General features: G+C 40.8%; 7 protein-coding genes, 1 long non-coding RNA gene and 4 pseudogenes across 23 annotated transcripts; 4 read left to right on the top strand and 8 right to left on the bottom strand.

The window, feature by feature from the left end:
- Positions 1 to 27,766: 27,766 nt before the first annotated feature.
- SELL (selectin L) lies at positions 27,767 to 49,121 on the bottom strand. 2 transcript variants are annotated; one of them, XM_059145890.1, is made up of 9 exons: positions 49,097 to 49,121; positions 48,866 to 48,972; positions 47,728 to 47,809; positions 44,939 to 45,325; positions 43,905 to 44,012; positions 40,181 to 40,366; positions 36,828 to 36,956; positions 32,620 to 32,638; positions 27,767 to 28,143 (listed from the first exon to the last, which is right to left on the bottom strand). In XM_059145890.1, the coding sequence occupies exons 2-9, from the start codon at positions 48,866 to 48,868 to the stop codon at positions 28,125 to 28,127; spliced, it is 933 nt and encodes a 310-aa protein (XP_059001873.1). In that variant the 5' UTR covers positions 48,869 to 48,972; positions 49,097 to 49,121; the 3' UTR covers positions 27,767 to 28,124. The 2 variants fall into 2 exon arrangements, with proteins under 2 accessions (XP_059001873.1, XP_059001872.1); XM_059145889.1 differs by lacking the exon at positions 49,097 to 49,121 and having other exon boundaries at positions 48,866 to 49,022.
- A 6,439-nt stretch (positions 49,122 to 55,560) lies between these two features.
- On the bottom strand, positions 55,561 to 65,789 carry SELE (selectin E). 2 transcript variants are annotated; one of them, XM_059146462.1, is made up of 14 exons: positions 65,666 to 65,789; positions 65,255 to 65,334; positions 64,293 to 64,679; positions 63,658 to 63,765; positions 63,092 to 63,277; positions 62,129 to 62,314; positions 61,834 to 62,022; positions 60,712 to 60,900; positions 60,406 to 60,594; positions 60,022 to 60,198; positions 59,428 to 59,538; positions 58,673 to 58,694; positions 58,495 to 58,567; positions 55,561 to 57,578 (listed from the first exon to the last, which is right to left on the bottom strand). In XM_059146462.1, exons 2-13 carry the CDS (start codon positions 65,289 to 65,291, stop codon positions 58,519 to 58,521), a joined length of 1,830 nt encoding a protein of 609 aa, XP_059002445.1. In that variant the 5' UTR covers positions 65,292 to 65,334; positions 65,666 to 65,789; the 3' UTR covers positions 55,561 to 57,578; positions 58,495 to 58,518. The 2 variants fall into 2 exon arrangements, with proteins under 2 accessions (XP_059002445.1, XP_059002446.1); XM_059146463.1 differs by having other exon boundaries at positions 65,670 to 65,787.
- Positions 65,790 to 109,516: 43,727 nt separating this feature from the next.
- Positions 109,517 to 111,899, bottom strand: METTL18 (methyltransferase 18, RPL3 N3(tau)-histidine). Its single transcript, XM_059146326.1, has 2 exons — positions 111,616 to 111,899; positions 109,517 to 111,234 (listed from the first exon to the last, which is right to left on the bottom strand). The coding sequence occupies exon 2, from the start codon at positions 111,026 to 111,028 to the stop codon at positions 109,916 to 109,918; it is 1,113 nt and encodes a 370-aa protein (XP_059002309.1). The 5' UTR covers positions 111,029 to 111,234; positions 111,616 to 111,899; the 3' UTR covers positions 109,517 to 109,915.
- Positions 111,900 to 112,319: 420 nt separating this feature from the next.
- On the top strand, positions 112,320 to 167,280 carry FIRRM (FIGNL1 interacting regulator of recombination and mitosis). 5 transcript variants are annotated; one of them, XR_009347486.1, is made up of 27 exons: positions 112,322 to 112,479; positions 114,464 to 114,504; positions 116,147 to 116,235; positions 118,524 to 118,628; positions 119,127 to 119,267; positions 121,651 to 121,816; positions 123,288 to 123,372; positions 125,683 to 125,821; positions 138,148 to 138,228; positions 139,592 to 139,656; positions 142,993 to 143,141; positions 143,386 to 143,515; positions 144,596 to 144,782; positions 145,451 to 145,533; positions 145,887 to 145,938; positions 147,203 to 147,292; positions 151,591 to 151,776; positions 153,747 to 153,869; positions 155,125 to 155,220; positions 156,812 to 156,925; positions 158,014 to 158,118; positions 158,743 to 158,823; positions 159,958 to 160,077; positions 161,249 to 161,479; positions 161,921 to 162,119; positions 165,997 to 166,067; positions 166,221 to 167,280. XR_009347486.1 is itself a non-coding variant. In XM_059146316.1 (25 exons), the coding sequence occupies exons 1-24, from the start codon at positions 112,370 to 112,372 to the stop codon at positions 161,435 to 161,437; spliced, it is 2,727 nt and encodes a 908-aa protein (XP_059002299.1). In that variant the 5' UTR covers positions 112,320 to 112,369; the 3' UTR covers positions 161,438 to 161,479; positions 161,921 to 165,397. The 5 variants fall into 5 exon arrangements, 2 of the variants coding, with proteins under 2 accessions (XP_059002299.1, XP_059002300.1); XR_009347484.1 differs by having other exon boundaries at positions 165,997 to 167,280; XM_059146316.1 differs by lacking the exons at positions 165,997 to 166,067; positions 166,221 to 167,280 and having other exon boundaries at positions 112,320 to 112,479; positions 161,921 to 165,397.
- On the top strand, positions 115,038 to 115,182 carry LOC131815429 (U2 spliceosomal RNA; annotated as a pseudogene).
- On the bottom strand, positions 139,573 to 139,754 carry LOC131815442 (U4 spliceosomal RNA; annotated as a pseudogene).
- On the bottom strand, positions 162,127 to 204,519 carry SCYL3 (SCY1 like pseudokinase 3). 7 transcript variants are annotated; one of them, XM_059146320.1, is made up of 14 exons: positions 204,389 to 204,474; positions 198,958 to 199,176; positions 188,462 to 188,647; positions 185,778 to 185,891; positions 183,871 to 183,927; positions 182,616 to 182,718; positions 181,315 to 181,426; positions 179,509 to 179,586; positions 177,343 to 177,482; positions 175,933 to 176,117; positions 167,305 to 167,476; positions 164,549 to 164,707; positions 162,710 to 163,404; positions 162,127 to 162,245 (listed from the first exon to the last, which is right to left on the bottom strand). In XM_059146320.1, the coding sequence occupies exons 2-14, from the start codon at positions 199,120 to 199,122 to the stop codon at positions 162,186 to 162,188; spliced, it is 2,226 nt and encodes a 741-aa protein (XP_059002303.1). In that variant the 5' UTR covers positions 199,123 to 199,176; positions 204,389 to 204,474; the 3' UTR covers positions 162,127 to 162,185. The 7 variants fall into 7 exon arrangements, with proteins under 7 accessions (XP_059002303.1, XP_059002302.1, XP_059002308.1 ...); XM_059146319.1 differs by having other exon boundaries at positions 204,314 to 204,438; XM_059146325.1 differs by lacking the exon at positions 198,958 to 199,176 and having other exon boundaries at positions 204,389 to 204,519.
- A 12,680-nt stretch (positions 204,520 to 217,199) lies between these two features.
- KIFAP3 (kinesin associated protein 3) lies at positions 217,200 to 398,490 on the bottom strand. Of its 4 annotated transcripts, XM_059145292.1 has the most exons (21): positions 398,178 to 398,485; positions 397,133 to 397,252; positions 367,357 to 367,488; positions 362,014 to 362,168; positions 359,654 to 359,709; positions 358,968 to 359,109; positions 347,046 to 347,145; positions 345,874 to 345,998; positions 343,766 to 343,864; positions 325,449 to 325,627; positions 316,100 to 316,262; positions 292,464 to 292,564; positions 282,739 to 282,847; positions 280,870 to 280,982; positions 280,175 to 280,340; positions 279,433 to 279,558; positions 274,315 to 274,413; positions 269,054 to 269,139; positions 254,925 to 255,114; positions 247,483 to 247,582; positions 217,200 to 217,652 (listed from the first exon to the last, which is right to left on the bottom strand). In XM_059145292.1, exons 2-21 carry the CDS (start codon positions 397,210 to 397,212, stop codon positions 217,544 to 217,546), a joined length of 2,430 nt encoding a protein of 809 aa, XP_059001275.1. In that variant the 5' UTR covers positions 397,213 to 397,252; positions 398,178 to 398,485; the 3' UTR covers positions 217,200 to 217,543. The 4 variants fall into 4 exon arrangements, with proteins under 4 accessions (XP_059001275.1, XP_059001276.1, XP_059001277.1 ...); XM_059145293.1 differs by lacking the exon at positions 398,178 to 398,485 and having other exon boundaries at positions 397,133 to 397,262; XM_059145294.1 differs by lacking the exons at positions 397,133 to 397,252; positions 398,178 to 398,485 and adding an exon at positions 384,113 to 384,251.
- A 10,958-nt stretch (positions 398,491 to 409,448) lies between these two features.
- LOC131815202 (dnaJ homolog subfamily A member 1-like) lies at positions 409,449 to 410,620 on the bottom strand (annotated as a pseudogene).
- A 43,820-nt stretch (positions 410,621 to 454,440) lies between these two features.
- On the top strand, positions 454,441 to 474,010 carry NTMT2 (N-terminal Xaa-Pro-Lys N-methyltransferase 2). The gene is given in 4 exon segments (XM_059146639.1): positions 454,441 to 454,659; positions 466,608 to 466,783; positions 472,251 to 472,500; positions 473,265 to 474,010. Coding segments are annotated over 4 exon segments (852 nt in total). The 5' UTR covers positions 454,441 to 454,505; the 3' UTR covers positions 473,537 to 474,010.
- Positions 474,011 to 487,019: 13,009 nt separating this feature from the next.
- LOC131815050 (uncharacterized) lies at positions 487,020 to 490,957 on the bottom strand. The gene is made up of 4 exons (XR_009347544.1): positions 490,648 to 490,957; positions 489,932 to 490,132; positions 488,065 to 488,136; positions 487,020 to 487,715 (listed from the first exon to the last, which is right to left on the bottom strand). It is a non-coding gene; the product is annotated as an uncharacterized LOC131815050 (long non-coding RNA).
- Positions 490,958 to 564,469: 73,512 nt separating this feature from the next.
- On the top strand, positions 564,470 to 564,538 carry LOC131815440 (U4 spliceosomal RNA; annotated as a pseudogene).
- The last annotated feature ends 12,178 nt before the right edge of the window (positions 564,539 to 576,716 follow it).

The raw sequence follows: 576,716 nt of genomic DNA on the forward strand, positions 1-576,716 counted from the left end.
TCTCTGGCCTCTTTTCTCCAACGGTGAAGCAGAAGGACAGCGCCAGGACTCACCTCACAGGTGGTTGTGCGGCTGAGTGAGTTAATACGGGAGAGCACTGGAAACAGTAACTGGCCCACAGTCAGAACTCAAGCGAAGGGGGCCGCGGTGGCTGCTCTCAGAGCTGTTATCAGCAGAGTCAGATCACGCACTCCGTGTTGAGTCGGAAACCCGACCTCCCGTTTGCCTTCCTGGGGTCGTACCTATGCGGTCCTGCAGGCCATTCTTCATTGCTCCATGAGTGGCCCAGCTTGTAAATAGGCATCTTGTGGGTAGAATAAAAATGGAGTAAGATTAAACATGGAAAGATCTGGAAAGAAGTCCAAAGATAACGATGACTTAAGGAGCTTGGGGCTGCATTTGCTTGGAGGAATTTGGGCCCAAGAGGAAGGCATTAATTATGTAGGGTAGGAAGCCTGGGGAAGGAGGTGGCAAGGAAAGAATGATGGCAGGGGAACCTGGGACTCGGGGCGGGGGGGGACAGCTGTCCCCATGCAGTGGCTGGGAGCCCAGCCCCAGGAGCCAGACTGCCGGGCTCTGCCAGCCACCGGTGTGTGCCTTGAGCAACTTACTACCCTCCTTGTGACTCAGTTCCTTCAGCTAGCTTCATAATAAGCAGGGATCACAGGGGCTGCATGGAAGTGATGGCACCACTAATGGTTTATACAGGAAAGACTCGGAGCGCACCTGCACACACACAGCGTGCGCATGGGGCCAGTTTCCCCCTGAGATTCGCCTCCATTTCCTCTGGGCTTCTTCTCACTCTCCAGACTGTGTAGTTGGCATTGCCTCCTTTTAAAACAATTTCTCCGATGAGTATGAGGGAAGGTGCTCTCTAGACTATAGGTCCCTATTGCTAATATGTTTTCAATTGGATAATGTTAAGTTTTAGGGAGTCTGAGGGAAGTCGAGAAGGATTTCTGGGGAGAAGAATGGTGGGAAAACACTTGAGTTTGTTGAAAGGCTGTTCAGGCAGAAAACATGAATACCATTTGCTCCAATGGATATCGTCTATACAGAAAATTTAGGTCTTTTCTATTTATGTGGCCATTAAAAATACAATACGATGCCAGTGTAGTAGTTTAATTAGTTTGATTTATGTGTTTCATATGTTTTCTCATCTCTTCATAGTCTACGGGCTCCTCTCCTGCTAGTCTTCCTCTCCTACTGCGTCTAGCAGAGGGCACACAGACACTCAGCAAATACTCATGCCTCATTAATCAGACTGATGACTCTGGGCAGACATAGTGAGAATGTTCTCCCATCTCCACTTGGATTTCCACATGTCCTCTTACATGCATTCATACGTGCAACAAATACTGGCGTTCCTTCAAGGCTCCAGGAAGCAGGCTAGCTCTGGGGATTCAGTAAAACCCTAATAGACCTCACACTTATTATTTTTTTTTTTAGGGAGGAGGCATTAGATATTAATAAAAATCACCTGAATAAATGCAGAAAGAAAAAAATGTGTTGCAGTGAAAGGATATGATGGGAGCTTGATGTCTCCCCAGAGACACGGATTTCAGAGCTGAGGACGTACTTTGAATAAGCATTACCACATCAGGTGGGGAGAACATTCTAGGCCAGTCACAGACTAGAGCTGCCTGGGAGCCCCGGGACAGTGCCTGCAGGTGGTAAAGGAGGCTGGACAGGCAGGAAGCACCTGCACCGTGCCCAGTCTCAGGCCACGTTTTGGCTGTTGGCCTGTGTACCACCTGTCGTCATGTGAAATAGAAGGCAGGCTAGAACTCGGAAAAAAGAACACGTAGCTCTTCCCCCTTATTGTTCATATAATATGTTCATTGTTAAAAAAAAAAAAAACCCACGAAAATTCGGAAAAGCACAAAGAAGAGGGAAAAAGATCTCCCCTCATACTGTGGAACTGAAATGGAATTAGAATCTCATTGTACACTTGATACAATGCTTTTTTTGTCTTGTTTTGTTTGGTGAGATATAAACCTTTGTGATGCTTTAAAATATATTTCTGCTGTAGTTACAACAAAAAACCCCGCCAATATGTAGGAAAACAATAAATGAAACAAGATGGGATCAGGAGGGAGACAAATCCTAAGAGACTCTTAATGTCACAAAACTGAGGGTTGCCAGGGGTAGGGGGGTAGGGAGAGGGTGGTGGGGTTATGGACACTGGGGAGGGTGTGTGCGATGGTGAGTGCTGTGAAGTGTGTAAACCTGGCGATTCACAGACCTGTACCCCTGGGGCAAATAATACATTATATGTTTGTAAGAAAAATTTAAAAAATTATTAAAAACAAAACAATATTTAAGAAGCTGCAAGTAGAGCTACACATACGACTTAAAGATGAACAGTGGAGGATGAAGTTAAGTCTTCCCGTGGTTTGAATGGACTTTATATCAAAACTTCCCAGAAAGGGGAAAATGGGAGAAGGAAAAAAAAACTCACCAGACCAACGAAGCCCTTGTGACTTATTCGCCTGAAGCGTCTGACCCATAGTCACGAACCAAGATGTGAACCTTCCCCAGACGGCTTCCCGAAGATACCACACACAAGGTTCTCGAGCTTCTCAATCTTCCTGTTGAAGCTCAATTTAACGGGTCTGTGGTGTTGTGATTCGGCACTTCTTTTCTCTATCTTTGCTCTCCAGTTTTTGAAAGGGAAGGAAAGGCAGTGGAATCCATCATCCGGGCCAAGGTCTCAGACAACAAACATGTCCAACACACGTAACCTGAAATAGAAATTGGGTTCTCGGGACGGAGTCCACGTGACCGTGTTCATGCCCTCGAAGCCCCACCCCGGCGTTCATTTATTCATCTTCTGTGTTTCCATGAGGATGAGCGCTGGGCTCTCAACTAAGGGAACAAGACGGTCCCCGCTTTGCAGGAGCTCGAAGACCGGTGGACAGACAGACCCATAGATAGGTCATTCCAACAGCGTGGGGGGCCAGCCAGGGGACCCGCTCTCGCACGACCACACAGAGCACCACTAACACCTGCTGGGGGTCTCAGAGCGTGGCTAGAAGAGGTGCTGGGAGCCAAGGGCCCTTCCGCTGAGAGGAAGAAGCGGGATTCTTCTGTGCAAGCTCAATGGTTGGAGATGTACACACAGAAGATACTCGAAGCTTAGCAGATGAGTTAGAAAGTGGTTTTTCACATTAAAATTTTTTTACTCTTCCAAAAGCGTATTGTGTCAGGGGCCCTTTGACTACCAGAAGGCTGTGATAACCACAGAAAGGTTGTCACCTACACTAGAACACTAGAAACATAATCCAACGGTGACTCGTCTGTAAACGAATACCATGAACAGATTATTTCGAAGTCGCCGAGGAAGTGAGGCAGAGACATCGTTGGGTTTGTGAGCTGCAGTTGTTGAGCACTCATTCTTGGGCCGACTTTGCGAGAACCATTTAAATACCAGTATCTCACTTAATCCTCACAGTGGCTTTTTTGAGGCAGATCCCAGCCATGCAGTGGGTCCGTCTACTCAGAGATTATTGTGATTGGCATCTTATTGAAAGGGAAATTGAGACTCGGGGGTGGTTAAATGCCTTGCTCAGGATGACGGAGCTGACACAGGAGAAGGACAGGGTTCAAATTCAAGTCCAGGAGTGAGACAATACTTCCCTAAACTCTGTTTTTTTGTTGTTGTTTGTTCTATTATACTCAGTACAAAGCACTTCCTGGCAAGGGAAGGAGAGGTTCCTCTGACCCCCTTCTCTTGGCAGGCTTGTGGGTATTCTATGCTCAGGAGCTCTGGCACGGAAAGATGGATTGACAGTGAGACTGAACCGAACTACTTCTCACATCCGAGTCAGGACACAAGGTCACGACTCAGGTCAGGGTCTGCTACGAGTCAGCCTGCGTGGGTTAAAATTGCCTTGATCACAGTTGGAAGTTGTTGCCAGTTTGCTGGGGAATGTGTTTTTAGTCTGAAATATGAGGCAAACATAAAAATGCTCCAGTTCAATCCAGAGGAAATAAGGCGAGAGAGAGTGGGAGATAGAACAGGCTAATTTTTAAATTTTTTTGTTTAAATACAAGTAACTAACATATAGCATATTATTAGTTTCAGCGGACTTCAGTGATTCGTCAGTGGCATAGAACACCCAGTGCCCATCACATCACGTGCCCTCCTTCATGCCCACCACCCAGTCACCTCGTCCCCCCACCCCTCCCTCTAGCAGCCCAGGTTCCTGTGATTCAGAGTCTCTTATGGTTTACCTTTCTCTCTGTTTTTATCGTATTTTATTTTTCCTTCCCTTCCCCTGTGTTCATTTGTTTTGTTTCTTAAATTCCTCATATGAATGAAATCATATGGTATTTATGTTTCTCGGACCGACTTGTTTCACTTAGCCTAAACCCTCTAGTTCTATACACATCATTGCAAATGTCAATACTTCATTCTTTTTAATGACTGAGTAATAGTCCAGGGCACATATATCTCTCTATACCACAGCTTCTTTATCCATTCCCCTGTCAGTGGACATCTGGGCTCTTTTCATAGTTTGGCTATTGTAAACATTCTGCTATAAACATTGGAGAACAGACTGATTTCTGGTCCTTTGTCTAATCATCTAGACTAAGATTATGCAGTTCAGAGTTCTTACAATTTCTCACAACATTCGTAGTCTTCCTGCTTTGCTCTTTCCCAAGATCAAATACAATAAAAAATGAAAGAACTGTTGGTCTTCACATCATATAATTTGCTTTCTTTTGATGCACACAGGGGAGTGTTACCTCTAATGGCAATGATGTCTGCTCTCTGAAGTCATTCATTTTTGAAGGGGCATACATCTCTGAAATAGCAAATAGATATAAAACTGGGAGAAATATACATAACACATTTTCATTACAAAATTTTATCCAGCAAATCTGGTTTGATGACCCAAACTGCTATTGAAACTAGTAACAACCTCACAGTTCCTGACACCTCCAGCATTCTCGAGGCAGGACAACCAAATGCGGAATTTACAATACTAATTTGGCATTCAGAGGTCCCTGCTGTAGTTCAGAAAAGTGTTCCTCCAGTTAATCAACTCTTTTTCCATTGAGAACGAAGAGAATTATACAGTAAGACCTCTCAGTCAAGCGTCCATCTATGTAACAGCAGAATCTCTTGACTGGCTGTTATGAGTGGGGCATTGTTCTAGAACCTGGACTTGACACAGATATGCAAGTCGGTTTGCTGAGTCTGCACGGAATGCTGCCTGTAAGAGCTGTTGGTCTAGCTGGAGATGGAAGCCATCTGCAGAGAAAGGAGAGAGGATGACATGAGCCCATGCACACCCACGCAGACCAGGAGGTGGCCAGCGTGCAGCAAGACAGGGAGGTAGCTGAGAAGCCGGGCTACACAGGCGGTGCCGTTTGCGATTTCTGCCCCAGCAACACAAGTCTAGAGGATGTCAGCTTCCCACAACATCCCATAGAGCTGTGAACATTCCTAGATAGCCAATCCTATTATTTCTGAAAATGCTAATATTTATTAGGTTTTAGAAATTGAGTGATTCCATGGTGCCTGGGTAGCTCAGTCAGTTAAGCATCCAGTTCTCAATTACAGCTCAGGTCATGATCTTGGGGTCATGGGATTGAGTCCTGAGTCAGGCTCCACACTGAGTGCTGAGCACTGAGGGTGGGGTCTGCAGGGATTCTCTCTCCCCTTCTCCCTCTGCTCCTCTGCCCTGCTCATGCCCACTCACTCTCCCCCCCCCCAAAAAAAAAGAAAGGAAGGAAGAAATTGAGCAGTATCAGATTAAGCAGAGAGAGGTATTGCGGGGAGAAATGCATTCTACCATTCCTCCCAAAACACACACACACACACATTGCACATACAATTTTTTAATTATTGTTTTCAATAATCATAAATTTCTTATGAGTCTGGTGAACGTAAAACTGTTTTATCCTTTTTTTTTTTTTTTGATGTTTTCCCCTAAATTCCTAAATTCAGGGTCAAAATTACGACCTCCTTTGAGACCCTCGCCATACTGGCAGGAAGAGTCAGAGTTCTATGGAACTATGCTGGCAGGGTCTGGGCCAGTTAAAGATTAGGGCAGAATCTCAAGGAACCAAATGAGGGAGGTTTTGGGAGGAGTCAAGCAGGTCTGGACCTTAAGGAGGTCTGAGAGTCAAAATCCTGAGGCCACAGACAGTATCAAGGCAAAGAGTAAGAGAGGAGGGTCTTTGAAAGGGAGAGGAGGCCAAGGGACAGCGGGAGGACAGGCTGGGACCCGGAGAGGAGCCCGTACTTTTTCTCGGTCGGCCTGGTTTTAAGCCCTAGAAGGGTCAGAATGAATATCAGAAAAGGCAAACACCATCTACTTCTTTCTTTCTGATTTTATTTATTTATTTGAGAGAGAGAGAGAGAGAGCGCACAAGCAGAAGGGAGGGGTAGAGAGAGAGGGAGAAGCAGGCTCCCTGCTGAGCAGAGACCCCCCCCCTGATGCCGGGCCAGGTTGGATCCCAGGACCCTGAGATCACGACCTGAGCCGAAGGCAGAGGCTTACCCCACTGAGCCCCCCAGGCTGACCTCATCTACTTCATTCTGAAAGGAGAACCTAGCAAAGGGTTTGGGGTGGGGACTCTTCGAGTCTTTGAAGGGCTGCTGTGTGGAAGAGAAGCTATCCTCTGCAGGCAGGAGACTGTCTCGTGAGAGAAGGCGTGGATAGGCAGCCCCATGCTCGGTCCCTTTGTCTCCTGGATTCCCTGGGCGCCCTAAGCCACTGCCTCTGCTGGTTGTGTCTGGACCTCGGTCTCCCTCAGTGGCGGTAAAGTTCTCCAGTGCAGGAACCATGCCTCAGTGGTCTCCATGTCCTCTGACTCTTTGTGGACTGGCTGAAAATCAAAGCAAGTCATATCAGACTCCCTGCATCTGAGTCCGTCCCCTCCCACCGCACACTGGCTTACCTGCTACACAGCTTTCTATTTAAACAAAAGCACGATAGAACTGAAGAAATACGAAATTTTTATTTCAGCTAGATTAGCAGGTGTACTTTCGTACAAATGGTTTTCAGAATGGTTTCCCGAGCAGTGTCTCTGTCCTACAGGTGGGCCCGCAAAGGTTGCTTGTGCGATCTGACCCGGTGGCTGCCTCCCCAAGGTGGAGATTTCTCCAGGCCTGAGCACACAGCAAGGGCAGCTGCCAGTGCTCCTCTCAGAGCCCGAGTCCCGCAAGCGCGTGGGTAATTTTGAACTGTTTCAGAACTGATGTCTGTATCTACAAATTACTTCCTTTTCTTGTAAATATTTTCATTATCAAAATGGGTACTTTATTGAAACACATGTGAATTCCAGCTACGACATGAAACAATAGATCAGAATAAAATAAAGAATCGGAAAAATAACAGCTGTGTAAGGTGACTTGGCTGGAAGTAATCAAATCAAGTCCAAAGTTTTAATCCTCATTTAATGCCATGATTCTGGCTGCTGATAAAAGGGAATTGTCTTACCAAAAAGTGTAATAGCTGCTCAGGGATTTGCTTTCCTTTTAACAATTAAGAGACAGGAAAAGACGTAACTTGAGACTGTGATTTGGGTGACTAGTTTTTGTACTCAATCTGCACCTAATAAGTGTTCTCTTTTGATGGCTAGTTTGTTGTCTCACTCTTTTTAAGACAATAAAACTAAAATTTTGTAGCTCTTCTGTCAATGTATTTAATAAAAACAAATTTCCACAAGAAAATAGTCTTTTGCTAAAGTGAAAACATAAAAGTACTATGTTCTTTTATAAGAGATCCAAGGCAAAAAGAAATAAAAGCCATCCATCTTCTCCACAAAGACAACCACTGTTAACATGTTAGTTGACTTTCAACATTTTCAAATTCATATATTCACAAATAAATCTTCGGTGGAAATAGATTTAAGCTTTATTTTTCTATATTAGTTTTCAAAACTAAACCATATACTAAAGACATCTTTTCATGTTAATATAGTTCTACATCAACCTTTATAAGGGCTGCATAATATTCTATTTGATAATGTAGCTTAACTGACTTAAAATATCCCATACCAATGAAAACCCTGTTATTTGTTTTTGTTTGCTTACCATAAATGACCTTTTATTAAAAAAAAAAAAAAACTATAGGGTGGGACACCTGTTCATGTCTTCTGCACATTTCTTGACTGGTTTACTTGTTTTTTGGGTGTTGAGTTTGATAAGTTCTTTATAGATTTTGGATACTAGTCCTTTATCTGATAAGTCATTTGCAAATATTTTCTTCCATCCTGTAGGTTGTCTTTTGTCTTTTGTTGACTGAACCAAAGGCAGATGTTTAACTGACTAAGCCGCCCAGGTGCCCTCAAGGTTGATTTTTTTTTTTTAGTCTTCAAATAATTCTGTGATCCTGGCTTCTAATAGGAGGGAATTCCCTTACCCAGAGTTGTAATCGCCTCCCTGAGGATTTGCTTAAGAGGCGATGGCGGTGGGCCAGGGTGGCTCAGTCGGTTAAGCACCTGATTCTTGATTTCAGCTCAGGTCATGATCTTAGGGTCCTGGAATTGAGCTCTGTGTTGGGCTCCCTGCTCAGTGGGGAGTCTGTCTCCCTCTGCCCCTCCCCCTGCCCATGCACTCTCTCTCCCTCCCCCTCTTTTTCTCTCTTAAATAAATAAATAAATAAATCTCTTTAAAAAGGAGGTGATAGGGATCCTGTATGGCCGTGATCGGAACTTTGGGGTCCAAGAGAGCTGTGCTGCCAGGAAGTTTAGTTCTATGTGCCTTATCCAAGGGACAGTGGCTCTTTCTGAATGGAGCGGTCTGTTGGTAATCTCTAAACACCTTCTAGTCTCAACCTATTTCTTCCAGTTTAAATTGTTTAGATCTTCAAGGTTTTTGTAATCTGCTTTAAAAAAACAAAAAACAAAAAACAAAAAACATGGGCCACGTCGCCTTGGGCAAATGGCTCAACTTCTCTGAGTTCAGTTTTCCCTATGTGAGCTACGGAAATGATAAAGAGGTTCCAGAATCCTCCATGACCAACTGGGATTTATTCCAGGAATGCAAAGAAAATTCCAGGAATGCATCAGAAAATCAGTTATATAGTTCTCCATATTAACAGATTAAAATATCATCCTCATACACAAAAAATTGAATGAAATACAGCATTCGTTCATTTAAAAAATTAGAATGACGGGAACTTCCATGTGATGAGTGGTGTTTGCAGAGTAAACCTATAGCATGGGTTACACTTGCAGTGAAACACTGTAAGCATTCCCTTTAAGGTCATGGGTAAGATCACATCCTGCTCTTTCCACTTTTATTCAATATGGCACCAGATGTCTTAGAAAGACAGTGAGGAATAAAAGAAAAAAAAAATAAAAGATACAAGTGTTGGAGAGCAAGAAACCAAATGTTCTTTATTTACAAATGATACTATTATCTGAGCAGAAAACCTCAGTGCATCTGCAGATACACTGTTAGAGTTAATGGGGGAAAAAAAGCCTTCAAAATGTGGCTTGGTAAAGACACAATAGACAAAGTTAAGTTGCCATTCCAAGCACCTACACAAAGAATTAGAAAACGTGATGTTTTTATTAAAAGGCTTTTACTTAGGGATGAATTTAACCAAATATGTACAATGTCATTTTACTAAAAATTATAAAACTTTATTGAAAATGTTAGGGAAAACCTAAGTAAAATGATATGTTTATGAATCATAAATATATAATACTCCTAAAACTGGCCTATAGATTTAATATAAATCTAACAAGAACCCCATAAGGCTTCATTATTATTATAGGGTTTCTTCCTGACTGAATAAAATTTACCGAGCACCTAGGCCTTCCCAGGCACTGCCCTGTAGTTACCGTGTAATATCTTTATTATAGGCCATCAGTGATACTTTACAGATGAACAGTTAAGGTGTCAGCAAGCTAGTTGCCTCGTCCTGGACCACGGAGCTAGTAAATGTTAGAGCCGCGTCTACACTCCAGGCCACAAAGCCTCACTTCAAAGCCTGTGTTCTTTCCATGTCACCCTGCAGGTTTCTGAGACCTCATTTGGCTAAAAGACGAGCCACCGTACCTTCCTCTGTGTATTTCTGTGGAGCCACAAATGCTTCTGAGACACCCACAGAGTGTCTCTGACCTGGATACAAGGCTGCACAGGTCAGAAGCAGCAGGAGCAGCAGCCAAGTGTGGCCTGAGGGTTTGCCCTCGACAAGGTGCCATGGGGCTCTGCTTTGGGCAAGCGGCAGCCGCTGTGATGGGAGGGGATGCTTCTCTTCTAGAAGGTGTCCTCCCTGGGCTATTTCAGTTTCAGAAAGTCCCATAATTGGAGATTTAGGCTGCAGGAATTCTGGGAGGACCACGGAGTAAGTGGCCATGTCAGCGACCTCCTTGTCTTCCGAGCCTTACGAGTCGATGCTTTTTCAGTAACTGCCACAATGACACAGTCTCCCTCCTGTCCCGTAACCGACTAAGACTTTGCCATCGTCTGGCTTTCTCCTCTAAACTGCCTAACCTTGACATGCAGCTGCATCGTGGAGGGAACATCTGTGCACAACTACACCTCAGAAACGGGGTTTGGGATGTGTATACCCCATCCTAGCTAAGGAAATCCTGGTGGCCTCTTAGTGTGAATTTAGGGTTACCACTCCATATGGCCTCCGACTGAGACCTTGTCCTGAGAAGCGTCAGTAAGTAAGATGATTACTTATAACTCCCTTTTGTATTTGTGAATGACAGACGGCAATGAAGATTAACAAGTCAAACTTGGAAACTAAATAGCATGGAAGAGAAACGTTTCATAATAGAGAGGAGCCAACACACACAGTGGAGAAAAGATAGTCTCCTGATTAAGTGGTATTGGGGAGACTGGACAATTATACACAAAAGCATGGCACTGGACCATTTCCTTATATCAGATAAAAAAATAAGCTCCAGGGGCACCTGGATGGCCCAGCCATTAAGTAACTGCCTTCGGCTCAGGTCATGGTCCCAGAGTTCTGGGATGGAGTCTCACATCGGGCTCCTGCTCTGTGGGAAGCCTGCTTCTCCCTCTCCCACTTCCCCTGTTTGTGTTCCCTTTCTCTCTGTGTGTCTCTCTGTCAAATAAATAAATAAATAAATAAAATCTTTAAAAGAAAATAAAAATAAACTCCAAATGTCTCCTAAGGCAAGGACAACAAAGGTAAAAATAGACACTCTGAGATTGCACAAAAATGAGAAGACAGCAAAGGAAACCATCAACAGGCAGCCCACTGAACAGGAAAAGATATTTGCAAATGACGTAATTGATAAGGGGTTCAGATCCAAAACAAATAAAGAACTCTAACAACTTAATACCAAAAAGCCAAACAATTCAATTTAAAAATGGGCAGAGAATCTAAACGGACATTTCTTCAGAGAAGACATGCTGATGGCCAATAGACACACAAAACAGATGCTCAACTTTACTAATTATCAGGAAAGTGCAAATCAAAACCACAAGAGCGATCACCTCACACTCTCAGAATGACCATTACCAAAAAGAAAGAAATAACAAGTGTCAGTGAGGAGGTGGAGAAAAGGGAACCCAGCGCACCGTTGGTGGGAGTGTAACCCGGGTGTAGCCACTGTGGAAACAGTACAGGGGTTCCTCAAAAATTGAAAACAAAACTACCCTACGATGCAGCAATTCCACTTCTAGGTGTTTACCCAAAGGAAATGAAAACACTAATTCAAAAAGATACGTCCGCTCCCTGTCCACTACAGCGCTGTTTACACAGCCAAGGTAGGGAGGTGACCTACGTGTCCCATATACATGCATAACGCAGCGTCAGACAGAACGAGATCTTGCCAACGGCAACAACGTAGACGGACCCAGAGGTGACTGTGCCGAGTGAAGAAAATCAGAGACTGGTAGCATATGTGGGATCTGAAAAATAAAACAAATGAACAAAAAAAAGAAAAAGTAAGAAAAAGACTCATAAATACAGAGAATGATCTGACAGCGGCTGTCGGAAGGGAGAGAGGTAGAGGGATGAGCAAAACAGGAAACAAGGAATAAAAAGGTGTAAATGTCTCGTTCTAAAATAAGATGTGGGGATACCATGTACGGCGCAGGAAATATAGGTAATAAAGTAACAGCTCTGTATGGTGACAGATGGTGGCTACCTTTATGGTGCTGATTACTTTATAATGTACATAAATGTTGTATCACTATGTTGTACACCTAAAACTAAAACCCTATTGTATGTCAAGTACACTGCAGTAAGAAATTACATAATAGGGTTGAAAAGTTACAAAATATTGGTTAAAAAGGAGAAACCAAGTTGTGAGCTACACAAAGCCTTCCTCCGGCAGGTTTTACTTCATGAATCTGAAGAATCAGAAGACGATTCTACACAACTTGTTCTTTGCTCTGCTCAGTGAAATGAAAGAGGAAGTGGCCCCAGGGACAGATAAGAGAGCGAAATGCCACGTTCACATTATGTGATAGAGCGAAGAAAACAAGCCTAAAACTGGCAGTTGTTGTTGTGGAAAAGTCAATGCACAGCACAAAGGGGTCTGTACGACTGAGAAGTGGGCTCCTGAGTCAGATTTGACTATAGATGAATCACAGTTCTGTCACTTCTCGGCTACATGGCCTTGAACAGATTACTAGAGCTTTATGCTTCATTCCTAAAGTGAGGTCAGTAGGATTAAACAAGATAATACATTTATCGGTCTGGCATCCAGCAGATGCTCTGTAAAATAATGCTATTATTATTATGCTCTATAAAATAATACAATAATTCCCATTATTATACTAATCAATAAATTTGGTATTTCTTCTGTGGATTTAGGCACTCAGGATCTTCTATCAATATCCCAGCATCCCTAGGAGAGATAGACAGGCACAATACAATCACTATTGTTGAGAAAATGGTTTGGTTTGTTTTTATTTTTTTAATTTTATTTTATTTAAATTCAATTAATCAACATATAATGTATTACTTTCAGAGAAGTTCAGTGATTCATCCTTTGCTTAGAACACCCAGTAATCATTACATCCCCTGCCCTGCTTAACGCCCATCACCCAGTTACCCCATCTCCCTACTCCCCTCCCCTCCAGCAACCATCATTCTGTTTCCTACGATTAAGAGTCTCTTATGGTTTGTCTTCCTCTCTGATTTTGTCTTATTTTATTTTTCCCTCTCTTCCTCTATGCTCCTCTGCTTTGTTTCTTAAATACCACATATAAGGGAAATCATATGATAATTGCCTTTCTCTGATTGACTTATTTCGCTCAGCGTAATCCCCTCTAGTTCCATCCACGTCCTTGCAAATGGCAAGATTTCATTCTTTCTGGTGGCTGAGTAATACTCTATCACATATACATACTGCATCTTCTTTATCCATTCATCTGTTGATGGACATCTAAGTTCTCTCCATAGTTTGGCTATTGTGGACATTGCTGCTATAAACATTTGTGTGCGCGTGCCCCTTTAGATCCCTACATTTGTACCTTTAGGGTAAATATGCAGTAGTACGATTGCTGGGTCGTAGGGTAGCTCTATCTTCAACTTTTTGAGGAACCTCCATACTGGTTCCCAGGGTGGCAGCACCAGCTTGCATTCCCACCAACAGTGTAGGAGGGTTCCCCTTTCTCTGCATCCTCGCCAACACCTGTCATTCCCTGACTTGTTAATTTTAGCCATTCTGACCGGTGCGAGGTGGTATCTCACTGTGGTCTTGATTTGTGTTTCCCTGATGCCGAGCGGTGTGGAGCACTTTTTCATGTGTCTGTTGGCCATCTGGATGAGCAAATGGTTTGTACAAGGCAAGTTGATTAAACAACTACCTAAGAAAAAGAAAGAGATGACCAATATTTTGAAGAGTGGAGAAAGCTGGATTTCCCTGGTGTGACCGTGACAAAATGGTAAAGGGAGGCACAGAGGGAAGCGGCAGATATTTGGGTCCTCCCATTCCCAGGCAGATGACTGACCCGACTGTTCCACAAGAATGCCACGAGCAGACCCTAGTCTTTAGTATGAATTGCAATTGCTCTCCAGTGCCTGCCGAAGGTTCATATCCTCACTGAGTTTCCCTGTGTTACTGGGTTTGTCTCCTTCTCTGACTCCCTGTGTTACTGGGTTGGTCAACTCATAGTCTTCTGCTTAAGAGACATTTACCATGGGTGGCACCAGAGGGTGTTATGCTAAAAGAAACAGGTTAACCAGAAAAGGACAATTACTGTATGATTTCACTCGATGGGAATTTAAGAAACAAAGGATCACAGGGGAAGGGAGGGAAAGTAAAACAGGACAAAGTCAGAGAGGGAGATAAACCATAAGAGATTCTTTTTTTTTTATTTAATATTTTATTTGTTTATTTGACAGCTAGAGAGAGAGCACAAGTAAGCAGAGTGGCAGGGAGAAGGGGAGAGAGAGAAGCAGGCTCTCTGGTGAGAGCCTGATGCGGGGCTCGATCCCAGGACCCTGGAATCATGGCCGGAGCAGAAGGCAGCCGCTTAATCAACTGAGCCACCCGGGCGCCCCAACCGTAAGAGATTCTTAATCCTGGAAAACAAACTGAGGGCTGCTGGAGGGGTGTGGGATGGGGTCGGGGTAACTGGGCGATGGACGTTGAGGAGGGCACGTGATGTCATGAGCATTGGGTGTTATGTAAGACTGATGAACCCGTGAATTCGACCTCTGAAATTAATAATGTATTATATGTTAATTAATTGAATTTAAATTAAAAAAATAAATAAGTAAATAAATCCTTAAAATAAATCAGTAAATAAGTCAGTCAGTCTCAGGGACGAAAAGTGCAGCATAGGGAATATAGTCCCGGTAATACACTTATTTAGTGAGCATTTTGTAAGGTATGTAATTCCTGAATCACTGCTGTATACCTGAAACTAACTTAATATTGTACATCAGCTATGTTTCTATTAAAATTTTAAAAATTATTTAAAAAAGAGATCCTGTCCCAGGATCTCTGCTATAAAGACTCAGCGATCTACTAGGGGTCCTGGCATGGTCTAGGAAATTGGCTTTCCTCCCGCCATCTCTAAGACCCCGACTGGGGGAAGGAGCCATGGGGAAGCAATTGCAAGCGCCCAGCTTCAGTCGCTTGGGGCGGTGTGCACCTCCGGACGAAAAAGAGGGCCGTAAGCACAGGCTCCTTAGGGAGCGATATAAGGTGGGCAGATGGTGATAAGCGGTTTGGGGCGGCGGCAGAGACTGACCTAACTTGGGTCGCCGTGGGCCAGGTCCCAGCTTTGGTTTGGACACCGTCACTCGGGCGGCAAGGCGACAGCGTCTCTTCCTGTCTTCAGTTCCTGGAGATCTACCCAGGAAGCTGGGCGCACGGCCCTGGCAGACGCGGACCATAAATAGTGGTGCCTTTCCCAGGCAGCATGGTACTTCCCTTGCCATACCTTCCATTGTGGGAAACTCTAAACAAACAGGAGTTTTCGGGAACCCAACATCTTCCTTTCTACAGTGAAAAGTTTCCTCGCTGATCTCCTTTAGGAAACTCTGTGCAGGGAGGGGGTTTAGGAAATTGGGAAAAGAAAGACTATGGACTCTGAAAAACAATCTGAGGGGTTTGAAGTGGCGGGGGGGGGGGTGGGAGGTTGGGGGTACCAGGTGGTGGGTATTAGAGAGGGCACGGATTGCATGGAGCACTGGGTGTGGTGCAAAAATCATGAATCCTGTTATGTCAAAAATAAAAAAAAGAAAGGCTAACATCAGTACGTAAACATGTTTATGTGTCGAAAATGAGCGTCTGAGAAAGGAGAACTGTACAGGTGGAACAGGTCGCTGTGAGGCAAGGACGGTCCACGGTCCCCAGACAACAACATGCGAGTCTCATGCTGAGTGGAAGAAGCCAGACTGGAAACCAAGAAAAGGAGACAGAATGAAACTAAAAGAGTCTGTGAAGTTCAAAACAGGGGACCAATCTGTGCTGTTGGAAACCAGGAAAGGGGTTATCCTTGGTGGGTGGGGCGGCCGTTGGCTACCGGGCGAGGTCAGGAGGGAAGTTTCGGGGGGGGGGGGCAATGGTCTGCGTCTTGATCTGGGGGCTGATGACGCGCGTGTGCTCAGTTTGGGAAGACTCAGTAAGCAGTGCATTCTTGACGTGGACCCCTTTTCATGTGTTTTGTATTTCAAAAATTTCAAACAGTCACTGGCAATAAAGACTGGTAAGTCAGCCTCAGCACTCCCCCTTGCTCACGGTTTCGCCTGTCCAGAAAAGAAGCCGTCAAGCATTTTAAGAATGGGCAAATTTGGGGAGGGGAATAGGAACAAAAGATTCAGAACTTGGGTGTAATTGGGACATTTATCAGGTCATAGGTTTCTCACGTTTATAGGTTTATTCCCCACAAATTACAACAGCATGGTTTCTTCCTGGATTCCAACCCTCGAGGAGGCCGAGCATGCTGTCCTTTTCTTCTAAGAAGACAGCCTCCACCTCCAACAACAGATGCATTTAAGCACTCTTGGTAAAAAGGAAAATTTGGTTCTACTTCCTATTGGATGGAGTAGAAATTAATTTAAAACTTGCCAGGGAAAAGAATCTGAAAATATATGTATACCATAGGATGGAAGTTTCAGACTTCTCCCTCTTTGTTCTTAAGTTCTGTTCTCTGAGTCCGCGGAGACCGTCCCACCTGCGGCGACGTCTTCATTTCTCCGGCACAGAGCGGGCTCTGAAGAGCAGACTGGGGTCGGGCGCGATTCCCCAAAGAAGCTCACGCTGGCACTGAGAGCCAAGTGCAGAAGAAAGTCATCTTAATTGGAATATGTTTCTAAAAATCACTTGGGATTTTATCACCCAGAGATGATTGTGAAGACTGCGTTATGTGAATAGTGCGTACATGCCTGGGTACATGTACGCGTAGAACATACACCATCCAGCCTTCCTTCTCTCTTAATACCTGCTGGGTATTGCTAACACATTGGACTCAAAAGAAGAGGGGGACGGTGAAAACACTTTGTGGTGTAAATCTGATCTTTGGTGTTAAAATAAAATGTTTTGTTCTCTGGAGAAATTAGCATTTGTGGGGCAAAGAGGCAGGCCCCTTACAGACGTGCCCTTTAATCCCACAGGGTAGCTGAATCTTTTAACAGCCCTGCCGCCCGGGACGTGGCCTCCACGATACATACAGGTGTGGACTTAGAGCCTCAGTCGTGTAAGTGGGAGGACTTAGAGCCTCAGTCGTGTAAGTGGGAAGTGGGAGAGTCGAGATTCCCACCCAGCTCTAATGACTGGAAAGCCTTTGCTCTTCCACAGTCTGACACGCCTCCCAGGCGAGGAGCTCCCTCCTGGTGTTTAAGTCCGGCAAATACTGACTTAAACGTTTGAGATTTACTGTTCAGTGATCAAAAATTTCAGTATAATTTCATATCTTCCGAAGCTAACGGACTCTTCTTCGACATTTAGCTGAGAAACTTGGTGGGCGTAGGTCTCAATTTTCACGTATGTTTTCAGAGGTAAGTCCTGGAAAGATTCAGTGTGAAATTTTTTCTCTTTGGACATTAGCTTTTTTTCTCCCCAACAACCTCACCGAAAGATACTTTTTAAATCCAAATCTAGTTTTTCTAGTATGTAGGATATTTTTCCAAAATGTGTTATCATGTTTATAACAGAATTAATATATTATTCTTCTTGGCAAAAACTAGATATTACAAAAATAATAAATAATAATAATTTTTAAAAAGTTGTACGTCCACATACACAGTCACACATGTATATAATATTCCTAGATTTCCTTCTCCGTGTAAATGCATACATAGATTTTTAGTAAAAACTGAGAGATCAGTGACCTTTGAATAAAAATGAATTAATACAATGTTCTTTGCTTTAACACGATGCCTGTCCCCACAGTTCATATGTATCACGGCAGCTATGAAATGGTGCTTACTGGTCCCTGTTAGCATGGCCCGAAGTGGAGTACACGAACTCTGGGGCTCAACCCCAGATCAGTCCCTGACCAGCTGTGTCATCTTGAGCAAGTCACTCTTCTTCCTCAGCTTCTTCGTCTGCAAATAGAGACAAAAGTAATATTTACCTCACACAGTTGGTGTGAGGATTCAATGAATGTAGGAAAAACACATGGACAATGTACGTCACATATCGAGCCCAGACGTATTCGCTGTTAGTCTTGTCCCCATGGTCTCCTCAGCCTAGGACGTACTGCTGCGTGTCCAGTAGGGGTCTGCTCGTATTAGCGGGATTCAATAACCGTCTGTTGCATGAGGTGATACCCATTCACTGCTGAGGCATTTGAGACTGACAGAATAGTGGGAAGCACCCAAACTTTTGAGTCTGGCAAACAGATTTCAGATTTTATTTATTTATTTGAGAGAGAAAGAGAGAGACAGCGTGCCCACAAGTGGGGGGAGGAGCAGAGGGAGAAGGAGACAGAGAGAGGCTCCCCAGAGACTCCCCGCTGAATGCAGAGACCGAGGAGGGTCTCCATCTCACCACCCTGAGACCATGACCTGAGCCCAAATCAAGAGTCAGTCGCTCAACCGACTGAGCCACCCAGGTGACCCCAGACAAACAGATTTCACACCTTATTCCTTCATCCTCAACTGTTGACATTTTGGGGGTAGGGGGGGTCCACTGACTGATTTTCTCTGAGCCTCTGATTTCCCATTTACAAAACAGAGATAATTCCAGGGCGCCTGGGTGGCTCAGTCAGTTAAGCATCTGCCTTTAGCTCAAGTCATGGTCCCAGGGTCCTGGGATCGAGCCCTGCATGGGAGTGGGGAGGGTGGTCTCTGCTCGGTGGGGAGTCTGCTTCTCCCTCTGCCCGCTGCTCTGCCTGCTTGCATTCTCTCTCTCTGTGTTAAGTAAATAAAATCTTAAAAATAAACCAGAGATATTCCTTCTCACAACATTTTTTATGCAGATTTGAGACAATTGTGAGAGTTGATCCATACCGTGGTAGCTCCTCCTCTACAAGTATCGAGCGGTAGTATCCAGAGCAAGAGCTTTGCTTGGCCCCAGGGGCACCGTCCCCGAGACACAAAACTCGTGGAGCCCCCAGAGTAGCCGTGCGGCCCGAGGCTGGGCACAGCAGACCCTGCAGATCGCGGTCATTACCAACGAGCAGTTATCAGAGTCTCTCGTGGCCAGACGTACTTGGGGCCCGTTAGAACTATTTAGGGTTAGCACTGGCTGCAGAGATCTTCCACACGTGGTGGTCTTGTTTTCAAGCCACGGACACAGACCCAGCGGTGGACTTGGGACCCGGCGTCAAGCTCCAGCCTTAGACATGTCAGGCTCACCGATCTCCAAGGCCCGGGAAGCATGTGGCGCATGGACAGGGATGAATAAAGCTCGTGTCGGTCGCCGGTGCCACGAGCTCCTCCGTCAGTCGTCGGCGTCCGTCTGGCCGACACCGACCCCATCCCACACCCACCTCGCTGCTGGCCCCGCTCAGGGCGGAGGCCCGGTCGCACCCCGGGCCCCTCTGCTAGCAGCTGAGCGGGGTATGAGCGCAGTGTTTGGCAATAACACGTTCCTTCTGAGGAAAAGTGAGTTTCTTGGCACGTTCCTTGTCAGCATGACAGAGCTGAAGCTGGATTCATCTGCACTTAGCCCGCCAGGCTCCGTTCCCCGAACGTGTCGCTTGCCGGCCCTGCCACCGTGGCAACCAGGGTGTGACTCGGGCCCCAACCCCGAGGCTTCCCTAGGACTGTCTTCCGGGCATCGTCCTGAAGTGTTCGGTGAGTAGTCGCTGAAGGGCCAGCCGGGGGTCGGCGAGGGCTTGGCCAGGGAGGCCTCGGCCAAGCCCGGACATTACTTTTCAGCAGAGCAGGAAGGGGAAGTGGTGACCTATAACCTCAGGCGCTTTTCCAGAAGGCTCGCCCAGTCTCTCCTGCTCTGAGGAAGTGGCCCATCTGGGAGAAGGGAAGCCCTCACCCGGAGAAGCAGACCCTTCCCTGGGGGCACCACTCCGGACCACCACCGGATTCTGCTGAGAGTTCCAGACGCGTTCCAGCGTTGGCAAAAATCAACGATCTTGGGTTAACTGTCACTAGAATATTGTGGAAGCCTTGGCCAGTCGCCTCTGTCTCTACCAGTTCCCCAGCCCCAAAAGAGAAACGACACTGAGATTGCGGCAAGAGGAATTTAATAAGCCCAATGTCAAGAACTTCCAGAACCCCGGTTTAATGACACGTTGTGTTGGGTCCGTTATCAAAGGAACGAGACTGAGACAAAGTGAAAGTTATGTAGAGCTTTATTCTATGCCAAGCGTTAGAAGTCAGACTGACCGGCCAGGGCCGCCTCCGAAGACAGCGACCCCCTCCCAGTCTCACAGGCTGGTTTTATAGGGCAGAACCGCAGACCCAAGGTACATGACTTCTAATGTAAAGGCGTTTACTCCCGGAATCAATACCCGAAACCATAGCAGGAACTACTAGGGCGTTTATTCCCGGAATGAAGTCCGTGGATGTAAACAACAACATGGCTATCTAGGCAATATGGAGTCGCTCTGGCTAAGCAGGCCCTAAAACAGTTAAACAGGTTTTAACATTAAATTGGCCCTAATAGTTGCAACTATTTTTCTCCCCCAGGGAGGAACTGTTCAGGGTCCCTCCTGGAGGGAGAAGACGAACCCGATCTTCAGGTTTGGGTCCACACTGACATATACTCTGCTATCCCCGGGATAGAGGTGCTGGCGTGAGTGAGCGGGTTTCGTGTTAGGATGTTTCCTGCGGGGCGCCCAGCACACAGTCGTGGGGAGCAGAAGCGGTGCTAGTGGGTCGCGTCAGGTTCTCCAAAGCCCAGACACTTGGACGAGGACACAGATACTTCGCTCACCTTCTGGTTCAAGAGCTGCATTAGGACAGACACTTGCGAAGGCTAAAAGGAACAAATCGTAGTGGCGGGGAGAGTCTCTAGAATGGGGTGAAAGCAGGACGCCTCTAGGGAAGGAGGGAGGGAGGAGTTGAGGAGGGAGCACAGCCCTGACCGCCTGGGCCTGGCCTGCTGGAATCAAGGCAGGGGCTGGCCGGGCAGGACCCCACCCCCGCAGGGTGAGCCTGTGCTGTGTGGTAATTGTGGACGGTCGCTGGCGTGCGAGAAGCCCAAGGGGTGTGTCGTCTCCGCTCCCGAAGCGGCCACAGCCGGCTGGTCAGCCCCCCACACCCTTGGACGCAAGATCCCAGTGGTATCCACGGCTCCCGAGACCCGTCGGCGACCCTGAGAGACTCCTGAGTGCAGAGACACAGCTTCTAACCATCCGCACTGGGGATGGGGTTTGCTGCAGTGCTTGCTGCGTAGCCCGTGTGCGTGTGCGTGCGTGTTCGTGTGTGTGTGTGTGTGTGTGTGTGCGTGTGTTTAAGGCAATTCTCTTTTCTGGCTTACCCAAAGTTTTTCTTTTTAAGGATCATACATTTTTTTTTTTTTTGCAATTTTGAGGTGATAACACGGTGTTTCTCATGGAATCTATTAGTCTGGTGATTTACAATTAAAGATTTTCTAATGTAAATTCTACCCTTAGATTCCGGAATCTAAGGGTAGAATTAGAATCTAAGGGTAGAATAGAATCTAAACCTCACCTGAGCACAGATTATATTGTTTGTTTTCTGCTATATATGGCTTGTGAAAACCAGGTTTAAAATTTGTTCACATATATTCATGATTGATGCTGGACTCTGTTTTTAATTGCAAAGTCTTTATCTGGTTTTTGAACTAAGAATATTTTGGGGGCACTGGGTGGCTCAGTGGGTTAAAGCCTCTGCCTTCGGCTCAGCTCATGATCTCAGGGTCCTGGGATCGAGCCCCGCATCGGGCTCTCTGTCCTGATCGAGCCCTCTCTCTGTGCCTGCCTCTCTGCCTACTTGTGATCTCTGTCTGTCAGATAAATAGATAAATAAATCTTTAAAAAAAATAATATTTTGGCCTCACAGGGTAGTTGGGGACTAGTTCACTATTTTGTATCTCTAGAAATTGTTGAACATATGTGGTAAAATCTGGGGTTTCTTTGTTTCCTTGTTTGAAAATTGGTAGAACTCACTTGTAGAACTATCTTAGCCTGATGTTTTCTTTTCTTTTTATTTTTAAAAGATTTTATTTATTTGTTTTAGAGAGAGGAGGAGGGACAGAAGGAGAACGAGAAGCAGACTCCCTGTTGAGCAGAGAGCCTGACCAGGACCCTGGGATCACGACCTGAGCCAAAGTCAGAATCTTAACCGACTGAGCCACCCAGGGACCCCGAGCCTGATGTTTTCTTTGTGATAAGAGTTTTAACTGCAAATTCAAATTTTTAAATGATTATAAGAGAGTCTTTCTATTTTGGGGGGTGATAAAGTTCTCAAGTAAATTATTTTTTAGCAAATGTGTTTAAATTGATTATTATCAAATATATTTTTTAAAGCTGTTCTTACTGTTTTTTAATTTTAAAAAATCATCCATGATATCTTTAGATACATATTTTTATACTCCTGATTTTTCATACTTGTGCCATTTTTATTAGATTGTCTACTTATTGATCCTTTTGATTCTATTGTCCTTTGTTTCTCTATATTAATTTCTGCTCTTAAATGTTATTTCCATCTCTTTATTTTCTTATGGCTTATTCTTTCTTCTCTAAATCCCTAAGTTGGATGTTTTAAGTTTTAGCCTTCTCTGCTTGTCTCATATAAGCATTTCTATGATAAATTCTCCTTTACATTTCTTTTGCTGCACCCCACTGTGGCTGGTATGCACTATTTTTTAACATTTCTCAACTGTAAAATTTCAAAATTTTGTTTGTGATTTTTTTGACTTATGAGTTACTTAACTATATTTAAATTATTAAACATACTGAAATTTTAAAAAAATTATTTTTATTATTAACTCATAAGAAACAGAAGAGGCTTTGATCTTTATGATTCCAGTTCCTAGAAACTAATTGACACTTGTAGTCCAATATATGATTATGTCTGTATGTGTTCCGTAGGTAGTAGAATTGCCTGATGGTTAAGTGAAATGTTCTGTATTCATCCAAAAGTCAAGCACCGGTGTATTTGCGTGGGGATTGCTGGTGAATACACAGTGTGATGAAAGTGAAAAGAGTGATCATCTGTAAAGCTGGGCTCTTTACAAAAATTTCATAGCACCTGGTGGCTCAGTGGGGTAAGCATCTGACTTCAACTCAGGTCATGACCCTAGGATCCTGGGATGGAGCCCCAGGTCTCTCTCCATGCTCAGCAAGGAGGCTGCTTCTCCCTCTCCCTCTCCTTCCCCTCCGAGCTCCCCCCATGCATGTTCCTGCTCCACATGTGTTGTCTGTCTCTCAAATAAACGAAGTCTCAAAAAAAAAAAAAAAGGATAAAAAGAAAGAAATTACAGGGTAGGGACAAGCAGTGATTTTTAATCTCTGGGCCTTAACTACCCTTCAGGCAAGAAGTCTTTTTTTTTTTTTTCTTTTCTTTTTTACATCATCCATCCATACATCTGTGTTTTCTGAATTATTGGGTAGTAAAAATAACTACTATCTTGCGATTTTGTATCTTCGATGAGTGTTCCTCATAATAGAAAAATTTGGAAACTAGTCCTGTGGTTTTATGCTTTCTAGAGAGATGCTGATTTCTCTAGGAAGTTCATCTAATGTTCCAGAAGTAATTAGCACACCATGCAAGTTATGTGCCCCATCAAACATGCCTTCTGCCTATTAGGTCTAAATCCACGTGAAACAGGATTTAGACCACATAATCAAAGTGAGCCCCCCCACCCCCGCCCCCGTCAGGTATTTTCAGAAACTTCTCAGCACTTTGAGACAAGGTTGGCCAGCCGGCATCAGGGTCTCTATCCAAATTGCATTTCTGAATCTGAACTCAGATTGCTTTCCTTTAAGGAGTCAGAATTGATTCAAACCCACATTTTTAAGAGCCTGAGTTTGGGGACTTTTCCTATTTTCGTCTTCACCACTGTCTTTGTGAATCCAAAGCCATTTTGACTGTATCCTTGACTCAATCCTATATGAACAATAAAAGAGATAAGGTTCACCAAGGGGAAATATAACAAAGGAGGGACTTTCCTACAAATTCTTTGAAAACAAAAAAGAACATTTGCATAAACCATATTTAACCAGAACCTTTGTTTTACGTTTTTCCTTTCTGAATGCTTTGTTGCACTCCTTGCGTTTCCCCTCCCTGTCCCTCCACCCCAGCGAGTCAGAGACCAAAAGCCAGTGACAGTGTTTCCCACTGGAATCTTCCTGGCCCCACCCTAATCATCAGGCTGGAGTAATTAGATTTACTGACTAGTCTCCCTGCTTCCGTTTCTCCCCACTCTTAAACCCTTGGACGTGTTCATCTTCCCAGAATATCACTGTGGTCCTGTCCCTTTCTTGTTCAAGGGTTCCCAGAAACTCCAGAATAAATTTTGCAAGTTTTCACCTGGGATTTAAAGCTGTTTTGTGCCGTTTTCATTGCTGGTCCTCTGCAAAGCCCATAAAGCCCGTCTGACATCTCTGCCTTCAACGCTTTTGCTTTGGATACTTACCTCACCTTCTGGTTGCTAATTAGACCTCTATCAGGATCTGATTCTACCTACAAATTCTGCTGCCCTTTGCCACGTGGCCCCTGCCTCTCCGAACGGCAGCATCTCCTACTTGTACTCCAATACCCCAGAGCACATGCTGCCTTGACCTGCAGCTAGAGGTGCTTTTTCCTTCCACCCGATGCCCCCTATGTCCACAGCCTCTGGTAACCTGTCTCGTAAAGTTCTTCTACCTTAGAGCCTTATCCAAAAAAGACAGTTTTCTCCTGATATGGTATGGACTTGGATGTCAAATAAGATAATGGGATGTCAACTAAAATAAACTGAAGATAATCAACTTTACAAATCTCTACCCTACAGTGTCATCATTATGGCAACTCCGGCTGTTACAACTATTAGTACTAGAAACACTGACACTAGAATTGTGGCTTGGACCAAGCTTCAGCCAAGGTCCTGAGTAGAGCTTAGTTCCAATTAACCTTTCAGGGTCACACAGACAAGGCTCTACTTCATGGAATGCTGACAGCCTGTTAGATAAGACAAGACTGGTGAGGCTAAAGGGAAGTGAAAATCTCATTATTTCTGCTAATAATTTCCCTGTCTTTTGCCATGGGTTACGGGTTGTTTTGGTTCTAGTGACTTTTATTTCCTGAATGGGGCATGTAAACAGGGGGAAGAATCAAGTTGCTAGAGTCGAGACGGGGAAATGTTCAAGGGACTTTACGGAAAAGACAAAATGAAGAGACAGATGGCAGAGAATAGGGTCTGTGAGGGGAAGAGCATCGACATCTAAAGGATAACTACTAATTTCCCACAGTCTGATTTGGATAGGAAGGCTCTTACGGTGACTCACCTGTTTCTCATTAAATCATTATGGAGCTGGTCTGTTTCAGACTGTGTCAAAGAACACAGCACAGTCTTGGGAAGGTCAAGGGTGAAAACTAGGGCATATGTGGGAAGTGTGTGACATTCGGGTGACAGGTTTTTTTATATCAGAGCTAAGGTCATAAAATTAAATATCAATCTAAAGAGAGATTTCCCTAGGAAACTGAATTAATATGGCCCAGGCTCACTGAGCTCTGGTGAACAAATCCAGAGGAATGGGTAATTCTGTGTTTCTTGGACTCCTGTCAATTTCATGAAGGTTGGTATTCTGGGTTATGAAGAAAGGGGCTATTTTGTTTAATCTGAAGCACAACTATGTGAGGAATATAATGGTAGCCCCATTTCACAAACAAATCTGAAATCCAGAGAGGTTAATGACTTGTAGGGTCACCCCATAGAGGTAGAGGCAGGATTCCCACCGAGTGGGGCTCCCCTGCCTGTGACTTTCCGTGTCACTCCAGCAAGGGTGCAGGTGCAGAGCTGACCTGTGGTGGGAATTTGAGCGCTGGGTTCCTATTTGAACATAAAGGAGGGACTCTCTGGTTTTTAAGCTTAGGACAAGTTCTCAGACCTGCTTCTGCTCAAGCCCATGCATAAGATCCAAAATCCTACACCAAGAAAGCACAGAAGGCAAGATTTTGGTGGAAAGCAATCGAAATTTAAGATTCCATTCACAAAACAAGTTCATACCTGACTCAATCATCGCAATAACCCCGGGAGGTAAAGAAGGCATGTTTCATTATGTTATAGGTAAGGAAACAGGAAACTAAGTCTCAGTGAGGCTAAACCCATGGTCTTTGGAAAAATTTATCTTATGAACCCTTATTTACTTTTTATGAATGTTATGAATCTTTATCTAACATATAGCATGACATATTTCCTAGGATCTCATAGTAGCCTTAGGCTCAACTAAGGACTGTGTTTTTTAGTCTAAATATACCTTATTTACAAGAAATAACACTAGGGCTGCTGTGTGAGTTTGTACAGGTTGTGCACTGTACAACTCTAAGGATGTATCTTAAGCTACATGAATGTAAATAATATAGCCTAGATTCATAGTGTAGAACATGGAGAATTTTTTGGCAACAGCTCATATTGTAAAGCAGGATCTGAGATGCATTTGAGAAAAGAAAATATAATCATTACCAAAAAATCATGACCATAACATGTATAATTTTGTATGAAATTATATATAATTATATATGATTTATTAATTATTAACTAATATTAATTATTAATTAATTATTAATTATATAATTTCATACAAATTATATATAATTTCATATATATATATATATATGCGGTAACACCTGGCCATGGGGCAAGACGGGATTTCAACTGGCTTTTACCAGGTCCCTATCCTGTTGGAAGAAGTTAGCCACATTGGATGAGTGTCTGCTTGGGAGAGGCATGCATGGAGAGAGGTCCTGCGGCCACTCCTACCAGCCGCACACTGTTTGCTCCTATACAATCTGTGCCTTTAAGGAAGGTAGCATGTCACTGGGAGAAAACATACACGTGATGACTTTTAGGTAGTGTTAGAAAAAAAACAACTAAGCACAAAACTGCATGTTGTAGACCAATCTTTTTTTTTTTTTTTTTAAAGATTTTATTTATTTATTTGACAGAGAGAGACCACAAGTAGGCAGAGAGGCAGGCAGAGAGAGAGAGGAGGAAGCAGGCTCCCTGCTGAGCAGAGAGCCCAATGCGGGACTCGATCCCAGGACCCTGAGATCATGACCTGAGCCGAAGGCAGCGGCATAACCCACTGAGCCACCCAGGCGCCCCTTGTAGACCAATCTTGCAGTAGGAGGCCACAAGTCTGGACCAGCTGTGAGAGGACTAGTTATGAAAGAAGTTGGGGGCAGGGGTGACTGAAATGGATCTTAAAGATCCAGAGAATCTCAGCAGATCACTAAGAAGGTTAGGGTGGGAGGAATCTCGCTCCACTCGTTCAACCTGATATCAAAGATGTCAGCAGCTAGTAGTCTGCAGCTAGTAGTCTGGTGATTTTTTTAAATTAACAATAGAGTGGTCACTAAAAAAAAAAAAAAAGCATCAAATACAAGATATCTTGCGGGGTCCAGTACAAAGAGCAACACTGAAGACCAAAGAATAAAAAATAAATTTAAAATATCAGTGAAGACCATCTCACTCTTCTCTCTTTTGATTTGGTCCTCATGAGATGCTCCATGCAGAAGCCAGCCAGCTGGGAACAAGAGACAGAATGGGGGGCAGAAGGTGGGGGGTGTGGAGGCAGTTAAATAGGACGACCTTCATTTCCAGAAGGTGAGAAGCAGGACGTTCTCTGTTTGGAGCTGAACCCCATTACTCTGTTGGAGTTGGAAAGCAAGAACAACAGCACTTTTACAAACTTATGTCTAAGAATGCACCCCTAGAGGCACCGGAGGGCGAGGGAGATAAAACTTGCAAGGAATCAGAGGCAGTAGGAACACATGGGTCAGGTTTCCACTGTATTTAAGGTCAGCAGGTACAGCGTGGAATTAGAACTGGAAATGGAGTCAGGATAGAGAGCAAAACCAGGCATCTTTACATTCCATAGCAATCCTCTCCCCCATGGTCCATGAAAAAGAGAATAAAACACTGAGCTATGTAAGGCACAGCCGGAGCCGGGGCTGCAGGGGTGGGTGAGGGGCACAGTGGGAGCAGAACGAGCTTGCTGGTCTCGCCGAAATCTTTCCAGATGCCACGAAACAGACGCACTTCATCTTCAACACCACGTGATACGTTCTGGGGACGGATCCGAAGGGTCCAGTAACACCTGAGCAGCCGAAGAATTTTCTTCCACGAAGGGTGCTTTAATACGGATCATTGACACTGAAAGAAAAACGGGGAACAGAAATTAAAATAAGGAGCTTAAAAACTGCAAAACTGAACGGTGGTCAAATGTCAGAAGAGGAGTGGAGGAAATGCGTTTCAGGTAGGTTTGGACAAGACATTCACTAAAGCAAAGGAATGAGAAGCAAACCGTAGAGCAACGCTTCTCACACTTGCAGGCGCTTCCACCCAGAGGCGGCGTGAAAATGCAGACTGATTAGGTGGGTCTGGGTGGGGCCCGAGATGCTGCCGTTCTCACAGAGCCCTGGTGATGTCCACGCTGCTGGTCCATGCAGGCGTTTCTGGGGCACAGCCTTTGTTTTCAGATCGGATGAGTATGAGGGGCATTTTAGATAGATTCTGAGCAACGGGCAGTCAAGGAAAAGCGGTAGAAGATGACAATGCTCAAATAAAAAGGGAAATTAGAGAAAAATCAAAACTCACGCAAGGTACGGTGGTGATTCTAAATGCCTGATTCTGGTGGGTCATGAGTTAAGGAAATGGAGACGAATCTAGTTTCATGAAATAAACCACACCTTTGTGTGTGTGTGACACCGTTGTCTCCTTCTTGCAGGGGAGGGGGAAGGGGTGGGGAAAGAAAAGCCAAACAGAGCGGGTCTTATTAGCACCTTTCCAAGGGAGAACTGGATTCTGAGACTCTGCTCTCATGATGACCTTCCAGGGCAGACCACGGTTCAGCAGCTGCAAACGCGCTTGCCGACACAGAGATAAAAATGTTTCTGAAAACAAAATTTCACATATGCCCTCCACTGAGGTTGGCATCGTATCTCCCTGTGTGTCTTGGGTGTAACTTTTACCCCGGCAGAATTTAGACACTGGAAACCAAATGAGGTGGTAAACAGAACCAATTTGCAGAACAGTAAAAATAACCTGGCAAGAACTGAAACCACAGGTGCCCTAGGAGTCGGTCATTCACCGGTGAAGAGCTTTGAAGGAGAAGCACCCAGGGCTGTGTGGGTTGGCACCGGAGCTCTAGAAACAACGCTCCAGTGTTTAGCGTTATGGTTCTCATTTTATGTTTGGCTTGTTCTAGAAACACGCTCTGCTTCTTCCGTCCCACCCATCCTCGGTGCCATCACAAATGGTTTCGGGGAGAAAAACCATCACATCGCTGGGGGAGGAGGGTGTCTGGGACTCGGGACTCTTATCAGTGAGTCCAGAGTTCTAGAAGCATAAGAATGAAGAGTATGACCTTTGGATCCAGGTGGATACAAATCTCAGCTTTGTCATTCATTCACGACCTCAGACTAGGCATTTTGTTTCTCTTTGCCTCTGTTCCTTTACCCCCAAAATGAGAGTATTAATAGTACTTCTCCCCCCCCCCCCCCAGGCTTGTAGGCAACACGGAAGGATTTCAGACACCTATAACACCCAGAGAATTGTGCAGTGTGGAATTGATGCTTCATAAATGTTTACAATTATCTTAACTATGTCACTAGCTCAGGGCCAATGGGAATGTGACTTAACTAGCTCAGTTATAAAGAAAGTTGGATCATGATGTCCATCAAGATCACTTCAATACCTAAAATTTTATAATTCTATGAATTGAAGTCACCTTGGTCAATAAATGAGAGTTGTCTCAAGGCACCTGGGCAAATAATGCTCCTTGGCTAGATCCTTCTAGAACATCTGGCGATGCATTCAGGACCTACCTCGATGGGGCCAACCTTCTATTCCAACTTCTATTCACAGCTCCTCTGCACCCTGAACGCCCCCTGAACACACTGTGCCAGCCCCATGCCGTAGCATGTTTGAATCATTTCCCTGTAGTCCTTCTGCCCTGCTTCTCTTCATACACCTAAATGCCATCCATTCTTCAAAACCAACCCAGGATCCACCTTGTTGGTAAGATTTTCTTTATTGAAAAATACTTTAACACAGTACTTTAACACAAAGAAAAAGAACTTTAAGACAGAGTTCATTGTCCATCACCATCCTCTGCCTTATATTTTTCTGAAAATAATTTTTTAATTTATTTTTCTGTCTTCACTACTCAACTAGATAAAAATCTCCTTGAGGTCTGAGCCAAGGACTTACTCCTGCTGGTGTCTCAGTCAAGCTTAGCATTGTTCCAACACAAAAGTACGCCATAAACAACTATTGACTGATTCATTGTCAGAATCAGTGAGCCATTACACTTTATGCGGCAATTAGCTGAGTGTGGTAATTAACTTAATGCTAATACTCTTCCTGCCAGCCTCTCTTCCTGTCCCCCAAAATCTTCTAAAAAGTTGAACTGGTCTGCTTCCATCTAGTGACAATTAAAAAACAGGTGGTTCCTGTAATGAGAAAACAGCTCTGGGTGGATTGTGCCAGGAAAGACTTTCACTCAATGGGTGTGAGCATGAAAGAAATCTCTACATCTTGTGGATTTCCTGCCCACAGAGATAGGGAGCCCAGCCCAGAGAAGGGCCTAGTTCCCCATTTACAGCACTGAACAGAAGACAGGACAATAAAATAAACTAGAACGTAAGAACCTCCACGAACCTGATGTCCTTATCCAGTCATCCACTTCCTGTCTCATCTAGTCAAGCCTTTATAAAGACATGGCCTACCTGCTCTGTCTCCACTTCCTCACCCCCACTGAACCCTCCAGCCTGGCTATCAGACTTCGGTCATGACCTCAAACACAGAACAGTCTCTGCACTGATACCCTTGTTACATCCAGTGGGAACTCACTGGTTCTCCCAGCAGCCCTGGAAACCATTTCGACTTCCTTCTTTCCTTGGCATTCGTGACCCAGACTCTCCTCATCTTCCTTCTGTCTCTCTGGCAACTCTCCCCATCCCCTTTCCTTCATCAGTCCTTTCAATACTGATGTCCCCCGGGTTCCCGTCCCCTCCCCCAACCTCTTCTGTTCTCCCACTCCACGTGTTGCCCAGATGACTGTACCTGCTCCCAAAAAAGCAGTTAACCTCCTGGAATGTGAGAACCCCCAAATCCACTCTCCTGCCCCAAGGTGGCCGCTGTGCAACAAACTGAACCAATGAACTGTGGGTGAGCCCCAGATGCCTAAAGCTCAACACAGACAGAACCGAACCTGTCACCTTCACCTGCACCCTCACTCTCATTCTTCCGGGTTCCCTTCTCAGCAAATAGTACAGAGTAGACAGTGACCACCCACTTGTTCCTGACCAAACCCGCGATGACCTCTTTGATTGTTGTCTCTCTCACTTCGCCAATTAATTACCACATTCACTTGATTTTACCTCTTACCTCAGAACTCAAACTCACTGTTCTTTCTCTAGATGGGAACCATCAGCTTTAACCTAATAACTTCAAGTGCCTCCAGAACTGCTCTTCGCCTCCGGGCTCACCCAGCTCCCCTATTTGCAGAATGATCCTTGTAAGGTGAAAATTTCAGCATGGCATTCACCTGCTTTACCCCCAAAGACCTCCTTAATAGGGCTTATAAGTTATGATCTGGCTTATGTTGCCTTATATCTCCCCCATTTCTCATTTTTTAATATTTTATTTAAATTCAATTTAGGGGTACCTGGGTGGCTCAGTGGGTTAAAGCCTCTGCCTTCGGCTCAGGTCATGATCCCAGAGTCCTAGGATCAAGCCCTGCATGGGGCTTTCTGCTCCGTGGGGAGCCTGCTTCTCCCTCTCTCTCTGCCTGCCTCTCTGCCTACTTGTGATCTCTGTATGTCAAATAAATTAAAGAAAATTTTTAAAATTCAATTTAGTTGACATATAGAGTAGAATTTAGTGACGCATCAGTTGCCTACAACATCCCGTGCTCATTATATCACATGTGCTTCCTTAATGCCCGTCACCCAGTTACCCCATCTCCTCCTACCCCCGTCCCCTCCAGCAACCCTCAGTTTGTTCCCTGTAGTTAAGAGTCTGAGGGCCAAGACCAGGCTAAAAGGAACGGCCTCATTGGGGAAGCCACAGGCAGAATTCATGTTCCCTACCTCTTCCACATTTCTGAAGGTCAACGCTTATCAGAGAAATAGTCATTGACTTTCCTGCAGCAGGTGTGGAGGCCTGGGGTCCAGAATTATACCTTTTTAGGGCCTGGGATTTATTGGTTTCTCAATAAATGCTTGATGAATGTTTCACAAACACTGTATTTGGTATTGCCCTTATATTTTCCTAGGACAAGAAGAGACACATCGTCGTGCTTCCAATCCTTACAGAAAATTCAGGGCTTATCAGAAAGAGCTCCCTTCACGTAGCTGTCCTTTCTTAACAGGGCATCATTTGTTCATTCATTCATTCATTCATTCTAATCCCTTGACCCTAAAGCAAAACCACTCACACACATAGAAGCCAGAAGCACAGTTTTTAAAAGAGGCTAGTAGATTATCACTTTATACGGAAACTGCATTTGAGTGAGACCTCATGTAGCTACCAAGGAGTTGACATGTCTGACTGTAACAGGAAGTATCTCAAGGAAGGTGGAGAAAAGATCAACAGATGTAGAAACTTCTCGCTGATGAAACTTACCTTTCCCGGGACTCTTTACCTAAAAATAGAAGAAACAGAAAAATGGCATCAGCGAGAGCAGATAGTTCCTTTTTTTTTTTTTTTTTTAAGTAAGAGCAAAAGCAGAGTCCCATTCCCAAAATTGGCTTTTGGGGTGTATTGCGTATTTGTTGGTGAACCCCATCTGTGTGTAAGGAGATTTGAGATGCTGGCTCTGTGTGCTAATTCAAACTGGTGTGTACTCGTGCGCAACAGACACATTGACACAGACGCTTCTGCATTCCATCCCATCCTCTCTGCTGGTCGTAAAGACAGAAGTCTAGCTCCAACTGCCGGACAGGCAGACCCGCTCCATCCAGGCACGTGCTTACCCCCTACCGCCTGCCATCTTAGCTCACCTTCACATTCCCCCCTAAGAGACTTGGGGCTGGAAGTATGTGTCATGACGTCTCACACCACCTCCTCTGGGAGAATCCACAAAGAAATTTCACTCGGGTCCCAGTGGTAGGAATTACTCACTCATCTGAGTACCTGATGTGTTTTTAACCTTACAAACACAGCGACATCATGACCAGTTGCGCTCCCTTCTTTGATTGGCTGCCGGGAACCAGACCCTGAGCTAAGACCCTTTCCTAGCAAGTGTATAGGATTTCATGACCTACCTTCTTGTGTCCCAACTCCACTTCTTGCTCTAACTTCTTTTTATTCCCCTAATTTTAGCCTTCCTTTTCTTACCTATTTTTAAACTGATTTTTAACTTACTATGTGGAATGCATTTCATAAACCTTCTTACATTGTTTCCAAAGACAAAAGAGTGTAACTAAGTAGATTAATGAACAAACTGCAGAGTTAGACTCCAGAGGAAATAAAACAAAAAAAGAAAAATATATCTTTTTGAGAAACAAACAAATCGCTGGGAAGCACTATGCTTCTGTGGTGATTACGTGAAGCTCTAGAATCATCCAGTCTGGGTGCAAACCTGCTTTATCAGCTGTGCTGTGTGTCCGGATAGCGGCTTAGTCTCTCCGGCCACAGTTCCTCCATCTGTGGAAGGAGCGTGATAACCACATCTTCCACACCGAGTTGGTAAAATAAAATGTATTCCAAGTATTTAGGCCAGGGCCTACCACACACAGTGCTCAGATGTTGTTTTAAGCATTTAAAATGTTAGGCTTTACTCTTTTACACATTTCCTCCAAAATTTCAGCCTTCTGATAACATGGGCTGAAGACATTTGACCAAGGAGAATGAAATCTGAGCTAACTTCAGGCTCTGTTTATCTTCGTATAAATACATTTTCCTTTTAGGACCAATGACACACATAACAAAATGCGGGCAAGAATCTGTTACTACTGAGAGAGGTCTGCTTGAAGAAAAAGGAACTAAGGGGCACGTGTTCAGTTTCGTGTCCTATTCTAACCCTGTGGGTTGGTTTGGGTGGGGAATTCTTCCAACCAAGAGAAAACAGAGAGCCTCATTAATCTGAAGACTGCCACTGTTGAGGTCCTGTGAGGGTGGGGATCTGATCTCCGATTCTGGCCCCTGCCAACATGGGATGTGAGACATCTGGCCTTAAAATCCCTGCCTCAGTTTCCTTATTTACCAAAGGGGGCAATGATAATGACTTATGAGAGAATGATTATCTAGGGGACAAACGTGTTTCTAGGCAAGCCCATTCAGAGGGACATGCATTTCTGGAGCCTGGATTTATTTCTCTTCCAGAACAATGAAGCAAAACATGGATATCAAGGCTATTAAGGCAGGTGCCAAACTGTAGTTTTAGTAGATTTCTCTGAGGACAGGACAGGAGTCAAGAACACAGTCGTTTCACTGGGTAACTAGGTTTTAAATATTCGCCTGGGGCACCTGGGTGGCTCAGTGGGTTAAGCCGCTGCCTTCGGCTCAGGTCATGATCTCAGGGTCCTGGGATCGAGTCCCACATCGGGCTCTCTGCTCAGCAGGGGGCCTGCTTCCCTTCCTCTCTCTCTGTGATCTCTTCCCTTCCTCTCTCCTACTGTGATCTCTCTCTGTCAAATAAATAAATAAAAAATCTTAAAAAAAAAAAATATTCGCCTGTCTTCTTTTTCCAGCTTGCTACACCCACCCCAAACACCTGTGACATCCTTGGAGTAGATAACCACTATACACATGAGACTTACTGCATTTAACTTTTTTTCTTGTAAATGTGTCAGCTACACTGTCAGAAAAGCTCTGGGAGGTTAGCCTGGGAACCTAACCATCACCCTAACACCGTTTCTATAGTAAAAACATTCTTCTTGTTGCAAAGAACTAAGTGACAATTGCAATCTTTGGAAGATGAAGTCACTTGAAAATTGGAGCTAGCAGAAGACGTTCCGCAGATGAAGTCTATTAAAATGCTACATTAAAGGCACCCGACTCCCCTACAGAGTGAGTGATTTTTGGGGCTTCTGTTCTCTTTGCTGGCATACGTGTATCTAGCCTCACTGCCCGTTATCTGTTTCCTGTTTGCCCCACACTTAATCCCACAGCAGGGGCATGTAGTTTTCACGTTATCAGTTTGAGATCTTGTACAGAAATGATACCAACGTAAAAAAGTGTAAAAACAACCCCACTGCTGTTCTCACCCCTACTGAGAGAACCGCCTTTGCCAGCCAACCCCCGCCCTGCACCCCACACCCTGCTACTGAATGCAAGTAACTTCACTCTGGTCTTTTGATTCTACTAACAGTTATTAAAGGACTTTGGAATTTGGGACTATGCTCCTTAATAAGGTGACTCACAGCCCCCAAAACCTTAAAGGTTGTTTAGAGAACAGCCCCCATCTCCCAGAGGGCTGTGTGTAATGGGCCACTGCATTCTCTACCCTTCAAGAGGACTACTGGGGTCAGGCTTTGGAATCTCAGTGGAAAAGATCATCAGTGGTGGGAGAAAAAAAAACCCTCTTTCTTCCCATGCCTTAGAGTAGTACTTGAGTGCGTCATATTGTACTGTACGATGATGGGATCCAGTCTTAGCAGAATTCCCAAGAGCAGGAGCAGAGATATTCGAACTGCTTGGTGCCCTCCCTTGGCCCTAAGGAAGTGCTTGCATGTCAACAGTGTCCCCTTCCATCATCTTTCTGGGTCGGTTATAAAACTAATCTAGTGTCATTCTTAAATTGGGGATGAAAGATCAGATCACGGGAGAAGACCATTAGGGTTGGGTAGTAAATATTCCTGTCACTGGTGGTGAGGATGGGTGAGGGGCAGCCCTTATAGACCGCACTCACGGAGCAGAATACGGAGTAAATAATCAATGGAAGTAAAATTAAAATGGCGATGAACTGACTCCATAGAAAGGCAACACCAAACAGCTGGTTAGCAGTTATTTCGAGGTCACCGATGGCCTCTGAACTTAAAGCAACGAGAGCTCAAAAGCTGGTCTTGTCCCTGAACTTCCTAGTCTTAAATGTTTCTGCTGAGTAAGTTTGGCCAGATGTGGCGGTGCACACTCCGGGCCTGCCGCAGACTGTGGGCCTGTGACCAGCAAGTCGGTCCCGGTTTAGGGTTTGGACACACTTGCGGGGAGGTGAGGGGAGTGGGGCTGTTGTTTTCCCCAGTGCTGTCCCCTGCATTGGTCCAAGCAGCAGCTTCTCGAACAGAACAGCCCTCCTCATTCGCTTTTCCTCCCCGGGGCCAGAGTCGGGTGGGGGAGGGGCGAGAATGCTGTGTATTGGGTTAAAGCTGTATCCTCAGTGAATAGACATTGCGGAGAAAACGTGAGGGTTTCTTTCCAGGGACAATGCAATTCCCACACGTCAGAAGCCAGACAGGTGTGTGACTCAGGTTTTGGGGAACAGTGCCTTAAAAACCTTATTGGTCATTAGATTCCTTCTCTAGTGGAATTGTAGCACTGAGATCAAAGGCATTTAGGGTCTTAGAGGACAGAGATGATGCATCCTTTTTTCAGAATTAAAGAAGAGCAAAGAGCCATTAAAATATCTCATTTGTCTGTTATCACCCTGGCACGGTACCTTGAAGACAATAGGTATTTTTAAAAGGTTTGTCAGAGGATAAGCACAAATCAGCCAACTTGTTTTCATGGAAGTGTGCATGGGCTGTTTCACACACCCCCAGGGATGCTGGTGACAGGACACAGAACTTGGTATCCCACTTCAGCTGAACTGATCATACTTAATTTCCTATGGGTTTCTGTATTTTTTTCCACTTTGAATTGTGTTACTTTCCTATGAAGGTGAACTCACATACCTTTCTTTAATCTTCTTGCCAGCCAAATGATAAATGCCAGCCCAGCAAAAGCAGTAACCATGACTGCCACCGGAATGAAGATAGGATTATAGTCGCCTTCCTTGATCATTGAGAAGCTTCTGTCCACTTCTGAAAGAGAGATACGGAGCATGAGACCACGGCAGTACTCGCTCAGAGCACCTCATGACGTTAGGCTTTGTTCCTCCGCACATCTCCTAGTAAGAGCCACGTGACGTCATTTGACAGGTGAGGACACTGGCATGGGAGGGACCAAGACGAGTCTCCGGCAGAGGGAGAGACAAGACAAGCTTTTCTACCCCAATGCCTATAAATTCTTAATCTCCAGATTTGCAGTTCATGGAACTCCCAGAAGAAGTACCTAAAAATCTTGGCAAAAAGTGGTCATCGTTGTATTTATTTCCGTGACCTTGTTCAATAGTTGGGACTCAATGATGCTGAGAAGACCTAACATGTCTAATATGACTTCAAGAAAAATAAAAGCCAGTGATCTGAACCAGGTAACCTATCTGTCAATGGAAACTATTAATGCTTTTATTTTGAGACAGCTGTGGAAACAAATGTATTTGTTTGCATGGCAAGGACCTACACTAAACTGTCTTTCAAGTGATGTGGACTTACCATGTATTTCTAGTTTCTTTACACATAAGTAGATGGATACACCTCTATCCTCTTGAAAGAGTGAGCTGAGTTTATTTGGGAACTTTTATTGAAAAACTACCCATATGAAAAAACTATGTTCTGTTACCACCGATCAAGTAAATGTACTTTTATCTATTAGTAGAATGTCTGTGTCCCTTATTCTTCGTGTTACTTTGATGAATCTTTCCAAGGTGCATCCACCTTCACACCCAAATGTATAATAGAAAATAGGCTCAAGTTCCCAGATGACCCAAACAGAGGACAACTTTTTAATTCACCTTATTTAGCATGGGCACTGTGTTGAGTGGGGGGGGGGGGCGTCCATGGAAACGAGGAAGACATGGTCCTTCTCATACACAGATTAGGAAGGCATCAGCTTAGTGATAACAGAGAAATATCTGCTATTTTGGGAATTAGGGGGTCACTAGTGACCTTTGTAGAGATATTTAAATGGACTAATGCAAATGATATAGTAGTGAAATGGAAGAATGAGTAAGAAATAAGTCAGAGACAGTGCCTAGCTGTTAAGATAGAAACATCTAACACTAAGCATCTAGGGCCTAGCTGTTAAGATAGGAGTTGAAAATCAGCTGAAGAGAGAAAAGGCTGTCACTGAAGGAAGACATAAGAACAGCCCAGGATTTTACAGTAAATTAATGTGTACAAATTTATCTTTAGGCCATTCACACTTAACAATGAAATTTAAAGGTTTAATCTATCTTCCCCACTCTCTTATCATTTAGCAGTTCCATTTTTAAGTATTCATTATATCGGGACAAATTTATTCCCTTTGACATTTTGGACTAGGGCTTGACCAGATTTCAGATGATCCACAAAAAGCTTTCCTCTCCCCAATTAACTCCGTTCCTTCTGAGCAGTTGAGGGTGCATGTGAAGGTAGAGCTGAAGTTCCCCAAGGGGTGACTACCATCGATGGCCCCCAAATTAGGGGCCTCCAAAGGCTCACACTGAATCACTTCAATGAAAAAGGAAAGTATTTCTGAGTATTTCTGAGCAGAGACCCTCCCTTGACCAAAAGTTTTTAACCAAAGTCTCTTGACTCAACTGTGGAACCATCTGAATGTAGACATTTATTATCTCTAAAAAGTTAGTTCTGATAATGCCGCTCCCAGACTTTATTTTCCTGATGGTGATGGAGAGTGGTGAGTCAGAGGGGAATCCAGGGGCACTGACAGCCCTTGCTGGGGGGAAGGTGGCAGAGGGTGGAGTTGTTGCTGCTCCAGTCCTGGTAATTCTCCAGCACTGCTGGAAGGGTACCATGCTACATGGCCTTGGACATGACATGGAGATGGACAAGAGCAGTCAGGGAATGTGCTCAGTGAGGGCACAGCATTCCCACCCTGTCACTTGATCTAAAGCAAGCAGTGTTGACAAACACCCCAATTCTCTGAGGTGAGTCACTCAACTTTTATAAAATTCAGCAGGTCGCTCAACTTAGTTCTATGATTTCAATGTGATTTTGATAACTTTTTGAGAATTAAGCCAGTTAAAATTGTGAATCCACTGCATAAATGTAGAAAGTGTAACCAAAACTTCACAAGTTCAGATACCACCAGTTTTCTCCCATATAGGGATAGCCTTCTTGAAGGTTAAAAAAGAAAAACCCACCATATTTCAAATGAAAAAAAAATAAAAGAGAGAGAGAGAGAGAGAGAGAGAGAGAGAGAGAGACTGTGTGTTTTTCACAGCAGCTGTTATTCCCCTGAGAGTTCACAGAGGAGGAAAGGTAAAAATGATTTTAAGAATAAACCAAATAAAACAATCAAAAACCCTACTGAGGCACCTGGGTGGCTTGGGTGGTTAAGTGTCTGACTCTTAGTCTCAGCTCAGGTCTTGATCTCAGTCAGGGTTGTGAGTTCAAGCCCTATGTTGAGTACACAGGGCGTGGAGCCCACTTTAAAACAAAAAAACAGCAAAACCCCCCAAAACCAGAACACCAAAACTGTCAACCCCCTGGGAAGGAATTTGGTTGGTGTTCAAGAAGATGACACAATAAAAGGGTTACTGAGAGAACAGAACAACCAACATTTAACTAAGGTTCAACAAGACTGACAATTTATGCCATGACAATGAGAAAACTAAAATAAAACAGTATAATCACACCACGTATTATTATTTTTGCTAATTATTTTTTTTTTTTTTTTTTTTTAAAGATTTTATTTATTTATTTGACAGAGAAATCACAAGTAGATGGAGAGGCAGGCAGAGAGAGAGAGAGGGAAGCAGGCTCCCTGCTGAGCAGAGAGCCCGATGCGGGACTCGATCCCAGGACCCTGAGATCATGACCTGAGCCGAAGGCAGCGGCTTAACCCACTGAGCCACCCAGGCGCCCTTGCTAATTATTTTTATCAACATATACTGTATTATTTGTCCCAGGGGTACAGGTCAGTGAATCATCAGGCCTACACACTTCACAGCCACACCATGTATTATTGAAAATTGTGTATATACTGTGAGATGGTTTCAGAGGTATTTGGTTGTTTTTTTGTTTGTGGTTTTTCTTTTCAATTTAAGCAACAATAATCCCTTTAAAAAGCATCACAGTGTGATCTAAGTTAGATTAAACTGTGTTCCAAAGAGGACAAAGACTTCTTAGCAAATCTCTACTGCATTTTCTTAGTCCGTAAACCCAAGGAGGCCATGACAAAACCTCTGGTTTGAAGAGTTACTCACCTTCACAGTTTGGTTCTTGAGATGACCAGTTTCCAGAAGGTCCACAAGTGGTTTCCTCAATCCCAATGAGCTCTGTTCCCTCAGAGCAGTTGAAGGTGCACCTGGAGGAATAGCTGAAGTTCCCCAGGGGGTGACGACAGTCCATGGTCCCCAAATCAGGGGCTTCCAAAGGCTCACACTGAATCACTGCAGTAAGAAAAGAAACAGTACTGGCTGGTGTGAAGAGGACTTGATGTCTGGGTTTTACTCCTAGCTCTGCCTTGGCATATGGTGAATTAACCCTTCCAGGTTCGGTCTCTTCATCTGTGAAAGAGGAATCATGGGCGCCTGGGTGGCTCAGTGGGTTAAGCCTCTGGCTTTGGCTCAGGTCACGACCCCAGGGTCCTGGGATCAAGTCCACATCAGACTCCTTGCTCCTTGGGGAGCCTGCTTCTCCCTCTCCCTCTGCCTCTCCCCCGCCCCCTGCTCATGCTCTCTCACTCTCTCAAATAAACAAATAAAATCTTAAAAAAAAAAAAAAGAAGGAAGAAAGAGTAATCATAATGACTATTAACTTCCTAGAGCTGGGGTGGAAATTAAAAGATCTAATGTAAGTCAAGGCCTTAGAAGAGAACCTGGATCATAGGAAGTCCTAATTAAACACTAAGCTAAGTCTTTTTATTATTGTTGGCATTATCTGAATGTTTAAAACTACATAGGTTTACATGGGAATGATTAGCTCAGTTTGGAAATAGCTGTCACATCAGAGTTCCTAGGTATATTAGAATGCTGGGAGCAGGAGATGTGGAAAAGAGTGGGGAGGCTTTAGGAAGCATCAGCCTTGAGTCTGTCTTCACCCTTTATAGGTCCTACCTTCAGCCCCTTCAGAGACTATGTCCCTGATTTGTGGTTCACAGTAGATCAAACTGACTTGTGGTTCACAGTAGACCAAACTGAGCCTTAGAAATAGTGATTTCACATTTGTAGGGCCTGCCATGCCATTTGAGGAAGTACTTCAAGTCTTGTGTCCTATTGATGATCACATTTGAACCATCATTGTGACCTTAGTTTTGAGATTTCAATGAAGAATGGACTAGAAGCATTAGAAAATTTTTATATTTTCCATATACAGTACAAGTCCAAATTAACTTACTTTCTCCAATTTAACTCATACCTGTAAGCACATGCCTAATATACTCCAGGCCTAGTCTCAATCTGCCATAGGAAGCAGTAAATAGTACTTACTGATCTCCAGCGTCAGTCTCCCAGGGACTACAGACAAGCGCATGGATGACTCCAACGAATGTGGGGCAAACAACAAAGAAACATGTGCAGCAATTGAAACAGGGGACAGGGAGACTTAGTTTGCCTTAGGGTCCAAAGAAAGCGTTCTGGGGAAAAAAAAATGGTTCCTGAACTATGTCTTAAAGATGAACAGGTGTGTTAGCCATGTCAAAATGAGAGAGAAAACCATGAGCAAGTCAGTGGGATACGAAGCACACATGAAAAGTGTGGAGAACGACAAGCTTTGTGATGTTACTAGAAGGAAAGAGGATGCAGGGGATGATGTCAATGAGATTAGAAAGAAAGGTGGGAGGGGCGCCTGGTGGCTCAGTGAGGTAAAGCCTCTGCCGTCAGCTCAGGTCATGATCCCAGGGTCCTGGGATCCAGCCCCGCATCGGGCTCTCTGCTCAGCGGGGAGCCTGCTTCCCTTCCTCTCTGCCTGCCTCTCTGCCTACTTGTGATCTCTGTCTGTCAAATAAATAAATAAATCATTTAAAAATAAAAAAAGAAAGAAAGGTAGGAGCTAAGGCAAAATGCTGTTATCTTTTTTCAGGCATTAAATGAGTACCTATTATGTATTAAGCATTTCTCTAAGCTGGAGAAGTTCAGGTTTCACCCTGTAGGACAAACAATAGTTAGAAATTAAAAGGTGGATATATGTGTGATGTTCGTTTGATTGTTTTTGATTAATCAGCCTACCTATAGCATGAACAGTATTTTTAAGTGGAGCTAATTTAACCTGGTAAAACTCAACTAAGAAATTAAAGCAACAATCTAGGAGGAATGGGGGCACTAGTAGCAGCATTGATAAATAGGAGGATATTAGGGAAACAGTAAGTTATAAAAATGAGCATTGTGTTACTTTGCATAAATGTAAAGGGAGGTGAACGAACTTCATACCAGAGTACTCATGTAAATGGTGGTGCCCCATAATGAGATAGAAACACAAAAAGGAAAGCTGGCCGGGACAACTGATGTTATAATCTTTGGGGCATCGCAAAAGATATGCTTAGCATATTTGGAATTCAGGGCTGGACAAAGATTTGTCAGTCCAAAGCTCACATGAATTTGTGAGTCCACAGAAGTTGGTAAGTTTAACCAAAGTGGGGTCATGTAGAATCCCTGGACGAAAGACAGAATGACATAAAATGAGAAATAATGGTAGCATAAGGGCTTGGGCAAGTAAGTGCCCATGAAGAAACGCAAGGAGAAATGATTAGAGGTAGAAAGAAGGCCAGAAAAGAATAAGAATAAAAAAAAAAAAAAAAAAAAAAAAAAAAAAGAATAATAAAATGAAAGCTGAGACCAAAAAAAAAAAAAAAGTAAAACGTTTGAAAGAGAGTGAAATGGACATGCCAATGATATAAGAATTTAAAAAATAAAATATAAAAATATTAAGGATAAATAAATAAATAAATAATAAAAATAAACTTCAGCAGTAGAGTGAAAGTATTGGGTGAGAATTGAGTGAAATGAGTAAGACCTATTCCGGTTGGTTGGCATTGAAATTTATTTTGGCTTTAATTCTTTACCCTTTACAGACATTGCTTTTCTCTTCTTAGAATTTTCTATACTGTGCACCAGATGCTTCAACCATAGTTTTGAAACTCAATCAATATCAGTCAAAGGATTTGACATTTCTTTCAGTAGTGAGTTGACTGGGTCAAAGACTCCCTGACTTTGAGTCTATGTACTCTTTGCTTTCTGTTTCTACCACCATGACTGTGAATGATTTCCTACCGATTCTGTCCATCTTCTCTTTCTGTTCTCCAGTCCATCTTACACATTGCTTCTAGGAATAGTGCCCAAATGCAGGTGCTAAGATACTAAGTGGCCTCCTGCTGTCAAGTAAAGGCCAGATTCTTTCATTAGGTACTTAATTCCAACTTACCTTGCTTTCCATCAAATGAAATTATGAGCATATATCACTTCCACTAGCTAATTGCAAATCCTTTATGGGCAGAATCTGTAATAGATTTGCTTTTCTATCCCCCAAAATCATAGCCCAAATAAATGTGTTGGATTTATTACCATATTTCTCTCACCTATATTTTGTATCATTATGTGAACTTTTCTTTTCAGCCTCGCCTTGTCATAACTTTGAGGACTACATAGAAATTAAGAGTACCTACTAGGTAATTTACCCTCCTAACTATAAATGACAATGTTTCTTTCAAGGTTTGGACTTCTAATGAAACCGACAAGTTGGCAGGATTGAGTCCCCTAAGAACAGGAATCTACCAACTGCCTTCTTTGGGCGGTTTGCTAGAAGTGGACTGAAGTTTCATGCTGACTTATGAAACCATTCAGGAAACATAACCACATTGTGCAAGCATATTCTTCTGATCGAAAGTTCTCATTTCTCGGAATGGCTAGTATCATTTTGTCCCAGTCAACCTCTACAAGCTACAGGGACCCCTGTGACTATACACAGCAAGAATCAAGTCAGGAAGGGGCTTACCAAATTGACACTGAGACCCGTAGAAGCCCACATCACAGCTGCAGGTGGAATTATTGATGGTTTCCACGCACTCTCCATGGTTGCTGCATGACCAGGGCTGACAAGAAGCTTTAAGGGGGTGTAGGGGCCAGAAATAAATTATTTTAACATGATTACTTCTTAGTCCTCATAGTCATTTCTTCAGGTATAGGTAAGTTTTTGGCTGCAACTATTTGAATGAACAGGAAAGGTTTATTTGCACATTCATAGCTGTTTTGCAATAAAACCATATGCTAGAATCTTTTAATTTATGGGATATTCTGGCCGTATAGCCACAGACATATGCATAGAATGAATTTGCCAATGCCAATACTCTATAGCATTTTGGGGAAACTTAGTTTGTACTCTGAAACCCTTGGAATCGCTTTGTTTTAAATGTTTTAAGTAGGTTAGTGATGACCTAGCCTCAACCATTTCTGCAGTATGCCTGGCAATCCCTTCCTTTATAGAAAGTACTAGAGAAAGAAAGAAGTCTGCACTTGCTAAATCAGTAAAGAGCCCAATATGCAAGAGAGCAAATGAACTGTGTTTTCACTGTTGACATATGACTTGGAAAAACACTGGCTGTTTTGGAGCTGAAAACAGAAATCTCCATCCTCCACAAATAACGAAACACAGCAGTATTTCCTGCTATGGAAGGATATAACATTAAGCCAAGAAGGAGGCATGAGCATAAAGCCCCGACCTTACAGCGAGGAAACAGAGGTCACTTGAGCCAGAACTCCCAGCCAGATCCATCTCTGCTTCCACTTCCCTGCCTTACTTCTTACACACACTTACATACTGACAGAAGTGGATTTTGAGGTGTCATTTCTGGGTGTTAGGAGCAGCCTCACACACCAAAAATGCACAGAGAGGACCTGATTTTTATTTTATTTTATTATTCTTTTTCTAGAGGACTGGACTTATTTTTAGAATGTGCTGGAAGCTGCTTCCCTCCCTGCCATCCCTCTGGGATGAGTCCCATCGCTCTCCCCACTTTGGCCCCTCCTTACCTGTGTAACAGAGGGCTCTCTTTTGTTTGTAGCAAGAGTCATCATTCCACTTTCCTGCGTCTTTGACCCTCTTGATGTAGATCTCCACACAGTCCTCTTTGGACTTCCTGTTGTTGGGCTCTCCGTTTCCCCAGTTCTCTGCTTCTTTGGTAAGAGACTTGTTGGTTCCCACCCAAGTCCATATCCCTTCGACCTTCCGGATTCCTATCCAGTAGTAAGTGTTGATGAAGGGAAGTGTCCTCTCCAGGTACTCAATTTCCCCCTTGTTTTGTATGGCAACTAAATCTGTGTAATTTTCTTGGCAGTACCTTCTAGCCTTTGCCCAGTTCATGGGTTTTTCAGAATAGTGGTAAGTCCAGCCATTGGTTCCATCACGTGCAAGGAAATCTGCAAGACATGAGTGTGAATTATACAGGCTCACGGTTACAGCCGAAAAGAAGCGAGAAGTAATCCAGACTGAGCTTGCCACTTAAAGATGACAACACCAAGACCACAGAATCAGTCATTTGCAGATTTGAGGTAGAACCTAGACCTTTGGCTCCTAATCACTTTTCTCCTAATGTAATACTTTCTGCTCACTTCTCTATTTTAGACAAATTTGGTAGCTTCTAAGATTTTATTTCATAACCTCATTTTTCCCCAAAATTCTTCCAAGTGAAATTTAATCACCATATTTTAGAAATCCATATTTCTTTTTCTATTTCTGTATAATTATATATCCTTAAAATGTATTGCCCACTCCTTTTTATCATGGGATAATTTCCTAAAAGCTAACATTTATGTTTCTATGGGAGAAGTAATATAAGGACAGGAATAACAACATACTTTAAGTATTCTCTTTCATATCAAAAAGGTAATCTTTTACCACAGGAAGAGCTACTTCTGGGAAATCCTCCATACATAGCTTAAGCTATTTTTAAAAAAAACTATTTTTTTTAAAAAAGAGTAATTTACAGGGGCGCCTGGGTGGCTCAGTGGTTTGGGCTGCTGCCTTTGGCTCGGGTCATGATCTCAGGGTCCTGGGATCGAGCCCCATGTCGGGCTCTCTGCTCCGCGGGAAGCCTGCTTCCCTCTCTCTCTCTCTCTCTCTGCCTGCCTCTCTGCCTACTTGTGATCTCTGTCTGTCAAATAAATGAATGAAATCTTTAAAAAAAAAAAAAAGAGTAATTTACAAAACTAAATGCTGCAGGATTATGAAATTTACTTAGATCATGTTCTGTACACAAGGATACTCAGCTGATGGTGTTTAATAATCATAGGGTGCTTCAAATATGAGGGCTTTGACAAGACTGAAACAAACACATAATTACGCAATGACCTCATGGTGTTATATGCCATTCGAAGCATGGTATGATCTATGTGAAACACTGTGTTACCGTTAAGGTAAATGTTTTTGTGGCCATCAATATCTATTGAGTTTTCATTGTGTAGGGCAAAAGCCATGGAGAAATACCAAAGAAAACATAGATCCAATCTTCACAGTCTCCTAAAGGTTCTGAACAAGGAATAACAGCCGTAAAGAAAACATAATTAATCTTGATCCAATTAAACATACCAGAATTGAACAGAGAACTAAGAAACAGATATGATTAATGAGTAAAGAATGTAACAAAATACACATTTGTAACAGAGTTTTGAAGGAACATTCTACCAGGATATAAGTTCTAAGAGGGAAGAAACTGTTTGGTTCGGTGCTGTATCCCCAGGGCCTAGAACAGTGTCTGACACATCAGAGGGACTTGTAAAAACATTTGTTGAATGAAAAGAGCACTAGCTTTGCAGGTGACATGAGGTACACATGGCGTAAGGAATGTGTCAGGGGCAGAGGAAAGCACATTTGCTTGGCCAGAGCTCAAAATCTAAGCTGGGGGTAAGAAGCACTAGCTTACTTAGGAAGGGGAAAGAAGGTTCAAAACAAGTGCTGGAGAATCTTCAAGAATCAGACATAAAAACTCACCACACCAATGGGAGAAGAAATATATATATGCATATATATTTAAAATAAATATATATTTAAAATTACATTTATATATAAATTTAATATATGTTAATATATAATATAATATAATAAATATATTCTATATTCTTGCTATATTAATTAATATATTATTAATATATAATAAATACATTATACATTAATATGTGTAAATTTATAAATATATTCAAAATTAAATTTAAAGGTTAATTTAAGTGAGATATATATATATAATATATATATAATATATATATATTAATTATATATATATATATATAATATATATATATATTCTGACCTTCAGGAGCTCACACTTTCATTGTAGAAATGATGCTGATGTGCACTAAACTACTGAAGGAAAACAAGAGCACCGAGAACCCAGCTGGCTGAGTTGGAAGACATGTGATACTCTTGACCTTGGGCTTTGAGTTCAAACCCCATGTTGGGTGTGGAGATTACTTGGAAATAAAAATCTTAAAAAAAAAAGAAAAAAGAAAGAAAGTTCCCTGCTAAATATTTGGTATGGACTGTAAGTGTCCCATCAGATATTTCTTAATTGACTTTATTTCTTCATAATTAAGACTTTTGTGGAATTATCAAGATCTAGACCATCCAACAAAGGTGTGTCAGGGTTAGGAGGTTTCTGGGGGAGGTACTAAAAGTAACAGGAAGAAAAAGATGTTTATAAAAAGGATAGAACTAACAACTATCTACCTCATAATCTTCCCTGCAATTGCATGCACTCAGGGGATATTTAAGGAGACTAAGCACAAGTTAAAGAAGGGCTTAGCAATAAACAAATACCGTCACATACCACAGCAGAGCACGGCCCAGACCCACACCTTGACGGAAGGCCGCGAACCCCTCTGAAAGCCGTGACATCTCCATGGAAATATCTGCAAAGAAAATACAGAATTATAGTTAGATTTATATTCTTAAATCGCAAGTTTACAGCACCTTAAGGAGGGGGTTGCAACCTTCTTAGAATTCAAAATAAAATACCTCTGCTCACGAACCCTGTCTGAAGTGAGAGGTTTCTTAGATGTGCATGAAAAAAGTAGCATTAAATTTGCTTCAAAACTGTTACAGAGTTGTAGCTTTTCTTTTGTTGCTTTTTTTCCACCCTTACCTTTTAGCCTCAGGTTGCTGATTATTACCACGCTGATTCTTTTCTACATTTCAATAATTTTTGTACTTTCCACTGAGTTGTTAGATGAAACTATTTTATATTTAACATGTATATTTTTTAAGTGTTCTCTCTTTTTTTTAAGGTTTTATTTATTTATCTGACAGACATAGATCACAAGTAGGCAGAGAGGCAGGCAGAGAGAGAGGGGGAAGCAGGCTTGCTGCCAAGCAGAGAGCGGGGCTCGATCCCAGGACCCTGAGATCATGCTGCTAGCTGAAGGCAGAGGCTTTAACCCACTGAGCAACCCAGGCGCCCCTTAAAGTGTTCTTGATTGTTTAATGAACTATTGATGTCTGAGATTAAAATGCTAAAATCTTAAACTAGATTACAATGGTTCAATGCTTCAAATACTTAAAAAGTATTAGCTAGCCGGGCACCAGTAAAGAAAAGCAGTTCATTTCTTTTTCAATTTAAAAAGAAATACATTTTGCAGAATCCAGACCACAAGTTCTCTGCCCACCTTAAAACCATATCTTCTGAATTTATTGCCTCTCAGGTAGCCCCAGTGTTTAGCTGCAAAACTGCCTATTTCAACAAGATAGAATTTCCTCAAGGATCTCACCAGAAACAAGTCAATGAGGAGAAATCAGCACATCTGAGATGAAAGAGTCTAGAAGCACCCTTTAGACTCAGCATTTTTAATTCTTGGCTTTGTTAAAACCAAAAATGAAGTGTCTCGTTTCTTGTCCTTTGCCACCTGTCTCTGCAATCCCAAGGGGGTTCTACCTGAGCACCTGGAAATCTTTGAGGCTGAGAAGCTCACCATGGCTTTATTTGTCCTTCTTGAGTTCTTCTGGAACGCAGCCTCTCCACTCAGCACCAGGGTGTCTGGGTCCTCGCCCACAGCTAGGTGTGCTGCGTTTGGGGAGGCTGCGTGGAGGCCACCAGAAAGGGTTGCTTTTTTTTTTTCATTTCTCAGACTGAGTCTCACATCCTCCTTCCCTCCCCCTACTTCCCCCCCTTCTTGCTCCCCTTTCTCCACCCCTTTGCTAACCTGGCTTCTGTCATCACCCTGAGAGAGAAGGAGCTGCTGACCAGCGCATGTTGTTAGATTCTCGCCTCCTTCCCTGTTTCCTTCCCTCCTGCCTTCCTGCCTTTCTGCCTCCTCCTCCTCCTCCTCCCTCTCTCTTCCGCCCTTCCTCCACTCCACTCCCTTCTCTCTCTCTCTCTTTCCCTCCTTTCTTCTTGGATAAACCCTGCACTACCTCTTGGCTATCCATGGTAACGGGTCCCAGATAACTGCAAAACACACGATCACAACAGCATTTGGCACCAATTCCCAGTGCCGGCCCAGCTTCAGTAGAGGATTCCTGCGCCCTCTTTCCTTGCGTGCCCCCTCCTGGAGGTCCCTGGCAATGGCACCTCCTAGAGTTCGGCCCTAAAGAAGGCAAAGCCTTGGGGAGGTGTTTGCCCTGGGAAGTTTGGGGCCCTAGAGCATTTTTTATTTCTGGAGTGTAAAATGTGAAGGAAATAGACTGCATATGAAATTAGGACCTATATTATGGAAAGGAAGAGTGATGACAAAATTAGATTATATATATATATATATTTAACATATAATGTATTATTGGTTTCAGGGGTGCAGGTCTGTGATTCATCAGTGTTACACAATTCACAGCACTCATCATAGCACATACCCTCCCCAATGTCCACGCAGCCACCCATTCCCTCCCACCCTCCTCCCCTCCAGCAACCCTCTGTTTGTTTCCTGAGATTAAGAGTCTCTTATGGTTTGTCTCCCTCCCTGGTTTCATCTTGTTTCATTTTTCACTCCCTGCCCCTATGATCCTCTGTCTTGTTTGTCAAATTCCTCAAATCAGTGAGATCATATGATAATTTTACCTCTCTGACTTATTTCGCTTATCATAGTAACCTCTACTTCCATTCATGTCTTTCCAAATGGCAAGATTTTTTCAGATGGCTGCATAGTATTCCATTGTGTATATATGCCACATCTTCCTTTTCCATTCATCTATGGATGAACATTTAGTTCTTTCCATAGTTTGGCTATTGTGGACATTGCTGCTATAAACATTCGGGTGCACATGTCCCTTCGGATCACTACATTTGTATATTTAGAGTAAATACCCAGTAGTGTGATTGCTGGGTCATAGGGTAGCTCTATTTTCAACATTTTTTTAGGAACCTCCATGCTGTTTTCCAGAGTGGCTGCACCAGCTCACATTCCCACCAACAGTGTAGGAGGTCCCCCTCTCTCCGCCTCCTCATCAACATCTGTCCTTTCCTGACTTGTTGATTTTAGCCATTCTGACTGGTGTGAAGTGGTGTCTCATTGTGGTTTTGATGTGTATTTCCCTGACGCCGAGTGATGTGGAGCATTTTTCATGTGTCTGTTGGCCATCTGGATGTCTTCTCTGCAGAAATGTCTGTTCATGTCCTCTGCCCACTGGTCTTGGCTGGACGTTCCTGCTGATCTTCTGGGGGAGGGGCCGTGGCCGTGATTCTCAATTGTCTTTGCCGCAGGCGGAACCGCCCCGCCCTTGGCAGGGGCCGGGCTGAGCCACGTGCTCGGGTTCGCGCTCGGAGCTTTTGTTCCCTGAGCGCTTTCCGTACCGCGGTGGACGACGGGAAAGAAGATGGCGGCCCCCGTCTCCGCCGGAGGAACCCAGAGGTCGGCAGCTCCTCAGCGCGACTTCGGACAAAGGCCGTCGGTCCCTCCCATTTCCCGGTCTGGTCTCAGGCCACGCTCCGGGCGCCCCGGCCGGTGACCGAGCGGTTCTGTCTCTGGCGCGGCCCGTGCGGCGCCTCCGGACCCCGCGGATCCTGCCGCGCGGCCTCGCCGCTCCCCTGCAAGAGGACGGAGGGTCCCCCGGCCCCGCCGCTGTGGGGTCCCCGCTGACGACCCGTGGCCCGACGGCGCCTCAGGCCGCGGCTTACGGCAACCCCGCGCTGAGAGCCCCTCCTCGGCCCGTCTCCGCCCGGCCCCGGGAGCTCTGCCGGACTCCGACCCGCCGTCCTCCGGCGACCCCGAGCGACCCGCGACCCCACGGTCCCCGCGAGGCCCCCACCCCGCGGCGCCCCTGGAGCGACGACCCGCCGCGGGCAGACCTCCGGCCGCCGGGATCCCGGCCGCTGCTCTCCCTGCCGGTAAGTGGCGACGGGGCCCTCCCCGCGGTCTGTGCGCCGAACATCACCTCGGGCCGCGTCTCCGCGCGTCCGACCGTCCGGAAAGTGCCGCTTGTCCGTTCCCGGAGTCGCCGCTGTTCTTCCCGTCACCCCCCGCTGGGCCCGGAGGAGCTCGGGACGCTCCGGTGACTGCCCCGCGGAGCTCCTGGGACCAGATAAAATTTAAGTCTCCCACTCCTCCGCCATCTTGCCGCTCTCCTCGCATATTTAAATTTTAGAAAAATCAGTAACAACAGCGGTAGCTGGAGAACTTGACCAACACAGCCCACGGGTCACCTTACCGAACATTCCAGAAGGCTAAGCACTGCTGCTCCCCAGCAGGCACCATCATCATCCCCATTTAAAGCAGTCTCATGGAGCTTCAGAAAGTTGTGCTTGGTCACAAAGCTAGAGAGACGCACAGCTGGGATTTTGAACCCAGGCCAGTCAGCTCTGAAGCCCATGATCCCGATGATTAGGAGGCACATCTTCTGCCTGGGCTCTGGAAGACAAGTTGAAGTGGGAACAAACCTGGAGCCAGGGAGCTCCATGAAGTGCCTGTTCCTACTATCATACCCTGGAGGAATGTCTACACTTGTATTTCTGAGTCTCCTCCTTCAAGTCTCTCTTGACCCTTATCCAATCAGGCTTTCAGTCACACCGATTCCCTGAGACTGTTCCCACCAAGGTCTTCCGCTTCAGAAAAGCCAGCAGCCAATTCTCTGTGCTCATGTTATTTGTCCGGTCAGCCCCTGGCTCTCGTCCTACTTCATGGACTGTTCCTTCTCTGTGTCATTTGTTGGGCTGCAGTCCTCTCTCCACTCTGTAAATCTGCAGGGTGTGCCAGGGCTCACCACGGATTTCTTTTCTGACTTGGTGATCCTAGCCATCACCCTGAAGAACATCTAAATGTTTGATGACTGCCACGTTTCTATTTCCAGCAAGGACTTCCCAGCCACAAATGCCTACCTGATCATCTCCATTCAGTAGTTTAAAAAGCTTCTCAAATTTTACTAGAGGGACCAAAACCCAGCCACGGATTGGGCAAGGCTAAGAAAACAAATGAGAGGTCAAGGCAACCAGAGACTGAAAGTAACCGGAGGAAGTGGTATCCCCCAGACTGAAGATTCAAGGGAGGAGACGGTGTTATCAGGATCCAATGAGAATTGCAACCCATTAAGAGCTGTAGTGGAGGAGAGATAACAGCGGCTTCTAGAGAGAACACCTGCACAGGGAGAGGGCGGTGACTGCTCTCTCCTCTTGCTCTTTGATCTCCTGTATAGGCCTCTTAATAGTCAAACCAATCAGACACCAGCCCAGTGAGGCGCTCTGCAGGGCTCAGCCTCTGGGGCACAGGGCAAGGAGGCCTGAGAATGGACAGGCAGTGAAGGAGGGTAGCAGAGGGGAAGAAAATAACCAGCATGAGAGAGCACAAGTGAGACCCTGCGTGGCCTCTCATCCCACACACAGTAAAATCTGTAGTCCTTACTCTGGCTCACAGAATCTTACATGGTCCAGCACCTGCTTCCTAATCATTTTTGTCCTCTGAGATTTCCATTTTTTTTTTTTTTTGTAACCTCAGCCAGTCATTTAAATAGGGTATTAGAATCCACCTAGAAATTAAAAATATTACAGCAGGTGCGTTTTCAGGATATTAATCTTCTGTATTTTCAGAAGCAGAAGGTCCAGCATTAATAAATGCCATTGAGTAAATGGGTAAATAAACCCCTTTGGGGTCATAAACTGCAAATATCCTTTTCTTTCTTAAGGAAAGACTTAAACTTTTTTGGTCTCCTTATTTTGTTGATATCTTTTTGTTCTACTTGTTTGTCGGACATTCTTATTCTTTGAAAACCAAGATCCAGGGCTTTCTTCAGAAAGCTGGTCTAGGTCATCTGACATTCAAGCTCCAGACTCGCTCCGTGTTTATAGGATGCGCCAACAGGTCCTAAAAGGAGAGACCTTAGGTCCATCGAAAGTTGGGTTTTAGAGGGAGGAGTTATTTAGTGACATTGTCAGATAGACACTCCGTTTATTCACTTTTCTATACATTTTTAAATTCTGGCCTTATATCAAGTTAGATTTCTAAAGGACTCAGGGGGCGCCTGGGTGGCTCAGTGGGTTAAGCTTCTGCCTTCGGCTCGGGTCATGATCCCAGGGTCCTGGGATCAAACCCCGAATCGAGCCCCACATCAGGCTCTCTGCTCAACAGGGAGCCTGCTTCCCCCTCTTTCTGTCTACCTCTCTGCCTACTTGTGATCTCTGTCAAATAAATAAATAATATCTTAAAAAACAAACAAACAAACAAATAATAAAGGACTCAGACCACAACTTCGCCCCTCTGAAGGTCCTCTCACCGAGTCCATCGGTGTTGTGGGTTTTGGCTTTTATCAAGGCATTTTTCATATGGATGCTTTTGAGTCATATGGTTGGATTTTTTATTGGTTAAAAACATTTTGAAGCTACAGTGAGAAATTTGGCTTAAATTTACTGCACACTCATCTATACTATGGAACATGATTCATCCGTAAAAAGGAACAAAGTACTGATACACGCTATGGTGTGGTTGCATCTTGAATGCCTCACACTTAGGGAAAGTTACCAGACACAGAAGGCCAGATATTGTGCGATCTGTTCCTATGCAATACCTAGAATAGGCAAGTCCGTAGAGATGGGAAACAAACTGGTGGTGGCCAGGGGCTGAGGGGAGAGTTGAATGGAAACTGACTGTTACTGGGTTTAGGGTTTTCTTTTTCTTTTTCTTTTTTTTTTCTTTTTTTAAGTGATTAAAAAAAAGATTTTATTTATTTATTTGACAGACATAGATCACAAGCAGGCAGAGAGAGAGGAAAGCAGCTCCTTGCTGAGCAGAGAACCTGATGCGGGGCTCGATCCCAGGACCCTGAGACCATGACCTGAGCCGATGGCAGAGGCTTAACCCACTGAGCCACCCAGGCGCCCCTGATGAGAATATTTTTAACCAGATAGAGGTGGTGATTGTACAACACTATGAATGTACTAAATACCTCTCTGAATCATACACTTAAAATGGTTGCTTTCATGCTATATAAACTTCACCTCAATAATAAAATTTTTAAAATAGTGCACATTCAGTCTAAAGAGAAGGTATGGGGTAGGCAAGGTCATGGGACGTGTTAGCAGCCACCTGAAGGGTGATCAGGAGAAGAGTGGTTATTTGGTTATTCTGTGGTCCCCAAAGGGCAGAACTAGAATGAGTAGGTGAATGTTATAAACCATTGCAAAACCCCAGTGAGATTGAAACTAATGCTGGAGGGCTGTTTGCCCACCATGGGATGGCCGAAGCAAGGGTCAATGAATACCATCAACAGAAGAAGCCTTAGGTCCATAGGAAGGACCACTGTCCTTCCCTTGTGCCCATCCCCATCACACATGACTGCACAGCTTGCTCACTGCTGCCAACCAAGGTTGTATTCACTGCAGTTTCCAACACAAATTTATCATGGGTAGAAGGAATGCTCAGTCTCAGACAACGACCAGGAACCCCACAGCCAAGGTGCCTGTTCTCCAATAGAATCCTCCTCCCCTCCGCTTGAACTACCTTCTCCCCTGGACACAGCCTCAATCTTGACCTCACCCCAAACTGTATCAACTCTGAAATCGCATACTCCAGCACCCCACCCCCGTAGTTTGCCCCTTCTTGTAGACCTAGTGCTCAACTACCTCATTGCAGCACTAGTCGATTGTACCTCGTTGAACCTCCAGGCCATTAACTAGCTTCTTCATTTCCCTTCTGTTCGGTACTGTTGTCGAACCTATCTTGTCTCCATGACAGGATTTTGAACCTTGCCTTCTGAGACAACTCATTCCTTTTAGAAAAATGGTTCTGCTCCTTATCGTGAGTGTCTGCCTTTGTTTTTCCACTTCTCTATTCGTTCATTCAAAACATATTTGTGGAGTGTCTGTGGCATATCAGGCATATGCTAAATCCCAGAAACACAGCAATGAACAAGATAATTTGCTCCTACCCTTAAGGAACTTAGAATCTAGCAGAAAAGACAGATATTAAGCAATTACTCAATAATTAGTTAATTAGAATTAAAGGAAGGAAGAAAAACATGGGCTGTGAGAAAAGAATTTTTTTTTAAGATTTTATTTACTTATTTGACAGACAGAGATCACACGTAGGCAGAGAGAGGGAAGCAGGCTCCCTGCCTAGCAGAGAGCCCGATGTGGGGCTCGATCCCAGGACCCTGGGATCATGACCTGAGCTGAAGGCAGAGGCTTTAACCCACTGAGCCACCCAGGTGCCCCTGAGAATAGAATTTTTAAGAAAGGACCTACACACAGAACTAAATATAAACACGTTTATTATCAAACTTTGTACTGCCATGCCAAACACAGAATAGGTATGGCATAAGCTTAAATAAATACATACTTTAAAAACTATAAAATATTTTAAATCATAATTTAAAATACTTTGTTAAACTCAAACACCATATTTACATTTCACACAGCTATTTCCATTGCAGTATATATAAATATTTATATGTACAACATTTGAGCAATTTAAGAGAAAATAATAAGCTATTCCATAGGTAGCCTGCTTGCAGAGTTGTTTATTTTTCTCTCCCTTATTTCCCAGAGTTCTTTTGCTCTGTCAAAATCTCTGACCTTCTGACCCTTAGCATGCCTCCCTGTTGACTTTTGGCTTTGCGTTGGCCAACATGCAGCCAGCACTTCTCCGAAACTGATTTTTCAGCACATGCCAGATTAGTGAATCTAGCTAGATTAGAGAGTTTTGATTCTCACATCATTGGCAAGATGGAGTGAGAAGCTCTGGTGATGGACGCGCCAAGAATTTCTCACTGCCAATGATCAACTGATAACTGAAGATTCCATAGGAATTTTAACTTCCCTCATAAATAAACACAAGTATTCATTCATACAGACTGTCCTTTCTTCATGAACACCCTAACAAACAGAATAACACAGTTAAGGAATTAATATTAAAAATCTTCACTTTAAAAAAAACCATTGGATAAATCCTTTTCACGGAGAGTTCTCATCATGAATTTAAAATCTTATGTCATATGTAAGAATGATACGTTGATGCATCACATCTGATAAACATCTTTGTAGGAATGGAAAGCACATCCATTTTCTACCTGGTTTTTTTTAGAACAAAGATATTCATGAAAGTGTAATTTTATTTGTTTGCATTTATGCTTTTTTCAAATCAGAACACTTGGCCTAATGGAGGTTTTTGGCATGGAAAGCCACATCCTTCTGAAAACAAAGCTGACACTGTACAAGTGTATGCCATTGGGATTCTACTCTCCTGATACTACTTGTGTTTTTACTTATTTTTTTTTTTTAAATAGGCTCCACACCCAGCATGGAGCCCATTGCAGAGCTTAAACTCGTGACTCTGAGACCAAGACCTGAGCTGAGATCAAAGTCAGACACCTAATGGACTGAGCCACCCAGGTGCCCAGCTACTCATGTTTTTAAAAGTAACTATAGTAAGAATCTCAACTTTACACTGGTTAACAATATACATTGCTGGGGGACAGCATTTCCCCTTTTTTGAAATAAATTTACTACAGAACCTGTTAATTAATAAACAAAGATCTAGGCTAAGTAACATTTACCCTAGCCATAGTCTTAACCTGCACATCTTTTAAAGTCCCTACAATACTTACACTGAATTAAGAATTAGGGAAGGTTGTTCTTTAGCCAATGCAAATAAAAGAACATAATCTCTAAGAACACTTTATAAAGCACTGAATCCCACAGGGATAAAAGTGATTAAGACTGCTTAGTAATCTTCGCACAGAGTATTAAGTAGGATTTCCCCATGCACTCGCCTGTGGGCTTTAAAAAATGGTCATTTTTTTGCACATTGGTAATAGAGTATCTTTGGCCGAGTTGTTTTCCCTAAACTCCTGACTGTTATTCATTCCGACGACAGGAGCCATGTAATCAATCAGTAATTGAGATACAGAAAGAAACAATACCACAAAATACCATATTTCCCCACGAGATCTCACAGTGAGCAGGGAGACAGTTAGAACAGGAATCCTGAGACCCTAGAGCCGAAGTCTCTTCACTTTTGTCAAGAAGAGAATATGCTTTTCCTCCATCAGCACTTTCCAGATGCTGAGAACAAGATAGAGAAAGCCGAGTCCTGCTGGTGACAGGCTGGCCTCCCCACTAGAGCCTGGGCCATTGAAGTCCTCATGGGGTCCATGCTCTCAGCTGTCAAGGTGGCAGATGTGGGAGCTGAGAAGCACCAGAGACCAGAGGATCCCCTTCTGTCGCTGCCCTCATCAGACTATTGGTCTAGTCCCCTGGAGGTACCAGTGCTCCTGCAAACGAAGAATGCATACTGTCAAGGACCTTTAATATTCTGCATTAATAGCAACAACAAAATTCACCTTCTAGCCCAGACCACTGTGTTCTCTCTCACTAGAGAGTCCAAGCATGAACAACAAAATTCTATTTAGTTAGGGCAGCAAAACTATTCTGGATGATACTGGAATGGTGGGCACACGTCATTATACACCTGTCAAAACCCATAGATTATACAAAACCAAGAGGAAACCCTAATGTAAATAATGGACTTTAGTTAATAATAATGTATCTATATTGACCCATCAATTGTAACAAAATGCCCCACTAACACAAGTTGTTACTAAAAGAGGACATAGAAGGGTCAAGGAGTATGTTGGAATTCTAATTTCTGCTCATTTTTTCTGTAAACCTACGACTGCCTAAAAAAAATAAAGTCTATTAACTTACAAAATATATTCAGGGGAGAGAACTGACCCTTCCAAATTCTCAGAAAGCACAGCAGAGTGGCTAAGAACACAGATTCTGCCTCGGTTTGAATTCTGGCTATGCCATTCACTAGATTTAAGATTTTAAACAAGTTTATGTAACTTGTCTGTTCCTCATATTCTTACCCTTACGATAAGAAATTGGCAACAGTCCCCATCTCATACAATTCCTAGTTTAGGACAGTTCTAGAAGATAGTAAGTGCCACATAAGGATTAACGATCATCATCATTATTATTAACTTTCACAAGTGAAATGACTCTATTAGGCCAAGTCTTGTTTATTTTTTCTTTTCCTTCTGCAAAGAAATGAAATAACTTTTCATAAAACACCACAAAGGTGGTGATTCTCCCCCAAAGAACTAGCAGGTTTGGCGGGCTCAAGGAGCAACAGAACATGAAGAAAGGTTATGCTCTTTCAAAATCATATGGGATTTTAAGTCTTACCTGATTCCTTTGGACTAAAAGTGACTACAAAGCCATGTGGAAGGATCCGTCGGATTCAAGGCTTTGGCAGCTGCTGTGGAATACACAAGAACACTAAATTAAGCTCTGTTTCCCAACACGAACAGAGAAAAATGTGTAGAATATTCAGTGGCATGCTTTGGACAAGAATGCAACTTACCTGGCAGGAACAAATTTCTTTGCTGCAAGAAAAAGAAGACCATTAATTTGGACTAAAAGACTTTGAAGGACATATCACATTCAGAAAAAATATGGCACTATTCACCAGGGACTACAAGCTCCATGCCTTCAGGGCCCCTGTGATAATCAGAGCACAAACACAGCTGGGGCAAGCCGGGGATGTGCAAAGTACACACTCATCCTAAGGGCCCAGCAGCTTCCTAATGCTAGCGACAGCCGCAGGCTCAGCTTGCCGAGTTCATCTGCCAGTTTTTCAAGAGAAGTCCCATACCTAAATTTTATGAGAGAGTTCTCATTTTATAAATGTCAGAACTTGATTTTAAAAAGTGTTAAATATTTCATAAGCCAAACAAGCTGTGAGTGTGGCTATACGTGTTTGCAGGGGACAGTCCCCAGGAGATACTCCATATTGAAGCCTATATTCCAAGTGAATGTTTTGGAAATGTTTTAACCATTTCCTGGGAGCACAAACCCAAAGCCTCACTGCACAACAACCATGGGAGATGCAGAATTGCCCGTGAATGGTATCTCTCGGAACTGTCCACTGTTCATTAACGTGTATTTCCTAAAACTCTTCTTCTAAGACCACAGCTCAATTATACTGTTTATTACTGTTTATCTAGTAACTCGAGTCTAATTACTGTTTAAATGTGTAAGAGAGAACATGACTCATCAAGGAGAAAAAAAATACATTTTTCAAAAACATTTTTGGAGTGTGCTCCCAAACTCCCTTACCCTTCTTCCTCAGGCGTTTCAGGAGCCAGAGGAGAAATGAGGCTAACGTCAAGACGGAGGTCCCAGCAGCAGCAAGGCCGACTGCCAGGGGAGCGTTGGACTCAGCGGGAGCTAGGGAAACCGAGAGGGAGGAACGGTCACGAGAAGGAACTGAATTTCAAGTCTTTCTGTTCTGTCCATTTGCCCTTTCCTTTGCACACTGATGAGCCCGACTTCAGTACACACAGAGGCACTTAAGTCCTCTGAGACGGACCCAACCACCTGCGCAGCTTGTCTCCCACCGCTGCCGGGAGCTCTCTAACCCTCCAAGCCCTTCCCAGCACCCACCGCACCTTGCTCAAGACTGGCTGCTTGCTCTTTCCCTCGCCTGTCTTCTGCTTCCCGACTTTGACCTCGAGCTCCCCTTTTTCCACTTGTCACAATTCTACCCATTCCATCCACATCCACGCTCTTCTGTTTTCTGTCACCATAAAACTAAGTATTCACCAGCTTCTCAACCTTAGGAACCTCTCTTGTTTGAATGTAATGAACGGTTCGTTTCTTTCCCCTCTTCCGTCTAGCCTCCCAGACAACCAGCACCAGTCAGGGCTTCACCTTCACAGGTCGGCGGCATCCCAGACCAGTGTCCTGTGGCATCACAGGTCAGAGCTGCAGACCCATTGAGTGTCCATCCTTCGGGACATGCAAACGCACACACAGCCCCCAACACGGGCTCCCCGCTGCAGCTCATGTTCGTCTTTCCGGAAACTGCCAGGCTTGAACATTGTACCACTGCGAATGATGGACCCGTGGGAAGGTTAACAAAGGTCTCCTGGAAAAGGTCTAAAACGGACTGAAAACTTTTCAACAGATGTGACTTATAAGCATTACCTAGTTTTCAGCATGTAGGAAATTAGGGTCAAGCCCCATCGGGCAATCTAGCTTCAGACACACATGAAGTATTTGACCTAACTCCTTAAAGTCTAAATTCAGCCCTACCTTGGCAGGAGGGGACCTTCTGCGTCCACTGTCCCTGAGAGGTGCACTCGAGCTGAGCTGACCCATGTAACTCAAAGCCGTCCTCACAGCTGAAGGCACAGGAGGACTCGTAGGTGAACTCTCCAGCAGAGGAGTGGGCACACCTCACTGAGCCACGCTGGAGATGCCGGACAGCGTCGCATTTCACAGCTGGAGGACACAAGTGAGCACATTAGAAGTCTGTATCAGGAAGCAACCGTTTTCTCAAGTAATCAAGTCCCTAGGTCTTCAGTAGTTTTTATCTTGAAGTAAAAACAAAAACTGTACCTTCACATGTGGGCTCCTCACTGTCCCATTTGCCTGTGGGGCCACACTGGAGATTTTTGGATCCCTTCAACACAAATCCCTTTTCACAGAAGAACTCACAGTTGGACCCACTTTGGAAACTTCCAGAAGCACTTGGAAGACAATTCATGTAGCCTTTCTCTGGGATGGACAAGGCTTTGCACTGAAAAGCTGAAACACCAAAATGATGGTCAGAAAATACTGCAGTGGAATTAGAGAGTTCATTCATTTGATGAATGAACCCCTCTGTTTTGGGCAAAACAATGTTTAGAGATCTAAAGCCTCTTCATTCCTCCCTGGACAGTTGGAAGATGACTGTCTTTGAATGCCAGTCCCTTCGTTGATAATGGCCCTCAGTAAAGGACAGCCTGTAATAGAACCAGTGTTTCCTGAGCACTGTCCTCACATTTGAAAGAAGTTACAGTCAGGAGAAAGATTTTATGTAGTCAGAGAGCAAATTTTGGGTCCTGGATGCTAACAGATGAGGCCAAAATACAGAAGGAAGGTAAGAAGGCAGCCCGTGAAATGTGTCTGCTTTGCAGTTTGGTTTTGGTCTTGTGGCTTCTTAACACTGGAAATCATTCTGTGCTATATTTGGTGACAAAAGTACCAGTATGTGATAATGAAAACTGCTTGTTTTCAACATCATTACTCTTGCTTTAAAGTGGATTAAATTTTAGTGTGTTTATATATGATACCACACTTCGTACATTCTCTTCACTGCTAGTTATGAGCAGTTTCAGAAGAAAAGTGATTATAAGAGTTTTAAAATCAGGTCATGTTCTCATAATGCTACTTTTAAGTGTTCTCATGTGATTTTCTCTTAGATTAGGGTTTCTGCCTACTCCATGCCAATGCCAAAGAAGCCATATTAACACAGCACAGTGAAGAAACCAGCAAAACATCCCCTCTTAGTACATATAATCCTTTCCCTGGATAAGCATTGGTTCTTTTATATGAAACTCAAAAACATAGGAAGAATGTTGCCCATCAAATCTGATTACTCTAGTTAAAGTAGGCATCTAGTTTCATTTTAACTGCCCTAGTTTGAAGACTGCTGCCCTTTAAGGAAGAGGTGTAGAAAGGAGATGCTCTTGAGCTTACCTTCACAGACTGGGACCTGCTGACTCCATTTCCCTTGCGCGGTGCATTGAAGTTGGGCTGCTCCCTGCACCTGGAAGCCTTCCTCGCAGGTGAAACTGCAGAAGGACCCAAAGGTGAACTTGCCCTCAGGGGAGTGGCTACAGCTCACAGACCCGTTCTGAGGATGGCTGATGGCCTCACATGTCACAGCTGTAACATAGACACCCATGAACATTAGCAGGTCTGGCCTGACCACCTCAGGTACAGATTGAGAAGAAGAATGTTTACAGTGAATCTTGACATGGAGCAACTGTACCTTTACATGTTGGCTTCTTATTGTCCCAATTCCCAGATGAGGTACAGTGGAGGCGCTTGGAGCCCATTAGTTCAAATCCTTCTTCACAAGCAAAGGCACAAGTTGTGTTCCATGGGAAGTTTCCAGAGCTTTCGAGACAGTCCACAGTGCCATTGGCGGGCTTTGTCAGCGCACTGCACTCAACCACTGGGGATTTGAACGAGTACCGTGAATATGTTTACTTTCTACTGAGCTGGAACTTATAACAGGCAAAGGAAGCAGCTTTCAAACCGTAGATCCCAAAGTCCGAAATTAATTATTGGGGATATGCATGCACATGATAAAGCTTTTATGCCTTTTTAATACTTCCATCTTCTCTGACTGATTTACACTTTGACTATGCTAAGTGGTCTCTGATCTATGTTGTCACATCTCTCATCCTGTCTCTGATCTATTTTATGGAAGGCAAAAACAGAAAAAAAAACAGATTCTCGATCAGGATTTATGATCGTTGTAATAACAGAAATACTGACATACACGGGACATTCATTGGTGTCCACCCAGCAGGACCTGGATGCACAAAATTTTCACCTCCAGCCTAGAAAGATAAGCCTGAGAGAGAAAAAGAGCTGTCGGGACTGCTTGACTACCATGGTCTTATTCTTCTGCTGCATGGAGAGAGGCCAAGTGGGAGAAGTCATGAAGGTTTCTCGAGTGTGGTCCCAGCGCCACGGGCACTCTCTTACAAATCACCAGAGTCTCAGAAGAGCCCATCTCAAACCCGGTGGTTTTTCCAAAAACCTCTTTGAAACCGAGCAGGCACCCTACTGATCATACCTGTTGGTGAGGTGAATCTTACTAAAAACAACAACAAAAAGAACTTTCCCTGGAGTTTTGAAAGTGCTGTTAGTTGCATTAAAAAAAAAAAAAAAACGAGGCCGTGAGGGACAAGTCAGAGGGTGGTGTGCGTTCAGAGGCATTTACCATTGCAGGCTGGAAGAGGGGCGCTCCAGTCCCCCGCAGAAGTGCACCGTGTGGCCTCCGTGCTGCTTGGGATGAAACCCTTTTCACAGCGGACGGAGCACGAGGAATTGTAGCTGAAGAGTCCCAGAGGGTGGGCACAGACCAGGCTTCCGTGCTCAGGGTCTTCCTGCGCTCGACAGGTCACAGCTGAAAGGAGAGACCACATCAGATCTGCTCTCTGTGGCCCGGCACGAAGGGAGGAAGCCCTGGAAACTGTCACTACTGTTTACCGAACGCCTCCTCTCTCCGGGCGCTATGCTGTCACTCACATAGACCTAACCATTGGTGTTGACACCATTATCACCCTCATTTTGTCGCGAGAAAACTGGTACTCGAGAGTTTAACCACCTGATCCGGGCGTCTGAAGTCACAGTGGTCAATCTGGGATTTGAAACCAGGGCCCTTAACCACCACGTGAGACTACACGCCCCAGGGAAGGGAGGACGGGCAGAGTCGACACCCAAGCCAGCTGGGACAGCGACCGCGCTACCAACAGGAGTGCAGGAACGGGTGAGGCGGGGACTCACCTTGCTCACACCTGAGTCCACTGAAGCCGGGGTGGCACTCGCAGGTATAGTTGTTGACAGTCTCCACACACTCACCGTGGCCACTGCAGGATGTAGGGGTGCAGGCAGCTGCAGAAAACAACGAGGAAGAGGATCGTCATTGGGCTTACAATGCCATCCTTGGGGTTCAGGAGCAACAGTGTATGACAGAGAAGTCACCAGTTACAGGGACTGCCAGAGATTTTAACTAAAGGGCCTCACCCAAAGACAAAGCTGGGTTTGGAGCTCAGCTATTTTAAACCTTGATGTTCATGTGCAAGTGTCAGGGGGTAGAGCTGTTACTGGCATCGAGAACAGAAAATGCCCTTTCTCACAGACGTTCAAGACAGCTCTTCTACAAATAAATGAGTAACTCAATTATGCGTTGTATGAGCACACACTACATACGTGTCGACCTACCTCGGTACATACATTCTTGCCTACACTTACACAAAGAAGCAAAAAGATGTAATTTACCAAGCAGAAGGTTTTAAAATGGTATTTTTTTTTTAGAGCATAATGTTACCATGGTAGAGACCAGGTTTTGCAGACTGTCAATAATTTGGCAAGAGGCCCACAGCTCGACACGCCCTCCCACGCTGCTGCGAGCCCCGCACCTGTGTAACACAAGGCGAGCTTCTTTTTGTCACATCTCTCGTCATTCCACATGCCCGTGTCCTTGTCTCTCTTGATGTAGATCTCCACACAGTCTTCATTGTTTTGCTTGTTGTTTGGTTCGCCGGGAGCCCAGTTCTTGGCTTCTTCTGTCAGAAGCTTCTGGGTCCCTATCCAGGTCCACTGCTGATTGACCTTTCTGATTCCGATCCAGTAGTAAGTAGGTGAATGGCTGAACACAGAGTTCAGGTATTTAATCTCTTCTTGGTTTTGAATCGCGACCAGATGCGTGTACCTTTGCTGACAGTAAGCGCTGGCTTCGTCGAAAGTCATGGTTTCTGTGGACGCGTTGTACGACCAGGCTCTGCTCTCTTCAAACAGGACAAGTGCTAAAGGGGAACACAGGGAAGGCATGGAGAGGTTAGTCCTGCTGTAGTTCGACTCTATCCACTGGGCTTCTTATAGTCTTATTTTCATCTACCAGGGGCCTTGGGAATGATTTGAATTTTTTTTACCTTTTCCAAAGTAAGAAGGGGTCTGGAGGGAGAAACTGCTGTTGTTGTGCATACCTTTGGGGGTTGGGCCTCCCTGCACTCACCCACCCACAATCTGCCAGGATATCCCTACAGTAGTGTAATCATCAGAATAAGTAAGGTTACCGAGCACTTGATATGCACTTCCAAGCCCTGTGCGAGGCCCTTTCCATGACACTGGACCCTCGCGACACCTCTGGGAATAGGCCACTTAACGATCAACACTTAACACATCAGGAAGCAGAGGCACACGGAGGTAAACTGCCCCTAACCCACAGTGGATTGCACTGCGCAGAGAGGTCAGAGATGCTGCTAAACACCCTAAAACACATGCCCCTCCCCACCCCACCCACGAGGAGGAATTATCCTGCCTGAAATGCCAGTGGTGCCCAGGATGAGAAACCCTGATCTAATGAATGACATTGACTTACCAAGAGTGAGAGCAGAGAGAAGCTGTGAGGTGATCATGACTTCTAGGGCTCTTTTTATCAGAAGTTCGATCTTGAAATGCCTTTCGGGGGGGGGGGAGCACAAAATTAATTACAGGAAGAAATCTTAGGCAGCCAGTTACTGAGATCATTCTACATGATGTTTTTGGCAGCATCCTAAGATTTTAGGTAAAGAGTAACAGTGCCACCGTCTTTGCTTGTTTCATGGAAGTTGGCTAGAATGAATACATATAAAATTAAAGATTTTCGTCATGGAGGTGAAAGAGAAAAACCAGAGTTTAACTTGTTTGGATACAACAAGGAGCTGCACAGGTCTTTTATCAAAGGCTTTCTGCATCTCTATTCATACTGACAGCTCTGGTTCAAGGTCAGCCTTGCAAAGGCTCTTTGCACTTACTGTTCTGTGATGTCGTGGCTTCGGTGCCTGTGTTCGAAATCCTGCTTTTGTTCCTGCTACTTCTGTCTCCTGTGACCAGCGATTCTGGTGTGAAGTCAGCCGAGAGCCGCAGAGCACCGCTCCTACTGGAGCGCCTTTATAGAGAGGCTGGTTTCCTGTGAGTAATAATACAAGGATGTGTCCAAACCCAGTAAAGAGGAATTCCCCGGCAGCATCCAAAAAGTTTCCCGGGAATATCCACGACTCCAAAAAATTACAGTGATGTCAGACTCTAGTCCTCCAAGCTAATTCTCCTTTGTTCGTGTCTTTTAATTTTACATCAGTGCTACTAATAAGGCACAAATGTGGGGTTTTAAATTCTAATAACACCAAATCGATGTCTTTAAAAAGCCTGAAAACTTTGCTTATTAGTAGCATCTCTCTTGTAATTGCAATAACCAGAATTTCATGAACATAAGCAAACTCTGCGCTGGTGTTAGTAACTGTGGACTGTCATTCTTCATTTCTCATCTGCGCTGTCAGCAGTGTGCTGCCGACAGTCTTCTGGTTTTTTCTCTCTCTCTCACCAGTGCAACCCATTTTCTCTCTCTCTTACCAGTGCAACCCATTTTTTCTCTCTCTCTTACCAGTGCAACCCATTTTTTCTCTCTCTCTTACCAGTGCAACCCATTTTTTCTCTCTCTCTTACCAGTGCAACCCATTTTTTTCTCTCTCTCTTACCAGTGCAACCCATTTCTCTCTTACCAGTGCTGTCTCACAGGAACGGGTCAGGAGGTGTAAGCTAATCTTCAGATTCTGTGCATGGCTATAGCTAAATTACTAGAAATAACATCTCCCAGATAAATGTTTGAAATAATGCCTTCTTTCTTTAAAATAACAAAAATGGGAAACAGACTTAGTTGTCCACATCTGGATAATGTTTATTCATGATTTGTTCAGTGAAAAAAAAAAAAAAAGGATGAAAACTCTATGTACTAATATTTACTTGACTCCAATTTTACTTAACAGTTTTAAAATATGACTGCACGAAGAATAACGACACCGAACCAGGATGTGAACCGTGGCGGTCTCTGGATGGCAAGACTTGAGGCAAGTTTTCTATTTTTCCTGGTTATTTTCAGCATTTTCCAACTTTGACAATGGCCCTCTATTACTTTTAAGAGTAAAAATTACACAGTTTGAAGAATCCTGAGTCGAAATGCAAGCGAAGGAGATATATATAATGTCACTTCTTCTGTTCTTCATAGTGACATTTCCTTGGGGTGATAGCCCCAGCCGTGCCTCTTGTCATTCTCTCTGTGGCTACATTTACCCGGAAAGAACCGTGGGGAGAGAACCCAACACCAGAAGGAGAGTAAGAGAAATAAGACATGGGAGGAATTTTAGAGTGAAGATAATTCATCTTTATCAGAGGTGTGACGCTCCATACCCCCTTGCATTCTCCCAGAATACGCCCCTGAGGTGGGGCCGCGAATCGGACACATGGGGACGGGGAGCTGCGCGGCTTTCTTCAGGCTGCAGGCCCGCGGCAGCGGCTGTGAACAAACCCGTCGGCCTCTCGTGGAGGGACTCAGCACAGTGAGGGGAGGAGGGACGACCGTGAGGGGAGGACCTGGTGAGGCCCTCACTTGCTGGAGGTGCAGGATGAGTTGAAGACATGGAGTGAGAGCTATTTGGGGATGTTGAGTGACTATCATCTCCCCCTCCCCAAATAAACCTGTTTCCTGAGGAACAGGCTGACGAGAAGTGCCTCAAGACCTGTAGAATCTTCCAGGCTCTGAAGATGCAGCATGCTGTCCCCAGAGTGCTGGGTTTCAGCTCTGGCTTCATATTTGCAGTTTCCGCTTGGGCAGGGGGTGCTGAGGGAAGAGGAAAGACGGTGCAAACACGGGTTCACCCCAGGTGCCACCACCAGAGCTCTTTCGTCTGGGCGCGCCACACTTCCTGGCTTCTTCATCCCTTTTCCTGGAGGTCGTTTGTGCTCTCCTCTCCGGCCTTTATTGGGCATTAAGGACTTGACCCACCTTCCCTTCTGTCCCAGGTCCCCTCAGCATCCCCAAGGGAGTGAGAGATGGCCAGGAAGAGGATTTGGGAGTTGCCGAGACAAATGTCCCATTTTTATCCAAAGCCATCCTGTATACTACCAATAGCTAGGGACAAATGAAAGCTACAGACAGGAGACTATTGGGTTTAACGGGAGGTAGCGCCAGCCATAACCACAGGGGCAAGACCATCCGTCAAGGTGTGAATCTGGCTTTGGTTCCTCACTGCTGAAGGGCACTGCAAGGCGGAGCACCGGCCTTCCCGAGGCTCTCGGTTTGGTTCCTTTACATCTGAGCAGTTTGGCTGGGTGTTTTGTTTTTTTGTTTGTTTGTTTTTTAAAGATTTTATTTATTTATTTGACAGACAGAGATCACAAGTAGGCAGAGAGGCAGGCAGAGAGAGGAGAAAGCAGGCTCCCTGCAGAGTAGAAAGCCTGATGCGGGGCTCGATCCCAGGACCCTGGGATCATGACCTGAGCTGAGGGCAGAGGCTTAACCCACTGAGCCACCCAGGCGCCCCTGTTTGTTTGTTTTTTAAAGCCTTGATAGCTTCTGCTAAAGTTCTACTCTGCCAACAGCTACTGTACTTCTGCAGAGTCTAATGTAGGGAGAAGACATCTCAATATGGATATAATTCTATCCACAGAGTAAAAATGTGATATGTCTCGTACACCCAAAATTATGAAATGAAATGAACTGTATCATGGTATAAAATGGCATTTCTTGTTGGTCAGAGCACAAGACCATTTGATGGAAAACCAGTCTGGTCCCCTCTGAACTGACTCTGCGGGAAGGCATGTTCACTCATTTCGCATTTGTAGCTGTCTCAGAACACCTGGGTCAGGCAAGAGCCCCGGGCTCAGTCTGAGCCCCCACCCCACGCGCAGGGAGCTTGTTTAAATGAAAAACCTTCAGGTCCAGCACTCAGAGACTCTGACGCAGGGGGTCTGGGTGGGCCCAGGAATCATCAGTATCATCGGACATCTCAGGTCATTCTGAGCCATAAAGGTGAGCCCAGGCCCACCGCATGTAAGAGGATATCAAGAAGGCCCTATGGTTGTGCTCAGTTGCAGGGACCTTACTTTGACCAAAATGTCACTGTAGGTAATCCTGAGAGCCTCTCTGCTGGAAGGCTCGAGGCCCCACCGGTAGCAGTGCTGGGCCCAAACAAGGAATATTTGGGATGAGTGGAAGCTCTGGGTTCTTAGACATGAGAATTAGGTGGGTTTTAACCAAAACTGCTGAAGAAGTGATATAAGTATGGAGACATTCAGTGAATCTCTTATCTCCCTTCAAAAGGAGCCTGCAATTCCTCTGATTCCCCATTATGGACTTCCTAAATGATTCTGAGACTTAGACATTTGATGTGTTTCCTCGCTTCCTCTCTGGCAGCACCTTATCTTGAAGTTTCCGTTTTCTGTTTGGGGATCTAAGAACGAACTAATGGGAATATCTCCAAAATGAGCCAACTGCGGTGAATTCCCAAAGCGGAAGAAACAAGTGTGGGCAGCCCGGTGGACTGACAGAGCTTTTCCTGAGTGTAGCCAGACTGTTTGCCGACACTGGGCAACGGACTGCAGAAAATGTCCCTGGGTTTTCAGAAAAGTCCCCTCGCTTGTTTTCCTTGGACCCGGCGCTGCTTATTCCGTAACACAGAGGTTTCCTAAAGGGCTATTCTTAGCTTTGCTCTCCTGGCTTCATATCAGAAAAGTTGGGGTCTGGTCACTATTTGCATACCAAGGATTGCTCTCTCACTCCAGGTAGCCCTCTGGTCTGGAGCAAGATGTCTGTGTCTCTTAAAGCCCCAGATTTCCCATCTGAGAATCAAAGGTGCTTCACTAAAGTCCTTGCTGCTATAATATATTACAATATTCTGCGTAAATCTAGGGAAAAGGCACCAGTTTAAACCCAACCGTTCATTATTTTTCCTAGCTGTGACGCTGTTAGGTACTAATCAATATTGACACCGTATATAAAGCACCTATTGGATACCAAGTGCTTCACATGCATCACTTCATACAAACTTCACGAAATAAAAGGAGACATTATTAATTTCATTTTAGAGGACAAAACACAGACCCGGAGAAGTTAAACAATGTGTCTGTGGTGTTTTTGAGTTCCTAAATGGTCAGCAGGGACTCAGATCCACGTTTGGGCTCTTCTAAGGACCAGATCCTTGGTGTTCATTCCCTGCCTGCTCAGACAGAAAGCCCAGCAGGAAATACACCTTAGTTTTTACAGGGGGAAAAAAAGAATGTTGAAGCAACCTCTTTCACTTCCCATACCCCAGCTGGCCCTGCAAGTTCAGCGTCTGGTTGGGATCCTTTCAAAGTAGATCCTAAGACAAGGATGTGGGTGAAAGTCCTTCATTTGGGAGATGATCCCAGGAAGCACAGCAGGAGAGCGAGGAAGTTAGACACGGAGAGGAAGGAACCTGGTAAAGGTGTGCTGATAAGCAGGTCACCACTGCGGGATCACAGCCTCAGCCCTACCAAGGAGCTCTGGAGATAGCTAATAGCTCCAAGGCGGGTTCAGGAGCTGGGATGGGCCCACCCATTCCAGTCTGTCAGGGGCTAAGGGCTGACCCTGGGAAGATGTGGTTAATTCCCCTGCCCCTGCACTTCCGGATGGATCTCTGAGGCCGGACAAAACCCGCCACAAAGAGTGTCAGGTGCGTGCAGGTGGAAATGACATGATCTGAACTCTGTCTGTCGTGTTGGGACAAGATGGCTGTGTTCGTTTCCTATTGCTGCTGCAACTAATTACCATAAATTTGATGGCCAAAACAACCCAAGTTTATTAGTTCATAGTTTCTGCAGGTCAGGAGTATGGTGGTGGTTTCTATGCTCTGGGTTTCACATTGTCAAAATCAAAGTGTGAGCTAGCTGGGCTCTTCTTGGGAGACTCTGGGAAGAATCTAGCTCCGAGGTCATTCAGATGGTCGACAGAATCCAGTCTTTTGTGGAGGTAGGACTAAGATCCCTGTTTCCTTGCTGGCTGTCAGCCAGGAGTTCACTCTCAGTCTCTAGGGGCCACCTGCATGCCCTGGCTTATGACCTCTTCACCTTCCAAACTCAGTGGTGGCTTGAATCCCTCTCGCAAATCTCTCCAACGTCTTCTGCCTTGTTGCTCTTCTGTCTACCACTTCTGCATAGGGTTGAAATAGGGGAAGACAGAAGAACCAAGATCCCAAGGCCAGGTTTTGTTGTTGTTGTTCTTGAAAGTACTTTAAAAGGGGTGCGTGTCTCAGATGGTTAAGCATCTACCTTCAGCTCAGATCCCAGGGTCCCAGGATTGAGCCCCATGTCGGGATCCCTGTTGGAGCTGGGAGCCTGCTTCTCCCTCTCCCTCTGCTGCTCCCCCTGCTTGTGCTCTCTTGCTCTCTCTGTCAAATAAATAAATAAAATCTTAGGAAAAAAAAGAAAGTACTTTAAAAAAGGAAAATTATAATTTTTATTTATATTATACATATATATATACATATATAAATATATGTGTATGTATATATATATATATATATTTTTTTTTTACATGTTGTTAGAGTTCAGCTATTTTTAAGGATCTCGGATGACCTAACCAAACTTGGCTTGTTTTTTTGTCCTACTTCTGACTCTACTTATGGTGTGACCATATTTGCGGAAATCTCAAAGGAGAAAAATAAAACATATTAAAAAAAGCAAACACAACAAAAAAACAACAACAACAACAAAAAACAAACAACAACAACAAAATCTTATTCTGAGAATTCCATAACTTTTTTGTGTGTTATACTTAGCTGTCCTATCAGTAGTGGTTTGTATAAATGCTTAGCAAGGCCGAAGATACAAGTTTCTTTGTCTCCCTTTTTTGATCTATGAACTTGCTGCTTATTTTTTGGCCTGTGTGATGTTGTTGTCCAGAATAAACTGGAATTTTATTTTTGCTGAGTTCTAAATAAGAGAGATGTGGAAGGACTGACTGACTATAAATAGAGTCATTTTCTAACACACAATGTTTGCTGTAACACAGTTTTATTTATTGCCCATTAGTGCTGGTGTTCAAATTTTTACTGAATTAAGGGGGTAATTCTGGACTTCATAACGATGCCTTCTCATAGAGTATTTTATTTGTTGCTGCATTCCCCAGCTCCCAGCTCGGCTGGCTTTTACTAAATGATCATAGATATTTGTTGGATTAAGAAATGAATGAAGTCACTTGAAATGTAAAACACTTGCTTTTGTGTCCTAATCATGGATTTCAGAATAGCTCACATCCTAAAAAGGACGTGTTCTTATTTATTAATTTATTTATTTATAACATAAAATGTATTATTTGCTTCAGGGGTACAGGTCTGTGAATCATCAGTCTTACACAATTCACAGCACTCACCATAGCACATACTCCCCCCAGTGTCCATCACCCAGCCACCCCATCCTTCTCACCATCCTCCCCTCTAGCAACCCTCAATTTGTTTCCTGAGATTAGAGTCTCTCATGGTTTGTTTCCCTCCCTGGTTCCATCTTGTTTCATTTTTTCCGTCCCTATCCCCCAGAATCCCCCGCCCTGCCTCTCAAATTCCTCATATCAGTGATATCATATGATGATTGTCTTTCTCTGATTGACTTATTTCGCCCAGCATAATACCCTCTAGTTCCATCCATATCATTGCAAATGGCAAGATTTCATTTTTGATGGCTGCATAGTATTCCATTGTGTATATACAACACATCTTCTTTATCCATTCATCTCTTGATGGACATCTAGGTTCTTAAGGACAGTGTTGGGTTAGAAAATCATATGGGAAAAACTGCCAGCCTTGGTATCTCCTAGTATCAAACTGAATGCCAACTTTGAGGAGCTCAGTGAGAGGTTTGATGACACTTATGTACATCCCTCTTCATGCTGAGTGCTTACCTGTAGTCAGATCATAGGAAAGCAAGAACTCCTTTAGGGGAACATGTCCATACTGAAAATAATAAGGCTCAATTATTAGACGTGCTTTTATTTCTAAAAAGCAGTAGGAGATTTTTCTCAATAAGGAATCATTCTGAACTATAGCATTTACAAACCTTCTTTAAAATATCCTAAAATTCTGGGGTGCCTGGGTTAAGCATCCAACCCTTGATCTCAGCTCAGGTCTTGATCTCAGGGTCATGCGTTCAAACCCTGTGTTGGGCTCCATGCTGGGCATGAAGCCTACTTACCAAAAAAAAAAAAAAAAAAAAAACTTAAAATTTTACTAGAATATGTGGAGCCTTCCCCAACTAATTCTGGGAAGTTGTACGGTTCATGTCAAAATGGGACAATGTTAGAACAAAAGTAGGAAACCAATCTCTTTTATGATAAGGATGTCTAGAAAGAAGGATCCTGGTCTGGACCCCTCCCACACCAAGGCAGCCATCCTGGCCCTGCCTCTGTGTGTGCACCACTGTGCCTATTCCACAGACAAGAGCCATCTGTGTATGACCCAGGAGTCAGGCGGTCAGCCTTATCCCCTTCACCTTGTTTGCCAGTGGTGCAGGGGCTAAGTTAATGTTTGTGTGGAGCAGAGCATGCAGAGGGAAGAAATAATAAATCTGACAATGAGAGCACGCAGGCATTGTCCAGAAGGAGGACTGCGGAAGAAGATTTGGGCTAACTTTCCAAACAGAATTTCCTTGCTCTCTGGATGTTGGCTCCCTTGACCTTGGATGGTTAGAGGTTCCTTTCCTTGTTCAACAATGTTGATTTTGGAGAGAAAACAGAGCTCAAAAACCCACAGGTCATCCCCTGGGGAATGTTCCAGGAATAGAGAGGGCAGTTTCATAAACCAGCAAGGCCTCATCTCTGCTTCTAGTAGATAGGAAGAGAGGAAGAGATGAACAATACCTTTTTTAAGAAGCTCAGTTTTATCGCTTTATCTTACAGAAAGATGCCTCCAGTCAGTCTGGCTAAAGGTAATTAGCATGGGAGCGTCTTTATGATTCTAACAAGTGGAATGTTTCCCTTAATTAAGAGAGCCTCCTCTGACTTGGGGAAATGAAACACTTTCTCCAATGGGAGTGTGAGTGGGCCATAATTCCCACCAACAAAAAACTCAGAGAAATAAGGCGATTATCTGGAGGATCAGAAATGAGTCACTTTCCTCCCTTGAAATATTCAGAAAAGTGAAGCAAAAATACATTCTTTTGGGTTTTCTGTATCTAATAGATAATTGACTAATGTCTTGGCTTTGCTCAATTACTGGGAAGCAGAGAGAAGCAGAAGAAAAATCTGGTCATTGTAGTTATGCAAATCTGCAAAACAAACATTTTAGATGATGCCATAAACGGACTGATTTTCAGTGAGATATTAAATCTCTCTGAAGTTCAGGTTCATCATCTGTAAAATAATATGGTATCTGTAAAATGGAAATTCTTTCTACGTTGTAATGCTGTGGGGTTTTTTTTTTAGAGTAAAAATACATGAAGTAATATAAATAAAGCACTTAGCATATATATAGTCACTCAATAAATAGTACCAGGTAAAATACTGTTAGAAATGTTAATTTTATTTTATTTGGGGGGGGAGGGGCAAAGGGAGAGAGAGAGAGAGAAAATCTCATGACCCTGAGATCATGACCTGAGCTGCAATCAAGAATCTGATGCTTAACCAACTGAGCCACCCAGTTGCCCCTAGAAATGCTAATTTTCAGGAGTGGCTGACCTGGCTTTGCCAGATGGCAATTGAAGATTTGCTTGGCCTTTATACCGGGACTAAATAATTGTTCGCAAATGCCAGAATCCTAAAATAGACTCTATCCACCTGGGCAGATGAGAAATTTCCCTGCTAGCGTTGTGAAGCCCTTTCCTTGGGAAGCAGATCCCAGATCAAATGAAGGAAAAGAAATAGGAAAGGTTGCCAGTGGTAGAGCAGTACAGCAGTCTGGAAGGTCTGGAGAGGACAGATTGAACTCGGGAGGGAGACGCTGACCTTCCTGTGAAGCGGGTATCAAGGCCTGCCAGAGTTCCCAGCTGTATACTTGCACCACAGCAAAATATGTTGACAAACTATTTTCCCCAGAACTCTACTTTCCACAGATGTGGAAAAAAATATCACAGGCAAATAAGTTTGGAAACACTGCATAACGTGGCTCTCTTCTTGAAGAGTCTTGAAGAGCGTGTTAAAGGCTCTGAGAAGTCCTTCAGAAGAGTGGATGTGTGTTCCCAGTCCACTTGATTATAGATAATTTCCCTCTACAACCCCATTCTCTGATGCACCTCTAACAGTATGAGAAAAGTATGCATGTGGTTATTCACTATAGCCATAATTTTTAATAGCAGAATATTGGGAACAATCTAAATTAAAATGCACAGCATTTACCCTTCCTCCTTAATCTATGTATATATAATTAAAACTCACTGAGCCCTAGAGAGAATGACTCAGCCACTAGCGAGGGGACATTCTACCAATGTGTACTTGCCTTTCTTGTGTGCCGTTAAACCATTCCAGTTCCAGTCTTAGCAAAATTGTAAATTACCAAATGGCATGTTCATTCACTCAAATCTGCAAATAAATTGCTTTTATAAGCTAAGGGCCCACTGTATAGACAAGCATTTCTGTAAACATTGGTTCTCTTCTAATGAAAATAATCCTGTTGATAAAAATAAGGAAAACATTTTGTACAAGAATAACATTCTCCAACCTCCTACCTACATAAGCAGAAATATAAAATGTTTTCCTATCATTTTTTTCCCATCAGTCTTACAACCTTTGGCATTGGCTTGGACACTCATTGTCCCTTTTGTACATAGTCATGTAAAAGTTCAAGGCAGGAGAAACTTATTTTGAGATTTGTTTTGCTGAGTGATTGATCCCAGAAGAAATTTGGCTTTGCTTTTGCAAAGTTCAGCATAATAGCGTGTAAATTTTTCAGAACTAGTCATTTTTAGAACTGTTTTTATTTGGTTGGATGTTCTAAGACTATGCAGCAGAGTCTTCCTGCCTTAGACCAAGCCAGGTACAAATAAGTAGACTCTCATAAAATGTTACAGATGTAAAAATTGCAAGGCAAATGTGATAGATTCCTCAGGTTGTGCTATTTCTGAAGAGTTAACAGAACCAAACAAAGTCCTAACAAAGCAAAAAAATAATTATCTTTTTTTTTTTTAAAGGTGGGAAGAAGAAGCAGAATTGGGACGATATGAGATCAAACTATTTGAAGAGATGGGGGGCAGTCTCTCAAAAGCTTGGCAACACACTGTTTTGGTGAGGCTGAGGGAAAACATCATTTTCCTATGTTGCTGGTGCAGATGGGACCACCCTTAGAGAGGGGAATTTGACAATATGCAGCAAAACTATACAATGCATTTATTCTTAAATTAAGCAATCTCACTTCTAGGAATTTGGGGTAAAGACACACTCCAACAGTATAAAAGTATATATGCACAAGTTTGCATGTTAGGGTATAATTTTAATGACAAAATATTGGGAATATTCTAAATGGACAAAAGAGGAAACATAATAAATATATAATAATACATCTTTACAATGGAGTATTTTTCAATTATGTTGCTAATTTTACAAACTCAAGGTGCCAAGGGGTGTATAGTCTGCCACCTTTAGTGTAGAAGAAGGGAAATAAGATAAATATGTGTGCATCTGCTTTTTTTGCAATAGTAGTCCAAGAAATTAAATCAGAAACTAATGAGATTAGTCATCTCCTTGTTGTTAGTGGTGATAGAGTGGAAGAACATGAGGCTTCTTTGAATATGTGTCTACAGGGACGCCTGGGTGGCTCAGTTGGTTGAATATGTGTCTACATATGGTTTTGAATGGGAGACCATATTTACATTTGCATATTCAAAAATAAAAATAAACTAACATAAACTCAAAAAAGAAGAAAAAGGAGCCAATCCAAATACCAGTGGAACATAGTACCCTGACTGTCCATGCTCAGTGGATATACTCTAAGGACAAAAAGAATTACAAAAGTATCTTGGACTTTAGCTTGTAGGATTTTATTGGTAATAACAGTGATGCACTAATCCAGAAACTACTTTTTGTGTAGTACAGGATTGAGTAAATGAATAAATGCATTGATGTTATCAGGAATTAAGATTATCACTGTGGGAGAAGAGAAATATAAATGTGGATTTGACAAATGAGAGAAAGACACTGTGGTGAGATATCCATACAGAGTCATTGTTTAAAAAAATACATCTCTTAGTTCTATTCACTGATGGGACCTAGACTCGGTGATATCCAACTGGAAATAACTGCATCTGTTGCACGGAACTTGATTTCTAAGTACATTTCTCTAAATGGAACAAGGTTTCCTTGCGGAAATGACTGACTTCAGTTCTGGGACAAGTAATGTACAAGGTGAGCCTGGAATTTCTTGCTGTGCCAGAAATAAGCAAGTACACAAAAACTTAGGGAAACATGTCAAAAGGACACATGAGACAGCTTGAAGTAATCCTCACTGGTGAAATTTGGGACAATTTGAGCATTAAAAAGAATATTGAGATTAATAGATTATAACACATTGAATAAAAAAGAATCCAAGGCCCATAGAGAAAAAAGGAAGGGGAAGTTCTCACTTATAGAAGAATATTAAATAATAAATAAAGAAGAAATGACAGAGCTGGAGGAATAATTGTTTTGCAAAAGACAATTATATTAATCAATACAGGCATTTTATTTTATTTTTAATTACTTATTTTTATTAACATATAATGTATTGTTTGCCCCAGGGGTACAGGTCTATGAATCGTCAGGTTTACACACTTCACAGCACTCACCATAGCACTCACCGTCCCCAGTGTCCATCACCCACCCCCCTCTCCCTACCCTCCTCTCCCCAGCAATCCTCAGTTTGTTTGTGAGATTAAGAGTCTCTTATGGTTTTTCTCCCTCCTGATCGCATCTTGTTTCATTTTTTCCCTCCCTAACCCCCAGAAACCCCCCATCCTGCCTCTCAGTTCCTCATATCAGAGAGATCATATGATAATTGTCTTTCTCTGATTATCTTATTTCGCTCAGCATAATCCCCTCTAGTTCCATCCACGTCGTTGCAAATGGCAAGATTTCATTTCTTTCGATGGCTGCATAGTATTCCATTGCAATACAGGCATTTTAAAGACATATGGATACACATATAAAACCTTTTGTTTTGTAAAAAGAATAGATAATACCATATGCCAAGTGTTTTTTGTTTGTTTTTGGTTTTTTATGAGAAACCTTATTTGTCTGTCGGTAGATCAGGTCGACCACATTTGAACCCATTGATTGACTGCTAAACATTCACGCACCTCTTGATGTGATAGAATAGGAAGTATGCGCCACCATGTATGAAGTATTCTTGACTAAATAAATGAACCGGAATCTAGAACAAGCCTCCAAATCTAACCATCAGCTTGCACAATATATGATCCCATCTCCATCTTGCTCTTGGTCAGTCTGACCGGAGCAAGCTTGGTGAAGATATGGAATGTTGGAAAGTCTCACATCCTCCTGGCAGAAGTGCAAATTGGTTGAAACAGTTTGAATCTGACAATAGTTAAATGATGGGAAAAAATCACCTTCTTTCAGGCAAGAATACTACTAATGGCTGTATTATCATTGAGTAAAGATAGTTGGGGACAAGGTATTCATGCAGTCTCAAGATACACCTTACAGATAACTTATTAATTATTAACGAGAAAGGTGCCTTTTCAATGAAGAAGTCTGATGGATACTGCCTTATTCTAATGATCAAATTCAACATAACCAAATAGATCAAATTCAATCATGTGTCTCCTAAAATGATACATTGGGAAGAATACAGCCCCATCAATGTAGTTTTCTTTCATGTTGAACAAGCCACCTAAGGCGAAGACCAGCTTTGTTACTTACTTTTGGAGGTTGTTGATTTTAATTTGAGGATGTTAGATTCCTTATTTTCTTGTCAGGTCAGTAATTTTTTAAATATTTTATTTATTTATTTATTTGACAGACAGAGATCACAAGTAGGCAGAGAGGCAGGCAGAGAGCAGAGAGCCCGATATGGGGCTTGATCCCAGGAGCCTGGGATCATGACCAGAGCTGAAGGCAGAGGCTCAACCCACTGAGCCACCCAGGTGCCCCTGGGTCAGTAATTTTTAAGAAGATAGTTCTCATATTTTATTCAGTCTGTTAGTTACTTTAATTGGATGTTCATCATATTGCCAGAAATGGAAAACAGCAGGGTTTCTTTTGAAAATGTCTAACTCTACACTTACTTGCGTGCGTCACTTAGATTCATAAAGGTCTTTTGCCTAGTAATGTGGAAAGGGCTATAAAAAATGTTTATACCCTTTTATTCAATCATAAGACTCTTGAGAATTTATTCTAAGGAAATAATAAAATAGTAACAAAATGCTATTAGCACAAAACATAACAATTTGATTTGGGCAACCAAATACTGGAAAGAACCTAAATGTCCATTAGGGAAATAATTTACTATGCAACCACTAAAATGTCTACTATGAAGATTGTGGTAATGTGGAAGGTAATTCTGATGCTAAATTTTAAAAGCAGAACATAAAATTTGTATGCATCCAATTACAACTTCTAGCAAAATATATATACCTAAGGATACACAAAAAGTAGTTGTTAGAATAAGGAATTATGGTTGATTTTGCTGCTTTAATTTTTCTTTAATACTTGATGCACCATTTTAATTTTAAAATGCAAAAGAATTTATCACTGCAAGGGACAAAGAGACAGGTTTGATTATTCAATTCTTCCTGAATTCTGGCAGTTTCCTCGTGTGTAAAATGAGGACATTAATTCCAGTTTTGATGAGATGATATTGAAGAATCTACCTTAGTCACTGTACATGGACGATAGTAAATGGTCATCAGCTTGTTTTCTCCTACCCAAGCACGGTAAGGCAAGGGGTGGGGAGGGACTGGTGCCCCCTGGGAGGTCCAGCATGGAGGTGGCAGCGCCAGGCACCGGGAGAAAGGAAGAGCAGAGAGCCGCGTGAGAGTTCAGAAGCAGACGCCTCCATCGGGAAGCGCCATTCGTAATCCCACGCACCCGAGTTCTCCCTTTTCACTGCGCTTTGCTCACCCTTCCAGGAGTGGAGAAAGAGGAGGGGCAGCCAGCTTGCTCCTAGCTGTGTGCCGCGCTGTTTAGTCGGCCGTCCGTCTTCCTCACGCAGTCAGCCGAGCGTAGATCTGCATTAAGTTCCTGTTCTGCCATTTACAGTGTGACTCTGGGCACATTGTGTTCTCTGAACCTGTTTCTTTGTCTGTAAAATGGGAATATTAATCCATACCCCACTGCCTCTCAAGGGTTCATAAGGTCTATAGGGCAAACGCAGGAAAATTGTTATCATTATGTTGGTAAAGTTATTCGGAGACACCACCGGAGAACTGTTGGTTTAACTCCACTGACACATTCCAGGTCAGAGAGTATGGACTTAAGAAGGTCTGTCCTGAAATATGACTTCCAGCCTATTTTTTCATCTCCATCGTGGACCACTGAGCCCTCAGGAAATGCTTAACTTTACACGGTTAAAAAGAAATCTTGCTTAGTGTCTGACATGCACATGTTCACACCATCTTCTGGAAAACCGGTTCTGTTTGTAGGTCACCGGTAAGCTAGAGATTTGGACTTATGATACACAGAACTGGGGGCTCCCGCTCCCTAGCTGTCTCATTTTCTGGATTTCACCCTTCCAGCTCCGAGGACGGCCCTGAATTCTGCCCTCTGATTCTTTAGGCTGATAAGATTTTGGATTTTTCTATCAAAATTTGCTCTGAGGTAAAAAAAAAAAAAAAAATCTGGAAAAAAAAAAGGAAATGTTTTTCATCTTTGTGTCCTTCCTCCCTCCCACTGCAGACTCCGCTGCAATGCCTGCCGGTGCAGGCCGCTCCGGGGTCCGGAGCTATGGTCGTTTTCTGGGGGAGAGTTACTCTACTAGACCTCAGCTCTGTGGCTGGAAGCTGGAAACCTCTAAATATAACTGCTTTCTGAACAGCATTTTTCTTTGGAAAGGACTTCCAGCCACTTCCTGCGTACTTCCTCATTTCCTGTTTTCCTCGGCTATGTTCTTCTCATTTCCTTATTTCCTACGTCAGATTCTTCTCTGCTTGTAGACTCACTGACTATGATCGGGTGTCCCCCATGTTGTTAAGTACAATGTCCCCTTGTGGTATTTCTAAGAGGGAAAATACTGCTGTTTATTAGTAAACAGTGGCATATAGTATAAAATAAAAAGTACTGGTCTTATAGGCAGGTAGTTCAGGCTCCAACCTTTGATTCTCACTTATTAGCTGAACGGCCTTAAGAAATTGATTTAATCCCTACCCATAACAAGTTTCTCGTCCACGGAATGAAAATAACAATGCCTGTTTTATCGGATGGCGGGGAAGACCAGAGACAGTTAACGTAGCCCAGACCAGCGTCTGGCACGGAGCAGGTGCTCCAGAACCAGCAGCAATGGCGTTTTTAAAAAACAGATTTTATATTTATTTTGTATTTTTAAAAAATATGTTTTGTAAGATTTTATTTCTTTCTTTGTTTGCCAGAGCGAGAGAAAGAGCACAAGCAGCGGTGAGCAGCAGGAGGAGGGAGAAGCAGGTGCCCGCGGGACACTAGCCCACATGGGTTGTGCCCTCTTCAATCTGCAGGTGAGCTGACGCACGACTTCCACTTCAATTAAATGGACTACAGCTTTGCCCTGACGTCAAACCACCTTAGTGCCACCTCTTCTGACTTGCACTGTAAGATCTCAAAGAGCAAAGCCTATGGACACGTGTGAGCGTGACCTCGTGCTACACATGGAAGCTTTTATGTCTTATTCTGTGAGTTCTTTCTGAATTAAGGATCACTCCCTCGGCAGCACTCCCACATTACCAACTCACATCACACCCAGGCTCTCATCCGTGAAAAGTGAGTCGGATCAGCGTGGGGGTCAAAGAAAGATAATCACGCACCACTACTGTGGTTGTCTACGAGTCTCCCACCTCATCAGCTCCTTCCTGGTCCTCCTCTTGTAGGCGGCAGGAGTGCAGCTCAAGAGGACATTCAGGGGGTAGATTTTCTCAGTGCACAACCTCTCCATCGCCTCTCACAGTTCACAAGTTAAATAGGACAGAACATCCAGTGCCTTGCAAACTGTCTTGCATATAACAAGCGCTAAATAAATATATGTTGAATAAATCAATGACGAATACTTTCTTTTAGATAACGTAGAGGCAGAGTAACGGACTCCCTCCTTTCAAAACACCCAGACTTGAATCTCCGAATCTTACATGTTGCTCTGCATGACGAGAGGGACTTTGCTGGTATGATTAAGGGTACAGACCCTGACATTGTGAGGGTGTCCCAGAATGCCCACATGAGCCCCAACTAATCACACGAGACCTTAAAAGCAGGACACCTTTCCTACCTAGGTTGTAAAAAGATAAAACAGAGGACAAAGGAAGACATTCAAAGTGACAGAACAAGGACGCTAACCACTACTGGCCTTGAAGATGGAGGAAGGGAATCCCAAGCCACGGAATGTAGATGTGAGGAACTGGGAACAGTGCTCAGCTGACAACCAGCAAGAAAACAGGGACTTCAAAAAACCGAATTCTTCCAACAACTCCAATAAGCAAGGATATGGAACTCTCTCTAGAGCCTTCAGGGAGAAACGCAGCCCCCTGACACCTTGATTCTAGCCTGGTGAGACCCTGGCAGGCTTTTGACCTGCAGAACTGTAAGATAATAAATTTGTGTTATAAGCTGCTAAATTTGTGGTGACTTATTACTGCAGCAATGGAAAGCTAGTATAGAAAGAATTCGAATAGTGAGTTCTTCCCTGAAAATTGTGCAGATCTCTGGGCCTAGGGCAGGGCAACCTTCTCAGAGGATTAGCTGCCTCTGTGGCAAATATTCCGTCCAAACCTGTAGCCTCGCTTTCTTCGGCTCACTCTGTGTGCAGTCTATCCACAGGAGACTCAGAGCTGGACCCTGAGTGGCTAGGAAGAAAAATGGGCCTGAAAATGAGTTATGCTCAAGCAGGAGGACAAGAGATAGGAAACTGGCTTTGTTTCCCACATGTCTTGGACCGCGGTCACAGCAGCTTGGTGGAACCTGTTCCTAAGGAAGGACATAACAGTAATAATGGCTGCAACTTCCAAGGACTTCAGTGTCCCTTAGCTCTAGTTGAGCAAAACCGGTTGGAAATGAGCTTAAATGGGGGATTTCCTGAGCATATTCCCTATTGTTACGAAATTGAGTTGGCTTCCTCCTCTGTAATTCTGCCAAGCAGTCACACTACACAGTCTCTAGAGACATTGGATTAGTGATTTCTCTCAATATAAGCAACTTCTTTTTTTTTTTTTTTAAGATTTTATTTATTTATTTGTCAAAGTGAGCACAGGCAGACAGAGTGGCAGCAGAGGCAGATGGAGAGAAGCAGGCTCCTGCCGAGCAAGGAGCCCGATGTGGGACTCGATTGCAGGACACCAGATCATGACCTGAGCCAAAGGCAGCGGCTCAACCAGCTGAGCCACCCAGGCGTCCCCATAAGCAACTTCTTAATAGACATACTAAGAGCAGAAGAGTCGACGGTTTTTCCACTAGGAGTGAAAACGGTCATACAACTAGGAGGGAGGCCTGGAAGGGAGGGTCTCTAGGAAGCCACGACGTGGATTGCCACCTGACTCCGCGTTGGGTACTTCCTTATTTTACATCTCAGCAGGACTTTATTTCAGATTATCAATTTGATTAATATTAAGTCATGCCACTGAGGCTTGGTCCGAGGACAGTTTGTTCCCTGGACAAGGAGGATCTAGTTTGGGGTCTGGAGTCATACGGTCGACTCCAGGTAAGGGTAGCTAGTAACAGCAGTAGTCATGACTCTCAAATTCTATTGAGCACCCCAAGTGCTGAGCAGGAACAAGCATGTTCTGGCCCATCTCACAAAGCACTTGAAAATTTCCTTCAGAAATCTTAAATACAGACACTTAGTAACTATGTCACCAAAGCACAATTGTTATTAACTAAACTCCTGGGCAATTATTTTAGGGACTGTTTTACAAACGATCATAACTGACAGTGGACCCAAGCCCAAAGACTATCCTATAAATGCTTGATTATCCACACAGCTAAAATAAGTTGTTTATAAACATAATTGTATTCATTTGCAGTTTTACCCAAGTCTGAGGCTAGAGCTCTGCCAAGAATAGGTCTGTGTTTTCCAAGCTGCTACCGTATGGAGGGATTTGAGTTCACTTGGCAATTTAGACCTACTTATAGGTGACCAGCTAGCCTTTTTCACGTCCTTTGCTTTAGGCATTAATATAAGTACCAACTCTAAAAATACCTGCTCTTAACTTGACAAAAGTACCCCAAGTTAGGACAACCTAATGTGAACACAGGTAATCATGATTTCTGGTCGATGATGGTCTGTCTGAGAGGTAAAAGATAAAATAGGCGAACCTCAGTGGTGGATTTGGCACAGGTAATTAGGTGTGAGAGAGGAATCCAGATGGCTCTCGGTGTTTGGTTTGGGTAGGAAAGGGTTGTTAGTCCACACAGCAAAGACGGGATTACTGGTCTATAGGGGAAGGTAATGACCTCAAGTTTCAACAAGCTGAGTTCGAGCATATGAGACATCGAGGTAATTGGAAGCACAGTTCTGGAGCCTAGGAGAGCAGAGTAACTGAAGGCTGACGGGACCGCAAGATGGCAAGGACATCCTGGAAGTAGCCTGGCAGTTTCTTAGACTAAACATGGACTTACCATGCAACCCAGCATTTGAACTTTGACCACTTACCCCAGAGAAATGAAAAAAAGATCTGTTAACACAGAAACTTTGTATGTGAATGTTTGTAGAAACGTTCTTCATTAAAAACTGGAAACCGCTGAAATGTCCTTTAGCAGGTGGAGGGTTAAACAAATGTGGTACATCCTTTCAATGGAATGCTACTCAGAAATAAAAAGAAATGTAGTTATGAGCTACAATTTGATTTATACATGCAATAACATGGATGATCTCAAAGGAATTAATGCTGAGTAAAGTTTAAAAAAGCCATCGTCAAATGGTATACATTGACTGTATTTATGAAACATTTTAAAATAACAAAATAATAAAAATAAAACAGATTAGTAGCTGCCTGTAATGTGGGATGAAGAGTGAGATAAGGCGCAGTGTAAGCAATAAAAGAGAGCCGCATGGTTGAAGAGTTCTGTTCTTACCTGTGGTGGTGGTTACATGAATCTATCCATGTACAAAACTTCATAGAACACACACACACACACACACGCACGCACGCACGCACGTATATAAAACTGGTGAAATCTGACGAAGCTGTGTATTGTACCAATGTCAGTATCCAACCTTTAGAGATGAACTATGGTTATACAAAATCAGTTGACTTTAAGTAAAGGAAACTTACCTTCGATAATGTGAATGAACATCATCCAGTCAGCTGAAGGTCTTAAGAGCAAAAACTGTTGTTTCCCAGAAAGGAAGAAATTCTGCTTCAAGTCTATAGCATTAGGTTCTGCCTGAGCGTCCAGTCCACCAGATTACATCTGTTGTACTGCCAAGAAGAAAGGACGGAAGGAAGGAAGAAAAGAAAGGAGGAAGGAAGTCAACTCCTAATCTTAAGGATTTTAAGGTCTTGATTTAGAATTGATGAAGGACACTGAGACTTGTTGCATCTAAAGTATGCAGGAGGAGATGTCCACAAAGGCCACCAGGAATTCAAGCACACAACTACTTTGAAGAAAAGGACTTGTGGATCCTCTCTTCCCTAACCTGCTGTATCACCACCATTGGCTTCCGTCTTCTCCAAGCCGTTTGCCAAATCTAAGCCTTCCCTTCACACCTCATGGGAGACACCAAACTACTTTCTTTCTGCCGTACTTTTTCCTCCATCCAAAACATTCTGCATTCCATGTAAGATAAATTTTCCTTAAATCGAATTTGCAGTATGTTACTCGCACAGTTAAATATTTTTAATGTTTTCCCATTATACATAGGAAAAAATAAAATAAAATAAAAATAAAAATTAAAATTTAAAAAAGGCTCTGACTCCTTAGCCAGGGCATCAAGCTCTCCCTTATTATACCTCAACCTGACTGCATGGCCCTAATTCCACCCCAGTGCTCGTCCACGCACTGGTCCTGTGCCTCTTGCCCAAGTCTTCTCTGCCACTGATTGTTGCCGGAGCAGTATCCCCTACTCAACTGTGTCCAGTCACTCAACCGTAACTCAGCTGCACTTGATCATATCCAACCTCCAATGCCATGTTTTTGTCCACCCCCTACAAAGAAACCCGCAACTACTTCAACCCACGGTGATTTCTGCCTATTCTGCTCCTCAGGACATTCTTCTGACTCTAATTCGCACTTGTTCACCCATGAGCTTGCGATATTCCATCCTGAGTCACTTTAATTTAATTTTCATTCAACAATCCAGTCACTCAACAAATTCAACAAATATTTATTAAATGTCAAGCAGAATAAGATGATTGCCTTTCAGTATGTTACAGGCATGCTTGAGATTTTATTTGCTAACTGACAAGTAGAAAAACAATTATAATGCACTGTTTTGTGGTAAAAGAAGAATTAGGGCACAGAGCAGGGGAAACTTTATCCTGTCTGAAAGTCCAAGAAGGGTATCTTGCAAGATCACAGGGAATGTGTAGACAGGAGGACACTCCCCACCCACCCCCCCACCGTCTGTTATCTGCCCTGAAGAAAGAAATAACTTTTACAAATGACAAATTCTTAGTTTCAAGGGTATTGCCCAGTTTAAATTAATCAGACATCTGACTCTGACTTAGAAATAGTCTCATGAAATTTGGTGATTAGAGACCGATTCCCCAACATGATCACTTAGGAAACACGCCATGAAGAGCTGAGGTGCCCATGGCAGACGGGTAATAAAACAGAATCCATTGGTTTGCATAGGAAACACCTTGCTTAGCCTAACCTTTAAAATTGTTTTTTACTATATTAGTCACTAGGACTATTTTCTTTGATTGCTATGGTAATAGACTATTTAAAATAAGTTTTCAGGACGCCTGGCTGGCTCAGTCAGTAGAGCATGCGACTCTTGATCTCAGGGTCATGAGTTCAAGCCCCACATGGGGCATAGAGCTTACTTAAAAGTAAATAAATAAATAAAACACTGTTTCATCAGAAATTGTCAACCATTGTCTTAGTCAAAATCACCAGCATTTGTCTTGTTATTGACATTTAACGAAACACCCAATTCCAAGAAGACAAGGAGACCTCTGAACTTTCTAAATGTAGACTCCGAGATTTCTGGTCCGAACGGAAGCAGTTTGGTGAAATTATCAACCGTGACCACAGAACAAATGGAGTCCCAGCTAAGACCTAAAAGGTAAGCGGAAATGAGGCCAGCAGAGATGGATACAGAGGCGGGAGAGCATCCAGGACAGAGAACAATACATGCGGGTGGTGAACCGTGACAGCCCAAGTCAAAGCCAAGAAGAGTTCAGAGAGGTCTGGGCAGTGAAAGGTAAGGCAGCAGGCAGCAGCTTGTAGGCCCTGAGGAGTGAGCCCCGGGACGTTCCTCCATGAGGTGGGAACAGTCGAAGGGTTTTTCACTCAAACGTTCAACCAGTACAGATAGAGAGAGCCTTTTGCACACGAGGCTCCATTGTAAGCACTGAGGATATAGCAGTGAATGAGATAGCTGAATCCCAGACCGCACAGACCTGACCTTTCAGAGGGGGAAAGATAGATAATAAATCGGTAAGCATGTGATTGAACAGAGTCATTTCAGGCAATGATAACCTGTTGCAAAGAACATACAGGTTGTGGACACCGACACGGTGAAGGCAGAATGTCGACCCGAGCTGGAATGGTTAGGAAAGGTCTCTGTGAGACGGTGAGCTCACTGAGCTCAGACTGAAGGCCACCAGGAAGCTGGGTGTGCAAAGATGCAGGCACAGATGTTTAGAGTGAATGACTAAGTACACGCTCCCTCAGGTGGGAGCAAGCCTGGCCTGTCCAAGCAACCAGAAGAGTGACAGTGTGCCTGTAGGTGTGTGGTGAGCAAGGGAGGACATGGACCGTGCTGGGGCTGGAATTACAGACAGGGCAGAGTATTATAGTCCCCGCAGAACAAATAGAGCATAATAAGAAAATTTACACAAATTTATCATGGATTGTATTCTAGAGCTTTTGATTTATATTTTAAAAAGATGATTATATGGTATTAATTATGAAGATGCAGGAATGAAATAAATTAGGGCCCATTTCAGTATCCTAGACCAGGACTGGAATAGGACTGTAGCAACGGAAATAAATAAAAATGGCACATACTTAAAATCTCTTTTGTAGGCAGAGCTCATGTGATTTGTTTATGGATCATATGTGGGAGTAGGAAAAGGGGAAAAGTAACAGTGATTCCTCTGTTTGTGCCTGAACTGAACGGGTGCTAGGAGTCCAGATAATGAAGTTGAGAAGGAGAATAAGAACCATAAGCTTTGTTTTGCCAAATTGATCAGGAGGGGCCTTTTAGACATGCAAGGGAAGATTTCGAGAAGGTGCTTGCATATGATCAGAGCTCAGTAGAAAGGAAAGAGTCAAAGACAATAAGTTGACGTCATTGGCTCATGCATGTAATTAAAGCCGTGGGAGTAGATGAGATATGCAGAGTAGTAGTGGAGGTAAGAAGGTGACGAAGGCCTTAGAGCTGTGGGAGCATTTAGACAGTTATCAGAGCTGTATGAACTGACAAAGGAGGTTGAGACTAAGCAGTCAACGAGACGGGAGGAAAACCAGGAAGGTGCAGCATCATAGAAGGCCAGAGCTCCCGTGCAGTTGTATAATACAAGGACAGAAAAGCGCCCCTGGGCCGGGCAATACGAGTGATGGGTCCACTGAGTGAAATGGTGAGACAGAAGCTCATTTGGAATATATTAAGGAAATGGTGAAAAATAAGACATGCAAACTGCAAGTAGAAGCTACAGAGACTTTTTTTGTGTGAGGGAATAGAGACATGGAGTCTTCTTTGTCCATGGGAAATGGAAATGGTTTGGGACAAGGAATGGTATTTTATCCTTCTTTTTCTACATCTGTACTACCCAGCATTGAGCTATGTGTATTGAGTATTCTCCATCCTTACTGGCTGAATGACAGATGCGTAGAAGGACAGATACTTATGATTTGCCACAAAAGAGATACTGGCAACAAAATAAACCAACACTGTCAACAGGAAGCTTTAGAGTTTTAGTCTTTTTTTTTTCTTTTTAATATTATGTTGTTAGTCACCATACAGTACATCCTTAGTTTTTGATGCAGGGTTCCATGTAAAACATGAAAGTAAGACACTGAAAGAGTCCTTGAAATCTGGATACATCGTTTGCTTAGAATTTTAAAATGTGATCATTGATAATGACATGTTTTCATGGGAAATTTGGTGTTTCATTGATTGTGGCTAATATGTTGCAAAGTTGATTTTTCTTCAGGATAGAAAGCTTGAAGTCCCATTTAGAAAGGTCAAAGGTTCACTGGGGTCCTTAGGATGAACTGTTTCCGAAATTCTATCAGTAAGAAGAAAATTGCTAATATATTTGACTGGTCTAGATGATGGAAAAACAATTCTCAAACAAGATTTGTTTTAAGAATATACTTACCATGGCAATCGGACAATAGTCTTCAGTGACTAACACGGTAAGACCTAGGATGTAAGCTGTTTCCCGCAGCCTCGTGCCTTGCCCTACCCTATTTCTCCTCCCTTTGTTCCTGAAACTGTGAAGCCCCTGGAGAATTGCTGTATACTTAGCAAACAAACAATGGGCACATTTATGAGCTGTGATAGCTGAGTAATAGGAAATACCCTGGACTGAAAATGAGAGTTTTTCACTTGCAAACGGGTTCCCTTTCTCAGAGAAATTACCGAGGGAAATATCACACAAGCAACATTAATCTTTGGAGTCCCTCTTTGTGTGTGTGTGTGTGTCTTCTTCCTCCACAGCCACCAGAGGTATTATTTCTCTGGACCTCACTTCTAGACATACTTACACACACACACACACACACACACACACACACACACACACACACTCAGTAAAATAATTTACATGAGAGGCACCTGGGTGGCTCCCTCTTTGTGTGTGTGTGTGTGTGTCTTCTTCCTCCACAGCCACCAGAGGTATTATTTCTCTGGACCTCACTTCTAGACATACTGAGACACACACACACACACACACACACATACACACACACACACACACACACACACACTTTACATGAGAGGCACCTGGGTGGCTCAGTGGGTTAAGCCTCTGCCTTCAGCTCAGTTAATGATCTCAGGGTCTTGGGATCAAGCCCCGAATCGGGCTCTCTGTTCAGCAGGGAGCCTGCTTCCTCCTCTCCCTCTGCCCGCTGTTCTATGTACATGCGCTCTTTATCTCGCTGTCAAATAATTAAATAAAAAATTTTTAAAAATAGGGGCACCTGGGTGGCTCAGTGGGTTAAAGCCTCTGCTTTCGGCTCGGGTCATGATCCCAGGGTCCTGGGATCGAGCCCCGCGTCGGGCTCTCTGCTCGGCGGGGAGCCTGCTTCCTCCTCTCTCTCTGCCTACTTGTGATCTCTCTCTGTCGAATAAATAAATAAAATAAAATCTTTAAAAAAAAAATTTTTTTAAAAATAATTTACATGAAAGTATTAGTGTCCTGATGTAACTTTATTTTCAAAGGAGTCCCCAGAAGAGAGCACTGTTTGATTCAACAGCAGGCTCCCTACTCCATTTCAAATGCTTTGGACAAAAGGTGAGGAAGTATGCATGAGTGGGGGTTCCTGGGTCCCTTCCAATCATATGATGTGGGCAGGCATCTCCATGCACCAGATTGTAGATCAAAACTTGCTTGATAGCCTTTCATCTATCTATTTATTTATTTATTTGACAGAGAGAGACAGAGTGAGAGAGGGAACACAAACAGGGGGAGAATGAGAGGGAGAAGCAGGTTTCGCGCTGAGCAGGGGGCTCGATGCAGGGCTCGATGCGGGGTTCAATCCCAGGACTCTGGGATCATGACCAGAGCCAAAGACAGACGCTTAATGCCTGAGCCACCCAGGCGCCCCTAGACTTTTATTTATTACCTGATTACTTTCTTCTCTGAAAAAAGTGCAAGAGAAAACCACTCACAGTTGACTTGGGGGATTACAGCCCTCGGATGACAATATTTACTCAACAAACATTTATTGACCACGTTCTGAGTGCCTCTTACTAAGGACTGGAACTTAGTAAACGTATAGCACATATTATTTCATTTAATCCTCACACACACACACACACACCCCAGGAGGATAGTTTTATAATCCTCATTTTATAGATAAAGAAACTGGTACTTAGATCCAGTTAACTAGCTGGTTCAAGGTCATGCAGTTACTAAGGTACAGAACTAAGAGTCAAAGCAATATTTCAACCAGACGTTTTTTATACCTCTGGGAGCTGCTTCTCTAGGTGAGTGAGATCTGAGGTATTTCAACAAAGAAAAGTGTGACAAAGCTAATGGAAGACAAATTCTTAAGAAAAGGGAAATGTCCAAAGTAAATAGCTTTTCTATTTACCAGAAACTACTAGCTTAAAAATGTAATGGAAATAATTCCATATGGGGTGCCTGGGTGGCTCAGTGGGTTGAGGCCTCTGCCTGCGGCTCAGGTCGTGATCTCAGAGTCCTGGGATCGAGCCCCACATGGGGCTCTCTGCTCAGCGGGGAGCCTGCTTCCCCATCTCTCTCTGCCTGCCTCTCTGCCTACTTGTGATCTCTCTCTGTCAAATAAATAAATAAAATCTTTAAAAAAAAAAAAGGAAATAATTCCATAAACTTTAACAAATAAAAAATAGAATATATATAGAAATAAATTCAATAAATTTGTAGGACTTGTAAAGAAATTTAAAAACATAAATAGGACCTTAAGAAAAGAAATTGGATATGTGGGAAGATGTGCCAAATTACTGATTAAGATATTTAATATTCTAAGTGCTCCAATTCTCACCATTGATCTATACATTTAATATGTCATCAACCAATATACCAAAGGAATTGTTTACAAATTGTCAGAGTGATTGAAAATTTACTTGGGAAAAGTAAACATATATGAATAGTGAATAGCATCTCACTGCCCCTACAAAAGAAAAGCTTAAGAAAGTAAATTCTTATTTTCCAGTTATGAGTTACATTATAAAAGTACATTGATTAAAACAGTTTGATGTTATTGCCAAAATAACAAAGCAGAATAAAAAATCCAGAAGAAAATCCATGTATGCATAGGGAGTTAAAATATGACAAGACATTTCAGATCATCAAAAAGGATAGCCCTGGGTAGGTTAAGGTAACTAATCATTGAAGAGGAAGGATAAAATTAGATTCCTACCTCACATCCTACATTAAGATAAATTCCAGGTGGACTGATTTCATTTTTTTGATAGATGGTAGATCAAAATACTTGAGAAAATATGGATAATTAGTCATACAATCTTTGATGGGACATTTTTTAACATCATGACAGTTGCCATACACGAGAAGTTTTTTTGTTTTGTTTTTTAGAGAGAGAGAGTATGCACACATGTGCACTTGAGTTTTGGTGCAGGGACAGAGAGAGAGGGAGAGAGAGTGTCTTAAGCTGCCTCCATGCTGAGCGTGGAGCCTGCTGGGGGAACCCCATCTTACAACCCTGAGATCATGACATGAGCTGAAATCAGAAGTGGTCGCCTAACCAACTGAGCCACCCAGGCACCCTATAAAATGAGAAGTTTTTGGGTTTTTTTTTTTTTTTTTTTTTTTTTTTTTTTTTTTTCAAAGATTTTATTTATTTGATAGAGAGAAATCACAAGTAGACGGAGAGGCAGACAGAGAGAGAGAGGGGAAGCAGGCTCCCTGCTGAGCAGAGAGCCCGACGCGGGACTCGACCCCAGGACCCTGAGATCATGACCCGAGCCGAAGGCAGCGGCTTAACCCACTGAGCCACCCAGGCGCCCCTTTGGGTTTTTTTTTTAAAGATTTTGTTTATTTACCTGACAGACAGAGATCCCAAATAGGCAGAGAAGCAGGCAGAGAGAGAGGAGGAAGCAGGCTCCCCGCTGAGCAGAAAACCCGATGTGGGGCTTGATCCCAGGACCCCAGGACCATGACCCGAGTGGAAGGCAGAGGCTTTAACCCACTGAGCCACCCAGGCGCCCCAAAATGAGAAGTTTTTAAAATACTGATTTTTAAAAAATTAATTTATATTAAGAGTTTCCATAGACAAAATTAAAAGGCAAGCAACAAATAGAAAAAAATTGTAGCATTTATAACCTATATGTATATTTGTAAAATACATTTAATAAATATGTATATACATAAATACAGTTAGAAAACAATGAATACTCCTAATAAAATAAGCTACAGAAAAAACAACTCATAACAAAAAAATCTAAATTATCCATATATGTGAAAAGTTCTGTCTCATTCTCAAGAAAAGAAATAAACACTGAAAATAAACACTTTTTTCCCCCATGAATAGGCAAAATGTATAAGAATGTTTTCTTCCTGGAAAAAAATAAAATATTTCACATATAAATGTTGGGCAGGTAGTTGGTGTGAATTTTCTGAATGATAATTTGTCAGTATATATCAGAAATCTAAAAAAAATCTGTACACTTTGACCTAATAATACAGCCAGCATAATTAGGAAGGTGCACAAAGGTTTATACACAAGAATATCTTGCCAAATTGTTTTTAATGTTGAAGATACAAATGCTTTAAAAATATACATTGAAACTGTAAATTGTGGCACCATAATTCCATTTATATTATAAAGCCATTTAAAAAAATTTCCAACCCCTCCCAAGTACAGCTGCCCTAAGAAATGCCCTAGCACCATGAGGAAGGTAGCAACAGCCGGCGTTTCACAACACTTTGCTAAAACGTGAAATGGTTTTCCAATGTCTCAGAGAAAAGACGAAATTCCTTAAGGCTTTAAAATTTGGCTCATCTGTTTCCAAGAACACTACCTTCAGCTTTCCTCAACAAATATTCTTCACACCAACACTTTCCCCACAATGGCTTCTCTTTCTTTTTCAATTTAGCTGCTTCTGCACCTCAAGACCTACCTCCCTGAAGCCTGCCCAAGCCCCCAGACTCTAGCTTTTCTCTGAATTCCTAGAAAATGTTTTCTGTCACTCACCAAAGGCTTTTAGTGCTTGTTGCCTAGCCATTACCGAGTCAGGAACTATGGGTCTTACGCTCTTACCTCAGACAGGGCGTAGATAGAGTTTGGCAAAAGTTGTTGATGGGTTAGTCAATGTGCAGACAGACTCAGAGCCACCAGCAACCATGTATTACTTCTATCCTCATCAACATTCAAAATGGAGGAAACAACAATTTTCCAATATAGGAAAGCACAAAGCGTTGAAATGTGGCATAGAAAAATACCCCAGCTGAAGCCAACCGACTTTTTTCATCCTGATCCGAGCTAATGAATGGATATGAATAGGAGTGGTTCTTACGAGCAGCTGGCTTGACCAGCTCTCCTTAGCACAGCTGGAGGCACCACACAAGTATGTTTATTTTAATCTTTTATTCAGGCAACACACACAGTACAGGATTCCGCTGGGTGTTACCATCCAAGGGCTGTCGGCAGTTCACAGTTCCACTGTGAACAGTTCCACTGTGAACTGGAGAGGAGACGTGTTCCAGGCACAGGATTTACCATTGTTATCTTACAAATGAGTCACTGGACTCCATGTCATTGGTTTCTCTCGGCCAAATCCCAAAGCTGCATCAGTCGCACTCTGTCTAGTCTGCATCTCCACCCCGCAGCTGATCGCGATCGCCAAAAAGCCACCAAACCTTGCTCACTGGTCTTCCTTGAAATTTGTAATTATTAACTTCAAGTGGTCCCTACACTCTCGTACCATATTTCCCAAGTTCCATTCATCTGCCTATTGTCTGGATGACTGTTCACAGCATTCCCTCTCTCCTCAGACTTCCAGGATCTTCTTCCCTACCCTCGGTCTTAAATGATGGCATTATTTGCTATTTCACTGAAAAAAATAGCCATCAGATGAAGATTTCTACAAAGTCCCACTGCTTTGTCTTCCCCTGTACCATCTACTTTGCATTTCCTCTTGCATTTCCATGGGTGTATCGTCTGTCTGTGCTTCTGAGGCCAACACTTTCACACGGCCTTGCCAACCAGGACCATTGTTCCAGTGACTATCTTTCTTTCCTTCCCTGCATCAGGTTCTACATCTCAGAGAAATCAATCTATCATCATTCAAACATCCTATATTTTATTTTCCCCCCAGCTTAGGAAACCATCCCTAAATCTCATTTCTCCTTCCAACTGTCGCTTTGTATTTCCACTCCTCAAGCTAGTTGTAGGCAGTTTCTGTCCCTAGTCACTCTCCTCCAGATTTCTTTTGAACATACTCCTTTTATGTTTCCATTGCAATCACCCACCAAAACTGCTCTCATTAACATCACCATTGACCTCCATGTTGCTAAATCCAGTGGATTTCGTCTTACTTGGACAGTCTATAGCATTAGACACTGTTGATCTCTCCCTCCATTCATCTGTCCATTTCTAGGACATCACACTGTCCTGTCTCCCCTCTTACCTCTCTAACATATGTTTCCAGTTCCAGGCTTATTTGCAAGTTTGGAGGTAGGATTACATTTTGCTGCCTAGTGAATGATGACAGGCAATGACCACTTAAGATATTAAGTGGTCAGTTCCTTTATTAGGATAAGGCGATTTCCTTCCCATCACAGGGCTTATTCTTATTTGCAATGTGATTCTTCTACGTCATCCCTCACATTCTTGGCCATTTCCTTTGTCAGTTGATCTACCATGAAGGAAATTAGACCAACATTTGCACTGGCTTTTGGTTTGAGTCTTTTTTTTTTTTTAATTTATTTATTTGAGAGAGAGAGAGCACACATGAGAGAGAGGGAGGGAGCACAGGGGCAGAGAGAGAAGCAGGCTCCCCGCTCAGCAGGAGCCCGACACAGGACTTGATCCCAGGACCCTAGCATCATGACCTGAGCTGAAGGAACAACGTTTACCCGATTGAGCCACTAGCACCCTTTTGTCTTGAGTCTTAACTGGACTCAGCAAAAGACAATTATGAGAGACTGAGGAGCCCCGGGGAGTGGATTCATTAGAATTAGCAGATATAGATACAGACATACAGTTAAATTTAGATGTCGGAAAAACAATAAATTCTTTTTTAGTATACACATTTCCAGTAAAATCTTTGTATTTTCTCTGACAATTCTACCCGGGACAGGACTAATCTATTTTCAAGAAAGAGCTTGATTTGGTAGCAAATCCTTAGGTGATGGGAAAGGAAGAAGGCTTATTTTCTAATTATGATGTCTTCCTCCCAGTTTTGTACCTGCCCGGATCTGTAATGAACCCATGGCAGAGTCCAGAGGAGCTGGAGCTGAATGCTTTGATAAAGGAAAGAATAAAAGTTCAAGTACATCTGAAGCTTTTGCACTCACAGAATGCAATCCCTCCCAAAAGGGGGGCAGAAGGTTCTCTGTGCACCTCACATTGGGACAGCTTGGGCACCTTGGAGCTGCACCCTGTGGGAAGTATGGGCTTCAAAAGAGATACCAGAACCAGTGGTGCCCACTGGAAGCCCCAGCAGTGCCCATTAAGGAGAGTGGAGTCTTAAAGGAAGTGAAGGTGTCCAGGAAGAGATGGCGGTTCCTGAAACGCTCAGTGCTGCTGTATTTGGTTCAGCAGAAAATAACTGTAACATGTAAATCATGAAGAAGAGGCCAGATTTCCTTTGTTTCAAGGTTGGGAATATCTCCTGAGCACTGACAGTGAAAAGAGTACTGGGATGGGGGTGCGCCTGGGTGGCTCAGTGGGTTAAAGCTTCTGCCTTCTGCTCAGGTCATGATCCCAGGGTCTTGGGATCGAGCCCCACATCGGGCTCTCTGCTCGGCGGGGAGCCTGCTTCCTCCTCTCTCTCTGCCTGTCTCTCTGCCTACTTGTGATTTCTGTCTGTCAAATAAATAAAATAAAATCTTTAAAAAAAAAAAAAGAGTACTGGGATGGTCGACACCAGGCTCAGCCGACGAACCTGAAGGTCAAAGACCCAGAGGGGAGCAAGGCACCGTATCACTGTATCAGGTGCCTGTGTCTGTGGGCTTGAGGGGAAGGTTTGTTGCTGACCACAGAATGACTGCCCTGTGCTCCCCTGAAACCACGACCAGGTCAAGAGAGCCCCACATAGAACACAAGATAAACAACAACAAAGAATGATTCACATTTCTACTCACCAGGTTTTCATACGTCTTAGCCTTTTGCTAACTTTAGAACTAGAGTTGACATTAGTATGGCTGTTTGAGGACCTTTTCTGTGCCATAGTTCAATGTTTTGTGCTTTCTTGAATGAAAACCCATGTTTTTTTTCAAATTTGATTTCTTGCATGTTAGTTTTTATGATAGAAATAATATGGGGGCGCCTGGGTGGCTCAGTGGGTTAAGCCGCTGCCTTCGGCTCAGGTCATGATCCCAGGGTCCTGGGATCGAGTCCCGCATCAGGCTCTCTGCTTAGCAGGGAGCCTGCTTCCTCCTCTCTCTCTGCCTGCCTCTCCGTCTGCTTGTGATTTCTGCCTGTCAAATAAATAAATAAAATCTTTTAAAAAAAAAAAAAAAAGAAATAATATGTAATCTGGTAACTCTGAGTATTTCCACAAATCAAGGAAACCATTCATCATTATTTACCAACCTCCTATTGTTGAGAAAGCACTGGCCAGTTTGGGTGGTCAGTTATGTGACCGTGGGCACTGTAAAGCTTTTTATTTGGAGTCACACAGACTTTTACAGAGAGGTTCAGAGAAAAGAGCCAAACTACAGGATCGAAGGTTAGGATTGGCACCATGGAGGAGGCTTAAGGTAAACCTCAAATGAAGGGTGCAGCGTTAAAATCGAAGAGAAAAAAGGAAAAGAGTGTGGAGGTTCCTCAAAAAATTAGAAATAGAACTATCATCCAATCTAGCAATTCTACTTCTGGGTCTATGTACAAAGGAAACGAAGAAAGATACTCTGCACCTCCATATTCACTACGATGTTACAGTAGTAAGATTGGAAACAACTTAAGTGTCCATCAACGGAGAAGTGGAAGAAGATGTGCTGTGTGCACGCATGCTGTGCACGAGTACTGTGTGGCCGTAAACAAGACAGGAAAGCCTCCCATTGCAACAACTCGGATGGACCTTCGGGGCATTATGTTCAGTGAAATAAGTCAGACGGAAAAAGACAGGTACTGTATGATCTCATATGGAATTTAAAAAAACTCACAGAAAAGGAGATGAGATTTGTAGTTATCAGAGGATTGAGAGAATTGGATGTAGAGGGTCAGAAGTACAAACTGCCAGTTTTAAGATAAGTAAGTACTGGGGAGGTAACAATGTACCTGATAACTAGCGTTAACTCTGATATATGGCATATCTGAAAGTTGCCAAGAGAGTAAATCCTAAAAGTTCTCATCACAAGAAAAACTAGACTTTTTCTTTTTTTCCTTCCTCTTTTTGTTTCTGTATAAGATGACGCAAGTTAACTAAGCTTGTGACAATCATTTTGCGAGGTATGTGAGTCAAGTCGACACTACACATCTTAAACAACGCAGTTTAGTGCTTTATGCCAATAATGTTTCAATAAAACCGAAAGGAAAATTAAAATCCAAAGAGAGAGAGAAAGGAAGTCAATGCCGTCATAAGGGGGTGAGTAACTTCTGGTAACGAAAGGTTGCTTTCAGTGGCATAGCTATAACGATGTTGTAGAGACAGGATGGAAATAGCAGTGTTGGCTACGTTAGGTGCGTCTTGAATGCAGACTAAGTGACTGGAACTTTGTCCTTGAGAAAATAGAGATACTAAAATTTTTTAGGTAAAAGAGTAAAAAAAGACACTGTCCCTTTTCTCAGGCACTTAGACCTTTCTCCAGAAGTGTGTCGGAGCAGGCTGCCCTTGGAATAATCAGTGGTACCAATACAAGTCTTTCTTAAAATTTCTCCAGGAAAGTCTTCCATAGTCACCCCACTTTTATCCTTCTTTATGAAGGCTTCATGAGTCCTCTTTTCTGTAGGCATGGTCGTTATGGTCCAGAGGTAATGTAAATAAAGACGGAGAAAGTCGTGAGGGGAGTACTCTGAGATGGTACGAACCTCCTGGTACATCTTATGCTGTGGAGATGAATCTAGAATTAATTTCTTCTTATGTTTTAGATAAAAGATGAATACAAGTGTTTGGTCTAATATTTCTTCCTGCATTGCAGTTTGGGGTCTTATACCCCCATGTTGGAGATCATGGTCTTTGAGAATTGGGAAGGCATGAAAGATGTTAATCAAGGAAGAGAGGAAATGAAATTGGAGAGCTGTGAAGATGTTACGTGCTGGTGTGGGTCAAATAGGTTAGCAGTGGTTGAGTTTGCATTGGGTGAACTGGGGAATCCTTGATTAGAGAGAAACAAAGGAAACCATGAACTAAATAATGGCAGTGGTAACACTAGGAATATTTGTTTTGGTTAAGTATGAGAAGAAAAGGGAATCAAGAGCAGGTTTTTTGTTAATTTTTAATTTTTAATTTTTTATAAACATATATTTTTATCCCCAGGGGTACAGGTCTGTGAATCGCCAGGTTTACACACTTCACAGCACTCACCAAAGCACATACCCTCCCCAATGTCCATAACCCCACCCCCCTTCTCCCAACCCCCCTCCCCCCAGCAACCCTCAGTTTGTTTTGTGAGATTGAGAGTCACTTATGGTTTGTCTCCCTCCCAATCCCATCTTCTTTCATTGATTCTTCTCCTACCCACTTAAGCCCCCATGTTGCATCACCACTTTCTCATATCAGGGAGATCATATGATAGTTGTCTTTCTCTGCTTGACTTATTTCGCTAAGCATGATATGTTCTAGTTCCATCCATGTTGTCACAAATGGCAAGATTTCATTTCTTTTGATGGCTGCATAGCATTCCATTGTGTATATATGCCACATCTTCTTGATCCATTCATCTGTTGATGGACATCTAGGTTCTTTCCATAGTTTGGCTATTGTGGACATTGCTGCTATAAACATTTGGGTGCACATGCCCCTTCGGATCACTACGTTTGTATCTTTAGGGTAAATACCCAGTAGTGCAATTGCTGGGTCATAGGGCAGTTCTATTTTCAACATTTTGAGGAACCTCCATGCTGTTTTCCAGAGTGGTTGCACCAGCTTGCATTCCCACCAACAGTGTAGGAGGGTTCCCCTTTCTCCGCATCCTCGCCAGCATCTGTCATTTCCTGACTTGTTGATTTTAGTCATTCTGACTGGTGTGAGGTGATATCTCATTGTGGTTTTGATTTGTATTTCCCTGATGCCGAGTGATATGGAGCACTTTTTCATGTGTCTGTTGGCCATCTGGATGTCTTCTTTGCAGAAATGTCTGTTCATGTCCTCTGCCCATTTCTTGATTGGATTATTTGTTCTTTGGGTGTTGAGTTTGCTAAGTTCTTTATAGATTTTGGACACTAGTCCTTTATCTGATATGTCGTTTGCAAATATCTTCTCCCATTCTGTCAGTTGTCTTTTGATTTTGTTAACTGTTTCCTTTGCTGTGCAAAAGCTTTTGATCTTGATGAAATCCCAATAGTTCATTTTTGCCCTGGCTTCCCTTGCCTTTGGCGATGTTCCTAGGAAGATGTTGCTGCGGCTGAGGTCGAAGAGGCTGCTGCCTGTGTTCTCCTCAAGGATTTTGATGGATTCCTTTCGCACATTGAGGTCCTTCATCCATTTTGAGTCTATTTTCGTGTGTGGTGTAAGGAAATGGTCCAATTTTATTTTTTTGCATGTGGCCGTCCAATTTTCCCAACACCATTTATTAAGAGGCTGTCTTTTTTCCATTGGACATTCTTTCCTGCTTTGTCGAAGATTAGTTGACCATAGAGTTGAGGGTCTATTTCTGGGCTCTCTATTCTGTTCCATTGATCTATGTGTCTGTTTTTGTGCCAGTACCGTGCTGTCTTGATGATGACAGCTTTGTAATAAAGAGCAGTTTTAAATAAGGTGACTGTCACAGATTCATAGGAAACTTTAATATACAATATTACATTTAAAACTCATAGCTCAGTGGGATAAACTGAAGAGGAGAGTGTGGGAGAGATCCTGGCCCTTTGATGAAGCGCGTGCCCACTGAGGGTGTGAGCCAGGTCGAGGCCTCACGTCTGTCTGACTCCTAGTCCAGGGGCCTCTCCAGCACATCGTAACCTGTCGTGGACGCTTACCTTTGCTCTGCGTGGCTGAGTCTGAGATGTGTCTGGTGGCTAAGAAACAACATAAAGTCCAAACACTCTACATTGCTAGTGACGATGTCAGAAAGGTTTCTGTTGCTTTCCCTGAGAGCTTTATAGACGTATCAAGCTCCCAGTCAAGCCGACTAAAATAAGAACGCAGCCTGAGCCTGGTTGCTTGCCGTATAGCACCGTCAGCCCCTGCACGAAACACACGTCATGGACGGATCAGTACGTGTGCAAGTGAAGCCCAAGGGTTTGTGCTCAGAGATCTGTATCGGCTTCACAGGTAAGAACGGTGGTGTTTTCCTTGAATCTTGGGCGTAGCTTTTTTTTTTTTTTTTTTAGATTTTATTTATTTATTTGACAGAGAGATCACAAGTAGGCAGAGAGGCAGGCAGAGAGAGAGAGAGAGGGAAGCAGGCTCCCCGCTGAGCAGAGAGCCCAATGCGGGGCTTGATCCCAGGACCCTGAGATCATGACCTGAGCTGAAGGCAGAGGCTTAACCCACTGAGCCACCCAGGCGCCCCTTGGGCATAGCTTTTTAAAAGACTGAACTCACACTTTAAAAATATTCATTCTCAGTCATACAATTTAAAACTAAAATACTGGACTGTGTGAGGTTATTTTAAAAGAATGCCTTTTTTAAAAAAGTGCCTGCAGAACACATAATTTAGATTGGTAAGATGTAGTTTCAAAGAAACTTTAATTGGTGGCAAATTTTAACAGGAAAAATATTGGCTTTAGAAGCTTTCATCATTCTCTGAGACGTCTCCACATCTGGCAGGTCATGTAGCTCCATGATTTGGAGATCTGTTTCTAAGGGGACCACCCAAGTTCAGCACCATCAGCAGCACCTGAGGCTCGTTAGAAATGCAGCGTTGTCTCCTGCCCCAGCACCCAAGAATGTGCTTGGCAGATAGTAAGTTCTCTGCACTTCCAACCCCACTCTTCTCTGAGTCTGCATCTCTCTTCTTCTGAGGCTTGGGTCCAAAGCTATCAGTTACCCTATTGTTCTGTTTCCTGTTAGTTAACCTCCGAGCCTTCATAAATTAAATTTGATAAAATACTTTGATTAACAAAGGAAATGCACAAGTCACAGTAAAAGGGGTACACAAATGTTAAATATATTTGAGGACCCGTCTGTTCATCACATCATTTCTATAAAGATCTGGGAGAAATGAGGTATAACTAGGAGTGCATTCAGTTACTACACCCCACAAAAATAAACTTTTATTACAAGTATTATATTTCTTTAACAGAAATTTTTAAAGACACAAATTGTCTTCTCCACACAAAGTAAGTACTTGGTGAATTCTTGTTGGAATGAGAACACACCTGGGCTTTTCAGTAGGGCAGAATTCTGTGTGATTTACAAGTGTTGGAGAAAATTCAACCTGAAGGGGCTAGCACCTGGGAATGGTCAATTCTTCCTACTCCTAAAATATTTCCAAGAGATAGAAATCTCTGAGTGCATGGTTTTATGTCAGCAAATAGTGAACCTATCCAGGATGTCTTTTTAGACCAGTTATGGGTAAAATAATTTATATTCAGGCTCTGACATTTGGCTTTGTCACTTACTTTTAAGCAATTGAGCAAAATGCTTATTTGGTAATAATAGATAATAGAAAACTGTAATTACTAGAGACATAAAAATCTCTAATGATTTTCCCTCTAACTAAGGTTCTTTCTCTTTATGCTAAAGTAATAGGACTCCAATAGGAGACAGGGAAGAAAAGTTTCTGGAGTATTTTGTTGGGAGGTCACAGAATAAGATCTTTTCCCACTGTGGGAAAATGAAAAACAGTCACAAAGGGATGAGTATGGTAGCTTAATGTTTAAAACACAGGTTTGAACACATTTCCTGTTAAAGGAACTAAAACCGAGAGCATTAGAAACATCTGTGCCATTCTTCCTAGAAAATGTTTCTCTGGGGTAGTTTCCTTAGAACAGGGAATCTGTTCTGGTTCTTATTATAAAAATCCTGGAGAAGCGTGAAAACAGCAATGGAGACAGGAAACAGAGTTCAATTTGTGGAAAGAAAAACCAATCACTGAAAATGGAGCTCCCTCTGAAGATTCTCAAAACACGGAGGCTGGATAACAGAAAAGCTGGCCTAAAAGATGGGTTACTGGGAATGTGGGGTGCCACTGACCAACTGGGGTGTTTTGAGTCTGTGGGCTTTTTTCTATCTTTTCACACAAATTCTCTCCCCAAAAATGCCCCCAAACAGTCTTTTCATGTTATTTAAGACAAGTTTCAGAATCAAGTTCATAGACATCCACCAGAAGTGATTTAGCCCAGACTTAGCAGAGACCCAGAAGAATTTTGAATTCTAGGATAGTTTAGACACAATAAAGAATTTGAATGAGCCTAGACTTTTCCTACCTTAGATTTCCATGAAGAGAGCAAGGATCATAATTTTTTTTTATGTATCTCTTTGACGAAATGAATTTCTTAGTGTGGGTGAGTTTATGGTCGGTTCCTGAGGCATATTGACTTTCCCTCTGTAGCTTCCGATGAGGAGACGGTTGAATAGTGTGCGTCTGTTATACTGGGAGCATGAGCTGGGCCTTGCTGATGGGGGAGGCCTGTTGGAGATGACAGAGTGGGCTGAGGAAATTCCTTGAGCTACACGCATCGCAGAGGGCTAGCTGGATATGTTAAGAGGTTTTGAGAACTGCGCTGCAGCTGCTAGGCAGCCAGGACAGCCCAAGAGCCTCAGAGACTCCTGGCAGAGAATAGGAGCAGACTTCAGTGTCCCCTTGATAACCGATACCACAGTGTCCAGTGTCCGAGGGGGCGGCCACATGGGAGCACTTGCCTCTGTAGCTCTAACCCCCAGTTCGAATGTTTCCCTCAAGTTCACGTGCTGTGTGATAAGATGGTGAAGGCCTTACTCCAGCTCACCTTGGAGGCTGGCCCCCAGCAGCGGGGCTGGGAGACCCCATCTCTCACAGTGCCATCTCTCTGCATTTGGTGGCATCAATTTCTTGATGCTCCTCAGCTTATTGTCCCTTTTCCTATGTCTCGTCAGTTGGAAAGTTGTGGAAGTTTGCAGGACTAAGCCACTGGACTAGCAAGAGGAGCCGAGGAGGCAAACGGAGCTGAGAACACCCTGTTCTGCTCTCCCCATCATGCTGCCGCTCACGGGGCTCACTCTGCCTGCAGGAGAGAACTTCCTTTTCTTTGCACAAAGTCACCACACAGTCCAGCAGCAGCGTGGCTGAGGCATTTGGGGTTCCCTGACCCAGTACTTCTGATTCTACTGCAAAGGCCTAAGATACATGTCCCTGAAAGGCCATTCCTTCCCATCTTTCCCCATTCCTTTGGTGGACACCATGGAAGAGGGTTACCTACCGCATCCTCTTCATCACCTGTTTTGGAGATCGTAACTTTATTGGCCCCTTATCCTGTTCTTGGCAGCGGGGAGTAAAATACCCTCTTGTCTTTAGTAATAGTTGGATTACCAAGCTGTTTGTTACTGTTGTAATTTTTACATAGTTTCTTTCCAATAGGGTATTAATCCTGAGAAAGCACAACCTTTGACAACCTACTCTATAGATGATGTAGATGATGGTCCTACTTTTTTTTTTTTTAAAGATTTATTCATCCAATCCGGGGGGGGAGGGGTGGGAGAGGCCAAGAGAAAGGGAGAGAGAGGGACAGAGGGGGAGAAAGAGAGGAGAGAGAGGGAAAGTAATAATAGCCCAGGTGTAAGTATCTGACCATGACATGTCTTCTCTATTGCTACACGTCAACACTAACTTGATGAGATAAAAATTATTTGTGACTTTCTTCATTATAGTTTAATATACATATGTGTATCATGAATATGACATATATGATTACATATACATTAGGGATTTACATACAATATAATTTTTAAAAAGATTTTATTTATTTGAGAGAAAGAGAAAGTGCACACGAGTCAGGGGAGGGGCAGAAAGAAACAGAGACTCCCCGCTGGGCAGGGAGCCCAATGCAGGGCTCAAGGCTCCCAGCACCTGAGATCATGACGTGAGCCAAAGTCAGACTGAGCTGCCCAGGTGCCCCAATATAATTGATGCTGGGTGTAATTAGTTTCTTTAACTATGACTTCCATTCCAGAATAATATAAGGGTGCTAAGAAATAATTGTGATGGGGCTCCTGGGTGGCTAGGTCGGTTAAGTGCCTTCGGCTCAGGTCATATCCCGGGGATCCTAGGATCGAGCCCCTGCATCGGGCTCCCTGCTCAGTGGGGAGTCTTATTCTCCCTATCCCTCTGCCTCACCCCATCTCGTGCTCTCTCTCTCTCTTGCGCTCTCAAAAAAATAAACAAAAAAAAATTTTTTTTTTTAAAGCAGTATCTGGGGACGCCTGGGTGGCTCAGTTGGTTGGGCAGCTGCCTTCGGCTCAGGTCATGATCCCAGCGTCCTGGGATCGAGTCCCACATCGGGCTCCTTGTTCTGCAGGGAGCCTGCTTCTCCCTCTGACTCTGCCTTCCACTCTGTCTGCCTGTGCTCGCTCTCGCTCGCTCGCTCTCTGACAAATAAATAAATAAAAATCTTTAAAAAAAAAAAAGGCAGTATCTGTAATGAAAGACAGGCATTGGTAAGGTTAAGACCACTGGACTGGTGGAAACAGAAAAGCTTTTAAAAAGACTTCTATTCAGATTCTGGGTCCAGGGGAGGGTGTGACTGGGATCAATTCGCCAATTTCTTTGAGTCTCAACTTCTTTATCTATAAAGTGCAGATAGCAATTATAACCTAATTGAGGGCTGTTATGAAGTATTAGCCTATGTAAAACTCTTCTGCCCAGCATACAGTAAATGCTGAAAACTGGTAGCTACTATAATCTTACTAAGTGGGGGTGATATATACTTCACAATGTTCTATCAAGCAAGGTGCTATATAAAAAGTCCCTACCTGACTGATGCCCAGTCAAGAGCACATTTCATTGAGCCCAAGCTGTATGATTGTTTTAGGTACCTCCAAGGAAGGGGAAAAAAAATTATTTACAATTATGCTACAGCTATAAATAGGAAGGCAGATCCCAACTTCAGGCATGTCAAATGTGAACATTTTCACATTAGAATCAAAACCTTTGGGGCACCTGGGTGGCTCAGTGGTTAAAGCCTCTGCCTTCGGCTCAGGTCATGATCCCAGGGTCCTAGAATGGAGTGTCTCTCTGCCTGCCTTTCTGCCTACTTGTGATCTGTCTGTCAAATAAATAATAAAAATAAAATATTTTTAAAAAAAAGAATCAACCCTTTTACGAAGATGGCGCCGAAAGCTAAGAAGGAAGCCCCTGCCCCTCCCAAAGCCGAAGCCAAAGCAAAGGCTTTGAAAGCCAAGAAAGCGGTGTTGAAAGGCGTCCACAGTCACAAAAAAAAAGAAGATCCGCACATCACCTACGTTTCGACGACCCAAGACTCTGCGTCTCTGAAGGCAACCCAAATACCCTCGAAAGAGCGCCCCCAGGAGAAACAAGCTTGACCACTATGCCATCATCAGGTTCCCCCTGACTACTGAGTCAGCCGTGAAGAAAAGAGAAGACAACAACACACTCGTGTTCATGGTGGATGTCAAGGCCGACAAGCACCAGATCAAACAGGCTGTGAAGAAGCTCTATGACATTGATGTAGCCAAGGTCAACACCTTAATCAGGCCTGATGGAGAGAAGAAGGCATACGTTCGGCTGGCCCCTGACTATGATGCTTTGGATGTTGCCAACAAAATTGGGATCATTTAAACTGAGTCCAGCTGGCTAAATCTAAATACAGTTTTTTCATGATAAAAAAAAAAAAAAAGAATCAAAACCTTTTTCTGTCCTCTTTCTTATTTAACTAGTAAGGAATCGATGCTCCCCAGAATTTGGGATTTTCCTTGGCTATTCTTTTCCCCTAGGGTCTCCTACTCCTTGGCTACAGGGGTTAACAATAAGCACCATAAGTTTTTTTTTTTTTTTTAACACTATCCAACAACAAAAAGAGAAAAAAAGAAACAACCTATTGATAAATGCAATGACATTAGATGATTAGGTTATGTTAACTGAAATAAAGCAAATTCCAAAAGGTGACATATTTTTATTTTTTATTTATTTTTTAAAAGATTTTTATTTATTTATTTGATAGACAGAGAGAGATCACAGTAGACAGAGAGGCAGGCAGAGAGAGAGAGAGAGAGGGAAGCAGGCTCCCCGCTGAGCAGAGAACCTGATGCGGGGCTGGATCCCAGGACCCTGAGATCATGACCCGAGCTGAAGGCAGAGGCTTAAACCACTGAGCCACCCAGGCGCCCCAATTTTTATTTATTTTTTAAAGGATGTTTTAAGGATTTAGAGAGAGAGCAAGAGAGGAGAGAGCAGAATGGGGGTGCTGGGGTGGAGAAGGAGAGGAACCTTGGCAGACTGCAGGGAGTGGAACCCGACCAGTGTCTTGATCTCACCACCTTGAAATCACGACCTGAGCCAAAACCGAGAGTTGGATGCTTAACTGACTGTGCCATGGGGGCACCTGTGTATGACGTGCTTTAAATGACAAATTATAGAGATGAACAGGGCTATAGTTTCCAGGGGGTTAGGAAAGGAAGGAACCAGAGAGGAAAGTGGGTGTAGCCAAAAAAAAAAAAAAAAAAAAAAAAAGGACAACAGAGGAACCTCTGTGTTGATGAAACTCTTCTATTTTGACAATATCAATGTCAATTTTCTAGTTGTCATACTGTACCATAGTTTTGCTAGATGTCACCATTGGGAATACAAAATCTCTTTGCATTATTTTTCACATATATTCTCCCATATGAATCCATAGTTATCAAATTTAAAAAGTTTAGGGGCACCTGGGTGGCTCCTTTCATTAAGCGTCTGCCTTCAGCTGAGGCCATGATCTCAGAATCCTGGGATCAAGCTCCACATTGGGCTCTCTGCTTAGCAGGGAGTCTACTTATCCCTCTCTCTAATAAATAAATAAAATCTTTTTTAGAAAAATTAAAAACTTTGATTTTCAAAATCTGTCTTCAGCACTGAGTAAAGAGATCCAAAGTTCAACACTTGGCTTTTGTGTCTTTTAAGGTTGTAAAAGGTAATTTGCAAATGCATGGGAGCCCACAGTGATTACCATGAAAGAGACAAGAAATAACAAATGTGTGAATGACTTGAGGGTTTCTTAGGGACTGGTCAATCTGCTGATCAATTTACGGAATTAACAACGCTGTCTTCCAGGCCCCTGAACGCAGTGTCTTTTCACTTAGTACAATCTCGTGTAATTTCCTTAAAAGCGGTTTCATTTCTGTAAGGTCACTAATACTACTCCCTCTTTCATTACTGATTTTAATAATTTGATACTTTTCTTGGTAAGTCTAGCTGAAGATTTGGCGAGTGTGTTGAACTTTTCAAAGACCCCACTGTGGGTTTTGTTCAATTTTATCTATTGTTCCTCTATTCTCTATTTGGTGACCTCTGCTTTAATCTTTATTTCCTTCTTTCTGCCTCTGTTGGGGATAGTTTGCTTGTCTTTTTTTGGTGTCTTGAGGTGAAAATTTAGGTTATCAATTGGTGGGATTTTTTTTAGTGTTTTTTTTTTTTTTAAGATTTTATTTATTTATTTGACAGAGAGCACAAGTAGGCAGACTGGCAGGCACAGAGAGAGAAGAAAGCAGGCTCCCCACCAAGCAGAGAGCCCGAAGCGGGGCTCGATCCCAGAACCCTGAGATCATGACCTGAGCTGAAGGCAGAGGCTTAACCCACTGAGCCACCCAGGTGCCCTAGTGTTTATTTTTTATTGGGTTTTCTATGCAACTTTTATACTATCATGATTCCCCTTTATTTCTCCCATCTGTGTGAATTCAAGTGCTCAGCATTCTTATTCTTATAGGAGATAAATGAATACAAAAAATAAAAAACTTTTTCCTAGTTACCTGAGGTGTTCATTCTAGTATTTAGGTTTGTACCATTTAGTGATACATCTGTATGGCCTTATATTAATGGCAGCGTCATCTGACCACAGGCACTTCATGTAAACAGGAACTAATGAAGACTGGAAGAAGTTCAAACTAAAAATACCAAGTGGTGGGGCACCTGGGTGGCTCATTTGGTTAAGCATCTGCCTTCAGCTCAGGTCATGATCCCAGAGTCCTGGTATAGAGGCCCGCATCGGGATCCCTGCTCCGTGGGGAGCTCCTTCTCCCTCTCCCTTTGCCACTCACCCTGCTTATGTTCACTTTCTCTCTGTGAAATAAATACATAACATCTTTAAAAAAAAAGAAAAAGAAAGAAGTGTTTCCCTGAGAACAAATTTATGTAATGTCAAAGGTGGTAGAGGGACACTTGGGTGGCTCAGTTGGTTAAGCAGCTGCCTTCAGCTCAGGTCATGATCCCAGCGTCCTGGGATCGAGTCCCAAATAGGGCTCCTTGCTTGGCAGGGAGCCTGCTTCTCCCTCTGCCTCTGCCTGCCACTCTGTCTTCCTGTGCTCGCTCTTGCTCCTCTCTCTCTGACAAATAAATAAATAAAATTTAAAAAAAAAAGGTGGTAGAAAGGCCAGATAAAATAAAGGTAGAGAACAAGAAACGTTCCCACAAAATAATCACCTAGATCTCATCAAATGCTCAGGACACTATTTATTCAGTCTTCCCTAGCAAGTACATGTTATTAATATAGCTGGTATATTACTTGGATAAACAAACATCATAATTAAAAAAATAACAGCAGGGGCGCCTGGGTGGCTCAGTGGATTGAGCCGCTGCCTTCGGCTCGGGTCATGATCTCAGGGTCCTGGGATCGAGTCCCGCATCAGGCTCTCTGCTCAGCGGGGAGCCTGCTTCCCCCTCTGTCTCTGCCTGCCTCTCTGCCTACTTGTGATCTCTCTCTCTGTCAAATAAAATAAATAAAATCTTTTAAAAAAATAATAATAACAGCAAAGCAGAAATCAAATATTCGAAACAAGTTTTTGGCTATGTTGTTTATTTCACTTAGGACACTTGGTGGACAATAAATCAGTTACTTAAAAGTCATTTCAATTAGGAATCTCTTTAGTCCTTCATCAATTATTTCAAGTGTTCTGGTCTCAAATACATTCCTTTCTTCTACGAACTTCTGAAAGAGGTAAGTGCCTCCACCTACACCAAAATAATGTGCTTTGCTTGCTAAAAGCACCCGTCCATTCTTATCTAACAATCCAAGGAATGTCTGGTGCAAAGTACTGTAATAATCTGGATTGTAAATGGTTTCTGAGGTGAGAATGAGATCATATTTTTCAAAGAAGTTCTCACTACTTAGTACTAGCTTACAAAACTCAGACCATTCCCCTGAAAAGAACCGACATTTACATAATTCTTGTGCTATTTTTGATTTCCTCTGTCGTTTCACATCGGGTTCGTTGACGTCATTTCCTTCATCTTCCACAGTGAAGTTAGCCACTACGTTAGGTATGGTTACTTCATCAATCACCGTACTGTTATAATCTTGAAAATGAATTTCTCGGGCCCCTCCCTTGAATGCCGCTATACCGAGCAACCCAGATCCACAGCCAAGATCCAACACTTTCTTCCCAGCAAATTTTACTTGGGCCTTTGTGAAATAAGCCAGTAGGTCAAAGGTACATTCCCAGATTTTTAAGCCTCCTTCATAAACCCCTGAAATCAGATCAGAGTGAGAAGAAATGCTTTGTGACACTACGTTTTCTCCAGGGACGTTCTCTTTCAACAAGACAGTTTTCACGACGGATACATTAACATGTTGGGGACCTGGTAATGTTTCGACGACTTTGTTTTCTAGCACTTTTGTTTCATCTTCGGGCATAGGATGCTCTTTGGCCACTCTCATGCAGCGATGGTTTTCATGGGGCTCCAGGTTACGTGAGCTGTTTGCTGCCCTGACTGAGCCGTCTGTGTCTTGAGAGGGAGCTGCGCTGCCCACTGGCTTATGCTCCAACAAATGATTCTGAGGCCACTCAAGCTGTTCTGCAGAACGTCTTCTGTCCCTATGTGGACCTTTTTTACTCTCTGAGACTGAAGACTCTTCGGAGGAATCCAGGGCCAAAGCTCCATCTCCAGGGGGTGTGGATTCATTTTCCAGATGGTTTTCGATAGTAAAATTAAACTGAAAAGTCATCCTCTCAAGAGAGGCACACAGCCCTTCGATTCAAAGGAGGATTCTTGGACTTCTGGGTAGAGCCGATGACACACACATAAACCTGCTTCAATTTTCGTTAGTTCTGTTGGGGACCAATTTTCCCTTCGCTGCTTGCACAGTTACGCAGACTGAGAGAGGCTTCCACACGCCTTTGTAGAGGTCGTCTGTCTCCTTTCAAATTAGCTCTGGAGGAAAAAAAGAAAATTGTTACTCAAGAGTAAAACGAGGGGAACCTGGGGGGCCAGTTGGTCGAGCATGTGCCTCGATCTTGGAGTTCAAGCCCCACATCCAGCACGGAGCTTATTTAAAAATAAATAAAATAGAGGTTTCTTAAAAAAAGGTAAAATGACATATTTCATTAAAACATAACATTACCCCTCCCCCCCCGCAGCTTTTCTGTAAAGGCGGCGAAGGGAGCCGGACGCAAAGGGAAGCCCTCCTCAGGCGTCACAGACGAGAGCACCACGCGGCGGCGCCTCGCACGAACGCGAAAGCCCACAGCGGCCGCGCGGGAAGGCCCGGCCCGGCTGCGTCCTCCCCGCCGCCATCCCGCCGCGACGCCCGACCTCCGGAAGCCGCGGGATCGCCGCACTCGGGGCCGCTTCGACCCCGCGCGGGGGCGCTCCGCGGCGCGTCCGCCGCCCGCGACCCCGGCCTCGCGCCCGGCGAAGCCCCGCAGCGCCGACGCCCGCAGCGGGAGGACTCGGGAGCCGCCCGCGAAGGCCGGTTGGCTCCGGAGAAGCCAGACGCGGCCCGACCGGAGAGTCGCTGCCCGCGGAGCCACTTCCCCGGGGCCGCGGGCGGCACCAGCCCCGCGGGACGCCTCGGCGCCGCCCGCTGCAGCCCAGCCCGGCCGGCGGCGGCGTCCCGTCAGGACAGCGGACCGACCCGGGGGCCGCCGCACGTGCCTGCTTCTCCCCGCGCCCCGGGGCTCGGATTCGTTTCCGGCCTCAAGTCCCAGGTCGCCCGGGAGCCCAGAAGTCGCAGGGAAGAGGCGGTAGCCAGTCGGGGGTTCCGCCTGCAGCCCCCAAAGTGCGTCAGGGCAGCGCGTCAGCGACCCGGCCCTGAGAACGCTCGCGGCCGGGAAGGTCTCGGCACCGGCACCGAGAGTCCGCGCGCCCCGCGGGGCCCTCCCTCGGGAGGCGGAGCGCGCACCGGTGAGGCGAGTCCTCCGCGGGCCAATCAGGCGCGGCTCCAGCGCCCCGGGAGCGCCGCCCGCCCCCTCTCTATGGTCCCGGCGCCGGCGAGAGCTCGCAAGGCCTGCCGGGAGCTTCCGGTCTGGGCGGTGGCGGGCGGCTCGAAGCTGCGCGCGGGCGAGGCATGTCGGAGGGGCGCGCGGCGCCGGGGAGCGCCGCGCCGCTGGAGGAGTTGAGGAGCTGGCCGGAGGCGCTGTGCCGCCGCGAGCTGCCGTCCGTCCTGCCGCGGCTCCTCATATCCTTCCCGGGCTCTCGTCCCACGGAGGGGGGGGGGGGGCCCGCGGCTTCGCTCCGGCCGCGGCGCGCTTCTGAGGCCTGAACCCTCGCTGGGCGCGGGTGGGCGGAGGAGCCGCCGAGGCCGAGGAGGGCGCCGGGAGCGCGGGCGGGTTCGCGCCGGCGGCCGCCCGACGGGGCCGAGCCTGTGGCGTCTCCTCCACTCCCGGTGCCGCTGAGTCCTCTGCGTGCGGTCGGGGCGGACGCCTTCGCCGGGGAGCGCGGGGCGCGGCTACCTGGGCGTGACCGGTCCGACGCTGCGCCGGTGCGGGCCCCGCAGCGCTGCGGACACCGACGCGCGCAGACGTGCGGGCTCCGGGGGCGTGAGCGGCCCAGGGAACGCGCGCCGCGCTCTTCCCGGGGCCGCTTCCCGTCGTGGCTGCGGAGGGGGAGCTGCTGCCGCGCCGAGGCTCGCCCGCCGCGTCCGGGGCTGGCCGCCCGCTTAGTCTCGCTGTGGGCGCCTGGAGGCCGCCAGCCGGGGGCCCGCCTTCAGCACGGAGCTGCGCGGGAAGGAAGAGCCGCCTTCGGTCCGGGGAGCCTCGGATGCTCGCGCCGCCTCGGGGACACGTTCTCGCGTCGCGTGGGCGCGGCCCCGCCGAGCTGCAGGAGCGTTTCTTAGCCGTCGTGCGGTTCGGAGCCGGGTCCTCGACGCCGGACTGGGAAAGCCTGTCCGCCGCCCCGAACCTGCTGGGCAGCGGTCCGGGCCCCACGCGGCGGAGCGCGGGTCCTCTTTGCGCTTCAGGCCACGGGGCCCTCAGTAGCTGCAGGTCCGCGTTCTCGCTCGGTTCTGCAGGATTTCACCTGCAGGACAACCTAAACCTCGTCTTCCCCCAGTCTTGTCTTTTGTCTTTTTTTTTTCCCCTAAGATTTTACTTGTTATTTGACGGAAAGAGGCAAAGCGAGAGAGGGAACAAAAGCAGGGGAGAGGGAGAGAGGGAAGCAGACTCCCGCAGAGCAGGGAGCCCGAGGCGGGGCTCGGTCCCAGCTCCCTGGGATCACGATCTCCGCTGAAGGCAGACGCTCCGCGACTCAGGCACCCAGGATGAGTTTTTAATTACAAGCACATCACCCAAACATTATTTGCATATTTTGCATTTTACATATTCTTTTCTAGTTTTTACCTGCATGTCTGCATAATCATAAATGAGGTTTAACTTTGGAAGGGACTAGAGTTTTTTTGACCTTTGCTGAGATTTTTCTGTAAGACAAATACAACCCTGTTGAACTAAGTGAAATGAGTTAATGACTGTACCTCATTTTGATTGCTGCTGTAAAATTGGTATGTGCAAAGTAAGATGTCAGAAGAATCCGTTCTCGTGTTAGTGTTCTGGAGTTATCTGTTCATTTTTCTTGCTGACACATCCTTTAATACTTCTTTTACAGTAAGAATTTCTAATAATTTTTAATGGTGTACAAGTGTACACTTCATAGTGGGATTACCGCAACTTTTGTAATGGACATAGGAAGACTTACTGTCAGATGTATAAGTGTCTGCTATGTGCAGGAGAATTTCAGTCTGACGAGCTTTTTAAGAGTCACACAAGGAACATGAAAAGAACATGTTGAGTGACTTAATACAGGTGCAGATAAAATACCGGAGAGGTTCAGAGGAGGGAGAAATTCCTTTTCTGTTTTAGAAACAGAAATCTCTGGCTTATTATATAGTACTGTTCCTCTGTCAAAAGCATGTCAACTACACATAGTTTGAAAAGACAGTTTTGTCCCTGCTCAGTTTTGAAAGTATTTCCTTGAAGTATTTTCATTATATTATAGTTTGTTTACCTAAGAACATTAAATTTTTAAAAGTAAAATTAAGCCAGTAATTGGAATTTAATTTCAATTTCTTACTGCTCATTGCCTGAGCTTCAAGAAGGCTGCTTTGTAGATTTATTCTTAGCAGGGAATATTCTATTACTGTGATACTGTGACCTTCCTTAATTTTTTACTCTATGTATCAGCATTCCGACAATTGGATTGAACATATTCGTAAGTAAAATTATCTTAATTGTTTACTTTGATGCCATTAAAGTCTGAGTCCTGCATATCTCAGTACAGTTCCAAACTCCCTTTAAATGTATTCTAGTAGTTAGTGTTACAGCCTCTAAATTTCAGTGGCTTAAAATGACCGAATTCCTTCAAGTAGTACTTAAAGTTTTAAAATTTTATTTCGAATAGGTGCCTTAACTGTGGTTAATGTAATAATACAAGCACATTGAAATTTTTAATGTTGGTTGTTAAACTGGTTAGACTCCCGTAAAACCTAACTTGCAGTCTGCTTTCAGGTTGACTTTCTCATCTTTGTGTTCTTTAATCTTGCTTGGCTTATTTATTTACTTATTTAGTTAGGAGAAGAGATGAATTAAAGACCAGACCACAGTTTACTCTTATTTTGAGTTAGCTTATTCTATTTATATTTCACTTTGGTTGTGGATATTTATAATTTTCAATCTGTGTTGCCTGTTGGGTCTAGTTTTTTTAAGTAATTTTTTTTTATCCTCAATATATATATTTCTACAGTGATTGCTTCTCGGCCTTTTGGCTAAGATCAAGTGTGTATATCTTTCTATAGTGAATATTTATACATACTGTTTGTAGAAAATTTGAAACAGGCAGAAAATCAGAACAGATAGTGAAATATCCATTAATCTGAAATGGTTAAGATTTTAGTATAGAACATTTTCATCTTGATTCTGTACGTTCTTGCCAGGCTACTGTTCTTTGTATGTACATGTTTATATTGAGATTGGGATTACACTATTTTGGAAGCTTGATCATTTAACCTTAGAGTATTGTGAATATTTTTTCATGGTTTTAAATGATCTCTAATAATGATTTTAATGATAGCAAATTCTATTACACTATTTTGGAAGCTTGATCATTTAACCTTAGAGTATTGTGAATATTTTTTCATGGTTTTAAATGATCTCTAATAATGATTTTAATGATAGCAAATTCTATTCTAGATAGCAATTCTATATGTACCCATATCCTTTAAGTGGTCCGCGAAGGGTGGACATACAGATTATTTTTTTGAGTGTTTGTTTTCTTGTTATTATTTTAGATACTAATGGTTTCTCTGTGTAGGGGTACCTGGGTGACTCAGTTGGTTAAGTGTTTGCCTTTGGCTCAGGTCATAATCTCAGGGTCCAGGGATTGAATCCTGTGTCAGTCTCCTTGCTCAACGAGGAGTCTGCTTCTTTCTCTTCCTCTCCCTCTCCTCCCTGCCCACCCCGCTCGTGTGTGTGTGTGTGTGTAATAAATTTTTAAAAAAGATTATTTACTTATTTGTCAGAGAGAGAGAGAGAGAGAGAGAGCATATAAGCAGAGGTAGTGGCAGGCAGAGAGAGGAGCAGGGAGCCTGATGCTGGGCTCCATCCCAGGGTCCCAGGGTCCCAGGATCATGACCTGAGCAGACACCTGACTGAGCCACCCATGTGTTCCAGTAAAATCTTTTAATAAACATAGTTTAATATGTTTAATAAACAGAGTTTTTCTACATAGAAAATGGCATTTTTGAAACTACAAAGCTTCAGATTGGTAGTACTTACATATTCTTGCATTTGGGGAAGTGGCGGTGATCTTTGTTCTCCCATGTGACTTAGAAATATGTTACTATTTTGCTTTATAGAAATTCTGAAAATTATTGTGGAAATGTTTTTACCTCATATGGACCACCTGACACTGGAAGAGACTTTCTTCTCACAAGTGCTGCCAAAGGTGTAGTACTATTGTCATCTTAATCAGTCAACGTGTTATAAAGGCTGTTTAAATCTATTCTCAGTTTTAAATCATTTATTCTTAACTTTGGCTCCTTTATTTTTTAATGTATCAGATTATTTGGTATACAATATACAAATAATTTAGCAAGAAATAGATCTCAGGTGAGAACATAATGGTGTTAGTGTGATCATTAGGTGATTAAAAGCATTATAATTTTAAGTAGCATAGATCCTTTAATTGAATTTTATTATTTGTAGGTAATCTTAAGTACTTCTGTATTTTAAGACAGTTCAATAAATATTTGGGATGAGTGATGAAATTAGCTAAGATCTTCTCTGTAGAGTTTATTAATAATCATTAAATTTTATTGTCTAGAAAAATGGAGCCAATTTTTTAAAAAGATTTATGTATTTATTTTAGAGAGAGAGGGTAGGAGAGAGCATGGGGGAGGAGCACAGGGAGAAGGAGAGAGAATCGCAAGCAGATTGCCTGGGGGAGTGTGGAGACCTATGTAGGACTTGATCTCACAACCTTGAGATCAGGACCTGAGCTGAAACCAAGAGTTTGACACTCAACTCACTGAGCCACCTAGGCTCCCCTGGAGCCAAATTTTATTGAAGAAGTCTTAGAATAAAAAAAGGCTGGAATGTTGGTAAAATCAAATAACCAAGAGAAGACATTAAGTTCACCAACTATGTTATTACCTTTTACTCTGTTTCCTATTACCTTTTAGATATTTATAGTACACTTTTTCTCTGAAAAGCACAGGCATTATTTTTAATTGAAAGAATTAAAGATATTTTGGTGCCAAAAGTAAAACATTTTTTAAAATGATTTCCAAGTTTAGTTTTGAAGCAGATAATCATCAAAATTTCTATTACTCAGGGACGCCTGGGTGGCTCAGTTGGTTGAGCAGCTGCCTTCGGCTCAGGTCATGATCCCAGCGTCCTGGGATCGAGTCCCACATCGGGCTCCTTGCTCCACGGGGAGCCTGCTTCTCCCTCTGACTCTGCCTTCCACTCTGTCTGCCTGTGCTCGCTTTCGCTCGCGCTCTATCTCTGACAAATAAATAAATAAAATCTTTAAAAAAAAAAAAAAATTTCTATTACTCATATTCATTCTACTGTTCTCTATCTAAAAGTTTCTTAGAATTTGTTCTTGACTATCAGAAGAAGATCCAGCTGTTACATAGATTAAAATAAGGATGTTGAATGTTAGCTTGCCTTTGGGAAACTGTCCTATTTGATTACATTGTGTTGTTATTCTTCCAATGTTTAGGCCATTTAAATTGTTTAGAAAAATCTGAGTATTGAGATCTTAGGGTAGCTAACTTCGCAGACCAAAAAAAAAAACAAAAACAAAAAAACTTAGTTCTTATGAGAGACGGTGGACTCTGAGAAACAAACTGAGGGTTTTAGAGGAGAGGGTGTGGGGGATGGGTTGGTCCTGTGGTGGATATTAAGGAGAGCACGTATTGCATGGAGCACTGAATGTTATAGGTAAACAATGAATCTGGGAACAGTACGTCAGAAGCTAATGATGACTAATCACAACATTTAAAAAAACCCAAAAAACAAAAAACAATTCTAAGGTCACATATAGTACCCCTACCCCAGAAATGGTATTTTTAGTTGTTCAAAACAGGAAGTTGGTTAAAATGCAAGTGAATAGGTAATTCAACACAAATTCATCATCACCCCTGGAAAATACCCTTATAAATATCCATGTGAACATCGATTGGTTGAGACCATCAACCTTTATTGTTTAGGGTAGCACTTATCTTTGTTATGGCACCAAAAAATGAACTTGGAGTGATTTTTACATGGATGTTATTAAATAGATTCAAACCACAGAAATGGAAAACAAATCAATTTCTGTCTGAAGCTTTTAAAAGATTGTGTTATATGACTACTTTTATAACATAGGCATTGTTTATTAAATGCGGGTGTTAAGCTAGATAATATTGCATGGCTATTACTAATTAAAAAAAGTCTGATTTTTTTTTTCCTTAAAGATATGTCTTCCGGGTGCCTGGGTGGCTCAGTGGGTTAAGCCCCTGCCTTCGGCTCGGGTCATGATCTCGGGGTCCTGGGATCGAGTCCTGCATCGGGCTCTCTGCTTGGCGGGGAGTCTGCTTCCTCCTCTCTCTCTCTCTGCCTGCCTCTCTGCCTACTTGTGATCTCTCTCTGTCAAAAAATAAGTAAAATCTTAAAAAAAAAAAAAAAATATGTCTTCCCTTTCTTGTGTTTTCTGTTACCCCTCTTTAACATGTTTGCTTTTCACAGACTGTGAAATTATTTGATGACATGATGTACGAGTTAACCAGTCAAGCCAGAGGACTGTCAAGCCATAATTTAGAAATCCAGACCACTCTAAGGAATATTTTACAGGTATGTGAAATTTATTAGAAAGGGTATGGGGGAAGATCTTGAACAGTGTAAGAATTTTTATACTGATATTAATTAGTTATATATCCTTTATGTAGTGGCCCAGTGCTAGAATTAAATTTATAGACTTAAAGATAAGAATGCAAAAAAATTTGTATTTTTTTATACAATTTCATGCTGAGTAAACACCAAACTTATATAAGACAACAAGTCTTACCTATAATTGCCTTACCTATAATTTCTTACCTATAATTTCAAAACTTGTATGTAGAACACCTGCCATACGCTTTGATGTGTGGGTTAGGATTCTGACTTTTTAAAAAACCAAATGGCTGGCCAGTTGTTCCAATATTTGTAGTTCTGATAGACTAAAGTTCAGTGAAGGAGGAATACAGGATCCGTGTTGTTCACTGCTATATCCCTAGTACCCAGCATGTCTGATACTTTTTATGTTTGTGAACAAAAACATAGTGTGAATGAAATTTCTCTCCTTATTTCCAGACAATGGTGCAGCTCTTAGCAGCTCTTACAGGTTGTGTTCAGCATGTCTGTGCCACCCAGGACTCCATCATTCTAGAAAACATTCATAGTCTTCCTTCCTCAGTCCTACATGTAATCAAAAGTACATTTGTACATTGTAAGGTGAGTATGAGTCTAAGTACACTTTAAATGGCCTGAAATCCACAGGCAAAAGGGCTGAGGAAAATAGTGTTGGACATAAGATTTTACATATTAGCCTGTATTACTGGAGTAGACTTCTCCATGGAACAAAGAACCACATACAGGCACACTTAGTTTTATTGCACTTTGCAGACACTGTTTTTTACAAGTCATAGGCTTGTGGCAATCCTGTGTCCAGCAAGTCAATTGGTGCCATTTTTTCCAATAACATTTGCTTATTTCATGTCTCTTCATCACATTCTGGTAATTTTGGAAATATTTCAAACATTTTCATTATTTGTCATGGGGGTCTGTGATCAGTGATTATGACTTGCTGAAAGCTCAGATGCTGGTTAGTATTTTTTAGCAATAAATATTTTTTGTTAGGATATATACACTTTTTTTCAACATAATGCTTTTGCACACTTAACAAACTGCAGAGTAATACAAACATAAGTTTTATATGCACTGGGAAAACAAACTTTATTTAACTCATTTTATTGCAGTAGTCTGCAGTTGAACCGGAGATATTTCTGAGGTGTGCCTGTATGTAAATATTTGTATGAAAATAAGTGGTTATAAGGAAGTGATTAAAAATGGGCTTTTGTAAGAAATCCATAGAGTAGATGGACTCACAAAAATATGATTTGTATTAATACACAAATCATAAAAGTTTGGCTTTACAATATACCCACGAACTACAACTGTTCCAGGTTGGCCACCAACTAGTTGAAAAAGGAGACTAAGACTTTTTAGAAAGGCTACCAGTTCTCAGTGACTGAAATTGTTTACTTGTAGAAAGAACACTGCTGCTTTTTTTCCCCACTGTGAAAGTCAGTTTTCTGAAGGATTCTTTCTGTGCGTATTCAGGGAAGTTCAATTTGAGGCATGGGTATGCCTTTTCTCATGTGCAGTTAGGAAATAGTCCCATCGTCCTGCTGGATTTATGTCTTACACAGTCCAGTAGGGGGTAGCCTAGCTGGCAGACGGAGTTAAGGAGTTTGGTTTTATATCTTTGCCAGATGATAGTGGAGGAAAAAAGCGATTCCTGCTAATTTTTAGCAAACAACTAGCCAAGAGAGCACGCGTGTTGATACACTGGAAAGCTGCTTTAGATAATATGCGTGGTTTAGAAATATTTTATTGGGAAACAAGGAATTTTACAAATTCTGGACAATTAAGTCATACAACTCTTTTCAGTCCTTTTGTTTAAATGATTGTGAGTCCTAATGGTTGTAACTGGTGTTATTTTATGTCTTATTTTTACACTGTCAGAAGCACTCAGTAAACCTAGCAACATCTTTTGAGTTTTTTACAATGTTTTTTAAGTTGAAAACACTTGAATAATTGGAGAGCCTTAGATTCTTTTTTTTTTTTTTTTTTTTTTTTTTTAGATTTTTATTTATTTATCAGAGAGAGGTGGGGGGAGAGAGCAAGCACAGGCAGACAGAATGGCAGGCAGAGGCAGAGGGAGAAGCAGGCTCCCTGCCGAGCAAGGAGCCCGATGTGGGACTCGATCCCAGGACGCTGGGATCATGACCTGAGCCGAAAGCAGCTGCTTAACCAACTGAGCCACCCAGGTGTCCCGAGCCTTAGATTCTATATATATTTCATGCTATGACTTTTTCTGATGCTGTTAGACTGGTAATTGAAGTGCGAGTCTGTATTATACCATTCTGTATTGTAATGGTAATGCGGTATTTTAAAAAACATTCCAATAAATTGAATGAAATGTCCAAGCAGGATCTAAGATGTAAAAAAAAGGGGGGGGGCTTTTGTGGTTTTGTTTTTGTTGTTTTATTGTTTTTCCTTTCTATAAAGAAAGAAGAGACACAGATTTGTGTTGAGTCACGGGAATCCTGAAATTGTTCTGTCATGGTATTGTTGGATCAGATGAATTCCTTAAGGATTAGGTGCCTACAAAAGGACACCAGCCCTTTTGTGTCTACATTCCTGAGGCTACATTCCTGAGGCAGCTTTAAAGCATAAAAGCTGGCATAGGATTTGTGGGTCACAGGTGGTTTTGATACTGGTCTTCATTGGGTGAATCAAATCACTGGTTTAACGAATGCTTCTCTTTGGTGGTAGGGTGCTAAATGTCAGGTACTGACCGAACGTTATGTATCTCGCTTTTAGTTCTATATTTCCAAGGTCTGGGAAGTCAGAGATCATGCTTTATACGTGTCTGTGTTTCTTGGAGTACACGATACATAACGGATGGTCACTAAACATTTGTTTAATGAGTAAATATGTAATTCAGGAGAAAGCACTAAAGTTACGTGCAGTAATGGAATGAGTTAAAGTAAACTTGGCTCTTGAGCTTTTTTTATGATTTGCTAATTCTCTCATTTTTATTTGTGATCAGGATAGTGAATCTGTCTATTCTGGGCATTTACACCTAGTTTCAGATCTTCTCCAGGCTCTTTTCAAGGAGGCCTATTGTCTTCAAAAGCAGCTAATGGAACTCCTGGATATGGTTTGCATGGACCCTTTAATAGATGAAAATGCTAATATTTTGAATATGGTAATAGGTAAGTGAGAACACTTCCTACTTAATATGTGACATATGCTGACTAAACTATATATCCATTAATTATTGAACCCAACATTATTTCTAATGCTTCGTGGTATTTTATTCATTATGTATAAAAAAAATTTAAGTTCTACCTGATATATTTTTAATCTTCCAAATTTTAGAATTTATAAAATTGACATGTTATGCCTTAACATAAATTTGTATATTCAGTTAATATTCACCATATGTGATTTTTCCACAGTGATTAACCAAAAAAGTCATGCAACTTTATACCTTCTAAAGTAGTCCAGATTCTGAGGCAGGAGCTTTCAGAGTTTTTAAACCTTAGTTCAGTAAGAAATGAAGTGTATGTGTATGTTTGTGAATGTGTCTGTGTCTGTATACACCACATTTATTTATTATATGTAAAATAATACCTGTTTTACCTGTAATGTACTCTGTTATACTGTTTCATTTTTAAAGAATTGCTGATTGCTGCTTCATAATTTTATCACTCAGCAATGCATTATAACCCAGAGTTTGAAGAACAGTAATGTATAAGGACAAAGATTTCATTGATAGCTTCTGTATAAAGAATTAAGTTGACTTTGTGCAGTATACCAGGTACCTCTTGATCTGTAAAAAAAAAAAAAAAAACCACCCCCAAATCTATTAGGTTCTAACAACTACTGCTTTATTTATCCATGATTCTGTGAGTCAGCAGTTTAGGTTGGGCTCAGCTGGGACAGCTTTCTCTGGTCCACATGATACAACTGGCTCGCTCATTCGCGTTTTTGCAGTAACTACGTTCACATCTGGCTGTTGGCAGAGGCAGAAGCGCTGAGCTGGCCACATGTGGCACATCATCCAGAGACTAGCCTGGGTTTGGTCACCTGACGACAGCCTCAGGGTCATCATCAGGAGAGGGCAAGCCCCAGTGTGCAGGCGCTTTTAGCTCTTTGCTGACCTCGTAGTTATTGTTATCCTACTGACCAGCGCGTGTCATACAGCTAAGCCCCAGAGCAATATGGAGCGGAACTGTGGATTCAGAAGGGGAAGTCACTGGCCATTTTTTCAAATAAAATGAAAGAGGAGAAGCCTTTCATTAATACTGCAAATTTGCTCTAATTCCTTGTTTGGTATTTCCTTTGCAGTTTATTTTGTCATTTTGGATTGGAATAGCTACAGAATATTTCGATTATAATAGGGTACAACTTTTATTCTACTGAACATTTCAGTTAATTTAGGTCATTTAGTTTTATTTAGGTAGGTGAAAATATCAAAAATTAATTTTCTGTAGTTTGTAAAAACCATAAATCAAAAGTACGACACTTATTTTTTAAAAAATTACTTTGAAAGTTTTTTTTCTAACTGTATTACCTACTTTAACAGATGTCAAAATTGATCAGTAAATAGTTTTAAATATAGGAGAAACTCCCCTGCATGACATTTGAATGTCCTAAGAGTTCTGTTATCTTTTTTTGTAGTTATTCATTCATTGTTGGATATCTGCTCTGTTATTTCCAGTATGGACCATGCGTTTCATGCCAATACTTGGAAATTTATAATTAAGTAAGTTTTCTTTCTTTATTTTTTTGTAACATATTTTCCATATCCCAAATCTTAATTATTCCTACGTTTTGTAGATTGCATTTAAAACATTTTGTATGGTGTGTATAAATAATGTTTACTGACACTGCTGTCTTGATTAATCCAGATACTGTACACAGAGCTCCCGAACCAAACTGGGCCTCTTTAATCTGCTACTTCTAAAACTTAAAAAGTTCTACTTTGTTACTAATACTTTTTTTCTTTTTCAAGATAGTATTTAAATTCAAGTCTGTTAACATACAGTGTATTACTCATTTCAGAGGTAGAATTTAGTGGTTTTTCCCTTGCGTGACGCCCAATGCTCATAACAAGTGCCCTCCCCTCTAGCAACTCTCAGTTTGTTCCCTAGGGTTAAGAGTCTTTTATGGTTTGCCTCCCACAAGTACTTCTGAAATTGCCTTCTGCTACTGTTATTTAACCCACAAGGTATTTTATTTCCAGGTGTAGATAAATAGTTATAATTAGAGCTGAATATAATCCCTTTATTATATGCCTTTGAGTTGTTCAAGTTTAATTCCATTTATAAAGTAATTTTAGCTAGAGCATTATGAAAGGTTACCAGGGAGAGTGCCCATAGTGTTTATCAGATTCCTGGGGGTGGGAGAAGTTGGATTTGAGGTATTAAAAAATGGCTAAGAACCTCTGCTTTATACACATGCATAAAAAGTAAAGGTCAGTGTAATATTTTTAGATGTTAGATGCTTTTCTTGCACTGCCGGAAATCATTAACTTGCCAATAAGTAATAGTGGAGAGGCTCAAAGTGTCAACCCAGAGCCAGTCTGCATGTGCTTGAATCTATTCTGAAATCACTTTTTTTTTTTCTAAAGATTTTATTTATTTATTTGACAGACAGAGATCACAAGTAGGCAGAGAGGCAGGCAGAGAGAGAGGAGGAAGCAGGCTCCCTACTGAGCAGAGAGCCTGATGTGGGGCTCGATCCCAGGACCCTGGGATCATGACCTGAGCTGAAGGCAGAGGCTTTAACCCACTGAGCCACCCAGGCGCCCCTGAAATCACTCTTCTGAATGCTTGGGCAGTTTGGTTATCTTCTCTGAACCTCAATTTGCTCATCCAAAAATGGGAGTAATTAAAATAGAGCTTTCTTGGTGGGTGTATTTTATTTATTTATTTTTTTAATTTAATTTTTTTGAGAGAGAGCTCAAGCAGGGGGAAGGGGCATAGGGAGAGGGAGAAGCAGATTTCCTGCTGAGCAGGAAGCCTGATGTGGGGCTCAGATCCCAGGACCCTGAGATCATGACCTAAGTTGAAAGCAGGCTGTGTGTGTGTGTGTGTGTGTGTGTGTGTGTGTGTGTGTGTAGAGTGGATGCATGATTTAATTTTACTTTTGCTCTGCTAACTCAAGGCAGACTCTTAACCAACTGAACCACCATGCTCCCTCTTGGTGGGTTTATAGTGAGAATTAATTGGGTTTATCAATAGGAAATCCTAAGAACTCTGCATGGCCCATAGCCCAGCAAATGACCGCATCACCGCCTTTACCATTGAGTGTCTTCTACTCTTGTCCTCTTCCAGTTCATTTGCTAGCCAGTGTTCAGGCTGATCTTTTGAAAATGTCAGTTAGATCATGTCACTCTGCTGCTTAAAATCCATCCCATTTTACTATGAGTTACAACCTAATCCTCTCTGACCTCTGCCTTCTTCCCCAGCCCATGTCTGCTGCTCTGTCCCTGCTCCTAATTCCTCAAACATCCCGAACTCTCCTACCCCAGGGCCTTCTCACCACTCTCCCTCTGCCTGGGACTCTCCTCACCTTGCTGACTCCTGCTCGTCTTTCCATTCTCAGCTGTTGCGTTCCAGCCTCGTGATCATGTTCTTTGATATTCCCACCCTGAGGATACGGTATTTTAAATCTCGCTACTTTAGCATCCTGGACTTCCTACCTTAGCATTTATCACAGCTGTAATTGATTATTAAGATTATTTAATGTTCTCTCTTGTGCTGGAGCAGATGTTCCATGCAGACAGAGCAGAGATCGTGTCTTCATTCACTTTTCCATCCCCAGGGCCTAGCAGAATACCTGGAACTTTAGTAAGAGTTCAAATAGTATTTTATAAGGAGAAGTAAAAAAGTAGCCACTTAATAAGCTAACATGACAGCTTCAGAGGTAACATCAGCACGTCTTAATTATGCCATGCCTAATATATATGACACATTGTGATTTTTACATGTTACTTTAAGTCATATTTTTATGGACCTGTGTTACTTGATGTGTTCCTTGTGATTGTGTTCTTTTCTTTTTATTCATTTAGGCAGAGCCTTAAGCACCAGTCGGTTATAAAAAATCAGCTGAAACACAGAGATATAATTGCCAGCTTGTGTGAAGACATTCTTTTCTCCTTCCATTCTTGTTTACAGTTAGCTGAGCAGATGACACAGTCAGAGGCACAGGTAAAATACAGTCTATTAGCACATTGAACAGTGGCTCTATTCATTTGGCAGTTACTAAATCTCATTTGAATCTATGGATCAGTTTACCTAAAAGGGTTGTAATTTGTTGTTGTTGTTTTTTTGATGTAAGATTATTTACAGCCCATAATTATTTTTCATCCCAAACATGGCATTAGACTCCTACCTACTCTTATTCTCTCTAGAAACTAGCTGTCTCCTGCCTAGCCCCCCTTTTTATGTAATAACTGGTTGTCAAGGCATTCTTTTCAGAATCCTTTCATTCTTTTCTACCCTAGGTCAAAAATCTAACTCCTTAGCTCTGTGTTTATGTAAGATTGTCTGGTACACCTGCAGTTGGCCTGTTCTTCACCAATCTATTGGAACCTGTAGTGATGTGATATGTAACTGTGTGTGTGTATCAGTGTTCTCAGATTGATGTGCACTTACATTTATTTTGATTTCAGAAAGTTTGTGTTGAATTGGCATCCCATTTATGAAAGATACTGTATTATAAAAATTTATAAGAAGTTTATTGGAAATTAATAGTTCATTTTCTTATAATAATTTATACATAGTATCTTTTGTTCTCAGACTAGCTCTTTAAATTTTATTTAACTCATAATGGCCCTAAATTGTAGCCTTAATAGTACTCAGGACCTAAGAGTTGTATATAATGATTTCAATGGGAAAATGAGTTAAATGTTTCTTCCCTATAAAGTAACAGTAACATTTCTTTCCATTGTGGACTTGCTGACAGATACGGGTAATTCCTTTGTATCTGTGCTTGTCCCCAACCAGCCGCTGTGGGCATGGATGTGTAAGGGTTCCTCCCTTTCCGAAACACTGGTTGTAATTGTTAGGGCAGAGGTGATATGAAAGGACTAACCCAAGGGGAAGATGGAATTTTGAAGAGGAGTTCGGAAGGAACTCAGGAGTAGCTTTAGGAAGGGGCTCAGCTTTTCCTTCTTGCCTCACTTTCTTTTATTTGTTCTCCCCTTACATCCTTTCTTTTCTACCCCCACTTCCTGCTATCAAGTCCCCTTGCCAGTTCCCCTCCCCCTTCTGTAAGGAGGAGGCTTTTGGCGGAGTATCTTGTGTCAGGGCAGGAAGGTTGTTCCTTCTTCACTTTAAGCCTATACATCTGCATTCTCAACCTTGACCTCCTTTTTTCCCAGTTTCCTTCTTGCTTAACCGGACCCCACAGACTTTCCAGCTAGTGCTGGAGAGTAAGATCGGAAGAGATGCAGGGTGGGAGACACATGAGGAGAGCCCAGGCAGTAGTGTAGTGGAAGAGAGAAGAGAAGTCCTGGGGCTGCCTGACCAGGGTGGCTGTTTGCACATGAAGTATCTAAGTTTAACTTATATAATCGCTTGAATGTAGAAATCAAAGAATTTACAATATAAACTTTCCTAACTGTTTAAGCAAATTTTCATGTTTTTCCTTGTGAAAATGTGGGACTGGTGGAGAGACTAGTACTACTCACTGTCCATTGCCTGAAATGGACAAATGGTCTGTTTGGTTTCTCCATTCTGAACTCTAAATTCTGAGCCGCAACGCCCTCTGCCGTTCACTATTGATATTTATTGAGGAGTCGAACCATTATCTTAAAAGTCTTCCAAGAAGTTTTCTCACTTTATTTAAAAAAAAATCAAAATAAAACTTTTCAAAATAATAGCATCTATGCTAATTATGAAAGCATACAGATGTATCAGTCCCAGTATTCGGTTCCTAGGACTTCCATAAGAAATCACCACAAATTGGATGCCTTAAAACAACAGAATTTATTCTCTCACAGTTCAGAGGAGAGAAATCTGAAATGTCTCAGGAGGACCGCGTTCTTTTAAAGCTCTAGGGTAGAGTCTGCTCCATGCCATTCTGTAAGTTTCTGGTGTCCTTGGCATTCCTTGGCTTCCAGCTGGAGAGCTCCTCTCTGCCTTCATCATCATGTGCTGTTCTCTCCCTGAATCTTCACACCATCTTCTTACAAGGACACCAGGCGTATGGAATTGAGGATATACCCTACTCCAATGTAGTTTCAGCCTACCTAGTTATATCTGTAATGGCCCTGTTTCCAAATAAAGTCACTAAAGTACTGGGGATTAAGGCAATAACATATCCTTTTGGGGGATACAGTTTAACGTCTAACAGCTGTAAGATTGGCATTTATTCTCTATTAAGTCTTGAACATGGTTTCAGAAAGAGAATACTGTATTAGATTGTTTAATGTATAGTTTTTTCTTAATTTTTTAAATTAACATATAATGTACTATTTGCCTCAAGGGTACAGGTCTGTGAATCATCAGGCTTACACACTTCACAGCATTCACCATAGCACATTCCCTCCCCAGTGTCCATAACCCCACCCCCCTCTCCCTCCCTCCCTCCCACAGGCAACCCTGAGTTTGTTTTGTGAGATTAAGAGTCTCTTATGGTTTGTCTCCCTCCTGATCCCATCTTGTTTCATTTTTTCCTTCCCTATCCCTCAATCCCCTGCCCTGTCTCTCAAATTCCTCCTATCAGAGAGATCATATAATACTTGTCTTTATCTGATTGACTTACTTTGCTCAGCATAATACCCTCTAGTTCCTTCCATGTTGTTGGAAGTGGCAAGATTTCACTTATTTATTTATTTATTATTTAAAAAAAAGATTTTTATTTATTTATTTGACACAGAGAGGGAGAGAGAAATCACAGGTAGGCAGAGCAGCAGGCAGAGCAGAGAGCCTGATGCAGCGCTTGATCCTAGGATCCTGAGATGATGATGTCAGCCGAAGGCAGAGGCTTAACCCACTGAGCAACCCAGGCGCCCCTAGATTTCATTTCTTTTGATGGCTGCAGAGTATTCCACATATATATAGCGCATATATATATACACACACATACATACATACATACCACATCTTCTTTATCCATTCATCTGTTAATGGACATCTAGATTCTTTCCATAGTTTGGCTATTGTGGCCATTGCTACTATAAACATTTGGGTGCACATACTCCTTTGGATCACTACATTTGTATCTTTAGGGTAAATACCCAGTAGTGCGATTGCTGGGTTGTAGGGTTGCTCTATTTTCAACTTTCTGAGAAACCTCCATGCTGTTTTCCAGAGTGGCTACCAGCTTGCATTCCCACCAACAGTGTAGGAGGTTTCCCCTTTATCTGCAACCTTGCCAACATCTGTTGTTTCCGACTTGTTAATTTTAGCCATTCTGACTGGTGTGTGGTTTTGATTAGTATTTCCCAGATGCCGAGTGTGGAGCACTTTTTTGTGTGTTTGTTGGCCATCTGGATGTCTTTGCAGAAATGTCTGTTCATGTCTTCTGCCCATTTCTTGATTGGATTATTTGTTCTTCGGGTGTTGAGTTTGGGTGTTGAGTTGAGTTTGGATACAAGCCCTTTATCTGATATGTCGTTTGCAAATATCTTCTCCCATTCTGTCAGTTGTCTTTTGGTTTTGTTGACTGTTTCCTTTGCTGTGCAAAAGCTTTTGATCTTGATGAAGTCCCAATAGTTCATTTTTGCCCTGGCTTCCCTTGCCTTTGGTGATGTTCCTAGGAAGAAGTTGCTGCGGCTGAGGTTGAAGATGTTGCTGCCTGTGTTCTCAAGGATTTTGATGGATTCCTTTCTCATATTGAGGTCGTTCATCCATTTTGAGTCTATTTTTGTGTGTCATGTAAGGAAATGGTACAGTTTCATCTTTTTGCATGTAGCTGTCCAATTTTCCCAGCACCATTTGTTGAAGGGACTGTCTTTTTCCATGGGACATTCTTCCTGCTTTGTCAAAGATTAGTTGACCGTAGAGTTGAGGGTCCATTTCTGGGCTCTCTTTTCTGTTTCATTGATCTATGTGTCTGTTTTGTGCTGGTACCATACTGTCTTGAGGATGACAGCTTTGTAATAGAGCTTGAAGTCTGGAATTGTGATGCCAGCTGGCTATTCAAGGTCTTTTCTGGTTCCCTATAAATTTTAGGATTATTTGTTCCATTTCTTTGAAAAAAATTGATGGTATTTTGATAGGGATTCCATTAAACGTGTAGATTGCTTTAGGTAGCATAGATGTTTTCACGAGATTTGTTCTTCCAATCCATGAGCATGGAATATTTTTCCATTTCTTTGTGTCTTCCTCAGTTTCTTTCATAAGTACTTTTTTCTGAGTATAGATTTTTTGCCTCTTTGGTTAGGTTTATTCCTAGGTATCTTATGGTTTTGGGTGCAGTTGTAGATGGGATTGACTCCTTAATTTCTCTTTCTTCTGTATTATTGTTGGTGTATAGAAATACAAGTGATTTCTGTGTATTGATTTTATATCCTGACACTTTACTGAATTCCTGTACAAGTTCTAGCAGATTTGGAGTGGAGTCTTTTGGGTTTTCCACATAGAGTATCCTATCATCTCCAAAGAGTGATAGTTTGAAGACTTCTTTGCCATTCAGATGCCTTTCATTTCTTTTTGTTGTCTGTTTGCTGAGACTAGGACTTCTAGTACTATGTTGAATAGCAGTGGTGATAGTGGACATTCCTGCTTAGGGGAAAGCTCTCAGTTTTTCTCCATTGAGAATGATATTTGCTGTGGGTTTTTCATAGATGGCTTTGATGATACGGAGGTATGTACTCTCTATCCCTACATTTGAAGAGTTTTGATCATGAAAGGATGCTGTACTTTGTCAAATGCTTTTTCATCATCTCAATAGATGATGAGTATCATATGGTTCTTGTTCATTCTTTTATTAATGTATTGTATCACATTGATTTGCAGATGTTGAATCAACTTTGCAACCCAGGAATAAATCACTTGGTCATGGTGAATAATCCATTTAATGTAGTGTTGGATCCTATTGGCTAGTATTTTGGTGAGAATTTTCGCATCTGTGTTCATCAAGGATATTGGTCTATAATGCTCTCTTTTGCTGGGGTCTTTTGTCTGGTTTTGGGATCAAGGTAATGCTGGCCTCTTAAAATGAGTTTGGAAGTTTTCCTTCCATTTTTATTTTTTGGAACAGTTTCAGGAGAATAGGAATCAATTCTTCTTTAAATGCTTGGTAGAATTCCCCTGGGGAAGCCATCTGGCTCTGGGCTCTTGTTTGTTGAGAGGTTTTTGATGACTGTTTCAATCTTGTTACTGGTTATGGGTCTGTTCAGGTTTTCTATTTCTTCCTGGTTCAGTTTTGGTAGTTTATGTGTCTCTAGGAATGCATCCATTTCTTCCAGATTGTCTAATTTGCTGGCATATAGTTGCCCATAATGTGTTCTTATAATTGTATTTCTTTGGTGTTGGTTGTGATCTTTCCTCTTTCATTCACGATTTGATTTATTTGGGTTCTTTCTGTTTTCTTTTCGATAAGTCTGGCCAGGGGTTTATCAATCTTATTAATTCTTTCAAAGAACAGCTCCTAGTTTTGTTGATTTGTTCTTCGGTATTTTTGGGTTTCTATTTCATTGATTTCTGCTCTGATCTTTATTATTTTTCTTCTGCTGCTGGGTTTAGGCTTTCTTTTCCATTCTTTCTCCAGCTTCTTTAGGTGTAGGGTTAGGTGTGTATTTGAGGCCTTTCTTGTTTCTTGAGAAAGACTTGTATCGCTATGTATTTTCCTCTCAGGACTGCCTTTGCTGTGTCTCACAGATTTTGAACTGTTGTGTTTTTATTATCATTTGTTTTCATGAATTTTTTCAGTTCTTCTTTAATTTCCTGGTTGACCCATTCATTCTTTAGTAGGATGCTCTTTAACCTCCATGTATTTGGGTTCTTTCCAACTTTCCTCTTGTGGATGAGTTCTAGCGTCAGAGCATTATAGTCTGCAAACATGCAGGGAATGATCCCAGTCTTTTTGTACTGGTTGAGACCTGATTTGTGACTCAGGATGTGATCTATTTTGGAGAATATTCCATGTGTACTAGAGAAGAGTGTGTATTCTGTTGCTTTGGGATGGAATGTTCTGTATATATCTGTAATGTCCATCTGGTCCAGTGTGTCATTTAAAGCCTTTATTTCCTTGTTGATCTTTTGCTTGAATGATCTGTCCATTTCAGTGATGGGGGTTTAAAGTTCCCAACTATTTTATTATTGACCATGTGTTTCTTTGATTTTGTTATTAATTAGTTTATGTAGTTGGCTGCTCCCATGTTAGGGGCATAGATATTTAAAATTGTTAGATCTTCTTGTTGGACAGACCCTTTGATATAGTGTCCTTCCTCATCTCTTATTATAGTCTTTGGCTTAAAATCTAATTGATCCTATATAAGGATTGCCATTCTGGCTTTCTTTTGATTTACCATTAGCATGGTAAATTGTTTTCCACCCCCTCACTTTAAATCTGGAGGTGTCTTTGGGTCTAAAATGAGTTTTTTTGTAGACAGCATATTGATGGGTTTTGTTTTTTTTTATCCATTCTGATACCCTGTGTCTTTTGATTGGGGCATTTAGCCCATTAACATTCAGGGTAGCTATTGAGAAATATGAATTTAGTGCCATTGTATTACCTGTAAGGTGACTGTTACTGTATATTGTCTCTATTCCTTTCTGGTCTACTACTTCTAGGCTCTCTCTTTGCTTAGAGGACCCCTTTCAATATTTCCTATAGAGCTGGTTTGGTGTTTACAAAGCCCTGGAAGCTTTTTATCTCTCCTTCTATTTTCAGTGACAGCCTAGCTGGATATAGTATTCGTGGCTGCATGTTTTTCTCATTTAGTGCTCTGAATATATCATGCCAGTCCTTTCTGGCCTGCCAGGTCTCTGTGGATAAGTCTGCTGCCAATCTAATATTTTTACCATTGTATGTTATAGACATCTTGTCCTGGGCTGCTTTCAGGATTTTCTCTTTGTCACTAAGACTTGTAAGTTTTACTATTAGATGATGGGGTGTGGACTTGTTCTTATTTTGAGGGGGTTCTCTGCCTCCTGGATTTTGATGCTTGTTCCCTTTGCCATATTAGGGAAATTCTCTACTATAATTCCCTCCAGGATACCTTCTTCCCCCCTCACTTTCTTCTTCTGGAATCCCAATTCTGATCTTGTTTCCTCTTATGGTATCACTTATCTCTCGAATTCTCCCCTCATGGTCCAGTAGTTGTTTACCTCTCTTTTGCTCAGCTTCTTTATTCTCCATCATTTCGTCTTCTATATCACTAATTCTCTTCTGCCTCATTTATCCCAGCAGTAAGAGCCTCCATTTTTTATTGTACCTCATTAATAGCTTTTTTGATTTCAGCTTGGTTCTATTTTAGTTGTTTTATTTTTCCAGAAAGGGCTTTCATTTCTCCAGAAAGGGTTTCTCTAATATCTTCTGTGACTTTTTCATGCCCAGCTAGAACCTTGATAATCGTCATTCTGAACTCTAGATCTGCAGTATTACCAATGTCCATATGGATTAGGTCCCTAGCCTTCGGTACTGCCTCTTATTCTTTTTTTTTAATGGTGACTTTTTCCGCCTTGTCATTTTATCCAGATATGAGTATTTGAGCAAGAGTATAAAATATTAAAAGTGTGGCAAAGACCCCAGAAAAGATGTGCATTAACCTAATCAGAAGAGACCCCAAATCATGGGGAGAAGAAAGGGAGTAAAAAGTTTAAAAATATTTTTAAAATATTTGTTACATATATATATTAGACTGGTGAATAGAACAGAGCCACTGACTTAATTTGGGGTATATTTTGGTACCTTAGAAGAAACTATCTCCCAAAATTTTAAAGAAAGAAAGACTTACATATGTATATACACAAAAATAAGGGTAAACGTGATGAAGGGATGGAATATGACTGCAAAGATGAAAATTTCAAAATACTCTGAAAAGAGTTGATAAGTTGGTTGGGAAAAGAAAGTGGAGAGAATTTGCTCAGGCTGGAGACTAAAACAAAGCCCTGTGCTAATTTAGAGTATATTTTGATCTATTAGAAGTTGTATCCCAGAATTCTTTAGAATTCTTTAGAATTACAAAAAATAAAGTTAAATACAATGAAGGATAAAATAGGACTGTAATAATGAAGGTTTTAAAAGATTTTTTTTAGAAAGGTATTGTTAAGATAAACTAGTTAAAAATCTTTAAAAGAGGAAAAAGGAAAAATTTAAAATTAGAATAAGAAAAAAATAAAATTAAAAAATTTAATTAACTTTGCAAGATTAAAGAATCATGGGGAGAAAGCCATGAATTTCATGCTTTGCTTTCCCCTGTTATGAATCCCGCTGTTCTCCTTGATCAGTGAGCTTGGTTTGGGCTGCTTGTTCTTGCTGATCCTCTGCAGGAAGGGCCTTTGCCGTGATTCTCAAGTGTCTTCACCTGAGGCGGAACCGCACCGCCCTTGCCAGGGGCCGGGCTAAGCAATCCCGACTGCCCAGGGTCGCACTCGGGGCTTTTGTTCTCTGAGCGCTTTCCCTACTGCTTTGGAGAACGGGAATGAAGATGGCGGCTGCCCAGTCTCCAGCTGGAGGAGCCCAGAGCTCGGGGTCCTGCTCCTCCGTGCGCCCTCGGAGAAAAGCCATTAATCCCTCCCATGTCCCTGGTCGCCGACCGCGCTCCAAGCTTCCCCAGCCTGTGACTGAGCATTTCTGTCTCTGACACATGGCCCCATTTGGTGTCCAAACCCAGCAGATTCCTGCCACTCTGCTCTTGCGGTGGGTCTCCCTGGGTCTGCCACTTGTGGGGTCCCTGCCCAAAGAGAAGTGGTATGACTGTGCCTCAGATCAGAGTTTAAGGTAACCCCGAGCTGAGAGCTCAGTCCTTGGCTCCGTCTCTGCAGCCGGCTTCCCCGCTCTAATACCTGTGAGCTCTGCTACACTCAGACACCCCCGATCCTTCTGTGACCCCGTGGGACCCGAGGCCATGCTGTCCCCGCTAGGGCTTCACCCCCGCTTAGCCTCTGGAGCAACATCCCTCAGTGGAGCAGACTTCTAAACGTTCAGATTTTGTGCTCTGTTGCTCTGCCGCTTGCCGGGAGCCGGCCCTTCCCCCTGCGGTTTATGTTCCTGTGGCTTCGGATTCTCTTCTCTGCATGTCCTTTCAGAAAGTGGTCAACTTTCTGTTTCTAGAATTGCTGCTGTTCTTCTCTTCGATCTCCTGTTGGGTTTGTAGGTGTTCCCAATGATTTGATAACTGTGTAGCTCAACTCCTGTGACCTGATGTCTTCTCAGCATGCTACACCTATGCCATCTTGACTCTAACATACAGTTTTTAACCACCAATGATTTAGGTGTTTTTTTTTGGGGGGGGGAGGGAAAGATTTTATTTATTTATTTGACAGAGAGATCACAAGTAGGCAGAGAGACCGACAGAGAGAGATGAGGAGAAGCAGGCTCCCCACTGAGCAGAGAGCCCAATGCGGGACTCGATCCCAGGCCTCTGGGATCATGACCTGAGCTGAAGGCAGAGACTTAACCCACTGAGCCACCCAGGTGCCCTGATTTAGTTTTTTATAAAGATAGGGAAATTTGTTTGTAAGGCAGTTACTATAAATTTAATTTCCACCGTAATTGCTACCTTTGTTCATATAATGCTTATAGAAGTTGCTATTTAGAAAGTGAACATACCCTTTTCTACATAAATATATAGCTAGTAAATTTTTACTATATATAGTAAAAATACATGAATATATTATAACTATATATGTGTAATTTTTTAAAGATTTATTTATTTATTTGAGAGAGAGTGCACATGTTCAGAGAGGGAGAGGGAGAAGCAGGCTCCTTGCCAAGCAGAGAGCTTGACATGGTGCTTGATTCCAGGAACCAGAGATCATTACCCAAGCCGAAGGCAGATGCTTAATTAACTGAGCTAACCAAGCACCCCTACATACTTCCTGCTTTAAATTAATCAGTATATCAAGATGGAATTATAAATTGTATACTTGCCTTTTGAAAATGTCAAAGTAAAAGCTCTAGATTTAATCAGTATGCTTAGTAATGAACTAAAACTAATCCTTCAACCAAACTAATCCTTTCAGTCCTTTGGTTGAAGGATTGCAAAGGAAAATTCCACAGTTTTCCCTTGAATGAGAAAGAAAAATTGAAAGCAGGCAAACATGGTAAGTGTGTGTCACTGGCCATTTATTTAATACGCATTTCCAGAGATCTTATTCTGTGTAAGCCATGTTTTCTGTCCTCAACAATTTACAGTCTAGGCTGGGAGAAAAACAAACAGGTACTTAGAGAATGGTGTGATCTTTGAAGAACTTGATGTTGGCTAATGGGAGTAAAGTTAGGAACCCAATCATGGAGTCAGGGAAGATTTCTTGTGATACAACACCTAAGCCTAAGATTTCTTATTGAGTATATTACATGGTCAGCGTAGATTCATTTTTTTTTTTTTTTTTTTTTTTTTTTTTTTTTTTTTTTAAAGATTTATTTATTTATTTGACAGACAGAGATCGCAAGTAGGCAGAGAGGCAGGCAGAGAGAGAGAGAGGAGGAAGCAGGCTCCCTGCTGAGCCGAGAGCCCGATGCGGGGCTCGATCCCAGGACCCTGGGATCATGACCCGAGCCGAAAGCAGAGGCTTTAACCCACTGAGCCACCCAGGCGCCCCAGCGTAGATTCATTTTTAATGTCCATAATTTTAAGCTTCTATAACTTTATAAGAAAATTTATGTTTATTATTATCACAGAAAGTGAATTTTCATCTAACCAATTTCTGGTGAGGAAATTTAACTATTTCAAATATTGTCAATAAAAATAAAAAAGGGTCATATTTGATTAATGGACCATCCAGTGCTGTTTTGATTGGTTTACTTAAGGTTTTGCTATATTGGAAAGAAATCAAGCATAGTTAACATTAAAGTTACTTCATATGAAATTATTCTCAGAATTAAAGACAGTAAGGTATCTATTTGACTTAATTTTATGGTACTAATTTAAGCTTTTTGGATTATAGTGTGTATTAACACCTTGGAGTGACAAAACAACCCACATTTATTGAGTTAAGTTGCCCAGTGTCAGACACTTTAAAACTCAAACTGTAGTATAAGCCACACATTGCAATCTTAGAGAGAGCTTTAATAGCTTTCCCAAGGTATGTAGTAGTTGTAGTGGGGCTGGGGTTTCAGTGCAGGCAGGATGACTCCATAGTCTCTATCTCCCCTGCATACACTGAGCCACTGTTTTACTAGTTTATAAATCTGATACCTACTCACAAAACCCTCACACATTACAGTAAGATTTAATATGCAAAGTGAAATCCTACTTTTATCTTTATAGTGAGATCCACAGGGAAAGTTTTGACTTATTTTTGTGGGGTTAGGGAGCAAATACTAACACAACACACAGTTTTAAATAATTCTAGGATTATATACATATTGTTTTACAGCTTGATTTTTTAATGAATTATCTTAGGGCTTTCTGTGTCTAGGAAGATATATCTACCCAATTCTTTATAATAGCTCTATGCAATTACAGTTTATGAAAATACCTTGAATTTTTTGACAGATACTTCATTCATTTCAGTTTTCACTATATAAAAATGTTGCATTACATTTCTGTGCTGTCTAGTGTTTCTGTAGGATATATTTCCAGAAGTGGGACTGCTACTGGATCAAGGGAGTTCAACACTTTAGCTTTTAATAATAATGCAATGAGTGTATTATCTGATGCTCCTAGGAATGGTAAAACAAAGTGCCTGTTACTTCACTTCTTTAGCAACTTTGGGATACTATCAGCTTTTTTCATATTTGCTAATCAAATAGCCTACCCCCCTTTTCCTCAAAAGATATATAATTAGGTTATAATTTGAATTTTTTCAGTATTAGTTTATTGACAGTTTATATTTGTGAACTGTCTTCTCATATCTTTTTCCTGTTTGCTTTCATATCTCATTCTTGTATTGATTTGAGACTTTTTTCTTTTGACACTTCATTTCCATATAGCTAAGAGCAATAAGGTATTTAAATTTCTTTCACTTTCAGATCAACCAGGAATGATCACCTACCTCTTTTGCTTTATAACTTAAGATTTCTTTTAAGTAGAGCTTAATTGTTTTTTTAAAGATTTTATTTATTTATTTGACAGAGAGAGATCACAAGTAGGCAGAGAGAGGAGGAAGCAGGCTCCCTGCTGAGCAGAGAGCCTGATGCAGGACTCGATCCCAGGACCCTGAGATCATGACCTGAGCTGAAGGCAGCAGCTTAACCCATTGAGCCACCCAGGCACCCTAGAGCTTAATTTTTTGAAATATCTGTCATTTGGTGTTTGTGTTGCTTCTAACAGTTCAGAGAAGAGTTAGGTTTGCTTGGAAAATGTTTATACTCTGTTTATTAACAGATCTTCTTAGAAAATATTGTCTCATAAGTTTAGCTGATTTCATATTCTTTTCTTGTTATGGTTTCTTTTTTCCTTTTTTTGGAACAGGATAATGCTGACTATAAATTATTTCAGAAAACACTCAAATTGTGTCGTTTCTTTGCGAACTCTCTTTTGCACTATACTAAGGTAAGGCTTATTTTTTTATAATGTGTAAATGTGAAATCCACAATAAATTCTGAATTGTCCTGCTTTTGTCATTACCACCAAAAACAATATTTTGAAGTTATTTTGTCAAGAATATATTTTATGTTTCTTTTTTAAATATTAAATGTTGAACATCTGTTACATCGGTAAGTATAAATATAAATAAAATTACTTATATAAGCACAAGTCAGTTTTCAGAAGGTAATTCAGTTTGGCTTTGAATACTGTTTATAAATTCTACCGTAGTTTAAATTTTTAAATTGTTGACATGTTCAAAGGTTTAAAACTGTATACTGATTTTAAGAACACTTGCATATTGGGGAGTCATTAGGATAGCAGTGATAGTTGAAGATACATGAATAGAGTAGGTAAGTTATCAAGACAGATTATTTGGAGAGAAGAGCAGAGAATGCTTAGAGCAGCCAGTCAAAGAAATATCATTAGTAATGCATATTGATGATTAAGAAAAAATACTCTGTCCCTGTTGAATTTGTCTTTAACTTGTCTTCCTTGCTGTGGAGGAGGAGATAAAGATCTCCAGTGACTCTCTTACGATCAGGGTTCTGTGGCAGGCACGCTGACTTCTGACACGTCGCCGGCCTTTCCGTGTGCTCCCGAGCTGGACCTGCTGGGCGGCTGCCGCTTTGTAGTCGGCTGCTCGGACCCTGGCCCCTGCTTAGCGGGGTGGGTACATCAGTGGCAGGGCCCGTAGAGAGGGTGCTGGCACCAATGGCACTTAATGGGTACTTGCCCATCTGATACTTGTTTGGTATGTAGGAGGCAAAATTGTGCCGAATTATGCCATTTTAAATCAGTCCTTTTCTATCAAAAGAATCTTTAATTTTAAAAAGTTAATGAGAGCTTTTTTCTACATCCTATAATACAGTAAGAACTGTTTGTTTTACTCCTAAGAGGTAGCCTCGCTGTAGTGGAGCAATCACAGCTGTACTTGGATCCTAGCCTTGTTTTTGTTTTGTGACTTGATCAAGTTACTTGATACATTAGCTTTCTTTTCTGTCAAATGGGGTAATAATGTCATAAGATTTTTGAGAGGGCTAAAGTGAAATAAAGTGATACTCAAGTCACTTGCTGCATGTCTGCCGAGCACTTAGTAGGTGTTCAGTAGGTGAGAGCTGCTGACTGTGGTCATAGTGATAGTTCTGGTGGTAAATGAGACGCTTAGCCTTATTCTCCTTTTTATTCTCCTGCAAGAACCTTTTTGTGTTTTTTTTTTAATGTGGCACCTCCAGGATTTTATTTTATTTTGCATGTCTTTGTGAGAAGATAGATATGCATTAGAAAAGCACGGTGCATACAAAGAATGAATAGAGTTGTTTTATTTTAGGAATTCCTTCCTTTACTTTCTGATTCTTGCTGTACACTGCACCAGCTTTATCTTCAGATACACAGGTAAGAAGAACGCCACGTCATGGTTAAAACGGTTCAATTAGCAATGATCGCGCCTCGGATAAACCTCATTGGCTAGGATACTGCCACTGCGCAAAGCTGTCATGGTTAAAACGTAATGTGACATTTGAACCATGCAAACTTTAAGTGTATGCCATTTAACATAAAACACCTGAGTAGTTTTTTACTGTTTTAGTAAATTTTTATCTGCTTGCTTAAAATAATTGGGAGATGGAAGCTTTTAAAGAGTAGCTTCCATGTGAGTTTTACTTACCTTTGTATTCTTAACTAGTACCTAATGCCTGCGGGATGAACTACCGGTGTGGTGATAAATACCAGAGGCCGGGATAAGAAGGTTCTATGTATGTAGATATATTGCTTTTTTATCTTTTAACTTTTTATTTTACTTCTGTGAGATTTAAGTCTAGTAGTAATTAACTCCATCTCAGAAAAAAATGTAAATTATAGAAAAGTATCATAATTTAGATAGGAGCTAGTAATATGTGAGATTGACAATTACCTCCAAGGAGCCCTCAGTTGACACTAAAATACTTGGTCATCTCATTTGTTCAGCAGTCCTCTCTAGTCGCCTAGACAGCTTTTTCCATACTTCTCCCTCCTTAAACTTCCCACATCTCTCACACCTTCTCCCTGTCCCCCATTGTCAGTTCATGTCGTCACTGTGTATGTCACTAAGATGGAAGCATGACTTCCTCCGCACGTTGACTGCTCTCCCTGTGTCTCGGCCCATGTGCTCCCCGTTCCCGGGAACGGGCTGTGCGCCTGCCTGAGGCCAGCCCCTCCAAGGGTGCATTGGTTCATCCGCACTGACAAGCTCAGGGACCTCACTCGAGCAATCGTTCCCTTTCCCTCTTGCATCACCAGTCTAACCCCCCAGCTGGGTCGTTCTTGTCAGCGTAGCAGCGTGCTGTGATCTCTAGGAACGCCGACCATAATCTCACGATTCCATATCCTCCTCCAAACACCTTCCCGTTCTTTGCTTCTGTTTACAACAGAACTCCTGGGATTTGTCTGTCTGTACTACTGTCTGTACTTTTTTTTTCTTGAGACCATTCTAGTTAGGCTTTCCATTTCTCCACATGACCAAAACCCCTCTTGTCAAGTTCCCCAGCGACATCCACACTGCTGCATCCCGTGGTCAGTTTTCAGCCTCGTGTTATGTACCTGTCTGAGCACTTGACCCTTCCTCTCGAACTCTTTCTTCCGTTGGCCTCTAGGAGACCGCTCTGTCTTCTTCTGAACTCATTGGCTGCTTCTCCTTAGCAGGTTCCTTGTCTCCCTCACTGAAGTCGGGAGTGCCTCAGTGACTAGTTCTCAGGCCTCATTGATCTCTTACTGGTCATTTCGTCTCACAGTGTTAAATTCATCTCCCCTTTTAATGTCTAACTCTGCCAGTCACGGTGTCTGAACTCAAGTTCACCCAGACGGAACTCTTGATTCCCAGCCATTCCATCTCTCCCGCCAACAGAACCTGCTTCCCGGTAGCATCCTCTTCTCAGTTTGAATGACAACTCTGACATGGCCTGGGTAGCCCAGTTGGTAAAACATCTGACTCTTGGTTTTGGCTCGGGTCATGATCTCAGGATTGTGAGGCTGAGCCCCATATTAGGCTCCGTGCTCAGGGGAGAGTCTGCTTGAGATTCTCTCTCCCTTTCACTGCCCCCCGCCGCACCCCAATAAGTAAATGGCAGCTCTAGTCTTCAAATTGAGCAGGCCTAAAAAACCTTGCTGTCATATCTGACATTTTCCCTTGTTCTCGTATCCACACGTCATCCATTAGCCTGTCGTCAGTATCATACCCTTTAACTGTGTGTTCGCTGTGTATGCGCACCCCAGCGCGGCCACTCACCACCAGAACTCGCATCCGATGCTGTCCACTACTGGGTTCTTGCCTGGGCTTCCACAGAGATCCTGCCCACTCTCTGCCTTCCCCCTTGCCTTCCTCTATTCTGTTGGCCATCTGGTACCCAGAGTGAGTGGGAAGACATCAATGAGATCATGGAACTTCTCTGTACAAACCCACCAATGATCTAGTATACAAACAATTCAGTGGGATTTTCTGTCCACATTAACCTTCTTTATTTATTTATTTATTTTTTTAAGATTTTATTTATTTATCAGAGAGAGAGAGGGGGAGAGAGTGAGCACAGGCAGACAGAATGGCAGGCAGAGGCAGAGGGAGAAGCAGGCTCCCCGCCGAGCAAGGAGCCTGATGTGGGACTTGATCCCAGGACGCTGGGATCATGACCTGAGCCCAAGGCAGCTGCTTAACCAACTGAGCCACCCAGGCGTCCCCACATTAACCTTCTTTAACTTTTTTCTCCATGGCACTTACTAACATCTGTCATATTATGGACTTACTTGCTTATTTATTTGCTAACTGCCCCCCTTCATTAGCATGTGAACTTCATAAAGGCAGTGACCTTGTGCATTCTGTGCACTACTTTGTTTCCTGCTCCTGGAACAGAGCATGGCACTAGAGAGGAATTTCTCAGGTATCCTCAAGTTAAAAATCCTCAAAATAAAATGGCAAAAAGTAACAAATACATCAAAATACAGGTTTTTATTTTACTTCACATAGGTTTGACTAAAGTTTCATCTTCCTCCAGGACTAGTAAACAGTTTAATCCTTGCAAAGCATTACAAGCAATGTTTGTGAGCATTAATTCATAGCAAATGGAGCATCCTGCTTTATTTTAAAACAACTTTTAACAGAAGCGACTGAGCCAGAATTTATTAGAAATATCTTTCTATATATAGTATTTTTATTGGTTACTTGGTAGTCATAGGTACATAGTCTTTTTTTATTTTTTTTAAAGATGTATTCATTTTTATTGTAGAGCGAGAGAAAGCAGGTAGAGGGGCAGAGGGAGAGGGAGAGAGAAAAAAATCTCTGGCGGACCCTCTGCTGAATGTGGAGCCCAACACAGGGCTTGATTGCAGGACCATGAGATCATGACCTTCAGCCCAAATCGAGAGTCAGACACTTAACCAACTGAACCACCCAGGCGCCCCTTCACGGTCCTTTTGTAAGGACACTGCTGTCAAAATGGTGTTAAAATGCATCAAAACAATACCAAAGATTTGTCTAAAATTATAAACTTCTAATTTTGTGGAATTATAGTCATGTATTTAGTTTGGGGGTCTTTATATAATTGTGGTATCAATTTAGTACTTTGAATTTTGTTTTATAAAATACATGCTGTGTGTATTCTTTATATATTTTCAGTGCTGGAAGAAGGTCAGTTTAGAGTACTTATGTCTACCTAAATTAGAAGATACCTGTTAATGGACGTATTTTTTCCCTCCCCTTTCCAGCAAATTTCCTCCAAGCCTATACGCTGCCAGGATCTCTAAAGCACAGCAGGAGGAAATAGCAGGCACTTTCCTAGTTACACTGGACCCACTCATCAGTCAGCTTCTCACATTCCAACCTTTCATGCAAGTGGTTTTAGACAGTAAATTAGGTAAGCTTCAAGACTGTTTTGATTTTAAATCATCTAATAATTACAACTTGTTAGAGACAAGGTTATTTCCCTTACGTAATCATTCTTTTTAAAATTTCTTCTGCTTTTCTTTAAATGAAATTCCAAAAAGCAGTTACGCCTCTGACTTCTTTACGCATCACAGTCAGATTTCTGTTGAAAATATGTAGAGCATATTTTTACCAATTTGTTGTGACTTACTGAGTATGTTTTTGTTACCTGCAAGAGCTGCCATGTGACCTACAGCTCCCACAGTGTCTCCTGCTGGTTGTCATCATGGATAAGCTGCCGGCCCAGCCCGACCACGTGCAGGCGCTGTGGTGCACAGAGAGCCAGCTCTCGGACGCTGCGGCCAGGTAGCAGACGCGGCGGTTTACATCCGGTCGCCTTACAGTCCTTTGGACTGATCTTGACATTGAAGTTTCTGGTTACATCAGATATTCTAGTTAGTAATTCCTGTGTAGGCCTCATATATTGCTACTTTATAAATATAAACATATAAATCTATAAGATGCTAAAAATATATCCGTTTTGTTTAGTGTTTTAGAAGCTTTTGTGTAGACTTAGTGTTATAAATGTTGAGTGTAATAGGGTAGATGTATTTGCTAACATTCCAAGATGAGCTCTGATAAACACAGTGTTGGATTCCGCAAGTTCTCTCCCGGGAAGTATCACTCCTCGTATTCATCTCCCTCGCCGCTGCCAGGCTGTAGCAACTCGCTGTACGCGTGACTGCTGGGCCCTGGCGTTCACCCTTTCCTTGTGCCCCTGTGTGCGGTAGCAAGTCGCCTCGTGGAGCTCGGCTGTGAGCTCCCGCCCCTCCCTGCACAGACACGCGAGCCCGATGCCGTCCGGTCCAGCTCTGCCTCCACATCTGTCCGTCTGCCGCTGCAGTCCAGCATCGCTCCGCGTCCTGTCACTGGCACACTCGTTCTCTGCACATGCCGCGCTCTGGGCACACTGCTGTTCACACCCGTCTCTCCTCGTGCTTTGTCGTCTTCGCCTCTTTATTTCTGCCTGTTTCTGATTTGTTGTTTAAATCCTCTATGAAGATTTCGTAAAACTATTTTAATCTTAAAGTGGCCCCTCTGTCTGACTTACACCTCTTTTCTATATGATAGCTAATATCTATTTAAATTTCAGGTTCCTTGATGAATTTTGTCTTTGTGTAGTTCAGTACTATGATAAACATTTGGTAAATGATAAAAAGCAAAAATACAGGAAAAAATTTTTCTCCTTTAAAGAATTTCTCTAACAGTGACTATATTTTTATTTTTATGGTTATACGTTCACACATACTGGAAACTGTCATTGATCCATACTTCTTGAGACATTTTGCTTTGGGAAAATACCCCTCCATATGCCATATTATTATCGTACCTGCTAAATGTTAAATGTGAGGAGTGTTGGGTGCAGTGTTCTCCGTTTCCCTGCAGGGTATCTCTGTTCAGAGCTGTTTTCTGCAGTTTTGAGCAGTGTGCCGGTGAGCTCTCTCTGCCTGTTCATCTGCGAGGAGTACAGAGTAAAGGGCAAGTGGAAGTCGCCGTCACCCTGTACCAGCACGTTTGTGTTCATCTCTGTGCATTTATCACTTCCTTTCCTCCCTCCTTGTTCCCCGAACTGGTGAGTTCGTCACCTGCCGGGCCGCGCTCAGGCCGTCCCTCTGCTTTTCACCGAAATGTCTGGTTTCCATACGGAGGAAAGGAGTAGTTAATGTGTATTCTTTTCGAATGTTCTCTCAATTTGTACCTTTTACCCTTTGATTCAGTTATGTCTTAGGAAATGGTAATCCTAGAGTCCTGTAGTCCTCAGATACAATGGCTAGCTGAAACATTTGAGAAAGCATTTTGGGTGGCAAGATCTAGAAAGAGTGAAAAGTGTTGAGATTTTACCTGATTCAGTTTCATGTCTATCTCCTATAGATCTTAGGCATAATGTTGATTTTCTTTAATGGGATTAAAGTAGAAAATAAGTTGATAAAATTGTAGGGAAAGAATTCTTAAAATTTACATAAGGATCAATATCATTTGAGATCTTTTACAGTGGTTAAGATTTTTTGGATCCTAATGACTGAGTATCACATTTAAAATCACTTTTGACTCTTCATAACCCAATGCTTACTATATAGCAGGTGCTCATTAAATGCAGAAGGAATGGTGTTATGGATTCTTTCAGATACTAGAAAGTTGAGCCTTCTCACCGAGGTTCTTTTGTTACTTGGATTGTGATGGTGTTTTATTGTTTTGAGAAATGTATTGTAATAATGTATCATGAACTTTGTTTTTCATTAGGATGTTGCTCTGTTGAATGCTGTGCTCAGTGCTAATATGATCACGTCTCTGTTAGCTATGGATGTGTGGTGCTTCCTTTCCCGGTACAATGTGCTTTTTTGGTTTTTGGATTGATTTATAGTAGTAATTGACAGTAAATGATGTTTTATACTTGGAAGTTTATAGAAAAATTTTGTCTCGATAATCCCTTAGTAGCTCCTCAAAATGGTTTGATTTCGTATCATAGTATTAAATCACGAACCAGGCTCCCTCTTTCCTTCTATGGTTGAAGTCAATAAGTAACTGTTGCTTAGGTGGTTTTGTCTATTGTGGTGTTCCTTGGCCATGGAGAAATTGCAGCTTAGAATATTTATTTGCTTTTTGGAAGTTCATCTCCTTGGTTTTCTGAATACTTGTAAAAATTATTTTGGAAAGATAATCTTCTCTTGTATCACAGATACGGGACTGCTGAACTCTGTGCGCACCATGTCACCATAGTGGCTCAGCTGGTGAGTAGAATTACAAGGTCTAAAATAATCCCTTTATAGGCAGTTCATTTAGGGATATGATAATCTTGAAGAATGTGACTATCAAAAGGACGGATAGTATGATAGCTAAATTTTTTTGACAGTTTCTTTCCTGTCCCTTAATGTTGATGCTGTTGAGAAAGATGTGCCAGAAACTGTCAAACTAGGGAAATTGTTTCATACTGTCAAAATCTTACAGAGTTCTCTTAATTGTTTTGGAAAAGAGATACTAGGTTAATGAAGAGTAAATTTTAAATTGAACACAAAGTGGAAAATAAGAAAAGAGTTAGTTTGTAATGTAATGTGGATTACTGTTTTTTTTTTTTCCTTAAAGTGACTTAGACAAGCTGCCTCTTAATTTTGTTGTCTCTCAGGATGATTTGAGAGGGACTAAATGTGACAGTGATTGATGCCTTTGGGGAAAGAAGTCATGCTTTGTAAATAGCTACAAAGAGAAAATGATTTAGTGATGATTTATTTTAATTTTTTCAATGTTGACCTTTGCTTTTAAATTCTGAGATGCTTGATATATTCCATATGATATGGACATGTTTTTGTTTTTTTTGTCCCTGGCCCAGATCTCATCTTTCGTTTCTTAGTAGCTATTATGTCATACATTTCTTAGTTTGTCGTTTAAAGATGTTGTAGACTAAATCCAGGGACGTGTGTAATAACCTCACAGCTGGAGCATATGTCTCCATGGCTAATCGTCTGGACAATGTCCCCACTTCTAAGCCCTTAACATGTCTTGTACAAGACCGATCCAAGTAATTTTTATGTTAGATTATCTTCTTCAAATAAAATACATTTGTTTAATTAAGTAAAAGCTCTCCTAGTGTATTATGATAGGAATCGATCTCTACAATATTGAGCTTATAAAATCTTTTAATGGAGCTAATATCTAGAGTTATATTCACTTCTGCACTACTGTGCTTAGATCTTAAAAAAAAATTCCATGAGTTGTCTTTGAGTAAGAAGATTAACATATCAAGTTATCATCCAAATGGTAATCTGAAATAAAAATTCCTGAGGGTTGTTTTTAAATACAATGTCAAAATTCCTTTCTCATTATAAAAGTAATCTAGGTTAATGGAAGAAAAACAAAGAAAAGCTCTAAATTAAAAATCTAAATAACTTATAATCTTCTGTCTCAGAAACTGTTCACTAAGTGCTATTTATTTTAGCATATAAAAGCTTGTAAAAGCCATGATTTTAATTCAGTCTCTCCTCTTCTGTCTTTTCCCAGATAAAGTCCTGCCCTGGAGAATGCTACCAGCTCACCAACCTGTCCATACTGTTGAGGCGACTCTTCTTCTTCATGGCCCCACCCCAGCAGGCAAGGACCGCATCTTAGTCATTGTCCTTGAGCATCTGCTGAGAAAAGGATTCAGACTCTTTGAAGGCTTCCCGCTGCCCCATTTATTCCACATTTAAATGTTGATATGACCGGAGCATCAGCTTTTGACCTATTGATTGCTTTGCTTATTGCTTTTAGATGTGTTTAGATTTAGATGTTAAAGAAAAACCAGAGCCGTACAGTGATAAAAGTGGGTTTTGCCCTGGGATTCTTGATGTAGGGGAAAGAGGCCTCAGTGTAAAACTGGGCTCAAGCCTGAATATAGCGTAGCCTATTAGGGACTACAGTGAAGGAGCAACGTGTAGGTCGATGAGTGCAGATTACTAAGAGGAAAAATGTCAGGGCTACGGAGGTAGTTCTTGCTAAACTGGCAGGTCAGATTCTTGCTGGACACACACCGAGGCTGGGGGGTGTTTTCCAGATTGACTCAGCAGGATTCTTGCTAAAACTGGATGATGCTGGCCGTCAGTCGTGGTATGATTGTTGTTAAATTCCTGTATGATTCTGACGTGGACACAAGCTTGAGAACCACTAGGTTAGTGAAGGGGGTTTGAATCCTGTGGTTTGAATCTGGTCTTACTGTGACCTTGGTCACCTTACTGTGACCTCAGGGAAGTTTCCTAACTTGGTTCCCTGCCTACAGAGTGACAGGTGTTAACAATTTGAAAACTTTTGTTAGGACTTAGAGGTCATATATACAAAATATGTAGCATAGTGCCATGCTTAGAAGGATGCTCAGTAAATACTGGGAGTGCTTGCTGTTAGTTTTCTTTCTTTATTTATTTGAGAGCAAGTGTGCAGAGGGTGAGAAAGAATCTCAGGCAGGCGCCACGCCCAGCACAGAGCCCGACATGGGGCTTAATCTCGCAACCCTGCGATCTGTCCCGAGCTGAAATCGAGAGTTGGTTGAGGAACTGAGCCACCCAGGTGCCCCGGGAGTTACTTGTGAATAGAGAATTTGCCTCAGGTCCGCGTCGGCCTTTCTGCCCGAGAGAGGCTGGTCGGGCTCCAGAGAAGCCATGCCGGCCTCCCAGCGCCTTCCTTGCAGGTTGTTCTGAGGCTTGAAAGCACACTAGACCCACCTACTGGCCCCCCGGAAAATATGTAAGCGTTAATGTGCTCCCCTCCCAAACTCCCAAAGAGTTGTCTGCTGCGTATCCCTTCGAATTTTAATACCTTTTATTCTCTTCTCAAACTCTTGCGCCTGGTTCCTGGTGTGCTGTCGCTCACAGAGGGCCTGTTAACTTAGAGGCCCTTCCTAAAGGAGGAGGGTTGAGAGGGAAGGTGTCTTTGGACCTCCGTTTTCTTATTTGTTAAATGAGAATAAAAGTATTCTTTTCCCAGGGTTGTTGTGAATTTTAACGTTTAGAATAATACAACTCAGAATGAATGACCTCTAAGTGAGATCTAGGAACTTTGATATAAACTCCAGTTTCTGTTTAGAGATCTCTTAGATACTCCTCAGTTCGAAGTTTTTCCAGGTAATTGAGGCTATCAGGTTATGTGTGTTACAGATCTTTGAGGGGTCACATTTAATTTTTTCCTTCAGTTATCAAATACTGATTTCCTGGTCTAGTTACAGTGTTAAAATTTAAATGGACATACCTAAATTTGAATTCTTGTCTGAGAGTCCTTGGGTGTTGGTTTATCCTAAACCTGAGAGACTAACCTTCCCTAGGCGGCAGGGCGGAGATGTGGGGAGGCCTGGAACACAAGCTGCTTGAAGGGAGCACCGCACAAGCGTTCGTTCTTCTGCCGGGCTCTGCTCTTTCCCCGGCTCCCTGAAGGGAGGCGAACAGACAACAGTCAGAACTGGGCTGTGTTCTAGGCACTTCGGTTCTTGGACTTCCTGTGTCAGCCTGTAGGGTATGTGGATGATGATCATCTACAGATGAAGAAACAGCAGCTTAGGGCAGTAAAAATGTCTGCAGACTCCCCGTGATGATGGGCGAGGTGGGATCCAAGCCAGACCTCTCTCACTCCGGAAGCTGCACTTCCCACTGCCCCAGTGTCGCCTTCAGGTCCTTTTCCTGCCATTGCTTTGGGGCCTCCTCTGTGTGTGGGTTGTTGGCTCTGCCTCCTTACTCCTTTGAACCACATGAAATCTGCTTTCTTTCTTTACATGCATAAAGCTTGCTCTTTCATTTTTAATAGAGATTTGTGTTTAAAATAAAAAACTTGGAAACCACTGTACTAGATCATGATCCCAGAAAAAACATGTATTCTAGTAGAAGTTATAAATTTATGAACGTGCTCATAGTGAACGGTGGTGGTACGTAATGAGCCCCCGGACGGGCCCAGATCAGGTTGTGTTGGGTGTGCATAGCTTAGAAGATCGTTTCTGGGGAGCTGCAGGCTGGGGATAGGTAGGACCAGGGGAAGCTGTTGGAGATGGAGGCATTTTCGATGCAGGCCGTAGGTTGGGGAAGGTGGAGAGGCTGCTGGGGCAGGAGTGTGGGGAGAGAGCAAGGCCTGCGGCAAAGGAAAGGAAGTAACGGAGCTGGAAATAATTATTCCTTTGCACACAAGATGGTATCTTTTTAAAAAGTGAAATAAAACCCCAGATTTTTGTATCAGTGATGTAGCATTTACATATATGAAAACAGTGAATCCCAGCATAGTGATGTTTTAATTTACAAAAAAGTGCGTGTGGTAATTGGGGGAAATGCCAGTATAAATAGGGAGATTAGAATGTGTTTCTTTTTCAATATGGAGAGAAGTTACTAGATATCCTGTTATTTCTTGAGTGTGTAACTATTGGTAGTATTTCTGTTTATAGAAACAAGCAAAAGTACAGGGTTACCTAAGAGGAAAGGATTTACTATACCTGGTTTAAGTACACTATTAGTTGTGCTACTGTTTTTATGGAAAGTAAAAAGTACAATAATTATTTGCATTTTAAGCCCACTCTTGTATTCTTTCTCTCTTCTCACTTTAAAGGAGAGAAGTTCTAATTCTCTGCGGATTACTCACTTACACTTCACTTGCTGTGGACCCCTGTTGACACTGGTGGCTTTAAATTCTGAAAACTGTGTTGAGACCAGGGTTTTCAAACTCAGAATAGTAAACGGATCCCTCTTTCTACGTAACAAAGTTTGTCAGTGCCTATCCTCTGTTGTCCAGGGCACCATTATTTATAATTTCTATTTTGGGGAAGGAACTAGTTCATTCACTTTCATTGGATTTTATTATAAAGAAAGGTCATGTTCAACTGATGTTTATCAGTTGGCGCAGTTCTCTTGGCTTTGATGAAGCAGTTTCGTTTCATGAATAAAGCAGCGTGTTACAATAGACACGTAGCTCCTCTAGGGTCCATTTTTCTGGCTCTAACAGCTCTAACAGATAGCCACACAATTTCCCCTTGGTTTTGATAGCTAAATATTTTCGGCTAACAAAATTCAAATATAAATATGGTATATAAAACATAGGAAGATTTCTTTGTCAAATTTAATATAGTGGGTTTTTCTTTAAGAATTTGTCACTTATCAAGCAGATTTGGGATACTATAAATTCTTCTACCTAAAAATTACATTTTAATATACTTCCTAGATTATACTTAATTCAGAAATTAAGTGCAATAGTATTTTTGCTGTTTTTCTACTGGAAACTAACATTTAAACTGTTTTTGGTGTTTTTTTTAAACTTTTGTGTTCTGTTTTTTGTTTGTCTGCTGATGCCTCATTTTAACAAAACAGTGCTATTTTTCTGTTAACTTGGCAAAGGCTTTGAATTATTTCAGTGGTAGAATAGATTTGCCAGCCACACTGCTCTGGGCTGATTTGTGAAACCAATTTTGTGTGTTGTCTGAGAGCAGAGCCAGCTAGCCCAGTGGAAAAGCAAACCTATGACTTTGCTTCTTTCTTTAGGTCCTGTGTTCTAGTCAGCTGAGATAACAGCCACCAGGGTTACCAGATCAGCCTTTTGGCCTATTTTGGAAAATTAACTTTGGACTCAGCTGAACAAGGTCACAAGCACAAAAGTTCTTAGGAAGATAATAGCATAAAAATAGCTGGTTGACTAATAATGAAATGCATTATTTTTAACATTTCTCAGTGTCTTCATATCACGTTCCATTTAAACTGTGTTTTTCATTTTGCAAACAAATGCAACAACAGCAAAAATGATGGTATGTGTTCCTCTAGTTACCATGGTCTGGTATTTGTGATATTATTACTCAGTTAAAAACTTCTTAAAAATACAAAACATGGAAGCGAATATTTAGCTTTTTGTGCATCCAGTCATCAGATTGTCTTATGTTACACTTCAATTTGTTTCAGGTGGAGTTTGTCCAGAAATTTTCCCCCAAAGCAGCAGAAAATCTGCCTCTCTGGCAGTGTATTTCCCTCCAGGCATTACCCGCTGAGCTCAGGAAAGGAGCTGTATGTGACGTCACCAGAGTTGGGATTACACGGTGTCGGGAATGGCTCAGCAGCCGTCGGACTTGGGGAGAACTTGAATCTTTGGTAAAACAAGAATTTTAATGGATTTGATTAATTTAGCAGCTATTTACTGAGCACTGCTCAAGGTACCAGTACTAGTACTAGTACAAGGTACTGGTGATGGGCTTTTAATAAGATACGGTCTCTGCCCTCAGGTTGGAAACTAGCAGGATTTTCAGATTTCTGTTTTAAAGGGGTCCAAGAGAAACTTATTATCTTGACTGATGTAAATTATATTGGGGGGCAGGGAGACTAGTTTAAGAAACACTGGACCAAGATGAAACCTGTTATGAAGTATTTATAGTATTTTTGCTGACACATCATTAGATCAGGCAGACTTTTTTTTTTGCTAGGATTTTATTTATCTGCCACAGAGAAGGAGAGAGTAAGCACAAGCGGGGAAAGGGCAGTCCGGGGAGAAGCAGGCTCCCTACTGAGCAAGGGGCCCGATGTGGGGCTCAGTCCCGGGACCCTGGGATCACGACCTGAGCTGAAGGTAGATGCTTAACCGACTGAACCACCCAGGTGCCCCAGACATGATTCTTCTATTTGATAAAGCACAATTCCCGTTTTATACACCTCTGTTCTGAGCCTTTATGGAACTTTTCATTTAGAATACTCGTTCTTAACATAATGACATATAAAAGAAATTCATCTGTGAGAAGTAAAAAATAACATGGTTTTTTAAAGTTTACTGAAAAAATTGACTATAGTACATGTGGTTGAATTTTCCAGTTTAGTTTCATTTCCTCCTTTGTTCATTCGTTCATCCAACGAACATATTTTGAGTGCTTTTGTGTGCCAGCCGCTGTTCCAGCCATCAGGGAACAAAAGAAAAATTTTTGTTCTCATGAGCTCGCATTGTCACTCAGCTGTGGACGGTAAAATAAGTAATCAATACGTGTAGAAGTATGTTGTATCAGCTTGCGGTAAGTGGAGAAAAACAGGGGCGGGGCGGGGCATTCAAGGAGTTAGGGGTCTATTTGCAGTTTTAAATGAGGTGGTCAGGGCTTTCTAAAGGCTTTTATCTCCACACTGAGTGTAAATGTTCTGATCCTGTAATATAATGGCATCTGATGATAATTATCAAGATAATTTAAAACATACACGCAAAGGGAATACAAGTTTTTATGTGCACTTATTTTGAGAAAACTGTTAAACAGCTAGTTAAAAGTAGGTTAAATTGTTCTGGTTTTACATTTACTGTATACTGATTTTTTGTAGTTGAAGATAAAAAATATTTTGTATTAGGGAAAGTAATGTACCTATTTCTAAAATTGAATATATCTTTGCCCTCACTAAAACTTTAAATTTTAAATAAAAAGCTGTACGGGCATCACTAAAACTTAAGTGTTGCTGCAGTATGACAGACTAAAGGCGTTGTTCCTGATCATTCCATGTCCACACGGCCTTCACTTTACTCCCACCGTCCCCCAACACCCCCACTCCTGGCCGGTCAGAGAAAGATTCGATGTGTGAAGGGGAGTGAATCTAGAAAACGTGGTTTTGTTTTAAATCTAGATAAGTGTACTTCTCAAGTTATATATTTGCTTATTAAATGCAGTGTTGCTGAGGAATTTTAAAGACATAAAACAAGAGCAACAATAAAAATCTAGTAATGTTAAAAAATTGCTAGCTGCATAATGTGAAAAACAATAGAATTTTTAGTTGATGAACTTTACAAATTAACTTGAGCTACTCACCGTTTGATCGAGCCTATTTATTAAAATACAATGCTGTTTCCATTTTAATACTAAATTTTAACCTAAAAGGAGAAAATATTTAGAAAATGAAGCAAATGTTTCTGGGTATTATGAGGAAAATCAGCTCTAATAAAATTTTGTATTAAGAAGTAGCTGAAAAGATGGCTTTGGGTCTCAGAATATAAATTCGACGTGGGCGTTTAGGAGGGTTATAGTAACTCATAACGTCCGCGGCCTCCGCTCCTTTAGACTGGGGTCTGACCTTGGACTCCTCCGTTTCTCCCCCTTTAGAACACGCTGCTGTCTGCATTGCTTGCTGTGTGTAATTCCGCCCATGAAGCTCTGGATGTTCCACAGCAAACTGCGATTATGGAAACTGGGAGTCAGCTCTGGGCTTTTTTAAACACTAACCTGGTAAGGAAAGCAACTGATTATTTCCCTGAAGAACAAATAAAATACTGAGAAAGAGCATGGTCCCGAAATTCCCTGTAGAGTAAAATGTATGTAATTTCTTTAGGGGCTTGGTAGAACTTGTGCCTAGAACTTAAAATACCTATGTGTCCTCTCCAGCCAGTTCTGAGTGTGACGGAATGACATTCGTAAAACCAGAACCTAGTAGAGTGACAGTGACCGTTCAGCTATTTTCATGACCATTTGGACCCTACTTAAAAAAGCAAACTTCTTCTCCCATTGTTTCTCTCCTCTTTTGGGCTAGTGTGGCCTGTTTCTATGATTCCATGGTCTTCCATACGATCCTTTGGGCAGTGGAGAGGGACTCGGCTTAAAGGTGGCATGGGCAAGGGAGTGGCTCCGGCTGGTTCGTGTTCCTCTTCCCTGGCTAGAGTTTGGATGCTGCGTGTCCCACAGATTATTGTAGTTTACAAATGACATTTAGTTAAACAATGTAAATAGGATATTTGTTTCCTTTGACTAAATAGTGCCAGCCACTGGAAGCTGAAGGCAACATTCACACTTTTGGGAAACCACAGAAATGGTTTTGCGGATAATGTTTTATCATTCAAGTTTATGTAGAATTCAGTTTCCCTTCTGCAGTGCCCACAAATCATTCAGTGAGTACTCCCTGAGGATTCTCTGTGGGTGATGTAGCTTATACTACTACGATAGAAACAATAGTTATAGGGAAGAGAAATGGAATTTTAAGAACACTAAGGCATACATAAGTTTCTCAGCGGCAAACAGAAGTCACTAGATCTCCACCTGCATTAAATTTCCTGTCATGTGATCTTTTTTTTTTTTTTTTAAAGATTTTATTTATTTATTTGACAGGCAGAACCACAAGTAGGCGGAGAGGCAGGCAGAGAGAGAGAGGAGGAAGCAGGTTCCCCGCTGAGCAGAGAGCCCGACGCGGGGCTCCATCCCAGGACTCTGGGATCATGACCCGGGCCGAAGGCAGAGGCTTTAACCCACTGAGCCACCCAGACGCCCCACCTGTCATGTGATCTTGAGCAAATTATTTAACCTCTTTCCCCCTTTTTCTTAATTATTAGTAAAGTGAGTAAAGTTCTACTTCACTAAGTTCTGAGGTGTATGTGAGGTAGTATAAAGCACATACCAGGTTGCCTGGGATATATTAAATGCTTCCTAAGAGGTTGCTGTTTTCGTGTAATTGAAAATTCTCATCAAAACTATTTTGTGTTCCTTATTTAAGGTAACAGGTCAGCCGCATGTTCAGCAGACGCTTAGTCTTTTACTTCCACTATTGGGATTTTTCGTTCACACTCTAGATCCTCATCTGATAAGTCAGGTAAGAACAGTAAGCTAGTTGATACTTTGCTGAGGAAATTACTGGAAAAACAAGACTTAAAATAGCTTTCTACATACAGTCTTTTTTAATGATTTCTTCCTCAGTTTGCTGATTTCCTTCTGTTGAACTGAACTTCAGTGTCACGGACCTGCTGGTCTCAGGGAGGTGTCCTCATTGCTTTCACTCCTGCTGTGGAGTGTGGTTCGTACATGGCGCTGTTGATTCAGCCTAAATCTGTTCTTCCTTGTCTCCTGAGAGCGAATAGTCAAAACTTTTTTTTAACTGCTCCAGAACATCCCTGAGGTTAGGAGTCATGGATCATGTGTGAACCCCACATTCAAAACAGGCATTCCAGCAGCTGTGGGAGTATGGAATAGAACCGATGTGGACTTCAGGGTAATCCTCATTGTCTCTTTGAAGAAACAGCATGCTTTTGATGTTAAGAGGACCACTGAGTTTTCTGTCTGGCCCCCAGCTTACATGGCTGGGACAGGCAGAACAGAGGTCACTGTCAGGGGATGCTTTGGATGATGGTCTGACCTGCTTTTGGAGGTTTTAAGCTGATAGAGGAAAAGGCACTTTTCTGAAGTTAGAGGAATTAGTCCATACCGGGCAGAACTGATCCCCCAAATCAAGAGCTGGCCGAAGCTTACAGGCATGTTTAGAAATCAAGTTATGAGGTAAAACTAATTCCTACTTAGGAAGATGATGGAAGAAATAACACCCTGTCATAGGACCTGTATGCTGGAAAGTGAAACTATTAATGGTTTGTTTTAGTAGCTTTGTTAGTGGTTGTGTACATTAAAAACTTAGCATTACAAATACTGGTTAGGTATATTTTTAAATTACTGTATGTATAACATGAATTACTGAATTATAGAGAATGAGAATGCAGTAAAATAATGGATTCAAACTGGATTCTGACAGCTCTAGTAATCTTCTTTGAGAAATTAAATATGGATAACTTTGATAGAATTGTGCCTACTTTTAAAAAACCCAAATAACTAAAGCTCTAAAATTTCAGCATAACTAAATTGTTTGCTTAGGCATTGCTTCTTTTATGGACGACTTTCTGTGTTCCTTTGAGTCAGGAGTTGGCGAACTCTGGCTTCCTAGCTAGATTCTGCCCTCTTGTTTACAGGACAAGAGCTAAGGAGGATTTTTACATTTTCAAAGGTCTGTGAAATAAAAATTAAAAAATAAAAAAAACAGTATGCAGCAAGGAACATATTACCCATAAAACCTAAAAAATTGACTAACTGGCCCTTCATAGAAAGTTTGCCAATCCCTGCTTTAAATAGCGAACCTCCCTCAGTAGAATTTAAAATACAAAACAATTTTTAAGGATTTGAAAGAAGAGCACTGGTATATAGTTTCTCAGGAACACTTTTTTTTTTCTTTACAGCAGTTGGTAGGCGGAACACTGTTTAAGTGCGTCATTTGATCATTTTATTCAAATTCCACATATGTTTAGGCTTCATAGTGTTCGACTCTTGGATTTCCCCTCCCCACATTCCCATCAGAATCTTCTTATGTCTCTACAAAATATTTACTTTCATTTATAACTGTTCTTTGGTCTTTACCACTTTAGGTAGTAACTTTGCAGACTTCACTGCTTAAATTAGAGCCTCCTGACCACGTTCGTTTGGCAGTGCTTGATTTTGTATCTTCTCTAGGAAAGTTTTTCATACCTCAAGCTTTCCAGGTAATACTCTTAATTCTTTTGTTCTGTGTTAACAAGATCCTTGTAAGAATTACTAAAATTTCCCGACTTTTAATTTCTGGAATTCTGTGGATCGTTGACAATGAAAGTCGGGGGAAAATGTGTTTTGTGAAGAGATGGTGACTTTGTCAAAATAGAACGCATTTTAAGTATTTTGTTTGTTTTGTTAGAAAAATATATTTTGACATACAAATAATTTAGAGTTGGCTGTAGTCTGAGTCTCCTTCCAGTTGGGCTTTACCACACAAAGTCCCTGAGGAAGAAAGACATATTTGTCTCTTATGAAAGAGTATAAAATGAGGAAATTTATCAAAGTTGTTCTCGTAGTTTTACATCCATGAAAGGGAGCCTGTTTGTTTTAAAGACAGTATTTCTGAAAGTGTTGCAGAGGATTTGTAATTCCGTACAGGCCTGCATACACTTCTGAATTTTCAGACCCACCTCACCGTGAAAGAACCTCCTCCTCAACTGAGTTTTGCCTTCCTCAGTGCTGTGGTCGAATCCAGGAATTCTAGGTCGTTGACTGTTTTCTTTTTGACCTCCATGGGAGAGACTATAAAAAGCTCCCTGAGGGGCGCCCGAATGGCGCAGCTGTGGAAGTGTCTGACTCTTGGTTTCAGCTCCAGCCGTGACTTCAGGGTCTTGAGATCGAGCCCAAGTCGGGTCTGTGTTCAGCAAGGAGTCTGCTTAAGACTCTGTCCCTCTCAAATAAATAAATAAATACATCCTTTAAAAAAAACAACAGCTCACTGATGAGAACCTTTTCACCTAACTGGAGCAAAAATATGATGGATATTATCTCAATAGATGTCTTTGAAAGAAAAACAACCGGCTAGTTTCTAAAGGGCTCTTACTTATTTACAGGCAAATGATACCATCCTGTTTGTTTCCATGTAAGAATGGAGAGGTTGACAGTTTTTCAACTCTAGACTAAAGTATCCAAAGATAATTGCATTTGAGCTATCTTCTTTTTTACCATTAAATAAATTCCGGAGTACTCTTTCATTCATGCGTAACTGTGGACCCTGGTGGGCCCAGCATCTGTTAATAAGGTTTGGTTCTCTTTTTAGGACAAACTTCTGCCCAGCCTGTCTTCTATTTTTGCCTTACTGCTAGCTGACAGGAATTGGATAGTAGAACAACATTCCTTGGAGGCGTTTACTCAGTTCGCAGAGGTAATTATAAGACCAACCTATCAAAGTGATCGCCAAAATGGTCTTATTCATGAAAATTTTCCCTTGGAGGAGATAATACCAATGATCTCTTTTGTACCATCTAACAGTGGAGCATAGAGAAATGAAGGTAGTTTCCTAAGGTCCTGGGAGAGTGGGAACAGCTGAACCAGGCATTCAGAACAGGTCTGTCAACTTCGACACTGTCTTCCAGACAGTACTTTTGAGTGTGAAATGAATAATGCATTTTGTCTCGGTCAGTTAGGTTGTCTCGGAGTTAGGTTGATGAACACAGGGACCTGTGAGCTGGGGGCCACAGAGAAGGCGAGCCTCCTGTGGGATGCTCCTTTTCTCTTGCCTGGAGCTGTACCGTCCCGCCTTTGGCCCTCAAGGGCCCAAGACATTAGGATTACAGGGCAGCAGTGACGGACGCCTCCAGCTCTGCTCGTGCAGAACGTGGCCCGGTCCCGAGGCTCCCTGAAGGAACCAGGAGCTGGTGGTCTTTTGAGTATCCTCTGACGCTGTTTTCTTTTCGGCTGCCTGATTAAGGTAGCTCTTAGAACGTACGGAGTGGTCTCTGCAAGCTGCTGAGATACATTAAAATTGGTCTCATTTATCTTTTAATAGGGAACAAATCATGAAGAGATAGTTCCACAATGTCTCCGTTCTGAAGACACGAGGAACAAAGTTGTGTCCTTTCTGGAGAAGGTATTTATTTCTGTAGATCAGAATACAGCAGCATCACAGATTTTGTCATTCTTTTTTTAAATCATAGGATTGTAACTAAGTTAAGTATCTTCTTAGCTTACATTTCTCGTAGTGCTCAGTGGCGAGGTGGCCATGAAGCAGCGGCCTGTACGACGAGCCGCAGCAGTGGAGCACCCGCAGCCCCTCGGCCCAGGGCGGGCTGTGGCAGTGCTGCTCGCTGGCGCGCTGGGAGGACCGGGGAGAACCGTAAAGGGCTCCTGTCGGACTGCACGCGCAGCAGCAGGCCCGAGAGGCCCATGTGTGCCTCCCGAATGGAGACACACTTTAGCCATGGCTTTGCTGCATGGGCAGAGACGAAGACCTAGTTTTCCAAACAGTGACATTTGTGAAGCTGTTTTTATAGTTAGAACCAAACTGTTTCATCATTGGACTCGCACGTTTGTGTACCCAGGCAGCTTCTCTGGGGCTTGTTTTAGGGTAAGAGCTCATTGCAGCCCTAGTAGAATAGTTAAGCATAATTCACTTTCTCTTGGTCTTCTAAATGTGTGGCTTAACTACTTATTTTTTTTTTTAATCCCACGCCCGTTATTAAGTTGGGCTGTGTGTACACACGTGTGTATTACCTGCCACCACATATCCGATCAAGTATGTGGTTGCATGTTTTTGTGTTTCTTACCCTACACATCGTAGACGATCATTTTTCCAAATCTGGAAAAATGACAGTCCAACTTTTCTGTAGGGAAGGAGAACACTGTAATTTTATCCAGATTCCACGACGATAATGCATTTACAGATGAGTCCAACTTCCAAAATTTGCCTCGCTCACAGGCGAATAAGCCAGAATAGTTTAACACCGGGAGCTTAAACACAAACACAGCACACATGCATGCACGTTCGTGGTCTTTTTTTTTTTTAAAGTTGGGGACAGGAGGGGTAGAGGGAGAGAGAGAATCTTAAGCGAAGTACATGTGCCTAGCACGGAGCCCGAAGCGGTGCTCGACCTCATGATCTTGAGATCTGACCTGAGCCGAATCAAGAGTTGGATGCTTACTGAGCCCCCCAGGAGCCCCCAGCCTTCTCATTGTCTGACTGTCACATGTGCTTGGTGTTTACTTGATTTGTGATCCGTGGCAGACTGGGCTTGAAGATGAAACTGCAGTTGCCAGAGTGGAACGTGTGAAACAGGAAAAAGTCATTTTCCAGGAACACTTTGCCAAAGTTGCTGTAGAAGCAGCAAAGTGGTTGTCTCTACAGGTATGGACTGCATTTCAGATAAGAGAAATTCTCCCCTCCTTACTGGTGAAAGTAAAATAAAAACTAGTATGGCTTCTGGCCTCATATTGACTGTCACAATATAATCAAATCGATCTATATATGTAAAAGTCTCCTGTTTTACAGTAGCTGCTCTTCTAAAAAATCCTGTTTCTTCCTGAAAGGCTATCAACCATAGAACAGAGGTGGGACTACAAAAATACAATAGATTTTCTCTTTCAGTGTGACTTTGAACTGTTTATAGTAACCTTTGGGAAAGTTCCGTATCTGGATCAGTGAAGATATAAATGTAGTTTGAGAGCCACTGAAGAAAACCAGTGAACTCACCTTCCAAAATGTTTCGGTTGATCCTTGCTTCATCAGATCGGCCTAAATAACTTCTGGCAGTATCTAGAAATCACGTCTACCTATTAAATGGCAGAAATCTGATACTGGTATATAGTAAATCTATATACTGGTATATAGAAATCTGATACGACTAAGGATATTCAAAATATTGTTTTGAGCACTGTTTAGAATAGCAATTTGAGAGAGGAACAATGTTCTTGTGAGTTGTAGTTACAATTCTTATGTAAAGAAAGTACGTCTATGTGAATAACTTGTTTTCAAGACATATTTTACTTTATAGATTTCAGGCCTAAAAACTACATAGCTTTGCTCTAAAGAAGCCTTCAAGAATTTATGACCTTCCTTAGTTAGACTGTGATGACATTAGACATCTTGGTCCCGATCCCCACCCAGGTGCAGTGATGTTAGAAAGCCTGACGACTTCCTGAATTGGGTTGAAAAGCATCTGAAAGACCACAGCATGTAGCATTAAAAAGTAAACCAGAACCATTTAGAAAACCCATACCTTGAGCTTTTTTTGTCAGGACGAGATCTTTCCAAAGAACACTCTCTGGAAATTACCCAACCAAGGCAGCATTCCCAGTGTCCTTGAGCCCTAATGGTAGTAGCACCCTGAATTGCTGTGACAAACCGGAAACGCCTTCCGGTGTTTTTCTAGGTGATACAGGGATGGTGGCTCCCTCCTACTCTTGTGAGCCCATGAGAACATAAAATTTCTGTTTTTGAAGTCCCAAAAGAAAGCTCTTTATCATCTTGGGAATGGGTATCATGGCATGACTTACCCCCTCTTGTTCTCATTTGCCAGCCTGATGCAAAGAGAGCCCGTCGGGAGTTCCCCTTGGAAGAAGAGTACAGGTCAGCGCTGCAGGCAGCATCAGGGGCCTTGGAGGCAGTAGAGTCCTTACTCCAGAAGGCTCCGGCTCCAGACTGGCTTCCACAGAAGATGGAGATGCTCCAGGAAAGGCTTGACGAGCTGAGACGACGCTTACTCTAGGCTGACTCTCGGATGGACCGGACCGTGTCACCAGACAGCCGGGTACGATTTCCACCATCCTACGCTGTGCTCCGTAGGTGAATGTCCTGACGTAACTATGCCTGCATTTTCTAACACACATAAAATAACTTTTGTAAAGCTGAATCTAGTGAAAAATAGTCTTTATTGGACATTTAGAGAACAGGTGGTGGGGGAGATTTCTCAGGAAGAACTTTGGTACAAGGTAATCTGTGTGGCCCATTCGGGGACCGCCCGGGTACCCACAGGGCCACAGACACTGCAGCTGTCGACAAATAAATAAGCTGCCTAAGAAAACTGCAGTAATTTCAGATCATTTATATATACTTTACAGCTAAAAGTTTTTCAGTAAGTTGTATTTCATAATAAAGCTTACTCTTCTGACAAAGAAATGGCACAGAATTAAGCTAATCAGCTGGAATTTTTGTGTTTATTTTCTTCTGGAATCGTCCTGGAAAAAAGCAGTAACTTCAGCCTTTCCGCAGCTACCTGCTCTTCACAGAAACTGGCCTCAGTCAGACGCACACGGGCTCCTCCTCCACGAACCCAGCGCCGCACCTCTCCGCGGGGCGCCAGCCACCACTCGGGGGGCTCGAGCTTCAGTCGGCACAGACGGCAGAAACGGAGGCTTTTGGGTTTTCTTGTCTGCAGAGCCCACTTTGAGGTATTAGTTTGATTTTTTTTTTTTTTTTTTTTAAGGAAATCCTTTTCCCTAAAGTTCCACCCGTTGTCACCAGTTATTATCTTCCCAGTTCAGCTCCCCTTCGTCTCCCCAGCCTGCAGACTCTCCCTGCAGCGAGATAAAGCAAACCAAGGGCAGGCTGCTGAGACCAGTCTTTCTGAATGTAAAGGGGCCTAACCCTAACCCTGCACTAGGCAAAGGAACTTCCCTCAGCAGGACGCTGAAGAGGAGGAGGATTACTTTGGTTCCAGATTAGGAAACCAGAGCACTGGAAACCCAACTTCCCAGGGACCACATAAGTACAGTCTGGTGACACCCTATTCTCGATTTAACCTCTTTTTAAATAAAAAGGTTGTAATAGTAACCAGTGGCCCCCCTAACCAGTCTAAGCACTGCAGTTCTTTCTGGGGAGGGAAAGACACCGTTTACAGGAAGCGACCGCAGTCACCGAGGGCCGCAGCCCTCACTGCGAGCCACTGTGCGTGGGCGCGTCTGGTACCGACGAGACCGGCCGCTGATACGCGCAAGGGAACCCCTGGAACTAGCGGCCCGACTTACTAAGTAAGCCTCACCTCAGTCAACTCTGCTGCAGCAAATTTCGAGGAAAACTGCGTCACTGGTGAGACGTCATCCTTGTCAGAAACCATCATTTCTGTCCTCAGTTCAGGCAAAATAAGAAGAGCAGCTGAAGGCTTAATTTCTGGAATCATATCGGCAAACCAGTCCAACTCTGGATCTGGGACTGGCTTCTTTTTTACCTGAATGGTGAACTCTTCTCCTAAACCAAGTTCTGATGAAGCCGTGAAGCGCCTTTCTTGTGACGACACTTTTGGTGGCTTGGGTTGGTCTGGGTCATCCCTGCTTTGTGCAAGACCAGTCTTTTGGGGTAGACTCGGTTTCCAAGGCTCGGACTCTTCAGTGAGTGAAAGCAAAGGAGGAAGAGCCTCCTGTTCCCTAGAGGCACCCGGGGGGACAGCTGGGCCTCCACCTCCCGCGCTAGGCTCAGCATCCAAGCTGCCAGGCTCCAGGTCGTCCCACGCCTCCTCCGCCTGCACGTCAGCAAGCGGGGATGTGGAGGCATCGTAGGATTCTGCAGGACAAACCCGGATGCTGACAGCTTTGTTTTCAGGCTCCTCAGGCTCGCTCCAGTCAGGCCACTCCTCAGACTTTTTAGAACTTGATGGGAAGTTCTCATGATCTCCTGAGGTATTTTTCACATCTGAGAGTCCATTCATGGGAAATTTAATAGGCTGAGGAAACTGATCACCTGTGGGGACATGTACAGAACCTACTCTCATAAAGTGTTAAGAGCTAGCAGTATATTCAGGAAAAGGTTAACACTTAAAAAAAAAAAAAAAGCATGGCTCTAATTTCTTAGAAATAGACCCAGGTTATTAGATTCTACTTACAAAAGAGATCCCAGCAGAACAGAGCAAGGATGTGATATATGTTATTCAAATACTTAAACTAAACTAACTGGAACATATAATCATTCACTAAATATTCAAACAGACTAATTTTCTATAGACAAATATAGAAATGTTTGAAGCCAGGCAGTGTCAACCCCAAGAAGCGCTGTGTGGTCAAGTAAGTTTGTCTTAACCCAATATACCCTCGTTTTACTTTTTAAATTTTGTTTATTTATTTTGAAAGAGTAAGAATCCTGAGCAGGCTCTATGCTTAGCACAGATCCTAGTGCAGGGCTTGATCTCATGACCTGAGATGAAATCCAGATTAAGATGCTTAACAGACTGAGCCACCCGGGCGCCCCAACATACCCTCTATCTTAAATAAATTTCCTTAAATGCAGTCAAGCTCTTTCTTCCCCCCCCCCCCGCCCCCCTTTAAAGATTTTATTTATTTATTTGAGAGAGAGAGAAGATGAGAGCGGAGAAGGTCCAAGGGAGAAGAGGACTCTCCCCATGGAGCTGAGAGCCCGATGCGGGACTCGATCCCAGGACTCTGGGATCATGACCTGAGCTGAAGGCAGTTGCTTAACCAACTGAGCCACCCAGGCGCCCAAGGCCCTGGCATCTTATGCAGTGTGTCCGGACTCTGCTACTAACATTTCCCCACACTTAAGCACACAGCTCTTTTTCATGGCATACCTCCTGCCACCTAACACAACTATCATCCTCCGATACAACTGGAAAACGCCGCACTAAAGCATCAGAAGTACCAAAGTAATGTCTGCCAGCTGTCCTCACCAGTTACGAAGAAACGGGAGGTAGGTGCCCTGCAGTCCAGGAAACACAGAGGAGACCCCAGCTGACTACAAACTTGTAAGTGATAACAGAAATCAGCCTCAGTATTCCCCAAAGTGCCCTTAATTTCCAGAACTTAAAACTTGGTACTCAAGAAAACATTCATCTATAAACAGTAGTAAAGCTATATAAATGGTATATTTCTACCTGTCTGTAAAAGAGGATTGTAGGAAGCTCGTTGTATGTGCTTCTTGCTGATGGGCATGCTGCCAGAAGAGAGACATTTAGGGAATACGCCAGAGGAGGGGTTCTCCAAGACTGGTGCCATCGGACTCTGCTGGCTACAGATGACGTGTGGGGGAGAATCTGAAGATGAATAAAAACTCCCAAAAATAAAAGGGATAGTAAATTGCTTCTTGGTCAGGGTAGGTGAGCAACAATTAAGGGAAAAGGGTCCATTTAACACAGTTTGAAAAAATAGGTTGTAGGGAGAGAGCATCTTCCAGTATCGGGAGAAACACACCGGTTACACAGTGGACTGCCTGTCGTCAACGTGTTTCAGGGCAGGCTGAGTATCTACGTGATGTTAAGGGACTCGAAAGGATTCAAGCATTAGGTGAGGAGTTTTACAAAACTTAATGGCCTTTGAACATTTTGGCAATTTAAAATCATAATTGATTCTACTTTTTAAAAAAAAAGTCTAAGAGTACAGCACACCAATGTGAATGTACTTAATGCCAAACATTGTACAGTTAAAAATGGTTAAAATGGATTTAAAGTAATTAACAACATCCTAAAATAATCACTTTACTACTTTGGTGTTTACTTTTCTAATCTTAAAAAAGATCCACGTGTATTTGTAAACATCAATGTGTTTTAACTTGACATGATATTGTAAACCTTTTTTGGTCTTAGGTTTGAATTTGAAATGTGTGGTGGGAAATTTTAAAATACGTTTTCTGTATACTGTAGAATCTGTATGTCCCCACACGCAAATAGGCATTTTATCCGTTACATATGATTAAAATGTAATAAAATGGGAAAAAATGGTTAAAATGGTAAATGTTATGTCATGGTAGACCTTTAATCCCAGCTAGGGTGGGGTGGGACTGTTTAAAAAAAAAATATTGTCTTTAACAGTTTACCAGAAAGTTCATAATCAACTGTGGGCACTGGTCAAAGAATTAACAGCAAAATTTTTGGCTTAATACTTCCTCTGCCCTGGGTACATCATCACAAGCCTTGCCTGTCCTCCAGGGCCTACCAGTGGTTCTTACCCAGTGTCCCCTTCTGCAACGCTCTTCCACGCAGACGGACTTCCCTGAGGTACCCTTTTCATAAACCTTAGTATTATCCCATATTGTCTGACCAGATAGGTAAAGTGCGGAAGAACAGAAGGAGAGAAAAGTCCAAGGATCCCCTCCTATACACGTGCCCCCTCCCCAGCATTCTCCCAAGTCCCTGCAAGAAGGGCCTCTCCTAACTGGGAGCTGGGAACGCAGGCTGCCGCCGCAGCTCAACCACCGTCTTGGAGAAAGAGCTTACCTAATTGAGAAGCCAGTGGGAAGAGACCTTGATCTGTCTTATTAAGTCTTCCAGAAAGTTTAGTAAAAATTAATGTTACTCCTGCTTTGGTGCCCTTTGGTTTCTTACAGAGGTTACGGGCCAACAGTATATAAAACGTCCAGAAAATGCAGAAAATAGGAAACAGCAGTAAATACAACAGGTATGAGGAGTGGGGACTCCTGCCAACTTGGCGCGCAAAGCCGCCCTCTGGGAGGGACTCCCGAGTCTTATCTCAAAACTGCACACACCGTCCCCATACTCCTCTGCTATGAAAGGTAAATACATCTCTCATCTGCTGTTTGGGGACACACAGACTCCACTCACTCAAGGTGTACGAACACGTCGCGCTTGGAGAGGAGGGAGCAGCCGCTTCATCACCCTCTTCAAGCTCCTGACACTGACTTCAGCCCCAAGAAGAGTTGGACCCATCAGAACTGCAGGACACCAGTATTGCTTTACAGATTCTCCTGGCATCAAAATTCAGGAAAATTCAGACAGTTCTTTTCCACTGTGACAGTTTCTGTGCACTATCGTATTCACTATCCATGAGAACTGACTGAGATCTGCATTTCTTAACAAGGTCACCGTCCTAGTCAGGGTTAAACCAAGGAGCAAAGAAGCAATCATGCTGATATAAAATTCTTACTCTTGACTTTTACAGCCTACAAAGACCAGAAATTACTGCTCCGTCCCATATAACATCCAATGGGAACAAGCCAGAAATAAGGATTTCTTGAAGTATCTAAAAATCAACAGCTTTTTACCTAAAAGGCCATCAACATCAGAAGAACTTAAAAACATCTAGTGTTACAAGCTGCTACAACCTTTTTAGCCGGTGACAGACAATATCTATTAAAATTTCAAATACATACCCTTTGACCCAACAGGTCTACTTCTGGGACTTTATCCTCTAGCAATAAAAGCCAGACTACATGAAGATACAGGACATAGAAGACATCAATTGCAGCAATTAATAATCCAGAAATGAAAGCAATATCCATCAACAGGGAAGTCACAATGAATTATATTCAATGAAATATTAGGCAGCTGTCAAAAAAGCTGCCATTTCTACGTACTGACCTGGAGACCAGTCCCTGATAAGCTACTACACAAAAACATTATGTTGTAAAATTGCGTATCTTCATTGTTTTGTTAAAAAATCCTATACATGGACATGTGTGTATTAACATACATCTGTGTTTGTGTGTGTAACAAAAGGGAAGAAAAGATTCCCACTAAACTATTAAAACTGGTTACCTTACACACCCAGAAGGAATTGGGTTTCTTTACCATTCTCTCTCATTTGATGGAAGACAACCCACCTGCATTATTTGTATAATGTTAAAAATCTTATTAAACATTTAAAATAAAAAGCTATACTTTTTAATCATTCTTACCTTCCGGGGAAAGGTCCACCGTTTTAGTAAAACTTGGGGCAGTGCGTTTGAAGATCTTGGTTCTTTCTCCTCCCACAACCACCTCTGGTCCAAGTAGAGACACCAGCACTGCCAGGCTGTGAAGAGTAATGGCCACAATGGAATCGCTGGTATCACGCAAGCCCAGTAACACCTAGGAGCAAATCAGGTAGTAAGTATACACAGCCATGTTGCCAGCCTTTCTCCCCATAAACGAGCAGCTGGGCTGCAGTCAGAATAGCTTAGATGTCTTTGTTTCTTACATTGTTGTCTGAGGTCAGTAGCTCTCAAACTGTATCAAAAACCAGTATTTTCCCCTCCTAAATAATCACAGACTGATACATTGTTAAAAATACAACAACAAAAATAAATACATTGGAAATAACAAAATTACTGTTAAACTACTATAAAAGGTTCTAGACTTGTCCAGGATGTGGGTCAGCTCCTGCCCCAGGACCAAAGGCAACTGGGCACTCCGGAGATCTCCGCTGTTAAACGCCAGCAGCACTGAGTATTCCGAGGAGACAGCCCAGCAACGACTCATGGGGACTGACCCTGCTTCATGTCAGATCAGCTGAGAAAGGGTTCAGGGTAGAAGAGCTGTAGAGGACTCCAAATTCTTGAAGAATCGAAATACTCCAATCAAAAGACAGAGTGACAAGAGCCTATACCCGTGGCAAACAGGCTAACTGCAGACATGTAGTCTGACCACTGGCCCTAACTACCAGTGAGCCCACAGCAGTCAAAGTGTGTCACTGGAGTGGCCTGCGCTGAAGGCAAATGTGGCTCGACCAGAACAGCAGGGTACACAAAGCACACTGGAGTGCCTGCTACAGATGACCTGGCAGGGAAGGCATTGCCGGGCACCACAGGACTGCTTCCACACAAGGCCGCTACGTTCAAGATGTAGCTGACTTCCCTAATACATAGAAACAGAGACAAAATGAAGAGCAAAGGATTATGCCCCAAATGAAACAACAAAACAACAAAAGAGCTAAGTGAAATGGAGATAAGCAAAATGCCTTATTCTTTTTTTTTTTTTTTTTTTTTAAGATTTTATTTATTTATTTGACAGAAAAAGATGACAGGCAGAGAGGCAGGCAGAGAGAGGAGGAAGCAGGCTCCCTGCCGGGCAGAGAGCCTGATGCGGGACCGATCCCAGGACTCTGAGATCATGACCTGAGCCGAAGGCAGTGGCTTAACCCACTGAGCCACCCAGGCACCCCCAAAATGCCTTATTCTAAGTAACTGCCATAAAGATACTCACTGGACTTGAGAAAAGAATGGATGAACTCAGAATTTCAACAAAGGTAGAAAATACAAAAAAGAATCCATCACAGGTGAATAATCAAATAACTGAAATAAAAAATACACTAGCAGAAATATCGGTTGACTAGCAGATGCAAAAGAATGGATCAGCGATCTAGAAGACACGGTAATGGAAAGCACCCAAACTGAAAAGAAAAAGAAAAAAAAATGAGAATAGGTTAAAGGAATTGAGTGACATCATCAAGCACAGTAACACTGGCATTAAGGGAATCCCAGGAGGGGAGAAAAGGAAGCAGAAAACATACGTTAAGAAATAACAGATGAAGATATCCCTAATCCGGGGAAGGAAAGATAACCTGATCAAGAAGCAAACAAGACCCTTAACAACATTAACCTAAGAAGGTCCATGCCAAAACACATTATAATTAAAGTGACAAAAGGTAATGATCAAGAGAATTTTAAAAGCAGCAAAAAAGCAAACAGTCAAGTAAAACCCTGTAAGACTATGAGCTGATTTTTCAGCAGAAACTCTGCAGGCCAGGGAGCATGGCGTGACATTCCAAATACTGAAAGGAAAACCCTACAACCAAGAATAATCAACCCAGCAAGGTTATCTTCCAGAATAGGAGAGAGAGAGAGAGAGCTTCCCAGACAACAGTTAAAGGAGTTCGTTACTAATAAACTGGCCTTACAAGAAACATTAAAAGAAATTATCTGAGGGGCACCTGGGTGGCTCAGTTGTTTGGGAGTCTGGCTTCAGCTTGGGTCCTGATCTCTGGGTCCTACAATCCAGCTCCGCATCGGGCTCCCTGCTCAGTGGGGAGTCTGCTTCTCTCTTTCCCTCTCCCTCTGTGTGTATGCCCTCTCTTGCTCTCTCTCTCAAATAAATAAATAAAATCTTAAAAAAAAAAAAAGGAATTATTTGAGTGGAAATTAAAGGACATAATCTACAATAAGAAAATAATGAAAGGAAAAAATTTCACAGGTAAAAGCAAACATGTAGTAAAGGCAGTAGACTAATCACTTTTAGAGCCAATGCAGAAGTTAAAACACAAAATCAATTATGATCTACAAAAACAGCCAAAGAACACATAAAAAAAGATGTAAAATATGACCTGGTATACATAAAAGGGAAGTAAAAATTAAGTTCAAACATGTTCTAAAGAAAGTACTGAAGTGACCATCAACTTAATAGAGACTGCTATACACTAAGATTTTATACCTGGGCCAGTGGTAACCATAAATCAAACACTTGTAATAGCGACAGAAAAAGTAAGAGAAAGGAATCCAAGCACAACACTAGAAAACAAACTGCAGAGAAGAGACCAAGAAAAGAAAGGAATGGAGAAGAACTAGAAAAACAACAAGAAAACAATTTTAAAATGACAGTGAGTACACATCTATAAACATACTTTAGATATGAACAGACTAAATGCTCTCATCAAAAGGCCCAGGGTGACTAAATAGATGAAAAACAGGACCCCTCAATGTGCAGCCCACAAGAGACTCACTCAGACCTAGAGACATGTACAAACTGAAAGGGAGGGACCAAAAAAGATATTCCATGGAAATGGAAGTGAAGAAAAGCCTAGGTAGCAACAGTTTATATCAGATAAAATTGACTTTAAAACAAAGACTGCAGCAGGAGACAAAGAGGGGGACAACATAATGATAAAAGGATCAATCTAAAAAGAGGACAGAAGATCTATAAATATATATACACCCACCATACAAGGAGCTACAGACACAGAGCAAATATTAACAGACATAGAGAAACTGAGTGACAGTAACTGTAGAGGACTTCAACATCCCACCTACCCAGATGTAAAATCAACAAGGGAACAGTGAAAGTGAAAATGAAAAAGAAAACAAAAAATTCAGAACTAAGAACTGGTTCTTTGAAAACAAACAAAATGGACAAATCTCAGCTGAACACCTCAAGAAAAAAAGGACACAAATAAAACCAGAAATGGAAGAGATGTTACAACTGATACCACAGAAATACAAAGGATCATAAGAGACTACTCATGAATAATTAGATGCCAACAAATTAGGCAAATAGAAGAAATAGATAAATTGCCAAAATATACAGCCTACTAAGACTGAATCATAAAGGAACAGAAAATCTGAACAGGCTGATTTTTGGTAAGGAGACCACATCATCCAAAAACTCCGGAAGAACAAAAGTTCAGGACCAGATGGTTTCACCAGTGAGTCACACCGAACACTCAGAGAAGAAATAATACCAAACACTAAATTGAAAAGATGCCTTCACACCGTGCTTCCTGCAATGCTATTTATAATAGCCAAGACAGGGAACAACCTGTGTCCATCAACAGACAAACGGTAAGATGCGGCGTCTAGGACGCCTGCTCAGCCACGACGGAAGAGGAGGTCACGCCATTTGAGACAACATGGATGGACCTAGCGGGGGTTATGCTAAGGGAAGTGAGGCAGACTAAGAAAGCCTAACCCCACATGGATTTCACTCAGCAGGAGCCTGCTGCTCCCTCTCCCTCCTGCTCCCCCTGCTTGAACTCTCTGTCAAATAAATAAAATCTTTAAAAATAAATGAAGTAAATAAGAAACAAAACACACACACAAATGAATAAGGAAACAAAAAGCAGAATCAGACCTGTAAATACAGAGAACTGATGGTTGCCAGGGGGAGGGACTACAAGGGTGAGGACAGCGGAGGAAGAGGAGGGGGAGACAGGCTTCCGATCGCAGCGTGAGTCCGTCCCAGAAAACACGTGCACAGCGGCAGTACAGTGACGTGGCCGTGGCCACGTGCCAGGACAAATGAGCCACTGTCTCACACCTATCGGAGTGGCTTCCGTCCCAGAGACCAGCAGTAACAAGGATGTGAGCACGTGGAGAAGAGGGAACGCTGGTGCACCACCGCTCGAGGGGTAACTGGGGCAGCCACTGTGGAAAAGCAGGGAGGTTCCTCAAAAAGTCAGGAAGAAAAAAAAAGAATTACCATACGATCTACCAATTCCACTTCTCGGAATTTATCCACGGAAAGCACTAATTTACACTGTAGCATACACCGCAGCATTACTTAGAGCACCGGAGCTATGGTCACCAAGTGTCCATCAACGGACGGAGGAATAAGGCAAATGTGATTTGACACATGTGCGCGCACACGCACACACACGAATATCACTGAGCCATGCAAGAGATGAAACCTGCCATCGGCGACAACCTGGATCGACTCAGCACATCTTGCTGAGTGAAGTGAGAGACAAACCCTATAGGATCTCACTTACGTGTGGAATCTAAAAAAAGCCAAAACGGGCACCCGGCTGGCTCAGGCAGTGGAGAGCGAGACTCCTGACATCGGGGCTGTGGGTGCGATTGCTATGCTGGGCGTGGAGATTACTTAATAAAGATTGTATTTATACATCTGAGAGCCAGCGAGCAGGAGAGGCAGGCAGAGGGAGAGGGAGAAGCAGGCTCCCTGCTAAGCAGGGGGCCCAACACAGGGCTCAATCCCAGGGGCCTGAAATGAGGACCTGAGCGGAAGGCAGACGCTTAACCATCTGAGCCACCCAGGTGCCCTCCCCAAACTAAAATATCTTTAAAAATGAAAATAACAAAACAAGCTCATAGAACAGACCGGTGGTACCAGAGATGGGAAAGAGGATGGTGAGGAGGGGCCAAAAGGTACAAATTTCCAGTTATAAAATAAGTCAGTCAGGGGTCCCTGGGTGACTCAGTCGGTCAAGTGTCTGACTCTCGGTTTCGGCTCAGGTCATGATCTCAGGGTCATGAGATCCAGCCCCGGGTCAGGCTCCAGGCTCAGCACAGGGTCTGCTAAAGTTTCTCTCTCCCTCTGCCCCTCCTTGCACTCACTCTCTTTCTCTCAAATAAATCTAAAAAACAAAAGGTCATGGGGATGTTACATACAGCATAGTGACTATCACTAATACTACTCTATGGCATAAAGTTGCTAAGAACATAAATCTTACAAGTTCTCATAAAGGAAGAAGAATTCAGTAAACTACATATGGTTACAGACGAACAAGTCTCACTGTGATGACTGTTTCACAATATACACAACTACTGAATCATGTGGTACACCTGAAACAGCTTATATGTTTATTATATCTCAGTTAAAAACCCGTTTTACATGTTCACTCTCCTTATCTGTACGTGCGTAACTACAGGACCAGAAACAGTTGAGGGACAGAGCATACTTAGAACCCCTCGTCTCCGTCCCTCGTGCTTATGTCCCCAACCCCTGCCCCTCGTCCCAGCTTTACACACACAAAGGACAGGACTTGGAACACTTGTCTTTACATCTGATGCACAGAACACCTGCCCCAAATGGAGCCAGCTGTGACCTCCGTCCGGCACGAACTGGAATGTGGAGAGACCAGTTAGCTCTGTGGCTTGCTAAAAGGAGGACAATAAACTGGGAAACCACGGGGACAGCCACGGGGACAACCATGCTGGCCACGTGTACATCGAACACTGAAAGCCCGTCTTTGGGAACTCACAGTGGGACAGATAAATGGAGAAAGGAAAGAATTGAAGACCGTCTGGCTGAGTCCCAGCGGCACGTGGTCTCCATGTGACATCCTTCTAGCCAAGTCTCTTTTGGCTTTAGCTTGTCTGAGTGGGTTTCGGTTACTCGCACCCGGAAGAAACTACTAAGATAGTCACGTGCAGCCTTCAGGAGATGCTTTGCTCTGAACCAGCAGAGTCATGTGCGCAGGCGGGGGGCGAGCAAAGCCACCCGCGCCAGCCAGATTCAGGCCCAGGGTAACCGGCCTCCCCAGGGGTGACAGCCTGGCCTCCTGGGTGCCAGGAACTCTGGGTTCTGGTCCCAGCTCCTCTAGGAATTCTCATTATGACTTGACCCATCATTTAATTTTCTGGTCTGGCTTCCTCACTTATCTAAGATCAAGATTTGCAACAAGACTCAGTAAGAGAACGTCAGGCCCAATGCTCACGAATCAGGCACTTTCTCAAAACAAAGCTGTACAAATAAGCTACAGTGTGTTTTTTTGCAAATGATTAGAATTTCAATGCTAGGGCACTCGGCAATTGTAACACAACAATCCTCCCCGGCCACAAATCTGAGAGTCCTCCTCAAACCTCGCCTCTCAGAGCAGCTGAGTCCCGCCTGTCCACCGCCCCTGTGTCCCTCTCCCTCGGCCGGCACCACGCATCCGCCCCAGACTTCTGTGGCCTTCTTGCTGGGCGATCAGCTGCCCACCTGACCTCCTTTTCACTACCCCACCTTCCACACTGCTACCAAAGTGAGCTTCCCAGCGCATAAATACCGGCCATGTGGGGCACCTGGTGGCTCCGTGAGTCGAGCGTCGGACTCTTGGCTTTGGCTCCGGTCATGTCCCCGCAGCTGCGCGAGCGATCCCCGTGTCGTGCTCCCTGCGCTCGGTGCGGAGTTGGCTTCGGAGTCTTTCCCCCTGTCCCACCCCACCCGCACTTTCGCGCTCTAGAGTAACAGAATATACTTTTTCACAAATTGGCCAAGTCATTCCCCTACAGAGGAGGCCTTCACTGTCTGCACACACTGAGCACGGACACTGTCTTTGAGCTCGGCTCAGAGCCAACTCTGAGACGTAGGAGAACTGCATTTCGGAGACAGAGTGCTTCATCCCTCTTCGGCATTTTCAGACACCACAACACCAGGGTAGCGGCGACTGCTGCAGACGTAAACACAACGTGCGGTGTGGCGGCCGCCTGGCCCTAAAGCCAGTCCTCCCAGTGTGGTCCCCAGTGGCCGTGCGCTGTCAGCCAGCACCTACCGAACCTGGGCTGACTCGCACAACCCACTGGAACCAGGAGAATGGAACAGAAGTGACACTGTCCATTCCTAACCTGTGCCTTGGGAGAGCTGCCCTGGCGCTTCCAGTAGCCCAGGGCAGCCATGTAAGAAGTTCACGGACACTGTCAGAGACGTGGCGAAGGGGAACAGAGGCCCTGCCACATCCCAAGATTATGTGGAAAGGGAGGCCCCGCTAAGCCCAGCCTTTCAGCCATCCCTTCCGAGGTGCCAGGGGACTGCTCCTCAGCTGACCTCGTGTGCGACAGAACCCCCAAACTGAGCCCTGTCAATCCAAAGATCTGTGAGGCCAAAATGGCTACTGATTTAAGGCACTAAGTTTTGGGGGAGCCCCAGCAACAGAAAACAAACATCTCTCTGTCCCACCTCCTAGCTCCTTGAAAGCAAAGTGTTATACACCTCTACGGCCCCAGGACCCGAGACCTGGCATAAAAACAGGCCTTAGGAATCATTTCAAATACATTAATCTCATAGGAAAACAAATTATTTTAAAGCTCCTACAGGCTGACAAAAAGTTTTAAATCTTTTAAAACCTTGTGCTGAGCTCAATATTGTCTCCTAAATATTCATGTCCACCCAAAATGTGACCTTAAAATGATGTTGCACTGGTTAGAGTGAGTCCCAAATCCAATGACCTGTATCTTTTTAAAAAGGTCAAGTGAAGGGACACCCAGGTGGCTCAGTGGGTTAGGCCTCTGCCTTCAGCTCAGGTCACGATCCCAGGGTCCTGGGATGGAGCCCCTCACTGGGCTCCCTGCTTGGTGGGGAGCCTGCTTCTCCCTCTGCTGGCCGCTCCCCCTGCTTATGCGCATGCGCGCGCTCTCTCTCTCTCTGGCAAAAAAATCTTTAACAAAAAAAAAAAGGCCAAGTGAAGACACAGGGGAAAAGGACAACCGAGGCAGACTGGCGTGACAGTTCCAAGCCAAGACACACCGAGGACCGCCAGGAGCTACCAGGAAGCAGGGCAGCCGGCATGGAAGGCTTCTCCCCTAGAGCTTTCAGAGAAAGCATGGACCCGCAGACACCATGACCTCAGACTTCTAGCCTCCAGAACCGAAAGAGAATGGATTTCTATTGTGGTATTTGCTCTCCGAGACCCAGCGCCAACAGCACAAACCTGAGCCCCGGGCAGGGGTCATTACCAGGTCCCCAGCGGCTGATAAACCAGCTGGAAGGCTCGGGTCCGAGTCATCTCACGCTCCTGTGATGACTTAATTATTTTATGGTATTTAATTATAGACACTTAACGATGTCTGTCACAAAACATCCACAAAGGATTCCTATTCCTTTTCCCCAAAGATTAAGCAAAGCAGAATCCGTTTTCCCAGGTTAAGACCAAATACGCTAGTTTAGTCCACGTGCCTGTGTGAGTGGAGTGGAAATGCGACTCCGCTCAGCCCCTGCTACCCCCGCGGCTTTCACGCCCGCCGCCGCCTCCAGCCTCCTGAGCGAGGGTCTTCTCACTCCAGGGCCGCCGCCTCCCCCCAGCCCCGGCCGCGCCCTCCACACCGAGCACCTCTGACCTGCGGCAGGATGACTTTCTTCAGCTGCTCCTGGGTGAAGTGCCCCACGTAGGCCTCCAGGTGGGACAGCAGCACCATCCGCACGTGCTCCTCGTGCACCTCGAACAGCCGCAGCAGCACCGGGATCACCCGCGACTGGAACAGGGCCGGCGACAGCAGACGAGACGGCTCCCCCGGCGCACTGTCTACCCCCGTCAGAGGCAGTTACGGAGGAAAAGGCAGACTGTCACTTCCGGGAAAGGAGCCCAAAGAATTTACTAACCGAGCCCAGGAGTCGCCCCACGCTCTCAGTACTCTTCCGAAGGAATTCTCAGGCCCAAACCAAAGGAAACATTTTTGGTTGCCCCAAATCACTCAGGCTCAGTTTTCTCAAACACACTGTACTTGTAGAAATATTTTTGAGATACAGGATCAGATTCAATTGAACAAAGTAAGCCTGTATTTTCATGGACTCCTGAATCACTAACTATGTACACGCTGGTGTCATCACGGGAATTTCATACACTAGATTAGATCAATAGGGCTGCTTCACTTTCACCTCCCCAATGAGGAGGTGGCAAATGTCCTAGTGGGACTTGATGCTGGGGGTCCTCTCCTCCTGCTAGTTACGGCAGTGGTTACCAGAGACACCCCACCGTCATTCAGGGACCGTTATGAACAAGGATCGACAGTCCTGCAGGCCCATTTGTAAAAGGCTCCCCAGGTGACTCAAAAGCACACCCTGCTGCGTGTCCGACCGAGCAAGAGAACCACAGAGCTATAAAGAAAAAACTCAGGGAATGACAAAGGATATAAGGAAATTCTATGTTGTAAGAGAGTTACTTATAATGCTGCTTTGCTGCATCAAGATCTTTTAAGAAAAGAGATTCTGAAAGCACAATTCTGCCTAACATGGAATTCTACAGAGCGACGTTAATCCTCTGCTCTCTAACCTGGTACGCTGCCGTCCGCAGTGCTTATGAAGCTACGGAGGGTCCGAACAACACCCTCATTTCACACTCAGAAAAAAACAGAAATTCCAAGTAGGAAAGTTATTTCCAGGCTTTCCAGTCTTCCCACTGGAAACACAAACTAAATGGGTCGCTCCTGGGGAGTCAGAGGCACCGGCCTCACTGTAAATGCACAGTCCCGCGAAGACGGAGCCTTCTCCCGACACCACGCGCGTCTCCTCTTCCAGCCGTGCGTGTGCGGGGACCCCGTGCCGGCTTCCCCGGAAGACCTGACTCTCCAGGGGAGGCTCCTTCTCGACCCAGTGGGCGCCGGCAGCCGCTCGGAGTCACAGTGGTCACTCGGGCCAACAACTGTTCTCAGAGACAGACCTAACCACCCGCAGGAATCTCCCTCAGCTCAAACAAGGGCTCATCATGCCCAAACTCCTTAATGACCAACCATCCTTTGAAAAACATTCACCTTTTTTGGGGCCGAGCAGATGAGGAAGAAAACTCTTAACCGCCACGGGCTCCGCAAACACCAGCTGATTAAGCAGCAGCGGCACCAACCGCGAGGCTATCAGCTCCTCCGACAGGCCGCTGACTCTGTCCAGCAGGAACCTGGGGGCAGAGAAGAGGAGCCTGGGAACCTGGGGGTGACACTTCAGACACAACCCTCTCCGACCTCGGTCCAGGGGTGTGTGTGGGGGGTGGGGAGCACGGGGAATTGTGGCCAGGGAAGGTGAACAGGTGCTGACAAGGATTTTAGGAAAAATGCAGAGGGTGCGAGACAAGGCTGCCGGTGCGCAGACAAGCTCCGACCTGAGCTAGGGAAGGGTTCACCAAACTGCCCCATGTTCACGGCACCGGGGTCCTCTCCCCCAGTAAGCCAGGAGCTTCCTAGCTGATTAAAAGGACTTTCTGCAAATTTAAAAAATGTAGGATATGAAATTGTCTCAAGTTTCCACGGTAAATAAAAATAAAAGCTTTTGTTACTAAACTTCCTAAAATAACACACGTAAGAGCGCGCTGTGAAGAACACACAGGTGTCCGGGCCCCTGGAGGCTCATCGGGTCAGCGGCGGACTCCTGACTTCAGCTCAGGTCACCCTCTGGGGGTCGTGGGACTGATCCCCGTGTTGGGCTCTGGACTTCGGGGACGGGGGTCTGCTGGGATTCTCCCTCTCTCCCTTTGCCCCAAGCCCTACTCCTTCTCTCTCTCAAGTAAGGAAATCTTTAAAACAAGGGAAAAAAAAAAAGACGTAGGCATTAGGAAGTCATGGGGCAAGCTCCCCCTACAGCATGGCTGGCAGCAGACTGCCTCTCACTGCCCCCAACTGCTGTCACCCCACAGCCCGGCCTCCTTGGGACCGCAGCCTGGACGGCGCCCCGCTCTGCTCCCCAAGCCCTGCTCCCCCAGCCGAAACACCGGCTCGCATCTCTTCCATTCTGAACTCATCCCTCCCGTGTCCACTGCCTTCTCCGGCTACTCTGTGCTCTCTTCTCGGAAGTTCTTGTCTCGCGAGGTTCTGCCCAGAGCCCACTCCCTCGCTCCTGTCCCTGCGGAGCTCACCTGCGGCCTGGCTCCCCTCCCGCCAGCGGCTCCTCCTCAGCTGAGGCCGCTGGTGCCCCCGACTCCTCAGGGACAGGGACTCCCCCCACCTCCCCGCATGTGCCTTTGCCGGGAACACCGGGCTGCGCACATTTTCTGGCCCTCCTGTCCCCATCACTGCTTTGTCGCACTGGTCAGCCACCCCCTTACATGGCTGGGTGGCTGCCCCCCGGGTTACAGTTTGGGCGCTGGGTGTCCCCCAAGCCTCTACTTTCTCTGCAGGCTGCGGCGCCCTAGTCCTCCCTGCTGGCTCCGCGGCCGCCGCCGTCTCTCCGGGGCCAGTGTGGCCAGGTGCCCATGGACATCTATGCCCACAGTCCCCCACACACTGCGCAGGGACCCCTGACCCCACATTGCTCACGTGCCAGCGGCTGGGGCCTCTCCTGCGGGATTCTCTCATGCTCTTGGGGATCTCCAAGGGCTTGCCAATCTGATGGCGGAAGGCCCCCTTCTCTGTGCCTTCACTGTACCCCTGGAGCCTGCCACAGTCTATAGACTGATCCAAGCCCCTGGAAGAGCTCAGGCCGCGCCCTCCACAGACACCAGAGCAAGCCGCCCTGGGAGAGGTAACTGTCTCATGGCCGCTTTCACGGCTTTGATGCATGAAGCCCACCGCTCACCGACAGTGTTACTGGTCCTCACCGCCCCCCACTTTGGGAGGGTGCCCACCTCTCACTCACCCCTGCCTGGGGGTCTGCACTCCGACAGGACCCAGCTGCTGGCGGTGCCATGCTTGGCTCGCACCGAGCCCTGCCTCTGTGTGTTAGTTCACGCTGTCCTGGGGCACACACCACCTCCTCTGACCACCGCCGCCCTCCCCTCTGGGGTCTCAGGATGCCCCCCGCATCTCATCACTGTTTCCCCCACCAGAACCAACTGTCCATCCCAGGGCCTACCCGAAGGCCAACACGAAGGGTGTTCAACAAGCTTGGTCCGAGAAAGTAAGCGTGGACTCCTCTCTCCAGAACACCCCAAGTGAAAATATGGACTTAATCCAAGTTAAGTGAATTGTAAGCCCTTCACTTTCTGAACTTACTTGAAAAATTCCGTTTTCTCCTCTTCACTCTTCAATGTTAAACTTTTCAAGAAATTCACAACTTCTAGAAAATCATTCCTAAATGCCAAAGAGGAAAAAAAAAATGTGCAGGACAATAGGTTAGTGAAGGCATGTTAAATACTGAAGCCATAAGCGCAGACCACACTATGCTAAGGGCCAAGGAAGCGTTCTCCTGTGCCGCTTCGAGGAGAAGCAGTCATGAGACACACGCTCTGAACCAGCCGTGGAGAATCCAGCATTTTAAGAGCAGCAAAGAGATCTGTGAAGAGGATACGTGCTTCGGCGCACACGGTGCGCAAACACACCCTCGCAGACCCGGTGGTCTGAGCGGTCAGAGTCATCTGAGCTTCTGCTGCAACAGGATGTGGTGACATGAACTGTCCTGAGAGCCATGGTATTGGGTGACCAGCACCACCAACAGTGGTCAGATCTCCAGTCTGCTCTGGGGCAGAACTCTGAGGGGCTTGGGCAAAGAGGCATCTCTCGAGCCGGTCACAGGAATCTTCCCCCTGCTCCGGCCCGAAGCAGGGAGGAGGGTGACGGGCAGCAGGCGCACTCTGCTCAGCCCCCAGGCAGCACTGCTCCGGCCCTCCCATCCTGCGGGACGGGGCTGCTGGCCCACCCGCATGCACCCCCCCAGCACGGCTGGCCCCCCGCATCTGCACATCTTACATCAACACCCCTTTCCCTCTGGCTCAGCAGCAGAGAAAAGCACAAATGTCTGTCTAATCCAGTGGGCTCCCACGTAACCAGCAGCTTCAGGAAGAGGGAGCCTGTGTGGGTTTTGGCTTTCTCCTCCATCTCTGCTTCGAATACAATTCTTACTAACAACTCTTACCACCAGTGATGAGATAATCTACTTGCTGTAAAGGATTGTCCTTTGTAGAGATCTTGTATCAAGGTAAATTAAATATCAGTATGAATTATAAGAAAGGACACAGAAATGCCTCTCTAGAAAGACTCTTGTAATGAGAAAGGTTTTGAACAGTTTCTTTGAAATGTAAACAATAAATAAAATGCTAATAACTAGAGTGACACTACCTCTCTGCCCTTTTAAACAACACGGCCTGAGTCCTACCCTAGAGGTCCGTGCCCCCCTCCCAGGATAAAGTCAGCTTTCGCTCCGCTCTGGTTTTCCCCGGGGCTCCAACTGCACACTAGGGTCTTCAGTTTCAAAACAACAAAAGATCGATTTCGCCACTAAAAGTCGCGACTTTGGGCGGTGGAAAGGAAGAGGAGGACACCCGGTCGCAACTGGCCTGGAAGAGAGGTTCAAAACCATCTCTGAGTCCAGCAACAGGGCTACCGCTCTAGCGTGCCCCCACCCCCACCTGCGCCTCTGCGCTCCTCTTCCACCGTGTTACTAGACCGAGAAGACAATCTTCTGCCTGAAGAGAAACGAGCTCCTCTCCCCCAACAAGAAAAAATTTCAACAGTAACAAATTCTTATCAACAATAGGACAGCAGCAGAGTCAGCTCCCTGATGGCTGCCACGGCGGACACGGCCTCGCCTCTGCATCGGCCCAAGTCCTAAGGGCCCCGGGCTGTGGCCTCTAGACTCCAGACTTCGCCACAGTTCAAATTTCTCAGACTTCCTGTGGTAAGACCCCGAGAGGCAGCCCACCTCTGCCTCCCCACGTGGACGCGATCGAACCTCTCCTGACCACGAGCGGCAAGCACAGGCCAGAGTGTGTGCCTGGGGCCGCCACACCGCACAGCCGGACGCAGGGTCCGAGGGCAGGCCGGCGGTGGGGACAGCCCACCAAGCCCGCCAGGCGCCCTCACCTGAAGAAGTCATGGGACAGTAAGGTGCGGAGCGCTGGCCGACATTTTGGAAGGGGATTCAGCAAGGCTGAGTGCAAGGTCTGTTGCAAGCTGGAGAGAACGTCCGCTGAAACTGAAATCCAGAGCGACAGTTAGTTTCCAATGCCTTCTCCCTGCTTCCAGGACCTCTATAGCTGGAGACTGACGAGAGCAAAAACCAACCTGTAAAAGCCCAAACAAACAAAGGCCTGGCTGTTGCCAAACAGCTTCCTGCTCGCCTGAAGCCAGACTCCGTGGCCGGAGCAGAAAACGCAGCTGCCCATGCAGCCAACACCGCCCCCCTGGGCCTTGCCGTGGAGCCCCTCACCTCCCGGCTGTCCTGTCTGGAGGACAAGCTCAGCCGCGGGAAGGCTGGAGAGGTGGCAGGTCCCTAGGCCTCTCCCACCAGGTTCCTCATCCCCAGAACCCAGCAGGTTGCTGGGACGACTGTGTTTTCTGATCGCCCAAGGACGGCATGTAATTACCACCGGTCCAGACTCAGTGGGGTAGTAAGTTTGGCCCCACGAGAGAGGCCTTAGCCCCAAGGGTATAATTCTCAAGTATTTCTAGGCTGAGATGATTCCGAGCCAGCAGCTGAATGACGCTTGTGACTCCAGAACACTGCAGACACTGGGGGGAGGAACCACATCAGAGCTGCACCGAGCTCGGGCCACGTGTGACCCGGCCAGCAGGGGCCTCCCGGGGCAGGTGCCCCCGCGCCCCCCGCCCGTCAGCAGGCTCCAAGCGGCCACTGGAGCGCTTAAGAGAGAAAAAAACAGCGTGCTCAGGAACCTGGGCTCTCCAGGGCCGCGAAAGAAAAGGCAGTAAGTACATTATACCAAGAAGAAAAAAATCAAAAGGGCTCGGAAAGAATACAGGGATGTTAAGCTTTGGATTCATAAAAAATGTTGAATCCTCCTCTTTCCTTCAGGTCGCTTCACATCAGTCCGCACCAGCGCTCACTTCCGTGGCCGGCCAGGTAAGGAACGCAGGCTTCGGCCCGCAAGGACCAATCCCAGTAAGTATCCCGAGAGTGACCGCGGATACCCAGAGTCAGAGCTGAAAGTGGCTCCTACTTAAAAAGCTTTACGTCTGCAAAGTAAAGAAATCAGAGCTTCTTTCAGCAGGGAAACTGCTGTTAAGATCTGCCCTAGACAGGTTATGTGGTGAGCAACAGGTTCCTCCCTGCGATCAAAGCCCGCAGTGCTCTGAACCCACACGGAGCAGGCTGTGAATGACCTTCCTACTTACTCTGTGGATGTAGCAGCACAACCCCGACTCACCCTGTCCGCTTAAGATTGTGAGCAGACTTTCCACCAGGGTCCCAAATGCATAGGCGTCCCGGGCATGTCCGTGTGACTCGGGCAGGGTCGTGAATTCTGGAGACTGAAAGCAGGAAAGATGATTAAAACCAGAGAATCTGCCTTACACACTGGATCTCAGTTTCTCCCTGTCCCATATCTGCATTTATGACACTCCAAGCTAACCTTACGGTACCAGCCACAAGCCTGTAGGCTTCCACAGGATGAGGGAAAGGAATTTATCAAAGACTTAAAAATATCAAACAAGGGCAAAAAGAAAACAAAAGGGCTAAACAGGATATGTCTGTGGCTTTCAAAAATATTTGACTGCAACCCAGATTTTTAAAATTTTATTATTATGATCGTTAGTGGCAGTAGTACATACACATAAGTATAAATACACACATAATGGAAATAAAAGTTTCATAAAACAATACTCAGCCTTACTACCTACAGAACTTAATGAGATTTTCTATTTTACTCTTTTTTCTCAAAGCTTGTCAGAACCTCTAACTTGATTTAAAACCCAAAAATCAGTCTGAAAAACACTAGTACATACACACGGTACCAATCTGGATCAACAGGGCTTATTTCAAGGCCTGGGTCTATACTCAAGTTTGGAGTTGGGTCTGTTTCCCGTAAAGCAGTGAAATGTGTCTCTGGGGATCACTGTCTGTTTCCAGTAGTTATGAAAACAAATCGAGAGGAAGCAACTTCCTCACATTTACTGGTAAATACAATCTTTCTTCACCAGCAGCTGGTGGTAAAGACAAGAAACAGAATTGAAAGGTTCATCGACTTGGCAGGGAAATCTGTAGAGGGAACCTTCGTCACACAAGATTATTAATGCCAATAATCACTCTGCTGTGTCTCGGGGAGTCCCAGCTCATAACCGACAGGCCGATGCGTGGCTTGGGGGAAGCGCAGGAGGGGCTGGGGCGCTACGTCCCCAGCTCTTCGGGCTTCCAGCAACTACAAAGACCACGAAGCGGGGACCAAGTACCGGCCCTCTCCGTTTACACAGTAGCACAGGTGTCCGTACCTCCAAAAATGGAAGCGGACTGTCAAGAAAACGGCTCCCTGCTGTGGTGATGAGATTAGTCTGAGAAGCGGTCATGGCCAAAGGCGTTAGGAGGCATCCACGACTTGGCCAAGAAAGAGGGGGCAGGCGAAAGGTTACATTTCATACTCAGTTACCCAAAGAAGCCTTCGTTACAGCTGAAGCGTATCATCTTACCATCTCTTCAGGAGGGATAGATGCTGGGTCTCTGACTGACTGAATACTCCTCAGAAACTAGAGAAATAAATTAAGGAAAATAATTCATACATAGGTTTGGTGAACCAGTCTCTTATACCAAGTTACAGAAGCAACCAGCAATGGAAACAGCAGCAATGATGCCTTCACACCAGTGCTGCATGTTCAACACACACATCTGAAATCTGCGAACTGAAACCTGGCCCAGCGCGAGGCTCAAGAAAACACGGTTAGGTCCCTCGCCTCACCCCTCAGCAGGGCAGGTACCCTCTGCTGTTCAGAGGCTTCTCTGCATCTCACTCCCTTGCACTAGTCATCGGAGATACGTCTTTCTCATCCTGCCTAGTTACTGACAAATAAAAGGCTTCTCTAGCATAGAACAAATCCCTCATTAATCTTCTGGTCGAGTCAAGTCAATCTTAAGGAAAAGTTGAGGACTTTATGAGCTACACAGATGATGTCCACAGAACAAGGACACTGATTCACTGATTCGAAGACTATTGTTCAAGAGCTTCTATGTTCCAAACACCACTCAAGGCACGAGAAATACAAAAGGAATAGGACAAACTCCCTGGCCCAGCCCGGTGCTCACGACCGAGAATGTAAACTAGCAATCTGAGTGACATGCCGAGCGCCGTGGAAGCACAGAGGGAGCAACAGATTTCACTGGGGAGGGAACGCCCAGGGGAAGGCGCCACAAAGAGACTCAACTAGACTGTGGACTTCTTCTGGAGGATGTTCCATCCTCCAGAGAGCCCCGGGAATGAGGAGCCCAGCAATGGAATGGCACGCAAGGGCAGAAGAGGTACAAGATACCAGCCCTGAGAGAACACGGGGGGGTGGCCAGAGCGCAGCTCAGTGACTGGAAGTGGTAGTTGAGGCTGAAGGGAGGCTGGGGAAGAGCCTGCGGAGGGCCTCCCAGGCCATGGTGAAGACTCTGGAACATGAGTCACAGGATGACTTACGTGCTATTACACTAATTAGATGTAAGGTGAATTCTGAGAAGAAAGGGATTGACTGGGGCAGAAATATTATGAGAGGAGCACCTCTGTGGTGGAAGGAGCATTTGAACTGGGCGAGAGGCCACGAAGGTGCACATTTAACGTGGCTCACGTGTGGAAGCCCCACAAGAGAACGGGGAAACCAGACACAGCCAGTAAGTCAGCGAGCCGCCATCTCCACAGGGCTGCCATGAGGGGCCTGGTTTGGTTTTGTTCTGTTTTTCAGAAAGAGCAAGCCTAGCGGCAACAGGTAAAACAGTAAAAACAAGAAAAAACAGAAGAGAAAGGTTCATCAACTGAGGAGGGAAATTTGTAGATCCTGGTCAGACAAACCATGAAGAGGTACAGAGGCAGCGACAACACAGCCCGCCGGGAGGATTAAGATGCGCGGGTCTCGACTCCGGCTGGTAGGACACAGTGTGTGTCTGTGGACACCGTGGACGGTTGTAAACGAACATCTGTTCTGTACCTAATGCACACCAGGCACCACTCTGGGCGAGACTAAATCTAAGACTCTGACCCCCTCAAGAAGCTCAACACTGGCAAAGAAAACAGACACACGAAGGTCATTTCAACACTCGGCATTAGGTGATGTGATTAAGTGCAGGTACTCGAGGAGCAGCAGGCAGAACATTCCATTAAGAAGCTGACCGAGCCAGTTTACCTCTCAGTCTGTTTCCTCAGCGACCAAATCGGGAGACAAGAAGAATGGAGGCGGGGGCCCCTCTGAAGAGTAAGGCCCAGCGTTCTGGGAACACGAGCACCGACGGTGAAGTCACGTCCCTAGACCTGCGCTCGCCCTAGCGCTGCAGAAAGTCCCCAGGCAGGACCCACATACCAAAATGCTACCCAGTTCTGAGAGGCACCAAGGGCCCATCCCCTGCTTACCTCGGGTGTGGCCTGAGGAACTTTGCAGACGGTCTCCATCCCTCCCAGCTTCCAGTGCCCGTCCTCGCTCACAAACACAGACGATGAGCAGACATTGTTGTGCGTTAGGTGTCCCTGGAGAAAAGAGCAGGAGGCTGCCACTAGAATTTCTGAAGCAGGAGTTTAAAAAAACTAAATACTGAGCACCAGGAAGAGATACGGTGAGTCATCCCACTGGCGGCGCGAAACATGGAAGGACAACCGGAAGGAACGAGGGATGGGATGAGCCTGGCTCGGCCCCGTGAGGCCGGGGAGCACCACACGGCCACGGAGGCTCTTGTTCTGCTGCCCATCCCGGCTTCCGCCGGCGTCTGGGGACCCGAGCTCCTCAGACGTGAGGTCACGTCTTTACAGCCGAATCGTTTGCTTCCGTCCTTTAACGATACAGTTTGATACAGTTTACCTTTGCTCCCACAGGCTACTGTATTGTTTTTCTCCTCTAAGTTCTTTCTCACCTAAATTCTATCACAAACCCAGACCCACTTCACCTGAAATCTTGTCAGCAGGCATTTAAAAATCCTGCTCGAGGAAGGGGAAAATGGAATTTTCCCCCACAGACCACCAAAGTGCCAAAATTTAAAACTATATAAAAAAACAAAACAACCAGCCAAATAAATGAGAAGAAGAAAATGAGAACAGGATAGAAGTGTATTTTGTTCCAAACCAAAAATCATTTCAGTAGACAAATGTATTTTAAATATTCTATTCACTAGGTCAAGTATGTGCAAATTTTGATAGGGAACACTCCAAGATACATATATATAAAGGAAGGTTCAGAACAGTGTATACGGGATTTTTACATTTGAAAAAAACAAAGGAGAATAAGCACAGGGACATGTGGTTCATACGCACACTGGCCCTCTCGGGACTAAGAGGCTGATCACCGTGGGGGCTTCTGGACAGGGGTGAGGGGCTGCATGCGGGGTGGGGGGCTTACCCTTCCCTGCATGTACTCTCACACTATTCAAACTTTCTACCATGTGCATGTACCTTCTCCAACAAAGAAAATACTCCTTCATGTGAAGCACTAATAATTCTTCTTTATATGAATCTTAGACATATATATATATATATGTATATATATATATATTTTTTTAAAGATTTTATTTATTTATCTGACAGAGATCACAAGCAGGCAGAGAGGTAGGCTCTCTGGGGAGCAGAGACCCCAATGCGGGGCTCCATCCCAGGACCCTGGGATCATGACCTTAGCCAAAGGTAGAGGCTTTAACCCACTGAGCCACCCAGGTGCCCTGTATCTTAGACATATTTTTAAAAGGTGATAAATCCAAGATGATATCCGGAATCTGTCTCCAATTAACAGAAAAAGTTAAAAAAAAAATACACTGAGATGAGTCAAATGCCAGTGTTTCTAACTGGTGACTGGTACCTTTTCATCTGGGAGGACTGCCAAAGGCCTCACTCAGTACTTAATGGAATGTAAATTCCATTAAGAAATCACTCAATAGGGGCGCCTGGGTGGCTCAGAGGGTTAAAGCCTCTGCCTTCGGCTTGGGTCATGATCCCAGAGTCCTGGGATCAAGCCCCACATCGGGCTCTCTGCTTGGTGGGGATCCTGCTTCCTCCTCTCTCTCTGCCTGCCTCTCTGCCTACTTGTGATCTCTCTCTGTCAAATAAATAAATAAATTCTTAAAAAAAAAAGTAAGGTCTGGGGCGCCTGGGTGGCTCAGTGGGTTAAGCTGCTGCCTTCAGCTCAGGTCATGATCTCAGGGTCCTGGGATCGAGTCCCACATCAGGCTCTCTGCTCAGCAGGGAGCCTGCTTCCCTTCCTCTCTCTCTGCCTGCCTCTCTGCCTACTTGTGATCTCTCTCTGTCAAATAAATAAATAAAAATCTTTAAAAAAAAAAAAAAAAAAAACCGCTTTTAAAAAAAAAAAAGTAAGGTCAATAATACTGTCACATAATAGACCAAAAGTAAACCTAAGACTATATGCTTATCTCTTAAGAGCAAACCTGAGCACAGTGTTAAGAGTCTGTCTCCTGGGGTGCCCGGGTGGCTCAGTGTTCACCTTTGGCTCAGGTCACGATCCTGGGATCGTGGGATCGAGTCCCCATGGAGCTTCCTTCTCCTCCCTCTCTCAGTGCCCCCCTCCCCATGCTCACTCTCGCTCCTTCAAATAAATAAATAACCTTAAAAAAAAAAAAAAAAAGAGGCCATCTCTCAGTAGACACCCACTCAAATGACAATAGGTATGTAAAGCTCTGCCTTTTCCTAAGAAATGGTCATTTCTTCCTTCAAAATCTAAAATGTCACAGAACTCCGGGGACCAAACAGGAACTCTGGTTTACAGCAACACTGATGATAAGGCTTTCTCTTTTTCTTAAGAATAGTAATACCCGATGCAAGTGTTTTCAGGTAAATATTTCCCCCAAACCAGAGGGAGACAGTAAACTGAAATAAAGTCCTATAAAAATAAAGTTCTATAAAAAACTGGCCAGAGAAGCCTTGCCCACTGCACACATCACCTGTCTGGAGCCCTTCTCATGCCTTCCAACAAGCTCGTCTCCCACAGGAAGATTCACGTGAGAATTTCTGTTCCTCCCCTAACTTAGAAGCACTCCCACACAGGCCAGCCCTCCCGTCTGTGTCAAGGCCCCAGGGCAGCCTGTGTCTGCAGTACTTACTCTGTCGTGAAGGAAGATGAGAGCCAGCAGGATGTCGTAGATGCCAGCACAGACCTCAGCGGAAGACAGCGTTTCTAAAGCCACTTCCAGAGGCTGCACTCGCTCAGTGACTAGATGAATCCCATCTGCCTCCACAGTGCAAGATAAAAATCTCAGCAGGCAAGGGTGACGGAGTGTCTTCAAATGCTTTAAAGATACAAACGCAAGGGGTGGGAGAGTTAATGACTCAGAACCAGACTAATCATAGTTTCTTATACATCGAAGTCCGAGTCAGAACACAGTTAGTTCCATTCAAGGTCCCTCCCCGCTCCCTACTTTCCTCACCTACCCCCCTAAATCTCAAACAAGGCACAGGAAAATCTGTGACCTGTTCTGACTTCCTTCACTTTACCAACATTTAAAGGATTCTATAGAGACTTCCAGTTCCCTTCCGACAGTGTAAGCCCCCAGGAGCCCGGGCCTCTCCACGACACGACCATATACTCTGAACAAAGTACCCCAACAGTAACCTGAGAGCTCAGCAAGATAAACAAGAGCACACAGACTACACAGGGGAGTCAGGATTGGCCAAAGAGACCCCTGTGGGAGTAGGTGTTCTGGTTTAGGGCCGGCCCTTCTCACAGCTGTGTGCTAAAGGCAGGCCCTGCTTGGGAGGGCAGTGTAGCAGAGGGGGCTGAAATTCTGACCGAGACCTTGGCAGCTTTCTGGCCAGAAGGAGGACAGAGAGGAATCCAGACAAGCCTGAGTATGAGGCTATTCCAGAGGGGAAGGAACTGGAGAAGGAGATGCTCTGGTTATCTATTATACCCACTTGGGTCTCAGACTAACTCCTGAATCAAGCACGGACAAAACAGACCCAAACCAGCATAGCCAACTTTTGAGAAATGAACTGAGGTTAGAACTACCGTGCACAGGAAAGGTGCAGGCGAGCAGCTGGAAAACTTGAAGCCTGAACCAAAGGGGATGGACTGCTGAATCAAAAACCTCAGTAATCTCTAGAAGACTTTAACACAACCAAGAGTCAATGCAACATGACATTCAGAATGTGTGAGATGCAACCCAAAATGTTCCTACTCAACAAAGAACCATAAAAAAGTGAAAAGACATCCAAGAAATACCAACCCCGAGATGGCCTAGATAACAGAACTCTTAGGAAGAATGTAAGGCCATTTCCCCACTATGTTACAACCATTCTTCCCTAGAGGTAAAGGAAAACAAGAAATAAACAGAAGTTCTCAGCAGAGAAAGAAATGTAGGAAGGAAAAATAAAATATTAGAAACTAACCCAATGATTGGACTCAACAACAAAATGCAGACTGATGTAGAGGCAAGAGTCAGTGAACCTATGCTAACTAGTCTGAAGAACAAAGAGAAAAATTTCTTTTTTATTTTTTTTAAATGATCACAGCATCAAGAAACTGTGTGGGGCGCCTGGGTGGCTCAGTGGGTTAAGCCGCCGCCTTCGGCTCAGGTCATGATCTCAGGGTCCTGAGATCGAGTCCCACATCGGGCTCTCTGCTCAGCGGGGAGCCTGCTTCCCTCTCTCTCTCTCTCTGCCTGCCTCTCTGCCTACTTGTGATCTCTCTCTGTCAAATAAATAAATAAAAATCTTAAAAAAAAAAAAAAAAGAAACTGTGACAATAATAAAGGTCTAACATACATAACTGGAGTCCCAATAAAGAGAAGAAAAGAACTAGCGCATAAAAAATGTAATGGCCTGAGAACTTTCCAAATTCAGCCAAATACTTAAGTTTACAGATTTAAGAAGTTCAATAAACACCAAACAGGATAAATCAAAGAAAACTACATCACACACGTTATCTTCAAACTGGAGAAATCAGATAAATTAAAAAATCTCAGAGGCAGCTAGAGAAAATCATTATTACGTGGAAGGGAATGACAATTTGAGTGATGCAAACTTCTCATCGGAAAACACAGAGGTCGGGGCGCCTGAGCAGCTCAGTGGTTGGGCGTCTGCCTTCGGCTCACGTTATGATCCTAGGGTCCTGGGATGGAGCCTGCGTGTCCTGGGATCGAGCCCCGCACCGGGCTCCCTGCTCAGTGGGAAGCCTGCTTTTCCCTCTCCCACTCCCCCTGCTTGTGTTCCTTCTCTCGCTGTATCTCTGTCAAATAATAAACAAAAAAGAAAAGAAAACACAGAGGTCCAAAGACAAAGGGGAATACTTACTCTAAAGCACTGACAAAAAAATAAACAGTATCAACCCTGAATTATATAGCAAAAATATCCTTCCGGGAAAAAAAAGTAAAATAAAGGCATTTTTGATGATGGAAAACAGAAAAGTTATTGCCAGAGGACCCACCCTAAAAAAAAATGCTACAGGAAGTTCTTCAGGCTGAAGAGGAAATGACACCAAAGGGAAACGTGGATCTCCAGAACTGAAGGAAGAGCAGCAAAAATGGTTAAGTATCAGGATGGATTCCAAGGCCCCACGTTGGCCTCTTGGGTAAGCTGCGCAGGACTGTGTGGAGCAGACACGACGCTGCTGGGTCAGGTTCTCCACGTGAGTGACGCACAGGGAACCCCCGAACACCACAGGTTTAAACTGTGTCCATTTCTACGCAGACTTTTTCAACAAACAGTGCACGGTGCTGTACAAGGCTTTTCCTTACGACTTTCCCAGTTAACATGTGTTTTACCTTACCTTATTGTAAAAATACAGTATATAACATGTATCAAGTAAGATATGTTATTGACTGTTTATATTATCAGCAAGTTTTCCACTCTACAGTACCTTACTAGCAGTTAAGTTTTGAGGGAGTCAGCCCAGTTGTGCGAGGAATCAGTACCTCTAACCCCAATTTAACCATGGGCCTGTGTGTGTATGGCGTTGATATGTATGGAACAAAAGGACAGCAGGGTTGGGGCTGGAGATTTCTATCTGATTCCAAGCCTCCTATGTTTTATGTGAATGGTACAATTCTAACCCCAGACAGATGACGATGAGCTAGTTATTAAACTGAAATCCTTAGGGCAACCATTAAAAAAAAAATATAAAGAAATATAGCAGAGAAATCAAGATAAAATGAAATACTAAGGGCTATTTTAATAAACCAAAAAAAACAAAAAACAAAAAAACAAAGAGAGAGAAGGGGAACATAAGAACAAAATCCAAAAGGGGGCAAATAGAAAACAAATAACAAATAATAAAATTCAACATTAATAATTACATGAAATGTTAATGATCTAAACACTCCAATTAGGAGTAGATATAAGAGAAGACCCAACAATATGGGGCCTATGAGACTTACTTTAAAAATAAATTTGGAGACAGGTGTGTGGAAAGAAACCGAACAGACAGAAAAGGACATGCCACGAAAACATGAAGCATAAGAAGGCTGGAGTGGACGTATTCTCATCAGAGAAAATATACCTCAAGACAGTACATTGCAAGACATCAAATGGGACAGTTTTTGAAGAGTAAAAGGACAATTTGTTAAAAAGGCATCACAATTATGAATGTGTAAGCCCCTAACAGCAGAGCCTCAAAATACACACAGAGCAAAAATAAAAGGGAGAAGCAATTCCAGATTCCAGGATCACGGCTAGAGATTTAAAAACTCCTCTCTCAGCAATCAATTGAACTGGCAAAAGTAAACAAACAAAAAAATAAATGAAAGCATAAGAAACCTGATCAAACTGACAGTTGGAAAACAATATCCAGCAACTGCCGTACACACGCTCTTCCCAAGCCCAGGAGAACGAGTTCAAGAAACACTCCACACCAGGCTACAAAATCATTTTAAATGGATAAGCACCTTAGCCATCTTTTGTTGATCTTGCTTTCTTCTTCTTTTTTTTTAAGATTTTATTTATTTATTTATTTGAGAGAAAGCATGAAAAGGGGCAGGGTCAGAGGGAGAAGCAGACTCCCTGATGAGAAGGGAGCCCGATTCAGGACTCGATTCTGGGACTCCAGGATCATGCCCTGAGCCAAGGGCAGTCGCTTAACCAACTGAGCCACCCAGGTGCCCTTGTTTTCTTACTTTTGACCTCACTATTTAATCAAGCACTTAATCCCCTTAAAAATATTTCACCATCTTTAAAATTGTTGCCATTTTATTAATCTAGAAAAGTTAGCATTAAACATTTTAGCTCACATACTTCACACCAGTAGCAACGTTAGATGAGAAGCTCATTTATGTACCTACAATATACATTTTTTATTTACATATATAAATAAAATACAAATACCATAAAATCCCTACAAGATAGAATGTACCAAAATAAAAAAGATTAAAAGTAAATTAAAACACTCTTGATTTTCTCCCCCGAACTGCAATGAATCAGTGCACAGCCCCGAGGTTATGGATGTCCCGCTTTCGAACTCCTGCCGCGCATTAATTTCCGCGCACACACCGTTCTCTGAGCAGACACAGAGCACATAGAGACAGAAGACAAGTGCGTGACCATGCTGGGTCTGACTGTGAGAGGCGATCTGCAGGGTTATCAGCTACAGACTTCCCAAGCTTCCCTTGTGCTGCATGTTGTGGAAAATCTGACCTAAGTCACTCAGACCGGTCATCCACGATGCCCAACCCAGCTAGTAATAACTGTATCATTGACCACAAAATTTAAAATGCCGGAATAATGGTTTCCCTTGCAAATCACCCAGATTTTCTAAAAGAAATGACGTGGCCTTCAATCTCTGGGGTCTGCCCTGCAAAAGGCACTGGACACTGAGGAAGCCTCGAAACCAATCAGCAAACCAGGAGACTGATGCAAGATTCCACTGGGAGAAAAACCTCAACATCAGGTTTCATTTTCACAAATAAGCACTCTGTAATGGAACATTCTAAAATACCTTCTTGGAAGAATAGGAGATCATACAGGAGCCCATAACACAGCACTGGTACAAGTTTTCTATCAGTTGCTTTGAACTAGTTTATTAGGGAACACCGTAGGAGAATCTTCTGAGGAAAAGGATGGTCTAGTTTCTTTTCTTTTCTTAAGATAATCTCAAACTTTGACAACTCTAGAAATAGCTCCAATAGGATTTTTTGCTTGTAGAAGAAAGCTGTTAGCCTCCCCTGTGTTACTCTAATAAAAAATACTTAAGAAAATTCTTACACAATTGTGAACCATTAATTTGTACATATGCCTTTAAAATAATCCCTACGTATGCACATAAACACAGCAAAGACCCAGAGGAGCTGTGAGCTGTGCTAGTGAGCTGGCTGAACAACTACGATTAAGTGGAGAGAACTTCTTGCAAGTGTCTTTTAAGCTATGGTTTCTGAGTAAAATTATGCAGCCTCCCTCTTCTTTTTGCGTTTTAAGAATAATTCCAACTAATTTGCAAAACAATAATTAAATACTTTTTAACTTTTCATTTTTGCCCGTTCAGGAAAATAAAAATATTCATTCAGCTTTTATTTGTTAGGAGTCTAAGTATTTTCCTTGGGTTTTCTGTGCCTTCTTTTACTCCTCTAATACTCAGGGCAGACCAGTGAATCCGGAGAAATACTTCCTGGCTGAGTACTGGCATGGAAATAGAGTCAGTAAATTTCACCCCGTTAATAAATGAAATAATAAATTTCATTCTGCCTTTTTTTTAACCCTAAGTTCACAGCAGAATTCTTGGTTCACAGTGACTCGTTTGTTTACTGAAGAAGGAAGGAAGGTGTAAGTCATTGCATGATTCCAAACAGGGCACTTAACTTAGCAGCCATAACCTCACTTGTCACTCCTCTTCAGCACACACAATATTTTGCATAAATTATACATCAGATTCACAGGGAAGTTAGCAATTAATCAAACAGAAACGTTTCTTTCTTTTTTTTTTTTTTTAAAGATTTTATTTATTTATCAGAGAGAGAGAGGGAAGAGAGTGAGCACAGGCAGACAGAATGGCAGGCAGAGGCAGAGGGAGAAGCAGGCTCCCTGCTGAGCAAGGAGCCCGATGTGGGACTCGATCCCAGGACACTGGGATCATGACCTGAGCTGAAGGCAGCTGCTTAACCAACTGAGCCACCCAGGCGTCCCCAAACAGAAACGTTTCTTGATTCAAGCTTCTGTTGCCCCAAAGAACAGAGGGAGTGACAAGATGCACCTGTGAAGTGTGATGAGATTTTCTCATCACCGGAAGAGATAAAAGACTTTTGTTCTGGTGGAGAAAGGGGACTGTGCGGAAGGAGCACCTGGAAAGTAGCTCTCGTAGGGGCACATGGGTGGCTCAGTTGTTAAGCTCAGGTCATGACCTCGGGGTCCTGGGATTGAGCCCCGCATCGGGCTCCCTGCTCAGCACAGAGCCTGCTTCTCCGTCTGCCCCTCACCCTGCTCTCATGCTCTGTCTCTCTCTCACACTCTCTCTCAAATAAATAAAATCTTAAAAAAAAAAAAAGAAGTCTCTGTTCTAGAGTTACGAATCCCTGTTATCCCCATGCACTGCTCTACTACTGGCCTTTGGAAGACGATTCTGAGCAAGGACCTTGATCGTTAAAAAAGAGCTGCGCTGGGAAACCTGTCCACATTCATCCACATCCACGTGCACATGGAGATGTTAAGTGTGAAAATCAAGTCCTGACTACAAACCCTTTCTACTTTTTGGGAACAGGCTGTGAGCCACAGCAGGGTAACTCGCGCCCTACGGGCTGAACTTTTCACTACCATATTCTGCCCTGGTCTGGTCCGCTTTTTCACAACATAGAGGCTACTCTGCTCCGATTCACTTGTAAGTTTCTAGCCAGGAAGCGAGCTGTAGTTTCACTGCCTTGAAGAAATATGACAGAATAGCCATGATGCTTGAACTAAAGAGCAAGAATTTTCAGGGAGAAATATTCTTCCTTCTACCCTTAAGACGAGAACCCGAGATAGCGACGAAGTACGGGGTTTCTAAATGCCGCACCTGGAGGTTCGAGAAGAAACGAGGAATACAGAGCAGGACAGGAAGGCAGAACAGATCCCAGGTTGGAAAGCCCGCACCTGAGGTGCCAAAGAAATATCCAGGTTGAGATTTCCAGACAAGTGAGAATGTGGATCTGGAGCTCAGAGAGGTTCCGGCGGACACCTGACTAGGGGCAGAGAGCCACAAGGCTGCCACCACCGCTGCCACCACCACAGGGGAGGAGAACGTGAAGTCTGAAAATGGGCGTGGCCAGAAGGGGCCGGCGCCACCTGGAGGTGGCCCTACCCAGCCCAGGGATGGGGGAGGGGAACTTCTGAAGCTCTTCTGACTGGCTAACGCTCAGCTCAGCAGCCCTAAGAGAGAACCAGATTTTGATTATACGGGGAAGGAAATATTTTTTTAAGAAGCTGACAACGTAGGGAAGTTGATTTACTAGAATAAGGATTGTAAATAGTACAGAAAAGGCCTAACAGGGAAAGGAACAAAAAGAGCACGTGGACAGAAGAGCCACAGAGCATTCCAGAAGTGATCAGCGCAAGCAGTCCTCTCTTCTCATCACCACACGATGTGCGTTCTCAAAAATGCCGACCAGCCCTTCCGCAGGGCCGCCCGAATCCATCACGAAGAAGGCCTGGCCTCGGCAGCCACATACATACTCCCGGAGCCAACGTGGCTGCCTTGGTGGCATGAAGACAGTCAGGAATCGTTCTGTGAGTCCGTCCTTCCCGTGAGGCCCTAACGAAGTGCTCAGAGGACAGCAAACACGGTATCCAAATTCCAATTTAGGACTTATCATTCCTTACTCTTCATTAGAAATGAGTCATAACCACCACGGAGAAAATGCTGTAAGACCTAATAAAATCAAGATAAAACGAGAAGACCTCTACTACTGTTTTGTGGCCAAAGGTTACACCTGCATTTCGTCTTATTCCAGAGGTCACAGGGCACGGGGCCTGTTTTTATTAACAACACTAGTGGAAGAGCACACTCATGACCAAACAATGTTTGCAAGGAAAACGCTGTAACCCCTCTTCAAGTGGTCACTGAAACTACCAGAGGGAGGACTGAGAGTCTGCACTCTGGAAGAAGTGAGGTGAGTTTAGTGTATTAATGTTTCAGGTATCCAGGAAAATCAAGGTCCTAAAACCTGATGAAACGTGATACATTTTTTTCAAGTACTGCATCTAAATCAAAACTTCGTATCATTTCGTTGCCATTTCACATCCCCAGATTCAGGTGTCAGGTATTCAAAGCCACAAGATAGCCTGCAGAACAAGAGACAAAAACTTCTGGAAAAGAGTCAGTTGTGGTTTAGAAGAGTATGTACGAAGGAGGAAAATGTTCCCTCTCAAGTTCTGAAATTCCTCCAGCCCAGAAGTCCTCAGACACTGACACTGGATCTTTTTCTCCTTCAAATACTTTATGATCTGGGGGCCCCTGGGTAGCTCAGTCGGTTAAGCATCTGACTTCATCACAGCTCAGGTCTTGATCTCAGGTTCGTGAGATCAAGCCCTGGGCTGGGCTCCATTGCTGGGCGTGGAGCCTACTTAAACAAAACAGAATTTCTGATCTGGGTTATTCAACTTTCTTGGTACATACACTATAAAGAGTAATATAATATTAAAAAATCCTATGGTTCTATTAAGAAAAACTGAGAATGATAATAAATCTCTAGTATTTCACTAGTAATAATCATCCTAATCACCATAATTTTTTTAAAGATTTTATTTATTTATTTGAGAGAGAGAACAAGAGAGGGAGGAGGGTCAGAGGGAGAAGCAGACACCCTGCTGAGCAGGGAGCCTGATGTGGGACTCGATCCTGGGACTCCAGGATCACGACCTGAGCCAAAGATAGTCACTTAAACAACTGAGCCACCGAGGCGCCCTCACCCTATTTTTTTTTACTTAAAAATGTGCGATCTTATTAAATGAAAATAGCAGGAAGCCTGTCAGATATGAATTGCACATAAGAATCCGAAAGTGAAGCAAAGCATTTTATCTTTTGCAAAAATCACAATAAAAAGTATTAACAGTAACTGGATGGGACAGAAAGATAAAAAAATTGTCTTACCAAAAAGTGAAATTACTTAGCAATGGAACAGCCAGCTATGCTTTTTACCACTACTAATAGAAAATGCATCCCAAGGGGAATGTGATCTTTAGGCACCACATTTAACTTTTTAAGAGTTAACTTCCTGCCTCATCAAAGACATAAAGACATAACATCAAATAATGAACTGATGTGACAAATAACATGCCGAAATTGTATCACTAACAGATATACTAAAACCCTTTATAATCACTAACAAAGGTAACAGCCATTTCAAAAGCCATCTCTATGGCGGAGATACCCATGTCTCCCACGTATCGCTAGCACGAGGGACTCACGGGACTACAGATCATAACTCAAACAGAACAAAGCTCTAAGTCCATCTGAAGGAATGTGCCTGCATTAACACTGAAGAGCCACAACTCTGCTTCCCTTGCCGAACCTTCCAGAAGATAATCTGAATGACTCCATATTCAAGGAAATGCCAACTAAAATGTTTGTTTTCTCTAGTTCAAAACAACAGCTAGGATTATTCTACCGAGGTACTATCACGTTTTCTGGTGAGAGGTCGGGGTCTCCTGCAGGTGCCCCTCCAGAAGGAGTGGCCGCAAGGTGGGAGCAGGGAGGCTCTCCTCCCGAAGAGGAGACTGAAGCCTCTAGAAGTGAAGGATCTGAGCGAGGCCCCTCCCAAGAACTAGAGTCCAGGCCCAACGTTCTTTCTGGGGTGTCCAGCCTAATACTCCAGCTCAACAAACTTTCTCGGACCTCACAATGCAGCAGTCACACTTTCCAAAATATTCTATTTCTAGGTCTGTCATCAATACACTCATGGTGTGCACGGCCTACCATACAGGGAAGTCGAATCATTATATTGTACACCTGAAACTAATGTGACATTGTGTGTCAACCATGTTCAAATTTAAAAACTAAAATACAAACATTAGAAAATTAAAAATTCAAATAAATAAGTAAAAATAAATAAATTTTACAACTTAAAAAATATACTTACCAAAATGTCAAGACTTAAGAGATTTCTGCTAAGGTAGATTAACTTCCTTTACCTTCTAATGGCCATGTAAAATTACCTTCCGAACTTTCTCACTAAAAAAATACGATAAAAGCTATCACACTGAGGGGCGCCTGGGTGGCTCAGTGGGTTAAGCCGCTGCCTTCGGCTCAGGTCATGATCTCAGGGTCCTGGGATCCAGTCCCGCATCGGGCTCTCTACTCAGCAGGGAGCCTGCTTCCTTCTCTCTCTCTCTGCCTGCCTCTCAGTGTACTTGTGATTTCTCTCTGTCAAATAAATAAATAAAATCTTTAAAAAAAAAAAAAATGAGATAAAAAAAAAAAAAAAAGCTATCATATTGAGTGTCATGGAGCTTTCTGGCTATCCCTGGCATCTGACCGTGTCATGCAAATTGGGAGATTCGCCCACGAAGGACGGACAGCGGAACAAGAACACTGTTCCTTATCATCTGCCTCCTTGCACCTTCGGTAATTTCGACTTTACACTTTAAACAGAAAACGAGACAGGAGAAAGCACTAAGAAAGCACTAAAAAGCCTCACTCTCCCGGTACCTTGGCAGCTTTGTTAACTTTGTCTTCGTTTTCCCTCTTATACACGAAGACGGAAGCACATCTGCCATCCTGCAGGACAGCGGCGTAAACGGTGAGTCCAGAGGGCAGGGTGAAAGGCGGCTCCTCCAGCCTGTAGCTCTTCAAAGCGCTGCTCTCCGATCCCATCCCTTCCGCAGCGGGGCAGAGCGGTGCCTCCTCCTCAAGGCCAAGCAAGCGGGGCTGAAACAGAAACCACCACCCAGCATGAGTCTGTCTGCCACGTGTGCTGGGGATCCCCGCCACCCTGACCCAGCCCCTCCACCCGCTCGTTCCTCCCATCCTCACCAACGAGGCCGTGTGACAGTAAAAATGGCAAAAGCTCAGCCAGTTCCCAGCCAAGCCTGAAGTACCCACCCACGGCTCCAGAGAAAATGCACTTAAGCATCACAGGCAGTTCCTGCCCGGCCCCAACACCCCCCTCCCTCCCACGGAGACCCTTCCAGGGCTCTGGGCCAATCAAAACCAGGACAAGATCATCCATGCTCCCTAACCCGTGCACATACTGGCCTCACAGGAAAGGGCAGCAAAAATCTGATAATTCATCAGGGAGAAAACTTCTGTATAATAATGTGGAAGACAATAGCTTAAAATTATAAAAAGAACATTATAACCTAGAGTATTTTTTAAAGATTTTACCTATATTTTTGACAGACACAGTGAGAGAGGGAACACAAGCAGGGGGAGTGGGAGAGGGAGAAGCAGGCTTCCCACCAAGCAGCGAACTGAAAGGGGGGCTCGATCCCAGGACACTGCGATCACGACCTGAACTGAAGGCAGACACCTAATGACAGAGCCACCCCGGCGCCCCAACCTGGAGGATTTCTTTTTCTTTTTTTTTTTTTTTTAAAGATTTTATTTATTTATTTGACAGAGAGAGATCCCAAGTAGGCAGAGAGGCAGGCAGAGAGAGAGAGAGGAGGAAGCAGGCTCCCCACGGAGCAGAGAGCCCGATGTGGGGCTCTATCCCAGGACTCTGGGATCATAACCTGAGCTGAAAGCAGAGGCTTTAACCCACTGAGCCACCCAGGCGCCCCTGGAGGATTTCTAACAATGAAGAAAAACATGTTAACAAGTGGAGAGCTCATATGGGCCAAGCAAAGCAGTGCGAGCACCAGCAGAACACGGGGAAAGGAAAGAGACAACTCACAGAACACAAAGGGCAATGACCACAGCAAAGAGCGCGCCCACACCTCTCTTCACGCTCCAGCCAAGTCCAAAGGGGAAAGTGTAAAACTCTGTCATCCCAAATGCTAAAAAATGCACACATACGTGAAATTCCAGAAAATGCAAACTACCCTATAGTGACAGAAAACAGATCAGCAGCTGCCCAGGGTGGAGACCCAGATAAGAGGGGTTGGGGGAGAGGAGAAGATTGTGGAGCGGGGTAAGAAAACTCTGGGGGGAATCGACAGAGTTATTATCTTGATTATGGTGAAGGCTGATTATAAATACCAAAACTTGGAAAACTGTATGCTTTCAAGTATGTTCAGGGACGCCTGGGTGGCTCAGTTGGTTAAGCAGCTGCCTTCGGCTCAGGTCATGATCCCAGGGTCCTGGGATCGAGTCCCACATCAGGCTCCTTGCTCGGCAGAGAGCCTGCTTCTCCCTCTGCCTCTGCCTGCCTCTCTGTCTGCCTGTGCTCGCTCGCTCTCTCTCCCTCTGTCTCTGACAAATAAATAAAATCTTTAAAAAAAAAAAAAAAAGTATGTTCAGTTGATTATGTATCAATTTGACCTCAATAACATTGTTTCCAAAAGAAATATACATCATATATCTATATCCCCATCTATGTGTGCATCTACATACACGCATACAGAAACATTCACAGAAAGACTTGAAAAAACATGCTCAAAAAACCCCAAACAAACAAAAACAAAAACAAAAAAACACGCTCAAGTCCTAACAGAGGTTTGGGGGAGGGGTCAGATCATGGGTAATTCCCAGACAGACACATGCCTGCATCTCCCCCACCTTTCTCTGCAGCGGCAATACCAATTCCCGCAGTTCGAGCAGGCCTGCGGCCGCCTACCTGGACGCTTGGCTCTGAGGGGAGCAGCCACCCCCAAGTTCCACCCAGATCAGGCCATCTACCATAAGGATCCTGAAGATCCTGAAGATTTATGTGGAAATTTCCATACTTTCCAACACTAGTTCAAATGTTTTTAAGCCTGTAGAGGCCAAACTACATATGTTTGAAAAATGCATGTCAGTATGCAGTTCTGGCTTTACCACAGTGTAATGAATTAAACATAACGAGGGCTCTTAACTAACTCTGGCAATGGAGCAAGAAGTTGCTAGTTCTAAGTAACAAGGCCAAACGTGCAACGATCTTTAAAAATTTCAGTTAAAAAAATCCCATCCAGGGGCACCTGGATGGCTCAGTGGGTTAAAGCCTCTGCCTTTGTTCAGGTCATGATCTCAGGGTCCTGGGATCTAGCCCCGCATAAGGCTCTCTGCTCAGCGGGGAGCCTGCTTCCTCCTCTCTCTCTCTCTGCCTGCCTCTCTGCCTACTTGTGATCTCTCTCTGTCAAATAAATAAATAAAATCTTAAAAAAAAAAAAAAAACCCATCCTTTAAATAAACATATACCAGCAATCACACGCGGACCCATTACTGAGATTTTTTTTTTCCACTTTAGTGAAGTTCCACACAACAGCGTGTTACCGAAGCATGAGATGCTGCTCAAGACACACGCCTACCAGACAGTGCCAAGGCCCACAGACCCACCGACGTAGAGCAGCAGGAACACAACATGACGAGGGCTAAGGCGATCTGAAATTGAAATGACTCAAAGTCCAAGAATACTTCTGCGGATAAGAACTAAGTCGTCTTTGTAACAAATCCACTGAGCTGCTACCTCCTCTACAATTTATCTTAAGAACAGTAAGGGGGGGGAAACGGTATTAAAAATGCCAAGTGTCTCAACTATATGTCCCAGTCTCCACAAGGACTACAAAGAAAATTAGTTGTTAATTGGGTCTTGCTCCTCTTCTCTAGAGCATGGCTAATGGGTCAGGCCCTTCCCGAGCCAAAGGCCAGTCAATTCACACATTAGCCATCCCTAGCACCAAGGGCCTGGGTGAAGAGCTAAAATGGCCAGATCCTTGCCTGCCTCAGGAATCTGAATGATGAGAGAGAGTTCCATTAGCTGAAGGTAAAAGGATGCCATGAGGTAGAGTCAGGGCTATGGCGAGCCAAAACCATGAAGAAGCAGAAACTTGGCAAGCACAGAGGAAGGCAGCTGGCAGCAGAAGGAAAAGCAAAGGCTGGGAGCAGCGCAGCCAGGTCTGTAAGGCACACTGCTACCCTTCATCTTGAGGCCCTGGGAAACCCAGCTGTAAATCCATTTCCTCTCTGCCTCGTTGACACTCCTACTACCAGGGGCGGCCAGAGGTCCACCTGAGGTAGCTTGAATGAGTCCACGTTCTTTGAAACCAGGTGCCATTTCATCAGCAGAAAACGGTAACTCCTGTGCCTGAAAAACCAGTCAGACTGGAGGAATTAGTCAGAGAGAAGGGTTACTTTGACAAGTGTGTATCTGAGGTTAGTCTAACTTCCTTCTCTGTTTGCCACAAAATACAGCTGTCAAAATCAACACATAAGGAACTACAAGAAAATGAAAATCCTCTTGGCAGAATATCACGTGTTTGTTTAGTTTTAATGTCAGTCCCCAAAGGAGATAAGATGGTCACCAGGATTGAGGAGTGGTGCTCTGGCTGAATCGATCGAAGTCAGCAGAGGTACAGCAATGGGCATTTAGTCATTTTTTAAAAAAGATTTGTCTTTTTCGGGGGCGGGGGGACAGAGCGAGAGCACACACAAGCAGGGGGAGTGGCAGAGGGAGAGGGAGAAGCAGGCACCCCTGCTGAGCAGGGAGCCCAGTATGGGCTCAATATGGGCTGGAGGCAGGTCTCGTCCCAGGGTCCTGGGATCATGACCTGAGCTGAGGCAGACGCTTAACCGACAGAGCCACCCAGGCGCCCACCTTAGTCATTTCTAAATAGCAAAATACATCCCTGTGGGAACACTGGGCTTTTCCACATCGAGTTACGAAATCTTCATGAGGTTCAAACTGGTAGTTTTCTCAGCAGTGTGTATTTTGGGCTTAAGACACTAACAAATACAACTTCGGGGGGAAAAAAAAGAAAGAAAGAAAAGAAACGACTCCCTTTCTCAGGAAAAAGCACGATTAACCTTGCCAGACGTCTACCCTGCCAGGAGGGCGACGCTCTGCAGGAGCAGGGGTCCAGCCTACGCCCAGGGCGAACTTAATTAGGAGGCAAGAAAAAGATGTGCTGCCGACTGCTCTGAAGTAAAAAAGTCACAAAAAGAGAGGAAAGCGCAGCCTCGACCCTGCCCCAGCAAGGTTATTCTGCGGGATTTACCAAGCGCCTCCCGGACGCAGCGCTGGCGGGGCGGCCCCGACGTGCCCGGCTTCCCCGGCCCCTCCCCGCTTCCCTGGGCAGCGCGTCGCGTCGCGCTTCGGGGCCACCTGTGGAGGACGCAGGCGCTTGTCCGGGTCACCCGGCACCTCACGCTCCACCAGGAAACCCGCGTCGTCGGCGGGACTCTGTCCGTCCTCCAACTTTGACCGAGACGACCCGGTTCTTGCTCCGCGGCTCCGGGGACGGCGGCCGGCACCGAGCTGCGGGGAGCGGACACGGCGGTCCGGGGACGCCGCTGCCCCCGCGGCACGGAACCAGCCCTCCGGGGCCGGGAGAGCGCAGCGCGGCTGCAGCGGGTCTCAGACGACCGCGGACACGCACGCGGGTCCCAGGAACTACGCGAGCCGGTGGCCCCGGGCTTCGGGGCCCGCGTCGGTGCGCACCGGCTGCCCAACGCGCTCCTCCGGGACGCGCTTCCCCCTCACCCTGAGGAAAAGCACGACGCACGCACGGAGCCAGCTGGGCCTCCGGGGCCCTACGCGGCCGGCGCTTCCCCCCAAAAACGCGGGCGGCCCCCGCTCCCAGCCCCGCCGCCAGCCCCGGCCGGCTCCCAGCGCCCCGCACCCTCGCCCGACCCGCGGCGCGGACGGCCGCCCGGGGCCAGCGGGGTCCCTCCGCTTCCGCCGGGGGCGGCCGGGGCGGCGCCCCCCTAGCTCACCTGCCCGCCAGGCCCGGCTCCGCCGCCCGCGAAGCCCCGATCCGCAGGGCGCCCCGCACAGGCAAGGGGAGGCGGGGCGGAGGCCGCAGCTCAACCGGCAGCCGCGCCGCGCCGACCCGCGAGTGGGGCGCGCGTCCCCCGCCTCCGCTCGCGGCCGCTCCCCCGCCGCCCCGGCCCGCACTGCCGGAGGACGCGGCGCGGAACTCCCCGTTACCTGCGGGAGGGCGGCCGAGGGTCTTGGCTCGGGGGCCCCCTTCGCCCCCTGCTGACACCAAGCGCCCTCGCCTACCCTGTGCGGCCGGAGCCACCACACGCGCAGTCTTCGCGGGGGGACGCTCCCTCCGCCACCATAGAGACGGGTCCGGAAGCCGGACAGAACGCCAGCCTTCAGGCCTCCGACGCCGCCACTGAGGAGAACGAACCCGGAACCGAGCTAGAGCGGCCGCACAGGTGACTCTCAGGCCGGTGCCATCTTGAGTGTGGGCGCGCGGGGGGGGGGGTGTGTCCCCGCTCCCAGCGGCCTGGTCAGCCTGTGAAGCCGTTTCCTCGCCTGGCGTTTAAGTTGAACTCGCAAGCTGGTCTTGACTTTAGTTTTCAGGCCTTAAGCCGCGAGTTTTAACTTGACATCCGCCCGAACCTAAAATGGCCGCCGTCGCCTCTACCAGGGACTAAGGGGGCGGGCGCAGAAGGGAGGACGGAAGGCCACCGCGGCCTGTCGCAGAGGGACGTCTCTCCAGCCCGCGACCGCGGCCGGTGGCGGGGCGGTTCCGGTTCGAGCGAGGGGGCGGGTCCCTTGACGCTGCGCCTGATCCAGCAAGGACCACGGCGGGACGGGTCGTGCTGTCCGCGGTTTGTTCTCACAGGATGTTGTGAGAGTGAAGCGAACCCGCTGACGGTGTGGAGACGACTGCCCTCGGGGTCAGCGGAGCCCCCGCTCGCAGCGCTGCTGCGCGGACGCCCCACAGCGGGCCGCGGAGCCGAGGGCCGTCCCCGGCGGCCGGAAAGGGGGTCGGTGGGAGGCCCGGCTCCCGCGCGTGGGTGAGCGACGGCGGCGGGGGTCGCTCCTGTCCCGAAGCGGCGGGAGCCGGTGCCTGTTGGGGGCGGGCGGGCAGCCCTCGGCTGGGCGAGCTCGGCTCCGGTGGGGCTGCGCGACCGAGGCGGGTTCGAGCCGCGACCGGGGCCTCGGTCTTTAGCGGCCGCAGACGGCGCAGGAGGAAGTGAGGCGAGGGGACCCCGGCGCGCGGTGACGCGGCGGCTGCGCGTTCAGACGCTCCGTGTGGGGCGCTGCGGGACGCTTTCGCGCCGACTCCCCGTCTGGTACTTTGTTGTTCGCGGTGTGGACGGACCGCGCGTCACTGCCCCGCCCTCGCTCGACCGCGGCCACCACATGACGGAGGGGACAGTCCGGGCGCGGCCACCACCGCCCTGTTCTGGAGAGTCGGCTTCGGCGCTCAGTTCGTCGGCGTCCGGGACCGCAAGCGCCGCACCCCGGGACGCAGCCCGCAGCGGCGCCGCCGAGGCCCGAGGCCGGCTCGGCTTTCCGGACCCGCGTATTCGGACGCGGAGAGCGTCTTCGGAAGGACTCGACGACTCGCGCGTCTCGGGTTCTTCTGAGCCCGTCCCTGCTGTTCGCTGTGGCGCTGAGGCGGCCGTCAGCCCGTCAGCGCCGCCGCGGGCGCGCCTGGAGTGCGGCCTTCGTAGGGGGCGGGGCGGGGACTGCGCGTCGCTCTCCCCGCGGGGCGCCTTCCTGAGGACTGGGGTGGCTGCTCCCCGGGCCGAGCGTCGCGCCGGCCGCGCAGAGGGACTGATGTCCTCGTCGTGAGGAACGCTGCCAGCTCGGTGAGCTCTGAGCGCTCTGCAGTGTTGCACGTCCGCGGAGGTCACACGTGTCGCACGTGTCACACATGTCACCAACTCACGCTTATTCCGCGGGTATTGAACGTGCGCCTTTTTCCGCCTCAGGTTGGGCTGACCACTGAGAAGAGGAGGAGGAGGAAGACAGTCACTGCCAGTAACTGGGCTCAAAGGGCCCGATTACCACTGTTCCTTTTTAAGCGAAGACGCTGGGAATGTTCTCTCAGATTTACAAAGCGCCCCGCCCCCCGGCAGCCCCTGCGCGTCTCAGGCCACTCTTGTGTGAAGCTGGACGCGACCAAATGACTCTGCGTGTCCCCGAGTCCTCTAAGGCGTTCCCGACACATGCTCGGTTTCCTGACTCAACACAGCGCACGCTTTGTCGTGTCCCGACTCTGCCGGCCTCGGCTCTAAGACCTGGAAACATCCGCAGACAAAGCAGGGTGGATGCCCTGTTCTCACAGGCCTCAAACTTTAGGGGTTGACGGGTAGGGGGAGAAACGGACACTAAGAATACAAATGAACAAAAGTCAGTTTGTACAATTTAAGTTCTATTAAAAAATAAAACAAGGTGTTAGAGGAGCAATTCCACTCTGCCCTTCAAGATTCTTCCGGCTCTGCTAACAAATTGAGAAAATCAAATCAAACAAAAGTTTAATAACATGTATACGTCCTGTACATATGGGAAAGGCCCAGGAAAACCAAATAACTCCCCAAATGACCAAAACCATCACCTTAAATACCATCTCCACAGAAGGGGTGGAGGCGGGGGCGGGGTGGGGGGGGGAGCATTTTTGAAAGTTTACCAAAAGTCCAGTAAACAAGGATAAGGTTTAAATTCATTCCTCCTCCATTGATAACAGTTTCTAGAGATTTATGGTCATCCCCCTTTTATGAATGGACCTTTCCCTTCTACATGTAAATCTCTCTTACAAAACGGTAACTTCTACTCAGTTTTCAGAACTTCTCCTGGGTTTGCCGTTTCTTAAAAATAATCAGTGTAGAATAGTCAAATAGGTAAAAGAGCATATCTTGGAATTTAATTCATTTAAGCCAGACAGCAACAGCGTGTCACACATGAGGAAACCAATGTACAGAGAGGTTATGATAGAATAGGTACTTGGCTAGATGTGATCAGGAGATGGGATATTCCAACCATTTAAAAAAAAATTATGTATTTCAGAGACAGCAGGAACACAAGCAGGGGAAGGGAGAGGGTGAAGCAGACTCCCTGCTCAGTAGGGAACCTAATACAGGGCTTGATCCCAGGACCTTGGGATCATGACCTGAGCTGAAGGCAGACATTTAATTGACTGAGTCACCCAGGTGTCCCCCGGGACTTCCCAACCATTAAAAAGACAAAAATGCAAGAAACTGCTGACCACCACCAAGGCACAAAGAACTGGAAAAGACCCCTGGAGGATATGCACGCATTCCTCCCTATAACCTGCAGCCTTACAATAACCTATGCCTTAATTATAATACATTTGCATTGCAGTTTTCTCCCCTCTGAGGAAAGATGGCCGCCAGGACAGTACTGACAAGGGCCATATAGGGCCCAAACTCCCCTTCTCAACAGCTAGGAGGAGTCCCTCAGATGACTGGAAATACCCTTGATTGGAGACCATCCTAGCTATGATCCATAAGCCATACAAGGATAAAAAGAAAAGACACTAAGACTCTCAGTATGATTGCTGTCTTGAGAATGTACTTTCACTTTTATAATAAACTCTTGCTTACCTGAGAGTTTGGCTCTGAATTCTTTCTTGGCTGAACTCAACAGCCAAGGTCTACACAGAAGCCAGGAAGGAACCTGCCACTAACAGTTATTTCAACCAAGTCACACAGCTGGTAATGTCATAAAGTAGTTTGTGTACAGATTTCGTATTCTTAACTACGGTAGCATACTGCTAATGTTTTACTGAGCAACAAGGTAGGGAGAAGACAGGAGAGGAAAGGGAGTTACTTTAGATGGAGCTCCGAAGACAGCATCACTGAAAAGGTGATGTGACTCTCATATTTGCCCGAGAGACTACATTCTACCTTTTAAAAAAAATTATATTTGAATGGCTTCTTTCTCTACTGTACGTTCTACAAGGAAAAGAATCTCTTCTTTGTTCATTGATTGATCCTAGGTGCCTAGAAAAATGCCTAGCTCAGGAGCTCAACAAGTATTAATAAATGAATTGTTAGAAAACCACAGGCCCAAAATGGTATAACTTGGGCTGAGCCAAACCAGGCCTTTGCCTAATCTAGCTACAGTTTCAACCCTCCCCAGTAACGTAGCCTTAAGGAGTTAGTCAGAAATTCTCTGATGGGTGCCAATGGGTCTGCCACATGGACCCTCCATCCCTCACAGGAAGATGAGATCATCCGCATGATTAGTGCCCCCTCCTAGTGAGGGGCTTGGTTAAGCATCTGCCCTGGGATGTAGCCTGGCATGGGGCTTCATGTTCAGTGGAGAGCCTGCCTCTCTGTATCTCTCTGTCAAATAAACAAAATCTTTTTTTTTTTTTTTTTTTTTTTAAAGATTTTTTATTTATCAGAGAGAGAGAGGGAGAGAGAGTGAGCACAGGCAGACAGAATGGCAGGCAGAGGCAGAGGGAGAAGCAGGCTCCCTGCTGAGCAAGGAGGCCGATGTGGGACTCGATCCCAGGACGCTGGGATCATGACCTGAGCAGAAGGCAGCTGCCCAACCAACTGAGCCACCCAGGCGTTCCAACAAAATCTTTAAAACAAAACAAAACAACCCCCCCCCCTCCGCCCCCCAGTCATTCTCCCTAAAAGAAAGTGACCTTGCCTGGAAGAATCCTTTTTTTTCTTTTTTTTTTTTTTTAGCAATAACTTTTTGCCCCACCCCCCTTCCTATAAAAACCTTCTACTTTGTACAACTGCTCAGAGCTCCTTTCTTCTTGCTAGATGGGATACTTCATTCTTGAATTGTTTAACAAAGCCAATTAGTTCTCCAAATTTACTTGGTTGATTTTTTTTTTCCACAGAATTAATAGAAATATCAAAAGATATGCGCTAATCTGTTAACAGTCCCTGTGGGGAGTAGGGACCAGGGATTACTTCTTTCGCATTGTGTATCTGCATAGTTTTATGTGTTACCATGAACATATGTTACTTCTGTAATTTTGAAGTTAATTTAATAAATAAATAAGGAGCTGAAATGAACAGTTAGATTGGAAGCTCTTGCAGTCTTATGTCTATAAACCAGCGCTCATGATTATTCATTAGGTGGTAATGTTGGGGCGGGGCTTGCAGTAGCATCTATGAAGGACTTAGGAACGACTAGAGGGTCAGTGTGGGCATTTCCTAATAAGGTGTAGATGGCAGTTCCGTCAATGTCACACACTTCATCTGAGAAATAATGACAAGTGATTCTCTGCTATATTCTCAGTTCTAGTTTTTTCTATTTTCTCAATCTAGTTCAGGATAAGTTAAACATTATTTGCCCCATTTCCTTAAAAATAAAAGTCCCTTTGCCTCCCCACTCCCACGAGTCTTCCTGCGTGACCATGGACCACCTCGTCTCCCTAGTTATTCCCCCTGCTCCCTGCACATGCTCACCCGAGTCTGTGCTGTAAATCGAGGACACAGCGGCTACCTGGGGCAACTGAGTGTCCCTGGGACAAAGGGATGGCATAAGTAACTGTCCCCTGGTCAGCAGACATTTTAAAAACAAGCATACAAACAGATCCCAGAAATTTCAGAGCTCCTCCTTCAAGCTTTTGCCTTTCCTTTTGGCACCAAAGGTTTTAAAAATTCTTTTCCCTTTTTCTTGCAACATCTGTTTTCTTCACTCTTTCTATATACTTCTTTCTCACTGTCTGGGGAAAATAGACTCCAGGGACATTCTCAGCAGCAAAGGCCACACCGGTGTGTACAACCAAGTGGACAGGAAAGAGCAGCACCCCTGCTGCTCCCTGCTCCTTTGGTAAGAGGCGAGAGCGCACGAGGAGGGGCTTACTGGTCTTTCTTGCCTTCTCTAAGAAACAGGAGAGCAAGAAAGACCTAAGGGAATCAGGCAGAGAGGTGCTGAAAGCAGAGTCGCCCTACATGAAGTAGGTAAGCAGGGCATTTTGATAACGGGAAATCAGAGCAGGGAAGGGCACTTACGTATTACATGAAGATGTGATCTCGCTAAGAGAGTTTGGGAAGAACGACTGAAACAGCAGCCGTCCTCAGGGGAACTCTCACAACAGAGACAGGGCTGGGGAATAAGCCTGGTCAGGTTTCAGTTCGCTGGCGCTCTTCTGCTCCCCAGTGGCCAGAGTGATGAATGGATAAGCAAGAAATGGCGTATCCATGCAACGGAACATTATTCAGACACGTGAGAAGCACTGACACATGCCGCGGCCTGGAGGAACTGTAGGACATGACATGAAAGAAGCCGGACACAAAAGGCCACATATTGTATGAGTCCATGTCTATGAAATGTCTGGGACCAGTAAATCCACAGACAGAGCAGATGAACGGTTGCCAGGGCCTGAGGGTAGAGGGGACGTGGGAATTGCCAACTGGTATGGAGTTTCTTTTTCGGGGGATGAAAACGTTGGGAATTAGATAGTCGTGACTGTTGCACAACCTTGTGAAAATACTAAAAATAACTGCTGAATTGTACATTTTGGAATAGTGACTTTCACAGCATGTGAATTATTTCTCAATAAACCCCACATAATGTGTGTGAGCAGGCACACGTGTGTACGTGAAGGAGCACGGGTATCCTTTTCGTGTGGCCACTGTGCAACAGCTGTACCAGAGGGGGACTCCGCATGACCAGCAGGTGCCTTATGCCAGACTCTCTTACTGAAACTGAAGTAACAGGAGAGCTGTTGCACAAAGTTAATTTGCAACAGATCAAGAGAATGGCTTCTCAAGCCAGGACTCCGGAGCGAGGGTGGATGGGCTCCTTTCTTTTAGGGTAAGGAGGACTATCTAGGTGGGGAAACCTTGTCATGGGATGTAGAGGAGGGTGTGAAGTCGCACATGTGCTTTAAGGAGCAGGCCTGTCACACATTGGAGTTGTGTGAGTGAGGCTTGTGCTCCTCCTCGGATGGAGATTTTTGAGATTATATTGAAGTAAACGTAGTTGTTGGTCGCTCTAGAAGTCACCCCGTGGCCCTCTGCACAGTGGAAGTCAGAGGTTATACTCAAACTGGTCTGGTAGTCTGGACCCGCTGGAGGCCTTGTCAGGGCAGTCACTGTCACTGGAGGGGCAGCTTCAGTTTCCATTTGCCTGAATTGAGAGGTCAGCTGGAAAGAAGTGCTTAAGGAACAATGTGAAACACAGGTGGGTGAGTACAAGCAGGTGGGCAGTAAAGGTCAGGTCTTGGGGTCTAGCTGGGGACATTATTAAAAATCAAGTGTCAGAAAAATGGAAAATCAATTGGGAAGAGTCATAAAGACAGGGGGGCTCAGTGGGTTAAAGCCTCTGCCTTCGGCTCGGGTCATGATCTCAGGGTCCTGGGATTTAGCCCTACGTCGGGCTCTCTGCTCGGCGGGGGGCCTGTTTCCCCCTCTCTCTCTGCCTGCCTCTCTGCCTACTTGTGATCTCTGTCTATCAAATAAATGAATAAAATCTTAAAAAAGAAAGAAAGAAAGAAAGACTCAGGAACAAAACAAGTAGCTAGACTCAACTAATTTCGATGAGAAATGACTGATAAGCTTGGCCTTCCTTTCCAAAGTATCCCATTAGATTTCTGGACTTTGCAGATACCTTGAGTTCCCCAAACTTCCGTGGGTCTCTGTTTCAAAATCACCGAATTAAAGCGGATTCCTTCATACCCAGCACTGGAAATAAATGAGCTCTGAAAGTTAAGCTAATTGAAAAGCAACACTTCCTGACCCTGCCCTCGTGGGATCTAGGCCTTGATGGGCAGCTCCGTGTCCCACCTGGTGCAAATGGTAATAGTCGTGCTCTGTGGGCTCGACTTCACGGTGATGCAATAGGCCAGAGCTCATTACACAGCAGACTTCAGACACTGGCATATTGTAGGCAAGGGGGGGGAAAAAGCTGACTCATGAGAGATTTATTCTGGTTTTGAGTAGCAGTTACCATCCTCCAGATTGCAAATCACTTATTTCAGTGGCCTGAACTACCGACCTAGAGAGATTGAAGGCTTAGAAGAGAAAAGGATAAGAGAGGTGATATTCACATTAAACATTTCTTTTCACGGTTAATTAACTGCAGGGTTTCTATATTGAGTGGTCATGAGTTTCAAATAAAAGTACTTTTTGCGTGTGTGTGACACTGCAAAGTCTGGTAAATTGGACCTCTGGTAATCAAAATATTTCTAAATGCCTTGAGAGATCATGATTCGTAGTAACTTGAGATGAATTTAAATTCCTCAGATTTCAGAGTGGCACATTGTTCTCTCTTAGTCTTCCCTGAGGTGGTAACTCAGGAACTCATCATCTCTGTGTCTGGGGACGGTATTTGTGGTGGGGACAGATGTGAGGAGAATGGAAGGAGGCTTGAGGAGGGCAGAGTACTTGTGATCTGAGGATTTGTATAGGCCTTTGGATAGATCCCTCTCGGATAGAATTTGTATTGCTTATCAACTGCTGAGTCACAGACCATCACAAACTTAGTAGCTTAAAACATGACCTATTTTTTTGCTCATGAATTTGCAAGGGTTGGGCAGGGCGGGGCAGGGCAGGGCACTCATCTTGGCTTCTGAGGCCTCGGCTTCGGTGGCTCCAGAGCTGGGGCTGGAATCCTGGGGAGGTTCATTCACCTTAGCGGCTGACTGCTTGGTTGTCTGCTGTGTCCTCCGCTCTGACCACCTACCGCAGCCCCTCCACATGGCCTCTCCCTGTTGCTTGGCCTTCTCACATCATGGCAGCCGGCTCTAAGAATGAGCATCCCAAGAGAACAAGGCAGCACTGAAAGGACTTTCTTTGTCTTAGCTTTAAGTCTTTCTGACTTCTGCTTAACTCTACTGGTTGAAACAGTTAAAAAAAGTCCACTCAGGTTCAAGAGGAAGGGTATGGATTCTGTGTTTAACTGGAGAATCATCAGTGTAACTTTGTAAGATGCGCATGTGAGCCGGAATGCGTGGGGCGGGCATCTTTTGAAAATACCACCTGCCGCATCAGCCCAGAACTCGGAAACTTAAAACAGCAGCACGTTATCACTTTTCACAGGAAGTCAGCTTTCTGTAATTGACCGGGCGGTCCCTCTACTGGTCTTTCTTGGGCTCACCGGCAAGAGTGCATTTGGGTGAGCTGTCCACGGAGGGAGGAGGTGTGCCCCAGCGAGACAGCTCAGATGCCTGGGCTTCTCTTCCAAGTTCTCCACAGCCTGTCAGTGTCAGGGAGTAAACCACAGGGCAAAGGCAGCAGCTGCAAGTCTCCTGGAGGTGTAGGTCCTAGACTCAGACATCATTTCTGCCATGTTCTGGGGGTCAAAGCTGGGTGGTATGTGAGCCCAAATTTAAGACGTGATTAAACAGAGTCTGTCTGATGGTGGGAAGAGCTCAAGAGTATCATGACCACCTTTCTCAGTCTTTACATATTGCCTTTGGGCCACAATTATTAACATTCTGTTCACATGCAAAATATGCTCCCTCCTAGCCCAAAAGTCTCATAACATTATGGCATTAGGCTGTGGCTGGAAGTGCAAGATACCATCACAAAATCATACTCAGCAGAGGATGAGGCTTCCTGGGTGTGGTTTTCAGGTTCTACTTGAGTTTGGTTCCTCTTGATTCAGAGACTTGTGAACTGTAAGAGGTTATCTGCCACCTCCCCTGTCCACTTCTACCCAACAACCAGTGGTTGGGACAGGAACAGGATAATCACCAAGGATACTCTCATTCCCAATAGGGAGCAGTGGGAGATATGCAGAAGTTATCAGTTCATCACCAATACAACTCCTGCTGGGCACCGGTGCAACCGGGAGAGTCCCCTTCCCTCTGGGGCCAGGGAAGGCTCTTGAGTTGGGGCCATGGAATGTCAGAAGCCTGAAGACAGTCCGTTTCTTGGAAGGAAGTCTGTTTCCTTTTATCCTTCTCTTCAGGATTCTCATGGAATTTTAAATTCCTATTTCTCAAGAGTTTTTCTAGATTACATCAAGATAGAAGTCACACCCATTTTTAAAAATGGTTACTGTATTGTAGGGAAAAATTCATTGTAGCTCAGAGATGTTTTCTTCTATTTTGGCTATTGCTCTTGTATCTTTCAACTTTTTTGAATTTTTATTTATTTGCTTTTTGGAGAGATAGGTGGAGGGAAGGAGGAGAGCCTCTTAAACAGGCTCCATGCCCAACTCGGAGCCCAGGGCTTGACGCGGGGCTCCATCTCACAAGCCGGAGATCATGACCTGAGCCAAAATCAAGAGTCGGCTGCTTAGCTGACTGAGCCACCCAGGCTCACCATTCCTGTAACTTTTTAAAAAGACTTTTATTGGAAAACCTACCAGCGAAGTGTTGGTGCTCTGATTTTTACCTTCTGTATTATTCTTATTTAATCTACATTCTTGTCCTCTGCCTCCTTACAGAGCTTTTTGACTTTTTCTTCCAGATTACTGATTTTTTTTTCTCTCAGTCTTCTTTCCTTCGTGCCTCTCTATTTCAGGCCCGTCTTTATTCCAGACAAGCAGGGAGGTGCTGCCGGACTCCAAAGAGCACACAGCACTGAAGCCTACCGCATTACCGCTTTGGTGGACTTTCAACCTGGCGAGAACGTGTATGTGCGATTTTTGGTATCTGAGGAGGTCTCAGTGTTTTCCATATTCCCATCAAACTAGCAATGAAGACGCAAAAGGCCTACGCTCACCTCACTGAAAACCTCCGTGTCCCCCAATGCTTGGCTGTGGGAAGACTTGCCGAGGCAGCTGCAGGGAGTTGGGACAAATCCTGCGGGTGACACTTGGAAACGTGGCGAAAACGTGAAGATCAGTGTATGAACCTCGAGTCGCGTTTCAGGACCGGGACAAGGCAGCTGGTGGACGCTCCTCCGTCACAGGAAACAAAGACTCTGGAAGCAGGCGTGCGGCCGGGTCGGAGAAAACCCGTTCTTGGCTGTGCGACCTTCTGACGACGCGCTTGGGTTCGCCGCGCGCCCCGCGGGCCTGGAGCGAACCCCCCGCGCAGAGCCCGGCGGGAGCCCCGACGCCAGCTGCGGTCACGCGCGACTGTGGCGGTGGCGGGTCGCCTTGTGCCGCCTACGTCCCGCGTCCTGCCCGGAGCTTCGGTCGAGGGGCGGGAGGCCGGAGAGCTTCAGCTCTGTGCGGAGAAGCGTGGGGGGCGCTTCGCCTGCATCGGGCAGGGACAGGCGAGGGGACAGTGTCTCCTAACCCGGGTCCTGCCGACACGGCGGCGGCTCGGCCGTGGGGCGGCGGCGCTACGGTAGCGGAGGTGAGCGAGGGCCGCGGGGCGGGGCAGAGGGAGGAGACGGAGCGGGGAAGCCGTGGCGGCGCCGCGGGGAGCGCAGCGCCGCGGGCTCCGGAGACGAAAGCTCCCGCGGAGACGTCGTTGCAGCCTCAGCCGCGGCAGCTACGGACGCGCGGGCTCCGGCGCAGGCGCCGCCTAGCGAGGCCCGGACGCGCGGCTCGTCACGCGGCGCTTCGGAAAGGGCCCGCGGCCAGGGTCTCGCGGTCTCTGACGTAGCAGGACCTTCAGATCCTCCCCTTCCTCCTGCGGTGGAACTTCCCCTCCTAAATGAGGTGACGGTGAATCCGCGCGCGCCTGCCCGGGAAGTCCCGATCTCCGGATCCGTGAAGCTCCCAAATCAGGACAGCGACGGCGCCGGGAGGGAAGCACGTGCACCTCGGTGCCCGCCCGGCCGGCCCCAGCGCGCGGCCCGCCCGCCCGCAGCGGAGTGTTGCTCCCTCGGAGCCTCACCGCCCCACGCGTCCAGGCTTTGCCTGCGGCTAAAGAACCCGGAGCATGTTGGAGTTCCCCGGCTTGGAACCCGGAGCCGCGGCACGTACCGGCCGGACGCACGAGCTTGGGCCCGTCTCCCCGGGTCCCGGCCACGGCTGCTTCCCCCGGACTGGGGCAGGGCTCGCGTCAAAGGCTCGTTCCAGCTTCGATGCGCTGTGCTTAAACGGAAACTGCGACAAGGAAATGGGTGCCTTCAGGAAGATGGATTAGGTTGTGAGGTCGAGTCACTCCCCGGGAGCGCACCTGCTTCCCGACACACAGCGGGTGATTAAGACAATCTGTTCACAATATTTAAAATTTTTATGTGTTTGGTCTCTCAAATCCATAGATACACTGAGTTCTTCTAAAGGCCCTTTTCAGCTCTATTATTCTATGCTTAAAATATAAATCAAGCCAAATAAATACTGTAGTAGACCACTGAGGTTTTTTTTTTTTTTTTTTTTTTTTTTTTTAAAGATTTTATTTATTTATTTGACAGACAGAGATCACAAGTAGGCAGAGAGGCAGGCAGAGAGAGAGGAAGGGAAGCAGGCTCCCTGCTGAGCAGAGAGCCCGATGCGGGGCTCGATCTCAGGACCCTGAGATCATGACCTGAGCCGAAGGCAGAGGCCTTAACCCTCTGAGCCACCCAGGCGCCCCGACCACTGAGGTTTTAAAATTCCAGGACAGAAGTCTTATTTTTGATCTGTGTATTTCCCTCAAAGCCCAGCATTACTCCTTCCATAGCAGGGACTCAAGGAACTATCTCTGTGTTACGGTTATTTGTTTTGCTGTGTTTGTCAAGTATATTTCCAACACTGTTTGTCAAGTATATTTCCAACACTGTAACATTAATGAATTGCTTTCAAAATTCATTATTAATTATAATGTCTATTTCTTACCACCCAAATCTTACAAAAACAAGAAAACAAATGAGAAACAGGTGAGAAAAATATGCTGTTCCTTAGTTTTCCTGTGAGATAGCTTTTCCATGCTTTAGATGACACGAATAATAAAATTTAAAAACCCAATACGAATCTAGTTTCACATGCACTAACAGACATCTCAGGCTTTCTACCTTAAAATCAGAAAGACAAGAATTCAAATTGCTGAAGAGATTCTACTACGCATATGTCACATAATCTATGGCACATGTTCCATTACTCACTGAAAACTAGTTAACTTTGGGAAGCAGCCCTGGAAAGGAAGACGGCATGGGAAAAAAAGGATGATATTCTTTGCATAAACTTGAAAGCCACACACATCACCTGGAGTACTCGAGTTTACAGGGAAAGCGCAGGGAAAAGAGAATCCACACACACCTACACAAGCAGGTGTGAAACACATTACATAGAAACACATGACTTTCACTAATTCATTTGCACTTTATCCTTTTTAATAGAAATTAAATTAGTCACTCAATGTACATAATGTAGTGTGTTTTCCAGGCTGGATGCTTTTCAGCGTTTACTTTTGTGTCTCTATGAATAGCACGGGAAATGTTATTCACCATCCAAGATGTGGTGAACAGGGTCTAACTATATGTAACAGAGGACAGAGGGATCAGAGTTAATTTGTAGCTAACAACACTAGAAAATAAAAAAAACAAAAACACAGACCTGCAGTAATATCCACATGCATTATTAGCCAAGATTCAAAGTTAACCCAACCCACACAGATTTCTTCTAAGCTGAGAGCACACACAGAAAGGGATGACTTTATCGAGATCCATAGCCATAGTAGTAAGGCTCATCAGGGCGGAATCCGTAAGCTGTGGCAGGGCGTCCAAGAATGCCAACTGGCTGGCCAAAGCCATCCATTCCAAGGCTGGAAAGAGAAAAAGGTGTGGTAAGTTATATTGTTCATCACCCAACCACAATGTAGGCCAAGGGAGTCTGGGAACTTTACACCACCAAGATTTTCTTCCTAGCAGCAAAAGTGATTTATGTGGCTATCATTAGGCAGGCCTTTCTCTTGTGTGCGTGTGTGTATAGGTATACACACACACACATATGAAATATACACAAATATACATATACATTATATAATATGTATAGTATTAAATTAATTTAGTCACAAATATGTGTATAATATTTACTTCTAACAATGTGTTAAAAAGTGGGAAACCTCTGTCATCAGGTGCTATTCAAGACAGAAAGGAGGCCAGATCAGAAGAGCTTTAATAAATTACATTCATATATGGCTTTTATGCTAGAATATGAAAAGATGTTATGTGCTGGCAAGTATCAGTAATACACTGCTAGGGAATGATAAAACTAAAACTGTAGTAAGATGAGTTTTATTATTCATCATAAGATCATCTTTTCATATGAAGATACAGTATTATTAATAAGGACATGCATTTTGAATTTTAGTAGTAAACTCTAACCTAGGGCCAAATCATACTATAAGCCTAAACTGAAAGAGTAAGACAAGGAATTTTACAATATTTAAGTTAGCCAGATTTGTTCTGCAAATCCTTCTCTGAGTCCTCAATTTAAAAAACCCAAATAAATCATACATGTTTCTTTTGAATGACAGTAAGACAATTATAAATTTTGTTTCAGTTTATTCTATGGAAATAACAGAAGCCTATAATGTTCAGAGTTATAAAGATACTTGAAGCATGGATAACCTTTATTACTTTAAAAATTATTCTTTCATCTACTGATAGATTTAAAAGAAAATCTTTTCTCCAAAGCACTTGTTAAGGGTCAGAGAATTCTGCAACACTTAGCAAAACGACAAGAGACTTATTTTGTCAGGCGGAGATGGCAGCTATGACATGCCCATGCACGGCTCATGCAGGGAGTGCTAGTGAGCTCATGTCCGACCAAAGGGAACAACTTATGACGCAGAAACAGAAACTTGGAAAAAACAAACACATTTAAATGTTTTAATATTAGAGAGTATACTAGATGGAAAGATACTTTATCAGCAAAATCTCAATATGACTAAAAAATAAAGAGGCACTAACTTCCTCTCACAACTCAAAAGGAGATTAAAACACAAAAGTACTATTGATTAAAAGGCTGTTTTAAATAACTTGTGTATGTGCACGTGTGTGCACGTGTGCACCAAGACGGACTGCGTACTTAATGTAGAGAACTAGAATATGTATAGGGCGTATTATTCATGTGAACTTACTGCTCGGGGAAACGGGTTTTCTGAGATAAAAGTTTTACGTTAGCATTCATTAGTGAGTGATCCTAAAGAAAACAAACTTTTCGGCTCCTTCTAAATAAAAAACCGTGTCTGTAATTCCTAAAAGTTGACCGACATGTTTTAAGTCTGAATTTTATTTTGAAATGGCGAAATATAGGCATGTCCTTCCTACTTTGGTCTCCTGGGAAGACATTTTAATTTTATGATGAAGCGAAACACTGCTCTAGAGGCAACTTGATTAAAGAAGTTTCAGGAAGTAATGCAGCCCATGAACTCAGATACACCCGTGTCAGTTAAAATCGAGGGAAAGCTGGCCACTGGCATTCTTCTCCTGAAGCCCTTAAGGCCAACAGACACTCACGTGTCCCAACAACTCTCAACTATGGCTGGTGGGACAGCTCATGACCTTCAACTCCTCCATTTTTCATCTCCTGCCCGCCTGCCCCGGACACTGGCTGGATTTTCAGCATCTCCTCTGAGCCGAAGAGCAGGAGACTTAGGTTAAACTCAAGTTAATTTTGTCTTTGTTTCTCAGCCTAGAGGTTTTCAGGAATTTGGGACCAAGAGGCAGCGTAGACTGGCAGAGAAACACACGAAGGCAAGTGAAGTGCAGCAAGAGGACAATCCCCAGAGGGGAGGGTGCCAGCCACGTTGCTCCCCAGAGGCCACTGTCCGTAACTCACCTAAGCAATGCTTTGGGTGGCCTGTAACTCTCTCAGGAATATCAGACCTTTTGTCAGGCTTGTGCTCACTGAGGAATGGCTCTTAAAGTTCTGAGAGCCTAAGGTCACTACACGTTCAAATTGCAAAACTGTATTTTATTTCTATGACCAAAAGGAAATCGTATTCCCACGTGACTCGACACCAGGGAAAAGGATAAACCTAGACATTAATCGATCTGCGTGGTGTAAATAGAAAAATGGATATTCTGTTTCTTAAAAAATGTCAGCCACATTGTTGGTAAGAATTTGCACCCCGAAGTCCTCTAAGGTAAGACTGGATCTTGAACACTGAAAATTTACTCAATAAAGTTCTATTTATGTGGTCAGCACTTCACTCAGAGACAAAAGTGTGTTCAGGCCAAAGTTTCTAGACTTCCACTGATACCGTTTGGGAAAAAATTTTAAGGAGAAAAATTAGAAACTCTTTAAGTGAGTTTTTCTGTAATTATCCACCATGTATCACAGATGCACTTGCTGTTTTAAGAAAATTAAGTCTGAAACATTATGACCAGTTTGGATGGCACTTTGATGTAAATCCTAGGTCCTTTTAGATTATGAAAGATCAGCTGTATCTACATAATTAATATCTTTTAAATAAAATTCACTCGGAAACAGAATAGCTTGATTATTTAATCTCTCGTTTGGTTCTAATATAGAGGGAAAATTAGATTTTCAGGATGCTGAATCCTGAGGATAGATGTTCTCTTGGGATATGTGGGCACATGTTGTACTTTCTCCTTTGAGATAAAGATGTGGCCTTGTTAATGTTGAATCTGGTTCAAAATGAGGAGAGTAAAACAGTAAGTATTCCTTTAAACAGGAGCAGATTTTTTATGTTTAAGTTCTAGAAGGGGACAGAAGCTGTGACTATAAAAGGGAAGTGCGGCAGCAAAAACTGTGCTTTCCTGATCCACTCAGGACTCAGAGGCACTGGCACACCCTCGCCAGGAACCCCAAGAACCAGGGACACTGAGCCGTGGTCTGCTGTTTGCGTTCTTGCCCCGTGGGACAGCTCCCCTTCAGATGAGAGTTGAGTGTTTATACCGGGTTTATATGTACCCGCTTTCTTCCTGGTACCCCTAACCTCCACAGAAAGGGTGTGTCCCTCTAGATCAGAGAATGCCACTCCTAGACCGCTTTTTTAAAGTAGAACTATGTAGTGTCATTTAACCACTATCCTCAATGTCCAGATGTCATTTTTTACCTTTAAATTAGCAAACATAACAAAATGCAATCTCTTCTTAAAAACACATATTTCTAGCTCAAAGAAAATGGTTCCTGTTTGCTGGGAAAAGGCAACCAGGAAAGGTGAGGCCCCCAAATCCTTCTGCTACTAAGTTTTATGTTCCAAGAACAGTGATTTGGGGGTACCTAGAAAGGAAAGTGACAAATTCTTCATGAGTAAAAAATTATATTTGAAATTCAACAATAAATATAAAATCACATCTAAAGCTTATCTTTAAACAAACATTTGGAAATCTAATAGCATTCAGCAAGCAGGAGACGGAATTTTCTGTAATAGTGACAAGGCTTCAAACAAATTTTTAACAGCATTCATTGTATTTCTAAACTTGCAGTAAATTAGGGAGGGGAGAAAAAGAAATCCAGGCATGACAAGTGATAGTTCCCATGCAGCACATTACAAGGGGAATGGCAGCCAGGAAGGGGTCCGAGGCACTCTGAGGCTCTGACTGGACTTCTGTGCCAGAGTTGACATTCCTGTAGAGAGGGAAGGAAATCACCTACCTCTAGCTGTTTGTGAGGCTTAATTAGTGCATATTTGTAAAGCACTTTGAAATCCTTGGATGAAAAGTGCTGCGTAAGTGAAAAGTATTATCATTATTTTATTAAAGTTAAGTAAAAGCAACACAAGTCTTTATCTTCTTTGAAATTCTCAAGTCAGAAAATGAATGCAGAGCAAATAACGAATATATCAGAGGATGCTACAAAAAATAAACAAAAAGTAAATTCAAGCCGCGTTCTCTTAACGTAGGTTCACAGAATCTTTGACTTGGAAACATGTTTGGAAATAATCTAAACTACGCTTCCATTCACAACAGCCTCGACTGGGTCTACAGAATTCTTTGCAAACATCTCCATAAATGGGAATCCTCACAAAGCAGCTCATTCCATTCACGGGCCCATCAAACTATTACAAAGTTTTTGTATCTTGATCTGAAATCTGTTAGTTCTAGAATTATCCTCTGGAACCACAAAAGAAAACGGATTCTTCTTTAATGAGGCTTTTTCACAACTCTCATTTAATCAATCCTCATGATATGGTCTCTGGGATGTTTACCATCTCATTTGCTCTCTAAAACAACTTTGCTACTTTTCAATGGTTATCTTAAATGAAGAAGTGAAAATAATGTAATACTGTATTTATTTTGTGGTCTGAAATCAGCACAGAATATAATGAGATCCTGTTTCTAACTCTCTAATACCATAGGCTAAAAATTCATTGATCTCAAATTTTTAAAGGAGTCCTTACCACAAAATGGCTCACATTGAATGTGTGTGTATGTGGGTGTGTAGTTGTGTGTATGTACACACACAGACACACACATGAAATTTTCATGTTGCCTTTCATCTTTTTGGTGTGGGTCTTTCTTCAGGAATTCTATTCTCCCTAAAATAAAATCCTTTGTGACAATATTTATATTTATAAATATATTTGTATTTATAGAGGGTAGTGATAGAGTGTAGTGATTTTTCCTAACTGCCTATCTTTGTGGTCTACAAAGAAGTTTGGAATTCTTTTGGGATTCTGAAGTGAAAGGACTTAACATAGGCTAACTTTCTTCGGAGGAAGCTTTCTAGGATATTATAGAGCTGCATAAAATGATCCTATAATAGCTTTCGAGTTCATTCTTTTTATTATTCCAATATATCAATCATAGAATCAAAATCAGTATTTTATTATCTAAGATTATAAATTGATCAGTAATTTCAGCTTAACTATAATTTGTCATGAGAAATTTAGAAATATGAAATTGTAGTAGTGCAATGTAATAGTGATCCTTTGTAGCCATCCATCCATCCATCCATCCATCCAAATGGACATGAGTTCCTACAATGTGTTAAGTATGGTGTTGACAGTCAATGTTAAAAGAAAAATGTGGTACTGGGAAGCCAATAATAAGACATGGTCCTTGACCACAGACTGGAGGCGACTAAACACAAACAGAATTCCTGTAATATGTTGTATTACCCTAGTACTTTTATAAATTACTACAGAAGAATAGAGGAGCAGCAGATATTGACTATATGGTGAGAGTATATTAGAGGTATGTATAAGTTGTTACAAAAGAATCTAGGGTGCTAGAAAGTCTTTAAAGAAAATACTTTTAAAGATTTATTTATTTATTTGCGAGTGAGCGAGCAAGCAGCAGGGAGGGCAGAGGGAGAGGGAGAGAGAGTCCCAAGGAGACACTGTGCCGAGCCTGGAGCCCAGTGCGGGTCTCAGTCTCACGACCCTGATGACCATGATCCCAGCTGAAACCAAGAGTCAGACACTTAACAGACTGCCACACAGGCACCGCCAAAATACTTTTATTTTAATGCGTCTGTCACTTCCTCACTATGTATCTTTTTACTTTATTTCCTATGAAACTGTAAGTACTATACAGGGGTAAAGACGGTCACTGTCTCATCAACTGCTGCACCGCTAACGGCCAGCTTCGTAGCGGGCACGGAGGCCTTCAGAAGAATTTCACTGTGTGAACGGACGGATCTACAAGGACAAGGAGGACTCACAGGTGAGGAAAGATGCTGCAGCCTGAGCGCGCAAGAAGGTGCTGAAGAACAGAAGCTGCTTACGTGAGAAGCCTTAGGGTTACGGTGAAAGCAGGTAACAGGAGAGAAGGCCAGAAACGGAGGGTAAGGCGAGACTTTGAAAGCTCTTCAGATGCCAGGCTAACTATCCACTTTGCAGAGTTGTCTATGGTTTTTGAAAATGGGGAAAACTTACTTCTGAGTTTTAGCAAGAGAACTGTGGCAACTATGGGTGTTAAGAGACAAAAGCTTGGGGAACATTTAAGAGAATATCATGGCTATCCATACACAGAGTGACAGGAGCCCGGAGAGGCAATGGCAGAGGAAACAATCAAATATGCTATCTTCCCTGATAAAAAAATGCTATCTTTTCTCTTTTGAAATCAGTTTAGTTATACTTCTACCATTAAAAAAAAAAAAAAGATTTTATTTATTTATTTGTCAGAGAGAGAGAGCACAAAGCAGGGAGAGCAGCAGGAAGAAGCAGGCACCCTTCTGAGCAGAAGCCCCATGTGGGACTTGATCCCAGAATGCTGGGATCATGATCTGAGCCACTCAGGCGCCCTATACTTCCACCATTTGAGAATGAAGGAAAAGAATTTCAAAACTGGCTGAAATTTTAGAGGTTATAGTTAATTGGAATGAAACAATTTTGGCACTTTCCTGCAGGCTTCATCAAATAACTAAGAGGGTGTGCTGTTCCATGCAGGTGAAATCAGACTGTACAAGTACTTTGCCTCTGCAATCAATAGGCTGAACTATGCTGTCAGAAAAGCATTTTTTTCCTTAAAATTCCTATATGTAGTAACAAGAGAAGTATAGATAGAATGATCTAATGCCTATAAAATTATACCTAGCAGGGAACCTGGGTGGCTCAGTTGGTTAAGCAACTGCCTTTGGCTCAGGTCAGGATCCTGAAGTCCCAGGATCTAGTCCCGCATCGGGCTGCCTGCCTGGTGGGGAGTCTACGTCTCTCTCTGCCCCTCACCACTCTCATATTCTTTCTCTCTCATTCTCTCTCTCTCAAATAAACAAAATCTTAAAAAAAAAAATTATACCTAGCATTAGATCTATTGAAATCTAAATGCCTGTAATTTATAAACCAACCACTAGATGGAGAGCTTGTCTTATCACTGAGTATCATTTGCTTTCACAAAGTTTTAAACCAAATTTTACCAAATTTAAACTCTCAGCAAATTCCACATTGACAGAATATGGTTTCCACTGCTTTCTCATATAGTCAATGCTCTCCTTTTATGAATGTGGGGGCCTATGAAAATGATAGAAGATGCCAATCATCTGGGTCACGGAAAGATGTAACGAACGCGCACATTAAGGTACTACTACTATATGACAACCTCTAAAATTTTCATTGAACGTGTCGAAAGCCTCTGTTTCTATAAATTTGTACATAATACATATTTGAGGCTGCTGAAGGGTGTTATTAAGCTTGAGCCTCTGTATTAGTGAGTAGATGAGCACAACTGAGCCGTCTTATGGTGAGCTTTACCAATACATACCAAGTGTTGCTATCATTTTCCATTTAGTTTTTATCACTAATCTTTTATATGCGTGAATATCAATTTTCCTTTTATTATGAGAAAACTAAATGGCTAATGAATCTTAAAGAATCACATTTTAGTGAAATCAAACCAAGTAATATTTTTCCAAAAATCAAGGCCAAGTGATATGAGTAGTGGGAGGCTGTATTTAAAGTGTTCATCTGGAATTTATTTAGAAAAAAAATTTTTAAAGACATCTGTCAGTTCTAAGGGGAAATATACCACCTTGGGGACAGATCCTTTCAACTTAGTTACTATACTAAGATGCTTCAGATAAAAACTAATTTGTAGTAATGATGGAAGAGGCATGTATAAAATAGTCACTGATTTATTCCAAATGGTAAAGAAATTCCACTTCACTGATGCTTCTCTAATTTCATTCAATTCACACTTCTCTTATAATGCATCTTAATCCGTTGTTTAACCCATCTCCAGGGGCTATTTTATTTTTTATGTGGAAGTATTATAGTTGGCACTTTTTCATATTATACCACTGCATTAATTTTCTAAATTCCTTTTTATTTTTAAAAATCTTATAGTGTAATTGAGATTCTTCTATTAACTCTAATTCTTCGGCATCTGCTCTTACTGTTGTACCTGACAATTCAACTCCATCACATTCCTTTCTTCATGAGCTTTACAGTTTTTTACTGTGTTCAACTTCAGGGGTTTTTTTTGTTTTTCTTTTTTGTTTTTAACTCATTATTTTTGCCTGTCTGTTGGCCCTTGAACATGGAAAATATTTCTACAGACAGGTTCTGTATTTGTTTATAATATATCAAGACCCTGGGGATTCCATTGTCCTGGAACAATTTTAATGACAATTTCTTGGTTTGGGGTTCCCTGAATTAGATGAATAACATAAATTCTGAACCCACTCATGCACACGGAGAAAGCTTATGCTTTCTCTTTCCCTTGGATGACTATCCTCCTAACCTAGGGCCTTGAAGCCAAAGATAAGTTTTGGTCACTTTTCTAGGCTGGTGAATTAAGATTATCTAGTCCTTTTTTCAGATGACGAAAAAAAGGCAGCCCACTGAAGTTCCAGGCTTTATATATGGAATTTAGTTTCATTCTCCTACAGTATATAACCTACACTTAGTTCAATATATTCTTGTGGGTGGTTATTGTGGGTGTGTGTGTGTGAGAGAGAGAAAGAGAGAGAGAGAGAGAGACTTATCTTTGTGAATCTGGTCATGAATTATGAATTTTTTGTTACATTTTATCCATCTTTTCTATATGTCTACATGGGGAGGACCTTCTAAGTCAGCTCAGTTTAACATCTTGCTGGAAGTCCTTTCCATTTCAGTCTTATTATTCTGCTCTGCACATTCAAGAAAAGAATGTTTCAACCCTGTATTCTGGTACTCAGAACTGGCTTGCCTGAGAAGAACAATGACTTGAAAGAAATAATTGGAGCCATGAGAAGATATTTTCTTTTTCCTTATTTGTAGCAATAAACCAAAAAAATACTCTGATAGGTGCCTAATGGAAGCTGTCAGATGTGATTATCAAGCCAAAGTGATATTTATTCAAACCTATAATGGTCTCAAACTTTCCTTAATAATCTTTTAATGAAAGTATACCATCTAGTCATCTGTAACTTACATTTCTTCAGTTAAGTCCAAGGACTTCTTGAAATTGGCAGTTCTATAATATCAAGCAGTGCCTCATTCCATACCACCAAATGTTAAGGAAACTTACTGAGCTGCTTAAGTAACCTCTAGGTCAATAAACTGAGTCATTAGCACCTCCTTTGAATAATTGTTTGTCTGTTACTAGCTCAACATTTATATAATCTGTCATAATACCTTGGTTTTTTAAGGTACAAAAATTATGGCTGTAGGCTTAAAGAAGAGAATATAACATAAGTAGCAATGTTTTCACAGTGATCGTTTAACCAGACTGCCTGGTACTGAGTGAGTTAAAGCCTGAACACCACAGCTAATTACTATGTAATGCTAACCTTAGTTGCTGGTTCATTTTGAGACTCTTTAAAATATGAACTGTGTATTTTACCCCTATGCACTCTCTTAATGATTTGTTTTTTTAGACTGAAATCACTTCCAGCCATCAGTTATACTCCTGGTCTCTACATATGCACTTCTCCAAGCACAAATATTTCTTTTTCCTATTGGTCTGCCAGCCCTGTCAGAGCAAATTTCACTTTAAACTAAATGCTATGATACTTAAAACCTCCTGGATTACTCAGGCTGCTAGTGCGATCTATGACCTTCCAAGAATGACAGCTGAACTTTCCAATTTGCTTATACTGCTTGGGGAACTAGAAAGCACATGCCAAATAGGAAAACGTTTCTGATGTTGAACAGAGAGAAGTTCTTGTTGGAGGTAGGAGCAGGAGACTATTAAGTACTGAAAAATACTAATAAGAAATGAAAAGAAACTAAACATGCTGCAAAGTCTAAGACCTTGAGCATAATTCAAAAGTTAATACTAGTACTAAAAACTTTTCAGTCCAATATAAATGCCCCTCAGTTGCTATAATTTAAGCACCATTCAGAGTCTTAAAGTGATAATGTATTACCAAAATGAACAAGTTCAAGAGATGGAAGAGAACCTAAAATTATCACAGGTACTGTGCAAAATGGACTATTGCCAGTTCCCCATCTTTCTTCATGAAACAGAAATCTGACATATGGACACAGAGTAAATATGGCTATCTAGCATGCATGCTATATGCCCCTCTCTCAGAAATGAAAAATTAACATTAAGCTTCTGCTAAAACCTTGTCTCCCAAATCCTTAAATTAGTAGTACAGTGTGAGGATATTTTCATATAGTTTTAAAACCTTTCACTTTCAAAAAAAAAACCTTTCACTTTCTTTTACTACTTTACACAAGAGGGGGACAAGTGTTTGTTATAAAAAAAATCTGAAAAATCTTATTGAATATAAGAAGCTTAATGTAACATTTCCAATTTATGTCATAGTCTACTTATTCACTTGTCTCAATAATTTTTAGGCTAATAAAAATCAAATGCTGGTTGATAAGTAGAGACTTATTTTGGTACCTAAAATCAAACCAAGTGACATTTTTCTAAAATTGAGGGTACAAGTATGGATAATAGAAACTATATTTTAATAAACTGAAAGTACATTGCTTTAGGTAGCTAAGCATGATAATGTGGAAATTTGATCCAAAATAATATTTATAATATTAAATGTACCACTAAGATGCATTGCCATACATTATTATGATATTTTAAAACATCTATTTTGGGCAATGTTACATAAATATTTCCAGCCACTAATTCAATAATTTCAGTAATCACTACAGGTCAGATAAATATTTCATAGTTATTTAGCATCCTCTAGAGCATTAAAAATCTTTTAATGAAAGTATACCAAAGTATACCAAGTATACTGTAGAATATGCCAACACTGCATTTATCACTACACAAACAGGTCCTAAAGTAAATCTCTACTCTTAAATTTCATAAGCTCTCCTGTCCTTGAAAATACATTGGTCTGCAAAACAAAAACAAAAATGAGTTTACTTTCTACTTATGTCTAAGGCCAATTTCAGATTGTCAAGACATGGACTGACTGAAGTCATTCTGTTCAAACAGACTGTGGTCTGTTGATGGCGAGACAAGGTATTTCTGTATCATCTTCACAGGATGGGTCCAACTACGCTTTGGGCACATGTGGCATTGACACCAAGCCAATTCGGTGTAGACTGGAATGTATAAGTATATGATACTAACATTTACCTTTCTGACTTATACCCTATTGCCATATTTTAAAGTTATTTTTAAAGCAATATAAGAAAACAACATACTTTTTTTCTCTATTACTGACACACATGGACATTTTTTCTCCCATAATTTAAGAACTGGAAATTATGTTTATTAGCAAGACTAACTTAAGTATGAACTTATCAACAACTCTTGAATTTTATTAAAGTGAGTGGAGTACAATGACCTCAAAACCAGAATATCTGGATATGATTTCTGCTTCTAATGATAAAATTTGTTACAGTCCATATTTGTAACTGTAGTAATTTTTTTTTTGTAAAATAAGAATAACGGCTGTCCCTTTTAACATCTGCCTTGAGATTATTATACTTCCAAGTCTCTTATAAGAACAGTACAAAACAGTACAGAGACTCCTATATATTTGGTGGTGTTATTATTATGACATATGAAAATGATAGCGCTTTCCCTAAAAATACTTACGAAATTCTGGCTGCTCCTGCCATAAAATCCAGACAGTTAGGAGATACTCTATCATATGTGGCATGCTTCTTACACATGCTTTCTGTTTGCTTTTATGGGGCTGTTACATAATTCATAGAGATTTATGCCTACACGTAGGCAACTAATTGTTATTGCACTAAAATAATGCCATGGCCAATCATACCTTCCTTTAACCATAGTGAGACTAGACTGCTTGTATAAATAAGGTTACTCAAGCAAAACCCTCCAGATTCTATATCATGATTGATGCAAATGATACAACACATGTTGGGATGAAAAATACCAGGACTATCTCTTTACATGCTTCTTTACCTTATTTTATATTCAGTGAGTTTATTTTGAAAGTAGTAAATCAAGGATAAGGTTTTTAGTGATTCCACACAAATCGTCACTTCCCAAAGTGCACACGTTTCTGTACTCAGGTTTACTGCTGTTTGAAAAGGGCACAGGTCATGCATGTGTTTAGGACAGGCTATTTTCATTCTGTGATGTTCGTTATCTTGGGGTGGTGCCAACCTGACAATCTGGGACTTATAAATGAAGCTGGGCAACTAGCAGCAGAAATCTTCAGGGAGACGGGAATGCACCAACCATACATTTTTGAAATTATAGACAGTATAGGGTTTAGGCAGTATTTCAAGCTAGCATATAGGTATATCTATGTTAGTTTTTTCAAGTATGCACGACATGGGAAGATTACAAGTTGACTTACTTAAAATCACTATGGTGTCCACTTGCTGATGGCAAACAACACCCCCCACCTCAAGATTTTGGGGGAAAAAGGCAAGATGCAACTGTAAGAAATTGTAATAATTTCTTTTCTTGCCTTAGTATATCCACAGAACAAGCTAAATTACAAAAGTCCAGTATTTACAAAGCCCTTAAAACCTGGAAAACTTAAAAAAAAACCTTTTGAGACTTTAAAGAATTCCTAGTCTTTTACCACTCCAAAAAAGATCTTAGCATGATCTTTGAACACCCACGGAAATGAAGTCTTATGGGGTTTCTTGTATCAATTTGAAAAGATGTAATATTTAGTCTACAGTTGCGATTTAGAAATGTACTTGCCTAGCTATGCTCATAGAGGCCTCCTCTCATCCTTGCACATTTGAGGGGCTCTAAATTAGCCACCTGACACTGTCCACACAAATTTGGATTCTTTTTTTAAGACTGTATTGCCTTTTAATTTCTGACAGGCCAAAATGAGGTGCTTTGTTTTTGGCTGGAAAAGACCTGAAATGGAAAGAATTTTTGAAAAACTGGGATGTATTAACCTTAGATCAAGATAAAGAAAATAGGCTTAATTAATATATTTCTTGATATATAATGCAGATTTATGCCACAAAAGAGAAGATATTTGGGAAATCATTAATCATGGCCCCTGTTTATGAGTCTTTTCAAAAAGACTTATAATCTTTAACAAAAAGGCCTTAAGAAAGCCTTTGTTGATGTGCCTTTCTAGTCTGAAACGAGACTGCAGAAATATGTGGCCTTTCCATAAAAACATAGACATACACAGATCTTGCATTTGATGAGGGAATAGGAGGCTGGCTGAGGACAAAGCAAGAGCTGGCGCCTTGCACCCCCCCCCTTCATCCGCTCCCCTCCATAGGTGTAGCATTCCTCAGGCACCCCTGACTGCCATAAAATGATAAATAGTTAACTTGCTAAGATCACAATCCTACAAGACAGGAGTCTCCCTTGGTTTGCAAATGTCCTTGAGATTTACAAACAAAGAAGTTACCTTATCAATAGCCCAAATTCCAAAGACACAGAACTCAGTTTCTCAAGCCTAATGTCACCCTCCCCTCCATAAAAACCGAAGGAGGCGGAGGTAGAAGGAAAAGCAAATAAAGTTAAATTTCTTTAAACCTAAATCTCATTAACAAGGATGTTTGAATGTAACATTCCACCAGGAGACTCTCAATTGTCTTTACTTAATAGTAACTAAGCCTTCAATATCCTGATAGTATTCTTTGCCCCAATAACCCTTTGTTCTCACCTACCCAACTCCTGCGTATATAACCAACCACCCCTCACAACCCGGGGCAGCCGCATCTCTGCCTGCCCACGGGCCCTGTCCCCGTGCTCTAATAAATCACCTTTTGCACCAACGACGTCTTAAGAATTCTTTCTTTAGTCGTCGGCTCCGAACCTCCTCACCCCACCGAACCTGACTTAGGTTCTGGGACTTCATCACATTCACCTACAATTAACTGTTAAGAAGAAGTATATACAGTATATACAGTTACTAATCATTCTTCTGAAATATAAAAACAAAGTAACATCTGAAAATTACTTCTCCTACAGGCTGTCCCATTTGTCTCTTTGAAGTACATGCGTTCTATTTTTCTTTTTTTAAAAGATTTTATTTATCCATTTGACAGAGAGAGAGAGAGAGATCACAGGTAGACAGAGGAGCAGGCAGAGAGAGAGAGGAGGAAGCAGGCTCCCCGCCGAGCAGAGAGCCCCATGCGGGGCTCGATTCCAGGAATCGGAGACCATGACCTGAGCCGAAGGCAGAGGCTCAACCCACTGAGCCACCCAGGCACCCCCATGCGTTCTATTTAATTAATAGAGGCACTAAGCAGTTATGAGATTACCAAGTGATTAGGGCTACTACTGAAAGGCTGCATATTGGCCTAAAATTCCTACAGGATAAAATCTATGGGATTATAGTCCATAATTAATCCCTGTAACTCCAGACATCTCTTCCACTTCCAAATAACCACCAGTGGGAGTTTACTGACTTTTTTCTTTTTTTCAATGATAAAACTTGATACATCTTTGTAATCTAAAACTGTTTCAGTTAAAAGTTTTGAGAGTTCATCCATAGTTATGACGTTAGTGTTAAAAGAAGGTCAAAGACTAAAATGTAGTGTCTTGTGTTCCCTTGCGAGTATCTTTCTGCCTGCCTACCTACCTACCCACCTACCTACTTTGCCTAAAAATGAACCTTTGCTTAGGACATGGGAGGTATTAGAAATCAACATTCACATCACACTTTCATATAATGGCTCTCCTCAAATCTGGCAATTATTCAAATTATGTTTTGTAGGACACTGATGTATTTATAAAGAGGCATTGTCTCTATTACAAAGACACTGATGTATTTATAAAGAGGCATTGTCTCTATTACAAAGACACATCAAGTTGCTGTCTGGACTAACCTTTCCAAAGTGCCTACTGTTCTAATGAAGTGATTAAATTCTAGGAAATTACCACACCATTCAAGTATAATGTGTTATTAAAGAGCCTATATAACTCAAAAGGTTTATTTCAGTAATGATGTGGTTCTTTGTCAAGTATTGCTCTGCTTATCTTTTTTTTTTTTTAAGATTTTGTTTATTTATTTGACAGAGAGAAATCACAAGTAGAGGCCCGATGCAGGACTCGAGATCATGACCTGAGCCGAAGGCAGCGGCTTAACCCACTGAGCCATCCAGGCGCCCCAATTATTCATTTATTTAATCAAGGAGTAGGAATAACATAAAATGTATTAGATTTAGTATTAATTCCTTAATTTCCTTTCTAAGCCAGCTAACACAGTACCCTTAAATGTTTTCAAAGAAAGCTGATATTCAAAGAATAATAAGTAGGATATTGTAAGTCATTTCAAAAAATTATGTTTAAACCCTGAACTACAAGCTTCTCAAAGGGAAAGTGATCATTTGTCACTGATTCTATATCCCTAGAGCCCATTCAAGTGCTTGTCAATTAACAAGGTTACTGAGTAAAGGAAAATATAAGTGTGAAAACATTTAATGAACGCCCTTACCTAGAACATATCTTTATTTTATACTCTATAAAGTCAATTTCATTTGTCATTACTCTATAATTTCATTAAATTTCTTTAAGTAAAAGTTAAAGGTATCTTTCAGAAATAACAAAATAACCTCCAAGGGCATAAATGCTATACTCCTGATTTACTGATTACCAATAGGTCATTGTTACTTAAGACCCAGCAAAAGGAAAGTAATATTAAAGAAATCCCCTTTTACTCATTTTAAGTATGACATAGAATTTGTTTCTAATAGAACATAAGCTATTTGGTAATGAAAACTAATGTAAAACTTGTAATATCCCTTTTGGCAATAAAATTTTTTTATGGTAGAGAATGCTTACATTCAGTATAGATGAGTATTTCTTAGTAGATTAAAATAGATATGTAGTACTATAAGGCATGGATACTAAGAATTCCTTAATTCAATCCTAACTACAAAGGCAAGCATCTTTATTTGTATAAAATACTGCAATTCAAAAGACAGCTTTTATCTTATATGGGTCGTTCAAAATTTTCTCATATAGCACAGGTTCCTATCCCAAATTTTATAATACAAGCAGATTATATATATATATATATATATATATATATATATATATATAAATTACATATATAATAAATACTCTGCATTGTACATTTGAAAGATTACTGAAATGGTAAAAATTAAATATAAAATTAAGACACTGTAACAAAAAAGCTAACACTGAAAATAAAATACAGCATGGGAAATGGAGTAAGACATGTATGTGTTTAAGTAATGGCTCTGACTCATTTATTAAACAAATAAGTACCGAGAACCAGATTCTGCCAGGCACTATAGATATAACTTTGAATAATAAGTTCTGGGTCTTCTGGAGACTACATTCTTGTGGAAAGAGGTAGATAAACAAGTGAGCCACAAAACAGATGATTCGCGTGCTACAACAGTGACTAGAGGATGGGGGAGAAAGAGCAGCTTTGATAGTTTCATCAGAAAAAGACTCTGAGGAAGTAGTAGTTGAGGAAAAGGGAGGAACCAAGAAAGGCTTCAAAGTCTATGGCTTGACCTACATTCACTGAGATGGGAGATTAGGGGAGGACCTATTTGTACGTAAGAAATCAAAGTTACAGTTGATGATTTTATGAAACATTCAACTGAATGTGTTAAATAGTGACAGGAATGGTTGGTGCTCAGAGAAGAGGTCTCAGATGAAAACACAAGCTTATAGTTAGTATCTAAGGCCACAGAATCTAGATGAAAACCTTTTGGTAGTGGGTGTCATATAGAACAAAGCCAAAGTCCTGAAGTAAGCAGTGTTTAAAGGTGAAAAGGAGGAGGAATATCCAGCACAGGACACTGGAAAGGAATGGAGAAGGGCTCAGTGGATAATCAGAAAAATGGGGTATCTTGAGAGATGAAAGAAGACAGATTTAAAAAGCAGGGCCTTGACATCTGTGCGAAACACTGCTGAGTTAAAGATGAGAAGGGCCCACTGGACCTGGCAATATGAAGATTACTGATTATTTCAACTAGACTGGCGAACCGAAGGGTAGATGGGAGTCTTTTGAGGAATATTACATGAAAGCAGTGAGAAATGAGTAGTAGATAAAACGTGATGTGGAGCCGAAGAGCATTTAACTGGGGGGTTCCAGATGACGATCATGAGCCGGCAGAACTGACCCTGCAGAGGGAAAGAAGGGGGCACAGACGAAGTCCTCGAGAAGGCGAGAAGAGATGGAATTCAGAGCAAAACGAACTGACTGGACTTTAGTTTTCTTAAGAACAATGTCTTCTTCCCTGTGAAGATTAAATTAGATAAGGAATGTAATAATCCGCATACTGCCTGGCACTCACCAACGGTATTTCAGTAACTAGCATCACTACTAATCAACATATCTGATTGTAGACAGATGTGAAATCATTTTAGAGAACAACTTTTCAAATAATACAATTTGAATAAGGATTGAGTCTCTATGGTATTGAAGCCTGTGTTGTTTTTATTCCTTTCCAGTAGTTTAAAACTGGATTGGACTATTCATGTTCCAGAAACAAACTTTTTTTTGAGCAGCTTCACTTAGTTAAGATTTTCTTTTTTAAAGAACAACAAAAACTTCAAAAAAATTAATGCTTGCTTTGCAGAAATTTTCTGTGGACTTTCAAATATAGAATTTTGGGAGGGGAATGGACTAATGGTCTGATGCAGATTTAAAGTGGCAGAAAAACAAAGAAACAGACTATAGAACAGCCTTCCCTACCAGATACAGAGGCTAAAATTTTATTTCAGCCTCAATCATTTTTTTTTACTTGCAAATGATGATGTGGTTTAAGTGCACAGACAGGCTTATTGGAAAACACAATAATTCCAAGAGAACAAACTAAAATCTTAAAGTTCAATATTTCTACACTATGTCTAACATCAGCTGGAAAGGCCCAAGGCCTTTAAAATCTTCCAGCCATTGCCCTCCTACCTCCTCCTCTCTTCTGGGGAAACTCACAACTGGCACTCTTCCCAAAGCAGGGCCTCCCTCTGTTTTATCAGATGCAACTTGACTGCCTCCAATTCAGAAATATTCTGAGTTTCAGTAATTTTCATGATTGTTTTTATGACAGTGATCTAAATCAATGAATGGGTACTATGCACTATTGATTTATCCCAACATTTTTACTTTTATGAGAGTAGAAATGCCTTACTTTGTGGAAACAGATGGCTATTGACAGTACTGTGACTTCAATGGTGAGAAACTAAAGGCAGCTTGCTTTCTTTTATATATAATTTATTCTATAATATATCCTATTTATATATTTAAATATGATCTATATAATCATAAAATATTAAGAGAGCATATTTATCAATGGTTATAACTTAAAATGGCCTCTAAGCGTGAATTTCTTGAGAGGGAAGTTAAATTTCTGTTACCCACTACAAAACAAGACAGAAGAAAAGATTAAAGGTGTGAGTGAAATAAGTTAACAACATATAGTAACTGAGTCAAATAATGCCTCAACTGAGATTTCACTGTAGCCAAAAGAGAAAGTAAAAAAAAAAATAATAAGATTTTAATGTACTTCAGTATGCAGATATATATATTTAATAATGTATTAAATTCAGCTTGCTTATTGTGATTTTGAATTTCCATTGGTTTATTCAAGAGATTTATAATATTACTAAGTATGACCCATTTGATTAAGATAGTTCAGTGGATTCTTATAAAAATATTTTTACTTTAAGAACAGCTCTAATAATAAATTCCACTAAATACTATAGAATCTTCTCTACAATCAAAAGTGAAAAATAATGTTCTGACTTATTAAATAAATTCATTAGGTACAAATTTATGTTGAAATGGAACATACAACATAATCAAAGTAGTAACAAATCAGCTTATTTTATGTGAAGAGAAAGGAAGGCTTGGTCTTTCCAAAGCATTGAAGGGGACCCGGTTTGAATCTCAATGGTGGTGTACATGCACATGCACCCACCTCTTCACTCCTCCTCCTCAACACACACACCTTTCTCCCTTCAGTTTATTAACATTCTAAATCTTTCTCCCAGGTTTGGCTCTGCAACCCCTTACTTGATAAAGTAGGTCACTTAAAAAGGAAGAAAGCCCAATAAAATGAATTACAAAGACAACAAGATTAAATTGATTGCACTGTTTTCATACATTGTAGCTAAAATTTTGCAAATATGCAGTTGGCTGTGGTTTGGCATTTAACAGCATGCGATCAGTGAGGAGGAGGAAATTTTATTCTCATTAACTGTTGCAGATTTACTGCAGTGAAAAGGGCTATGTAACCTGAGATGTGACAGTACAGAAAGATCAAAGCCATGCACTGGAAACTAAATAAACCCTCTGGCTACTTCCTGCAAGGAAAATTCACTCTGGCAATGTAAAACAGAGCCCAGTTAAAAACTACTCTCCGTTTTATGAGCTGTCACAGCAGCTCAAGTGGTTTGGACCGGCTGAGTTTAGAACATTATATTTCCTTGTTTTTGTCTTAGATACTTCTGTAAGCAGTTTTATAGATTTTTTTTTAACACAATAACCAAAAAAATTTTTAAAAAAGGAATTCTTTTGGTTGAAACTGAGAAGGTAACCACTAAACTTATTAAAGCAGGCAGGTCTTCATTTGTACATTCTTTTCTCATTTACTACAGTTTAATATTTTGCTCTTAGATTTATTTGGCAATTATACATATACTTTAATAATTCATCTGCAATCTATACAATTCCTATTCAAAATAAGTGCAAATCAGTTTACAGAACCCATATGGCTCATATATGCAGGGTAAGCTATTTGTAATAGCACATCTGGAAGGACTACGGGCAGTATGGGGAATATGGGAATTAATTAATATTATATTTAAAAACCTATAGGGTCTAGACTGCATGTTCTTTAAAACAAATAAGAAAAAAATATTTGGTTTAACATTTCTAATATAAGGAATTTTTAACAACTGTTCACAAATACTTAAATCACATTGTTAAATCAATCAAATCACAGATAAACTACAATAAGTCAACTTTAGATTAGAAAATATCTCTGAGTTTAGGAGTAAGCTCACTATCACTGAATCCAGATTTACAGGAAATAAGAGATGACATACTGTGTTTTCCTCTTATTTTTTTGGAGAGGGTGGTAGTGTTTATCAAATTGCTTATAATTTTGTTGTTTTGATTAGAATGTCATTAAGCAAGCCTTTATAATGGTAATTACATCCCATTCCTTTAAAAAAAAAACTTTTTTTTTTTTTTTTTAAACTAAGAGCATGTCACAAAAGCAGTTGTATCTGCTGATGAACTTTGGACTTTCTTTCTACTTAAATTTACAACTAATTTTTATATAACTCTAGAGTCAACAAAAATGTGATTAATACATATAAAAATGTATAAACTTTAACACTAGATAATCACTCTTAAAAGGTGGTGATATAATTAACTTCCCAGTCATGACTGCATTAACTCCCATGTCATTTCTTCTAGTACAAAGCTACACCATAATTGATGTGTTAACATTTTTATAGGATGTAGTCATAGTCATATTACTTTTCTTTAATTTATAGACTCAGTTATGCTGAATTTCATCTAAATAAAAGTCCTAATAAAGTGACAATAAATTTGGGTGTCTTTGGGAGCATCTTTTTGTACTTTATATATAGCTAACAAGTATGCCTCTAAAACTGCTCTGCACCAGACTGAAAATTACCAGAAACTTAACGAGGGTAGTTTTGTTGCCAACTTCTCTTGCTTCTAAATTTCCAAAGGAAAGTAAATCACTTAAAATATTTTTCCAAGTCAGGAGTATAATTTCTCTAGGATAAAACATCTTCCCAAGTTTCCAGGATTCTAAGCCTCGAATTTTGGCTAGTATTACAGTAACGTTTACAATTTGCTAATGCTGATGTGTGATAATCTAATAAAATCTGGCCTTAAAAGTTATGGGCCCAATTTACTAATAAAACCTAATTCAATTCTCCTTGGGAAATGCAAATCATTAGTGTCCAAGTAGCAGAACCAAATATCCTTGCCTTTGTTAAAGGCTAGAAAGAAACTGTCTCTATAAAATGTCTAAATAAGTAAGACAAGTAAAACTAATATCTGAGAATTCGTGTTTAGGCATAAAACAACAGCATCATGTATCTAAACATTTACATTGGTTAATTGGCTAAATAAATGATTTGCATGAGATATTAACCTTCATAGACTGAGATTATTTTACTCATTTCATCCTCCTTTTTTATAGGACTAGATTATTCTGTGGAGAACCTAATGAACTAAGTACCTAAGACAATTTAATAGTAGTGAATTAATCAGTTAATGTGTTAATACATTTTTAACAACTTGCCTCCGAGCAATCTGAAGCACCAATTTGTAATAAACAATGTCATATGAATTGAAGTAGGTAAACAATGTCATGCTGCATAACAAAGACTACATATCTTACTCTGCATTTTTGTAACATTTACTCTAAGATACGCTAAAGCACAGTTCACTGTCAGACTAATAAATCTGCTTGCCTTTTGGAGGTCATAATGGTGTAAGAGTAAAGGCTTCCTTATTAGCTATCTGGTTTTGGACTAGTTTCTTAAAAATCTCTAAGTCTTCCTTTCTACATTTGTTAAAATAGGGATGATACTACTCTTCCCCTCACACACTATTGACAATTAAATGAAATACACGAGGATATAAATGCTAACCAAATCCAAGTTATTAGTCTTTGCATACTTTGACTTAGACCAAAAAAAGCAAAACAAAAACAAAAACAAAAATCCTTAAACATCTTATTTCTTGAAACTTAGAAGGTTCCTCCTATGACATTCCATCTTCTGAAGTAAAAAACAACTGGCAGAATTGCTATGAGAGTATTTAGAAAGAAAAATGCAATTTAATGCAAGAATTGTTATAGCAAGAGTCTCACAGTGTAAAAATAACTTTCTTGCATTGGTTTAATTTTCTCATCAGAACTGTGTTAGTCTCCTGTTTTCACCATACCACAAGTTTAAAAGTAAAATTTCATTACCTTAGATAAAATTTTACCTGTCACATGGTATTATTTCTTATAAGTGGTTCTATTGATTTTAAAAATTTTTACCATATATATTTTTTAAGATTTTATTTATTTATTTGACAGACAGAGATCACAAGTAGGCAGAGAGGCAGGCAGAGAGAGGGGAGGGGGGAAGCAGGCTCCCCGCTGAGCAGAGAGCCTGATGAGGGGCTCTATCCCAGGACCCTGGGATCATGACCTGAGCCGAAGGCAGAGGCTTTAACCCACTGAGCCACCCAGGCACCCCTCACCATGTATTTCTGATTTGTTAATATTGATGAAGGGAGGTAGAATTTAGAATTAGTATTATTATATTATAATTATAGCACTGATTACTAGGCTTGAAATACATGTTTACATATATTAAGAACAAAGCTATTTGGATAACAATACAATTATAATAAAAATTTGCACAGATTTGGGTATTTTTAGACCAAATCATATATCCTGAAACAGAGCAACTTTTCAAAGTAAATAGAATATTGTTGGTTACCCAACTCCATCAGCTTCTATATAGAAGTTCTACTCTAAGTGTTTTAATCATGACTTCACAAAATTGCATTTAAACTAAGAAGTAACTCTTGCAAATAACCCAAACTAGATACAGCCAAGAATAATTATTAGGGACCTATGCAAATGTGTATGCCAAGAACAGAGAGTCAATAAGATATACAATTGTGTCTTGCATATACAAAGCAGCCAGTAAGTTTTTGTCTTTTAATATTATACATTCTTTAGTAATAGGCTTATCTTAAAATGAAAATATGTTTACATATTAAGATTAAACCAATGAATCTCTTGTCATAATGTTTTAATACATGCAAATGAATATAAATGGAATGACCAAATACTCCAAACAGACTGCCGACTTTCATTACTAGAAATCAGAGATGTGGCAGTGCTATATTCGCTTTGTGCTATTAAAACATTATGGGTGAATAACATTTTTTAAAAGAATTTTCAAAAAGGAAAAAACAAGTTAAAAGATCTCTGTGATCAGTTCTTTAAAAAGTGGAGAGTGTAATGTAAAGTGATTACCTATTGTTAAATATATTTTAACCTATTTTGGCCTTCATATTTATGTTCTTAAATCAGAACACTGGTGTAATATAATCTGAATAAAATCATGTGGCACAAAAGCAGGTGCTAAAAATAACATTTACTCCACAATTAGATAAGGGTACACTACATTTACTAGACTCAGTGACATACACTTTGACATATGATCACTTATTTTTTAATAGTTTACCTATCTAATAACTTCATAAGTATAAGCCATTAGAAATGAAATTACAGAGCTATAGGAAGGGAACAAGGTAAGGATCTTTCTATTACCAAATACATTCCACAAAGATTTTACCCATTTAAATTCCCACAGAGGTATGTCAGAGTACTTCTTTGCTCGTAGGGTAGGTATTAGTATTAAAGAAATTTTGGCAATTTATAGGTAAAAATGGAATCTGGCTGCTTTATTTTGCAATCACCATGTCTGAAAAAATCACTAAAGCTGGGAGTTTGTTAAAAAGGCTTCTCATGAATGTTCTCCTCTTGGAAAAATCAATAAGCAAATAAATAAATAAAAAGCTATGATAATTTTTTTAAAGATCTTATTTATTTATTTGACATAGAGAGAGAGATGGCAAGTAGGCAGAGAGGCAGGCAGAGAGAGAGGGGGAAGCAGGCTCCCTGCTGAGCAGAGAGCCCGATGCAGGGCTTGATCCCAGGACCCTGAGATTATGACCTGAGCCAAAAGCAGAGGATTAACCCACTGAGCCACCAGGTACCCCTATAATAATTTTTGATAAAAATTCAATAGCACACTAAATACAGTAGTATTTTAGTGAATGATTATCTGTAAAGGATTTCATAAGTAATACCATACCAATTCATACCAATTCATTAGTTCCTAAAATGCTGCTGAACAAGTGGCTGGCCTCAATGTCATTCAAAGGAACTATTTCTAGGAAGTTCTTTTCATTTTCTTTTGATCCTTCCATATAATTTCTATACTACTTACTCAGTAATGAAGGTCACTAAAACTTTATTAGAATAGAAGAGTATGGGTTATCAATTAAAATTGATACAGAACTTATCAAAGAGGGGATTTTATAGGCATATGTACATTTCTCTCAATATAAAAGAACTTTTTTTTTTTAAAAGATTTTATTTATTTATTTGTCAGAAAGAGAGAGAGAGAAAGCACTCAAGCAGGTAGAGAGGCAGGCAGAGGCAGAGAGAGGCAGGCTCCCTGCTGAGCAAGGAGCCCAATGCGGGACTCGATCCCAGGACCCTGGGATCATGACCTGAGCTGAAGGCAGCGGCTTAACCCGCTGAGCCACCCAGGTGTCCCATAAAAGAACTTCTTGACTTGCCAAATTAAAGGTTGTAAGTAAGACAATAATTTGATTTCTTCTTTGAATAACTGCTTTGAAATAGTCTCATAATAAACAGTTCTAAGAATAATATGTAGTTCTGTAAACATTACACAATGGCATCTAGACAGAGTATGTAATTTTGGGGTTACTTTTTTCAAATGAAAAAACTGACTAAATAGCTGAATATAACTAAAGTGGCCTGAAAGCTAAAGAAATAAGTCTAATTTTGACATGTAGAATCCTTGTCTCAGGAAAAATTACACATTTTAAAATTTGGATAAAAGATTTTCTCTATATATTAATTTGTTAGTTCTACTCAGGATGATTTTAAAAAGTGTTACTACCATTTCAACTGTGACTTAAATGTTTGAAAAAATAAATTAAAAAGAATGGACTAAAATGTGTGTATATATAATATATAATGTATACAATGGACAGAATAGTTAATGTCAAAGTATTCTCAGGAAAGGAAAGAAAGAGAAAAGCTATCTAAAACACAGAAAATGAAAGTGTAAGAATCAGATGGCTCAGATAATGCAAACATCTATTTCATCTTTGACTCCAGTGAAATGGTCAGTAAATGACATCACTGTGCCAACCACAAAGAAGAACTCCAGGCCCTCTGAAAAATATTTTTCAAAGCCCCAAGGAAACCTAAGCAGTCTCTGCAATTTTTTTCCCAGTTTATGAAAATTGGATTCCTATAAAAGAAAAATGGACCATTTTTACTGCAACAAAAACTGATTTGTAAAAGCTGGAAGCAGTTTAAAAATACTCAACATGAGGTTCTTGTTAGTCTTGAAAAGTAAGAGTTATAATAAAAAAACGGTTCAAAAATATGGTGCAGATATATTGTATATAAGAGGAAAATAAGCGAGTCCTACTCCTATTATTTTTAATTAGCTTTAATAGCAAGTTCCACTTTACTTTCTAACACCAATTCAGATTTTTTCGGGGGAGTGTTGTTGGGGAGGAGATTTACATCTAACCCTTTGGGATTGGCAACTCTACAGCTAATGCCTTGGAGCCCTAATGTATTTTGCATCACCTCTAAATGTCGGGAAATTCTGGCGCCAAGAGGTTCAAACCGATAGTGACACATGTCTAAAACCCAGCTTTTGCTGTCCAACTGCCAGTATCTATTTTATCAAACATCCAGTCTCCCCTGCAGAATAGGATAGATGAGTTTAACAATTTTCACTGTTTCCAATTAAACTGCTTTGGTTTATTGCAAAAGTGTAGGCATTCAGATTAAGAAGGATCCCCTGACTTAGATTTTTAAGAAAAAAATACCTATTTAAGCGGTTTAAATAATTCTCTAAATTTGGCTTAGTGTCCTATTACTAAACTTTGTCATTTTAGGAATAAAGTGAAGAATTTTTCTTTGACCAATTAAAAAAACCTCTCTTATCATACAAATTAGAAATTTATTTTTTACTTTTCAGGAATGTGGGATCATCTACTTTACATGAATCCACTGGAACTAATATGTTGAAAAACTACAAGGACAGAGAAGCCATGAATACTAGCTGGAGAGCACGCCACTTGGCACTGTCATATCATTTCACATTCTCGAATCATTAAAAACAATGGTAAAGATAAAAATTCACATTTATACATTAACTTTTAAAACATTCTTTAACTTGACAGTGCTTCTTTATCAAAGACATATGATAAAGTTAACAGGCAAAATTTTTTAAGTTATCTGGACAATTTCCCTGATTTAAAGGAAAAAACCCCTCAAAATAGGTAACGTTTCCACTTTTTACAAGTATTTAAAGAACAGTGTTTTCAATATTCAGAATTCAATCAAGACATTATACTTAGAAATTTCATAGTTAACTCCAATTTTTCATGCTGCCCATGAAGTCTGCATATTCTCATCTTTCCAAAGGAGATGAAGAACAAGAGTCCAATACCCTCTGTTCACATTTCTCAAAAAATACTCATTTTGTTAAAAATATTCCTATTTTGTTAAAGCAAACAGTTTCAAAAGTAGTATTTTAAGGCAATGTTATTTGGTCTAATTGGCTTTAAATTTACCTACTGGATATCAGAAGCTAAAAGGTAGCCATTAGTTTAAAATTTCACATCTGGGACAGTATGCAGCAAAATGATCATGCTAAGTATGTGAATAATTATGTAGCAATTTAAAATACTTAAATCTTTGCAGAATTAAAAAGTAAGCCAGAGTTTAGATCCATGGTTTGTTACTATCAAAGAAGAGCATAGAAATCCTATTAAAAGAGAATCCTAACTAACCAAAAATGACTGAATAAAAGAAAGAGTAAATGATTCCAGAGTAGGTCAATAAAACAAAATGTAGCAAAAAGCAACCATGAGTATTTGGCTATACTGTATACTTTCTCTGTATCTCTGCTGATACAATTTACAGTCCCTTGTTATTTGATCTATTACTTACAAAAAACTGAGGAAATTCATTGTAAATTATTTCTTCTGGAAATAAAAAGAGAAAATGATACAGTTATGTGATTTAAGGCCTGAAAAATTACAAAAGACAAGAGATGAAAGACATAACTTTCTCAGGGGAAGTTTTTTTTTTTTTTACAGGTCAAACAATTCTCAAATCAAAATGATTATAATAAGTAAGTATTTCACTCCTTTGATTTGAAAAAATAGTCTACAGTATGTTTTGTGGCTAATCCTTTAAGCCAAACATTACTGTGATGTATCTTTTATGATGTAAAAGAAGCTACTGAAATACTTTTTTTCCTTGCGAAGCAACTGAAAGAGGCTTTCCCAAAGTCTTTTTTTAAAAAAAGTTATTAAAAACAATCTGAGGATTTTGAAGGGGCGAGGAGGTGGGAGATTGGGGAACCAGGTGGTGGGTATTATAGAGGGCACGGATTGCATGGAACACTGGGTGTGGTGCAAAAATAACAAATACTGTTATGCTGAAAATAAATAAAAAATAAATTTAAAAAAAAGTTATTAACAGAACTGGGGAATAAAATCTTGAAACCTTTGGACACAATATATAATTTACATTTTACTGTGTACCTGTATTTCTTTTTTTTTTTTTTTAAGATTTTATTTATTTATTTGACAGACAGAGATCACAAGTAGGCAGAGAGGCAGGCAGAGAGAGAGAGAGAGAGAGAGAGAGAGAGGGAAGCAGGCTTCCTGCGGAGCAGGGAGCCGATGCGGGGCTCGATCCCAGGACCCTGAGATCATGACCGGAGCCGAAGGCAGCAGTCCAAACCACTGAGCCACCCAGGCGCCCCAATGTACCTGTATTTCTTAAAACACTTTTATTGTTTTATAAAATGACCATTTTTGAAAACCAGAAATGAGGTTTTGCTGATTGAGCTCATAAGTCCACTGCTTGAATATTCAATTTTAATGAAAGTTTCAGGTTCTTAATCATGTAATTATATTAAAAAATGAAGGCAAGTCTTTCTGAAATTAGTAATGCATGATTAGTATTAGTCTGCTTTCTTTAAATTGGCAAGATCTGCAGGAGATACCAAAATAATGTTTTTGTTCACAGTGAAACATAAATGGCACAATAATTGATCTCGTAATGCTATCAGCAAAAATTTCAATATAAATAATTAGGATTATACACCCAAATCATTTCTTCCTTTTCCAATTATGTTTCAGAAAACACTTACAGTGAATTGTCACATGATGGAGTATAGTAGTTACAATGATTAAACAGAGCCTCTATTTAAATAATTATAGCTAATACAGACAGAAACATCAGAAGCAATCAAAAGCCATATGCTTTCTGATATTTAACCATGTTTAACTTTTATGTCCTGAGGCAAGGAGTTTCTTACCATGACAATCCAGTACACCAATGAAACTATTTCTGAAGTGTTATTATTTATTTAAAGTCCAATAAAGAATCCTGAGTCCACTAAAGAATATGGAACTATATATGATGTTATACTGCATTTCGTGTACTACTACTACTCCTACGTTTTCAACATGCTTTTATTTTTTTTATTTTTTTATTTTTTTTTTTTTAAAGATTTTATTTATTTATCAGACAGAGAGCAAGCACAGGCAGACAGAATGGCAGGCAGAGGCAGAGGGAGAAGCAGGCTCCCTGCTGAGCAAGGAGCCCGATGCGGGACTCGATCCCAGGACGCTGGGATCATGACCTGAGCCGAAGGCAGCCGCTTAACCAACTGAGCCACCCAGGTGTCCCTCAACATGCTTTTAAACTTTGGGTCACAACCATCAATGAACTCTGAAATTGGTAGGCTGCAATCTGTATTTCAAAGATGAAACAGAATAGGATAAAACAATATATTTGTGCATTACAGGTAATAAGAATAATTACCATTTAACAAATTTTTTGTTTTACTTATATGTATAGATATGTATATATATAGACAAATATATAAACATATATATAGCATATCTTTGTGCTTGCACTAGGTTGCAATATGAAATGTATTGCTTTATGTGAGCTGTGATTAAAAAAAAAAAAAAGACCGAAACACTTAAAAGTCAACTACTGTATGCTATGTTTCCTTCCAAGTTAGGCATCATTTTATATTAGAAAGAACCTAAACTTTGGGGACATACAGACCGGAGTTCAAACTTTCTTCTCTCCCACCCTATTCATGTGAGTTGGTTATTTAAATTTAAATTGTTAGAGACTTGAGTTCTTCATTTGTAAAATGGCTGCAATAATACTTGCTTTAAAACACTGCTGTGCAGGTGGCAATAAATGAAGAATATTCATAAAACAGACTACGCATGACAGATGATCAATTTTGTTTACATTAATTATTGGATTAAAATGGCTTATTATAAGTGATCATTAAGAATTATAACATATTGGTCATAATTTTTTTTAAAGAAAAAAAAGAGTCTGAAGGGCAACTAGTCTCCACCCATTCACTGAACCAGTGTAATGCGAAATTTCAACAGTCAGACTACATCGAAAATATTACACCCCTAAGAGTGATATGAAGAGGAAAATATTGTGCACACTTTCTGCTAAAATTTGAAAAATCTATGACACCAGTAACAGAGTGAGTATCTGCTGGGAGAAACGTCACTGTAATTGTAGAATGAGGCTGGCATACCATGTTTTGTTTTGTTTTTTTCTTTTAAATATTTTATTTGAATCCCATGCAGGGAAGAATAGTCTTCAATTGAATCAAAGTGTCAACTTTTAAAAACAGTGATGTCTGAGTAATTATTAAAATACATGTATTGTGTTCTTATATTTTCCTGGCTTTGGAAAGCACTTAGGAAACAATGTGAGTTCATTAATTTGGCAATGAACTGTCTATTTCAATGGACAGCCTGTATTTTCCAAAGTGATGAAGCATTTTTTTTTTTCAGATCTGCAATCTTCATTTTTTAAATATAAAAAATGCGACTCTATAAGTTAATTTGATATCAAACAAGCATGTTCTTGAAAATATTGAGGTTTTTTTTTCCTCTTTAATGAAAACAGAGAAATGGGGGAGTGAAGAGAATTCTAATTTTTCAAAAAACAAGGGAAACACCATATATTAGATTTTTCTTGAAAGACTATTTACCTGCCAGGAAATGAATGCTGCCCAACTACATCTCCATTTTGAAGGTGATAATCATTGAAGAAGTCTGGACTTATGGCTCCTTCAGAGGCAATTAATCCATCTAGAAAGAAGGAAAATTGGTAACTAGTGAAACTTATTGGTAGGGAATAAAAAGGAAATAATGCTAAGAAGTAACACAACAGAAAATAATCTGTATATTTAATCTGGAAAGAGAAATGTTAGCACGACATGCTACTCTCTCTGGGACCAAGATAAGACAATACATACTTAAGCCTTCACAACAACGCAGCAAAAACAACTGAACACTTATTGAGCACCTACTATGTGGTAGCACTACACTAGCATGGAGATAAATAAGACAATCTCTGCCTCCAAGGGACTTATGGTCTTGTATAAAAACAGAGAAAAGATAAGGGGTGAGGTGAAGTAGTATGTGATAGTAAGGATGGTCCCCGCTAAGAAACCAGGATGAACAAAGACAACGAGACAGTAAACAACATGGTGTGAGTAATTTCACACCCAGACTGCTTCATTTGTGTAGAATAATTAAGAAATTAGGTATTTCAAGTGAGTTAATTTCTAAGTAAGCACTGCTCGACACTTTCAGTGCCAGCCTTAAAATACACACGCAAACTTGGGTTAGAAATGTTTGGAAGTGTATTTTATATTCTCTGTGTTTTTAAAAAGTATAATGAACATAATATATTACTCCTTGATGATTTAATCTTCATTATAAGTTTCAATTACTTTTTGGTCATGCCCTGAGTTATTAGATTTATTGGACTACCTATACTAATTTGCTCTACACCACTCTGCTTTTGAGAAGTTCTTTTTCTTTGTTTATAAAGTACTCCTTTTTCTTTATCTAAGTCTTTATTATTGCTTCCTGCTTATTTTAGAAAGATACTACTTTCTTATTTACTCTAATCTAATCTAAGATAACCTATTATTGATAGAATTATGAATCAGTTAAGAATAAGAAAAGAATTTGAGGCAAAAAGCTGTAAGTGATGGTTTCTGGGCTGACCAAGGCATAAAAGAAATGTATTTCTGTATGTGGCTTTTGTAATAATTACTTGGGAAGCTGGCAGGGCTTTTGAAGTTTCCTTTTCTGAAAGTATTCTGGGTTGTTAAGTGACCTATAGATAAATGTGGGCTAGGTCAGACAACATTGTTTAAAAAGTTGGCATAGTAAGCAGCAAATTATTTACTCACCAGATGGTCATTTACATCTACCACTTGCATAAAATACTCTGTTCGGTTCTAGGGGAATTACAAAAAGTTCCAATACCTAATTTCTGTTTTCAAGAATTTTAAATTAAGTGAAACATAAGGCAAACACTTAAGATGCAATTAGATAATACATTTATTTAATAAATGACACACAGCAGGAATGGATGTAAGTAATGAATGAGCGCTGCAGGCAGAGGAAGGTGTAGAGAGATTGCTGTGCTCTGTAGGGGTTAGAAAATCTTACTTGGGGAGGAGGGAGGCAGAGGCATAACTGATTTGAGTCTTGAAAGACTGGTAGCAATTAATGACAAAATCTATTTGAGGAGCAAAGTTATTACAAATCAAGTGAATGATAAAATTAAGTAATAGTGTTGGCAAGTGAAATTAAGTAATAGTGTTGGCAAGTGACTAAGTGAGGTGATTTGTATTTCTGTACGACCCCTGTACCACTTTTTTGTTACATATCGTATACTAAAGATTTGTATTATTATAGAATTGTTGAATTGCTAATGAGTATCTTTGGTATAATCTCTTATTTAGTAAATTTTAAATATTTAAGAGGTAGCTTAAAAGTATCTAATATTTAGTCCAGTTTCCATGTTCTCGAAAAGTTAATAAATCAAAAGACCAGCTAAACAAAAATGGTTACAAAAAATGAAATTATGGGAAATGCCAAGACACAACAGATTGAGAATTAAGCAGTTGCAATAATATTTTACATGAAGACTTCTTACAGGAGTGCGGCTAAAATTAACAAGGTTAAGACCACAAAAATCAGTAAGTTCCTCTGTTAAATTAAAACCAAATAATTAAAGGTCAAGTTTTAAGGAATCTGTGAATTTCCGAGGAACACAACTAAGTAGCGTGCCAAAATAAATTTATTTTATTTTTTTTTTTTTTAAGATTTTATTTATTTATTTGACAGAGAGAAATCACAAGTAGACGGAGAGGCAGGCAGAGAGATAGAGGGAAGCAGGCTCCCTGCTGAGCAGAGAGCCCCATGTGGGACTCGATCCCAGGACCCTGAGATCATGACCCGAGCCGAAGGCAGCGGCCTAACCCACTGAGCCACCCAGGCGCCCAGCGTGCCAAAATAAAATATTTATCGCTCTTTGAAAGTGAATACAAAGATATTCAGCATGCTAGTATTATAGAGGATTCTGATACCCAGAAAATAAATACAACCAAATAAAAAGACACATGAATTGTATTTTAAAAGTTTACATATGAAACATGACCTAATGAAGTAAACCGGATTAAGAAGAAATTAAATGAAAAACTGTCATCCATTTCTCAACATCTTCATTTTGATTTGGAGCTCCCACTGTCTTCAAAGGGAAAAATGAGTAGCAAAAGGATAAAGGAAATACAGAGAACTAAAAAACTAGAAGCTCATCAAATAGAGATCAAACTAAAAATGTCTAAGTTTAAAGATTCAGCCAGCAATTTTATAAACTTTTATACTTATATTAATTTTTAATAATCTGAGAGCACAGCAATTCATTCAGTAAATTATAGCTTCTACTGTGTCCTTTATAATGTCTTGACAAAATTTAGGCAGCTCTGCTGTATGGGCAATCTTTCTTTACTAGAATGAGAAATAAAGGTGAAAGAATGAGGAATAAGATAAAATCCTCAACTCAAACACCTCGACTTCTTTGGAATTACCTATTTGTTTCTTAGCATTCTGTATCCAAAATTAATTCTTTTATAGAAGTAATACAAAGGAATCATATATTCCTGATTACAAAATCCAGCTAAACCTAAGAATGTTCTTCCAAAGCTCCTACTCTAACCTTGATAGCGACAAGGAACCAAAGAATTTCATGGAACATTTAAACTACCAGAGAACAAACAGAAGACAGAGATGATACACACCAGAGCCCTTTGTAAGCTGCACAGCTTTATAAACTTTTTGGTTACTCAATTATATGAAGCCTCTTAGACCACAGCTACACAACACACCTTTTTGAGGTGCTCCCAGTAATGATGATAAATAGGACTATGAGTAAAATGGGGTCTATACTGGGGCAAGAAAGAAATCAAAGCAAATTTATCGGGAGCACAGGTAATTTATCAACTTTCTGATTTTTATTTTATTTTATTTTTTATAAACATATATTTTTATCCCAAGGGGTACAGGTCTGTGAATCGCCAGGTTTATACATTTCACAGCACTCACCAAAGCACATACCCTCCCCAGTGTCCATAACCCCACCCCCCTCTCCCAAGCCCCCTCCCCCCAGCAACCCTCAGTTTTCAACCTTCTTTTTTTTTTTTTTTTTTTTTTTAAAGATTTATTTATTTGTCAGAGAGAGAGCGAGCGAGAGCGAGCACAGGCAGACACAGTGGCAGGCAGAGTCAGAGGGAGAAGCAGGCTCCCTGCGGAGCAAGGAGCCCGATGCGGGACTCGATCCCAGGACGCTGGGATCATGACCTGAGCCGAAGGCAGCTGCTTAACCAACTGAGCCACCCAGGCGTCCCAGTTTTCAACCTTCTGATTTTTGCAACCCAGTAAAAAACTGGCTTATAGAGATTGTGAATAAGGTAAAATAGGGGCGCCTGGGTGGCTCAGTGGGTTAAAGCCTCTGCCTTCGGCTCAGGTCATGATCCCAGGGTCCTGGGTTTGAGCCCTGCGTGGGGCTCTCTGCTCAGCGAGGAGCCTGCTTCCTCCTCTCTCTCTGCCTGCCTCTCTGCCTACTTGTGATCTGTCAAATTAATAAATAAGATCTTGGGAAAAAAAAAAAGGTAAAATAACTCAGTATCTTCTTATATATATTGTTACTGAAATAATCTTTATTTCTTAAAGTCAAATAAAAACATAATATTGGGCTTTTTAGTGAATGAGTCAAAAGTGAAATTGTGACTGTCTGGGAGAAAACAGATATCAATAATGAAGAAACTGAGAAAAAGAAATTGCTAAAATAGAAAAATCAAAACTTACCGAGCTACACCTTATAAGACATATCACAGAAACATACAGGTAAACAAAAACTTTTTTTTTAAAGATTTTATCTATTTATTTGACAGAGAGAGATCACAAGTAGGCAGAGAGGCAGGCAGAGAGAGAGGAGGAAGCAGGCTCTCTGCTGAGCAGAGAGCCCAATGCGGGGCTCGATTCCAGGACCTTGGGATCATGACCTGAGCTGAAGGCAGAGGCTTAACCCACTAAGCCACTCAGCCGCCCCGAAAACTATGGTTTTACAAATAATCCTGAGACAGAAACAAACATTGTAAGCTTCATATTCCAGAAATATATTCACATATTAAATGCTAAGATTAAGATTCAGCAAGTTGATGAAAAAACAACAAAAAAGTCATTTAGAAATATGTAGTGGTAAGACAGCTTTATAAATTATACTTCCTCTGTGGGTAAACATGTTAAAGCAAACAGCATCATTTTTATGATGGAATAGCAAATTACTCAGTGACTACATTCACAATAATTTTAGACTCTAAGGAAAAAAATACCATAACTAAAGGAGATTGTAGATTCCTATTTTCTTGTGACAACACTAAGATGCTTTTTAAGGGGGCGCCTGGGTGGCTCAGTGGGCTAAGCCTCTGCCTTCAGCTCAGGTCATGATCTCAGTGTCCTGGGATCGAGCCCCACATGGGGCTCTCTGCTTGGCAAGGAGCCTGCTTCCCCCTTTCTCTGCCTGACTCTCTGCCTACTTGTGATCTCTCTCTCTCTCTCAAATAAATAAATAAAATCTTAAAAAAAAAAAGAATAAAAAGAGAGAAACACGTATTTTCACATATTTAACAGTTTGAAAATATAGAGGGCAGTACTGATGAGTAGGCAGCAACAAATGCTATTTCATTTTAACATAAAAGATAAGACCCAGGGGATCACAGGCCACTTAACTTCACCTCTGTGGCTGAAAAGCTACTATGGCTGCTTTCATCAGAGGCAGCCTATAGTTTCATGCATACCGGGGACTTGAATAAGATGGCTCAAGTGTTCAAACAAATCTGCAGTTTTACAAATTTCTCTGGTGTTTCTGAAGATGCAAATGCACACAGTGAAAGACAAGAGACTGCTGTTATCTAGGTTTCATGATATGCATCAAGAGGTACCACAGATTCATTTAGTTGAACTATTCATGGACACGAACTAGGGAAAATAACAAATAAACTAAAATAATATAGATGGCTTGATATGAGACCTTTATCTTTATTAAACTCATTGCAATGTAACCTCCACTGTTAAATGTCTACCAGATCATCAGTCTACAGAGATTAAAAAAAAATAAGGATATCTAATGATTATATTCTACTCCTCAAATGCTTGAATTTATTTATTTTCCCATCAGCTGTGGTTGCTTCTAAATTTTGATATATAAAAATATATATAATTCAGATCTCTCACAAAAGCACAAGTTGTACATTTTAATTATAAAATATCTCAGAAAAATATTTATGATTTTCACTTTAAGAGGTTAACCTATGTAAATTAATTTTGGGAATGTGGTATAAATTTTTAGAAATTTGTTCTGAAGTTCTAATCATATTAAAACAACAAAGTTGAACACTGAGATGGTTAAAAGTTTTATTCAATTTTGGAAACTAGTAATTGATTCACACTGAAAAGTAGCCATCAATCTTCAAAGCAAGAAACCTGATTCTACAGAATTCTGATTCTGGTTGAAAAAAAAATTCATATCATATATATTTTACATCATTTTACTTCATGAATATCTGAATATGTAAGGAACAGCTGCTTGCCATTACTGAACTAAGGCATTCTGGTTAGCTGAAATTAATGATCTACTCCATCTGGTTTGAAACACAAGGCAGTATTTCATAACTACTGTAAAGTTCAGTTTGGAATAAATTAATTTAATTTTTAAAGTAAAGTATCAATTTTCCAAGATTCTAGTATCTATACCAAGTATAAAAATAATACAGTATTTATGGGCAATTTGCACAAAACAAAATTATGAAAATAAAGTGTGATGAATACATAGCAGGGGGAAAAAGCCATTAATTGAGACACAATATTTTAATGTTTTTCATATCCAACCTGCTACAGATCTTAATTAAAAATCCTTTTCCTGGGGTGCCTGGGTGGCTCAGTCATTAAGTGTCTGCCTTTGGCTCAGGTCATGATCCCATGGTCCTGGGATCAAGCCCTCTGCTTGTGTTCCCTCTCTAACTGTGTTCCTCTCTGTCAACTAAATAAATAAAATCTTAAAAAAAGAAAAAGAAAAAGAAATTGTTTTCTTCCTCACAACTAAATGAGTTCAATGAAGTAATATTAGTATTGGCAACAGTGCAACACTTTGACAGCCAGAATATGCAGAAACTTACCAAATCTTTGTGTCAAGCTCATCCTTGGAAAAGGCAGTATGACAGAATCAACAGTTATAAGTATATGATTTATATAAAAATTAAGTTTTACCCTAAAAACACTAGCAGAGTTCGAAGGAAAAAGGTTTAAGTGTCTAAATCTTCCCAACCAAGTAGAGTTAACTAGTTCAAAATGAAAGCAAAACCATGGTAAAATGAAATACATTGGAAAACAAAACATAAATTAGTTAAGTTTACATTTTTTTAAAAGATTATTATTTATTTGACAGACAGAGATCACAAGTAGGCAGAGAGGCAGGCAGGGTTGTGGGGGCAAGCAGGCTCCCCGCTGAGCAGAGAGCCCGATGCGGGACTCGATCCCAGGGCTCTGAGATCATGACCTGAGCCGAAGGCAGAGGCTTTAACCCACTGAGCCATCCAGGCACCCCTAAGTTATACATTTAAATAAATCCCAAATAGAGTAAAAATGAAAACCCTGAGAATGTCATTTTAAATTATACAGTCTAGAAAGTAATAAACTGGGTTTGGGGGTGGGTGAGCCAGGTGGTGGGTATTAAAGAGGGCACGTATTGCATGGAGCACTGGGTGTGGCGCATAAACAATGAATCTTGGAACACTGAAAAAAAAGTAAAAAAAAAAAAAAGTAATAAACTCAGAGTAATGTTCCTGGGTACAACATTTTTTTATGGAGATCACATCAAAGACTAAGTTGGAAAAAAAGGTGAGTTAACAGGTTTGCATGGTGTGTATGGATGGTACTTTTAAAATTATTTGCAGAACTCCACTTAAATACTACAAGAAGTGCTTCCAAAGCTTGGGAACGAGCAAGGCTGGTCGACCAAAATCCCTATTTATGGCACACAAGCTATTTAATTTTGCTTTGGTCATCACCTTACCTGAGTTGTAGAAGAGGTCAGGTCTTTCAAGAATGTCCCCTTCATGGATGTACGGCTCAATGCGATCATCTCCGTACAAGTACTGCTCACTCTCATCCAGCTGGCGGCTCTCTACCATCTCCAGCCACTGGGAGTTATGCCAGCGAAACTTTTCACTCTGAATTTTCTTAGCCCATTCTTCATCATATTCCTATTGAAAACAAATAGGTATATTATGTAAGCTTATAAAGGAACTACCTTGGCCCTCAGATATTAGTACTAATTTAGAGGCTCTTTGTTTGGGTCAAAGGGAACATTAAAATACCTGTCAGAATTAATTTATACAATAATCAATAAAACCAATTAACTACATATATTAAAGACATCTGTTTGAATTACTAATTGTTAATGGCAAAATCTAAAAGTAAACTTCACAAATTCTCTACTACTAGAATTTAGGTGTGCAATCAGACTTTGGCTCTCAAAGAAATCTGCGGCTATAATCACTGGTGGCAGTAATGATAGGTGCTTAAGCACTAAAATGACGTCTTTCACTACATCTTCTCTGAGATAAACACTTTTCAGTAGGAAAGAAAGGTATGTCTCCTAACTACTGAAATGGTTTACCAGGGAAAACAAAGAGAATTTAATTTTATATTAAATTAAATTCTAAGCAAATAGATTAAGGACAAACGAACATTATCTTCTTTTTAAAAAAGATTTATTTATTTGACAGAGATCACAAGTAGGCATAGAGGCAGGTGGGGGTGGGGGGGCGGGGAAGCAGGCTCCCCGCAGAGCAGAGAGCCCTATGTGGGGCCCGATCCCAGGACCCTGAGATCATGACCCGAGCTTAAGGCAGAGGCTTAACCCACTGAGCCACCCAGGCGCCCAAAAAACATTATCTTACTTAGTCATAATTACTTCTTTAAATGTCTATTCCCTCCTCCAGTGATGAACTCCTGAGGAGCAACTTTTAACTGTGACTGCTCTACTACTATCTCTCTCATACCTGTTCACACAGAATGCCCTTGGTGAACGTTTCTGAAGGACTTTTCAGCAAGTTACTGTTTGCTACAGCTGAACCGATCTAGCTCTTGACTTCTGCCACAGATTGTGGCTACTTCTGACTAGTATAGCCACTGAACAATTAATGGACAGCACCATGGATGGCATAGATTTAAAAAAAAAAAGATTTCAAGGTACTTCTTGTCACTCTAACTCTAGGGTCTTAGTTTTAAATTCCTCTGTCATATCTGTAACGTTTTTGTTTATAGTCATCTAAAAAGGTGCCAGGCAGTACTACTATCTTCCCATAGTCAACATGAATATGATAATTAACAGGTGGACCAAAGATACATTTTATTTTTATTTATTTATTTATTTATTTTTATTTTTATTTTTTTTTTAAAGATTTTATTTATTTATTTGACAGAGAGAAATCACAAGTAGGTAGAGAGGCAGGCAGAGAGAGAGAGGAGGAAGCAGGCTCCCTGCCGAGCAGAGAGCCCGACGCGGGACTCGATCCCAGGACCCCGAGACCATGACCCGAGCCGAAGGCAGCGGCTTAACCACTGAGCCACCCAGGCCCCTTTTTTTTTTTTTTTTTTTTTTTTTTTAAAGATTTTATTTATTTATTTGACAGAGAGAGATCACAAGTAGGTAGAGAGGCAAGCAGAGAGAGAGTGAGAGAGGAGGAAGCAGGCTCCCTACTGAGCAGAGAGCCCGATGTGGGACTCGATCCCAGGACCCTGAGATCATGACCTGAGCCGAAGGTAGCGGCTTAACACACTGAGCCACCCGGCGCCCCCAAAGATACATTTTAAATACTGAGCAATTTTCATCCAAAGCTGAGGCTCAGAGTAAAAAAATATCACCAGAGTAGGAATTTCTGGGGTGTAAGAATAAGTCTAAAATTTTATTAGAATGTAACTATTATTATCTTGTTCAAATTTTACTTGTTAAATTTGGTTAAGTTGCACATTATCGATAAATCTCAGTATTAGCTGTCAGACTGTGTGTTCTAACCTGTACATCTTTGAAACTATAATAGATGTCCCTTTTTAACTGAGGGAGAAGTAGAAAACTTTTTTGGCTATGATACTACTGATGGCAGTTTTCCAACAAATTATTGCTTTCCTTTTTTAACAGTTAAATATTAACATTCCTATTAAGCTATTTCCTGATATATTATTTAAATTTAATTGTATAAAAGATCAGTTATAAACATTATTACATTTTACTTTAAAAATAATAAACATTTACTAATCCAACTGTTATAATTTCAATATTTAAATCTCTGGATTTTTTTTTTTAAGATTGATTTTATTTATTTATTTTTAAAGATTTTATTTATTTATTTGACAGACAGAGATCACAAGTAGGCAGAGAGGCAGGCAGAGAGAGAGAGAGGAGGAAGCAGGCTCTCCGTGGAGCAGAGAGCCCGATGTGGGGCTCTATCCCAGGACCCTGGGATCATGACCTGAGCCGAAGGCAGAGGCTTTAACCCACTGAGCCACCCAGGTGCCCCTAAGATTGATTTTAGAGAAAGAAAGTGTGCATGCATGCTTGCGAGAGTGGGGAAGGGGAAGAGGGAAAGAATTTTCAAGCAGACTCCGTGCTCAGGACTTAGAGTCCAAGGTGGGGCTAGACCTCAGGACCAGGAGATCACCACCTGAGCTGAAACCAAGAGTCAGACACTTAACTGACTGAGGCACTCTGGTGCCCCAAAGGAATTTTTTTTTTTACTCCAAGTTATAGCTACAGTTTTAATCTATATTTGAAATTGACAATTTAGATATAAACAATAAATGCTAAATCCAAATCCCATCTTGTTGGTACGCTTACAATGAACAGATATAATGATAATTAATACAATCATCCATTTACTGATTACACATAAGTTGTTCTGATAAAATGAGATAATACATATAAAGCATTTAGAAAACCTATATTGAAAACACTTAATGTTAGCCATTACTATTAATTAATCGAAGTGACGGCTTCCTGAATAATTACTATAATTATTATCATGTTATAAATGAGAAAACAAGGCCCAGGACACTGAATTGACTGAAGTGCACACAGCTAACGTGGCTATTACAGCATTGTAAACCCTGGGTTAGTAATGTGGAAAGGGCAATCAAACAGAGGACAAATGAGTGTTTGTCAGGGTCACTGTGGAATGGATTCTTTTGTAATGAGAATATAATAAATGGACTCCAAGGTCAACTTTGAGCTCCAAGGTTCTACGAATGTGTTGAACTGTTGACCAAACAGTGATTTGAGAGGAAGTGGCTTCTAGTCTGGCAGGTTTATTTTATAACACATGGTATTCTCAGTCATGTTCTCTCTGACCTGCACGCACACGGGAGGGTGTAAGGGAAAGAGGGAGTTGGAAAAGCAACAGCACAGAGATGTTACAAGTAGTTTTACTCGCTACAGATTTGAATGGTTCACTATGGGTTTCCAAAACTAAATGAAATACTAAGTGGTGCTAATTATGCAATATGAGCACTGTGATTAGTTTTTAAATAATTTTGCCCAAATGCTAAATTTAATTTTGAACCTCTTTAAAATTCATGCCTTTGCAAGTATACATTTTGGTTCTCTAAGTGGCACAGTTGTCTGTGTTAGCTGCAAAGTTGGCTGCACAAATATATTGCTGTCATATTAGAAGGGGCTAGAAAATTTAAAAAGAACTGATCACATACACTGAGAGAAGAAAAGAATGAGCTTATTATCCATAAGATAAAAAAATTAATGCATAAACAAAAAGTAAATGGTATTTGGGACAAGAAATTCTCCATACTAACTGGCTTTTTTTTTTTTTTAATTTTATTTATTTATTTGACAGAGAACACAAGCAGGCAGAGAGGCAGGCAGAGAGGCAGGCAGAGAGAGAGAGAGAGAGAAGCAGGCTCTGCACTGAGCAGAGAGCCCGATGCGGGGCTCGATCCCAAGACCCCAGGACCATGACCTGGGCCGAAGGCAGAGGCTTTAACCCACTGAGCCACCCAGGCGCCCCACTAACTGGCTTTTTTCCTTAAAGATAAACTCGTTACAGGTCACTAAAATGTGCCTTATATTATGCCTAATTATACCCAGAAGATACCTTATAATACCAGAAATCCTATTAAATCCACATTAAATACTGTAACTAATTTAATAGGTATTGTTTCTTTTGTGAATACTAGCTTGTTTCACTTGGCGAGAGGTATGAAACAAACTTCTTATTTTGGTAGACAAATTTTAAATTTGATTATCTGAATGAAGAAGTATTCAAGAAAGATGATAGAAAAACACATGACTTGATTGCTTTATTATCATTTAGTTTTAAGCATATGGATTCCTAGTGTAAATCAGGAGATAAAACCTAGTCAAGTGCTCAAAACACAGAAAAGATGGGTTCGCTATTCCATTGAGAGTAAAACTTGCTTTTATCTGTGAAATGTTTCAGAAATAGGTATAAGTTTAAAAGTAAACTGGGGTGCCTGGGTGGCTCAGTCAGTCAAGCATCTGACTCTTCCTTTCGGTGCAGGTCACAGTCCAGGGTTGTGAGATCAAGCCCCCGTGTCTGCCTCATGCTCAGCGCAGAATCTGCTGGGGATTCTCCCTCTTTCCCTCTCTTCTCCCCTTCTGGCCCCTCCCCTCCACGTGGTGTGTGCTCCAGTGTTCTCTCTCTTCTAATAAATCAATGAAAAATCAAGAGTATTAAAAAATCTTTAAATCACATATCCCTAAAATGTACTTAGCCTAGTAAGTAATGCTCTGCACAAAGAAAAAAAAATCATGCTTATTCTAGGCATTAGTAATTTACATGCTTCTCAGAAGATTTTACTATTCTAATAATAAAAGTACATGTAAAAATGTGTAAGAAGATGCTATTTTCTTCACAAATGCCCTTCAATCTTGAGCCTTCTTATCACCGTTCAAGCTTATGGCAATGTTCTTATTAATGAACCTACACACAGAAGGCTTAGTATTTAAAAAGAGACCATCTCTCCACAGCCTATCTAACCGTCTGACAGAAGTCCAAACACACAAAGTGTGAGGATCCGTGGCTAAATTGTGGCACTAAAGTTTGATTTGTTAGTGTCTTGGGAAGCTGATTTTCCAAGGCAGGGAGTTAGCACAGATCTAGCACTAATGTAATTAGACTACTTTTAGCAATCTGAATTCCTTTTAAGTTTTTACCATTTTTTTGGATCAGTTTATGACTGAGTAAATTCATAGAACCAAGACACATCTTATCATTTTAAGACCAAAAAGTATAGTAGCAATGATGCAGACTGTATTGTCCCTTTAAAAAAAATAATTTTATTCTAAGTATTTTTGTACTATAAAACTATAGGTTTAATTTTCTATGACTAACATAATGATTAATGTGTGCATTATTGTTTACAGAATCACAATGAAAGCACTATGACCGCCTGCTTAGCTCGTCAGAAAACAACAGTTTTTCCTTCAGGAAATAGTAGACAAAATCTGTTATTCCATACCAAGCTGTGTAATCATCCAGGCTATAGAAAATTATTTTTTGCAAATGATCCAAAGATTACAGATCCCCACTACAGTGAATCCACTACAATGACAACAGGGAGTTTCATGGGAGGTAACCTTAAGATTTAATAAGTACCTATGGCTTTTTGTTATAGATCATAGCAAAGAAAATAAACCTTGACAAACCAGTATCAAGGCCTTAAAGTCTCAAGTAGTTAGAACAAGACTGTTTGAAATATTTATTAACTGTAAAACTATTTCATTATCAAAAGAAAGCTGAAAATTATAGAAAAATAGCACATTAATTTTCAATGACTTCCTTAATTCCAAAAGTAATTGCTAACTTTAGGAAATATTTTAAAGATTTAAAACCTAAGTATGAAACATTATTAATATACTGTATTTGTGCCATAAAAGTTTGCTTTAGGTTGTGATAATACAGCTTCAAGTACTTGAATGTTTACCAAATAAAGCATTTTGGAATGAAGTATGTTATGAGGAGTACAATATTGGTTTAAGTAATTAACTTCTCCTTTTCCTTTGTAGTAAACATTAGTGAAAATCAAATGAGATAGTACTGTTTTCATATGCAATGCTGGCTTTTCATCTTTATGTTTCTGAAACACTGATTTTTATGTCCCAGGTGCCTTGACTATCAAATATTTTAGCTTATGGCTGCAGAGAGTCTATTTAGTACTAAATTAATAAGGTAGGTAGGACAATGGTCCCAAGGATTTCAGATTTTGGAAAAGTTTCAAAAACAAATTTTGGGGACTGATGTTAAATGTAAATCAACTGCCATTTACTATTATTGTCTTAGAAAAGAAAGACTATTTTAAGACTAAAAATGTGAGAAAGACAATCTCAAAATGAAGATCTACTTTTCCCAAACAAATCATGTTAACAGCCTTATTGCATGTAACTCTTCCCCAGCCTTGCTCTCTACGTGTGTCTCTCCCTTGACTTCCTCCCACCTGTCTTTTTTTCCCCCTTTCTCTCCAATTTTAGTAAAAACCAGTACAAATTTTATCATGCTCCAGGGACGAGCGCTGCGGAAGACCTGGCCTCAGCTCTCTTCTTCGTGTGTCCTTAGTGAGCGCAGTTTAGCAGCCTTGGCACAGGCAGTTTCTTAGTGTCTCAGAGTCTGAATTTACAGGTGTCAGTGATACTATGGTAAGGTGTACTTCAAAGAACACTGGATTAGGAGGTAGGAGGCCTGGGTTCTGTGTTTCGCTCTGATACTGACAGAAATGAGGGACCATTTCCACGTATTTTATTCCTTTTGGCCTTAGATTCTTCATTTCTAAAATGAAAAAGATCTAAGATTTGCTCAAGTTCTAACATTCTATAAATAAAAACCTCTGATTAATACCATTATTTCATAAAGCCACTGAGATACTTATCCCCCAAACTGAACGGGGATAAGTACAAACTGAAGAATCTTGGCAGTCTAAGGAGTTTATTTTAAAAAAGCAAATAGCAACTCTGGGAAACTGTGAGACCGATGACTCACAGACCTGTCCCCCTGAAACAAATAATGCATTCTATGTTAATAAAAAATACTCACAAAAAATTAAATATCAACTCTAAAAGAATATCCAGTATCAAAAATTTAATAAATTCAACATATAGCAATTAAAATTTATTCTCTCTAACCCCAATCTCCCAAATCTCTCCTCTCTTAAACACCCCCTAGCCCCACTGTCAGGAAATAACTGGGAATTCAGGGATGTCATAGCTCAACCACAGCCAAGATAAGTCATAAAAGTTTATCAAGCCATTGTGGAAATACTCCAGGAATATAGTTACTTTTTACTTCATTTTTGAAATGCTTCTTTTTACAACAAGGGTACCCTGATGTCCTTGCTTTGAGACTTGAGTTTGTCTTGTATTTGAAGGTACACATGCTTTGTTTTTTATTTTCTCTTCTCAGCTCCTGCCATGATCTTAAGCTCTCAGTTTCTATAAAAACTAAAGTGTCATTAAAGACTTATGGTTTGGTTTTAAATGGAATGTGCCATCCTTTTTGAAGTCCTACATCCCTTTGTTTACTACTTAACCACAGAAACATCATGAAGCCTTAACCAGCCTATTATCAGAGCCTGTTCACTATCAGGAAAACTCTTTGTAACTGGCTTCCGTCACACCTTGTATCTGATTAACACACTATAGGATAACATAGAGCTACACAGATCTGCTTTGTGTTCTAACATACCTGATGGAAAGCAGATTTTCCTTTCTCCTTTAATGTGACAGCCCCCTAATTGAGAATGTAATATGGTCTATTTAATACACTTCTTCATACTAAATTAAAGCAGATCTAGAGTAATTTAGTTGCTCATTAAGGTTAAGGTAATAACTGCTAAGAAGATGCCTTTTTATAGCTTAGAAAACACTTATCCCAATGATATGTACAGGATGATTAAATACAGATATACACATAATTAAACACACATACATAACAGAGTTGTTGACTTTAATGCACATACTGCCTATTTCTCAACAGTACTATCCCAAGTTTTGTCCTGTAGTGTTGATTATGACATTTTCTAACCAGACCTCAAATATAATTAATGATCTCTTCAACCACTGCTTAAAGCACTGAGGAGGCTCATCTGTGAAATATTATTTCAAATATCACGTTCAGTAGGGACACAGAGTTAAAGACAGATATCAAATCACAGGGACCTGTGGCCGGAAAGACAAGAGACATCACCCATTTACCAGAAAATCTAGGTACGCCCCTTTCCCCATAAATACTTCATAGACACGATGGGCCATTAGTACAGAACATCCGTCGCTGGGGCCAAAGAGCAGTGTTGCTCCTGGAAAGCAAGCCCATGTCTAGATGACAGTCTGCTGGTGTTTTCTAGAGCACAGAATGTAAACTTGACATTCTGGGGACTTTGTGTTGTTGAGTTTTGTATTCCTAGTATCTTAGTGTCTTAACACAGTATGTCCTTAATAAAATAAATTAAATGTTTTACAACCCAGTAATGTCAGGGGAGGAATTTGTTTACCAACTGGGGAAGAATTTATGAGGTTGTCAAATACTTCATGCGAAGCTGAGGAAGTACTGAAGGATAAAAATCGAATTGGGTTTTTAGAAACTGTCTATGATTAGAGGATTCTGTTCTTCCCTTCAGGATTCCCAAGGCTTGGAGGAGAAAAGACAATGATCAACTACTATATGTCCTCTTTCCTTGTCTCCCCACAGCTCTCCGAATCTACTCTAGTCCCTGCCTCCCAGAGCTACATGTGAGGCCTAGTCAGACAGGTGACAACTTGCTGATGAGCCCATAGAGACCGCAACACCAAACAGATAGTCCTCCAGGGTACAAAGAGTACTACCACCACGCATCTGTTTCAAGTCACCAATTGGAGGGCTTGGGCCCAAACACACTAAGCAAATCATCACTAATGTAGCATTTCCATAATGTAACTACATTACATAAGTTCTTTACTGCACAAGGCATATTTCCCTAAGGCTTGCAAGGTATCTCAATGTTTCTTATTTTTCCACCCTGTCTTAAATAAAAAAGTTTGCTTTCTTAAATTGCCTCAAGTTACAAATACTCGCATTAGCTCCTTCTTAAAAATTTTTAATTATTATAGTACATAGTCATGCTGAGAATATTAGGATATCAAAGTCCAGAGGTAAAAAGAATCTTAAGAGATCATCCACTCCCATTCTAGGCAGGTTTCTAACTATTTAAGAAAGTTGGGGGGCGCCTGGGTGGCTCAGTGGATTAAGCCGCTGCCTTCGGCTCAGGTCATGATCTCAGTGTCCTGGGATCGAGCCCCGCATCGGGCTCTTTGCTCAGCGGGAGCCTGCTTCCTCCTCTCTCTCTGCCTGACTCTCCACCTACTTGTGATCTTTCTCTCTGTCAAATAAATTAATAAAATCTTTAAAAAAAAAAAAAAAAAAAAAAAAAAAAAAAAAGAAAGTTGGTTATTCAGTTATTACTAATGCTGACTGGACAGAGGCTTTACATTCTCCCTTGACAGCTTATTTCTAGTGTTTCATCATCTTTGCTGTGTCTAATCAAAGTTTCTCCTGTTTTGAATTAAGTCAATTTCCTCTTGTTTTACTCTTGAAAAAGATTTGGGACAAGAAAATAGCACCCTGAGTCATGATCAGTAGTAGAGTCTGAGCTCAAAGAACCGACTGGCAGCTATGTCCTGTCCCAAGTGAACCTGAGAAGCAGTCATTTTACTGACGCATTAAAAAGGCCCACTCCTCAAATTTCTCCCAAACAAGGAGGCTTAGCAAGGTAGCAGAATAACTCTGGCCTGAGGTTAGTGGATAAATGGAGTCCAAATTAAAATAAGTCACCGCAGATACAGAACGTGGGTAATTTAACAGATGGGGCGCTTCTACACTAGAAAAGGCAGATTCCTGTTTACCACAGTCTGAATCAAGGCCTTTCAGTTAATTACCCTATATAGAACTGCTCTGACATGGAGTTTAAAATGCCAAATTCAGCCGTTTTGCAGAATAATCCTAAACTGTAAATAATCATATGTCTGGTGAAAATAATACTCCAAATAATGTTCCAGAGTTAAAACCCAAACAGTGAACAGATTATCTTCCTACACCATTTAAAAATTTAAATGAAAATAATGTAGATAATTAACTGTACCAAGGAAAGAAAATGTTGGTCCAGATAGGTAATCCACATATAAACTTCTCAACAAGGCCTGAGTTTTGGCCTAGTTTGAACAAAACTGAGGCTGACCATCATATAGGATATGCTACATATTTTCCCAACTAACAGTAACTCTCTAATCCCCAGAAATGTCACTGTCAACGGAATCTTCAAAAAGCTATACACTGTCTGAGATTCACTCAGCTGGTGAAAGAACTAGAATCAGTTGTATTCTAGATGCAATACTCTGTTAGACCAAATTGCCATGTTATAGAGGCCAAAAGTTGAATGTAAAATCAGAAACCCTACTCAGCTGCCAAGGGGGGAAAAAGTTTTGGGAAGAAGCTGCTCCCAGTGGTGCAGTTCCTTACTATCAAGCTAGAACTGAACCGGGGCCTTGACTCTCATGAGTGTATAAGAGCAGAAAGGTAAAGAAACATTCTTCTAGCGGAATGCGGGATGTTTTGAGCCCTTCCATCAGCTGTAGACCACTTCTGTCCATCTAAGAAACTTAGCTGTAAATATAACCTAGTTGGGTAGCACAGCAGGACTTTTAAATCATATAATTCACACATGAGTATCTTTAAATATTGTATTTAATAAGTTTATTATTTCTAAATATCTTTTCAGACTAAACTTTTCCAATGTGTGAAATGAAACAATCTAAAATTACTTGGCATAATATCAAGTACTTACTTTGTTAAGTCTCATGTGGAGTCATAGATGGATTAGGTGAACCTTCAAAATAGCTTGTTTGAATTTTTTTATACAAAGTCAAGTGATCAGATACCATCTTAGGGAGCCATATGTAGCTGGCTGATATATCACCAGTTTCATTTTGCTGATTATTCTTTGAAAACCTTATCAACAAGGTTCTTTGTAAAAATAATTACCTAAATAATTTTCTTTGTTTACATTTTAACTCTGATCAGGATTTATAAATTCCTTTAAGGACGGTAAGATCAACAAAGTAAAATGAAGATTAAAAATCTTCATTGGATTTAGAAAAACAAAGGCCAGGGTGACTAGTGAGAACCGTATCAGTGCAATAATGGAAGCAGAACCCAGAATTGGTACAGATTGAAAGGATGAGGGGAAATGAAGGAAGGAAGTAATATGTAGACTTTTTCCAAACATTTGTTTGACAGGGAGAGAGACAGAGACAAAGAGAGAACTAGGACAGCAGTATAGAAAAAACAGACACAGCATGAGGAAAATTTCTGTTCAAGATGAGAGACTTTAGCCCGGAGTTTAAAAATAATTGGGAGTAAAATTTTTCACCTTATATTCATATTTGATTCTAAATATTTTTATAAGAAGACTGAGTTGGCATTTTGGAACTTTCACTAATTTATATTCTAAACCAAACATGCCTAAAACATTATAGCTTTCGAACAAGAAGGTAATTTTATTTTTTTTAAGATTTTATTTATTTATTTGACAGACAGAGATCACAAGTAGGCAGAGAGGCAGGCAGAGAGAGAGGAGGAAGCAGGATCCCCACTGAGTAGAGAGCCCGATGTGAGGCTCGATCCCAGGACCCTGAGACCATGACCTGAGCCAAAGTCAGAGGCTTTAACCCACTGAGCCACCCAGGTGCCCCAAACAAGAGGTAATTTTAAAAGTATACTAAAAGCTTATAAAAAATTAAAAAAAAATTTTTTTTAAAGTATGCTAAAAGCAATCCATAGCAAACTGACATCTTTTCTCCTTTCCTCATTGCTTAAGGTAAGATAATCACAAACAGAACATTAAAAAGTTTTTTTATTCATACACTATATACTTCATATACAACACTGACTGAGTGATCTACAAGAAAACAGTATACAAGGGGCACCTGGCTGGCTCAGTTAGAGTCAGGTTAGTGTCTGATTCCCGATTCCAGCTCAGGTTGTGATCTCAGGGTCCTAGGACTGAGCTGTGGTTCGGGCTCCAAGCTCAGCAGGGAGTCTGCTTGGGATTCTCTCTCCCTCTCCTATTGTCCCCCCCCCCCCCCACTAAATAAATAAATATTTTTTAAAAAGAAAATACTATATGAGCCATGAAATTATTCTCTGGGAGTAATAAATATTCTCTATAAACCCTGTGACCAGGGGCCTACATGTCTGAAACATCTTACTGAAGCAAGAATTTAATATGCAAAATTTCCTTGGGATGCCTTCGTGGCTCAGTGGGTTAGCCTCTGCCCTCAGCTCCGATCGTGATCCCAGGGTCCTGGGATGGAGCCCCGCACTGGGCTCCCTGCTCAGCAGGGATCCTGCTTATCCCTCTCTCTCTGCCTACTTCTGATCTCTGTCAAATAAATAAAAAAAAATCTTTGAAAAAAGTATGTAAAATTTCCTTATTTTAATGAAGAAATCAAAGCTAAATGCCAACATACTCATTTAGATTTAAACCAGTAATGATAGGGGCACCTGCATGGCTCAGCTGGTTGTATGTCCGACTCCTGATTTTGGCTCAGGTTACGGTCTCAGGATTGTGAGACTGAACCCTGCACTGGGCTCCATACTGGGCGTGGAGCCTACTTAAGATGCTCTGTTTCTCTATCACTCTGTCCCTTCCCCACCTCACACATGTGCTCTCTAAGGGGAAAAAAATGTATAAACCAGTAATGATTTGACTCAGTCAAATCCAAAAAGCAGATGATATCAAGTAAGATCTATTTCTGTAATAAAATGCAAGAAATTGACAAGAAGTTACCTGATAGTGGTTGTCTGATTTCATTATGTAATCACTAGCACAAATGTCAACTTAAAGGATTTCTAATAAAGTTGTTAACTGACTCTTTAAGATGTTATTCTGATTCTTTAAAAAGCTTAAGTTAAACTTTGAAAACTACTGAATAGACTATATGCAAGAAGTTTGTTACAGGGTGAGTCAAAATAAAAAGTATTAATCCAGTTCAAAGAAGGAAGCAAGCAAGTTGTGTGCAGCAATACATGCCATAAGTGAAAATACATTTAAAGTAATCTAGTGTATGGCACATCCCAGGTACAAGGCCCAAGTTTAGGCAGAAGACTCCGGTGGGCAGCATGAGCATGATTTCTGAAGAAATGTGTACATGGAGAGCATGTTTCTAAGTGCTGACTCAGATTACCCTTCTGATTATATTCCTTTGGTTATAAATCCTTTCAAAGGTACTGCAGAGGGTGCCTGGGCAGCTCAGTCGGTTAAATGTCTGCCTTCTGCTCACGTCATGATCTCAGGGTCTGCGGATTGAGCCGTGGGTTGGGATCCTTGCTCAGTGGGGAATCTGCTTCTCCCTCTGCTGCTCCCCCTGCTTGTGCTCTCTTTCTCTCAAATAAATAAATACTTTAAAAAAAATAAAATTTTCTACAGTCATGAATAACATTATTTTTGTATGTTTCATCATTCTAAAACAACTTACAAAACAAGTATATGCATATAGACAAAAATCAAATCACTGAAATAATAATTGATTTATTAAAAAAGTTTAATGGCCAAATTGCAAAAGTGACTGTGTTGAGTTTTGGTAGAAATTCTCATTAAACCCCTGCTCCTATGAAATAATTTCTCTGCAAAACAGATGTTTCTGATATGACGTATAGACCAAATCTAAAACACGTAATATGTATAAAACACTTAAAAATTTGAAGGCTAAAGGTCTTAACTTTTTTTTTTTTTAAGATTTTATTTACTTGACAGACAGAGATCACAAGAAGGCAGAGAGGCAGGCAGAGAGACAGAGAGGAAGAAGCAGGCTCCCCACTGAGCAGAGAGCCCAAAGTGGGTCTCGATCCCAGGACCCTGGGATCATGACCTGAGCCGAAGGCAGAGGCTTTAAACCACTGAGCCACCCAGGTGCCCAAGGTCTTAATGTTTTAAACATGAATTTAGTATCACTGAATTTTCAGAGATTTACCAAAATACAAGTTTGCATTTACATGAAATGCAAAGTTCTAAACAGATGTACAAAGTCTTCTTTTCTCCCAAATGAAGACTATTATCATACTTTGTATAAGAAGAAAAATTACTTACCGCTATAATATCTAATGTATTATCACAGACCTTTCGGATTTCATTATTTTTATCATGCATCAGATCTATGAGATATGCTGGAGCCTCTGAATAAAAGTGGTTAAAGATACAAACTCATTTGAGATTGAGGCTATTCAAGCATATTAGAAAATCCCACATTTCTCTAAATTCAAATGCTGCCATAAATCTAACTTCAAATTTTAAAATAGGATTAGTAAAAAATGACCAGAAACATCTAACATTTCATTTTTTTTAAAGGACAGGGATAACAGAAAAAAAAAAAAAAAAAAAAAAACACTAAATAAAAATGGGTAAGGAAAACAAAGCCAGTAAAGCTGAGAAAGTACAAGGCCCAATTTTTGAAAACATGAAAATAACTGAAGAGGGAGCTCTAGAGCTTTATCACTATAAAGCTTTCTTGATCACGCTGGCCCACCAAAAGGTTTAGGAAAATTAATTTCACAAAAAAATTGCAGCAGAAAAAAATGAGTTATATCTTATATATGGTTATTATGAGAAAAATAAGGCATTTTCACATGAAAAATGAAAGCTATAACCCAATATTTCAAAAAGGAATAAAGGAATTTAAGAAAATAGAATATATGTAAAAGAACAATATAAATCAAAATTAGAAAACTCAAATAAAATAATTCAGAACTAAAAATAAAAGTAAAAATCATTTCAGATATATGTGAGCTAAATTTATGATAATATATGAGTAAACAAAAACAACAGATAAAACTCCAAGAGAAATGCAAGGTAAAAAGGAAGAAAATTTGTAAAATTTAAAAATAAATAAAAAGAGACAATATTAGAAGACAAATATTAAAGATAGGCAAAGAAGATCCAACATAACAGAAATTCCAAAGGAGACAACAAAAGCAATAAAACAGAACTACTAACTAAAACCTTTAATTCAGGAGACCTTTCCTGAAATTAGGGGGGAAAAAAGAGAACTACATACTGAAAGATCACATTTGAAACTTGGAAAGATCAAGCAAGGATGATGAATACCCAGTCAAATTCTAATAAAGCTACTTGGCTTTAAAAAAAAAACAAAAACAAAAAATACACCCAACATTCCTCTGGTCTCACTGGCAAAAAATTAAAGTCATTTATACAGGAAAAAAAAGTAAATTGTCATCGGACTTTATGACAGATACCAATAATTAGCAGACTACAGACTTCACACAGGCACTAACTCAGGAAAAAAGACAGTGGAAAAATACCTTTCAATTGCTGAGGAAAAATAACTAGCGATCTAAAACTGCATATTGTGTTAAATTATTATTAAAGAAAAGATGCTAGTTATTTTCAGATAGAGATATATTTTATTATTCATAGATATTCACTTAGCACTTTAAGAGAATGTAATTATGAAAGAAAATCAACTCAGAGAAATAGACAAATGGAATTGAAGAAAAAACAGAAAACAAGGAAATAGGTCAACATATTATAAATCTTAAATAAGCACTGGTTTTTAAAAGACAATAACTAAAATAATCCATTTTCAAGTGTTACAAAAATGAGGTGAAATAATTATACTAGATAGTAAATAATGTGGAAGATGGGACTGGAAACATTAGACTTAAAAGTGAAAGGATACAGGCCTCTAAAATTGGAGAGAATACATGTTAAAATTTGGGTTTAACTCCCAAAAGAAAAAAGATGGCATATATAAATAACAAATAAGTAGGGGAGAAGGAAAGAATAAAGAAAACTTAAATCAATTAGGAAACCTCAACGAATCTCAAAAAGGCAGTGAACAAAAACTTACGATCTCTAATATTAGTCGGTCTTGGTTAAAATTGTATTTGAAACAGAAGCCACAGGTTTCTATCAAGAAAATTTAGCACATGTGTACAAGCAAATGACATTCTTTGTAGCACTTAAAATGCTGAAAAAAATTTTTATCAAGTTTCACAGCAAGTAGCAAAGACAGAGGTTAGCCCACATCTTCTACCCATCAGTGCTACTTACTAATTTTCTTGGGGGACTAAAAGGATATATTTAAAATATAGAAAAAAAACGTATAGAATAATATATTCTCAGGGGGACTCTAAAAGGACCAAGGCAAATTTGGCTTATTTTCCCATTCTACAATTTTTGGGGTTTATGAAAATTATTATAACAGCACTGTTTCTCAATTTCAGATTCTCAATTCCTATGATTGTGCTGAGATCTATTTAAATATTTCAAACATCTTAACATAAATCATATGTTTATCTAATAGAAGTCTAAACCTGCCATCTCAAACACCAAGTTTCTTTCATTCTGTTTAAAATAAAATGATGTTGATCAAATTCTCTAAATTAAAAAATGGGAAAAAGAAATAGTTTACTGCCTAATAAATCTTTATTTAAAAATTTAAGTATATCAGTCATAGCAAAAATCACAATAAAAATGCTTGAAGTTACAGTGAAATATTTTAATAATAATTTCTAATTATGTGACAAAAGACCTATTTAAGTATCATTGACATCAATAAAATACCCTGGTTTTTGAACACCAAAACACTGGGCAAAAGGACTCTAGCAATCTTTATACAACCTTAAGGAATGGATGCAAGCATCAGATCGAAATAGCATTCCTACTGCTTTTGTAAAAATTTTAAATCAGCAGATTTTTTTTATGTCCCATTCCCTCCATTATCAACATACTATATTCTTCAGAATAACTATTTGAAAGTACTCACTTCAGATCCAGTGGCTTAACAAAAATCAAATTTGGGAGAAAATAAAGTTACACTGAGAAGAAAAATCAAATGGAAGTTGTCTTAAGATTGTGGCCTTTGATAATAAGGAACTGACAGTGCATCTTAAACAGACCAGGTTAGAGACGTATCTTCAGTAAGTACCAGCACTTGGTACGTACTACAAATACTTTGTTCTTCAGTAGTCCTCAGAAAAACCCCTACGTGTTACATGTAAACAAAGGTGGTCTTTCAAAGAAGTTACCTAGGAAAGCTATGCCTTCTCTTTCATGTCTTCTAACATATGTTTCAGAGATGCTCAACCCAAAAAAGCATATTAAAATTTCTGAGAAGACCCTGTAGCAAGAAAACCTTTTTAATTGTGTATATGCCCAACTCATTTATTGAAGAACCTTTTTCCATTAAGCAACTATTAAAAAAAAAAAAGAAAGTTCCACAGAACACCACTGGGGAAAGTGAATTTATTCCAATGATGTGAAGACTTACTGAAAAGAGTGTATTGGAACTTACTTTCCTGAGAGAGTCAGTTTATAAACCACATTTTAAAAAATATTACTTTGTGATAAAAGAAGATATCTCTAATGTAATTAAGGCAAAACAGTATTTCCATATTGATAGCCCATATCAAAATGAATATTTCTCAGTTAGACTTGTTACTCTTCAGACTTGCCTTCTGGGAGACTTTATATGGCTCCAGAAATCAATCTAGTCCTCAAAAGCAAGAGAATTTCCTCCAAAGATGATACTTATGATCTTGTGTCATTGGCTTTGAATATAATACTGAAGGACTTGCAAATGCTTTGAGTGAGGACCCAGATCATTAAAAAAAGAAAAAGAAAAAAGTCTCCCAAGGTATTACTCCTAAAAGAGCATTTGCCATTTAGATACATGTTCATTGACCAAACAAGTACTAACCACATGCCAGATACTATGTTAACTTCTGAGGACAGATGAAGATGAGGAAGACAAAGCTGGTCCTTAAGCTGAAGAGCTCAACATCTTCTGGTAAAAACAGGCATACAAATACACAATTTGAAGTTCTTTATTGAAGGTCAAAATAAATTACTCCTACTGGGAAGGAGGGAGCTTAACTGCTTGGGAAAGGCTTAACTGAGAAGACGGCTTATAAATCTGCCTTTGATGAGCTGGGATTATCAGGTTAAAAAAGAGAAAACCTCATTTGAGGCTGCTAAGGCATACAAAGAGGCAATAAGATGGGTCTGTACGATATGATGACAAACCGTGGTGTGGTAAGAGAAACTGCATATTGTAGAGTTAAAGGAGGGAACTTTGCAAAAATAGATTACGGTCAAGTTAAATGTGGATTTTTCACATGGGTAATGAAGAACTTTACCAGTAGAGTTCAAAAGCAGATTCTTTTTTTTGTACACAAAAAAGCAGATCACCAACATGTGTGCACACGCGCACCAATACACACACACACACACACACATTCAGCTTAGATGCCACTTCTACTGCCAGCATTTCATGACATCCCCAGACTTGGTTATATATCTTCTCTTGTGCCCAATGCACACACCTTTATGACATTAATACACTGAATTATAATTTTATATTTCTTAATTACTTATCTCGCCAATTAGACTATAAACTCCTTGAATATAGAGACTGATACTTTTTATACATCTAGCACTTAAAACAGCATCTGTTAGATGCTAAGAACTTGGCAGATGTTTACATGATGAATGATTATGTGTAACGGAAGAGACAGCAAATACAAAACGTTCGGCAATGAGACTGGGTGGATGGTACTTTCATCACCCACTCTGAATACAGAAGGCAGACTGTTTTTCAGGAGAGAATGTTGGTATTGAGTACCCTTTTGAATGTAATAACAATCAACTATCACTTACTATCTCTGTTAGAAACAACTACAGGCACTTTTAAGTCCATTGGGTACTTAGAAACAATCATACAGGGCAGGATCTATTCTTTTCATTGTAATAATATGGCCATTTTACAGATGAAAGATTTTATGCTCAAGGGAGATTAGATAATTTATCCAAGGTCCTGCAGCTTTTAAATGGCAAAAGGTAACCTAAAATTTGGACTATTTGATTATAATGCTCTTTAGATTGGTGGAAGACATCAAGATGGCAATTAGCACAAATGCCTAGGACTCAAGAAAGAGATTTTGAACAGTAAATAATTAGTATAGAGTTGGTAGCTGATGGCATGGGAACAGATGTATTTTCCTTCATAGAGTGAATATGATAAGATTTTTGAAAGAGTACCAAGGGCAGTCCTAGGAACATCTGATAGTTAAATTAATACAGAAGGAAGTCCTAACATGTGTGTTAAGTTCTTAGGAATCACACCATGACAAGTTAATAGAATTGTTTGCAAGAGTCTACCTGTAACAGATTTGGGATCAACAGCTTCCTTGAAAAATATCTAGCCTTCTAAAATTATTTTGAAGTTTGGTATTTTTTCATTACTTTAACATATGCTAGAAAAAAATACCTAAAGATGCATTTTTTTCTGAGTATGTGAATGTCATTATCTATTGTAAATATTAAAAGGATACGCGTTTCCTTGATTATGACATCTCTCGTGGCTTGGTGGAAAACCATCTGGTAGAAGACGTAAATTATCTGACATACAAATTCATCATCTTCTTGTTGAGCTGAAAGGAAGCAGAACACTTCAAATGAAAGAATGCTATAGTTATGTATAAAACTGAAAACCATTGACTGGAATAGTGGAGAACGAGAAAACTGAAAGTGACAGGAGATAGGTAAGGGACAACCAGTTTACATTATTTATAATACATGGTGGCGTATGCAATTTATATATTTAGGTATTTTTTCTAAATTCCATAATGATGATCAGTGAGGAAATTTGTAACATATTTTCAGAAGTTTTCAGTAATTTTGGTTACAGTTCAACTAGGTTAAATTACTTGAAATACAAAGGTAAAAAATAAGATTAAAAAAAAATATATCAGCTCTGAGTTTGAGATTGTCTCAAAAGATCAGGTTGTACTTAAGAAGAACAGAAGGACAAAACTGGTTTAAGAAGATAGTAATAGTGCTTCTCTATAATTCTCACTATATTTTGCCAACAGGTATAAAGAAATTATTAAATTAACTTCTATGTCCCTAATGTGAAATAGTAACACTTACTTTTTTATTTTTGGTTTGGTCCATCATAAGAATTTCTAAAACAACTCTAATTTGTGAAATAAATCTGTTTCTATATTTTGCCTTTATAATATTGACTTTACATGAGGAAAAAACCCCCACACCTTCTGAATTCTAAGTTTTTGGTAGAAAAATGACTATAAAGACATATTATTCTTGAATAATGTTAAAAAAGTTAAATTTTACTTATTGTCATGAAATAAGTTATTTCAGTTTTAATCAAATTGATTATAATAGTAAAAATAATGTTATATAACCACAAGGATAATTAAATTAAATGTTTAATATAATACAAAGAATGGTTTAACAGAATAGCTGACGTCCACTGATTAATATGTAATGGCAAAAGCAAACACTTATAGAAACCTAATTTTTAGGTACTGGTTATGAAATTTGATATATTAATAGTTTTTGTCATCTCTTGACAACAGTTTAATGATATCTGTTAGACACAGACTTATGGGTCAACAGAGCATCTAACTAGTTGTGTAGAAAAAATTGTGGGCCCCTTAAAGTCCAAAGGAGTCTCTTCAATAAATGGTGCTGGGAAAATTGGACAGCTATGTGTAGAAGAGTGAAACTCAACCATTCTCTTAGACCATACACAAAGATAAACTCGAAATGGATTAAAGACCTCAACGTGAGGCAGGAATCTATCAAAATCCTAGAGGGGAACATAGGCAGTAACCTCTTCAACATTGGCCACAGCAACTTCTTTCAAGGTATGTTCCAAAGGCAAAGGAAACAAAAGCGAAAATGAACTTTTGGGACTTCATCAAGATCAAAAGCTTCTGCACAGCAAAGGAAACAGTCAACAAAACAAAGAGGCAACCCACGGAATGGGAGAAGTCATTTGTAAATGACATTACAGACAAGGGCTGATATCCAAGATCTATAAAGAACTCCTCAAACTCAACACACACAAAACAGATAATCATGTCAAAAAATGGGCAGAGGACATGAACAGACATTTCTCTAAATAAGACATACAAATGGCTAACAGACACATGAAAAATGTTCATCATCATTAACCATCAGGGAGATTCAAATCAAAGCCATATTGAGATACCACCTTACACCAGTTAGAATGGCCAAAATTAACAAGACAGTAAACAACGTGTGTGGGAGAGGATGTGGAGAAAGGGGGACACTCTAACACAGTTGGTAGGAATGCAAGTTGGTGCAGCCACTTTGGAAAACAGTGAGGAGGTGCCTTAGAAAGATAAAAATAGAGCTACCCTACGACCCAGAAATTGCACTACTAGGTATTTACCCCAACGATACAGATGTAATGAAAAGAAGGACCATTTGTGCCCCAATGTTTATAGCAGCAATGGCCACAGTCTCCAAACTGTGGAAGGAGCCAAGATGCCCTTAAATGGACGAATGGATAAAGAAGATATGGTCCATATATACAATGGAGTACTGTGCCTCTATCAGAAAGGATGAATACCCAACTTTTCTATCAACATGGACGGGACTGGAAGAGATTATGCTGAGTGAAATAAGCCAAGCAGAGAGAGTCAATATCAAATGGTTTCACTTACTTGTGGAGCATAAGGAATAACACAGAGGACATTGGGAGATGGAGAGAAGAGAGTTGGGGTAAATCGGAGGGGGAGATGAACCATGAGAGACTGTGGACTCTAAGGAACAAATTGAAAATTGAGGGTTTTGGAAGGGAGGGAGGTGAGGCATTGGGTGAGCCTGGTGGTGGGTAGTACGGAAGGCATGTATTGCCTGGTGCACTGGGTATGGTACATAAACAATGAATTTTGGAACACTGAAAAAAAATTAAATAAAAAAAAAAAGTCCAAAGGATTTCCCTCACGTACCTGCCAATGTACCACTCTCCCAGACTACCTGGGTTAAAATTCCATTAATTACTCTATTGGTATACAGTGTTTCCTCACTTAACCCCAAGGGTTTTAATCTTGAAAACCCATATATTTCTTTACTTTATTTTATTATAGAAGAACAGTTGACATGTTTTATTCGTTTCAGGTGTACAGCTATGATTCGACAATTCTATGTGTCACTCAATGCTCACCACGGTGAGTGTACTCACTGCCTGTCACCATACAGTATTTAGGTATTACGGACTGTGTTCCCAGAAATCCATGTATTTCTTAAAAAGAGAGGTACAGAGTCTCTGCTTATCATAACCTCATGGCAGAGAACATTAAAACAAGGTAAATAAAACGCTATGAGAAGACTCTGTCAGCCTGCTTCATACATATCTTCGCTCTCTCAACCATAGTCCGTGCAGAACAGCAGTTCCAGAACAGGTCATCTGTTTCAACTTTCTCCAGCTCATCAGAAAATCCTCATTCTCACTCTGCCAACTACACTGTCTTCACTCATACCTCCCAACTACCTCTCTTTTAATTATTTCTAATTTGAAACCTTCTCTCTGTGAGAAGGGTGGACTGAGGACATTTATATATACTTTATGTAGAAACACTTCAACTATGGAGGTATTATCTCTAGGTGACCTATTAAAATGCATTATGTTAAGGAATCTGTAAATCAAATTTTTAAAAATTCAAAAGAGAGTAGTGGGCAAAAGACTTAAATAGGTACTTAACTTTATTAGCCATAACAACTGGCCAATAAATACAAACAGGTACTCAATTATAAGTCATTAGGGAAATGCAAATTAAAACTGCCACTCTGAAGGCCACAATGAAAGAGACCAATTATGTCCAGATATAGGGGTGATGTAGAAGAACTGGAACTTCAGCACATTTCTGGTGGGACTGAAAATTGGCACAACTACCTTGAAAAACTTATTGGCATTATTTACCAAAGCCAAACAGATGGGGACTCTATGCCCCAACAATTCTACTCCTATTGTCTAATAGGAATAAATACACATATTTACCAAATGAAAGGTTTAAGAATGTCCACAGAAACATTATTTATAATAGTTCTTCTCCTATCAAAAAAACCCTATTGTTTACCAAGAGTCAAAAGGATAAATAGTGGTATATTTATACAGCAATGAGAAGAAAAGCAGTTCTGGGGCGCTTGGGTGGCTCAGTGGGTTAAGCCACTGCCTTCGGCTCAGGTCATGATCTCAGGGTCCTGGGATCGAGTCCCGCATCGGGCTCTCTGCTCGGCAGGGAGCCTGCTTCCCTCTCTCTCTCTCTGCCTGCCTCTCTGTCTACTTGTGATTTCTCTCTGTCAAATAAATAAATAAAATCTTTAAAAAAAAAAAAAAAAAAAAAAAGCAGTTCTGCATACAACACAGATGAATCTCACATTATAATGTAAGACAAAAAACCTGGATTCTATTTACATAAAGTTCAAAGCCAAGCAGAAGTAATCTATATACAATAAAAGAGAGGACAGAAACCAATTTGGATAAGGACTGGGAGGCGACACAGGAGGGACTTTCAGGGTGATGGTGAGGTTTCATTTCCTTATGTGAGTGGAAGTAACATGGGTGTGGCTCATTCTGAAAAATCATTAAGCTGTATTTTTGTATTTTTCTTTATGTATGTTATACTTCAGAAGGTCTATTAAAATTATACAAAATGCACATATATTATATCTGTACAGGAAAGACTGAGATTAGAGTGTCTTTTTAGGCTTCCCATACTTTGCAAAATTTCTGTATTAAACCCCTAACCCCAAATGTGACTTTAATTTGGAGACAGGTCTATAAGGAAGTAATTAAGGTCAAACGAGGTCATATGGATGGAGTCCTGACCCCACAGAATTAGTATCCTTATAAGAAGAGGTACCGGACTGCTGTGTGTGTGCTTGTACTCTTGCTTGTGCTCTCTGCCCTCTGGGGATGTGATAACACAGCAAGAAGATGGGCTTTTGGAAGCCAGGAAGAAAGGCCTTATGAGGAACCAAACTGGCTGGCACTTTGATCTTGGACTTCCAGAACTTTGAGAAAAAAATATATATATTTTTGTTTAGGCCACCCAGTCTTTTTGTTATAGCAGCCTAAGAACACTAACACAAGGTTCTAGAGAACTTGACGGTAACAGAATATTAGATTCAGATAGATTTTGTATACCATGTGGAAAACAATGAATCCTGGCCCCTTAAAAAGAACACAAAGGCAAGGTAAAAACTCTATCCAGTCCTCACTGCCCAATACTATAACCATAGCCACTGTGGCTAATTAAATTAAATACAAAATTCAGATTCTCAGTCCCAATAGCCACATTTCAAGTACTCAACAGCCACATGTGTTGGACAGCACAGAGAGAGAACACTTTCTTCATTATAGAAAGTTTAGAAAATAATACTGGACTTAGGAGGGAATAGGATGCTTTGAATAAGCTTCCAAATGAACCTTCCCGATTAAAAAAAGGGTTTGCACAACACAGGAGATCTGATTCAATCAACACAAAGCTCAATAGAAAGAAGATAAAATAGAATATTAGTATTTTATGATTGCAGATCTTTTATATTTAAAAGTGTTTACTAATACCCTGTTTATATATTAACATAAAAATGAAATAAAATAAATTATAATTTACCATTTAGCAATTCGATGAGTGCAGGGATTATCCCAGATTTGGCTAGCAGTGCAGCACAAGAGTCATCCATAGACACAGTTCCGATCATTATGACCACTTCTAAGACGAGGTCATCTTCTGCAGCACCTAGTCAAGTCAAACCACAGAAAGTTCAGTGAAATGTCCTGATCCAAATCCATTTGTATAGCCCAAACTTGGAATGCACAGAAAAAATACTGTAAGCTACTACATCAATTCTTAGGGAGCCTTACTTAACATGCTTATAAATTTGTCCTCTTCCTCAGATTTCTGAGCTCAATGAGGACAGTTCAAAGTATTGGGGGAAGGCGGTAGAGAAGTGAAGATACGTCTCTGAAAATACAAATGAAGGACAATGTAAAGAGAGAAAATAGAAGACTCACTGGAATGTCTCAAAGAACTTTCTGTGTGCAGCTGTATGCATATACAGAGATATTCGGCATTTGGTGATTTTAAAAAGACAGGATAAGAAATAAGCAGGATAGGGAAGGGAAACTAATATTAAGAAAACATATTGTTAGGAAGAATAACACATAAATATAAGAGGAGACCTACTGACCACCTCCCTGGGAAGAAGGAACTAAACGGAGCTGAAACTCAAGGTATAGGAAGAAAACGCGCCACCTAGTATAATATTGGTCAGAAAATACTGCTTGAGCAGCCTTATCCACAACAGAAAGAAATAACTTAATGATTATGCAAAAGGAAAATACTTAGCACAGACCTGGTTTTAGTTTATCCTTGAGATACGGAACTAACTTGTACTCCTTAAGAACCAATTCCCAGTCTAAGTCTGGAATGGTCAAATTTGCAAGAGTTCCCAAACATTCAATCACAAACTCCTCTTCCTCGTCATTAGAGATCTGGGCTGCAAGGTCCCCAACATAATCCTAAATAAAACAGAATTTTAATATACATTTATAATATGATTGCTACAGAAAAGCCAATCTGATAATGTAGCCATAGGAAAAAAAAAAGTATCCAACATGATTCTCATTTCAAAATCTGAAACTAAACTGCTATACGAGCCATTGGTTTAAGGGTTGTTTGTTTGTTTATTTATTTATTTATAGTAATCTCTACATCCAACATGAGGTTCAAACTCACAATCCTGAGATGAAAGTTCATGCTCTTCCAAATGAAGTCAGCCAGGTGGCCCAGAAGCCAAAGGTTTAAAAGGCAAGAAAACTGGAGCGGGGGTGGAAGGGTAAAGGGTAGAGATCATAAAACGAAAACAACTTTAAAACTTAGATTGAGATTTCTAGAAGCTAAACTTACAGGAAGTTGATAAAAGAGCACCTTGGGTTATGAGTTAGTATTTGATAAGAGCTCAGTAAGAGTTTTAGTTCCAAATGTAGCGCTTTAAAGCTTTAATTTCCAGGCTATTTTAATAGACAGAAACAAAGAAACTATACTTACAATAAATAAATTTTTAGTTGGTCCATCATGTTGGGAAATATTCCTAATCATTTTCATCAGCAACGGATCCTTGAACTTCAGAGCCCTCTTCATGAGCATCTTCAGACCATTTCCTATAAAAAACCAGAAACTCCTTCATTAGAATTAAGATTCATCTAAGTTTAATGATTTTTTGTTGTTTATAATTCTCAAAAAACCCACCAATCTACACACGGTAAAATGCATGAATCTTAAGTGTACAACAAATTAATTTTGATAAATTTATGCCCCTGGGAAATTCATACCCATATCAAGATATAGGATATTTCTATTCACTCCAAAGAGTGCCCCTTCTCAGTCAATTCTCTTCCCCAAATGTGATTGCTTCTCTTCTCCTTTTCCTCTTCCCCCTATTGTCTTCCTTCTCTTTCTTCTTTTTAAACATAGATTAATTTTACCTGTTCTAGAATTACACATAAATATATGTGCGCTTTTGTGTGGAATCAGCACCATAAATTTAAAAAACGTAAATACTTTTTGATCCAGAAAACTTGTACTTCTATGAATGAATCTTTTTTCCCCTTTCTTCTTCTTCTTATTTAAATTTTTAATTAACATATAATGTATTATTAGCCCCAAGGGTACAGGTCTGTGAACTGCCAGGTTTACACACTTCACAGCACTCACCATAGCACATACCTTCCCCAATGTCCATAACCCAATCACCCAATCACCCGTTCCTTACCCTCTTCCCCCTCGGGCAACCCTCAGTTTGTTTTGTGAGATTAAGAGTCTCTTATGGTTTGTCTCCCTCCCCATCCCATCTTGTTTCACTTATTTCTAGGAATGAATCTTAAGAATATAAAAATGGAAATTTGAACAGTTTCAGAGAAAGGAAAATTAAAGCTGCATGGTTTGTTACAGAAAAGAAGTGGCAACAAATTAAATATCTAAAATATCTGATTAAATTCTAGAAAATCCCTTAATGGATTATTTTGCAGCTATTTGCAATTATGTCTTATATGTTTGGATCAACCAGGAAATCAAAAAAGAACTTAAACAATTCATGGAAACCAATGAGAATGAAGACACTTCAGTCCAAAACCTATGGGATACAGCAAAAGCGGTCCTAAGGGGGAAATATGTAGCTATCCAAGCAATTATGTTTTATAAAAGTATTTAATCACATGGAACAAGATTCAAGATATTACTAACTTAAAAAAATTTTGTCACCATATATAGATAGAAAAACCCCATTTTAAAAATACACGGACACAGACCCATATCCCTGAAACAAATTATGCATTATATGCTTATAATAATAATAATATACAGAAGCATTGTACCAAAATTTTATCTATCATTATGTCTGGATAATGAGAATAAAGACTTTAATTTTTTCCTATTTACTCATTTGTTTTTTTTTTTTTTTTTTTTTTGCTTTAAAACAAACATATATACTTTTCAAATAAGAAAAATCTACTGAGCAGGTTCCAAAATATCATAATACATGACAAGCTACTTTACGAAGTTATTATCTAAACAAATACCTAATACATATTTTTCTACTGAATTATCTTACACTGTAACAGACTGTTTTGCAAATAAAGAGCTTTGTTTTACCTAGAAATGTTTTCAAAATTCAAATTTCAATTAAGGATAACTAAACCCTGGTTTATAAAATGTTACTAAAGGGTGTTTCTACTCATAACATAAGAGTATTTATTCTGAATCCATGTGATCTTTAAAGATGAGAGCTATAAATTTTTACAACTATTTAAAAATAGGATTTACATAGCTAGTATAATTCTTAATTCCTAATTATTTCTTTGCCGTCATTTGCCAGTCACCATATGATGGAGGCCATCTATGAAGCTCCAAGGCACTAACCTTCACAGATAAGCTGAACATTCCTTTTGTTAGCAGCAAGATTAATGCAGAAGGAAATGAGTTCCAAGTCAATTCGTTCATCTGAACATTCAAACAGCATCTTCATTAACTAGCAAGAAGCACAGGAAATATTTTACTCAAAAAAACCCAAAAACACCAGAAGTCTTTTATTATAATGTATTATCTTGGATCTTATGTTGGGAATAATAAAATACAATTCACAGAAGTGGTAGGCTGTCACTACCGCTAATTGAATGAATTAATGGTTAATGAACTACAAGATGTTCAGTTAAATACAGACTACCAAGTAACAGTGGAGAATACAAGAGGAATATTAGCTACAGTCTTTGCATTTAAGGAATTTAAAACACTGTACAGAAGTAGAGCATTCTGAGCAAAGGAAATAGCTTGTGCACAGGTTACAACGTAAGGAAGAACAAAAAAGGCCAAGCATGGTTGCAGTGAGTTAAAGTGTTCACAGATAAAGGTAAAAGCCAGATCATGCAGGGTGTTGAATTACACGGTAAAGATGTGGGGCTTTATTAAAAGGATAATGGGAAGCCATTAAAGCCTTCTAAATAAGTAAAATCTCAGGATAAGATTTGTATTTCAAAATGATCCGGACAGTGTGGAAAATAGGCTGAAACAGAGTAAGAAAATGTGGGAAAACCATCTAGAAGACAAGAGGAAAAGTCCAGGTAAGATGATGACCACTTGTGATAGATGGGGCCATGTGGACAGAGAAAAAAGGTTGGATTAGAGATATCTTTAGGAGTAAGAATCAAAATGGATTTAATAACTGACTAGATATTGGGGTTAAGGGAGAGGAAGGGTCAAAAATGACTCCCTGGTTTCTGTGCTGAGCAACAACATGGATGGTACCACTAACATTTTCCAAACATGAGAAACTAGAGTAGAAGGGAAGGGAAGTCAAGAGAAGACAGAAATACTGGCTTTAAGTATGTTGAATTTAATAAGCTGCTTATGCAATAGTCTGGAGCAGATATTCAGTAAAAGTTATAAATGCAACCCTGAGTTTAGAAGAAATGTTTGCACCAGAGATTTAGGTATCATCACATGTGACTGATGACTGAAGCTGTGGGCTGGACCCAGTCATCTGGGATGGGTCGAGAATGAGAAAAGGACTGTATCATGGTAAGAGGAAGAGAGCGTGGATCTAAACAAAAGAACAGAAATCTAGAAAAATGTAGGCGACCCAAGCCATCTGTGAGTAATCAGTATTTGTCAAGATGAGAGACAGTCGCGATATTAAAGAAGAAATGAACAAACTTTATGCCACAGATTTGAGAAGCTAGTCTTCTGTGATTGGTAAATCAGCAGATTAACTTAGTGTATATTATGTAAAGATGCTTTTCTCTAAGTCAAATTGCTAAGACATGTGGAAGTCAATCCTACAATTTATTACCTAAGAATTTCTTATGTCATGTCTCAGGGCATGCCAACATGCCTCTGTGAATTCAATAGGTGAATAATAACTATTTGTTGTCTGGTTAGACTCTATTCTGTAAAATAGAATAGATTTCTATTTTCTATGTAGTTTCAGATAACTTTCAAGTTTCAGAAGGTATATATGGGCAACATACAAAAATTAATTGCATTTCTATGTGCTAGCTATGAACAACTAGAAACCAAAATTAAAAGCACAAATCTGGAGCACCTGGGTGGCACAGTCCTTTAAGCATCTGACTCTTGGTCTCAGCTCAGGCCCTGATATCAGGGTCGCGATCTAGAGCACTGTGCTCAGTGCAGAGCCTGCTTGAGTTTCTCTCCTTCCTTTGCCTCGCCCCCCAACTCTCTCTCTTTCTAGTAAATAAATCAATCTTTTTTTTTTTTTTTTTGAGATTTTATTTATTTATTTGTCAGAGAGATAGAGAGAGCACAGGCAGGCAGAGAGGCAGGCAGGGGCAGAGGGAGGAGCAGGCTCCCTGCGGAGCAAGGAGCCAGATGTGGGACTTGATCCCAGGATACTGGGATCACGACCTGAGCCGAAGGCAGCTGCTTAACTGACTGAGCCACCCAGGCGCCCCAATTAATCAATCTTTTAAAAAAATAAAATAAAAACACAGATCCACTTAAAATTGCTCCAAAAAATACCCAGATAGGTATAATGTAAACAAAACTATCCTCATATATATATATATGCTGAACACCACAAAACATTACAGTAGATGAATAGTTGGCAATGTATCATGCCTTTTTCCAAAGGGCAGCTCTTTAACCACAAATGTTGCTACTAATGGAATATTTATATAAAGAATTATTAACACTAATAATATTACAGAATGAAAAAAATTCTATGGAAAAACTAAAATAATCTTAATATGCTGGATATACATTTAGCAGATTTTGCTACCCATCTATATATTAAGTACCAATGAAAAGTAAATTATAAATTAATAAAAATGTAGGTGATAATCCTCTTATATAATTAGTATGTTTTTATACGCTAGTTAAAAACTTCCTATAGATTTTTCCTAAGTTTTATTTATGCAAGAAATTTCTTTACAATAACAAAAGTCTGCTACATCAAAGCAAAATATGTTGCTATTTACTTGAAATTAACCTTGTAGTATGAAAATTGCCCTTACAAATGGAGTTAGAGATGATCTGTTTAGAAGCTGAGGGGTTTTGTTTTTGGTAATTTTCATGTTAAATCTGGGGCAAAGTAATCAGAAACTAGATTTTTAAAAAATAATGCACAGTTTGAAATCTTATCCAACTATCCCCCACCCTCGTCAAATCAAGAGAAATTAGGACTAAATGTGAATGAAATGTATCATGATATAGAATTAGCTTTTCATAATAGGAAAAAGAAACATTTCAATTTTAATTAAAGCATTCATATTTAAACATAATAGTTTTGTTCAAACTCCATGAGCAACATTATGTCTCTAATTTGATTGTTACCCAGGCACGTCAAAAATAACTGTAATTGCTGACAACTAGGAAATATTAAAACTAGATTTGTTTTGTTTTAACTATGTCCATTGTCAGCTTTTCCTAATTTAACAAGAAGGCACTGAAAGGGCTTCGGCCTGTGCAATGAAGAGGCAACAGTGTTCAATCAGACTAGTCCCCTATTGAGTATCAGATACCAAAGACCCACGACTGAAATCATGGTGTCTAGACTCCCTGGCACCTGACTTCACTTATTTACCAGTGACCAGAGGCCAACCCCCACAGCTCTCTGTACTCACATACACCTCTACTGCCCCCATCCCCCCACCCAAACATCTTTGAATGATTATGGCAGAACTTCGCATGCCACAGGCATCTCTTCTGACCGGCTACTCCCTCACTCTGCCGTTTGAAGTGATGCTCTGGTTTCTGAACTTCTGCAGATAATGGCAGCAGGAGCAAAGGGGGCTGTCAGAAAGGACGTTTGCCAGCATTCAGCTAAAAAGAAGCATATAGATCAAAGAGGGGCCAAACGGGACAACCGTGGTGGGAAACATGTGGATCCCTAGGAAGATTCCTACATGCTGTTCTAAGGTAAAATACTAAAGAACACCATGACATCATTACCTAAACATGTACTTTGATTGGCCCTTCTAATACCAATAAATATTTTTATATGCATCTGGATGGCATTTACACCTATTTAAACAAAACATGCATCTTAGAGGTCTAAATAACAATGAACTGTTAATGTGTACCTTTAACTATTATTACAATACAACTATTAACTCCTGGTTATCCCCAAGTTTGCTTACCTGAAACAACTCACCCACTGAGACCATTAAGATCATATAAAAAGTTAGACTTGCCCTGGACCCCAAATTTTACAGAATGGTAACATAATGGGGAAAAATTAGAATATGCTAGATAACTAGAGGCACTACAGTACAAAAGAAGAAAAGCAATATAATATTGGGAGAGATTATAAGGCATATTGAACATATAATCACCTACTCTGAGTGTTAAATAATTTACAAAAAATTCCAATTACAGATCTTAGAAAAACATATATGAGAAAGGAAGTATTTAAACTCAATATGAATGGATCCAAAATAATGTGAATGATATGATATTTTACTAATAGGACCTTACTTCTGTATAGTGTTTTATGGTTTATAAAGCTCCTTTATATAAAAATCTAATGTAATTAAAGAATATGACCCTCTACATTTTTTTGGTCATTGAAATGAATATGGATGACTACTGAACCATTGTTTTCCTATTTTCAAAGTTATTTTAGGCCTTTCATTTGAAAACCATTTGCAATACTTGACAGTCCTTACTAAACAAAAATTAATGTGCATAATTTAAGTTAGCTAAGTATTTACATTAAGATCTAAACCTCAGATACAGCTTTATTTAATATGCAGATTAATCAGCTGCTGTCACAAATAGTTTGTTCTTTTATTTTTTTAAAGATCTTTTATTTTGGGGCGCCTGGGTGGCTCAGTCTGTTGAGCATCTGCATTTGGCTCAGGTCATGGTCCCGGGGTCCTGATCGAGCCCCACGTTGGGCTCCCAGCCCAGAAGGGAGACTATTTCTCCCTCTACCCCGTGCATGTGCTCCCTCTCTCAAATAAATAAATAAAATCTTTTTTAAAAAGATTAAAAAAAACTTTATTTTTACTTTTTAAATACTTATTTATTTACTTTAGAGAGAGGGAAACCTTGAGAGAGAGCATAAGAGGGGAAGGAGCACAGGGAGAGAGAGAATCCTCAAGCAGACTCAGCACTGAGTGTGGAGCCCAAGGTGGGGCTGGTCCCAGGACCCTGAGATCATGGCCTGAGCTAAAACCAAGAGTCGGATGCTTAACCAACTGATCCACCTGGGTGTCCCAAGAATTCATTAAAAAAAAGGGGGGGGGGTACCTGGGTGGCTCAGTGGGTTAAAGCCTCTGCCTTCGGCTCAGGTCATGATCCTAGGGTCCTGGGATTGAGCCCTGCATCAGGCTCTCTGCTCAGTGGGGAGCCTGCTTCCTCCTCTCTCTCTGCCTGCCTCTCTGCCTACTTGTGATCTGTCTGTCAAATAAATAAATCTCTTAAAAAAAAAGATTTTTAAAATTTATTTATTTGACAGAGAGAGACACAGTGAGAGAGGGAACACAAGCAGACCTGAACAGATGCTTAATGGCTGAGGTCACCCAGGTGACCCCAAGACTTCATTTTTTTTTTTTTAAGATTTTATTTATTTGGCAGAGATCACAAGTAGACAGAGAGGCAGGCAGAGAGGGGAGGGGAGGAAGCAGGCTCCCTGATGAGCAGAGAGCCCAATGCGGGGCTCAATCCCAAGGCTCTGAGATCATGACCTGAGCCAAAGGCAGAGGCCTAACTCACTGAGCCACCCAGGTGTCCCCCCACAAGACTTTATTTTTAAGTAATCTCCACACCCAATGTGGGGCTTGAACTCACAACCTGAAAATCAAGTCATACACCCTACTGACTGAGTCAGTCAGGTGTCTCAAGAAATAGTTTAAAGCTTTACTAGTTTTAAAATCATTAATTTGAGCAGCCACTACCTGTCAAAGGAGTATCTCTTTAACTTGGAAGGAAGCTTGGAAACTGTAATTTAATCCCAGATTCCCTGTCCATGATTCTCTTATTCTACAATGAATTTGGCATTGGGTGACAATCAAGTCATGTCAAGTCTCCCCTAAATAGGTCAAAACCGAGTCCTATGAAGTACAAGTTACAGGACAGGTACAACTTTAGGACCAAATATATTAAAGAGTATCATTCTGTTTCTCAAAATATGGCCTCATACTAAAAAGCTTCAGGATGTTTACGATGTAATTTAGTACCATCACCTCACTATGCTTATCAGGGTTGAATTTTTATTGAAAAATAATACAGAATGTTGACTACTACATGAGTGTGGGAAGATTTTGCTCATGAAATATAGTTTACAAATGTTCTGAAAACCCCCACTGCAGAAATGTTTGATGTTATAAAATTATGTCATGAAAACATGCATGAATATTGTTCTTGAAAAGGTAAGGGAGAATTTTCTACATATAAACTTTTCAATTGCAATAATAATGTGGCAGAAATGACCCCAAAAGGCTTTTATTTCCAATTCTTTATTAAAAATAAAGTTTTATGTTTCATGTTTGAAATTATACATTCTAAAAGAGGATAATTCCAAACTGAAGATTCAACAAAATAAGTTTTCTGTTCCTTTTTATTTTACATTTATTTCTTTTTTATTTAGTATTATTTTCTTTAAAATCTAATCTGGATAAAAACATCAATCTGGACAAGAATATTATTCTTTTTTGGCTGCTTTCCAATTCATATCCTGTAGTCAATGGAGTTCTGACGCTAAATGGGATTGAAAAAGGAACACCCTTTGAAACTGCAAGGCAGAAACCCTCAGAACATATGGAGTGAGACTGCAGTAAATCACCTGTAATCTCCCTTTGACATGGCTACTCTTTTATTGAAAACTTGTTTGACAAAGAGTTTGATTACACTTTACATTGGTTACAGTCTGACATGTGTTATCTCTATAAGAAGCCTTGCCTTGTTAGATAAGATACATTGTATACTCTTTGAAGAATATCTATTTCCTATAAACATAATTAGTTCATCCTCCTGACATAAAAAGCTAAGAAATTACCCTTGAGGGTTTATCAGCTTTTTTTGTTTAAAGATTTTATTTATTTATTTATTTGACAGAGAGATAACAAGAGAGGGAACACAGCATGGGGAGTGGGAAAGGCAGAAGCAGGCTTCCCTCTGAGCAGAGAGCCCAGTGTGGAACTTGATCCGAGGACCCTGGGACCAAGACCTGAGGCGAAGGCAGCTCCTTAATGACTGAGCTCCCCAGGTACCCTGAGAGTTTATCAGTTTTTAATTGCATGTAGATAAAGTATAAAATTCTGGAATAGTAAATTCAATTCTAGAATCATCTCACTAAAATGGAATGAATAAAAAGATGGGCAGTTAGAATAAAAAGTGAAATTATGGTCTATTTTTTACTACATATTATCTTTCAAATAATATACACTGAATAATTTACGTTAGGCTAACAAGGAATTGTCTAGTAGGAATCTTAAGAGGAACTACTTTAGTAAGTGTGACTTACTATTTATATTCCTCTAAAGTATTTTTTGTTGTTTTTTTTTTTTTTTAAAGATTTTATTTATTTATTTGACAGAGAGAAATCACAAGTAAATGGAGAGGCAGGCAGAGAGAGAGAGAGAGAGAGAGAGAGAGAGGAGAAGCACGCTCCCTGCCGAGCAGAGAGCCCGATGCGGGACTCGATCCCAGGACCCCGAGATCATGACTTGAGCCGAAGGCAGCGGCTTAACCCACTGAGCCACCCAGGCGCCCCTAAAGTGTTTTTTTAAAGTGGTATTTTTACTGTTTACTATACATCCTGCAATTTGCTTTTTGTTTTAGAAAAACACCTTATAAAAAACAATATAATATTAAAGACCAGCCCAACAAGGGTTCCAATCATCAGATATTTAAATTAGTAGAGCTCAGTTTAATAAAGATTGATGGCACAACAGTGATTCTGTGAATGTAAATTCCCTAAGAATAAAATGTGTATAATATGTATAGAATTTCCACCCTTACAACATAATCCACGTAAAAAAATCACTAAACTCCTTCAAGACAAAGAGACCTAACATATGAAATATATTAAGCAACTGAGTCTAAGCAAAATCTTTCTTAAGAACGGTACTACAAAGATAAAAGAATTTTGATAAAGTATTTTCCCATCAGAGAACAAAAAGCATTTAAAATCATCAAACATAAATAAAATGAAAGGGCAAAGTTAGGAAATATTTGTAATAACAGAAATAATTAAAATAGTTATTTCATATTGAGATTTCTTTTATTAATCCTAAAAATATTAATATGCTGATGGAAAAACTGGTAGAGGACATGAGTAAATAATTTATAAATAATGTGGATAATAAACATATAAAAACTGTTCAACCTTTTCAATATTATGGAAATGAAAATAAAAACAGACACATTCCAATTTTAGAGAAATGGTATTAGTCACAGTACTGCTAAACATGAAATACTAGGAAACTGCCATGTGTCCATCAACAGGTGAATGGATAAAGAAGATACGGTGTGCAGGTGTGTGTAGGTGTATGCGTGTGATAAAATACTAACCAGTCATCGAAAAGAATGAAGTCTGGCCATCTGTAATGACATGGATAGAGCCTGAGAGTATAATGCTAAATGAAATAATTCAGTCAGAGAAAGACAAATACCATATGAACTCACTCATATGTGGAATTTAAGAAACAAAACAAATGAGCATAGAAAAAAGAAAGAGAGGAACTGATGGTTATCAGAGGGATGGGTGAAGTAGGTGAGAGGGGTAAGGAGTGCCCTCGTGGTGATAAGCACCGGCTGAGGTATGGAGTTTTCCAATTCCTACTGTACATCTGATGTAACACTTTATATTAACTATACCAGAATTAAAATGAAATAAAGGAAAAAAGTGAAATGCTAGTTGGAAATACAAACGTGCCTTCTTAGAAGGTAATATGTCAAGTACACAAGTGTTCATATCTTTTGACTTAGTAATTCTACTTTTAGGAATTTAAAGAAAATATCAGAGATGTAGATAAACATTTACATATTACACATTCCACATTATTTCATTTGTTTACACATGTTTACTTACAACTATTTTTATGTGATAGAATGGAAAAACTAAACAACAATTTTTAAATTATGATACATTTATGTAATAGGATATATACAACTATTAGAAATAATTTTTGAAGACAGTTCAATGACTGTTCAATGACATGGGAGAATACATTATGATCTACTAAATAAATAAGGTAATATACAATTACATATAACACAATCTTAATATATTATTTTTTAACTATGCAGAAGGAAATGTACCAAAATATTAAATGATTATCTCTGGGCCTGGGATAACAGAAAGTTATTTTCATTTTTACACTGCTCTGTACTTTCCAATTTCCTATCACAAATTCAAAAATTTTTTTGAGTGTTCCAGAATTCATTGTTTATGGTTTTATTCCTTTATTTGACAGAGAGGGACCACGAGTAGGCAGAGCAGCAGGCAGAGAGAATGGGGGAAGCAGGCTCCCTGCTGAGCAGGGAGCAAGATGCAAGGCTCCATCCCAGGACCCTGAGATCATGACCTGAGCTGAGGGCAGAGGCTTAACCCACTGGAGCCACCCAAGCGCTCCCAAATTATTATTACTATTTTTAAAGATTTTATTTATTTCTTTGACAGACAGAGATCACAAGGAGGCAGAGAGAGAGGGGGAAGCAGGCTCCCTGCTGAACAGGGAGCAAGATGCAGACCTTGATCCCAGGACCCTGAGACCATGACCTGAGCTGGAAGCCAGAGGCTTAACCACTGAGCCACCCAGGCGCCCCTCCCAAATTATTTTTAAGAGGGATTTTCATTTTTAAAAGATTTTATTTATTTGACAGACAGAGATCACAAGTAGGCAGAGAGGCAGGCAGGGAGAGAGGAGGAAGCAGGTTCCCCGCAGAGCAGAGAGCCCAATGTGGGGCTCGATCCCAGGACCCTGAGATCATGACCCGAGGCGAAGGCAGAGGCTTTAACCCACTGAGTCACCCAGGCGCTCTTAAGAGGGAATTTTTAAAGGAAAAACTTATCTGGCAAATCAAGAGAACAAACTGAAAAATGCTTATTTTTTTATTATTATGTTCAAATAGCCAACATATACTATTGTTGTTAATTCTTTAAAAAAACTTAAACCACTTACCTGTGGTATACAGTCAGTGTACGCAAACATTGATTTAAAGCGGTCATCCATGCTTATGTGGTAAAGAACACACATTGCTATTTGTTTGTAGTTTTCATTACCTGGGCATAAGAAATCAAGGATATGATTAAATCACAGATATAACAAATTTTTAAATCTATAACATACAAATTAATACATTAAAACTTTTAAGCTCCTGAATCAAACCCTTATGCACCCCTAATTAAGAAATTATTTTGAGTTCCCTATTTCAGTCCTCAAGTTTGGAATACAATGTCTGTGAAATATCACTAATAATCAAGAGATAACATGTATTTTGCAAGGTATGCTTGTGAAAAAAAATTAACCACAAACCAAAGAATTTATCATTTTCAATAGTCTACTATAAAACAGATAGGGTCCCTGGGCCCCAACACTACCCATTCCATCAAAATATGTAATTAATATAGTTCTTGACAGTGATGATATATGCACAACAGTGAGCCAAAAAGTGTATTTAATGCCTATGAATCAGAACTGGAAAAATAATCTAAATGATTTAAAAAGAAGTACAATAGTATTTGTAACACTAAAAAAACAGGACTATAAGTAAGTAAAAAAAAATATGCTGACCCTTTATCTCTAGCTCTTTTTCTTCCTGGACCTTATATGTTAGATAAAAATGTATCATGTGGTAAAGAAGAACAAAGTGAATCTTCAAAACAATCTGCCAAGTATATATTATCATCCCTGTGTTTCAGATGAGGAACCTAATGCTCAGAGAAAAACAAATACTTGCTACACAGCCTTGTAAATGGTTGAGCAGGGATTTAAACTCTGATTCTAAAATCTTCACCAGGTTATGTTACAATGCCACTCAAAATTTTTGTTTATACCATAAGGTAAAATGGCCTTTTGTTTATACCATAAGGTAAAATGTTATTATTGGGTATAAAAGACTGATCTGTACTGACATTTGATAGAATAAAACATATTTTTGAAATAGAATTTTTTTAAAAACCTGGACTTTTGGATCTTTTAAAATTGTTTCGCTGAAGCTTATTTCCTTTAGCTTTGTAGATTGGATAAAGTGACAGGACCCATCCATATGCTGTCTACAAGAGAGCCATCTGGAACCTAAAGATACATTCTGACTGGAAGTGAAAGGATGGAGAACCATCTTTCATGCCAATGGGCCTCAAAAGAAAGCTAGGGTAGCGATTCTCGTATCAGATAAATTAGATTTTAAACTAAAGACTGTAGTTAGAGATACAGAAGGACACTACATCATTCTTAAAGGGTCTATCCACCTAGAAGCTCTAACAATTGTAAATATTTATGCCCCCAATAATGGGAACAGCCAACTACATAAGCCAACTGTTAATTAAAATGAAGATTCATGGGGCGCCTGGGTGGCTCAGTGGGTTGAAGCCTCTGCCTTCGGCTCGGGTCGTGATCCCAGGGTCCTGGGATCGAGCCCCGCATCGGGCTGTCTGCTCCGCGGAGAGCCTGCTTCCTCCTCTCTCTCTCTCTCTCTCTCTCTGCCTACTTGTGATCTCTGTCTGTCAAATGAATAAATAAATAAATAAAATCTTTAAAAAAAAAAAAAAAAGAAGATTCATATTGATATGAGCACATTAATTGTAGGGGATCTTAACACCCGACTCTCAGTAACAGACAGATCATCCAAGCAGAAAATCAATAAAGAAACAAGAGCATTGAATGACACATTGGACCAGATGGATCTCATGGATAAATACAGAACATTCCACCCTAAAACAACAGAATATTCATTCTTCTCGAGCACACATGGAACTTTCTCCAGAATAGACCACATACTGGGTTACAAATCAGCTCTCAACCAATACCAACAAATTGAGATTATTCCCTGCATATTCTCAGACAACAATGCTTTGAAATTGGAACTCAGTCACAAGAAGAAGTTTGGAAGGAAGTCAAATACTTGGAAGCTAAAGACTATCCTGTTCAAGAATGTTTGCATAAACCAGGAAATCCAAGAAGAACTTAAACAATTCATGGAAACCAGTGAGAATGAAGACACATCAGTCTAAAACCTATGAGATACAGCAAAGGCAGTCCTAAGGGGGAAATACATAGCCATCCAAGACTCACTGAAAAATCTAGTTTTCAATATCAACACAAAAATGACTTCTTGGGATAAAACAAAAACAAAAATTCATCCATCAGATGAATACATACTAGTAAACATTCAAATTTAACTAAACATCTGCGCATTCACTAACTTGACCATTTGGAATACAATGCATGAAGAGGCTACATATTATATGTCAAATAATGAGATTACTTATTTTATCTGATATTTAATGTCTTTTTCTCTATACCATTATAATTTATAAGAACTTTGCAGAATAAAGAATACACATCAAATCATTTTAGATAAGTCTTTCAGGTCTTCTCTAGTACTTGAAAAACTTCACCACACAATCTGTGGAGCAGATAGACACTGAATGAGGGAGATAAGCTCTAAGGATATTGACCCTAGTCTTAGATGATAAAGGTAAGATATAATAATACAGGAGAAAGTATTCCTTATCTGAAGATGAAGATTAGTAAATCTAAGTATTTGGTGGTAAGAATTTTATTTGGAGGAATATGTAATGCAAAAACTGTGAAATTACTCCAAAAAGAGAAAAGAGTTGGGTGCTCTCAACTCCAACAGTTTGTTCTTCAGATCAAAGCCATCTAAATAGAAGAGACCAATAGATATTAATACTATATTATTGTATAATATATTAATAATATATAATATAATAATATATATTATATGTAATAATATATTATATATTAATTGTTACACTGCTGAAGGTGTTCACTTATACTTATTCTAGTGTAAAACCTACCTGCCTTAGAAAAAGAAATCTTTATATAATTTTTTATAAGATGTAGGTTAAAAGTAAAAAATGCTAACTCTATTCTCTAAGAAGGAAGGTATCTCTTAGGGTTTGGTCAGATCATACTTCACAGTATTATCTCAGAGACTGAGATACTTTTAAATCTTCTCAAGAAGGGTCCTTCAGCAGACTGTCATGTTCTGAAGGCAAGTCTCTCTTTCTCTGCTATTCTCGCTTCTTTCTTTCTTTCTATATTCTAGTAGTTCAGATGTGGGTATATTCTAATCCTATTTAATTTTTACAAAACATTATTTTTTAAACAAAATATTATTTGAAGACTTTTCTCTATGAGTGGGTTTACTGAAAAGTAGGATTTCAATGGACACAACTTCGTAAATGGTAAAAGAAACAGAGAAATCAGTAACGAATAAAAAAGATTCTTCAACACTGAAGTAAATCACCAAACAAATTAAAATTCAGTGTGGAACTAGGAATGAAATAGGAAGCTATTCCATTTTTGGGGAGAGTCTATTGCTTGTATGAATGAAAAGGATTCTAAAAAGGAATCATCTAAGGCAGTGCATCATTCACATAAGATGAGAGGAAAGATTCACTTTTAAGAGCTCTGTACTCCATAAACTAGGTAACAAGGAAGATCCTTTAGAGCTAATGATAATGTATATATAATGATAATACAATTTATATAATGATTATATATATATTTATCACCTTATATACTTATACATATATATCACCCAAAGGATATATCATATCATATACATATGGATATATACATACCTAAAGTTAACTCAAAGGATATGCAATAGAATAGGAAGTCTGGAGAAGAGTCCTAAAATTATAGTTATTTCTAAAAACCAGTTGGGGGCGCCTGGGTGGCTCAGTGGGTTAAGCCTTTGCCTTCGGCTCAGGTCATGATCCCAGGGTCCTGGGATCGAGTCCCGCATCGGGCTCTCTGCTCAGCAGGGAGCCTGCTTCCTTCTCTCTCTCTCTCTCTCTCTCTGCCTACTTGTGATCTCTGTCTGTCAAATAAATAAATAAAATCTTAAAAAAATAAAACAGTTGAAAAAAAGTCTCAGCTGTAACAGCAATTTACACTACTTGTTTTTACATAGCAAAACTAAATATCTAGTTTCAAGAAGCAGAATGGTTCATTCTACAGTCAGTCCTTTCTCTTCCGTTCATACTCATGGCCAAAGGTAGCAGCTCTTTGCAGTTCTCCACACCTTCCTAATTCTTCTCTATCTGTGATCCTCTATTAAAACAAAACCAAAAACAAACTATGAACATCTTCCCAGTTTCCCATAATCTTTTGTTTCCCCATATTTTTTACGTAAAATGACTATCATGCCCTAAAGCATGCTGAAAACTAAAGGGCTGAGGAAACAAGCTGCAGGGGACCGAGGCTCTCCTGAAAGACTGTGGATAGCCATTGTTTATATAACCATAGTTCTTTAAGGGGAAAGAGAAAGGGCTAAGCTGACAGCAATATTGTTCCTATTGTATGGTAAGCATACATTCTCTCATTTACTCTTCTAGCAACTGAAGAGGTAGGTATTCTCTTCGATTTGGAGATGAGGCAATGATATTCATCAAGCCATGGCATTCCTTCAAAGAAAACACCACAGTGATTCTGAGATTCTAATCTAGGTGTGAACTACAAAGCCTGTTCATGGACTTTCTATTAAGTCTTCCAAGAGGCAGGAGAGAGGCTGACATCAATAATACTAAGTAAATGTAGGTGACTATCATTACTCCTTAGTGACTTAGAAGGGACTCTACTAGATCTAGGAGTCTTGGGGAAGAGGGAAAGTGGCAGAAGAGGAGCTAGAGGACAGGAAGTGCAGAACAACAGTCAGTTACTTATTGGAGGACCTGGGCCCAGGTACAGTAGATTCTAAAGGCTGAAAGAAATACCCAGTATGTTATTTTCTGCATATATTTTTAGAGGCTTTACTTTAATAAAGATGAATTATGAATTTAAAAAAAAAAAGTGCCTGACAGGGATAAACCTCAATTTCACTCAATTGGACGAGAGCTGCTATCAAGGAGTGTTTGATTTCATGAGAAAAACAGGTGCTCTTAGAAGCTTAAAAGATGTGTGGAGTGGTGAGTGGGCCAACCAGCTCGGTGGAGAGCGGAACACTGTGGTTAAGAGCTCAGGCTCTGGAGAGGCAGACCACTGGGTTCAGTCCATGACTCTTCCACTTGCTATACATACAGCCTGGGGGTGCTATTTCAACTCTGGGCTTCAGTTTCTGTGTGTGTGTGTGTGTGTGCGCGCGCTTCAGTTTCTTCATCAGTGAAACTGACACAACAACTGCCCCTACCTCCAAGGGTTGTTCTGTAAGGATTAGTTAAGAGAATTAGTTAAGAGAATTCTGGTAAAGCAAGCAATTCTCAGTCTGACACAGTAATGAACCTACTCAATAAAGGTAATCTCTTATTCTTTGAAGAAGAACACTACTGTCATGTGTCCCTAAAACATATGGTGGGTTTTTTAGTCTCAAGATTAGATTGTTGTTAGAGAAAAAGAAGTTTTGAGAAGCAGCCGAGATTCCTCTAAGATGAGCTAGACAGGGTTCAGAGGTATATTCTGAGTCTGTGGCTGAGCCACTTTCCTTCTATTCTATTCAGTTACTTTCTAAAAAGCCCCACTATTCCCAAAGTTTGGGCTTAGGAGAGTTACCTCATACTACAAGGCTACACTCAGTGACCCCTAGCTTTCATTCTCTCATTCTTACAGGGTTATTATGAATTCCTTAATAAAAATAAAACTTGAGAAAATAACCAAAGTATAGATTTAGTACATGTCCCTCCTCTACCACTACCACAAATGAGCTGTGAATCTCTCTTCTTTCTTCCAAGTTTCTGTATCTGTAATGAAACTTAATTTCACTCCTAGAGTAGGAAATTATAGAGGTGATCGGCTACCAAGAAGATGAAAGAATGCAAAGAGAAGTCTGAAAAACTGAAGACAAACCTTACAATTAGGTGCATTACTTATCTTTAGGTTGCATGTCCCATGCTTCCCCCCCTTGTTTGGGCTAAACACAACTGAGCAGAAGCAGCTGTAATATGACTGACATTACACCAGAGAGCTTCTTTTTCTTGAGAGAAGTGTGAAGGGAGGTGATGACAGATGTAAGGGGCTGCAGTATTACACTCAAGAGGTCAGTATAACCCAGGTTGTTGATAAGTCTTCTAGATTTTGTCTTGGTAAATATTCCCTAGAATCCAACCAATTGATTTACAGATATCTATGAAGTTGACTTTCTTCTTTTTTGTATTTATTTAGGAATTTTAAAAACACAGAAACTGTCTTTTGCCCTTTCGTTCATAAAAAAGATATATTCTATAAATGATCTTGTTACCCACATTACCTTGATAATTCTAATTTACATCTTATGGTTACAAATCACGTATTTCCTTTCATCCCCCATATGAATGAAGATTATAGTATAAATCATAGGTATATTGGTCACTGAATCATTAATGATCATATAAATAAATCACTGCTTGATGAAAATACAGCCTATAACTTTATGGCATCTAACAGATATCTGACAGCTATAACAAAAGGACAAAGTATTTTAGGTCAAAAGTGCCTACCTGAAATGGGAAGATGGCTGGAAATAACCTAAATTCATCTCTTCAAACACAGCTTCACACAAAAAGTAATAGCTTTCTGGCAGTCAACATTTATTATTACTTAAAGGCTAATTTGCAGATCACACAGCAATAAACAGCCATTAAGAGAGATTAAATGGTTCAAGTAAAATTAAGAGCTTATCCTTCATTATAAACTAATCATTTTCTTCATTCATTGGAAGAAAGGATATCGGAGTTCTTAAAAATAAACCTCAAAAAAAAAAAAAAAAAAACATCTTGTATATCCTAAGTGAATTTGGGGCCTTAGGGTATGATTTTCCCATAAGAATTCATGACTAAGAACCATAAACTGCAGCTAACCAGCTATGATTCCTCTATACCCTACAAATGGCAGGCATTTCAAAAGGGCTCCTTTAAGACTTACAGATATCAATCATTCCCAAGTAAAAACAGGCTGCCAATAGTCTGTATGCTGGCAGAGCACCAAAGGTCCTATGAGTTTTGAGCAGAGCAGTGAAAAGACTGAGTATTTTGAGAACTAGGTCCTTAATGACTAGAGGTGGATTAGTCAAATCTGTTCAAGTAATAAGGCCAGGGTGGAAAAAAAAAAAAAATGGCCTAGTCATTATGATTCCTTTGGTATTTATGGTAATAAACATGAATCATGATGAACTCACTGGTATTAAATGCAGAGGTCAGAAGTACTTCGATAGGATTTCCACAGGAATTCACCGTTAATTAACTGGATCATTATTTGAAAGTGTTATTGAATTATCTTAGCCTTGTGCAGCCATTCCCCCCAAATTGGTCATTCCCAGCTGAGGGCAGTTAATGCCTTAACAAACTGGTCATTAACTCCAGTAACTGATTTTGTGGGAATTATTGCACTTATAAAGTACAATCAAGAGGTTCCCCCCCCTTTTTTTTTTAAATTTGCAGCTGTAGTTCAGCTGGAGCAGCTGAAGAAGGAAAAAAAAAATTCTCCAGACTGCTCTCATGATCGATTTTCTGCCAATTAAAGGGCAAACGCATGCTGATGGGTTTTGAATTTTAAAATGTCTTCGGTTTTTCATCTCTGAAGTGATTAGTAAAAGTACCAGTTAGTTACTAATTTTGTAAGACACTTGGGATTTTCCATTCACAGTTCAGTCAAGCAGAAATATGAGTCTGAACACCAGAACTCAAAGCCAAATTTCCGCTTCTGCAGTAGACCCAGCCCAACACTTTGTAAAAAGAGAGTGAGAACACAAGTTGTGGGCCACATTATTAGCCAGATTCTCATTCTCTTCTGCACTCGGTGTCTTCATTCAAAGTAGAAAACTCCCTTTGAAGTCACAAAGGCCCCATGAGAAGATAAAATACATGCCCAGTATGATTAGACAGCTTTAGTCTAAACTTGAACTTGGAGATCAATTTTTAAGATTGCAACTATATGGATAGTTGCCTGTTTCAGAATAAATTGTTCACAGTCAAGCGTAGAAAAGATTTGAGATGAACAGATAAAAACCAAGAGTTTTTAATCATGAATTGAAGGATGAAAATTATAGAATTTATAGGTTATAATGATCAGTAGAAAACAAGTGTAAAAATGGTTTTCTGATACAGTGCTTCATGGACGACTTTTGTGTCCAATTACTTAATTTAAAAATTGTAAGAAACTAAAATTTTAAACGTACCATTAAACTCAACAGCTCAGTCAAATTAGGAGGTATTCACTAAGTAAGTACTCTAAAATACAACACTTTTGATGCATTTTCATTTTTTTTCTGTAGGTACATTTAGCTGTCGTTTATTTTTCAAATATTTTCAACATATTTCAATTATTATCTTGTCTGTAGTAGTCTTTTATTACATCCAGAGCATACGACAACAATTTATTTATAATACACCCTACAAAATGTGCACACTTATGGTACAAAAGATAGGGGACAAAATAAAGCCCTTAACAATGACTGCTTTCCAGCCTAGAGGTCCACACCATAGACTTAATGTGCTTTGGTCAGCTTTTACCATGTAGAAATGGAGACACCCCAGGCAAAATTCACACACAGAGTATTGGAACCAGCTGGTGATAGAAGAATCCTAAGAAAAAAGGCTCTTGATTTAATTGGGAAAACAGGAGGAAGCATAAATTTTACTGCCATTAATAACTTCAAGCAATCTTGATATGACTCTACCTCACCCTGACGGCTAAACATGTGCTTTTTGTTAAAGTGTTTGCCACATATGACCCCTATTGTTTGCTCACTTGATCAGGTAAGAAAATGTAGGTTTATTTATAGGATAAATGAGGCCTATTAAAATTGAACAACAGTGCAGTGGTCTATGAGGAGCTGCATACTGAAACAGATGTGTGAAATTCCGTAACAGTTTTGTAATAAAGAGGCCAAATGAAAATTTTTTAAAAAGTCTACCTTAAGTTTCTTAAACTGTCATAAAGCCTACCTAGTTTTTTAAAAATGGAAAACACCTCCTAATTAGAAAACGTATTATTTTGACAATTTCCAAACAGCACTTATAAATCACATGTGAAAGTGACTAATACAAGTTAGGCACTTGATGGATATTTACTGAGTATGAGTTTGATCATTAGCTACTATTATCAATATTGAAAAGCTAGTTTTTAATAAGCCAAAAAAAGGCCATTTACTAACTACTACTCTCTTCATAAAATAAAGACACTTTATTTTGTTTTTGAACAAATATGCTGTGTATCTAAAAATTTTGAAATTTTGTTTCTTAATTCTAGAATGGGTTTAATATAATAAAAGTGAAGTCATATTAATTATAATGAAAAACAAATTAACAGTATAAGGGAATTTCAAAGATGTTCAGAACTTTTAAAATTTTCTTTTAAGAACATATGACAGAATGGTCAAAAGAAATAACCCTTATTTTTAAGTGATCAAAGTTTAGAGTCCAACAGTATCTGTTCTGGTGATCTCCCACAATAAGGGAAATCAGACTTGTCTCAACTGGAAGAAATCACACATTTATCACTAACTCTTGACCTGGTCTGACTCGCTACATGCTGATAAAATCTTTCTACAGCCTTGGAAAATGCTCTGAAACCCAGATTACCAATGTAATCTAGATCAAGATGAATCAGGTGCCATTTTTACTCTCAAAACAATTTTGGGTCTACTGAGAATGCAGAAGCATTCAAATCCATTTAGAACACCTTAGAAACCCTAATTTATCTTCCAGTGAAGAGGATCTGGTCTAATATTACTCTGACTAGAATTTGGGCTTTTTGAAATGATTCATGCGGAATTATGAAACAGGCATGGCAGTGTACTACTGAATCTCCAGACCCTGATTTTCCTGCCATAACCAATAAAATTAGCTGCAGCACAAACCAGCCATGCCTCACAACTTTCAGATTCAGAAGAATCAAAATTTGTACAGATAGGAATCTGAATCAAGATTTAAATTATGGACCAATCTTTCATACTAGTTATATTCAGTGCTATGCATGTATCAGTGTCCTGGTGCCTCTGGTGATTAAAGGGCAACTTGAAGAAAGATGTCTGGGCTAGTTAACATTTTTAGTTAACTTGCACACAGACTTATAAATCACATGTGAAAGTGCTAATACAAGTTAGGCACTTGATGGATATTTATGAGTATGATTTTGATCATTAGCTATTATTATTATAAATATTGAAAAGCTAACAACATCTCTAGGTAACATTGCTAATTCCTCAGTTTTTTTGGGAAACATTCTCATCTCTGCTTATTAATGAACTAAACAAGTATCCCTAGGATTCAACAATTGTTTTTTTGTTTTGTTTTGTTTTGTTTTTTCAGAATCTTTCAAAAGTTTTTATTTTGGGGCACCTGGGTGGCTCAGTGGGTTAAGCCACTGCCTTCAGCTCAGGTCATGATCTCAGGGTCCTGGGATCGAGCCCTGCATTGGGCTCCCTGCTCAGTGAGGAGCCTGCTTCCCCCTCTCTCTCCTTGCCTGCCTCTCTGCCTACTTGTGATATCTGTCTGTCAAATAAATCAATAAAATCTTTAAAAAACAGTTTTTATTTTAATCCCAGATCATTAGCGTACAGTGTTCTATCAGTTCCAGGTGGACAGCACAGTGATTCAACACTCCACACAGCACACGGTGCTCACCATGACAAGCAGGCTCCTTCATCCCCATCACCTAGTTCACCCATCCCCACCCCCTCCCCTCTAGCAACCATCGTTTGTTCTCTGTAGTTCAGAGCTGTGTCCTACATTTTTCCTTTTGCCTGTTTTGTTTCTTAAATTCCACATATAACTGACATCATATGGTATTTGTCTTTCTCTGACTGAATTATTTTACTTAGGATTATACTCTCTAGTTCTTTTCATGCTGTTGCAAATGGCAAGATCGCATCCTTTTTTATGGGTAATACTTCACTCTGTGTGTGTGTGTACGCTTCCATGTCACGGCTCCCGTAAATATTGCCGCCATAAACACAGGGTGCATGTACAGATTTCTGAACAGTACGCTAATCTAAGATCAAACCTGTCTTTCCATTTTTTTGAATAGTGCTTCTCAAATGATCTGTGGTGGAGGGTCAGGTTTTAGTTTTCCTCCCATGTATCAATGGTCAATACTTTTATGGAGTATAATAAAATTAAATTAAGCAAAATATATGCAAAATAGAGGTTTAAAAATATTACATTCAGCAGACATAATATTATTTGAGTAAGTTGCTCTAAGTTGTCTAAACACTTGTTCTTGATTTCTAGATTTACTTAGACCAGTAACTGTGCATTAGTTGCTAGACCACACTTGGAGTTACCACTGTGCCTTGAGTTACACAATTCATTAAAGAAATCTATATTATGTAATCGAAATTAAAGTGCTATTTCAAGGTTTCAAACAAACCCCTACAACCAGGCATAGTCAAAACTATGAAGTAACAAGACTTTTTCTGTGCTCATTTTTTTCACTTAGCAACCATTAGCCCCTCAAACCTTCCCTTTCTTTTTCTTCCTCCTTACCGAAGCTTCACATTTGTAGAAGGCTTTCTAGTTATGACCTAAGTAGATATCAATTCTCCTATCAGATTTGCGCAACAATCCCATAAGATGGATTTTCTAAACAAAAGGCTCAAATCTATTGACTTGCTTTATGTCACTTAAGCAATAAGGAGTGAAGGGAAAGAAGAAAACTCAAGCTCAGCTCTTAAATGTTCATTCCTTTCATCCAATGTCCTACCAAATATTTACTGAGAACCAACCACGTGTCAGGCATTGTTGTAGGCACTGGAAATACAGGCATGAGTAAGAGTGATACAAATCCACATTTTCATGGGTTGATAGTCTTTGGGGACTGGTGGGAATGGTGTGGATGGTGTGTGGTGAAGACAATAAATAAAATAATTACATGAAAGATAGATCAAGAGTAACACAAGGAAAAGGAGAAAGAGTACATCAGAAGCTGAAGGATGAAATCTTACATAGGATAACCTGAGAGCAAAGCCCTTTCATAAGGAAATGGACCATGCAAAAAACTAGAAAAGACATGCTGGGCAGAAGGAAAGGCAGTACAAAGGTCCTGGGGTAGGAGTGTCACTACTGGGGTCAAGGATTAGCAAGGAGGCCAATGTGCTTTCAGCAGAAAGAACAAAAAAAAAAAAAGAGTACTAGAAGATGTAGTTACAGAAGTACGGAGCTAGGAGAGACATTTGTAGGCCATTGTAAGGACTTTGGTTCTGCCTCTGAGATAGGAAGTCATTAAAGATTTTTGAGCAGAGGAATATGCCATGATTCAACTCATGGCATAAATTTTAAATTAAATTTAAATTTTAATGAAATCACTCTTGTGTGCTGTGTTAAAAAGAGAATGTGGGGCAAGGGTAGAAGCGCAAAGACCAGTTAGGATGGCACTGTGTTAAGCCAGGAAGGAGAAGAGGGTGTCAAGGAGCAGGGTGGTAGCAGCCATATATACATATATATATATATATATATACAAAAAAAAAATTTTTTTTTTTAAAGATTTATTTATTTATTTGACAGAGAGAAATCACAAGTAGATGGAGAGGCAGGCAGAGAGAGAGAGAGAGAGGGAAGCAGGCTCCCTGCCGAGCAGAGAGCCCGATGCGGGACTCGATCCCAGGACCCTGAGATCATGACCTGATCCGAAGGCAGCGGCTTAACCCACTGAGCCACCCAGGCGCCCCCAAAAAAATTTTTTTAAGATTTTATTTACTTATTTATTTGTCAGAGACAGAGAGAGAGAGTGTGTGCACAAGCAGGCAGAGCTGCAGGCAGAGGCAGAGAGAGAAGCAGGCTCCCCGCCGAGCAAGGAGCCTGATGCGGGACTCGCTCCCCACACCCTGAGATCATGACCTGAGCTGAAGGCAGTGGCTTAACCCACTGAGCCACCCAGGTGTCCCAGCAGCTACATTCTGAAGACTGCTGACTGCACAAACAGACCGGATGCAGGGAAGGAGGGAAAAACAGAAATCGAGGAGAACTTCCCCAGGCTGGGTCAGTTAATTAGAAGGAGAAAGTTGCCATTTATATAGAGAGAAAAGACTGTGAAAGCATGATGACTGGGGCTGGTGTGTATCAGAAGCTTGATTTTGAACATATCACATCTCAGACGCTAATTAGGCATCCAAGTGGTAATGTTGGGAGTAAGGAAATCAGAGAAAAGGCTGGACTGTCTTTCTCTTTGTGTTCCAGAGTCATCAGTTTAGGCAGATGACTCCAATAGTTAAACAGGAGTATTTAAAAAGAACGGATGCAGTCACCAAGAGAGTTAGTACAGACAGAAAAATTCTAAGGACTAAGTAAGCCCTTGGAGACAGTCTGAGGCTTAGAGACTGGAGGGAAGAGGCGGGAACAGAAAAGGAGACTGGGAAGGACTGGATTCTTAGGAGGGAAACCAGAAGAGTATTGTGTCCCGGAAAATCAATGAGAAAAGATGAGGAGAGAAACTGTATCAAGTGCTGTTCACAGACTGAGTACGATGTGTGCCGGACACGACCACCGGGTTTAGCAATGCAGAGGCCATTGGAACTTGACCAGAGTAGTGTGACGAGGCATGCGTGTGACAGTCTGACTGGAAAAGATTACGAAGAGTGTAGAGCGGGGAGGAGGGGAACTGAGAGAGGCGTGGCAGGAGAGAAAAGAGAGGGGAAAGAGAGATGGGGCAGAGAACAGAGAAGAAAGGATATGAACATATGCACAAAGGAAGAGAGAAACTGGGAGGCAGGAAATGACCCTCATTCTTGGGGCATTCTGCAATAATGTGAAGAAAAGAAGCGGGATAATAGTTGGAAGGTAAAAGAGAAACGTCAAAGTCAGGAAGAATCTTTATTAAGATGGAAGAGATAACAGTGTATTTGTATGTTAGTGGAATGATCTTCTAGAGAAGGAAAATTAATGCAGGAGAGGAAAATTGCTGCAATGAGAACCCTGAGAAAGTGACAGGGAATGGGCGGGAGCGGGAAGGCTGGCCTGTGGCAAGAGCAGGAGCAAGTTCATCCATAATCATGGAGGGAAGCAAAGTACAGACCAGAGGCAGGAGGGTTAAGTGTGGTAATAGCAACTCATGGAGGTTCTTGGCACTGCTTCTACTTTCTCAGTGAGACAGGAAGCAACAAGGTCATGAGCGGAGGATGAGGTGTTCGATTTATGTGAAGGTACAGGAATCAAATTCTCACTTGGGAGAGTGGGAGAACGACCAGACAAAGAAGATGCAGTGTGACTGCTGTTTTTCATAAAATATTTATGTTAACATGTAGCAGGTTTGCTATTTGAAGATGAATATTTAAATTTTGTATCGATTTTAATCATGAATACAATAAATATCCACAGACATAACCCCTCATGAAAAAAAAAGCTCCTTGGGGCTCCTTGATAATTTTTAAGGGTGTTAAAGGGGTCCTGACACCAAAAGTTTAAAAACTGATGCTCTAATCATTGAATTCCTACAGTATCCTAATAAACAAGGAAAACTTACAAAATAGTGGAAAAATTGGGAAAAGTGGTGGTTACCTATAATTTACAGATAGCTATCTAATCTGTTTAATCATTATGCTGGCTGTGCCTGTTCCATTTTTGTTTTAACAATGCAAAATTTCATATATGTAGGATGAGACCTGCAAATGTTATAAGGTTTATTCCCTTGAGTTTAAATTCCGCTGAAAATCAAGTTAAAAATCGAAAAGCTGACATGAAAACTCAGAACATCACTCAACTGAAAATACAGATCAGTATCATTCACACAGGAGAAAGAATACGGTAGATAAACTCAAGGGGCGCCTGAGTGGTTTGGTCGTTAACCCTCTACCTTCAGCTCAGGTCAGGATTGGGAGCTCTCTGCTCGGCGGGGCGCCTGCTTCCCCCCCTCTCTCTGCCTACTTGTGATCTCTCTCTGTCAGATACATAAATAAAATCTTTAAAAAAATAAATAAACTCAAAATTGTTCAAAAGAGTTCACCAGTGAAACTTGGTGGTTTTATTTTTTTTCAACTACTGATTATGCTTTCCGTAATACACTGTCTCTGTCATTATGTGATGTTTAAGCTTTATGAACAAACTATGTCATGATGATCCAAGCTCTTCCAAGAATACTTTGGTTGTGAATTTATGCTTGCTTCTATAACTAACATCATTCCCAAGCACATCAAACAAAACTTAGCTTATGAAACATCCGCACCAAAGCAACTGAGGGCTGCAAGAACATTTGCCTGGTGCATCAGACAAAAAGCTAAGAAAATTTAGTTTTCAAGTTATTTTTGAAACACTATCAGTGCATTTTCCAGGAAACCAAAGAACACACTATGACAAAGAATTTCCTTGCCATCTCCCAACCCAGGATATTCTGACATAAGGAAGCACTCTTGAGACACATCAAGGCCAAATAGCTGAAGGAGTCATGTCAGGGAAATTTTTTTTTTTTTAAATGATTTGATTCTTAGGAGCAAAAAAACCCTTTAAACACTTAAAGATTAATTCAACACCATAAAAAAAACCTGACTAACAATTGGATAAATAAAACCAAACTTTTTAGGTCCAATTTAATTTGCATATAAGCACATTTGCTGAAACCGTTGGCTATGATAGGTCTCCCAGATGGTAACATCAAGTTAGTAGGCATAGGAAATTATGTGTCAAGTGTGGGGATAAATAGATAATTGACATTGAGCTAATAAGCAGAATTAAATTTAGGATTCTTATGAAGTCTTATGAAAGAAACATAAAAAATAAAGTAAGAATTGAGTAATTTCAGTGGTATTTAAGAAAAGCAAAACAAAGAAATATTTAGATACAAGATTTCTCATGGATACAAATAAAATTTCTGAAACCTTTTGGGACCTAATGCCTTCCTTCTCAGTGCCTAGGAAAAGATCAAGACTATACAAAGAAATTTCAGGGTAAATGGAAAAAGAAAATTTTAAGTAATGATTTCAAAACTTCTTTATTAATCCCTTTATGTGTCCCTAATGTCAAAGAAAAAGTGAAATTCAAAATCCCTAAATAAATGCTTTACATAACAAAATTTTGAAATAATATTTGGTTCTGTTGCATTACCTTTCACTCAGAGCCTCACATGGCAAAAAGCTGAACTATAACAAAACTTCACCTCTGCCTTTAATAATAATTCAAATCACACAATCTTCCTCAAGTACATATTTTTTTTCAGCTATTCGGCAATTCATGCAACAGCAGGGGTCGCAATGTACTAGTTAAATGTTTCAGGAAAGGCAAGAAGGGGATTAAATGTTCAAATAGCGCAGCTTTACTAGAACCCGAAAGACTCATGATTCATTGTACTCTAGTTAAAATAATCTCTTATTAATGAAAAGATTTTTCAATTATGGAATCCCCAAATAATAGTAAAGAAAACCTACTTAAAATCTGATAGCACTTCCAGTTGAAACAGCATCCCTCAAAAATCATTTCCAAAAAGTTCTACCACATGTATAGCCCTACAAAAGTGGTTTTACATTTTTTGCATCTTTTAAAAAAATAAGTAATTGCTATATATAAAATAGGCAATTCTTTAACTCAGTTAGCAACTTGAACATATATTAAACTGAATTTCTAAAAAAACAAAACAAAACCCAAGCTGACCACTCGTACTCTACCCTATGCTCTTTAATTCCTTCTCTATGACTACAATGAAGAAAATGTACCCCAAATTCTTCAAATATTTGATTTACAAAAGGTTTTTTCCATTATAAAAATTCCAATTCCATGGAATCACTTTACACTACTACTTGCCAAGAATAACTTAGAAATATTTATATGATCTACTGTATAACACATAAAAAATCCAGCAGAGACAATGACTGATATTCTTGAAGATTTGATGAGAAAGTAGTGTAATCACTTTCTCTTAGTTCACTGTTTTCTTTTTTTTTTTTTTTTTTAAGCCCCCATGTTGCATCACCACTTCCTCATATCAGGGAGATCATATGATAGTTGTCTTTCTCTGCTTGACTTATTTCGCTAAGCATGATACGCTCTAGTTCCATCCATGTTGTCGCAAATGGCAAGATTTCATTTCTTTTGATGGCTGCAATTGCACTATTGGGTATTTACCCTAAAGATACAAACATAGTGATCCAAAGGGGCACGTGCACCCGAATGTTTATAGCAGCAATGTCCACAATAGCCAAACTATGGAAAGAACCTAGATGTCCATCAACAGATGAATAGTTCACTGTTTTCTAAATGAATGTCAAATCAATCAAAGAACATAAAATTAATGAGTTAGTCATACGTGGAATAAAAAATGGAAGAGAATAGAAAATACAGTTCACTGCACATAGAAATGGTAAATACTGCTTTGTGAACATTCAGAAAATTAGTATGTTAAAATCTAACATATAATAAAATATGTATATTAATATGCACACATGGATATATATATACATGAATACCATATTATACTTGTGAGTACTAGATTGTAGTTATAAATTATTACAGACTACAATAAAAGATGTTTGAAAGTCACTGCTCTATACTAATTATATCCTATCCCTTTAAAACCTATGCTCTCTATAATGCTTCTTTACTACAACTTCTATATAATTGTAGTGGCAAAAGATCAGAAATATTATATATATCACTGAACTAGTCAGTTGAGAAGTTTAGTTTACTGTGTTAGGAGTTAATGATTTAATTTTCCACACAAGTAACATATAAATTAACAAGTGTAAAAATGACTATTCTGTTATTAATCATTTATCAGGAAATCACTTACACACTAAGTATAATTTCTTTGGATACAGCAGAGAGAACAATTAAGCAAAATAGGTTTCTTCACAGTTAAAAGAAATGTTCCAAAGTCCATGCAATAAACATTACTAGGAGGAGTATGTAACTGGGAAGAAAACCCTTTGGGCATTCATTTGGAATTCATTTCTAACAAAATATACAGTTCAAATAAGCTCAGTTGTCAGTTTCCAAAACCATGGGAGATTAGAAATAGATCATTAGAGGAGAGGAAAATTGCTGCTATAGAACTGCAGCTGGTACAGAAGGAATGAGAAGTGACAACTAAAAGTAAGAGGGGGGAAAGAGAAAACCTATATATAAAATTTAAAGTACATAGAATTTTGGAACCATTTAGCAAAGGGAAATAATTGAGCACAGTAATATTTATACTCTTGTATAATAAATTATTTTCAAAACTACAAACTCAAATCAATGATTTAAAAAACAGTCACAACTAATACTCATAAAAGCACTTGAACCTAAGTACTCTGGCTCCAAAGCCCACAGTATTCACCTACACAATACTTCTCAATACAAATTTAAATTGTTTATGGTATTAGAGTACAGTTAAGAAAATATTTGGGTATTATAGAGGGCACGGATTGCATGGAGCACTGGGTGTGGTGCAAAAATAATGAATACTGTTTTTGCTGAAAATAAATAAAAAGTAAATTTAAAAAAAAAGAAAATATTTATGAAAAGAAAGATGTAAGCAATTTGAAAGACCTTTATATAAAATGATTAAATGCCCTTAATGGTATTAGCCAAGAAAACTTACCTACCAAAAAGACCCATTCCTGGATAGCTACAGTTTGTATTCCATGTAATTTCTCATATTTGTAATTTCTTATCACTCACTGTACTCTCACCCAATCCCTCCTTACTACTGTGCACTATTTTCTATATACTGAGATGAGAAAGCTGACAGGTCACAAAAGCTGCACAGCAGCACATAGCTAACACCGACAAAGCCAGGACTCCGATTCGGGTAGCGCGGCTCCAGAACGCCAGCTGTTAATCAATGTGCTTGGTGCTACAGCCCTTGCCAGGTACACAACACAGGGTAGAATTGCTATAATGTCTCAGGACATAATTTCCAAGAGACTCTGGTCAACCTGGAAACCCAGCTAGACTGAAATTCAGGGCACCTGGCTGGCTCAGTCAGTAGTGTGTGTGTGTGTGATGACTCTTGATCTCGGGGCTCTGAGTTCAAACCTCATGGTGGGTGTAGAGATGACTTAAAAATAAAAATCTTTAAAAAAATAAAAATTCAAGTGAAATGAGTTAATTGGAGAAAGACAACTATCATATGATCTCCCTGATATGAGGAAGTGGAGATGCAACGTGGGGGGTTTGGGGTTAGGAAAAGAATAAATGAAACAAGATGGGATGGGGAGGGAGACAAAGCCTAAGAGACTCTTCATCTCACAAAACAAACTGAGGGTTGCCGGGAGAGTGGGGTAGGGAGAGGGTGGTGGGGTTATGGACACTGGGGAGGGCATGTGCGATGGTGAGTGCTGTGAAGTATATAAACGTGGCAATTCACAGACTTGTACCCCTGGGGCTAATAATACATTATATGTTTACAAAAAATTTTTTTAAATTATCACAAAACATAAATAAAGGGGCGCCTGGGTGGCTCAGTGGGTTAAAGCCTCTGCTTTCGGCTCAGGTCATGATCCCAGGGTCCTGGGATCGAGCCCCACATCGGGCTCTCTGCTCAGCAGGGAGCCTGCTTCCTCCTCTCTCTCTCTCTGCCTCTCTGCCTACTTGTGATCTCTGTCTGTCAAATAAATAAATAAATCTTAAAAAAAAAAAATAAAAAAACATAAATAAAAATTCAGAAAAACTGGAAAATACCTTTCAGGAGTGTTAGGTTGCCTGCTCACCAGCTTTCCAGTACTAATCCTTCCAAGCACTTGCCACCTACTTCAAGTCTGGTATGGCCATATGACTTGCTGTTAACAATGGAAATATCAACAAAAATTGTATTTGTCACGTCAGCATGAAAGCCTTCAAGACAAGTTTGCCAATCTCCATTTTCTATTTCCTCCTTTCCTGGTGCCACGTCGAGGTTCTGTTAGTTTTGGTCTCTGACTGATGCTAACGTGGGCCAACACTTTCTTTTTATTTTATTTTATTTTTTTTTAAGATTTTATGTATTTATTTGACAGAGAGAAATCACAAGTAGATGGAGAGGCAGGCAGAGAGAAAGAGGGAAGCAGGCTCCCGGCTGAGCAGAGAGCTGGATGCGAGACTCGATCCCAGGACCCTGAGATCATGACCTGAGCCGAAGGCAGCAGCTTAACCCACTGAGCCACCCAGGTGCCCCGGGCCAACACTTTCTACTCACTCATTGTGGATATATAATAGGAGCAAGAAGTAAATCTGTTTTAAGCCACCGAGATCTTAAGGTTGGTTTATTAGTAATCATAGCCTTACCTTCCACTAATAAATTTGACAGGTTTTTCCTGGGAAGTGATGAATAAAGGGCTATTTTAGGGTCATAATAAATACAAACAATTGTAAAGTTTACAAAATGGTTAAGTTCTAAAGATTTATATTGAAATCAGTTACCTGGATTTTGGAACATTTTTTTTTTCCTATAAGCCCACCTTATAAAAGGCCTACAGAAGCTGATTTAACTCATAATTTAAATGAAAAAGAGTAGGAAATAATAGTGACTTTAAAATAATTAAAAGAATGTGAGATAAGTAAATAAATGTAAACCTGTGGATATTCAAAATACAGACACTGAAGCATTTTATAGAAGTTAAGGGCACTGTTCTCTAGTATATTTGAATTTCTTCTTCAATATGCACATTTTCTCCCTTTCCTTGATCCTAAAGTATCAAAAGATACCCTCTCGTTTGTTATGTATGATCGCCATTGCTTCCATGACATGCACATGGAATAAAAAGGTGGAACCAAGGAAAGTTCCTAAGCAAAAGACATATGAACATTAGAAAAAAAGAAATTGTTTAAATTCAATGACTTGTGAGCAATGAAGAAGGGAAAAAAAAGACGAGACATACTGAATCTTTCCCAAAACAGAATGATATCAGAGCCTACTTATTAATGTCCAGATAGATCAACATTGTCATGAGTTAATAAACGATATTGGTTCCTCATACGGCAAAAAGGCTGAGTTATAACCAACTTCTCTTTGCTTTTAATAATTACTCAAAATCAAACTGGGGGCATCACGTTGCCTGATTTCAAGCTATATTACAAAGCTGTGATCACCAAGACAGCATGCTAATGGCACAAAAACAGATACATAGACCAGTGGAACAGAGTAGAGAGCCCAGATATGGACCCTCAACTCTATGGTCAAATAATCTTCAACAAAGCAGGAAAAAAATATCCAGTGGAAAAAAGACAGTCTCTTCAATAAATGGTGCTGGGAAAATTGGACAGCTATGTGTAGAAGAATGAAACTCGACCATTCTCTTACAGCATACACAAAGATAAACTCAAAATGGATTAAAAACCTCAACGTGAGACAGGAATCCACCAAAATCCTAGAGAAGAACATAGGCAGTAACCTGTTTGACATCAGCCACAGCTACTTCTTTCAAGACATGTCTCCAAAGGCAAAGGAAACAAAAGCAAAAATAAACTTTTGGGATTTTATCAAGATCAAAAGCTTCTACACAGCAAAGGAAACAGTCAACAAAAGAAAGGGACAACCCACGGAATGGGAGAAGATATTCGCAAATGACACTACAGACAAAGGGCTATTCAAGATCTATAAAGAACTTTTCAAACTCAAAACCCAAAAAACAATCAAGTCAAAAAATGGGCAGAAGACTTAACAGACACTTTCCCAGTGAAGACATACGAATGGCTGACAGACACATGAAAAAATATTCATCATCAGTAGGCATCAGGGAAATTCAAATCAAAACATTGAGATACCACCTTACACCAGTTAGAATGGCAAAGATTAACAGGGCAGGAAACAACAACTGTTGGAGAGTATTTGGAGAAAGGGGAACCCTCTTACACCATTGGTGGGAATGCAAGTTGGTGTATTAAATATTATATTTTATGTCATAAAACTTACTATCTGTTAACAAAATATGGACTGGGTATCTTATAAGTAATTTCCCCCAAATCTCTTTTAAATAATTTGTTTTATAAAAGTAGGTCATTCGATACTGAATAAACCAGATGGTTTATGAAGTCCTATGAGATAAGAAGTATGACTTATTCATCTGCATACACTGAGAATCTGACCTTGATACACAATTGATCACAATTCTGCCAGATTTATTAAAAAGGATTCACATGAACTCAATTCAAAGCCCCATCAGTTCTGCCTTTAAAGTTTTCTGTTTCCTTGTTAAATGCATTGCTTTGGTTCCATTTATGGAACCAATTTTTGAAAGTGCTCAACAGTTTCTTCTACAACGTACAAATGTTCTTGGATTGACTGATGAAAGTTTTTCCTATTCTGAGAAAAGGAGTAAGAAATAAGTTTCCTTAAGTATTCCTCTATTTTAACGGGAGTTGGAGAATTAGATATTTAAATTATAGCTCTGCCTACTCTACTTAATCATGGTCTCCTTAATATAACTATCCGGTGTCGTTTATTATAGTAGTTAATAAATCCAATTTTGGCAGCAGATACAACTGAGTCTGAATGTGAGCCTTGCCTGAGTAAAGATATCAGATAGTGATTCCATGAGGTAACATAAATAAAAGTACACAACAAAACGACTGACATAGTAAACATTCAATAAACATTACTGCTAATATTATAAAGAGCATACTGATGATATCAATGACAGATCATGTTCATAGGTATTAGATAGCTAAGAATAAACAATTTTTTTAAAAGATTTTATTTATTTATTTGAGAGAGAGAGGGCACAAGTGGAGAGGGGTAGAAACAGGGAGAGGGACAAGCAGACTTCCTGCTGAATAGAAAGACCAACTCAGGGTGCAATCCCAGGACCCAGAAATAGTGACCTGAGCCAAAGGCAGGCACTTAAATGACTGAGCCACCCAAGTGTAGCAAGATTAAACTTAATGTTAAGTCATTTCCTACTATTCCACTATTATATTGGTAACTGCTAAAAAAATTTGAAAACATGGCAAAAGCTACCAAAAAAAAAAAAAAAATGAATGAAACTGCAGTACTGAAACAAAGGAACAGAGTCTTAAAAAGATGTGTAAGAATTTGTTTTCTGATTTTAAAAAATGGCATTCCATGTAGAGCAAAAAAGCAGGTGGATAGGCATAAAAGAACTTGTTTAGGGAACTGTTTACAGTGTAATATATGTTCAGTATAAACACAGTATAAAGTATATGCTGGGGGGTAGCAGGTGCCTTTTTATAAAGACCAATGAACAGATCATAAAGGACTTTATACTCTTGCGAGAAGCATTAAGGATGAGCACAAAAGTTAATTCTTGAATCCATCCATACCATATAAATATCTCACAAACAGCTAAAAGAAAATACTGTATTATTAACTGAATCTGCCAGTACAATATTTTTAACTCAGGCTACCAAAAATTGCCCTTTTGTACTTAATAACAAAAAGGCTGTGGCAATATGTGTGTTCAAAAGTATGGTAGAATATAAGAACTTAAATGATACCCACTTTTTAAAAAAATTGTTGAAGAGAAAATAATTTTTCCTTCTTGCTTCCTTGGTACTTTTATATTTTCAGTTTAGTTTCACTTTCACATGCATAAATGAAGTCAGAGTGAAAAAAGTTTCTATTACATTTCATTCCATGGCACCAGAAATCGTAGCACACGTCACTTTTCATTCATTCAGCTTATTTTTAGTACTAAGTTCGCAATCAAAGAACACAAACTGAATGATCTCTGCTCAGTAGACTTCAACACAGAGCTCAGTTTTCCAACGGTATTGGAGATTTGAAGCAACACTATCATTAATCTTTAAAAGGCATACCTAGGAGTGCAGTGAGTTTGGGAAGCAGCCCAACTTGTACCATCTTATTCCTCAGTCCTGTGTCAAAGGATAAGTTCAGTAAAAGCCGGAGGGTGATATTCAGCAGATCTTCGTGTTCACAAGGTATCATTTTTACCAGTTTTTCAACAATATCCATTTCCACCTATGTAATATAATACAAATGCGGTGAGGTTCTGCTGTACAATAAGACAAAAAGATTGCAGATAATAATTTTTTTATTATTTTTCTACCATCATCTGTATTTTATAATTCTGTGTTAATCTATTTACTCTCATTTCAATCTACAAACTTTTCTAAAATCAAACTTTTGAGAAGAAAAATACATTTTTCCACATCATCCCTTCCTTCCTCAACTTAACAGTGTCAACTGGAAGAAATATTACATTGGGTTCTTGAAAACACATTACTGAATGCCACCTATTAAGGGCCAGGCCCTGTGCTAACTCAAACGAGGTTCCACAATCTACAAAGAGCAGAGAAAGAGAGCAATAATAAATGTAATAAAAATGGAACCCATGAAGTCCTCTGGAAGCAACATGGAAGAACCTACTAAACTACTTAGAGGAGTACAGAAAAGATTTCAAATTAGGAAGTTTTTTAAAATGTGTAATAACTTGATCCCTGGTTAAGAAAGGCAAGGACAATCAAAGAAAAAGCCAGTGCATAGGCACTTAGGCCTAAAAGTACTGGGGCACGACAAGTCTTTGGTATGGACGTAGTATAAAGTATAAGTTGGGGAGTGACAGGAGTGTATTAAACTGATATTGGACAAATCACAAAAAGCTTTTAATGCTCTTCAAAGAATGCCTGAGTGATTTTAAGTCCAGAGGGTGATGTGGTCAAACTGGTGGCATAAAGATAAATGTATCAATACATACGGACATACATAAATACATGCATGAGAAGAACAGACACAAATTAATAAGGGGGCACTATTTACAGATAGACTGAAACAGGCAGAGATCTAAAGTAGGTACTTAAGAATATCTTGCATTAGACAGGTCTATGTAATTAAGAAAGGACAGAAAGGCTGAAGAGGAAATAATCCAAGGAAATATGGCCAGAGCATCTGAGTGAGAAGTGAAGAGAAAGTGCTGAAGATGACTTTCAGGTTTCTGGCTTGGTCAATGTGTTGGGGGTGCCCAAGACTACCCCGGGTTTGGTAATTTGCTAGGACTCAGCATATAGTCATCTTCATAACTGCGATTATACTGAAAGGATGCAAAACAAAATCAGAAAAGGGAAAAGGCACATGGAGGCAAAGTCCAGAGGTGAAGCCTCCTAGAATCCTCTCCCCATGGTCACACAGAATGGCTTCAGCACTGAGCTGAGGCTGAGACTCAGTGCCCACAGTCTCTACTGGGGGCTGGTCACATAGGAATCCTCTGCCAGCACAAACTAAAATTCCACACCCAGCAAGCCAGTAGGTGTTCAGCAGTAACTACATTGCTTGTGCAAACTGTTCAGGCATAGTAAACTACCCTTATCCATTAGGGAATAGTGGGAACACTCCTAAAATCCAAGTTCCCAGATGCCAGTCAAGAGTCAGCTTCAGGAGAAGGTCTCAGGAGATCTGTCCCAAGTCCTTCTTTGCTTGTCAATATGGTGGATATTAGTTCATTAACTAAGGTCTATAAATTGAAAAGGTGTCAGACAAACAGGACAAAAAATTATTTCTGTCATATTTAATCTGACCTGATATTCAATGGATATTTGAAAATCTTACAGAACTCAGGAGAGAAGCTGGCCTATAAGTAACAGTTTAAATTCTATGACAGGAGTCAACAAACTAAGCCTAGTGGGTCTGATCTGGCCCACCATCTGTTTTCACACAACCTAAGAGCTAAAAATGGTTTTGACTTCTACACTTTTAAATGGCTGAAAAATAAATCAAATGAATAATATGTCATGACACATGAAAAACTGAAATTCAAATTTCAGTTTCCATAAATAAAGTTTCATTGGAGGACAGTCCTATTCATTTGTTTATACCCTATAGCTGCTAACATGCTAGTAGAAAACAGTAGTTATGGCCATTTACAGAAGAAGTTTGTTGACTCCCTACTCTAGATGATTATAAAATTATTTCAACAGAGCTTGCTTTAGAGTGAAAACACAGAGGACAAAACTTATTTGGTAATCTAAGCCTGTATTCATATTTCTTAAGGTAGCAGTCCGAATAAGTTGTTTATAAAAATATCTCACATCTTTGTTACAAAGGAATGGCTAGAAAGGAGAGAAATTCTTAACACCTATATATGTTTCTTTGATCATTACCAAAAGACTTATAAATAATCTTGCTCTACCTTTTCTTGCATTGGAGGTCTAAAGCATTTATTTATACCACCCTTGACATATATATTTTTTTAAGATTTTTTTTTTTTTATTACTTATTTTAGAGAGAGAGAGAGAGAGTACGCGCACAAGCAGGAGGGGCTGAAGGAAAAGGAGATAGACTCTATGCTGAGTGCAGAGCCTGACCCAGGGTTCGATCTCACGACCCTGAGATTATGACCTGAGCTGAAACCAAGAGTTGGGCATTTAACTGAATGTGACACCCAGGCATCCCCACCCTTGCCATATCTTAATTGCAATCTTTCACTGACCTCATAAAAATCACATTACTAGTTGAGTCCTCAATGTTCCTTTCTCCTCTCATTCTATGCTAAGGAGTGAACACTGATTTTTTTTTTTTAAAGACTGAATTGACAAAGAACAATGATTCTTCCTTCAAACCTCTATCTCCACAGTCATACTATAATCACATCCAGAGTTCTTCATTAAAAAGTACAAATCCATCTCCAAAGACTCTCTAATTTTGGTTCTCCCTTTCTCCTAGTTTAAGCTCCTAAGTACACGGGGGCAATCATTCATTTGTTAACTTCCTAAAATTTCCACAGGGCCAAGGACAAAAATTTATCAAATTTATACAAAACTCTAATTCTATCACTAGCTTCACTGTTTACTATGAATAACATCTTTTCTAGCTCTGAGGAAAAAAACCTCCTGGATGAACAGAAGGTATTTAATGTTAATTGAAAAGGTAGAGGAAAGAGTGGTCTAGATGGAAAAAAACCAGCATGTGCAAAGATGACCTGGAAAATTAAGCATTCAAGGAACTCTTCAAAAATTATCCTTCTGACTACAAAGTGGAGAACATATTGGAAGGAGGCCAGAACAGAAATAGTGAGATAAATTAACATGCTATGGAAGTAGTCAAGTGGAGGCATTAGTGATTAAGAAAAACAGGCAGAACTGTGTGTCTAACCCTATGCTGGACAGGGTGGGAGATAAAAGGTGAATTAAAAAATACTTTTTCTTTTTTTCTGAAAAAGAAAAAGAAAAGTAGGCAGAACCTCAAAGCTACTCTTAAAATGTAAAAATCTGGACAGGATGTGGGTCCCAACCTAACTGCAAGAAAATTCCACATATAAAATTATAACTTAAAAAATAACTACCAGAGAGCTAAGGTTGCCAGGAAACCAACTGGCCTGATATATAAGGAAATAGGCACCCTCAAGGAGATAAGAGTCATGAGCCTGGTTTATTCAGAGCCGAGCCCTGGAGAAAAACAGAGTTGCCACAGAACTGGGAAAGTCAACTGCATGAAAAATTTTAAACAAACTGTTAACGGTCAGGTGTGAAGCAGCCTGACTACAGTACTGGGAAGCTGCCGATGCTGAGAGTGTGCAACCACTTGGCAAGGTCTTTTCACAAGAAATACTGGGGATAGGACAGGATATGGAAGAAAACTTCCCCCTCAGTAGAGTGGGCCTGGTGGAGGGGAACTTCTGCCACCAGGGAAAAGGCATAAAACCCTGTCCACATCTTTTTCTCCTATTTCCCCTAAAAAACAGAAGACTTAAAAGAAGCTTAAACACTGCCACATCCAAAACACAGGTGAAGCCTCCCTGCAGCTGGGGAAAAGAAACAGAAGAAACCTCCAGAGGAGTGGTGTTGACTGAGGACTTAGGCAGCCCCACTGCTGGGGCTAGCAACTGTAACTATGGACACAAGACCAGGGTAAGACTGACCTAAAGCTAAATTAGAACAACAACTGACCTTGGTACCAAATTAGCAAAAGCTGAGTAACAAGGAATAGCAGCACATTGTTGGGAAAGGGTTAACATGAAGTGAGAGGTCCTCTTTGAAGCACAGATATATCGGGAAAGTCTTAAGTGGAGGGTGGAACATGAACACTGCGAAACCCTCTGCACTGGAAAGACAAAGTCATGTACATGAGTGTGAGCTCATAATGCAGGGAGGGTAACCAAATACAGCTCAACTCCCAACAAGAATGACTTAACCTCAAAAAAAAAAAAAAAAAAATGACTTAACCTCCCACATAAAAGGCCTAGGAAAAAAGGTTTGCCCATTTCCAGACATAAATAGTGTTTATCTCAATCTTCTCAATCTCAACTCAGCTAATGTGGTATGTAGCTTTCAATCAGACATTATGATACATGAAGAGCAAGAAAACACCCCACTGCAGGCAGTTAACATAACAGACTTAGATATGACCTGTATAATAATCAGAGGATTTAAAACAACATCAAGGAATTATTTAGTAATAATTTAAATGATTAATATGCTTAAGGCTCTACTGGAAAAAATGGATAACATAAATGAACAGAGAATTTGCAGAGAGAAATATACTAAAATTAAACGGAAATGTTAAATATATTAGGAATAACATGGAGGACATTAGAAGGAAGGGAAAAGTGAAGGGGAGGATTGGAGTGGGAGATGAACCATGAGAGACTGTGGAATCTGAAAAAACTGAGGATTTTAGAGGGGGTGGGGTGGGGCAATGGGTGAGCCCAGTGATGGGTATTAAGGAGGGCACATATTGCATGGAGCACTAGGTATTACACGTAAACAATGCATCTTGGAACACTACATCAAAAACTAATGGTGTACTGTATTGTGACTAACAAAACAATAAAAAAAAGGAAATGTTAAATACACACACACACAAACACACACAATACAGAGATAAAGAAAACCTTCGTGGGCTCATTAGCAGATCCGATATAGATAATGACAGAGTAAGTAAGCCTAGAAGTCGGTCAACTGAAATTTTCCAAATTGAACCAAAAAAAGAAAAAATAAAAAGAGAGAGAGAGAGAGAGAGTGAAGATGAAAGGAATAAAACAGTAATATAGTATCGCAGAGCCATGAGACAATATCAAATGGATTAACATGCATAAGCAAAATCCAGTAGAAGAGGGGCAGAATGGCACAGAAGCAATACTTGAAGAGATAATGGCTAAGGATTTTACAAAAATAATGAAAGAATCAAACCATGGATATAAGTTCAAAGAACCCCAAGTAGAATACAACACACACAAATATACACTTATGCCTAGAGAGACATATGTTCAAATTGCTGAAAAGCAAAGATGAAATCTTGGAGGCAGGTAGAAAATAAAACACTCATTACATACAGAAGACAAATATAAGAATTACATTACACTTCTTGTCAAAAACTGTAAAAGTCAGAAAATAATGGAGTGATATTTATAAAGTATGTCAACTTAGAATTCTGAAAATATATTCCAAAAAATCAATAATGACCAACCAAAAAGAGAAAAAGAGAGAGAGAGGAACAATTACCAATATCAGTAATGAAGTGAGAAATAATCACTTTAGTCCTTTGAATTCTGGTTTGCTTGTTTTTTTTTTTTTTTTTAAGATTTTATTTATTTATTTATCTATCTATTTATTTATTTATTTTTTAAGATTTTATTTATTTATTTGACAGAGAGAGATGACAAGTAGGCAGAGAGGCAGGCAGAGAGAGAGGAGGAAGCAGGCTCCCTGCTGAGCAGAGAGCCTGATTTGGGGCTCGATCCCAGGACCCTGGGATCATGACCTGAGCCGAAGACAGTGGCTTAACCCACTGAGCCACCCAGGCATCCCAAGATTTTATTTATATGAGAGAGAGAGAAAGAGAGAGCGAGAGCAGAAGTGGAGGGTCAGAGGGAGAAAAAGACTCCCTGCCTGATGCAGGAAAAATAAGCAATCTAAGGAATATGTATCTTTTCTCTTGTTCCCCTTAAAATCATATTCTAATAGGACTTACTCTTTTTGTTATATTGTATTTATTTAGTAAATATGCAAACATAATTTAAATCATCAATTGACTTTTTTAAAGTGAACTAAATTTTCTTTAAAATATAATAACTCTAGGGGCACCTGGGTGGCTCAGTGGGTTAAGCCTCTGCCTTTGGCTCAGGTCAAGACCTCATGGTCCTGGAATCGAGCCCCACATCAGGCTCTCTACTCAGTGCGGAGCCTGGTCCCTCTCTCTCTCTCTGCCTGCCTCTATGCCTACTTGTGATCTCTCTCTCTATGTCAAATAAATAAATAAAATCTTTAAAAATATACACATATTAACTTTAAAACACAAGGTCAGTGTCAGTTCAACATCAACAGTAAAATGAACACTTTGTTTGGACAAATAACACAGCCTCACAAATATAGCAACCATTTCTTCTCTCCACCCCTTTTAAATAAAACCAACACAGGCCTCATCTGTTATTAATTAAATCAAGTTATTATTTTTCTTTTAAAATAGCAACAGTATGCACTGGTTGTTATAGCAAACTTAATAAAGTAACTGGAAAGTTTTTAAAAAATTAATTTGTATTTCCATTGCAGTAGATGGAATGTGAAATATGTATCCTGTAGTCCAATCAGATGGTTAAACACTAGACATAGCCTTCTAATCATCTGTTTCTGAAAGCTCAGTCCCAAAAACTAAATTTAGTAATTGTCTCAACATGCAATGCCCTTTCAATTCTATGTCTATAAAATGGAATTTGTAGTTAATTAGTACTTTTATTCAGTATTTTCTATAAAGTTTATCAACAATCTATTAGCAAATTTATTTCAGCCCTTAAATAATTCTTTTTCAGTGTTTCTGGAAGCCAACATCTAAAAGTTGCTTACTACTAATCTTGCTAAAAATGTGTGTGTGTTTTGTGTGTGTGTGTGTGTGTGTGTGTGTGTGTGTGTTTAACATAAAGACATTTTTTCCCTCCTCTGGGAGCAGAGAAAGAATAGGAAGCCAAATACCTGCAGACATTTCTTTGAGCAAATTACTTAACCTCTGATTTTCTCCTACTTCATCTGCAAAATTAGCTAAATCTAGACATGTATGTAAGGTCTAGTCAAGCTCTGAAGATTTTTTTTTGTTAAGATTTTATTTATTTATTTGACAGAGAGAGAGATCACAAGTAGACAGAGAGGCAGGCAGAGAGAGAGGGAGAAGCAGGCTCCCCACTGAGCAGAGAGTGCGATGTGGGGCTCGATCCCAGAACCCAGAGACCACCACCTGAGCCAAAGGCAGAGGCTTAACCCACTGAGTCACCCACGTGCCCCAAGCTCTGAAGATTCTGATTTTATACAATGCCTTTAAATAAAATGCATTTCCTCTCCAATAAAAGATGAAATGCATACCATCTATAGTAAAAATCTGGCTAATTACATCATTTTTATGACCTTGGATGAATGACCTTTCTTGAACCTCTGTTTTTCCTTCTCAATAAAAAGTTAGATTTGATGAGACAAGTTATATGGTATCTTTCAAACCTAAGGTCTTACCAGAAAATGATTTTTAATAATAATTTTGAGATCATTTCTGATAGAATGAACAAGTTTATTTCCTAAATACAAATTCAAGAAAACATAGTAGGCACATGCTGATGGCAAATCAATCTGAATTTTGCAAACCTACTAAAGTGAACTTAATCTAAACATGTAAATGGAAGAAAACACACTTCAACTTATAGCAATTGGAAGTAATTATTTAGCTTCACTCTACTCAAGAGTGTGTGTGTGTGTGTGTGTATATCACCATCTCATATTCTTAAGATCAATGAAAACAAAAAATATGTTATTATTCTAAATAAATTCAATCTTAAAACAGTATCAGGAATACCTGAAGTTATATACTAGTAATGAAAATTACAGATAGTAAATATCTGTGGTTAAAATAAAATATTTATTTTATTTTTCATTTATTTCAAGTATCAGAATTCAAGGCACTTATTAAATCTGACAAATGAGTCTCAGATTTTTCAAAAAGCATGCTGTGTCATACAATGAGCGTAAGGTACTTCCTAGTTCATTTAACTTCAAAAGAAGAAAACAGAGCAGGCAGAAATACTCTATGTTTAGACTCTCTGAAGGAGAATCCGCTTATACCAGTAATACACAGTCATATAATGACCTGTATTAGAATATACTTCTAAAATGTAAAGGTCAATGATCTAACAGTTCTATTTCTAGGAATCTAAAAAATTAATCAGAAATATAGACACCAAGGGGTGGCTGGGTGTCTCAGTAGGTTAAGTGTCTGCCTTAGGCTATGATCTCAGGGTCCTGGGATAGACTGCCTGCTCAGCTGGGGTGGGGGGTGTCTGCTTCTCCCTCTCCCTCTGTCCCTCCCTCTGCTGATGTACACACACGCGCTCTCTCGCTCTCTCAAATAAATAAATAAATAAATAAAATCTTAAGAAAAGAAATACAGACAATGATGCAAATACAAATGTGTTCACTCAGGTATTATTTATGATAGCTGTAATTACAAACAACTTAAATATCTGAAATCGAGTTATGACTAATATATGAACTATTTAGTGTAACAGTTACATTAGACTTTAATGTCATAAAAAAAGCAGGTAACTTTTATTCTATCTTTACATTATTTCTGAATTGTGTATATTTTTCAGAAGGAAAAATACTATATACTCAACTTGTATTTCTTAAAAACCATTGTATCAACACAATATAAGATAGCATATAGGAACCTACCATAATAATTCAAACAAGAAAATTAAGAGGGTATAAAGAAAGAGGGCATGAACTAATACAACTGCACTGAGAATAGAAAGAAGGTATAAATTCATGAGATACTTAAGAAGGAGAATCAATAGGTTGTGGCTACCAATGGAATGATAGGTCAAAAAGGAGAGACTGGTCTAGACTGTAATTCCACACACTAATAAAGGAAATGTAGAAGAAAAAATAATATAAGGGAAAATAATAAGCCAAATGATTCTGAAGCAGTATCTTAAATTTAAATTACTTTTTACATATTATTTTTAATATGGAAAGATTCATCCTATGCAATACATTAGGAAAAAAATTTTATGCAGGTAGTTTCAATGAAGTGGGATACGAACTAATTAAGGAATATAGTTCCTAATGAAGCCATTTAAGTGAGTTACTGCTTCTGTAAAATTTTCATTCAGAATTATCTCAGTAGGGGGATAATGTGTTTATTTTTATCAAAACATTCTAACTTGAAAATGTAAGTTACCATATCATTTTTATTCTCCATGAAAATGCTGAGTTTCTTCAAGAATGACACGACTAGAATAAGCAGCTCAAAATTGTCCCGATCAAGAGCCTTCACCAGCATGTGAACTATGTTCTTGTTCCTCATCTTCAGTTCTGTACGTGTGTCTTCAGCAAGATTCAGAAGCAAATAAAGAGCAACTGGAAGAGTAAAATGGATGAGAGTTAAATGACTGGCATATTGAATCAACAATTTAATAAATCATTTCTACTAAGCACAGTAACAGATGCAGTTCTAAGAAAATAACATTATTTTGAAAATTTTAATTTATTATTAATTGTCTCATTAGGAAACATTTGTTATTACTGAGAAATATATATGTTATATAAAATAAAACTATATATATATATATATATATATATATATATATATTACTTATGATGCTGAGGACACAAACCAAATTAAGATAATGATTCTTACCCTCTTAGAGTTTAGAGCTTAATAGTAAGCAAATGGCATTAAAAGTATATGTTAATGAATAATAAAACAGGGAGACAGGGAAAAATAATTTTATACATGTAGAAAACAGGGTAAAACTTCAGTAACTAGGAGCTGCTATGTTAAAAAGAACTATAATCTAAGACCAAACTAACAGCAATCAGAGGGGAGGTGGATGGGTGATAGGTTAAATGGGTGATGGGGATAAAGTAGTGCACTTGCAGAGATGAGCACTAGGTATTGTATGGAATTGTTAAATCACTATATTGCACTCCTAAAACTAACACTGTATGTTAACTAACAACAACAAAAGAACTATAATCCAAAATGTATAGTATAGCTAGAACTAGGTATGAGGACACTAAAATCTATTTTACATATTCCAACTGATTTTCTGATAGTTACAACAGAAAACGCCATATGGAATTCAGTAACACAACATTATACTAGACAAAGTGAAGGCACTGTCTACTAACTCTAAGAAAAATTTCTTTTAGATACCTATAATAAAAATGCTTCTGTTCTCATAAGAAACCCATATGATTCTTCCCTTTTGACAGTGAGAATTTGTAGCATATCATGTTTTCCATTTGCCTTGACTGACAGGAAGTTTCAGAGTGAAGACCTGAAAGGTTTCTGTCAGAATCTGTAGGCTATTATGATCAACACAAACCTATGGCTTTGGTTTACTCATTATTTTAGCATTTTACATATTCTTATAAGCCATCTCTATATCTTTACGAAAATAAGAAATATATGCAATAGTTGTAAATATTTAATTACTTAACAAATATTTGAGCTGTAAGCATAATTCATACTAATTAGGGCTACTGTACTAATTGATATATAAACATACTAATAAAGTCAGGCACTGTACTAATTGATATATAAACAGTATACCATTTTATCTTTAAGAAAATTTAAATGGGAAAATATTGACTATTAATTTTTTAGATGAGCAACCTCAGATTCAGAGAAGGTAAATAACTTGCCCTACCTAGATAGCAAAAAAGTGATGGAGTTAAATTAAAATTCAAGCCCATCAGAATCCAAAGCTCACATATTTACACTATTACACATGCTGACTTTCCATGCAAGGCATTATTAAAACGTTTTAAAGCTGAGTGTTCCTAGAACACAGACTGTTCCAGGCCTTGGACATTTTTAGCCTTCTATGTTGGCTGCACATAAGCATTGCACAGCATCTCTGGAGCAGCACAGGAAACGCTGGCTGGGGTTCTGTGGCAGCCATGCTCAACCTTAAGATCAACTGACTGGGTTGTTCTCATTAGGAAGTTTCGGCAGGATCATTCTGGTTCCATTTTCCATGCTGCAGGATTGTTCTGACGCCATTTTCCATGCTGTTTTTCCATAGACAGGTGTCCCCTGTAAATAGTGTGGGATGTGCTATCTTTGATGTACTTCACAAGCATTATTTCTAGCCTTGTGTGTGTACCATGTACTTTTTCTTCTAATTCTCTTATTTTGTTCTGTTTCCAGCTTCAAATTCTTAACTGTATATTGAGCAGAGCACTAACTAGTTAGCAATCTGAAGCTGGAAACAGAACAAAATAAGAGAATTAGAAGAAAAAGTACATGGTACACACACAAGTTCTATTATTTGCTTTTTCAATACAACTGCATTAAAAAAACTTAAATTGATTCATTGAGTGCAGAAACACTTTAAATCAGAAAACATACACCACAAATATTTAATTCCCAGTTTTTAAGCATATTGCTTGGTTTCAGAAAGAGAACAAGCCTTTTGTGATATTAATATTAGGGGAACAGATCTAAAATACATCAAATACATCTAAAATACATCAAAGATAGCACATCCCACACTAAAATTTATAATCAATATTTAGTATAATCCCATTTAGGTAGGACAAGTTATTTATGTTCTCCGAATCTGAGATTGCTTATCTAGTATGGCTGGTAGAAACAAGTATAGTAGGCTTCTGCTTGCAAATGAGAGAGATATAATGGGTTGAATAGTGTTCTCCCAAAATTCATGTCCCGAACCTCAGAATTTGACCCTATTTGGAAATGGGTCTTTGCCGAGGTAATTAGTTAAGATGTGTCATAATGGATTAGGGTAGACCTTGACTCCAACAACTTGTGTCCTTACAAGAATAGGAAAGGACATGGATATAATTAGTGGGTGGCCATGTAAAGATAGGGGGAGACACTGGAGCAATGGAGCTATAAATCAAGAAACATTGAGGATTACTAGAAGCCACCGAAAGGTAAGAAGAGAAAAGGAAGGATTCTGGAGCCGTCAGGTGGAGCATGGTCTTGCTAACACTGTGATTTTGGCTTTCTAATCTCTAGAAATTGTGACAGAATAAATTTCTGTTGTTGTATTAAATGAGCCACTTTGTCGCACTTTGTTTTGGCTGCCCAAGGATATTAATACCACAGAATAATGGTACCGGATTTAAACACTTACCTGAAACAAGAACAACAAGGACAAACCAGACTAAAATAAACAAAGATTTTCACAACAATGAACATCAGATAATGAAGGTCAGTGACTTAACAGATAAGAAATAAATGAATTGGCACTATGACTGTCCCAGAATACTGCCTTGAGAGTTTCCAGGTCATAACACAAAGGGAAAATCCTGGTAGAACCCAAAAGAATCCTAGAGTTGAAGAGAGGGAACCAAGATACTAAGGAAACAAACTGGATAGATTTCACAGAAAAGAATGGCATCGAGGAGAAAGATGTACAGAGAGAGAATTCTGAACTTCTGCAGAAACTTTGTAATTCATGGGCATTACGTAAAGTACTCAGAAGGGTTTTGCCCTGCAAGTAGGAAATAATAAGTTTTAGACTAAATGCTGCTTATCTCCACACCAAAAAAATCATAACAGAAACATTCAAAAGGATCAAACTGCTTCCAAGTAATTTAATTATGTCCCAGAAGAAAGTTCAAAAATATTTTTAGGAAAAAAAATATCCAACACCAAACAATATAAATTTCACATGGTCTGGTAGTCAATAAAAAACTATCAGCTCTTCAAAAAAGCAGGAAAACACAATGTATAAGGAGAAAAAATCAGCCCACTGAAACAGACATCAAGGTTAGAGTGTTCAGAGAGAAACATTAAAACAGACATAACTGTTTTCCGGATGTTCTGAAACTTAGGTAGAGCCATGGAAGATATAAAAAAGATTCAAATTAACTTCTAGCAATGGAAACTATAATGAGTGAGATGGGATTATACTATATAGGATTTACAGCAGTTTAGAGATTGGAGAAGAAAAGATTAGTGAAATTGAAGACATGGACATAGAAAATTTCCAAAATTAAACAAATGCAAAAAAAAGACCAAAAATGTAGATTATCAGTGAACTGTAGAATAATTTAAAGTGGCCTAATATACCTGTAATTAAAGTCCCTGAAGAAATAATCGCCAATAAAGCAAGGCATATCATAATCAAACTTGTCAAAACAAATGATAAAGAGATAATCTGAAAAGAGCCATAGAAAAAAGAAACTTTATACAGACAAAAAAGAAAAAAAAAGGAAGGATGACAGAAGACTTGTCAGTAAAAACAATGCAAACAGGTCAAGAATGGAAAAATGTCTTTGGTATATAGAAAGAAAAGTAACCTTTAAATTCTAAACCAGTGAAAACATTTCAAAAAGAAAAAAAATGTCTTTTTCAAACACACAAAAGATAAAATAATTTATCATCATTAAATCTGTCCTATAAGAATTATAAAAGAAAATCTTTTAGGCACAAAGAAAAACATCAGACAGAAATATGAACCTACTCAAAATAATAGCAGTGGAAATGGTAACTTTATTTTTTAAATAATTTAATATCTTTAAAATAAAAATGTTTCTTTGTATACCACCTTACACCAGCTAGAATGGCCAAAATTAATGAGACAGTAAACAATAAGTATTGGAGAGGATGTGAAGAAAGTGGAACTCTCTTACACTGTTGGTGGGAATACAAGTTGGTACAGCCACTTTGGAAAACAGTGTGGCGACTCCTTAAGAAATTAAAAACAGAGCTACCCTATGGCCCTGCAATTGCACTATTGGGTATTTATCCCAAAGATACAGATGTAGTGAAAAGAAGGGCCATCTATACCCCAATGTTCATAGCAGCAATGGCCATAATCGCCAACTGTGGAAAGAGCCAAGATGTCCTTCAACAGACAAATGGATAAAGAAGATATGATCCATACATACAATGGAGTATCATGCCTCCATCAGAAAGGATGAATACCCAACTTCTGTATCAACATGGACGGGATTGGAAGAGATTATGCTGAGTGAAATAAGTCAAGCAGAGACAGTCAATTATCATATGGTTTCATTTACTTGTGGAGCATAAGGAATAACACGGAGGACATCAGGAGAAGGAAAGGAAAAGTGAATTGGGGGAAATCAGAGAGGGAGACAAAGCATGAGAGACTGTGGACTCTGAGAAACACACTGATGATTTTGGGGGGAGGAGGGTAGAGGGTTAGGTGAGACTGGTGGTTGGTATTAAGGAGGGCATGTATTGCATGAAGAACTAGGTGTGGTGCATAAACAATGAATCCTGGAACACTGAAAAAATAAATAAAATTTTTTAAAAATGTAAATTATATTGTAGGATTTATGTAAGTATATATATGTGTGTATATACATACATACATATGTATAACTAATATTAATTATAAAAACAGAAAGTTGAGAAGGGAAGAAATGGGAGTAATGGTTCTTATACCACAGATGATGTGGTACAATGTTACCTGAAGGCAGACCTAACACATGATAAGTTAAATATGTATACTTGGAGGCAGACAACTTATGATTAACTTAAGATGTATAATATAAATTTTAAAGCAACTGATGGAACAAAAGAGTCATCACTAAACCAACAATGGAGATAAAACAGACCAAAAACAAACAAATAAGAAAACCCTCATACATAAGAATGCAGACAAGGAGGAAAAAGAGGGGGGAAAAAGTAAATAAAAGCAAGATTCAACTATGGGTTGTGTATAAAAAAAACAATATAAAGAAATAGATTAAAAGTACAAGGATGGACAAATATAAAACATACTAACACTAGTCACAACAAAGCTGGAGTGTCTATATTAATATAAGGAAAAGTAATTTCAGACAAAAGAATATTACCAGAGATAATGAAGATCATTTCATAATGACAAGAAGGACAAACTAATCAAGAGGACATGACAATCCTATAAATCCTATATATTTCTATCCTTAAGAGTAAAACTTGAGGGCGCCTGGGTGGCTCAGTGGGTTAAATCCTCTGCCTTCAGCTCAGGTCATGATCCCAGGGTCCTGGGATTGAGGCCCACATCAGGCTCTCTGTTCAGCGGGGAGCCTGCTTCCCTTCCTCTCTCTCTGCCTGCCTCTCTGCCTACTTGTGATCTCTGCCTGTCAAATAAATAAATAAATAATCAAAAAAAAATTAAAAGAGTAAAACTTGAAAATTCATGGAGCAAAACCAGACATGACTGCAGGAAAAATAGTCAAATTCATAAATTTAGTCAAATATTTTAATATTACTCTTTGACTAATAGAACAAGTATAGAAAACACAAGATGTAAAGACATGAACACGTAAGTAACTAACGTCTCAGTGATATTTATAGAACATTACACAGAACAGTACCAGAATGCACATTCTAATGTGCATACAACATTTGAAACCATATCTTACACCATCAAAGTATGACTAAATTAAAAATTCAGTTCATAAAAATTATTTTCTTGGAGATGGCAGTGGAGTCGAAGGACCTTAGGCTTCTCTCATCTAACTAGATAACCATCAAATAATCCTAAATACCACAGAAATCAACCTGAAGATGGAGAAAACAGACTCCACAATCAAAGGGAGAGGGGAGGCCACGATGAAGAAGGTAGAAAGTGCATAAACATGGCTTATGGGAGAAACAGACCATGGGTGCTTCAGAGGGGAGGGAGTCATGGTTGGGAAAAGGGTGAGAGAGAGAGAGAGAAAGAGAACAAACTGGGAAACATACAAAGAGAATGCTTCCCCAACACCATTGGCTTAGAAAACAAGAGGAACTGAATTTCCTGAGTTCTTGCACAGTGGGGCTTAAAGCCTGGAGTTTTAAAGGTCAGTGGGCTTAGCTGAGTCCTGAGGCCACTACACTAATCCTGGAGGAAAGCAAACAATCCAGGGGCAGGCAGTGTGGAAACAGCAATCTGAAGAACCCTTGGGACATGCAATGGGGAGATTATGTGCTCTTCTCAGAGCATGTCACTGAGAGGCAGCATTCACAGAGACACCTCTCTGGGAACGAAGGGACTAGATGGTGCCATTTCCCACCTCTGCCCCTCAGCATAATCAGAGAGCAGCACAGTCCCCACACTGGCTAACTTGCATATACCAGGCCCTACCCGACTATGCTCTGGTGGGACTGCCCATATAAGTCAAGCTTGCCTTAGTCCCAGTGGGGTGGACCCCTCCCACAGAAGTTCAACACAACTCCTGCTCACACCATGTGTCCCAACCAGGGAGTTCTGCAGGGCCTCAGTTCTGGTGGAAGTGGTGATAAATCTCATTTCATAAGCAGACCACATGACACTTAGTTAAAACTTGCCACATTTAGGTGAGGAACCAAACACTGCCACAGCAGGCAAGGAGAGCCTCTGCAGAGGACTGGCCTGAAGGACAGAGCAAAACTCAATAGCAAGGCTCATGAAGCACAAACCAGAGACACTCCTTGAAGGGCCAGGCCCTGGGCACTATATGACCTCCTCATCATAAGGCCATTACTTTCAGGAACAGGAGACATAACTGGGTTTTGTAATATACAGAAGAAGGCAGAGACATAGACAAAAATGCCAAGATGGAGGAATTTATCCCAAATGAAAAAGCAAGATAAGACCAAGGCCGGCAATCTAAGTGAAACATATATAAGTAACATGCCATATGAAGAATATAAAGCAAATCATAAGGATACTCACTGGGCTTGAGGAAAGAATAAAAGACATCAGTGAGACCCTTATCACAGAAATAAAAGAGTTAAAAAAGAATCAGAGATGAAGAATGCAATAAGACTGGAAACAGGCTTGAGGCAACAAAGTGCGCTGAAAGAAGTAGAGGAATGAATTAGTGACATCAAAGAGTAACAGAAAATAATGAAGCTGAAGAAAAGAGAGAAAGAAGAATTATGGAACATGATAATAAACATAGGGAACTTGTAAGTGACTCCATCAAACGTAGTAACATTTTTATTGTAGGAGTCCCAGAAGAGAGAGAAAAGGGAACAGAAAATTTATTCCAAGAAATAATAGCTGAAAATTTCACCAGTCTGTGGAAGGAGTCATCCAGACTCACGAGGCACAGAGAACTCCCATCAAAATCAACAAAAGAAGGCCAACACCAAGATATATTATAATTAAATTTGTAAAATAGAGTGATAAGGAAAAAAATCTTAAAAACAGCAAGACAAAAGAAAATCCATAAGGGTAGCTGGAGATTTCTCAACAGAAACTTAGCCAGAAGACAGTGGTCTGATATATTCACAGTGCTGAATGGGAAAAATCTGCAGGTAAGGATACTCTATCCAGAAAGGCTAGCATTCAGAATTGAAGGAGAGATAAAGGGTTTCTCAGACAAATAAAATCTAAAGGAGTTCATGGCTACTAAACCAGCCCTGCAAGAAATACTAAAAGGGCCACTTTGAGTGTAAAGGAGAAACCAAAAGTGACAAAGACAGGAAAGGATCAGAGGAAATTTCCAAAAACAATGAAAAAACAAATAATAAAATGACAATAAATACATGTATTGTAATTTCTTTGAATGTAGATAGAATAAAGGCTCCAATCAAAATGCAATGGGTGTCAGAATTGAGATGTCTCTATGTTTCCTATAAGAAACTCATTTTAGGGGCACCTGGGTGGCTCAGTGGGTTAAAGCCTCTGCCTTCAACTCAGGTCATGATCCATCCCAGGGTTCTGGAATCGAGCCCTGCATTGGGCTTTCTGCCTGGTGGGAAGCCTGCCTCCCTTCCTTTATCTCTGCCTGCCTCTCTGCCTACTTGTGATCTCTCTCTGTCAAATAAATAAATAAAATCTTTAAAAAAAAAAAAAAAACTCATTTTAGACCTGCAGACCGAAAGGGAGGGAATGGAGAAAAACTTATCATGCAAATGGATATCAAAAGAAAGCTAGAGTAGCAATATTTGTATTAGACAAATTAGACTTTAAAACAAAGTTTTAATAGGGGACAATCCAACAAGCTCTAACAACAGTAAATATTTATGCACCCAACATGGGAGCACCAAAATACATAAAAACAATAACCAATATAAAGGAACTTCATATTTATATATAAAGGAATGGTAATAATAGATTTTAATATCTACTTACATCAATGGACATATCATCTAAACAGAAAATCAATAAGGAAACAATGGCTTTGAATGACACACTAGACTAGATGGATTTAACAGATATATTCAGAACACTCTACACTAAAACAGCAGAATACACATTCTATTCAAGGGCATATGGGGCATTCTCCAGAATAGATCACATTTTAGATCAGAAATCAGATCTTAACAAATAAAAAAAGACTGAGATCATAGCAGACACTTTTCTAACCACAACATTATGAAACTAGAAATCATTATGAAACTAGAGAAAAATTGGAAAGACCACAAATACATGAAGGTTAAACAACATGCTACTAAACAATGAATGGGCCAACCAGGAAATCAAAGAAGAAATTAAAAAAAAAAAAAACCATGGAAACAAATGGAAATGAAAACACAATGATCTAAAACCACTGGGATGCAGCAAAAGTGGTTATAAGAGGGAAATACATAGCCATACATGTCTACCCTAAGAAGCAGGAAAATCTCAAATAAACCATTGAACCTTACACCTAAGGGAGATAGAAGAAGAACAACAAATGAAGTCTAAAGCCAGCGGTGGAAGAAAATCATAAAGATCAGAGCAGAAATAAGTGATATAGAAACAAAAAAAGAAACAATACAACATATGAATGAAACCAGGAGTTGGTTCTTCGAAAATAATAAAATTGATAAACCTTTAGCTAGAGCTATCAAAAAGAAAAGAGAAAGTACTTGAATAAATAAAATCACAAATGAGAGAGGAGAAATAACAACTAATACACAGAAATACAAACAATTATAAGAGAATATTATAAAAAACTATAAGCCCACAAACTGGACAACCTGGAAGAAAAGGATACATTCCTAGAAACATACAAACTACCAAAACTGAAATACGAAAATATAGAAAACTTGAACAGACCCAAAACCACAAAAAACCTGAATCAGTAGTCAAAAAACTCATAACTCCAAGGCCAGATGGCAGAGTCTACCAAATATTTAAAGAAGAGTAAATACCTACTCTTCTCAAACTATTCCAAAAAATAGAAAAAGAAAACTTCCAAATTCATTTTATGAAGTCAGAATCATGGAATGCCAAAACCCTACCCTAAGGCCAAAACCAGATAAAGGCCTCACTAAAACAGAATTACAGGCCAGTGTCCTGTACTGATAAACATGTGCAAAGATTCTCAATAAAATGCTAGCAAACCGAATCCAACAATACAGCAAAAAGTCACTCATGACAATCAGGTGGGACTTACTCTGATTTGCAAGCGTGGCTCAGTATTTGCAAATCAGTCAACATAATATACTACATGAATAAAAGAAAGGACAAGAACCATATGTTCCTTTCAAATAGATGCAGGAAAAGCATTTGACAAAGTACAACATCCACTCATGATAAAAACCCACCACAAAGCAGGCTTAGAGCAAACATACTTCAACTTAATAAAGGCCACCTATGAAAAACCCAAAGGTAAGATCATCCTCAATGGGAAAAAACTGAGAGCATCTCCTCTACGGTCAGAGACAAGACAGGGATGTCCACTCTCACCACTGTTATTTAACACAGTACTGGAAGTCCTGGCCACAGCAGTCAGACAATACAAAGAAATAAAATGCACCTAAACTGGCAAGGAAGAAGTACAACTTACACTATTTGCAGGTGACACGATACTCTACATAGAAAACCCGAAAGACTGCACCCAAACTACTAAAACACAAATTCAGTAAAGTCACAGGATACAAAATCAATGTACAGAAATCTGATGTATTTCCATACATCGATAATGAACCAGTAGAAAGAGAAATTAAGGAATCAATCCCATTTATAATTTTATCAAAGGGACACGTGGGTGGCTCGGTCTGTTAAGCATCTGCTAAGCATCTGTCCTGAGATGGAGTCCCACATTGGGCTCCCTGCTCTGCGGGGATCTGCTTCTCCCTCTGCCTGCTCTGCCTGTTCTGCCTGCAGCTCTCCATGCTTCTATTCTCTCTCTGACAAATATAAGATAAAATAAAATAAAGTAAAATTTCACCAAAAACCACAGATACCTAGGAATAAAGCTATCCAAAGAGGTGGAAGACCTATACTGTGAAAATTATAAAACACTGATGAAAGAAATGGAAAATGACACAAAGAAAGGAAAAAACATTTCATGTTCACAGATTGGGGAAAAAAAAAACCACTTTTTTTAAAAAAAGATTTTATTTATTTTTGAGAGAGAGAGAGAGAGGAGGAGGGCAGGAACAGGGAGAGGGTCAGAGAGAGAAGCAGACTCCCCACTGAGCAGGAAGCCTGATATGGGACTCTGATCCCAGGACTCTGGGATCATGACCTGAGCCAAAGGCAGATGGTTAGCAGACTCAGAACAAACATTGCTAAAATGTTTATAATGCCCAAAGTTATCTACACACTTAATGCAATCCCTATCAAAATACCAACAGCATTTTTCACACAGTAGAACAATCCTACAATTTGTATAAAATGACAAAAGACTCCTAATAACCAAAGCAACCTTGAGAAAGAAAGCAAAGCTTTTGTTTGCCATCTCTATGTCTTCTTTTACAAAATGTCTCTTCATGTCTTCTGCCCACTTTATAATTGGACTGTTATTGTTTTCTGTGTATTGAGTTGTAGAAGTTCTTTGTATATTTTGGAAACTAACCCTTTGTCAGATAATGTCATTTGCAAGTATCTTTTCCAATTCCAGAGGCTGCCTTTTAATTTTATTGATTGTTACTTCGCTGTGCAGAAGCTTTTTATTTTGATAAGTCCCACTAGTTTATTTTTGTTTTTGTTTCCCTTGCCTCAGGAGACATATCTAGAAGGAAATTGTTATGGTCAATGTCTTGTTCTCCTCTAAGATTTTTATAGTTTCAGGTCTCACATTTAGATCTTTAATCCATTTTTAATTTATTTTTGTGTAGGATGTAAACAAAGTGGTTAAAAAAACAAAAAACAAAGAAAACATTATTTTGCATGTTGCTGTCTAGCTTTCCCAGCACCATTTGTTAAAGATTCTCTTCTTCCCATTGGATATTCTTTCCTGTTTTGTCCAAGATTAATTGAACATATAGTTGTGGGTTCATTTCTGGGTTTTCTATTCTGTTCTGTTGATATATGAGTCTATTTTTGTGCTAATACCATACTGTGGTATTAGAACTCATACAGGAATTCAGTAAAGTGTCAGGATATAAAATCAATGCACAGAAATCAGCTGCATTTCTATACACCAACAGCAAGACAGAAGAAAGAGAAATTAAGGAGTCAATCTCATTTACAATTGTGCCCAAAACAATAAGATACCTAGAAATAAATGTAACCAAACAGGCAAAGAATCTGTACTCAGAAAACTATAAAGTACTCATGAAAGAAATCGAGGAAATCACAAAAAAATGGAAAAACGTTCCATGCTCACGGATTGGAAGAACAAATACTGTGGAAATGTCTATGCTACCTAAAGCAATCTACACATTTAATGCAATCCCTATCAAAATACCATTAACTTCTTTCAAAGAAATGGAACAAATAATCCTAAATTTTATATGGAACCAGAAAAGACCCCAAGTCAGAGGAATGTTGAAAAGAAAGCCAAAGTTAGTGGTATCACAATTCCAGACAGTTCAAGTTCTATTACAAAGCTGTCATCATCAAGACAGTATGGCACTGGCACAAAAACAGACACATAGATCAATGGAACAGAATAGAGAGCCCAGAAATAGACCCTCAACTCTATGGTCAACTAATCTTCAACAAAACAGGAAAATATGTCCAATGGGAAAAAGACAGTCTCTTCAACAAATGGTGTTGGGAAAATTGGACAGCCACATACAGAAGAATGAAACTGGACCATTTTCTTATACCACACACACAAAAATAGACTCAAAATGGGTGAGAGACCTCAATGTGAGAAAGGAATCCAACAAAATCCTTGAGGAGAATACAGGCGGCAATCTCTTCGATCTCAGCCCCAGCAACTGCTTCCTAGGAACATCGCCAAAGGCAAGGGAAGCATGGGCAAAAATGAACTATTGGGACTTCATCAAGATCAAAAGCTTTTGCACAGCAAAGGAAACTGTCAACAAAACCAAAAGACAACTGACAGAATGGGAGAAGATGTTCACAAGTGACATATCATACAAAGGGCTAGTATCCAAAATCTATAAAGAACTTAACAAACTCAACACCCAAAGAACAAATAATCCAATCAAGAAATGGGCAGAGGACATGAAAAGACATTTTTGCAAGGAAGATATCCAGATGGCCAACAGATACGTGAAAAAGTGCTCAACATTACTCGGCATCAAGGAAATACAAATCAAAATCACAGTGAGATGCCACCTCACGCCAGTCAGAATGGCTAAAATTAACAAGTCAGGAAATGATAGATGCTGGTGAGGATGCGGAGAAAGGGGAACCCTCCTACACTGTTGGTGGGAATGTGAGCTGGTGCAGCCACGCTGGAAAATAGTATGGAGGTTCCTGAAAAAGTTGAAAATAGAGCTATCCTACAACCCAGCAATCGCACTACTGGGTATTTACCCTAAAGATACAAATTTTAGTGCTCCATACCTGAATGTCTATAGCAACAATGTCCACAATTTCCAAACTATGGATAGAACATATATGTCCATCAACAGATGAATGGATAAAGATGATGTGGTATATATATACAATGGAATACTATGCAGCCTCCAAAATAAATGAAATCTTGCCATTTGCAATGACGTAGATGGAACTAGAGGGTTCTATGCTGAGCAAAATAAGTCAATCAGAGAAAAACAATTATCCTATGATCTCACTGATATGAGGAATTTGAGAGGCAGGGTGGGGGTCTGGGGGTAGGGAAGGAAAAAATGAAACAAGATGGGATCAGGAGAGAGACAAACCATAAGAGACTCTTAATCTCAGGAAACAAACTGAGAGTTGTTGGGAGGTGGGAGGGGTAGGAATAGGGTGGCTAGGTGATGGACATTGGGAAGGGTATGTGCTATGGTGAGTGCTGTGAAATGTGTAAGCCTGATGATTCACAGACCTGTACCCCTGGGACAAATAATATATTACATGTTAAAAATAATAATAATAATAAAAAAATAAATAAATAAAAATGACCTTGAAACTAACAAAAACCAAACACAACATACCAAAACTTAAAGAACGCAGCAAAAGCAGTAAGAAGAGGGATGTGTATAGTCATAAATACTAACATGAAGAAAAAAGAAAACGAAAAAAGAAAAATCTCAAACAACCAAACTTTACACCTGAAAGAACTAGAAAAAGAACAAATAAAGCCCAAAGTAGTTGAATGAAGGAAATAACAAAGATCAAAGCAGAAACAAATGAATTAGAGAAGAGAAAAACAACAGAAAAGATTCAGCAAAACTAAGAGTTGGGGTTTTTTAAAAGATAAAGTTAACAAACTTTTAATGGATTTACAAAGGAAAAAAGAAAAAGGATTGAAATGAAATTACAAATGAAAGAGGAGACATTACAATGAATACAACAGAAATACAAGGGATCTTAAGAGACTAAGATAAATAATTACAAGCCAAGTGAATATCCTAGAAAAAAGAATAAATTTCTAGATACATACAACCTATCAAGACTGAATCATGAAGAAAATCTGAACAGACCAATAATGAGTCAGCAGACTGAATCAGTAAGCACAAACCTTGCAAAAAGAAAAGCCCAGGACCAAATGGCTTCACAGACAGCTCCTACCAAACATTTAAAGAAGAATTAATGCCAATCCTTCTCAAATTCTTCCAAAAAGTTGAAGAGTTACCCTGATACACAAAGCTAGATAAGGATACTACAAGGAAAAATGTAAAACAAAAAACTACAGACCAGTATTGTTGATGAACAGAGATATAAAAATTCTCAATAAAATACTAGCAAATTGAATGCATAGCACATTAAAAGTATTCACAGCATAACAAAGAAGGATTTATCCCTGGGATGCACAGATGGTTCAGCATACAAAAATAAAAAAATGTGATACATCACATTAATAGAATAAAAGACAAAAATCATATGATCATCTCAATAGATGCAGAAAGAGCATTTGATAAAATTCAACATTCTTTCATATTAAACTCCTAGGGACAGAAAGAAGTTAAATTGAAAATCTTACTACAAACATCATACTCAACAGTGAAAAAATGAAAGCTTTTACTCTAAGATTAGCAGCAAGGCAAGAAATGCATACTCTGGACACCTTTATTCAATATAATACTGGAAGAACTAGCCAGAGAATTTAGACAAGAAAAAGAAATAAAGGCATACAAAATTGGAAAGGAAGACATGAAAATGTCTCTGTTTACTGAAGACATAATCTTATACCCTTAAGACTACTAACACACTATTAGAATATGGACCATATCTTCCTTATCCATATTTAGAATAAATGAATTCGGTAAAGTTTCATGATAAAAAAAAATCAATACAAAAAATCAGTTGTACTCCTCCCATACCCTAACAACTATAAAAGGAAATAAAACAATCTCATTTATTATAGCATCGAAAACAATAATATGTCTAGAAATAAATTTCACCAAAGAAGTGGAGGATCTATACACCGAAAACTGTTAAGACACTAATGAAAGAACTCTGAAGACACAAATAAATGTGAAGATATCCTGGGCTCAAGGATGGTCTGAGTTATTATCATTAAAATGTCCATCCTACCCAAAGACATCTATAGAGCCACGTCCTCTCTCAAAATTCCAATATCAAAAAAATCTCCAATGTTAATTTTTCACAGAATTCCAACTTTTCACAGAAATAGAAAAAAAAACCACAAAAAGTCACATGAAACAAAAAATGAATCAAAATAGCCAAAGCAGCCTTGAAGAAGTATAAAGCTGAGGCCTTATACTTTGTTTTTAAAATATATTACGAAGCTATGGTAATCAAACAGTATGGTGTTCGCATAAAAACAGGCATAAAAGAACAACGAAACAACTAAGAGCTCAAAATAAACCCACATATAAAGGTCAACTAATATTTGACAAGAGAGCCAAGGATACTCAATAGGAGAAAGGATAGTTTCTTTAAAAAAAAAAAAAAAAAAGCTGGGGTGGGGTGTTGCTGGGACAACTGAATACTCCCATACAGAAAAAATGAAACTGGACCCCTAATACCACTCACAAAAATGAACTGGACTTACAAAGGAAAAAAGAAAAAGGACTGAAATAAAATAATCCTTAGAATTAAGGACTTGAAATTGTAAAATTCCTAGAAGAAAATAGAGGAAAAAAGTTCCTTGACATCAGTTTTGGCAATGATTTTTTTGGAAATGACACCAAAAGTACAACCAACAAAAGCAGTTATCAACAAGTGAGACTACATCAAATTAAAAAAGCTTTTGTACAGCAAAAAACAATCAACGAAATGAAAAGGCAACCCTACAGAATGGGAGAAAATATCTGCAAATCATGTATCTGATACGGGGTTAATATCTAAAAGATGTAAGAAACTCAAACTCAATAGCAAAAAAAAAAAAAAAAAAAGCAAAAAAAAAGAAATCTGATTTAAAAATGGACAAAGGGGGGGTGGTCTGGGTGGCTCAGTGGGTTAAGACCTCTGCCTTCGGCTCAGGTCATGATCCCAGGGTCCTGGGATTGAGCCCTACATTGGGCTCTCTGCTCAGCGGGGAGCCTGCTTCCCTTCCTCTCTCTCTGCCTGCCTCTCTGCCTACTTGTGATCTCTGTCTATCAAATAAATAAATAAAAATCTTTAAAAAAAATGGACAAAGGATCTGAATAGACATTTTCCCCAAAGAAGACGTACAAATCACCAATAGGTAATTACAAAGGTGCTCAACATCACTAATCATCAGGGAAATGCAAATCAATACCACAATGACAGATCACCTCATACCTCATAAAGCAGAATGGCTATCATTAAAAAGATAAGAGATAAATGCTGGCAAGGATGTGGAGTAAAAAGAATGTAAATTGGTAGGAAATTTAAACTGCACTCTTGTCAGGAATGTAAATTGGTGTAGCCACTATGGAGAAGAGTATGGAGGTTCCTCAAAAATTTAAAAATAAAACTACCATATGATCCAGCAACACCACATCTGGGTAAAAGGAAATGAAATGATGATCTCAAAGAGATATCTGCACTCCTATGTTCAGTGAGGCATTATTCACAATAACTGAGACATGAAGCAGCCTAACTGTCCATTGATGGATGAACAGATAAAGGTGTGGTACACACACACACACACACACGCACCCTGAAATATTATTCATTTAAAAAAAAAGGAGGATATTCTGCCATTTGTGACAACACAGATGGACCTTGAGGGAATTATTTGAAGTGAAATCAGACAGAGGAAGACAAATATTGTATATTCTCACTTAATATGTGGGATCTGAAAATACTGTACTCCTAAAACAGAGTAGACTGATGCTGGGTTGTGGGGGAAAGCGGAAGACCTTAGTCAACAGGTACAAACCTCCAGACACAAAACAAGTACGTTCCAGGGATCTAATGTAAACCATGGTAACTACAGTTAACAAAACTGTACTGTATATTTGAATGTTGCTATGAGAATAGTTACTAAAGTTTCTCACCATAACAACAACAAAATGGTAATTATGTGTGGTGAAGGACATTTTAACTAATTTACTGTGGTAAACATTTCTGCAATATATGTGTGCACCAGCTCATCACACTGTGTGTCTTCACCTAACACAGTGTTATGTCAATTACACCTCAACAAAACTAGAAAAAAATCAATAGTCAACTACAAAGCAGGAGTCGAAGGCACACTTAAAATCCCCACATTATTCTCACTAATGTTCATAAGACTTTGCATCTCCTACAATGATTGTGAAACCATACTACTGAATTGTTGAGCTCTCAATAAACCTCAAAAAGAAGAAAGAAACTTTTATTCATCAAGAGAAGTTTTTGAGAAATCTTTTAACGATTTCTAGGAAAACAAGTTAAATAAGATACTAGTACTATTAGAACTAAAATTAGTTAATATTAGTGTTCAAGGGATAAGATTGTCATTATTGAAAAGTATAAACACTGGATTAAAAAAGCAGCTGCCTTCGGCTCAGGTCATGATCCCAACGTCTTGGGATCAAGCCTCGTATCAGGCTCCCTGCTTAGCAGGAAGCCTGGTTCTCCCTCTCCCACTCCCCCCTGCTTGTGTTCCTTCTCTGGCTGTTAAATAAATAAATAAAATCTTTAAAAACAATCCTTTCTGAGTAAATAAATTACAAGTATATACACATTTAAGAGCTGATTAGGGCCTTTTTGTGGAAAAATAGCAGAATGAAACTTAAAACATTATTACACAAGCTAAAAATAAAAGAATTTATGGCATATTAAAATTTAGAGACTTTTCAATTATTCTGATACTAGTTTTACTGATCTGAAAAAAAATTGAACAAAATTAATTAGTGTAAACACTTTGTTGTGTCTCTCATTGCTTAGGAAATCATACCTCGTAAGAGTTGTTCCTGTTTTACCACAAGCCCCTGGTATTTTTTAAAGGTTTTTTCATAATCTTTTCTCAAGGTTTGGTTTTCAGGGTCTTCATCAAGTAAGCAACTTAAGTTAAGGATCATCAATACTCACTGAAGCAAAGTAAACCTATGAAAAATACTATGAAGAATAGTACTATTATATTTCATGTGCAGTATTATTTAGTTATTTTCTCTAACCAATCATTTAAAACTCAAATATTCATCTTTGCACAACAACTGTTAGAACTTCTTAACCAAGGGCTCGAAGATATGCTTGGAGACCTTGGGTGAACACATGTTTGGGTTGTTACCAAATACCTGAATCCCCAGATATTTTATGCAAATATCTTACAAATGCATACAAGTCTCTTTAAACATATTAACAAGTGGCTCCATGAACCAAAAAAATTACTGCGTTAGAGAGTGTTGTAGTTAATAAGAATACTAAATTCCACCTCAGACACATGCCCAGAATATTCAAAGAATGTTGATTAGATCTAAAGCTCTTTTGTACCCTCTTAAAGACTTGATAGCAAAAGACAAATATCCCAAAGTTAGAGGTCAACAAAAATTTAAAATTACATCTTATGGCCCCAAATAATCCCCTGGACACCTGTAAAAATAATCAATTATTTCAGTGTGACTTCAGGATCCCCAAGCACTTAAAAACTTCCTCCTTGTTGACTACTGCTTGTGTCAAAACACAAGGAATCTCCTGCAATTCAGTATGTCTTATAATCCACGATATGTCATAATTTAATTGAAGCATTTTTTCCATTCTTAGTGATTCATGAATAATGATGCCTCTTACAGTCAATGGTAGCTGACACTTGTAGGAATATGATATGTCCTGAAATATCAGTTCCTGTCACTGAACAATCACAAAATATAAATTAATGATTGCTAAAAGTTCCGTTAGTAGTTTTCTCCATACCCTACCTATTTAATGAATTTGGGGTATATTTAGGAGACTTGTGATTCCAGAAATGATCTAAAGTCTCCAGGATTATTGAAATGTCAACAGAGTTTAATTCAACACCAATCTAGAATGTCCAAAGCTCACAGCACAAATAGTAAATTTCTATACCTGGAAAGATCCTAACTAAGAAAAGTCAAAGCTGTGTGAGTGTTAGGGTACACTTTTAGATTATCATGGGGATTCCATGATGGAGAGGCAAGAAACATATGCTACTCTGCACAACAAGAATACTACTTTTACTTTTTAAAAGAGATCAATAAATATGGGGTTCAAAGGAAAATTATCAGTATGGTTACTGAATAAGCCTTATGAAAAAGCAAGGGCCTTCGATCTAGAAAAATTAAACTGCAGAAGCAATATGATGAATATGTTCAAATATAAGAAATGAGATGTTTAAGAGACTCCACTTAAGTCTATATTGCTTTAGCATGCAAGATCAGATTCAAGGGACAGAAGTTATTGACAAATGGATTTTAGTACACTAAAGCAAATAACATTAGTAATAAATAGGATATCAAACCAGAGAATGAACTAAATTGATAAGCAGTGACATTGTCAAAGAAGAGAGTAAATAACCAATTTGTAAGGGAAGCTGCAGAAAAGATTCTTGTATTGAAGTATAGGTTAAAATACATCATTTTTTAAGATTCTTTTCCTTGGTTCCATCATTCTGCAGGCCTCTCAAATGTATATGTATTAAGAATTTTTGCACTTATTTATTAGCAAAATAGAATTTAAAACTCTGTTCACCAAATTCATACACAATCCAATCTAAGTCACCTTATGACATAGACAGAACTACATAAACAAGAGTGGTGAGCCAGACTTCAGCTAACCAAAGGACCTTAGGGGACATAATGATATAGCCACTCACAAGTTCAATTACCTAGGACCACTATTACCTGCTCCTTCTATCTTATCAACTAATCAAAGAGATAAAAAAAAAAAGTCAAACTATATTCATTCTGATAGTCTCACTCTTCATCTTAACCTTCAACACTTTTATTTTTCCAAATAATGTAAACGGCAAGAAAACTCCCAAACTATCCCACCCATCCAAAGCTCACAGCAATAATACTGGGGTGAAATGCCACTTTAAAAGGATATCAGCCTTCTTCTTCTTAGAGAGTTCTTCTTGCCACAGCTCATGTCTTTTTAATTCATGATCAATAATATTCATACAGAGAGCTCCAATTTTATAATGAGTGATAAGTCCATGAAACTGAGAAAAGCTTTAAAGAAGAGATTTTAGTTATGTATTTGAAGCAATGTTTTTTACATTCAGGAAAGTTATTTTGGATAAACACTTGAACATTGGTATAATTAATGTAGAATATAAATGTGATATATATATTTCAATAAATGAATACATCCATGGTATACTATGAAGACCTGAAATTATAAGATTACTTTATATATATTACCTTTACCTGAAATAAAATTATTTTTAAGTTAGAAATGAAATAAAATGCATTTTTTGTAGTCAACCACAATTTTAACTATGCAGATACTCTCAAAGTTTCAGACTGCTGTAAAATAAAACTAATAATGCAACAATATTAATATTAAATAAAATAGATTATCAGAGAGTAAGCCAGCAAAATATTAGTAATCAGGTATTTACATATGTTTCCTACACAATTCATTCATACATGTATTTATTCAATAAATACCTGTTAATGCTGGCACATTTTTAGAATAGACACAATTCTCTGGAGATTGGCTAGAAACTTTTCACAATGTCTCAATAAACATCTTTCTAGAGAATATATGTATATAAATAGCATATATGCATACGTAACTTATATATACATGCATACATACATATATATACGTATAGAAATATATATACACACATATACCTATATATACTGGCACTTACTCTGGGTCATGCTTTACTCTAAAAAGTATCCAAAAATAGTATTACTATTACTATCCAGTTTACAGACGAAGAAATTGAGGCACAGAATTATGTGATCAAGAACACACACGCAGTAAACAGCAGTACTTGGATTCAAATTCAGTCTATTTAGAGAGTCCATACTCTTAAATTCCAAACCAATTTACTATCCTATTCTGTGTATATGCATGGGTCAACAGACTGAATGAAGGACAGAACAATGGAGAGGGCAGAGAAAGGGAAAGAGAGTAAGAGTTCAGAGGCAGGGCATGGGCAGACACACAGGAAGACTGAGCAAACCCATAATCCACAATCCAAACCACTGACAGAGTGAAACACAGATAGATTTCTACTTTTATTTCCTTATTTTTATACTTACCTGGAAAAGCAAAAAAAAATGTAAATTATATTTGTAGCTAACTCAACACTTTGTTTCCAGTCTTCTCTTAGGACTCTTGCTAATGCACCAAGGGCAGTTTCTAAAGAAAAAAGGAACATGCAAAAATGGTCAATGGCCTTGCCTGAGGTATAAAGGGTGATTGGTTTTAAATGTCTGCTTATTAATAAATAACAAAGCTAAGATAGAACTGGGACAAAAAAGGAGGAGGCTTCTTTCCAACACAGAAAGCTGTTTTTAAAGCTGAAATGCAACTTTTACTTAGAAACCCACATCTATGATTTAGATAAAGTAACATAATAAGGACATTATGAGTGACAAAATAACAAAAAGATCATTTCTTTCTTGTTTGTATTTCCACTTGTAATCTTGCTACTGCAGTGACATTTTTTGTTTGTTTTTTTACAGCTGATTTAATGTGTTTGTAAAGAAGGAAAAAACTAGAATGAGCCTAAAAAAAAAAAATGAAAAATTAGGCTAACACTAGCTCCACTGAAGCAAATTAAATAACCAGCTAAAGCTTATACACACAAAAATAAATCTATTTTAGTATTATGTTAAATTAAGGCCAACATACGTAAATAAAACAAATCTCCACAAAATTAGCTTCAGGGTAGAATAAACATCTCTGCTAGATTTTTATCTTTAGAAGGGGAAAAACTTAATGAACTGATTAATGAGAATTACCACATACTAAGTAAACATAAAGCAATGAGACCGGTTTCAAATTAGAATTGTTATATGGCTTACCAAATCTTAAAATATTAAAGCATTAAAGGAAATATCTGCGTGTTATACAGAGATCAAAATTCAAATTTCTATAATAGGTACTCAGAATCTACTGTACTTTATGGACTGAGTTATTGGTATTTGTTACGGTAATGAAAGTGTTCAACTTATTTATGCTCTGTGGCCATTCAGATTATGAAGCAAGTATCATTAATCTACTTCGTGAGGCATTTTTCAAACTAGAAAACATCCTATAATTTCATAATGTTATTTATACTCACAGTGCAGAGTACTGGTATACCATATGATCTGAACAAAACTTCTGGAGTGAAGTAAACAGGTAGGCAATACACATTAACATGTAAAGGCTCCACAAAGTTTTACTTAATAAAGAATCTAGTTAACTCTATTTATCCAGCAGTACTATTTCACCACTATAATCCAGGGGAAACAGTATTTCTTAGAATACAAAGCCGGCCCTTGAACACACTGGCTTGAACTGTGTGGGTCCATTTATACGGGGATTTTTTAAAATAAATATGTATTTTATATTATGATTGCAAAAGTAAGGTAGAAATTGCCAAATGACTAGAAGGGAAGGCAAAGGAGAGATGCAGTGAAGCCTGAAATAGTAGGGCTCTTGTGTGCTCCTGGCACTCCTCACCCCACTCACTATCACTGAGGTCTTGAACTAAGAGATGCAAAGGAACCAGCTCTGGAGAGAGATTCTCGCCGCGGTGGTGGGGCAGGGCCAGTCACAGGCCCAAATTGGCCAAAGACCACAGAATAACCTGCCTTTCTCTTACACACTGCCCCCCACTCCTCCCCAGGGTAACAGGGTAACAGGTCCAGAACACTGGAGCCAAGAGCACCAAGTGGGAACCAAGCATGTAGAATGGACAGCAGGGGGTGCTGTCCACGGTGCTGAAAGCTCTCCAAAGTGGGGAGCTAATACATCCAGGGAACTGGCAGTTCACCACTTGACAGCATCTCCTATAATAAGCAGAAACTGCATTAGAACTTCATAAAGGGGGTCTGATGGAGCAAGCAATCTAGAGAGACAGGTAAAGGTGTCCTGCCTTCAATTAAAATTCCATTATAATTTTTGGAGCATATGATAAAGTGATTTTAGAGCATCTGATAAACAATCTCAAAATAATATATTCAAAAAATGTACAAGGCCAGTAACATCTATTTCTAAAAAATCAATAAATTGGAACACTTCTCCTACCTATTCTAAAACTCTATTCAAAATACAAAACAAAACATCACATGCGCAGTATCAAATAGATCAATAGAAAAGAAAAGAAAGTACTAAAACATACCTATGAAAGTATCAGAATAGTACATGGCACAGAATAAGCTTTCAAGAAGTATCTATTACATAACAGAATGCCAGGCATTTAACGGAAAAGGCATTTCAAATCTTTGGAGGAAGAAGGAGTTACTCACTAAGTAGGTTGGAATAACTGGCCATTGAACATGCAAAAAACTTATACCTCTATCTCTTACTTTCAACAAAAATGAATTCCAGAACCAAGCATTTCTCAAACAACCAACATAAAGACCTCCAAAAATCCACTGCTCCACAAGTGAATTAAAACACTGGTAATGAGTGCCATTAACTTTTTTGGAACCCTGGAAATTAACTACATTTTGCAGTTAAGAGAGTTAACAGTTAAGAAATATGGCTGAACCTTAGTAAGAGCAGTAAAAACTCTGTTTCAGCTTGCCCTAATTCTATTCCCTCTGTGTAACTTTGTGGAAGCCTTGAAAACCAAAAGCACTTTAATATCTGTGAAAAAGAGCACCATAGCAGCAACTGGAAGAAGCAGAACAATTTGGCACTCCTGAAAACCCCTACTCCAGTGAGCTGTCATTATGTGACTTATCTGGATATTTGCTGGAAAGTTCCATTCTCAGGGTTTGCATTTATTCCACCTGACTCAGAAATTGCTTTGTACAGGTTTATACCCAGGGCATTTGTGGAAAACCACTGATGGCAACATTGTAACTGCATGTGGTAGCCTTGCCAGTTGGGGTTAACAAGAGTCTGACCAAAACACCTTAAAAGGAAAAACCCTGGGAATGAGACATTTACAAGGTCTTTGAAAAGCTCCAATAAATTCCTGGGAAACTAGAAGGCCATATACATGTGCAGGAATGTGCTGATACATGAGAAAGACCTAAGAAAGACCTACTCTCTCATCTCTGGCCAACCCTGAGGCAATGGACAAGCAGGAATTAAACGTGAAGGCCTTGGGAGTTTCTGGCAGGCTCCATCAGTACAGCATGAGACTCTTGATCTCAGGGTCATGAGTTCGAGCCCCACCCTGGGTGCAGAGATTAACTAAATAAGTAAAAAAAAAAAAAAGTTAAAAAAAAAGTAAAGGCTAAAGTCTTGTAAACTATCTCCTTAAATACTGAAGACATGCTCCAACAGACACATAGACACAGCCCCTCAGCAGAGGCTGGGATACTTAGGGCCAGGCATTTAAAAAACTTCTATCCAGGGGTGCCTGGGTGGCTCAGTGGGTTAAAGCCTCTGCCTTCGGCTCAAGTCATGATCCCAGGGTCCTGGGAGCGAGCCCCATATCAGGCTCTCTGCTCCGCAGGGAGCCTGCTTCCTCCTCTCTCTCTGCTAGCCTCTCTGCCTACTTGTGATCTCTGTCAAATAAATAAATAAAATCTAAAATAAATAAATAAATAACCTCTATCCAATCATTAGTTAACAATAAACTAACTGAGCTAAAAAGCTCCAGTGACAGCACAAAGAATAAAGACTTTTCAGAATTAACCCAAGAAACTCATTAAACCAACAGTAAATATAACAAGCTCTAGAAGGAGTGTCCCCCAAAGTATTTCAACAACAAAAAAAAAACTAAAAGACATGTGAGAAAACAGGATGCTATGTCCTGTACTCAGTAAACACTGGAGTCAATAGAAATTGTCCATGAAGAAGCTCGGATGTTGAATTTATGAGACAAACACTTTAAACTAGCTATTGTAAATATATTCAATGGACTAAAGAAGTCTATCGAAAGATTTAAAGAAAAGTATGGGAAGGTAGGAGAATGATGTCTCATCAAACAAATAATAACAATAAAGAGATACAAATCACAAAATATGAACCAAATGAAAATTCTGGAATTATAAAGTACAACATCTGAAATGAAAAGTTTGTCAGAAGGTCTTAACAGCAGATGTGAACTAGAAAAAGAAAGAATTGACAAAATAAAAGGCAGGCCAATTAAGATTATCCAGTCTAAGAAACTGAAAGAAAAAATAATGAAAAATAAATAGAGCCTCAAAGACATACAGGGCACCAAACAATCATACTAACATGGAGTCCCAAAAGGAAAGGAGAGAGAGAAAGGAGCTAAATGAATATTTAACAAAATAATGCTCAAAATTTCCCAAGATTGATGAAAAACATGAATCTGCAGATCCAAGAGTTCCATGAACACAAGACAAACTAAAAAAAACCTAAACACATCATCATCACACTGGTAAAAGCCAAAGGCAAAATGTTGAAAGCAGCAAGAAGAAAGCAGCTCAATATTTACACAGGATCCTTAATACGATTAACAGCCAATTTCATATCAGAAACCATGGAGACGTGAAGACAATGGGGTAGTATAGTCAAAGTACTAAAAGAAAAAGAGAGTCAAACAAGAATTCCACATCCAGCAAAACTACCATTCAAACACCAAGGAAAAATTAAGTCATTCCTATTCCTAGGTAAACAAAAAATTTAAATAATTTGCTGATATTAAACCTTCCCTATGAGAAATACTAAGGGGAATCCTTCAGGCTTAAACGAAAAAATACCAGAGAAGAACTTAAATCCACACAAAGAAATAAAGAGCACTGGTAAAGATAACTATATAAATAAAAAGACAGTATAAACATATTTCTGATTGTATTCTTCTATCTGATTAAAAAACTCATACATTATGCTAATGGGCAAATAATGCATAATGATGTACCTTGTATTACTACAATAGTACAAAGGAGTGGAGAGGGAACACAGGTAATACTGGAGCCAAGTTTTTACATACTATTCAGGTTAAATTACTATTAATTTGAACTACATTATTTTAATTTAAGATGGTAACTGTAATTCTAGGGCAAACACTCAGAAAAGAACTAAGGAAAACATAATAAAAGAACAGCAAAAGGATTAAAATGATATACTAAAAAATGCCCATTTTACATAAAAGAAGGCAGTAATAAGGAGTTATAGAAACAAAAATGATAAAAGATACAGAAAACAAATACAAAGTGTTAAATAACAAGCTCACTTTATGAATAATTACATTAAGGTAAACAGACAAAACACTCTAATCAAAAGGGAGAGACTAGCAGAATTTAAAAAAAAAGCATGATCCAACTATACACTTTCTACAATACAAACATTTTAGATTCAAAGGCACAAGAAGGGTGAAAGTAAACAGATGGAAAAACACATGATATAAAAAAGATACAACAAATTGAGAAAAGCTATTTCTAAAATAGTTTTAAAAGAAAAAGGATATAAATGATATAAATTTATATACTAAATTATTTATGTAAAAAGGATATATTTATAGAAATAGAAATATATATATAGTCACAGACACACACACACACACACACACACGAATACTTTAGACAGGAATACAGACTTCACAGGGTAGAAATTCCAAAAGTCTAGTGACAGGAGGAAAAAAGCAAATTTCATTAGAAATCAGGCAAATGCAACTTAAAACAAAGAGAACTTGTTCATTACCATAACACAATGTAAAAAAATTTAAAGTTTGATTGCTTTCATATTCCACTGGTCTGGGGACAAAGCAGCACAACCATTTTAAAAGGCAGTTTGGCAAAATACCTTAAAACATTATGACCTGTATTTCTGTATGACCTCTGTTTCTGTGTACACACCTTAAAGAACCCCTTGCTTGTGATGAAACCAGGGAGGAAGACAAACCATAAGACTCTTACTCTTAGGAAACAAACTGAGGATGCTGCAAGGGATGAGGGTGGGAAAATGGGGTAACTGGGTGATAGACACTGGGGAGGGTATGTGTTGTAATGAGCACTGAGTATTGTATAAGACTAATGAATCACAGACCGGTATCTCTGAAACAAGTAATATATTACATGTTAATTGAAAAAAATAAACTCAATAAATTAAATAGGCTACGGGATTCATGGAATTGAGTCGGAAGAAAAATAAACACAAAATCCTGTGGTTCAGACTACATAAAAACAAACAAAAAAACCTACTTTCGTATTCTTTTAGCCCCAGCTTCTGTTTAGTTTAAATGCAATAGGATTCTGGTCCCTGCTGTAGGAACGCAAGTGTCAGTAAGTATCCTCAATCCATGCTTTATTTTTCTTTAAAGATTTTATTTATTTATTTGACAGAGAGAGAGAGAGAGAGATCACAAGTAGGCAGAGAGGCAGGCAGAGGGAGAGGGGGAAGCAGGCTCCCTGCTGAGCAGAGCCCCATGTGTGGCTTGCTCCCTGGCCCCGGAGATCATGACCCGAGTTGAAGGCAGAGGCTTAACCCACCGAGCCACCCAGACACCCCTGGATCCATGCTTTAAATAGAAGGCTTTATGTCTGAAAGAAGAAGCAGCAGAAGGAGAAAGGAGAATGAGAAGAAGGAGGAGGAATAGGAAGTGAAGGAGGAGGAGGAGAAGGAGGAGGAGGAGAAAGAGAAGCAGGACAAGGAGAAGATAAGAAAAGATGTACAGAGATGTTCACTGAAGCAATGTTTCCACAGAAAAATTTGGAAACAACCTAATAACCAATCAACATGGCTAAATGGCTAAATGGGATGGCTAAAGCTTATATAAGCTTCATAAAAAGCAATAATAAAACATAGTTTAAAAACTAATTAGATTACAGGGGACCTGGGTGGCTCAGTTGGTTAAGGGTCTGCTTCTGGCTCAAGTCATGATCCTAGAGTCCTGGGACTGAGCCCCACGTCAGGGTCTCTGCTCAGTGGGGAGCCTGCTTCTCCCTCTCCTCTCTGCTTGTGCTTTCTCTCGCTATTTCTCTCTCTCAAATAAATAAATAAAATCTTAAAAATAGTTATTATATCATATATATCCATCTGCATGTAATCTCAAAACATTACTATAAGAAAAAAAGTAGTATGATATTACTAATATAAATTTTTGTAAAATAATACTATATAAAAATTCATATATATGTATGTGTGTGTATGTATGTATGTATGATGTATGTATGTGTGTGTATATATATATATATATATATATATATATATACACACACATGGCATATATGAAAAAGATCTAGAAGAATGAACAGACTCCAAACTCAAATTATAGAGTAATGGTCAACAGGGGTTCATGTGTAATATTCTAATTCTTTTTAAAGAATATATGAGTTGGGACCAGATGGACATCACAGATATATTCAGAACATTCCATCCCAAAGCAACAGAATACACATTCTTCTCTAATACACATGGAACATTCTCCAGAAGATATCACATCCTGGGTCACAAATCAGGTCTCAACCAGTACCAAAAGACTAGTATCATTCCCCACATATTTGCAGACCACAATGCTCTGAAGCTAGAACTCAGTCACAAGAGGAAAGTTGGAAAGAACCCAGATACATGGAGGCTAAAGAGCATCCTACTAAAGAATGAATAGATCAACCAGGAAATTAAAGAATTGAAAAAATTCATGGCAACAAATTACAGTGAAAACACAACTGTTCAAAATCTGTGGGACACAGCAAAGGCAGTCCTGAGAGGAAAATATCTAGCGATACAAGCCTTTCTCAAGAAACAAGAATGGTCTCAAATACACAACCTAACCCTACACCTAAAGAAGCTGGACAAAGAACAGCAAAGAAAGCCTAAACCCAGCAGCAGAAGAGAAATAATAAAGATCAGAGCAGAAATCAAAGAAATGGAACCCAAAAGAACAGTAGAACAAATCAATGAAACTAGGAGCTGGTTCTTTGAAAGAATTAATAAGATTGATAAACCCCTGGCCAGACTTATCAGAAAGAAAATAGAAAGGACCCGAATAAATAAAAACATGAATGAAAGAGAAAAGATCACAACCAACACCAAAGAAATACAATTATAAGGACATATTATGAGCAAATTTGACGATCTGGAAGAAATGGATGCATTCCTAGAGACGTATAAACTACCAAAACTGAACCTGTAAGAAATAGAAAACCTGAACAGACCCATAACCAGTAAGGAGATTGAAGCAGCCATCAAAAATCTCCCAACAGGGCGCCTGGGTGGCTCAGTTGGTTAAGTGACTGCCTTTGCTTTTTAAAAAAAAAAAAAAAAATCTCCCAACAAACAAAAGCCCAGGGCCAGGTGGCTTCTCAGGGGAATTCTACCAAGCATTTAAAGAAGAATTAATTTCTATTCTCCTGAAACTGTTCCAAAAAAATAGAAATGGAAGGAAAACTTCCAAACTCACTTTATGAGCCAGCATTACACTGGTCCCCAAACCAGACAAAGATCCCATCAAAAAAGAGAATTGGAGACCAATATCCTTGATGAACACAAATGTGAAAATTCTCACTGAAATACTAGCCAACAGGATCCAACAGTACATTAAAAGGATTATTTACCACAACCAAGTGGGATTTATTCCAGGGCTGCAAGGTTGGTTCAACATCCGCAAATCAATCAATGTGATACAATACACTAATAAAAGAAAGAACAAGAACCATATGATACTCTCAATAGATGCTGAAAAAGCATTTGACAATGTACAGTATCCTCTCTTGATCAAAACTCTTCAAAGTGTAGGGATAGAGGGTACATACCTCAATATCATCAAAGCATCTATGAAAAAACCCACAGTGAATATCATTCTCAATGGAGAAAAACTGAGAGCTTTTCCGCTAAGGTCAGGAACACAGCAGGGATGTCCACCATCACCACTGCTATTCAATATAGTAATAGAAGTCCTAGCCCCAGCAATCAGACAACAAAAAGAAATGGAAGGCATCCACATTGGCAAAAAAAAAAAAAAAAAAAAGTCAAACTATCACTCTTTACAAATGATATGATACTTTATGTGGAAAACCCAAAAGACTCCACTCCAAATCTGCTAGAACTCATTCAGTAAAGTATCAGGATATAAAATCAATGCACAGAAATCAGCTGCATTTCTATACACCAACAGCAAGACAGAAGAAAGAGAAATTAAGGAGTCAATCCCATCTACAACTGTACCCAAAACAATAAGATACCTAGGAAAAAAACTACCCAAACAGGCAAAGAATCTGTACTCAGAAAACTATAAAGTACTCATGAAAGAAATTGAGGAAGACACAAAGAAATGGAAAAATGTTCCGTGCTCATGGATTGGAAGAACAAATACTGTGGAAATGTCTAGGCTACCTAAAGCAATCTCCACGTTTAATGCAATCCCTATGAAAATACCATCAATTTTTTTCAATGAAATGGAACAAATAATCCTAAAATTTATATGGAACCAGAAAAGACCTCAAATAGCCAGAGGAATGTTGAAAAAGAAAGCCAAAGTTGGTGGCATCACAATTCCAGACAATTCAAGTTCTTTTTTTTTTTTTTTTAAAGATTTTATTTATTTATTTGACAGAGAGAAATCACAAGTAGATGGAGAGGCAGGCAGAGAGAGAGGGAAGCAGGCTCTCTGCTGAGCAGAGAGCCCGATGTGGGACTCGATCCCAGGACTCTGAGATCATGACCTGAGCCGAAGGCAGCGGCTTAACCCACTGAGCCACCCAGGCACCCCAGACAATTCAAGTTCTATTACAAAGCTGTCATCATCAAGACAGTATGGCACTGGCACAAAAACAGACACATAGATCAATGGAACAGAATAGAGAGCCCAGAAATAGACCCTCAACTCTATGGTCAACTAATCTTCAACAAAACAGGAAAATATGTCCAATGGAAAAAAGACAGTCTCTTCAACAAATGGTGTTGGGAAAACTGGACAGCCACATGCAAAAAAAATGAAACTGGACCATTTCCTTACCACACACATAAAAATAGTCTCAAAATGGGTGAAAGACCTCAATGTAAGAAAGGAATCCATCAAAATCCTTGAGAACACAGGCAGCAACCTCTTACACCTCAGCCACAGCAACTTCTTCCTAGAAACATCGCCATAGGCAAGGGAAGCAAGGGCAAAAATGAACTATTGGGACTTCATCAAGATCAAAAGCTTTTGCACAGCAAAGGAAACTGTCAACAAAACCAAAAGACAACTGACAGAATGGGAGAAGATGTTCACAAATGACATATCATATAAAGGGCTAGTATCCAAAATCTATAAAGAACTTATCAAACTCAACACCCAAAGAACAAAGAATCCAATCAAGAAATGGGCAGAGGACATGAAAAGACATTTCTGCAAAGAAGACATCCAGATGGCCAACAGACACGTGAAAAAGTGCTCCACATCACTCGGCATCAGGGAAATACAAATCAAAACCACAATGAGTTACCACCTCACACCAGTCAGAATGGCTAAAATTAACAAGTCAGGAAATAACAGATGCTGGCGAGAATGCAGAGAAAGGGGAATCCTCCAACACTGTTGGTGGGAATGCAAGCTGGGGCAGCCACTCTGGAAAACAGCATTGAGGTTCCTGAAAAAGTTTAAAACAGAGCTACCCTATGACCCAGCAATCACACTACTGGGTATTTTCCCTGAAGATACAAATTTTAGTGGTCCGAAGGTGCACATGCACCCAAATATTTACAGCAGCAATGTCCACAATAGCCAAACTATGGAAAGAACCTAGATGTGCATCAACAGATGAACTGATAAAGGAGATGTGGTGTATATATACACAATGGAATACTATGCAGCCTCCAAAAGAAATGAAATCTTGCCATTTGCAAGGACGTGGATGGAACTAGAGGGGATTAAGCTGAGCAAAATATGTCAATCAGAGAAAGATAATTATCATATGATCTCCCTGATATGAGGAATTTGCGAGGCAAAGTGGGGGATTTGGGCAGTAGGGAAGGAAAAAATGAAACAAGATGGGATCGGGAGGGAGACAAATCATAACTCTTAATCTCACAAAACAAACTGAAGGCTGGTGGGGGGTGAGGGGGATGGAGAGGGTGGTTGGGTGATGGATATTGGTGAGGGTAAGTGCTACAGTGAGTGCTGTGAAGTGTGTAAACCTGGCAATTCACAGACCTGTAACCTTGGGGCTAATAATACATTAAATATTTTTAAAAACTGAAATAAAAAAAGTATGAGTTGTACTAAGGAGGGTATTTATAGCATGAAGAACTGGGTATTACATGTAAACAATGAATCTTGGATCAGTGCATCAAAAACTAATGACGTACTGAATGGTGATTAACATAATTATATATATAACATATATATATAATACATATGAGTTGCATAATTTTAAAAATACATATTACCAATATTGGCATATTGGTAACAACCTAGGACTTCCTGGACAGTTCTTTGTATACATTCTCCAAGCTATAAAGTACAGGTGTGTACTGTATGGCCTCCATAAGAGAAGCATGAAAATAGACAAAAAGGTTTTCTCTGTCACGTGTTGGAAAATCAGAGAATTATGACATCTTCCAGATGTTATTTTTGGCAGAAATTTTATTTTTGTCAGAAAACCATGTATTTAAAGTAATTCAATAATGATATTACTGAGAAAAAAGATTTTAAGAGCATCATATCTCCTTTTTCTTTATTGCCTAGCACATCTAATGAAAGGAAAGCACCAAATACAATCTAAATAAATTTATAAGGATTAATATATATTTTTGCTGTGCTACAGAAAGAAAACTAATTTTGGAACTCTAACCAATTTAATAAAAGCATATACATATGTGTGGTAAATGTCAGAAGTTTGATATTGTATCCTAAACAAAAGGATAAAAGTCTTCCAGAGCACAAGAACGAGAAGATACAGTATCATTGATACTTTATTTTTGATGTTTAAATTAAATGATTTCTGAATTATTCAGAGCATATTTAAATGTTATACTTTTAAGTAAAAAATTTTCATAAAAAGGTCTGGGAAACAAATGCATTCCTAACTTTGGTATAATTATAGCTTTCTCCTCTACTACGATAGACTTAAAAACCATATTATACAACAATTTTTCTATTTTTAATATTTATAGATATAAATCACCATTCAGTAGTAGTTCTTCCAAGTTATCAGGATTTCGAGCAAGCTGCAGGATCAAAGCAGAACCCCGAACTTTGTCAGGAATATCTTCATACAATAACTCAATGTATTCATCCATGTCATTAATGTTAGCAACTTCATCAATCTGAAAGAAAGGAAGAGGAATTACTCCAAAAGAACAATATTTAACAAAGTCACTGTTAAAAGAATCATACTTTATGGTCAATATATTGCCCTTTTAATAACAGTAAGTTTTCAAAGGACTCATAGTAGCCACCCTCTTGTAGAGGGGAAAATTAGACCTTTGGTGCTAGGACTCCAATACAAAAGTAGTTATAAACCACATGAAAATGGGAAATATATAAACTCTAAAACTGGCCTATTAATGTAGTATCTCAAATTTAATGCAAAATAATTTATATCTACTTCAATAGGTTAAATAATATTTCAAAACATAAGGCAATAATATTTAAAACATTTCAAAACTTATCAAAATAAATTATGTCTAAAAACATAACACTACTTTTGCCTGTATGAAATACTAAATATCTACATCTTCCAGGTACTTCTAAGTTGAGTAATTTTTAAAATTTCCATACCTATTTACTGTTACTGTATGAATTATTGATAGGAAAAGGCAACAACCTTACAATCAATCAGTTCTCTAGTAGATCAGAATATGGTCTTACCTCCATTCCTTCAAAAGGAGGTGGATCTTTAGGCTTGCTTGATTTTTCCTTTTTTTCTGTAAAAAGATTTTGTTTTTAATGAGAAGAACTGGGTTTTAGAGTTTCTGGGTAATTTTTATTTTCAGCAGCTGAGTTTAATTATGGATGAGCTGGGGATCTTAAAATTGAATAGTTTATGAATTTTTTTTCCAAGAGATTAAAAAAAAATGTTCATCTATAATCCAGCTATTCTAATGAGGATATGAAGGATATAAATGAATAAAATCTATAAATGATCCCAAAGTCATAACTTCATTTCCTTCCACATTAAATTTTTAGGTATGTAAATAGCCAGACTTGCCAACAGCAAGCAAAATAATCCCTTCCTAATTCACATTTAAGGTGGGAGGAGGAAAATCAATAAGGCAAAGGTACATTAATGGGTTGACTAATATAAAAAACTGAAATAAAATCACTTAGAGTAATGAACCACATAAATAAGTATTACTGATTCGTTTCAATCACTTTTAGTGTGCAAGGCTTTAGGCTCTGAAATAGTGAATACCACGTAAAAAAGTTAAAAAAGAAAAATGGAATCTTTTTAAAAAATAAGTGTGTATTTAACATAGTAACAGTATTTCATATATGTCTTCAAACATTAATATCTATATAAACAGATTAATTTGGATGGATTTATCCACATATATTGACATAAAAATTTCCTCATATTCCTTTAATTTGGGGGGAAGAAGATGAGAAGATTAATTTACCTTGAAACTCAGTTAAAGGGTTTTATTAGTGAAGTTATTTTAATTTAAATGCATAGAGGATTATATTAATTAGACATTATGAAAGATCTATTTTTACTATACTGTACAACTCAAAATAAGTACACATACATCTTACTAGAGTACAGTATTTCCTTTGCTCACTTTGAACTTATTTACCTTATCGAAGAAGTTATCTCCCTCATTTAAAAAGATCTTAACCGGAATACTGTGTAATGAAACATTTAATAAAAATTCTTCTTGGGTTTCACTTACTTGTGAAGCATAACAAATAGCATGGAGGACAAGGAAAGATGGAGAGGAGAAGGGAGTTGAGGGAAATTGGAAGGGGAGGTGAACCATGAGAGACTATGGACTCTGAAAAATAATCTGAGGGTTTTGAAGGAACAGGGATGGGAGGTTGGGGGAACCAGGTGGTGGGTATTAGAGAGAGCACGGATTGCATGGAGCACTGGGTGTGGTACAAAAACAACGAATACTGTTACACTGAAAAGAAATAAAAAATTAAGAAAAATTCTTCTTGATAGTATTTTCCTTATAGCACTTATTATGAATAATTAACAATTATACATTGAATGCCAGTGATGTAGTTGGATGCAATCAAGTTCCAACTGCTTATTTTTGCTTTTAAATAAATTTATAATCACTTAACTCATTTGAAAATATATACTGATCACAGATATTATATTCATGGTTAACTAATAAATGTATATATTATACACAGGACATTTTATTTGCTGTGGACAGAGAGAAAAGATTGAATAATTTGAAAAGTGTCCAAATTTTCTCTTACTTTTTTCTACTTAGTATAATCTTTAGCATTTACAAATTATTTCAAAGACATAATATTTTAGAACTCACAATGGTGAAAGAAATACATGTAAACTTTAATCAGTACTATGAAGCAGAATATGCATTCAATAATCTTAAATGGCTCTCCACTGAAATGTCTGTATTTTTATTTCATTTTTGCTTTACATTATTTGATGTCTTCTAAAGATGATCAATTGCTTAGCTCTAATATTTTAATGGTTTGTTTCTTTATGAGGACACGAAAGATAGGAGAATGTCAACAAGGAAGACATTAAGAATGAAAAAGCAGAATTTTCCTAAGAAAGAGTCATAAAACTTGTATCTTTAGGATAGTCTAAAATATATCACACATATTTTAACATTTAAATACCCGAGTAACCCATTCAAATTATAAATCGTCAAGAAGAAATTTAGAAAATATAAATCTAGTTGGAATAAATAGGTTTTTCTGCCCCAAATTCTCTTTTATTACTCTAGAATCAGTATTACAGACATTTGCTTTCCATTCCCTATTTCAGCACATGCGTACACATACCTACACATGCACACGCAGCACAGTGTGAAACAGAAACAGATCATTTTGTGTGGAAGCGTCCCGCATAGAGCCTTGTGTGCAGGAAACTAATAGGTTTATTCTTTCATTCACTTACTTATTTATAGCACTGGCAAAACAAAATAAAGCAATAACAACAAAAATACACCTATCATTCAAAAATCAAAAGCACAAACTATAGTCAAACAACTCTGGTTATGCATTAAAAAGTGAGGAATTCTATGTACCTTTTCCTGACAACGAGTCACGGCGATTCTGTAGATAGTACAACAGCTGCTCCACCTCATTTAACTTTGAGGGATGAATAAGTTTACATTCTTCAACCACCTTCCGTGCCAGGGAAGTTATATCTGTGTTGGCATTGAGACTCTTAAGACGGATGCTGTAAGCATAGCAGAATTTTCCAACTCAGGCAACATCGTAGGGAGTGGTAACTTACAAACTACTTCTTCTTTTTTTTTTTTTTTAAGATTTTATTTATTTATTTTACAGAGAGAAATCACAAGTAGACGGAGAGGCAGGCAGAGACAGAGGGGGAAGCAAGCTCCCCGCTGAGCAGAGAGCCCAACGCGGGGCTCGATCCCAGGACCCTGAGATCATGACCTGAGCCGAAGGCAGCGGCTTAACCCAGTGAGCCACCCAGGCGCCCCTACAAACTACTTCTTTTAAATAGTTTACAAAGCAGTTAAGTGTACTTGACACAGACTCTTTCAGTAAAATATAATAAAGTATTAGATATAATTAGGCTTAGAAAAATGCAAAGAAATTATTTTTTTGGACAGGACAAATGAGATAACAAAAGAACATTAACATCTCTATCTGATTGTTCTAGGCAGGAGAACATATTCAGGGATCTTTTTTTAAAACAGTCTTTCTGGCAATATACATAAACTCTAGTCATTATTGGATGTGAGAATCCATACTGCCAAAAATGAGTAACTTTCTTGACCACACTCACAACCATTTTTTTTTTTAAGATTTTGTTTATTTATTTGACAGAGATCACAAGTAGGCAGAGAGGCAGGCAGAGAGAGAGGAGGAAGCAGGCTCCCAGCTGAGCAGAGAGCCCAATGCAGGGCTTGATCCCAGGACCCTGGGACCATGACTCAAGCCGAAGGCAGAAGCCTAACCCACTAAGCCACCCAGGCGCCTCCATTTTTTTTTTTTTAAGGAGTGAAATACACAGTATCAGTATACTCAGATTCGGTTGTTCAGGTGGAACAATTGCCGATGTACACAGATCCGTGGTACCAGGGAGAGCCCTGAAGACATAAAATTAGCTTCAGGGTGAAACTCAAATGGTGACAAAAGACTCTTAAGACTCGTACAAGCAGATGCACCCATGCAAGGCTTATATTAAAAAAAGAGAAAATAAGAAAGTAGCCACTGTGTATTTCTTTTTGGTGAAGATGGCTAATTTTTGAAGAGCCGTCACGGTATGAGATTAGAGGCAGGAGGACAGAGATCACCAAAGAAGCGACTCACACTTAGCATCTGTGAAGTCATTATCTGGAGAGGGATGGAGGGATGGTCTCCTGAAGTAAGTGCAGCGTCAGAGTTTACACATTATTCCCAGCTACGCAGTCACCCCCAAATCTGGTCCTTCAAAGATTCTACAAGTCACCTAATAAAGGTGCCTTTAATAAATTCCACAAGACTTTAATAGGTTTCCTTTAATGCATAAATTTGATAGAGTGGCTTCTAATGTTTGCAACAACCTAGAAATAATGGGTCCATTTAAGTTTCCTTTAATCTATTTACATTTCTACCTTTTAAGTCTTATATACTATTTTATTTTTGTATAATTTTAGCCCCACATTAAGAAGGCACTCCATAGTGCCTTTGTTAAAACTGGTGAACCCATACTGATACATTATCACTAACTGAAGCTCACAGTTACATTAGGGTTCACTCTTTGTGCTGGTTAGTTCTCTGAGCTTTGACAAATACTTTATGCCATGTATCCACCATTACAGTATCATACAAAATAGCTTTACTGTCCTAAAAATGCCCTGTGCTTCACCTATTCTCCTCTCCCCCATCCCTTAGACTCCTGACATCCTCTAATCTTTCTACTTTAGTTCTGCGTTTTCTAGAATGTCACATAGTTGGAATCACATAGAAGTCTGGCTTCTTCCACTTTATATGCATTCATACAGTAAGGTACCTCAAATGTGTTTCCATAGCTTGACCGCGGATTTCTTTTTAGTGCTGAATCATACTTGGCCATATGAATGCACCATAATTTGTTTATTCACTGGCCTGTTGAAGGTTATCTGGGGTGCTTCCAATTTTTGACAATTTTAAGTTTTCTATAAACATTCATGTACCAGTTTTTGTGTGGACACTGTTTTCAACTCATTTGAGTTCATATCTAGGAACACAACTGCTAGATTACACGTTAAGCCTATGTCTAGCTGTGTAAGAAACTGCCAAACCGTCATCCAAAGCGGCAGTACCATTTTATACTCCCCCTAGCAAGGAATGAGCTCCTATTGCTCTATATCCTCGCCAGCATTTTGGTGGAGTTTACCTATTCTTTTTTTTTTTTTTAAGATTTTATTTATTTATTTGACAGACAGAGATCACAAGTAGGCAGAGAGACAGGCAGATAGAGAGGCGGAGAAGCAGGCTCCCTGCTGAGCAGAGAGCCCGATGCGGGGCTTGATCTCAGGACCCTGAGATCATGACCTGAGCAGAAGGAAGGGGATTAACCCACTGAGCCACCCAGGCGCCCAGGATTTTACCTATTCTAATAGGTGTGTAGTGGTCTTGTGATTTAATAAAGTAGATTTTTCTATCCTTTTTAGATCTACTTTCTACCAACAAATATAATAACAATCGGATTCATCTTTCCATCAAAGGTAACAAATTTTCTTCTTTCAGTATATAGGTCTTTCTCCTAAATCCTTCCCTTCTTATAAAAAACAAAGAAGAGGATGCCTGAGTGGCTTAGTCATGTAAGTGTCTGCCCTCAGCTCAGGTCATGATCTGGGTATCCTGGGATTGAGTCCCGAATCAGGCTCCCTGCTCAACAGAGTCTGCTTCTCCCTCTCCCACTGTGCTTTCTCTTCCTCTCTCACTCTCTTTCAAATAAATAAATAAAATCTTAAAAAAAAAAAAAAAAAAAGACGGGGCGCCTGGGTGGCTCAGTGGCTTAAGACCTCTGCCTTCAGCTCGGGTCATGATCCCAGGCGCCTGGAATGGAGCCCCCGCATCAGGCTCTCTGCTCAGCGGGGAGCCTGCTTCCTCCTCTCTCTCTCTCTCTGCCTACTTGTGATCTCTGTCTTCAAATAAATAAATAAAATCTTAAAAAAAAGAAAAAGACAATGAAGAAATAGATAGGGCTAGAACTTTTAGAAAACATCAGCCCTATGCTTACTGATTATACCCACAGTAAAAAATCAGAACCCTCGTTAAGCAGTCCATACGTATGAAGAATACCAAAAAGTCACAAGAAAAATACCCCTATTATTTTGGACCATAATCCTCAGTATCTCATTAAGAAATCTTCAAAAAAACTGGGACTCTGTTGAAGATGGGCTTAAATATTCCTTTGCCTAATAAGGGAAAATGAAATATAGTACAAGTGATCTAGACTTGGGCCATAGCACTCACTACCCCAACTTAATGACACTTTCACTTCCTATCTATCTCAGCTTATAAGAGTGTCCTTTCCAAAACCCTCATCCTCAGCTGCTGGCATTATTAAAACCTCCAGAACTATCAACAAGCCACATTCTCCTTTTGGTCCTACAATGATTCCTTTCCAAAGCTTGTACAGCCAGAGTTGAGTATCACAAGTTTGAATTACTCAGGTTTTTCCCTTACTGAAGTTTAAATCCACTTAGTCTAGCCACAGTTGGTAGTAACTCTTTCCAAGTGGTTGGCCCTCAGATGAATATATCCTTTTTCTAAAAAGCCCATGGATTTCCATGCAATAACAACATTCTTAATTAATTCTAGCTGAATGAGACTACTGACTGCATTCTTAAGAACTAAAAATGAAATCTCTCACCTGAAATGTGGATATCTGAGGTTCTAAAGGCAAAGACTCTGATCGGCTAGACTTTTTTGGGAAATCAAATTAGTAAGATCTCAAAGATTTTCACATGTTCTCAGAATGTACAAAACTTGGGCAGGATTCACAAACACATTAATGGAAGAGAGGAAGTCTAAGAGGACACAGTGTAAGCATTGTGTATGTGCATAAGTGTATTTTTCTTCAACTTAGTGAATCATCCAAGGGCTCAGTTATTTTGATGAACTATCTGTATAATTTAGTCTCCTAATACACAAAAGAGAAGTCAGATTAGGGATCTTACTAAAATATCAGGCAACTTCCCTTTTCAGGTTGCTATACACCAAAGTGTCTCCATGGCAGCACTATTAAAATTTGGAGCCAAATCACTGTCTGTGGCTATCTTGTGCACTGCAGGATGTTTAGTAGCACCCTGCCTCTATCCACTAGACTGGCAATAGGATCCCTCCAGTTACAACAACTAAAAATGTCTCTAGGCATTACCAAATGTTCTCTGGGGGGAAAAAATCACAACCAGTTGAAAACCACTCTTATATACTTAAAGTGCTTTTCAGTATGCTACACCACCTGGATACAAACTAACACTTTTTTTAACCAGTTAAAATTCTTTTTACTTGGTTCCCAATCAAAATTTTTTTTAATGGAGGTAGAAAAGAAGGTTAGGAGAGAATACTAGGTGATCTCATACCTTCTCTACTTCCACAACACTATACAAGGAGGATAAGACAACTAGCAGCACAACTATACGCTAATGAGAAAGGCCATTTCCCAAGGGGCTCCTGAAAGTATTACAAAAGTGGGAAGGAAAGTAGGATGTCAGGAGATGTAAGCTCAATTCAGTAAGTCAGGAAATGCTCATTTTATTAATAACATCTTTCACAGGGCTAGACTTTTAAGGGGTGAATTCAAAGTACATGCCCCATGTGGGAATTCTGGAACTCACACTTCTTTCTACAATTCCAAGGAAAAAAGAACACAGACAGGATCCTCTAAAATAGAAATTTCCTGAATTAAGCTAAAAGTCCCACATAAACATATCTTTTATTACCGATTTCACAAGTTGTAGTAGGTTTTTTTTTAAGATTTTATTTATTTGACAGAGAGAGAGATCACAAGTAGGCAGAGAGTAAGGCGGAGTGGGGGAGGAAGCAGGCTCCCCACTGAGCAGAGAGCCCGCTGCAGGGTTTGATGCAGGGCTCAATCCCAGGACCCTGAAATCATGACCTGAGCCAAAGGCAGAGGCTTAACCCACTGAGCTACCCAGGCGCCCCACAGGTTGTAGTAGTTTATATTCTGTTATAGGATTTTTCTAAATGGGGTAAATTAGAAATGATACTTCTCAGCAAGTTCCCATTATGCTTATGTAAACCTGATCTTCTCTGGAATAAATATACTCTGTATTTATAGTGTAATATAGTCTTTGCTTCACTAAGATGAAGTATATTTAAAAGAATGTCATAACCATCTGTCATCTATGCAGGTATAAGGTTCACTACTTTCAAAACATACACAAATGAAGAAAACTTACATCTTTTGGCACTCTTTTCGTTCTCCCAACATGGGATCACCCATTTCTCCAAGAATGGTAGCTTCCACTTCATACTGAACAATGAGTGCTTTTTCTGATGGATGTACATCAATATTTCCTCCTTTAACTTTCCTATAATATAAAATAAAAATAGACATAGATTAAAAGCTCATAAAAGTTCATGGTTTTTATCCGGTTTCTAGCTCCAAAAGCATGTGGGTTAGACTAACATATGCATTTAAATTAGATTTTCTCTTGACTTGGACCAAGACATAGTCAGTCTTTTCCTTCAACTCTGTAAACTCTGTACTATACTTATAACTCTTGATTTTGCAGAAAGTACCTTAATAAACAGTTATACCTGGGAAAAAATACATCTACACAAGAATCATGCATAAAAGCAAGCCAATAAAATATACAACAGGTTTTAGAGAGAATAACCTCAAAAATCAGCAATTCAAAAACAAAGATAGATGCCCCTAAATTTATTTTATTTCATATTTTATTATATTTTATGATATATGTATATATGTATGTATGTATATGTGTATTTTTTTTAAGTAAGGCTCCATGCCCAATACAGGGCTTGAACTCAATGACACCGAGATAGAGACTTGAGCCAAGATCAAGATTTGGAGGCTTAACCTACTGAGTCACCCAGGCATCCCCCAAAATTTATATTAAAAAGAAATCAATCTGCCTAACAATTAGACTGTTAACTGTATCACAGAATGATAGAAAGAAATTATTTAAACTACAATATTTATCATGTACCATCTTACATAACTGTGTAAATTGTGGCATTAGTACCTAGTCATTCTTCAAATCACATTCAAATAACAAAAAAATGTATGGATTATGTTTTATAGTTATGCATCTCAAATTATAGTATCCCTAATAGTTCCCATAGAAAGTTCCTATATACATCATCCTCCCACCTTTTTAAAGTTACATGATGAATGTTTAATTATTGTAAACCAGTGACAAATTAACCACCACTTGTCACCTGGCCACATTAGAAGGCGACAAAATGAGATGTACTCAAAGAGATTAAGCAACAGAAACAAGATAAATTTCTTACTGTGCTCAGTTGGCTAGTGGGCATCTCAGCCTGATGAGAAGGAACATAATACAATAATGTCTTAACTGATTCTAATAATCAGAAACTCAAAGCTTTTCCGTCCATTAAAAATAAATGGCTTATGGGGCGCCTGGGTGGCTCAGTGGGTTAAAGCCTCTGCCTTCGGCTCAGGTCATGATCCCGAAGTCCTGGGATCGAGCCCCACATCGGGCTCTCTGCTTGGCAGAGAGCTTGCTTCCTCCTCTCTCTCTGCCCGCCTCTCTGCCTACTTGTGATCTCTGTCAAATAAATAAATAAACAAAATCTTTAAAAAAAAAAAAAAGGCTTATTATGCACATTTTCTACATGATTTTTAAAATGATCTTTTCATCCGAATTCTTTATGAAAACAAAAATGGTAAGAACATGAATCTGTATTGGGACCATGACTACAAGTCCAGCCCAGAGACAGGGCAGGAAATCAAATACAACCCTAGGGTATACGTGGTCAGAAACTAAACTGATGGTAAGATGTACAGAGCAAGGCTGGTTAAGGAATGAAAGCAGCTAGAAACCAGGCAGGCCAGTAAAAATAATTAGGAAGTAAGATAAACACACATATACAAAATAGGATGGTATAGAGTCCAAAAGGTAAAATAAATGGATACAAGTTGAGGGCAGCAATCAAAAGCTATAGAAATCACAGGACAAAAAAACTAAGAAGAGCTTAATAAAACAGAAAAGATGTATTATATATATCAAGCACTACACAAACTATCTTAATTGTAAAGTAAACTAGTTATTTGCTTCCTGATGAAATGAAGAGCAATCACACTCATGAATTTCCTATACACAACGGGATAACCGCTATATCCAATTCCGTGAAGAGAACCACAAGGATAAAATGTAAGTGCAGATCCTAAGAGGAGTCTCTGACTACCACTTTCACAGTAGGTCCTCCACACATTCAGAGGTGAGATGAAAGCATAATTGTTGTCTTCTGGTCTGATATCTTGCCTTTCTCGAAGAACTCATACATATCAAAGAATCTTATCACTCCTTTCTAGTTTTTGTTTGATTTTTTGTGCCTATGTGTCTTATAATATAATTTAACATGAAATTGATAGTGATGTTAGATGTTTAAGTATCAAGAGAATGAGCTTCCAAATGCTTTCCCTGGAACCCATGTATTAGATTAAAAAAATTATAACTGATTATTAGAATTATTTTCTATTTGAAGCATCTTATGGCACATATCAAAACTGCTGTCCTTTATCTGTAAATTTTTCAACTAATGGAGCCTTCTCAATCAATAACAGCTCTGCTTTATTGTTTTATATGCATAAGGAAACTAGAACCTAAAATATGCTAAATTAATTTAGAAAAATTGTTTTTTAGGTCAATGTGAAGTCTGTCCTTCACAGAGTGATGTAAAATACACCTTCTATAATTCCATGTAGTAACTGTCATTCTGGGGTACAATGTTCTTAATTAAACATTTCTGAAGTACATCCTGATGTTTCCAGACTTTACATAGTTGATGGTATCATCATGATCCTTAAAAGAGAAAATAATTGCTCAAAATGCATTATGCATTCATCAATATTCTAGAAAAACAAATATTCATTAATCTTTATTGCTATCAAAAGGACTTATTACAAGTTACCATTCAAGGTGGTAGCATAGGATGACTCTGAGCTCAAAATCCTCCCACAGACACATCAAATCTGTAGCTACATATGAAAAACTTTCCTCTGGGAAAGAAAACCTAAAAATTAGCTACATGACTCCTACACATTAGGTGAATGAAAAAAAAATCCACACCGAAGTGGGAAGGAGATGCTGAGATACAATCTCACCACAAGCCCCATTCCTGCCACAGTGACCCACAATCAGGAGAGAACTCACAAACCTGAGCTTCAGCCTGAGGAGTGAAGGGTTTAAACCCATACCTAACACAACTTTGAAGACTGGTACCTGGGAGATGAGCCCTAAAATATCTAGCACTGAAAGCCAACGGGGCTTCTGACCATGAGATGCATGGCTACAGCAAACAGAGAAACCGTTCTTAAAGGGCTTATGTGTATGGACTCACCTACCCCAGAGCCCAGGGCGGAGGCAGATGACAGGTGCCCAGAATTTCTGTGAAACAGACTTATTTGCTTATCTTAAAAAGTTAACCTGTGGGCCAGGCAACTAATTTAGTATACATGTATGGGCCTAATGAAATACTTTCCAACGACAGAGGCCAGTGGGTACCATCTTTGCACTGTCCCTCTGCTTTGCTCTGGCTAACCAGTATCTCCCAAAAGGGAGCATGTAGCATGTACCATTGACTGGTGCCCTGATTTCTGCAGATGCTACCCAGGGGTCGCCTCTAGATCACTTGGCTCTGACGGTCATCAGGGCTTACACACACAGGTCCCACGGCACTGTAACAAATGCAGAAAGAGTTCTTAACTGACTACCACCCCCAGGGCACAACAGAGGGCAGAAGTTTGAGGTACCCAGTCTATCTGTAAAAGAAGTCTATTAGCTTATCTTCATAGCTGTGGCCTGAAGGACAGGCTTCTAAATAAACATACATCAGACGACTGGTTGTAATCCTTACCAGGGACCTGGGAGGGCAGCTGTTATCTTCACATTCTCCTTCTGCTATGCTGCAGAGTGCCAGCATCCCCTGCGGAAGAGCTTGTATACTTGTCTGGTGCTCTGGTTTTTGTGGCTACCACCCAGGGCATTCCCCATGATTGCCTGGCTCTGGGGGCCAGCAAGACTTGTGTTCATGATTTCAAAGGAATATCAGCCAAGAAACAGTTCTTAACAGGCTATCGCTCTAGTGATCAACAAAAAGGGAGTAGAAACACCCATCTCCCAGTCTTCCCTCTGAAAGAGGTATATTGGCATACTTTAAAAGCTGTTGCCTGACTGGCTTCCAATCAGCCTGAATCTACATGCTGACTGAATTCTCCCCTTTATGACACTGACAGGTCTTAGCACACCTTCAACTACTGAGAGTCACTAGAAGTAAAGTAGACTGCTTGTATAATCACAAAGATTTGACAGAAAAACAGGAGTTAGGGCAGGGTTAAACAACAAGATTCATCTCTTAGATGAGGCACAGAGATTCAAGGAAAATTGAAGAAACAGAGGAATATGTTCCAAACAAAAGAACAAGGTAAGACCATAAGAAAAGACCTTATAAAATGGAGATAAATGCTCATTCTACCTGATAAAGAATTCAAAGTAATGGTCAATATGATGTTTACTGAGCTCAGAAGAATGGACGAAAAAAGTGAGAATTTTCAGTAGAGACAGGGAATATAAGAAAGTACCAAACAGAAGTCACAGAGCTGAAGAATAAAAATAACTGAGCTGAAAAATGCAACAGGGGGTATTCAAAAGCAGATTAGATGAAGCAGAAGAAAGGATCAGTGAATTCAAACACAGGGAAATAGAACTCACCAATCAGAGAAGGAAAAAGAAAAAAAAAAATGAAGGGACACCTGGGTGCTCAGTGGGTAAAGCATCTGCCTTCAGCTCAGGTCATGATCACAGGATCCTGGGATTGAGACCCACATCAGGCTCCCTGCTCAGCCGGGAGGAGTCTGCTTCTCCCTCTCCCTCTGCCTTTGCAACCCCACTCATGCTTGCTCTCTCTCTCACTCTCTCACAAATAAATAAATAATGTTTTTTAAAAAGTTTATAAAAAGAGAAAAGGAAGGTTATTACATAATAATAATAATGGGGTCAATCCAACAAGAGAATATAAAATCTGTAAATATTTATGCACCCAACATAGAATCACTTAACTATATAAAGAAAATATTAGCAAATACAAGGGAGAAATAAACAGCAATACAATCGTAGTAAGGGAGTTTAATACCCCACTTTCATAAATGGACAGATCATCCAGACAGAAAATCAATCAGGAAACATTGGTTTTAAAAGACACATTAGACCAGATGGTCTTAACAGACATAAACAGAACAGTCTATCCAAAAGCAACAGAATACACATGCTTCTCAAGCATACATGGAACTTTCTCTAAGACAGATCATATGTTAGGCCACAAAACAAGTTTTAATATATTTAAAAATTGAAACATATCGAGCATCTTTTCTGACCATAATAACACTAAAATCAATTAAAAGAAGAAAACAGAAAAATTCACAAATGTGTGGAGATTAAAACATGTCACTGAACAATCAATGGGTCAAAGAAAAAAACAAAAGAGAACTCAAAAAATACCTTGAGACAAATGAAAATGGAAATACAACATACCAAATCAAAGGACACAGCAAACGCAGTTCAAAGAGGGAAGTTCATAGAGATAAATGTCTGCATTAAGGAAGAAGAAAGATCTCAAACAAACAAGCCACCTTTATACTTCAAGAAACTAGAAAAACAAAACAAAACAAAACGAAAACAGAGCCCAGGGGCACCTGGGTGATGCAGTTGGTTAAGCGTCTGACTCCTGGGTTTCTGCTCAGGTTGTGATCTCGGGGTCATGAGATTGAGCCTACACGTTGGGGTCTACACTCAGCTAGGAGTCTGCTGGAGATTCTCTCTCCCTCTCCTTCTGCCCCTCCCCCTGGTTTTCTCTAAAATAAATAAATCTATAAAAAAAGAAAAAGAACAAGGCCCAAAGTTAATAGAAGAAAGGAAATAAAGAGCAAAGTGAAAATAAATGAAATACACCTTAAAGGGACAACAGAAAAGATAAATCAAACTATGAAATGGTTGACAAACCTTTAACTAGATTTACCAGGAAAAAAAGAAAGAGGACTCAAATAAATAAAGTCGGAAACAAAACAGGAAACATTACAATTGATAACACAGAAATACAAGAATCACAAGCCTTAACAATTAATTATACACCAACAAATTGAACATATAAGTGGGCAAAATCCTAAAAAACATTCAACCTCCCAAGACTGAATCATAAAGAAACAGAAAATATGAAGAGACCAATTACTAGTAAGAGATTGGATCAGTAATCAAAAATGTCCCAACAAACAAAAGTCCAGACCCAACTTCACTGGTTAATGCTACCAAACATTCAAAAAATTAATACCAATCATTCTCAAACTCTTCCAAACAAAATAACAGGAGGGAATATTTATGAACTGATTTTATGAGGCCAGCATTACATTAACCCCAAAACCAGACAAAGAAGCCACAAGAAAATTATAGACTAATACCTCTAAGGAACATAAATGCAGAAATCTTCAACAAAATACTAGCAAATGAAATTCAAGTTTACATTAAAAGATCATACACCATGATCAAGTGGAATGTAAGGACGGTTCAACAAATGCAAATCAATCAATATGATACACTACATTAACAGTCCTATGATTATCTCCAATAGATGCAGAAACATTTGACAATATTCAACATCCATTTATGATAAAAACTGTCACCAAAATGAATATACAGGTAATGTGCCACAATGCAATAAAGACTGTATATGATAAAGACACAGTTAACATACTTAACAGTGAAAAGCTAAAAGCTTTTCCTCAAAGACCAGGAAGAAGGCAAGGATGCCCACTCTCACCACTTCTATTCAACATAGTGCTAGAAGCGCCATCCAGAGTTATTTGTCAAGAAAAAGAAGTAACAGGCACCCAAATCTGAAAGCAAGAAGTAAAACTGTCACTATTTGCAGATGACATGATATTCTTATAGAGAAAATTCTAAAGACACCACAAAAGACTGTTAGAATAAACAAATTCAAGAAAAGCTGCAGGTTACAAAAACCAATATTAAATATCAGTTGCATTTCCATACATTAATGATGAACCTCTCAAGAGCAATTAAGAAAATAATCCCATTTATAATTACAACAAAAACAATAACATATCTAGAAATAAGTTTAACCAAGAAGGTAAAAGACCTTTACACTGAAAACTCTAAGATACTGATGAAAGAAACTGAACACAATACAAATAATGAATAGATATTCTGTGCTTATGGACTGAAAGAATTAATACCAATAAAATGTCCATACCACCCAAAGAAATCTACAAATTCAACGCAATCCTGATCAAAATCCCAATGGCATTTTTTCACAGAAACTGAACAAATAATCCTAAAATGTGTATGGAACTACAAAAGACCCTGAATAACCAAAGCAATCTTGAGAAAGAGCAACAAAGCCAGAGGCATCATATTACCAAGTTTCTTTCTTTCTTTTTTTAAAGATTTTTATCTATTTATTTGACAGAGAGAAAGAAAGAGCGTGCAAGCAGGGGGAGTGACAGAGGGAGAGGGAGAAGCAGCCTCCCCGTGGAACAGAGAGCCTGTCATGGGGCTCCATGTCTGGATCCTGGGATTATGACCGAAGCCCAAGGCAGATGCTTAACAGACTGAATCACTCACGTGCCCCACATTTTCTGGTTTCAAACTATATTACAAAGTTAGAGTAATCAAAACTGTATGGTATTTTCATAAAAAGACATATCTATCAACAGAATACAGAGCCCAGAAATAAACCCACACATTTATGGCCAACTAATTTATAACAAAGGAGACAGGAATATACAATAGAGAAAGGATTGTCTCTTCAATAAATGTGTTTTGGAAAATTGGATAGCTATATGCAAAAGAATGAAACTGGACCATTATCTTACACCATATACAAAAGTTAATTCAAAATGGATTAAAGAGTTGAATATAAGACCTAAAACCATACAACTCCTAGAAGAAAATACAGGCATTAAGCTTCTTGCCCTAGGTGTTGGCAATTTTTTTTTTATTTGATACCAAAAGCAAAGGCACGAAAACAAAAATAGATGATAAATGGGACTAAATCAAACTAAAAATATTCTGCTTAATAAAAGAAACAAAAACGAAAAGGTGACCTATTAAATGTGAGAATGTATTTGCCAATAATATATCTGATACTGGGTTAATAGCCAAAGTATATAAAGACCTCTTAGAGCTCAACAGAAAAAAAAAAAAAAAAAGAATCCAATCTGATTAAAAAATTAGCAGAGGATCTGAATAGGTGTTTTTCCAAAGAAGACATACAGATGGCCAAAAGGTACATGAAAAGATGCTCAAAATCTCTAGTCATCAGTGAAATGCAAATCAAAACCCCAACGAGATATCACCTGTATCTGTTAGAATGGCTATTTATCAAAAAGAAAAGAAATAGCAAGGGTTGGTAAGGATGTGGAGAAAAGGGAACCCTTATACACTATTAGAGGGAATTTAAATCAATGTAGCCACTATGTCAAAACTATAGAGGTTTCTTGAGAAACTGAACATAGAACCCGCAAACCCACTTCTGAGTATTTATCTGAAGCAAACAGCACTTAGTCAAAAAGACAGACAGACCCTCATGTTCACTGCAGCATCATTTACAATAGCTAATACAGAGAAGCAACCCAAGTGTCCACTGATGAATAAACAGATGAAGAAAATGTGGGGAATGTATGTGTGTACATGTGTGAAATACTGCCGTTGTGACATGGATGGACTTTTATGGCATTATGCTATGTGAAATAAGTCAGAGAGAGAAACAGAAATTCTGTATGATCTCACTTTTACATGAGATCTAAGAACAAAAAAACTCAAACTCACAGACACACAGAATAGATTGGTAGCTACCAAAGGTAGGGAGTACAGGTGGGCGAAACAGGTGAAGGTGGTCAAAAGGTACAAAATAAGTCCTGGGGAACTAATGTACAGCATTGTGACTATAGTTAATAATGTTGTGCTGTATACTTGGAAATTGCTATGAGAGTAAATCTTAAAAGTTTTCATCACAAGAAAAAAATTACTGTATCGTAATAGATGTTAACTAGACTTATTGTGGTGATCATTTCACAATATGCATGAATACATATAAATCACTACAATATGCACCTGAAACTAATATGTCAATTATAGCCCAATAAACAAATTTCAAATCAATAACCTGATTTTACACCCTAAGGAACCAGAAAAAGAATAAACTAAATCCCAGGCTTGTAGAAGGTAGGAAATAGTAAAGATGGAGGGATAAAAGAAATAGAGAATAGAGGAGTGCCTGGGTGACTCAGTCAGTTAAACGTCCAACTCTTGGTTTTAGCTAAGGTCCTTATTTCAGGATCATAAGAAGCCCTGTATTGGGCTCCATGCTGAGTGTGGAGCCTGCCTAAGATTCCCTCTTGTCCTCTCCCATTACTCCTCCCCTCATGCCGTCTCTCCCTCTCTCTCTAAAACAAATAAATCTTTTTTAAAAATAGAGGATAAGCAAAAGAGAAAATAAAATCCAAAGTTTCTTCTTTGAAGAACCCCCCAAACTGGCGAATCTCTAGTTAAATTAAGAAAAAAGAGAGAAGACTCAAATTACTAGAACTGGAAATCAAAGTGGGATACTACTAGTGACCTTACGCAGATAAAAAGAATACTATAAATAATTGTAAGGCAACAATTAGATAACCTAGATGAAATGGATAAATTCCTAGAAATACACAAACTACATAATTAACTCACGATTTCAAAAGAAACAGAAATTCTGAATAGACCTATATAAGTAATGAGATTGAATCAGTGGTCAAAAACAACTCAACAAAGAAAAGTCCAGGATTAGACAGCTTCACTGGTGAGTTCTATCAAATATGCAAAGAAAAATGAACACTAATCCTTCTCAAACTCCTCCAAAAACTAGATAAGGATGTAATACTTCCCAACTCATTCTATGAGGTCAACATTACATCGGTTACCAAAACATCTGGTTCAACTGACACCAAAGTAAGACAAAGACACCACAAAAATAGAATATCTTTTATAAATACCCTTTATAAAGGGATAGTTCTTTTATGAATATAGACGTAAAAGTCCTCAAAATACTAGCAGAGTATCAAGCAGTATATTATAAGGATTACAAGCTATGACCAAGTAGGTTCTATCCTAGGAATGCAAGGAAGTTATACATATGAAAACCAATCAGTGTAATACACCACATTAATAAAATTAAAAAGTACATGATTATCCCAATTGATGCAGAAAAAGATTTGACAAAACCTAACACCTTTTCAAATAAAAGCATTTAATAAATTAGGAATACAAGAAAATTCAAATGATAAATTCAACTTCATTATCACAAAAGGCATTTATGAAAAACCTACAGCTAATATTTATATTAAATGGGTAAAAGAATAAAAGCTTTCCCTTAAGGAGTAAGACAAATATGCCCACTTTTAACGACCTCTATTCAACATAGTACTAGAAGTTCAAGCCAGAGCACTGAAGTATGGAAAAAAATTAAAGCATCCGTATTGGAAAAGAAGAATGCTATCTCTATCTGCAGATGATATGAACTTGTATGTTGAGAACTGTTAAAGCTAATAAATTCAGCAGTTACAGAATACACTATCAACACACAGAAAATCTATTGTATTTCTATACACTAGTAATGAAAATTCCAAAAAGAAAGTTCAGAAAATAATCCCACTTACAATCAAAAAGGGGAGGGTATGTGATTTGGTGAGTGCTGTGAAGTGTGTAAACCTGGTGATTCACAGACCTGTACCCCTGGGGATAAAAATATATGTTTATAAAAAATAAAAAATAAAAAAAAATAAAAATAAAAAATTTAAAAAAAAAATTTAAAAAAAATAAAAATAAAAAATAAAAATAAAAAAAGAATAAAATACTAAAGAGGCGCCTGGGAAGCACAGTCAGTTAAGCGTCCGACTCTTGGTTGGCTCTGGTTGTGATCTCATGGTCTGGAGATGGAGACCCATGTTCGGTAAGATTCTCTCTCCCTCTCCCTCTGACCCTCCTGCTTGTGTGTGTGTGCGCTCTCTCTCTCCAAATAAATAAATAAATCTTTTTTTAAAAAAAGAATAAAAATACTAATAAATTCAAGCACAGAGGTGCAGCATTTCCACAGTGAAAACTATGAAATGTTGCTGAAGAAATTGGTAAGAATTAAATAAGTGGGCAGACACCCTTTGTTCATAGATTGGATGACTTGATAGTGTTAAGATGGCAATATTCCCCAGAGTGATCTACAGATTCAATACAATCCCTATCAAAATCCCAAAGGCCTCTTTTACAGAAAAAGAAAAGGAACCCCAAAATTCATATGGTAATACAAGGGACCTCTGTAGCCAAAACGATCTTGAAAATGAACAAAGTTGGAGGACATGCTTTACAATTTCAAAATATACTATAAAGTTACAGTAATCAAAACAGTGACATACTAGCATAAAACCAGATATATAGATCAATGGAATAGAATTGAGTCAAGAAATAAGCCCTTACATCTACCATCTATTGATTTTCAACAAAGGTAGCAAGACCTTTCACTGGGGAAAGAATACCTTCAACAGATGGTGCCAGGACAACCAGATATCCATATGCAAAAGAATGAAATTGGGCCTTTACTTCATACTGCATAACTACCTCAAAATGGATCAAAAACATAAATTTTAGAGTTAAAATGATAAAACTCTTAGAAAACATAGAAGCAAATATTCGTGGCCTTGGATGTGACAATGGTTTCTCTTTTTTCTTTCTTATATTTTTACATTTTAATTTCTGTACAGTTAATATACAGTTTTATGTTAGTTTCAGGGTACAATAATATAATGACTCAACAATTCTGTACATCAGCCAGTGCTCACCATAAGTGTATTCTTTTTCTTTAATCCCATCAGCTATTCCACCCATCCTCTCAACCACTTCCCCTCTGGTAACCAACAGTTTGTTCTCTACATTAAAGTGTTTGTTTCTCAGGGGCACCTGGGTGGTTCAGTGGGTTAAAGCCTTTGCCTTCGGCTCAGGTCATGATCCCAGGGTCCTGGGATCGAGCCCCGCATGGGGCTCTCTGCTCAGCGGGGAGCCTGCTTCTCCCTCTCTCTTTGCCTGCCTCTCTGCCTACTTGCGATCTCCTGTCTGTCAAATAAATAAATAAAATCTTAAAAAAAAAAAAGTGTTTTGTTTCTCAGTTTGTCTCTCTCTCTCTCTTTTTTCCATTCATTTGTTGTTTCTTAAATTCCACATATGAGAGAAATCATATTATTTGTCTTTCTCTGACTGACTTATTTCACTTAACATAAGTCTCTCCAGATCCAACCACATTGTTGCAAAAGGCAAGATTTAATTCTTTTTGATGGGTGAATATTTCAGTGTGTTTTGTGTGTGTGCACAAACACACCACTTCCCCTTTGTCCATTCATCTTTTTTTTTTTTTTTAAGATTTATTTATTTATTTGAGAGAGAGAGAGAGAGAGCGCGCGCGCACAGGTAGGCAGAGCGGCAGGCAGAGGGAGGGAGAAGCAGGCTCCCCACTGAGAAGGAAGCCTGATGCAGGGTTCAATCCCAGGACCCTGGGATCATGACCTGAGCCGAAGGCCGCCTCTTAACCGACTGAGCCACCCAGGCGCCCCATATCCATTCATCTTTTGATGGACACTGGAGCTGCTTCAATAATTTGCTTATTTCTACATAATGCTGCAATAAACACAGGTCATCTATCCCTCTAAATTAGTGTCTGTATTGTTTGATCAATACCTAGTAGTATAATTACTAGGTCACAGAGTAGTTCTATTTTTAACTTTTTGAGGAACCTCCACACTGTCTTCCATAGTGACTGCACCAGTTTGCATTCCCAAAAACAGTGCATGAGGTTCCTTTTTCTTCACATTCTGGCCAACACTGGTGGCCTGTGACTTTTATTTTAGCCATTCTGACAGATGTTAAGCGATACCTCATTGTTAGTTTTGATTTGCATTTCCCTGATGATGAGTGATGTTGAGCATCTTTTCATATGTCTTTTGGTCATCTGTATACCTTCTTTGGAGAATGTCGTCTGTTCATGCCTTCTGTCTATTTTTTAATTCAATTATTTGGTTTTTTTGGTGTTGAGTTGTATAACTCTTTATATATTTTGGATACTAACCCTTTTTCAGACACGTTGTTTGCAAATATGTTCTCTGATTCTGTAGGGTGTTTTTTAGTTTTGTTTTTTCCTTTGCTGTGCAGAAGCTTTTTATTTTGCTACATGCAAAAGAATGAAACTGGAACATTCTCTTACAGTATACACAAAAGTAAACTCAAAATGGATTAAGGACCTAAATGTGAGATAGGAAACCATAAAAATCCTAGAGCTAATTATGTGGTATAAAGTAAGGGTCTAATTTAATTCCTTTAGGTGTGGATATCCAATAATTTCTCTGACATCAGCTTTAGCAACATTTTTCTAGATAGGTCTCCTGAGGCAAGGGAAACAAAAGCAGAAATTAACTATTTGGCCAATTATTTCTTAAATAATGGCATCAAAAGAAACTAAAGAAAAAATTAAATTGGACTTCATCAAAATTTAAAACTTTTGCAAAAGGATACTACAAAGAGAATGAAAACAATAACCACGGAATGAGACAAAATATTTGCAAGCCACTTTTCTGGTAAGAGTCTAGTGTCTAGAACATATAAAGAACTCTTTCCTCCAAAGAAAATGGACAAAGGCCAAGAAGCACATGAAAAGATACTCCATGTCACTAGTAACTAGGGAAATGCAAATCATAATAAGATACTACTTAACATCCACTGAATGGCGATAATTTAAAAAAATAAATAACAACTATTAGTGATTCGAAAAATTGGAGCTCTCATACACTGCTGGTGGGAATGTAAAATGGTGCAGTCACTGTGAAAAAGTTTGGTAGTTCCTCACTAAGTTAAATATAGAATTAGTACATGACCCTGCAACAACTAGGGATAACCAGAGAGTGAAAAAAGGTATTGAAACAAAAACTAGTACAGGAAAGCTCAAAGCAGCTTTACTCATAATAGCCAAAAGAAACATTCTAAATGTTCATCAATAGATGAATGGTTAGTCAAAATGTGCTATATCCACACCATCAATTATCATTCAGCCTTTAAGTGGAATGAAGTACTAATGAATGCTAAAACATAGATGAATGTTGAGAACATTATACTATATAGTAAAAAAGCTTTACACAAAGGCCATACTGATTTTGCTTATCATATATTTATAGCACTTACCATAATTACAATAATTACTTCTGATTATATATGATTTGAAGTCTGTACTCCTTGCTACATGATAAGCACCATAAAGCAGAGAAAGTACGTATCATTCACCCAATACTTTTAATCGCTCAGCTGAGTGACTGCCACATGGTAGATTTTCAAAAACTACTGAATGAACGAATGAATGAATGCCATTTACTCTTAGAATTCTACACTGGTTCCCCACTGCTTTTACAATTCTCAACTGTTTACTATGGCTCCTAATTCCTATAAGATTTGGCCCATTTTTCTTTGTAGCTTTATTTTCACATCATTTAATCACTACTTAGTGAGTACTTATGTTTGTTCCAGGCACTGTGCTGTGTGCTGAAGACAGAATGACAAGTAAGATACATAGCTCCTGAGCCTTTTGGAGCTTATAGACGAGGAGAAAAGACAAACAATAACAAGATATGAGTAAGGGTGGGTAAAGACAAGGTATTTGGTATCATGAGTACCTAGCAGGTATAGTGACCTGGGTTGTGGATTGTGGAATGAGAAAACGGAAGCTCAGGAAAGACTTTTTGGAAAAAATGACATTTAAGCAAAAATAGGAAAAATGAGGAGTTAGCTAGGTGAATAATAGGGCAAGTTCCAGACAATGAGAAGGGCATTTGAAACCTAACACTGCAACACAGAGATCTAAAAGAAGTTCTTTCCGTAAGGCTCAGGTATGAAATTATTGGGGGTGGGAGGGAAGCAGAGAGACAGAAAGCTGAAAAGGCAGGTGTTCTAACTCTAGAAGCAATGGAAAGCCATTGGAGAGTGTTTTAAAAGGAGGCTAAAAAATCCCCAAATCACAAATAATTGTCTATATTTGTGTATCATCTGATTGAGGACATGCACTATGCCTATTTAATCATTTCCCCCAGTAACCAGAGTAACAGTAGGCATATACTGGGTATTTTGTGAGTGTTCATTAAGTGCTACTGAATCAAAGCTGGTAGCAGAAGAAATGAAACCGGATTCCATTCTACACCCTACTACACACTTAAATATAAAGATATTCGACAGTCCTCAGTAAAACCACAATAAAACTCCTGAAACCAACTAATTCCAATTAGACTGAATCTATTGGATTGAAAATAGGTTGCTTTCCTGTTAAACATGAAATCTAAAAGTAAAAATATTCCAAAAGGAATATATGTAATCATTATCTAAGAACCAATAATGAAAATGGTTTTGCTAGGCATCAGAAGCCATCGGCCTGTAAGGTTGTATGTCAGCAACAGCAGCGCACACTTATTATTCATACTGTCAGAATTACATAAAACTGAAGAGAGTCTGTTTCAACCTTTCCAAATTCTGACCTTATTTTACTTCAAACACCACAGTGACTGGTTGATTTTTCTAACTCCACATGACTATAAACATAAGGAACAGGTTGAGAATTATGCCTAAGGGTCCGTACGGGTCCAAGAATCCTAATAAAAATCTATCTTTTGGCACACCTGTATTACACGAAAAGAAGCTGACACTGTATCAGCGGCTCTTTGTGTAGGATAATCTGGAACATAACGTTGAAGGAGAACTAATTTATTTTCTTCTGTCATAAGATGTTCGATCGAGATACTTTATCAATGTAAGTGAGGCCACAAAGACTGTAACTAGTCATGACCACATAGTGCGGCCAAGATTTTCCTGACGAAGCCCGGTTATTGGCCAGTTTCAGATACATTCGTGAGCAGAGAGAAAGGCGGGCAGCGCAGAGTGCCCGGCTCCCTGTTAAGAACCGACTCGAGGTCAGGGATCCCTCTGTGCTGAGGAAGGCCGTGCCCAGCCAGCTGGACTCGTGCGATGAAAGCACATTATGACCTGAGATACTGCCACTACTTTACATGCATGTTTCCTTTTCATATAGGGTCGGCATCTCTCTCGTAAGGTACTATGTGCCCCATATTTAAAGGACACTGTGTCCCAAAAAATGCCCGTGACTCCGCCGGGTAGGTTAGCCTGACAGGAACAGTGACTCAACCCAAAATGGAGAGCCTAGTTCGGACCGTCTTCCACGGGACGGCGGCTGACGCCGGGCCCAGGGCCAGGTGTCCTCCTCCTCGGAGCTGACCTCGTCTCTGACCGGAGTCAAGTGAATGAGCCCACGGACACAGTTTTCCTCAGAGACGCTGACAGCACCCGGGCCGCGCCCCGACAAGCCCCCGACAAGCCCCGGACAAGCCCCGGCGTCGGGACCGCCCCGCGCACCCGGCGGTCGAACGCGCCGAGCGGCTGCGGCGCAGGAACGCGCGGGAAGGAAGCCCCCGGCCGGCCTCCCACCACGTCTCTCCGTCGTCGGGCCGGAGGCGCGGGGCAGGGAGCCCAAGCCGGAGCCGGACGGCAGAGACGCCAGAGCCTCGGTCCCGGGCTCGCAGGGGTTGCCCCGACGCCGGGGAACGGAGCCCCCGGGGGCCTGCGGCGCAGGAGCACGCGGTCTACTCGGCCCGGCCGCCGCGTCCCGCCCAGCCAGGTAAGGGGCGGGCATCCCCGCGCCCCGAGGGCCCTTCGCGCCCCGCCCGGTGCACCCCGCCCCGCCCTCTGCGGGGCTGCCCCCCGCCGGCCGCCCCGCCTCTAAGCGGCTAGCCTTGCCCGGTGACACCGCAGAGCCGACCCACGGCAGCCGGACCCGGCCGGGCGGTGGGAGCGAGCCCCGGGGCGCGGTCACCTCTTGAGGTATCTGGCGTCCTCCCCTTGCATGGCGGCGGCGACGGCGGCGCGGGGGGAGAGCGGAATCTGAGGCCGGCGGAGCGAAGCCGGCGGACGGCGGCCCCAGGATCCTCACACCCAGAGGCGATGACAGTCCGGAGGCCTGCGAGGCGGGGCGGCGGCGCTGCGGTTACCACGGTGAGGCCGCCGGCTCCTCCCACCGCGCCCCGGCCCCGGAACACTGCGGCGACCCGGACCCGCCCAGAGCCGGCTCCGCCAGCGCCGCCTCAAGGCGCATGCGCCCGCTGCGCCGCGCCGTCTGCGCAGGCTCAGTGTGAGGCGCTGGGCCCTGGGATGAATCTGACGCGCCCTAGAGCGGAGCCGGGTTGGGCGGGTGCGGTGGGGAAGTGGCCTTTGATCACCGCCCCCTTGAGGATGGAGATTGGAAGAGTCCTCCCGGTCCGCCCCGGGGGACTGTCCGGTCTTAGCTTCGAACCCTGTTTTTCCGTTAACCTTTTATTTATTTTTTAAAATTTCTATGTTTTAAATTTGTTTTCAGTGTCCCAGAATTGGCTGTCCACGCACCAGAGCCGTGCTCCCTGCGGTCATGCGGCCCTGGCAGGTCGCCGGGCACCAGGGACCGGGGAACCCGCTCGGAGCGCCGTGGGGAAGGAGCTGCGCTGACCGCGCGGAGCGGCTCTCAATTTGCAGAGGCGGTCGGACCCTCCTACGAGGTGGACACAGCCGTATCCCCTGTAATTCAGGCCACCCTGTGACCCCCACTTCGGTGTTCGGAATCCAGAACGCGCTCCCGCCCCGCCTCGCCCCCGCCCGCTCCACGCGCACCCGGGCACGCTCTCCTACGAGCGCCTGCAATGCCAGCTCCTACCCTAGTAATCTATTAACACGTTGATAAAAATTCAGGGTTCTATGATGCTATGTAACAATGGATAGAAAAACAGAAAAACCCTCACTTTCATTGAAGGCAGTAACTACCTTAAATCCTTACTCCAAAAATCAGTTATTAAAGGGAAGAACTAAGCACTTGATCCATGTCCTTCCAATTCAGGGGAAAGAACTATAATTTACCTCCTCTGGACAGGGGAAATCTCTTTCTTATTTAAAATGCCTGCTAGTAACAAAGAACAATAATTATAGACACCACAGAGAAAGTGAAAAGATAAATTAAAAAATGATACATCTGGGGCACCTGGGTGGTTCAGTGGGTTAAAGCCTCTGCCCTCCGCTCAGGTCATGATCCCAGAGTCCTGGAATCGAGCCCCACATCGGACTCTCTGCTCGACGGGGAGCCTGCTTCCCTTCCTCTCTGCCTACCTCTGCCTGCTGGAGATCTCTGTCAAATTAAATAAATAAATAAAATCTTTTTAAAAAATAAAAAAAATGATACACCTATTTCCATCACATAAAAATCAGGTGGAAGTGGGCTGACTGGAGTTAAATTTCAGGACTGTATGTCTAATACTAGACATGAAGAAGCAAAAAAACTGATGAGTTCTAATATTCAAATAACTTTTCTTCTTTCACTTCTGCTAAACCAGTTTCTTCATTTATAGTAACTTCTGGCAGCTGTACATATTTAATTTTATTTTTTAGTAATTTTTATTTAAATTCAATTAACATATAATGAGTTACTTGTTTCAGGGGTACAGGTCTGTGATTCATCAGTTTTATATAACACCCAGTGCTCCTTACAACCTATACCCTTCCCTAATGTCCATCAGCTACTTACCCCATCCTTTGATCCCGTCCCCCTCCAACAACCCTCAGTTTGTTTCCTATGATTAAGAGTCTCTTTTATGGTTTGTCTCTCTTGTTTCATTTTTTCCTCTCTTTCCCTATGATCCTCTGCTTTGTTTCCTAAATTCTACATATCAGTGAAATCATATGATAATTGTCTTTCTCTGACTTATTTTGCTTAGCATAAAACCATCTAGTTCCATCCACATATGCAAATGACAAGATTTCCACTATACATTTTTTTTTTAAGATTTTATTTATTTACTTGACAGAGAGAGATCACAAGTAGGCAGAGAGGCAGGCAGAGAGAGAGAGGAGGAAGCAGACTCCCCGCTGAGCAGAGAGCCCGATGCGGGACTCGATCCCAGGACCCTGAGACCATGACCTGAGCCGAAGGCAGTGGCTTAACCCACTGAGCCACCCAGGCGCCCCACCACTATACATTTTTTAAAGCTGCTAATAAAGCAAATGTGCAGGCATCCAAGATGTTCCCCATCATAGTCAAGGCATGGTATCAATACAAAGCCCAAGAAAGCTTTCCTGGAGAAATTCCAAAGTCTTCTTCCTGAATTGTCTGTGAATTTTCAATGACATCTGCAATGAACTGGCTAGCCCCTGGGGCCTCTTCTCCAAGAGATCCAGACGGAAATCTCAATGAACACAGAGGTGGTAGATTCACATTAGGAACAACATTGAAACCACAGGATTTAATTAAAGATATTTTAAGGTCCCCTATGAATTAGGTGCCTGAGTGGCTCTGCTGGTGAAGCATCTATCTTTGGCTCAGGTCATGATCCCAGGATCCTGGGATCGAGTCCTGCATCAAGCCTGCTTCTCCCTCTGTCTCTCTTTCTGTCGCTCTCTCTCTGACTCTCTTGAATAAATGGATAAAATCTTAAAAAAAAAAAAAAAAAAAGGTCCCCTATGAATCAAACAGGGAAAGCCAGAAAACCCAGGGGGGACTTGGACAAAGAAGAAAAGGAGGAAATAGGAATGGCAAGGAAGAAAGTAAACAAAACATGAAAAGTGCTCAACCTCAACAGTAACTAGGAAGACGCCAATGAAGACCATAAAGAGATACTATTTTACACTGGCTAGGATGCGAAAATTACGAAGTCTGAATACGCAAGTGCTGGTGCGAATGTGAAGCCCTGGAAATTGCTTGGTAAACATTTCTGGTGTGAGTGCATTGGGACTACCACTTGAGAGTAAAAGGTCCTATATTATTTTGCAAAGTTTGACAGGCACACGACCCTCGCTCTCAGCAATTCTACTCTAAGTTATAAAACTCAGAAAATTCAAGCCCATGTGGCACAATAGGTTTTTTCCAGACTTATCAAAGTACTATTGTGTCTAATAGAAAAACTGAAAAAGTACTCTGAAGTATTTTCACAGGAGAATGGATAAAATACATCTCAATTACTTGTACTATATCATATTAGGCAGCCGAGAAAGTTTATGAACTAGAACTTCACAAACCACATGGATGAGTATTAGAAATATTATACTGAATGAAAAGAGCAAATTGCAGATTACATAGAGTATGATAACTTGTAAACATTTTTCAGTGTAACTTACAATAAAATACATTCTTTTTGGTGTGCAATTTTATGAGTTTTGATAAGAGTGTAAGTCGTGTAACCACTACACAATCAAAACACTAAGAAATTCCATCATCCCTTCAAATTCCTTTGTGTTCCTTAGGAATCAGCCAGTTCTAACCCCATACTCTGGTAAATTCTGATCTGTTTTCTATTCCTATAACTTTTCCTTTTCTAGAATGTCATCTGTTTTTTTTCAGAATGTCATCTTAATATAATCATACATGATGTAGCTTTTTATGCCTGATTTCCTTCACTTAGATAATACATTTGAAAGTCATCCATGTTGTGTTTCAGCAACTTATTCTTTTTTTTTTTTTTTTTCAGTAACTTAGTCTTGTTTTATGGTTAGGTGTTATTCTATGCATGAATGTACCACACTACAAAAAGCAATATAAATACTTATATATTGGTTTTTGTATGAACCAAAGTTTTCTTTTCTCCTGTATAAACACCTAGGAGTAGGATTGCTTAGTTTATGGTAAATACATGATTAATTCTACGAAACTGCCAAACTGTTTTCCAAAGTGGCTGTGGCATTATGCATTCCCATAAACAATGTAGGAGTTCAGAAGGATCCGCATTCTCACCGGCACTTAGAATTGTCAAGTGTTTCTGTTTGTTTGTTTACTTTAGTTATCCTAACAGGTGTTCAGGGCTATCTCATTTGATTTAAATTGCATATCTATGGTGATTAATGATATGAGCATCTTTCCACGTTCTTAATTACTATTCACATATATAAATTTTTGAAGTCTCTGTCCAAATATTTCATTCATTTTTTATTATTTTTGTTGGATTAATCAAACTGATCAAAGAGATAGAAACAGATAGAGATGTAGAGAAATTACTGATTTATGAAATGCAAGGACATCATTGAGATTTTACAGGTATATATAAAAATGGTAATAAGGAAACACTGTGAGTAACTTTATACTGATAAATTTAACAGCTTCAAATGGACAAATATCTTGAAAGATGCTTATTACTAAAACTTAGATAAGAAGAAATATAAAACATAATATCTAGGGGTGTCTGGGTGTCTCAGTCAGTTAAGCGGCTGCCTTTGGCTCAGGTCATGATCCCAGTGTCCTGGGATCAAGTCCCACATTGGGCTCCTTACTTGGTAGAGAGCCTACTTCTCCCTCTGCCTCTGCCTGCCAGTCTGCCTGTGCTCTCACTCTCTCTGACAAAATCTTTTAAAACACATTGTATATATATACATATGTATTATAAAAGAATATTATGCAGCCATTGAAAAAACGAGATCTTGCCACTTATGACAATATGGATGAACCTAGAGGGTATTATGATGAGTAAAATAAGTCAGACTGAGAAAGACAAATATCTATGTAATTTCGCTCATATGTGAAATCTAAAAAAAAAAATTGTATTTGAAGATTTCACATATGAATGAAATCATATGAATTTGTCTTTCTCAGTGTGAGTTACATTTCTCTTAAGTCAGATGCCTGGACACCTGGATGGCTCAGTCAGTTGAGCAACTGTCTTTGGTCAGGTCATGATCCTAGGGTCCTGGATCAAGTTCCACAGTGGGCCCTTGCACAGTGGGGGGCCTGTTTCTCTGTCTGCTTCTCCCCTGGCTGTTCTCTCTCTCCCTCTCTGATAAATAAGTAAAATCTTAAAAAAAAAAAAAAAAAACAAGAAGAAGAAGAAAAAAAGGAAATCAAATGTCTAATTGCAGTTTTTCATGCAAAGAACACTCCAGACACAGCATCACTAATGAATTCTACCTAGGAAATGATGTCAAATTACATAGTCATGCAGAAAATAGAGAATGAACAAATTTTTACCAATTCATCTAATTATGTCAACATTATCTGGTATCAAAATCAAAGATATTATAAGACAAAAGCTACAAATATCCTTGGTGAGCATATACACAACAATACTTAATAAAATATTGGCAAATTAAACCTGCAGTACATAAAAAAGTATAGTACATCAGACTAAATAGGCTTTATACCAGGGATGCAATATTGGTTTAACATATGAAAATCTAATAACATATAATTTTACATATTAACAATATAAAGATGAAAACCAATATGGTCATGTTAATAGAGGCAGAAAATGAATTTGACAAAATTCTTTTTTTTTTAATTTTTTATTTTTTATAAACATATATTTTTATCCCCAGGGGTACAGGTCTGTGAATCACCAGGTTTACACACTTCACAGCACTCACCAAAGCACATACCCTCCCCAATGTCCATAATCCCACCCCCTTCTCCCAAACCCCCTCCCCCCGGCAACCCTCAGTTTGTTTCGTGAGATTAAGAGTCACTTATGGTTTGTCTCCCTCCCAATCCCATCTTGTTTCATTTATTCTTCTTCTACCCACTTAAGCCTCCATGTTGCATCACCACTTCCTCATATCAGGGAGATCATATGATAGTTGTCTTTCTCTGCTTGACTTATTTCGCTAAGCATGATACGCTCTAGTTCCATCCATGTTGTTGCAAATGGCAAGATTTCATTTCTTTTGATGGCTGCATAGTATTCCATTGTGTATATATACCACATCTTCTTGATCCATTCATCTGTTGATGGACATCTAGGTTCTTTCCATAGTTTGGCTATTGTGGACATTGCTGCTATAAACATTCGGGTGCATGTGTCCCTTTGGATCACTACATTTGTATCTTTAGGGTAAATACCCAATAGTGCAATTGCTGGGTCATAGGGCAGTTCTATTTTCAACATTTTGAGGAACCTCCATGCTGTTTTCCAGAGTGGCTGCACCAGCTTGCATTCCCACCAACAGTGTAGGAGGGTTCCCCTTTCTCCGCATCCTCGCCAGCATCTGTCATTTCCTGATTTGTTGATTTTAGCCATTCTGACTGGTGTGAGGTGATATCTCATTGTGATACTATATGTGGAAAACCCAAAAGACTCCACTCCAAAACTGCTAGAACTTATACAGGAATTCAGTAAAGTGTCAGGATATAAAATCAATGCACAGAAATCAGTTGCATTTCTATACACCAACAGCAAGACAGAAGAAAGAGATATTAAGGAGTCAATCCCTTTTACAATTGCATCCAAAACCATAAGATACCTAGGAATAAACCTAACCAAAGAGACACAGAATCTATACTCAGAAAACTATAAAGTACTCATGAAAGAAATTGAGGAAGACACAAAGAAATGGAAAAATGTTCCATGCTCCTGGATTGGAAGAATAAATATTGTGAAAATGTCTATGCTACCTAAAGCAATCTACACATTTAATGCAATTCCTATCAAAGTACCATCCATCTTTTTCAAAGAAATGGAACAAATAATTCTAAAATTTATATGGAACCAGAAAAGACCTCGAATAGCCAAAGGGATATTGAAAAAGAAAGCCAACGTTGGTGGCATCACAATTCCGGACTTCAAGCTCTATTACAAAGCTGTCATCATCAAGACAGCATGGTACTGGCACAAAAACAGACACATAGATCAATGGAACAGAATAGAGAGCCCAGAAATAGACCCTCAAATCTATGGTCAACTAATCTTCGACAAAGCAGGAAAGAATGTCCAATGGAAAAAAGACAGCCTTTTCAATAAATGGTGCTGGGAAAATTGGACAGCCACATGCAGAAAAATGAAATTGGACCATTTCCTTACACCACACACAAAAATAGACTCAAAATGGATGAAGGATCTCAATGTACGAAAGGAATCCATCAAAATCCTTGAGGAGAACACGGGCAGCAACCTCTTCGACCTCTGCCGCAGCAACATCTTCCTAGGGACAAAATTCATTTTTAAAAGAACTACCAGCTACTAAAAGTAGAAAGTGACTTCCTCACTCTAATAAAGACATATGTGTCAGTTTATTTCTAGGCTTTCTATTCTGTTCCATTAGACTATATATCAGGAAGTATGATACTTCCCATTATGTTCTTCTTAAGATTGTTCTGGTTATTTTAGGTTCACTGTTGTTCCATATAAATTTTAGGAAATTTTTTTCTGTTTCTATAAAAATATCACTGGAGGGTGCCTGGGTGACTCAGTGGGTTAAATAAAGCCTCTGCCTTCGGCTCAGATCATGGTCTCAGGGTCCTGGGATCGAGCCCCGTGTCGGGCTCTCTGCTCAGCAGGGAGCCTGCTTCCCCCTCTTTCTCTACCTGCCTCTCTGCCTACTTGTGATCTCTCTCTCTCTCTCTCTCTCTCTCTGTGCCAAATAAATAAATAAATAATCTTAAAAAAAGAAGAAGAAAATATTCTTCCAATCCATGAACACAGGATGTCTCTCCATTTACTTATGTCTTCTTTATTCTCATGTTTCATCGTTATGTAGTGTTCATAGTAGAAGTCTTTTACCTCCCAAGCTTATTTCCTTTTTTAAAAAAGATTTACTTACTTATTCTAGAGAGAGACTGAGCATGCATGCATAGGGGGAGGGGCAGATGGAAAGAGACTCAAGCACACTGTCTGAGCACAGACCCCACGTGGGGCTTAATCTCATGACCCAAGAGATCAGGATCTGAGCTGAAACCAGGAGTCAGACGCTGAGCCACTCAGGCACTTCTAGTTAAGTTTATTTCTAAGCATTTTATTCTTTTTGCTTAATTGCAAATAGGATTGTTTCCTTCATTTCTTTTTCAGATATTTGTTAGTGTATTGAAATACAATTAATTTTTATGTCGATTTTGTATCCTACAACTTTATTGAACTTGTTTACTAGTTCTAACAGATTTTGTGGAGTGTTTACCATTTTCTATACATAGGGTCATGTCATGTGCAAACAGAGATGATGCTCTCTCTTTCCTTCTGACTTGGATGCCCTTTCTTTTTCTTGCTTATCTGATCTGGTTGGTAGGTCCACTACTATGTTGAATAAAAGTGACAAGAATGGGTATCCTTGATTTGTCCCCAATCTTAGAGTAAAAGCTTTAAGTTTTTCACTGTTAAGTATGATATTGGCAGTGGGTTTTTCATTTTTGATGTTAATTATGTTAAAATAATTTCCTTCCATTCTTGGTTTGTTGAAACTTTTTATCATGAAGTGATGTTGAATTTTGTAAAATGATTTTTCTGCATATATTGAGATGATCATATGATTTTTATCTTTCATTCTTTCAATACAATTTATTGTTTACTGATTTGGGTATGTTGAACCACTCCTGGATCCCAGGGATAAATTTCACTTTATTGTGGCTATACGATTGATTTCAAATGTTTGAATTCAGTTTACTAGTATTTTTCTGGGAATTTTTGTGTCTGTATGCAACAGGTTACTGGTCAATAGTTTTCTTGTAATGTCCTCTTTAGCATCAGGATAATACTGGCCTCATAAAAGGAGTCTGGCAGTGTTCCTTCCTCTTCAATTTTTTTTTGTAATAATTTGAGGAAGATTGATATTAATTCTTCTTTAAATATTTGGTAGAATTCACCATGAAGCCATTTGGTCTTAGGCTTTTGTTTGTTGGGAGGTTTTTGATCATTGACTCAATCTTAGGATAGATTTTCAGAAATTAACTCAGCCTTGTTGATTTTGTTGTTCTAGTCTTTGTTTCTGCTCCAATCATTTTTACTTTTTCCCTTCTGTTCTCCTATTTCTAGTTAATTGAGGTATAAAGTTAAGTTGTTTGAGATCTTTCTTTTTTCTTAATACAGGTATTTATGACTATAAATTTCATTCTTAGTATTGCTTTTGCTTTTGCTTTTGCTCTATCCCCTACATTTTGGCATACTGTGTCTCCATTTTCATTTGTTTCAAGGTATTTTTAAATTTCTCTTTTGGGGCACCTGGGTGGCTCAGTGGGTTAAGCCTCTGCCTTCAGCTTAGGTCATGATCCCGGAGTCCCAGGATCGAGGCCCTCAGCGGGGAGCCTGCTTCCCCCTCTCTCTCTGCCTACTTGTGATCTCTCTGCCAAATAAATAAATAAAAATCTTTAAAAAACATTTCTATTTGATTTCTTACTTGACTTACCGGTGGTTCAGGACTATGTTAATCTCCACATACTTGTGAATTTTCTAGTTTTCTTTCTGCTATTGATTTCTAGTTTCATTATACTGTGAGGATATTCTATATGATTTCAGTCTTAAGTTTATTAAGACTTGTTTTGTGACCTAATGTGATCTATTATCCTAGAGAATGTTCCATGTGTACTTGAGAAGAATGTGTTCTCTGCTGTTGTCACATTGAATGTTTTATACACACACACACACACACACACACACATACACGATAGATATATCTGCAGAGCCCATGTGGTCTATAGTGTTGTTCAGGTCTACTGTTTCCCTATTGATTTTGTCTGGATTTTCCATCCATTATTGAAACTGGGGCATTGGGGCACCTGGGAAGCTCAGAGAGCTCAGCATCTGACTCTCGATTTCAACTTGGGTTGTTATCTCAGGGTTGTGAGGTCGAGCCCTTTGTTGGACTCTGCACTGGGCCTGGCCTGCTTGAGATTCTCTCTCCCTATGCCTCTCACCTCCCATCTTTACCTCTCTCTAAAAAAAAAAAGGAAAGAAAGTGAGATATTGGTATTTCTTACTATTATTGTATTGCTATTTCTCCTTCCAGTTCTATCAATATTTGCTTGTTTCTATATTTAGGTGCTTTCATGTTGGGCACATAGATAGCCATAACTATATATTTTCATAGTTGTCAGTAGGGCTTTATTACTTTCTGGAGGCTCTAGAGGATAATCAGTATCTTTGTCTTTTTCAGGTTCTAGAGGTCACCCATATTGCTTTACTCATGGCCTCTGTTCTCCATCTTTAAAAATAACAGTGGTAGCCAAGTTCTTCTCATACTGTCATTTTGGTAGTTCTCCTTTGATCATCACCTTTTCTAAGACCACTGCCAGTAAAGATTTTCCAAGGGAATTTTAAGGATTCATGTGGGCCCACCTGGATGATGCAGGATAATCTGTCTATGTTAAGTCAAGTCCTTAACTTTAGTCATATCTGTTAAGCTCCTTTTTGTGTATAAGGTAATATAATTTACAGGCTCCAGGGATTATGGTGTGGGCATTTGACAGGGGGAGAAGGGGAGAGTACTATTTTGCCTACTAAAACACCGTTAATACTAAAACATCAGACAATACCAAAAGCTGACAAGAATGTGGAGCAACTAGAGTTCTACATTGCCTGTGAGAATGCAAAATGACACAACCATTTTGGAAAATAATTTGGTAGTTTCTCCAACAGCTAAGCATACATTTACCACAAGACTCAGCAATTCTACTTCTATATATTTATCCAAGATAAATGAAAACATATTTCTACAAAAATTGACGTCTATAAATGTTCACAACTGCTTGTATAGCAATATAAAATTAGGAACAACCTAAATATCCATTAATAAGTCGATTGATACAGGGGCGTCTGGGTGGCTCAGTGAGTTAAGCCTCTGCCTTCAGCTCAGGTCATGATCTTGGGGTCTTGGGATTGAGCCCCACATCAGGCTCTCTGCTCAGCAGGGAGACTGCTTCCCCTTTCTCTCTACCTGCTGCTCTGCCTACCTGTGATCTTTCTCTCTCTGTCAAATAAATAAAATCTTTTAAAAAAAATATGTCAACCAATAGAAATGGTGGTGTAGTCACACAATGGATACTATTCAGCATTAAAAAACTAAACTATTGATGTAATAGCAACATGAATAAATCTAAAGACATTATGATAAAAGAAACATATGGTTTGATTCCACGTAAAAGAAATTCTTGAGCAAAAAAACCGCACAAAAAACAAAAGACTATTACGATGGGAGGCAGACAAGTGGTTGCTTATACCAGGCATAGGAGACACACAGACTATAATCAGGATGGGAAGAATTTGGGGTAAGGGTTATTTATACATGTGAACACACTTGTCAAAATTCATCAAATTGTATACTTAAAATGCCTTCATTTTATTGTACATAATTATTACATAAATTATTTCTGTTTGGTTGTTGTAAAAAGTATAACAAACAAGGAAATGAGAAATTCATATTTAGAAATAACATAGTTAAATTACATAATTCCAAAGATAAAGAGATTTCAGATGTCTTTAAATACTTTTATATTAATTTAACATTTCCCTCTTATTCCAACTCCCTCCCAAATTGATTATAAATTTTTTGAATGAAGTAACCAATCCCATTCAGCATATGGAACTTGCTGTGATGGTTAAGAGCTTGAATTCTGGAGTCAGAACTGGATGTAGAGTATCTGATTCACAATTTATTTACTCTTTGACCTTGGGCAAGCTAAACATTATAAGTTTCAATTTTCTCATCCGTTAGCTAAACATTATAAGTTTCAATTTTCTCATCCATCCAAAAAAACATTTTTTGTGTCTTAGAGTTATTGACTTGTTAAATGAAGTAGCATACATCAATTTATATCAGGTGATTATGACATAAATATTGGTAATTGTTACCAGGTAAATTAGGTGTTTGAAAACCACATATATATCATGTGACTTTGAATAAATCACTTAAGCTGTATTTTTAATTTAGAAAAATTGAGATAGTAGAAAATGAATATTAATATTTGTGAAAGTCTTGCAGACTGTAAAGTTATGTGAAAATCATTATGATTTCAATGTCACCCTTCTATTGGTTCAGCTGCATTTTGGATACTGTACTAGCTGCAATGAAGAGTTCAAAATTATAGAGAAAAAAGCAATTACTACTTCTTGATCTTATAAATTATCACAGAGGAGAAGGAATACAAAGATACACAAAGCCCTCTATGACAGAACTACTTAAATACAAATAATCCCAGTGATACATCAACATTCCAAGGATGGTTCCTGGGGGCTTTGGAGCTATTAACAGTCGGGCTGCACTGCTTTGGAAAGCCTGCTTGTTAATACCACAGTTTGCCTCTATAAGCAGAACTCTGTCTCCTAGAAGCTTTTTCTAAACTCCAGACTTAGTAAAGTGTCTTCTCTGTTCCCCTACGGCATTTACTGTACATCATGTACATAATTTGTTTATGCTTCTATCTTTTCCAATAAGAGTGATTTAAAAGGTATAAAATCATGGATTTCCAACTGCATTTCTAATCATAGTGCTTGGCACATAGTCATAACTAATAAATGGTGACTGGTGCTGTATCAGATATAATTACAACCTTCAGGAAGTACATGAAATAGTGACCAGGTACATAAGCAAATAACTTTTGAACATATTAGTCCATGTCATAATGGCGGCATGAGCCAGGTAGAATGTTGGTATATGGGGGGGAGTCATCTACTCATCTTGGTGGGTACGGTTCAGAGTAGGGTTCACAAAGATGAATAAAAATTTTCTTAGAACATAATAGGGATATTCTAGGAAAAGACAATAGTACATAAAAAGACAAAATCTTGGAACACCATGGTATGTTTAAGTAACTACAAGTAGTTTGAGATGCTTAGAGAATTAGGTTTGAGTAAGAGCAGCAAAAATAACTTTGGAAAAGACAGCAGGGAAAGATCATGGTGGAAAGTCTGGTATAAGAGAATATGATATTTAGATATTTTCTGCAGGCACGGGGAGCCACAGAACTGTTTGAATATAAGAAAGTCATGTTGAAATTTATTATGTTTGGTCATATTAATTACTTTACACTACCGCACAGCAATATAGAACAGAGGGGTAAGAATTACATTTTTATTTTCCAAAGAAATTGCATTTAAATGTCTTGATAGGCTTCAAGATTCTATAGAAAATCATTTCTTACCTTGTGACTGCCTTTGGGATATCATCAAATGGCCATTGTGGTCCAAAGAATCCACATCCACTGGCTATTAATGCAGTCATCTTCTCACTTTTCAAATTAACTTGAGTTCACAATGCACATCTTAAAGTAAAGGGTATTTCAGTTAAAAGGGCCCATTAAAATACATCCTCTTCCTGATAGTGGTAACCTCTGTTTTCAACTAGTATGACATCAGACATTAACTATGACATCATTGGGTTGCTCCAAGTATCAGGACAAGGAGGTAGGTGACCCACAAGGACAATAATGAATCTCTGAGATTTTCTTCTTCCCTGGCTTCTCTTACAGCCTGAACCATACTTTGAGAAAATACCTGTGTTGTGGGTCAAGCTGGTGAGTCTTAAAGACAATCAGTCAAGTGAAAACTCAATACATATCAGGGGAAGATGTATAGTTAGCGGTACATGTATCCATAAACATTCATTCACACACAAAACTCTTGTGTTTTTGAATTTGCATATACAAATATATACCTTCATGTTCAATTGGAATTTCTTAGCAAGAGAGCATAATTATTGTTATGCTTTTGGAAAGGTGTACATGGCATGGTGAGGGAGGCAAGAAGTTCTAAGTTTATTCATCCAGATTAGTTGTATTAGTTGTATTTACCAGCAGGTGTTGCTTTAGACTTGAGGATGCAAAAAGTGAATAGACACAGTTTCTGACTTGAAGAATTATATCTAAACCCAGTAGGGATACACAGGAGGTATGAATGATATTCAAAGTATCACATTCTACAGTTGAGCTACGATGTATCTCTGTAGAAATCAAGATTGACTATGGAATCACTAGTCAGACATCTAATGCATATCCTGCATAAGGCATTAATCTAAGAATTGAGGCTATAAAGAGAATGAAATACAGACCTACTTTAAAGGAGTTCAAAACCTATGAATAGGCAATCAAAGAGCAAGTAATTGGGGGTCTCAGTCCTATTTCCCACACACCTATATCCCACATCAAGTTTTTCTTTTCTTAAAGGTCCTGTTATTTTAAAGCATCTTACCTATTAATTTTGTTCTTGCAAGAAGATGCCACACTATTTCTTTTCGATTTATTGCTTCAATTCATAGTGTCTCACAATGAAGTTTCATTTGAGTTGGTGTTAAGTGAATCCAATCTCTCATTCAGTACATGTTTGTTTGCTACATATTATGTGTTCCAGGCACAATTCAGAGCTAATGTAGTAGTCTGGTTATGGTAAATTCAGGCAATGGCTATATTAGCAACCAGATGTTTCCTCTGAAGTCTTAGATTTTTAGTCCTGGAAAACATGTGACAACTACTACCAAACACCTCTGCTGAAATGAGTCAGAAGCTGTTAGGTCACCAAGGAGTGCTCTCTTCTTCACCTCTTTAAGAAAGGCGTTACCATAACCTAAGTGTGACATACCCTCCAGGTCATTAAGAACAGAACCAGAACTGTCAGTTCATTCCAAATCAGTTCCTAGCAACAACCAGTTAGCAATAATAACTTTGAAGTTGGGTGTGAAATGAATTTGTGCTTCTAGGCTTGAAATATATTATGTTCTAATGGGTGACATAATCCCACAAGAAGGGACTGAAATTAAATCACGTTATTTGACTTTAAAACTTTGAACTTTAATTTTCCTTTTCTTTCATTTCCTCTCTCTTCTCTTTCCACCCACCTCTTCCTACCATTCTCTCTTCTTTCCTTCCTTCCTTTCTTTTTATGTGTAGACGGCACATACGTCATAAAAGTCACTGCACATTAGAAACAGAATTAAATCTGATTTGGGGCATCTCTTACCAAATCCATCTCTCTCCAATGTAGTCTTTGCTATATCAAGTGGGAGAATAGATATATATCAATAACCTGGGAATGGCTGCAATGAAGTCAAACTTTGCTGTGTGTGTTAGTGACAAAACGTATGTAAAACCCATTCCGCGTTATCTCACCTTCAACACCTTATCCATGTTGCCCGGTTTGCTTCCTTCAAAAAGGGAGAGGTGAAAAATAAGATGCTCCTATTCCAAACTTGACAAGTTGTAAAACATTTCTCTCAAATCAATCTTCCTGTGCAACTCCCCCCCCCCCAATAACCATGTGAACTTCTTTTTCTTTCCAAATGGGTCAGTGGAGGATGCCAACATTCTCTGAATAAAAGGTGCTAGGATGCCATCAACAAAACAAAACAAAAGTAAAAACTAAAGAAAACGTTGCTTGTCCACTTCTCTAAATTGTCCTCCTTTGGCTTGGGGATGTATCTTCTCTTTCAGTCACTTCCTTGATATTGATCCAGGCCCTTGGGGCTTGGGTGTGATATTTACTATTATAATGAGGGAATAGGTTAGTGAAAGTTCAGCACTGGGGTCCACCCTGGAGCAGACTGGTTTGGTCTGGACATGGAGTTTTAGGTGCTGGTTGTTGGGTGTGTGTGTGTGTGTGTGTGTGTGTGTGTGTGTGTATGTGTGTGTATTTTCCATCTTTCTTTCTTTCTTTCTTTCTTTCTTTCTTTCTTTCTTTCCTTTTGTGGAGGCAGCTGAAGAATACTTGGCTTTGTAGTCAGGGTTGAGGGGACCTGAGTTTAGTCTCTGCTCTGTCTTATCCTCCTTGAACTCTATGAAATAATCTCCACCATAACCAAGTGTACAGGCTGGTGGATATTCCTCCATCTGAACTAAGGAAACATGAACAACTTAAATATTTTTAGCAAAATTGGTTTTATTTTACTTTGTTAAAATATTATCGTGATTACCAGAATACCTTTTGCTTGTAGACTTTGAGATCTGGGGCCAGAATTGGTTCTAAGGTTATTCTGTTGCCTATACATTGGAGTTTATACATTAGAATGGAACAAATATGAAAAACCTGAACTGGAAAGTCAAATATCAGCTAAGGAACACTTGTTCTACTTTTTCATTTTACTGGTCAATTTACCTAGAGCAAAGAAAAACACTAAACAGCCTGTAGGAAGTGCTCAGTAAACGAGTTTTGAATGACTACATATAGACAAGGAGAGAAATCACCAAATAAATTGAAACTTATTGGTACTTTGTCATAAAGTAGTAGGTTCTGCATTTAATTTTTTGCATGTAGGCCATTAGAGGGAAAACTATATAGAAATAGGGCTTCTGCATATTTTTTCTCATAAATAATACTATTCCCTCATGGAGACAATAGCCAAGAAGAGAATATTGGGTGATTGTCTTTTATTTACTTCTACCTTAGTATACATTTATTTTGTTTCTGTTGTATTGGTTTCTTCTGGCTGAAAAGTTAAATTTGTTTCATTGTATAAAAAATTCTATGTAGTTATATGGAGAAAGGGGGGATGAGTATTTAATTTTTTTAAAAGATTTTTGCTTTCTTATACACTAACAATGGAAATAAAGAAAGGGAAATTAGAGAATCGATTCCATTTACTATAACACCAAGAACCATAAGATACCTTGGAATAAACCTAACTAAAGAGGTATAGGATCTATACTTGAGGAACTACAGAACACTCATGAGAGAAATTGAAGAAGACACAAAAAGATGGACGACCATTCCATGCTCTTGGATTGGAAGAATAAACTTTGTTAAAATATCTGTACTACCCAGAGCAATCTATACTTTCAATACCATTCTGATCGAAATTCCACTGACATTTTTCAAAATGCTGGAACAAACAATTCTAAAATTTGTATGGAGCTAGAAAAGACCCCGAGTTGCTAAGGAAATGTTGAGAAAGAAAAACAAAGCAGGGGGCATCATGTTGCCTGATTTCAAGCTTTACTACAAAGCTGTCATCACCAAGACAGCATGTTACTGGCACAAAAACAGACACATAGACCAGTGGAACAGAGTAGAGAGTCCAGATATGGACTATGGTCAAATAAAGCAGGAAAAAATATCCACTGGAAAAAAGATAGTCTTTTCAATAAATGGTACTGGGAAAATTGGACAGCTATGTACAGAAGAATGAAACGCAACCATTCTCTTAACCATACACAAAGATAAACCAGAAATGGATAAAAGACCTCAATGTGAGACAGGAATCCATCAAAATCCTAGAGGAGAACATAGGCAGTAACCTCTTCGACATTGGCCACAGCAACCTCTTTCAAGACATGTCCCCAAAGGCAAAGGAAACAAAAGTGAATATGAACTTTGGGGACTTCATCAAGATCAAAAGCTTCTGCACAGCAAAGGCAATAGTCACAAAACAAAGAGGCAATCCACGGAATGGGAGAAGATATTTGCAAATGACACCACAGACAAAGGGTTGATATCCAAGATCTATAAAGAACTCCTCAAACTCAACACTCAAAAAACAGGTAATCATGACAAAAAATGGGCAGAAGACATGAACAGAAATCAAAGCCATATTGAGATATCACCTTATGCCAGTTAGTATGGCCAAAATCAACAAGACAGTAAACCATAAGTGTTGGAGAGGATGTGGAGAAAGGGGAACCCTCTTACACTGTTGGTGGGAATGCAAGCTGGTGCAGCCACTTTGGAGAACAGTGTGGAGATTCCTTAAGAAATTAAAAATAGATCTATCCTATTACCCTGCAATTGCACTACTGGGTATTTACCCCAAAGGTACAGATGTTGTGAAAAGAAGGGCCATATGTACCCCAATGTTCATAGCAACAATGGCCACGGTCGCCAAATTGTGGAAAGAGGCAAGATGCCATTTAACAGACAAATGGATAAAGAAGATTATGCCTTCATCAGAAAGGATAAATACCCAACTTTTGTATAACATGGATGGCACTGGTGGAGATTATGCTGAGTCAAATAAGTCAAGGAGAGAGAGTCAATTATCACATGGTTTCATTTACTTGTGGAGCATAAGGAATAACACGGAGGACCTTAGGAGAAGGAAAAGAAAAGTGAATTGGGGGAAATCAGAGGGGGAGACAAAGCATGAGAGACTCTGAGAAACAAACTGAGAGTTTTGGAGGGGAGAGGGGTGGGGGGTTGGGTGAGCCTGGTGGTGGGTATTAAGGAGGGCATGCATTGCATGGAGCACTGGGTGTGGGGCATAAACAATGAATCTGGGAACACTGGAAAAAAAGGATTTTTAAAGATTTAAAATTTTTTTTTAAATTTTTATTAAGGTCCATTTAAGTAAGGTACAGTGTAGTATCAGTTTCAGGTGTACACTGTAGTGATCTGACACTTGCCCACAACACCTGGTGCTCATCACACGTGCACTCATTAATCCTCCATGGGTCACTTTTATTCTATACGTCCCAGCCCATTACTGTCAATTTTTTGTTGCTTGAGTTGTTCCAGATTTGGCTAGTGAGAAATCCTTCAACTTGGTTCTCATATTTTTTCCAATGGATTCCCATCATTTTTTTTTTTTTTCAAAACAGACACATAGACCAGTGGAACAGAGTAGAGAGCTCAGATATGGACCCTCGACTCTATGGTCAAATAATCTTTGACAAAACAGGAAAAAATATACAGTGGAAAAAAGACAGTCTCTTCAATAAATGGTGCCGGGAAAACTGGGCAGCTATGTATAGAAGAATGAAACCCGACCATTCTCTTACACCGTACACAAAGATAAACTCGAAATGGATAAAAGACCTCAATGTGAGACAGGAATCCATCAAAATCCTAGAGGAGAACATAGGCAGTAATCTCTTCGCTATCAGCCACAGCAACTTCTTTCAAGATATGTCTCCAAAGGCAAAGGAAACAAAAGCGAAGATGAACTTTTGGGAATTCATCAAAATCAAAAGCTTTTGCACAGCCAAGGAAACAGTCAAGAAAACAAAGAGGCAACCCACGGAATGGGAGAAGATATTTGCAAATGACAGTACAGACAAAAGCTTGATATCCAGGATCTATAAAGAACTCCTCAAACTCAATACACACAAAACAATCATATCAAAAAATGGGCAGAAGATTCCCATCATTTTTAAGCACCGTCTTACTTTTTGTTATGGAAAGATATTCTAAGTTCCTATCTTTGGCAAGATGATAAATGGTGTTGTACTATTTACTCAGGGAACACGGCACTGTTTATCATCTTGCCAACGATATGGACCTGTGGTCATGTCTTCCTGATGTCAGTAACCGTCGCTGCTTGATGCTACTCGTGTTTGTTCAATGGCTCTCTAGTCACTCTGGTTGTCGAGTATATTTCTTAGAAAGTGCTCATGGGCACAATATTCCTTGAGTCTTTGCCTGTTGATAACAGTTGTATGTGCTTTTTACTAGAAGTTCAGTATTACTGGATTTACAATCCTTGGCTCACATTTTCTTTCCTTCAATATTTTCAATATGTTGCTCTATTTTCTTCTGGCATGAAGGGTTGTGAAAATGTGTTAATCTAATTTTCCTTCCTTTAGAAGTCACATGTCTTTTTACCTAAAAGGCCAAAGATTTTTTTTCTTTTCTGCAAAGTTCAATTATTTTACTCCAACATGTTTATGTTGGATACTCTGCAGGGTAGAGTCAGTTACATGGTGTGCTCGTTCAATATGTAGTTTCACATTCTTTTTAAGAAATATCTGGAAAAAAAAGAAATATCTGGAACATTATCTTGAATTATAGTTTTAGAGATTTGTTTTGTTCTCTTTCTTGGGTTTTCATTTTCAGGGACTCATCTCTTCTTTGCCTATCTTCAAAATTTGTCATTTTTTCTTGAGTTCTTTTGAATCTCTTTCTTCACCTTGTAATTTGATGTTTTCCTTTTTTTGATTTTCTGTTATTAATACATTACTTCTCACATTTATTACTCGTGTTCTACAATAGATTACATTTGTAAAGGGGTTTAAACTTCTAATTCTCTTTTTTAATTTCATCAGCTTATTTCTGACTTTTCTCATTTTGACTTGTGTTAGTTCATGTTTTATGCCATTAATATAGTTGGGGTTCTTTTTTTTTTTTTTTTTTTTTTTTTTTTTTTTTTTTTTTTTTTTCAAAGATTTTATTTATTTATTTGAGAGAGAGACAGTGAGAGAGAGCATGAGCGAGGAGAAAGTCAGAGGGAGAAGCAGACTCCCCATGGAGCTGAGAGCCCGATGTGGGACTCGATCCCAGGACTCCGGGATCATGACCTGAGCCGAAGGCAGTCGTCCAAGCAACTGAGCCACCCAGGCATCCCTGGGGTTCTTTTGAAATAATAACTTGCTGTTTTGATCTCTCTCTTTTTCATGTCTTTCTAGTGTGATTGCTTCGGATACAATCTCAATACACTTATTTTAATTTATTATCTTTGATATTAGTTTTCCTGAATGTTTAGAAAGTAGTAGTGTTTCTTACTTCACAGAACTTGCTCTTCTGCAGTTAGCATCAATGTTAAAAAATATTGCACTTTGCTTTCTGAGATTTCCGAGTTCTGTTTGACTTCTCCACATTTACCTGTATCTTCTTTCTTTTACCTCTCTTGTTGCTTTCTTGCCAAATCCTTCGAGTCCCAATAATTTCTCCTCGGTGTGGAGCCCTGTGCCCTGTGGGGTGAGGTTTGAGAGTTCCCAGACAGTAAACTGTGTCACCTTTTTTTCTTTTTTAAGATTTTATTTACTTGAGAGAAAGAGAAAGACAGAGAGAGAAAAAGCAAGGAGAGAGGCAGAGAGAGAGAGAGGGAGAAACAGGCTCCTTGCTGAACAGGGAGCCCAATGCTGGGCTGGATCCCAGGACCCTGAGATCACGACCTGAGTGGAAGGTAGACACTTACTGAGTCCCTCCAGGCTTACAGCATGTGCTTCTTACTCACATGTTCCTGGAGTAATTGATGCCTTTCTCAACTTCTGCCACTCCTCTCAAACTGACTTGTACTTTTCAGATTTCTCTGTTGGATGTTTTCTGGTTCTCTTATTCTGAACACCATCAACTGGCTTGCTATTTCCCCCTGCTCTTCGCCACACAGAAGTCAATGACACACAAGTCTAGTGGCTCTTCTACCTGCTTGTGTGCTGAGGCTTGTGTTGCTCCAAGCTTCCTAGTTTTGTTGGATTTTGGTTTTTGCTGTCTAGATGCTATATTTTAAATATGATTTGGAAAGACTCTCCCCAAACAAAAAAATTATGCTGCCGTGACTATCTTCCTAGAATTTATGAGAGGTGAGTTTTATATAGGTAAGGAATCTGAGGCCCAGGAGATAAATCTACTTGCCCAAGATCATGCAGTTAGGGCAGAAGGTAAATGTGTCTGTGAAGCACCTGGATAATGCTGGGTGCTGAGAAGCCGCCCAACGCGGGCTCTTTCCTCCCTTCTTCACTGCCTCCCTTTCTCCAATTCTCTCTCCTTTGTTCCCTGCATAGCCTCGATTTAAACCCAGTTATTTCTGATCCCAAAGTCTCTGCAAGCTCATTTGATATGCTACGCTTCTACCCCACTAGAGCTTTTGAAAAATCTAAACAAAATTAGCGTCATCAAAACCGACACTCAGCTTGCTCTAACAAATTTGCCTTTATGTTTTTATGCTCACATGCTTTTCAAATGGAATCTACAAATGTTAGATTCTTTGACCCATGCCTCATTAAAATATGGTTTGTTAGAAGTAAAGTGGTGGGGGCGCCTGGGTGGTTCAGTAGGTTAAGTCACTGCCTTCAGCTTAGGCCATGATTTCAGGGTCCTGGAATGGAACCCTGCATTGGGCTCCCTGCTTGGTGGAGAGCCTGCTCGCCCTTCTCCCTCTGCTGCCTGCCGCTCTACCTACTTGTGCTCTCTATCTTTCTGTCAAATAAAAAAAGAAGAAGAAGTAGAAGAAAAAGAAGAACAAAAGAGCCTTTATTTCAATGAATCCATTTATAGGCATCTTATATAATCCCTTAAAAGCTTTTTTTCTTGTCTTCTGCCACCACCCAGGAAACCACATATGATCCACATATGATAAGGAGTCAATGAAATCTGAATCTGAAAAACCTTGATTTCACCTTCAAATTTAAAATTTACAGTACTCAAAGAGAGTTTAAACTTGGACAAAGTTGAATGTTCCATTTTTGAAAAATGTTATAAAAGTACTATTTTGGTTAAAAAACTGCAGCTCTCAGACACAAGTCCGTAAAATTCTAAGCTCTGTTGGTTAGGGTGCTTGGCTATTGATGATACTTGACACGGATTTGTTAAAAAAAAAACAAAACTGAATGCACTATGAAGGCTCCCAAGGAATTTATACTATATACTCTGCCATATAAAAAGTTCAATTTACTAATTCTCCATAATCCTCTATGTAAAGCCAATCAGTAATTAGATCGTGGGGAGCCGAGTTTTATTTAAGGTATGAAGTCACAATACAAGTCTTAAGGGACTAATGGCTCTGCTTTAAGCCAGTGTTTTTATAAAATCCTGTTCCAGTTTTTGGCTCTGTAATGGATTTCCCAGGTTGGTGATACACCACCCAGAAAACACTCTTTCCTTATTTTTCTTTCCTTGAACTTCCTGCTCTTACTGTGCAGGCTTAGTTCATACTGTTTGAATTTACTTATTGTGGTTTGCATAAAATTATCATTCACTCATCTACACATAGTAGATAATGGTTATTTGCCTATAAATCTAACAGGTACTGAGTTTTATTTACCCTCCTGCTCTGTGGGCACTCTCTGAACAAACGGGCAGTTGTTCTTGAAACCTTTTCCATTTTTATGAGATTTGGAACTGTTTTTCCTTGTTGCTTTGTGTGCTTTTTAGCAGCTTGAGGCTCCTTCTTTCATGGTGTTTACTCTGGAGCTGGTGTGAACAGAGGCTCTTGGAAATGGTAGAGTGTTAATATCCTGCAGTGTGTCCTGCTACATGTAAAAGATTGCTTCTCGAGGCTGCTGGGAGCTGCAGCAGATCTTTCACAACATGTCCAGATCACTCCCAGTCATGAATGGTCACACACCTACGCTCAACCTCTCACGCTCTCCGATTTTGCATGTGCAGAAACAGGCCAGGAAACCTGACCTCATGTTGATTGAACGCTGCTTTGCATTCATTTTCAGAATACTTGGAGCCTCACATATGTTTCTTGTTAATGCTCATGTTTGATTGTCTAAGTCTTTTTTTTTTAACTAAATAAACCTGTATCAAAAATTGTCACTTTGCTTTAAAGAAGCACAATTAGCTTGCTCTGGGGACCCAAACAGCAAAGAAAAATGTTTCCAAAATGAGAGTGGCCTAAGACATAGTAGTACCTTTAAGAGTCAAGGAATTTTAAATAGCTTTTGAACAAATCAAGTACAAAGCAGCATTACTTAAATGAAGAAAGTCATTTGAAACAGAGCTTGTTAATGGAATATGGTTTAAAATCATGTCTGTTGTAAATCTGTCTTCAGAATTGAAAGTTACTGGGCCAGAGACTGGAAGGTAAGAAAGCTGATAGCTCAATATAATGACTGTAAATTTGGAGGTGCACTGTTTCACCCCACAAGGGCATGATTTGGTAAACGTCATATACAAGATAACATACCTAGGCCTGGATGACTTCATAAATTTCCAAAAGTGCAGTTATTGGAATCTACTTCTATTTTACTTAACTACTTACTGTCTCTCCCCAAACTCAGCTTGGTAAAGCTATGGCCTCTCGAAGACCAAAGGAAAAAAAACCCTGTCTATCAACCGATCGATTAATCTATCATCTACCTACATATCTGATTTCAAGTGGCTAAATCAAATGTCTCAAGATCCAGATATCAAGTTCATGCTGCTTCTTGACTACTATCTTTCAGTTTCCTTTTTCATCCTATATTTTAAATAGTGTTTTGTATATGAATCATATTTTCTATTTTCTGTGTTTGACATTTAGGGCAGCTTGGGGACCCAGGTAGGGGCTGCCCATCCCAAGTTTATCTAGTTCCACAGAGACAGCAAACATCTTGCCTAAGAGCACACATCAGCTATGCAAACCCACCAATCAGAATCCATCCATCCAATCTTACCCTTCTTCAAATTTCACATACCAACACAGTAGTCTCCTTACCCTAAATCATCCCAGTACCAGACAAATAGGCCACCTCTAGAGCACAGAGTCCACACAGAAATGATTCAGACTAACCAATCCTAAACTATCCATTGTACTTACTCTGCCTCACTCATTCCTTCCCTCAAAACCCAAATAAGGGCTCTGGTCCATAATTTTCCCTTTTCTCCTTCTGCCTCCTAAATGACACAAGTGCTTCCTCATGTGGCCTGGCAAGTCATAGAGTGTCCCTTTCTCTGGAGAACTGTAGGTAATAAACTATATTTTCAATAGTAGTTATCTGACCTGTGGGCCTCGCCATACCTGATCTAAACAAATTCTGGGGACATTTTCATAACCTTTGGCACCCATCCCTGTTGTGGACTCTGGGCCTCTCCTTAGCCCCCCTTCCCCCCTATTTTTAAAGAGCTCTCTGACTCTGGACCGTGGCTACTGCTTTTTGAGGATACTACCCTTCTTTTCATGAGGTCCCTCTTGTAAAACACCTATCCCAGAGGATTTACTTGAATTAGGGGGCAGTTAGGTATCAGCCTGCCCCTGGCTTTTGGAGTGAATGTGCTCCATCCTGCCAGGCATAACCCAATCTCCACTTCTGCCTCAGGGGTGGAGTTGAGTCCAGTTGTGATGTGTTTCTCCTGCTGCAGCAGCCCTAGGTTCTGCCATTATCTCTAAACACAACTAACCTTACTTCCTGCACTAATCCGAAACTCAGATCCCAGTTCTCCAGTGAAATAAAGAGCCTTCTGCCCAGTTGTACTGGCTCGTTTCTACTATTTTCTATATATTTTTTCTGCCATTCCTACCCAACCATCTTTTGACTACCCAGTCAAAGTTGTCCCAGTCCTTCAATCTTCTATGAAATCTCCAATATTACCCTCTTCCTTCAGCTTGATTATACTTCGTTGAACATTTTATCATTTTTTGTCTTTTTCTATTTCATGTGCTTGAAATCTGGACAGAGGACTTGAGCATATGTGCTAATTCTATGACTTACAGGCTGTGTTAGGCTACTTGGACATCCATAACAAAATACCACAGGCTGGAAGACTTTAAAAACAGCCATTTCTTATCTCACAGTTCTAGAGGCTAGAAATCCCAGGTCAAAGTCAGGTAAGGTTGGTTCCTAATGAGGGCTCCTCCAGGCTTGTAAACAACCACTTTTCACTGAACCATCAGATTGTCTTTCCATTCATGTGGAAAAAGAGAGAAAGAAAGGGATTTCTTAGGCATCTGGTTTTTGTTGTTGTTGTTCTGTTTTGTTTTTTTTTTTTTTAGTTTATTCTTCATTTAATTTTTAAAACACTACCATAGTTGAATATTAAAACAAAAACAATAGCAAGTGGTGAGCTATGATTATAGTCCTACACTCATTCACTACTGCATGTAAAATGCCAGCAGTGTTATTCACTGGCCCCATGAAGAGGTCTGACACTGAACATCACCGCAGGATGATGTTCCTCACCCTCATAGGCTTCCCCATTGTAATGGTGCCTTCCTTCCTGATTTGGATCATAGTCTACCAGTTCTACCTGGTCCATTTCATCAGTCTCTTCTAGCTCCTTCCTCTCAGGTAGGATTTTTTTTCCAGCAGAGAGAGTTCATCAGGAGAGAGAGAGCCATTCTCAGGAAAGTTTACCTTAAATTTGATGATGAGGCAATTCTTCTTATATGGTCTAAGATAAATTGGCATGCCTTCACTTAGCACACACTTGATACTTCCATGCTTGATCATTTGACCTGTGTGAGAGGTGATGATAATGGTTCCATTGTCAAGAGCAGATATTGGCCTTTGAAAGCCACACAGTGCTTCAACTAGCTGTATGTCCGCACACATGAAGAAGTCTTTTCCTTGCTGAGTGAAAACAGTGTGGTCCTTCTGACCCAAAATAATGATAATATCTCCTGGTTCCAGTCCTGGTTCTTGGTCTCCTTCACCATGGAATTTTATCTCCTGTTCATCTTTCATGCTTTTGTCAATATGAACTTCTAGAATCTTCTTCTATCGAACTGTCTTCCTTCCACTGCAGTTTTACATCTATCTTTAGGACTGATCCATTCCCCATGGCCCTGGCACTCCATGAACAGAAACTGAATTTGTTGAACCATTCCAAGTCCCATCTGATGAAGTCTTACTTACATTCCAGTACCTCAGCAATTGGGACAACATTCAACTGTTACTTTCTTACCACCTTGGCTTTCACAATTATTGCATATCACATTCTTTTACAGAGCTAATTTTCTTGTTGTGCCATTATATAAATCTTCTAAGGTGACTGAGAGCTGATGTTTCTCCTCCAAAAAACATATCAAAGATGTCCATGGGGGAGCCAAAACGACCACCAGATCTACTTTCTTTAATTGCCTGTTCTCCTCCTTTGTCATATGATTCCTTTTTCTTTGCATCAGAGAGCACTTCATAAGCTTGGAAAATCTGTTTAAACTTCTCTCCTTCATTTGGATTCTTATCAGGATGGTGCTTCAAGGCTGGTTTCCTGTAGGCCTTTTTCAGTTCTTCCTGTGTGGCATTGAGTTTGATCACCAAAACATCATAGTAAGTCATTTCTTTCACCATTCTCTACAGCCAGGCCAAGGCTGGTGTGGGGAAGCGGGCAAGAGGACGTTGCTGACACACCGAGCATTCTGGAAAGTTCCTCCAGCATCTGTTCTTCTAAGGAGACCAATCTCACCAGATCAGGGCCTATGATCCATGGCCTCACTTAACCTAACCACTTTCCTAGAGGCCCCATCTCTAAATATGTATTGGAGGCTGGGGCTTCGACATATGAATTCTATGGGGACACAACCAAGTGACTAGAAGAACAATTACTTTATATTTGAAAAGCAGGATAAGACTGCTCAGAATTTCTTTCCAAAGCCTACCAAAAGGCTGAAATTGTTAAGAGTTCAAAATTTAAATTTTAAGTAAACAATTTTATTCTGTGTATTTATTTAGATAGCAGAATAAGAAGCAAATTTATGTCATCTGAGATTTTGGAGTTAACTTTTCTGGCTTTTAGTGTTGGATATTGTCTATTAGAAAGACTTCACATTTTTGTAAATAGTTCTTTCCATTGATATTACACATAGGATTAAATAGTCAGATTCTCTTTCTCTTTAAAATAGGAATTTAAAGATTATTACAGAGGAAATCTTGTTCATATTGTCAGTCTAGCTTCACATTCCATCATGAAAATCCCTGAATTCTAGCTGAATATGGACAGGCCATTTACAATTACACATCATGATTATAGAGACTAGTTTTGTTCCATTTGGAGTTTGGGACTCCTTTTTTAGTAAGTTCCACCCTGTCCCTTCCAGATTCATTAGACTTTGTGTCTCAGACTCTTTTCCTAAAGAAACACAAATTCTTTATGGTGAGCATTAAAAATTCTCACCATGGTGAACTGAAAAAAAAATTCAGTTCAAGGTAAAATTGTTGTGCAGGCCAGCCTAGAACACTTCAGGTTAATCATTCAATCCATCCTGGTTCCTAAATTGTGAATCCTTTGAAAAAAACATTTCCTGGATGCTGCCATCTGTTATTACACACACTTCCTTTAATTTACCCCTAAGTTTCTCTTCGTTCTCACCTTCTTTATGCTTTATTCCTAGTTGTCATCATGCCTCAAGCAAAACATGCATTTTCTTCTTTAAGAATTCTCTCATCTGAATTATTTTTCTCAATTAACAGAATCACTTTTGATTCCTTCTATTTTCATATCTCTCACAGGTAATACAGGTAATTGATCACCAAATCATGATGATTCTCTCTCTAGACTTCTGATTTCATTCATACACTCAACAAGCATTTATGGAGAATTTTTATGTGTCAGGCTATAGGAATAGAGGGTGAATGAGGTTGGCCCAGCTCCCGCCCTCGTTGGTTTTATAGTCTAGTGTGCAATGAATTTTCACCACCGAGGAAAGTGTTAGGCTGAACTCACCCTAGAGGTGATGCAAGCACAGACAGTACAAAGGGAATAGAAAATGCAAAGTCCTGAAGGCAAAAGAATCATTGTGTAATAGTGAAATGCAACCAACTTCAGCAAATAGAACTGCCTTTTAAATTGTTCTCTCACCTCTAACTAATGTATTTGCAGATAAACCTTTCTTTCTAAACACAGACTTATTACTTCCTTCTTTAGGAACTACTGATGAGTTTCCATTGCCTACAGAAGAACTAAACTCAGCATATCATATATAACCCTGTGTGAGTGATCTCTAGCTATCCCACATTACTTGGGAAATGCCCAAATAAAAATAACACTTTAAACTTCCATGAATTTCCTCTTCCTCCTGTATTTGTTCAACTGATGAACTCACTTTAGACTCTATTTTAATGTCATCACTATAAAAAGTTTCCTAATCCTTCAATTTCTCAAAATTAACTGATTTTTTAATTTGATTTTGTGCCTTGTCCCAAGAACCTGTGACTGCCTCCTTGGATAGACTATATGTTTTTCAAGCCATCATACTAATTTATTTTCATTGTTTTTCTAGCTCTGAGATTGGTGCCTAACATATCAGAGTGTTCAGTAAACGTATACTAAAATAAGTTATTAAAAAAAAAAAAAAAAAAAAAAAAAAAAAAAAAAAAAACTGAATTCAATTTTTTATTCTCCTCAATGAGAATCAATGCAATTGACTCCTTTTTGTTTGATTTTTCTCCTCCCCATTTTTAGAGATCATTTATCCATTAAATGCAAAACTTGCAATAAGTGTAGTGTTTAGTTTGAGTCAGTAGAAGTGTTGACCAACAAATTTGCAACTCCAAATGTAAGGATCATCATAACAAAACATGTATTATTGGCAAAAAAAAGAGTAATCTGAGGTTTTCTATTTCAGGATCTCCTGTATTCAAACTACCTATCTAGGAATTTATAATACAGAAAATTGAAAACAAAAACAAAAAAACATACATCCTGTGTATTGTTCTCTATATGAAGGATTTTTTTTTACAGGTCTGAATTTGCTTATACTGTTTTCTCTGTTTAGAATATTCTTCCCATTCTCATTCTTTTAAAGAACCACTCTTTAAGAAACAGTTTTACATCAAAAGCTTCTGCATAGCAAAAGAAACAGTCAAGAAAACCAAAAGACAACCAACAGAATGGGAGAAGATATTTGCAAATGACATACCAGATAAAGGGCTATTATAAAAAATATCAATAAAGAACTTATCAAACTCATTGCCCAAAGAACAAAGAATCCAATCAAGAAATGGGCATGGAGCACTGGGTGTGGTGAAAAAATAATGATACTGTTATGCTGAAAATAAATAAATAAAAAAAAAGAAATGGGCAGAAGACATGAACAGACATTTCTGCAAAGAAGACATCCAAATGGCCAACAGACACATGAAAAGGTGTTCAACATTACTCGGCATCAGGGAAATACAAATCAAAATCACAGCAAGATACCACCTCACACCAGTCAGAATGGCTAAAATTAACCAGTCAGGAAACGACAGGTGTTGGCGAGGATGCAGAGAAAGGGGGAACCCTCCTGCACTGTTGGTGGAAATGCAAGCTGGTGCAGCCACTCTGGAAAACAGCATGGAGGTTCCTGAAAAAGTTGAAAATAGAGCTACCCTATGACCCAGCAATTGTACTTCTGGGTATTTACCCTAAAGATACAAATGTAGTGATCTGAAGGGGCACGTGCACCCAAATGTTTATAGAAGCAATGTCCACAATAGGCAAACTAAGGAAAGAACCTAGATGTCCATCAACAGATAAATGGATAAAGAAGATGTGATATATATATATATATATATAATGAGATACTATGCAGCCATCAAAAGAAATGAAATCTTGCCATTTACAACGATGTGGATGGAACTAGAGGGTTTTATGCTAAGCAAAAGTAGTCAATCAGAGGAAGACCATTATCATATGATCTCTCTGATATGAGGAGCCTGACAAACAGTGCAGAGGTTCATGCGGAGAAGGGGGGAAAAATGAAACAAGATGGGAGTGGGGAGGGAGAAAAACCATAGGAGACTCTTAATCTCATGAAACAAACTGAGGGTTGCTGAGGGGTGGGGGAGGAAGGATAGGTGGCTGGGTGATGGACATTGGGGAGGGTATGTGCTATGGTGAGTATTGTGAATTGTATAAGCCTGATGATTCACAGACCTGTACCCCTGGGGCAAATAATTATATGTTAAAAAAAAAAAAAAAGAACCAGTTTTACTATTGCTTCTCCCATGAACAATTGCCCATGCCTCCTGACAGGGTTAAAGTAAGTATCCACAGAAACCTGTTTTTGTCTTTATCTGAGCACATTCCATATTAAATTGAAATTATCTTTTTACCATCTATTTTTCCCAATTGAGTGTAAACTCTTCAAAGAAAGGATTCATGCTTTACTGATTAATTCCAGTGTTCCTGACACACAGTAGGTACTCAGTAAATGTTTATTAACTTTATTGAAATTTGCTGCTTAATATATTTTATATAACAAGTATATTTTCAGGGCTGACACTAGGCAGAATATGATGTTTGTCTCTGGTATTCTTCTGCTGTAATCTCCTTTACTAACTTTCAGTGTATAGTCCATTGACTTCATTGGACTTCGTTGTCTTCACTGTCTTTTCCAGCAGGCTTTGTTCATTGAAAGAATTGAGAGAATGTGTCTTACAGCAGTTAACACTAGGTTGTTCATGAGGAATATAACAAAAGAATGAATTTTGTCATTTTAGGAACCAAGACACCTGAATAGGAGAAATCTATCTGGTGGGCATGAGACTTTCTAGTTCTCATTAAATTATGTTAAGAAAGCCACTACCTCTAGTTGATTTTTGTTGCTACCTTTAAGGAACTTTGGAGCTTCACAAATCAATTCACTGTGAGTTCTTCCCACATGACCAAACTTCCCATATGACTAAATACAATTTGGAGAAATTCTGGCTAAAAATAATCGAAAGTTCCTTCAAATTGAGCTAACTAAAATTTTCCTGGTGTGTCTAACAGGAATTTGACTTTTTGGTTTCTTGATCTGTTCAATGTTTACTCTTTAAGATACTGGTTAATCACCACACAGATTTCTGCCCCAGCTCTGTAAACTAAACTCCCAGCGTAGTTATTGGATTTGTGCACATTAGCATGCTATTTGAAGACTTTTCCAATCTGGCTTCTCATTACATTCTCAGTCTACCCACCATATATTCTCTTTTCAAGTCTTATAAGACTGTTTCTAAAACACCAACCACTGTATATTTTCACTATTCTACAGCTTAGCTCGGTGGTTTGCTAATTCTGGATTTCTCTTCTCTTGCTTATCTCTTTTCAAAATTCAGACTCATCTTTCAGTGCCACTTCTCCTGGGAAAATAGTTATTGATTCTCAAAATAAAGTGAATTACTAATTCTCTCCCAGCAATTTTATGTAGATTATAGGAGTTATTACAATGTTATAGCTTGCTGTATCCTTGCCTATATTACCCATTGGGCATGAATTCTTTGAGATAAAAGATTGTCTCTTCACTTGTTTTTTTTCTTCTTAGCCCATTTCAGTTCCTAGAAATCTACAGTAGTTTGCCTCAGTGGAGGCTTGTGGTAATAAAGTTAGTAAATTAGTGAACCAGCATATGATGGACAGTAAAATCAGGTTATATATGTAGAATAAGTATTTCTTTTTGAGTTATAGAGCTGCATTAGTCTTGTTTTTTTTGTTTATGCTAATTGCATTAACAAAATGAATTTTATATATTACTATAACCATAGAATGCTGCTGATCATCCAAGCCAGAGTCTCAATGACAGTAGAGGAAATTGAGGAATTAAATGGATAGCTGATTGGTTGATCTAAGGATGCATTAACCTCCGAAAATAAATGATACCTTATGATATTCATTGCTAGCTTGTGCAAAAGCTCATAGGCAAAGTAGATGCTGGCCATGGTGCTGAAGAGTTAAATTGCATGTGATGATCTAGGCCATATAGTCTTACACAAAATCATAAAAATTAAATCAATGCCAGTCTAGTGCACGTTTATTTCATAGATTATACTTTAACATGTGCTTTTATATAATGCTATCAATGCTCCTAACACTTACCATTTCTAACTAGTATTTCTCAGTACAGAGTAGATTGAAGGAAATGATTACTGAATCATTTCATTTTTCTTCGGGGACTTAAAATTGTAAGTGTAGATATCCATCATATTCTTATCACAACTCCCTCCTTGTGGAAGTACTGTAGATGATGACATATTCAAATTAAGGCTTTGTTAAGAATATCATGATACAGGTAATAATAAACATACATGATAGGCAGGGAACTTTATTGAAAAAAATTAGGTTTACCATGTAGACTGATATTCATCCTCAAATTTACATATTGGATAACTTTTTACTTTCAGACATAGCTTAATACTTATAGTAAGAAGTGAGGAAAGCTGCCTAGAGTAGGAAAATTCTGAGGTAAGTGTACCTTATGAAATTAATCTTGAGATCTATATTTCTATTATGTTAGCTTTACTTGTGGATGGATATCTTTTTAAAAATATTTTATTTATTTGAGAAAGCACACACAGGGAGAGTGACAGGGAGAAGCAGACTCCAAGCTGAACAGAGAGGTTGATATGGGGCTTGATCCCAGGACCCTGAGATCATGACCTTAGGTGCAAGCAGATGTTTAACTGACTGAGCCACCCAGAAGCACAGTGGATGAATGTTTTTATATATGTATGTAGTTTAGGCCTAAATAGAACTGCAATGTGGAAGTATTATACAGGGGCACCTGGGTGGCTCAGTGGGTTAAGCCTCTGCCTTCAGCTCAGGTCATGATCTCAGGGTTCTGGGTTCGAGCCCCGCATTCGGCTCTCTGCTCAGTGATGGCCTGCTTCCTCCTCTCTCTCTGCCTGCCTCTCTGCCTACTTGTGATCTCTATCTGTGAAATAAATAAATAAAATCTTAAAAAAATGTCACTACACATATTTCTTCCAAAGTCTGTTTATGTGAAGGTCATTGGATAGCAGTATCTAAATATAGAGGAGACAGAATAAAGGGACAAATCTTTTAAGCACTGTTGCCAAACATAAAAAAAATTTTTTTAAAAGATTTTATCTATCTATTTGAGACAAATATAGAAAGAGCAAGCATGAGCTGGGGAAGGGGCAGGGTCAGATGGAGAAGCAGACTCCCCACTGAACAGGAAGCCTGACACCTGTCTCAATCCCAGGACCTCAGGATCATGACCTGAGCCGAAGGCAGGCATTAACCATATGAGCCACCCAGGTACCCCTGATAAGACATTTTTAAGAGAATATCTAAAGCCATATCATAAGGGCTTTTTGTTCTGCATTTTTGTCTTACTTGTCTCACATGATTGCTGAAAGAATAAATTGAAATAATGAATATAAACATGTTTTATAAACTAAAATTTCCTATGCAAATGCAAGATTTTGTTATTACTATTTCAAGTTTGATCTGGAGTCTAAGCCTTATCACCTTTTATCATACTCTTCAAGCTAGAATACATAAACCCTGGATGGTATGTAAATACTTTCTTGGGGGAAAAATGTCTGAAAAAAATAAAAGGAATAGATATCCAGATCTTTGACTTTGTTATATACTTGTTTTCGAAACTGATCTGCCTGACAAAGCACCTTTTCTATCTTCCTTTATGCAGTTGTCTTTTTTCACATTCCAGTCTAGATATCCTATTTAGGATATTATGATTCAGTTTTCTGAGGGGTAAAAAATTTCTATGGCTTCAATCAATGGGACAATTTGAAATATTAATGTGATATTGGGTAATTGGTTGCTTCTGGGTAACAGCTGCATGTGCAAATAAAATTTCCTTTTCTTTGTTTTCAACAAAATAGAGGGAAGATATAATAAGAATATTAGCTGGTATCTAATTAAAATAATTTTTGATAATAGAACATATATGATTTTTGACATAAATAATAAGTATAAATAAATATACAGACATAGTGTAATAAAAGTTCCATTCCCATACCATGAAAGCTATTTCTCAGGGGCTACACTTAGTAAAACAAATTGTAATAGAATTTATGATCATCCATTTCATTTTAGTAGTAAATTGTTTATCTACAGATACATTAAGAAATTGAAATATATATATTCTTTTAAATTACTATTTTGTTTTAATTCCAGTATAGTTAGCATACAGTGTTATATTAGTTTCAGGTGTACAATATAGTGATTCAACAATTTCATACAACACTAAGTCCTCAGCAGAAATGCCTATTTCCTAAATGCAAGAACTGAGACCATAAAAATCCTAGAACAGAGCACAGGCAGTAATGTTGCTAGCATGTCTCATGGGGCAAAGGAAATAAGAACAAAAATATTCTATTGAGACTACATAAAAATAAAAAAAAACTTCTGCACAGCAAAGGAAACAGTCAAAAAACTTGAAAGGCAACCTGCTAAAATGGAGAAGATATTTGCAAAGGACATATTTGATAAAGGGTTAGTATCCAAAATACATAAAGAATATGCACAGCCCAGGGGCGCCTGGGTGGCTCAGTGGGTTAAGCCGCTGCCTTTGGCTCAGGTCATGATCTCGGGGTTCTGGGATCGAGTCCCGCATCGGGCTCTCTGCTCGGCAGGGAGCCTGCTTCCCTCTCTCTCTCTGCCTGCCTCTCCATCTACTTGTGATTTCTCTCTGTCAAATAAATAAATAAAATCTTAAAAAAAAAAAAAAAGAATATGCACAGCCCAATATCCCCCTCAAATAATAATCCTATTAAAAAATGGGGAGGAGATATACGACATCTTCTTGATCCATTCATCCGTTGATGGACATCTAGGTTCTTTCCATAGTTTGGCTATTGTGGACATTGCTGCTATAAACATTCGGGTGCACGTGCCCCTTTGGATCACTACATTTGTATCTTTAGGGTAAATACCCAATAGTGCAATTGCTGGGTCATAGGGCAGTTCTATTTTCAGCATTTTGAGGAACCTCCATGCTGTTTTCCAGAGAGGTTGCACCAGCTTGCATTCCCACCAACAGTGTAGGAGGGTTCCCCTTTCTCTGCATCCTCGCCAGCATCTGTCATTTCCTGACTTGTTTATTTTAGCCATTCTGACTGCTGTGAGGTGATATCGCATTGTGGTTTTGATTTGTATTTCCCTGATGCCGAGTGATATGGAGCACTTTTTCATGTGTCTGTTGGCCACCTAGATGTCCATCAACAGATGAATGGATCAAGAAGATGTGGTATATATACACAATGGAATACTATGCAGCCATCAAAAGAAATGAAATCTTGCCATTTGCGACAACATGGATGGAACTAGAGCATATCATGCTTAGCAAAATAAGTCAAGTGGAGAAAGACAACTATCATATGATCTCCCTGATATGAGGAAGTGGTGCTGCAACATGGGGGCTTAAGTGGGTACGAGAAGAATAAATGAAAGAAGATGGGATTGGGAGGGAGACAAACCATAAGTGACTCTTAATCTCACAAAACAAACTGAGGGTTGCTGGGGGGAGGGGGTTTGGGAGAAGGGGGTGGGATTATGGACATTGGGGAGGGTATGTGCTTTGGTGAGTGCTGTGAAGTGTGTAAACCTGGTGATTCACAGACCTGTATCCCTGGGGATAAAAATATATGTTTATAAAAAATAAAAAATTATAAATTTAAAAAAAAATGGGGAGGAGAAATGAACAGACATTTCTCCAAAGAAGAATCCAGATGGTCAACAGACACATGAAAAACTGCTAACATTACTCATCATCAGGGATATGCAGATCAAAACCACAATGAGATACCACCTCACACTTGTCAGAGCGGCTAAAATAAAAAACACAAGAAACAGTGTGTGTTGGTGAGAATGTGGAGAAAAAGGAACTCTTGCCCTGTTGGTGGCAAAGAATGTTTTGAAACTGAGTAGTATGAGTTCTCCAGTTTTGTTCTTCGTCTTAAAGATTGTTTTGACAATTCTAATGTCCTTGGATTTTCATATACATGTTAATCAGCTTATCAGTCTATATATAAAAAGCCTTCTGGGGTTTTTATTGGAATTGCACTGAGGCTACACCGACATGGTGATGGTAAGGGGAATTGACAGGGAAACTGTCAATTCGTTTAAGTGTCCTTTAATTTTTTTCAGCAATGTTTTATACTTTTTAGAAGAGATGGTTTACATATCTTTCTTTAAATTTATCCCTAACATTTTAATGTTTTTTGATGCTATTTTAAGTGGAGATGTTTAAAATATTTTTCTTAGTCTTTCATTGCTACCATATAGAAATGCTGTTCATTTTTGCATATTGACTTTGTATCACAAAATAATTAAAATAACTTATTCACTCTAGTAGTTTTCTTATAGATACTTTAGGACCTTAGGAGTGTTTTATGCACACAATCATGTCATTTGAAAATATAGACAATTTTCCCTTTTTCTATTTTAATGATTTTTTAAATTTTATCTTATTATACAAGCTACATCTGGTATAAGGTTCAATAGAAGTGATTAGAGTGAAGGTACTTGTCTTATTCCAATCTTAGGGAAAAGGCATTCACTATTTCACTATTAGGTATATGATTAATTGTGAGTTTTTTGTAGATGTCTTTTATAAGGTTGCAGATGTTTTCTTCTGTAATTATGCTGGTGAAAGTTTTTTTTTGTCATGAGTATGTGAAATGCCTTTTCTGCATCTACTGAAACAATCATAGTACTTTTCTTCTTTAATTTCTTGATGTGGTGAGTTATATTGAGTATTTTTCAAATGTTAAAGAAACGTTGTATTCTTATATTCTGTGTTAAATCCAATTTGTCATGGTGTATTGTCCTTTTTATCTAGTGCTGGATTTACTTTGCCAATTTTTGCTAAGGAATTTTGCATCTATTTTCTTATTGGTCTGTGGGTTTCCATTATTTTAGTTGTTGTTTTCTTTGGTTTTAGTATCCGGGTAATACTAGCTACATAAAACCAGCTTCTGAGTGTCCCCTCTTCTTTTTTTGAACTGTTTGTGCAATAGTCATTGTATTTTTTTCTTCTAAGTGAAGATTGAAAATTTTATTAAATTTTACTCTATGATTCTCAAAATTCACTGTGCATGGAAATGCCCAAGGCACTTAGTAAAATACAGACTTCTAGGTCCTATACTCACAGTTTTGGGTTTAATGGACCTGTGTTGGGCCACCAAATTTGCATTTTTTTTTGCCATTTTATCTTTGTGCTGTAGATACATATTTTTATTTTTTTATTTTATTTATTTATTTTTTTAAAGATTTTATTTATTTATTTGTCAGAGAGAGAGCAAGCAAGAGCGAGCACAGGCAGACAGAGTGGAAGGCAGAGTCAAAGGAAGAAGCAGGCTCCCTGCAGAGCAAGGAGCCCGATGTGGGACTTGATCCCAGGACGCTGGGATCATGACCTGAGCCGAAGGCAGCTGCTTAACCAACTGAGCCACCCAGGCGTCCCTAGATACATATTTTTAATTAACATACAATGTATTAGTTGTTTCAGGGATACAGTCTGAATTCACCATAGCACATATCCTCCCACCAACAGTGTAAGAGGGCTCCCCCTTCTCTGCATCCTTGCCAACACCTGTCGTTTCCTGTCTGATTAATTTTAGCCATTCTGGGTGGTGTGAGGTGGTATCTCACTGTGGTTTTGATTTGTAGTTCCCTGATGCCGAATGATGTGGAGCACTTTTTCATGTGTCTGTTGGCCATTTGGATGTTTTCTTTGCAGAAATGTCTGTTCATGTCCTCTGCCCATTTCCTGATTGGATTATTTGTTCTTTGGGTGTTGAGCTTGATAAGTTCTTTATAGATTTTGGATACTAGCCCTTTATCAGGTATGTCATTTGTGAATATCTTCTCCCATTCTGTCAGTTGTCTTTTGTTTTTTTAATTGACTGTTTCCTTTGCTGTGCAAAAGTTTTTGATCTTGATGATGTCCCAATAGTTCATTTTGCCCTTGATTCCCTTGCCTTTGTGATGTTTTTAGGACGAAGTTGCTGTGGCCGAGGTCAAAGAGGTTGCTACCTGTGTACTCCTCAAGGATTTTGGATTCCTGTCTCACATTGAGGTCTTTCATCCATTTCCAGTCTTTTTTAAGTTCATTCTCATGATTTTTGTGTTTTTTTTTACCTACTTACAATTTCAACTAGAGGTTTAATACAACATATTCCATAGTAACTTTTTAACTTGGACTTTTTTTAAACATACACTTTTTAAAAAATTTTTAATTTTTTATAAACATATATTTTTATCCCCAGGGGTACAGGTCTGTGAATCACCAGGTTTACACACTTCACAGCACTCACCAAAGCACATACCCTCCCCAATGTCCATAATCCCACCCCCTTCTCCTAACCCCCCTCCCCCCAGCAACCCTTAGTTTGTTTTGTGAGATTAAGAGTCACTTATGGTTTGTCTCCCTCCCAATTCCATCTTGTTTCATTGGTTCTTCTTCTACCCACTTAAGCCCCCATGTTGCATCACCACTTTGTTTCTTTTTCTTTAAAAAAAAAAAAAATATATATATATATATATATATACACATATATAATATAATATATATATATATATGTGTATATAGATATAGATATAGATATAGATATAGATATAAGCTTCAAGGTGTCCTTTTCCCCTATTCAGTACTACTCATATATATATATATGTATACATATATACATATATATATATACATACATATACACACACACATTAGTTTTAATTTCCCTGTATCTCTGGAAAGTTGAGTCCTTTACAAAAGATAACAAGATACACCTGGGAAGAACTGAAACAATCTTCCGTACCCACAAAGAGGGTTTATAACTGCTTTTGCATCTTATTCTTTTGTCAGTGTTTCTGTGTGTTTGTTTTGTTTTTATACTTTAAAAATCTTATTCTTGGGATTCATTTGTCTGGGGTTTTCTTTTTTTCTTTTTCTTTTGTCAGTCTTTTTGTTTGTTCATTCTGTTTTTGTACTTTGTAAATCTTACTTTTGGGGCTCATTTTGGCTGGGTTTTTTCTCTTTTTTTTTCCTCTCTTTTTCTCTCTCTTTTTTTCTTTTTTCTTTCTTTTTGGTGGTGACTTCTGATTGCTCGGATACTTTCCAGGGTGCATCTTGCTTGGATTGTGGTTGATATATTCAGCTACGCATCCCCTCAACCACCTCTCACCAAAATGACTAGAAGGAGGAACACCCAACAGAGTAAAAATTCAGAGACTGTGACCTTTGCCACAGAACTGTTGGATATGGACATAAACAATATGTCAGGAATAAAATTCAGGGTAACAGTTATCCAGACAATGGCTAGGTTGGAGAAGACCATGAGTGGCAACATAGAATCTCTAAGGATGGAAATGAGAGCTGATCTAGCAGAACTTAAAAATGTTATCAATGAGATCCATTCTAATCTAAATAATCTAACAGCTAGGGCAAATAAGGCAGAAAATCAAATTAGTGATCTAAAAGACAAACTGATAGAAAAGAAGGAGGCCTGGAAGAAATAGCTTAGGATCCATGAAAACAGAATTAAGGAAATAAATGACACCATGAAACATTCCAATGTCAGAATTATTGGGATCCCTGAAGGGGTGGAGAGAGAGAAAGAGGACTAGAAGATACAGTTGAACAAACCCTAAATAAGAGTATCCCTAATCTAGGGAATGGGACAGGTGTTCATGTCCTCTAGGCAGAGAGGATACCCCCCAAGATCAATGAGGGTAGAAAGACCTCCAGATAAGTAACTGAGAAATTCATGAATTGTAAATTTAGAGAAGATGTCTTAAGGGCACCTGGGGGCAGAGATTCCTTAGGTACAGAGGAAGGACCATCAGTATAATGTCAGACATGTCCACAGAAACCTGGCAAGCCAGAAAGGGCTAGCAAGACATATTCAGGGCATTAAATGAGAAGAACATGCAGCCAAGAATACTTTATCAGGCAAGGCTGATGTTCAGAATGGGTGGAGAGATAAAGAGATTCCAAGACCAGAAAAGTCTAAAACATTATGTGACCACCAAGCCAGCACTACAAGAAATAGTAAGGGGGGTTCTATAAAAGAAGAAAGACCCCCAAGAGAGATACAGAACAGAAATTTACAGAGACACTCTATAGAAACAAGGACTTCACAGGCAAAATGATGGCAATAAGAATTATCTTTCGGGGCACCTGGGTGGCTCAGTGGGTTAAAGCCTCTGCCTTCAGCTCAGGTCATGATCTCAGAGTCCTGGGATCGAGCCCCGCATTGGGCTCTCTGCTTAGTAGGGAGCCTGCTTCCTCCTCTCTCTCTGCCTGCCTCTCTGCCTGCTTGTGATCTCTCTCTGTAAAATAAATAAATAAAATATTAAAAAAAAAGAATTATCTTTCAATAATCACTCTCAATCTTAATGGCATAAATACTCCATAAAATGACACAGGGTTGCAGACTGGATAAAAAGACAGGACTCATCCATAATCTGTTTACAAGAGATACATTTTGAACCTAAAGATACATCCAGATTGAAAGTGAAGGGATGGAGAACCATCCTTCATGCCAATGGGCCTGAAAGAAAGCTAGGGTAGCAATTCTCATATCATATAACTTATATTTTAAGCTAAAGAATGTAGTCAGAGATACAGAAGAACACTACATCATTCTTAAAGGGTCTATACGCCAAGAAGCTCTAACAATTGTAAAAATTATAAATATTTATGCCCCCAACATGAAAGCAGCCAACTACATATTCCAACTGTTAATCAAAATAAAGAGTCATATTGAAAAGAGTATGTTAATTGTAGGGGATGCTAACAGGCAACTCTTAGCAATAAACAGATCATATAAGCAGAAAATCAACAAAGAAACAAGAGCTTTGAATGACACATTGGACCAGATGGACCTCATAGAAATATACAGAACATTCCACCCTAAAACAACAGAATATTCATTCTTCTCAAGCCCACATGAAACTTTCTCAAGAATAGAACACATACAGGGTCACAAATCGGGTCTCAACTGATATCAAAAGATTGAGATTATTCCCTGCATATTTTCAGACCACAGTGCTCTGAAACTGGAACTCAGTCACAAGAAAAACTTTGGAAGGAATTCAAATACTTGGAAGCTAAAGACCATCCTGCTCAAGAAATGTTTGGATCAAGCAGGAAATCAAAGACGAACTTAAACAATTCATGGAAACCAATGAGAATGAAGACACATCGGACCAAAACCTATTGGCAAAAGCAGTCCTAAGGGGCAAATATATAACCATACAAGCCTTACTCAAAAAATTGAAAAATCCTGAATAAACAAGCTCTATTTACACATTAAAGAACAGAAGGATCAACAACAATTTAAGCCAACCCCATGCACAAGAAGGGAAATGATTAAGATTAGAGCAGAGATCAATGAGTTAGAAACTAGAGATACAGTAGAACACATCAACAAAACTAGCAGCTGGTTCTTTGAATTAATAAGACTGATAAACCATGAATCAAAATAATCCAAAAGAAAAGAGAAAGGACACAAATTAATAAAATTGTGAATGAAAGAGGAGAGATTACAACTAACACCAAGGAAATAGAAACAATAATCAGGAATTATTATCAACAGGTATACGCCAAATAAATTAAGCGACCTAGAAGAAATGGATGTATTCCTGGAAACCTATGAACTTCCAAGCCTGAAACAGGAAGAAAAGTGACAACGTGAATAAACAAATATCTCTAGTAATAAAATTGAAGCAGTGATCAAAAACCTCCCAAAAAATAAGAGTGCAGGATGTGATAGATTCCCTGGAGAATTCTATCAAACATTCGAAGAAGAAATAATACCCATTTTCCTGAAGCTGTTTCAAAAAATAGAAACAGAAAGAAAATTTCTAGACCCTTCCTATGAAACCAACATTACCTTGACCCCCAAACCAGGCAAAGACTCCATCAAAAAGGAGAATTTCAGACTAGTATCTCTGATGAATATGGATGTCAAGGTTCTCAAGATCCTAGCTAATAGGATCCAACCAGTACCTTAAGAAGATTTTCCACCATGACCAGGTGGGATTTATCCCTGGGATGCAAGGGTGGTTCAACATTCACAAATCAATCAATGGGATAGAACAAAAGTGATAGAACAAATCAATAAGAGAAGAGAGAAGAACCACAAGGTCCTCTCAATTGAGGACTTGTAGAAAAAGCATTTGATAAAATTCAGCATCTGTTCCTGATTAGAACTCTTCAAAGTATAGAGATAGAGGGAACATCCCTCAACTTCATAAAATCCATCAATGAAAAACCCACAGTGAATATCATTCTCCACTGGGAAAAGCTGAGAGCCTTCCCAGTGAAATCAGGAACACAAGAAGGATGTCCACTCTCACCAATGTTGTTCAACATAGTACTAGAAGTCCTAGCAACAGCAATCAGACAACAAAAAGACATAAAAGGTATTCAAATTGGCAAACAAGAAGTCAAACTCACTCTCTTCACAGATCACATGATACTTTATGTGGAAAACCCAAAAGACTCCACCCCCAAATTACTAGAACTCATACAGCAATTCAGTAATGTGGTGGATACAAAATCAATGCACAGAAATCAGTTGCTTTCTTGTACACTTATAATGAAACTGTAGAAAAGGCAAATTAGAAAATCAATTCCATTTACAATAGCACCAACAACTATAAGATACCTAGGAATAAACCTAAAGAGATAAAAGATCTATACTTGAGGGACTACAGAACACTCATGAAAGAAATTGAAGACACAAAAAGATGGAAAAACATTTCATGCTCAAGGGCTGGAAGAATAAACTTTGTTAAAATGTCTATGCAGCCCAGAGCAATCTATACTTTCAATGCCATCCCAATCAAAATACCAGTGGCATTTTTCAAAGTGCTGGAACAAACAATCCTAAGATTTGTATGGAATCAGAAAAGACCCCAAATCACTAAGGAAATGTAGAGAAAGAGAAACAAATCTGGGGTCATCACATTCCCTGATTTCAAGCTTTATTACAAAGCTGTGATCACCAAGACAGCATGGTACTGGCACAAAAACAGACACATAGACCAGTGGAACAGAATAGAGAGCCCAGATATGGACCCTCAACTCTATGGTCAAATAATCTTTGACAAAGCAGGAAAAAATATCCAGTGGGAAAAAAATAGTCTATTCAAAAAATTGTGCTGTGAAAATTGGACAGCTATGCACAGAAGAATGAAACTCTTATACCCTACACAAAGATAAACTCAAAATGGATTAAAGACCTCCATGTGAAAGAACAATCCATCAAAATCCTAGAGGAGAACATAGGCAGTAACCTCTTCGGCATTGGCCACAGCAACTTCTTTCAAGACACGTCTCCAAAAGCAAAGGAAACAAAGGCGAAAATGAACTTTTGGGACTTCTTCAAGATTAAAAGCTTCTGCACAGCAAAGGAAACAGTCAGAAAAACAAAGAGATAACCCATGGAATGGGAGACTATATTCTCAAATGATACTACAAAGGGCTGATATCCAAGATCTATAAAGAACTTCTCAAACACAAAACCCAAAAATCAAATAATCAAGTCAAAAAGTGGGCAGAAGGCATGAACAGATGCTTCACCAATGAAGATATACAAATGGCTGACAGACACATGAAAAATGTTCATCATCACCAGCCATCAGGGAGATTCAAATTAAAACCACAGTGAGATACCACCTTACACCAGTTAGAATGGCAAAATTGACAAGGCAGGGAAATACAAATGTTGGAGAAGGTATGGAGAAAGGGGAACCCTCTTACACTGTTGGTGGGAATGTAAGTTGGTGCAGCCACTTTGGAAAACAGTGTGGAGATCCCTTAAGAAATTAAAAATAGAGCTACCCTATGGCCCTGCAATTGCACTACTGGGTATTTACCCCAAAGGTACAGATGTAGTGAAAAGAAGGGCCATCTGTACCCCAATGTTTATAGCAGCAATGGCCAAATCGCCAACTGTGGAAAGAGCTGAGATGCCCTTCAACAGATGAATGGATTAAGAAGATATGGTCCATATATACAATGGAATATTACTCCTCCATCAGAAAGGATGAATACCCAACTTTTGCCTCAACATGGATGGGCCTGGAGATTATGCTGAGTAAAATAAGTCATGTAGAGAAAGTCAATTATCATATAGTTTCACTTATTTGTGGAGCATAAGGAATAACATGGAGGACATTAGGAGAAGGAAAGGAAAAGTGAACTGGGGGAAATTGGAGGGGGAGACAAACCATGAGAGAATATGGACTCTGAGAAACAAACAGGGTTTTAGAGGGAAAAGGGTGGGGGATGTGTGAGCCTCATAGTGGGTATTAAGGAGAGCACGTATTGCATGGAGCACTGAGTCTTGTACATAAACAACGAATCTTGGAACACTGCATCAAAAACGAATGATGTATTTTATGGTAATTAACATTACACAATAAAAAATAAAAAATAAAAGTGTATTGATAAGATAAAAATAGTTAAAATGGGTTAAAATAGGAAAAAAGAAAAATTAAAAATTAGAAAAAAAATTTAAAAAAATTTGACTTTGAAGGACTAAGGAATCATGGGGAAAAATCCATGAATTCTATGTGCTGCTTTACCATAGCTCACCACTTGGTGAACTTGGTCTTGGTTGGATGTTTTTGCTGATCTTCTGTGGAAGAGGCCTGTTGCGGTGATTCTCAAATGTTTTTGCCGGAGGCGAACCGCACCGCCCTTGCCAGGGGCCGAGCTAAGCAATCTGCCCCGGTTCGCGCTCGGAGCTTTTGTTCCCTGAGCGCTTTCCGTACCGCGGTGGACGAAGGGAAAGAAGATGGCGGCCGCCCAGTCTCCTGCCAGAGGAGCCAAGAGCTCCGGGTGGCTCCTCAGTGCACCTTCAGAGAAAAGTCGTCAATCCCTCCCGTCTCCCTAGTCTCCCGCGTGCTCTGAGCTCCCCAGGTCTGTGACCAAGTGTTTCTATCTCCTGAGCATGGCCTTGGAGTCCCTAAACCCAGGCGATTCCTACTGGGCTCCCACGCAGCTCCTCCCAGAGAAGGAACGGGCCTCCCCGGCCCTGCCGCTTGTTGACGGCGCCGCGGACCGCGGGTATGAGGACCCCGAGCTGGGAGCCCCTCCTCGGCTCCGTCTCCGCCCCTCCGACACCCGGAGCTCTGCCGCCCTCGGACAGCCCGGGTCTTCCTGCGACCCTGAGGGACCCGCGACCACACGGTCCCCGCGAGGCCCCCACCCCGCGGCGCCCCTGGAGCGACGCCCCCGCGGAGCCGAGGTCTAGAGGTTTGGATCCGCCGGCCGCGCTCTCGCCTGCTGGTAAGCGGCCGACGGAGTCCCCGCCCCCACCCCCGTTCGTCTTCCCATGTCGCCTCAGGTTCACTTCTTCACACATCCGACCTTCCAGAAAGTGGTCACTTTTCTGTTGCCGTTCTTCTCTGGGATCTCCCGTTGAATTTGTGGGTGTTCGGAAGGGTTTGGTACCTCGCTGGCTGAGTTCCAGGGACCTGACAAACCGTCGGTCGCCGGCTCCTCCGCCATCCGCCATCTTGCTCCTCCGCCCCTCGCAGGAGCAACAGAGCAATGGAACATCGAATAATACGCAGTATTTTTATTTTTAAAATTTAAATGGGTTTTTATTTCACAGTACAGTAGTATCATGATGTTTACTTTAATTTTTAAATTTTATTTAAAATCAGTTAATGTTAATTAACTGGGTATTATTAGTTTCAGAGGTAGGACTTAGTGATTCATCAATTGCATGTAACACCCTGTGCTCATTACATCAAGGGACCCCTAATGCCGGTCACCCAGGAGCCCCCTCCCCTCCCCTCCCCTCCCCTCCAGCAACCCTCAGTTCCTTTCCTATAGTTAAGAGTCTCTTACGGTTTGTCTCCCTTTCTGATTTCATCTTATTTTATTTTTCCATTATGTACCCTATGTTCATCTGGTTTTGTCTCTTAAATTCCATGTGAGTAAAATCACATGATAATTGTCTTTCTCTGGTTTATTCATTTTGCTTAGCATAATGCCCTCTAGTTCTCTCCATGTCATTGCAAATGGTAAGATTTCATTTTTTTCATGGCGGAGTCAAACCATTCTGTATATCACTTCGTCTTTATCCACTTGTCTGTGTATGGATCTCTTTCCATACTTTGGCCATTGGAGACACTGTTGCTGTAAACATTGGGGTGCGTATGCCCCTTGGAATCACTGTTTTTATCCTTTCCGTAAATACCTAGTACTACAATTGCTGGGTCATAGGGTAGCTCTATTTTTAACATTTTGAGGAACCTCCAAAATTTTCCAGAGTGGTTGCACCAGTTTGCATTCCCACCAACAGTTGTAGGAGGGTTCCCTTTTCTCCACATCCTCACCAACACCTGCTGTTTCCTGACTTTTCTACTTTAGCCATTCTGACTGGTGTGAGGTGGTATCTCTTTGTGGTTTTGATTTGTAGTTCCCTGATGCCCAATGATGTATTGAGCATTTTTTCCTGTGTTTGTTGGCCATTTGTATGTCCTTTTGGAGAAATGTCTGTTCATGTCTTCTGCCTATTTTTTGACTGGATTATTTATTTTTAGGTGTTGAGTTTGATATGCTTTTTTATAGATTTTGGATACTAGCCCTTTATCTGATGAGACATTTTCAAATATCTTCTCACATTCTGTAGGTTGTCTTTTAGTTTTTTTGACTGTTTTCTTTGCTGTGCAAAATCTTTATATCTTGATGAAGTCCCTGTAGTTCATTTTTGCTTTGTTTTCCTTGCCTTTAAATATGTGTCTAGAGGAGCACCTGGGTGGCTCAGTGGGTTAAGCCTCTGCCTTTAGCTCAGGTCATGGTCTCAGGGTCCTGGGATCGAGTCCCACATCGGGCTCTCTGCTCAACGGGGAGCCTGCTTCCTCCTCTCTCTCTGCCTGCCTCTCTGCCTACTTGTGATCTCTGTCTGTCAAATTAAAAAAAAAAAGATGTGTCTAGAAAGAAGTTGCTATGGCCAAGGTCACAGAGGTTGCTGCCTGTGTTCTTTTAGGATTTTGATGGATTCCTGATTCACAGTTTGGTCTTTTTAGCCATTTTGAGTTTATTTTTGTGTATGGTGTAAGTAAATAGTCAGTTTCATTCTTCTGCATGTGGTTGTCCAATTTTCCCAACACCATTTTTTGAAGAGGCTATCTTTTTTCTGTTGGATATTCTTTCCTGCTTCATTCAATAATAGTTGACCATAGAGTTGAGGGTCCTTTCCTGGGCTCTCTATTTCTGTGGCATTGATCTATGCATCTGCTTTTGTGGAAGCACCATACTGTCTTGATGATTACATCTTTGTAATACAGAGAATGTATTGATGTCCAGAATTGTGATGTCACCATGGAATCTTTTTTCCATTTCTTTGTGTCTTCCTCAATTTCTCTCGTAAGTGTTTTATAGTTTTCAGAATACAGATATTTTACCTTTTTGGTTAGGGTATTTCCTAGGTATCTTATGGTTTTTGGTGCAATCGTAAATGAGATCAATTCCTTGATTTCTCTTCCTTCAGTGTCATTATTAGTATATAGAAATGCAACTGACTTCTATGCATTGATTTTATATCCTGCTACTTTGCTGAATTCCTGCATAAGTTCTAGCAATTTTGGGGTGGAGTATTTTGGTTTTCAACATAGAATATCATGTCATCTGTGAAGAGTTAAAGTTTGACTTCATCCAATTTGGATGCCTTTTATTTCTTTTTGTCTGATTGCTGAGGCTAGGCACTCCTATACTATGTTGAACAGCAGTGGTGATAGTGGACATCCCTGCTGTGTTCCTGACTTTAAGGTAAAAGCTTTCAGTTTTTCCCCATTGAGAATGATATTTGTTGTGGGTTTTTCCATATATGGCTTTTATGATACTGAGGGATGTTCCCTCTATCCCTTACTACAGAGAACTTTAATCAAGAAAGGATGCTGGACTTTGTCAAATGCTTTTTCTGCATCTATTGAGAGGATGATGTGGTTCATGTCCTTTCTTTTATTTGTGTCCTTTCTTATATTAATTATTTCCACAGTGATTGATTTGTGGTTGTTGAACCACCCTTGCAGCCCAGGAATAAATTCAGTTGGTCATGGTGAATAATCCTTTTAATTTACTGTTGGATCCTATTAGCTAGTATCTTGGTGAGAATTTTTGCATCCATGTTCATCAGGGATATTGGTCTCTAACTCTCGTTTTTGGTGGAGTCTTTGGTTTAGGGATCAAGGTAATGCTGGCCTCATAAAAAGAGTTTGGAAGTTTTCCTTCGATTTCTGTTTTTTGAAACAGCTTCAGAAAATAGGTATTCTTTAAATATTTGGTAGAATTTTGCTGGGAGCCATCTGGTCACAGACTCTTGTTTTTTGGGAGACTTTCGATTACTGCTTCAGTTTCTTTGCTAGTTATTGGTCTGTTAAGGTTTTCTATTTCTTCCTGGTTCAGTTTTGGTAGTTTATCTGTTTCTAGGAATGCATTTATTTATTCCAGATTTCCTAATTTGTTGGCATATAGTTGCTCATAATATGCTCTTGTAATTGCTTGTGTTTCTTTAGTGTTGGTTGTGATCTCCCCTCTTTCATTTATGATTTTAGTTATTTGAGCCCTTTCTCTTTTCTTTTTGAATAGTCTGGCTAGGAGTTTATTGAACTTATTAATTCTTTCAGGGAATTAGTAGTTTTGTTGATCTGTTCTACTGCTCTTTTGATTTCTATTTCATTGATTTATTTATTTTTTTTAAAGATTTTATTTATTTATTTGACAGAGAGAGATCACAAGTAGGCAGAGAGAGAGAGAGGAGGAAACAGGCTCCCTGCTGAGCAGAGAGCCCGATGCGGGACTCGATCCCAGGACCCTGAGATCATGACCTGAGCCGAAGGCAGTGGCTTAACCCACTGAGCCACCCAGGCGCCCACTATTTCATCGATTTATGCTCTAATCTTTATTGTTTCTCTTCTCCTTCTGGATTTAGATTTTCGTTGCTGTTCATTCTCTAGCTCCTTTAGGTGTATGGTATAAGGTTAGGTTGTATATTTGAGACTTTTTTTGTTTCTTGAGAAAGGCCTATATTGCTATATACTTCTCTCTTAGACCTCCTTTGCTGCATCCTAGAGGTTCTGAACTGTTGTATTTTTATTTTCATTTGTTTCCAATAATTTTTTAAAATTATTCTTTAATTTCCTGGTTTACCTATTCATTCTTTATTAGGATGTTCCTTAACATCCATGTATTCATGTTTCTTCCAAATTTTCTCTTGCGATTGAGTTCAAGTTTTAAAACAATGTGATCTGAGTATATGCATGGTATAATCTGTCTTTTTGTGCTAGATGACAGCTAATTTGTGACCCAGTAGGTGATCTGTTCTGGAGAATGTTCCATGTGCACTTGAGAAGAATGAGCATTCTGTTGCTTTAGGGTAAAATGCTTGAATATATCCATGAAGTTCATCTGGTCCACTGTGTCATTCAAAGCACTTGTTTCCTTGTTGGTCTCCCACTTAGATGATCTGTCCATTGCAGTGAGTGGGATGTTAAAGTCCCCCACTATTACTGTATTTTTATCAATGTTTTCTTTAATTTTGTTGTTAATTAGTTTATATAACTGGCTGCTCCAAAGGTAGGGGCATAAATATCTACAATTCTTGGATCTGTCTTATACTCAGTGCAGGATCCAGAACACAGAGGGCCTTTGTTCACTTTTCCCATTCTGTTCTCAGTCCCTTTTTCCATTCTGTTCTCAGGCTTAGGCATGCCTACATACCTGTGACTTAGCAGACTACTTTCTACTCTCTTGCCATGTTCTCAATCTTTTCATGAACTCTCGGTTAAAGACAATGAAGAGAGTGGATGAACACTGCAGACTCACCTCATGTCCAGAACTCTCAGGGTTTTATAATGCTGTGTCAGCCCACATGTAGTCTCTAGGCCTTTAAAATTTCAACTGTTTTCTTATTGCTCATGGGTGTGGTAACTTCCTTCACATGTTGCTGCTCTGTTAAAGGTGAAAGAGTCATGCATCCTGCTTCTCCTCAGAGGAGCTTGCCACTCTTCAAGTTGTTCTAGTTCATTAGGTTACTTTGTGACATCAGACTGAATCCAGGACTCAGTTAAGTCATATTATCATTTACATTTTAGCTTAACCTTCATTTCTTGAGTGGGAGTTTCTATGTTCTATCACATTGACTGATTTGCAGATGTTGAACCAACCTTGCAGCCCTGGAATAAATCCCACTTGGTCGTGGTGAATAATCTTTTTAATGTACTGTTGAATCCTATTGGCTAGTATTTTGTTGAGTATTTTCGCATCTGTGTTCATCAAGGATATTGGTCTATAGCTCTCTTTTTTGGTGGGATCCTTGTCTGGTTTTGGGATCAAGGTGATGCTGGCCTCATAAAATGAGTTTGGAAGTTTTCCTTCCATTTCTATTTTTTGGAACAGTTTTAGGAGAATAGGAATTAGTTCTTCTTTAAATGTTTGGTAGAATTCCCCCGGGAAGCCGTCTGGCCCTGGGCTTTTGTTTGTTTGGAGATTTTTAATGACTGTTTCAATCTCCTTACTGGTTATGGGTCTGTTCAGGCTTTCTATTTCTTCCTGGTTCAGTTGTGGTAGTTTATATGTTTCTAGGAATGCATCCATTTCTTCCAGATTGTCAAATTTGTTGGCGTAGAGTTGCTCATAGTATGTTCTTATAATAGTTTGTATTTCTTTGGTGTTAGTTGTGATCTCTCCTCTTTCATTCATGATTTTATTTATTTGGGTCCTTTCTCTTTTCTTTTTGATAAGTCGGGCTAGGGGTTTATCAATTTTATTAATTCTTTCAAAGAATCAGCTCCTAGTTTCGTTGATTTGTTCTATTGTTTTTTTGGTTTCTATTTCATTGATTTCTGCTCTGATCTTTATGATTTCTCTTCTCCTGCTAGGCTTAGGGTTTCTTTCTTGTTCTTTCTCCAGCTCCTTTAGGTGTAGGGTTAGATTGTGTACCTGAGACCTTTCTTGTTTCTTGAGAAAGGCTTGTACCGCTATATATTTTCCTCTCAGGACTGCCTTTGTTGTGTCCCACAGATTTTGAACCGTTGTATTTTCATTATCATTTGTTTCCATGGTTTTTTTCAATTCTTCTTTAATTTCCTGGTTGACCCAATTCATTCTTTAGAAGGATGCTCTTTAGTCTCCATGTATTTGGGTTTTTTCCAAACTTCCTTTTGTGGTTGAGTTCTAGCTTTAGAGCATTGTGGTCTGAAAATATGCAGGGAATGATCCCAATCTTTTGATACCGGTTGAGTCCTGATTTAGGACCGAGGATGTGATCTATTCTGGAGAATGTTCCATGTGCACTAGAGAAGAATGTGTATTCTGTTGCTTTGGGATGAAATGTTCTGAATATATCTGTGATGTCCATCTGGTCCAATGTGTCGTTTAAGGCCTTTATTTCCTTGCTGATCTTTTGCTTGGATGATCTGTCCATTTCAGTGAGGAGAGTGTTAAAGTCCCCTACTATTATTGTATTATTGTTGATGTGTTTCTTTGATTTTGTTATTAATTGATTTATATAGTTGGCTGCTCCCACGTTGGGGGCATAGATATTTAAAATTGTTAAATCTTCTTGTTGGACAGACCCTTTGAGTATGATATAGTGTCCTTCCTCATCTCTTATTATAATCTTTGGCTTAAAATCTAATTGATCTGATATAAGGATTGCCACTCCTGCTTTCTTCTGATGTCCATTAGCATGGTAAATTCTTTTCCACCCCCTCACTTTAAATCTGGAGGTGTCTTCGGGCTTAAAATGAGTTTCTTGGAGGCAACATATAGATGCGTTTTGTTTTTTTATCCATTCTGATACCCTGTTTCTTTTGACAGGGGCATTTAGCCCATTAACATTCAGGGTAACTATTGAGAGATATGAATTTAGTGCCATTGTTTTGCCTGTAAGGTGACTGTTACTGTATATGGTCTCTGTTCCTTTCTGATCTACCACTTGTAGGCTCTCTCTTTGCTTAGAGGACCCCTTTCAATATTTCCTGTAGAGCTGGTTTGGTGTTTGCAAATTCTTTCAGTTTTTGTTTGTCCTGGAAGCTTTTAATCTCTCCTTCTATTTTCAGTGATAGCCTAGCTGGATATAGTATTCTGGGCTGCATGTTTTTCTCATTTAGTGCTCTGAAAATATCATGCCAGCTCTTTCTGGCCTGCCAGGTCTCTGTGGATAAGTCAGCTGCCAATCTAATATTTTTACCATTGTATGTTACAAACTTCTTTTCCCAGGCTGCTTTCAGGATTTTCTCTTTGTCACTGAGACTTGTAAATTTTACTATTAGGTGACGGGGTGTGGGCCTATTCTTATTGATTTTGAGGGGTGTTCTCTGAACCTGAATTTTGATGCTCGTTCCCTTTGCCATATTGGGGAAATTCTCCCCAATAATTCTCTCCAGTATACCTTCTGCTCCCCTCTCTCTTTCTTCTTCTTCTGGAATCCCAATTATTCTAATGTTGTTTTGTCTTATGGTGTCACTTATCTCTCGAATTCTCCCCTCGTGGTCCAGTAGCTGTTTGTCCCTCTTTTGCTCAGCTTCTTTATTCTCTGTCATTTGGTCTTCTATATCACTAATTCTTTCTTCTGCCTCATTTATCCTAGCAGTGAGAGCCTCCATTTTTGATTGCACCTCATTAATAGCTTTTTTGATTTCAAGTTGGTTAGATTTTAGTTCTTTTATTTCTCCAGAAAGGGCTTTTATATCTCTCGAGAGGGTTTCTCTAATATCTTCCATGCCTTTTTCGAGCCCGGCTAGAACCTTGAGAATTGTCATTCTGAACTCTAGATCTGACATATTACCAATGTCTGTATTGATTAGGTCCCTAGCCTTCGGTACTGCCTCTTGTTCTTTTTTTTTGTGTTGAATTTTTCCGTCTTGTCATTTTGTCCAGAGAAGAGTATATGAGGGGGCAAGTAAAATACTAAAAGGGTGGCAACAACCCCAGGAAAATATGCTTTAACCAAATTAGAAGAGATCCCAAATCGTGAGGGGGGAGAAAGGGGATAAAAAGAGGTTCAAAAAGGAAGAAAGAAAAAAAAGAAAAAAAAAAAGAAAAAAGAAAGAAAAAAAAAAGAATTTTAAAAAAAAGAAAACACCTAAGAAAAATATAAAAAAGAAAAAATATATATATTAGATAAACTAGTAAAAAATCGTTAAAAAAGAAAAAGGTAACAGTTAAAAAAAAATTTTACCCGAAGGCGAGAAAAAAAAACAAAAAATGAAAAAGAAAAAAATTAAATTAACCGCAAGACTAAAAAAAATCACAGGGCAAAAGCCATGAGTTCCGTGCTTTGCTTTCTCCTCCTCTAGAATTCTGCTGCTCTCCTTGGTATTGAAACCGCACTCTTTGGTAGGTGAACTTGGTCTTGGCTGGATTTCTTGTTGATCTTCTGGGGGAGGGGCCTGTTGTAGTGATTCTTAAGTGTCTTTGCCCCAGGCGGAATTGCACCGCCCTTACCCGGGGCCGGGGTGAGTAATCCGCTTGGGTTTGCTTTCAGGAGCTTTTGTTCCCTGAGCGCTTTCCGTAGAGTTCCGGAGGACGGGAATACAAATGGCGGCCTCCTGGTCTCTGCCCCGAGGAGCCGAGAGCCCAGGGCTGCACTCCTCAGTGCGCACTCAGAGAACAGCGCCCAGTTACTCCCGTCTGCCTGACCTCCGGCCGCGCTCCGAGCTCACCGAGCCTGCGACCAGTTCAAGGTCACCCCGAGCTGCGAGCTTACTGTCGGCTCTGTCTCTGTAGCCGGCTTTCCCGTTCCAATACCTGCAAGCTCTGCGACACTCAGACACCCCCGATCGTTCTGTGACCCTGCGGGACCTGAGGCCACGCTGACCCCGTGTGGGCTTTGCCCCGGGTAGCCTCTGGAGCGATGTCCCTCAGCGGAACAGACTTTTAAAAGTCCTGATTTTGTGCGCGGTTGCTCCGCCGCTTGCCGGGATCCGGCCCCTCCCCCCGGGGTCTATCTTCCCGTCGCCATGGATTCACTTCTCCGCCGGTCCTACCTTTCAGAAAGTGGTTGTTTTCTGTTTCCAGAATTGCTGTTCTTCTTTTCGATCTGCCGATGGATTTTCAGGTGTTTGCAATCTTTAGATAAGCTATCTAGCTGATCTCCGGCTAGCTGAAGTAGTCTCGGCCTGCTACTTCTCCGCCATCTTGACTCGGAGTTTCTATGTTCTAGATCATAAAATGCCCTTGCTCTTCCCTCCCACAGGTTTTTGTTCCCCTCTCCTGTTTATAATAGTTACTTTTACTTCTAAAATGTCTGTAACTTTCTTGAAGGGAGAGATTATGTCTGTATTAACTCACCATTATATACACTAGACCCCAATATGGATCCTGGTATTAGTAGGAACTCAAGAAGATATTTGTTGAATGAAATTGAAATTGTCACTTGATTTCCTAGAAGTTATTTTGGATTCTTGAATGAATGATAAAGGAAGGAAGGTCACTTCTTTTTGGATTTAAATAGCACCATCAAAACCCTAGTTGTTTCCTTAACAGTTTGAATTATCATCTCCTTCCATTCCTAGTGTTTCTGGGAATGTCATATATCTTTGAAGTTATGATCATGGTGTCTGGCATTATATGGTCTGTTTTTGTCCCATCTCCTCAGCTAGTAGCTGCCTGATGTTAGGCAAATTATTTAATGACTCAGAATCTAATTTTTCTTATTCATTAAATATCTCATTGAGTTGGTGTAAGAATGAACTAATCTAATGTGTACAAAGACCCAGGACCTAGTTCATATTCAATAAGAAGTAAGTATTGCTTTCACTACTTTTTGATCCCTTCCTTGTTGTTTTCCCAAGAAGGGAAGAGAGTTACCATCCATTAAAAGAACTTTCTAAGAAGGAACAAGGAATTACACATATTTCCATCTTCTAGATCCAGTGTATTAAATTGCTTCTTTTCTTTCTTCTTTTCTTGGTCTCATATTCATTAATTTACTCAGGGACTGTTGACAAAGCAGAGCAGAAGAAAGTCTAAGAATTCTAAGAGTCAGAGTGTGTCAATATTAATATACTGAAATTTTAGTCAGGCAAGAACTGTTTTATCCACTTTGAGATAGTGCTGATATATAGACTGTGAACTATCCCAGAGGCCTAAAGAGTCTTTATCTTTAAGAATTTTAACATGAGGGTGCCTGGGTGGCTCTGTTGGTTAAGCATCTGCCTTCGGCTCAGGTCATGATCCCAGAGTCCCAGGATGGATTCTTCCAACAGGCTCCCTGCTCAACAGGGAGTCTTCTTCTCCTTCTGCCCTTCATCCACTCATGCTTACTCTCTCCCTCTCTCTCAAATAAATAAATAAATAAATAAAAATTTAAAAAAGAATTCTAACATGAAGTTAGGTTTACAGGCACTGTGGAAGTGCTGAGGGTTAAGCCTTCTAACCTTGAAGTAAACTCAGGGAATTCTTCTGAGAGATAAAGTTCCTATATGACCTTTCAAACTCTTTCTTTGGGTTCTTTCCCTTCTCTGGGAAAAGGGGCCTGGAGAGCAGATCTGTGTGCATCCACGGATCTTCTATTTTGATTTATTTGTCCCAGGAGCACATTTTAATTTCTTCACTAACAGTAACTGATCTAGCCTATCCAGTCTTCAAGTTTAGCCACATGAACATGATTTGGCTACTACAGCTTTTAAGCCGAAGCCAACCAATAGTGGCACAGTAAGAACAGTGCCAGGAGAAAAGGTTTGGAGCATATGGCAACATTAATCAGAAATGGTGTCATGAGTACTAAACCAAATCTTCAATCAATTGGGACAACCAACTATAAAGATTAGGCTACCAGGTTGGCCTGAGAAACAGATTAGCATGAAGGACATAAGAGATGCAACAAACCGGAAGAAAATCAAGAATGCAGAGAATTACATCAGATTTTGGGGCCATAGTCAGGAACATTAGTATAATAGTCAAGTTGTTAAGGCAAGAAGAGGACCATGGAAAAAATCAGAAAATAGGACAGCTGAGGTGGATTACTAAGCCTCGATCAGGCATTCGATATGTCAACATGGAAAGATGAAAGTCTTTCAAGATGAAAGAGTCTATTGATCCAGGTTTCCCATTCAAGACTGTATAGTATCAAAGAGGTAGGTCATCTAAGACCAAGAATACCTCACAGACTTACCTACATGTCTACACCTGGAAGTAGTGCTATCTGCTCCTTATCCTGCCTTGTTTCTAACCTGCCTTTTCTCCTGAAGCTTCATGGAAAAGGAATAGAAGTAAGGCCATCAACTACCTGCCTGTCCTACTTTGCTAATCTCCTTTCGAATCCTAAGTATCTTTGTTGCATTGGTGAACTATAGAGCACCCCATAATAGCCTTTCGATTGCTGGCACCATCTTAAACTCTGAGAGTTGGTATATTCTGATGGTAGGGATAATGGTGTTCATCAGAGGTCCACTGGTGCCCTACCCCAACCCAACCACCCATTTCTGAGTAATGTTTTCTAGAGGCAACTCTTTTAGCTTTTCTTCATTGTACAACTTACCTCCAAATAACATGCTTCTACCGCTACTTCTATCTTTCATCTTTAGATATTACCTGTTGACATCCTTGTAGTGGCAATGAAGCTTTCGGTTTCTCATACCACTGTTTCTAATCCCTACTTTATTCCCACTTTTTTCAAAGTGCTAAATTGCAAAACGTTTTTGCTAAATTCATATTCACTGTTTGTAATATTGTGATTACATAACATTTGTATCTGTGCCATGCAATTATAATTATTTAGATTTTTATTCTTTTATAATTTTTAGTTTTCTCTGGAATCAATAAATCCCTCCTTTCTTAAGTCCCTCAAGGTTTCTATGCACCTATCACAAATTCTGCCTTATATTGGTAATCTCTCACACTATATCCAACACATTTGGCTCCCCCTGGAGACTTTCATCCTCTTTTTTTTTTTTTTTTTTAAAGATTTTATTTATTTATTTGAGAGAGAGACAGTGAGAGAGAACATGAGAGGCGAGAAGGTCAGAGGGAGAAGCAGACTCCCCATGGAGCTGGGAGCCCGATGCGGGACTCGATCCCAGGACTCCAGGACCGTGACCTGAGCTGAAGGCAGTTGCTCAACCAACTGAGCCACCCAGGCACCCCATCATCCTCTTGTCCTAAACTGGACTAGTGATTTCCTAACACTGCTGTATGCCTGCCATTAGGGATGTATTTCACTAGCATCTTGGGAATTCTTTTCCTCTTTAATGATAGATTTTCCACTTTGCTAGATCTTGTAAAATTCAAAATGCTACGTGGTCATTCGTTCCTTTTTAAAATAATTACATTCTACCTTTTCATTTCATAATATGAGCTTTGGGCTGTGCTATTTTACTTATTTATTTATTTATTTGGTGCCTCTAACTAATAAGATGCCAATTCTTAGCCTTAAGAATTTCAGGACTTTCAAGCAGCTAGTGAAAGAAATCTGAGAAAACTCAAAAGGAAAAAAAATGTTCCATCATTCCTTTTAGTTGCTTAAATTTATTTTATTTTTTTGCAGTTTTCATAATTTAATGAGAAAGTATTAATAAAAGGTGACATTAAAGAAAAAGATTGAATTTATCCTGGAAAACTGGACTATATGAGGCAAATTAGGAAAAAAAAAACAACAACAAAAAGAAGCTTAAGAGGTAATACTTCAAAGTATAGCAAAATGTAGGGGCTCCTGAGTGGCTCAGTAGGTTAAGCCACTGCCTTCGGCTCAGGTCATGATCCCAGGGTCCTGGGATCGAGTCCCAGTCCCGCATCTGGCTCTCTGCTCAGCAGGGAGCCTGCTTCCTCCTCTCTCTCTCTGCCTGCCTCTCTGCCTATTTGTGATCTCTCTCTGTCAAATAAATAAATAAATTCTTTAAAAAAAATATAGCAAAATGTAGCAGACATTTGGGGGCAATTGAAGTTTATGCAACTTAAGCCTCTTTCATTTACTTGTGAAAAATCCTGTAAAAATATTACAACTATATTTCCCTGACTGAAATATATTAGGGAAATTTAGCACTCACCTTGATAATATGATGATTTGGGAAAATCTACAAAAGTCTTGATTTTACATTCCTGTCCAGTCTTAATATTTCTGTAAAAATAGATTTGACTATTGAGTTAGTTGTTTAAAACTGGAGAAACATTATTTGTACAAGGGAAACTTTTAGATACCAGACATTAGAATTTATGGCTGTGTCCTATGAAATCTATTATTTGTAAAATGTGCAGGTCTGACTGGCTGTCTTTAACAATTTGTTGCCCTTGCAGCATATCCAAATGGACGTCTTTTTTTTTTTTTTTTGATGAAAAATTATAAATGCATCTGAGGTTTATTTGTTGAGCTAGAAAAGGATTATGCATTTTTTAAAAATGCATGACTCTGTTGTGCTCTTTATTCAAATAAATTTGCTAGGGTTTTGTCTTATTTAGAATTAAAAATCCTGTATCTCCTCTTGGTTTATCCTCTCATTTTCGTATAGCACATTTTTTAGTATCTTCTTATGAAATGGTACATGGTAATTTTTGGTGCCTTTTTCCACAGCAAGATATTCTTCCTATACTTCATAATTGATAGTTGGGCTGAGTATTAGCATTTTATTTATTTATTTATTTTTAAAAGATTTTATTTATTTCTTTGGCAGAGACAGATCACAAGTAGGCAGAGAGGCAGGCAGAGAGAGAGGAAGGGAAGCAGACTCCCCGCTGAGCAGAGAGCCCGATGTGGGGCTCAATCCCAGGACCCTGGGATCATGACCTGAGCCGAAGGCAGAGGCTTTAACCCACTGAGCTACCTAGGCGCCCCGAGTATTAGCATTTTAGTATTGAAATTTTTTTCTCAGAATTTTGAAAACCTTTTATTATTTCTTCTAACTGTCACTACTACCATTCACAAGTCCAGTGATGATGGTCTGAACTACTGTCATCTCTCACCTGCTTCACTGTAGAAACCTCTTAACGGTCTCCCCACTTTCCTCTTGCCTTGCTATAGCCTGTTGTCTACAATGGCAGCAGGGTGAACTTTTTAAAAAAGGAGTCAGGTCCTGAGAAGTCTCCACTCTAAACCTTACAGTGAATGCCCACCTCACTCAAAGGATTGCCAATGTCCTTCAAGGCCCAGTTCTCTGTTTTCATCTCTAGCTTCTTCCCCCATGTTTACTCTACTCTGGACTTGCTGGACCCCTAGGGGTTCCACAAACATGGCAGATATGCTAATGTCCTAGAGACTTTGCACTGGCTGCCCTTTGGCCAGAAAGCCTTTGACCCAGACTCAGCAAGGTAGATGTCTTCACCTCTTTCAGTCTTTGTGTAAAACACACCTTCTCAAAGAAGACTATTCTGATTATCATGTGTAAAACTCCATGCTATTGTACTCTCTTCTCATTTTCAATTCCCTTTATCCTGCTTTATTTTTTCTTGTTCCATGGTGCTTTTTGGGTTCTCACAAGCTGTATTATTCACTTTTATATTTTGTCAAATTCTGTAAACTCTAGGAGGACAGAGCGCATAGTCTACTTGCCTGATAACATTGTTGATGCACCATAAATATCATTTGAATGAATGAATGAGGAAGTGATTATTATATACTTATTCTGTGTAACATGACAGAAGCCCTTTATTTTAGTAATATATCTGAGACAAATGCTGTGTACACAATCAAACTTTTTACAACTTTACTACTTTTCTTTCTTTTCTGTATTGTAGATTAGATAGCCTTTCCAAAATGCAGAACTGGTCATGTCAGCCCCATCTCTTTCTTCCTCCCTGCTTAAAGCCCAAAGGCTTTCCACATTTTTAGAATTAAGACAGAATTCTCTGATACAGTCTGTAAAGCTCTGCAGACATTGCTTCTTGCTTGAGCCAGAGGGCTTTGGCATAAGCTGTTCCCTCTTCTAGGAACACTCTTCCTGCCTTTCTTTGTTAAATTTGCCCCTGCATCAAAGCCACATTCCAACCAAGCGGGGAGAGAGCCTGGAAATAGAGCCAGGCCAGGGGCTTGAGCCTCTTTGATTCATTGGGGAGTGAGCATATAAACTTATAAAGTTTCAGAAATTCAGGATGAATAAATTCTGGAGATCTAATGTACATAGCAGGGTGGCAGTAGTTAACAACACTATACTGTGTACTTACTAAGGCTAGAGCTTAACTAGTCTCACCAAATCCACAGGTAAATAAACAAATAGCTATGTGAGGGGACAGATAAACATTTCACAGTGTATAGATTCATCAAAACATGTTGGAAACTTTCAATATATATAATTTTTATTTGTCAATTATACCTCAGTAAGCTTGGGGAGAAAAGGAACTACTCATTCATTCATTTAATATCTCTTAATCATAGTCTTAACAGTTATTAAGTCAATGAGTTATGCTTTAAAAAATGAGAAATACTGTCATTTACAGTTCATTTTTTAAAAATTTATTTTAAAGTAATCTCGATACACAGTGGGGGACTTGAACTCACAACCTTGAGATCAAGAGTGACATGCTCTACTGACTGAGCCAGCCAAGTGCCCTCAATTTTGCTGCAGAGGAGGGCAGCCATCTTTCTCTCCAATTATGCATCTAGTTAAGTCCTGCTTATTCCTCAGAGATCAGCTCAAGGGTGACTTTCCCAGGGGAACTTTCCCTGACTAGAATATATCCACCTCTGGTGGGCGGTCATGGCATGCGTGTCTCTCCTTGGCACTCATCATAGAGATATGCTTTCATGTGTCTGTGATTATCGGGCCAACTCCTGTTGTCCCCACTAGGCTGTAAGGTCCATGAGAATAACAGATTGAGATTAGGTTTGTTCACTACTTGACCCTTGGTGCCATGTACAGTGTCGGGATCGTGGCAGGTAATCAAAATCCTATTTTTAAACATAAGTGTGGAACAGGGTGTTTAGACAGTTTTATTCCATATTAGCTCTTATCCAACCACCAATGTTCCACAATTCCTCCAAACTATAGGTGTTCTAAGCTTTAGGGTTTCCTCCCTCTCCCTCTGGTGATATGTGGTAAAGTCTACAGAGTCTTGGCTGATCTGTACACCTGCTCCTCTTCTGGTCCTCCTTTCGTTAATAGGTGCTTCATGCAGCTCTTCAAATTTGGAATTTTGTTTTCTTTTCTTTTTTTTTTTTTTTTAAAGATTTTATTTGTTTATTTGACAGACAGAGATTACAAGTAGACAGAGAGGCAGGCAGAGAGAGAGAGAGAGAGGGAAGCAGGCTCCCTGCTGAGCAGAGAGCCCGATGCGGGACTCGATCCCAGGACCTTGGGATCATGACCTAAGCCGAAGGCAGCGGCTTAACCCACTGAGCCACCCAGGCGCCCCTGGAATTTTGTTTTCAATCACTGTATTGAATATTAACATTAATTAATATTAAAATGACTCTCAATTTTATATTATTCTGGTCTCGCTTTGGTTAATGCTGATTTTAAATGTGGTTCTAGAGTTGCTTAAGGAACACCAATCTTCATGGTTTCCTAAAAATGTGTATATCCTAATTTTTAAAATAATTGGTAAGACTGTTTGAGTATATATAGAACTTTCACAGACCTCAAAAACCTATGACGACTTTCAGGCCTTGATGAAACCTCCAGAGTCCAGATAAAGCGAAGTGTAGGAGATGTGGAGGGAACAGGGAATGAGCGATGGAAAAACGGCAGAAGCAAGGCAGAGAGAGCGTGCATGAGTGCGTTGCCACCAGGAGTTTTTTTGCACCAGGTTTCTCGGCTTGTTCTGTAGAATATGTGACGTGTAAAACAATCTTCTGGCTGATGGTGGGCTTCTGAAATTTGGTTTCAGGATTCATTTTTTTTTTTTTAAGATTTTATTTATTTATTTGACACAGAGAGATCACAAGTAGGCAGAGAGGCAGGCAGAGAGAGGAGGAAGCAGGCTCCCTGCTGAGCAGAGAGCCCAATGCGGGACTCGATCCCAGGACCCTGAGATCATGACCTGAGCCGAAGGCAGCGGCTTAACCCACTGAGCCACCCAGGCGCCCTCAGGATTCATTTTTGTTTTGAGAGGGAAGAATTCTCTGTATAATGATGATTTTCCTGGCCTCGTCAGTAAATCTAGGAGTTGTTTTTCTACCAGAGGTGATGGATTTGCTGTGATGTAGCCCTCATCTGTTACTCAGTCCCACCACTGGCGGGTTTTACAGATTTATGAAAGAGATGAGTCAATTAGGATTCCAGCCTGCAGTTGTAAAGTGGAACGGCAGTTAGAAGGTTTAATTTGGCTTCACATGCAAGTCTGCCTCACTTGTTCTCTAGATAGCCTGGATGTCCGCATGCGAGTGCTAACAGACACACTATTTTACATGACATCCCTGAGCCCATCTATGTTCCCAACTGCACAAAATATACTTGCTGGCCAAAGCATTATTAATGTCAGCCCGGAAAAATGACCCAAGGGAGTCAAGTAGTTTATGACGTTGGTTGTCACTACATATTTAATTCACCCAAAGTCCCTTTATAACTGGAATGATAGGAGCTTTCACAGTGATCCCAGAGATCTTGATAGATGCACCAGGAGCAAAGGAGGGACAGCTTTTCAGCATCACTCCATTTTTGTCTGGCTTTCATCAGAGACCCAGAGCAGCTGGAGAGTCGTCTATGGAGTCTGTGCAGTGAAGGGCCAGACAGTGAGGCTACGGGGCTCACCCGAGCCTCACTCTGGCATTTCACGCTAATGTTTCTGTGTGATGCGTGCAAATGAACTGCGATGTCGCCTGTAACCAGGATTTATACAATCATTCTTTTGGACATGGTGGAGCTAAAACAAATATGTTCTATCTATCATATCAATCAAAAGACAACTTTGGTTAAAAACAAAAGGAAAAGCAAAACACATTTGGTCAAAAAAGTTACCCTGTGTGAAAAAGGAAGACTGTCCAACCCCTATAAATCATGGCGACTTCTCTCTGCAGTAAGCACTTTTCTTGCCCTCCGAATTATTTTGTAATCAGAAAAGCCCTAGAGTTTAAAGTCTGCCTCGTACAAATGTCACTTCCTAGCTTCAGTGCTAAACCAGAGGAAATATTATCCTAGTGGTCTCCAAGGCCCAATGTCTAGGTGTTGGATACATGATAAACTTACATGGAGCTTTCTTAGTGAGATATAGTCCTCCAGAGGATTGAATTTTTCAAGGCTTAGTACAACCCAACCCCTTAAATAAGATTTAAGCTTCCCTTGTCAGGTTCTTTTAAGAGCTTTTTAAATTTGTTTTATTTGCTGCTTTGACCAGGTTCTAATCCCTGGTCCCCAGTGACAACCTTTGGCCATCTCAACTCTTTCGTGTCTGCTTTCCCAGGCCCGGGACAGCTTGCACATTTTAGAGGTTTTTTTTTTTTTTTTTTTTCCCCCTCTCCCACAGGAGAGCCTCATTAAAATAATTTGAGATGGAAATTTGTAACAATAAGATTGTCTCTCTACTTTACTGATAATATGACAGTTTTTTTTAACCTTTTCCACCATTTCATAGTCAGCTCTCTTGAATGGGTTAAACCATGACTGAGTACTAGGTATTAGAAATAAAGAATGGGTCTACCAGTTTGTACCTGCACCTTGGATTGCCCAGCCTCCAGAACTATGAGAAATAAATGTCTGTGTTTAGGCTACCCAGTCTATGGTATGTTTTATAGCACCTGACAATAATTACAAATTTTATATACTTTCTTGTGCTTAAAAATAGTGGGGAAATTTCAAGGCCCCAGAAAGGAGAAGGGAACTCGAAGTGAGAATGAAAGCTGGAGTTGCTATCATTGCATTTCATGGAATTAGCTGATATATACATATCATATATGTGTGTGTATATATTATATTAATTTATGTAGTTTATTAAGGTAGTTTATATATACTAGTGTAGTTCATATATATTAATATAGTTAATATGTATTAACCACCTTAATATACATATTTTCCAAGGAAGGCAGCAGAGCAATTAGGTTAGGGAAGAGATCCTCACTGTATTTCTATAACTGTCTAATTCTTAAAAAGAAAAAAATAATCTGAAGCTTGCACAGTATACTACATTTGATAGCATTAGGTGGTAACATGAATGCTTATTTTAGTCCAGAGAGAGAGAATATTTTATTTTGTAGTATATATTGTGATGGGGCAGCTTATTCCTTTCAGTACTTAGGGCTCCTAAAAATTTCTCTCTGGTCCTTACCTATGTTCAGTTCCACAGTATCAGAGACTAGTTTACATAGAATGCTTAACCTCAAACCCAGTTTGCTAAATGCACGATGGGGTAAATATGGAGGCTCATGTAATTATGAGAACATTTTTGTTGAGTAGAAACCCAGGGGCAAATTAAGTAGGCGCCAGGATATCGGGTAGAAGGGAAGTGTGATGAAGGGAGGGGACCGGCGCACGGCACTGTTCTCAAAGGTAAGCCGACACAGAATTCCGATGTATAAAGATTAAAGTCTGCTCTTCTGGCCCGTGAGAGGCTAGGGACGCCAAGTCTACTTGCTTGTTCACCTCATCGTACTCAGCCCCTAGTCTTTCAAGAAGACCTATTAGTACGGATACGGCAGATTCTCTTTACATTCCAATCCACGTTTCAACGTCTTTCCTCAACATGTCTTCCTATTGAAACAGAAAATATGGGTTGAAAACCGAAACATGAAATGTCAATCTGAGACTTCATCATACTTATTAACTCTTCAACTAAGATGAAGAAAAGAAGTATAATTTTATTTTATTATATTAATTATTATCTAGTATTTTTTGGTTAAGGGAAATGTGCAAAGATTGATTTGTCTAGATAGTGTTCTATGCACTTCTACCTCTTCAAAGTCCTTTTGAAATAGGAAATTATGGAAATTATATGAAATCAAGCTTCATGATATTTTAAAGGAGATTTTTGATAAGAAGTTGAGTGTCCTATAATTTATATTATCTATAATACAATAACATATATACTTTTTATATAATGTTTTATGATTTTAACTAACATTAAGTGAGGGTAAAGAGAAAAGTACACACACTCATACCCCAGACAGATGTTTTAGGCAGGGACATTTTTTCCCTTTATTACAGATGTGAATATATATATTTTTTTAATTTAAATGCTTGGGGAATCAAACCCCCTAACGAGAACTAGGCAGCCCAGTTGAATTCTTCTCCTCCTCAGGAAGACAGGAAGGAGTCCTTCAAGGGCCACTCCAGCCTTTCCATCTGTTAAATTGAATGACTTGACCTGAAAACTATGGGCTTAAATATTTCTTCAGCTGCAAAGGGTCACTTACCTCAAACTCCATTTTAATTTAATGAGGAATGTGAGGTTGAAACCTGTCTGCTAACCTCGAATCTAATTGTTTTATATACCCAACAGACAGCCTTTTTGTACTCTATGAAGCTCTGTGGTACATGAAAATAGTCATTGAAACTTGACTCTTGTACCATTTATTCCAGCCACAGTCAGGTAATGGGCTTTGTTAATGACCATTTTATTGGTCATTATATATACCATTTATTTTTGGTATTATTATATGATTTGGTATTATTATATATACCATTTATTTTATATTTATTGGTCATAAATATACCATTTATTTAATGACCATAATTTCCAAATTATAATCAGTGGTATTTACTGGGTCCCTGTTTCTTAAACAAAACAAGATAAAGAAAGAGGCAAACTCTCTGTATGACCAGTCTAAGGAGGAATGAGGCCTGGTGATCAGTTTGAGTTGTTCCTTTTTTGAACATTACTCATCCTACTGTATCATTCTCTCTTCCAAGTCTGCTTCCGTGCCCATGTTAGCAGAAAGAAACATTGACTTCATCAAGCAGAATTACTTATCCTGTAATCTCATTATTAATTTTCACTAAAACCTGTATATGAGACTATACAGTGATGACTCTATCCTAAGTTTAATTTCACTGATTTTGGGTTATTATTTTAGCTGTCTAAGTCTACCTCCCTGGGTTGAGGTTGGGAATCTTCATTCAGGTGCTTTTACTTCAGCCTTGCTTTAGCCGCCAACCTGTCTATATTATTCTTCATCTTTTTTCCTATAGGATTGCTTGTATTATTCTTATTCTTTTGTAAGGACTTTTTATTTAGTACACCAATTTTTATTGATTACTGATGCTCTAAGTATTTTTTTGTTCTTTTTGTTAGCTGACTTTTCACTTTCTTTTTGGTTTCTTTTGATGACTGGAAGTTCATTATTCAAATATTAATTTAGTCAAATTAATTATTTTCCTGGTTTTTAAAAAAGATTTTATTTATTTATTTGAGAGAGAGAGAACACAAGCAGGGGAGGGCGCAGAGAGAGAAGCAGACCTCCCACCTTGAGATTTCACTCCATCCCAGGACCCCAGGATCATGACCTGAACCAAAGGCAGATGCTTAAGTGACTCTGTCACCCAGGTGCCCCCTGTGGTTTTGTTTTTTGCATCTTAAAAAAGGTATTCTTTTTCCTCTGGTATCCTAAATATGTTTTCCTATAATTTGTTCAAAGAGTTTCAGAGCTATGCTTTTCCACAGTTAAGTCTTCAATCCACCTAGAGTTGGTTTGTGCAGGATGTAAGGTAGGGATCCAATTTGTACAACATCGGGACTTACTGAAAATACCTTTTTCTCTATTTCAATACTCTCTCTGTCTTATATCAACTTAGTATATATGAATAGATTTGTTTGGGTGCTTTATCCTGTTTTAGTAATCTTTTTACCCATTCCTGTACTAATTATACACTGTCTTCATTTTCTTTTCCTGAAGTGGACTTTTTAAGTTAAATTTTCAGTAAGTGTCTGAATGATAAATTCAGTCTTGACCTAAAATATCTTTATTTTGTCCACTTTGCTGAATTTTCAGTCTCAAGTATGGAATTTTAATTTGATAGGTAGTTTACATTTTGTGAGATTTCCAAAATATTTAGCTTATCATACTGCTGAGTGAATATGTTTTCTATATATATTTTTCCTTTATCTTTTTTTTTTACTTCTGGGGCTCTCTCTTCATGATCCCTTGTGAGAAGGCAAAGCAATCTGAATAAATTCGGAGTTCCCACCTTCTCTTGTTACCGTATATTTCTTTCTTCTAAATTCGTGGCTTTCCTTTCCTGCCTGAAAATTAGATGCCTGTGGTAAAGATCTAGATCGTAACCTCACTCTCTCTGTGAATATAGGTGAGTGGTGTGAGGTGGTAACAAATCGAGCATTTCAGCTGGGAAGGAAAAATTATTTGCATAAGGAAACAAATGCAATGAGCCAGAAACTGGTACCAGCTGTGCCAGTATGAGAAATAGTCACAAAATGTAACGTGACTCACAGAGATAAACAGAAGCTGACAAGGCATCTTGTAGACCAATCAGTCTTTCATCCACACTCAGGAGTTACGGGTTCGAAATACAGTGATCTTAGAGCACTTAATAAGCTTTCTCCAAACACAAGTAATTATTGCCCATAAAGAACTGAAATAAATCAGTTCTTTATGTAAAAACTGAGAAACTTGCCAATATCCATTGCAAAATAAAGAATACTGGGTAGCTGAGGTCAGTGACTGCCAGTCTCTCTCCGAGGACGAAATATCCCGACCTTTTCAGTATATGAAATGTCGTCAAGTCATCACTGCTGTTGAGGTTAAGAACCTGCCTCCTATTAGATGTATTGACAAACGCCAAGTAACAAAGGAGAATCCTTTAGTTTTCTTTTGCTGATGTTTAGTTTTCCCTACAGCAATGGAAAATTCTGAAGGATAGATGAATGAGCTCTAATGGCACATTTCATTTGGATTTATTTTCTTTTCAACTTAGAAATGCATCCAGTACAAATAATGTCCTGGGTAGGTGGTGAAATTTCATGGTGGGTAAGAGGCAGCGTCACACTGAAAATAACCCAAGAAGAGCCATATGAACAAAGTGTATTCAAGACCTATAACTTCCTTCCAAAGATCATACTGATAATCCCTACCACTTATTGAAAATATACTCTGCGCCAGGCACTGTTTTAAACAAAGTATATTTAGTCCTCATGATGATTATATGAGATATACGCTATTATCATTATCTTCCTATTACAAAAGAGGGAAGTGAGATTAAGAATTCATCAAGGTTGCCCAAGTGGTAGAAATGAGCTCCTAACTTAGTCAAATCTCTTTTTCCCCAACACCATGAAATGCTCACTTGGTTTCTCTGTTCTGTTTGGTATCATCTGCTTTATCTCCATCTTCATGAGAACTGAGTATAAATGAGGCAGGATGGTATTTGTGTTAGATGAGACTTCATGTCTCATCCACCCAACTGAAGCTGGCATTAACAACAATAGATTGAGATAAAGTATCAGCTTCCAACTGAAAACAGGACTTGGGACAACACTGAATTGATTAGCTCAGGATGGGATGTTGCTCCCTTTCATGAACCACACACTGCACCAAGGGGAAAATGGATAACTTGGATTGCAGTTAGGGTAATTCCTGAAGCCAGGGTGGGGGAAAACTTCATCAACATTGAATGGCTGTTCCTTGAGATGGATGGAGTGGAAATGGGAAAGTAGAAGCTTAGGAAAATAAGTCCGAGACAAACACATGGAATCCTTATTTCCTTGTAAGATTAACATGTAAATTAAATGTAAGAAAAGATCATTGTTGGATTCCACATCTTAGAAAACATCCATTGATGATGTGTGAACTAGCCACCTATTGCTGTATTGAAACAAATTATTCCAAAATTAGGGGTCTAAAAGAAGAGACATTTATTTCTGTAGGTCAGCAACTGGGCGTAGCTTAGCTGGCTCAGGGATTTTTAACCAAGTTGGCTGGGGGAAGGTCTTCCAAGCTCACTCAGGATTATTGGTGGACTCTAGTTCCTCCTCTTACACTCCAGGCCTGTTACACTGAGACAGTTTCCTTGCCCTGGGGCCTCTCCATAGAGCTGCTCCCAACAGGCACTGGCTTCCTTCAGAGCAAGCAAGCAACAGAGCAAAAGAAAATGTCCAAGACAGTCTTTTTATATCCTAATCTTGGGAGTGACATCCTGTCATGTCTGCCATATTGTATTCTTTAGAAGTGAGTCAGTAAGTCTATCAGACTTTGAAGAAAGAGGATAACACAAAGGTGTGAATATCAAGCAGGAGAAGGGGCCATCTTAGAGGCTGCCTATCCTGTGCGCATTGGATTATCTGTGTGTGTGTATCTGTGTGTGTGTGTGTGTGTGTGTGTGTGTGTGTGTGTATCTACTACCTTTGGAGTTGGTGGGTGGTCTGGGGTCACACATGATATGGGTTCAATAGACTGTTGAGTTCTTATGGGCTTTCCTATTAGGGACATTACAGGGATAAAATGGTAGTCATGTTTCCTATAGGAAACAGATGGCATTTGAACTTTGAGAGTTTGAGTGGGTTTAATAAAGGGACTATTTACAAAGGTGTAGATAAGTACAGCAAAACTGCAAGGAATAGTGCATTACTCCAGGGCTTGTGGCAGCCTGACACGTCACTGCCCCAAGGGTTGAAGCCGTAAAGGAGGGAGCAGTTAGCAGAAGTAGGACAAGATGTCTGTATGAGAAGATGCCAGATTGGAGCTGTGACTTTCCACCAAAGGAAGCAGTCAGCCTGTGGCATCTCCACAGGGAAAGTGCCTGTGGAATAAATATATCAGCTCGGTCTCCTCCAGTCTCTTGCTTTCACTACCTATTGGCCGAACCCAACTAGAACTGAGAAGGCAAAGAATCCTCTGGCGTTGTCCATACAGGTCAGCCTCTGAGGTACACAGTGTGTGGGAAGAGTGGAGAATGGACCCAGAGGGACGATCAGAAGTAGAAACCAACTGAGTACTTATGAGGAAAATCATCTCCATGATACAGAGAGAAGAAGAAACAGGAGTACATGATGAGGCGCTGTTTAGAGCAAGCTAGATGGAGTGTTTGGTTTGCTGGCAGAGATGGGTATTTAATATCAAAACAGGTTTTCATGTAATTGTGTCCCTTGAAAAATCCTAAAATAGGAAATGCATATCCACCTCTATGAAAAGATTTGGGCGAGATTGCCCTGATGGGAGGAGCCTGGTTGGCTAGGATGACTTTGAAGGGTCCTTGTAACTTGAGGATTCTGTGTTCCAAGACGAGTGATGGAAATCAGGAAACAGAATCTCCTGCAAAATATTTCCTATGCTTTGAAATGGAAATTAGACTGTTCCAATTTAGGAATCAAATTAAAGCAAATAGTCAGGGTGTTAGCGGGTTGTGCTCCTCCCGGCTTGAAGTGGCAAGTAAAGAGGGAAGGTTGCTTTTTCCTGGATGAAGCAGGATCTCACTCAGCCTGTTTTCATCTTTACTTAGCACCTGCTGGCTTGAAGCGGTGTCGCCCAAGTCATTAGACGGGGGATGTGCCAGGAGCTTGACCTTCTGAGCCTGCTGCCCCTCCCCCACGCCCCCATGACAGCCTCTCCTGATATAGATGGACGGGGGCTGGTTTAAAATGACAGTCTCAAGTTCGTGTCGGAAGAGAAGGCTAATTCAAAGAAACAGCCGGGCAAGTTCCCTTTCTCTGTAGGAATAATTATCAGCCCCCTCTCCATGGCCCACCTGGGAGCCCATTTTGCCTTTAGATCCCGCTGGCAGAAGACCGACAATGAACTCTGTCGACATAGCATGTCCTTTATCCTTCACAAAGCTATTCGCAATGACTTCTTTCAGAGCTATCTCTACCTGCTGGAAAAAATTTCCCTGGGTAAGTGAGTCAGAGCTACTAGATAAGGGACAAGAAAGGGGGACTTTGTGAGGTCCTGAGACCTCAGCAAGAGAAGTTAGAACAAGGACACTTTTTATGTAAAAAGAACCTGCAGCAGATGTCAGGGGGCTTAAATGTTTTCATGGCATTCTTTCTTGCAACGTGCAAAGATCAGGTGCTGCCTGGAAAGTTGGGTCTCTATTTTGCGATACCCTTGCCCTGTCAAGAACTGTGATTTTCTTCCCTGGGTGTCGGTTTGCCCAACTACCAGGCTTACAGAAATCCATTTCCTGAGTTTTGAAGAACTTTTAAAATATTTGCCACAATTGAGAGGGGGGCAAATTAGGTAACTCAAAGATGAGAGTATTAACATGGTAATATGTCAGCTAAGAGATAAAAAGAAAGACTAAACGGTAATAGATCGAGGTGTCCTTGTTCTGTGTGTGTGTGTGTGTGTGTGTGTGTGTGTGTACATGAGCCCACACTCTGCATGATCCTTTCTGGCTTTCCTGAGTCACAGGAATAGAGAATCAAAAAGGAGCAGGTTTTAGTCTGGTCTTTGAATATTAACAAAAAACCTGGGGCAGTGGTCTGTCTCCCTTTTCCCTACTTCCTCCCGTTTTCAGGGAATTAGACAATAGGGCAATAAAAAGCTTATCAGGTTTGCTCCACTACTTTTCTTAGCCTCTGTGAATGGGGTTATTTCAAGGAACCCTTAACTGCACCGAAAAGGAAATAACTTGTGATTAAAGAGTGAAGTGTCCCCCCTTTGATTTATATTTTCTCCCAACGAAAGCAGGACCAGTATGTATCCGCCCCAGTCTGTTTTCTTAACGCTGTCTGAAAGCCCCTTTGTGCACTTGATGTGGCCAGGGTTTCCAGACATGGTAGGAGCTACGTAATTCTTTGTACTGCGTTCAAGAAACTAGTTGTTAGCAGCCTACCAACTTTTCTTTTTATAAATCCATTTATGAAGGGATCTTTAATTCTAGACCTACAAATGCTTTCATCTTACGCAATGCCTCCTAAGAATTTCCTTATTTATGATTCTCTTTGGTCCTCACAGCTACACCGTGGGACGGATAGGATAATATGATCACTTTTCTCCTCCCACCTTTGCAACCTTGCCCCCCATCTTATTTTTTCAAATGGGGAATAGAAAATTCAGAGATGATGAAATCTAACCGACACAGATCTCATTCAGATAGCAAAGCAAGAAACTAAGACAAGGGCTCTTTCCTGTAGGTCACACGGCCCATGAGTAATTCTTTAAGGATGAGTCATGCGTCTCATTTGTATCCAAATGGAAAAACTAGAGCAGTCCCTTTGGAAGGTGAGGCTGTCCTGGTTGTTCCACACACAGGCAGAGCGCTGCTTTTCCAGAGACACTTTTGAAAGCCTGTGTGTGCCACATCTCAGTAACATCTTAGTGGCTGAGCTGCCGTAGACTGGGAAGAGCTATCACTTACAATTACTAAGATACTCACCAAGGGGCAGACGGCTGCCAAATGTTAAAGATAATTACGAGAGAGATTTACCCCTCTGAAAGTAGCTGAAGATGAGTTAAGAAGGAAGAATAAAACAGTATCTTCTGAAAATCAGTTGAAAATTAATTCGGGAAAAGGAGAGTATGATTTACGCTTGGTCTCAATCCCTTTTTTAATTAGTAGTGTCATTCTGATTATACCGATTTTTCTCCTCTGTGAGTGTGCTGATGGTTTATGAGTGATTTTCAGTCTTTACCAAAAATATTAATAAGAACAAAGTTTTGACAGCATCTGCTATAAAAGCCCAGTGCGAAATAGGAAAAAGCGCAAATTTTCTGCTTTAGGGTTGGGGACTGGATGTGTGCCCTGCTTTGTCCTCTTAGCCTCACGAATGGCTCCTGAGGCACTTTGATATCTCCCATCAGTTCCCATTATCACTCTTTGAAAACCTTAGTGCATTTCTAAGCCAAAGACAAATCCGTCTCACTTAGTCAGTTTTCCAAGAACAGGTACTGCTTATTTTCTCTGACTGGGGTGATTCAGCCCAGGCATTCGTTTCCCTTGAGAGTAACCGAGGTGGCCCCATCCACGGTGTCTCTTTGATTTTAGCAGTTGGGAGCTATTTTAGTCTGTATGCACTACGCTATCCTGCAGTAACAAACTAACCCTAAAATCTCAATGGCCAAACATAAAAGTTTACGTTTTCTGTATCGTTTCAACAAGCATTATGGGGGTGGAGGCTGTGTTCCACGTAGGCTCTCAGGGATCTAGGATGACAGAGGCTCCACTGCTGGGAACACTGCTAGTCACTATGTTAAGAGAAGCTAGGAGCTGAAGTTTTCCCTAATAGCCCATAAATATTTTGTCCCAGAAGGACATACATTACATCTACTTAGAGACCATTGCCCGGAACCAGTTGTGTGGCCCTGTCTAACTACAGGGATGTTGAGCAACACAACATACTGTACGCATGTGTGGTCTCTGGTAAGTGCTTCTGCCAGGGGGAAACACTGGTTTCTAGAGATAGAAACACCAGACACTTCTGCTTTCTGATGAGTTCAATTTAGTGTCAGAGACTTTAATGGAACTCTGTCATTGTGCAAAGAGCTCTTCAGTGTCCTGGAGAAGATTCAAACAATTAGACGCAGTATCTGTTCTTCAGAATTTTATAAACTGGTAATGAAGGCAAATCAGCAAATGATTTTTTATTAATTCTTAAAAGGTTTAAATTAAGGTTACAAGAAAGGCAAGCTGTCAGCCCTATGAATACTTGGCTTTTTTTTTTTTGCAGTGTTTTCTTCTCACGACAGATGTGAAAGCACCTCCAGGAGACTCTAAGCTAATTTCAAGGGGCAGAAAGGAACTAGCACGTGTGTCTTGCCTGCTAGTATGACTTTCATCCAATCACAAGTCTTCCCCAGACCTGTGATTATCTTACTTAACCCTTGGTTTTCTCCCCTAGGTGATTATAACGTCTATTTATGGGACGCATGTACCTACCTATGTTAGTTCTCTGATGGGACTCTAGTTCCCATGACTCATTCATCTTGTCCTCTTCTATATCTACAGAATTTTACATTTACCGTGGTTCCTGGCACATAGAAAGAACTCCATATCTGTTCACAGCAGATCATGTGGCCTCCTAGTAATAATTAATTTCAGGTCACTAAAGTCTTGAGTTCAAATTCTGACACTGCTCCTAATAGAGAAAGTCACTTCTGGAAGTTGCTAAAGTCTTTGAGTATCAATTTCCTCAGGGCAGTTGGAAGCATTAAAAGCAATTGCATATAGTAAATAGCTAATACTCAGTAAGGATTAGTTTTCCTTTTCTTCCTTGGAGCCAGGCCTCTTCTAATGTTACCAGATGGTCTTCCCTAGCACAGGCATTACCAAAGACGATAAGCTCAGCACACTTGTTTGGGACTTTTCAGGCAGCAGTCAGGCAGCAGGGGACAATGAGCTTTTTAGTTTGAAAAGAAAACTTAGCCAGTAGATGCGCTCTCTCCTCAGCTCCGCTCACGTGTCTTGGAATTGGCTTCCCCTCCTTTGGTGGTTTCAAAACTTCGTAGAAATGAAAGTAAAGCCCTTCTTTTAAAAGGTTAGGGAAAGGCTACTGTAGGGCCTGCCAAGAGAGTTTGTTGTTTGGGGTAACTGTGGGAAGGACGGTAGCTAACCAGACTCTGATTCCTTCTCTCCTGCCTTCCTCCTTCCAGCTGCCTGCGTTAGGTGGCCGGTCCCACAAGCGCATTGTGCAGGGACATTCAGTCATGGGGGCATTTGCTGGAATATCCTTGGCCAGATTCAGAAATTTGTGGAGAAGCAAGAGCATGCGTGACGCAAATCCCCTGTAACGGCTTGGCTGTGGTGTCAAGCACAACACCGTGCAGGAGGAAACGGGAGTAAGCCGGCCGCTGCTCTCAGTGCTTTGCACGTTCCTAAGTCAGTGACTCCTGCCGGCGCGCCTGTTAGGTGGTACCGTTCTTTTCGTGCCTTATGTCTGCGGGGCCCATGTGCGGTGGTGGAGTTAAGGGACCTACCCAAGGTCACATGGCTGTGGGTGAGGAAGCAGGGTTAGAACCCGGGCCGTCTGACTCCAGAGTCGGCCTTTTTTTGAGGTTCAGAATCATGTTGCCTCCCAGTGAAAATGGCAACTTGAGTTCTGTAGGCATCGATGGAAGTTTTACTGTGTTTATTTGTTGACAGGAACATTAGGTTTGTACCGAGATAATCAACAAGAGAGGCAGGCCAGTGAGTGAGTAGGTTCATGTAACCTAGTTATACCAGCACAAGTGCACTTGGTGTCTTGGGGTGAGTGATTTGTCCGAAGGTGGTTGTTGGCGACCAAATAGGAAATAACAACTGTATACATCTCCAGTTGGTGAAGCAGTGCTCACGGGGCTTATTAAGGCCCAGCAGAGATGTTTCTACAGGTTAGCCCCCTCAAGGATCCTTCTAGCGCTCCCCACAGTGTACTTCCGAGTACATAGAAGTCAGTGACCATTTGTTGATCACACATGGAGAAAGAGTCTATTTCTCCTGCGCATTGTTAAAGGCTTCGTCTAACTTCACGTTTGGAACTGGAGTTCCACAGTTTAGCAGAATACGGATGAGGTAGGACATGGCTATGACACGTCATCTCCAAGTGATATTAAATTACTAAATCTTTCTGAGTCTCTCATCACTCATGGGCAAAATGAGGACTCCATCCCCAGTTTCATGTTATCATAATGAGGATTAAAATAGATAATATGAAGAGTTAATATGAAAGTGCTTACTATAAGGCCGGGTGCCTAAGAGGTACCCACCAATTTTTAGTACCTCCCCCTTCCCTTACCTCTTTCGACAGGAATTGGTCTCTAAGGAGGAAATTGCAACAATGGTCACCTGTTTGGCACCACAGTTAAAGGCCAGAGTTAACAAATAAAAACACTTCCCATAAGACACGTGGGACTGCCAAACAAAACTCAGCATATAACTATTGGCATTTTTCAAATTGATTTTACCCCTGTGGAGGCACGGCTGCACAACTCACTGAACAGTGATAGGTTTTCAAACGTTTGCTGTTACCTTTGCAATGCAGACGCTGCAAGATTATTTGCTTTAAAGAAATGGAGAACCAGGGGTGCCTGGGTGGCTCAGTGGGTTAAGGCCTCTGCTTTCGGCTCAGGTCATGGTCCCAGGGTCTTGGGATCAAGCCCCACATCGGGCTCTCTGCTCAGCGGGGAACCTGCTTCCCCCGCTCTCTCTGCTGGCCTCTCTGCCTACTTGTGGTCTCTCTCTGTCAAATAAATAAATAAAATCTTAAAAAAAAAAAAAAAAAGAAATGGAGAGCCAGATGCCTTGTTTTATTTAGCAGACTTTAGATGCACACATGGCATGAGAGGGATGAGATACGGGTTTTGGATTTAAATAGACCTGGGTTTATGTATTTTAAAAAAATATTTATTTATTTGACAGACAGAGAGACAGCGAGAGAGGGAACACAAGCAGGGGCTGGGACAGGGAGAAGCAGGCTTCCCGCCGAGCAGGGAGCCTGATGCGGGGCTCGATCCCAGGGCCCTGGGACCATGACTTGAGCTGAAGGCAGACACCCAACGACTGAGTTCCCCAGGTGCCCCTCGACCTGGGTTTAAATTCTGGTTGTGTTCTCAGTAGCTACTCAGTCTTGGGTAATTTAGCTCTTGCTGTCTTGCGCTCTTTCGTAAGTGACAGCATCTATCTTACCTGTTCTGTTAGGTGTGAACGCTAAGCATAGGTAGTGCATACGTCCGTGTTTGGTCAGTGGCAGTTACTACGTTTCATTATGTGGATTTGACTAATTAGGAGGATAGATAGAAACTACACGAAAAGTGTAACTTGTGTCATTTATGTCAGCTTTTCCCCCTAGCCACTCTCTCCTTTGTTGAACCTGCATGCTATTCCAAGAACAGAAAGTGAACCATATTCATTTAGTCAGTGGATATTCAAAAGAGGCCTGCTATGTGTTAAGCATAATGGTAAGTGCTGAGGTTGCAAGCACAAGTGAGAGACAGCCTTAGCCTGAAGAATTCAGAGAGAGATCCACACAGAGTGTTTTTGCAGAAAGTGGAAACAGAGTGCTAGAGACTGCCACAGGCTACGAGGTGCACAGGACACATGGCGACTGCTGAATCAGGTCTGATGGTTCCAGTGCACATCTCACCGTGAGGAGTCTCCCCCCTCTATCTTAGCCAGACATGTAGACTTCTAAAGTTTGATAGTAGGTTAGGTAGAACACTCAAGAAAGAGAGTCGGGAAGATGTTCAGCCAAGTGGGTAAAGAATATGGCATGGGGTGGCAGGTCCTTGCCGAAGCGGGGAAAGTGTGTTGTCCCTCCTGCCCTCCCTTTGGTCACCTCATTTGTGATCAAGCCTGGAAAGAATTAGGAACCGCTGAACTAGCCCTCAGCTGAAAAAGAAGAAGCACTCGGAAACTTTTAGGGTAGGTAGCGCATTATTTTAGAGATTGCAACCACCAGATACTTAAAGCATCCAAGGACTAAATCAAACCTAGAGGGCCCCTCAGGGCAATTGCAAGACTTGATAATCACAAGTATTCTAGTATTCCGAGACACCAGACCTTGTTTGTCTTTTCGGTTTAACTTCTGTCACTTAGCATAATGCCCTCAGGGTTCATCTATGTTGTCATAAATGACAGGATTTCCTTCTTTTTTTGTGGTTGAATAATATTCCATGGTACCTAGATACTTCCTCCCTCCCCGCCTGCCCACCTGCCTTCCTGCCTGCCTTCCCTCTTTTCTTCTTTCCATTTTTACCATTAATTCTTTAATGGCTAAACTGGGAAGTTCTCATCTGTAAATCTCTTTTATGGAAGGTCTTACCATTCATAAAACCATCTCCTATTGGGATTTTTTCCCCCGTTTATAAACAAAAGGTTAACATGATCCATTATCCTATCTCAAATCATTTCAAACTAAATTTTCTCAACTTAAACTACCTATTCTCCCAGATCAATTTTTAGTTGACAGTTTTAACATCTGGAACAAAGTCTAAAAAAAAAACTATAACCAACCGTTTAGAAAAACAAAAAGGAAGAAGAAGGAAAGAGAAGACAAGAAGATACTCAGCAGATATAAGCGCTTAGCTATTAACAAAATTTTCCTTAGGGAGTTCGCAAGATCTGAATTCTTCTTCAGGAAAAATTAACGTGTATTCTACTTTCCTTTTTGTAACAAGTGAACCATTGCAAGGGTCTTGGGAGTTCAGCCCATAATGTAGGTCAGGAAATAAGTACCATATTATATTAAGAACGAATAGAACTATATCAAGAACTCTGTCTTAGGCTACTCCAAATTTCACAGAGACATTGCAGTCCTACAAGAATGAGCTGCTAGTGTATTCCTTTACTAAAAAGGCACAAACTGATGATTGATTACCTTATCTGAGGCAAATTGCACTGTTGCGGGAGCTACCAAGAGAGCGGAATCTGGGGCTGGCCATGACACCTCATATATCGTTTTAGTGAAATGCTCCTGTCAATTAGGTGAAAATGAGAACTGAAGCCCATAACCGTAAAAACCTACCTATTGAGTCTGACCCCTGCTGGGCTTGGCATTCACTTGGGGTCTAAATGTTGCTGGCATAATGGACCATTCCCATTTCTAGATTAATGGTTTTAATAGACTTCACCAACTAGTTGACTTAAGCAGGTGATGATGAGTATGGCTGGATCAATGAGAGTACTGGGCTCTAGCTTGCTTGTGGTCCCAGGCAGCATGCAACTTGGGGAAGAGTCTATGAGCTGTGATTTCCTAGACTGGTTTTCTGAGAGATACACAGAAGAATTTGGAGCCCTCATGGTATTGGGATGGCTAAGCTTGATTTTTGTCATCCCTGTAGAATTTATTGAGCCACATATTTATTGTTAATATGTGTATAAAATGGCAAAAAGCATCTAAATATTTAATTCTTTTAAAAGATTTGTATTTTAACAAATCTGTAACAGTTAATATATATGGAACTACAGCATATAATATTGTTAGTCTCTAGAAAGTGTGCATTGGAACCAATTCTTCTATCCCTTTCAGCAAACTCATGACCATTCAAAGGTCCAAAAATTGGCTCCAACATCTTTGAGTTGGAAAATACCAGTGTAACTCCATAGATGGAATATATTATAATGAAACATTATAAGTGGTGTTTGTTGGATTTTCAAAATTTGGGACTATGTAATTGTTATTCAATCAAGAACCAAGCAGTGCCTTAGTCCAATTTCACAACCTCGGTGCTACTTGAATAAAAATGATTCCAGGGACGCCTGGGTGGCTCAGTTGGTTGAGCAGCTGCCTTGGGCTCAGGTCATGATCCCAGCGTCCTGGGATCGAGTCCCACATGGGGACCCTTGCTCGGCAGGGAGCCTGCTTCTCCCTCTGCCTCTGTCTGCCACTCTGTCTGCCTGTGCTCGCTCTCTCTCCCTCTCTCTCTCTGATAAATAAATAAAATCTTTAAAAAAAAAAATGATTCCAGTTAAGGTTAAATAGATTCTCATATACTCTTTTTACTGAAAATTATGTTTTTTTATTTGCTTTATATCATAACCTTTTTGTACTGTTATATATTTTGTTTGGAGTTTTCACTTATCTTTTATTTGAGATGGTTGAGATACAAAAATATGTCTTCTTTAGAATATAACTAATGTTTCTTTGATTCTTTTTTTCTCTATTGCCCAGAATCCAATTCATTCTACTTCTGGATGAACTTATGTTTCTGTAGTCTATATTTTCTGTTGTAATAAAGACTGATTTCTTTCCAGATTTGATAAGTATCTATCATTTTGGGATTTCTTTTCATTGGATTGCTGGGTTAATTTCATTGTCTTTTGACACATACTTTGTCTTGATTTTCACCTTGATTGGGCTGGAATATAGCTTCAAGAAATTCTGAAGAATGGATCCGTGGTAGGTAAATATTCTTCCACATTTGAATGGGTATTAAGTTTTAGGTTCAAAATAATTCTCTCAGAATATTGATGGCATTCCTTCTTTACTTTCTAGTATTTATTTTTTTCTTAAAGATTTTATTTTATTTTTAAAGATTTTATTTATTTATTTATTTATTTATTTATTTAAGAGAGAGGCAGTGAGAGAGAACATGAGCGAGGAGAAAGTCAGAGGGAGAAGCAGACTCCCCATGGAGCCGGGAGCCCGATATGGGACTCGATCCTGGGACTCCAGGATCATGACCCAAGCCGAAGGCAGTCGTCCAACCAACTGAGCCACCCAGGCGCCTAAAGATTTTATTTTTAAGGAATCTCTACACCTAATATGCTGCTCAAGCTCACAAGCCCCAGATCAAGAGTCACATGCTCTACTGACTGAGCCAGCCAGGTGACCCTATTTTCTGGTCTCAGCTCTTCTCTCTCTCTCTCTCTCTCTCTCTCTTTCTGTTTTCTTTCTTTCTTTCTTATTATGTTCAGCTAGCCACTGTTTAGTACATGATTAGTTTTTGATGAGTGTTCAATGATTCATTTAGCTGCATATAATTCCCAGTGCTCTGATGAGACCTATGTTGTAAGCCTGATTCTACTCCTTTGAATATAGTTGCCAGATAAAATATAAAACTCCAGATATATTTGAATTTTCAATGAATAATTTTTTGTGTAAGTATGCCCTGTGCAGTATACAATATTTCAAGTATACATATACTAAGAAATTTTTATTGTTTATATAAAATTCAAAACTAATTGCTTGTCTCATATTTTTATTTGCTGAATCTGGCAACCCTTCTTGAATGTCAACCACCTTTTCCCTTCTAAACAACTTTAGGATCTTCTATTTCTAGGATTATTACTCTTTGTGTTTTGAAATTTCCTAAGGATTTGTGTAAATTAAATACATGTTGCTCAGTATTTGTTGGACCCTACAATCACTCTCAGCTCTGGGAAATTTTCCTCTATTATTTCTTTAATAATTTTCTTCCTTCCATTTCGAAGTTATTGAGAATTCTAATTGGCTTGATGTTTGGGTCTCCTGAATTAAGTCTTTATAGCTCTAATCTATTTACCTCAGTTTTTCATGTCTGTCTTTTTATTTATGTTCTGACAAATTTATTCAATGCTCTATTCCAAAATTTTTGGTAATCAAAACTTTAATTTCTAAGAATTCTTTGTTATTCTTTGAATTATTACTTTCTTGGCATCTTATTTTTGGTTTATGGATGCACCAGTTCTCATATCTCACCAAGATTATATTTTTTTCTGTTTAGTTTTGGTTTAAATTCTCATCTACTTCCTGAATTATTTCTATTTTCTTTTGGGTCATTTCTAATGGCTTATCTCTGTCTTTTTCTTTCAGACTGTTGTTTTACCCTCACGTGTTTGGAAATCATTTCTTATCCATAGTTAGGGATAAGGCCAGGTTCAATGATTCTAGGTAATGGAGAAGGTTTCCTCTGTTAAATATGTCTCCCCTGAAAAGAAAGGATGACAAGAGCTATACATGTATAGGCAGATCTTATTTATCTATCTATCTATCTATCTATCTATCTATTTGACAGAGAGAGAGAGAGAGATCACAAGTAGGCAGAAAGGCAGGCAGAGAGAGAGGAAGGGAAGCACATTCCCCGCTGAGCAGAGAGCCCGATGTGGGGCTCGATCCCAGGACCCTGGAATACGATCCGAGCCGAAGGCAGAGGCCCTAACCCACTGAGCCACCCAGGTGCCCCCATGTATAGGTAGATCTCACCAGACTCTGATCTGTGTGAGCAGATAAGATGCTTGGGTTCATCTATATGCTAAAATGAGTCATATTTCAGGATCCCAACACTAACTGCTTTAGGTTTCCTTGGGCAATTAATTAAAAAATTTTTTAAAGAAGACACTCCTTCACCCAGGGTTGTAGCTGTGCTGCTAGTTGCTTTTGGGAGGGTGTGTTTGTCCTCTCACTGGTTGGCTTGCAGAGAGATTTTTGACTAACTCTTATTTCCTTTTGTATCTATACAAGACTGAACAATTTTTTAGCTTTGTTCCATCTGCTTTTTGTCTTTCAAACATTTGTTGAAATCAGGAATCCACCATGGCACTCCTCTCATTTTCTTCACTGTTATGTGTTGAGTTTATTCAAAAAATTGGGAGGAATCTGGGGAAAGGCAAGATAAATGCATGTATTCAGCCTACAGACTTGAATCAGAATTTCCTTCCTTTCCTTCACTCTCTATAATTTCCTCCTGAATGTCCCCTAATGAGAATATTTTATATCTAAAGAGGTGCACTTTTGTCTACAAAAAAAAACACGTACATCCGGATTTACTCTTCAGAAATGGGAGTACGTATTTTTTCTAAAAATAAATGTCTTAAAATAATACCTTGTATGGTTTCTTAAATAATGAAGTGGCACAGTATATGCGAATGTGCCTAATATACTACCTGGTACAGAATAGTTGCTCAACCAATCTTTTTATCCTTTTTTATTACTTTATTTTCAGAAGAAAGAGCTCAAGCACATCTTCTGTAATGTTGGTACAAAGAAATAGTTCAGTATGAGTTGCTTTAAAAAGTGGTGAAAAAAATAGCTACCCTGAATGTACCTTGTGATTAGAAGTAAAGGTTAATGATTAAGTTCTCATAAAACATTTGGAGCTCAAAGATAAAACTCACTATGGAACTTGTGACCGTCTTCATTCTATTATGTTAAATGCTGTTAAACTTCTAGAAAATACAGTAATAAACTAAAGTTCCATTAAACTATAGAGTTAGTAAGTCACAAAAATGCCACTATGCATGAGATACCTGAAGATCAGAGAGGTTAAGAAGTTTTGCTAAGGTAGCATATTAAGCCTCTGAACCAGAACTCAAACTTAGGTCTTCTTACTATGATGCCTTTCCTCCACGGCACAAATTCCCAGGCTTCTTTCTAAGAGACAATTCAATGTATATTAAGAATGAACTTGTTCTGTCATATAAATATTAATAATATTTCATTTGCAGTGAAATTGTATGCTTTAACAAGTCAAATCATCAATGGTGAGATGCAGTTCTATGCCAGAGCTAAACTTTTCTACCAAGAAGTACCTGCTACAGAAGAGGGTATGATGGGAAATTTCATTGAACTGTCCAACCCAGATATCCAGGCTTCTCGGGAATTTCTTAGGAATTTTGTTGGGGTGAGTTATCCAACTGCTGCTTGATAAGGAAGCAAAGTCTTTGCAAACATTGCACTCACATGCTTCTGTGTTGTCATTTAAGTCATATTGAAGCCATAAAGCTCAGCCAAGAGTTTAGCCTGAAAGTCTGCATTAAGATGTTGAGAGGGGATGGGTTGCATCAAACCACTGGTTCATCCCACTTGGCATTTCATCATCCTAGTACCAGCTAATCTCTCGTGCTTCAGGGGAAGGTGAACCAGCAGTGCTAATGTTATAATTTGGGGATTAGGAAGACATCTCTTTTCGGACTCTCACAGATGAAATAGTTGACACCAAAATGATTGATGAGAAGGCCATTTGGGATCTTGGGGCCATTTATTGATTTCCTGTAATACAAATTCAATGTTGTAAAGAAATGCATGCTTATGCTTGGTTTTAAAATGATAAGAACAGTAGAATCTCCTTATATTATTTAATACATAGTGCAGACTTTGCCTGGAAAGAATGTGATCTCTCTGTAGCTCTGGTCTTGGGTGAAACTCTTTCCTTACTCCCCCACCCCATAGGGACAGACTGTATAGTGTGGTGGCCAAAAACTTGGGCTTCAGAGTCATTAGGTTCTTCTATTTAGTGTATAAGCAACCTTGGAATTGTTTCTTAAGTGCTCTAAGTCTCAGTTTTTTCACCTGTGACTAGGGCATAACCCTAGAACCTTCCTCATAGGATAATGTGAATATTAAATGAGATAATATGTATCAAGTGCTTGCTTTGTTGCACATAATTATCATTCAATAAATCTAGTTTATTTCTACTACTACTACTACTACCACTACTAGGCTTTCATAAAATATATTCATTACAGTTTAAGGAACTTCATCCAGTTGTTTGAATAAACTAAGGAGCTGCAGACACAATAAAGCTGCTATTGGTCCTGCTGAAGCCATAAAGTCCTAACTGGCAAACAAGTTTCATCCCGATCATTTTGAAGTCATCTTTGGGAAATTTGGAGCCCATTTTATTCTTATAAAAGCACTGGGTGTTACATGAGACTGATGAATCACAGGCCTGTACCTCTGAAACCAAGAATACATTATATGTTAATTAATTAAGTTTAAATTTAAAAGAACATTATAAGTAAACATTATAAGTAATAATTTATAGTAAATTTAATATAAATAAACATTATAAATAAGTATTTGGGTTAGGTTGCCAAGCTCCTTAGAAGCACAATATCCCGAGTGTTGAAGTGAGGTCCACCTCACATCCATCCTCCTTGGAGCCCCACGTGCCTGAGCAGAGAGAGTTGGATCAGGACGGAGCAGCCACCGGGGCCCCTGTGTGAGCGTCAGCCACCGCCATGAGGGCCGGGTCGGCTGGAGGTGACGGCTGTGGCTCTGTAGATGTCAGGGCAACCTGGAGTATTTCTCATCAGTGTTGCTGACTGATTTCTGGGAGTGGTTTTCTGAGACAGTTGCTCAGCTAAGCACTTTAGAGGTATCGTCTTGATTATGTTCCATAAGAATTCTAGGAGGTAAGTACTGTCATTATCCTTGTCTCTCCAGTTGTGGAAACTGAGGTTTGGACGTGTGAAATAAGTTGTCAAGATGATGGAGCCGGTAAGAGACAGAGCCGGGACTGAAGCCCAACCAGGCCTTCTGACACCAAACTCTTTACTCTTAACCACAACATACTTTTTCCATTTGTCTCATGAAGCAGAAAAGTCCTTGCTGTGTGTGTGTGTGTGTGTGTGTGTGTGTATGCACACACGTACCATGGACCTCAGTTCTCCTCCAGCCTGGCTGAAAGCAATCTCTCCTGCTTGCCTGGTGGCGAGGCCGACTTTGATCCCAGTGCGCCTGAGAAGCTTAGTTAATAATCCAGCTGTCTTGTCACTCCGAGTGGAATGCCAAGCTGACCACAGGGATGCTGGTCAGACAAAGCCCATCCACATGCCCATGGCCCTAGGAAAGGAAACAGCCTTATGCTTGCATATTTATGTTGGAAAAAAAACAGCTTGCTCTTTTCAAACAAATATAAAGAGTCCTTCTCAGTAGACAAGGCTCGTTGTGAAACAGTGACCTCTAACTAATGGCAAACAGTCTTTTTAAAGAAATGATATTTTGGTGCTTTGACCTTAATAATCTGCTAAATTAGTATCCAGGTCAAGATGCAAGGCGCTAGGGAATACGAGTATCTGACATGATTTATCTCATGTCAACTGGGAAAAGGCAGAGTGTTTAATATAAAGTTTTGCCTGCCTTTCACCACTTAGTGACCCAGGACAGTGGGAAAGGTGTTTAAACTTGTTTCAAATATGTTTGAAACATGTCACTGGCATGGCTGATAACTTTCCTCGGTTTTATTTAGTCTTCTAGCGGGAAAGCAGCAGTTTATCCAAAGTAACCAGTATTCGTTGGTTCTTTATCTTTTGACATCTTGCAGAGATGAGATGACTAAAAAACTCTGGGTCTCACTTGTTCTATTTCATGGTTTTTATATGGTGACATTTAACACTTTCCTTTTAGTTTTAAACTCCACTGGATGAACTTAAAATGATGTTCTTTGAAGAAAAATATATAGGCAGAATCAAAACTAAAATGAAATTCGCAACAGCATTTTGCTATTTTATATGAATCCATACATAGGAAGACAGTGTCGTAAGTGACAATGAAAATAACAAAACGTGCTGTGATGATACACAACTAACGAATCACTGAACACTACATCAAAAACTAATGATGTACTATAGAGTGGCTCACTCAACATAATAAAAAATAAGCATAATATTAGATGTAATATTTATTCAAGGTCATTATATAATAAAAGCATTTTTCAATTAAAAAAAGGAAAATAACAAAACGTCTTGTTTTGAAATCATACATTGTGTGTAGGTCTAGTCATATTCATGGAAAGACATGAGCTTTCAATAGGGGCAGCCATAGTGTCCAAGAGGCAGGAGATCTCCCTGAGATCTGTTTTTAAATACTCCTTCCTAGAGGAGTTGTGTGTGAAAGAAAGAGTGAAATTTGGTGCCAGGATCAGGGAGGCAGTGCCAGTACATGTAGAGTAGACAACGAGAACCAAGCACTAGGGTAGGAGCGGGGGTACACAGAATTAGGGTGAAGGGACCTGAATGTATTTGTAAATAACCGTTGTTTCAAAAGTAACTATAGTCAAATATCACACATCTCAGTTGGAGAAAAATACAACTCCAAGGGTGAGAATTTTCAAGGGAATTCTATTTCAAACCTTTCACCTCTCTGAACCTCGGTTTCTTTGTCTGAAAAGGTAGGGAAATTAGACATGAATGCTTTAAAAACTCTAGGGTTTTGCTAAGATCCTTCAAGGTCTTATTGGGAGAATAATAGGGAGGGTGAGTGGGTGAGGCCCTACCTCCCCTTAGCCAGAGCGGCTTTGTGTTTATGTGGTCCATTGAGATAAAGGAGGAAAGCTTTGATCATCTCAATTCCTCTGGCACAGGTCTCTGAGCCCTCTTTTTCATTCTGTGGTTTAATCCTAAGACTACTTGCTACGATAACCTGAGCAACATGATCCATAGAGATTGAAAGCCAAGTAACGGTAGGAAAAATTTGTAGTTATAATCTCTAATTGAGCCTATACATTTCTACTAACATCATTTTCAGTAGCTTAAATGAATTTCCCTATACTTTCCCCATCCTGTTTATGTAACAGATTTACTTAAAAGATGTTTTCATTATGGTGTTAACAGTACAAATCTTTAGCCTAAACCTTTTTTTATTTTTCTGAACTAGTTTATGTTATAATACCCGAAGGAGGGAGGTGACATAGTGTAAGTCGGAATGGCAAACCCATGGAACATGTACTGACACTTCCCCTTTCCATGCACAAGGCAGACATTACTAGACAATCACAGAACTCTTTCCTTCATTGAGTCTCATTGAAGCCTTATGATTTTGTTCAACACAGCATTAGACAGATACTACAGAGGGAATCAGGGCTGGTACTTGAGGTGACAACGCTAAGGCAGAACTGGGTTTGGATTCAAGCAGTTCCGTGTTCAAGTCCTAATTTTGCCATTACTGTGTGGTATTAGAAATCTAAATTTCCTCAGCTTCAAACGTGGGAATAATCATGATTTTATGGAATTGTTTTGATTATTATAGTTATTACAGATGGAAAGAGCTTCTGTGTATGAGCACTTGATAAATCATGGTTATTATGATTCAATTTGAAAAGAAGCCACAACTGCTTCACTTTTTGTTCTTCATTGTGACTTTATTGATGTGAAGAAGGCCTCCTGGGTACACTAGAAAGGAGCATTTCTGCTGTTGCCTTCTGCTCAAACATCACCTCTTGATCCTTAGACAGATGTTTTTTTAAAAATCTTTAGTTGCTGTGAAAACAAGAGCAGTCTTTCTCAAGATTTTGATTGGCAACATAAGTATCTTATTGTTGTAATTTTTAACACAAAACATATTTAGCAGTCATCCCTCATGACAAGTAATCTAGACAAGATAATGCATAGACACTGAATAGTATACACTCATGTATATAATACACATATACTCATGTATATGTGTGTGTGTGTGTATATATGTATATACATATGACAAATATGTATCTGTGTATGTGTATGTATAGGTATGTGTTACTTTGTAGGAGCAAGTTAGAGAAAGTTTCCATTGGCTGGCTTCCCCCTGCACCGCCTATCTATCCGTCATCTCCAGTTAATTTAGTGTACAGTCATTATAAAAACAATTTTAGAGGGAATTTGTGCCCAGTAAATCAGGTAATTTCTCTTATAAAGGCAGAAAACAATTTCTAGCATGAAAAGAGACGACAAGACTTTGCTGCAAACACCTTCTATCCATGTGATAGGGCTGTGTGCCACCGGGGCTAGGTTTGAAGTAAAATTCTGGCCTAAAAGGCTTTCTCACTGCTTTGCTCTTTCCTTTCCTTTCCTTCCTTTTACTTTTCTCTCATTTCCTTTCTCTTCTCTTCTCTCACTTCTCCTCTCCTCTCTTTTTCCTCCCTCCTTCCCTCCCCCTCCCTCCCTTCCTTTTTCTTTATATAGCCATAAGCCACCCTGCAGGTCCATTTAGCTGTGGGCTTGACCCAGATTTGCAGTTAATACAATTCTACTTTTAAAGGGCTTTCAGTGGTTTGTTTCCTTGAGAAAATTACCAAGTTTTTTGACCTAAGATACTACTTTCTGACTTTGAAATTCTTTTGAAGATATATATTTGGATAAAATACAGAAAGTGAAAGCTAGCAAGGTTGGGTATTTTTTTGAAAAAGGGAACTGGGTATTCTAGAACTCAATCGTGGTAGTGGGTACATGCTCGTATACTTTGTTCAAACTCATTGAATGGTGTATTTAAAAGAATGCATTTTATTACGTGAAACTGACCAAAATAAAGTTAGTTTAAAGAGGTCATTGGAGTGTCCTAGACTCAGGGTCAGTGTTTGTATTTGAAGTATTCCATAAGGTACCTTTCTGCAGGGCCCCGGGCGAGCTGGGACAGACTGTGCCTTGGATTGCGGCTCTGGGATAGGAAGGGTCAGCAAGCATGTCTTGTTGCCGGTTTTCAACAGTGTGGAGCTGGTGGACATGATGGAATCGTTCCTCCTCGAAGTCCAGAACTATCTGCAGGTCAATGGGGACAAGGTAGACAGTTACCACTGCCACAGCCTGCAGGAATTCACGCCTCCATTGGGCAGATACGACGTCATCTGGATTCAGTGGGTCTCTGGTTAGTGCTGCATGGCCCAACATCTGCCTTTTTCCCCTTCCCAGATAGAGAAGACAACACCTGGGACTAATTTGAGGATGTGTGGAGGGGAAGCAAAGACCTAAAGGGAGATAGAGTTGTAGTCATGCTTAGAGCAGTTAACTAGACTTAGGCATCTTAGAAACCCCCAGAGCTCTGGTCCTCCCAATCTCTCCCCTAAGATGCTCTGCTGCAAGCCTGAAAGTTCCCATATTCAGGGATGGAATGCCTTTATACCAACCTAACTCTAAGAAGAAAACCAAATACTTAAAAAACTTTAAAAAGTGAGGTCAAAAAAGTGTATCCCCATTTATTGGCAAAACTAGACTTTCTTAGATTTAAATTCTCAGGAAATAAGGTAGCAATGAATTCGATTTTGGTCTAAGTGAGTGTGAGTGTGTCTAGGAGACACAGGAGTGGTGACAAAATTGGGTTGTCTGGGGACAATGGCACGGACTCAGGGGCGAGGCAGTAGTTTATTTTGTGCTTGTGAGATAGACAGACCAGCTAGTTGAATTCCTATTTTATAGATGGGACACAGAGCCTCCTCAGAGAGGGTACCTGTTCTCTTCCCTAAATTCTTAAGTCTCCTGCAACTAGACCAGTTCAGGCTCTTAAGTAATTCGTGAATGAATGAACAAATGGTCTCCTTATTCTTAGCCTCGTGGTCTTTCCTACCTTCCTACTCTCCTCTCTCACACCCGTCACTTCATCCTGTTCCCCCATCTACTTGGCCTCACCTGTAGGGCACCTGACTGATAAAGACCTTCTTGCGTTTCTTTCCCGGTGCCGAGCTGGCCTGAAAGAAAATGGTGTCGTCATACTGAAGGACAACGTGGCTTGACAGGGCTGTCTCTTCGATCTCTCTGACAGCAGTGTGACTCGGGACATGGACATCCTCTGGAGCCTCATTAGGAAGAGTGGGCTGGTGGTGCTGGGCCAGGAGAAGCAGGAAGGTTTTCCAGAGCAGTGCGTCCCGGTGTGGATGTTCGCGTTGCACAGCGATGGACATTCCTGACTGGCAGTGGAATGCAGGGGTGGGCTGCACAGAGCGCTTTGGGGCAGAGGCCCTCTCCTCCTAGTTCATGGGGTGATGGAGAGAAGAGATGCAATGCATGTCTGGAAATGATGTAGTATGTAAAATTTTCCACTGATTTTATAAGGACATGCACACACCCAGTAGATTTTCTGGACGATGTATAGAGTAAAACATCAGGAAAATTGTTTTAAGAACTACTTGTATACACCCAAACTATACAAGTGAACACAAAAACAGAAAAGGGATCAATATTAAATTCTAAACTGTCTTGGTCTGTGAAGATTTGCATTATGGAGTATCCCGGGAGGGTGGGTTCAAGTCTAGACCCCCTTTCTCTGCCCTCATGCTAGTTACAGTCTATTTCATTCCTCTTTAGGACTGCTACTTCTCTTAGACAAAAAATCTCTATCTAATTAAGACAGCACCAGTCAAAATAGTCTATGAAAACAAATCCACTGCTTCTTTTTTTTTTTTTTAAAGATTTTATTTATTTATTCGACAGAGAGAGATCACAAGTAGGCAGAGAGGAAGGCAGAGAGAGAGGACGAAGCAGGCTCCCTGCTGAGCAGAGAGCCCGATGCGGGACTCGATCCCAGGACCCTGAGATCATGACCTGAGCCGAAGGCAGCGGCTTAACCCACTGAGCCACCCAGGCGCCCAGCACTGCTTCATTTTTCTTTAGCCTTTCTCTTCCCAGAGAAAGTATATGTGGCTTCACTTTCTATTTTGGTTCTATTTTACCACCCAATGATGTAATATGGATGTAATTTGATAACAGAGGTCTCCATTTCAGTGATGAGGAAGTGTCTCCTTTCAGGAGAAAATGTTGTTCGTTGAAATTTCAGCTGTGAATGTATAAGTAAATATCTTCGATAATCTAATTTTAGCCATTGGCCTCCAGCACTGCTTGCTTTATTGCTGCCAATCCTGTTTCGTTCATTGCTAAGAATGTACATTGGAAAGAGAAGGGAAATGATAAACCATGAAAACTAAGCTAACTGGATTAATTTAAGGCATCGGTTTAGTTAAAAATAATCTAGGGGTGCCTAAGTGGCTCAGTTCTTTAAGTATCTAACTCTTGATTTCGGCTCAGGTCATGATTTCAGGGTATGTCCTGCATGGGGCTCTGTGCCAGGTGCAGGATCTTCTCTCCCCCTCTCCCTCTGCCCCTCCCCACCTCAAAAAAAATCTAAAATCATTCAAACAAAAGATGCAATTTAATGTTTTTTTAAAAGATTCATTTATTTATTTGAAAGAGAGAGAATGAGAGAAAAAGCATGGTGGGGGGGGGAGGGTCAGAGGGAGAGTCAGTTTCCCCCTGAGCATGGAGCCCCATGTAAGACTCAATCCTGGGACTCCAGGATCATGACCTGAGCTGAAGGCACTTGCTTAACCAACTGAGCCACCCAGGCATTCCAACTTGTAATTTACTTTTTATTAGCAGAATGTTTAAATATAACTGATTTAAGGCACTCCAATATCTTCATGTTGAAAATATACCTATTTGATATTGACATGTATTTGTATCTTGATATATGTTGAGTTTTGTTTGAGATGCAAAATATCAGTTTAAGTAAAGAAAGTCTACTCCATGGATGCGCTATAACCATAAAAAAATACTTGTAAGTCAGAGCTCTAACTTAGGAGGAAAACAATCGTTATGAAACATTTACTACCTTGTTATAGGATTACCGTAGTAGTTTTATTTATGTCCTGGAAAATTAAGTCATTTACTTTGCCTCTGGCACCTTCTACATGTTGTGTTACTCACCATGCTCTAGGGTAACAGAATGAGAGTTGGAACCATTAGAGAACAAGCCAGAACTAAATCAAATGGCAAGCCATTGCTAAACAAATGAATATGGCAAAACATGGGCATTCATGATTTAATCCTCTGTGCCTTGGAGAAAATTAGCCAAATCATTTTTTAAGGCTTATTCTAGAAATTTTCTTTTATACTAGCACCCTTAATTCTCTTATCTCTTAACTTTCTGTTTTGCCAATATTCAAATGCTAGTTGACAAATTATCAATTTTTCTCTGCTCCCAGGTTCTTGAGCTGGAAGAAATAACATGGTTGTCTTAGAAATAGGTTCTTTAACTCAGATGAGTTTTGGAGATTGACCAACAGTCCCTTTGTGTTCCTAAGTCAAGTCACTTTGCAATTCTCCTTGGACCGGTTTCAGATATTTACTGCTTTATACAATTTCCCAACTCCGTATCCATTCTTTTTTTTTTTTATAATTTAATTTTATTATTTTTTAAAGATTTTATGTATTTATTTGACAGAGATCACAAGTAGGTGGAGAGGCAGGCATAGAGAGAGGAAGGAGGAAGCAGGCTCCGTGCTGAGCAGAGAGCCCAATGCGTGGCTCGAACCCAGGACCCTGGGATCATGACCTGAGCCGAAGGCAGCGGCTCAACCCACCAAGCCACCCAGGTGCCCCCCGTATCCATTCTTTTTTAAAAAAAATTTATTTTTTATTTATTTTCAGCGTAACAGTATTTATTGTTTTTGTACCACACCCAGTGCTCCATGCAATCCGTGCCCTCTCTAACACCTACCACCTGATTTCCCCAACCTCCCACCCTCCACCACTTAAAACCCCTTAGATTGTTTTTCAGAGTCCATAGTCTCTCATGATTCACCTCCCCTTCCAATTTCCCCCAACTCCCTTCTCCTAACTCCCCATGTCCTCCATGCTATTTGTTATGCTCCACAAGTAAGTGAAACCATATGGTAATTGACTCTCTCTGCTTGATTTATTTCATTCAGCATAATCTCCTCCAGTCCCGTCCATGTTGCTACAAAAGTTGGGTATTCATCCTTTCTGATGGAGGCATAATACTCCATAGTGTATATGGACCATATCTTCCTTATCCATTCGTCCGTTGAAGGGCATCTTGGTTCTTTCCACAGTTTGGCGATCGTGGCCACTGCTGCTATAAACATTGGGGTACAGATGGCCCTTCTTTTCACTACATCTGTGTCTTTGGGGTAAATACCCAGGAGTGCAATGGCAGGGTCATAGGGAAGTTCTATTTATAATTTCTTGGGGAATCTCCACACTGTTCTCCAAAGAGGCTGCACCAACTTGCATTCCCACCAACAGTGGAAGAGGGTTCCCCTTTCTCCACATCCCCTCCAACACATGTTGTTTCCTGTCTTGCTAATTATGGCCATTCTAAGTGGGGTAAGGTGGTATCTCAATGTGGCTTTAATTTGAATCTCCTTGATGGCTAGTGATGATGAACATTTTTTCATGTGTCTGATAGCCATTTGTATGTCTTTATTGGAGAAGTGTCTGTTCATATCTTCTGCCCATTTTTTGATATAATTATCTGTTTTGTGTGTGTTGAGTTTGAGGAGTTCTTTATAGATCCTGGATATCAACCTTTTGCCTGTACTGTCATTTGCAAATATTTTCTCCCATTCCATGAGTTGCCTCTTTGTTTTCTTGACTGTTTCCTTTGCTGTGCAGAAGCTTTTGATTTTGATGAAGTCCCAGAAGTTTATTTTGGCTTTTGTTTCCTTTGCCTTTGGAGACATATCTTGAAAGAAGTTGCTGTGGCTGATATCGAAGAGATTACTGCCTATGTTCTCCTCTAGGATTCTGATGGATTCCTGTCTCAAGTTGAGGTCTTTTATCCATTTTGATTTTATCTTTGTGTACGGTGTATGAGAATGGTCGAGTTTCATTCTTCTACATATAGCTGTCCAGTTTTACCAGCACCATTTATTGAAGAGACTGTCTTTTTTCTACTGTATATTTTTTCCTGTTTTGTCGAAGATTATTTGATCATAGAGTTGAGGGTCCATATCTGGGCTCTCTACTCTGTTCCACTGGTCTATGTGTCTGTTTTTATGCCAGTAGCATGCTCTCTTGGTGATCACAGCTTTGAAGTCCAACACTCTCTCTTTGCAGATGACATGATTCTTTATATGGAAAACCCAAAAGACTCCACCCCCAAACTACTAGAACTCCTACAGCAATTCAGTAACGTGGCAGGATACAAAGTCAATATACAGAAATCAGTGGCTTTCTTATACACTAACAATGAAAATACAGAAAGGGAAATTAGAGAATGGATTCTATTTACTATAGCACCAAGAACCATAAGAGGTAAAGGATCTGTACTCGAGGAACTACAGAACACTCATGAAAGAAATTGAAGAAGACACAAAAAGGTGGAAGACCATTCCATGCTCTTGGATCAGAAGAATAAACATTGTTAAAATGTCTATACTGCTTAGAGCAATCTATACTTTTAATGCCATTCCGATCAAAATTCCATCAGTATTCTTCAAAGAGCTGGAGCAAATAATCCAAAAATTTGTATGGAATCAGAAGAGACCCCGAATCGCTAAGGAGATGTTGAAAAACAAAAATAAAACTGGGGGCATCACGTTACCCGATTTCAAGCTTTACTACAAAGCTGTGATCTGTATCCATTCTTAATTAAGAAAGCTGAAGTTGGGCGGGCACATTGCATTAACATCCCCTCTTTATTCTGAGTAAGTACAAGGTAAACAGAAGAGTGGCTGAAAAGGAAAGGTTACTGGAGCCAGATCATGCTGTTTCATGGGTCATGCTAAGGTTTGGATGTGTTACACAAACAGCAGGAGAAAATTCTGGAGATTTAAGTAAGGGACTGATTTTCCTAGTCATGGGAGTGGAGGTGTAGATTGTGTAGAACGAAGACATTTTGAGTGAGACCTACTCCAGCCATCCTCAGTCTAATTCTGATTCAACAAGCCAAACACTGCCGTGTCTTCATCGATGCCTGTGTGTTGTGCAAGTGACAGTCTATGTTAGTCCCCCAGTTCTGTCCATAGTCCATCTGCCTCGGAATCATGTGGGAAGCTTCTATAAGATAGAGATTGACAGGTCCTGTCCCCATGAGAATCTATTTCTGTGAAGTGGGCTCAGATATAATCTGTATTTTTTTATAAGGTCTCAAACTGATCCTGATAATTAGCTTTGTTTGAGAATACTGATGAGAAAAGAGGTGTGGAGCTGGGCTAGTCAGAAACCCAGGAAGATAAGGTAGGGAAGGCAAGAGTATGGGTCTATTTCTGGGGAAGAGCTAGATAGTGAAATCCGTTCTCCACATTGATGTCAGTCTTTCTGCAGTATAATCTATGTCATGTATAAACTTTCAGTGACTCCCCATCGCTGATGGAGTGAATTCCTATCTCCTTGGAAGGACATATAAAACCTTTTGTGATCCAGCCCTGCTTTCCCTCTGCAGCTTCAGATTTTCCACATCCCCTGCAGCTGTACTTAACTATGTCAGTTCCCTAAAGGAGCTATGATTTATAGCTCGTGGCAGTTATAGATATTACTTCCCTAGCATAGAACATCTCTCATTCTTTTTTGTCTGACTCAGACTGCTTAGATGTTGCTGACTCTAGAAAAGCTTCCCATAGCCCCTCAGTGCTGGGCTAGGTGCCCTCACTCTGTGTGACCTTCATACCCTGTGCTTCACTTGTTACAGCCCTCGTCATATCATCGTAAGCAAGGCTACTTGACATTTCCCCTCTTTAAGTCTGAGCTCTTTAATGGAACATTTATGGTTGGAGTCTCAGTCATAGGCATAGGCCCTAGTATGGCAGAGACTCAAGCTTTTGTTGGAAGTCTGGAAGGTGATGTTATGTAGAAAGACTCATGAACAGCCTAAGTTTCTGGCATTCAACATGAATCAGAGCAAAGCAGCAGGTAAAAAACAAGGATTTCTGAAGTTGCATGGGCACTGGGATGTGTAAGACTGGTCAAAACGGTGATCAAACAATTCCAGCTCACAAGAACCAGGAAATGCACAGAAACAAGAAGTCAGGGAGTTCAGGGATCAAGCATCTGGAAAGAGATTGTAGCAAGGAAATTAGGTTCTGAGGTGAAATGGTGCCTAATTAGGAAATCCCTTTTTCTAATAGGAGCTGACCTAACGGCATGGCCAACCCAAACCCCATAGTTTCATCAGGTAAGAGGGTAGATTTCATAAGAGAGATATTTTAAATTGTGGGTAGGTCATAGCAAAGCAACTCTTAATCCTCTCCCATTTCCCGCTAGGCAACAAATCCAAAGAGACAAACTAGGCTATAGATGAAGTTAATCCTTCTGTGAATATTGAATATAAGTTGAAATTGCTCACCTGTACTTCCCAGCTGAATTCAGTGCAAACGTGCCTGCAGCTCTAGATGAACTTTGGAGGGCCCCTCAGTTTAGGCAGTGATTCATGAATGGGTGCAGTCTTCACCCACCTCCTTTTCTGAGAGCCTGAGCCGCCGCTCCGAAGCGTCATCACCGGAGCACACCGAGTCTTCGGGGTCAGCAGTTTTATAGATTCGGGACCGTCATAAAAATAGAAAACAAAATGAATAAGGTCATCCATGTGAAAGATGATCTGCTTTGTATTACGGACACATTTTGGCCTGATCCTGTTTTTTTTTTTTTTTTTTACTCTCTACCATTTCCTGAAACTGGCCTGCTCTGAGTGATGTATTGGGGAGAAGCCCTGTGTCAGATGTATTCGGCCGCCTGTCATGAATAATTAAAACCAGTTGTGTTATGCTTTCCTTAGTTCCCCTGACTCTTTGATGCTTTGGTGTCCATGCCAGAAAACTACCTCTTATAATCATCAGAGGCCAGTGTTTTTGCAGAGGTCACTGCAAGCTAATTAAGCAAATATGTGAAAAATAGTTTTAAATTATCTCAATTAGTAGAGTGTGTGTATAGACGTATCTAGAGTGGGGTTGAGGAGAGACTTTTAAAATAATAGCTGACTTGCAGAGTTAGTGATTTGGTGACAGAGAACTATGCATATATGGTACCTTTGTAGGTTCATTAAGTTGGCATGGTCTGACCTTTGACAGGCAAATAAACATATAGAAAATGTCCAAGTAGATCATGGTTCTGTAATGGGAAAGACAGATAAATAAAGAGTAATGAATCAGAACGAAAAGGACCACAAGAGAAGTACGGACAAAGAATTAAAGTGATGTAGAAACCAGAATCTCTGGGATTTGAGGGATTCCACACAGAATCCACTCGCCCAACGTTTTCTGAAAGCCTCCTGTGTGTCACCCAGGTCTTGAGGGTCTCAGGATATACCACGGAATCAAATCCAAACATCCCTGGCCTTGTGGAGACTGTACTCTATGAGAGCTGGGGGCACAGTAAATATAAATCAGTCAATTATTTGTTATGTTAGAAAGTGGTAAGTATTGGAGAAAAAAAGGGAAAAATAGAGAAGAGTAAGGGGAATTGAGAGTCATGAAGGAAGGGCTGTCATTTAAAATAGTGGACCACACTGGATCCTTGGTTAGGTGGCATTTGAGCAAAGGAATGAAGAGGGTAAGGACATTGGCCATGTGCATGTCTGGGGGGGAGGGGGCGACCAGTGCAAATACCCCAGATTTGGAGTATGCTTGGCCTACTTGGAGACTAGCGAGGAGGTCAGAGGAGCTCTGGCATGGTGGATGAAGGAGCAGGTGCAATTCGTGTGAGATTTAGGGATATGGCTGTGGCCAGATCATGTAGGGTCTTGACGATTATGGAAGGGGCTTTTACTCTGACCCAGAAGGGAAAATACTGCAGAGTTTTGAGAAGAGTAGTGACATGACCTTTCCTTGACTTGAGAAAAGTAACAGTGGACGGAAGCAAGGAGACCAGATAGATCAGGAGTTGGTAAACTATGACTCGTGGTCCAAAATCAGCTTGTTGCTTTTGTGTAAATACACTTTTATTGGAGCACAGAGAAGAAAACCAAACAGCTACAGTGATAGCTATAACTAGAGATCAAAGGGCCTGGACTTAGGCAGTGCCCACAGGAGCAGAGGACATGCAGGGGAGGCGAAATCAACGGGAGCCGGCGCTGACTGGGTGTGGCTGAGGAGAGAAAGAAAGGAATCAAGGAAGACTTGAAGATGCCCAGCTACAGTCACTGGGTGGAATATGTTAACTTTTAGAGTTTAGGGAATACATGACAGCAGCTGCGACACCTGGCAGATGACCCACCTTTAATAAACAATCACTCAGCTGAGGCATCATGAGTACACTCTGTTCTGTAATTAAAGATTTCTTTCTCTTATGGAACTCAACATTCCTTAAAGTGGCTTTAAGACTTCTGAGGGGCCAATCATTTTTTTCCCTCTAAACAATTTAGCCACTTTAGATACAGACTCAGGAATCAAGGATGGAATATTAATACAATTAAGTATGAAGGAAGGCTTGTGCCCAATAAGACTTCCTCTCATGCTCCAGTTCCCCTACCCCACACTTCTAGATCTTGGGGCTTGAATGCCCCCACAGCCCAGTGCTCCCCACTGCATCCCAACCGGGGGAGACTCAGGTCTGAAGGGCTTCTATTTGCCAAGAGAGATACAAGGACATGTGCAACCTCTCCTGGCCCAGGGAGGATGGAAGACTGACAAGAAAGGCTTGTCAGGCATCGGGCATCTACGCTTTCTTTCCACAGTGAACCAAGAGCAAGAGGGAAGACGTTGCTTGCTCTGTGAATCCAATCACTTCTGCCAAACTCAACAAGGGAAGTCGCTACCCTTTTCGTGAGAAGGAGTAAGATGGAAAAGGTCTCAAGTGCTCCTTCCTTCCTCCCCTACTGATCTCTCCTGGAAGTAGAATGAGAAATCTGTGCCTCTCTATGGAAATCGAGGAACACAGTAAGAAGCATTCCCCTTCCTGCGACAGGACCTGTGTTAGACACACGAAAACTGAAATACAAACTCGGGTGGCTTTCCGCAGTGGCATCGTAGCCAGTGAGGTTTATCCGAGGCGGGATTGTTGCTAATTGAAAATACACGCTCAGGTACAGTAGTCTAGTCCTATGTGGGCCCTAAATGGGACAAAGTGCAGGGCCAGAGCACTAAGGGAAACAGCCCGTAGGGAAATAGACTGGACCACTGGTCCAGCCGGGCGAGAGGGGGAACGTTTAGCACATGGATGCAAGGACGCCTTGTGAGAGTCAAGGGTGAGGCTGTGCCTCAGGATGGGACCAGAGAAAAGGGAGCCCCTGGGAACCCATGAAATAGACCCTCCCCATCTCAAGCCTTGGCTTCTCTCTGAGAATACGCTTCATTTTCCTCTTTTCTTGTGCGTGGCGTTCTCTGTGCCCTTGTCTGTGTAACAGAAAGCAGAAAATACAGGCTACCAGGGCTTCCCCGTTTGCCTGCTCCGGATTCAGCCAGAGAGTGACGGAGGAAGGGACAACTCTCAGTAGAGACAACTCTCAGTGGAGTTGCTCTTCATTCTCCGCTCCTGGGCAAGGGTTACTAGCCGGTCTGGCCTAGGTCAGAGCCTCATTTCTTTCTTTCTTTTTTTTTTTTTTTTATAATTTTTTAATTTTTTATAAACATATAAGGTATTATCAGCCCCAGGGTGCAGGTCTGTGAATTGTCAGGCTTATACACTTCACAGCACTCAACAGAGCACATACCCTCCCCAATGCCCATAACCCCACCCCCCTCTCCCTAACTCCCCTCCCCGCGAAGAGCCTCATTTCTTGTTCACTCAGCTAAGCTGCAGGGCTGTGTGTACCCCACCCTCTCCACCCCCAGCTGTGGGCTCTAGTTGCCATGGCTAAAGGAAGCGAGCTGGGAAGATACTCCAGAACTGTCTTCAGTGTCTGATCAGGAAGTAATCAGAAAATTTTAAATCGTGCAACATGGTTATGTCATGCACTAAAATGCAATTAGGCAGTCTCTTGATAGGAACTCTTTAAAAGAGTGTCTTGGAAATGCAGCCAACACCTGCACTTGGGACCTTAGCAAGAATAAGTAGGCTGCGATTTTCCCGCGCCGCTGGATTAAATGTATGTACAGAAAGGATACGGGTTATTGTAAGAAGAACAAAAGGATGTCAAGGAAGAATGTCTGGTTCTCACCCCCTCCAGGAATATTTGTCAAGAAGGAAAAAGGAATGTGGCAGACAGGCCCTCTGTGTCTGCCAGATGTTCTCTGACAATACTTCCTGTTAAAACTGAAATTTGAACTCTGAGAGCCAAGCAGTGAAACAGCCAGTGGCCTTGGGAATCCTGTGCATTTGGCCCTTCTGGGTCCTTCTGGGTGTTGCTCTGGGTCAGACCACCAGTTCTTGTTAGTCTGTCTCTGGACGATTAGTCCTTTGGCCCTTTCCATGGCCCAAAAGTTACACGAGTAGTTCTTTCTGTCTCCTCCTCACTTTGGCTTCTGGAATTTCCTCTCAGACTTGGGGTAAGAGTAGTAGTAAGCGCTCAGCAAATGCTCGCTGAGTTCTTTACATCTCTGATTTTGTTTAACTTTTTCAACAGGCCTGTGAGATAGATGTTTTACATATTTTTATGTAAATTCCATGTTTCATAAGTATAGAAACTGAGCTTTAAAGAGTTTTAAAGAATTCCCAAATATGGGTGGCTGGTTAGAGGACCGAACATAATTAGGAACCCAGGCCTGCTTGATAGCTAAGTCCGTGCTCTTGAGACAATCTGCAGGGATGATCATGTTGTCTAGGAACACGGAAATACTACATTTACACTAGTTACACACTGACATCATTCCATTCCCAAACGCAGATAGACTCAGGTGTTACCTTCTGTAGGAGCGACACTTGTGCGTTAGCAAATAGAGCTTCCTAAACTTGATATAGTAGTTTCCCCACCTGTGTAATGGCTTTCTCTTTCCACCCTCCAGAAAATCCTTGTCCCACTCACATATAATGTCAGAAGAGTCTTCACACTATTCTTCAGAGGAAGGGTCACTCTGAAGAGCCTGGCCACAGAACCCACTCCCAAGATGATCCCACTGTCCGGGACTCCTGGTTTGGAGAAACAGATCTACAGTGAAAAGGATAACCAGGGTGGCCAGGCCCCAGGCCTTCTACGAGAGGCCATGGGCAACCATTCACTATGTCAAATGATTGTCCAGAAAGAACTGCTGACCCTCTGCTCAGCAAATCCTGGACTTGTCCTTTGCTTTTGGCTCTCCCTCCTTGTTTTCAGGAGATTTATCTTCACTTCTTTGTTATTACAGTATGTTATTAGATCATTCCTCCAAATCTGCCGTAAGGAGGCACTTAGCAAGCTTCTATTGCATTGTAAGTATTTACAATCTATTTAATAATTTCAGGACATTTCAGAAATTTTCAATGTAGGGGCGCCTGGGTGGCTCAGTCAGTTAAGCATCTGCCTTCAGCTCAGATCATGATCTCAGGGTCCTGGGATTGAGCCCCATGTTAGGCTGCCTGCTCAGCAGGGATTCTGCTTCTCCCTCTGCCTCTGCCCCCCGATTGCGCTCTCCCTCTCTTTATTTTTTTATTTTATTTTTTAAAAGATTTCATTTGATTTATTTGACAGAGAGAGACAGCAAGAGAAGGAATATAAGCAGTGGGAGAGGAAGAAGCAGATTCCCCATGGAGCAGGAAGCCCAATGCAGAGCTTGATCCCAGGACTCTGGGATCACAACCTGAGCTGAAGGCAGATGTTTAATGACTGAATCATCCAGGTACCCCCTCTTTCTATCTCTCTTTAATAAATAAAATATTTTTTTAAAAAAGATTTTATTTATTTATTTGACAGAAAGAGAGAGAGAGAGATCACAAGTAGGCAGAGAGGCAGATAGAGAGAGAGAGGGATGCAGGATCCCCGCCAAGCAGGGAGCCTCATGTGGGGCTCGATCCCAGGACCCTGAGATCATGACCTGAGCCAAAGACAGAGGCTTAACCAGCTGAGCCACCCAGGCGCCCCAGTAAAATCTTTTTAAAAAAAGAAATTTTGTCAATATAATTCTTTTATTTTTTTGTTTATTTATATATAGAAAACACATATGGTAATTAAGTTAACCACACAAGTAACTTGCCTTCAGGTTGGTTTTTGGTTGTACGTTGTGTTTCAGTAAACTCTGTAGAAAAGTTTGTCTTTTCTTAGTTATAGAGTTTAAAATGTGATGTAGGTTGTGAGCCTTTTTTTTCTCTATATGCCCACACACACAAAGAATTTTACAAATCAATTCAAGAGAAGTGTTATAGTAAAGATTATTAGGGTGGTAAGACTATCTCTATTTGACTTTCTTTTCCAAGCTTAAGTTTCATCTCAACAGATTCCTTTATTTTCTAAATCCATGTGTGTTTGAAGAAGGAACTTGTGAGCTTGATTCTTAGAGGTGAAACCAACTTTGGAAAGGTTCCAACCCAACATCTGAGTCGTACTTTTGAGGATAGATCATAATAGCAAGGACTTACTGCTCTTTTCTAAGCATCTCTGTAAATACTTTAGATGTGTTAGTTCACTTAGACTCTCCATGTTCCTAGAAGCTGAGTACGACCTTTATTCCCACTTTGCGTAACAGTAAACTGACGCATAAAGGACACCAGGAACTTAACTGAGTTCATGCAGCTGGAGTTGTGTCTCCGAGCTCTTGGGCACCATACAGTGCTATAGAACAACTGTACCAACATGATCCAAAAGAGGTTACCTCTGCCCTTACCAGTCCTGAGGCCTGTGTGATCTCTGGATCTTTCTGTATTCCCATATTCTGCACCATATAACCCTTTTCTCCTCTTACCATCAAACCCCACAGTCAGATATTCTAGAAATAAATGAGCACAAAGTATAAAATAACAGATTGTTACAGAATTGATCCTTTTTAGACCCTGTTCTTTTATTTTCTCTTGAAGAAAAAGAGTCTGACTTTGTTCTCTGGAACCCAAGTGCGTTCCCTTTCTTTACTCCAGGAGACTGTCCTTTGTGTCCTCTGTGGACACCAAGTGTGGACAGAGATGGCAAGTGGTGAAGGAAGGGCTCATTTGCATACCTTCTGCTTGCCAGTGAGAACACAGTAATGGCTTCTCTCAGTGAACGTGCTATGCCTGGGAAAGGTGAGAAGTTGGGGACAGCGGGTCTCAGGGAAGTGATAGTTCATCGGCTACGCTTCACATGGGCCATGCCATTCATTTCTCATCACAGGGATTGCATTTCAGTGGCAGCTAATCTGAGGACAGGTCTAGACAGAGATTGATGAGAAACCTTAACCCTCCCTGGAATGTGGGTAGATTCTGGGGCTTCCAGGCCCGGCTGCAGAAGAAGCCGTTCAAGGAGCCAGGAGCCCAGATTACCTGGAGTGGACATTAGAGTCTTGGCTAAGGACGGCTGAGTGCTCTTTACAGAGGCCCTGGTCTGGGGTCTGGTGTGTGATACTCAAGTCAGGTTTAACCCATGATGATAGGAAGAAGGAAGAGGCCAGGCAGCTGGGTTGACAAGTTGGCATATTTATATTTTCATTTCTGAGGGAAATTATGATGGATTTTTTTCTTAAGATTTTTATTTACTTGAGAGAGAGAGAGAGAGAGAGAGCACATAAGCAGGGGCTAAGCCAGGGCCAGTGGCAGAGGGAGAGGGAGAGGGAGAAGCAGACTCCCCCCTGAGCAAGGAGCCCGATGTGGGGCTCTGTCTCAGAACCCTGAGATCATGCTCTGAGCAGAAGGCAGACGCCTGACTGACTGAGCCACCCAGGGGCCCCCGATGCATTGCTTTTACTCTGGAAATATGTTGACCATGATCCCTACTTCTAGAGAAATATATATGAGATACGTTCTAATCTTTATTTTTAACTCCTCATTCTTCCAGTAAATAAGAAGGCATTTATTTGTCCAACTGCTCACTCATTCACTAAGCTGATGAGTCCGTTTATTTGTCAGTATTATTTGGCACCTAATGCATGCCAAACATTGTGCTAGGCCCTGGGGATACCATGGGGAGCAAAATAGATTTAAATAACTTTCAATTTGGTCCATGGCAGATGGGAAATGAGCATGGACTCAAATAAACCGTAATCTTTATTGCGATAAATGCCATGAAGCAAACACACAAGAAAGAGAATAGTGGGTGTGGATATCTAATTTATATCTGAAGATCTAGAATAATTTTTGCTGGCTAGTAAATCTGGATTCTTAGGGGTTCCACTGGGGGCGATTTATGAAATGAGGGCTGTGATGAGATGCCCTGGGTGGGGTCCTCATAAATCGCAGGGGCTAAAGGGGGACTTGAAAGGGGAAGAAATGTCCATCTCTTCCGTACCTTCTCGCATACCATCCGTAAGTCTGGTCTGTGCTGTTCACAGTTTTGTTCCCAGCGCCTGGCGCAATGGCACGTAGTAGGTGTTCAACAAATGTCTGTTGAATAAATGAATAATTTAAAAGATGACATTCTTTGTTTCTCTGTCTCCAGGGAAGGCATCAGGGCAAAACTGGGAGTAAAGAGGCAGATCAAATTTTGAGAGTTAGACTCAGCTCATAAATCCCACACTGGGACTTTATGTCTTATAGGCTCTATGAACGATCTGCAGACAATACCAGAAAAATGTCCTGAAGGCAGAAGTCAAAGACCAGCAGCAAGGAAAGGGGATCTTCTCATTTGATGCCTAAAGTTTGGGCTGAGGCAGTGGGTCCCTGCCAGTCCAGACTTTGATGGCATCCGTAGCAGCCTTGGTCTAGGGGGCCACACCAAGGGGCCGAGACCCACCTCTCGGCCCTCCCACGCTCTCCGGCACTCTTCAGCACCGCCTCTGACAATGAAGTTGAGAACTCTGCAGCTCTGGAAAGACAATGAGTCAGGTTAGAGCAGGTGGAGGGAGAGAGAGAGAAGAGGAAACACTGAATAAAATGCCCTTTCCCCTTTCCGTCCTCAATAGCAAGCTTCTGGGATACAAATAGTTGGTTTCAGTTTAACTGTGATTGCCTCATCGCTAGCGCCAGGTTTCATACTGAAGCCAGTCGAGTAATTGCACCGGCTCTGGAATGGCCTCCTCCTGGGACAGGGAACGATGACACTTGCCTTGTCTTCAGTTGAAAAGTGGTTGCCCCTTCGCTTCAGAAGGCACAAGTCTCCCCTCTCCTCCCTCACCCTCTGTGTTCCCATTAACCATACACCGCCCCGTGTGACTACTTGATCAGGGACTTGGGAAGTAGGTTGATTGTTGTCGCTGTACCTCGATTGGTACTTTCAGTTAAATAACGGCAACCCAATCTCTACCCTATTCCACTTTCGCCTTCTAACTTTGGGAAGATCCAAAGGACGCTCGCCTCTGTAAGGCCTGCAGCGTGGCTCTTGCATGTTTGCTGCTCCTGCACTTACCAGGCACAGCCTCGCCCCTGGGCCTTTGCATTTGCCCTTTCCTCTGCTTAGTGTGTGCGGCTTAACTTTCAGTTCCCTCAGGTCTCTGCTGTAACGCGACTCTATTAAAGAAAGCACTTCTCCGTTTCTCTCCCTTCTCCCTTCCTCCTCACTTCCTGAAATGTTCTCCAAAACGCTGTCAGTATCTGACATCCTGTCAGCAACACATCGTGCAGATATCTGTTTATCTCTCTCCTCTAAATTGTAGGTTCTGGAAGGCATTGCCTTTGCCTTTTTATTGTCATATTCCCAGCATTTAGTCGAGCGTTGTCACATGGTAGATGCTCTAATAAATATTTATTGAATGAATAATACAGTGCAAATACAACCAGCCATCAGGGTGGTGAGGAAAACAAAACAAAACAAAATGAAACCCCGAAACCTCACCTGTGACAACAAAGATGTTAGCCGTGAGACGGAACACGTTTCCCATTTGTTTACTTGCGTTTTATTTCCTGATGATCAGGCGTCTTGGCAAATGCCTTTATTCTCACAATTCTAAAGCCCAGTCCGCCTCCCTCTATTTCCACATATACTCCCAAACCCTGAAAGCCTTCCCTGTTTTTACAATGCCAGGAAGGACTGACATAACAATACATCTGGCGACCCACTTACAAGCCACACTTAAGAGCAACCCTCTGCTGCAGGGACTGTTTTATATGGACCACCCTGTATGTTGCATTAGATCGTGCCTTTCTGCCAATAAGCTCAGAAGTGTTTCATAAACAAAAAGATGATGTGAGGGAAAAGGGTTTTCTCTCTCTTTTTTTCTTCTAACTCACATGGAGAATTTTACTGTAGAAGTCTTCTGCTCAGCTGCACCATGACAAAGCAATTCAGCCCAGAGAGATGATTCTTTTGGTTCAGCATCTGTTATGATATGTTGATACTGAAGAGCAGGCTTCAGGGTTTTTTGGGGGGTGGGTGGGGGCACTAAAGAAGACGAGAATCCATAGGAACAGTCGTTCTAGACAACAGAACGAATCCCCGAAGCTTTACTTGTTGCTTCCTAAAGGGTTTATGCTGGGTCCCTGAAAGGAACCTCAAGTTCAAGAGGGAAAAGGCAAGGCAAGCTAATTTATGGTTGTTCCAAGAATGCAGTTGCTGGATATATCCTGACAGGGGGTTCTGTTGTGCTTTGAAGAATAATGTGAAAATCCAAGCTCAGAATGAGCTTCTGTAATATGAAAATTAAAACTCTACCCCAAACCTTTACCTGCATCTGAAGCCAAGTCCTTTTATATGTGCAGGAGGGAACTGTTTACTTTGTATGGAAAATCACTTTCTTTTTATTAGCAAGTTCCAGGGTTTCCTGATGATCTGAAGGGCTGTTGCCTCTTGGAGGGCGTTCATGGGGCATTCTTGGCATAAGCAGGGGCCGGAAAGACTGGAAATCTTATTTTGTAACATTTTCTGCCTGGTTTTTAAAGTCAAAGAAGAAAAATGGTTCTGATAAGTTCAGCAATACCTTTGTATCTGACTTGACTACTTGTCCTGAGCTGATCTGGAGAGGTTAAAAACCGAATCAAACTAAAACAAACAATAGAAACAAACATCCAAACCAACATATCATGAACAACTTTTTCTGCCCTCTGCAAGCACGTCTGCCCCCGGAGACTTGGTGGAGTGAGGGATGGTGAGGGGCTCAGTCATTTTTTTTTTTTTAAGATTTTACTTATTTGAGAGAGCAGGAGAGAGAGAGAGACAGCACAAGCAGGGTGAGGGGTAGACAGAGAAGCAGACTCTCCACTGAGCAGGGATCCCGCTGGGCAGCTCCATTCCAGGAAGCCGGGATCATGACCTGAGCCAAAGGCAGACACTTAACCCACTGACCCAGAAGCCCCCTCAACAGTCTTCAGACACATTTTCAGTTCCCTCTTTTTCTTGCTATTACCTTCCCGCTTTGGCTTCCTGACATTGTCAGTCACTCACCTCTAAGCAGACTGCCCAGATTTCTTCTCATCTTCCCAGATCCTACCGAGAGACTTTTTTGAGCAGGTGTGCCTTAAACATTCCAGTTCACAACGATCTCCCCATCTCTCACTATGAAGATTTTCCAGGCTCCCAAATCCTCCACTGCTAGAATCAGGTATTTCCGCCCCCCATCCCTTTATCTCTACAATTAAGTCAAAGGAACTCTTCCTAGCAACCTTCTAACTCTCCTAAGCCACAGATCACCTCTGGATTCTTTACCAGGAGCCCAGAGTCTTGAATTTCAGGAGCTTATGGGCTCCTTGCCTCAACCAAGGAGCAGCCCCCAGTGGCTCTGCCGGCTCCCTCTGCCGGCTCCCTCTGCCCTTGATGCCTTCTAACCCACGTGTCCTCCTTTTCTGTTCTTTACCATCCATTCACTGACATCAGATCCACTGTTGGCTCATGTTTCCTAGCCTCGAGCCCTCCCAGTGCCAATGTGGTCCACTTGTTGAGTGATCCTGTTAGTCACCTCTGGTTCACTTCAAAATGTGCATGCCCTCACCTCAGCCTTCCAGATGGCCTCGCGGTACTATTGTAATTACATTCTCTGTCTGCAGCGGCAGAACGAAACACATGCTGTGAAAGTGGTTGCGTTTTAAGCTGCTTCCCAAGGCAGACTTTAATAAAACATGAGCGAGGTCTCCTTTAGGACTTTTCCACCTAGTGGCTCCTTCCTGGAGTGGGATTTCCTGATGGCTAATATCTCTCAATCAGATACCTGCTTCTGGATCGTGCTTTTAGATCTTTAGGCTGCAGAGGTGATCCCTTTTAAGTGGGGACTGTAAGAAAAACTCAGCAGTAACTCAACAATCCCAAGTTTGAGGGACGTTTGAAGGAAATTGAGGATAAGAGTAAGGACTAGGTAGAGATGATTTTGTGCAATAATTAGAGCTATCATTTATTGAGGAACTACTTTGGACCAAGCACTAACTAGTCACTCTGTATAGGTTATCTTCATTAAACGTGGATGGAGACTTTCAGTTCAGAGTGATCACTAGATCCTCTCTGCCAGAGCTCGTCTCCTAGGCTGCTGTTCTCCATGTGGTACATAGAGCACGAACCCAAGAAGCTCACAAACCTGGCTTCAGGTCTTTCCTCTTTTTATATGAGAACAAATTTCCATGCCTTAGAATAACATAGTCAGTTTCTCACCTGTTAAATCCAGGAATGATAATACCTACTTAACGGGATTGATGTCACAAGTCGTAGGGCTGCTGACAATCCTGACTCCATCCTTCTCATGGCCGATCAAGGGCCTCTTTCAGAGCTGCGTGCTCTGGGCCTCTTGGAGAGGAATATGCACACCTTAGAAATGCCCATCACACCTGGGGGGCCTCCCACAATCTGTTAGAGGTAACTTCTCTTTTACCTTCCTGAGGTATAGGTGGTGTCCCAATACCTAATTGAAGTTAGCTGTCAGTTAGGTGCCTGAAAACCCTTTGATCTCATGACAGTGCCCTTTTGCATCTCCATTTGCTCTATAAAACCTGTGGACGAAAGTCCGGACCTGTGGAGAGTAAGGAGGCAGCCGCTGTGGATCGTTCTCTGCCTGCTGCCCTCCCCGTCTGTAACCCAGAATGTAACTCAGTGACTCAGTACGGAGTCACCTTCGTTTCCCGGCCTCAGGTGCCTTCTCAGTTTGGGGGGCACTTTACTGTCCCTCCTTCACCTCCTGACACAAGTCTGTCAGACATTATGACTAAGGTGTGATTATTGTGACTTTTCCATAGCAGGTAACTCAAGAGACGAGAACAGTGGAGTAATTTGACCAAATAATGTGTTTCTGGTCCTTATTTGGAAGGTATATAACCAAGAGGATGACATTCATTGTTCCTGATTTCACACCTCACAAGAAGAACAACTAGAAACTATTCAAGGACAAGACACCGCTGAGAGCATCCTGGAACACAGAGAGCCAAGACAGAGACAACACAGAGACCGAGATAGATGGCATTAGAAGGTAAGATAAGTGGTTACAGGTTGACTGCCCTGCCCCTCCCCCAGACCAGTATAGTACCAGCCCATGGCAAAAAGCAACCCAATTACAAAATAAGCAAAAGGCATTAGTAGACATTTCTCCGAAGAAGATATCTGAAGGGACAACAGGTACAGAAAATGGTGGGCAACATCACTGGTCATTAGGAAATGCGAAGTAAAACCACAGTGAGATGCCACCTCACGCCCCTTACATGATCGTCATCAAAGAGACACGAGATAACAGATGCCGGGTGAGGACATGGAGAAAAAGGAGCCCTTGGGCGCTGCTGGTGGGAATGCAAATTGGTGCAGCCACTGTGGAAAACAGTATGGAGGTTCCTCAAAAATTTAAAAATAAAACTACCACATGATTCAGCAATTCAACTTCTGGGAATAGAGCCGATGGAAACAAAACCCTGACTGGAAAACCCCATGCCCATTGCAGCGTTACTCACAATAGCCAAGATATGAAAATAACCTAAGTGTCCATTGATGAATAATAAAGAAACTATATATTATATATTATGTATATTTTATATATATACATGTATATAAAATGGACTATTATTCAGCCATAAAAAATGAGAAAATCCTACCATTTGCAACAACATGGATGGACCTTGAGGGCATTGTGCTAAGTGAAATAACTCAGAGCAAGAAAAATACTGTATGATGTTACTTATATATGGAATCTAAAAGCAAAGTCCTAGGAAAAGAGATCAGATTTATGGCTACAGAGACAGAGGGTGGCACACGGGAGAATTGAATGAAAGAGGTCAAAAGGTACAAACTTCTAGTTATGGGATCAAGAGACACAGGCCTGCAAGGTACCACATGACGACTGTAGCCAACACTGCATGCTGTATGGAGAAATTGTTAAGAGCTCTCATCCCAAGGAGAAATCTGTTCCTTCTTCCTCATTGTCATTCTTTTCTTTTTATTGTATCTGTATGAGAAGATGATTGCTACTGTGATGATCATTTCATGATATATGTGAACCAAACCGTGCTGTGTGCCTTAAACTTGTGCGGTGGTGCATGTCAATTATTTCTTAATGAAGCTGGAAAAAAATAATAAAATTCTTTATTTAAGGTATTTTTGAATGAAAAAGTTATACCATGATTCATAAAGGCTCTGAGCTCTTTAAAGCCATGAAGCCATGGGTGCTCACAGAGCGAGTGAGGAAAATTGGAAGGAAAAATCAGGAACACACCCCTCCCCCAGACACACCCTCATCAGTTCTTCAGATGGGGTCTTTAACAGCAAACGGAGGTTCACTCACAGAGCTCCCATAACAAATGAACACATGGTGAGCATTTGAGAGAGAAAATACATCCTTCAAGGATGCTCTTAAGTTCTTGGGAATTTAGGATGAATACGGAATGAATCTCTTAAAAATGGGAAGGAATGAGAAAATTAGGGAGACTGTGGTTTACTCTTTGTTAAAAATTGCAAAATAGGAGTTTATGTCTGCATTTAGACCTCTGCACTAAAGTGCACTCCTCCGCACTGCAACCCGGAGAAAATGAGTCTGCGTGCCCTTTAATCCATGACCTCCAGAGATTGGGTTACCTCTTTGAAAGAGCTTTTCTTTCTCTGGCCAACTAAATGAATTGAAATTGATGTACTTAATTGTTTTCTAAATTGCAATTTTTCTTCCCCAGATGTTTTTTATCAGGGCTGAGCCCAATGGGCTCTGTCAGTCACACGGGGAGATGAAGTCATGTGGTAATAAAAGAGAAGGGACTGGGGGAGGAAGGGAAATGCCATACAGTATATTGTCTAATTGAAAAATGTGCCACGTAAATGCTGCACTTGAAATCTCTGCCTCCCCGAGGGCTGCTCCCAACAAACAAGGCACCACATCTTCTGCGCTGGAAAAATTAGATTTCTCCCCTTTCTCCGTTATTAATTCAGGCCAACATGAATGTTTCCTTCCTTTGCCTTTCTTGGGTGAAGTCCCTACTGGAACTGTGATGCACAGTAACAGGGTTCTCAAAGTGAAAACTTAAATGAGGAAGGGACAGGGTCAGGCCGGAGGATGGCGGTTAGGATGATGGGTGACGAAGGAGAGCGGGGCTCTAACTGAGCCTCCAGCCTTGCAGAGGGAGAAGAGCGCTGGCAACAGTAGCTCTGGATGGTCTGAGAGATGGTTGCTAATGATAGTACAGCCGGAAACAGAGAGGGATCTTGTGGGAAAGTCAGAAAGTCTCGGGCTCAGAATGCACGCCGGCGAAAGCTGGAAACGGAACCGGTGTGGAGAGGGAAGCACAGACAAAACAGGGACTTGCACATGCTCCTCACAGCAGGAAGGACAGAGCTGTAGATGAGGGACCCGCCTCAGCATTTGAGGGAGACTGGAAGACTAGGAGAGAGCTGGTACGGAAGAGCCTAACCAAGTGACAGGAAGACCACGCCCAAAGTCCCCCTTGAGGAAAACAGAGAAGCACAGGCTGCAGGATGAAAGCGTGGGGGCTAGAAGGTCTTCGTAGAGATTTTTCTAGTCCTTTCTCTACCTTCATTTGTGCTGCACTTCAGCGTGACTGCATGAAGTCAGTCCCGTATTTTTAGACTCTCTGTAGGAAATAACTTGAAACCAACAGGGCTTTCACCAGCCCTCACTGTTAAAAAGATCTCCTTCTTGTATCAGAAAAAAACAAACCCCCAAACCTCTCTTTCCTCTTGTCCTGTCATCATTGAGGAAGGAGGACACCTGGTCATTATAGAAGAAACCCAGTGAATCACTCATTTAAATTTCTGCTTGTTTAATTGAGGCATACCTCACATTTGATGGAAACAAACTCCAGGGACTTCTCCAAGTTCTTTGATTACACTGGAATCTTGATGAATCAACCACTTCTTTGAAATATGAGGACTATTGCCCAAGGTTTACAATCCTTTGTAATTTTCTTTGTAGTGATATTTGGAGTAACTAGATTCAAACTCCATGAGAGTCAGTCCTACAAAATACCAAAGCTCAAGGGGAAAAGGATCACATCGTAGGAAGGTGTAGATGATCAGGGCTTTGTCTGGGCTCAAAAATTTAACCTTAACCTTAACTTGCTTCTCTGAGTTCTTCTCTGGGTTAGAACCGACATCACCACCATCACCTTCCCTCTCATCTTCTTGCTTCTCGTCCTGTCTTGTCCTCCTACTCCCCACTTCTCCTTCTTTCTGTCTTCTAGCTCTCGTTCCCTTTTCCTTCCTTGTCCTTACCCAGTTACTCCTTTCCCATTGCTTCTGCTCCCCTCCTTCCTCTTCCTTTCTTTTCTTCTCTCCATGTCTTCCTTTTCCTCTTCTTTTTTCTTTTATGGTTCCTCCTTCACGTGTTTCTTCCCCATCCCCACTCCCTCCACAAATTATTTTTCCTCCACAATTTTTTGAGTTTTCAGTTTATGCCAAGATTTAGGGAAACATTTTGCTTATGTCATCTAGTTTCACCTTGGTGATAGCCCTAGATATTGTTTTTAGATACAGATGTTAAATATCAGAAAAAAAAATCATTCATCCATTCACATGACTACTACTTGTGACTCTGGGTCTCTGATGTCAAATTCATGCTTTAACAAAAGCCTCTTTAGGGAGAGATAAGTATGGAGGGCAGAATGAATCAAATAAGATTATAATTATTTAAAAGCATAATTTTAGAGAAGAGAATGGTACTTTGTTCTTGTAGAAATTTGGACTTGTTTGGGGTGAGGTAATTATATTATGTGATAAGTAAATCATTTTAACAAAAGTATATAAAGAAAAATAGAGGCATGACAATAATTTGAAATACAGAAAGGTCTTTGTATGTATAAATATTTATTGGATCTCACAGAAGATTCTCAAGGATGAAAGAATGTGCTATTGCAAGGGACTCAACGTTCCTTGTAAAGTGTGTATTTGTATTAGGAGCAGTTGCTGAGTAACAGAAGACCAAATTACAGTTGCTTTGCATTTTGTTAAAAGCAGTCTAGAGGTCGAAGTGGTTCAGCTCCTTCTCTTTCTTACTTTCCCTTTACCAGCACGTTGGCTTTTGGTGCTTACACTTGTGCTTCATTACACTAAGAGACCTGCTGATGCATCACATTTTCACCTCATTACACTTAGAGACAGAGAAAACAAACTTTTTCCTTGTGGGATGCTGGGTAGCTCTGTCAGTTGAGCATCTGACTCTTGATTTCAGCTCAGGTCATGAGCTCAGGGTCATGGGATGGAGCCTGGCATCAGGCTCTGAGCTCAGCATGGAATCTGCTTGTCCCTCTCCCTCTGTTCCTCCCCTAGCTTATGCTCTCTCTCTCTCTCGCTCTCTCTCTCTCTCTCTCTCTAAAATAAATGAGTAAAATTTAAAAAAAATAAATAGAGGAAAGAGTTACCAGAAGCTTCTCCCACCCTGCCCCCAGGAGACTTTCTCCTGTGTTTTATGAGCCAGGTCTGGGTCTTAGACCAATCTCTGACTGTTGGCAAAGAGAACGTAACGGAGAGTAGGGCCGGAGAAGGGGCTAAACTTCTTCCAAAGTGTGAAGCCTCTGCTTGCTACCTAAGTATATCTGGAGATTGATTAGTAAGTAAGAGGAGGAGGTGGGTTGGGCAGGTAATGAACAGCTTATTCATTTCCCCGGGAAAAATGTCCTCCTCGACCTCCCTCAACTGAAAGCAGACCCACATGGAATATTTCGCTTTAAAGAAAAGAAGACGGGGAGGAAACCAGAATCCCATGAAAGATCACAGTGAGTCTGACTATCCTCTCAAAGTCTTCGGTTGCTGTTAGTACTCAAATCTAAATACTAGAACTTGGAACAGGGAAGTGGAGGAGAACGGCTCAAAACTGAAGAGCAAACCAGCTTTATTATTTGAGAGGACACGGACAAGCGGGGGGTAGGTGTGTAAGTAAGGAAACGTGTCAGTAAGGGCGGAGGAAGCTTGACACGTGGCACATGAAGAAACAGAGCTGACCACAGAGCTGACGACGGTCATGACCCATGGCTGAAGTAGGGGTTCTGGGAGGGCCTGAGGGATTCAGAAATAGCACCTTTACTTTTTTTTGGTAAACCTGGTGCCGTGTGTCAAGGTCCTCAAGGATATCTAATATCCCCATTAGCTACTACTACTACTACTACTATTACTACGACTACTACTACTAATACAGTGCTGTGCGTGTCAGGCACTGTTCATAACACTGTGCCTATGTTAGAAGTCATTTAACTGTCACCTGTATTAGAGCAAAATTTATAAGTGGCAGAAAGTTGTATGTGTCCCATGGCTCCTTAATTCCAGTGTAACGGGCTTTTTGGCATATAAAGCAGCGACGCTGAGAGTGGGAAAACACATGACTGGATCCGATGGAGGTGGGTCCGTGGGCTTCTTTCTTTGCTCTGTCATTTCTCTACATCCTTTTCCAGTTGTCCAGGGACACCGTGATTATGTCTTCAGTTAGCTTGGAGCAGGGCAGCTCCCTTGGGAGGAAGGCACAGCTCCTCGGCAGTGTCTGTGATTTTGGTAGTCGTGGCCTCTTCTTCCTTTAACTTGTCCAACGGCTAATGAGCTCAGGTCAATTTCAGAACCACAGCTAGCCGCCATAAGTTTCCCTTTTCCTCCATTGGCATTTATGATTTCATTCCATTGCTACCAGCTGTGGTGCTCACCAGTAAATTCCATTTTCAGATGGAATTTACAATTCTCTAAGGGACCGGCAGCTCTCTTGCAAGATAGCAGGGCCTAGTCCTCCATGAACAGCAGGTCCAAAGCCATTGAGGGGGCCTCTGGCTGCTGCCATCTGTTCAGGCCAGAGCTAGAATTTAAGCGAGGGCTTCTAGCTCCAGAGTTCATGTTCTTAAGCCTTCTCCCCTGTCATCCCTTCAGAATCTGCTCTTCATACTGTCTCAGTGTACTCAAGTTGCAGCGAGGATGTAGACCCAAAAGTGCAACTAAGGAAAGGAGCCATCAAGACTGTTTTATAGGGCTGAGGAGAAAACGTCACACGTGGCACCGAAGAATTGGAATGTCTGGGGGAAAGAAATGAGGAGCGGTTATATTCTGAATGGGAACATGTTAGAGGAGGAGGAAGTTACAGAGAACGAACCAGACACATTTCAGGTTGGCTGATAACTAACTGAGTTCTTTAAGTTTCCCATCTGAGGTTAGCGTAGAGTGGATGGATGGAGGCGGCCATGCTGGCAATTCTTTCATTCTTTCTGTCTCGCCTTCTCCCAGGCCTCTCTGGTTCATGGCAACCATGACAGTGGTACTAGACTGCTAGTACTAGGTACTACCAGAGTACCTTGTCCTGACATGGAGAAAATACTTTCTGATACCCCAAACCACGTGCAGCGGAATGGAGAATGGGAAGAGGGGCCTTCATCTGCGGGGCATGTCTTGTCTACCCAGGGATGTAGCCTTCAGTGAGAAGTTCTGCTTATCAGATGATTGATGTGGTCAGCAGTGGGCCAGCCATCCAAGGTCCTGGGGGTGATACCAGGGTACTTTGGAGGCTTACTTCACAACATAGTAGTCTCGTCTGTCTGTCATATGGCAGGGCAGAACGTACTTCCAGAACCTTGTTTTCATGGTCTGGTTGTGGACAGCATTTTTGGGATGGCGATTCAATGATCTCCAATTAACAAAGAAGTTGGAAAGTACTTTCCTATATGTGTTCATCAGACGGTCAGATGGCACCATGGACACCTGTGACAGGCCTGTAATGTATCCCGGTCTCCCTCTGCCCACAGCCCGATAACTGTATGTTCAAAGAATTAGAGACCTGTTGCATTTAAGGCATTTCATAGCACGGCCTCTCATTCAGATCCTTCTCTGCACAGAGAAGAAAACTGCAGCCCAGAGAGTCGGCTGGTACAGTAACACACGGGCGTTTGGCCGAGGATCCAACGTTCTTTTGCAGGCGCACACCTGCCTTGGATCAATGACATTCTGGAAACGCAAAGGATAATTACTACTGTGACAAGCAGAATAGAGAAGGGACTTTGGAAACTGTGACAGGGGAGAGGGGAGAGCAGATCAGTCTGACTCAGCACCTGCTTGAGATGGAGGCTCACTGCTGCGAGATTGAAGGAGGCTCCATGCATTACTGAAGCCCTTTTTTGGGGATTAATCTTCTCGCCCACATGAAAGTAGAGAACTCTGCCATACACATTTAAGTACTACTATTCAGGGAACTCGAAGAGGTCATTTACCAAATAGCTCCTTTACCCTTCCCACCAAGAATTCGGTGCTCTAATTTAGGGGAGTGGTTTTTGGGGGAACTGGCTGGCCCAATGTAAGGCGGCATTTAAAGTTCAATCATTTGCTTTTCTTCTTCCATCTCTGTTCTCGTTGTCATTCTCTGGGGTTTTCCTTTATTATTATTATTTTTTTTTAATTTTTTATTTTTTATAAACATATATTTTTATCCCCAGGGGTACAGGTCTGTGAATCACCAGGTTTACACACTTCACAGCACTCACCAAATCACATACCCTCCCCAATGTCCATAATCCCACCCCCTTCTCCCAAACCCCCTCCCCCCGGCAACCCTCAGTTTGTTTCGTGAGATTAAGAGTCACTTATGGTTTGTCTCCCTCCCAATCCCCAAGGGGAACCCTCCTTTATTATTTTTTTAATGAAAAATTTGTTCTATAAAGGTGATATGAGTTCTGGGTTAAAAAGTTGTAAACACAAAAGAATATGTAGAAGAAGAAAATCTGCATCTGAATTTTGACCCTGAAGCTTCTTGTTCTCTTTTCTGGGGACAAACTCTAAAACAAGCCTCTTCTGTTTTCCCAGAAGTATATATGAATTTATAACAGCCTCTTTTTATGCACTCGGTAGCTGACTAAGCTCACTGTATTATGCCTTTGCCTTTCTCACTTACTGCTTCTGAAAGACCATTACCTCTCAGCGTGCAGAGATTTCTTTCGTTCCTTTTAGTTACATTTAAGCTTTGATGAAATCTATTCCATTTTATCTTGGTACTGTTCCTGTCTTTCTGGAGCCTGCCATGTGGCCAAACCCTGGGAGATGAGTTCCACACGGCAGACCGCGTGGACTGGTCCAGAAACGCCTGTTGCTTCTCGGCCCTGGAGCCCAGGCGCCCATCTCCACCGTGTCAGCATCCTGGGCAATGGCCGTAATGGGATTCGTCTGCCCCGTTCTGGTTCTCGGCTGACCTTTCCAGTCTGGCTTAGAGAAGGGGGCTGGTGGGGTTTCGAGAAGCCGGATTGCCTTGCGTTTGTTTACTTGGCTGCTCTGTCAGTGAGGGAGGAAGCACTCCCACTCTGCGATCTCTCGGAGGAGACTTTGGGTTTTGCTGGCAGGCAGACCCTCGGGCTACTCAGCGGAATGTCTTTGGTTCCATAGCTTTGGGGGGAGCCAGGAGGCTGTGCTTCCCGGCCAAGGGAAACACTGCTTCAGACTCAAGACCACGACTTGGCAGAGACCCTGGGGCCTGCTGAATTTAGGAGTGGGCTCTCTCATACCTTTCCGTGCTCAAAGCACTCTTTGCCCATTAAAACCGCGAGGAGCATGGAATGACTGCAGTGTCGGGTGTGTTCACTGGCGCACAACTGCCTCGGTGAAATGGGTTTCAATCTCATTTTGGTGCAATGGGAAAGGCAAGGGCCTCCTTCCGTAGCTGGGGAGGAAGGAGAAGGAAGCCAGAGTCAAATCAGACCTCTCCAGACTCAGCAGAGGCTTGGTCTCTGCTTAGACAAATAATCTTGAGGAGACCCAAATCCCCTGTTCATTGTGAAAACAGACAGTGCCAGAGTAAAACAGAATTAAATTGTTTCTCTTTCATGGCAGCTGAAGTGTAAAAACCATTCTCTTCTGACCTTGTGGCCAGAATATCCTGACACCTCATAAATTATCCTAAGGGTTCAGGGCCTGGGGCGGGGGAGGGGAACTTGGGGAGGCTGTGGGGCCACTCGGCAGCCAGCCCTGAGCGCGGGGTGGCTGGAGGCCCTTCCGGCCTTCCTGCTATGCGGGCACCCAGTGTTAGGATGTGGAGGAAAGTGGTTTCCTCCAAGTCAGCTTTTCTGAGTTAGGACAATTGTTTGCCCCCCCCCCCCCTTTCATGTTTTGTCGTGTTTGTCTGGCCACAGGGCCCATGAGTTGTTCACTGAGGAGGCGGGAAAAGCACAGTGATAGCTCCCCATTCTGACAGAACCTCCGAGGTGTTTTTAGAAACCTCCCATTTTTCTCAGAAAAAGGAGAACGGGGAAGGAAGGGGAAGACGCAGTGGGAGAGACACAAAAGATGAAGAAATGAATTAAAGGGGAAGGAAAAGGAAGGGGGGAAGTGGAAGTACGGGCGGGAGAAATGGTCTGCGTGCAGACAGAGCCTCCCCTCCGCCAGCGCCCACGCGGTGACAGGAAGCAGGCCACCTGCTCTGCAGGACCGGCTCACCGCCACTTCCCAGCTTCCCGGGGAGCCTCCTTCAGCTCCCCCGTCCATCCGCGCCCTGCACACAGTAGGTGCTCCGTAAATGTTTGCGGAGTGGAGAGATCCACAGACTGCGCCCCAGAGAGGGAAATAGATTTATTCTGGGAAACTCCAAGAATGTAGAACAGAGTCGTTTGGAGCAAACACTATTCCTGTAGCCTGAATCACCATAAGGTTTAAAGAATCTGGGTATTTGTGGGTGTGTCTGGACATATTGTGTGTGGGAGTGTGGGTGGGTGGTCTGGACGGGTGGGTAATAAGTGACAGGAGGGCCCTAGAAAATATAAAGGCTCCATAACTACTGTAAAAATAAAACTGGGAACAGCATGCCCAGACCTCCAGCCATGCAGTGACCAAACTTGACCTTGGCAGAGATGAATAATATTGTGGAGATGGATTCAAGAATTATTAGTCAATGTTTTCAGTCCCTATGGGCTTTTTTTTCTTTTTCCCAGAGAACTGCTGGGTGGGTTTTTGGCAAATGACTGCAACAGCCTGTAGGATTCCAGAGCCCCTAAGCTTCTTCTAGACTCTGCTGTATTGATTTTTTTTTTTAATTTCTGGCTCTTTTCTCCTCTGGTGGGTTGTCTTTTTTTGGATCCCCCTTTGCACAAAGAATATACTTTCTTTTATTTTATTTATTTATTTATTTATTTTTTAAAAGATTTTATTTATTTATTTGACAGAGAGAGATCACAAGTAGGCAGAGAGGCAGAGAGAGGAGGAAGCAGGCTCCTCACTGAGCAGAGAGCCCAATGTGGGATTCGATCCCAGGACCCTGAGATCATGACCTGAGCCAAAGGCAGCGGCTTAACCCACTGAGCCACCCCGGCGCCCAAGAATATATTTTCTCACTCACTCCTGCCTTTCGGTCTTTCCTTTCTTAGACATTAGGTCTTCGGTCTTCCTCACAGACAGACAATAGATCCTCTTCCTGATTCCTCTGGCCTGGAAAAGGAGAGGACAGACGATCCTAGAGAGCCGACCATTGAAACCTGCTTCCATCAGGCTTCAGAGCGGGCGAGAGGATTTCTCTGCAGCTGTTGCAGTGCACAGACAGGTACTCCTCGGGAGTACCTGTGGTGTTGGTGAAGGATTTGGGGGCCCCATGGCCGCAGATAACCCACGGTGAGAATATCCTACACCACGCACATCACAACAATGGGAACCTGGCAAGACTGAGTTGTTATGTACCCTCATACGTACATCTGCCATCACACCCTAGCAAGCTCTCACATTTGATTTTGGCATTTTTGACAGAGAAATCGCCATCTGTGAGGGTTGGTAACAAACCCTTATCCCTGCAGTGATTGGGGGTATCAGGTAGGAAATAAGTCTTGGAAATCAAGTTTCCTAGATGCTGGGGATTGCTACAGGTATAAACTCGAGGAATATCATGAAACTAAATCTTAGGGGAAACTACACGGATAACAACCTTGAATCCTGCATCCCTATTTTCTTCATATACGTATTTTGAGGTTTACCTAATCATTCCCTGACTAATGAGCCTAATTCTCGATTCCGTATGACCACTGCACTCTTGTAATTGCTGTGCACATCTGTATGTATTTATGTTGATTTTATGTATTTTATTTCTCTCCCATTAGACCTTAATCTCCTTGAGGAGAGGAATCAGCACGGTCTTTATTCTATATACACAAGTGCCTGGGATTGTTTTGTGAACCTTTTGTGTAGTCAGTAAATGAAGCACACATTCCACTCTCGGAAGAACATTTTCGGGCTAGGTTGGCTTTTTTACTGACTTCCTCTTCCATCTCTTTACTAGTCAGTGCACCCTCAAGAAATGCTTATGTCAGCCGTGGGGTGACATAATCATGAAAAAATATAATTCTAAAATTATATTATACACTTGAAAGTCAAAAGTAAATTACCGATAGGTTTTTCATGGCTTTTTAGGTAGCAAGATGGCATTTAAACTGTAGGTATAAGTTTCTGACCATAAGCAATTATCCGTTTTTTAATAAAATACAAACTTTCTATTCAGTGACTAAGTATTTTTATGGATGTTTAGTCTCTTGAGCTCTCCCCGGGGCACCCTATTGGACCCTTCACCACTAGAGCCTCCTGAAACTTGAGTCTGGTCCCACAGTCAGGGAACCACACAGAGACAATCAACTCAATAAATTTGCTCTGTTTCTCAACAGGGTTCTATATCCCTGGCACCATTTTGGCAACAGAACTAACTCTTGAAGTTCTAATGCTCAGATAGTGCAAGATCATTGCTCGGGTTTGTGACTTAGTCTTCTCTCCACGCCTTCTTACTGGACTGAAGACTGATTTATGCTTCAGGTCTTTTTCTCACTTTGTCACATTGGGTCACGTTAATCCTGGACACATGCATGAAATGCATTTCTACAACCTTCTTCCTCTTCCCTCTGCATCATGGCTGCGTGCTGAACCCTGAACACCCAGCATGCCAGTCTCGACATACTCTTCGCTGCCTCTGCATGTTCTCCTACATTCATACCAACCTACCCTGCGATTATTTCTCTCAGGAACTCGCCCTTATTCAGCTGTCTTCATGAAAAAACAGAACACTATTGAATAAATTAAGACAATGATTGCAATGACAGGCTACCTTGGAAATATGCATTTGCTTAATTGACCTCTTAGAACCCAAGACCTTCATCCAAGTGCTCCAAATACATTCATCCATCCATGAACCTGGGGAAACATTATGATTTGTTGTGTAAGGAATTCAAGGAAGAAAGATAGGAAACAGTTTCTATGAGACAAACTAGATTTTGAACAATGGTCTGGAGAGCCAAGCAGGCATTGATAGGAACGTGTTCCCTAAATGCTCCCTTCATTGCCGCCTTTAGCCTATGAGCAGCCTGAAGAGCTTGTGCTCTGAGACGTCTCCGGCAGCTATCAGACAATCTTCTGCCCTGAGGTGGAGTCAGCCCCATGGCAGCCGGGGGAGGGGGGTCGGTAAAGTGGATGAGCAGAGATTGTGAGGAGTAGAGTGGAGTAGTAGAGAGTGAGGTAGTGAAGTGGTCTGTTATGTCTTGCTTCCTCTACCCCTTAGGTAAGTTGAAGCGAACTCAAAGCAGGTTGGGACTGCGGCAGAGGCCAGCTTAGTGGCTGCCTTAAACCAAACTGGGTCACATTCCCATCAACCTGGTCATGCAGCAAACTCAGGCAGAGAAAGGGTCCAAGGTAGACCTTTTTCTGAGGCATGGCTGCACAGACAGCCTTGAGAAAGAGCCGAGACTGTGGCTATGGAACTTGGCAGAGGGGATGTCACCGTGTTGGGGGAGGGGTTGCAGTGGCTCCATGGTGAGAGCTGCAAACTCTGGTTTGTTGTCAAGCCAGGGCCTAATGAGTGACAACCTGGCAGACCTCAGAGGGGTCTCTAACACCAGCGGGAGCAGAGGTGAGGCAGAATCAGCCAAGGGTCACGATGGATTCCTGCCAAGACCAGCTAGAAGGCAAGTTATACTGACCACAGATTGTGGCCTCTGAATTCCTGCAGGGCATGAACGCCTTGTAGATAAAGATGGTCTCCCAAAGCAGGAAGGAAGGGGCATTGTTCCTGGCGACCCTACTCTTCCCTGCGGCCTTTGGGGACCCTCAAGTCACCTTCCTCCCCTTTGACCTCCTCATTCCTTGCTGTCTTCATGCAGGTGGAGGAAAGGCTTTCACAGAGATGGGGAATTTTTAACAAAAAAGATGTTAAATACTTCTCAAATAGACTGTTTAAATTATTGGATCAAACTGAATTTTTGGTTTGGCTGGATTGTTAGTATATTTTTCTCACCTCCCTTTTGAGGAAGACCGGATTGTTTACCAATGAAATACTAAACCTTCTATTTCTCTGCTTTTTCTCATTTGCTGTGCATGAGTTGAATTTTGTGATTCCCCCCACATAAGAGCTGGCAGTAGCTGAGTAATTTGCCTTTTCTGGGATGGGAATATTTTAACAGGTGAGTCCAAGAGCTCAGCTTAGCACACTGAAGGACCTAATTTTAAAGCTTTGAACAGGAGCTGGCAAGCTGCAGCCCAAAGCCCAAATCTGGCCCACTGCTTGTTTTTGTAAATGATGTTTTATCGGAACACAGCCATGTTCATTTGTTTGTCATTCTCCGCGGCTGCTTCAGGGTCGTGACAGCAGAGCCGCGTGGTGGCAACAGAGCCCACTTGGCTGCAAGGTCAAATATGTTTATTATCTGGCTTTTTATAGCAAAAGCTTGCTGACCCCTGGTGTGGAGTAATACGGTTTTCTTCAGCATCTTGTCCAGTCCCCTTTTAGACAGTTGAGGCCAAGGAGATCCTGCAAAATTAATGGACATGTCCAAGATGACACAAGGGAGGGGTGGGGTGGAGAAAACAGACCATGAAATTTTAAACGCGGAGAAAGGCGAGCTGGGCCGTCTCTACAGAGCTGGGCTCCTTTGAATATTTTTGTCTTAAGTCATACCCCTGAGGTTGCATGATTATGAACTAAACTTACTAATAAACCCTAGAGGAAAGTAAAACTAATCAGTGAGAATTCCTTGCAGCCTGTGAAATTACCTGGGATTTATAACGACAGGACAGGAAGACTCAGTTCAGTCAGCGGGCCCCAGACACACCGAAGACCCTGGGCTCTGAGGCAATCACGTGAGCTCAGTAGGTATTAGGTAACAGGGCCTCAAAGGAGGGCCCGAGGTTTAGGGATTTAGAAAATCACCTTAAAACTGGATTGGTGGGATCCCACGTGAAACTCCCAGCTGGGGAGGTGTTTGCAGAGGGAGGCCGTCAGAGGGACAAGGGCCGTGGCACCGTGCGCCTCTTGCCAGCTTCTTGAGGAAACCGGCCCCTGAAAAGCAGAACGTGGAATGGCTGCCAAGTTGCTGCCTCGGCCTCCCCTTCCTCAGAAACCTCTCCACCTGTTTTCATATTTCACTTCCGAACCCCGAGGTCACTTTTTACCCTGCTGTTAGGAGCTGGCCTGTCACTGCCCTGGAACAGGAAGGGTTTTTCGGTCCTTACCTCATTTGACCGCTCTGAGACATCTGACATTTTTGCCCACACCCGTTTCAATAATACTCCCTCCTCCCTTGGCGTATGCCCTGCTCATGTAATTCCCCGAACGTGTTGCCTCTCCCCAAGCTCATGCTTCATCTGTCCACCACCCTCCAGTGTGGACCTCAGGGTCCCAATCTCTCTCCTCTGTCTTTTTTGTGTATTTTTGCCTGGAAAAATCTCATTTTACGGTCATGGCTTCAATTGCCAGTTAACTGGGGTCGACTCCCAAATCTGTTTCTTGCCCGTAGCGCACTTCTAGACTGTAAACTTCATGTCCTTTTGTCCACAGAACACTTCCACCGGATTTCCCTCAGTTTGATTTTCTCAAACTCAGCAAGTCCTGAAACCATAATCTTTCCCTTAACCCTCATACTTTCTCTGATATTTGAAACTTATCACCGATCTTGTCAACACCCTTCAGTGGCTCCCTGGAGCCACACAGAATAAGGTTACGACATTCCACGAAGCCCCACATGACCTGGTTCCTGGCACCTTTTCTCGTACTTGGCCACTCCGCTCCCGTCTCGCTAGCCCGTGCCCTCTCTCTTCTCTGCTGGGTCTGTCCTTGCCCGAGTTGATATCACTCCCCCTTTGTCAAGTCAATGAGCACCTGTTCAACTTCCAAGATTCAGTTCAAGTAATGCCTTCTCTTTAACCATCCAACAAGACGGTGACACCAGAAAAGGCAGGTCCGAATCCTTACTTCCTTGTCCCTGCACATTGGTGGGTCCTGGGATTTGTCACGCCGACACAGCGACTTTGTGACAGCAACCTGCTCTTTGCCGGCCAAGACTTATCTGGCTGCAGTTCCTTGTGGAATTTTCCGTTCCCCCACCCATCTGGGATTACCTTACTAGCCTCGCTTAAATAGCTATGGGGCCACGTGGTGATTCTTGGAGTCATCTAGTCAGATGACTGTCCGTGAAAATTCTTCTAGAGAAAACAATGCAGTGAGTGGAAGGAGGATCACATGTGCTTTTTAAAGATTGATTGATTTGTAAGAGGGAGCGCGAGCGGGGAGTGGGAGGTAGGGGGAGGGGCAGACGGAGAAGGAGAAGCAGACTTCCCGCTGGGCACCGAGCCTGTCTGGGGCTCTGTCCCAGGACCCTGGGATCGTGACCTGAGCCGAAGGCAGACATTTAACTGACTGAGCCACCGGGGTGCCCCGAGAAGGAGGATGATCTTAATAGGGGCAGAATATCGTACTTTACTCAGCACTTAGAACATTAGACAGATGCGCCTCTAGGGGACTAGGAGGACATACCCTGGAGTTTGGGTGCCAGAATTTGAATTCGGACTCAGGTCTTCACTAGCTTTGCACTCTGGGCGAGTTTCTTAGCCAGTCAGGGCCTCGGTTTCCTCACCCGTAAACTGGGCGTTGTGGTAAGTGTGTCCTCTGGGTGGGGTTGTGGTGAGCGGCTTAGTCACACTGATATACACGTGTGCGCAGTGGGAGCGTCTGCACACGTTACTTAGTGCTTGGTATTTAGTAAGAGTTGCCTCCTATGATTTTTCCCCCCGTTTTTAGAGACAGAGGGGTGGGTGGAAGACGGAGAGAGACACTTCTAAGCAGCCTCCACACCCAACGAGGAGCTCAACGCAGGGCTCCATCGCTCCGCCCTGAGATCACAAGCTGAGCTGGAATCGGGAGTTGGGCCCACCGAGCCGCCCCCCTTCCTACTTCTGTTTTCCACGAGATGACTAGGGGAGAAACCGAAGTTAGTGGCTGTGAGGAAGCTGAGGTTGAACAGCTCCCTCTCCCACACCAGTAAACTCCACCATGAACTCTCAACTCTTCAGTTAAACAGCGCACACTGAATGACGTGCTTATGTGCCCACTGTTTGCTTAGCCGTCTGTGCTAGCAAGTAACTAACTCACGGTGATACTAGGTAGCAGTAAAGCAAGGAAAGAATGAACAGGCTTTTGAACATGGAATTCTTTATTTTATGTGCAAATACTTAAATGGTCTGAACAAGCAATTACAGAACTTCAAACACCACAGAGCCTATTAATATGAACTGCCGTGCACCTCCGTGTAAGTGATTTCTGCGGCATTTCGTTCTCACAGCACCCAGAGCACAAGAGGAAGGATGTATAGGTATCATTATCCTCATTTTATGTATCAGAAAACAAACAGCGGCCCAAGAGCCCTGTGTTTTCTGATTCCTGTCTTGTGCTCATTCTAGTGTTCTGTTTTTAAAAATATTTTTAGGGGCACCTGGGTGGCTCCGTCGGTTAAGCATCTGCCTTTGGTTCAGGTCATGATCCCAGGGTCCTAGGATCAAGCCCCAGACAAGCTCCCTGCTCAGTGGGGTGTCTGCTTCTCCTCTCCCTTCTGCCCCCAACTTGTGTTTGCTCTTTCTCTCTCTCAAACAAATAAAATCTTAAAATAATTTTTTTTAAACTTCATTTTACATGCCTGGTATTAAAAAAAAGGCCAGGCTATCATGAGCTCATTGGCATCCTAGGGACTCTGTCCAGAGCTGCTTTAAAGGCCCTTTGATAACTTTTCCCAAATTCGAGGATATGATGATTCTTATTTATTTATTTGACAGAGATCACAAGTAGGCAGAGAGGCAGCCAGCAGAGGCAGAGGGAAGCAGGCTCCCCGCTGAGCAGAGAGCCCGATGCGGGGCTCCATCCCAGGACCCTAGGATCATGACCTGAGCCCAAGGCAGAGGCTTAACCCACTGAGCCATGGAGGCGCCCCCTTATGATGATTCTTACATCTTCATTGTTGCCGATGCTGATGGAAGAGCCTAGTGGTACAAAAGGAGAGCTGGGGGGTAACAGGAAGTAGAAAACATTTTAACAAAGAAAATGGGCTTATTAGATATTTGCCTGTTGTTCTCTAGCCACTGCTTTGTCTCCTGGTAATGATGTATCCGTCTGCTGCTCCCTGTTTCTAGCCTCACCAACCACCCTATTCCAAGCTCCCGTGACATCCAGCCTAGAGTGCTAAAAGGTCCTCAAGTACGTGATCTCCCTACCACCACTCTGGTCCCTTCTCCTCGGTTCTCCAGTTTGCTGCCAGAGTGATCTTTTCAAAATGCATATCAGATCATCTCACTCCTTTTTGCTTAAATCCCCTCAATAGATTTTCGCTGGTCCTGAGATAAAACTAAAATTCTGTATCATCTGGCTCTACTTCCTATGGCAGACGAGCTGTTAATAATACTCCTTCCTGCTCCTCCTTGACATAGACGGTTTACAGATCCCAGATCTTCCCCCCCAGGGGGGACCACGTCGCTGAGTTGAGCTAATGGAATGTGAGCAAAGGTGGTACTGTGCTACTTTCAGGCCCGGGGCCATGAGAATCTCCGAGAGGCACCTTCACACCCCTCCCAGCTGATGGGGACGGTGCCACTTATGTTGATTTTGAAAGCCACATGTCCATGTTGCTGTGGACTGGCCTACCGTAACTAGTATGGTACATTTCTCACCCTGTCTCCCCCCGGTGCTGCCCAGGTACCTCTCCACTTCGGCCAAAGAGATCCTCGGTTCGTTTTTGCCATGTTCCCTTCTCCCAAGGTGCTTTGCAGACACCATTAATCACTCCGGGAATGCTTTCTGTAGATCTGTAGATCTCAGCTTCTTACTTCCAGCAGTAAGAACTACTGTTACTGTGTGTGCCACTAGGTATTACTCGAGCTGCTCACAGGTAGAATTCTATTCATTTCGTCCAACAACCCTATCATGTAATACCTATTTGACATTGGGTCAAATAGGTATTACATGAGTGCTATTTTACACATGAAACCTAAAGAATATGGACCACCGTGCGATAGTGCTGGAGACGCATCAGACCCCGCTGACCCCCCAGACCCGCTCTCTCACCTTCCACACAATTTCTGCACGTTGCAAACGAGGCTGGGTCTATTTGTGAAAGAGAGCTCTTTCATATTTAACAGGACTGCTTTCCCTGAGCTGCTCTGTAACCCGGGGGAATTGATTCAGCACCCACCTGGTAAATCAAGCATTCATTTTTGCATCCAGAGCTGATTTTATAGAAATCTAAATACAGTTTACTAGATTTACATGTTAACACTAAAAGGAAAAAAGTTCCCTGCTTGCCTTTTAGTTGGGGCGACCCTTTGGTTTTATGGGCTTGTTTGAGTAAGTAATTATTCTGCTAAGGCCAAGTCCTCCTTTATGAAGTCATAAATGTGTCCTGGACAGCTCAGAATAACTAGCAAGCCCTTTCCTTTGAGCCCAGCCGGCAAACACGGCTTAGCTGGACGTGAGCTGGCTTGTCTGCCCCTGCAGGTTTCTCTCTTTCTCTGGAAACCTCCTACAGAACCATGTGAGGGGGGGAAGACAATCAGATAATTGGGATCTTTAAGATGGTTATTATGAAAAATGTTCTGGAACCAATTCAAATACCAATCAGAAACCACATTGTTCAACTAAATCACTTTCAGATGCCACATAAGATACAAAATACAATGATTTCCAGTTTAAAAATATAATGTTCCTTTTAAAAAAACAGTATTTTATTTTATTATTTGGAAAAAAAAAAAAAAAAAAAAAAAAGCCCTGCCTTGGCTGGAATTCAGGCCCGTCACAGATGATGTACAGACAGGCTTTGTGCTGTTCCCTTTGGATCCGGGGCCTACGGACCTCACTGTAATGTATTTAAAAGTTCCTTAAAATGGATGTGACGGGTGTTTTCTTTGTGTATTACAGAAATATACAGAGTTCAGAGGCTCCGTGGCTACACTTCAGGCATGTATGTCATTAAAGGAATGAAAAAAAGATGATGGCCAAATGCTGTATTAAAATCCCATTAGAAACGCTGGGAGGAATTTATGGCTCTAATCTCTTTTATCTGACGGGCGTCAGTTTGGAGAAACAGTTTTCCTTCCTACCATTTTTTCCTTCCTTCCTGCCTTCCTCCTTCCTTCCTGTTCTCTCTCTCTCTCTCTCCCTCCTTTCTTCCCTCCCCTCCAGCACCTCCCTTCCCCGCACCCCCTTCCCTCTGCTCCCCAGCCCTCTCTTGCCCTCCCCGGCCCCTCCCCGACTTCCTTCCCCTCCCTTGGTTTTTTTTTTTTTTTTTAAATCTCTCCCATTTCCTTACTTGGGCACAGAATATCTGCATGTCATCTTTACCACTAGAAAAGTAAATATTATCAGGTTTCTGTCAATGTTTGCTCTTTCATACTATGTCCTGCATCCGACAGCCCTGGGGGACACCATCCACCCTTTTTCCAGATAGACTTTTCTATCTGAGGATTCATTAAATCCACGTTTGTTGATCTGAGCCGTCGTCACTGTGGGGAGGAGCAAGGGGGTAAACGCACCGTGTGACCTTAGGAATGATTTCTGTTACAGCAGCTCCCTTATGATCCATCAGGCTCCAAGCATGAATTTTAATGGACTTAGAATGACTTCTGCAGCCTGGAGGCCAGAGGTCACTGGCTTTCAGAGCGGATCTTCCACAAACTGACATGGAGCCTGAAGCATTTGTTTGCTCTGTCAAGAGAGGTGTGAATTTTTGTTCCTGTTCAAATCCGCAGGCCGTGCTATCCTCTCTGTGGAATGGGAGGGAAATCCCAAACTCTTATGTCACTGAGTATGAAGTTACTTATGGATTAACACGGAAAATTCAGCCCACAATGGGCTGCCACAAGGCTTGACAGCAGGAGCAGTGGGAGCCCCGAGGTCTGGTTTTGGTCCTGCTTTGCCACTTACAAACCTCGTGGCCAAGGGCAAGTGACTTCCTCTCTCCAGGTTTAGATGGCTTATCTGTGTAACAAATGTTGGCTCTGAAACTCTCTGATTCTGTGAAAGCAACCTGACAGGGGCCAGAGATGTTGTAGCAGAGATGCTATGAGATATTATAACCACAGACACACAAGAGCTTTTTCCCGCCCCCGAAGACTTCAGGAGTGAGAGAAAGACAATTCTGTACTTTGGGGAACTCAGAGGCACTGGGAACAGAGTCCACTCATCTCTGTATCCTCCCCCTGTGCCCGTTTGTTGAGTGGGAACAAAGGTCTAAAAGAGAGCACACGTGATGAGGCATGTGGACGAGGAGGAGACGTCCGAAAGACACGCAGGAAGCAGAGAGCACGCGGGCGGCAGACTGAAGGCGGAGGGGACAGCTGCTGAGGAGCGAGGCACCACAGTGTGGAGTGTCACAGGGAGGGACAGAGGCTGACCCCGAGGGATATGGATGGTCGGTCACTTTCACGTAAAGAAGTTAAAGCTCTTCGCTTTCCTATGATGTCTGCAAAAGAGGACACAGCACTATTAAGGCTGAATACAGGTGAAGAAATGCTACGCAGTAGCAGATACATGTATCTTTGATCTTTTAGTTCCCACGGCTTCCAGTCTATACGGTCAGTGTTATTCTTTTTTTTTTTTTTTTTTTTTTTTTTTTTTAGGATTTTATTTATTTATATGAAAAAGAGAGAGAGAGAGAGAGACCATCCACAGGGAGAGGGGCAAAGGGAGAAGCAGACTCCCCACTGAGCGGGGAGCTCCTTACAGGGTTTGATCTCGGACTCCGGGATTAGGACCTGAGCCAAAGGCTGATGCTTAACCAACTGAGTTACCTGGGTGCCCTTGTACATGTTACTCTTACTAACACAGGGCAGACTAGTTAGTGAAAAGGGACAGAATGGTCTAGGAGCTGGCGGCGTGTACTTCGAGGATGGGGGGACTTGCTTCCACACACTTGCTTCTTATCAAATGAAGGGAAGAATTGGAACGACTAAAGAGTAAAGAATAACTTGCAAAACTAGCAGAAGATTGAAGCAGCAGTAGGTGAGAAATGGAAAGTATAGACATTTGATGGTCATTACGTCCCAATGACTGTCTCAGCAGAGTAATTCTGCATCTACAAGAAGGACTAGCTCTGTTCAGTGGGACTTAATACTAACTTCAGGTATAGACTCAGCTCTAAAACAGAGAAAGTGCTTGTAGTCAGGACCAGTTAGATCATCCAATGTCAGTTTTAAAGAATCACAAGATGCATTCTGAGAAGAAACATTGGAAAGGAGTAAGGAAATTATGAGTCAGAAAGATTATGGATTTCTGTAGGAAAAATTGTACCAAGAAGATTAGATTACTTTTTGGGAGAATAATTTTCTATTAGCAAGAGAAGGAAAAGCGGATGTTATTTATTAGAGTTTTTATAGAATGGTTCGGAAATTGCAAAATTGTATTTTTTATTTATTTTGATAGCTAGTTTCAATTGGCATAGATTATGTTCTAAAGGTGCCTTGTATAAGAAGCAAGAAAAAAAAGTCAAGGTGTTGGAGTTTGGGAAGCAATATGGTTTACATCTCTTTCCTATAAATATTTTTATTGCTTCTCTGAAAGAAAAAGAAAATAGAGCATTAATGAAATTGGCACTCAAATCCTTAGTTTGAAAGTGTTAGTAGGCAGTAAAAAAATGGCAGAATTAAGAGACAAATTATTTCTTTCCCTTCTCTGGGTCCATGAAAGTTCAGAGGAGGAAATTTATTCATTCAAACATTTATTTCTCCATGATCACATTGACCCCACAGTAAATACAGAAGGACATGGATAAAAATAGCTATTTTTTGTTTCTTAAGTTATCTGACTTTTAATTTCCTTGTATGTAAACTGAAGATTAAAATAGCTAATTCTGAGGGTTATTGTGAGCATGAAATATGATGATTTATTTAAAAAGCACAACACCCAGCATATGGTGATGATATTAATAACAAATATTATCAAGGACTTGCTTTGTACTAGGCGCTTCATTTTTTTGTACACATTAATGTATTTAATAGTCACAAGTGCCTTATGGTGGATGTAGACATCAATCCCATTCGATGGATGAAAAGACTGTAGTTTCAAGGGTGTGAGTAATTCACCTGAGCTTATAAGTAGTGTAGCTGGGACTCAAACCCAGACAGTCTGACTCCATTGTTCATACCTGACAAGCTATTATGACTATTCCTACAACCCCTAGGCTCAGCTGAAATTACAGAAATAAGAATTTAAATTTAGACTTGGAGTTCTTAATGAGAGGGATTATAAAAAAAAAAATGAAAATTTTAAAGCATAAAAATCCTTGGAGAATTTTGCCAAGGATCTGTCAGCAGAAGTCCTACTGTGCCTTGCAGACTTAGGTCAACTCAGTTTACGATTTCCATCTGATCCCTAGGCAGGTTCAGAATTATCTCCGCAGTTTCCGTGAGTTCCTAATGGCTTCCTTCTTCTTGGTTTTCTCTGCCTTGCTTTGTAGTCATCCTGTGTCATCTGAATGCAAAACCTGCTTTCCCCAAATATGTCATATTCTAGTGCTTTTACTGAAGATCTGAGAAGTTATGGGAGAAGTCACATCACATACAACATCATTAACTTCCTGGACTCTGCCTCCAGCCCCCTCATTTTACACAACAGCAGACACCCTCGGCAGGCAAGCCACGTCCAGCTATTTAGTAAATGGTGGAGCCAAGATTCTGGGCAAGACTCTGAGGCAGCCCGTGCAAGTGGGGGAAAGAAACGTCTTCATCCACTCAGTTATTTTTCTTAGCCCTGCATTTTCTCTCCACTAATAAAGGAAAACTAGGAAAGGAATCTTCCAAGCTAATGTAAAGTAATCCTCCAAGTAAACTTCTCTTAAAATTGTAAAAGACAAAAATTAAAAAACAGTAAGATCATACTAAATGTTAGAAGTGTTTTTAAAACATTGATTTGTGTGGATGATTGCAAAAGGATTCCTAGCTTTCTGATTCCTGGCTAGTTTGGACCAACAGAAACCCTCGTAGGAGACTGAAAAGAGGGTCCTTCTCTCCCAGGTCTTTGGTCCTGGCTCTATTGCTAAATCAAAGGTCAGTGCTCTTCTTGAGACAGCTTCCATGCACAGCTTTCTCCTTCCTGTTTGAGTATCTGGGTCCTTCCTTTACATTTTCAGGCCTAGAGGTAGAAACGGTCCTGTCCCTTACCACATTGCATGTTGCAATTCTTCTACACCTAATCTCTACTATGTGTTATGGGTTGAATCACATCCTCCTAAAAGACAATGCAGTCTTAATTTTCAGTGCCTATAGCCATGGTCTTATTTGAAAATGTGATCTTCATAGATGATTAAGTTACCATAAAAGTTCTTAGGGTGGGCCCTAATCCAATATAACTGTATTTTTAGAAAAAAAAAAAAAGAGGAACTTGGACATAGAGACATATGCACAAGGAGAATGCCATTTAAAGTGAAGGTTGAGATCTGGGGTGAGGTATCAAGGGATGTCAAAGATTGCCAGAAACCATCAGAAGCTAGGAAAAAGGGAGGAACAGATTCTCCTTCATAGGCCTCAAAAGGAGCAACCCTGCTGATATCTTGATCTTGATCTTAGACTTCCAGCCTCCCAAACTGTTGTACAGCAGTGCTAGGAAATTAATATGCCACGTAAATGGTCCCTTACTTAACATTCCTAGAGTTTTCTTGGCTTGAGTATGTCAACTGGTGCCCACTGTGTATCTGACTGGTCTAAATGCTGCAGTAAAAGGAAATAAGTTATTGAGATAATGTCCAGCTAACAGAAGAATTTGACAAGGTACTACCTGTTAAAATTGAGTTGTGAGCTTTGCTTGAAAATCTTTCAGGTAAGATAGTGCAAGGTGTCAGATTGGAAGCCAGCATTTTTGTGATGGTTGTACAGCAAAGGTAATTTCTGTGTTCCTCTTCAGCTATGTAATAATTAGAAATCTCCAAATGTTTATAAGCTCTTGAGGATAGTTTAATGGGAAGGGTAAATCTGTGACATGCTCAGAAGAAAAATAAAACAGGGTGAGGAGACAAAGAATAATGGAGTAGGGGCTCTCAGAGAAGGTGACATCGAAACAGATATTCAGTACAGTAGAAGAGGGAGCCATGTGGAAGCCAGCTGAAGAGTGTCCCAGGCAGAGGGGACACTTGATTCAAAGAGTTGGAGACTGGACTGTTCGAGGTGTTTTTCAAAACAGAGAAAAGGCCAGCATGGCTGGAACTGATTGAGGCAGAAACGGGTAAAAGGTGACATCAGAAAAGTAACCTTAGTTTTCTTTTCTTTCCAATTAGGACATTTTTCTTTACTGGATTGCTGTGAGCACTTATGTTTGAGATGAGTGTTTGCAAAGTGACTAGTAGGATATTTCTCACTAAGAAGTATTAAAGGTACCAATGTGGGCCAAGAACCCCAAACTATTCCTACATTTTCTTTGGACTCCCCTTCCAAAATGCAATAGTGCTAGAAAAAATACATTATTATTCAGAAAGACTAAGAAATATATATATTTTAGCTATAATCTGGTTTCTAATCAAGTGAATTTTCTTGGCTCTGTTAGACATGATTTTTTTTTTTTTAAGCACCAAATTACTTTATAGCCTCTCTTGTTTATTCCATTATGATTTGTGTGCCCATGCATGCTTTCCCTAAGCTTCCATTATTTCTCTGGATCCATGTTCTGGTTTGGGCAGTCCTAACCACTGTAACATAAAGAACTCTTACAGATTTTTAAGGAAGTTTTTCACTTATAAAAAGTAATAAAAGTATTAATTTCCTTTTCAGATTATTTAAATGGATCATAAAACAGCCTCATTTACTGAGCTTACCTTTCCTTGTGTCCTGAATAACCAAGAGAGGGTGTATGGTCTGGGCACTAAAGCATTTACGCACACTGGTGGTCTGAAAGCTTTAATGTCTCTTCCTGGAGTGATTAATTTAAAGCAGGGCAAGACTGGCCCAACATTATTATTTCATTTTAAGTGCATCTGGAAAGCCAGAGAGTGAGCCCTTGTTTAACTCTGTTGAAGAAAAAGAAATGTATGTAATAACTCTTCCCTTTTCTTGGATCAGTTGCTCCCCATACATAGGAGGCGAGACTCACGATGTCACTTGGAACGCAGACAAGGGGTGGCAGAACCATTTATGTCTATTGATGAGGTATGGATTCAGGAACAGAGCAAACAGGGTTTAGTGAAGCATGAAGAGTCTACAGTTTAGGGACACAAGCAGAAACTGAAGAATTTAGAAAGAGAAAAGAGACTCCCAAAAATAACTAAAAGATTTGACCGATGCTATGTCACAAAATCCAGAAAAATAACAATAATTTTTAACAGTCGACATATCACTATGTTCTCTTCCTGTATTTTTGACTGCGTAGGTTTTGATTGCCTTTTCACATTAAAACAATTTTGTCATATTTTCTACAGAGAGAACAGAAAGATATCACGGTCTGCCTTTTAGCACAGTTGATTGAAATTTGTTTTTTAGGACTTCTGGGTTAGATGAATACAACTGTGGCTTCATATGCAGACACTCTTAGTATTTATTTTATTTAATTTTTAAAAATTAACATATAATGTATTATTAGCCCCAGCGGTACAGGTCTGTGAATCATCAGGCTTACACACTTCACAGCACTCACCATAGCACATGCCCTCCCCAATGTCCATAACCCCACCCCCCTCTCCCGACTCCCCTTCTGCCCCACTGGCAACCCTCAGTTTGTTTCTTGAGATTAAGAGTCTTTTACGGTTTGTCTCCCTCCCGATTCCATCTTGTTTCATTTTTCCCTTCCCTACCCCCCACGGCTCTCCCATCCTGCATCTCAGCTTCCTCATATCAGGGAGATCATGTGATAATTGTCTTCCTCTGATTGATTTATTTCGCTCAGCGTAATACCCTCTAGTTCTGTCCACTTCATCGCAAATGGCAAGATTTCATTTCTTTTGATGGCTGCGTAGTATTCCATTGCATATATGAAACACATCGTCTTTATCCATTCATCTGTTGATGGACATCTAGGTTCTTTCCATAGTTTGACCATTGTGGACATTGCTGCTATAGACATTCGGGTGCACGTGCTCCTTTGGATCACTACATTTGTATCTTTAGGGTAAATACCCAGTCCACACTCAGTATTTTTACCATGGCTTCCAGTGTACCCTCTATGTACATAGGAATTGTGATAATTCCAGTATTCTCTTTTTCACCATTCCCACCAAAGTAGAAAGGATAATGTACAATGTGTCGTAACTGTACTGGCTGCATTATATTCCTGTCAGGGAAGAAGGTGTGTCTTGAGGAGGCATCTATGAAGAACAAATCACTGATGCGAAACTGAAAATTTACTCCACTCATGACTAGAAAACTGTTCTTCAGGTTTGGCTTCTGACTTCATAGGTTTTTCACTTCCTTCTCTGCCACTTCCCATGTACTCCCTGCACTGCCACCTCAGGACATGTTCCCCGTCCAATATGTCCCCTGGCCCAGAACCTTTGGGTCATGACAGTAGGCAGAAAGCACAGGTGGCCACGGGAGTTGGTCTGGATGGCACTTCTACACCAGCATAACTAGCATTTGTGATTATGGAATGTATGGACAGGAAAGCGAGAACGTAAAGAAACAGTTGTCTCTTTGATTGAGGCTGAAATATCTTTTTGAAAATTTACAAAAACCTGTGTGGCTTCTAAGGGCCTTTGATAGAGTCCATGTAGTTTAAGAGCCAATTGGAAGGGGCGCCTGGGTGGCTCAATGGGTTAAAGCCTCTGCCTTCGGCTCAGTTCATGATCCCAGGGTTCTGGGATCAAGCCCCATATCGGGCTCTTTGCTCAGCGGGGAGCCTGCTTCCTCTTCTCTCTCTGCCTGCCTCGCTACCTACTTGTGATCTCTCTCTCTTTGTGTCAAATAAATAAATAAAATCTTAAGAAAAAAAAGCCACTTAGAAGCATAAGTGTCATTAAATTCTCTGTAAATCTTCCTCTCGGGTGAAATCTAAAAATAGGGTTTTGCTTTTTACAAGAGCACTAGGAAGAGCTAAGTGTGCTCAAAACTCATTCTCCACTGAAATTTAGTTGGTAACCTTTCCAATTAGCTAACATAATCAAATATTATCCGTAACTCTGTGCCAGTGGTTTATTCAAAAAACTCAATGAGTGGCATTTTCGTCGTGATTTTTTAGGGGGGTATTGAATGGTGGTGTTGAAATAATGACAAGAAGGGTAAAATTAATTTGCTTTGTATCTATCCAACTAAGGATAGAAATTTTCCATTGAAACTGGTTAATACACTCTCATGGTTTTGATTTTGATTTTTCCCACTTTCCCAAGGTTTCATCATTTTTTTCTTCGCATCCCTTTCTTTTTATATATTTTTCTTTCATCTTCACTGCTCCCTGTTCCCTTCTTAGGAATTAGGTGTTCTTAGCAATGGTTTGGGCTCAGAAACACACTCCAAGAGAAATTGTTCCTGGTTTTATGTTACTGAAAGAGTAAAGTGTGTGGCAGGAACAACTCAGGCAGACTGGGGTCCTGAGACTTGGGGAATGCTTTGTTGCAGAAAGTTGTAGTCGATCGAGGCTGCTGTAACAAAACACCACAGGCGGGGTGGCTTAAAGAACAAACATTCAGGGGTGCCTGCGTGGCTCAGTGGGTTAAAGCCTCTGCCTTCGGCTCAGGTCATGATCTCAAGGTCCTGGATCGAGTCCCGCATCGGGCTCTCTGCTCAGCGGGGAGCCTGCTTCCCTCTCTCTCTCTGCCTGCCTCTCTGCCTACATGGGATCTCTGTGTGTCAAATAAATAAAAATAAAATCTTAAAAAAAAAAAAAACGAAAAGAAAAAGGACAAATATTCATTTCTCCCAGATCTGGAGGCTGGACGTCTAGGATCAGGGTGCCGGCATGGTTGGGTTCAGGTGAGAGCTCCTTGCGGGCTTGTGAGTGGTTGGTTGTCTCCTTACTGTATCCTCACAGGGGGAGGAAAGGGGGAGAAAGAGAGAGAGAGAGAGAGAGAGATATCACTTCTCTTGTCTCTCTTCTTCTGAGGAAACTAATCCCATGGTGAACGTTCCACCCCCCTGATCCCCCTGACCTAGTATCTTTCCAAAGACCTCACCTCCAAGTAACAACACACTGGAGATTAGGGCTTCAACATGTGAATTCTAGGGACGCCACCATTCAGTCCATAGCAAACAGGTAGCAGTGCAGGAAAAAAAGTACCCCCAACAGAGGTGTGTGCGCACACGTGCGCGCGCACACACACACACACACATCTCTGTGCAACATACACATCTCATCAGCTCCCAATCCTTTGTATGGTCATAGTCATGTCTTGGTCTCTTGCTTCCATGAGTTCCCTTTCAAATACTTTCTGCACACTTTTCTTTCTCTTTCAAGTCTCTCTGTGACGCATATTTTAACCTGATTTCTTTCAGATAAGGTGCTTGTACCCTGCTTCTAGGTGTAGTATTTTGTTGGCTGCTGGCATTTGGTTGAACACACAGGAAACACAAGGTTAATCCGGTCACTTGGAGATACTGGGAGGTCTTCGCGTAGAGTAGCTGGCTTGTGGGATCTGTTTGTATTTTCTAGCCATTGCATAAAGCCACCTCCACTTAGACCAGAAGAGAAATAGTCTACGTTGATTGACTGATTGATTGATTTCTCTCTTTCTCTCTTATTGAGAGCCTCCAGGTGGGAGGAGAAAGCACAGGACATATTTCCTATAATAACCAAAAAATGTCACTTAGTGCTTAGCCTTCCCTGTCTGACTTCTTCCGGTTAGGAATGTGACTTTCACTAGGCGGAGCATGTTCTCCTCAACAGGACATACTGAAGATAATTTCAACTGTGGTTCTCCTTTGCACATTTTAAAGTTTAAAACTAAAATGTTGAATCATACATTTATAAAGTTTTAAAATATATAGTTTCTTGTACATTTAAATTGAATTTTAAGGTAAAACTGTTACTCTACTTTTTAAATATTATCTATAGCAATATTATGTATACCATCATCTGTTTTTAAAGGAATACAAATATCTCTTTAATAATTAGACATTTTTATCATTCTCTTTTCTCCTTAAAATTATATTTTCATGTTACTTCCCCCTCAGAATTTTATACCAAAAAATTTTTGGTACTTATATCTAAGTATCTTTTATTGATTACCCTTTCTTTTTAAAAAGATTTTGTTTATTTATTTGTTGAGAGAGCGAGAGAGAGTGGGCACCAGTCAGGACTGGGACAGAAGGAGAGGGAGAAGCACGCTCCCCACTGAACAGGGAGCCTGATGCAGGGACTCGATCCCAAGATCCTGGGATCATGACCTGAGCTGAAGGCAGATGCTTAACCAACTGAACCACTCAGGCATCCCTTGACTATCCTTTCATATGCCTATGCAACAAAAATTTTAAAAAATTTCTATTCCTTTTTTTTTTCATAATCTCCATAGTCAAAACTTTCATGTCTAAATTTAAATTCCTTTTGCTACAATCAGTAGCAAATTATCAGTAAAAGAGAAGATAAAATTTCTGTAACCCTATAGTTTTACAAGCCAAAATTTTCTCTGTATAATCACTAGTTATTTTTCATATGCAAATAATCAAAACCAATATGCAAAATTTATCACTTTTATAATTAGTAAGTGTTAAAAATTGTTTGGGGAAAAATGAAAATTGCACTTCTTAGTGTGATAGGTACTGGAGATTTATGGTGTTTTGACCAAATGAGTTGACACAAATATTTAAAATTGTTTCTTTGTTTGACACTCCAGAGATTATTATACCTGAGAACAAAGCATAGCACCAACAGGGACAGGGGACAGCGGTACCTTTCTTTTACCAAGTGGGAGACAGGCTATGGACAAGGGGAAGTGAGAAAAAAGGCCTACAAAGATCTCATTGAAGACACCTATGTAGACAGATTGCTTTTAGGAAGAGTAGATATGGAAGTTGAGTATCTGAAAATGTGTTTCCTTCAAACCATGTTTGTAAAGAGTGAGTATACCTATTTGAACATCTGACTGATAGAGTTCTTAAAGTAGTCCCTGCACCTTCTCCCCCAAGAATGGTGAGAGGTGGTGCTGTAGGAGGTCCCAGAACAATTTTAGACCCTCTTTGAGACTCCTGGAGTGGGGAGGAGCACAGTGGGAGAGCTTGTTTTTAGTTAAGTTTTAATCTTTAGGAATTCTGGGCTAATTATATTTTGATTACAATAAAAACTTCATTTGATTTCTGCTGCCCTATATTCTCTGTTTTTTGAAAAGTAAATGCTTTTAAACCGATCTATTTAAAAGTGATGCGATAACTGACTTTCCACAGTATTTTTGGCACCATTTCCTATCCACTCATAAAGTGGTGTTTAGAGATTGCTCCTAACTGCATGTTCTTTATATTCTCACTTCCTTTGTCATTGCTATAAAATGCTTCACGTGCAACTTTACAAATGTAAGATCCTTAGTATAGCCCTTTTTGTAAAAGATTATCTGTTGATTTCCATATGCAAAGTGCCATTTTTATAGAAAAATATAAATAATAAAATCATAAATAATAACTACAAATATGTAAGTGTTAGTGATTAAAATAATAACTAACATAAAATAATATGCATTTTGTTTATTAAATATAAAGTCAATAAGAAATAAGTCAGTTTAATACACCTTATCATTGTATATAAAATTGGCAGGATAAGCTTATTAACTGATACAAAAAGCACACAGAATAGCATGCATAATTTTAAGTCTTTTAATATTACATCAAGAGGAAGTCAACACCAAAGTAAATTATAATTGTATAACAGTTATATTGATAACTTATTATACGTTATTTTTTCAATTTATATTTATTCCAATTTAGCAAATCAATCCTGCTCTCGAAACAAAGGAATCAAACTTTTAACTCTACACTCAAGAAAAGTGAGAACTAGCAAGGTCTTACCATAAAACAACTCTTTGTTTTCAGTTATTTGGCATGCCATGTTACGTAGTTTAAAAAAAAATTTAATTTAACTTAAATTTTATTTATATATTTATATATATATTTTATATATTATTTACATGTAAATAATATATATTTATTTACATATTTATTTTTATATTTTATATATTATTTACTTTTTTTTTATTAACAGGGGTACAGGTCTGTGAATCATCAGTCTTACACACTTCACAGCACTCACCACAGCACAGACCGTCCCCAATGTCCATCACCCAGACACCCCATCCCTACCACCCTCTTCTCCTCCAGCAATCGTCAGTTTGTTTCCTGAGATGAAGAGTCTCTTATGGTTTGTCTCCCTCTCTGGTTTTGTCTTGCCTCATTTTTCCCTCCCTTCCCCTATGATCCTATGTCTTGCTTCTCAAAATCCTCATATCAGTGAGATCATAGGATAACTGTCTTTTTCTGAGTGACATATTTTGTTCAGCCTAATACCCTCTAGTTCCATCCATGTCGTTGCAAATGGCAAGATTTCATGTTTTTTGATGGCTGCGTAATACTCCGTGGCATGTTACATAGCTTTAACCCAAGTGTTATCTCCTCCTTGGAGTTTGTAGCAAAAGTTCAGAAACATTGGGGAAAAAACTTGTCCCTGGAGAACTTGGCCACCAGAACTTAAGTGCAGGTGTGGTGTGTGGGGTCCGACCTGGGTTTTAGTTGAACAGGGAAAACATCCTCCATCGTTAGGTCAAGCAGCAGACCTGCCTAAGCAAACAGGTGATGTCGGAGTCCAGCCCAAGGCCCAGAAGTGTTGTGGAGGGAGGAAACAAAGGAGAGGAGAGAGAGGACAGAAAAAAGGGTAGTAGTGGGGTGGGGAAAGATGGTGAGAGAACGAAACAAGTGAGCCAAGCCCAGTGCCAGGGAAGGACAAGGCGGTGCCACTCCCTGAGTCTCCGTCCCCATGCTAGTCCCATCATTACCTAGGCCTATTTATTGAGCTTTCCAAAACACAGAGAAGCTTTGTGGGTCTGGCTCCCAGATCTTATGCAACCACTTGTTTTGGGAACAGCCTGGAAATTTCACAAGAAAGCTGAGTTCTCAAGAGATTGACAGTTTGACCAAAGGATCAAAGGTTTGGTGCAGTGGGGCTAATTTTCAGAAAGCCTTCCCAATTGTGAAGATTTTTCTTCTTGTTATGGCAGTTAAGACATGTGAAAATAGTAATTCGAGGCACTTAGAAGCAGCTTTCTTCTTTATTTACAATGTTTTATGAATGTCAGTCCTCTCCGAACTCATGAAAACAAAATAGGCAGCCAGGATGATTACCCCAGGACCACTGATAAAAGGAGAGGGAAGTACAGAAATATGCAGTGGTTTGTTTGGCTTACCAGAAATGGAAAGTCACGTGGTGGAGTTACAAGTATTATCGCCTTCAGATCGACAAAGTACATAAGCAGCGCTGCTGGGGGGTCGGGGGAGGCAGGGGTTGCTGCATGGTTAAGAATGAGATGAGCGATAGGCAGGTGGGGAATGAAATTCCAAGTTATTGGAGATTCTGAGAGCTCCAGCAAGCCATGTACCAGGGTTCGGGAAGTCTGTGATGAATGGAAGCTCATATAGTCTGTTGCTGTTGAAAACGCACACGAAAGGGGCATCCAGGCAGCTCAGTGGGTTGCGTCTCTGCCTTCGGCTCAGGTCATGATCTCGGAGTCCTGGGATCAAGCCCCGCATCGGGCTCCCTGCTCAGCAGAGAGCCTGCTTCCCCGCTCTCTCTCTCTGCCTGCCTCCCTGCCTGCTTGTGATCTCTGTCTGTCAGATAAATAAATAAAATCGTTTAAAAAATGCATATGGAAACTAATAGCAGCTCTCTGAGCCTTTTATTTGTTGAATTAACAGGAGATGATGTAGATAAACCAAGTACTGGTCAGCAATCCCTAATAACCAGGAGATGTCTGCTATTTATTTCAAAAACCCATTTCCCCTGACATTTTATAAATCAGTTTGGCTGCTGAGCCTAACTCAGAATAGGAGACCTATAGAAACTTTGCAGTTTCAACAAGACTTTCTGGTTCACTGTTCCTGTAGTTTGGGTCAGGTTCACAACCATACCTGGGGCGTGTCAGTCCAGGAAGTCAAGGAATTGGTGTGTGTTTTTATTATGCTTAAACCTACCTGGATTTAAAAGGCATTAAATGTCTTCTGATTTCTTTTCTTTCCTTTGGTTGTACAAGAACACATGAGCTGAATGCTGTGACTGCAAACATTTACTCTCGGCGCTGATCACCTGGACATCTGTTTTCAGCCCTCTGAAGATTCCCAAAGGTAGGCCTTCCCCTTGAAAGTCTTCAGAGCAGAATCTTTCAGCCTGTAAAGATCCATGAGCCCAGGATTTCCTGCTTGGAGTACTTTTGGCCCCAGCCACCCGGTTTACTTTGTAAGAGCCATACCCCCAGTTTCCTCTCGGGACTTGCAGGTTATGTCATCTCCACCCAAACTGATGAAAGTGAAAAGTATAACTTACAAAGAACTCATTCTGGTGCCGACTGTCTTCCTTCCATCATAACTGAGGAAGCTCAGTCTTGCTGCACAGAGCACACCCTGAGTCACTCCTGAAGGGCTTCGATTCCGAGAGAGCGGGATGGGACAGGCCGGGTCAGAGGCATCTAAGTTTCTCTCGAAGGAACACTAGTGCTGATATCAGTTACCACTGCAGCTAAATTAAGATGGTTTTTCCAGAAGGAGCAAGCATTCAGCCACAGTAAATTTACAATGGAGACTTCCAAAAGTGACATGTGTTTCTCCTCACTTACTGCACTCATAATTTCAATCAGGAGCACACTGATGAGCCCCAGAACAGTTTCTGGGGGAACCTTACTTCCACTATCCTAATTTCATGAACTCAGAGAAAGGGAGAAGCTTATAATTTATTATGGCAAATTATGCAAACCGAAACCTCTGACAGCCTGTATCTATAAAAAGATATGAGACTGACCATTATTTATATTTTCTCTGGAAGGGTTGGGGGGTTCTGAATTCAGAGGTTGCATGAACTGACTGCTTCTGGACTGCCTTGTAGACACAGTCCATCCAAGTAGGAGAAGATGCTAAATCAGGTTGAAATTTGTCAGCATGTTAAGACATTTATTTTAAAAGCATTTAAGAAGAAAATGTAACCACAGTTCCTCAGAGGTCATACATAAGAAGGTGAGAAAATGTAATGGTATTGCAAAGCCATGTAAAATTGAATGAATGAGCAAATTTCCTCACAGGTAAGTTCTGTCACAGTGTTTCTCCATCTTGAACAACCCATCTTTCCCCTGTCTCTAGCAGCACTGCTCTGGCCAAGTCACCTCACTGAAATCTTCACTTCCTCTGCCGGACCTCTTCAAGCTGCTTTCTCATAGCTACCATGGTGGTTTAAAAAAAATGAAGTTATTTTACCCCTGTTTATTTAAAAAGTCAAAATTCCCACTGCACGTTGAAAAAAAAATGCAGATTCTCTCAAATCTAATTTCTTATCACATCCCTCTCCAATCATTATTCTCCACCTGTCTGTACCATGTAACATTCCAGCCTCGGGGCCTTGGCACATCACAGGCCCACTGCCTGGTGTTCTCTTCCCCCAGTGTTGCCAGACTATCTCCTTCTAGCTATCAGGGTTCGGTTCTAGCCGTCACATCAGAAGTAGCCCGCAGATATATTTACTCTCCCGTTTATCTTGTTCCATATTCTTCATAATGCTCCCACTCTCTGGAATTATCTTTGTTTATATAGTTAATGCCTTTCTTCCCTATCAGAGTGGCGTCTCAAAGATCAGGAACCTGTTTGCTCTGTTCCATGTTGTATTTCCAACATTTTGACGTGTAGAAAGACAATGTGCAACCTCCTCAATGAAGACTCCAGATGACTTGGTAGTGGGGAGGCTTGTGATGAAGAGAGCATGAGGTCAAGGGTGTATGTATGTTGTAGCCAGACGGCATCAGGAATGGCCGCAGAACTGGTGGTAAAATTATGGGCATCATGACCCTGTAGAACGAACATGAACTTGGGATCAGACCTGAGCTCAGATTCCAGCCTGGCACTTACTAGTTGTTTGACTTGGGTGAGGTACTTACAACTTCAGTGAGGCTCACTTTTCCTATTTATGAGGAATAGGGCACAACCAGCACTTACAAAGAACTATCCTACAGTGTTGTGAAAATTAAATGACATATGTGGGTGAAGTGGCTACGTCTGTGCCGTCTGTGTATACAGGCGCTCAGTTTGAGTGCTAAGTTACTGTGATAGACACTATTAGCTACCTATGAGATAGTCCTATTTTCTTTTTCCTTGAGAACACAGCCCTAATTTCCTTTTTTTTTTTTTTTTAAGATTTATTTATTTATTTTAGAGAGAGAGAGAGAGAGAGAGAGAGCAAGCTCGGGGTGGAGGGAGGGGCAGAGGGAGAGAGAGAATCTCAAGCAGACTCCATGCTAGCCCAATGAGGGGCTCGCTCCCAGGACCCTGAGATCATGGCCTGAGCTGAAACCAGGAGTCGGACGCTTCACCGAAAGAGCCACTCGGTGCCCCCAGCCGTCATCTTCCTTTAGTAGTTGGAGCTGTTCTCCTTCTATGTCAAAGCTGTGTAACTGTCTCATGTGACCGTCAGTACTGATTTTACACTAAATGTCAGTGACTTTGCCTTTTACAATCTTTCTCAGACAACTTGCGTATCTTTGAAATCACAGTCAGCATTCTTATCCTTCTTATTTTTCTGATCAATTTTTCCAAAATTTAAATTTTCTCTGGGCAAAGGCCTAATTTTATTTAGGGTGGTAATGCCTAGGCCCAGGTGCTAAATCGTGTTAGATCTAAGATGATCCTAAGTAACTTGTCTTTCTCATTTTTCCCAGACTCCTCTGCAGTTACAGGTGGTCATGGAACCCAGTAGTAGATGACCAGCTCCGGGGAGGTTGGCAATATGCGTGTGGTGTGTGTGTGTTTGGGTGAGTGTGGAGGGTGGAAGAGAGTTTCTGGGGACGTTTTCTGCCTTCTGATACAAGGACAGACCTGGTGGTGTTGTGTATAAACCCTTCTTTCTGCCTTGAGTGTTGAAGGGATGGTCTGGGATGCGGGAGCCACCCTACAGCCTTGAGAGAAAGCCTTGTCGTTTTTGAGCCGCAGAACCAGTGCCAGAAGTCACTTACCTCCATTTTGTTAAATGAAAACAACAATCACATGTTCGCCTGAGCTACTGTTAGGTCACCTGCTGTTGAAAGTAGTTCTGACTGATTCAGGGGTGTGTGTGTGTCTGTGTGTGTGCGTGCGCACACACCAGGCAAGTAGAACACTTGAAGGTCATGGTAAGAAGATATATGTTACTTGTACCCAGAGTTCACTGTTTCGGTGTCATCTAGATATTTGTGAAGTCTAAGTAGGGCCTGGTTGTCGATTTCCTTAAAGTTACACTTTAAACATGGGAGCGGTTGAGAATCTGGATTTTAAATTTCGTTAATTAAATCTGATGCTCAGGGGAGCAGTCCTTCCAAGACACTGGCTCTATTTTATTGTGGAAAACAATAGCTTGTGTATTTATCAAAAGCCAAGTTTGAGAAGAAATCTGTTTTTCATTTTCAATGTTAACCTCCTTTTATTTCCTTTTATAAAAACAAAATATATTCTGTTTATATTTTTGGATATTTGAGTAAAGAACAAACAGCATTCACAAAAAGCTGCATTTTACAAAACCCTATTTTAGATTTTAAATATTTAAAATATTTGCAAGAAAAATGGCTGAAGATAAAACTGACAGAAATTAAAAATGTTCCATTATACAATGTGCTGTATCAAATAGACCATGCTATGTTGCTGGAGGCTAGAATTGTAAAATATCCCTATTATAGGTGGTGCGTATTGTGGAGGGCACGGACTGCGTGGAGCACTGGGTGTGGTGCATAAACAATGAATTCTGGTACACTGAAAAGAAATTAAAAATCAAAAATCAAAAAAAATAACACTATTATAGTTTTAGGTATAATAATATAATAACACTATTATAGTTTTAGATATAAGTAATTAAATAACTGTTAATTTGCATAATAACGAGTAACATTTATATAGTGCTACTATGTGCCAGGTATTGTCTGGGACCTTTACAGTAACTCGTTTAGTCTTCTCGTTAACCCTGTGAGTTTGGTACCATGGTCATTGGCCGACATGGACTCATTTGCTCCAGCAAAGCAAATTTGAATCATAATCTGGCTCTAGAGTACTCTTGCCCACTATACCCTGCTGCCTTCCAAGTACTATTAGTCCGGATATTTTGCATGAGGATAGTTATATTACTTGTTAACTTGGGCTGAGCCATGTTTCTGGACACATTTCCTCTTTGGCCCTTCATCCGAGTATGTAAAGATACTGTCTCGCTTATTAGCCCACACGCTTGGGGATCCATGATTTGCCCCCCTTACTCTCCCAGTAAGCTACCAGATTAGGAGGTGGGTCACTGCTGCCACTGCGCACTCAACCAGTTAGAACAAAACTCCCTCTGAAGAGAAGCCAAAGCCAAATTCTCAGCCACCATAAGAAGAAAGGATCAGTTGCTGTTTGGGGGCAAATTAGAAAGAATTGCACTAGCGATATTCAGTTTGTCAAAGTCTAGCTCGAATTCTACCGTTTCTTCCCATTTCTCAGCCTGCATTTCTAGGGTGTACATGCCTTCCTTCATCTTCTGGGAGGACCACACAGGTGTTATCCTTCTATCTGTCATTGAGACTCAGGAAATGTGGACAGAGATGAGGACTACTGACCTGGGTTTTACGACGGCCCCTGCCGTCGTCTGCGTGTGGTTAGGCCAACTCTGGGTGGAGACGGGGGGTACGGGAGAAGCAAGAAGCCGAGTATTTAAAGGAAGAGGGCAGAGTCTATGAGCATTAAGTGTGCAAGAGGAACAGGAGAAGAATGAGAAAGTCAGGGGTCCGGGTCTGGGCGATGGGATGAGTCTTCAAAGAATGAGAGAGAAGAGAAAGCTGGTTCTCCCAGGCGCTCACTCGCGTAAGCTGCAGATTTAAAGCAAGCTGCCCAGAATGGCCTCTCTGCTTGGATGCTTTTGAGACATCAAGGAAATAAACAGTTAGGCCTAGCCCTGGCCACACCCTTTTCCTCCTGGCATTTGCACCCTCTCTGCGTTCTCCAAACCTCTGAAATTACTCCTTAAGTCAATCACTTATTTTCTCTGTGCAGGGTCCCGTCCCTGCATCTGCTGCCCTCACCCCCACAAAAGGCTGCTGGGGGCTCCCCGTTCAGCAGCCGTCTGGGGTGAGCCAGGCTGCTCAAAGCTGCTTTTCCGCTTATGGGGAAACCACAAGAAAGTTCCTAAAATGGCCGTCTCCGCTTGCTCCCCACGATTATGCTCTTTTTCTCTCCCTTCCACTTTCAGGATTTCCTTTCAGTTCTGCGTATGCAGCTTAGCTAATGGGAAGAAGAGATGACGAGAGCTAGCTTTGGGGCAAAGTTGTAGGGCGTTTCTGTGGACCGGCTGCAGCCCCGCGATGCAGACGGACTCCTGCCCCTCCTCATCTGTCAGTCACTGGCATCCCAAGGCGAGCTCCTGCCCACCACTCCTCTTACATCTGGTCCCACCAAAGTCTCTAGTCACCTCCCAGTTCATGCCTCAAACGCAGAGCATTCGGGCCTTTTGTTGACGGAATACTTTTGAATCACATCTTTTTTTCTTTCTTCCCCAACTCTGTCCCACGTATTCCTCTCTGATTTTTTCTTCTCATTTCCTCCCACTGGTTCCCCTTCTTCTGCCTCGTCCTATATTGGGTCACCCCTGGGCTTCTGGTTCTGCCATCCTCCACTTTTCCCTCCCCTTCTTCCCTCTATGGGTTGAACTGGGTCCCCTTCAAAAGGGCGTCTTAAAATCTTGACCCCCAGCATCACAGAATGTGGCCTTATTTGGAAGTAGCATCACTGCAGATGTAATTAGCTACGTTAACCTAAGGTTGTAGGGAGGTAAGGTTGGCTCTGAGTCCAGAATGACTGGTGTTTGCATAAGAAAAGGAAATGTACTTATTTATTTAAAGACTTTATTTATTTATTTGAGAGACAGAGAGAGAGCATGAGCAGGGGGAAGGGTAGAGGGAGAAGCAGACTCCCTGGCGAGCAGGGTACCTGGTATGGGATTCGGTCCCGGGCCCCCGGAATCATGACCAGACCAAAGGCAGATGCTTAACTGCCTGAGCCAGCAGGCGCCCCAGGAAAAGGAAATTTAGACACAGCATATTCAGAGGGAAGGCGGCCGCAGGAAGACAGAGGGGGGGATCAGAGTGGGGCCGCCACTAGCCAAGGAACACCTGGAGCCACCAGAAACAGGAAAAGGCCAGGAAGGCTCTGCTCCAAGAAGCTTCCAAGGGGTCATGGCCCTGCCAGCACTTTGATTTCAGACTTCCAGCCTCCAGAACTGGGACAATACATTCTTGTTTCTAGCCTAGTGTGTGGGTGCTTTGCTCCTGCAACCCTATGATGCTAACAGCCCTCCCCTATCCTCCCGTACCTCTTCTCTTCGCTTCCCTTCTCTCTTTTCTTCCCTTTCCCTGGACAACCGTAAGAGCTGCTCGCATGACTTCCATTGCCACATACGCCCTGACAGATCCTGAACTCCCAAACCAAGTTCATCATTTCCCACTTATCTTCTTCATCTGGGTGTCTTGCAGGCATTTGAAACTCAACACGTTCAAAACAGGACTCAGACTTGCTCTTCTTTCTGTGTTTTTGTGACAGATTGTATTTTCTTAGCATGACTACCACAGAATATCTCATCGTGACCTTGTGTTGTGACATGGTAAGTCCTCCCGTCCAGAGCTCAGGGTCTCTGTTCCCTCCCTGAGCCGGGTGGACCTTTGTGATTACCTTGACCAGTAAAGGGACTGGGGGCAGAGGAGACCTTATGCAGTTTCAGGGCCAGGCCATAAAGATTGCCCATCATCCCTCCTTCCTGGAGTGGCTTTACTAGGTTTTGCTGTCCAATAAACTCTCGCTTAGCCTTCAAGATGGAGATGGCGCTGCTTTGGAGAACTGTCTTGAAACATCCCCTTGTCTCTTCGTAGAGTTACTCTTTTCCTCTTTGCTAAAAAAAACCTTGCAATGCTTCTCTTCATTAGAATGTTTTTTTCCCAGAGGTCTCTCTCCTTAAGCTGAGGACTGTGTAGTGCCAGGACTCTGTGCTAGATTCAGCACCAGGCACTCAGAATTCCAAGTACTAGAGGTCTGCTGCGGTCATGCCATTTCTTCAGTCATCCGTCTGTCCCCTCATTTGCTTATTCCTCTGTCAAATACTGCTTTCCGGTGGCACTCTGTTCGTGAGGAAAGAGTGAGAATGTAACCTTTCTAATTTGGCTTAGCGAGTTGGAAAACCGAAGCCATTGTCATTTGCCTGAAGAGCTCATGGGATACCTTGGGAACAACTTCAGTAACAAAAGTAAAACACGTGTTTACGAAGCCAAACACTGTAATAGCCACTTTACATATGTCACTACACTCAACCCTCACAAGAATATTGCAAGGTAGATTTTATTGTTGCGTAGACTTGTACTCAGATATTAAATAACTTGCCCAAGATTACAGTTAATAAATGACATTGCCAGATTTGGATCTAAGTCTGTTTGGCTCTAACGTACATTTTCTTCCCATAGTAGGTCATATTTTCTTCTTCATTTAACGTCAGTGCTCACTCCTCAGTAATTACTGCATTGTTACCATCTCCAGACCACCCGGCTCTCCATCCACTGAAAGAGCCAGTGGGGGTGGGACCCTGCCAGTCCTGCCAGCCTTCCCACCTGGCTTTCCAGATTCCCGTGCCCCCCTCCCCCCCACTGTCTAGTGAGTTGTGCTTTGTTTCTCCTCCCTTCTCGGTTATTCTGAGCAATTCAGTAGGTGAGTTTTTATGAGGCTGCGGAGAGAGCAGTTTGATGAGTCAAGCAAACATGGACTTGGGAAATTCTAATTCAAGACAGTCTTGCATTCAGATAGGGCACGCGGGAGGAAAGTCACAGCGGAGTAAGGAGGGGCCGTGGGTGTGGCAGTGGCATCTGTGTGTGGGTCTTTGTGTCTGCGTGGGCTTGAGGACGCTGGCACATGTGCTGTCTGCCACAGAAGGCATCTGCGGCGGCCTTGGTTCTGGCTACCACTGGCGTTTTCGTTGTCTGCCTGTCCATGTGTTCCCAGGGCACATGTGGCTGCTGGTGGGTGTGCTAGTTGCGTCTGCGTACAGATTTCTCTGCGTGTGTGTGGGAGTGTGAAAGGAAGAACTTACTTCTAAATGGCTTTTCCAGATTTCCATCTGAGGCTCAAGACTCAAGATGGCCATGATGTCAGAAGTGTAAAAGAAATTTGCTATTGATGCCTTAACTAGGAGGCATACAAGGGCCAGGAAATCGAGTTAAAGATGTATTAAATCCCCTTCCTTTTTCTCTTTCCAGTCTTCAGAGAGCCTTCCCCATCTCTACTTCATCCCTTCTCTGTCCTGGTGAATTATTGTTCATTCTGCTTGAGCATCACCAAATGGAATGATTATTTTGTGTTTCTTCTTAAAAAGGAGGGGAGGGCAGTGAGGTCTGGAGAAGATTGGCGGGGGATTTGTCTACACAGAGGGCACAGGAAGCCAGCGTCTCCCCTGCCATGTTGCATCATCCCATGAGCTGTGTGCCAGGCACTGTGTTATAACACAGTCACACCCGTTCCTCAATGTCCCCGAGTGACAGGCTGACACTCGAGAAGGACATATGAGGTAAAGTAACAGTTGGGATTACCATAAAACATGAAACAAACCAATCAATGGGAATAGCTGTGTGAATTGTGGGATGTAAGTTCTATCTGTGCCGTATGAAAGGAAAACTTGCAAAATTTTTGACTCATGAAAAATTTAGAAGAAAATAAAGGGAAAAAAATCTACAAAAACCATCTAATGCAAAGCTCTTATTAATACTCGAATCAGACTTTACCCACTAATCTCTGCTTTGGCTGGTGACTCTTACATCTAAAAATGAAAATTTCTTATTTTTAGACTTCCATGGATTTTGGATAGCTAGAGGAGGTTCATTTGAGGGAGAGAGAGGACAGAAGAAAAAGGCAGAGGGGAGGAGGGATTCTATATGCCTGGGAGAGACTGATAGATTTTTATTTTTCTGTTGAATGACAACAGTACAATCAAGACACCAATGAGTTGCTTCCTCCTAAACTGGGACTAGGGAATAAGGTTTGCCATCTGTAGGAGTAAGTCTGGAGACTGTCTGGAAATATGTTCCTGAAGTGTCTGGGAACACAGAAAGCCCCGGTTAAGGTCACCTGGGTGTAATTTCAAGCAGGCAGTTCTAGAATGTGATTTTAATTTAGTAATTGGAACCCAATTGTGTTGTACTTTCTCTGGTGAAAGAGTTGAGTGCACAGAAGACAGTCGAGCCTGGACAAATGGGAAAGGACACGGGAGATGGGGAACTGGGAGACACAGACACGACCCATGCAGGTGCCGTGGGGCAGTGATCCTTCCCCTCTAGCCCCACGTCTAGCAGGCAGACAAAACGTACATATTCCTGATTGCTTTATTCTCTGCTCGCTGAGTCACATTTTTGTTATGAATTATTCTGCTAATGAGAAGGTGGTACTGTGGAAAGGGAAGGAGCATCATTTGAAACCCTAGAAGGAGGATCTCCCGAGATAAGTGGAGGAAGAGGCAGTTCACTGGATTGATAATCTTCAATCCACCAGGAGTGTGAGAAGTCTGAGACAGGCTTCCCGGACTCATGGCAATGCAAAGACGCTGACAAGCCCCTTCCAGCACTGGGTCACGGTGATGCCTGTCAGTGGACAGGACACTGGCTCTCCTCTGGCAATCACTGTGCTGCTAACTAGACTGAATGCTTAATACCGCTGGGTCGTTATTTAGAAACAACACATACAGGGGCGCCTGGGTGGCTCAGTGGTTAAGCCTCTGCCTTCAGCTCAGGTCACGATCCCGGGGTCCTGGGATTGAGCCCCGCATTGGGCTCTCTGCTCGGTGGGGAGCCTGCTTCCTCCTCTCTCTCTCTCTGCCTGCCTTGCTGCCTACTTGTGATCTCTCTCTGTCAAATAAATAAAAAAATCTTAAAAAAAAAAAAAGGAAAGAAAAGAAAAGAAACTCCCAGCTACAAGATGAATAAGTCCTGGGGGTCTAAAATACAGCATGGTGACCATTATTAACAGTAATGCATGCTATACTTTGAAAGTTTTTAAGAGAATTCTTAAATGTTATCAACACACACACACACATATAATAGTGATGTAAGGGGTTGGGGGTGTTAACTAACTTCACTGTAGTAATCAATTTGCAATATCTCTGTATCAAATCAGGAAAAAAGTGAATAAATTCTGGGCTGAAAGAAATTGATCCTTAAATTTGAAGATATTGTTCTGTAGTATGTGGTTTTACCTACAAGATGTCTGCTTTTCTCCCTGGAGGCCCCTCCCCACTCTCACCCAGGTTTCTTAGATACAACTGAGGTACAACATTGTGTAAATTGAAGGTGTACATATTAATTTGATACATATGTAGGTTGCAAAATGATCGGCACCACAGCTAAGAAAACCTCCAGGGTGCAAATTCCCCGGGTGCTTTTATGGTCTGCTTCTTTAATTTCTTAATGTTTTCAACAGTCTTCCTAAGTGTGCTTCTTTTCTCATTTATATTACTAGGCATTTGGTGGAACCATCCATTTTTAATTAGCCTTTCAGTTTGGAAAATTATTCTTGTTTTGCTTTTCTGATTATTTCTCTTCTCTCTCTACTCTCTTCTCTCAAAACTCATAATAGCTAGAGGTTCGATCTTCTGGATTCATCTCCTAAGTCTTTTATCTTTTCCTGTGTTTCCCATTTTTTTTTCCTTTTTACTCCAGGAGTAAAGGAGCTTCCAGGAAGCAAACTAGACCATATCTTTCTATCCTTCTGTTGAAGTTTTATTCTGGAAATTTGATTTCTCACTGAACTTGATCCTCTCTTACATCATATGTCAGTGAAACTAGAGGCCCTGTTACAACCCCAGACTCGTTTCCAAATTACTCCTGCTGTGCATTTTCTACTTGGCTCCCTCTGGCTCTCCTGGCTTTCTCTCCAATTTACAGTCTTGTTTTTCACCTTCGCTTTTGGCACAAGAAGTTTCTGAACAATATTGTGTAAGCTGCTATGAGACCTCTCTAGACCTCCTAGGGGCTTGGCACCGTGTGGACTTCATAGCCGCGATCGGGCCCATTTGCCGGGGGCTGACCCCAGCACAGAAGACTCCCCTGTGTCAGGGCTGCCACTTCTGTGTTAAAGGGACTCTTTCTGTCGGTGGAGAACCCTTTTGGAATCAAATCACCTCTCTTAACTTTTATTTTGCCATCGATACAAAATTTCTTGAATCACATTTTGGCGAAATGATTGGGTACTTCTATTATGGGAGGTGCAAAAGGTAAGAAAAAGGAACAGAAAATTTCATGGCAGCTTTCTTTCTGCCCCGGCTACCCATGTGTGGCCTACAGAGCAAGAAATTGTTCACGACGCACTGACCTCTGCCGGAGCTACTGTCTCTGAGCACAAGGCTGGGGCTTATTTTGATTCCAGGCCAGATCCAAGCAGTTATAATGAAACCGATGATATTCGCTGCTTTGAGGGAAAGGGACTGCATCTTGCATTTGAGGCATATTTTGTAGATGTGAAAACGGATTCAGGGAAGTCCAGCCAGAGGTCACGCATCTAGTAGATTGTCATAGTCCTGTGCGTTCCTGCCTCTCTCCCTCTCCGTACACTCCGCGCTGCCCAATTAGCCTCCTTTCCCTTTGCCGTTTCACAGTGTGAGCATCAGAGCCAGTGCGGAAGAGCCTGAGACCCACCGTCGGCCACTATGGACTCGAACCCCTGCTCCTCACTTGGTGACCTCAGTTCACTCGGTGACTTGCTCTATCACTGTGACCTTAGAAAGGAGATTGTGCCCATCGAGAGCCACTCTCCACCCTCCCCACCTGCTCTCTTCCCTAGTAGTCTGACCCCTGTGGACTGATCCGCAGGACCCTTGCTCTGGGCCTTCTGGCTGGTTTTAGCTGCACTGAAGCATGGGAAGAGAATGAAGGTAGAGGACCTGTTCCCTCTTCCTTGGATCTCCGTTAGGCTGGCTGCGTCCCTTTACAAAAGGGGCTTCTGACTATGGGTCCTCCCCGCCTGCTCTCCTTCTGGCTTCAGGTGATCATTCCCTCCTGCCCCCGGGCTTAGGGATGGCCATGACCCCAACATTACCCATGTCAGGTGCTGTGTTATCCCTTATGGATTCCTTACACCCAGCCTATACTTTGTCAAATAGTGCTTTTACTAAAACCTCCTCCAACTAACTTATTTTTGAGCGCTCCGTCTGTTTCCTGTTGGGACCCACAAATATATCTGAGACTCCGTTTATTTTCATGCAAAATCAGTATAAAAATATTATTTGCCTCATAGACGTGCTGTGAGGATTAACTGAGAAATTAGACCTAAGACTCTACACCTCACATGCAGAAGGCACTTGATAAGTTTTAGTTATTACTATTAGTTGTGGCAATATCACTCATTTTTGAATAAGGTTAAAATTCACCTTTCGTTGATTATACTTCTATGTTCTGTTTTTCTAATATTTATGTATGTTTGTTTTTTCCCTACATTATCCTATTATAGGAAATGTTTCTTTCTCACTTTCCTTTCTCTTGTAGCTCATGTTTTGCCTCTTAAATTAGTTTCTTAAAGGATAACTGGTAGGTAACAGGAGGAGATCATTTATGAAATAAACTAGCTGAAGGAGATTACGGTTATAAATATAGGTAAGAGTTCCTATTGCTAATGCAACAGTCATGGCCAAAAAAATAAAAATGAAAAATAAAGTGTCTATGGAGGGCAGGTGCTCTGAAGCCTGCCTACAGGTACCAGCTCATAGCTTAGTGAATGAGTTCTTGCGTTCTCCATACATGGAGATAAGAACAGAAAATCTCCTTACAGACAGAAGAAATCCAAACCTGCTTAGGACGGTGACGTTTGGGGACGCGTTAGCAGGACGAACTGGTTTTCACTTTCCTCAGCTTTAGGTTTATGATTGGTCTTGACAGAAAGAGAATGCAGCAGAGAAGGTGCTCAACAGAGGGCTTGGTCACGAGGACCTAAGACCATCAAGTTTTAGTCTTTGTTCATCTAAATGCAGGGCATTGCTTCGTACAAGCAAGAGCTGAAAAAACATCTCGGGAACAGATGTAAGAAAGCCCTCTTTCCTTCTGAGCAAAAAATGTGGTTACTGCAGGCCACCACTGTCAGAAGCAGAGGACACCATGCTGGCTAACGGAAACCAGATGCTCTGGTAGAGGAAGCCGTGGATAAATATGAATTATTTTCAGCTGAATGACCTTCAATTATCTCCCTTCATGGTGAGCCATGGTTTTCCTGCCATAATCTTCCTTTGGATACCTAGAGAAGAGAACAACAAAGGGGCTCCATTGTGGAGTGATTTATGGAGGACACATACAAGGGTCATCTGTGGTGTGTGAGAAAGGGAGGGAGGAAGACCCAGAGTGAGAATAAGACTGTGTGAGAGAGATGGAGAATTCATTCAACATCAAAAATAAAAACACAAGAAATACCGTTTTGTGGGTAGAGTCCTGGCTAGGAACCAGGAGTCCCTGTTCCTGACTCATTGAAACATATGGGACCCATTCAAAATATATTTATTATTATATATTAGCCTCACTTTGCTACGATTCTCCCACCACGGCAAAAATGGGGTAAGTCTTTGTAGATTTCCTAATTCCAGGGGTGCCGTGAGAGGGGTGGTAAGATGATCCATTTCTCTTCACACCAGCTCTAATATCCTCGTGTTCTCTCCCTTATCTCCGGGCTGTCCTCGGCCTGCGGTTAAACCTCTCAAAGGTGCCAAGACTGCATCATCATTTCTCTTCTCCCCAACTGGAATCGGTTCTTAATCAACTTCCCTTTACCAAACCACTTTTTTTCATCTTAATGACCTTATTTTGATAACTATTACATGTCTTTTTAAAGAAAGGGAGGGGTAGTGTGGTGGCAGTAATTTTTTCATAGTAAGAAAACTGTTGATTGAAAATATAAACTTTTAGGGGAGATTCACTTGTAAGACTCATTCCATCTTTTTCATTGGGTTTTACTAAATTTTTCTCAAAATCCTACATATCTTCTCGAACTCAAACTTCTCATTGACAAAGTTAAATTCACCTTGTTTCTTTTCCTTGGCTCTCCTCAATTCTGTCTCCCTGTCTCTTTCCTTCCACTAAAAGCCAATTTCTCTTTTTTGAATCTATTTCTGTTAACAGACCCACAGTTTTTTCTAGAAATCAGGTTTAGTAGAGGCTCCTCCTTTCCCATATTAAGTTTACTGATTCGGGTACAATAACCAACAAGAAATCAGATATTTATTTTTAGGTCCTTGATTGAGGCCTAAAACTGCGAGGAGCTCTGGGATGAGTAACGACGACCGGATCCCAAACAAAGAGTTTCACCTTCTCCACAAATATCTCTCTATCAATGTTCTCTCCTCTGACTCCTAGACAATAATTTTTCCCCTGTGGATATTGCCCAAAAATACATAAACATGTGATTATTTCTTCCATCTTAACAACTACTCCGTCAAACAAAAACAGAAACAGAAATAAAACCGCCCAAACAGAAATAACTGCACTCGTTTCCCAGGGCCGCTGCAGCAGAATGCCACCGAGTGGGTGGGTTAAACAACAGAACTTTATTTTCTCACAATTCTGGAGTCGAGAAGCCTGAGATCAAGGAGTGGACAGGTTTGGTTTCTCCTGAGGTCTGTCTTCGTGGCTTGCAGATGGCTTCCTGCCCACTGTGGTCCTGCCATAGGTCACACCCCTAGTGTCTCCAGGTGTCCTAATCTCTTCATCTTATAAGGACACTGGTCATGTCAGACTAGGGCCCGCCCTAATAGCCTAATTTTAACTTAATTATGTCTTTAAGGCCCTTATCTCCAAGTATAGTCATTTTCTGAGATACCGGGTTTAGGGCTTCAATAGAAATTTGGGGTAAAACAATTCAGGCTATAACCCAAACTAACAATAAGAAACACTAAAGACCCTCTTTTTACCCCACTTCCCTCTCTTACTACCACCTCATTATCCATTCTGCTTTAGAGAAAACCTTTTTTTTAAAATTTATTTTTTAATAGATTTTATTTATTTGATGGACAGAGATCACAAGTAGGCGGAGAGGCAGGCAGAGAGAGGGGGGAAGCAGGCTCCCTGCTGAGCAGAGACCCCCCCCCCCATGTGGGGCTCGATCCCAGGATCCTGAGATCATGACCTGAGCCGAAGGCAGAGGCTTTAACCCACTGAGCCACCCAGGCGTCCCTATGCTTGCTGTGTCCTGCTTTCTCCTCCCATTCTCTCTTAACCCCATGCCATTCAGCTTTTTGCTTTCACCAGCCCACCAAAGCCATTGCAGTCAGGGTCCCTAACAAAACCTGGTGAGAATCCAGTGGCCACTCTCAGTGCTCATTTTACCTGAGAAGGCAGCAGACTCTGACACAGTCGACTGACCCTCTTCCTTGATGCTCTACCCATTGGCTTCCAGAACACCACACTCTGTTTTCCTCCTGTCTTCCTGATTATGCTGTCTCAGTCTCTTCTCCTGGTTCTTCTTCTTCCAGAACTTTTAGTTTGTCACAACACAGACTCTCCTCTCAGTCCACATTCATTCCCTTGGTGAACTTACCCAGTTTCATACTTTTTTTTTTCAGCATAACAGTATTCATTATTTTTGCACCACGCCCTGTGCTCCATGCAATCTGTGCCCTCTCATAATACCCACCAACTGGTACCCCAACCTCCCACCCCCCGCATACTTTTTAAAAAAGATTTTATTTATTTATTTGACAGAGAGATCACAAGTAGGCAGAGAGGCAGGCAGGGGGTGGGTGGGAAGCAGGCTCCCTGCTGAACACGGGGCTTGAGACCATGACCTGAGCCAAAGGCAGAGGCTTCACCCACTGAGCCACCCAGGCACCCCCAGTTTCATACTTTTAAACACCATCAATATACTAGACTCCCAAATCTGTATCTCTAGCCGTCACCACTGACTTTAAGATGCCTGTGTATCATTTCCATATGCACATAAAACATACAAAATTGAATTCCTGATAACTCCCCCGAACCTGCCCCATCTGTTATCTTTTCACCTCAAATTTTGGCAGTTCTTTCTGGTTGCTTAGATCAACACTGTTGAGAAATTCTTGACTCCTCTCTCATTCCGTGTTTTACTCACCATGAAATCCTATTGGCTCCACTATCAAAATGTATTTAGAATCAAATCACTTCTCACTACTTCTATTACCACTAGTCTGTGCCAAGACATGATCTTTCTTTACTTGGATTACTGTAATTGCCCCCTAGAATGGTCTCCCTGAGGCCACGTTTCACTCCCTAATGTCTATTCTCGGTAAGGCAGCCAGAGGGATGCTCTGGAAATGCGAGTCTGATCGCATCGGTCCTAGAGCTAGACTCCTCCAGTGGCTGCACACGTCGTTCATTGGAAAGACCAGCCTTTGCAGTGGCCCCAAAACCCTTCGTGATCTGCCCTCTCTTCCGTCTTTAATGTCATCTTACAGTATTCCTTCCTCACTGCTATTCCTGTCATGCTGGTCTCACTGTTTCTAGCACACAGCACACACATTCCTGCCTCAACGCCCCTGAGCCAGTGGTTTCACCTGGAGTGTCTTCTCTCAGATACCCACACGGAGAACTCATTCTTCTCACTCAAGCCTTTGCTCAAGTTACACCTTTTCAACACGGTCTGCCCAACCACTTTTTTAAAATTGTAAATTTCCTCAAGCTCATCTCCACTCTCTGACTCTATTCTATTTTTTAATCTACTTAATCTTTTCATAAACTTATCACCTTCTAATGTACTATATAATTTGCTCAATTATTATTATTATGTTTAATATTTCTATCTATCACAGTCTCAACTCCAGAAGGGTAGAATTTTTTTTTTTTTTTTTTTAGTCTGTTTACAGAGCTATCCCAAGCACTTAGTCTAGGTCCTGGCAAATAGTAGTTATTTGATAAGCACATGCTAAATGAAGAAATGAGTGACTTGGGGAAAAGGGTTTCAGAAGAGGAGATCCTTTTAGTGAAGTTCCTTCTATTACTACGTTTTGTGTAAATAACCTGGTGGATCCAGAAAGATCCTCATGGGCCCTTTAAGACCTAGAAAGACCCTCATGAAGACAGAGCTTTCTAAGAAAGGCTGCAGTCACCTGAGCCACAAGCCAATGTGTCTGAAGTCTCCCCTCAGAGTAACTCTCAGCAGAAGGGACCCCAGTCCTGAAGTCCGCCTCACATTCTCTGCCACCTTCCTTTACTCACACATCTTCCCTCTGTCATGAGACCCTATATGTGACTCAACCACAAAAGCCTTTGGTCATCTTGATCTGGCTACGGTCTTCCATGTGTCATTCCCCACCTCAGTTCCAGCCATACTGACGTCTCATTCAGGTCTTTGTTGACTCATTTTGCCACACTGATTAAAACAGGCCGTGATGTCTGTCGCATTTAATAACCCTACATTCTGGCAGTCATCTCCTTCTTGAAAATAGTTATTTAGTACTATGCTGCTTACAACAACATGCAAATTTATCTCCCAACCCCAGTCTCCTTTACCTTACTCTTGCGTTGTGTTTAGATTCAACTTCTGAAAATAAAGCTCTGATCTCATGAGACCTTAATTAGCTTCCCCAAACTGTCGAATAAATTCCAAACCTTCACTTAGGATTCGGGGCTATCTATAATCGACCCACAGTGCAGCCGTCCGCCTCATTTCTCACTGCATCTCTACCTTAGACTTCAGGCAGAATGGACCACTTTGTCCTCACTGAACAGATCTAGGAGCTCTCTTGCTTCCCTGCCTTTTCCTACTGGTAATTCCACTTAAGATGTTCGTTATTCCTTTTCTGCCTCTTGAATTCCTTCTATCTCAGGCTGAGTGTAAACATCATCCCCTTTATAAGATTATAAAATGACTCTGATGCATCCTTCCATGAGGAGATATTTCCTTTCACCAAACTCCAAGCACACTTCACCTGAGCCTCTCGTCCTCTACGACCACTTCTGCCGTTGCCTTTATACATGCAGCTGCTCTTGCTTTCTCTCCGCCCCGCTGCCTCTACATCGTGAGTCCTCCCTCACCGGCCTGGATTTTATTTGCTTGGTGTCCTCCGCAGTTCTTAACTCCATGCCTGGCCCCTCAGACATGCACACTGATGAGTCTGTGGAGTAGATGTTGAACAAGTTTCTGATTTCCTCTCTCAGGCTGTATAACTGCACGCGGACCCCTTACATCCCCTCACTCCGGCAACTCCCTGCTCTTCTGCCGTCTGCTTTATTTCCTTCTCTGGTACATGTTGGCTCCGACTTCACATTAGATCTCATGCTTTAAGGTATTCAATAAAAAAAATGTATGCAAATTGGTGAAGGCTTCAAATTATTATTTCTTCATGTGTACACTCACTAAATCAGTTTGTGTATTTTTTAATGCAGAAATGCATATTCTGTCCATAGCCCTTACCTCTTTGTCTTGTGTGTTATACAGTTTCAAAGCACATTCATGTTTATTTTCTCATTCAACTGTGAAGGCCTAAATAGAAGTTTTTAAAGAATAAAGTGTGTTTTGATATTTTTGGAGATCAGAAGTACTAAAACCCAAACATTATGGATGCTGTGTTACAGTCCTATCTTCAAATATCCTCTCCTGGTGTGAGAACACGTGTCTAGGTTTGACTTCAGATACAATGGCCTTTGAGGACCTCCTCTGTATTGGACACGAGCTAGATGAGAAAGACCTTGAGGGAAGGCACAGAGACTGATTCATCTTCATGATCACTTTCTGCAGTCCAACGTGGCCAAGTTTAATTTACTCATTAAGAAATGTGTGATCCCTTTGCTATGTACCAGGCAGATTGCTAGACACTGAGTAAATGATGATGCATAGGTCTGGTATCTGATTTCAAGGAACTTACGATAAAGAAGGGGAAATAGAGAAAAAAAAAACAACAGAAAAAAACCCTGCTACAATATAGTATGACAGGTTCTGTGCCAGGTATTTCTTCAGGACGTAATAGAAGCACCTAGAATGCTTAGCCCCAGTATCACTGCCTTTTCCTAGGTCTTAAAAAGCATTGGTGGGAACTCAGTTGTGATGTTCAACAAAGGAATTACTATGAAAATTTATTCACAATACAAGACCAAATGTAGTAAAGTGGCCAGTGAATGGGAGAAGCAGTGAGTGCCTCAGGGGTTTGTAGGGAGATTAATTTGGGGTGGGTGGTTTATGGGGGCTGGGACTGAATGTCCAAACCCATCCTGACTGATGATCCTCCCAAATTTTATTGAGATTAAATTCTTGGTTTGATGTCCTATAAGAACAGAGTCATAGGTCAGCTTATGCTGGAGAGCATTCTCACTTTAGAGTTAAGGCTCGGAGAACTGCTTGGATTAATCTTGGGCTATGTGACACTCTGACCCTCTGAACAGAGATTATACTGACATCCTACGCAACTATGAATGTTCCCTTGCTACTCTTTGTGGGACCTTAGAAAATAAATCCTAAGTGAGTGTGACAAGAAAGTCTGTAAAATGATCTATGTTTATTAAAAGGTAGTGAAGTCTCTCTGACCCAAAGATGAGTTCTTTACATCTGGGAAAGAGAGAGTTGGATCCTGCTCTGCTTCATCTATCATGAGCTTCTAGCCGCGGTCCAACAGTTGAATATTTATTACAAGCCGTGATGGAAGAGGCAAGAAGAGCCCAGTTTGATTTTCCAGATCTAAGGCTGTGTTTTGAGCCTTCAAAAAATGCTTTGACTTCGACACTGAGCCAACTTGATTTGGAACTGTCACCACCAAGAGAGAAAATGTCTGGAATACTTGCAGTGTCATTTCTGGGTAGTCTGTCTTTTAGGACTTGTTGTGCCTTATTAAAGAGAGACAGTGAATCCTGTGTGGGACTGGGGACTCTATAAAACCATTAGTGCTGTCATAGCAGGCAGAAAGGAGACCACCAGGCAGAACAGAAGACCACCCAGCACAAAACATGAGCTCCCATTAGCAACGTCATCGAGATTATGTGCTTGTGACATTTGCATTTCAGAATGTTGAGCCACCAAGCACGCTGTAGGATAATTACTGCTTTGTGATGATATTTAGCAATTCTCACAATGTGGACCACCAATTCTGGTTTGGGTTTATTCTTTTTATTAGCAACATCTGAGAATGTCTGTGGTAGAGACATTGGTAAATTTTGCCTGTCCTGTGGCCAAAGGAATGAAAGGAAGAACGACTTAGTTTGTTAATATGGAAGAGTTCAGCAACAAAAAGCCCATGACACATGTCTGAGAGGCTTCACTGAGGCTCTTTAACTTTTTTTTTTTTTTCCAAACAAAGCATACCAGAAGATTTACTACTGCTTCTTAAAGTACACTCGATGTGCAAATGGCCTTGTACTAATTTCAGAGTTTCGGTGGGATCTTTTATCCAACCAAGTTTTCTGGTCACTATTTTTATTTCAGACATACCCAGCTGTTTCTTGGTTTTAAAAAAAAGAAACTGAAACAAAATAAAACACTTTTTTTTTTTTTCTTCTAACGGAAGTCAATGTGGTTGTTCAAGATAAGTTATTTCTTTGTCAAGGAAAATCAGTACAATTTCTCTTCTTTTCTCTCTTCCTGCCTAAATACTTCCTTAACTTTATTTAATGTTATTGTACCCCTCATATGGACCGTCTTGGTCAGATTTTAAAATCTGAATTTTCCAATACTGATCCCATCTGATTTGCTTATTTTCTGATGACAGTTTTGTTGTTTAACTTTTTTTAATTGTAGGTACATTCTTCTTTTGTATTCTCCTTTACTAGGCTGACATTCTGTGGAAGGCTACTTATAGATTTCCCTAGATATTTACAATCCCTTACCCAACTCGATGTCATTCACAGTTTTATGATTTTAAGCCTTTTACATTCAACTTCTTCCCAAGAAAGTTTCCATTTTCTTTGAGCATTTTAGATTCAAAGAAAATGGATAACTCATCCTTGAATCAGTTACTCAGCATCTTAGCATTTCTGCTGGGACTTACTTAGCTTGAAGATCTTGCCATGAAATTGATTTGACATGTTATTGTCATTATTCATAAAATTGACCATCAGTAGAAGTAACAAGTACCTCAACACTGTTATAAAGAGAGGTTAAATTTTACATCTAATGCATAAGTCTCTTGACTCAAACATTTTGACAATAATCAGTCAAAATTGAGCTATCTTCCATTGAAACCAATCTCTAGAGCAGTGTTAACAGTAGAGCTGGGAATTTTAACCATTGCAGTCTGTTGCTTGAAGAAGCAACACTGCTGTCTCTGGCAAGATTCTGATTCAATTAGCATTTATTCAGAGGGGATACATCTTCCAAGTCTTTCCAACTTAGCAAGAGTGGAATATGTAGGCATCCTACACAATGCAGAGCTATAAATATTTGATGAACAAATGGTGGAACATTAACATAACTCGAGAAAGCTGTAGCCAAAAAAAGGAGGGGGGCAGGATTGTAAAAGACGTAGATCTTGGAGAAAATTGTCACGAAGCTCAGGGATTGGACAGCTCAGATTTCTGTTTCACCTCAGCATCTGCACAACTTGTCTCTGAACTCACTGTACATGCCATGGTTTCCAGTAACTTATCCCCAATTGAATTCTATCCTGGAATGCTGAGGTTTCCAAATACTAAATAATTTACCAGTTCTGGAATGAGCCTCCAGATTTCTCAGCAATCTACCCAAGTCTCTTCTGACCATCATCTCACCGGTATTGTTATAGGAAATTCTGAGTTTCTCAAGTTGGTAGAGAAACTCTTTGGGTTTACTTATGTGAGTTCGTCTTCCCTGTCACCCAGGACATTTCTCTAATTTCCCATGCCCTGCATAATTCTCTAATCCCTGGGGGCTGATCTATCCATTTCCTGTGGGGTAGACCCTTAGCCCAAATGTCTGTGATTGTGAAGACTCCCCCTAGGGTCTAGGAAGGTGGGCAGAGGTCGTTGTTGGTGCCCGGTGCACACAGTTTGTGTCTCAGGAGAAGAATCATAGACAACAATTAACTCAGCATTTGTCAAAAGCACTGGCACATCAACATGTCTTTTAGCTCCCCAAAGATTCGCCTTCTGCTTTGCTAACCTCAGGTTACTGGCCAGCCACATGCAACCGCTGCCAAGCCCATCCGGCTCATGGGCTGCTGCACTTGACTATCTGGAAATCATTCTTTCACTCACTTGGGAGGTTCTGGGGCCTCTTTATTTCCTCAGAAACAAGGCCCACCCAAATGATTCCAAGAGCACATTGCAGCACAGTCTCCACAGGCGGACAAGCTGTGAAAGTTGGAAATGTGCAGCCCCTCCTTCCCCATCCAGGGCGGTACATTCTTGTCCCAACCACAGAGGTTTACAGCCTCCCAAGACCTTTCTCAGGAGAGGCAATAGAACCCAGCCTCAGGTTTAGTTAAGATGAATGATTAGGAAAATCTGTAGCTACCGAGAAGGAGGTTCCCAGTTGAGTATCAGCAGTGACCCCGGAGGTGAGGGTTTGCCTTTTTTCCATCTGTTGTCAGGAATAACGGAAAGAAGGAGAGGACCCCGGTGCGCCTCTCAAGTGCTCAGCACCATTTCTCAGCACTGCCGACAGGGCACCGGCTAGAGAATGAGGCTTCCTTTTCACTTCCCTTCCTTGGTGGGCTAGCCACAAGGAGAAGGAAAATAGAAGGGGAAAATGCCTCAATGTTGAGGTCATTTCCAAGTCAGTGCACGAGCACTTCCTCTTCCCCCATGGTCCTGCACGAAGACGTCCATCAGCTGGACGCCGACTTGATGGTAAATCCCATCTTTCACATGGACTTCCCCTTCTGATCTCAGATCGAAATGGCTGTTCTTTATCAAACAGATAAAATAAACATATGAAAACATGATCGATAAAAAACAGAAATTGAGTGAAAATAAACTTACACTCTATTGTTCTTTTTTTGTCTCCTTTCATTGCTTCCTTTCCAGTCTCTTTATCAGAAGCAAACTTCAGTACAGACTTTCTGGTTTACATATCTAACGACATCACTTTCTTGCTGTCCAGTCTCCAGTGGCTTGCCACCATCGGCGGCAGGTAGCCGATGGTCTTCGTGCTGCTGCTGCAGCACACGGGGACGCGAGCCTTGCCGAGTCATCCCAGCTCCCCGAATCCTTACGCACTTTCCCCGAGTCCTGTCTCACAGGCCACCTTCCTGGCTCGGAACGCCTCCTTCCACAGGTCTGCTTCCGAGCTGCTACTTCAAAGTGCAGCTTGAACGTCACCCCCAGGCATGAGCCCTCCCCAACCTTCCCTTGCCCGCGGGCGGAGTCAGGCCTGCTATCTTCCCAGGGTGGAATCAGATATGTGCTTCTTTGTAACATGCTGCAGCATTGTTTCGTTGCTGCTAGTTTTGCTGCTTGCATCCTTCCCTCGCACATCTTCTTCCCCAGGAGCCCGGGGGTTCCTTTGGAGCAGGACTTCTACGCGATTGTCGATTGTCGATTGTCGCATCCACCCCAGGTGGATGTCCTAAATGCCCATTGTGGGCTCGTTACACTGTTGCAGAATGAACGGAGGGAAATTGAAAAGATAAGTAGACAGTATATGTATACGTGTGTGTACATATATGTAATCCATTTCATAAATTCGTATACCTTAAACATGCTTTCTCCTCCTTTTTTGTATCCTGCATATAAATAGTAGGGTCCGTCTTCTTGCCCCCTTCTCCTTGTCCTTATTTCTCAACTTTATCTTCTTGGAGAAGATGCACCACATTACACACATTACATCCATGGCCGCGTTCCTCTGTCAGAGCTCCAGAGACCTCAGGGGCAGCCTAGCTGCCCTCTCTCCCGGCTGCTGCTCTCCCTGGGGTTTGTGGTCCCTTTGGGCCTGGGGTAGAAGTCATGTCCCTCTAGGGCCAGTCATGGGTTATTCCAGCCTCCATCTCTGTAAATCTCTTCATTAAATGTCCTTGCCCCGTCGACCATGCTCCTGCCCACCTGCTCTGTGGCTGGTGCCGGGCCCACTGATGGACTCACTGCTCACCAACCCTGTTATGTATAAACTGAGAATATTAACTGCTTCCTCTTACTCACATCTCGCAGATAACAATGGGAGTCAGGAGCGATGTCTTGAACAGGCTCCGTGATCTGGGAGAAAGCGCCTGCCCTGAAGTCGAATTCACATCTTCAATCTCTGTTTCCTGTTCCACGTCTGTTTCCCATTCCGCCGGCAAACATTCACTGAGCACGGCTTGTTCCTCATTCTTATCTTCGATTTGAGATCTTATCTTTCCCCTTTTCGTGGGAAAATTCTTAGACCATAAATCAGAGACCATTGATTCCTGGCCGTGGAAAGTGCTGGGCCCTAGTTTCCCTATGTATGCCATGGGAAGGGCGGCCTCCCCCTGCACAAAGCTGCGGAGTGAATCAATAAAGCAATTTCGGGAGTAACTTATGACAGTCCTATTTACTGCTCCTTGTATGGTTTCTGCTGTTTTCATGTTCTTAAACTGTCCATCTCTTTCCTCCATAGTGCATCTTTCTTAACATTTTTTTCTTCCTGCTTTTTAAGTTTCCTTCTCTTTCCGTAATTCTTTCCATGTCCCTCTTCTGCATGTGCCATGCTTTTCATGGAAGTCTTCAATGCTTCTTGGGAAACATCTTAAAGGATGATTTTTCCCCCCCTTTGGGAAAAAAACATGCACATTCAAGGGAAATTTAAACATGTGCCTGGGATCAAACAGATGTATAACTTACCTTTAAGGGAATTGTGATTTTTGAGAATAAAGTCCATAATGACCATCAGGAATCTCCTAGGGCCTGAGTATTCTCTTCTCCTCATGCCGCTCTTATAATTAATGGTCTAATAACATGCCTCAAGTGTTGTCCTTTTCCTGTTTCTACTTATTCTTGGTTCTTCTTAATTTTATTTGCTTAATGATTTATTTGTTCAATTTTGAACGCCAGACATTCGCATGGTGCTGTATTTCAATGAAAGGCATGGTTCTCCCTCCCAGGGAGCAAGCAGTCACATGGGGGTGGAAAGGAACATAACCAGAGGAGCATCTGGTAATTACAAGCCATATTAGGGAGAACACATGACTGGGTTTTGGTCTGATTTGTTCCCTGAGGTATTCACAGCATCAAAGAACAGTGCCTTGGACATAGTAGGTTCTCATTAAATATCTATTTAATTTATGACTGAATTTTGATTTTAAAAATGTTGAACAGGAGTTAGTTAGAAGGAATGGAGTGAAGGGTTGGGACAAGCAAAAGGAACAGCATACACGTATTTACAATCCCTTTCCCAACTAGAAATCATTCTCAGCTTTATGAGAATAGAATAGAAATAATAGGCTTCAATTATTAGAATAGAATAGGAATAGAAAGCATAGTAACTATGGGAAACTGAAGTTTCTGTTTGTCAAAGGCTTAGAATGGGGGATGGGTATGATGAGAGTTGATCCAATAAATCAAGGTAACCCTTAATAATGACCACCAATACTAGTACCTCCCACGGATCGGGACCCTTACATACATTATCCTAAAACCTTAAAACAAGACTGTGAGAAAGATTATTCAGACTCCTTTGTTCATTTCAACCTGAGTTTCCCAAAACACAAATGGTGATGTTATCTGAGAATTGCGGCCATACGCTCCCCTGCCGACAGACAAGATGATGAAGCCCTCGGACTTGAATTCAGCTGCCTCTGGAAAGAAGCACTCAGGTTTAGGAGTGTTCTTTCAGCTGCTTTCAGAGTCTCCTTCTTTGGGAATAAATTCGAGAAGGCTCGAGACAATAAATGATCTTGAGCTCTCAGTTGTGGTGCAGTGTTTCATGGAGCAGTTGGGTGCCAAATTTCAGTAGAATGTGGAATAAGTCACCGGGGAAGTTGAACTGAAGCACAACTCTGCTGAGAACAAAGACCCTGGGAAAACACTATGTTCTGTGGCTGCCCCATCAAAAGGTGTGAGTTTTGGAGTGGGCGAGGCCAAAACAGCAGAAATTATGGCTATTTTAAATTCTAAAAAGTTTCAAGTTAGTGGTTGGAAATTAACACTAGGGCTTAGCATGAAGAGGTTCCAAGAATGCTAGACTTTTTGTGTTGGAAAGGATCTGACAAATGCTGTAGACTCACTTCCTTGTTTTATAGCCGTGGAACCAGAGGTCAGAGACGGTCTGTATCTCCTAGCTGTGCATGGAGGGCCGCGTCCTCTCTGTACGGTGTATCTCCCGATAATTCTTAGGTGCTCCTTTTCTGCTATGAGACGCTCCCTTTAATAATAGGGTACACAGAATTGTATCACTCTTGTTTAATGGGTGACTTGCCAGTCAGTTGTCCATTTAAAAGACAATTAATTCATAACTCCTTTAAGGATGTGGAAAAACTCCATGGAGGAAGAAGTAAACTCCGCACAATATTCTTCTGTCTTGGCATTATTGCCATTTCTGTTATTTTTATTTAATAATTCATATAATTCTTTTCATCTAAGGAGCTCCAAATACTCTGCCCACATATGTGCCTTAATTGTTCTGCAACATGTAGCAAGTATTATTAATACATTATAAGTTTAAGAAACCAAAGGTCAGGGAGAGTGAGTTACGGGCTTACCTTCGGGTCCTGTAGGAATCACAACCAAAATTGAGTTCTGAAGAATTCTGACTAACATCCAAGGTCACTGTTACCCAGGACTTCTGCTTAGAGGGTCTGTGTGCGATGGAAAAGCAGACTATAAGGGCCTCAAAGAGTGCCTGGAGAATCCCTGAAAAGCTTTGCAATCATCCCTCCGTAACTAAAGACTGAGCTTTTTTACAAGAGAACGTCATGAAGCGACTGCTGGGGTGCGTGATGCGGTGCTTTTCTCCGTCATCACTGACTGGGAAGCTTGAACGGGACCAATGAACAAATAGGAGCACCAGGGCTGATGGAAGCTGATATGGGAGCATCTGCTACAGTGACTGGCAGCGGGCCGCTCGCTGAACGGTTACTGATGGAGAGAAGGAAAGGGAAGGAGGGCGGCTGGGAGGCAGGAAGGGCTTTTGCACCAGCCTCTGAAACAGAAAACAGACCCCAAATTCAGGGGGCTTAGTATCCCAGAGAGAATATAGATGCAGGATTTGGGCCTCTTCAAAATATTCTATTTGCAGAATTTGTGACTAACCCTTGGAGTGAAGTTTTGAGTTTAATTTCAAGGAATATTTGAAAAACCTGTTTTGTTGAGGTCTCTTGTCTTGTATTTGCATAACTGAAGTAACTTGGCCTTTTGACCAAAACTGTTGCATAAGAAATCATTTTGTATGTAAATGTGAAAAAAAAGTGTGAAGCAGAGCTGAGTGCAAACACTTCATGAACAGAGTGCAGGGAGAAAGGAGACTCTTCTCAAAAGAGAAATCTCTGTTGGCAAATCCTTTTTGTTATTAAAATTATTGAACTTAAAGATAATGTGTTCTATAAACCTTCGGTAAAAGTATTCTGTAATTGTAAAACTCATAGCACATAATCTTCGAGGAACTAGGGTTTTGTTAAGATATTTTATTAATTTTTAAAGTTTAAAAAAACATATGTACTGGAGACAATGATAGATGATAGAAATATCTTTCTGTGCTGTGTGAGGAAGGGTCAGCGTTGTGGCAGGATGTTTTCTCAGAGAGAGGGTTTTTCTTTTTTAAGATTTTACTTATTCATTTAACAGAGAAAGAGACAGAGAAGTAGGAGGCGAGGCAGAGGGAGAGGGAGAAGGAGACTCCCCGCTGAGCCGGGAGCCAATGTGAGGCTGGAACCCGGGACCTGGGATCAGACCTGGGCAGAAGGCAGAAGTTTAACCATCTGAGCCACCCAGGTGCCCCCAGAGTGAGTTTCTAGAGCACACCTCGAATCCAACATTCTAGCACTACCGATGTGTTCCTCAAGAGGCCGAATTTCATAATGAAATAAAAATGCAGACTCCTTCAGCTAAGTCTCTTCGGGGCCCTTCCCTGGCTGCCTTTTCTGTCTTTGGAAACTTCCCACCAGGAAACCTTGGTTTAATGCCTGTCTCTGAAGTTCCTCTTCTGTCATCTTGTCTGCCCGGAGTCCTCTCTGCCCGCCGCCCACCTGCCTGCCCCCCACGCTGTGCCAATCTTCGTCATTAAAACCAAAAATTTCCATTTGTGATTCAAATTCTGGACACATGCCACCTTCTTCACAAAGACCCTCCCCATCACATTTACTAGGCAATTCACTTCTTTTCTGGAGCCCCAAAGTCGTTCCCAATCAGAGGCGCGTGGGGGCGGGGGGAGAACGTGCCATCAGGTATCCTCCTCTGTGTATACTTTTCTTCCTTCTTTTTTTTTTTTTTTTTTAATATTTTGTTTATTTGAGAGAGCGCGAGCGAGCAGAGTGAAAGAGCATGAGCGGGAGAGGGACAGAGGGAGGGAGAGAAAACTCCCCACTGAGCAGAGAGCCCAACTCACCCGGGGGCTCGAACCCAGGACCCTGAGATCATGACCGGAGCCAAAGGCAGACGCTGCACTGACCGAGCCGCCCAGGCGCCCTGTGCATACTTCTCTTATCTCTGCCACTGGAATATTAGGGCAAAAAAACGGACTTGTTTGTTCTTAAACTACCTACAGTGCTTTACACAATGCTTAGTACACTTGAAGCCCTAGTGACTATTTGAAGACTTGATAAGTCTGAAAAAGCCACTCTCAGGACATCACAAAACCTGTACTTTTTTTCCTGCATGATGACGATCAAAATGAAAATAAGAGCAGCTGACTTTTCTGGAGCTTGAGCGCCGGACCGTGCTATGTGAGCGCTCCGTATCTACTCCTGCCTGGACGTGCACCGACCTGGCTTCCATCACCATTTTCATTTTACTGACGAGGGGGCTGAGGCGAAGAGGTCAGGGAATTCGCTCAAGTGACACAGAACGAAGGCCCCAGGACAGGACTGGGATGAAGACCACGCAGAGTGGCTCCGGGCCGCGCCCTCCATATTCTCCACCAACGTGTCACTGCTTCCAGCCTCGCCCTCGTGTCCCACAGCCACGCGGCCTTGTGGGGCACCTTCTTTCCCAGCCTGTGAAAATATTCTGTCTCTCCGGAGAAGACCGCGCGTGTTGCCGTTCCCAGCAGTGAGGGAGACTTCGGCCATCCACAAAGAGAGCCACAGTGTCTGCCTGATAAAAGCCATGATTTTCCAGGCTGGCTCTGAGCTTGGCCCCCCCGAGAAAATGCAGGCAGACCCTTGGCAGCGGGGCTCCCCCTGACTCCGCAGCGTTGGGCTGTGTTAGTGTTGGCAGTGGGGGACGCTCTGCTTCCTCCCCATTCCACGAACTGTCACATCAGCCTCTTTGATCCTCCCAGGGTCGTAAGTGTGCCAAAACCGTTTCTCCACGTTCTTGCTCTGTTTCAGATAATTGCCAGAGAAAACGCTGAGGTCGGTAATGACCAAGGCAGGGAAACACTGCTCCCTGCACGGTGCCCCGTTTATATATGGCATCCTCAGAAGGGCTCCGGAGTGGAGGCATTGCTTATTTTTATTGCCCCAAAGCCATGAAAGAGAAAAAATGGGAATGGACAGAAATTGATACATCTGGAACAAGAGCCAGGCATGATTTACTCACATTTTTACCTGACCTGAAATTGCTTATTTAGAAAAAAGAAACATTATAAAGTCTCAGGAAAATGTCATGAATCAGCGCCAGCATGATTTCACATTGGGGCTCCATAAAAAACTTTTTTAAGCAAAGAAACTGTCCAGGAAAATCAAATGAGCCAAAGGTAGTCTTGCCACCGAGACCATCTCCATAGCAACGGCTTCACAGAGGGCTGCCTTGGGTGGCGGGTGGCACAGGCTCGGGAAATCAGTCAGGGCTGGAGCGGATGGAAACCTGCTGGGTCACTTGAGGTTGTCCTTACCAGGGCACAGGGTGAGCACTGGTTTGGGAAAGTAACGGACAAGAGACTTTCACCAAAACACTGCTTTATTGCCTCAAAAATTGTTTTGAGCTAACCACATATGACATCACTGAAACATACAACTACAGGAAGTTAGAAGAGGGAAAAAAAAACCAGTTGATTAAAGCCCTCCAGCCTGCCTTAATGGCTCCCTTACCTCGTGTGTTCTTGGCACTTAGTAAGGGATATGAGCACAGTTAAGAAGCAATTAGATAATAAATGCTATTCTTATAGCTACCAGCTGGAGGAGACTTTAGAGACCATCAGTTTTTTTTTTTTTTTTAATTAACTAAACTCCAGACTTTATTTGAATTTCATCCGTTTTCCCATTAAGGTCCTCTTTCTGTTCCGGGCCTCGATCCAGAACAGCACACTGCCTTTGGTTGTCATGTCTCTCCAGTCTCCTCTGATTTGTGAGTTTCTTAATCTTTGCCTCTCTTGTTTAAAGACTTTATTTATTTGAAAGTGAGAGAGAGAGAGAGAATGAGCAGGGGGAGGAGAAGACAGAAAGGAAGAAGCAGGCTTCCCACTGAGCAGGGAGCCTGACGGGGCTCGATCCCAGGACCCTGGGATCATGACCTGAGCTGAAGGCAGACGCTGAACCGACTGAGCCCCCCAGGGACCCCAACCTCTTTTTTTTTTTTTTTTTTTTTTTAACTGAAGTACAGTTGACCCGCAATGTTACCTTAGTTTCAGTCAGTCCTTTGTTTTGTTTGTTTAACACCCGGTACAGTCCTTAGGAGGACCGGCGAGGGCTCCCTTAATGTCCTCCTCCGAGTTTGTATGATGTCTCTCTCACCAGTAGCCGGCAGTTAGGTGTTTTGGGGGAGAGAATAGAGGCAAAGTGCTTATCATAGTATGTTGTGAGTACATGATAGTGCAATTATATTGTGAGTACATAATAGTGACATTAATTTCCAACCCTTGGTTAGCGTCGAAGTTGCCCGGCTTCCCCGGGGAACGTGACTGTTGTCCTTTCCCTACTCAGTTCTGTTCTCTGGAGTTGAGTCACTAAGACTAGACCCATCTCAGGGAGCATCTGGGTGGGAAGGGGAACTGTTCTTCATGTTTGGGAGCGGGAACGTCTACGTATATCTGAAATTTTTCTGTAAAAAAGATTTGATTCTTCTCCCCTATATTTTTTATTGAACCATTTATCTCATCAAAATGCTCTCATGTAGATCTATTTTGTATTTGGGGCTATAACCCAAGGTCAGAGTTTGCTTCGTTGATCAAGTGGCTCCAAGTTCAACCATCGTGTGCACCTTCAGGTGGGCTTCTGGGAGCTCGGACCCGTCCCCCGCGGTGTGCTTGCCGGCCGCTCCCCCTGTGCCGCTGCAGGCGCTCCAGGTTCATCCTCTGTTCTACCTGCCCGCACTCTAGCCGTGGTCATTGCCCCAAGGAGCCCTAGGTTTTCTTATTCAAAAATGATATCTAGAAATCAGAGAGGCCATCAGTTTTTAACTTCTTCATGGGTCAGATAAGGAAGCTGAGATGTTAATGGAGGAATATGTGACCCAGAATCCGTTACCACCTCGGAGGCACGCAGCAACTCAAACCTGGCTGCAACACCTGGTTCACTGGTCTGTCCTTTCCTTGGGTCTTTGTCCTGGTGTCTGTGCTGTCCCAGTGAACTCACGCTGTATGCTGGGTATACCGTATATTTTCTGCTGCCTGTGAAATCTCTATCGTGCCTTCTACAGAGTCAACAACAGAGCAGTTAAATGCACGAGTTGACTTTTGGCAGCATCTTCATTCAGCCTGACTCTCCTCCATCCAGGCCAGACCCTCATTAACGCTCGCTCTGGACAACTGCAGTTTCCGCCGATACGGTGGTTTCCTTTCTCTCTTATCCATCCTACTCACTGTTGCCAGATTGAAGATAGGAAGGCAGAGCTTTCATCGTCTCTTACCCGATACCATTGTATAGGATAAAACTAAGCTCCACAACATTCTGACTCACTCTCCTCTTTCATTTCTCTCAAATCCTGAGCAGTCTCCTAAGAGCATCTTTGCAGACATGACTCATGAGGTGCGGCGCGGGAAGCACAGCCCTTCTCCGCTCTTCTTTACTGTGACCAGTCCCACCTTTCTGCCCCCGACTTTCCAGTTTTCTTGCTTGTCCCAGAATAAGCCCCCCTTTCTCTCACAGGTTTTAGCCAGTGTTCCTCTGGAGTTGTGCTCCATTAATTATCGTCTTTGAGGCTGAAGTTTCTCCTCTTTCCTTTTCGACTGGCTCATTGCACGGACCATGTTTATAGGCTAAATTATTTCTCATCCTAAAACACATTTAAAAGCCTTCCTTTGCTCTTTCTTCTTTACAGCACGCTCTTTGTTCCTGCCATTCACCCTCCTGTAAATCAAAAGAAAAAGTCTCCGCTCACAGCTTTGACATTTCTACCTACTCTCGGCCAGTCGACTTCTCCTACCCGGATCCAGACTTCCTCTCTAACCAGCTACAGGATCTAGAATGGTCTCTTAGAGTGTGTAATTGTTCCTTCAGCCGTGGTCACAGCAGGAAGCTGCACACTGAGGGTTTAATTTTAATGAAGTGGACTTTAGTGAAGTCAAGAAGCCCTGTGGGGAGGTTGAGGGAGCTAGCCTGGGTGGTGAGGGAGCCTGGGACTGGCCAGAGCAGGAGAGCCAGGCCTGAAGCAGTGAGGGAGAGGAGCATGATGGGAAATGAACAGGCGCTCTGGCCGTCTGATAGGAACCCTGACCCTCAGCCTCTGCCAGAGCCACCGGCCAGCAGGAGAGAGAGGAGAAGCAATTCCTCCCTTCTCTCTTCTCTTACCCTCTCATGTCCCGCTCGCGTCTCCCGTGGGTTAACCCCAGCTGAACAGTGGGCAAGAAAAGCTTAAGTAATATGGTTTGTAGGTGTCAGTTTTCTAGCGGTTGCAGAGCTGGGCAGAGAAGGGTGCATAATGGATTTGCCGGGTTGCAGGGGAGGGAGTGAAAGGCGTAACCGGCATACTTACACTTGGGAACATTTTTCTGGCTCCTTCTTCAAAGTTTTTCTACCCTCTGAGATCTCTAATGCTGCCTCCTGGTTCCTTTCTGTGATGCGTACAGTGGCGCTCCAATGTGGAGAGCATCACGCTAGACACTGGGGCTCTCTGGTGGTGAAAAGGCAGGTGCTGTCCCTTCCTTTTGGGGACCCTTGTGTCACGACCATTCCTTTCAGTCTGCTCCACCAACCCCTCTCTCCTCCCCATCATTTAATATTGGCCTTCCCCAAAATCTCCTCCTGGGCTCTCCTCTCTCAATGGAGCGAGATTCACCCCAGGGCTTTTGTTCTCGTGTGTGTGCATGCAAGGACTTCCAAATCTATATTCTGAATTCAGCCCCTTTGGCTTAGTAGCGAAGGATTCTAGACTTCTCTGTACCGGCTGCAATCATTTTACTCATCTCCGCGATTCCCTCACACTGCTTACGCTCCTCCCACCCTGAACGCATCCCACTGTTTGTTTTCTTAATTTAATCTGTTTTGTTCCTGGATATATCTCAAGTACCCATGAAAGTATCTGACACATGGTAGGCCTGCACACATTCACTGACTCACATCTGAACCGCTTCCACGGGATCAGATGACTCTCTACTCCCCAAACCTACGACCTTGCTTATTTCTGTGCGTTTGCTCCCATGAGCTTTCTTGCGTCGTCTCCACCAGCCGTAAGCCAGTGCTCCTTCGAGACTGAGCTCGCACAGCACTTCTTCTGAGAGCCCTCTTACATACCACCCAACGGGAATGAACCCACTTCTCTTCTGTACTGTCGCTACCCCTCGTCTATATTTCTGGTTCAGCATACTGTTATGCCATATGTTTTAGTTAAATTTATATATATTTCCTCCTTTCTAGCTTTATTGAGACATAATTGACACGTAAACATTACATATATTTAAGATACACAATGTGAGGTTTATACGTAGGTATACATTGTGCTATGATGACTCAGTCAAGCTAATTAACAACCATCACCTCACAGAGTTGTGATTTTTTTACAGCAAGAACACTTATGACCACTCTTAGCCAGTTTCAAGCATACGATACAGTACGGACTGCCGTCATCACCCGTGCATTCGATTTCTGGAACTCGTTCCTCCTGCATAACTGAACCTTTGAATCCTTTGATGAACAGATGTGGGACTTCTTATCTCCTCTCACGCCCCTAAAGTTAACCAGGTGACCTACGCATCACCCTTTCTTCCCTGTCTTTCCGCAAAGCCTATCAGAGCGTTTTGTTAAATTTGAGACGATAATGGGCTTCTGGGTGGCTCAGTCGGTTAAGCAACTGCCTTTAGCTGGGGTCACGATCCCGGAGTCCTGGGATCGAGTCCCGCATCAGGCTCCCAGCTCTGCGGGGAGTCTGCTCCTCCCTCTGACCTTCTCCCGTCTCGTGTTCTCTCTTTCTCTTTCTCTCTCAAATAAATAAATAAAATCTAAAAAAATTTGAGAAGATAAGAATTAAGCTATTGCCCAAGTCTACAAATTAGTCTCTCTCAGTCATTTAAGATACTGGCTCTCTGTCTCTAGACATTATTAATGTGCGTAAAAATTCCAGGTGCCTCCTTTGTAGGAGGAGTGTCTGTTGCATCTTTCATTTCGTAAAGAGTTGCAGAAGGTGTAAAGCAAGCGTCAGACAGCACCAGCTGGATGGCTTCAGGCTCTGCAGTTCGTGAGCCCTCAGCTAGAACGGCCTTCCAGACCTCCAGCCCCACGATGCTCTACCAGCGGAGCCGCGCTCTGAAATTTGTACGACCCAGCCTCAGGAAGCTCAGCCCTGCTGGTGGGAAGTCACTCTGCTCCCAGCTCCACATCGTTAGGAAAGCTGACAGGGGGAAAACAATATCCAAGAGTAGATATACACAGAGATCCAGAATAAAGTTCTGATGAACTTATAAATATTAAAAGTGCTCATCTCAGTCTGTCTGGGGATGACTGAAGTTTGTTTGTAATCATTCCACTGGCCCCACTGTTGAATAGCTTTTGAACACACCCCATGAGATGGTCAGCCAAATCCAGGCCGGGCATTAGCAATCCCATTCTGACTTCTTTCCTTACTCCTCCCCCACATAAGGTGAGGACCACACTTCCACTTCTCTCTGATTTTCGGTCTTTGCTCCTGATGTACAGCAGGTGACTGTAAAGACCAGAATGCCCATGTAGCTGTAAGGTGTCTCTGTAGGCACATTCACTCCTCTGACTTCTAGAATATGAAAATCCTCTACTTCTGTCAGCCTGCAGGAAGCTAGAAATGAGAACCATAGCCTCCCATGAAAAACTGTAAACTTCCAGTTTAAAAAATTGATTGATAAAGAAGTAAAGATAGTGTGATTTTACACTGGCCAACTCTTTGCCAAACCCATTTACTTTTCTTCTTGGGCAGGTGGTTAGAGTTTGCTTGTTAGGCTCTGCCAAATCTATGTCTTAGAACTGGCTTTGAACCCGTGGATTCTGAGTGGTAATAATATACACTCATTCTGTGCCTGGCAATAAAATTTCTTGTGCTTCAACCTCCATGATTTTTTTTTTTCTGCACAGCTTGATGTAGGTGAACATGGTAACTTGGGAGCCACATGTTAAAGATAGCAGAGCCACAAGACAAAAAGATTCTGAGTCCTGGAATCACACCTCTTTGAGACATGGCATGGCAAATTGCTATCACTTCTGAGGTTACAGAAACTGATGTTATCTTAACCAAAAAAGAAAAAAGTAGAATTGAGGGAAGTTAAGTTAAGAAACAAAAGGGTGGGCTAAATGGTATAAGGATTATACTACAGGCTCATATACTTTGGATCTTTTTCTGCATTAGCCGACATAGTTGAAGCAGCTGTTTATGCTAAGTTCCTCCAGGAAGCCAGACAGCTCACTGGTAATAAAGTATAAGTCATCCCTTTAGTAATTTGTTTTAGGCGTGATGACTCATGGCCAGCAATGGAGGAAGGGCGATTCAGTGACATAAACACGCAGTCGTGAGTCTGAGGCCAAGCAGTGTAATCATACATAGGAAAGAAATATTCCTCTAAAGGAAACAACTTCCAGAAATGCATTGATTCCATTCATTTTAACTTTTTCATTGTGGTGAGAATCAGCTTAATGCCTGGAAATTATATTGATTCAAACATGTCCATTCCGGGAAAGGTATTTGCTCTTCATTTCCTTAAGTAAATCTTTTTTGGGAAAGTTATCTCAGGTCAAAGGGATACGTTGCCTCAAACTTTAAGTCAAGTCCCTTTCCAGGAGGCAGAAAAATACTTAAAATTTTCAGGTAATGGGTTTTTCCAGACTCCAGGCAGGAAGGATTTCCAAAATTTATAGTGGATCTGAGTTGCATATTGTACACAGCATTCTTCTAGCTGCTTTTTCCCCAAAAATGATGAGATTTAGTTTTGGATATGACACTCAATTAAGTTTTCATTTTGCCCTTCAAAAAGGTTATCTAGAACTCCGTATTGCAAAGAATTGGCAAAGAGGTATTCTAGTTGCACCAGAATATGTGAGATAAAAGTGGGGACTTTACAAAGTATTTTGAGATGAAATCTACTGAAATCAATTTCATCCATGAGATAAAATGTAAAAGTCAATATGGATTACTGGCCAAGATTTTTGATCTCGCCTTCTGGAATAGTAGGTACATTTGCTGACTTATGCTGAGTGCCTGGCATATACTATACTGGTTTATAATCTTTCCAATCTCAGAATCAGCTCCAGACCACTAAGACAAAGCTACTCGCCAAGGCTTTCATGTGAACAGTTCCCAAGTGTGCTGTGTATAGTGTGGCCAAGAAAATGTGGTGACCATTCTCTGGTGGACTGACCTAATTTCTTCATGAAAGGCCTTCTGTATGATCAAATAATCAAATAGTGATTAGTTTTGAGTAGCTCAAATATATTTACTAACTTCCTTCTATATACCGAATTGAAAATACAGACTTAGATTTGTGCCAATACAAGTAATAATAACGAGAGGGAAACGGACACATGCTCAGTGCCAGGTGCCATTCTCACTGCTTATCCCTAATGTGAATTAACTTAAACAATAAAAAGAAAAATCTAGAGTCACATATGTAATAATTTAAGGCTTTAACTTAGCTTTAAAAAGGATGCTAAAGCAAGCACTTTAATCTTATTCCTCACTATGACAGCCAGGATTTCTATAAAAATGTGTAGAAAATTTGGTGTCATAAACGAACTGTTTTTGAAGCAAATGTAGTTGGTTCTTCAGGACCATCTGGAATTTGGGGACCAAATACTACTTCCACATTATTATTATTATTATTATTGGTGGTGGTATTATTAATTACTACTAGCAGTAGTAATTTTTGAGTAAATTTGAGTAAAAAATTTGAGTAAAAAAAATTTGAGTAAATCTTTTACTCAGTGATTTCTATGACCAGGTACTGGACTTCAGTTTTTTACTTTCGTTTTTCATTTATCTCTTTGAACAATGTTTTGGGATAGATACGATTTTTGTTCCCATACTCTACTAAGTTATTTGTCTAAGATTATGTAACTTCTAAGTGGGAGGTCTTAAAATTCAATCTAAGCAATCTTAGGGTATAACATAGAATGAGATTCAGTGACTATTTGATATTCTGAAAAGTATCTTCATACTGGTAAAATCAAAGCTCTGGAAATTCTTTTAACACTAGGAAATGAAGTAGCTTAGCTATGTCTGGTTGACTTTTATGAAAGATAAATATGGTCAGATACAAGTAGTCCAGGGAAGTATGATTCTTTTGCTTTGTTTTATAATAAACACAAAATGGAATTTCTCTTATTCTCTATCTTAAGACATATGATTTTAAAATATTGAGTAATTATAGTTCTAGGAAATTGATGGACAGTATGATCTGTAAACCTATCAAATGCAAAAACGTAGAACGCCTAGATAAAATATGGCATATTTCAATCATTCAAATGTTCTCTTGAAGTCATAGCTGAGAATGGAAAATCCACAGTTGCCAGAATCAGAAGGAAGACTGAAAACCACTGGGGAAAGGAAAAATGGTAGAATGTGTATGGTGTGTGCCCCTAATTATACCAGGGACATAATTTCTGTCATCCTTACAGAGATGGATGCTGATGCCTTGGAACCATATAAAACAGGGAATTAAAACAAAGACCATCTGAACAGATCCAGAGCTTAAAAAGGCTTGCATCTTTAATTAAAGGATAGAATAGAAAAAAAAATTACCATAGATATACAGACATGGCAAGGAAGTCTCTCCTGATAATTTGTAAATATGTTACTTTTTCTGGCAGGTGTTTGAGATTTGAAATTGTATGTTACGTGATCTAGAAAACTCTAGCCCTAGAAAATAATAGTAAAATTGATCAATGGTTAGTAATACTCCTGGGTCACTTGACAGATGCAAACATTAAATTACTCGGGAATTCCATCCACAGGTACAAAGGATTCTTAGGAGGAAAAAAAATACCCATCCTATTTAAGGATACACTCCTATTAAAAATTACAGAACACCGAAAGAAATAGTCTGGTGTGAGTGAAAAATAGCAAATATGGCAAACAGCAAGCTTGGAATCCCTGAGAACTTGAGATAACTAGACAATAATATGACTTATAGAATGACTATGCTAAGCTTTGTGCAGTGGCAGTATCATAGCCAATGAAGTTTAGCTGAGGTGTGATTATTGCTAATTAAAATGACTATGCTATAAGTATACAAAAATAAGTAAAAGTCAAATAAATAAGTAAAGCATGAAAAGAAACTGACAACTGAAAAAATTCAAGAAAAAATTTTAAGTTATTGAAATTTAAAACTCAATGACCAGTTTAAACAACAGACACGAAGTATCTGAAGAGAAATGAGTAGCATGAGAAATAAGAATACTTCTAAAATGTAGCACAGATTGATAATTAATGACACACAAAAAATACATGTACATACAGGAAATTGAGAGACATGGAAGATAGAATGAGAAGGTGTAGCATTTATTTCATTGCAGTGATAGAAGAAAAAAAGAATGGAGAAAGTGTTTCAAAATATTCTGGAATCAATGAATATATTGAATTCTCACATCTAAGCTTCACAATAACTTTTAACAAATGAATAAAAATAAGTCATACCTGTACCTGCTGTTGTGAATTTGCAGAACACCACAGACAAAGACCAAATCCTTGAAGCAACCAGATAGAAAAGACAGATTATCTACAAAGCAATAGCAATTAAAGTGCTTCCATAGCAACAATAGAAGTTGAAAGAAAATGCAAAATTTTTAAAGTGCTGATGGAAAATGACTGCCAAACTAAAATCTTATATAATAGCTAAATATACACAACTAAAAGCAAAATAAAACATTTTCAGTCAAAAGCAGAGATTGTCAAAGACTGTGTGGTAATGGTATAAAGTTGACAAATGGAGGGTGGAGTGGCTGGGAGACATGTCCAAGAATTTAAGGAAAGTTGATATGGATCAAGGCAGGCTTATAAAGCAGTGGGGGAATGTTAAGCAATTCCATCAATGCAAGTTATAAAATTGATCATCTACGTATAAAATTAAAATTAAATTAATATCTTATTTTATATAATACACAAAGATAAATTCCAAAACATGAAATCTTTAAAACTTTTTAGAAGAGACTATGACTTGGAAGAGAAAAGAATTTACAAAACACAATTTTAAAAAAGCAAAAAACATAAAGAAAAAATTGATAAATCTGATTACATTAAAATTAAAACATTAAGTGTGATACAGATGGAGAAAAGTAATTTGTAACATGTATAATGAATCCTGTACATTAGGATAGGCTAGGTTATGACAGAATGACAGGTCCAGTGCTCCAACAGGTCCAGTGCCTTAAAACAATGCAGGTGTATATCTTGGCCATGTCGCGTGGGCACTGCTAGTCAACATGGAATGCTATGCACTGCAATTACCCAGAGATCCTAGTTATAGGAGCACCAACATCTTGACTGTTGCCATGAACCATGCTGGAGGGAAAGAAAGTTCTAGAAGTTTATACTGGTTGTTAAGTAAATGCTCTAACCTAGAAGTGATCCACACCACTTCTATTCAGAATTCATTTAGCAGAACTAGTTGGATGGTTCTACCCAATTCCAAGGAGGCCAGGAAATTCCATTTTCCATGTGCCCAAAAAGAAAGAACTATATTTCATTATGAGACACTATAGACTATAACACTGACAAAGAATTTGTCGTGTCTGGGTGCCTGGGTGACTCAGTGGGTTGAGCTTCTGCCTTTGGCTCAGGTCGTGACCTCAGGATCCTGGGATGGAGCCCTGCGTCGGGCTCTCTGCTCAACAGGAAGCCTGCTTTTCCTTCTCTCTCTGCCTGCTGCTCTGTCCACTTGCGATCTCTCTCTCCCTCTCTGTCAAATAAATAAATAAATAAATAAAAGAATTTGTTATGTTTATGCAGAATATATAAATAGCAAATATAAAGTTAAAAGATAAAAATTTAACAGGAAAATGAGTACAGGGCATGAAAAAACAATTCTCCAGAAAAAGAAACTCAACTAGCTATTAAACAGATGAAAAAACCTAACTGGTTTAAAAAAACCTAACAGATGCTCAGCCTAACCGGGAATCAGAACAATTCCAACTACAAATAAGTAGATAATGTTTAATGCCCACCAGAAAGGCAAAATGTAATATCTGATAACACCAATGTAGGCAAAGATGTGAACTGGGAACCCCACACAGGTTTGGGATTCTACTATAGTACAACTACTTTGTTGAATCATTGCAACATTCAAGTTAAACATTCAAGTATTGACTTGGCAAGTGTACTTCTTGAAGTCCATCCTACAGAAGCTCACACACCTAAGTGCAAGGACACATGCCCAGGGATGATTGTCTTAGCTTCATTTTTAATACCAACAAAGTGAAAACAACCTACCAGTTCTGCAATAGGGAAATACGTGCTATGAAACTCCCATATGCTATTGAATCTCAAAACTTAAGTCACAATAAAATAGAGTTTTGTATTTATATGGAATAATTCATCCATTCAAAATTTTTTAAATGGGAACACACTGGGATATCTTTGTTAAACATACAGGGAAATATATGTTTACATATAGGAACACCTGTTACATGTGTCTTAAATATACAGGAAACAGAAGCATCATGTGTAAAATAATTGTTACTTTGCAAGAGCAGGGAAGGATGGAGGGATTTTAACATCATCTGAAATAGTTTACATTTTTAAAAATGAAAGACTTGAGGCAATAAACAAAAAATTAGCATGTTTTCTCTTACCAGTGGTACATAAGTGAATACAATATGTTCTGAACCTTCATGTATTTTTTGGGTCTCATAATTAGAAACTAAAAGAAAAGAAGAAATAGTAAGTGCATTTCCAGTCAAGGTGGAAGTTTAAAGTCTCACTCCTCTGCTTCGAAGACTTAGCAACAGTAGATTTCTGTGTGTATACATTTAAAAGGTACAGCTGCTCTTAAAGCAGTAAAACAATGTTAAAACTCTAAATATATTATATATTTTATATATCTATACAGTATTTATATTATTTATGTATTACATATGTTACATATATAAATACATTTTAACAAATGTTAGATATATTTGCTGATAAATAATAAGAAGCAAAACAACAATCAGGAAGAAAGCACAGGCCTGCCAGACTCTGGGACTAGAAACCGCCTCAAAGAAATTTGACTCCTATGAGGTATAAAGAACATAAAGGAACCCATACATGACAAAGGACGAGAGCTAAGCTCACTGTGAGAAATAAGAGACTGACTTCCGTCTAAGATGAGCTTACAAACTAAAATTCTAAAGCATGTTACAGAAACTAATATTCAATAGTCAACATCAGTCAGTGTATTCAGTAATTGTGATGAATTCACTCTCGACTAAATAAATATAATAAAGCAATTTAAAAATGATTTTGAAATAATATATTAAAGATGGATATTAAAAAGAAGGAAATTGAGGCACCTGGGTGGCTCAGTGTGTTAAGCCTCTGCCTTTGGCTCAGGTCGTGATCTCAGGGTCCTAGGATCGAGCCCCGCATCAGGCACTCTGCTCAGAAGGGAGCTTGCTTCCCTCTCTCTCGCTGCCTGCCTCTCTGCCTACTTGTGATCTCTGTCTGTCAAATAAATTAATAACCTTAAAAAAAAGGAAATTTGAATTTTTGAAATCAAAAATATAATAGAACAAATATCAAAACAATGAATGAATCTCTGACATGAGGGTATAAAAGAAAATTAGTACAATGGAACATAATACTCAGGAGATCCTCTGAATATTGCCCAGGAATGTCATGGAACAAATTTGAAAGAGAAGTTAGGAGAAATAAGGGTAGATTTTGATGATTCAATAATAAGACTTCTGGAAGTAGAGAATAAAGAAAATATGAAGAAGCTATGTTTAAAGTAATATTTGTTGGGAAATTTTCAGCCTTAATTAAAAACAGAGGAGTCCCCAGATTTGAAGTAAACACCAAATTCCAAATAAGAGAAATAGAAATAAATTCTCTCTCGGCATTTTGTAGTTAAACTTCAGACCAGCAAAAAGTAAAGAAAAAAATTTCTAACTGAGAGGAAAGACAATTTATCTACAGAGATATGAGAGAAAATCAAACAATAAGCTCTCATTTGCAACACTAGATACGGAACTACATTAAATAGCCATCTCAAAAAAAAAATAGCCATCTCATTCCAACCATGTTATCTAAATGATTTTTCTTCAATGAGGAGAAAATAAACATAGTTTGGATGTATAAAAATAAAACCTGTCTGGCCTCTCAACAGGTGCTTACTGAAAGAAGGGTCAATGTCAGTTAAAAAAAAAAAAAAAAAAGTAAATCCATAAAGTAAAAAGAAAAACTCAAGAAAAAGCAATGAGAAGTGATATCACTGAAATATCTTGGCAAAAATGAATAATCCTTACTCTAGAAAACTTAGAAAATAAAGGTGGAAAAAAATAAGTGTCTATTAGTTTGAGCATCCCAAGACATTCACATTTTATTGTATTTCCTTCCACTTTTTACATCAATCACTGGATTTTGCATTTTTGTATACAATTATAGTAATATTGTATATTAAAGCCTATAGACTGCTATTTTTTTTCACCTGACAGTCTAACAACCATTTTTCTCTATTATCCTATTTTCCTTGTTAACATATCTTTTGAAGGATTTTTCCAATTGCTTTTTGGAAATTACCTTTTAAATAACTTTTTAATTTGATGTAATTTCAAACAAGAATGAAAACTTACAGATTAGTACAAGGAGCTCCCATACATATAACTTCTGAGAACTACAATAAATTGGTTCATCATGTCGGTGCTCAGACATCCTGCGGAAGGGTGGACTCCAAGCTCTTCTGCTCTATGAGGAGGAAGCAGCCCGTTGCCCCAGGAAAGCAGCCACTGCTGCCGAGAGTGGCTTTGGAAGGGGACCGTCTGAGATCAAAGACTGACTCTGTATCTTACAAGCTGTGTGACCTTGGACAGAGGCCCCAACTGTGCAGAGCCTAATTTTCCTTGTCTATAAATGAATAAAAGAGTATATATCTACTGAAGTTATTGAGTGAATTAAAAGAAATAAGACAGACAAGAAGCCTGGCACCTGGTAGGGATCCAATCATATTTATTTTCCCTACTTTCTCAAATAGCTTTTCCGTACCTGAAATAATTTCCTTAAAATAGAGAACCGACAAGTATTGGGTCAGCTGGTATGAACATTTTCATAGTCTTTGATACATGTTTTGAAATTGCTTTTCAAAAGGATACTGATACACTTACACTGGCTATGCATGAAAGTTCCAGTTTCACCATACCCTTGCCACTACAGGGTATTAGAATTCAAATTTTCTGGTAGGTTATTAAAAAAGAAAAGCTTTTTTTTTAATTGCTGCTTTAAGTTGCATCTCTTCAATCAAAAGTATGGGTGAATATTCCCCATGTGTATGTTCTCTGTTTGCTGGGTTACCTGTTCATCACTTTTGTCCAGTTAACTAAATTGGTGCATTGGCATTTTTTTATATCAGTATGTATGGATTATTATTTTTCTTTCTTCCTTCTGGTGTAGAGATTATGTCATACTTATTTATTTTGCACCCTTAACACTGTAATTTACTTAGAGGATGTTTTCTGCACTCAATACGTTCAGCCCAGTGGTTTTTTTTTTTTTTTTTAATTGAGTAGGATTTAATTCACAAAACAGATTCACAAAGACTTATAGAAACAATACTTCTTTCTTCAATTAGCTAAAAATTAATACCCAGGAAGGACAGTGGCTTAACTCCTATGGTTTCCTTGTAGTGTCAGAGTCCTGATTACATCAAGCATTTCAGTCTGACTTTTTTTTTTTTATAATTTTTTATTTTTTATAAACATATATTTTTATCCCCAGGGGTACAGGTCTGTGTATCACCAGGTTTACACACTTCACAGCACTCACCAAAGCACATACCCTCCCCAATGTCCATAATTCCACCCCCTTCTCCCAAACCCCCTCCCCCACGAAACCCTCAGTTTGTTTTGTGAGATTAAGAGTCACTTATGGTTTGTCTCCCTCCCAATCCCATCTTGTTTCATTGATTCTTCTCCTACCCAATTAAGCCCCCATGTTGCATCACCACTTCCTCATATCAGGGACATCATATGATAGTTGTCTTTCTCTGCTTGACTTATTTCGCTAAGCATGATATGCTCTAGTTCCATCCATGTTGTCGCAAATGGCAAGATTTGATTTCTTTTGATGGCTGCATAGTATTCCATTGTGTATATATACCACATCTTCTTGATCCATTCATCTGTTGATGGACATCTAGGTTCTTTCCATAGTTTGGCTATTGTGGACATTGCTGCTATAAACATTCGGGTGCACGTGCCCCTTTGGATCACTACATTTGTATCTTTAGGGTAAATACCCAATAGTGCAATTGCTGGGTCATAGGGCAGTTCTATTTTCAACATTTTGAGGAACCTCCATGCTGTTTTCCAGAGTGGCTGCACCAGCTTGCATTCCCACCAACAGTGTAGGAGGGTTCCCCTTTCTCCGCATCCTCGCCAGCATCTGTCATTTCCTGACTTGTTGATTTTAGCCATTCTGACTGGTGTGAGGTGATATCTCATTGTGGTTTTGATTTGTATTTCCCTGATGCCGAGTGATATGGAGCACTTTTTCATGTGTCTGTTGGCCATCTGGATGTCTTCTTTGCAGAAATGTCTGTTCATGTCCTCTGCCCATTTCTTGATTGGATTATTTGTTCTTTGGGTGTTGAGTTTGCTAAGTTCTTTATAGCTTCGGGACACTAGTCCTTTATCTGATATGTCGTTTGCAAATATCTTCTCCCATTCTGTCAGTTGTCTTTTGATTTTGTTAACTGTTTCCTTTGCTGTGCAAAAGCTTTTGATCTTGATGAAATCCCAATAGTTCATTTTTGCCCTTGCTTCCCTTGCCTTTGGCGTTGTTCCTAGGAAGATGTTGCTGCGGCTGAGGTCGAAGAGGTTGCTGCCCGTGTTCTCCTCAAGGATTTTGATGGATTCCTTTCTCACATTGAGGTTCTTCATCCATTTTGAGTCTATTTTTGTGTGTGGTGTAAGGAAATGGTCCAATTTCATTTTTCTGCATGTGGCTGTCCAATTTTCCCAGCACCATTTATAGAAGAGGCTGTCTTTTTTCCATTGGATATTCTTTCCTGCATTGTCGAAGATTAGTTGGCCATAGAGTTGAGGGTCTATTTCTGGGCTCTCTATTCTGTTCCATTGATCTATGTGTCTGTTTTTGTGCCAGTACCATGCTGTCTTGATGATGACAGCTTTGTAATAGAGCTTGAAGTCCGGAATTGTGATGCCACCAATGTTGGCTTTCTTTTTCAATATCCCTTTGGCTATTCGAGGTCTTTTCTGGTTCCATATAAATTTTAGAATTATTTGTTCCATTTCTTTGAAAAAGATGGATGGTACTTTGATAGGAATTGCATTAAATATGTAGATTGCTTTAGGTAGCATAGACATTTTCACAATATTTATTCTTCCAATCCAGGAGCATGGAACATTTTTCCATTTCTTTGTGTCTTCCTCAATTTCTTTCATGAGTACTTTATAGTTTTCTGAGTATAGATTCTGTGTCTCTTTGGTTAGGTTTATTCCTAGGTATCTTATGGTTTGGGGTGCAATTGTAAATGGGATTGACTCCTTAATTTCTCTTTCTTCTGTCTTGCTGTTGGTGTAGAGAAATGCAACTGATTTCTTTGCATTGATTTTATATCCTGACACTTTACTGAATTCCTGTACAAGTTCTAGCAGTTTTGGAGTGGAGTCTTTTGGGTTTTCCACATATAGTATCATATCATATCATCTGCGAAGAGTGATAATTTGACTTCTTCTTTGCCGATTTGGATGCCTTTAATTTCCTTTTGTTGTCTGATTGCTGAGGCTAGGACCTCTAGTACTATGTTGAATAGCAGTTGTGATAATGGACATCCCTGCCGTGTTCCTGACCTTAGTGGAAAAGCTTTCAGTTTTTCTCCATTGAGAATGATACTTGCGGTGGGTTTTTCATAGATGGCTTTGATGATATTGAGGTATGTGCCCTCTATCCCTACACTTTGAAGAGTTTTGATCAGGAAGGGATGCTGTACTTTGTCAAATGCTTTTTCAGCATCTATTGAGAGTATCATATGATTCTTCTTTCTTTTATTGATGTGTTGTATCACATTGACTGATTTGCGGATGTTGAACCAACCTTGCAGCCCTGGAATAAATCCCACTTGGTCGTGGTGAATAATCCTTTTAATGTACTGTTGAATCCTATTGGCTAGTATTTTGTTGAGTATTTTCGCATCTGGGTTCATCAAGGATATTGGTCTATAGCTCTCTTTTTTGATGGGATCCTTATCTGGTTTGGGGATCAAGGTGATGCTGGCCTCATAAGATGAGTTTGGAAGTTTTTCTTCCATTTCTATTTTTTGGAACAGTTTCAGGAGAATAGGAATTAGTTTCTTTTTAAATGTTTGGTAGAATTCCCCCGGGAAGCCGTCTGGCCCTGGGCTTTTGTTTGTTTGGAGATTTTTAATGACTGTTTCAATCTCCTTACTGGTTATGGGTCTGTTAAGGCTTTCTTTCTGGTTCAGTTGTGGTAGTTTATATGTTTCTAGGAATGCATGTTTCTAGGATTGTCAAATTTGTTGGCGTAGAGTTGCTCATAGTATGTTCTTATAATAGTTTGTATTTCTTTGGTGTTAGTTGTGATCTCTCCTCTTTCATTCATGATTTTATTTATTTGGGTCCTTTCTCTTTTCTTTTTGATAAGTCGGGCCAGGGGTTTATCAATTTTATTAATTCTTTCAAAGAACCAGCTCCTAGTTTCGTTGATTTGTTCTATTGTTTTTTTGGTTTCTATTTCATTGATTTCTGCTCTGATCTTTATGATTTCTCTTCTCCTGCTGGGCTTAGGGTTTCTTTCTTGTTCTTTCTCCAGCTCCTTTAGGTGTAGGGTTAGGTTGTGTACCTGAGACCTTTCTTGTTTCTTGAGAAAGGCTTGTACCGCTATATATTTTCCTCTCAGGACTGCCTTTGTTGTGTCCCACAGATTTTGAACCGTTGTATTTTCATTATCATTTGTTTCCATGGTTTTTTTCAATTCTTCTTTAATTTCCCGGTTGACCCATTCATTCTTTAGAAGGATGCTGTTTAGTCTCCATGTATTTGGGTTCTTTCCAAACTTCCTTTTGTGGTTGAGTTCTAGCTTTAGAGCATTGTGGTCTGAAAATATGCAGGGAATGATCCCAATCTTTTGATACCAGTTGAGTCCTGATTTAGGACCGAGGATGTGATCTATTCTGGAGAATGTTCCATGTGCACTAGAGAAGAATGTGTATTCTGTTGCTTTGGGATGAAATGTTCTGAATATATCTGTGATGTCCATCTGGTCCAGTGTGTCGTTTAAGGCCTTTATTTCCTTGCTGATCTTTTGCTTGGATGATCTGTCCATTTCAGTGAGGGGAGTGTTAAAGTCCCCTACTATTATTGGATTATTGTTTATGTGTTTCTTTGATTTTGTTATTAATTGGTTTATATAGTTGGCTGCTCCCATGTTGGGGGCATAGATATTTAAAATTGTTAAATCTTCTTGTTGGAAAGACCCTTTGAGTATGATATAGTGTCCTTCCTCATCTCTTATTATAGTCTTTGGCTCAAAATCTAATTGATCTGATATAAGGATTGCCACTCCTGCTTTCTTCTGATGTCCATTAGCATGGTAAATTCTTTTCCACCCCCTCACTTTAAATCTGGAGGTGTCTTCGGGCTTAAAATGAGTTTCTTGGAGGCAACATATAGATGCGTTTTGTTTTTTTATCCATTCTGATACCCTGTGTCTTTTAACAGGGGCATTTAGCCCATTAAAATTCAGGGTAACTATTGAGAGATATGAATTTAGTGCCATTGTATTACCTGTAAGGTGACTGTTACTGTATATGGTCTCTGTTCCTTTCTGATCTACCACTTGTAGGCTCTCTCTTTGCTTAGAGGACCCCTTTCAATATTTCCTGTAGAGCTGGTTTGGTGTTTGCAAATTCTTTCAGTTTTTGTTTGTCCTGGAAGCTTTTAATCTCTCCTTCTATTTTCAATGATAGCCTAGCTGGATATAGTATTCTTGGCTGCATGTTTTTCTCGTTTAGTGCTCTGAAAATATCATGCCAGCTATTTCTGGCCTGCCAGGTCTCTGTGGATAAGTCAGCTGCCAATCTAATATTTTTACCATTGTATGTTACAGACTTCTTTTCCCGGGCTGCTTTCAGGATTTTCTCTTTGTCACTGAGACTTGTAAATTTTACTATTAGGTGACGGGGTGTGGGCCTATTCTTATTCATTTTGAGGGGCACTCTCTGAACCTCCTGAATTTTGATGCTCGTTCCCTTTGCCATATTAGGGAAATTCTCCCCAATAATTCTCTCCAGTATACCTTCTGCTCCCCTCTCTCTTTCTTCTTCTTCTGGAATCCCAATTATTCTAATGTTGTTTCGTCTTATGGTGTCACTTATCTCTCGAATTCTCCCCTCGTGGTCCAGTAGCTGTTTGTCCCTCTTTTGCTCAGCTTCTTTATTCTCTGTCATTTGGTCTTCTATATCACTAATTCTTTCTTCTGCCTCATTTATCCTAGCAGTGAGAGCCTCCATTTTTGATTGCACCTCATTAATAGCTTTTTTGATTTCAACTTGGTTAGATTTTAGTTCTTTTATTTCTCCAGAAAGGGCTTTTATATCTCTCGAGAGGGTTTCTCTAATATCTTCCATGCCTTTTTCGAGCCCAGCTAGAACCTTGAGAATTGTCATTCTGAACCCTAGATCTGACATATTACCAATGTCTGTATTGATTAGGTCCCTAGCCTTCGGTACTGCCTCTTGTTCTTTTTTTTGTGTTGAATTTTTCCGTCTTGTCATTTTGTCCAGATAAGAGTATATGAAGGAGCAAGTAAAATACTAAAAGGGTGGCAACAACCCCAGGAAAATATGCTTTAACCAAATTAGAAGAGATCCCAAATCGTGAGGGGGAAGAAAGGGGATAAAAACAGGTTCAAAAAGGAAGAAAGAAAAAAAAAAAGAAAAAAGAAAAAAAAAGAAAAGAATTAAAAAAAGAAAACAAATAAGAAAAATATAAAAAAGAAAAAATATATATATTAGATAAACTAGTTAAAAAACGTTAAAAAAAGGTAAAAGTTAAAAAAAAAATTTTACCCGAAGGCGAGAAAAAAAAACAAAAAATGAAAAAGAAAAAAATTAAATCAACTGCACGACTAAAAAATGTCACAGGGAAAAAGCCATGAGTTCCGTGCTTGGCTGTCTCCTCCTCTGGAATTCTGCTGCTCTCCTTGGTATTGAAACCGCACTCCTTGGTAGGTGAACTTGGTCTCGGCTGGATTTCTTGTTGATCTTCCGGGGGAGGGGCCTGTTGTAGTGATTCTCAAGTGTCTTTGCCCCAGGCGGAAATCACCGCCCTTACCAGGGGCTGGGGTCAGTAATCCGCTTGGGTTTGCTTTCAGGAGCTTTTGTTCCCTGAGCGCTTTCCGTCGAGTTCCGGAGGACGGGAATACAAATGGCGGCCTCCTGGTCTCCGGCCCGGAGGAGCTGAGAGCCCAGGGCCCCACTCCTCAGTGCGCCCTCAGAGAACCGCGCCCAGTTACTCCCGTCTGCCTGACCTCCGGCCGCGCTCCGAGCTCACCGAGCCTGCGACCCGTTCAAGGTAACCCCGAGCTCTGAGCTTACTGTTGGCTCTGTCTCTGCAGCCGGCTTTCCCGTTCCAATACCCGCAAGCTCTGCGACAGACACCCCCGATCCTTCTGTGACCCTGCGGGACCTGAGGCCACGCTGACCCCGCGTGGGCTTCGCCCCAGTTTAGCCTCTGGAGCGATGTCCCTCAGCGGAACAGACTTTTAAAAGTCCTGATTTTTTTTTTTGCCGGGATCCGGCCCCTCCCCCCGGGGTCTATCTTTCTGTCGCTTTGGATTCACTTCTCCGCCGGTCCTACCTTTCAGAAAGTGGTTGTTTTTCTGTTTCCAGAATTGCTGTTCTTCTCTTCGATCTGCCGATGGATTTTCAGGTGTTTGCAATCTTTAGATAAGCTATCTAGCTGATCTCCGGCTACTGAAGTAGTCTCAGCCTGCTACTTCTCCGCCATCTTCTGAAAGCCCAGCCCAGTGGTTTTTAGCATATTCACAACGTTGTATAATGACCACCACAACTTAATTTCAGAATCTTGTTAACACCGCACGGAGAAACTCCATATGCATTACCAGTAATTTCCCAACGTCCTGCCACGCTCCCACGCAGCCCCACGCAGCTATTAATCAATGATCTATTCAGAGCATTTCTCATAAACATATCCAAACAGT

This window comes from Mustela lutreola, chromosome 14 (genome assembly GCF_030435805.1).
Source record: "Mustela lutreola isolate mMusLut2 chromosome 14, mMusLut2.pri, whole genome shotgun sequence".
NCBI classification, from domain to species: domain Eukaryota; kingdom Metazoa; phylum Chordata; class Mammalia; order Carnivora; family Mustelidae; genus Mustela; species Mustela lutreola.

Excerpts from the sequence above, each read along its gene's own strand:
- KIFAP3 (XM_059145292.1), bottom strand. The coding sequence starts at position 397,212 with ATGACTGCATTAATAGCCAGTGGATGTGGATTCTTTGGACCACAATGG. Across the intron at positions 255,115-269,053 it reads ATACATTAGATATTATAGCG|GAATATGATGAAGAATGGGC; the intron begins GTAAGTAATTTT and ends TGTTTTCAATAG. Across the intron at positions 217,653-247,482 it reads CAGCATTCATTTCCTGGCAG|CCTTGGAATGGATGGCTTTG; the intron begins GTAAATAGTCTT and ends TTCTCTTTCCAG.
- FIRRM (XM_059146316.1), top strand. The coding sequence starts at position 112,370 with ATGTCGGAGGGGCGCGCGGCGCCGGGGAGCGCCGCGCCGCTGGAGGAG. Across the intron at positions 138,229-139,591 it reads CTCTTTTGCACTATACTAAG|GAATTCCTTCCTTTACTTTC; the intron begins GTAAGGCTTATT and ends GTTTTATTTTAG. Across the intron at positions 143,142-143,385 it reads GGTTTTAGACAGTAAATTAG|AGCTGCCATGTGACCTACAG; the intron begins GTAAGCTTCAAG and ends GTTACCTGCAAG.
- SCYL3 (XM_059146320.1), bottom strand. The coding sequence starts at position 199,122 with ATGGGATCGGAGAGCAGCGCTTTGAAGAGCTACAGGCTGGAGGAGCCG. Across the intron at positions 181,427-182,615 it reads CACAATCTTAAGCGGACAGG|TTTCAGCGGACGTTCTCTCC; the intron begins GTGAGTCGGGGT and ends TCTGGATTTCAG. Across the intron at positions 163,405-164,548 it reads CAATCCTCTTTTACAGACAG|GTGATCAGTTTCCTCAGCCT; the intron begins GTAGAAATATAC and ends ATGTCCCCACAG.
- SELL (XM_059145890.1), bottom strand. Across the intron at positions 40,367-43,904 it reads CGGGTCTCAGTGTCAATTTG|TGATTCAGTGTGAGCCTTTG; the intron begins GTAAGCCCCTTC and ends TTCTTACTGCAG. Across the intron at positions 36,957-40,180 it reads TCAAGAACCAAACTGTGAAG|AAGTGGACAGAAGCTTCTCA; the intron begins GTGAGTAACTCT and ends TCTCTCTTTCAG.
- SELE (XM_059146462.1), bottom strand. The coding sequence starts at position 65,291 with ATGATCACCTCACAGCTTCTCTCTGCTCTCACTCTTG. Across the intron at positions 64,680-65,254 it reads TCTCTCTGCTCTCACTCTTG|CACTTGTCCTGTTTGAAGAG; the intron begins GTAAGTCAATGT and ends GTTCCCCTTTAG. Across the intron at positions 59,539-60,021 it reads GATGCCGCCGACCTGTGAAG|CTCCCGCTGAGTCCAACGCT; the intron begins GTGAAGCCCTGA and ends CGGTTTCCCTAG.
- METTL18 (XM_059146326.1), bottom strand. The coding sequence starts at position 111,028 with ATGACTTTTCAGTTTAATTTTACTATCGAAAACCATCTGGAAAATGAA.